Below are 572,858 nucleotides of genomic sequence, written 5' to 3' on the forward strand. Positions count from 1 at the left end.
CAGTCCCAAACATGCCCTGGTGTGGCTTGAGGCCATTTCCTCGCGTCCTATCACTTGTTACTTGGGAGAAGAGACCAACGCCCATCTTGCTCCGACCTCCCGCGTTCAGGGTGTTACGTTGGTCCAGACTGAACAGCCCCAGTTCCCTTCGATGCTCCTCACCAGACCTGTTCTCCAGACCTTTCGCCAGCTTCGTTTATGGTCACACTCCAGCACCACGGTGTATTTCTTGCATTGAGGTGCCCAAAACTGAACAACACATCCAGGTCTTTCTCTGCTGGACAGTTTCCAGCCATGCTGCCCAGAGCTGGGAGCTGTGCATGGGGTTGTGACCCACATGCAGGACCCAGCATTTCACCTTGTTGAATCTCATACAATTGCCCTTGACCCACTGATCCAGCCTGTCCAGGTCTTTCTGCTGAGCCTTCCTACCCTCAAGACTGTTCTCAAGTGCTGTGCTACATTTATTAATTGCTTCTTTGCACTGAATCTGTTTGTGCCAACATTGATTTTTCTGGCTTAAATATTTTCCTTACTGTTTACCTCTTTGATGAATGTATAGGCACTTAGCAGGCTTTCAGTATTTGGCTTTCTTAGCCTATTCTATTCTATTCTAGTCTAGTCTAGTCTATTCTATTCTATTCTATCCTATTCTATCCTATCCTATTCTATCCTATTCTATTCTGTCTTCTAAATTTCCATTTTTGTAGTCATCATTTGAACCTATTGCATGTTAGTTCATATTTCATACATGGTCAGAGTCATAAACTGTCCTTCAGAGGTGATCTTAGAGCATTGTTTGGATTTCTTTGCTGGGCATATTTCTACTGCTGCATCTTAGGTTACATTTGGTATGTTGTGGTAAATTTGTAGGCACCATGTATATATTTAGCTCCTTTCCCTATCAGTTGTTCTGCAGTGGCAGCAATGATGATAGGAATTTTAGCCTCTGAAGAGTAACACAGTTGGAACATCTGTTCAGAATCTTCAGTATCTTTGAGAAGGGCCAAGTAAATATGACCCCAAAAGCAAAAGCCACGTCTCCTTTGTTCACGCTTGTTTCAAATACAAAACTAACATAGAACATACCTGTGACCAAATTCCAGAAGGAACTCTAAAGAGGAGAGGTAGTAGTCTGCAGTAACCTCTGATATTAAGCAGGAGCATTGAGATTCAGACAGTTTTCAAAAGTGGCCAGCAGGAGCAGGGAAGTCATTGTGCCCCTGTACTCTGCATTGGTTAGGCCACACCTTGAGTCCTGTGTCCAGTTCTGGGCCCCTCAGTTTAAGAAGGACATCGAGACACTTGAACGTGTCCAGAGAAGGGCAACAAGGCTGGGGAGAGGCCTTGAACACAAGCCCTATGAGGAGAGGCTGAGGGAGCTGGGATTGTTTAGCCTGGAGAAGAGGAGGCTCAGGGGAGACCTCATTGCTCTCTACAACTACCTGAAAGGTGGTTGTAGCCAGGAAGGGGTTGGTCTCTTCTCTCAAGCAACCAGCACCAGAGCAAGAGGACACAGTCTCAAGCTGCACCAGGCGAAGTTTAGGCTCAAGGTAAGGAGAAAGTTCTTCACTGAGAGAGTCGTTCATCATTGGAATGTGCTGCCCAGGGAGGTGGTGGAGTCACCATCCCTGGAGGTGTTCAAGAGGGGATTGGACATGGCACTTGGTGCCACAGTCTAGTCATGAGGTCTGTGGTGACAGGTTGGACTTGATGATCTTTGGGGTCTCTTCCAACCTTGTTGATACTCTGATACCTCAGGCCTCTTTCTGCTGGCCAGTTAAGATGTGGTGGGTTGAATTTTTTTCAGTTCTAGCTGGCAAAAAGGAGGAGTCTGCCCACACATGTAAATGATGAGATTGATAAATAACAAGGACCTATTTTCCCCACTGCTTTTGAGCAGCTTAGTCTGGATCTTTGGTTGCATGTTTCAACATCTTCAAAAGAGACTAAGATTCTGCCCTTCTAGGCAAAGGTTTGGAAGGGTCCTGAATTTCAAAATGTGGGGAAGCAGTGATACCAAATCTTTCTGCCAGAATCTGACAAGGCCTTTTGCAGAACTGGAGAACTGTACTCACAGGTCCCAGGTACATTGCTCATCCTGGAGAAGGCTCTGGGAAGAACTTAGAGCAGCCTTCCAGTAGTTGAAGGGGGCTACTGAAGAGATGGGGAGAAACTTTTTACACAGGAATGGAGTGACAGTATCACAGTACATTAGAGGTTGGAAGGGACCTCCAGAAATCATCAGGTCCAATCCCCTTGCCAAAGCAGGATCACCCAGGGTAGTCTACAGAGGAATGCATCCAGATGGGTTCTGAATGCATCCAAAGGAGACTCCACAACCTCTCTGGGGAGCCTGTTCCAGGGCTCTGTCACCCTCACTGTAAAGAAGTTTATCCACATGTTGAGGTGAAATCTTCTATGTTCAAGCTTGTACCTGTTGTTTCTTGTCTTATTAATGTGCACCACTGAAAAGAGATTGGCCCCCTCCACTTGACACCCACCCCTTAGATATTTATGCACATTGATGAGATCCACTTTCAATCTTCTCAAGACTAAACAGTCCCAGGTCTCTCAGTCTCTCTTCATAGGGGAGGTGCTCAAGTCCCCTAATCATCCTTATGGCAGAAGGATGAGGGGAAGCAAATAAATCAGAATATTTTATTCTGAAGTACTCAGCCAATAAATTCTGCTCTGACCATGAATTAATATGACCTTTTCCTCTGCACAGTAAAAGATAAAACAGAAAATCATAATACAGGTTTAACTGTGATTTGCATTTTCTCAGCTAAATCTCAAAAGGGTGAAACCACCTCATCCCATCCACAGAACCACATGTATAATTTTAAATGCTATGCAGGGCATCTGGAGAATCCTAGAGAGCAGAATATTGCACCAGCTGTGCGGCCAGTTTGCACAATACATAGATGCAACCAATTCTTGCAGGCCTACCCAGCAAAATTCAGTTTTAAGCATGTTTTGTCTTGGGGAAGGCAAACAAATAAAGGGCTTTGTGAAACCCTCCTCTAATGTGGCTCTGCAGCAGCGTCTTGCTTTATTTCTCAGTCACCTCTCAGCTCTAGCTTATGCTGTGCTTTAGAAAAGAAGACGGTGTCCTAAACCAACAAGCTGGAGAGTGGGAAGGGTGTCAGAAATGGAACACAAACAGTGCAGGGGATTTCCTAAGAGTCAGTCTGTCTGGTTTACATGTTCTGTACTCTGATTTTCCCCATTTTTTTTTAAACTTTTTTTTTTCTTCTTTTTTTAAGGACCAACCTGCTGGCAGGACTGAGAAAAGCAATCTCCTAACTTTAGAAGACTGCTACAGAGGTGGCAAATGCCAATACATTGAAAAAAAGAAAACAGCAGAGGTACTGCACCCCCTAAAACTTTAACTGCGGCTCAGATCAGGGCATAGAAGTGGACTTACAGAAAACCTGTGTGCATCATGTCATTCAAGAGCTCAGCAGGAAAATGTGGAGTCATAAGATACCAGAATTTGATTATGAATGCAGAAATCTGGAATTACTGAATTTTGGAGCCCTGGATCTTGTAAAGTGAGTGAGTGCCCTTCAGATAGAAAAGTGCAGCTGGGGCAGTGAGGTGGTGGGACAAAAGCAAACCTGCTTTAAAAGAGAAAATGCAAGCAAATATGTAAACTGTGAGTAATGTGTAAGCAAGGAACACAATCTTTCTGTTTCTTCAGTCTTGACATTTCAGCTTTGCAGACACCTTAGTTTACAGAAGAAAACTGTTATCCTAATTAGAGGAGACCAACACCATACCCTGCACAAGAAGGATTTGTTCTCACTCTCTTCTGGAGCCCTGGTTTCTCCCCTCTGCTCTGGGGTGTATGGGGTGCTTTCAGGGGTGGCAAAAGGGTTTCTTGAATTCTGGATGTTAACTGTGACTAAAAGAACAAAAGGCACTCTTGTGGTAATTCAGCTGAGGAATTATTTTAGTAGGAGAGCACTCATTCTTGCCTGTAGTCCTCAATTAGTGCTAATTGTAAGTAAAAGCTTATTGGGAATATTTAACTTTTCAAGGCCCCCTGTACAAGCGTATCTGAATTCCCAGAAGGTAGTTAGAGTGCAAAGTGTATTAATTAAAAAGCCACTTTGGGAAATCCTTCTTTGTTCAGTATTCATTATGAACATGAAAGACAGTGAACAGGTTTTGCTTTTCCATGAAGGTTTTAGTCATTGTGACAGGGGTTCAGATGGTGAGGAACAGCATTTGAGATGCTAATGAAATTCTGATCACTTTGCAGGACTCAGCCCTTTTATGACACTTCTGCCCCCAATGAAGGATTTGCAGAGCTTTGCAAAAATCCAGGAATGTGTTGCCAAACTGGGGATCCCCAAGGTGCTTTCTAAAGTGATTAATGATTTGGAGAACTTCAGCCTAGAGATTTAGTCCACAGCTCCTATTGGCCTGTCCAAACTCTTTATAAGACTCATAGCTCATTTTCCCCAGCAGCTGTCCTTACCTTGGGTGACTGTTGGCCACATGGATAGTTCTAAATTCCTGAAATCTGTCCTCATTTCATTTTCCTAAATATATACTTTGATCAATGTATGCCTTTCAGATTATCAAAATTCACAGCTCTCCACCACAGGAGACAAACAGCTCACAACTGGGGGGTGGTGTTTGCAGTGTAACCAGTCTTGCTTTTCCAGTCTGGAACATCACACCCATGGAAAGAGACAACTTTATGTATCAATAATATCACAGAATGGATTGGGTTGGAAGGGCCCTTGAAGATCATCTAGTTCCAACACCCTGCCATGGGCACAGACACCTCCTAATAGACTAGGTTGCTCAAGGCCCCATCCAAACTGGCTTTCAACACATCCAGGCTTGAAGCCTCCATAATGTTTCTGGACAATCTGTTCCAGTGCCTCACCACCTTCACAGGGAGCAGTTTCTTCCTAATGTCTCATCTCAGTGGAGCTTCTTCCAGTTTGAAGCCATTACTCTTCCTCCTGTCACTCCATGCCTTTGTAAAACATCCTGCTTCACCTCTCATGTGGGTCCCCTTCAAATACTGCAAGGCTGCTTAGGAGGTCTCCCCAGAGGCTTCTCTTCTCCAGGCTGAACAAGCCCAGCTCTCTCAGCCTGTCTTTACAGCAGAGGTGTTCCGGCCCTCAGATCATCACTATGGCCTCCTCTGGACCCTCTCCAACAGTTCCATGTCCTTGTGTTCAACACAAAAGTTCAGTTAACTGTGAAAATTGATGGTGAATTGAAAGATTTACATGCATTGGTCTCAAAACTGAAACTGAGTGAAGGTTTCTGATGTTACCCCATAGTATAAGACACACTTTGAACTCAGAACCTGAGTTAAGCTGATCTTAGCTCCAAGATTCTCAGTGGGAAAACCCCAAACAAAACCCCCACCAAACAAAAAAAATCCCCAACAAACAAAATAAACCCCCAAACAAACAAAACTATTTAGATGTAGAAGCTGTTGCTTATGGAAATAATGGCCAGCAGATAAGGAAATCTTTTGATCTTAAACTGCTACTGATGCTGGTGGTATGACACATGGAAGCGGGAAGTGAAATCACCAAAAGCAAGCAGAAGGAAATTACATCTCCTGACCCTTAATCAACAGTCATATTCCTTTTGCATGAAGAAAGCTGGATACATGCAAATTAAATATGTGAGTTTGGCTTTCATGTAGTTTTGGGTACCACAGGAGATATTGGGAAGAGAGTATTCCACATGGATTGCAATATTATGACTGCAGTATGGTGCGGGGTTGGGTTTTGGTTTGGTTTCTTAGTGTGTGTGTTTTCCTTATACCTCTTTCCTTTTATTCTTGAGGAGTTTGCTGATTTTAAACAGGGTTCAATGTTACTTTCTCAACAGATAATACACGAGGTTCAGATGAAATGGGCAGCAGAAAATCCCTCAGATAAATATTTCTTTTGATGTGTGTGCATCCATCTCTCTTATGTGCCTTCTGAATGTGTTTTAAGCACTCTGTTCTGTAGATATTTATGTCCATTTGGGAAGGCCATTTCGATCTTAAATGTACCAGATAGTGCCAAATAGTGTCAACTGAAATGCAAAGGATTTACTCAGAAGCCAACCATAGGCAGCAATTAGAGGAAACAAACAGGCATTTGCTTTAGCAGAGGGCATTGGAGTAGATCTCTAGAGGTTCCTTCCAACCCCTACTATGCTGGGATTCTGTATTGAGCTAGATGGAGGCTGTTGAGCCAGGCTTTGGGAGGCAGGGCCATCTGCTCTTCAGATAAATAAGTGCAGCATATGCAGAGAAATGCAGAGCTTTGCTTGGAGCACTGTGACTGTGTCACTGCACAGCAAGCCCCAGTTGTGTCTTAGAAGTCAGCACTCTGCTGAGTTTAGCCTTTAGCCTGTGTTTAACCACAGACACACCCTCTCCACTGCCCAGTCCTGCATCAAGTTACCTCAAGGCTTGGTGCATTTGCCCTTATGGCAAAGAAGGCAACTGGTCTCCTGGGCTGCACTAAACACAGCATTGCCAGCAGTTCAAGGAGGATGATCCTGCTGGTCTGGTGAGCAATGGTGAGGCCACGCCTGGGGTGCTGGTTCCAGTTCTGGACTCCTCAGTACAAGACAGACATGGACATACTGGTTCTTCCAGTGAAGGCCCATGAAGATGATGAAAGGGCTGGAACACCTCTCCTTTGAAGAAAGGCTAAGAGAGCTGGGACTGCTAAACCAAAAGGAGGGAAGGCTCAGGAGGATCTTACAAATGTCTATAAATAGCTGACAGGAAAGAGCAAAAAGGACAGAGCCAGGCTTTTCTCAGCGGTGCCAGGGACAGAACCAGAGGCAATGGGCACAAACAAACACAGGAGCTTTCCTCTGGACATCAGGAAACATTTCTTTACTGTGAAGATGGCTGTGCAATGGCAGAGGTTGCCCAGAGAGGTTGTGGAGTCTCAGACTTTGGAGATACTGAAAAGCCACCTGGACATGCTGCTGGGCAACCAGCAGGGGAGCAGGGGAGTTGGACTACACGACCCCAGAAGTCCCTTTTGACTTCAACCATTCAGTTTCCATAATTTGGAAAATGAATGGTGGTACTTGATGATCTTAAAGGTCTTTTCTAACACAGACAATTCTATGATTCTAATTAATTCCAAACCTGCAAGTCCAGCACAGTTCTGGCAGAGCCTGAACATCTCCTTGCACTCATATTTGTGTCTTAGAAACACAATGCATCGTGGATGGGTGGGTTTCTTTTAGGTCTTACAGCTTCTCTACATTCAGACCCAAAGCATTTTGGACCTTTGGCCCTGGATTTGAACTAGCAATTTAGCTCTTCCTACTTCTGTGCTTCCCTAGAAGTCCTCCACTGAAATCTCAAACGCCATTTCCTCCAGCTGACGTCTTTAGTCATCCATCATCTTAATCAGTCCTCTTTTGTGTGTTTTATTCTACAGTTGTGTGTGTGCCAGTTCAGTTAATCTGCCTGATACATAACATCCAGTAATTGCTAACAAAATGATTATTGTTTTTTGCCAGAAACAGAAACAAACCAGAAGCAAATGCTGCCACTGACACTCTGTGAGATAATTGATATTTTTCTTGCCAGTAATGTGTGATTACTCTGCAGCTATTTTTGCATGTAACAGATTTCTCAGTTCTAGCAGGAAGACTGAGGTCCCTGGTCCCTCTGGATGGAGAGAGGGCTCAGCACCCAGGTCTCTACTTGATACAGTAATTTACAGGAGCACTCTGAACTTGGATACTGGCACTTGCTATCAAAGTATCCTATCCATGCCCTGACAGGCAAATTCTCCTGGTTTTCTTTAAGGGAATATATTTCTCTCCAAGTCCCAAGGTTTGTGTTTGCAGCTCTGAAACTCCAGCCCTTCCCAATTTCACAAAACACCATTTCAACAGTAAACATCATTTAGTTAGGAAGCACTCACATTGCACCTATGGGTCCAAAGGTCTGGAGGAGACCACAAAGATGATCAGAGGACTGGAGCACCTCTCCTGTTAAGACAGGTTGAGAGAGTTGGGGTTGTTCAGCCTGGAGAAGAGAAGCCTTGGGGAAGACCTATCAGCCTTTTAGTATTTGAAGGGGGATAGAGGAGAGCTGGCTGGAGGGGGACTCTTGACAAAGGCATGGAATGACAGGACAAGGGGGAATGGCTCCAAGCTGGAAGAAGCTCGATTGGCAATCAGACATTAGGAAGAAATTCTTCCCCTTGAGGGTGGTGAGGCACTGGAACAGGTTGCCTAAAGAAGCTGCAGGGGCCCCAAGCCTGGAATTGATGAAAGCAAGGTTGGATGGGGCCTATGAGCAACCTGGTCTGGTGGGAGGTGTCTGTGCCCACAGCAGGAGGTTGGAACTAGATAATCTTTAAAATCAAACCCAACCTATTCTGTGATCATAAAAGCACCACAAAACCAGCATTCAGGCTGAATTTTGTGCTGCTGTAGTAGAGAGGACCGATGTGTTTTGATACATGACAGTAATGATCTTCATCATCACTCATGACTCACAGTCTCCAAGCTGATTTGCAAATAAATATGAAGGAAATAAAAATAATCAAGGCTTTCTTTGAAGGGTTGGGGTTTTAGTGCTGTTCCAGGATTTTTGTTTGCTCTTCTGAACATTCAGAACAATGTGCTGTTCCCAGATGCTCTTTCTAACACTGTAGACAGTAACAATAGCATATTCATGTGATTGGGAAAAGAATTGAGCTCTGAAGTATCTTTATTGGACTCTATTAAGGTTATTTCTTGTAGGATAAAGACATTTTGTATGAAAAGAACTCTGGTCCAACGTTGGAAACCCCCAGGTGGACCTGAGGGAGCAATTATGCAAGCAACCACCCTCAGAATAAATCCCTCTGAAGAAAGATTTAAATCCAGCTGAAAATATGAAGCCTGATTTACAGCACAGACCTGATGCAGAAGTTCTAGGGTCATGATATTATTTCCACTTTCTGGTAAGGATGAGTGATCTAGAAGATCACAACTGAAAGGGCTAACCTTTTTCATGTGTGAAGCTTTAAGGTGAGACACTTCACCTTCCCTACATGTACAGTGTGTTTGTACCTCCTTGTGATGCAGCCTGACAGACTGCTTCATAGAAATCATGGATTTCAAAGCCCAAGCTGTCAAACTACAGCATGGCAGCATTTTAAGATAAAATTGCTTACTTTTCCTGTAATGTATCTGCAAAAATCTTGTGTGCTGTCTTTACTGGAATATCTAATGTGCCATTACATCTCCATAATGTACATGTGATCAAGCATACAGCTTTGAATTGTTCAGCTATTGGATCAAACATGAAATTAATCTCAGCCTGCCTGGGCAAGTTAGGTACTAGAATGCTCATGAGGAGGTGAAAAAAAGAAGTGTTCTGCTCTTCTAGTGCTGAAACTGAAAATATAATGACTGGATTGACATGTGATTGAAGGTGGTGAGTCAAGTGATTTTCCTGCCTAGGGAAATTGTACTGTTCTACTCATAGATGATAGAGATGTTATATATATATAATATATATATATAATCTTAGAAGCTTTTTGGTTGGAAGATCATTGAGTCCAACCATCCTCTAACTCTGCCAAGGCTGGTGCTAAATCATGTCCCTCAGCAGCACACCTCTGCTTCTTTTAAAGACCTCCAGGCACAGGGATCCTGTTCCAGTGTTTGAGAGTCCCTTCAGTGAGAAATTTTCTTCTCCTATCTATCCTAAAACTCCCCTGGTAGAACTTAAGGCCAGTTCTTCTCTTCCTACCACTTGTTTTGAGGGAGAAGGGACCAAGACCCTCCTGACTCCCACCTCTTTTCAGGGAGCTGTAGAGAGTGAAAAGGTCTTTACTCAGCCTCCCGATCTGGGTTTTGATTCATACAAGCATAAGGTTTTGCTATGTTTGCAGGTACCATGGAACAAGAACTTGCTATCACTGTCATAATTCTTAATGTTACAGTATTCTCTGGCCCCTGAATCTGTGAAAAGAGAGATGGCCTACTTTAAAGGCACTGTCATTTCTGTGTGGGACTTCCTCTCATGAAGAAATAAAAATCTCTAAGAAAGATTTGTAGAAGGAACATACACCAAACAGGGGAGGGAGACATATGTTGATATAAACCAGGACCCACTGCAGCACAGTCTTGTTAAGCTTCAGAAAAGAAGCTTTCTGAGATGCCTGCACTTGTACAGCAGCACACTAACAGGTAAAGTATGTCGTCCTGTCTTTCCTGGTGCCATGTCTGGATGACTGACACATTATAGGAGCACACTGTGTCCTTTCATGCCCTCCAACACTAAGCCTCTCTGTGAGGAACTGCAGACAGGCTTGTTTCAAAGAGTACTAAAACAAAGTGACCTTTCCATATGATCTCTTTCCTGCACTGAAATGCTGCTCTCTTGTGTTGCTTGGAAACATCTTGGGCTACTTATAGTTACAGCCGCCAAATCCCCTCATTATTTGTCTCTAACTGTGCTTGGCCCTGATCATGGGATTTTCATGGAAGGAAAGACAGGTCTATCAGGACCTTTGGAATATCCCTTCTTGTTCTGAATTTTCACTGATGACATTTCTGGTTGTTTTAGTGTTTTGGTTTGGGTTGGGTTCCCCCTCCTGCCCCCAGGAATTCCATTAAACACAAACGTCACACAAATACCAGAAGAGAATTCCTGGCTTTCATTGTGAGGACTTACCAAATAGGCTTTACATTAAACTATACTGAGGTTCTTCCTTTCCTGATAACAAAGATCATCAGGAAAGCACACTGGTGTGACTGGTGAATGCAGGCTGGGATTCTGGGGGCTGTCCTCTCAGCAGTCCAGAGTTAGTATGAAGACCAGAGAATAAGGCATTTCTGATTCCAGTTCTGCTGCTGGAATCAGTTGCAAAGCCTACTTTAATGGCCTACTTTTCATTCCAGCAGCTGCAGAGATCCTATTTATGAGGATGCAGATGCTGGAGAGGCTCTGGAAAACAGTGTGGTTTAGGAGATGAAGGGCAAAAGCAAAGCCTGTCATTTGATCACTTACAATCCTTTGCTAGCCTGATTTTCAAATAATTGCCTCAACGCTTTAATCACAGCTGTCTGCACCTTTGTTTCTATAGGTGGATTTAATTCCTCGTCCTTTCCTTTAAAGTTCTATTCAGTGCCACCAGGAGGTGTCCATGTGCTATTTACCGGTTAACTTCTGGAGTGTTTGCCTTTTTTTTTCCCCTTTTGTTTTTTTCTCTGGTGGGGGTGGGAGGGTTCTGTAACACCACAGTTCTTAGATCATTAACTTGCAGCGTTGTTGTGTGCACTTCCAGCCGAATGAGGATGTTGTGTTTGTGTCTAGAGTTAATTCATTCTCTGGCTAAGAAGGGCTGCAGATGAAAAAGACCTGTTAAATCATCCATCTTCTTCCCTTCCAGCATGCCCTGCTCTCTGAAGTATACTCTGTAATGTAGTGAGGATATCAGTCTGTTGCTAGGGCAATGATGACTATAATCAGATGTTACACACCCTACATTTTGCCTGCATTGCAGGATCAAAGATGGTGCTGTGGAAACAAAGATCTTTTGCTGAGTCACTGATCTGTGCCCTCTTGGCACTTGTGTATCCAGGATTAGTAAGGAGATGAGTGTATGCTACAGGAAGCTAAATATCACACAGGATTTTTTAATCTTGTGGGTTCCCCTTTGGTCTGTGATATTTAACTGGGAAACACATAGTACAGTTTCAGTGTATAAAACCTGTACAGATCCACAGGACCTCACAAATGACTACAAGATCCCCTATTACCACTGCAGCCTAAAGCAGTGCCCTATTTATTGCCACATGGGTATTCACAAGCATTCATTAGCATGAACAGTAAATCTGATTTCATTTGAAATATCAGATAGAAATTATTAGTTGGTAAAATCTGATCAGCCTTGTCTGGTGATATGATGCATGTTCAGATGTATTCCATGAGACCTCCTGAAAGTCGTAGGCCAAGCAAATTACCATGCAGCCTGTCACAGCTCTACCTGCAGAGCTGCATGTGAGGGAGGGCAATGTGCAGTAGTGGTGCTTTCCCCAGTGGCTGCTGTGCAGTCAGACTGAGTGCTTCTGCCTTCAAATGCATCTTGCAGTTAATCTGTGTTTTGGTAATGTGCACATAGTTCATACTGAGGGGAAACTACGCAATCAGTTTGGCTGGAAAAGACTCCAAGTATTAACTCCACCAAGGCTGGTACTAAACCATGTCCCTCAGGAGCCTGCCTCTGCCTCTTTTAACCACCTGTAGGGATGGGGATTTAACCACCTCCCTGACTGAGAATCCTTTCAGCAAAGAAGTTTCTTCCAATATCCAACCTAAACCTCCCCTGGTGCAACTGGAAGGCATTTCTTCTTGTCCTGCCACCTGCTACTAGGGAACAGAAACCAACAACCATCTTGCTCCTTTGAGGGCCCCAAAACTGAACCCAGGACTCAAGGTGTGACCTCACCAGTGCAGAGTACAGGGGGACAATCACCTCCCTAGTCCTGCTGGCCACACTATTGCTGATCCAGGCTAGGATGCTGGTGGCCTTCCTGGCCAGCTGGGCACTTGCTGGCTCGTGTTCAGCCAGCTGTTGACCAACACCCCAGGGGCACCTTTCCAGCCACTTTGCCCCAAGCCTGTAGCACTGCAGGGGATTTCTATGACTCAAGACTGAAATATACATCATCAGACAGAAAAAGATCTTGAAATACAGTAGCATGTTGTAAGTGTCATGGCCAAACTTCTTAAAACATTTAAGAGATTTCTAAGTTTGCCAGTTTTAATTTAGCAGATTTCACTGAGGACAGGCTACAGGTCTGTTAACTATAGCACCATTCCACCAAAAACCTAGCATGGCCTCTTCCAGGAGCAGTTATTGGATTCCCACGAGCTGACAGCAGTTTCAGGATTGATCCAAGTGGTTCCTTACCCCAATGACTCATATGTCTCGTTCTGTTGATAAATACTGCAGCAGCAGATAGGTGTCAGTGCTGTAGCTGAGGTTTGAGCTTTGCCAGCACGTGTTCTACCATCAATAGCCAGTGAAATCACTGAACTGAAAAGAACACTGGACAACAGAAATAATTTTACAAGCTCAGGAGTCGACTGAACTAGTAGGAAAGAGTGCAAATGGACTGACAATGAATGACATTGCATGGCTGATTTATTGGCCACGTAACTACAATCTGAGGTCCCAGGGGCTAATTAACTTACCCTGTTAAGACAAACACATGGTTTTCCTGAGGTACACACTGCAATGATGAACTTTTTTGTACAATCACACTGCTGGTGGTCTTTCTTCAGTGAAAAAAAGATACATACAGATGGAAGCCTGCTAGCAAGGTGTGAAGGGCTGGGGCAGGGCTGGCCACTAAATGCACGACAGAGGTTCTCTATGAACGCCTCTCCCTTCTCAAAGGGAAGGGAAAGGGAGTAAGGGAAAGGGACTGATGGGCTGGGAAAGAAGACTAAACCAGTTTTCATGAAAATAATTATAATAAAATTAAACAGACCCAAAACTAATATTGAACCCAACCCCTGACAGCAGTTTGTCAATATTGCCACTGATGCTGTGGCAGGCACTGGGAAAGGCCCAGACTGGACTCACTAGTCAATGGGAACCAGGTTCAGGAGGTGGATTCTAGAACCACATTTGGGAACCCATGGATCAGGACAAAAGGCAGAAGGGACAGAGTTCTCCTTGAACACTGGCTACTGAATGAAAGTCTTGACCTAATGATGCCTCACCTTTACACTACATATGTTGATCAGCTTAGGGTCACCTGAACTGTCTGCTCCTCCCCACAAGTGCAGCCTTTTACTCTGCACCCCAAGGTGGCACAGAAAATGTAGCAGGGCCCTTGGTCAGCAGCCCAGCCCTTGGTGCTAACTCTCCCCATCACGTTCTCACTGCTAGCAGCAGCCACTGTGTGTGCAAACCTGCCCTGAGCTGCACAACGTGCTGGCACTGAGCAGAGACTGAGCTGGGAAGGGACAGCACTGAGCAGAAGCAGTTCTACTCTTGCTCAAACCAGGACATAATGAAATGGATCTGTCAGCACGCAGTGAGGTAAGAAGTCTGTCTAGCATATGATGGAAGAAGCTATTTTCTGCATTGGGCTCCATCTGCCTTAGCATGAAGAAGATACATTCTCCTCATATTGCTGGCCTATCCTCCTGAATTCACACATCCCTCCTGGTTCTATTGCCTGTGTCATGCTGAAAATATTGAAATAGATCCCCCTTTGAACACTGATCAAAAGGAAACAAACTTTCCACTATAATACTTCAGGCAGTTAAGTACACAGGAAATCAATGCAGCACTCCACAGCCAGACACTTCTAGGGTATTAATTACATAAAGGAAGCACAGGACAGAAAATAAACCAGCCAGAAAGAGAGAGCAAAACAAAGAAGTTGAGGCAAAACCAGAATCATAGAATGGTTTGGGTTAGAAGGGACCTTAAAGATCATCTAGTTCCATCACCCCTGTCATGGGCAGAGACACCACCTACTATTAGACCAGGTCGCTCATGGCCCCATTCAATCTGGGTTGCAACACTTACAGGCTTGGGGCCTCCACAACTGCTCTGGGCAAGCTGCCAGTGCATCACCACCCTCACAAGGAAAAATTTCTCCCTGACGTCTAATCTCAATGCAGCTTCTTCCAGTTTGAAGCCACTACCCCTCACCTCATCACTCCATGCCTTTGTCAAAAGTCCCACTTCAGCTCTCCTGTAGCTCCCTTCAAATACTCTAAATGCTCTAAGGTCTCCCTGGAGCCTTCACTTCTCCAGGCAGAACAAGCCCAACTCTGTCTACCTTCACAGGAGAGGTACTCCAGCCCTCAGGTCATCTTTAGGGCCTCCTCTGGACCTGTTCAATGTAGGAATACTGCTGAGATAAAGCCAACTTTGTCAAAATTGAGACGGTATTATTGTGCTCAATCTCAACAACAGCTCTGTCTTTCCTTTGTGCAAAACTCACTGGCATTTCTGAAACACAAAGCTGAAATACTAAGCATACCTGGAATTATTCACTGTTAAGCTGAGGAAGGTTTTCATACTGCAGCAATTCCAGCTGAACCACTTCGGTAGCTGCTCATCTCCTTGTGGACACCAGATAAGATCATGATTCATTTGCAGGAACTATTACTCCTGTCATTCATAGAAGGATACACTTTAAAATTGTGGGGGAAAACATGACAAGGGAAATAGCAGGGATGAGTAGCAGGTATACTGACCTTTTCTTATGGAGGAATTCTGGTATGGAAGGTCATGGGGAAGTTCTGGCTTAAAAGGATCATTTGAGGAAATAAGGGGGGGGGTGTATGTTTGCTGCAGTCTTTTAATCAAAGCTTTTTGAAGCACATGGACAGCACACATGGAAATAAGCAGAAGCAAGTAATGCCAACATCTCTGTCTTATTCTAGCTCTGTATTCTTTGTGCTTCAGGTGCATGGAGAGTCTAAACCCTGCAAGCACAAGGCTTGCAAACAGTCACAGATTTTATTACAGGCAACAAGAACATGAGTACAGGGGTTATCTTTGGAGGCAATGGGATCTCAGGGTGAAGGAAGCACTGAGAACACACAGCTAAAAAGAGGCAGTAAAACAAAACACCACCACCCCACACAATATTCCCACCAAACCAAACCTTTAAGGAGTATTCTATTAAGCTGGCAGTTCAGCACTAGCCTTTCAGGTTTATAGAACTTACAGAGAGGTCTTTGCTGTTAAACGTGTTAATGTTTTTACCTGTCCTGAGAAAGACAAAGCTGGAACAGAAGCCAGAGTGGCAGGCTTCCTGTGGTAGTGTTCCACAGATCTTGAACAGAAAGTGATAGAATGTAGATAAATTGCCATTGGATGTAAAACGGAGAATAATGATAAGGTCTAAACCACCCCATTGGTCTGGAAGCCAACATAAAGCTAGTTGTGCAAGCTCTCTTTTGGACTTCCTTTGCTCTAGCAGATACGAGGTGACCTAATTGTGGCCTTCCAGTATCTGAAGGGTGCCTACAGGAAGCCTGGGGAAGGACTTCTCAGGAGCTCAGGTAGTGATAGGACTAGGGGGAATGGAATGAAGCTGGAGGTGGGGAGATTCAGGCTGGATGTGAGGAGGAGGTTCTTCCCCATGAGAATGGTGAAACCCTGGAATGGGTTGTCCAGGGAGGTGGTCGAGGCCCCATCCCTGGAGGTGTTTAAGAGCAGGCTGGATGAGGCTCTGGCCAGCCTGATCTAGTGTGGGGTGTCCCTGCCTATGGCAGAGGGGTTGGAACTAGATGATCCCTGTGGTCCCTTCCAACCCTGAATGATACTATGATACTATGATACTAAGTGGTGCTTCTGCTGGCTTGCTGACCTTGGCCATGTTCCTTTGCTGTGGCTAAGTACTAACAAGCTCAAAGTAATAACTTTGCTCTTCTTCCTCGCGTCCAAGGTACAGGGAGGGGGAAGCTGTTGGTAACCCCCTGGTTTTCTCCAGGGGTGTTCTTGTGTTGTTTATAAATTGTCAATATATGTACAAAATAGACAATGTTTACATATTCATTGCATTCCATATTTTTAGATTGCAGTTCTGCTTGTAAATACAGCTCCAGTTGCTTTCAGCTGAGCTGGTCTGGCAATTTGATGTTGGGGAGTAATTTCAACCCACCACACTGACTTAAAAACATGGCTAGAAAAGGCAGGGGGGGAAGTAACCCAGGTGTGTTTCCAAACCAGCAAAGGTCTCCATAACTGTTTTAAAACTCAAAAGAAAACAAGAGAAGAAATAGAAGAAACAGGTACCAAATAGAGAGGAAAGGCTGAAATTCATTTTATTTCACAACACAGAAGAGTTAAGAAGGAAAAAGTGTACCGAAATAAGAGCACTGAAGGAAAATAAGTGAAGTCAACTCTTTAATGCACTATCATTTACTACTTATTCCCACTACTGCCTTTGTCTGTGACATTTTATTGATGATGTCTCATGGATCATCAATAAAATGGCACCACATAAAGCCCTGGAATCTTATTTCCTTCTGGTGTTTGTGATAGATTGACAGCAGCTAGTCCATGATAAAGGGGCAACCGGTTCAGCTCGAAGAACTTGATGCAAGAGCAAAATGAGGGAAATGATTTAAAAACAAAATAAAAATCAATAATAATTATATGTTAACTTGGAAAGGAACACCAAGCAAAACAAAGGGGTAAATAATTAGTTTAAAGGTTAAGAGGGTTTTCAAAGCAAATGGACTACTTCTGTTACCAAGAGGACAGGGCATTCGACAGCTAATAAGACAGCAAGGCATTCAGCTTCCAAACCAGAAAAGGTGAGAGTTAATATTACACTAATGAACCACAAGCAAACTGCTGGCTAGTTTGTTTTTTGTAGTGTTTTTGTTGGTGGTTTTTTTTTTATCAACACTAATAAATGAGCTCATAATACTGATTAGAAGTGTTGTGGGTTGTTGCTTTTTGTTGTTTGTTTGTTTTCTCCACACATCTCACAAAAGAATTTCAGGTGACAAGTACTATGATGCCTATGGTAGAAACAAACAGCTGTGGCCACAAAGATGATGTGGTAACTGATGATTAGTATATTCAAGAAGCAATCACACTATCCATATTAGTAAAAGTTTACAAACATTAAAAAGTGCATAACACTGGAAACCAACAACAACACAAAAATAGATATAATATATATATATATACTATATATAAAGTGACATCACCTCCTGTTAATAAAAGAAAACAAATCTTTCTGACTCAAGTGATTGGTGCTGATGTGATTTCCATGGTTTACAAGTCAGTCCCTCTCCTTGCTCACCGTAGTCACACAGAGGGGTGGCTGCCCTGTTCTGTAGCTTTCAGCCTCAGAGAATCACAGAATTGTTGTGGTTGGAGAAGACCTTTAAGATCATTGAGTCCAACCATTATCTAACTACCAAGTCTGGTGCTAAACCATGTCCCTTAGCACCACATCTCTGCACATCTGGCCTTATCTGTTGGGGCAGGATCAGGGAAAGAAAAATCAGCACAGCTACTGCAGAAGAGGTTTTTAATTTGTAGATTTAAGTAATCCCTCGGATGGACAAACTATCCTGGTATTTCAGTGGAGGTCCAGTTTGAACTGTCATGTTGGAATAGCTGAGAAGCAAAAAGTCCAGTCTTTTGAGTGCTAGATACCCAATCTCCCACTTCGCTTTCCGCTTCTGAGTCAAAAGGCTGCTGTAGCAGCTTTGAGCACTCAGATGCATCTGATGCATCAGTAACAGGCTACTAGCTGTGCAAACAGCCTGATCCACTGAGGCAAAGGCAAGGAATAGAAAACATAGTCCCCCTGGCTGATCCACTAGTTGGACTATCCTGCAAACAAAGACTCTTACCAGAACACGTAATTGGCAATAACCTGTGGCGGTTATTTCCCCCATGTGTAAACAAAGCCCATCTCGAACACCGTGAACCAGCAAAACCTCTAGCACCACGGAATTTGTTTGAATTTTCACCCAAACAAGGCTATAAATGTACTCTTGAAACTACCCTTAACAATAAAATACTTGGACTAACATTTAAAAAAAAAAGTACCTCAGAGAAAGCTTAAGAAATTGGGGGTAAAAATTAGAAAACTGGGGAGAGTAAGAACATAAAAGCTTCAATTTGAGTCTCTGATATGCAACTAACTACAGGCAAGGGGCAAAACCGTTATCAAGGACACAACACACGCCGAAGTATTCACATTAACAACTGGGTTTGGAGGCTCAGCTAGTACCAAATGATGAGTGCTGCCAAGTCATTTAGGTTAGGCAGAGTCAAACGTAGCAGTTGACGTCGTAAATCTATCATGTGCACGTCACCACATTAGGCAGAAAAAGAAAACAAACCCCAACCAAACAACCAACCAAAAACCAACCCCCCAGCCCTTTCAAAATGCATGGTAGAAAAATTCACAGTAACAGAAATATCCTTCATAAGCAGTCGAGAAGGGGCAGTGTGGAGCATCTAAGTCGTACGATACAAAACCCATTGTAAAGACCAGGGCTGTAAAACGGACAGAGAGTTCTAAAAAGGGTGCTTTCCTTACAGTCCTTTAAGGGGTGAACACTTTGGCCAGAGAATTTTAAGCCTCTGAGGATCACACAAGCCTTTGCTTAAGATACACAATTAGATCCTCTGACGTGACAAAGGCCATTTGCTACAAGATTTACCTGCTCTACTTCTTAGAAGTGTTCCCATCAAGTAGTCATTACGAAGGGATCCATCGGGTGACACTATCCCAAGAAACCAATAACACCTTCAACCATTGCTAATGACAGAGGTAGAGAAAATTCTGTCTTCTGCCACAGCTTGTACCCCCATTTTTAGTGTTGTGTTGAGTGGGTTCCAGCAGTGAAGACACATGCACTTTCTTTTCCACCAGCTTGCTCATGGAAACAAATTTGTTCCAGCATGCTCTGGTAGTCTGAAAACATCCAGCAGCTGCTCCAGTCGGTCAAAGTTGGATGTCAGCTTTCTTGCTTTGCTGCCTCTCCTTGGGCCTCCCCGGTTTGCTCACTTGGATTTCGTTGGGCATCTCCTTCTCCTTCTACAACACACAAGAAAAGGACACATGAACCACCTTAACACAGAGGTCTTTCTCCCAGAACCCAAACTGTTCACACACCAGTCTCAAAAACAAAGTAAAAAGAAATCAAAACTGACACCGTGCATTAAACAGAACATATTTTACTACTAGGACAATTGTATTTGCATCTCAAGAGGCCCCTTCAAAATGCAATCCCTGGCTGCAATCCCCACTATCATTTTAATTTCAGACTTAAAGCAGCTAGAAAGTTAAGAATTTCATAAAAATAGTAGGGTATTTTCACTATGAAATTTATTCATAGGAACTGATTCACTATGATACTGTGACAATAAGAGAAGAACCCTGTTCAGTACAGCAGTCTGAACAGGGTTTACTATAAAGAGATCAATACAGACTGGAGGATGATGAACTCCAGAGCAGCAGAAAAGGACTTGGAGGTACTGGTGGACAGAAAGCTGGACGTGAGCCAGCAATACAAATGTGCCCCAGGCCCAAATCCAGGCTGGGCAGTAACTGGCTGGAAAGTAGCCCTGAGGAGAGAGACTTGGGGGTGCTGGTGGACAAAAAGCTCAACATGAGCTCTCAGTGTGCACTTGCAGCCCGCAAAGCCAATCAGATCCTGGGCTGCATCAGGAGAAGTGTGGCCAGCAGGTAGAGAGAGGTGATCCTCCCCCTCTACTCAGCCCTGGTGAGACCCCACCTGGAGTACTGTGTCCAGTTCTAGAGCCCCTATTGCAAGAGGGATATGGAGGTGCTGGAACGTGTCCAGAGAAGGGCCACGAGGATGATCAGAGGGCTGGAGCACCTCTCCTATGAGGACAGACTGAAGGAGTTGGGGCTGTTCAGTCTGGAGAAGAGAAGGCTCCGAGGTGACCTAATTGTGGCCTTCCAGTATCTGAAGGGGGCCTACAGGAAGGCTGGGGAGGGACTTCTCAGGATCTCAGGGAGTGATAGGACTAGGGGGAATGGAATGAAGCTGGAGGTGGGGAGATTCAGGCTGCACATGAGGAGGAGGTTCTTCCCCATGAGAGTGGTGAAACCCTGGAATGGGTTGTCCAGGGAGGTGGTTGAGGCCCCATCCCTGGAGGTGTTTAAGACCAGGCTGGATGAGGCTCTGGCCAGCCTGATCTAGTGTGGGGTGTCCCTGCCCATGGCAGGGGGGTTGGAACTAGATGATCCTTGTGGTCCCTTCCAACCCTGACTGATACTATGATATTATGAATACATCCTTGCAGCCCAGAAGGCCAGTGGCATCCTGGGCTGCATCAAAAGAAGGTGTACTAATCATATAAAATGTAAATATATTGTCATTGTATCTAATTCCAAATGCATAACCTCCTGAAGAAGTGTGCAGGCACCTTTGTGTAGCTGCTAAGGTAATTTTATAAACAAGCCTCTACAATTTTCTGCAAAGATTAAGGCATCCAAACTGCAAAAGGAGGCCCCAAGAAGCACCAAACAGACTCCTGTATCATGTATTAAGAATTAGGCTAACAGTTATTGACACCATTCTCATCACCACAGAGCTGACTGCACATACAAAGCACATCCCAACATACATCACAGGCATAAAGCCAAATTCTTCCTATTGCTGGCAAAAGAAGCCAGCTCTGCCTTGCAATCACTCCAACAGCTTAACTTAAAAATAGGGACTGTTTATGTTTTCTAAAGGGACAAGACCAAAATCAACTTTGAAACTTGTACATTTGGGACTGAAGAAAAATTAAGTGAGAAGGAAGGTTGGTATGCATTTCAAATGCCACCTACTTGATATTTTTCCAACATTTTACATGTATCATCACATTAAAATAAATAGACACACCTACACATGTACTAATAAAGGTTTTCTTGTTAAACAGGAAAAAATTTAAAGGCCCTGCCCAGCTATCATCATAGAATGGTGGGGGTCAGAAGGGACCTCTAGAGATTATCTAGTCCAACCCCCCTGCTAAAAACATGGTCACCTAGATCAGGTTGCACAGGAACATGTCCAGACAGGTTTGGAAAGCCTCCAGAGAAGGAGACTCCATAACCTCTCTGGGCAGCCTGCTCCAGGGTGCCAGCACCCTCACAGGAAAGTTTTTCCTTATGCTTAAACAAACCCTCCTGGGTTCCAGTTTGTGCCCACTGCCCCATATCCTGTCACTGGTCACCACTGAAAAGAGTCTGATCCCATCCTCTTGCTCCCTGCCCTTCAGCTATTGCTGAGCATTGGAAGATGCCATCTGAGTCTGCTCTTTTCCAGACTAAACAGCCCCAGATCTTTCTGCCTCTCCTCATCAGAGGCTGGTGAGAGGCCTTGAGCACAAACCCTATGAGGAGAGGCTGAGGGAGCTGGGATTGTTTAGCCTGGAGAAGAGGAGGCTCAGGGGTGACCTCATTGCCCTCTACAACTACCTGAAAGGTGGTTGTAGGAAGGAAGGGGTTGGTCTCTTCTCTCAAGCAACCAGCACCAGAACAAGGGGACACAGTCTCAAGCTGTGCCAGGGGAGGTTTAGACTCGAGGTGAGGAGGAAGTTCTTCACCGAGCGAGTCATTCATCATTGGAATGTGCTGCCCAGGGAGGTGGTGGAGTCACTGTCCCTGGAGGTGTTCAAGAGGAGATTGGACGTGGCACTTGGTGCCATGGTCTAGTCATGGGGTCTGTGTTGATAGGTTGGACTCAATGATCCTCGAGGTCTCTTCCAACCTTAGTTATACTGTGATCAGAGAGAAGCTCCAGTCCCCTCAATGTCCTTGTGGCCCTCCACTGGACTCTCTCAGGTAGTTCCCAGTCTCTCTCTCTCTAGAAGCTACAGGCCTCAAATTGGTAGCTCCAGAATGAATGGCTTAGAATGTACATTAGCCTGAATGCCAGGAAAAAGAATTTCTCTCTCCAAGCAGCACTCCAACCACCCAAATGTCAGGCTGCCCACAGCCGATTGCCCAGTGATTAGGCTGCATTTCAGAGCTCTTGCTGCTGTCTCAGCAAAATACGTGTACAAAGAGGGCAGCTATTTATTGACAGTTTGCTCTCCCCTGCTATTACTAAAACAAGTGTAAGACCTCTTTCTGAAGATTTGCAAAGAGCTTTCAATGATCTGTAAGGTCCATTTATTAACTCCCACCCACATAACAGGAATATAATTAACCAGTCCTATTACCAGTTATATTTAAAGTAATCCCTTCAACATACACTGTCCCTCCTTCCTCTCAAGTGAAGGTGCACAACCAGCTAAAGATTTTGTAAGACCAGAGGTAAAGTAAGATGTGGGATGTGGGATTATGTTAGTGCTAATCACCTTAAAAGACAAAGTATCAGCAGAAAGGGGAGACAATTTAACCAGAAACACAGATCCAAGTAAAACAAACAATGCATTGCTATTGCTCTGTCCTCTAGCAGCTGAAAACAAAATTGAGCTCCACAATGACCTTTCAAGCAGACACATGGCTTCTCCTGCAGGCTTCAAACCAGACAGCTTCCATTAAAGGATCCTATGAAGAGTCAGGTCTTAATAAAGACTTCCTTCTGTTCTTCCTTGTACCTAATTTTCCATCCATTTAACCTGGAATAGACCCAGCTGCCAGGGACTTCATGCAGAATGACTTTTCATTTTTCATTAGTATGTTTTATTTCCAAATAGCCACCCTTCCTAAGCAGGAAATCTGGGCTTCCTATTGCAGACAACCCCTGCTGATCAGAAAAAACAACCCTCTCCTGGTTGCTCAGGGCCAAGGGAACGATGCCTGAACATAAACCACGTTGTGTTTACTACTAGTACTCCTCCTCTCTTCATTGTAGTGTTAAATAAATACAATAAAAGATCAAAATGTTACTCACCTGCTTTGTTTATATCAAGCTCTGATAACTTTAAGGCTAGTTCACTAGAGTTCCCACCTGGAGAGGACACAAGTATGTCATGTAAAGCATTTCTTCTACCCGTTCTTCCTGAGGCAATGAAGTCTGCATATGTAGATTCCACATCAGTCATTGCTAACAAATATCCACATAGCAGTACCTGGATGGGACAAAAAGAAAAGAACAATGCTCAAACCACCAGAAAAAACTTGTGATGTTATGGAATAGGATTGGAACTAGAGGGTTCTCATTGTGGAGTACATTGGGTAATCAACAGGCAGGAAAAACAGACAAGCAAAAAGACATTGAGGAGCTGGAGCCAGACCAGAGAAGGACATCAAAGATGCTGAAGGGTCTAGAGAAGCAGCTGAGAAAACTGGGGTTATTTAGCCTGGAGAGAAGGAGGCCGAGGGGATATCTTTTTGGTCTTGACAATTCCTTAAAAGGAGGCTGTAGTGAAGTGAGGCTTGGTCTCTTCTCCCTAGCAACATGTGATAGGATGAGAGGAAATGGCCTCAAGTTGTACCTTGGGGGGTTTAGGCTGGATATTAGATGAAACTTATTCATTGGAAGGGTTCTCAACCACTAAAACAGCCTCCCCAGGGAGGTGTTTCAAAGCACCAGCCTAGGTAGAGCTAGGTAATAGTGAGACTTGATATCAAAGGTCTTTTCCAACCAAAGTGATTTTATGCTTCAAATCTGGAGAAATTAGAGAAGAAATAGAATTGAAAGCAAAAAAGATGTGTGGATTGTATGCAATCTGTGTCCAAAAGTATTTTAAACTACTTCATTTTGCATACTTCACAAAGTGCTAGCAAGTACTTTATAAAAGCAATGACCTCAGCAACATAATTTCTTTACAGAGCTGTCTCTGCTTTTAATATTAGCTGGGAAGTAGGAGGTAGGTAGGGGGTGGAACAAAGTTCTTTTCTGCACAAAAAGCAGAGTGTAAGGAGTGAGAAAGTACAAATGGATAATGCTTCTGCCTGCAGAACACTGTGCTCAGGCACAGCTATGGTCTCAGAAGTTTCTTTTCTATTAGTGGGGTTAGGTTTTGCATTGTATAGAGAACTCTTCAGACTCAACTAATTTATTTGGGATGGATCTCCAGAGGTCCCTTCTGACCCCTAATATTCTATGGTTGTGCCAGTTTTCTGTAGTAGTTGCAGCAAAGTAATTGCATTCCCATAAAGGCACTGAAATGAGTGGAGACGTGCTAACAGAACAAAGAGAATTACTGAGTGATAATGCAGAGGTTAGCAAGCAGACCTCTGAAACCCAGATACACATCCAGAACTTATTTGCATTAGAAAACGATGATTTCTCATGTTTTTATGGAATAGTTGCATGTGCATTAATGTAAGCTCTGACAAACACATGAAGAAACTTCTGTTTCAACCTCAGTAAGAGGAAGGTTTGTATCTGCTCTATCTGTTCCAGGGACAACCTGTTAAGATTTTCTTCTCTTAATTTATGAAATTACAACCAAATAAGAGCTAGAGAGAGGTACTTTATCTTGCTGATCACACTGCTCTTACTGTAGTTCCATGTGTACTCATCTATGGTTTCCTGCAAAAACCGAGCCTACTACACTTCAAATGTAGCTTCCCTCACATTTTAAGTCTGGAGGTAGTAAGGGAATGGGAAAAGCTTTCTCCTAAAGCAGTACTCCAAGAAAAGAAAAAAAGGGGGGGAAAAAAGCAGCACTAGGGAAGCACCACACAAAACCAGCACCCCCACAGTTGTATGCTTCCTTCATTTCTAAGCAGTATTTCTGCAGCGTTGCACGCTGCAGAGAAAGGACATGGTTGGGTCCTGCACTTGGCACACAACACCACCATGAATGCTCCAGGCTTGGGGCAGAGTGGCTGAAAACCGCCCAGCAGATAAAGACCTAAACCAACAGCTGGCTGAGGATGAGCCAGTGTGTGCCCAGGTGTCCAAGAAGCCCAAACAGCATCCTGGCCTGGATCACCAATAGTGTGATCAGCAGGAATAGGGAAGTGTTTGTCCCCCTGTATTCAGCTCTGGTGAGGCCACACCAAACTGGGGTCAGTTTTGGGGCCCTCACTACAAGAAAGATCTTGAGGTGCTGAAGTAGATCCAGAGAAGGGCAACGAAGCTGGTGGAGGGTGTGGAGAACAGGTCTTGCCAGGAGCAGCTGAGAGAACTGCTGCTTGTTGTTTAGTCTGGAGAAATGGAGGCTGAGGGGAGACTTCACTCCCTGCAACTCCCTAAAAGAAGGCTGTGGCAAGGTAGGGGTGGGTTTCTTCTCTCCAGTCACAAGACAAGACAAACAGCCTCAAGCTGCACCAGAGAAGGTTTAGGTTGGACAACAGGAAAAATTTCTTCACTGAAAGGATTGTCAAGCCCTGGGACAGGCTCCCCATGGAGGTGTCTGAATCCCCATCTCTGGAGGGATGGAAAAGCCACATAAGTATGGTGCTGAGGCTCATAGTTCAGTGGTGACCTGGCAGTACTGGATTAGCAGTTGGACTTTGTGATCTTAAAGGTTGTTTTCAGCCTTAACAATTCAATGATTCTGTGGTTCTATAAGGGAACACTGCACAGCTGCATACAATGAGAAGCTTTGGCTGTTAGGACTGAAATAACTGAAAATCCATATTTGCACAGAGTGTACAACTTTTAACCATTTTCTATTGGAATGGGCTGCCTGGGGACATGGTGGAGTCATCATCATTGGAGGTGTTTAGGAGGAGACTTGATGGGGTGCTTGGTTGCATGGTTTAGTTGATTAGGCGGTGTTGTATGGTAGGTTGGACGCAATGATATTGAAGGTCTCTTCCAACCTGGCCTGGTCTATCCTATCCTATGGCAGTTGCTGGACACTGAAGAAGTCCATCACAAACACTAACAGCAGCAAAGGCTTTAGCTTTCTCTGTTGGAATAAATGGCTTTCACTCTTAATAAATGCTTATTTTAAAAACATCCAGAAAAGACAACAGCAAACCCTTCCCCACCCTCAACTCCAAATAACTTCACAAATCCTGTCCATTCTTCACCTTTGTTCCAGTCCTCCCCAACTTCAGTCAGCTGTTTGAGGCTATACATATGATGTGTCTGAGAAGTTGAGAAAAGAGTTCTACACCCTTTTTTTTTTCACCTAAATATAACTGTATCAAGTGTCATTGCCAAGACTGACTTAAAAAAGAAGTTCATTGCTATCAAGCTTTGGTGTCCCATGCCAAATACTGAATGGCTGACAGGATAAATTTACTCCTATGAACAACTACCATGAAACAGAAAACTGGCCACGGCAATCCCATGCAGAGCTACAGGCTGGGGTCAGAGTGTCTGGAGAGCTCCCAAACAGAGAGGGATCTGGGGGTGCTGATCGACAGCCGCCTGAACATGGGCCAGCAGTGTGCCCAGGTGGCCAAGATGGCCAATGGCATCCTGACCTGCATTAGGAATAGTGTGGCCATCAGGAGCAGGGAAGTCATTGTGCCCTTGTACTCTGAATTGGTTAGGCCGCACCTTGAGTACTGTGTCCAGTTCTGGGCCTCTCAGTTTAAGAAGGACATCGAAATGCTTGAGAACATGTCCAGAGAAGGGCAACAAGGCTGGGGAGAGGCCTTGAGCACAGCCCTATGAGGAGAGGCTGAGGGAGCTGGGATTGTTTAGCCTGGAGAAGAGGAGGCTCAGGGGTGACCTCATTGCCCTCTACAACTACCTGAAAGGTGGTTGTAGCCGGGAAGGGGTTGGTCTCTTCTTCCAGGCAACCAGCACCAGAACAAGGGGACACAGTCTCAAGGTGTGCCAGGGGAGGTTTAGACTCGAGGTGAGGAGGAAGTTCTTCACTGAGAGAGTCATTCGTCATTGGAATGTGCTGCCCAGGGAGGTGGTGGAGTCACCGTCCCTGGAGGTGTTCAAGAGGAGATTGGACGTGGCACTTGGTGCCATGGTCTAGTTATGAGGTCTGTGTTGATAGGTAGGACTTGATGATCCTTGAGGTCTCTTCCAACCTTGGTGATACTGTGATTAAAACCAAAAATTAATCCACCGAACAAAACCGCCAAGGAAAATCCCCCAAAGCCAACCCACAAAACTTAACGACGAATGCTCAGTGAGTGGAAAGCTGGCTGGCATTGACTGAAAGCCTGCCTGACATGAAATAGTGCAGTGCCTCATGAGCATGACAGCATGTGCATTTCTGCCTGTCAAAAGCCCTCTTCTTGAAGCCCTCCAAGAATACTGAAGCAAATAAGAGAGCTACCATTTGTTCTCTGCCCACGGTGCAGCCATCACGCTGCCAAATATATCAACCATGTAGTAAGGAAGCAAAGCTGGAGGGAAATGGTGAGGAACGGTTGTGATAAGGTAGGAAAACAGCACACGTTTTCAGATAGGTGGCCTGCTCACTGAAAAGCATCATCACAGTATCACAGTATAACTAAGGTTGGAAGAGACCTCGAGGATCATCGAGTCCAACCTATCAAGACAGACCCCATGACTAGACCATGGCACCAAGTGCCACGTCCAATCCCCTCTTGAACACCTCCAGGGATGGTGACTCCACCACCTCTCTGGGCAGCACATTCCAATGACAAACGACTCACTCGGTGAAGATCATCCAGCAGGATCAGAAGGTAACAGATTTTAAGTGACACTTACATGAGTTATTTTTGTCCATGCCAGCTATTGAAACTGGCCTGGAGAGAATAAAGTGCAAACTCTAGAAGTAATCAATGAGCAGTGGTGTACTGCCTGAGCAATCCCCTGCACCGTAGAAACAGCAGTCCACAGAATACTCTTCTGTAAGATTGTGTTGTTCTTGAAACATTCCACAAAACACAGATAGGGCCTGTGGAAATCTCAAGCTTATTTAACTTGTGCAACAAGCTGCAAACCCACAGGGAAGTGTGCTTATAGAGTACTTGATTTTAAATGTTCACTTTCTATGGGCTCAATATGGCATTACTGACAACATTCTGATTAAAAAAAAAAAAGGGGGGGGGGAGAATGTTACCAAACATAAATTCATGAACACTTCCAAGTTTTCCTGTCTGCATCTTTTCCTAAATATCAGCCACCATTCTGTTTGGTATTGGCATTATCTTGAGACATTACTGCATAAATATGGAACTCCACTGACATCACCCAAGAGCTCCCCTTCCAGTGAATGGCTCAGTGCCCAGCAGTCTGTGCTTATTCACTGAACCAGTCATTAAGGAATTACCATTCACTCCAAACCCCCTTTCTTTTTTTTCCCTCCATTCAGTCTCTGTGGAAGGAGTGGAATTTGCTGATAATTTTGTGAGATGCAATTAGTTAGGAAATGTAAATTACATTAACATATATTCCTGTGTTAAAGACCGTGGTCATGGTCCCTCTGGTTCTACTAATCTGATTTTTTTATTACTCTGCTAAATGGTATGGAAGCAAAATGAGAAGGCTGTAAACCTCACTGCTTCTGCCAACTGAAGCAGCAAACTAAAGAAAGCAGCTCTGGGAGCACAAGGGCTACTGAACTCTGCTGTCACAGGACTGGACTCCTTGGTAACTGGAAAGATACCATTTCATCTGAAGTCCTTCCCCCAGTGTAAAGTCACTTTTCCTGATAACTCCAACTCATTAACAGTAGAGCCCTGGGGATTTTCACATGGTATTTTTCCTTTCCTCAGCTTCTTAGTTTCATAAAATTTATACAAATCACAGAAATATTCAGGCTGGGAAAGACCCTCAGGATCACCAAGTCCAACCAATCAGCCTACTCTGCAAAGTTCACCCCCTATACCATATCCCCAAGCACCACATCCAAACGTGGTCTTAAAGGTATTTTCCAATAGAAAAGATTCTATGACCTTCTGCCTCTTTCTTCTCCCAGCTCCTCCCTTTGTGCTGAGAACTAGTTGAAAGCACTTAAAGAATTAGGGAGGATAAGGAAGGTAGACAGGCATAGATGCTATCATGGCTTTTAGCCAGCATAAGAAGCCTTCTCTATTATCAGTGAAGATGCTGCATAAAGTATGCTGCTCCACCTGCAAAAAGCCTGTTTCTAGATGCTTGCACACATGAAGAAATTTCATGGGTAAGCATCTTGAGGGGTAGAATTAGTGCCCAGTGAATACAGGAGGGGAAGAGAAGGGTAACAAGCGCAGTATGTAGAAAAGGAGTGAAAAGGAGGCTGAGGGGAGATTTCCTTGCTCTCCCTAAAAGGAGGTTGGAGCAAGGTGGGTGCTGGTCTCTTCCCCCTAATAACAGGTGATAGGACAAGAAGAAATGACATCAAGTTGCACCAGGAGAGCTTTAGATTGGACATGAGAATAAACTTCTTCTCTGAAAGGGTTTTCAACCACTGGAACAGGCTCCCCATGAAGGCAGATGAATCCCCATCCATGTGGGTGTTTAAGAGGCAGAGATGTGGTGCTGAGGGACATGGTTTAGCACCATCATTGGTAGAGTTATAGAACGGTTGGACTCAATGATCTGGAAGACCTTTTGCAACCAAAACAATTGCTGCTATAATTGAACAGGTACAGAAAGAATCAGTAATTTTGCTTTCAGAAAGTTCCTGAAACACTCCTTGATCTCCACAATCCAATTTCTGTGTTAAATTTTGCAACTCCATGCTCTATATACCAAATCTTATCCCACAAGCTTTGGAAGGTAGCTGTCAATTTCCTCCAACTCTTTTCCTTCTTCTACATACTTTGGTTTTACTGAAAGAACACTTCAAAAACCCTCTGAAGTCAGTGATGGTTTCCCAAAGGAAATGGATGTGGTGAATGGTGCCATATCCAGCTGGCGACCAGTCACTAGTGGTGTGCCCCAGGGATCAGTGCTGGGCCCCGTGCTCTTTAACATCTTTATTGATGATCTGGATGAGGGCACTGAGGTCCATCATCAGTAAATTTGCTGATGACACCAAGCTGGGGGCAGGAGTTGATCTGCTGGAGGGTTGAGAGGCTCTGCAGAGGGACCTCAACAGGCTGGACCAACAGGCAGAATCCAAGGGCATGAGATTTAACACATCCAAGTGCCAGGTTCTGCACATCGGCCACAACCACCCCATGCAGTGCTACAGGCTGGGGTCAGAGTGGCTGGAGAGCAGCCAGGCAGAGAGGGACCTGGGGGTGCTGGTCGATGGTAGGCTGAACATGAGCCTGCAGTGTGCCCAGGCAGCCAAGAGGGCCAATGGCATCCTGGCCTGCATCAGGAACAGTGTGGCCAGCAGGAGCAGGGAGGTCATTCTGCCCCTGTACACTGCGCTGGTTAGGCCACATCTTGAGTACTGTGTCCAGCTCTGGGCCCCTCAGTTTAGGAAGGAGGTTGACTTGCTGGAACGAGTCCAGAGAAGGGCAACAAAGTTGGTGAGGGGTCTGGAACACAAGCCCTATGAGGAGAGACTGAGGGAGCTGGGGTTGCTTAGCCTGGAGAAGAGGAGACTCAGGGGTGACCTTATTGCTCTCTACAACTACCTGAAGGGAAGTTGTAGACAGGCAGATATTCGTCTCTTCTCCCAGGCAGCCAGCACCAGAACAAGAGGACACAGTCTCAGGCTGCGCCGGGGAGGTTCAGGTTGGATGTTCGGAAGAAGTTCTACACAGAGAGAGTGATTGCCATTGGAATGGGCTGCCCAGGGAGGTGGTGGAGTCGCTGTCATTGGAGGTGTTCAGGAGGAGACTTGATGGGGTGCTTGGTGCCATGGGTTAGTTGTTCAGGTGGGTTGGAATAGTTGATGGGTTGGACACGATGATCTTGAAGGTCTCTTCCAGCCTGGTCTGGATTATTCTAAATAAAGGTTTATTCTAAATAAATCCCAATCTGCCTGCATTCCATAGTCATTCAGTGAACCCAGGCCTTACACAGTGCTGTTGTGCCGAAGAGTTTGGAAGTGGAAGTACAGAAATTGTGCGACACACCAGCACAAATGAGACATCCAGTGGCCATACAGGTTATGGGCTACAAGTACCTCGTGTGATTGAATTGAGCCTGTTTAAAGGGACTAGTTACCTAAAAGAATCCCAAGCACATTTAAAGCACTGTCACTACTTTGTGTTTATTATGATTTTAAAAGGAAAACTGAGTAAGAATGGTCACTTGCCACATGGTTTGCCTGTGGGATTTGGCATACATTGCTGGCTAGCACCGGAGCTCTGCCATTTCCTCGGCAAACCTGCAGCGGAAGACTGAGAGGCATGATCCTCCAATGTTTACTCCCCCTCTTTCTCCAGCTAATCTTACTGATGGCATTGGAGAAGGGATTTTTAAATCAAATTCTCCCAGGCTTTGGCTGCTAAATGTTCTATCACGATCAGCTGGTTATTTAAATATAATTAGCTATATTCAGCTTTCATAAGGGGACGTGAAAAAAAAGGAGAGCTTGTCATTCAATAGCATGTCTGTTTGAGAGAAGGTGTATAATTATCCTTTTAAAATAAATCCTGGTTCCAAATCTAGCCTCAGCTTAGAGACAGGGCTCTTTCCAGTGAGGAGAGAGCTCTCTTCCACAGCAACCTATACCTAGCTTCCCACCTCTGCAATCATAGAATCATTGAATGGATTGGGTTGGAAGGGACATTAAAGGTCATCTGGTTCCCACCTCCCTGCCGTGGACACCTACTAGGACCAGGGTGTTTCAAGACCCCATCCAACCTAACTTGGAATACTTCCAACCTGCTCCAGTGCCTCACTACCCTCATGGGGAAGAATTTCTTCCTAATGTCTAATGTAAATCTGGCTTCTTCCAATTTGAAGTAATTGCCCTCATCCTAGAAGGTAAGTAGCAATCTTTATTGTACATCCATTAAGGCATTAATCCTAATCTAGATAACCTAAAAGGATTCCCAGTCCAGTGAATTATTTAATTCAGCATATAAAATGTTTATCCACACCTACCACAACCTCCCTTCAGGTAGTTGTAGAGAGCAGTAAGGTCTCCCCTGAGTCTCCTCTTCTCCAGGCTAAGCAACCCCAGCTCCCTCAGCCTCTCCTCATGGGGCTGTGTTCCAAACCCCTCACCAACTTCGTTGCCCTTCTCTGGACTCATTCCAGCAAGTCAACCTCCTTCCTAAACTGAGGGGCCCAGAACTGGACACAGTACTCAAGGTGTGGCCTAACCAGTGCAGTGTACAGGGGCAGAATGACCTCCCTGCTCCTGCTGGCCACACTGTTCCTGATGCAGGCCAGGATGCCATTGGCCCTCTTGGCCGCCTGGGCACACTGCAGGCTCATGTTCAGCCTACCATCGACCAGTACCCCCAGGTCCCTCTCTGCCTGGCCGCTCTCCAGCCAATAGCTCCATGGTGCAAGGCAGCCTTCATTCAGTTATAAGAGCTCAAATATTCAGCTGAGCTATAGATATGAATGGCTGAGCATCCCTAAGGAGTTTCTTCTAGCTGCTGAAATCGCTAATCCCTGGCAGTGTTCCTCAGGGGTTGGTACTGGCACCAGAGCTGCTTAACGTCTTTGTTGTGTACACAGACAGGAGGACTGAGCTCCCTCAGAAAGTTTGCCAAAGACACCGAGCTGTGTGGTGCATCCAGTCACTGGAGGGAAGGGATTCATGCAGAGGGACCTGGACAGGTTGGAGAGGTGCCAGACAGGCCAATGCCAAAGGGCAAGGTCCTTGCACATGGGTTGCGGCAATGACAAGTGCAAATACAAGCTGGGCAGAGAATGGATAAAAAGCAGACCTGAGGAAAGGGACTTGGGGTGCTGGTTGATGAGAAGCTCAATATGAGCCATCAACATGATCTCACACCCCAGAAGGCAGCTGCATCACAAGCAGCACGGCCAACAGTTCAAGGGAGGGAATTCTCCTCCTCTGCTCAGACCTCACATGGTGTCCTGTGTCCAGCTCTGGAGATTCCAGCACAAGGACATGAAACTGTTAGAGCAGATCCAGATGAGAGCCACAAAGATGATCCAATGGCTCAAGCTCCTCTCCTGTGAAGACAGGCTGAAAGAATTGGGGTTCTTTAGTCTTGAGGATAGGATAGGGTAGGATAGGGTAGACCAGGTTGGAAGAGACCTTCAAGATCATCGCATCCAACCTATCAACCAATCCAACACCACCTAATCAACTAAACCATGGCACCAAGCACCTCATCAAGTCTCCTCCTGAACACCTCCAATGATGGTGACTCCATCACCTCCTCGGGCAGCCCATTCCAATGGGCAATCACTCTCTCTGTATAGAACTTCTTCCTAACCTCAGGGGAGACCATAGGGCAGCCTTTTATTATTTGAAGGGGTCTACAGGAGTGCTGGAGAAGGACTTTTGATAAAGGCATGGAGTGACAGGATGAGGGACAACGGCTTCAAACTGATAACCTGCTCAGCAGTATTTTTTTGTACAGCATCTCTGTAATTGCTCATCACTAAAAAGACTTCTTCTAACATTGTGGAGCCTGCTTACTAAAAAAGCAGGTATCTATTTCCTCCTCCTGGAGGATTCCATCTTAAATATTTTAATTTTCCATCCTTGTAGCAGAGTATTTCCACCACGTACTGCTGAACCCAGATCTAATGCAGTTGCAGCGTAGCCTTTGTTTCCAGGCAACGCTTCCATCGTTACAATACCCATTTTCCACTGAAACTGCAATGCAGGAGGTGGTTTCAGAAGACAACCTTTCTTCTAATCTCACTGCAAGACACTTGGCTTAATAGAGTTATCCTTCCCATTAGACTGCTCTCACTCCCAAAGTAACTAAAGTTTGCACTATGCGGTGCTCTGCACTCTGACAACTTGATTGATACGTTTACAGCATCTGCAGCAGCAGGTTACAGGTAACAAAAGCATTCCAAAGGAAAACCTGCAGTTAGAGCAGCAAAAGAAAAAAAAACAAACACAAAACAACCCACATTAAAAAGCCTCTAGACAACAGAATGATGACAGCATTCCAAACTTAGGTTAGACATCTGGGTCGGGGCAGTCCCAAGCACCGATATAGGCTGGGCAGCGATTGGCTTGAGAGAGGCCCTGAAGAAAAGGTCTTGGGGGTGCTGGTGGATGAGAAGCTCAACATGAGCCACCAGTGTGCACCTGCAGCCCAGAAAGCCAATCTGCATCAAGAGAAGCATAGCCAGCACAGCAAGGGAAGTGATTCTCCCCCTCTAATCCACTCTGGTGAGACCCCACCTGGAGTACTGTGTCCAGTTCTGGAGCCCCTATTACAGGAAGGATCTGGAGGTGCTGGAAAGTGTCTAGAAAAGGGCCACAAGGATGATCAGAGGGCTGGAGCACCTCTCCTATGAGGACAGACTGAAAGAGTTGAGGCTGTTCGGTCTGGAGAAGAGAAGGCTCTGAGGAGACCTAATTGTGGCCTTCCAGTACCTTAAGAGGGCCTACAAGAAGGCTGGGGAGGGACTTTTTAGGGTGTCAGGTAATGACAGGACTAGGGGGAATGGAACCAAAAATAGGAATGGGTAGATTCAGATTGGATGTCAGGAAGAAGTTCTTCCCCATGAGGGTGGTGAGACACTGAAACAGGTTGCCCAGGGAGGTGATAGAAGCCTCATCCCTGGAGGTTTTTAAGGCCAGGCTGGATGTGACTGTGAGCAACCTGATCTAGTGTCCCTGCCCATGGCAGAGGGGTTGGAACTAGATGATCCTTGAGGTCCCTTCCAACCCTGACAATACTGTGATTTTCTGATCATCCTGCATGGACTGCAGCATGCACCTGCACCTTTGTGTGGTTTCCTGCAGACCTGTTTGCTATGATTCTTCAATGTTCTGCACAATCTGTAGTCTAGGTGTCAAGTATTCCAGATATCTAAATGCTCCATAGTTTAGCTATCCACACATTCATTCTTAACAATTAACAAAACAACTGTCCCCCTCCAAGACACTTCCTTCCAACCTTTAGGACACAGGAAGCTGCTAGAGAAAGGCAACATTTGTTGTATTACATATCTCTTCAGCAGTTTCTACTGGAATAGCTTGGCTGTCTGCATGTGACTACCTTTTAAAATCATGCAGCCATGACTCATCATGAAAGTATCTGTTGCAGCATACAGAAGAGCCTCAGCTCATTGCTGCTGCTTCTTGGGCAGTTGCAGGAAAGGATTTGCCTTTCTTCATTGCAACATTATCCACAACTGTATGCTACCAAACACTAAATTTTGCATCTACATTTAGATTTTGCAAATATTAACTATTACATTTGCTTTTAATCAAATCAGTTAATCTCTAGCAAAACCAAAGCTGCTGTAGTATGACACACAACCTTGTGAAACTCCTTTTTTTAGCCAGCATTGTGTCCAGGTGGCCTAGAAGGCCAACAGCATCCTGGCCTGGATCAGCAATAGTGTGACCAGCAGGACCAGGGTAGTGATTGTCCTCCTGTACTCAGCACTGGTGAGGCCACACCTTGAGGACTGGGTTCAGTTTTGGGGCCCTCACTACCAGAAAGACCTTGAGGTGCTGGAGTTGAATCCAAAGAAGGGCAACAAAGCTGGTGAAGGGTCTAAAAAACAGGAGTGGCTGAGGGAACTGGGGTTTTTTAGTCTGGAGAAGAGGAGGCTGAGGGGAAACTTTCTTGCTCTCTACAGCTACCTGGAAAGGACGTTGTAGAGAGTTGAATGTTGGTCTCTTCTCCCTAGTGACAAAAGAAACTGGCCTTAAGCTGTGCTAGGAGTGGTTTAAGTTGGACATCAGAAGAAAATTCTTCATGGAAAGGGTTCTCAACCACTGGAACAGGCTCCCCAGGGAGGTGTTGAATCCCCATCCCTGGAGGTGTTGAAAAGAGGCTGAGATATGGTGCTGAGGGATGTGGTTTAGCACGAGGTTTGGTAGAGAGTTAGAGAATGGTTGTACATGATGACCTGCTCCAGCCTAAACAATTCTGTGATCCTATGATGTTAGGAAGAAGTTCTATACAGAGAGAGTGATTGCTCATTGGAATGGGCTGCCTGGGGAGGTGTAGAGTCACCATGATTGGAAGTGTTCAGGAGGAGACTTGATGGGGTGCTTGGCGCCATGGTTGAGTTGTTTAGGTGGGTTGGATGCGGTGATCTTGAAGGTCTCTTCCAACCTGGTTCATTCTGTTCTATTCTATCTCACACCTCCCCATGCAAGCTTGGAGTTTGCCAAGGATACACCCAATGACACCACACTTTTCAGAATCTGCACAGATAAATAGCACTGGGCCAGCCTGGAGACATGTGAACATGAAACAAGAAGGTTTTTTAATCATATAAGGACTTGAACCTCTCTGGGCCCCAACATTAATCAGTATTCTATTGGTAGTATATTTGGTCACCATTTTGGCTCGTCAAGAATAAATTAACTTTTCCATGCCATTTTTTTTTCCCCTCCTGAGGCAGGCATTTCACATCTACTTCACATTTTAATTAGCTTTCCCAGCCACCAGATATTCTGCCTCTTTTTTTTAATTATTATCTAGAAGCTTAAAAAAAAAAGGGGGGGGGAGGGGGGCACAGAATTTGGCTGACAGCATTTGAGTGTTTAGAACTCGAAAACAATTCAGTTTATTCTGCCTCACAATTCATTCCTGTTTTATATTGCACATCATTTCACCTTGGTTTCTCTCTGTCTCAGCCTTCCATTTTTCAAGGTTTCTAGCAGTTTTGCATTCTGTTCCCATGTGTACACTGACTACTTGAGAGGCTAAGGGCTGCCTGGCTCTGTTGCTATGCAACAGTGTAGCCTACTTAGGGCTTCCTGAAATAATTGTCCCAAATGTGCTTTTTTTAGACTCGTTTCCAGCTGGAATATTTTGCTGGTTTTTTTTACAGAATGGACCACTGGCATTATTGCCACAGCATTAGACAGTGGTCACCTGGGAAGTTTTGGTAGCCACCTCAGATGGCAAAAAACCCTACAACATTACTGCTCGCAAAATTCAGGGGCATGCCTTCTGCGTTAGCACAGGGAGGTGAAGATCTCAGTTACTGGCAAGATGGTTGCCAGATGTGCTCCAGGTACATGAAAGCCATATGCTTATAAAGGAAAACAAATTAGATCTTAATTGTTCTTTCTCTTACTTTATTCCATTCAAGGGGAAAAGAAGGTCTCTATTTAATGTAGCATATGACACCAGTCAGGAAAGGACAAGTCTTCTCTATATGGAGTCTAGCTCAGGAGAAGGAACAGGTATGCAAATATTCCATGTTACCATTCATTATAAAATAAGCTGATTTCAGAACTCTTTAGGATAAGGTTCCACATTACAGATGAACTGGGGGGGGACTGCATTTGTGTTTTGAGGGACCTCAGAGCAGCCCTTGAGAAACTGTCCTATGAAACTTTCAATCTTTCCCACCTCACAGAGCGTATTTCTTGTTACAGCCTTCTGGAGCTGCTGCTGCAAGGGTGGACCAATGTGTTGGGTTTTCTTCTTGATGGCTTATTTGGAAATCTCCAAGTTAATTAATTTCTGCAACAATAGGTAGAGCAATGTGAACACAGGGCTCTCATTAAAGCATCATTCAACTCTAGAGGGCCAAATCATAGTATTGTAGTATCATAGTATCAGTCAGGGTTGGAAGGGACTACAAGGATCATCTAGTTCCAACCCCCCTGCCATGGGCAGGGACACCCCACACTAGATCAGCCTGGCCAGAGCCTCATCCAGCCTGCTCTTAAACACTTCCAGGGACGGGGCTTTTATACCAGGCTGCAGGATCAAGGAAGGAGGTCTAAGAGTTACAAAACATATTGGAAATACTTTACTTCATATTCTTTTCCTTGTCCTTCCTCTTCCTTTCCTGCATGCTTAGCAGCAGTTTTTTCTATGAAGAGCTGTATATCAGGCCAAAACTGAGGTAGAGAGAAGAAGGATGTTTCCCAGAACCAGGCAAAAGAGGAACAAGGTTTAAATCAAGGTACTTGCAGAGACAATCTACCTGAAGTCTTTCAAAGGAAAAGGGGGGAAGACAGCAGCAATTTCATATTCTTTGCAAGATCCTAAATCTTAAAGATGACCACTGCTTAAACAGAATATCCTGTGGCAGTGAAAAGAACAGGCTTGTCAAAAACAGAATACATGAGAGGTGGTATAAAGGTGTAATTTTTCCATATCCATCTGTACAGCTACATACAAGCATTGTAGCCAAACTATCCAAGAATATGATTCAGCAAGGTTTAGTCAGTGTGACTCCCTCAGAGTGATGCATTTCAAGTGTCTATACTTTAAAGTCACATAAAAACTACAGCTCAGACTCAAAGTGGTATCAATAGTGTTTTGAAAGCAAAGAGATCATGACCTGAATCACAGAACCATGGGAGCATTTTGGTAGGAAAAGACCTTTCAGATCATCAAGTATGACCATTCCCTAACTCTACCATGTCTGACACCAAATCATGCCCCTCAGCAGCACATCTCCACATCTTTTAAACACTCCCAGGGCTGGGGATTCAAACACCTCCCTGGAGAGCCTGTTCTAGTGGCTGACAACCCTTTTGAGTGAAGACTTTTCTTCTCATATCCAACCTAAACCTCCTCTGGTACAACCTGAGGCCATTTCCTCTCATCCTGCCACTTGTTATTAGGGAGAAGAGACCACCACCCACCTTGCCCCAACCTCCTTTCAGGGAACTGTAGAGAGCAAGGAGGTCTCTCCTGAGCATCCTTTTCTGCAGACTTAACAGCCCCAGTTCCTCAGCCACTCCTCACCAGACCTAGTCTCCAGACCCTTCACCAGTTTTATCGCCTGTATCTGCCAGCGCCTCAATGTCCTTCTTGTAGTGAAGGCCCCAAACCTGATCCAGTCTTCAAGGTGTGGTGTCACTGGTACTGAGTACAAGTGGCCAACTGCTTCCCTGGTCCTGCCTGAAGAGCAGCAGCATGTGGAGATCTTGTTTATAGCACACAAACAGTCCAAAACCTGAAAATGATTCACCATTAGCTAGAGGAAAGGAAAGCATTAATAAGGAAATCCTCTATAATGAGGAAATCCTTTGGCATGTTAGGTCTGCATTTATGCTGGGCAGTAATGATGTGTATTTAAGAGACAGGTCAAATAATTTCTAACATAAAAAGACAAAATGGAAGTCCTCACATTTGCCATGGTAAGTCTGAAAAAGAGAGAATGTTAGTGACCTCTTTTGGATAGCCATGTTTTAAAAGGAATCTAATTAACCAATGATGAAGAAACCTTCTCCCTGAATAATCTCTTGTGATTTAGGATCACTTTGAACACTTGGGACTGAAAAATCCATGCCTTAGAAAGTTGCCTTTAACAATGCTGACAGGTTTCCATGTACTGGTACCAGGCAAACAAAAAATTACTTGCATATACTAATATCTAGCTATCAATTGTGCTGCAATACACAATCTGTCCATAAGATGTGGATTTAAGATGCATTGCTAGATCAAAATGCATGTATCCTGATTTTTCTCCCTAGTAACAAGCAACAGGATGAGAGGAAATGGCTTCAAGTTGCACCAGAGGCAGTTTAAGTTAGATATTTTAAGAAACTTCTTTACTGAAAGGGTTCTCAACCACTGGAACAGGCTCCCAAGGGAGATGGTTGAATCCACATCCCAGGGGTGTTTCAAAGAGGCTGAGAGACAAGGTTTAGCACCAGACTTGGCAGTTAAGATAATGGTTGGACTGAAGGATCTTAAAGGTCTTTTCCAACTTAAAAGATTCTATGCTTCTATCCTAAATCTGATACCAAACAATGACTGGAAGAAGATCCAGGCTCTGCAGGCCACAGCTAGTTAAAACCAGGGCTTTGAATCCAAGGAGCGGAGATTGCTTGTGTCCCAAATGTCAAGCTAAAATAAAGCTCAAATAGCTTATTTTTATCCCTCTAATGTCCTAGTTCCTCATCTGAAAGAAGGGCAAAAAGGGGGAAGGTATCAGGGCGGGATACCTGCAAGAGGGAGCAGTGGAAGCATATAGACAAAGCCGACTTTCCATGACTCTCACAGAGCTCCCTGATTTCAGCCAGCCACAACAAACCACTCAAGGGCTTTAAGAGGACTATTAAAAAAAATAATTAAAAATCATACAGTAGACATTTTATACTCATGCCAAGGAAAGTTCTCCAACCAAACCAACACATTTTCTGCAGCTCAGGCTCTTAATTCTAGCTCGCAGCTCTCCCTTTCACAGCACTTGCTGAGGACTAAGAAATGCTAGAAGAGCCCATGACGAATCTGAAGGCACAGTTCTTCCTACATGCATAAAAACACAGCATCATAGTTAGTCAGGGTTGGAATAGTCAGGGTTGGAAGGGACCTCAAGGATCATCCAGTTCCAACCCACCTGCCATGGGCAGGGACACCTCACACTAGAGCAGGCTGCTCACAGCCACATCCAACCTGGCCTTAAAAACCTCCAGGGATGAGGCTTCTACGCCTCCCTGAGCAACCTGTTCCAGTGTCTCACCACCCTCATGGGGAACAACTTCTTCCTAACATCCAATTTCAATTTAGCTATTCCTATTTTTGTTCTATTCCCCCCAGTCCTGTCATTACCTGACACCCTAAAAAGTCCCTCCCCAACTTTCTTGTAGCCCCCTTTAGGTACTGGAAGGCCACAATAAGGTGGTCTCAGAGCCTGCCCTTCTTCAGATTGAACAGCCTCAACTCTTTCAGTCTGTCCTCATAGGAGAGGTGCTCCAGCCCTCTGATCATAAAAATGAAATAAAGTACATACCATGTTTTCTGGAAATGAGCATAAACACACAGGTATGAGCAAAACCAGAACAACTTATGGAAACCCTTACTACTGCACAAAGTTCCTGAGCACTCATGTTGGCAGACTACATGAGTACTTTCATACTTAACTACCTTACCTGACCCTTCAGAGGCTGTGCAAAGTACAGAATCCCTCTTTTTTACTACCTGGTATTGCACTATGAGTAATGAAAGGAAGTACCATCTGCCTGCTTACAGAATGAATGTACATGTGGGAAGGGAGTCTTGATCTGCTTGAGGGTTGGTCTATAGAGGGACCTGGACAGGCTGGATTGATGGGCCAAGGCCAGTTGTTTGCAATTCAACAAGGCCAAGCTCTTGGGAGGGTGCAGTCAGGTCAGTCCAGAACTGCTTTCTTGCTGCTCTTTCCTCCTCACATTTTCCCCCTGCTCCCACTTTAGTCCATCCTATGAGTTCTTCTCACAGGCTCCAGTGTGGGTTCTCCCCTGGCTGCAGTTCTCTCGGGAAATATCAGGCAGCCTCAGTGTGGCACACGCTGGCAGAAAAATATCTGCTCCATTTTGGTCTCCTGTACAGATTGCAGGAGTCTCTGCTCCTGTACCTGGAGCATCACCTCTTCTCCCTCCTCCTTCAACCTCTGTGCTTCTCACTCTCCCTCTTTATTCCTCCCCAACCTGTGTGATAGACATTTTTTCCCTTTTCACAAATATATTTTCCCCAAGAGGTGACACCTGCTTGGCTCAGCGGGGCAGAGGGGCACAAGATTTAGTGTGGAGAAAAGGAGGCCGAGGAGAGACCTTCTCACTCTCTGCAACTCGGAATCACAATATGGGAGGGGTTGGAAGGGACATCTGGAGATCATCTAGTCCAGCTGGGGTTAGGTAGGCTGAAGCTAGCTGGAATCTGCTGTGTCCCGCATGGGGCTTCCACCTCACTGCCAACACATGGGCACCAACACCCAGTGTACCCACCAACACCATTCATACTTGTCACAAGATACTAAGTGGATATAAAGCCCATGAGAAGCACTTACTGTGCTTTCCAGTGCCTTCCTTAAGCTTTAGTAATTGCTGAGACTGCCCTTCTGTCACCTTCTTTCTCTTAACACTGTGAAATCCCAGGCATATGATGATTTTATCCATTACACATCTCTGGTATCTCACAGCTGATAGGAGGCAGTCTCTTTCCAAGCAAAGGCTGTGGCAAGTATGTCAAAACCCTGAGAGAGAAATAACAAAGCACTGTTCTTACCAGTCTTTACCATCACACACCAAGAAAATCTCAATGCTCTCACACATCACTGTAGCTATGACTTTTATTAACACACCAGAAGTAATGTGGTTTTCCCCAAGACTGAAGGCCTTGTTTTACACGAGAAAAGGACAAGGAATCTTTTCTTTGTTATTTTAAATAACTCAAACATGAGATGTGCCTTGACATTTTTAGGTTTCTGTACCAAGAAAGCTAAAGGAGGAGTGTATACACCAGTTTTTCAAGCCTACAGGCTAGTTCCAAGAAAGCATTCACTACAGAAACAAAATACAAGTTCTTTCAACATCACACCACATTACTCAGTTGAATTAATGCCTCTCAGAAGAGCAAGAAGTGCCAAGGATGAAAGCACACTGCAAGAGGTGTTTGTCTGTGGGTCTACTGTAAGCACTGAATAGCTTGTTTAAAAGGTAACTACTCAATAAGAACAACAGGTAAAAGAAGACACTTGCTCATGTGCTAGTAACTCATGTCGAGCTGGAGTGAAAGAACACAGTGTGTAGAGACTTGTATTTGCAGTTTCAGGTGTTCAACATGAGATACTACACAGGACCTCATGCTTTAGAAATTACAGTATCACAGTATCACTAAGGTTGGAAGAGTCCTCAAAGATTATCGCTGTCACCACAGACCTCATGATTAGACCATGGCACCAAGTGCCACGTCCAATCCTCTCTTGAACACCTCCAGGGACAGTGACTCCACCACCTCCCTGGGCAGCACATTCCAATGGGGAATGACTCTCTCAGTGAAGAACTTTCTCCTCACCTCGAGCCTAAACTTCCCCTGGTGCAGCTTGAGACTGTGTCCTCTTGTTCTGGTGCTGGTTGCCTGAGAGAAGAGACCAACTTCCTCCTAGCTACAACCTCCTTTCAGGTAGTTGTAGACAGCAATGAGGTCTCCCCTGAGCCTCCTCTTCTCCAGGCTAAACCACCCCAGATCCCTCAGCCTCTCCTCGTAGGGCTTGTGCTCCAGGCCTCTCCCCAGCCTCATTGCCCTTCTCTGGACACATTCAAGTGTCTCAATGTCCTTCTTAAACTGAGGGACCCAGAACTGGACACAGTACTCAAGGTGTGGCCTAACCAGTGCAGAGTACAGGGGCACAATGACTTCCCTGCTCAGAGTTGAACCAAAAATGGAAAGACAAGTTTTATCTTAATTTCAAAAAGTTTTGCAGCACAATTTCAGTGAAGTGACATTTCAATGAGATAAATCTTAACTATGCCCTAAGTTGGGAAGAAATGTTTCATAGATTCATAGAATACCATGTTGGAAGGGACCTCAAGTGGAGTCACCATCCCTGGAAGTGTTCAAGAGGGGATTGGATGTGGCACTTGGTGCCATGGTCTAATAGTCATGAGGTCTTGGGTGACAGGTCGGACCTGATGATCTTTGAGGTCTTTTCCAACCTTGTTGATTCTATGATTCAAGGATCATCTAGTCCAAACTTTCAGGGTAAGAATACAGTTTAAATAAGATGGCCCAGCACCCTGTCAAGATGTTGAGGATATGAAGATTCTGCAGAGGGACCTGGACAGGCTGGATTGATGGGCCAAGGCCAACTGTACGAGATTCAACAAGGCCAAGTGCTGGGTTCTGCACTTGGGTCACAACCCCATGCAATGCTTCAGGCTTGAGTCAGAGTGTCTGGAAACTGCCCAGCAGTGAACGACCTGTAGGGTGTTGATCCTCCTAAGCAATTTGCTTGTTAAAGAATTGTGGGGGACTGTGATGTATCTGTGAACCCTCGGAAGAGCTCTGGTGAGAAAACATCACTGTGCTCCCATGAGAATCTGGAAACTCCCTGGACAGACTGAGTGGGAATGAGAAACCCCAAGATAAGATGGGAGGCCACCTGGACTAGCTTAACAAGTAATATAGAGGAGACTGAAGAGGAGGTTGGAAATTTGAGATTCAAGAGGAGATTGGACGTGGCACTTGGTGCCATGGTCTAGTCATGAGGTCTGTGGTGACAGGTTGGACTCGATGATCCTCGAGGTCTCTTCCAACCTGAGTGATACTGTGATAGCAATGTTATTGATGACCCATGAGAATCTTGAGAAAAGTTCATTAACCAACTGCAGGCAGCCACACTAACAATACACACAATACAGGAGTTGTGTGCTGGGATAAACCTGTCGCCTTTGGCCTTCTATGTGCTCTGCTTGTGTTTGATTCTCATCACACAGACCGTCACCTTATCCCCACCCTGACCCCTATACAGTGACAAAGAATATCTTGTTTGCTTGTCAAGGAATAGCTTTTAAGTGTAACTTTCAGACTCAGAATTTTCATGCTGTTGCATTTTGCCACTCTTCTTCCTCAGCCTCCTACAGGGATTAACCAAACATTAATATTCAGATTTAAAAAAGAAGAAGAACAACATTTTCAATGTGCAACTGTATTATTGAATATTAAACTTTTTTAAAAGCTTAAACCTGTGAAGCACTGAAAGGCTGATTGAAATAGAAACTGTTTCCTCAAAGCTGACCTTTGGCTGAAGATTCACACTATGCTGACTTCGCTTCTGGCTAAAGCGCTTGCTGAATGTATGTCTTGACGAGTGCCCCCTCCTCTCTACAGAGCTGTTCTGCATGATGTCACTGCTGGAATGACACATTTGTATCCAGACAGCAGTGACCTACATGTGCCAAGATGGTTTTCAGGGAATCACTACAGATTTTGTAGCCATTTGACTCCTACACCAAATGAGACAAACTTCATCTACAAAGAGGGACCTTGACAGGCTGGAGAGGTGGGCACAAGCCAACCTCATGAGGTTCAACAAGAGCAAGTGCAGGGTCCTGCATCTGGGTCGAGGCAACCCCAGGCACAAATACAGGCTGGGCAGTGACTGGCTGGAAAGCAGCCCTGAGGAGAGAGACTTGGGGGTGCTGGTGGACAAAAAGCTCAACATGAGCTCTCAGTGTGCACTTGCAGCCCGCAAAGCCAATCAGATCCTGGGCTGCATCAGGAGAAGTGTGGCCAGCAGGGCAAGGGAGGTGATTCTCCCCCTCTACTCAACTCTGGTGAGACCCCACCTGGAGTACTGTGTCCAGTTCTGGAGCCCCTATTACAAGAGGGATATGGAGGTGCTGGAACGTGTCCAGAGAAGGGCCACGAGGATGATCAGGGGGCTGGAGCACCTCTCCTATGAGGACAGACTGAAGGAGTTGGGGCTCTTCAGTCTGGAGAAGAGAAGGCTCTGAGGTGACCTAATTGTGGCCTTCCAGTATCTGAAGGAGGCCTACAGGAAGGCTGGGGAGGGACTTTTCAGGATCTCAGGTAGTGATAAGACTAGGGGGAATGGAATGAAGCTGGAGGTGGGGAGAATCAGAATGGTGGTGAGGAGGAAGTTCTTCACCATGAGAGTGGTGAAGTCCTGGAATGGGTTGTCCAGGGAGGTGGTTGAGGCCCCATCCCTTGGGGTGTTTAAGACCAGGCTGGATGAGGCTCTGGCCAGCCTGATCTAGTGTGGGGTGTCCCTGCCCATGGCAGGGGGGTTGGAACTAGATGATCCTTGTGGTCCCTTCCAACCCTGACTGATACTATGATTCTACTATGAAAGTCAAAGGGAATTTGGCTATTTGCCCAAAACTCCATTACATTACATAACAAGATGACTTTTTAGGTCCATTAAAGCTATTTAAAAGTAAATTATTCTCCTGTTCAACATAGCTTGGTATGTCATTTAAGGGACTACCAAAGCAAATAAATTCAACTGAAAGTAAAAAAAAAAAAAAATAAACTTAATAAAATTTTCTTCAGGAAACAAAAAAATACAGAAGGATTTTGGTTTTTTCTTTTCTTAGAAACCATACAAGTGACCTGCAGAGAGTGTGTAAAGGTGTGTAGATTCTCCAAGTCTGGCACTTGAAAGAGGATTTTATTTGAAGGCTGGATTAAAATGAAGAGCTATGCAATCCTCCTGACAAATTCAATTGACTCAGTCAATTTTTGCTCTGTTCAGAATCAGATTAGCTACTTTCTTCTGCATTCTTCCCATTAGCCATGGACGCAACAAAACAACAACGGGGCACAGGAACTCCAGAGGCAGAACTCTGCCTGATACTAGATAAGAAGAATCTTCCTTCTTAGAAACAAAAAGCTGATGAGGTGCATCAGTGGCTGAGGGCACTGGGGTTGTTTAGTCTGGAGAAAAGGAGGCTGAGGGGAGACCTCACTTTCTACAACTCAGAATCACAGAACAGTAGGGGATAGAAAAGATCTTTAGAGATCATCTACTCCAACCCCCTCCACACACACCCCGTCAAAGCAGGCTCACCCACGGCAGGTACACAGGAACATATCCAACTGGGTTTTGAAAGCCTCCAGAGAAGGAGATTCCAAGCTTGGAAGTGTTCAAAGGCAAGTTGGATAGGACCTTGTACAAGCTGGTGGAGTGGAAGGTTTCCCTGCCTATGGCAAGGAGGTCAGAACTAGATGATCTCTGAGGTCCCTTCCAACCCAAACCATTCTGATTCTAGGAAACATACCTTCTTTTCTGTTTCTCTGGGTGGGGGGGGGGAAAGGTGTTTTCTCTATCCAAAAGGCTCTTTCTTTCCTAAACAAGCTGTGAACAGAGGTTTTGGCAGTTGTTTAAAATGAAAACACTTCATGGGAGAAAGCTACAAGGTCTTCCAGAACAGTACTGGCAACATTGGTAACAACCAACAAGAAAAACCCCAGAGCATTTTAACTTCTACACTCTCTGTTTGAATTCTGTTGTTTCCTGTTCCACCCCAGTACAGTTGGAATGATAAAAAGTTATTGAATTAAATTAATTTACTTCCTAGGGTTGCTTTGGATTTCACAGACCTCAGCATGTGATGGAGCTTTTCTTGAGTATCTTCTGTGTGGGTGGATTTGATAGAAGGGTAAGTTTAGTTTGCAATGCCTGCTGTCACATATCTGTGTTTTTCTGCACCAGGGTAAGGTACATTAAACAATGACAAATTCATTAACACCTAAATATAGAATTATTATTTGGTTTGCATCTCATTATCTTGGTGAGAATTTTACTTTGTGTGGCAGAGTCAGGAAAGAGAAGCAATCTCTTCACCAAGAACACTGTGGTCCTACCTTACAGGTTGCCATAGCTATGCTCCTCATGTAGAAGTTTGAGAACCATATTGCCTTGACACTTCAGTATCATCCTGCTACATTTGGACACTTTCTGTGGGGCAGGTCTAACTGACTCTTACATGATCTTTGATCACCTTATTCCAGTCAAACATGCATTAAGTGGCAGAAGAGCTTGTCCTGTACATAACCACCAAGAGCTAGGAGGCCTTACAGAACTGGTCGCATATTTTACAATTAAAACCAACAAAAATAATCAAAGGAGCATCATCTAGAAGTGGAGACTTCCTGTTTTCCAGCATAAAAACAGTATTACAGCAAAGCATCCTCTTGTTTGCAAAAAGACACAGGACCCAAGGGAAAGCATTTGTGTTTATACATGACAAAACAGTTTCAACATACCTTTACACTGGTGGTTTTGTGCTCTGTTTGGACATAGGTTCAGGTTCCTCAAGGCTAAGGATAGTCTAGAGTACAGGTCTCCTCCTTCCTTGACATAAGGCTATTGTATGGAAGATAAGCCATGAGATTCTTCTTTCCTATCTGCATACTGAAGAGATTAACTTAAAAATCACATCCTGAGTCAGGACTGATAGGTCTACAGATACACACCTAGGAAATTAACAAATCTCTTTGCTAGAAGGGACATCTGGAGACCATTGAGTCCAACAACCACTTGCTCAAAGCTAGGCTTACTTCCACCTTCACAGTATCACCAAGGTTGGAAGAGACCTCAAAGATCATCAAGTCCAACCTGTCACCACAGACCTCATGACTAGACCATGGCACCAAGTGCCACATCCAATCCCCTCTTGAACACCTCCAGGGATGGTGACTCCACCACCTCCCTGGGCAGCACATTCCAATGACGAACGACTCTCTCAGTGAAGAACTTTCTCCTCACCTCGAGCCTAAACCTCCCCTGGTGCAGCTTGAGGTTCAGACCTTCAGTCTGTCTACTCAGGGACTCTAGGTGAATTTTGAGTATGTCCAAGCCTGAAGGTTCCCCAGGCACTCTGGATAGCCTGTGCCAGTGTTAAATCATTCTTGCAAAGTTAGAATTTCTCTACTTGCAACTTGTGAGCACTGCCACCTACCCATTTCTTGCACACCTCCAAGGAATGTCTATGTCACCTCCGTAACACCTCCCTGGGCAGTTAAATCTCGTAGCATCTTCCTCATACTAAACAAACCCAGCTCCCTCAGTCCTTGCTCACACATCATGTCCTCCAGCTTAATAATAGTTTTGGTAGCCTCCACTAAACTGGAGCTGGTATGTCTAAATCCCTCCTTCATTCAGCAGTCCAACTGGCTGCAGTGGCACTCTGCAGCCTCCTTCTTAGTGAGTTTAGGGTCCTAGTTACCAGATGGTGAGCACTCAAGTGAGAGACAGATAGTATGGACATAGGAAGAGTCTGGCCAGCAGTTCTAGATGCTGTATTTTAAGTAAAATAAGAAAGAATGCACTCTTGAATTCAGCCTCCTAAAAGGCACATGTAGTTGTCAGAATCCCAGTTCCCAGAAACTTTCTTGGCTCAAGAGCCCAACCTCGTCAAAAGCACTACAGTGCTGAAGGGTACCGGTTGACATTGACTAATCTGCGATTAGAGTTGAAGTTGTCACTGTCACCAGGTCACAGGTGAAATATGGCCCTCAAGGTAAACACACAACTGAGTCTTGGCAAGATGACAGAGTTGATGCTTGGGCTCAATGACCTTAAAGGTCCTCTCCAATCAGAACAATTCTATGATTCTGTGATTCCCTGGCATTAGTTTGGCCTACTCTAAACTTGCTTGTTCCTCTGTCTAATACAAGCAACTAAGTACTGTTTCTTCTAAACCACACATCAACATAGACAGTACAAAAATCAGATCTCTGCTTGCTGGAGGATAACAGACCGGGTTTAGACTGAAGTTTATACCACACTGTACCCTAGTGCAACTCAAAACATTACAGGCCAAAGCCACTCATCTACAAAGGATTAATCCACAATACTGATCCATAAAGGCTCTGGCCAGCCTGATGATCTAGTGTGGGGTGTCCCTGCCCATGGCAGGGGGGTTGGAACTAGATGATCCTTGTGGTCCCTTCCAGCCCTGACTGATACTATGAGAGTTGGAACTCCACGAGGCAATCTGTCCTCTCAGCTTGTGGCCTCAGGCAGGGACTACCTAGATAACTGCTCACAGGTCTAAAACTTAAGCAGACTGCCGGCATGAACCCTGCACTGACAGATCCAACTGTGAGTGCAAGAGGCATGTTTCTAATTAGTCTGCGTAATTAGGCACTAAAGGACACATTCTCTTCTAGAGAAAGACCTGTTAATTACTTTGCTGTCTGCCTTCTGCTGCCATTTCTTGTCCTGAAGGACAAGCTACCCTTTACCTCTTTCTCCTCCCCTGGCTCAAACTTCAGTCTATTTGCCCTTTGGGAAAGGGGAACAATATCTACTCCTCCCCTTCCCAGATACCAGCATTCAATTAGGAACATGCTCATTGCTATTTTTTTAAGCCCAAAGCCACACTGCAGATAGAGTAACCATTAAGACTTGCTTAATTAGGTTGCAGAAACCAGAAGTACAATCTGATACAAAATTAATGTAACATGTTCTCAGGATACCAGCTTTAATTAACTTTACTGGAGACTTTTCACTGGTGAACTCTCATCAGATTCTACCCAGACAGTCATAAACATTTCTTGAGAGAAGATGAAGATCTGCATAGTTAACACCTACAGGTGCAAGAACACACATTCTGTGGCCTTGAGATTGATGACAGCTGAAACATTGCTATGGATTTCCCTATGAACACATTACATGTTCTATCCAGTAAAACCTTCCATGTACATCTTATTTACAAACTGGGCAGCATACTACACAAGGCAGGAGGAGATCCCAGCACAAGGACGTGAAACAGTTCGAGCAGATCCAGATGAGGGCCACAAAGATGGTCCAATGGCTCAAGCTCCTCTCCTGTGAAGACAGGCTGAAAGAATCGGGGTTGTTCAGCCAGGAGAACAGAATCCTCAGGGGAGACCATAGAGCAGCCTTTTAGTACTTGAAAGGGTCTGCAGGAGAGCTGGAGAGGGACTTTTGACAAAGGCATGGAATGACAGGACGAGGGGTAACGGCTCCAAACTGGAAGAAGCTCCATTTGAGATTAGATATTAGGAAGAAACTCTTCCCCTTGAGGGTGGTGAGGCACTTGAAACAGGTTGCCCAGAGCAGTTGTGGTGGCTCCAAGTCTGAAGCATTCAAAGCTAGGTTGGATGGGGCTTTGAGCAGCCTGGACTAGTAGGGGAATTGGAACTAGATTATCGTATTACAGTCCCTTCCAACCCGTTCTATGATTCTGTGAATACACAGGACAAGAAAGCATTGACATCAGATCTTGTTTCAAAATCAGTTTTTGAAGGGGTAAGAAGTAGTAAGAAGTTCCTTCTGTTGGCAGCATCTGGAAAAACCAAAATCATAAGACATTTTTGCAGCGAGGTTTCCTTATTAGTATATTGCAGTTACAAACTGTTAGAACCCTTTGAGTAAGTCTGCTATAAACTATGGCTTTGTGAAAGAAGCTGGGAAGGAAAAGCAATGGATTAAGCAATCACTCAGACATATGGTCGAGAGCACAGAGCTGACCTTCTCCTCTGTGCTTTGAGAGAAAACATCAAGAAAGGGAATGGGTACAAGAACAGAGTGAGCTGGAACTGCTAGAGGCTGAAGACAAAATATTCTACAAAGGCAACTCTCATGTGGAGTTCTGGCCACAGAACTGAAAAACTACTCATTTAGACATTAGGCTGGTGGATTTCTTTTGCTTTATATTTTTTAAAAGCTGGATCTCAGAGCTGCCTCCAAAGTCTCACTCCGTGCAACTGGTGACCTTTATTCCCCCCACATTTCTTCGTGTTGTGTTCCTCATGCCACATTCAATAATTGATTTGAAAGACACAGTCAGCATCCTCTGATGCTAACATATACAAGAGGTTCCCTTCATGTTACTAGGTAATTGCATAGGGCACAGCTGGCAGTCTTCTGTTTTCACAGCAGTCAGGTCTTCATGATATCTACTACAACAGGAGTCGGGAAGATAATGTGACAATAAGCCCATCTCTTGGATTTTTAGACAACAGAATCATGATACTGTTTTGGTTGGAAAAGACCTGTAACACTGAGTCCAAGCATTCTCTAACTCTACCAAGTCTGGTGCTAAACCACGTCCCTCACCACCATATCTCTGTCACTTTTAAACACCTCCACGGATGGGAATTCAACCAGTTCCACGGGGAGCCTGTTCCAGTCTTTAAGAACCTGCCAATGAAGAGGTTTCTTCTAATATTAAACCTAAACCTCCTCTAGAGCAACTTAAGATCATTTTCTCTCATGCTGTCACTTGTTAGTAGGGAGAACAGACTGACCCCCACATCACCTTTTGAAGAGTGTAGAGTGAGAAGTTTCCCCTCAGCCTCATTTTCTTGCAGACTGACAAGCCCAGGGCCTTCAGCTGCTTCTCACCAGACCTGTTGACACCAAGCTGTGTGGTGCAGCAGACACGCTGGAGGGAAGGGAGGCCATCCAGAGGGACCTTGACAGGCTGGAGAGGTGGGCACAAGCCAACCTCATGAAGTTCAACAAGAGCAAGCACAGGGTCCTGCATCTGGGTCGAGGCAACCCCAGGCACAAATCCAGGCTGGGCAGTGACTGACTGGAAAGCAGCCCTGAGGAGAGAGACTTGGGGGTGCTGGTGGACAAAAAGCTCAACATGAGCTCTCAATGTGCACTTGCAGCCCGCAAAGCCAATCAGATCCTGGGCTGCATCAGGAGAAGTGTGGCCAGCAGGTCGAGGGAGGTGATCCTCCCTCTACTCAGCTCTGGTGAGACTCCACCTAGAGTACTGCCTCCAGTTCTGGAGCCCCTATTACAAGAGGGATCTGGAGGTGCTGGAACATGTCCAGAGAAGGGCCACGAGGATGATCAGAGGGCTGGAGCACCTCTCCTATGAGGACAGACTGAAGGAGTTGGGGCTGTCCAGTCTGCAGAAGAGAAGGCTCCGACGTGACCTAATTGTGGCCTTCCAGTATCTGGAGGGGGCCTACAGAAAGGCTGGGGAAGGACTTCTCAGGATCTCAGGTAGTGATAGGACTAGGGGGAATGGAATGAAGCTGGAGGTGGGGAGATTCAGGCTGGATGTGAGGAGGAGGTTCTTCACCATGAGAGTGGGGAAGCCCTGGAATGGGTTGTCCAGGGATGTGGTTGGGGCCCCGTCCCTGGAGGTGTTTAAGCCCAGGCTGGATGAGGCTCTGGCCAGCCTGATCTAGTGTGGGGTGTCCCTGCCCATGGCAGGGGGGTTGGAACTAGCTGATCCTTGTGGTCCCTTCCAACCCTGACTGATACTATGATACTGTTCTCCAGACCCCTCACCAGCTTTATTGCCCTTCTCTGGACATGCTCCAGAACCTCAAAGTCTCCCAACATGCTAATGTCTGGAAGAATCTTGCCCTGCTGTAGACAGAACAAAGAGCTGCAATGGCGAACAGGCTGTACAAAACTTCAAACTGCATGAAGATAAACAGAACAAAGTTCCTATTGTCCACTACAATGGAGAAAGAACAAAGAGACACAAGGAATTAATGAAGCGTAAAACATTTAAATGAGGCAAAGTGATGAGTCATATGGAAACAAAAATGTCCAGTATCAGTGTTTCAAAAGTTTCAGAGTTCTCCAGCAAGAAAGTGATCATTTTGGTGAATTTAATATGCACATCTGCAACAAACACAGGGGCAGCTGCATTACATATAAACAAACAAAAAGTTCTAGTTGCAGCAGTCTTTTAAGATGGCCTGGGAGAGCTCTTCAATCTTTGTGCTTTGATTTCATCTAACAAACATGCTCAGTGAGCTTTATGAAGGGCTCTTTTAGTGTCCTGTTGACAGATTTACTGTATTGAAACAACATTCTGCCTACAAACCCTTTTGAACTCTTTTGCCTTTCTTTGGTTTCAAAACTTATTTTAAGGGAAAGAGTAAATGGTTGTATCATAGTATCAGTCAGGGTTGGAAGGGACCACAAGGATCACCCAGTTCCAACCCCCCTGCCATGGGCAGGGACACCCCACACTACATCAGGCTGGCCAGAGCCTCATCCAGCCTGGTCTTAAACACCTCCAGGGACAGGACCTCAGCCACCTCCCTGGACAACCCATTCCAGGGTTTCACCACTCTCATGGTCAAAAACCTCTTCCTCACATCCAGCCTGAATCTCCCCACCTCCAGCTTCATTCCATTCCCCCTAGTCCTATCACTACCTGAGATCCTGAGAAGTCCTTCCCCAGCCTTTCTGTAGGCCCCCTTCAGATACTGGAAGGCCATGTCAAGGTAAGTCATCAATAGGAAACCAGGCTTTTTCACTGACAAAATCTAGAAGCTGTATGAAACCATGTAGCTCTCCACATACTCATTGCTCTACAAAGCACTTCTGAATTTTCTGTCTACTGCAGGAAGCAACTTCCCCTTGCTTTGCTTTCTTGATGCGAGGGGATCTCAGGCAGAAGAAAGGCAAAGGCACACCCTCAAACCACAGACTCACAGAATGGTTTCAGTGGGAAAGGTCATTAAAGATCATCTAGTCTAGTCTGCAAATACTGCAAACCACTGGAGAGAGTGAGCAAGAAACAGACAACCAGAAAGTCATCATCAGATACTATTTTCATGAAACCATAGAATTGTTTGGGTTGGAAAAGACCTCTAAGATCAAGTCCAGCTTCCAACCTAATACTACCACAGCCATTAAACCATGCCCCAAAGTACCATGCCCATGCTTTTCTTCAACACCTCCAGGGATGATACTAGAGAAGGTGTATCAAATTCTTGGAACTACCACTCTGTGAGATGGGGAGCATGGAAGGTAACCTCTGAAGCAGTCATTGTGATCTGACAGTTTCTGAGCAGATTAGACTCTTGTAACCACTCCATCTTTTAGACATCTTTTCACAGTAAACCCTGTGGCAGTTGCTTACAGTCTGGGCCAGAACTGATCTAAACACCACCCACCATGAACTTGTTGGGAAGACATTTATCAAATCTATGTTACTGGAACAAAGTTCCAGTGGGTCAGACATAGGTATGAACTTAACACATATGTTCTGCTATAACTATCTACTACCACATTGCCTGGCATCTGGAACTAATTGCAAACCTGGCAGGTAACACACAAGAGGTGTCCAATAGCATTACTTAAGCTTTCACCAAGTAAAAGACACTATTAAGCCAACCAGGTACTTTCCTTTAGCCAATCAGGTACCTTCACCAGAAGGCTAAGCCATACTCTCTGATAGATCATGCTGGAGCTGCTCCAGCAACTAAAAGGGCTGCAGGTTTGCTTAGTGCAGATAGCAGCTTCTATCATTCTGAGATTAAACTCTATAAATAAACAAACTAATAAAAAGGAAGCTTGCCAGTTGAAAAGGCAGCAAAACATGCCAGAAACTGAGATCAAAAAAGAGATTCCAGTTACATTACAGCTGGTGTTCTGCAAGTACTTTGCAGACTCATCACAGTTAAACGTTAGGACAGGACCCAGGCATTCCCATTCTCTGCATCACCATTCCAACTTCCATGGAAAGGACATGTACTTGTGTACAGCCCAAGTAGGTGTGCTGTGGATGATCCATGTGCAGATGGTAAAGCACTCAGCTTGGCATTTTTGAGCTTACTCCAGACTTGGTATATTCCTTTTATGTTCAGAGACAAAAGGATCTTCAGAGAATGACAAAGGATCCTTCAGGAGTACCTGGTTATTGTCACATACAGCTGTGTGCAGATTTCCCAGGTGAGACCAAGCAAATAACTACATAAACCAGAATGGGCTTTCATTAAGTTCTACCTGAAGCCCTCCAAGCTGTCTGTAAATACAGATTCTGTCCTGGTGAGATGCCACCTGGGGTATTGTGTCCAGCTCTAGATTCCCCAACTCAAAGAAGATCTGAAACTGTTAGAGTGGGTCCAGAGGAGAGCCACCAACATGACCAGAGGTGCACCTCTCCTGTGAAGACAGGCTGAGAAAGTTGGGGTTGTTCAGCTTGGAGAAGGCTGTGGGGACCTTAAAGCAGCCTTCCAGTATTTGAAGTGGGCTACAGAAGAGCTTAAGAGGGACTTTTTACAAAGGCACTGAGTGACAGGATGAGGGGTAATGGCTTCAAACTGTAGCAAATGACTTGACCACTTGTAGACTGAAAGACCTCTGATTCAATTTTTCAGTAGCTGAAAGGATTTGAAGAATCTTCTCTTCTGATTCACATTTTACATGTTAACTTCCCACAATTAATGCCTCTCTATTTAGCTTGCTTTTAGCTCTCAAAAGCTGCTCCTGCCTGGAACAAACCCTTATGCTCTGCTATTTAATCCTGCTGAATCTTTTCATGCTTCCTTGAATGCTTTTCATTTAGTGATACATCAGCTGGGTTGAATATAAACAGCCTCCACATCAAGTATAAGATTTCAGCTTTAAATGAGCTGCCTGGTTGGAAAGAAAAGTAGGAAGCTAAAAGAAAAACAAACCAAACCTAAAAATCCAACACAGAAGTCTTTGTTCCTCAATCTGTAAGAAGTCTTTATGCCAAAACTATGAGATAGAAATGCCTGACTGACTCCCACCCAAATGCAGAAGAGAAAAAGGAGAGGAAAACTTCAGAGATCACAGCTACCTTTACTTTTGGTTACTCAAACTTTGCTATTACTAATATTTGCAAATAAAGGTAGCTTCCTCCCTCACATTGGTTCACACCCACTAGTCCTACAGAGCAGGGTGGAAGAGGGAAAAACTCACCCACTGGACCAACAACTGACATATCAATATTAGCATGCATATACAAATAAAACATTTTGAACTTAGCCAGAAAGCCCCTCACTAGATCCCCCACTCTCATACTTCTGGTGACAGCTACCTCTTTCTGTTAGCCTTTCCAACCTGTCCACATCTAGGTCCTTACTTACACAAGAATCTCTACGAGTTTTCCCTGGGGAAAAGCAAAGCTTTGCATTTTGGCCACTGTTATCAGAAGTCAGTTAGTTTTAGCAATTAGTATGGCACTTACTACAAGTATTATAGAATATTTTTCGTTGGAAGAGACCTCCAAAATCACTGAGTACAACTATCACCTAAGTCTACCAAGGTTGGTGCTGAACCATGTCCCTCAGCACCACATCTCTGCCTCTTTTCAACACCTCCAGGGATGTGGATTCAACCACCTCCCTGGGAAGCCGGTTTCAGCCTTTGAGAACCCTTTTAGTAAAGAAACATCTTCTAATGTACAACCTAAACCTCTCCTAGCACAACTTAAGGCCACTTTCTCTTTTTACTAGGGAGAAGAGACCAACATCCACCTCTCTACAACTTCCACTCAGGGAACTGCAGAGTGAGGTCTCTCCTCAGCCTCCTCCTCGCCAGGCTAACCAACCCCAGTTCCTTCAGATGCTCCTCACCAGCCCTGTTCTCCAAACCCTTCACCAGCTTTGCTGTCATTCTCCAAAACTGCTCCAGCATCTCAATGTCCTCCTTGTAGTGAGGGCCCAAAGGTGAACCCAGTCCTCAAGGTGTGGCTGCACCAGTGTTGAGTACATGGGGCAATCACAGCCCTGACCCTGCTGGCCATGCTTTTCCTCATACTATGACTTCTCTTGGATTTTCACATCCCACCTTAACACAACACACACAGAGTAAAACTATGAAAAGCCTCTGCAACTGTTACTATGAAAGGCATGATACTCCAAATTATTTCTGTATATCTGCATTCCTTGACAAGGGCTTCAGATGTGCTCAGAGAATAGTGGTAAATTCTAACACTTCACTGGCATTACTGCTCTGAGCAGAGCAGGTATAAGTCAGAAAGGGGGATGGGAAGCTGAAATTGCTTCAACAGAACATATGGCAGATAGGATTATGTAAGTGTTCAGGAAGAGTGTCACACAATGAACATCAGCTGAAAGACAGAGCTTACAGGATTCATAGAAAGCTTCCACTGCTTTCATCAGTTTCAGCAGAGAAAAGCCAGACCCAATTAGCTGAAAATCTGACCTGCCTCAACAGCAAGCACATCAAAGGAAAGTCAGATAAACTAAAAGGCTTCTAATAGGATAGCTGGTTTTCTAAACAACACTCAAATTGCTTACTGGGAAATGGCACCTAAACAACGACTAATTCCAGACCAAATTTTGCTTGGAACAACAATCTGACATAAGTCCAAAAAGTACCAAAATCCTTGGCCACAGTAACAGTCTGTAGTACCACCATATGAAGCACAGACAACAAAAATTACACTCTGGCAGGACACAAAGCAGCGGTGGTATTATTTTTTTGGCACACTGTCACTCTGAGTGAATAACTGAGGCATTATACAATTCTTTACTACCATATAATATTAGAGCTGCCATTCATCAGATCAACACCTGAACTCCCTGCAGGCAAACAAACTCATTAAAAAAAAGACCCAAAGTACTCAGCAATCTGCTAGCTGTTCAGGCTAACCCAGAGCACTCCCTGTTCAGGATAAATATTCTTCATGGGAAAGCTTTTGGCACTCGGTTAAGAACTGCCTGTAAACGTTAGCAGCCTGCATATTAACGAAGAGATGATAAAATGGACTTATCTCACCACCAAAAAGTTGTGGCTTCCTTGGGGTTTTAAGGCGTGCTGTAGTCAATTTTGATAAGCTATGTCTCTTTCTCAAGGCACACAGCTTTATGCACACTCCATTCACATCTCTTATCACGCTTTGATTCCCTGAGACCTTACAAATAACAGTGCCTTAGAATGCAGCAGTCTATTTTTAGTTGGGTTTTTCTTTTTTTAACTAAAGTCTTTCACATTACGCCTGTCTTTTGGAGTCTGATGGTTTTTTTCACATGCTCCAATTCTTACATGAATTAATGAATCCTATTCTCTTTTATTTTCTGCTTGCCGTGTCTGAGCCCACAAACATTAGCCCAACTCACTAAAGCTGCCATCATCCCACTGTTTGAAAACAGGAGAACACAAAACAAAGGGGTTGGGATCGAATCTCTCTTGCTTTATAAGGCTACACACTACAGTTTGTTCTTTCTGACATTTAAAATATACATTCTTTAGTATCATAGTATCATTCAGGGTTGGAAGGGACCACAAGGATCATCTAGTTCCAACCCCCCTGCCATGGGCAGGGACACCCCACACTACATCAGGCTGGCCAGAGCCTCGTCCAGCCTGGGCTTAAACACCTCCAGGGACGGGGCCCCAACCATCTCCCTGGACAACCCATTCCAGGGTTTCACCACTCTCATGGTCAAGAACCTCCTCCTCACATCCAGCCTGAATCTCCCCACTTCCAGCTTCATTCCATTCCCCCTAGTCCTATCACTACCTGATATTCTGAGAAGTCCCTCCCCAGCCTTCCTGTAGGCCCCCTTCAGATACTGGAAGGCCACAATTAGGTCACCTCGGAGCCTTCTCTTCTGCAGACTGAACAGCCCCAACTCCTTCAGTCTGTCCTCATAGGAGAGGTGCTCCAGCCCTCTGATCATCCTTGTGGCCCTTCTCTGGACACGTTCCAGCACCTCCAGATCCCTCTTGTAATAGGGGCTCCAGAACTGGATGCAGTACTCCAGGTGGGGTCTCACCAGAGCTGAGTAGCTTTTATATCCAGCTCTCAATTGTTATGTCTCCTACTAATGGCATCAGTTCTTTCCAGTTATAAGCTTATTATTGTAACGATGCTACAGTGAAAAATAACCTAACAGGGACACACCAAGAGGTCACCCCAAATAAAACATGTAGTTAACTTGAAGAGCAAAAAGCTGGGTAAAGAATGGAAGAGAAATTATCATGCTACTAAACAGAGCTCCTAAGATCTGACCATTGCATATCAGAAAGGAATTTGCAGGAAGCATATAGAAAAATAGCAAAGAATGAATCAGATATGGAACAGAGTCTGTATGTACAGAAAGAGTACTCTTTACAAGAGTAAATTGTGGCTCTACGCAACCTGATCTAGCGTGAGGGTTCCCTGCCCATGGCAGAGGGGTTGGAACTAGATGAAGAACTTGTGGTCCCTTCCAACCCTTACAATTCCATGAATCTATGGCCAAGATGACCATCTTTGAGGCAAGAGAATGTGACACTATGACTGGTGAGAAACTGAAAGGGAAACAATAGTTTAACACTTCTCTTATCATGACAATTAAATCCTTAGGCAAGGCATTTTAAGAGAAAACTATGAGACTTCCTTATGCTCCACATGCACTGAATCATGCAACTGCCAAAGGATACTGAGGAGGCTAAGAATATAAATCAATCAAACACCTCCAGTGAGTGTCCTCTGCAACTAAACTTAACAGTGCAAATATACTCATGGAACTTCTGGTCACTGCTGAGCAACAAACACTGGGAGACTGTATCAAAAGGTGATTTCTCCACTTCATTATACATTAATTCTCTAAACATCCCTTCTTGGAATTTTGTCAGAGGTCATAAATTAATAGCAGATCCATATTCTTACAGACTAAGTCTATAATATGCCACACAGCTTTTCACCAGAAGGGTAGTGAGATCAGGTTGCCTTAGGGAGGTTGTGGAGGCCCCAAGTATGGAAGTGCTCTAAGCCACGCCGGATGGGGCCTTGAGCAGCCTGGTCTAGTATGTGGTGTCCCTGCCCATGGCAGGAAAGTAGGAACTAGATGATATCTACAAGGCTCCTTCCAACCCAAACCATTCTGTGAGTCTATGGATAAGTTTGAACAGCCATCTGACAGCCACTGATCCAGTGTTGTTAACTACTTTTCAGTTTAGTAGTAATACTAAAGCAAACCAATCAGAGCCATCTGTCATGCACCAGAGGAACAAAAAGTGTCCATATGCATTTCATTAGAAGGACAAAACCACACACAAAACAGAGACACTTACTCTTAAGAGTTTCAAAGAGCTTTTGCTAAACTTAAGACACATCTTTCACTCCTTTTTATTCTTTAAAAGTATTTTTTTCAATGTATAATAATGTTTTCTTGTAACATACCAGCAGCATGCAGATGGTACTATGATAGATGTCAAGAACTTTCTGTGCCTCAACCAAGCACTCTGTGAAGTTTGAAAGTGGCAGTCTGTTTAGCATTATTTAATGGTTGGATTAGATGATTTTGGGTTGGGTTGGTTTTTTTTTTAAGTCTTTTCCAACCAAAATGATTCTATGATTTTTGTCCTGATTGCCCTTTTAAACTGACATCTCCATCAAGTGAGAATGATGGTGGACTGCCACTTAACATCAAAATGTTTTCTTGGCCCACTTCTGGAGAGATGATTTCAAAGCAGAAATAAATGTTTCATTCCTGCTTTGACTAGGCTAGAAACATTTAAAAAAAACCCCACAAACCTCAAAGACAAATCTAGAGGGTTACAGATCAGAAATATTAGGCAGAGCTCTAGAAATTCTTTGGAAGTGAAGCTGAGAATTGAAGTCACTCATTAGGCCTGACAAACAAAGACTGGCTCTCCCGTGAAGTCCACCGCTCTCCTACCTATGAACAATCTACAAGCTGAGATGCTGAACAGGAACCAATTTAAGGCTGATGGAAGTAATAATATCCTTTACCAATCTGATCCACAGTATTTTAAGCGAGGTTTAACGTGTACTATAAACAGTATCATGGAAGGACCATTAATATGCCTCTGTGCTATTTTAAAACAACAGGTGGTGAGATTGTTTCACTACAGTTCTGTGCTCGCCATATGTGTAAGTGAAAATTCTGTAGGAGGCAGAAAGCAAATGAGTGAAGAGCTAGCAAATATATATATATTATATAATATACAATTATATAGATAGATTAAGATGTATATGATCTCATTAAAGCTGCAGCACATTTTCCAGGCGAGCTGACAGCTGCCAAGATAACTTTGACCTGCCTCTGTGCCCTTTGGAATAGTTGCTAGAACAAAGGTATGACACAAAAATGTAGTCAAAGTAAGAGAAACTACCACAGTATGTTGGAGTTAAACCTGTGTGCCTACTGCATCTGATGAATCACTGGGACATTAGAGCAAAAAGGGATGCAAAACTGTGCGAAGAACAGCCAGTTGCTTTTAAGTACTTCTGAACACAGGGCAGGCTAAATTGCCCCTGAGTCTGTGAAGCCAAAGAACAGCAGTTTAGACATGTTTTAAATTGACTTTCAATAAAGGTGTGAAAACAAAATAAATTCAGCCAGAGAGAACTACACTCTGGCTGACATGGACATTCTTTCACTGCAGCTCTTCTGCAAAAGTTCTTGCTTCATACTTGCCTTACCCAGCAAGGGGCAGATACCCTGGAACCATTTTACCACCACAGAAATGATGGTTATCTTCAGTATATTAGTGAGGGCAAAACCCACCAGCATATATACCTTATTGATTCTACCATAAGAATTAAAGGAAGAAAAATGAAGTTATTTGATTTGAGATGTGGCTGGGACATTTGCAGCAACTCTCCTGTGACAGAGTCCATTTTGTGTTACTTTCTCCTCTATTAGGTTTGTATTTAAAGACAGGGACACATTGGCAGCACACAGTTCTTGTACAACCAGATTCTTCCTTTTCTAATGTTGTTTCTAATTGAGTCATTTTGTAAGAGCACACACTCTGCAGACTTTCTCTCAACTAGTCTCTCAATGCAACACAAAACTAATACATGCAAATGGATTGATGCTTGTGTTGCTGTCAAATGCAGTTCTCTTCAAGAAGCTGCTTTAAATCAGCTTGGTTTAGCAAAAAGCATGCATAAACTCTGCACTTCTATCTCCATATTTTAAATATTAAACTCAGGGGCTCATTACCCAGGTTGTGAAGTGCTGACTCACTTGATTAGGTCGAATTCAGGATAAAGAGAAGCCTGTCTTGTACCCACATAAACAGATAAAATTTAGTTCTCCTTAACAATTGCTGCCTTTGCAGTTGGATGGCCACTCACAAAAACATCTTCTACTGACAGTAATGAGAGTGTCCCAACACCAAATCCATTTCATGAGAGGAAGCTAAAGTTTATGCATGTCATTTATTTCTCAGATAGAAATTTCTTCTCACCTAGCAATGCATTTGGAAAGCAAGAATGTATTTGTTCTTCACAAAAGAGATGCTGTTACTACTCTTAAAACACTCTTGATTGCTTGCACATGCTGAGGGTACATAGTTTTAAGCTCGCTGTGTCATACCTGTCCACTCCCACCCTGGTCAAGCCATCCTTTAAAGAATTCTTAATTTGGGAAAAACTAATCCAATTCAAAACCTAGTAAGAAAATAACTGAAAAGTGACATGCTTGCTCTGGAATGTGCTTGTTTCATTCCATTCAAAATGTATTTGGAAACATCAGCTTCAAACATTCTCATAATAACATAAAATATATTAACTGAACTGCTTCATTTTAGCCCTTGGGAAGGACTGCATGTGAAATCAAACATCTGCAACTTCAAGTGCATTTAAGGTTACTAGGTTTTCTAGTTTGTTCTGCTAAGGAAATAAGCCTTATGCAGACATACCCAATGGGCCCCCACTCATCAGTTTGGTCAAATGAACCTGCTGGTTCAAAGGCTGACTGCAGCCTAGAATTCTCAAAGATAATTAAGCTCTTACAAATTCAAAGAGCTAACCCAGATGAATAGCTCCAAAATAGCAGATTCTCTGAGGAAAAGGCAGCTAAATCTCAGCTGCTACCTCATCTGTCTGGCAGCAACCAGTTGGCCAACTAGGCTATTCTTTCACTCAGTGGGGCTGCTGCCCCAGATTAACCAAAATGAAGATGCTTTTCTTTGTTTGACAAGAGATATGGAAGTTACTATACCACAAGGAGGAAGAGGAGTTCTGAGAAAGAAGTCTCTAAGAAGTGGATTTACATCCATTACACCATTGAACTAAACTCAGACTGATAATTAAGATATAAGTTTTTTTCCCCATGGACACATGCACCCTTACATCTGCCACCTGTCTTCAGGGTGCACACAAGACAAAATCAAAAGCAAATCAAGTTTTCCATTTCAAACAAAGCAGAAGCACGTTTGCTTCTATGATGTGAATTCACATTATGATAGAGTAGAATAGAATAGAATAGACCAGACCAGGTTGGAAGAGACCTTCAAGATCATGGCGTCCAACCCTTCAACCAATCCAACCCACCCAAACAGCTAACCCATGGCACCAAGCACCCCATCAAGTCTCCTCCTGAAAACCTCCAATGATGGTGACTCCACCACCTCCCCAGGCAGCCCATTCCAATGGGCAATCACTCTCTCTGTATAGAAGTTCTTCCTAACATCCAATCTAAACCTCCCCTGGTGCAGCCTGAGACTGTGTCCTCTTGTTCTGGTACTGGCTGCCTGGGAGAAGAGACCATCATCCACCTGTCTACAACCTCCCTTCAGGTAGTTGTAGAGAGTAACAAGGTCACCCCTGAGTCTCCTTCTCTCCAGGCTAAGCAATCCCAGCTCCCTCAGCTTCTCCTCATAGGGCTTGTGTTCCAAACCCCTCACCAACTTTGTTGCCCTTCTCTGGACTCGTTCCAGCAAGTCAACCTCCTTCCTAAACTGAGGGGCCCAGAACTGGACTCAGTACTCAAGGTATGGCCTAACCAGTGCAGTGTACAGGGGCAGAATGACCTCCCTGCTCCTGCTGGCCACACTGTTCTTGATGCAGGCCAGGATGCCATTGGTGTGGGGCTCCTGGTCAATTTCATCCCTGACAATACCTTGGTTTATAAACCTATTAAATAACAGCCTTTTGAAACATTTAAGTTTGCCAGGAAACACAAACAGCTACACTCACTGTGCTAAGTTTGTGTCAACATTAGTGAGTACTCTACCACCCTGTATTTGCAACAACAGGATGAGAGAGTTACTTGATGTTCTCTTTATCAAAAAAAATTACTTTATATAGAACAGGTGAAAAAATATGAGAAGCATCTGAACTGAGATAAACAGGTAGTTAAGAGTAGAAATCCATAAACAAGTACAACATGGCAACTGCTGAGATAGCCATACTTGCTTGTAGAAAAAGTAAAAATCAGTAGAGTTGTTGAACTCAGAATCCTTTTACAGTTACAAAGTCAATGTTTAGTAGACAAAAGTTGCAGGTTCTACGGAATGACAATTTTTCTCTAGCTTGAAATGCATCCAATTGGATGTGTCATGGAGTGCCTGAAAGGAACAAGCTTATATAGGGTCAGAGTTAACATCTGTTATTCAGGCCAAACATTTGTCTGCTGAGTTCTGACACTGCAAATGACCAGTCATGCTGTTTCAGCCTTGCGAAGCCTCAGTTGTCTTCTCTACACATTTTTCTCTGTTGCCATCAGTCACTTTCTCCACACCCAGCAGCAGTATTGAGGTACTTAAACATCTTCTCCAAAATAATGACAACAGACCAAGCAACCACCCATTACCTCCCCAAGTATTACTTCTATCACTCTAGCACCATGACCAGAGGCTTCAACCACAACTGAAGATATCGTGAGCACAGGAGATAAAAAGGTCCTTTAAGATGAACGTACAAGTAGACAGTGAATAAAATAACTTCCAGCTTCCAATATCCTGCTTCATTTTTCATTAAGAACAGCTTAACATCCCATGGTTTTCTTCCCAGAGACACAATCATTTTCACTTCCAAACCAAATCACCAAGAGCCATTAAGCAGCACTAGACAACGATAGTGCTCATCCTAATGATCTGCCCCTTCATGCCAACTCCAGCCTCTAGTTGACATGCCTGCCTTAAAACAACCTTTTTTTAGAGCAGAGAGGAAAACAAACTCAGGATTTCCCCCTTCTTGTCAGTTTCAAAAGACCATTTACCTAACGTTATGACCGACACACAATGCCAGCGGCCAAGCACTGACACCACAGGTATTCATTTGTCCACTTCCACAGGTGATAGGATCGAAGTGCAGCTCACTAATTCTCCCATTTAGCAAGCAAAGGCTTCTAAATTTTGTTATTTTGCCTGTCCCAAACGTCGTGCTAAATTATAAAATTTTAATAAAGGAAAACCAAACCAAATCACCACCACAGGAAGAAGTCCCCCCCAAAGCCAACAGAATCCATTTTGGTGCAACGGTCGGGTCTTCAACTTCTACACTCTCGTTAGTTTCCAGTGCAGCGCCTTCAAAATCCAGGAGCGTAAACGAGACATCGTTTTTGGCTTCTGTTCCCCCGAAACCCTTCTGCCCTAAGATGTCTTCCCCGTCACTTAAGGAACGCGCATCGGGCCGCAGGGAGCCGGCGCTGAGCCCTGCACCTGTCGCAGGGCTCCACAGCCCTTCGTGCCAAGCCGCAGACAAATGCCCCCCTTCCAAGAGAGCAAATCCTTTCTGACCAGGGTAGAGAAAACCGTCCGGGCTGCCGAGCGGAGAGCGGGCACGGAGCCAGCGCACATCCTGGCAATAGGAAATAAAACGCAACACCGCGGCGCTTGGGAGAGAGCAGCCCTTCTGCTTTCGGAGGGAGCCGCCAGAGGAGGAAGGGAAGGAAGCTGCATCCCTAAAGCACAAGCTCCAGGCGCTGCCTGCCCGCACGCAGACACAGCGGCTCCTTCCCCGGCCGCCAGGCTGGCCTTCCCCACGCCGGCAGCAGGGCGAACCGGGGCGGGCGGCCCGCAGCATCAGCGTCGCAGCCCCCCCAGGCCGGGCAGCACGGCAGCGCTCCCCGCCCGCGCCCGCTCCTGCTCACCTTTCCAGCGACCGGCTCAACGCATCTTTCTCCCTTCCGCAGCGGTTGCTTGCAGCGGCCCCAGGCCCCTGGGTTGGGCGGAGCGGGGTGCCCGGCACTGCCCCTCCCTCAGGCAGCGGCAGCTCCCGCTGTCACTTCACCCCCACATCCCGGCGGCGGCGGCAACGGCAACAGCTGCTTCTAAATTCACGGCGCTCCGGCGGCATGAAGTCATCCTCCCCGCCCCCTCCCCGGGCCGTCGCACTCCGCTCCTGCCGCCAAGAGGGGAGCCGGCCGCAACGCCGGGCCGCCCCCCGAGCCCCGCGGGCCCTCGGTGCTCCATTCTCCCTCGAGGAGCAGGCACTCCCACGGTACGACACTCACCCCACTGCCTGGGCGGCTGTGAGGGGCTGCTGGGTTTCCCGGCGGCGCGGTTGCTGGTCGGGGGTCCCTCCCCGGGAACAGCGGCAGGATGGGCCGCTCCGCCCCGCTCCAAACGCCTACCCCTCTCGGGAGTCTCCTCCGCGGGCTGCGGGGAGCGCGGCGGTAACGGCCACCGGTGTAAGCCTCTCGGCCAGCAAAAGCCTCCTTCCCTGTCGGACAAGGGGGCCTGCCGGCCCTGCCCCGTGGTACCGGGCTAAGCGGCAGGAAACAGGAGAGGGCAGATTCCCGCAGAGCTGCAAGGCCGGCGCCAGGGGAGAGCCTGTCCCGGAGGGGAGTTTTGATTGCCAGTGGCTCCCGCTCTGTGACTGGCAGGGGAAGCAGAACGTTCAAGGTCACCGGGACATCATTCTCCCTTACCAAGGGCGACCTTGATGTTTTAAGATCCCTCAGTAGGCAGCACATCTACTTTTGTTACTTAAGAATACTCTGGGTATTGGGTAACTGACAGGCTCATAAACGAGGCTGGATATATGGAGTCAAGCACAGAATCGTTTTGGTTGGAAAAGACCTTTAAGATCGAGTCCAACCATTCTCTAACTCTACCAAGTCTATACCATGTCCCTCAGCACCGCATCTCTGCCTCTTTTGAACACATCTAGGGATGGGCATTCAACCACCTCCTTGGGAAGCCTGATTGAGAACCTAAATCTCCTCTGCTGCAGCTTAGTGTCATTTTGTCTCATCACTCGTTACTAAAGAGACCTTTCAGTGAGCTGTGGAGAGTGATGAACACATCCTCTGTGCAGGACAACCTATGTTGCAGCATAAATAGCATGAGGCAGTCTGGTTCCGATCCACATGCCACCAAATCATCGTCTCAGAGCAGTTCCTATTTCATGAGCAAGGCATATGCAACTCTTGTTGCTGCTGAGCATCCAGATGAACACACCAGGCAACATATTCTGCAGTTGTTAAACGATGAGGAATAACGAACTAAAATTTGGGAGGGGGTTTCTTTGAAATACCACCATCATTTTTTGTTAAAACATTTTCTACCAAGAGCTGATTCCCTCACAGCTCCTGTGGAGTGGCAGATGTACTCCTGGACTAACATCAATGGTACCAGCAAACCAGAAAAGACCAGGGCCAGACTCAAGCACCAGCATAGGATCACCTGTTGCATTTGTGAGGATGCTTCATGGCATCACCTTTCCCTGTCCCACATAACAGTTCCTCAAGCAAGGTGTAGTTTGAATCAGAGACCAGCCTAGGGGCTGTTCCCAGGAAGCACTGTCAGCAAGGTTATTCTGGTCTCTAGTGGGAAGGAAGAGAATTTGGGCATAGATTGAAAGCCACACCAGGGTGTGACACTTGCACAGTGAACAGCCATGCCCTTGGCTAGTTTTCTAGCACAGACAGCTCTCAGAGGCACAGCACTCCACTGGCTGGATTTTGGCCTGAACAGATATGTCCATTCTTCTGTTACATTCAGGCTCAAGAGCATGTCTAAGCAATGTCTGCACTGTGAAGTATAGTATAGAGAGCCCTGAGCTCATACAGTCCAAATCACTACCTCCATTCACATGGAGACATGAATTCAGATCAGAAAGCAGGCTCTCTGCAAACCACTGGGGTACATAGGGGATATCGGTACACATGAAATGGGTTGGTCTCCCAGGCCCCAGGCATTCCCCCAAATACCTCTGTGGGTCTCCATGTATAATGGCGATCTCTGCCTCAGCGTCAACTAGTGCCCTCGCTGTCTGCCTGTTATGTGCAGAGCAGTATAATGCAGGTGGTGTATGGGCAGCAATCCTGCCGACCCAGGGCAACATGGAATCTGCCGGGTGCTGGGGCTCAGCTTTTGACAACGGAGATCAGAATCAATACGGAAGGCCAATATGCTCAAAGCATTGTTCAGTTTAATTAGGGAACCTCCACAGCTTACACAGACACAGAGCATGGTTAGTGTAATTTCATTGGTCCCCTACAATTGCTCACGCATCCTACTGTTATACATTATTGGTTAAACTACTAATATCACACAAAGTTGTTGATTGATGTATATATCCTGTTATTCCAAGACAATTCTTTGTGTTTACAGCTACCAGTACTTTTAGTTACACACTACTAAGCACAGCACTATTTTGTCAAACTGGTACTTACTTCTACACTTATGCTAAGCATGGCCTACCACTAGATCAAACTCTAAGCTTATATTGACAGATTACTCACACTACTTATTGCTATGATTGCCACAAATCCCCCTTTTTGGTTTTGTGAGCAGTCTGGTCATGGGAGTAATTCCCATCCCATAGAGAATGCATCCTTATCATGTACATTAAAAAAACAGCATTATCAATCATAAGTTGCAAACATTCTAAGCAAACAAGGAGTAAATAATAAAAACAAAAGAATGTTAACAAAGATGACCTGATTAGGCCTGAACACATTGCACACAAGGATCAAGACACAAAAATCTACAAGCACAGCAAACCCAATCCTCAGCACTGTCTTTTACAATCTGCTCTAAAGGTATGTTACATCTTTATTTTCCTAAGATGGTAAAAAAATCATAAATTGCTTAATGTTAGCAAGAATCTTCTTGATCCATAAAGATAAAGCTGGCCAGGCTCCCTCTTCATAGATAAAGAAAATACTTGCAGGTAAACAGCAAGAGTGAAAAGGCTTCATTGCTGGGTCAGAGATGACATCCTGAATATTCATTATTCTGCCCAATATGAAAATTGAACACAACACAATGACACCTTTTTACTCATCCTAATCATACTACTCTCTTAAAGCTCACACAACAATTAAGCAATCATGATATCCAGTCCTAAGTTAGATGTTGGCATCTTGGATTATGATGACAGTCGTTGAGGTCGGTGTTAGGCAGGTCTGCTGATTGTCATCCTCGTGATATTTGCGCTGTGTTCTTGCTGTCTTGTGCTGAGATGATTGCAGCACTGAGTTGCAAAATTGGTGTTTCCAGGTGTTGACATGGGTTAGCTTTTTTTTTTTTGCTGCTATCACTAAAACCTCAATTATAAAATATGCATTCCTCTTTTTCCCCCCCTTTTTTTCTTTGGTTATATAATCCTTATCTTAAAACTATTATGAATACAAAGAAAACACTTAAAGAATTTCATTCTATAATACCCCTATATCAAACTCTAAACTTATGCTAATACTAAAAATCCTTAACAACTTAAAGAACTATGTTAAAGCCAAACTGGTTGAGAAGACAAAAATATCCATTCAACAATATTCAGTTTTCCCTTACAGGGTTGACAAACAATTCCAGCCATGTGTCTTTGTTCATTGCTATGGTTAATTATTAAAAAGGATAGTGCTTTGTCTTCTAAGATGCGACAGGTCGAAGCACGGAGCACCTTAGCAAGTATTTTTTGCAGTGCATTTTGTTGACACTCATTAAGAGGTCTGCTCTCATTTGCATACACTGAGGACCCTATAAAGAGGCACTAAAGGTGCTATGTAATCATTTAGTTATCCCACAGATGGGCCACATCCACCGAAGCTCACCCAACAGTTTTTGAATGTCTGCTAAGGTAGAAATCTTAGTGGTAAGTTCAATTTTTTGTGGCTCAATGGAGGCCTGATTAATTATCCATCCCAATTATATCCAAGAGGCTGACTGCTGTATTTTCTCAGGTGCTCTTTTCAAATACCCTCTATTTTCCAACATGGGTTGAAGCCCAGGTAATATGTGTCCATTTCTGGGCCCCTCAGTTTAGGAAGGATGTTGACTTGCTGGAACGAGTCCAGAGAAGGGCAACGAAGTTGGTGAGGGGTTTGGAACACAAGCCCTATGAGGAGAGGCTGAGGGAGCTGGGATTGCTTAGCCTGGAGGAGACTCAAGGGTGACCTTATCACTCTCTACAACTACCTGAAAGGAGGTTGTAGACAGGCAGATGTTGGTCTCTTCTCCCAGGCAGCCAGTACCAGAACAAGAGGACACAGTCTCAGGCTGCGCCAGGGGAGGTTCAGGTTGGATATTAGGAAGAAGTTCTATACAGAGAGAGTGACTGCCCATTGGAATGGGCTGCCCAAGGAGGTGGTGGAGTTGCCATCATTGGAGGTGTTCAGGAGGAGACTTGATGGGGTGCTTGGTGCCATGGGTTAGTTGATTAGGTGGGTTGGACGCGATGATCTTGAAGTCTTTTCCAACCTGGTTTGGTTTATTCTAAATAAAATTTTTTTAGGATGTAATTCTTTTCCTGCAATTAAAATATCATCCATATAATGGCAGGTGAGCAAGTCAGGATGACTCTCTCTGAATGGGGACAAACCCCAAGCCACATACATTTGACACAAGGTGAGAGAATTCTTCATCCCTTGAGGCAAGGTTACCCATTGATATTGCTGGGCAGGTTCTGCTTTATTAATTGATGGCACAATAAATGCAAAATTTTCTGAATCCTCTGGGTGTAAATAAATCATAAAAAAACAGTCCTTCAAATCCATAATAATCAGTTCCCAACTTTGGGGAATCATAGTAGGAGTTGGGAGGCCAGGTTGTAAGGCACTCATCTCCTCCAGGACCGAGATGATTGCTCTCAGATCACGCAAGAAGCGCCATTTGCCAGATTTTTTCAGAATGGTAAAAATTGGGGTGTTCCAAGGGCTGGTGGATGGAATCACATGCCCTGATTGCAATTGCTCCTGTACTAAGGTTCTAACAATTTGCAGCCTATCCTGTCTCAGCAGCCACTGCTCCACCCATATTGGCTTATCTGTTTTCCATTTTAATTTGAGGGTTGGCCGCTTACCAGCGGCCGCTACAAAAAAGGACCAGTAACAAGTTTTGCTCCTAGCTGACTTAAGGCATCTCTGCCCAATAGAGCAACTGGAAGGGTGAACATGTACGGTCTTACAGTGATTGATTTTCCATCTTGAAAAGTTAATTGCATTGGCTCTCTGCTCTAGCAGGTTGTTTGCACACCTCCTACACCTATGACTCCAGAATTCACCATCAACAATGGCCACTGACTGTACCACCAATGGTGAGGTATAATAGTTAGCATGGGCCCCGGTACCCACAATCATTGAAAGTTGCACAGTTTTCCCACAAGGGTGTCTGACAGTTACAGTTTCTTCTGGTTTTCCCTTTTTAATTTCTAAGGCAAATAAAATATTAGGCATACCAGTGGAACCAAATCCTCCTCCTCCTCAAATCCTGTCAGAAGCCTTAGGCACTCAGGACTCAAATGGTATCAGCTGAGCAATTTTTGTCCCAGCAGGAATGCTAACAGGAGGGGTAATGGTAGAAAGCATAATTTTTATGACCCCCTCATCATCAGAGTCTATCAAACCAGGAATTATAAAGATGCCCTGTCTAGAGGTAGAGGATCTTCCAATTAACAAAGCACAAAGCTCGTAACCCAGAGGGCCGTGCTGATCTGACTCAAGGACAACAACTTCTGTGGACTCAAGAGTGACATCTACTGCTGTTGCCAGGTCCACTTCAACACTGCCAAAGGTGGCTGCGGGGCAGCAGTCGAGGCACCCTGATTTGGTGTCATCGCGCGGGGTGCGTTTGCACTGCGAGATTGGTTTCCCTGATTATGACTTTCTTGAGTAGAATGAGTAGTTTGGCAATGAAAACACCACCTTTGGGTCTGTACAACAGTCCGACAATTTGCTCTAAAGTGCCCAAACTTCCCACAATTGTAACATTTTCGATTTAGATTCTTTCCCCTTTCTGTTCGTTGTACTAGAATTTTCACAACTGCTTTTACAGTGGTAGCTACATAGGATGCCATTTGTTCTTGGTTTATTCTTTCTGCCACTTGCAGCATTTCTGCAGTACGTGCCCCTCTCGGTAAAGTACTCAGTATTTGTTTAGTTTTTACATTGGCATTATCAAATGCCAAAGTATCCAGCATTTTTGTCTTCGTAACGCCATCCATATCTGTATTGGCAGCTAACGCCGTGTGCAGCCTACGTACAAAGGAACCATATGGCTCCGTAGGACCCTGCCGAATAGTGGCAAACGCAGGACCAGCTTGATCATCCTGAATTCCCGACCATGCTCTGATTGCTAAATTCTGAGTTAACTGTAAAACTTCAACAGGAAATCGTGCTTGCCAATCTAAACTAGCAAAAGGTCCCAACCCCATGAGTTGCTGAGCAGTAACACCACATAAAGGGTCCCCTGGTTGCCGAGGCACTGCCTCGGCGGCATTACAGGCTGCTTGCCACATGTCGAAAAATTGCACTTGCTGGTGTGGCGTTAACAGAGTATGTACTATCACACGTATGTCATATGGGGTTAACAATTGCACTGAAAACAAATTATCAGTGAGAGCAGTTGTATATCCTGACTTTAACCCATAGGTAGTGATGGCTTGTTTAATTTCTTTTAACATTTTCCAATTCAGAGACGGACGTCGCACTACCATAGGAAATGCAGGCATCGAAAAATTTGCAAATTCCCCATCTGTTACTGTACCTTTCCACCTACGCACCGGATCCCCTCCCTGCCAATCCCCTGTATTATCTCCCCCCTTCAATTCAAATTTATTCTCCACAGCAACACCACCATCTGCTGACAATACCTGGGATCTAAGGGGTAAAGAGGGTGGTTTAACCGGAGTGGGTGCTGGGGCTGCTGGGGCTTGTGCGGAGGGTCTGGTCACAGAGCTACTGTGGTAGCAAGCCTCCAAGTGCTCCAGTTTTTCCAAGATGAGCTGCAGAGCAGGCTGGTCGCCGCTCAATTTCTTAACGTTGGTGGTCTTGTCTTCTGAATCCGAGCTGTCGCTGTCGTTATTAGAGGAAGATGTTGATGAAGCGGATCGAATACGCTGAACCACAGGTTTCGCTACCTTTTTATTTCCGCTTCTCTGCTTAGGACGAACGGCAGTAGTGGTCTTTTGTGGGGACAACGTGTTCGCCGAAGTGGCAGACACCACTTCTTGTGGTGAGTGTTTAGCCTTCTTGTCCGCCATTTTGTTTGTGCGCGTCTCCTCAGTCAGATCAGAATTTGCTTCTGCCGCTACTGGCGAAGCGGCAGGAGATTTGTCCTTAGAATAGGGCACTAATAAAGGAGACAATTTGTGTAGGAAGAGGAATGTTAGGTAATTGAAATAGAAATTGTGATGATGATACTAACAAAGCCGCAGGCAACACGGGGAGGAGGGGTAGTGGGCACGGATTCTTTCAAATCTCCCTTTTTCGTCTCAGTTGCAACAAATGCTGGAGCAGCTGAATCGAGAGAATACACTGAAATCTATGAAAGCAGAAAAGTATCTGTGATGAGTCACCATACAGTACTGTAGTGAGAATAGAATAGAATAAACCAGGTTGGAAGAGACCTTAGAGATCATCGCGTCCAACCTATCATCCAACACCACTTAACCAACTAAACCATGCTCCTTTTGAGCCTTTAGACACTTCATCCCACAGCTGAGTGCCAATATTATCACAGGTTTCACAAAGAAAAGCTTCACTCACTGTGGGGATAAAACCTTGATCCCAGGCCCAGGCCAAAAGGCCCTTCAATGTCCCCAAATCATAAGAAATACCTCTCATAGAGAGGATATGTTGGAAGAGTCTTAGCACAGCCTCTTCTTCTTTGCTGAGTGCTACCCCCATCTCCTCCCAGGTCACTCACCTGTTCCTGGCGAGATTCCCCCTCTTCTTCGAGTATGCACGCTTTTTCCCAGCGCTGGGGCAGTGCTGATTCAACCAGCTTTCCGTCCCGCTCTGACACTACTCCTTATGCTGGGTTGAGCATCAACGTAGTCCAAGGGTCCCTATTCCTGCGCACCACCTTTTGACAAGGGAGATCAGAATCAATATGGAAGACCAATATGATCAAAGCATTGTTCAGTTTAATTAGAGAACCTCCACAGCTTATACAGACACACAGACTCACAGAGCATGGTTAGTGTAATTTCATTGGTCCCCTACAATTGCTCACGTATCCTACTGTTATACATTACTGGTTAAACTACTAATACCACGTGAAGTTGTTGATTGACATATAGATCCTGTTATTCCAAGATAATTCTTTGTGTTTACAGCTACCAGTACTTTGTTTTAGTTACAGGCTGCTAGCACAGCACTATTTCATCAAACTGCTACTTACTTCTACACTTATGCTAAGCATGGCCTACCACTAGATCAAGCTCTAAGCTTATATTGTCAGATTGCTCACACTACTTATTGCTATGATTGCCACACTCAGCCTCCCCCTGCCATCCTGTCATTAGGTAAGGGTTGGACTCAAGGCCCAGGAGATTACCTCCCTGTCCAGGGAAAGAACAAGCCACTGCCTGAACCAAGTCTGACCAGGAAGGTCAGTCTCCACCTTGCGTTATCTTCCTCACTTGGTGCCTCTTAGCCACACATTTGAGCTCCTCCAGAGGCTGACCATCTATCTCCTCCTTCGGAACACCTCCCTGCAAGAGCAATCTAAACAGCCTGCCACACTCCTTTGCATCCTGTCTGATGTGCTGTTCCTTCCTGGCAGCCTCAGCCTCCCCTCTGGGCTCCTACTCAGGGCACTCCCAGAAGGTCTCATTTGCTGTAGCTGTTCTACCACTGTCTCAATAGGGCTACCCAGCACAGAAATAAACAGTGGGATCAAACAGGGCCTCCAGGCAGCCTCCCAACATTCTCTTCCATATCTGGGGGTCTGGGGGGTAAAGACGCACTGCAGACACTGCTCTGGGGTACCAGTCTCAATAGCCTCTTTCATTCCCTCACCTTTTAGTAACCTTACAGCTTGATTCAAGGTAACCCAGGTAGTAGATCGTCTCACGAGGCCCCCTCCTTCAGGCATCTGTCACTGATGCCCTCACAAATTACCGAGACAAGGGGCCTGCAGTCCCTCAGTCGGCGGAGAGCTGCCTATACATAGAGATCGTTAGTTATACCCAGGAGTTTTGTGGCATCCCCGTAACTGATCATTACAGAGTCAGTACCCTGCTCCACCAATCGCACCATCCACATATGAGATCTTCCCCCAGACAGCAAATTCTGGGTCTCATCTGGGGAAAAATCTGCGAGTTCATCCTGCCTAATCAATGCTCCGCCTAGACCCACTACCCCTTTTCTCTTCCATACCGGGGCAGCCTGAACTTTCACATGACGACACTCCTGTCTACCCCGAGGTTCAACCTGAACCTTCTTATGCTGGCAACATCCTGGTTGAGCCTGGGGTTCTACCTCTTTCTCCTGGGGGTTGTCTACTACACTCTGGAACGTCTCTCTCCTCAGAAGTTTGACTCCGAGCCAGAACTCCTTATGTTACCATCCCATATCTTGGGGTCCCAGTCCGGGGAGGTAACCACCGCTCAGACCCTGGGACCTCGGTCTCCACCTTTCCCTAATTTCTGCTGCCTGCGTTTCAACACTCGCACAGCCAACTTATCAGCTAATTTAATGCATTTATCTTCTGACTGCTAGCTTCGCCTGCTCCATATTTAACAATGCCTGCCTCTGAGTCACTTGAGAGTCGCGAACTGCCTGCAGCTGCTCCCGCAAACGCCGCTCAGCTTGCAGCAGCCCGGTAGTAACTTTAAATGCAATTAGAAGCGCCCCCCTAGGTGCGCCGCGCATGCTGGAGCCGAACCGAGCTCTTGCTCCCTAGCCTTTAGGTGAACTGCTCCCAGTATCTCACCACGTCTGCGGGGCTCTCATGACCCCGCGGCTCTGGGAGCACCTTCGCACACTTTTCCCACTTATTCCACAACGTGTCCCAGGGCTCCTGCCCCCCTGCAACGTACTCCATGGGGGGAGCGACGGTTTTCTTCTCGGGCGTGCTGCCGACAGCGCTCCCCGCTAACAACTTCTCCATCCGTACCACTAATTACACACTCTATCCACCTACAAAGCCTATATACACTTACGCACTAAATCCGTAATGCGTTTTTTGTACAGAACTATCTGAAACTACGTACACAGAGTACGCAGGCACGCGTCCTTACAGCTACCCGCCCACCAGTAAGCCTCGCGCTTCTTTTACTATATACACACGGATCCGGCTATTTAGCCCCACCGCGAACCGTGTGCGCAGCGCTTCCTGCAAACAGCTCCCACACCTCGCCAGCCACGAGCCCCACCAGCGGGTTGTCAAACGCTGCTGAATCCACAGCACCCCCTCACCGGCTATCCGCCCACCGGTAAGACTGTGAACCCGGCAAATACATCGCTTCCTGGCTCATCAAGCGCCCCCCCGCTCCAAGCCCCGAGGACGTCTCCCAGTCCGCGGCGCGTCTTGCAAACGCTCCCTGCCGCTTACAAGCCCCGCAAAGTCGGCAAGTCCGCGGTCCCACCTAGTCTGCCGCTGGCCGGTCCCGCGAACGCCAAAACAAGCACACTGGCACCCAGGAATTCCTCATCCCATCCTCGCCACCGTTTATGGTCCAGTGAGCCTCTTCGATGAGGAATTAGTTAATGACACGTACGACAGGTGCCAATAGGTACGGCTTTATTTAACATAAAAGGCGGACGAGGCTGCGCCGTAGTGCTGCAAGGCACGGACCCTAAAGCAAGGCACAACCCCGTGAGTTGCCCACGAAACCCGAAAGCAGAGCCCGACCCCCAGAAAAGCGCAGCTAACTTACCCTAAGCACCCTATGAGAAACACGGCGGTACCGAAGATTGCCAAGCGGCGGAGCTGACCGTCTGCCATCCAGGAAGGTGTCCCGGCGAGACCAAATCTTGTCTTGTCGGATCGGAGAACCTGCGGCCGCCAGTAGCTACCGTCAGGTGTTTTTAAGGGTCCCGCGTCCTGTGGTGTCGGGCCAGGACGTCACAGGAGGCTGGGTCTTGGAGCAAAAGCCCCACCTGTATTTCGCAATCGTGTTATGTAACTCCTCACCCTATTGCTCATGCGTGCAGCCCGCTCAGGGGGTCGCACGCCCCCTGCCCGGCAGTAGCCTTCCTCATCTTCGTCTCCCTCAGGTCCATTAGCGGTCAAGCGAGAGCTTGAAGGTCTTTTGCGGTCATCTCAACACATTCAATACATTCCTATCCCTGTTCAGTTTCATAAACAAAGGGGCCTACAGATACATGTTATCCGTTACCCTTATCATGCACCTGGGAGCTTCTGATCAAACACTGTGTGTTCCTAGACACCCCCGGGCAGCTGGGCACAAACAGCACTTATTCCCAGGCACGCTTCGGCAGCTGGGTATTTCTAAGCAAACTCCAACTAATTCTTCCCTGCTACAGAGATGTGCCCAAGAGTGCTGAGAGAGCTGGCTGGTGTTATCACTCTGCCACTCCCCATCATTTTTCCCAAATTGTGGCAGACAGGAGAGGTGCCTGAGGACTGGAGGAGAGCCAATGTCACTCCAGTCTTCAAAAAGGGCAAGAAAGAGGTTCCAGGGAACTATCGACCAGTCGGCCGCACCTCCCTTCCCTGTTCAGTTGCCTGCATAATCTTTGGGTTTACAAAGCAAAAAGGCCCTGACAAAAGCCCATGGAGTCACTAAAAAGGATTTGGCCTTTCCATGTTTCCTTTCCCCATCACAGACATTACAGAAAAAAAAACAAACAAACAAAAAAACTGATGACAAACCTCACAGTTTCACTTTTCAAGCTGAAAAACCTTTCATGTCCAAAATGCCAATGACTGGAGGAAGTAGTAAGTTCTTATTTCTTGAGCACATATTGGTCCCAGACTCCAAGGGTCTGTCCTGGTGAGCCCTGAGCATCACGTGTTGACTTGGGACATCACAGCACTAGAGAAGGCAGATACTCAACTCTATTAACCATGCTCCTTGGAGGAAAAATCACAGTGCCTGGCTTTGAAACTCCTCTTCCATACTGTCAAGTTTCACACATCCCGTCTATAAGTGCTCCTCATAAAGAGCTACTCCAGCTCCCTGTGCCAAGAGCAAGAACATCAAAATCCATCCATCCTCCCAGAGGTGAGAGCCCTGTTTGCAGTAAGAGCTGCCCATGGAGTATCTGCATGAGCTGCACCCCATTAAGAATCAGTCAAAACAGAGCCTGGGGCATGCAAACAATTTCCAAAGAAAGATATTGAAGGAGAAATGTGTGAACTGAGCTGAACAAGATGGCTCACCTCAAGAAGATTAGGCTTTCAAAGAATTCTCTTCCTTACAGACTGAAAATTGGGGGAAGTATTTACAAAAGCTACCCTTCCACCTCTGTCATAATTTGGTCCTTAGTTAGGTGTCTCTAAGCAGGAATTTTTACAGATTTAATTAGTTAGTTATTGATGCTTCTCATGGTTGGCATGAAAATCCCCCTGTGGCCACTCAGAAGACAAAGAAGGGTCCATGGCAGAGCCAGGAAATCATGTCAGATCTCTGGTTTTGATGCCTTTCTACACAGAGGTTTTAAACATGAGCACCTGGCCTGACAAGTGTTTATGTCCCTGTGTAGGAAAGGACTGTCCTGCCTCTTAGGTGAAGCCTGGTTTATCCTGAGAGCTTTATTCTCAGGAATAGAGGTTGATTGTTTGCAATCAGTCACAATGTCCCTGGACTCACCTGCCGTGCGGTCTGTTCTGTGACATTTATGGCATTTTGTAGTCATGTGTGAAAAGGATCTTCTGATGCTCCGCTGTTTCCCTCCATGTCCTGCTCTTCCAGATTCTGAGCAATGCAAGTCCTGCACACTGCTGAGATGCTAACTCACAGTATGAAACACAGACTAACTGCATAACACAGAAACTGGCAGGGGCCTGGTGAGTTTTGCGGGAATGACTTTGCAGCTGATGGTATACATGTCCTGGCAGGCATAGTGTGAGCATGGCCTTGAAACCTCGTCCTCCAACACAGCCTCAGGGCTACACCTTGCCAAAGACAGAGCTCCTTGGGATGCTGTGGTTGTCCTGACTCTGTGGGGTAGTTCATCATCAGTGGGTGCTCAGTGGGAACTTGATTCACAGGGAAATCAAGTTATCAACCCCTGTCTTCTGCATGATACGGGCTGCAGCATTTTCTTCTGTATTCTTAAGCAAGATGAGGATTTTCACAGTGACAACAGTGTAAGTTTTTAATCCATGGTTTCTTTAATCTTCCAGGCTTTGTTCCACTCTGCAGCCTTTCTCTTTTCCATTCCTCTTCTCTGCTCATCAAGCAGCAGGATTCTCTTTGCTCGCTCTCTTTAACAAGGATCACTTGCTACTGCAGTGCCTGTGGCTGAGTCTTCATCTTCCTCATCCCTCTCCTCCTGAGACCCCCAGCACTTTCAAACTGCCTCTGAAAAAAGCCCTTTCCATCTCTGCCTCTACCACCCCCTGTCACTGAGACTTACCTCATTTGTAAGTGTGTGAGACATCTTTATAGAGCACAGAGCTCCCACCAAGAGGCACAGGAGGAACTCTCCACATGACACCAAATGAGATACTTTAACCCTTAGTTGTTTTTTTAATAGACCTTTTATTTCAAAATGATTGTGCCATTAGAGGTCACTGGAAAACAGTTCATGGAATTAATTACAAAACTATTCAAAGACTGAACTATACATTTATCTCTGTGGACACAGTGTGCTCTTAAATATTTAACCACAAGTCTGTAATAATAAATACTTGACTGACAAATCAGCTGCTGCATAACAATGAGGAATTTACTTTCATACTCTGTTTTAGGTGCAGAATCAGACTTTCATTGTCACTAAAGCTGCAGCAGTATGTTCATGATGATGTGCATTAAGGTTGGGTCTGGGTGAGCAGCCAAAGAAAATGTTAAACTATTCTAAGAGAGCTCCAGTTTCTGACACAGAATAGCTATGTTTTCTTTTTACAAGGTGGATCAATTCTCTTTGCCTGCCTTTTGCTTTTAACTGAGGTGGTTGTATGTGATTGGTTACAATGAGAGCTCATCCTACAACTATCTTCTCGCTGATTGCCCCTGGCAGTGTGTAGATGAAGAGCACCAGGAAGATAACGAGAACAAGCAGAATGATGCCGATTATGATGTACTTCTTGTAATTTCTCCAGATCAGGTGATACAAACACTTGAAAGGATTTACAAACCAAGAGAAGGATGTATCTGGTCGGCTGAAGAGGAAAGGGGGGGAAAAAAGGAAACACTTTTGTAAAAGCAAATCCATCTGTTTCAAAAGTTACCCCATTGTAAAATATGTATTTGAGTCTAGAGAGGACCTTTAACTGCTGGGAGCCCACTGAAGAGTTCAGAGGGAACTTTCATCTGTTTCACACACTGTTGGGTCACCCAGCTTACATCTGTCCCTGAGATTAAGCTCCACACACCACTCAGAACAAAATTTCAGTTCACACTTCAAAACTGCCACTTTAAGGCAAGACACTGAGTTCAAAATTACAGAGAAGACCATGATAAATCCTAAAGAATAAATGCAGATGTCTCAAACTGGAGTACAAAAGCTTTCTAATCATTGCAAGGAATTTAGCATTGCATAAACCACTACCAAAAAATCTGATTGCTTAGTGGTAGTCTCAGTGTTATAACAGTCAGAGCCAGCTCAAAACTGACATACATCCCCAGATGGCATCTTTTCAGAAGGAAATGTAATACAGGCCTCTTGAAAACAGGAGGTGAGATGAAACCCAAAATCTAGATAGTTTGCCTGGATACATAAAGAAAAGCCACCTTCCTCTGCTGGAGAGTATCTGCACTGCTCCATCCTAAGGTTTTACAAATGCTGCCTCGTGTCATATTCTCCTCTGCAGCCAGGAGTTACTATGCGCTGTAGAGGAAAGCTGGCTGCATACAGAGAGGGAAACGATTCTCTCCTTAGGAAAAATGTTGGACATGCCACCCAGCTTGGGAGACCACTGTGCCTCTGACTTTGACAGCCCTACCCCTGTAATAAGCCGAGGCAACACCTGCTAGCTTCATATGATGGGACAGCCCAATGAGCACATCTGCAAAACTGGGTGCAGGTTGTCCTTCTTATAGAGTGTGAACTTGTGCAGATGGTGCAGCAGTTAGAAGAACAAAATTAAGACTTAGGGTTACAAAAAGCAATGGCTATGTCTCACTCAGAAAGCTGTTTAAAGGACTTGAAGCCATGTCTTAGTCATCTGCAGAATTCAGCATGTGGCAGTGAATGCAAATGAATGTGGCAAAGTCTGTAAATCTAAAAGGCCAGCTGAATATCTTTTAATTAAAGACTGTGGTTTATACTGAGGTGGAAATGACTCAGAAAAAAAAATTACCAACAAATAAACCCTCCAGGTTAAAAGGAATTGTTAAAAAATGGAACCTCTGAAGAGGAAAACTTATTGAATCACAGACTTGAGTAACAAAACCATTAGTCTGAATATTTCAACTACTTCAGGGCTTTTCATAACCTTTAAAGACAGGGAAAAAAAGCCAGGCCTGTTGCTCACTTGATTTGTTTTCTTTGCAACATAGGCAATAGAATTTGGAAACAGTTGCAGCAATTTATTTGTTATAACAGAATGCATCCAGACAAACATCCTGCCTTGATCAGCAGAGGCGAAGAGATAGATAACCTCATGGTGCTTTGCCAGCAGGAAAGTACACTCACTGCACCTTATTTTTCATTTGCATTTTTCTCTTTAGTTCCCAGGCATTTAATCATTGTCTGCCTTTGCTCTGGTACATTAACAAGTCTATCTCCTGATGGTCAAACTAAATAAGAACTGCACAGAGGAAATACTTCATGCAGTCATTTTAAAGCACTTAAGCATTAATGGTTTATAATTATCCTGTTAGTATAATAAATACAAACTGTCTAATCTTTACAGGTGACCAAACTGAGGTGTTGGATAAGTTATGATAGCTTAAGAGGTTATCACACACCAGGTCAGCTGTGGAACAATCCTGCATGTGAACTCTAGCTGAGGACAAACATGCAGCAATGAAGTTTATGAGAGTTTCCAGAAGAAGGCATTTCAGCTAACCTGGAAGGTGCTGCCAGCTAAAAGTTCCAGCAGCCAAGCAATGCACCACTTGGACAAGTGGCTTGTTCAAGGTTACAGCAGAAAGGATGAGAAAAGTCAGGAGAGGAACAAGGAGACCTGCTCTTGCCCATCTTCTCTCAAACACCTCTGCCCCCAGCTTATTTAATCAGCATGCTTCTACTCACTTGGGTTTTTCCAAGGGCTCAGGCTCTTTTCGAGCTTTGCCTACTGGATTCTTCTCTGCTTCTTCTTCTGTGACTAAGTGAAACTCAGCTTCCACCTTGCCCTAAATCAGAGAGATGATATGTAAGCATCTGCTACTGGGTGATTATCAATAAATCATAACAGGATTTGGCTTGGGGAGAAATTATGAAATGATCTGAGGGTGAAGGAAATTGATTATAATAAAGAAGAGAAAATCTTTGCAGTTAAAGAGAAAGCAGGAAGGACACCTCAGGCATCACATGCCTGACTTATGCTCAAGGACCACGAGGAAAGAGAGGTAGGATATTTTCTTCCAGACCCATAAACATATTTTCTGAATCATGAATTGTAGCTTCTTTCATCTGGAAAGACCTGTCTGATATCTGTCACCTGTCCTGGCAGAGCTGACTTGCAGAGCTGGAAGATGCATTACTACCATGGACAAGTTGTAGCCCACCAATGGAGGAAAGTCAGGCAGCCACAAGTGCTGGAGCAATTGAGCTGTGGAGTATCAGCTCACAAGAGAAAGATGGCCAGAAATGAGATCTGTGTGAAGACAACACTATGCAGTCCCAGACTTCTGTTCAGGCTAAAGGAATACTGGTCTGGCAGGTGGATCCAGAATCTATTTTCTTGATGGATGTCCAGAAGACAAAAGAATAACTTTGTTTAGCACCAACTTGCTGACAATTTCTAGAAGTCAAAAAAGTCATAATGTTATGTCAGTGCTGCTTCACTGCTTGTTTTCATTGTGAGAAGCCACTAAAGCTTATTGAGTGGTAAGTAAAATACTACCTGTGGGAAGAGGTAATTTTTTGATAGCTTTGGAAGTGAGAATTAATAGTAAAGAAATAAATAAGCAGGTGAGATTCCTCCCAAGATTTCCTCAGCTGACATAAAGTTGTCTGATTTTCCACTTTACCCATCAAGAGTGCTGGGAAATGAACAGTGGAAGACAGTGAAGAAGTATAAAGTGCTCTGGTTGCCTGGGATTATTGGAATCAAGTCTACAGGTAATCACTAAAGCATTTGGAGGAGTACTATGGATTAGTCAGTAGTGATTGTTCTTTAGATGTCATATCCAAAATCAGCATTTATTTGTCTTAGGATCTCAGCAGTCCCAGAGAAAAGCAGTTGATCTCTAGTGAGATGCCTACTGTGAGCTCTCCAGCCTTGATGAAAGGCCACCAGCCCCTGATGCGCTTCTGCTGAAATATGGAGATCTTGTTTTCTTCACTTGCTGCCACAACTACTCCTAAGTCGCATCTCTTGGCTGTCTTTGCTGCTCGAGGGAATCCATTCAGGTTCAATTCAAGAGTGCCTGGAGGATGATGTGACAACACTCAGAGAACAGACAGACAAAAGAGCATTCAAACAGCAGCTTCCAGATAAGATACATGGAGCAATGCAAGCAGCTTGGAGCAAAACTTCAGAACTAGAAGTCTCCCTGTGCTGTGAGTCATTCATTTGGATCACCCTGGCATCTGAGCTCCTAATCATCCCCTCTCCAACAAAAGTGTAAGTTTACAATGTGGTGCTTTAGAGAAAGAAAAGCAAAAGTTGGGCCTCAGACACTACATGCTTCAACAAAATACAGGTCCAATGAGACCTCATGTGCAGTTCAGGCAGATCCATTGCATACTTACCCAAGAAATCGTCTGAAGACAGTCTTTCAAAGTCCCACACCTGAAGCACCAGCTCAACAGGTATTTTGCGCTCTGTCTTTTCCAAGGAAAAGATATTTTCTCTTTTACTAACCACCATCTGCTTCTCTGCTGGCAGATAGTGAAAGGGGAACACGAAGCGCCAGTTGAAGTTGCCCTCTCCTGTCAAGGAGTTGTAATGTACATCTGTCTCCTGCTTGTCATCTTCCAGGCCCTTGATCCACCTATGGCAAGCACATAGTGGAAAGCACTGCAGTCACCAGGGGACCTTGTATTGGGGTTGTGATTACCTGGTTACAGGCATGATCCTTGACTAATTCCTACCTAACCAGAAGGAGGGAACACACCATTCAGGACTGTGACACACAGCATCAGCCCTGGCTCAGTGATCTCCCCTTTCACTCTCACTCTTTTCATTTTATTTATGTGATGTGCTTCAATTATTATCCCAGTAACATCTGTGAAGGTGTGACAGACATTTAGTCTGCAGAAGGAAGGTGATGGAGAGCTGAAAGTGCCCATGTGATGTTCTTCCCAGCGTGGCTTTGGTCAGTCACCCACACATGCTCCAACCATGAAGCTAGACTATATTTCCAATCGACACAGCCTGGCAAACACCTGCTTTCTTGTTTCTAATGTGGTCATAATTCCCTTTGCTTTGATTATGTTAAACCTCTCTGCATCTGTGTAAACTCTTAGAGTTCAGGTTCTGTGTTTGACCTCTGTTTGCTAAACTGTGGGATTGAGTCTCCTTGTGCCAATAGTGCCTGAGCAGGAAGTAATGACCAGCACTGCTACTTGATTTTAAGAGGAAAAAAAAAGACAAGGCAGCGATTTCCACTATAGATGAGCAATTTGGGCAGGCATTTAGAGTGAAGTGCCAAGACCACAGAAATAGTTAATCAGATATTCTTGCAACATGCTCATCTGTGACAATTTCCAGATTAATACTGTACAAAGCCTCATGTATGGTACAACACTTGGATGCTGTCTTGCAAGTTTGCAGATCCCAATAGAAACCACAACCACCAGAGGAAAGGAAAACTACTCCTGGGTCTACCATCACCACGACCTCTGAGCTGCTCTACCTGTTCCATGCCTGGCTTATCCTTATGGTAGAGAGGCCGAGTCTCAATGTGCTCTGGGACCAGTTTGTATCCAGCTCCAGGGATTTAGACTAAAGTGCCAAGACCACAGAAATAGTTTACCAGATATTCTTGCAACATGCTAATGTGGTCTGATTTTTGAATGAAACATTACATGTTCTTTTGAAGACAGGTCCTGAGTAACTTACCCTTTGACATAGATATCACTTGATTTTTGACCCGTAAAAATATTTTCATCCTCTAGGATTACATCCTGTGTATTCCAGATTATTACCCTCAGTTCATAACTGAAAAAGAAAGTAGATCTGTCTGTAATCGAGGTCTGGTCAGACAATCTAAACCTCTATCAAATCATGCTTTTATAAAGTGAGAAACTATGTATTTGTACAAAACATTTTAAACAGCATCAGCCTCAGGCCTCTTATATTTACAAGAGTCTCATGACAGAGTGGGGATGGTAGCTCCTCTCAGCTCTTGTAGTATGCTGAATGACAGCTGGGGTCACTGGGAAGGGAAATTCCTTGCTTTTTATCACAGTATCACAGTACAACTAAGGTTGGAAGAGGCCCCAAGGATCATCGAGTCCAACCTGTCACCACAGACCTCATGACTAGACCATGGCACCAAGTACCACGTCCAATCTCCTCTTGAACGCTTCCAGGGATGGTGACTCCACCACCTCCCTGGGCAGCACATTCCAATGACGAACGACTCGCTCGGTGAAGAACTTTCTCCTCACCTCGAGTCTAAACCTCCCCTGGCACAGCTTGAGACTGTGTCCTCTTGTTCTGGTGCTGGTTGCCTGGGAGAAGAGACCAACCCCTTCCTGGCTACAACAACCTTTCTGGTAGTTGTAGAGGGCAATGAGGTCACCCCTGAGCCTCCTCTTCTCCAGGCTAAACAATCCCAGCTCCCTCAGCCTCTCCTCATAGGGCTATGCTCAAGGCCTCTCACCAGCCTTGTTGCCTTTCTCTGGACACATTCAAGTGTCTCAATGTCCTTCTTAAACTGAGGGGCCCAGAACTGGACACAGGACTCAAGGTGCAGCCTAACCAGTGCTGAGTACAGGGGCACTATGACCTCCCTGCTCCTGCTGGCCACACTATTCCTAATGCAGGCCAGGATGCCATTGGCCTTCTTGGCCACCTGGGCACACTGCTGGTTCATGCTTAGGTGGCTGTCGATCAGTACCCCCAGGTCCCTCTCTGTTATGTGCCTGTTAAACTTTCTTCACAAGAATGCTGCAGTGAAACAAGGTAAAGCTGATCTCAGCACCATTACTAGGGCTGTCTGCAAAACAGTAAGCATCTTGCTAATAAAAAACAGAGCTCCTGGAAGATGCTTTTCAGAAGAAATATCTAAAATCATTGTGATTTGTGCAATCCAGTGCATCCAAAGGGAAGAGAACCACTGCTTACAGATATTTTCATTTAAGCGAATACAATCAGGTTTAGAAGCAACAGTAAAAGGAATTAAAGGCTTCCCATTCCCTATATACAGACATTTCTAGTGGGCATCCAAAACTCTGGAAGCTTGAACTGAAATACAGATGATGCAGGTGACGTAAAAAATTGATACTCAGAAATACAGATAATGCTTTGAGTTATTGCATGAACTCCAAAATAAAAATCCCAAGCCGATGTGTGAGGACACCAACATATATGTTGTCATGCAAACAGCCTCAATCTCAAGTGTGAAACGGTTTGCCCCAGAATTTACCAGATATCATTGGTCATGGAGCTCTTAAGGAGATGTCAACTATGACAGCCAAGTCTGTGCACTAGCCAAGTAAACGTTTATCTGTAATGCTCCATCAGAACTTTGTTCACCTGAAGGTCATTAACAAAGCATTTCATAGAATCTTAGAATCAATAAGGTTGGAAAAGACCTCAAAGATCATCAAGTCCAACCTGTCACCCAACACCTCATGACTAGTAAACCATGGCACCAAGTGCCATGTCCAATCCCCTCTTGAACACGTCCAGGGATGGTGACTCCACCATCTCCCTGGGCAGCACATTCCAATGGCTAACAACTCTCTCTGTTTCAAGCCACCACCACAACAAAGAAGCTTTATAGAAAGTTCTATTCTGAGGAGAGTAATTGTTACATGGACAATTCTGTCAAATCTTGGCTTTGGTAACAGAAAAGGAAATGAAACTGTGGTTTATGACATTGTTTCTTGTTCAAACATAAACAATACAGGAACAGCACCTGAGGCGTCTTCAGAAAAAATTCTCAGGAAATGCCTTGCAAAAATATTGGAATAAGGTAGATATGGGATGGGCTGAGAGCTCTTGCTTGGTTTTGTTTCACCTACAGTCAATTAGCTTGAAGAACTATGTGTAGTGTTGCATACAAAGCAGAATAGAATAGAATAGAATAGAATAGAATAGAATAGAATAGAATAGAATAGAATAGAATAGAATAGACCAGACTAGATCAGGTTGGAAGAGACCTTCAAGATCATTGCGTCCAACCTATCATCCAACACCATGCAACCAACTAAACCATGCAACCAAGCACCCTATCAAGTCTCCTCCTGAACACTTCTAGGGATGGCATAAGTATCTGTGTAAAATTTGAGAGATTATTTCAAACATATCTCTACTAACTCAGGCTGCATTATGTGTTTCTTGATTTTGATTTCTTACCTTTGAATTACATTCTGGAAATCCAACAGGTGTAATACTATTGCATGGGATTAAAGATCTCAGCTGGGGTCAAGTAAGCTATCTAGCTGAAAGAGGTAGTGAAACCAGAATAACTTCTTTCAGCTCAACAAGTGGATGGTAACATCAGGCTCCTAGACATCTGCAGTCTCTGTATGAAACAGGGATATCTTTCTGAAAGAGGTGTGTGATAGGCCTTGATGAAAAATCACCACTTGTTTACTGCAGAGCAAACTAGACATGGAAGTTTGTTGTGATAGGGTTTTTTTATAGGTCTTTCCAGACACTTGAGGAAGACTGTCTTTGAGGACTGATGCCTCTGTGCTGGAAGGAAAGCCCAGAGCATTACCCTTTGGGTTTTCTTGGTGAAATGTCCACTGGGGGTCCTGGCAGAGGCATCTCGTTTGGGAACATGTCAACCCACATCTGTACGCGACCCTTGAAAAGAAAGAAAGAAAGAAAGATCTCTGCAACCTTAAGAGATTTAAAAGGCTTTAAACTTAATTCTGACATCCAAAACTATGGCTTCCTCTGTAAGCATCAACCAGCTCACTATCCTGGCACTGTGATTTATCTAGAAACCTATTATAATTATTACTTTTTTCATACACATTGGGAATGTGGTGAAATTGGAACTGAGCTGATACATTGGCAGCCTCAAGGTAAAATCCATACATAAATAGTACATGGTGAACAGAAAAATAACCAAAGTCTACATACAAGCAGAGTTTGTGCTGATAAACTAGAGCATTTAAATGAATGAAAATATGCAGTTACACCTGGTGTGAGTCTTGTGTATTTGGATACCTGGCTGTAAATACACATCTGTGACAATTTCCAGATTGATACTGTACAAAGCCTCACGGATGGTACAACACTTGGATGCTGCCTTGCAAGTTTGCAGATACCAATAGAAACCACAACCTCCAGAGGAAAGGAAAACTGCTCCCGGGTCTACCATCGCCATGACCTCCGAGCTGCTCTACCTGTTCCATGCCTGGCTTATCCTTATGGTAGAGAGGCCGAGTCTCAATGTGCTCTGGGACCAGTTTGTACCCAGCTCCAGGGATTTCTTCCCAAGCATGTAAAACCTTTAGGGAGAGATGTTCATATGATTCAGTTGGCTCCTCTATAGGAAAGAGCAAAACAAAAAAGAACAAAGAGAGATGAATTATAATTTTGAAGCCCTGACAACATGTTTCATTAATTATTAAAGATGGTAATTAACTTCTTTCTTGTTTTTTAATTAAAGGGAAGGTGTGATGTATCTCAGTTGCGTAAGAAGGGTCATGTTATACATTTAATTCTTGCAAGTAAGGGTACCCACTGGGGTAACTAGAAGATTAGCACTTAGGCTACAGTTTGCAGTTGCAGAGGGACCTCGACCGACTGGACAGATGGGCAGAGTCCAATGGGATGGCATTTAACAAGTCCAAGTGCCGGGTGCTGCACTTTGGCTACGGCAACCCCATGCAGTGCTACAGGCTGGGGTCGGAGTGGCTGGAGAGCTCCCAAACAGAGACAGACCTGGGGGTGCTGATTGACAGCCACCTAAACATGAGCCAGCAGTGTGCCCAGGTGGCCAAGAAGGCCAATGGCATCCTGGCCTGCATTAAGAATAGTGTGGCCAACAGGAGCAGGGAAGTCATTGTGCCCTGTACTCTGCTCTGGTTAGGCCACACCTTGAGTACTGTGTCCAGTTCTGGGCCCCTCAGTTTAAGAAGGACATCGAGACACTTGAACGTGTCCAGAGAAGGGCAACAAGGCTGGGGAGAGGCCTTGAGCACAAGCCCTATGAGGAGAGGCTGAGGGAGCTGGGATTGTTTAGCCTGGAGAAGAGGAGGCTCAGGGGTGACCTCATTGCCCTCTACAACTACCTGAAGGGTGGTTGTAGCCAGGAAGGGGTTGGTCTCTTCTCCCAGGCAACCAGTACCAGAACAAGAGGACACAGTCTCAAGCTGTGCCAGGGGAGGTTTAGACTCGAGGTGAGGAGAAAGTTCTTCACCGAGCAAGTCATTCGTCATTGGAATGGGCTGCCCATGGAGGTGGTGGAGTCACCATCCCTGGAGGCGTTCAAGAGGAGATTGGATGTGGCACTTGGTGCCATGGTCTAGTCATGAGGTCTGTGTTGATAGGTTGGACTCAATGATCCTCGAGGTCTCTCCCAACCTCAGTTATACTGTGATACTGTGATACTGTTTATCTGTAAAACAATCATTTCACCACTACAAAAGCAGGTTTTTTTGTTCCCTCTTGAGCTAGTCCAAAGTATCCCCCCAACAGCTACCATGGGTATGTCAGATCATAAACAACAACTCTCTCATCCACCAGATTCTCTGCAATTAAGTTACAGCAATATCTAATATACAAACAATCTCCATCACCACAGTTATAAGAATATTTCAAAGCAGGGCCAGGTTCCAGCGAGCTTACTTTAGGGTGCAAAGAACAACAGGGCTCCAGCTACAGCTTGGGGAGGCTCTTGGTACAGTTACAATGCAGCTAAAGAGTGATGAACTACTTCATTACCATTCTCATCTTCTATGAAGACGGTCTGACCCTTGAAGACTTTAGTTCCTACTTGTATCTCCCCTGGCCGCATGAAGGGTCCACTTATCCTGTACTCCTTACACAGCTTAGTGAGGATCTCACTTGGCTTGGTTGCATCTCGCCACGCATTATATCCTTCTCTGCAAGGAGGGAACAGAGAGTGAAGAGGAATGGGTGAGGTTTTCCTTCATGAAAAGTCACTGGCAAATCAGGACTTGCCATGCAGAGATTTGCTTTGCAGTCAGTAGCTCTGACATCTGCTCAGTCAGACTTTTCCTTTGAATTGCACGAATTCTTACTTGAGACACTGCCTTCTCAGGTCCTCTTAAAACAAGAGAAGTTGAGGCAGCCTTCCCCACAGCTCAAAGTAGCCCAGGCATTGGCATGCTGCCCAAGAGGAAAGTGATCAGAGCTCATTCCCTGTTCTACCTAAAGGATTCAAGTCTATGTGTTTTGCCTCCATTTAAGGAAAATTTTACTGGGGCTCTCACATGCAGAGAAGTGGAGATTTTCTGGGATGTAAGGAAATAGCTCACACTGGAGACTGAGCTGGCAAGGTAAGTGTTAGAGTTTGGTCTGTGCTCCTGGATTGCTTTTTCTTCTTCTCTGCCCTTTGATTGTAGATAAAATAGAGAAACAATTACAGGAAAAGAATCTCAAACCCAAGTCTTTCAGGGTAGTGCCCCACTCCAGGGCACTGGAGTTGCTTTAGCTTTACTTTCTCTGCATTAATCAATCCTTGTAGACAGTGTCCTTGAAAGTGCAGCTGTATGATAGGAGCCAGAAGCTCAGCACCACTGCTCTATGGCACAGGCCATCCCAGCAAGCCCTCTCTGCTCCCATACCCCAGTCCCTCTGGCTTGCTGCAACCACTCCAACTGCAGCAGAATACTGGAGAGCAGAGCAGACCTCTGACATAACTCTTCTGACAGATTTCTTTTTCCACTTGCTCTTTATATCTCTTCTAAGGCAATTCATCAAGCATGTATGTTATACCCAGGCTGATTGTCATCTGAAATACTTCCTTACTATTTTAAAATAGCCACTTCCTACTGAGGTTGGCAGCTACCCAAATCCATTGCTAAGCTCTTTGGTGAATTTTAATTAAAATACTTCCTATGACACTTTTGTGCTGATGAAAACATAATGTTTAGCTACATCTGGAGTTTTTGCTTCAAGTCAAGTAGTTTACTGTGTGACCTGCTGCTGTCTGAAGAGGTACTTACATTTCATATTGACTTTGTAACCCACAGGTAGCTCGATGCCTGCTGTAGAAACGATTTTCCAAGTCAATTTTCGTCTCTCCAATGAGATCATCTGTTCCCACAAAGTCATGGTCGTAGATCAGCACTGTGAGCAAGGAATCCTTGGGGAATGTGGCTTGGATTTCAAATGATCTGCAGCAAAAATCAAGATCTATGTGCAGTCAAATCAGTTTTGAAATGCAAAAGACTAAGTTAATGAACAACACCTAGATGATATCTCTTCTAATATGCAGTGGGGTTGGGGTTTTTTTTTTGGCAGTGTTTTATGTTTCAGTGAAATGTCTGCAAATACTGGAAACAGAGTGGCTGGAAAAGTGTTTTCTTTCTCCTGCTTCCCCACTACCTCCTGTACAGTTCTAAGATTGTTCCTCCTGAACACCTCCAGTGATGGCGACTCCACCACCTCCCCAGGCAGCCCATTCCAATGGGCAATCACTCTCTCTGTGTAAAACTTCCTCCTGACCTCCAGCCTGAACCTACCCTGGTGCAGCCTGAGACTGTGTCCTCTTCTTCTGGTGCTGGCTGCCTGGGAGAAGAGACCAACCTCTGCCTGTCTACAACCTCCCTTCAGGTAGTTGTAGACAGCAATAAGGTCACCCCTGAGTCTCCTCTTCTCCAGGCTAAGCAACCCCAGCTCCCTCAGCCTCTCCTCATAAGGCTTGTGTTCCAACCCTTCACCAACTTTGTTGCCCTTCTCTGGACACACTCCAGCAAGTCAACATCTTTCCTAAACTGAGGGGCCCAGAACTGGACACAGTAGTTGAGGTGTGGCCTAACCAGTGCAGTGTACAGGGGCAGAATGACCTCCCTGCTCCTGCTGGCCCCAGCTTGGTGTCGTCAGCAAATTTACTGATGATGGACTCAAAGCCCCAAAATGTTGAGATCAATTTGACACTATATTCAATCTGAAATAGGTAACAAAGACTGTGAAATCACACTTTACTGTGCTGATACTCACTTTAAACTTAACTATTGCATTAATTCACACAGACAAGATGCTTTGTTGACTCATTTCCTCTCATGCATCATCCTGCAAAACCTCTCACATTTTGTGATGTGTTTTGACTGGTATGAAAATGGAATAATTTATAATGGAATAATATATAATCATATAGAGTGACATCAGTTTTCATTATTTTAACCAGTAGAATCACCAAAAAATCCAAACAGGCCCAAATCAGCATAGACCAAACACTTTTTCATAGTAAGAGTAATGACAATAGTGGTAGCAAGTGATAAAGAAGAAATTACCCCTGAATAAGAAAATAAGCCATACCAACCTTCCAAATATTGGGTTTAGCTGCTTGGGGATGTAGTTTTCCCTGTCTTTAATTTCTGTTTTGCCCAGTCTCAGCACAATGTAGGGATCTGACTTGCCATCTGGATCAGCTGGGCTGAGGTTAAATGCCTGTTAGGAAGAAAGATTGTGTCTCAAGAAGCTTGCTTAAGTTCAGCAAGGCCATGACACTTCTTGCCCAGTCCTGGGTGTTCTCGAAGTGCAGGGGCCACATGTGGTATAAAATATGGCATTCAGTTTTGTAGGGTATGGAGAAAAGATGATCTGGGGTAGAGGAGAGTTTGCAAGGGTAAAGCATATCTAAGTGTAGTCCCACCAGTAAGATGGAAAAAGAGATCAAAGAATCAGAATGATTTGTGCTGGAAGCGACCTGTAAGATCATCTAATTCCAATACCCTTGCTATGGGCAGAGGGCACCTTCTGCTAGACCAGGTTGCTCAAGGCCTAATCAGCCTGGCCTTGAACAGCTCCAGGGAGGGGGCATTCACAATCTCCCTGGGCAGCCTGTTTTAGTGTCTCACCCACATTGCAGTAAAGAATTTCTTTTTAATGTCTGGTCTAAATCTACTCTCCTCAAGTTAAGTCTATTCCCACTCATCCTATCACAAACAAACCAAAAAACCCAACAATCCAAGTTATTTCAATATTAAAAGAACATCTGTCTACTTACTGCCACAATATAAACCCTGATGAGGACTTTGACAGAGTGGTTTGGTGGTATCCCTTGCAGGATGTGGGGTTGCCCTCCATCCAGGAAGCTTCCATCCTCAGGACTTGGGTATATGCAGAAGGAGCCCTGGTAATACACTGTCTTTTATCTCCCTCGAAAATGGATCAAGCACAATAAAAACTCAACCCTTTGAATGCAAATGGAACATCATTCATGCAGCCTGTGCTGCAGCACATGCATGTACACAATGCATTCCAAGGGAACACACACTTCAGCACACTACACATCATGTTTTAAAATGTCTTTGCTTTATAACATGTTACTGTCATCACATTTAGCTGGCTGCAGGAAGGACTTGCAGGCTCTTAGCTCTCTGTTTCATGAAAGGACTAACACCTGCATGTGTTCTCAATCTACTTTTCTTAGAACTTTGAGTCTACAAATACTATTTTGCCCTTAACTGTGTATTTGCAGATTGATAATTCCACTGGGTTAGTTTCACAACAGCGTGATTGGACTCCCAACTGTATTTTGGCAGCCACCATACAACTCTCACACATCAATAATGACTCATGCCTGCTGAGTAGCCTGAAAGCGGCTAGCAAGTCGTTTGCACTGCAAACTAATTGGAGGTATCAATGAGTTTAAGCAATTCCTCTGAACTAGAAAGTGCTTGAAATCTTGAGGAGACTTGATAGGGTGCTTGGTTGTATGGTTTAGTGGGTTGGGTGGTGTTGGATGATAGGTTGGACACAATGATCTTGAAGGTCTCTTCCAACCTGGCCTGGCCTGGCCTGGCCTATTCTATTCTATTCTATTCTATTCTATTCTATTCTATTCTATTCTATTCTATTCTTCTATTATTCCTGCTTTGAACTACATTTTCAGATTGCCCAGTGGTGCCCTGGATCAGGCTGTGCAGTTGTTTCCATCTGAAGTAGCTGTAAGGACCTTCATTTAAATGACTGACGATTATATCTAAGGTGCTGTAACTGACAGTGAGATAATAAAGTTGCATTAGCAGAAGCTGGATTATATAATATATCTCTTTTTCCCTTCCTGTGATTTAAGTTTTTTTGGTAATACCTAGTTTCAAAACAAGAGTGAACACCTTGTGCTGGATGCTGCTTGCATCTAGCAAATGATGGGAAAGGAAAAACATGACTCTAGATCAAATAAAAAAAGATAATTCTATTTACAATAGCTGTCAATGTCTTTTTCTTTCATCTTTGGTATACCTGAAATACACATGAAAACACCAAGTCTGTAAGCTGTTGCCCACTTAATCAACATCAAAACTCACCTTAAATTTCCCTATTATTCTGTCTTCAGAGTCAATGTGGACTTCATCGTTAGATTTTCCTCTTAAGAGTTGGAAAGTTTTCACCCAGTCCTCAAAGTTATTAAATTCACTCTCCAAATCTCCTTCATAAATCTGTGAAAACAGGAGAATACTTACTGTTTATGATGCAGTGAATACATTTATAGCAACTTTTTTATCACAGGATGACTAGAAATCCATTCTGACTCAAAATACAGATTTTAATACAACCAAGGTTTTGCAAAAGTCCTCCAGGGACAAAACAAAAGTAATTCCCCACTTAAAACAGGAGCAATTTTGTCCTCAACCAAAGTCCTTCCCAGCTACTGCAACAGCAAGTTAATGCAGTAAGCAGGCATGGCTCTAGAATGGCCAGAACAAACTGGAGTGGGTAAAACCTAGTATAGATCTGCTGGGCTTTGTTTCTGTTTCCTCTCTGTAATGTGCTTTTGATGTTACATTCAGGGGTCAGAACGTGAAAGCAAACCAGACAGTAATAATAACAAAGTGCTGTGGGGACAGAGGTTTAGGATAGGTAAATTAACCACATAATTTTTAAGAGGAGGAGGTTTCCTTCCACACTCTCTCCTTGTAATTTATCACGTTATTCAGCGTGGAACAGGAGGCCCTAGGTTAGTGCTGTGGCTTAGAAAATGGAAACAGCAGTTTCAAATTCCCCTTTATTCAGCTACAACCTAATCCAAGCAGTCCTAATCTTTTCAAACCTCCTCATCTCTGCAGTCATTTTGCATGATCCATACAGCTTTCTTTGAATTCCTCCCATGGCTACCCAAACAAATCTAATGTGAGCTGAACATCACCTCCTTATCGTGAGGGATGCACTGGCAATTGCAGCAATGCTTTCCATGCTGATTTTTAAGCCATTCTTAATAGGCTGTAATATTCCCAATGTGACATTTGGAATTTCCAAATTCAGGGTTTTACAGGAGAACAAAACTGGTTTTTCACTGGAGTCTCTCTAGGTGTGTCTATACTGCTCAATTTAAGAGCTAAGGCAAAGCAAGTCACATCTGCCCTAAAAGACCCTGGTTTCTTCTGGGCCCCTTGTGCTGATGTGCACCATTGTTATAATTTTCTGTGGTTTACTCATTTTAAAGTGTGTGAATTAAGACTATGAAAGGTTTGCTAAACTCAGCTGCTGATGTCAAGCCTTGTGGGGAGTGACTAACAGCCTTACTCCTCAGCTTTACTTCTCTCTTACCTGCAGCGTTGCTAGGTTTGGAGTTTCTTTCTGTTTCCTTTTCAATGTTTTATCCTTCTTCTTTTTGTCTGGCTCCTCTTCTATTAGCAATGCAATGTGGTCAGAAATCTGCTTCCCTGCAGAGATTTCATGACATCATGCAGATTTTTGTGAGGAAAGCATGTAAGATGCTTCAGATGAGGATGCAAAATACATTTTAGAGCCTCCCTATCTCCTCCATTCATTCTTCTACTGCCAAAAACAGAATCCTTTCTCTTTCCACCTCTCATTCCAGGAAGAAAGGTAGCATCTTATCCACTCTGGGGCTAAGAGTCTTTGTGATGAGCTTGGTGTGATTGTGCCCTGTAGCACTGCTTTCCTGCTGGCCATGGCCAGGAACACCCTTTTTCTCCCTTGCTGACTTCTCCCAGATGCAATCTAACAGATCCTAACAACTTTCCTGTACAATCTAAGGCTTATTTAAAACTGGAAGCCATCTATTACTTAGGCTGATTGGTACTTCAGATATCAGATGATCCAAATCCTTGCATGCTCAAAAGTATCACAAAATAGTGTGCATCTCATCTTGTGAAAGCCTAGGAATATGAGAAATGGAATGAGGTATCTGACTAACTTCAAGCCAGACCCCAAAGGCTGGTAGAAGACTTCCCAAGAAAAAGACAATGAACCCTCAAAAATGGTACTGACATAGAATCATAGAATCATTTAGGTTGGAAAAGACCTCAAAGATCATCAAGTCCAACCTGTCACCCAAAACCTCATGACTACTAAACCATGGCATCAAGTGCCACATCCAATCCCCTCTTGAACACCTCCAGGAACTCAACCACCTCCCTGGGCAGCACATTCCAAGGGCTAACAACTGTCTCTGTGAAGAGCTTTCTTCTCTCCCCCTTCTCCAAGCTGGCAACATGATTCAGTTTGGCTGAAATCTGGATTTGGAGTTCACTGACATTGTTTTTGAGTAGTTTATGTGTGTTTGATAGCGCTAAATATCTAGAAGTATATATGTGTGTGTGTATTATATCAGTGCTGCCCTGTATGTATGTTTTACACAGAGAGAGTGATTGCCCATTGGGATGGGCTGCCCAGGGAGGTGGTGGAGTCACCATCGCTGGAGGTGTTCAAGAGGAGACTTGACAGGGTGCTTGGTTGCATGGTTTAGTTGGTTGGGTGGTGTTGGATGATAGGTTGGACACGATGATCTTGAAGGTCTCTTCCGGTCTGGTCTGGTCTATTCTATTCTATTCTATTCTATTCTATTCTATTCTATTCTATTCTATTCTATTCTATTCTATTCTATCTATTCTATTCATCAAAGGTGAAAACACAAACCAAAAAAATATCAGAAAAGAATTTACAGGACCTGAAGTCATCACTCAAAACCAATGTGCCACAACTGGCTGACTACCATGTGGGTGGATGTCACAATGTCAAGTAAATTTCTGATTGTAAATGAACACCACACCTTTCTAGGAGCTTTCAATCTTTCTTCACATGGACAAGTGAGTGTCACTCAGAGACTGATCTCACCTCATCTCTCAGCAGCCCTGATGGTCACTGAAACACTGTTAGCTGCTCTTTACAGAATGATATTGTCTGACATTTAGGTCATGTCTGCTATCCAGAGCAATCTCAACATCTTTAGAATAGAAATCATGTTGATCACTGGTGAAGTGCAGTCAGATTTGGCATGGAAAGATGGTATAGCTTCATTCCAAATACCAGCTCTGTGTTTGGGTTATTTTTTCCCCCAGTCTAATCAAGCAGTCACATTTGTAAAAACAAAACAACCAAACAAAACCCCAACAAAAACAATAACAGAAAACCCCAATAACATAATGCAATTTCTAGAACTCTGATAGTGGGAAGAGTTCTTCACAGAGAGAGTTGTTAGCTGGTGGAATGTGCTGCCCAGAGAGGTGGTGGAGTCACCATCCCTGGAGGTGTTCAAGAGGGAATTGGACGTGGCACTTGGTGCCATGGTTTAGTAGTCATGAGGGCTTGGGTGACAGGTTGGACTTGATGATCTTTGTGGTCTCTTCCAACCTTATTGATTCTATGATTCTGTGACCTGTAAGCCATGGAGTATACATGTACAGAAACATATATACATACACACAGAGCCTATTTATGGCCACTTCTTTTAGGTTCTTGTGCAAAAAAATTTCTCCTGGAAACAAAGCTTTTCAGCTATGGAAGTAATAGTCCTGACTGTGGAGTCTCCCAGGAGAAGCTGTTCCTACGTCATTGATTGGAAATGGATTGAAAATTGAGACAAGATTCTTGTTCTGAACCTGTAACAAATGTAACCTAAGATTAGGATAATCTCCACTTTCTACCATTTAGGACTTTGACCTTGCAAATCTTTGTGCATTGGATTTGACAAGACAGGAAACTCGTGTTAACCCAACACTGACTGGGAAGTTTTCACCTGCTCACCATCTGATGAGTTGTAGAGGAAAGTATACTGGCTGTTACCAGACAGTAACTGCTGACAGTAAAACTGTAGAGAAGTACAATATTATAGTACAAAACTATCTTTAAAAGCAAATCATTTACTTACCATCTTCAGGTTTTCCCTCACTGGAAAAAATGCCTTTTGCCTTTCAAAGGAAACAGATGATGAACAAGTGTATCATTACAAATGTTAATCTGCTTTTACAGCATTTCTCAGCTGTGAGAGTTTTGGCCTCACAGGGTGATTTACCTTTTGCATTTTGAGCACAGAAGCATAGTATTTTGACCACCAGTCAATAACATTCTCAGCTGATTCATCTGCAATTGTTCTTTTTCTCCTCCTTGTTGACCGTCGGATGGATTTTTTCATATCCTACCAAAGCGTGGGGAAAACAATTAGCTCTAGACCTTCTTTAAAGCTAATTACTTGACTCATAACATCAAGCATGAACAAAGAAAAGTTCAGCCTCTTAAGAGCTAAATAAAATGTAGCATGTCTTTGCTTGCTATTCCAAGACAATCCATCACGACCATCACATACTGATGATGCCAAAACTTTGAACATTTGAGACTCTACCACAGGGGCAAACCATGCTATAGGCAAATCTACATAGAGAAATAAGGAATGATGTTTTAAAGGATAAGGACATTCAGATACCAATTGATTTAACCTAATTAAATCTGCAAGTATTTTAAGAACTCCTATTGCTACTTTATTTTACTGCCTGTTGGGAGAAGAAGGAATCCCAACAGTCACTGCAGTTTAGCTGCTCTCTTCTTACAGGAAGCTGAATTCTGATCCCAAAGATCACCCCCGGCAAATCTTACTGATTTAATTTCTGCCTAAAGACTGACTCTTGTTAAATGGAGTGTTTCATTCTACACTGTTACAGAGCTGTCAGGTTGGCAGGGGGAGCTGGAGCAAAGTCAAATAATTGGAAATAGCAGATCAATAAGCAGGAATGATGATTACTTCAACACAAATGGTTAAATTACAAGGTTCCATTTAGGACTCATATTATGTTCTGCTGTCATACATTAAAGTTGTTTGGCACCAGATGAAAGGTCCAGACAGGAGTGCACATCTAGGGAACAAGACATTTCTGCAGATTCTTTGACCTCTTCATTATGAAAGATGTTGGAAACCTCTGATCACTGAAACTTCAAGTGTTAAAGGAGCATGCTTTATCTAGCTGCAGAAGCAGCTTCTGAAATGCAACTCAGTCCTGTGCCCTCTGCTTTTGTTGTTAATAAAAGAATGATTGTGATAAGAGAAACTACAGAGAGAGGAGGAGCATGTGCTTATGAACAGATAATAATGTGTACACTCTAGAGAGTACTGTACTGTAAACACCATGCTCACCAGAACTGCCTTTGTCTACTGCAGTTCCCTATCTTCCATCACAGGCTGACACCACTTTTATACTTTGACAGGAAGATCTTTTGTAAAAAGAGTCTCTGCTTCACATTTGTGCAGCATGGCTTTCACCCCTGCCTAAATGCCATGGATGCAGAAACATTCACAGTGGGAGTTTTTCAATAGAGTAGATCAAGATTTGCAATTAAGTAAAGGCAGGAAAAGTAAAAACCCTGCTACTCCTAGTGCTTGTCCATAGAGAGACACAAAAAAGAGAAAGGAAGTGTCTGGTAATGGAAGTAATGAAACTTTGTGGGACCAAAACTGCATTGTTAACTACTTCTCCCAAGGGCCAGCAAGACAGCATGGGTTTTAACATCCATACCTCTCTAATCCTGAGTTAAGCAAGAGATTAGCACTTTATAAGGAAAGGCTAAAGTCTGCACGACTGTCACAAAGTTGGACGGCAGCTTCAGCTATACCCACCTTCTGTTTTCCTTGTTCAGGAGCAGAATGCTCTGGTTCAGAGGCAGGAAGCGTTGCAAGAGATGGATCTAGCTCTACCACTGTACATTTACCCTGCTCCACCTCAGCATAGACGTGATCAGCTAAAAACGGTTCTTCTTGAGGTAGCTCAGCAGGCTGGGAGGGCTCAGGTGAAGCTGAAATTGAACCTTTGCAAGTTAGGTAAGATTTTGCCAGAAATGCTATCATCACAATATAGTTTAGTCTTGAGAAGAGAAGACTGAGAGGGGATCTCATCAATGTGTATAGATATTTGAGGGGTGGGTGTCAAGTGGATGGAGCCAATCTCTTCTTGATGGTGTGCACTAAATAAGAAATAACAGGTTCAAACCTGAACATAAAAGATTTCACCTCAACATGAGGAGAAACTTCTTTACAGTGAGGGTGATGCAGCACTGGAACAGGCTGCCTAAAGAGGTTGTGGAGTCTCCTTCTCTGGAGACTTTCAAAACCCACCTGGATGGGTTCCTATGTGGGCTACTGTAAGGGATCCTGCTTTGGCAGGGATGTTGTACTTGATGTCTTGAGATCCCTTCCAACCTCTAATGTCTAGTATTGAGCCTCTGAGTCAGTCCTTTGTCCAGTTGGGACATTTGGGATTGGGATTGGACATTTACCTTCTTCAATTTCTACAATGTCTAGTCTCCTAGGTGTTTCTTGAGGACCCCAATGTGTTTTAGATAGGTATTGCTTAAGGCAATTGATGGTATGAGTTCCAACAAGCGTACTCCTCCCAAATGCTCTCCAGTCGACCACACAGATGGTCAGTGGTGGATGCAGGAGTTCATTTTCTGGCAGTTCCTAGTGGAGCAGGACAGAGAGAGTCATAAGTATTGCTAAAGAATATAGAACACATATAGAATATTTGCCATACACAGCAATGAGGCTTTTACTCTTGTCCTCTTCTTCCTCAGCTACTGACATACTCAAAATGCAGAATGCATACAACATAGGCAATACAGCTCTGGCCACAGTTTTCTGCAAAGTCTGGAGGAAGATTTGTCTTTAAGAACACAGAGTGGACAATACAGACTGTGTTACTTGGCTAAGACTCATGCTGTCATGTGCAAACATCTCCTCTTAGAATAAAGTGAGAGAATCAGGAATGCTCAGAAATAATGAACGCTGTGCTGGGAGTTGTGAGTCTTAATGCCACAGCTGCTTTGTTGAAGGCTATTAGCCCCACCAGCCTCAGTTTGTCCAACCATGAGATGTGGACACTGGGTGGATACATGCCTTATAGAATGAATAAGCAAAGAGAAAAGAGCTCTTTAGACATGCGATACACAAAAGAATCTAAACCACAGCAACTTGTATTTCAGTATACAAGTTAGTATTTTGTTATCCTTTTGCTTTAGAGGGAAATTTCTCTCTTGATGGTAGCAACTAGAGCAATTCAAGCAGATTATTGCTTTTGGCTACTGATCTTTGTCCACTTGAAAGGATCAGCTCTTGTAACCCAGCCAATGAGCAATAACTGAATTTCCAGTCCATATCAGCAAGCATTGAAGAAGAAATGAAACAAACCAACCCCAAAGCAAAACAAAACAAAACAAAAAATCAAACACTGAGCAGTACCCTGCAAAATGGGAAAGGAGGAGGAAGTAGTACTAAAAATACCCCTGTTGTCTGCCAACAAGTTCCAAACTGTCAGCAAAAATCTGATTGCAACACATTTCTTTGCCTGCTTGGGAAGTAACATGAGGAACATCATCCTTGTTTGTGATACCGTGGCAGCAAAAGTCTTCAAAGCATTTTGAAATCAGTAACTGTTGCATGAGAACTGCTATCCCTTTAAGATTCAATTGAGACACAGAGGAAATTATTTGACAAGAAAGGAACAAAGCTAGCAATGATCACCTTGCCTAACCAGAGAATGGACAGGTAAGGAGCAGCATGCTCTACGCACCACTTCAAACCAGTCTGCAAGGCTACTGAAATTGGGATTTTTCTTATAGCTCTGGATGACAGAGGATTTCACTCCTTTCCCTGCACACTCAATGAGAACCTGGGGTCGATCCACAGAGAGGAGCTGGACTTTCTTCAACTCCCGAACACCCCAGAACAGGACCTGTGGTGGGCAGAAAGAAATATTGGTGTCCTGTGGAGTCTCCTCAGTCTGGCAGAATCCACTGCTGGGATCCCATTACTTCATATCCTTTTGGGAAAGCAGGACTACCAACAAACAAACAAAGAAATCAATCTGATATCCAATGACCTTCAGGATTAATGGTGGAAACTTCAGTTAATGCCTTCAGAAATTAATAACAACCAGTTGTGAGTTACTGTCAATGGCATGTCATAATAACCATGTTTGCAAAGTTCTCTTTTCAGCAAGACAAGGGGACTATTCATCTGAATGTCAGGGCCTTGGCTTGTTTAAAGTATCAGAGCTCTCCACCTCCTGCAGACACTTTCCTGGGCTGCACAGTGCACAGGTCCCTCCGTCACACTCTGCAACGGGAGCGGTGCCTTCCCAGCAGGTCAGGACTGAGACGTAGCCCTTGCTGGCCTTATGCCTTGCATGCCCAGCCTCAGAAAAGCAATTTGATCAGAGTTTACCACATTCTGGGGGGGAATTTGTATGCTATTTTCACATGATTCCTATTGATTAGGATTTTAAAATCAACATCCTGTGACACTTAAGAGAACAAACCAAGGTGAGATTTGGAAATGAAAATATTCTAAACAACTCACTTCTACTCTGTATTTGCTTAGAACGGGTCGGATGTTAGCTGGGACTGGGAAAATCTGCCCAACATCTGGTGGATCCAGTGGGGGAAGTCTGTCTGGATCTGCCTCAGGGATCTGAAAAATTAAGCAGTCATAAATAGGCTTTTATTTTTTTTCAGAATAGAACCAGTGTCAGAAGCATCTGTGAACAGCACATCGAACACATCAATTCAATGCAGTTTTACAAGACACATTTCAGAGCAGACAGGTCGTGCTGCAAGAGGAATGTGACCTGGATTGCCTGCTGGGATGCTAAAGCATTTGGTAGGAAGATTAGTGAAGAGATTTTGTTTATGACCTTTGGGGAGGGGAGGGAGGGGGGAAGGCTTGTTTGTCTTAGCAGGACATAGTCTGCCCTAAAGTCACACATGTACTGAAGCATGGTAATTCTATTTACTGCAAATGGAAAGCATGGTAATTCTGCTTAGCCAAAATCCTGAGCAAAACTGCTTAGCAGACTTTAACAAGAAAATTTGGTATCTGATTCTAGCTAAAAGAGGCTGCTGAGCAGTCAGCACACAGCAGCTAAGCCAGACAGACATAATGCACTTCAGCCATTACTGAGCAGCAGTCCTGCATTACTGCACGCTGCTACCATCTGAGGACTCGCAAAGCACAGCTCCGTCATTAGGGCTGGGTCTTCTCTGTGCCGCTACTAAAATCTTGCAGCAGGTGGCACTTATGTTCTTTCTGTGTGACTGCACATAAGCCTGCCCAGTGTTCAAGACTTAATTTGGGCTCACACAGCTGTCCTGTGCCAGGTGGGTGGGAGAAGATTGTACTCCAGCGCAGCTCTGAGGTTTGATGATCTCTTTGCCTCTTGCTGTGCTTCAGGCTGTACTGCCTGTTTGGTTCTCCTTACGTGGGAAAGCTCCCTGACTTCATTGCTCGATCCCTCCCTATTTTTCAAGTGTATTTATGACCTTCTCAGTCCTTGTAGGGCAGGTGTGCAGCCTGGCCTGATTTAGCAAATTTCTACGTGAAAGAGTTGAAGCTATCACTCCCGTTAATTCAAGAGGCTGATGGGTTTTGATGCCACCACTGCTTTTGTGAGCCCAGAGTGTAAAAGTGTAAAGGTCAAGAAAAATGTAATTTACCTCCAGAAGTTCAAATGTAGCAAGAAGGTCTCCTCCTGAAAGGTTGCCACAATGCACTGGGTGGTAAGAAAGTTTAGGTGGTTCATAGTTTTGATCAGCAAGTCTCACCACAGGGACAGCCACTGTAGACCCAATATATTCTGCTTTACCCTAAATAAAGAATACCAATGTCAAATGCATTTGAATTTCACAGCTGTTGTAGATACCAAGATGAAGCACAGTTTAGTATTGGGGGGGGGGGGGGAACTCTGCTGAAAGAAAAAGTAAAATGCAAAGCAGCCTTGAACATGGAAGAGCTGAGTAGTACCTCTTCAAAGCATCTAAAGTTTCTGAGCTCTGTATACAATCAATGAGACTGCCAGAGTTTGCATAGTCAGAGATAAATTTGTCTCCCCAGACAATATTTACAGTTGTGTGCAGGGGAGGTTGGGACAACATGATTCTGATTTCTCTAAGCCAGTCCATGGGAGTAAGATTCACCACAGCTTTTCAAGGACATAGACTGTCTCAGAGATGTTTTCAGTTGTTAAACTGCAACGCACTCTAACACTGAGCTCCATTCAGCAAGGTTATCCATTTAATGCCTATTCAGTGACACAGCTCTACTTTTGCACTGACAGTAGCATGTTATTGCTCTCTACAACTACCTGAAGGGAGGTTGTAGCCAGGTGGGGGTTGGTCTCTTCTCCCAGGCAACCAGCAGCAGAATGAGAGGACACAGTCTTAAACTGCGCCAGGGGAAGTTCAGGCTCAAGGGGAGGAGAAAGTTCTTCACAGAGAGAGTTGTTAGCCATTGGAATGTGCTGCCCAGGGAGGTGGTGGAGTCACCATCCCTGGAGGTGTTCAAGAGGGATTGGACATGGCACTTGGTGCCATGGTTTAGTTAGTCATGAGGTGTTGGGTGACAGGTTGGACTTGATAATCTTTGAGGTCTTTTTCAACCCTATTGATTCTACAGTGCTATGATTCTATGTAACAGCCCTGTGTGTTACTAAGAAGGATTTATGGTTTACCACTGCATCGTCATCATACAGCTCAATGACAATCTGTGGTGGGATCTGAGCAATCTCTTCTCTGTCACCATGAAGCACAATGCTGTTGAAGAGCAGCGTCTGGTTCCAGGTGGGGGATAACGTCTGAGAAATGATCTGATGAAAGAGAGGAAATGTTTAATGATCTATGAACTGCTTGGTTGAGAATCCTTCTGCAAAAAGTGCTTATGTACTAGTGACATCCTTTCCCATAGCCTGAACAATTCCTTGTCTGAGACATCACATTCCTGAGCAACTATTTCCAGCCAGAAGATGACGTTTCTTTCACCTTGAGGCTGGTATCTCCAGTTTCTCCCTTTCCCTGTTTGGCTCACAGAACCCCCACAGGACAGGGGAGACAGGCTCTTCTCACTTGCTCCCTGTGACAGGACAAGGAGCAATGGATATAAGCTGCAGCACAGGAGGTTCAATCTCAACACAAGGGGGAACTTCTTTACTGTAAGAGTCACAGAGCACTGGAACAGGCTGCCCAGAGAGGTTGTGGAGTCTCCTTCTCTGGAGAATTTCAAGGCCCATCTGGATGTGTTCCTCTGTGACCTGAGCTAGAGTGTATGTCCTGCTCTGGCAGAGGGGTTGTACTTGATGATATCTTTGGGTCACTTCCAACCCCTGACATCCTGTGATCCCTCACAAGCATTTCAATACCTGACACCAGTTAGGTAAGCAAAGCTCAGTGTTACATTTAGAGGAAAACTGCTGGTTTAGGAAAGCAATCACATCTCCAAGGCGATTAAAACAAAACCAATGCCCTAAACCCAGCTCAGTCTTCACTGCTTTCTCAGAGTGTAGTTTTTCAATCTTGTTTTTGCTTCAGTAGAGTGTAACATAACATTTCATTTAAGGAAACAAAAAACAAGAAGGCTATTTTAATAATTACTCATAATAATAGCTTTTAACTGTAATTTGGCTTATGTAGATGCTCACAGCACTTCATCATAGACACTGTTTTAACTATCTTAGCAGGATATATACTTAATAGAGATAATGTTTAAAGAGGAAAAACATGCCAACTGTTTGACTCACAACCTACTATCATCCTTTTGAATGGGAATAAGGCTCTTGACTGCAGTTTACTGGCACTTGGCTGACAGCCTTCTGGAACCGTGCAGGTGATTGGCTGAAATATTTTACCCAGGCAGTGAATAGACTTAGCACTTCTGTGCCTATAAAAGCTTATTTTCCCAGGGCCTAATTCTGCTTTCCTGGATCTGGCTCAGCTAAGCACAAAACTATTGGCTTCATTCACCAACTTCTATTAGAACTTAAACTCAACATTACAGGAAAATATTCATTGATGTTCTTGAGGGAAAGCATCACAAACTGGCACCTACACTTAGAGCAATGAGAATTTTTTTTTGCTTCTTGCTCCCTTCAGCACATTTCTTCATTAAAAAAAGAAGAAGAAAGGAAAGAAAGCAGCTGTCAAAGGAATTTTAGCATTAATTAAATTAACCCAGTGTTCTGTGGAGTTTTTTCAGGGAGGAATTAGATACTTTTTCTGAAGTAAGAACATACTTGACCCAGCAAATTCTGGTCGTGCCACAGATTTCAGAGCTCCCAGACCCATTTTAATTGCATGGTAGATGTAGAGGGCTCAGGACCTCTCAAAGTCAGCCTTCATGTTCCATGAATAACTATCCTCCTGCTCATTTGCCAGGGCTGTACTCCAACCCTTCCTTATGGAGCTCTGTAGAAGTTCCCCCTTCCCTCTAGAGGCTTCACCAGCAGACTATTTGCCACCTGGAGATGCCTGAGGGAGATGCGAAACCACTTCCTGCGGCCACAGTTTTTCAGCATTTTAGTGGTGCACAAAGTCTCACACCTCTTCATTTTTGGCTCATTTCACTTTTTCCACTGTAAAACCAGCAGTGAACTTTGCCTAATTGTATTGTACAGAGCCACACCACTCACATGTCTACAGAAACCACATAAAGGTCGTCACTCTTTGCACAGGTCTTGCACACACTGACCAGAGACCCAAGGTGGGGGGAGTTCACCCTCATACTGAGCAATGACAACTGCCAACAATGAAAACAGGTAGAAAATGATGTAGAGAAGGAGAATTCACTTGTTACAAAGTCCTAGTACTCACAGAGAATATGACATCTGAGCTAACATAAGCCAGTCCTTCTGCACATCACATTCAGAGTATCAGGTTAGACCTAAACTTTTGCCCTGCTTGCAGTGGACTGCAAAAGTTGCTCTCTAACAGCAAGCATCTTAACTTTTCCTGCTAGGATTCTTTCTCAAAACCAAGGTTTTTCCTTTCCATGGTTTAATTGGAAATTTACTGAAGGAAACTTTGGGCCTTACCTTTGTGGTCTGGCAGCGTGATGTGAAAGAAACTTTTGCGAAAGGATCAGAAAGTCCAGAGCTGTCCGCTGCAATGAGCCCCCTGGCCTGGTACATGTGGGCTCTCAGCTGGAAGAGGTGTGGGGCTGTGTCAATGCAAAGAAAACAGTACTGTCAGCTTCATGGAAATGATACAGCACATAGCAAGGAAGGGAAGGTTCATCTCCTGCTGTCCGACAGGAGGAACTGCGACTAGCGCTAACTAAAGCAGGGCCCGAGGCTCTCAGTAGTTGTGTAAAACTTCTGTATTCACTTAAAATCAATGTCCAATCTAAGCCACCACTGCAAGGTTGTTAACTGCCAGTTTTTGTCTCCCATAACTACTTTACCAACTGGGTGTTCAACACAGAGGCTCCATCAGGAGAACTAAAAGATACTGCTTCATTACAAGTTGGCATACCCATGGGACAGGGAACAGAAATCAAAGTGAACTGGTCCTTTCTTTCCTTGACATCTGCAAGTGGCAGCACTGATGACTGGGCATCAAAACTAGCTTTTTCTGATGAAAAAATACTAAGCTTTGCCCAGGCACTTAAACAGAGATTGTGCTACCCTCTAAATTAGAGCTCCTAGGGCCATGTCTCTCTTTAATTGCTAATATAGAAAAGAACCAGTGCCTTACTTTTATACAGCAGGCAGGCAGATGAGGGCACCACACTGGGCCCTGAGCTGGTGTTAGGTGGTAATTCAGTCTCATATCCTATGGGCAAATTCTCCATAATGCTGTGAGCATAGCTGGCAGGTCCAAGCCATAGGAACACATCCACCTTTGCCTGCACTGTCCAGCCCAGTGGGCGCTTGCCTGGTAACTGAAGGGAAAAAAATCCACCCATCATCAATAAGCACAAGAAAGAGAGATGGCTGGATGCTGAGTTCTACCAAGTCTGACTAAAATGAAGGAGCATTTACTGAGTTGATATACTGATCAATGGCAATTCTCAGCAATGAGTGGCCCTGAGATCCATTTTGCACAAGGAACATCTGTGATTCTTATAGAACAATGAGTAGTTTGCTCAGTTGAGAGTCTATGTAAAATGGCCAAACTGCCTAATACACAGCTGCATGCACAGTGCTAGCTGATACCCTACTATTCCCAGACACCAGCCTGTTTTCCATTCCATGCCATTTCTAGTCTCCAATATTTTGTCTTGTGTATTGCTAAAAGTATTACTCAGACAGCATATTCCAGTATAAAGCATTACTTGTCTTGGCACACATTACTATTAAACAGTTCCTCTCCCTTCCCACTTCCTCTAACTCTGCTATGCTCAGTGTTTAGTGTTATCTGTTCCTAAGGTAATTCTTGATATTGAAGGGACTGGAAAGTTAATTATGGTATTATTTTGTCCATGCAGCAGATAGTCCTGTGCTTAGTAAGTACCTATGGCAACTATCAGGAACTTAGATCTTTTTATCTGCTTTGAGCTGTGCTTTATGGGAGTGAAAACCCAGTGAAATGTCATTATAGGAAGGTATTATTGTCTTTTGTGTTTGGTCATTTTCTGATGGCATAGTAACAATTGCATGGTATAATATTCCACTGCCAGGTACTACTAGTCACACTGTAGGAGTATATCCACTAAGCCTTTCTTTCACAAGGAATATATCCACTAAGCCTTTCTTTCACAAGGAATACTTCCACAGTAATATTTTGGACATGGCACAAACCTAGGCACATAGCAAGCATAAATAATTCTGTATACATAGGTTTCCTTGCTGAGTCAGTGTGTGCTGATCTTTTACCACTGTGTGCTGATCTCTTCCCAGCCTCCTCCCTGACTTATACATCCTGCATTCTGCTGGTTTTGCCACCAAAGAGGCTCTACCTCTGCTGGTTGTCTTTGCAGCTATAGATAAAAAGTGATATATTCTTTCCATAACAAGTAATGAAAGAATTAATTACTTACACCAAAAGCTTGGCAATGATACAGTGCTTAAAGAAGGACAAGCATAAAATGGAAGAAGCAAATATTAATAGTTGGCAGATGCAAACATGTCCACATATTTAGTATGTTACATAGATCAGCCTGTAAAATACAATAGCTGGAAGAAATGTGACTGCTGAACGCTCCCTAGGCATTACCTGATTGCCCCAGACTTACTTTCAGGAAATGGGTTTTAATCTTCGCACAGTCCTTGCCTCTCTGCTCTATTGCTGGGGAATAGAGTATGGTTTTTGCTGGGATTCTTGCATATGCAACTCTCTTGTTGCTGCTGAGCATCCAGATGAACACATCAGGCACCGTATTCTGTGGCTGTTAAATGATGAGGAATAATGAATTAAAATTTGGGAGGGGGTTTCTTTGAAATACCACCATCATTTTTTGTTAAAACACTTTCCACCAAGAGCTGATTCCCTCACAGCTCTTTTGGAGTGGCAGATGTACTCCTGGACTAACATCAACAGTACCAGCAAACCAGAAAAGACCAGGGCCAGACTCAAGCACCAGCATAGGATCACCTGTTGCATTTGTGAGGATGCTTCATGGCATCACCTTTCCCTGTCCCACATAACAGTTCCTCAAGCAAGGTGTAGTTTGAATCAGAGACCAGCCTAGGGGCTGTTCCCAGGAAGCACTGTCAGCAAGGTTATTCTGGTCTCTAGTGGGAAGGAAGAGAATTTGGGCATAGATTGAAAACCATGCCAGGCTGTGCCACTTGCACTCTGAGACAGTGAACAGCCATGCCCTTGGCTAGTTTTCTAGCACAGACAGCTCTCAGAGGCACAGCACTCCACTGGCTGCATTTTGGCCTGAACAAGTATGTCCATTCTTCTGTTACATTCAGGCTCAAGAGCATGTCTAAGCAATGTCTGCACTGTGAAGTATAGTATAGAGAGCCCTGAGCTCGTACAGTCCAAATCACTACCTCCATTCACATGGAGACATGAATTCAGATCAGAAAGCAGGCTCTCTGCAAACCACTGGGGTACATAGGGGATGACTTTATTTACCAAAAGAATAAAAACAATGACAAAACCCCCACAAACAAACAAACCTACCCACAAAATACCTCTCTGTACTGCACCCTCTCCATACCACATGGCCCAGTGTTTCCTACCCACTTCTGTTAGCTCCATTTAACATCAGCCAAGACTGGGTCCAGATATCCATTAACTGAGCTGCTGCTGTTGGGGTTCTTTAGCATAGAGAAGACTGAGGGGAGGATCTCACCAATGCTTCAAGGGTGGGTGTCAGGAGGATGCGACAAGTCTTTATTCAGTGGCACCCAGTCACAGGACAAGAGGTAATGGGCACAAACTTGAACATCACAGTATCACCAAGGTTGGAAGAAACCATCATCGAGTCTAACCTGTCACCATAGACCTCATGACTATGGCACCAAGTGCCACGTCCAATCCCCTCTTGAACGCCTCCAGGGATGGTGACTCCACCACCTCCCTGGGCAGCACATTCCAATGGCTATCAACTCTCTCTGTGAAGAACTTTCTCCTCCCCTCGAGCCTAAACTTCCCCTGGTGCAGCTTGAGACTGTGTCCTTTTGTTCTGGTGCTGGTTGCCTGGGAGAAGAGTCCTCACCTTGAGCCTAAAATCTCTCCTCATGTTTACATGGAACTTCCTATGCCTCAACGTCCAGCCACAATAAGAAGTTCCACTAAACATGAAGAGAAACTACTTTGAGGGTGGCAGAGCACTCTAACAGTCTGTTTGGAGAGGTTGTGGAGTCTCCATGTCTAGAGTCACTCAAAACTCACCTGGACCTGGACCTGCTCACGGCAGGGGGGGTTGGAACTAGATGATCCTTGAGGTCCCTTCCAGCCCTGACAATTCTATGATATCCAAAGGAGAACTCTTTAGGTAACCAGGCTAGGGGCTGTTATTCATATGGGATTATGAAAATCAGACTCAAGGCCTGGATTTGACATTTATCTACGTTTCTGTGTGGATTACCTCATCAACCAGGAATCGAAGTTTATCCACGAAGCTCTGAGTCTCGCGCATCATCTCATCCAACGGCATCTTTTTCTTCTGCTGCTGAATGATTCCCTTGGCATCACTGGACATTGCTTCCTGCAGTCAGGAAAGACAGCATGTGTTTTTTATGCATTATCAAGTAGCTTAAACTGGGCACAGAAGATAAAAGTAGCCTTTTGTTCAAGTTGAACAGAGAAGATTGAAACATCTGGTTCAAGGTGACAGCTACCTACTTTGCCACAACGGAAAACTACCAAGTCTTTGAAGCTGAGTATCACAAAATGTAAATGTTCCCCGTGTTCTCTTTGTTTGTATGTATGCTGCATGTATGGATGTCCCAAGAGACATGTGATTGCCACCTAGAATCATCATGCCTTGGTCCTGATACAGGCCACAACAAAATTCTGTGGCCTGTACACAGTAAATAAAGCTACTAAACCTTAAGATGACCTCTACCCAGTTTGGTTTCTTCTCACAGGTACTCTCAAGGAGATGACTGGGTTTGGGACTATTTGGGAATATCAAATGCTGGACTTTAATGGTCTTGAAGTTCAGCCTCACCACAGTAATTAAATGCCTAACAGCAATGTTATTTTGTTGTGTTTTTCCACTAAACTCAGGATCATTCCATTTTCCATACATGGAAAAGAAAAATCATATCATTGGATGTTCAACCTGGTGCCACGGTTTAGTAGCCATGAGGTCTTGGGTGACAGGTTGGACTTTGAGGTCTTTTCCAACCTTATTGATTCTATGATTATTATAATGTCTTATTCATATTAAACATAAACATATCCTGGATTATTTTAGGGTACCTTATAACCCTTTAATAAGCACAGTGGGGTTTATTAAAAGAGGTGCTCCTGGATACAATATTCATATTAATTACAAAGCATTAGAGTATGGTGAAATCAAATAGAAATTAAAACACAACCAGCATGCTTTCAGTCAACATCATTGTATCAATGCTTAAAGGAAAAACCACACATACCAGCTCTTGTTTGAACAGCATGAGTCTCTTTTTGTCCAAAGCAGTGTAGTTCAACCCTTTGGGCTTCTTTTCAGTCATGGTAATGAATGCCCTAGGGCACAAGAAGAGTAGGTCCTTTAAATGTGTTACTTTTCAAATGTGAGCTGCTAAAACACATTGGAATGAAATGTTCTCTCCTGAGGGAGTATGGGGAGCAGAAGACAGAGAGGCTGAAATTCTCTGAAATAAATATTAACTCTGCACCACATTTCAGAGCAACAGGGTTAATAGCTAGAAATTAAGGTTCATATCTGCTTTAAGCCAAATCATGTCATCTGAGCCCACTGAGTGATTTAGCCCAGCATGTGCAATAGTTTATCTTAACCTTGTCCTTTTTGACAGTATGTCTCTCACACACTTTATTAAATCCTACTTATCCTATCTATCTTCTATTGTCAAAGTCCAGAAAACCAAAATAATATGGCAATTATTGATCCAGGGTCAATACTGAATACAGAAAATCACAATAAAATAGTTTCTCTGTATAAATAGAAACTGCTTTTATAGCAGAATAAATAAAAGATCCCATTTCTAAGTAAATTTCCTGCCTTTATTTCCCTTTTTCCTTCAATTTCCTCGTCAAGATTCACATTTGTGGCCAACATATAAGGTTGATTTTCTGTATGCTTCTGCTCAATGTAGTTACCTGCATTGATTGATAAAATCCTTCAGAGCCATCCTCATTTTCTCCTCAGATGCAGCCTCTGAAACTTTGATCAAGTCCTTCACTTGCTCTAATAATTCTTCCTATGTAAAACATATAAAAATTCCTTAAGAAAATGAGGGCACTTTGTCATTCTGTATGACAACCAAGAATGAGAGAAGCAACCTTTTATCTTGACAGAACAGGAGCTTTGATATATATCACTAGACTTGAAGAATGCTGAGAGAAGACTCCAGCATTATGATTTATTTTGACCTTTCCACAGTCTCTCCCATTGCCAGTCCAAGCCACTACTGCTTGGAGCAGCTTTGTTTTCTTACTTCTTTGGTGAAGATCAGTCAGTGGGAAACATTCTCCACTAGATAGGAGTTCTCTTTGGCTCTGCTTCCAGCCCTGCTGCTTAAATTTAGCAAGTTGCTGGAGTTAGCTTCTTACACTTTAGTGGGCACCTGAACCCATGCACAAGGTTAACCACAACACCTACTGCTACCATGGGAAAATGGAGTCTCATAAACTAAAAAAAAAAAACAACAAAAGGCTGGATTTCCAGCAAGGTCTGTGGGTGTTCAGGTACAAACATTTCTCTACATAGAAATATTCAGAGGTTTAAGTTCCAAATGCCTGAGATTGAAATGTTGGCCCATATGCTGCTGTCTTACGATCTTGCATGGATATGACTTCAGGGTTGTTGCACATGAGGTATATAATAATAAATGAGGAATGAATCAGACTCTTCATGGGAGTGCTCCAAATTAAAATATTTCATGGAATCATGGAATCAATAAGGTTGGAAATTACCTCAAAGATCATCAAGTCCAACCTGTCACTACAGACCTCATGACTAACTAAACCATGGCACAAAGTGCCACGTCCAATCCTCTCTTGAGCCCGTCCAGGGATGGTGACTCCACCACCTCCCTGGGCAGCACATTCCAATGGCTAACAACTCTCTCGGTGAAGAACTTTCTCCTCACCTCCAGCCTAAACTTCCCCTGGTGCAGCTTGAGACTGTGTCCTCTTGTTCTGGTGCTGGTTGCCTGGGAGGAGAGACCAATCTTCTCCTGGCTACAACCTCCGTTCAGGTAGTTGTAGACAGCAACAAGGTCCACCCTGAGCCTCCTCTTCTCCAGGCTAAACAATCCCAGCTCCCTCAGCCTCTCCTCATAGGGCTTGTGTTCAAGGCCTCTCCCCAATCTCATTGCCCTTCTCTGGACACGTTCAAGTGTCTCAATGTCCTTCTTAAACTGAGGGGCACAGAACTGGACTCAGTACTCAAGATGTAGCCTGAGTACAGGGGCACAATGACTTCCCTGCTCCTGCTGGCCACACTATTTCTGATGCAGGACAGGATGCCATTGGCTTTCTTGGCCACCTGGGCACATTGCTGGCTCATGTTCAGACAGCTGTCAACCAGTACCCAGTACTGCTCGCCAGCCACTCTGGCCCCAGCCTGTAGCACTGCATGGGGCTGTTGTGGCCAAAGTGCAGCACCCGGCACTTGGACTTGTTAAATGCCATCCTGTTGGACTCTGCCCATCTGTCCAGCCAGTCAAGGTCCCTCTGCAGAGCCCTTCTACCCTCTGACACTACCCTTCTACCTTTTAACATTAGAAGTCACCTTTTAAAAACACCTGATTACTGCTTTCTTGAGTCTGTTGATAGTCAACTTTAAACAAGTGTATAGAAAAACACTCTGCCTAGGGCAGCACACCGGGTGCCCAGGAAACAATATGCCACTTTGTTTTTATCAATGCTTTTAGGAAAACTGTAAACAAAAATGTGCCATTTAAAGTGTTCAGCATAAACACAGGTTAAACCACGTGGTCTGGACAAGATGGTATCAGAGGAAGAGCCATAGTAAACAGTTCTTCTTCACCTTACATTTTAATTGTTTGACTGTCCTTACAAAGAATAAAATGGTTCTGAGAAGAGAAGAATTGTGGACAGGAAGACTTGATTAGGTCTAAGTGATATAGGGGGGAGAAAAAAGCAGGAGCCCATATTAACTACTGTTTCACAGAATGAATGCAGGTGGAGGAAATGTTGAAGGCCTGTTTTGAGAAACATAATTTCTCCCTGCCAACCTCTGCTGAATACATAAGCCTGGGAGGATGGTTGCCACTTACCAGGTGATCTGCCATTTTCTCAAGGGTGTTGGAAGAGTACAGACGAAAAGTCTGGTCCCCCCAGTAGCTCTTGACACAGATACAGGGCTTCCTCTCGTCATAGGGCAGGTATTGGTAGTTCCTGCAAAATCAAGTATGGAGAAGATCATTAAGGTGAGAGGGGAGCTCATGGGAAGTGTGGGAAAGAAAAATCTTGATCCTCTCTCACAGCACAGAAACTGAAGACATGACAGGATGCCATGCTCACATGTTCTAATCAGTAACATCACTTGTGCTACCTGTGAGACCTAAGCAAAGTGGCATGCAGATAAGCTCTGAAGTATTGTTAAGGGTGGGAAGCAGCAAGGAATGACTGAAATCTGATCACCTCTTTGAGAGCAATGGCTCCACACACTGCAGAGCAGGAGATGTATGGCAGACTCACCACCACATTACCTTAACAAGATGCTTCTCTTCAGAAGGGATAGCTAGTGGAGATTGACATTCCTTGGCAGAGGCTTATCTGCAGAACCCTGCTTAGTAAAAGTCACTCATAACTCTATGATGCATCTGCTGCTCTCTCATTTCTCACTTTTTATCTTAGGTCCAAGTTGCCATGATGACTCTTTTTGTAATGCTGCTTCCTTTGGGTGTTCAGCTGTATTAACATAAACTGCTTTATGTTTCAGGAATGGCTCTAACCCAGTGCCAGCTCTGCAGCTGAGAGGAGCCTACACCAGAGAGCTGTGTATACTTGTGTCATGGTTTAACCACAGCTAGCAACTAAACACAACCAATTGCTCCTGGAGTGATGGGGGAGAGGATTGGAAGAGTAAAACTAGTAGGTTGAAACAAAACCAGTTTAACAGGTAAAGCAAAATTTGTGTGCATAAGCAAAGCAAAACAAAGAATTCATTCACTACATCCCCTCAGCAGGCAGGTGTTCAGCCATCTCCAGGAAAGCAGGGCTCCATCCCCCTTAATATTTACTTAGGAAGACAAAATGCTGTCACTTTGAACATCCCTCCCTTCCTTCCTCCTCCACAGCTTCATATTGGTGAGCATGGCATTCATGTTATTGAACAGAACATCAACCCAAGAGCTGACACATCCATGAGTTATCAACATTAATTTTGGTGGTTTCATAAGAGGGAACAAACAATTCAACTGTCTCCTAATGCCAGAGCATCTTAACCTGAAATTCCTAGAGATTGTGAGTCTTTAATGGGATTTACCTAGAAAACAATATAGCCATGAAATAGCTTGCACAGAAGGCTGAGTTTTCATGTCTCCATGAGAATTTGGGGATGTCACTTTTTCAGTGTTATCTTGTCCTTGCGATGCATGTTTACCACAATGCAGAAAAGCCCTAGTAATTTCATGGTGGCTGTGTTGGAAGTCTTGTTGCTCTGCTTGCTCCTTTAATTAATTAGTGGGTTTAATCTCCAAAATGGAGATTGTTTTCTATTGTTCATTTATGATTCTGAAGTGCAGAGTTTACTTAAAATATTGGATATCCCATAAGTACTGATTAGAATAGAATAGAGTAGAGTAGAATAGAATAGAATAGAATAGAATAGAATAGAATAGAATAGAATAGAATAGAATAGAATAGAAGTAGAATAAACCAGGTTGGAAGAGACCTTCAAGATCATCGTGTCCAACCTATCATCCAACACCACCTAATCAAATAACCCATGGCACCAAGCACCCTATCAAGTCTTCTTCTGAACACCTCCAATGATGGTAACCCCACCACCTCCCCAGGCAGCCCATTCCAGTGGGCAATCACTCTCTCTGTGTAGAATTTCTTCCTAACCTCCAGCCTAAACCTCCCCTGGTGCAGCCTGAGACTGTGCCCTCTTGTTCTGGTGCTGGTTGCCTGGGAGAAGAGACCGACCTCTGCCTGTCTACAACCTCCCTTCAGGTAGTTGTAGAGAACAACAGGGTCTCCCCTGAGCCTCCTCTTCTCCAGGCTAAGCAACCCCAGCTCCCTCAGTCTGTCCTCATAGGGCTTGTGTTCCAAACCCCTCACCAACTTCGTTGCCCTTCTCTGGACTCGTTCCAGCAAGTCAACCTCCTTCCTAAACTGAGGGGCCCAGAACTGGACACAGGACTCAAGGTGTGGCCTAACCAGTGCAGTGTACAGGGGCAGAATGACCTCCCTGCTCCTGCTGGCCACACTGCTCCTGACACAGGAACTTAAAACATCCAGTGATGAGATCACTAATATGCCAATATGAGATGACAGTCACATAGTTATTAGTTGATATCTGTAGTTGGATAAACTGTTTTAGGGATAAAAAGCAGCAGCATTTTACATCAGTTTGAGCAGAAGGGATTTTTAATATTGGACAACTTTGTTAATACTGGAGTGAGCCAGGAAGCAAATAGCAGATTTAAAGGATGATTAAAGAATGATTCATTCTTTTGCAGTGGTTTGTTAAATGTAAATCCTTGTTAAGGGGGAAAAATAAAAATCCCACAGTCTCTTAGGGAGAACAATAACTCAGCTTGTACCCAAATCTGCAGTCCTGTTAATGAGGAGAGGCAACTATCTTTCTGTTAAACATTGGTGGTTTCCCCTTCACTTTATTTGCTGCAGAAACAAAAACCTCTATGATGGTACTTTCCTTCCTGTTTCCTTCCACTAACTCTTATTTAATCTGGCTAAGCCATTGATCCCAAGAAAGGATAAAAGTACTTTTTCAGTTTAGGGAGGTCCAGAAATCAAGTAGATACAGGTTGCTATTTAGAATAGAATAAACCAGATTGGAAGAGACCTTCAAGATCATCGTGTCCAACCCATCAACCAATCCAACCCACCTAAACAACTAACCCATGGCACCAAGCACCCCATCAAGTCTCCTCCTGAACACCTCCAATGACGGCGACTCCACCACCTCCCCAGGCAGCCCATTCCAATGGGCAATCACTCTCTCTGTATAGAACTTCTTCCTGACATCCAGCCTAAACTTCCCCTGGTGCAGCCTGAGACTGTGTCCTCTTGTTCTGGTACTGGGTGCCTGGGAGAAGAGACCAACCTCTGCCTGTCTACAACCTCCCTTCAGGTAGTTGTAGAGAGCAATAAGGTCACCCTTGAGTCTCCTCTTCTCCAGGCTAAGCAACCCCAGCTCCCTCAGCCTCTCCTACCTTATCCTCTCTTTCCTACCTTATCCTTACAGCTGTACATTGCCTAGCAGTGCCTGGCCTTCTAAAGAGTGAGGTTATATCTAGTTTTGTCATCCAAGCATTATCAGGGACTGTGCTACTTACCCAAGCAACAAAGAAACTAGTTCTTTTTATCAGCAGCTTTGATATGAGTTAAACCTCTACACTTCTGTTAATAAACAGGGCCACTTAGAAGAACTGTTCTGCATGTTTTCATCCATTGCTGCAGTCTTTTTTTCAATAACTGTTTCCTCTGTTACTATTTAAGTCTCCATCTATAAATATTAGCTCTTGAAAGTGTTCTGGGAAGCTGACCTTGTCTTGACCTGATTTCAGCGTCTTTTGTTATTCTGCTTCAGGAGCTAATCACTAGGTGGATGTTGCTTGTAATCAGAGATGGGACCTTACACCAGCACTGAAGAGGTTGCACTTTCCAATAGCTTTCCAATGTATAGTTGTTAGAAGACAGCCCTTTTGGAAACACCAGTAGTTCAAGAGTCCATAAGGCCAAGATCAGAAGAAGAGTGTAATTCACTTCAGTGGAGCCTAATCACTAGGTGATCAATTTACTGTTGAGAAAGGTGTAATTGAGAGTTTGAAAGCCTCAGTTCCACACAACCCGTTTATTGCTGCCAGAAAGCCAGAGTCCTGCATGATAAGGTTTTGAAGCACAGATCCTCACCTGTTCCCACCTGTGATCAGTGGCCTCTCAGGAGGTGTGGTGGATATCAGGGGTACTCCAAGGTCATGAGAAATTTCATCCTCCACCTCATGCAGCAGGCTTTCTTCTGCTTCTTCATTACGTTTCTTCTTTTTCCTTCCAGCTCCTGCTGACACTCCATCAGTGATATTCCCAAAGTTCCCTAGAGACACAAGGTTACAAGTGAAGAGATGAATAGGATAGGATAGGATAGGATAGGATAGGATAGGATAGGATAGGATAGGATAGGATAGGATAGGATAGGATAGGATAGGATAGGATAGGATAGGATAGGATAGGATAGGATAGGATAGGATAGGATAGAATTAACCAGGTTGGAGAAGACCTTCAAGACCATCAAGTCCAAGCTATCACCCAATACCATCCAATAGGATAGGATAGGATAGGATAGGATAGGATAGGATAGGATAGGATAGGATAGGATAGGATAGGATAGGATAGGATAGGATAGGATAGAATAGAATAGAATAGAATAGAATAGAATAGAATAGAATAGAATAGAATAGAATCAACCAGGTTGGAGAAGACCTTCAAGACCATCAAGTCCAAGCTATCACCCAATACCATCCAATAGGATAGGATAGGATAGGATAGGATAGGATAGGATAGGATAGGATAGGATAGGATAGGATAGGATAGAATAGAATAGAATAGAATAGAATAGAATAGAATAGAATAGAATAGAATAGAATAGAATAGAATAGAATAGAATAGAATCAACCAGGTTGGAGAAGACCTTCAAGACCATCAAGTCCAAGCTATCACCCAACACCATCCAATCAACTAAACCACGGCACCAAGTGCCTGATCCAGTCTGTTCTTAAACACTTAAACAGATGATTGGCTTGAAGGTTGTAGACAGCAACACTGGGGTACATAAGCACAACAATAGGAAGTGTCAGGGTGCCAGTGTGCACTTAGACTCTTAGTGGGGCTGGCACAGAGATGAGCAAACCTCTTCAAGGGAAATGAAACCTATTCAAGCTTCTCTCTTAAGGGAAATTTCTTCTTGCTTTGAAAATACTCAATGTCTATGAAAATAGTTTCATTCTCTCTTTAGTCTGCTCCTGAGGACAATTCAGCTCCACTATGAGGAGGTTGCTTACGCAGTACAGTCCTGCTTTGCTCAGAGAGGACAGGACTTACCAGGAGAATCTTAGAGAATAAGCTGGTGTATGCATTTTGCTGCTTGGCTGTATATCACCTGGATGCCACTTTCACAGACTTACATGTAGCCCAATGGGGTTGGCCAAGATGGTCCAAGTGGATCTTCCCTGCCAGGAACTAATTCCAGTGGGCACCACAGAATGAACCCTGAAGCAAATTGAGTTTGGTCTCCCAAGAGGTTAGGAGGCTAAATACTGGGTGAGTTGCTGTATATAGTGATTGAGAGGATTTGTACTAATACAGGGCACCTGGGAGTAGAGATAGCTAGGCATCAGTATGCCCAGTTTGACTGCTATGCAGAAAAGTGATGATCAGGGTTTAATTCAAATATAAACCCTGTTCTGAAGCTGACTTCTGACCCCTGAGACACAGCTGTCAATGGCACATATCATCCTTCTGCTCCTGAGACTCCCTCTACTTTGGAGAAGAGCTTAACACACTTACCAACAGAAACCTCAAAGGTTATTGGCTTGTCCCCCACCTTCCTATCAATCATTGTGGCTTCAAAAAATGCCCCAAAGAGGAGGAATTCCTCAAATCTCTCTTCATAGATCTATTGGAGAAGAAAGAGGCAGAAAATTTACATTTAATTAACCTTCTATTCTTTTTTACAGCACAGAGGAGTCTCTAGCAGCTGTGTTACTGTCTTAGATCTACTGGATTGAGGTGGTCATTGTGGCACAACTTGTAGGAACAAATAATACCTCTTCTCTGAGAGACTGAAATAATTGGGGAAAGAGGTAAGTTTAGGTGACTTTGGTCTTAATATTGTCCACCTATATCATAGTATCATAGTATCATAGTGTCAGTCAGGGTTGGAAGGGACCACAAGGATCATCCAGTTCCAACCCCCCTGCCATGGGCAGGGACACCCCACACTACATCAGGCTGGTCAGAGCCTCATCCAGCCTGGGCTTAAACACCTCCAGGGATGGCACCCCAACCACCTCCCTGGACAACCCATTCCAGGGCTTCCCCACTCTCATGGTGAAGAACCTCCTCCTCACATCTAGCCTGAATCTCCCCCCCTCCAGCTTCATTCCATTCCCTCTAGTCCTATCACTACCTGAGATCCTGAGAAGTCCTTCCCCAGCCTTCCTGTAGGCCCCCTTCAGATACTGGAAGGCCACAATGAGGTCACCTCAGAGACTCCTCTTCTCCAGACTGAACAGCCCCAACTCCTTCAGTCTGTCCTCACAGGAAAGGTGCTCCAGCCCTCTGATCATCCTCGTATCACAGCTGATTACATAAGACTCACTACCCTTTACTGGAATTTTGATGAATGACATTCCAAAATGGGGAGATAATTAGTCATGAGAATATTTTTCTTCCTATTTCCTGGGTAACAAAGTACAGAGATGGGCTATGCACCAATGTCCTGTTGCTCTCAGCTGGTGATGCGATGGTGCAGAGAATCAAAGCTCAGGTATTGGTTTGGGACCCGAGCCCTCATCCCCTGCCACAACAGCACAACCTTCCCCAAGCATCAGAGCGCAGATCTTTCTATGATGTAATGCAGGACAACAGGTGGAGTTAGGAAAGTAACATGAATTAACAGCATGTTGAGACTGAGCACATGATTTGCAGCTACTCTCCCCAAGAGATTAGCAATCCAAGACTGCATTGATGATGCAGGGCAGTGAAACAGGCTCGGCTGTGCATCTCAGCACTTGTACAAGTTCTCTATGTCAGTGATTCCCTGCTGACTTTAATCAACAACTGATTTTCTTGAATTCAAGAAATCAGACTTTAAAATTGCCAGCAGCCCCCATTGGCTCTCTGTCATTGAGCAGATATTATGTCATACACATTTCTAGCAGCAGCATATGGATGCAGCTAATGCAGAGACTGTTTTATGGCAACCAAGTCCTACTTTTTATGAGTTATAGGCACACATTAATGCTTCACCTGTGCTACAATACTATGGGAAGCTCCCAAGACTCTGGAAGCAGAGAGAAGCTGTGGGGAGCATATAAGAACAGTGTTCCATGTCTTGAACCAAACTCCACACCTCAGTGCCATGCCTGGGGGTTTAGGAGCACATGTCAATCAATACCTTAGTATCATACCGACCTCTGAAGGCACATCAAACGGCTCGACTTCCACTTCAGTTGAGTTCATCTTATCTGAAGGAGAAGCTGACTTCCGATCCTCTCCTGCTTTCTCGGGCTTGTCTTTTCCTTTGGATGCTTTGAAGTCTTTAGATGGCAATTTGATGTCCTTGATAACACTTGAGAACTTTGACTCACGTGCCCCTCCTGAAAGGATCTCTACAGCAATCTCAATGAAGAGACGTCCCCTGAAGGAGACTCCTTCTCCAAAACCTTCATTAAGCTCCTGGTAGTCATCTATGAGACTGTGATTCCTGGGTGAGCCATAGAGATTAATCCAGGCAGGCCCAAAGGTAGGCAAAAACCCTGGAGATAAAGCACTTTCATGTCATTTCTGTTAGGTGCTAGCACACTCTCCTCAGTGTCTGCTTCAAAAAAATCTTGCCTCTTGGGCACTAAAAGCCAGACCTGGACCAAATTATTAGGATAGAATGGAGTAGAATGGAGTAGAGTAGAGTAGAGTAGAGTGGAGTGGAGTGGAGTAGAGTAGAGTAGAGTAGAGTAGAGTAGAGTAGAGTAGAGTAGAGTAGAGTAGAGTAGAGTAGAGTAGAGTAGAGTAGAATAGAATAGAATAGAATAGAATAGAATAGAATAGAATAGAATAGAATAGAATAGAATAGAATAGAATAGAATAGACCAGGTTGGAAGAGACTTTCAAGATCATCGCGTCCAACCTATCATCCAACACCACCTAATCAACTAACCCATGTAACCAAGCACCCTGTCAAGTCTCCTCCTGAACACCTCCAGTGATGGCGACTCCACCACCTCCCCAGGCAGCCCATTCCAATGGGCAATCACTCTCTCTGTGTAAAACTTCCTCCTGACCTCCAGCCTGAACCTCCCCTGGCACAGCCTGAGACTGTGTCCTCTTGTTCTGGTGCTGGCTGCCTGGAAGAAGAGACCAACCTAAGCATGAGGACTGCCTCATATAGAGCACTGTTTTGCAGGGTGATTCTTAGGCACCAGGGAGTCTCTGCTTATACACAACCAGGGACCTTGTCAGCATGGAGCTTTCTCAGAAAGTGCTCATACTGCATGTGCTGGGGCATGGTGTCTACTGCACCTCTTGAAAAAATTAGCTTGCTTCTATTGACTGAGGGCTGTGACACAGTGGGAGTGGAATAAAGGCTTTCTCAGCTTGTCTAAACTGTTCCCAAGACTGTGCCACCACTCAGTTTATATGATTTATCTTTCAGTTTCTGTTAAAGGACTCAGATGTTTGAATTGCCAGTTATGCACTTACTCTCCCTTTGCTGAGCTATGATAACTGGCCATAATACACACATAAATCACTGAAAAGACTCCAGATAGTGAGCTTGACCTCATATATGTGAGGATAAACATGTCAGTCCATGGTACCTCCTCGAGCTGTGACAGCACCCAGCTGAGCTTTGCCTAAATACTTTGCTCTTACTGGGTAGCTCAAAAACACAAGTTTACTCTGCCCAAGGTTTGCTCCCTGTGCTTTTGTCGCCCAACCAAAAATCACATGAACTATAAACTTACATCAGTCATCCCTAATGGATGTGCCCCAGTCACAGAGAAGGTACCAAATTTGATAGCAGCCCTGTAACGAGAAAGGCAGTGGCAGACCACCATGCACCGAGCATATCATAATATAACTTCAAATTAGGTGAGAGGAGATCTCTGAAAACTAGCAAAAACTAGGGATGTTCACTTGAGCTCTAGGCATTCCTGAAATGGGGCCAGCCAGTGCCCAGATTCTGAGCAAGTAGATTTTACTTTAAGGGCATGTTCTGGAATAGACATTTTACCTTTGTCACCATCTTGTTCATTTGATATTTTCTTCAGGTCAATGAAGTGGGTGGCTAAGGCCACATCGTTCATGCTGCCTTCATCCCAGACCTGGATTTTGACTCTCCGGCAGAGGGGAGGGAACATTTCCTTGAAGACAATCTGCTCGTGCCATATTGGATCTGCACAGTTCTTTTGCACTGTTGTCCGACCCTGCAATGAAAGCCCAGCAAATACATCCATAGAGGGGTGAGACTCTGGAGAATGGCAATTCATACAGTGGAAATTGCATGGAATGGAATGGAATGGAATGGAATGGAATGGAATGGAATGGAATGGAATGGAATGGAATAGAATAGAATAGAATAGAATAGAATAGAATAGAATAGAATAGAATAGAATAGAATAGAATAGAATGGAATAGACCAGGTTGGAAGAGACCTTCAAGATCATCGTGTCCAACCTACTATCCAACACCACCTAATCAACTAACCCATGCAACCAAGCACCCTGTCAAGTCTCCTCCTGAACACCTCCAGTGATGGTGACTCCACCACCTCCCCAGGCAGCCCATTCCAATGGACAATCACTCTCTCTGGGTAAAACTTCCTCCTGACCTCCAGCCTGAACCTCCCCTGGCGCAGCCTGAGACTGTGTCCTCTTGTTCTGGTACTGGCTGCCTGGGAGAGGAGACCAACCTCTGCCTGTCTACAACCCCCCAGCAACATCTCTTCAGCCATTTTTTAAAGCACAAATATCCTGCAAGCAGCTCAGCTTTTCTATTAGCTCCTTACTTTCCCTTCATATCTAATAAATGACCACACTATGGCTAAAGAGTTCGCACCTGCACGCAGCAGAGCCTGCAATAAAATCTAATCCTTCGTGGCCCTTGTGTACAAAACAGATTTGTGAAGCCAGACTTTGGCCTTCCTGCTGCAAATTGAACGCCTCCAAACAGCTTTTGAAATACCTGGGGGGTGGTGATGCACTGCAGTTTCCCTCAGAAAAGATTAAACTCATTGCAGCTACCAGGCTGCAGGTACCAGTGGAATTAGTTTAACTGAGTCCATTTTTCTAGCATGAAATATGATCACTGCAGTTCCTTTTCCAAGCATAAGCCTGCATGCTAGGTATGCAGAGCCCCCACGAAGACCCACCCTGGGCCAGGCTCGCTCCATTCCCAGAGCCAGTGCTTAATCACCAGCCTGTAGCATAACCCGTAGGGAAGAAGGCCTACATTTGTGATCAGAAGGATCTCAATTACCATTTGACCTGCAAACATGACCACCACATATGGATCCACAAGGTCCTTACTGTCCCCTATGAATGCTTTGGTGACATTGGCCATGATACTGGAGTTCATCTTCGGAAGTCCTTCGGCTTTGTAAATTCTCACGTAGAATCTGGCCCACGGTCTTTCAGATGGAAAACCTTTGGGGATCAAGAGGTTCCTGAAAGAAAATGGAAGTCATTTCCTTAAAATGGACAAGTCAGAAAATGGAGTTATGCTTTTCCCAACAAAGTTGTCATCTTGAGTTAGCTTGCATCCTGAGAAGACACAAAAAGGCATAAACCTTTGCTTTAGCATCTAAACCAAAACATTTCCTAATTAACATGAGAACATTATGGACTGTTACAAGGCAAACTTGTCCATGTGATATAGAACCAGGGTCAGTTAGATCAGGTTGCTCAGGATCTTGCCCAGTAAGTTCTGACTCTCTCTAAGGATGGAGATTCCCCACTCTCTCTGGGACCCTCTTACTTTTGACCACCTTTATGGTAAAAAACCAAAATCTTCTATCTGTTCTGAAATTCCTTTGTTCTAACCTGAGTCCAAAGACTCGCACCCTTCTACTGTATTCCTCTGAGAAGACTCTGTCTCTACCCTCTTCATGTAGGATACCTCTTCACCTGCTCTTCTTAAGGCTCAAGAAACCAACCCCCTCTCTCCCATCCCCACACCCCTTTCCCTGTGGACCATGTATTTCATCCCTCCATCGTGTTGATGGCCCTACATGGCCTTGACCCAGTATGTCAGTATTGACCAGAAACACTGCTCTTGTAACATTTAAAGGTATGCTGGCAGCATACTTGGCCACCTTGAATGTCTGTGTTTTACAGGAAGAATGCTAACACACTTGAATTTATCATGGAATCATAGAATGCTTTGGGTTGGAAAGTATCTTCAAAAATCATCTAATCCACCCCACCCCCCCTGCAGTGAGCAGGGACATCTTTAACTAGATCAGAGTGCTCAGAGCCCTCTCCCACCTGACCTCCAATGCTTCCTCTTTATCTAAAGATATAGAAGATATCCATGCACACACATCTCATAGATGAGAGGGAATAGCTTTTCTTCATATTTTTTCTTCTTACTTCTCTGCTTTTCAGAAATGTTTCATTGGTTTCAGATCAATGAATCTTCTGTCAGGGATAATCTGGCACTTAGCCCCAGGGCACGGTCACCTCTAATAGCTGCTGAGAAGTGACTCCAATATGCCCTTTAGTTTGGTTGAGGGCTTTGTAAAAACTCTCTTTGAGCACATAAGAACAACCAACTGTACAATGCTATCCTGCTATTAACCCTGACTGAAAGGAGGGCAGAGGACTCTTGAGGTACTTAGGAGAGAAGAAAGCAGTACTTTTCGATCTGCTCCTCAGTATCAGCTGTTTTCTGCGTAGCTTGTATTGCATCACCTTTCCCAGTCACACTGATGTCACACTTCAGGTATCCCTTGGCTCCAGTCCTAATATCAGCAGGGTCTGTGAGAAGTGCCCACTTGTCACAAAACTGATGACCTGCAAAGTGAACAAACTTAAACACCCAGGAGCAAGAAATACAGGACCTAATTCAGAGACTAAGGCAGTTTGAGTACAGACACAGGCTGCTCCCTTCAGTCAGGTCAGTGCTCTCTACTGACTCTTGCAGGAGCACTGACAAGAGGGCGACACAAATGTCTGTGCAATTTTCCTTAACTGTGTGGGACTTCTATAGAAAGTGGCCTAAAAATGTCCATTCCAAAGACTGGGAATAGGACCAGGTCCTTGAGTAATTATGAAAAAGAGAAAGACACCAGTTTTGTGGGTGGTTCTAAAAACAGGCCAAGAAAGGGCTGGGTGATCTTTCTTTGTCTTCAAGTTTTAGAAAGCACTGGACAGCTCTGAGGATGGCAGGTCAGGTGAGCCCATGGTCTCCTCTTCATCATCTCCTCCTCTCTCCTGTTATGGTTTGCACCTCTCTCATCTTGTACTCTCCTCACCATTCCTTCCATGCTCCACCCTTTTCTGCTTCCCTCCACCCCTTCTACCTGAACACATAAGAGAGAGTTCTGGATGCTCTATAATGAATGAGTGAGTTGGGTTCTGTAGAGCATTCTGCTGCCCACTCTGACTCCCTAAAGAAAAGTCACCCTTTAATAAGTGCTTCCCATCAATGGGCAGGTTGTCAAAGTGGTTTCAGTGTTGAACTTGTTTCCAAACCTGTCTCTGGTGCTCTGCTATTCAAATAAGAGAACAACCCTTCCAGATTTATTTTATCTCCTTCTCCTCTTTTTCCCTGCCTCATATCTCATATAACAGAAAAAAAAAGGGCAGAAAATGCGCTGCTTACCTGGCTGACTATACACTGTTCCCAGATCTACTTTAAAGGAGCCTATCAACACACTCCCGATCAGTTTGTTGTGCATAACCTGTTAGAAAGAGGCCAGTTAAAGAATGTCACTGTGTCTCTTCCCAGCCAGCATAAGGAAGAATCCAAACAGAGGTAATGAGCAGCAACAGCCAGAACCACTCTCTACTGCTTTCCTAGGTACTTACAGAGATGTTGATTATTTTGTCAAAGAGGAACACCTGCGGTCCAACAAAATCAAATAGGAAGTACTGTGGGAAAAGGAGACAGCAGGTCAGAATTGCCCTTGTGCTGCTAGCCAGCGCTGTCACAGCATGGTTTAGCTTTTTGGGTTACCACACAGAGCCCTGGAGTTGCTAGGGAGGCAGTGGTGAACATAGGAAGGTCTTGCTCCCTGGCTCAGACCTGTGTTCTATTCTCCTTCTTGCATAGCTGCACAACACTGCCCTTTGCAAATGCCTGCGGCCCTCCCTCTGCATCAGAGAGTATTGTCAAAGGGACAGGAGGTACAAGGAAACCCAAAGGACCAGTTGGTGTAGGGAGTTGTTTTGGACTCATTTGTCACCAGCTGGGACAAATGTATGCCAAGAAAAGGCTGGAACAATGAAACAGAAGAAAAGGGAGGTTAGACATAGCACCTAAATGAGTCATTTGAAAGAGCTGCAGAGCACAGGTAGTAGGGCAGGATCCAGTGGAGGGGGTGGGGAACAGGATGCACAAATCTTGACAAGAGAAAGTAAACCTAAAGGAGCTATTGCTGGTGCTTGGCTAAGCTTGAAACTCAAACAGCTCATGGGCAGACTTGCCTACTCAAGCATACAAGTGCTACAAGCTTACTTCATCCCCTTTTGAGCTATCAAGTGCTGGAGCCCACCCATATCCACTGAAGAAAGAGTCTCCTTCAAAAGACAGCACCTACCTCATTGTAGAAAGGTGCATTTGTGCCTTCCTTCACTGTTGTTTGCTTCTTCTCATCACCTATTTCAATGATCACCACAGGGTCGATGTTCTCACCCACCAGCTGTCTTGCCTCAATGATAGTGATAGCAATCTGTGGAGTACAAGAATGCCACATGCACTCCTGGGCTCATGGCCAGCCTGCCTGTGGATTTCACAAGTATATAAGGGCTGTCACCCCTCCTCACCTGGTAGTTCTGGGATTTCATCTCCTCTTCATGAATCCTGGTCACCAGCTTTGCCCTATTTGAAAGATGAAGGAGGTCATTAGGCATCTCTAGGCAAGAGCTGGTACTTGAGGACGTGTGGGAAAGACTTCTCACCACTAAGCAAACATTGATTATGGCAGGTAGCTTGGTTGTGAGCTGTTAGGCTTAACTGCATCAGCAGAGCCCATCCCTGTGTTTCTCATATACTTGATAATAGGGAAAGTTTTGCATTCACACACAGATCAATGCAGCTACCAGCTGTGCATGGGAACCAATTCTTCTGTTTATCCTATGAAATCTGGCTCCATTCCTCACCTGTACATAAAAAGCAACTACACAGGCTCTTGGCTATAGTGGTTGCTGTCCTCTTTAAACTCATTTTCATCAGCAGACTTAATCAGCACAGTTGAGGGACTGTCAGCATCCATTTCAATCTCCCCCTGCATTTGGTGACAATCAGTTTTAACCTAATAATATTTTCCTGACAAGTACATCCCACTCTGCCATGTAGGAGAGCAGGAGTGAAGGCATCACTGCTGTCAACAAATGGATTTTCTCTTAGCAGATGTATTGTCCTAGGACAACACCATTCCCAAGGAGGATGGAAAAGGTGTCTTAAGGGATGTTAGGTAAGGTATGCCAAGGAGCACCTTTTCCTCTTTGGGCTTAGGGATCCAAAAGCACTGGCCAGTGTGTCACTGGTCATTTGGTCTTCCTCTCCTTCCTCTTGTATTCTGAGAGTATCATGGTGAAGACTTGCACTTTCATCATGATCACCTGGTGAAAACAACAATCAAGAAAATAAACTCACCTCTGATTTCTACTAGGAAACTTGCAACAGAGCAGTGAACTCATCAGCATGAACTGAATATTTTATTTATCTGGGTATCACAATCAGAGATACAGTACTGGTCTGTATGGAGCAGTATTGATGTGATCAGTTGCCCTCCTGCAGAAAGTCATGCACCTTATAAATCATGGCTGTAGCTGCTGTCTTCAATCCCTGTGCACTCCTAACAGGTACATGCACACTAATCACACCCAACTGCTCCATCTCTCATCTGCTAGAAAGACAGAGAGACAAAGTAGGGTTGAATATGTTACTTTCCAGCAGTGAGTCTGCCATCCAAGGTTTGTCGCAGCGGTCTGACTCACTTCGATCCCTTCTAAGTGACCAAAGTGGAGTTTAATGTAATTTTTCACCATCCCACTTTGTAGAGATGATGAACTAGAAAATCTTGTACAGCTAGGCAGCTAGATAGCTGTACAACTAGTTGAAGATGATTCATGGATCTCTTGCAGAGTGATACTCTGATGAGACAAATAGCTTCCAGAAGTGCTTATTTTCCTTCCTGACCACAAACAGAATCTCAGCAACTAGCTCAGACGTACACATCTACATTTGGCCAGGGAAGCCCTTCCTGCATTGCTCTGATTTCTCCTCCTGCTCTGACAGAAGCCCTGCCAACATCTTAGCCCCTTGTCAAGAATGTCTGTGTTCAATGTCTTCCTTGGGAAGGGAGTTGTGTGTTTTAAGTGAAAGTTTAATAGTTAGATTTGTCAGTCCAATAGTGAAAGTTATGAGAAAGAAAAGTTCAGTGGCCCTGTACCTGAGTTATTTCTGCTGTAAAAGCTGTCATGTGGTACCTTCAACAGCAAAGATGACTAGCTTAGCAATACCCAGGGACTTAGGTGACCTTGTGGATGACCTTGCATAAAATGAAAGGGAACAGATCCAAGTATATTTTCTGCAAGTACTCTGCAGCACTGTGCTCACATTACAAAACTAGACAAAATGTTGTAGTATTCACTTGAGGGGCATTTAGCAACTGGTAGCGAAGGATCATATATCGTACAGTAAAACTCACTTGGGTAGCTCTCATCAGGTCTGAAAATTCCTTTTTTGGCTGGCTCCCACAAGCACCTACTCAGAAGTAAACAGATACAGAGACAACTTTGCCTTCTGTTGCAAGGCAGCCAGCTCCATGAAAGTTCTCTACTCATATAACCTGTGTGCTCCCCAGTTGCCACTCTGGATCTTGTCCAACCTCTGTAGTATATAGGGATGATGAACTTGACTCTGCATCTTTGTAGGCATAGCCTGATTTTCAGCCCTAGAGGCAAAGCAAAGGCATCTCTCCATAGTTTTGCATCTGTAGCCCCAAGTTCCCATGACTACCCACCATATCCTATTTACTCTAGTGCATGCTGTTTGATTGTGGGCTTGTAATAGTCTGTGTTGTTTGCACTGAGACGACAAAAGATACAACTTCCTCCCAGCTGGAGGTCAGGTGTCTTGTCAGCATGACGCCCTGCCTGGACCATTTTCTGTGAGCTCTATGTTGTTTGTATTGAGATGTAAGCCCTTTGCAATGGTTCTTTTCCCCTTTACAGCTCCATTTTCCTGAATTTTTTATACCTGAATCACTGTCCTTTCCCCTCTCAATAACCACGTGTGTGTCATGCATACCAGAGTCTTGTCACACAGAGCTGCAGGAGTTACTCCCTGTGTGGATCCAGTAAATGGTTCCCTGACAACATTTCCCTACTGCCCAAATCTCAAGGCAAGAGAGGACTGGTGTTTGCTGTACCTTTCCTAATTCAGACTCTTCACCAGTCACAACCAGCAAAGATGTCAATGAAATAGATGAATACACAGCATAAGGATCCCAAATGATCCAGTGATTCAAACACAGTAATTAGAATTAAACAGAAATCTGAGCATTCACATGGCAGACTGAAGCAAACCACAGTATAGTGAATCTTGCAGAGCATGGTAGATTTCATGGAGTGGAAAAGAACTCCAACATATTTGTAACTAATAAGAAGCTTATTTGTCTCTGCCCCAAAAGCCCTTGCTGTAAGGACCAGGGAGAAATATGTTTAAAAGTAGTGTCCTTTAGCTAAATAGTTCTTATAGCACTGATGGATTCTTCTTTAAAAGTAGTGTCCTTTAGCTAAATAGTTCTTATAGCACTGATGTATTCTTGTTTCTACCCAACAGAGTCAAGACAAACATGGCTGCTTTATTACAAGGCTGTAATTCAAGGGCTGCACTAAACATGCTGCAAAAATGCCATGAAATCTGAGGCACAAGATTATAAAATACAATTACAGGAGGTGGAGACTCTGTTGTGACTGAAATGCAGAGTTTGGTGAACAGGAGGAGTATGGTGATGCCAGAAAAATGACAGCAGCAGGATGTGCAGGGCGATGTGTCCTTAGCTTGGCAATGATTGCCGTGTTAAGGGGAAGAAATGGGAGACTCTGTATGTCATGTGGTTGCATCCATGTTGGTTAAAAAAACCCCAACCAAACACATTATTAAAAACAAAACATTAACTGAAAAACTGCTGCACATTTAAGAGGAGAATTACCATTAAGCTCCCAGGTTTATTGAGCCAACCAATCCAGCCACCACCAACTTGTTAAGGTGTCTAGAAGCAGCAGTCCTTCTGGAGGAATTACACACATAAAATGAGTTATCTATCACTAGAGCAGGGGGGGGAAAAGAAAGCTTTCCAAAATGTCTCCCCATGGTAAGAATCAAAGTGAGAGTTTTTGGTTTACTCTACCAGATATAGCAGTCTGGACTCAGGGAATCTGAATGTGGGCTGAATTAAACAGTTAAGTCAAAAACAATTAGCTCTCTGCTTACTTCGGAGTGATGAGGAATTTACTGCCCATTTTATCAATACTAAGCCCTAAGACACAAACCAAATGAGTTCACATGAAATGAGGTGTAATTTAATCCCCCACCTGCTCTTAGTTGCAATATTGGTTTACGAGGCCTTACCCAGCGCGTCTTTGTTTGTAATAGTCAACCCTTTCTCGCCTTTCTTTTTCTTCTTCAGCTTCATGCCAGCAAACAGCCCCTTTCTGAAAAAAGTGGGAGGAAAAAAGTGATCAGTGCAGTATCTTCAAGCTCTTTTCTATGCTGGATTCTGATTAACTCAAGGAGCTATTAAGAGGGAGTTCTGCTTTCCAAATGAGATTCTATTCTGATTTTCCTTTTATTGAAAGTGAACAAGAGAAAGCTCTGGGTTTATAGATTCCATAGAATCAATAAGGTTGGAAAAGACCTCGGAGATAATCAAGTCCAATCTATCACCCAACACCTCATGACTAACTAAACCATGGCTCCAAGTGCCACATCCAATCCCCTTCTGAACACCACCAGGGATGGTGACTCCACCACCTCCCTGGGCAGCCCATTCCAATGGCAAATCACTCTTTCTGGGAAGAACTTTCTCCTCACCTCCAGCCTAAACTTCCCCTGGCACAGCTTGAGACTGTGTCCTCTTGTTGTGGGGCTGGTTGCCTGCCTGGGAGAAGAGACCAACCCCCACCTGGCTACAACCTCCCTTCAGGTAGTTGTAGAGAGCAGTAAGGTCTCCCCTGAGCCTCCTTTTCTTCTCTTCTCACCTTCTTGAGGCTAAGCAACCCCAGCTCCCTCAGCCTCTCCTCACAGGGCTGTGCTCCAGACCCCTCCCCAGCCTTGTTGCCCTTCTCATCTAATTTTATTTATTTTAAAAACCTGGCCATGCACAGCCACCACTCAGCAGAATAAAAGTTAGCTTGAGAGACTATTTTTATCAAAGAAAAGCCTGTGGATTTATCATTTTAAATGAACCAGACAAACCTGACATAGTCAGAAATCTGTAACTAATTTGTCTTTATTTGCTGGTGAAAATGTAAATCCCATTGTTGCAGGCTTCACCTGCCTGCTCAAATCAACATTTCTCACATTCATACTGTATAGTAGCAATTTATGTGGTTCTGTTTGCAGGCAGTTTGGCCCTTTCCAATTTGAATTGTCAAGGAAAACATTCCAGCATATCTGAAAAAAATTTCACTTTGAAATGCTGAAATTCCCTGCTTATGTACTTTCTTTACTTCTCACTTTGAGAGCTGAAACAGTCCCTAAATCCCAAGCAGATTTGTGCCATTGGTGAACTTGAACCCACCTAGAACTTCACTTTTATTTAGTGTATTGCTCTATACTCTTCTCCCAATTATTAGTCACATTGGTTCAGGAGTTGTTTTGTGTGGGCATGATTTCATGCTACAGTTTTTCCAAGCAAACAAACATGCTGCATGTTTCAGAGGGAAAAACAACCTGTGCTGCTCAAGAATTTTGTGTTATCATAGTATCATAGTATCATTCAGGGTTGGAAGGGACCACAAGGATCATCTAGTTCCAGCCCCCCTGCCATGGGCAGGGACACCCCACACTAGATCAGGCTGGCCAGAGCCTCATCCAGCCTGGTCTTAAACACTTCCAGGGATGGGGCCTCGACCACCTCCCTGGACAACCCATTCCAGGGCTTCACCACTCTCATGGGGAAGAACTTCCTCCTCACATCGAGCCTGAATCTCCCCACCTCCAGCTTCATTCCATTCCCCCTAGTCCTATCACTACCTGAGATCCTGAGAAGTCCTTCCCCAGCCTTCCTGTAGGCCCCCTTCAGATACTGGAAGGCCACAATTAGGTCACCTCGGAGCCTTCTCTTCTGCAGACTGAACAGCCCCAACTCCTTCAGTCTTATTCAGTGTTATTGTCTCTACTGACAAATGGACTGAATGGGGAGAGTGGAACACAAATTATTTAGTACAATGGCAATATTTTTCAGCCCAACTGTTCCAAGCAAGCAAGCATCTGCTAGTTGAACAAACCTGGTAACCATCAGTGCTCAAATAGCTGAAAACACCTGCAAACTTGGAGTGCATTTATCTATGAAGGAAAAGCTACTGCAAGCTGGAAAGGGAAGCTGATAACATTCAAAAGTTGTATTCACAGAAAGCAAATCAATTTTAATGGCCAGACCCAGGAGGAACATTAATAATGCTGGAGACAAGTGCAGCAAGTGCACAGATGCCATATTCCAAAGAATGCCAGAACCCAACCAGTATGACTGGAAATGTAGTAGCAAGACAAAAAAAAATAGAATAAACCAAACCAGGTTGGAAGAGACCTTCAAGATCAACGTGTCCAACCCATCATCCAATCCAACCCACCTAAACAACTAACCCATGGCACCAAGCACCCTGTCAAGTCTCCTCCTGAACACCTCCGGTGATGGTGACTCCACCACCTCCTTGGGCAGCCCATTCCAATGGGCAATCACTCTCTCTGTATAGAACTTCTTCCTAACATCCAACCTAAACCTCCCCTGGTGCAGCCTGAGACTGTGTCCTCTTGTTCTGGTGCTGGCTGCCTGGGAGAAGAGACCAACATCTGCCTGTCTACAACTTCCCTTCAGGTAGTTGTAGAGAGCAATAAGGTCACCCCTGAGTCTCTTCCTCTCCAGGCTAAGCAACCCCAGCTCCCTCAGTCTCTCCTCATAGGGCTTGTGTTCCAAACCCCTCACCAACTTCATTGCCCTTCTCTGGACTTGTTCCAGCAAGTCAACATCCTTCCTCAATGTCTCAAGCAAAGCAGGAGTCAGAGAACAACTGGACAGAAAGGCCATTAATACAGCCTGATGTGGAAACTGGATGGTCTTCCACAATTTTATGTTTACTCAACACCAAAACACCTTCAAGACCGAACTGCAGAAGTGGAGTGACAGAAAAAGGAGCAGCCAAGCTTGAGATTACTCCACAGGCACCAAGAGCAAAATCCATCTTTGAAGCAAACCAAATTTCAATCTCAGCTTTTTAGTCTGCTGTAGGTTCAAGACATGGAAAGGCATCAGAGTGCTCCTGTGTGCTCTTTTGCATCTCTGCCCCCATTGGTTACCCTGGCCAAGTGCAGCAATAGCCACAAACAGAAGTGTCCCTCAAAAGCATTGATGGTGGTCTCTGGAGTCAGCAGCTCAGCGTGCAGCATCAGTAAAACAAAGCCAATATGGTGTTGGGTATCATCAGGATGGATATTAGGAAGGAGGGAGGAGGCAAGGGGTGGCATTTTGCCTCTGAAGCATTGGTGAACCTGCACAAGATTGTGAGACATGATCCCAGAATAATGCAGGTAGACCTAACAACAATGTGCCCTTGAGGCCATGAAGACCGATAGTATCCTGGGGTGCATTAAGAAGAGTGTGACCAGCAGGGCAAGAGAGGTTCCCCTCCCCCTCTCTGCTCTGGTGAGACCACATCTGGATTATTTGGTCCAGTTTTTGGGATCCCAACTTCAAGAGGATATGCTAGAAAGTGTCCAACAGAGGGTTACAAGGATGATTAAAGGACTGGAACATTTATCTGGTGGGGTGGACCACCAAACATGGCCAAGTTCACGTGCTCTCCCTGAATATCACCTCCTTTTGCCACTGCTGGAGACATAGCATTGTGCCAAATGGATACTAGATCTGACCCCTTAGAGTATTTCTCATGCTCTGGTGATTCCCTGATAACAAATACCAGATCTGTGTATGGCTCAGTCACCTGGCAGTCATGCTAGATTTGAACCAGGAGTGGGTGCATTATCACATTACCTGTCAGAATGATCAAAGCGCAGCACTCAATCTTTTGCCAGAATTATACCCAATCTAGCATAAACTCCAAAAGTGAGAAAGTTAATCTGTTCTTGGAACACTCTTGAACAGGAAGGAGAGTTCATCCCCAGGCAGCACAGCCTCATGTGACCACTGTGTTCTGGAGGGGTACCTGAATTTACTGTGTTGTCTAACTGAAGCTCTGGTGTTTGAAAATGAGCTGTACAGTGAGCAGTGACACAGAGAGATGAACAGAGAAGGAGCACACCACAGAACAAGAGCACTCAATGACTTCAGGCAACAAGTTTATAAGAAACCAGTACAAGTGTTCTTCAGTGTGACATACAAATCACTGCAAAGAAGGCTGTGGAGACCAAAGAATTCAAATTTTCAGGTAAATACATGGAGTTTGTGGCCAAAGAGTCCAATATCCTTCCAGCTCACACTTTCTTAAGTGCACTTAAGAAGTGACACTGCTAAGGGTAGGTAGCATCAGGCTCATACCTGTTTCACAGACCCTTCAAATCATCCACCCTTAGCCCCTAGGATGAAGGAGACCTTACAGTCTGACCCAGTTGCTTCCATGCTTTTAGGACTTTAACAACAACAACAACAACAAATATTATTTTCCTAGATGCTAAATGCAGAATGGCTACAAGATGATCTGGAAGAAGCGATACCAGGTATATTCAAACACACTCTGAACAACACAGAATTTCAACTTTTGCATGGTTCACAGTTGGGCCTCAAAGAGTCTTAAACTCTAAAGGTTTGAGAGACAATAGGACCATAGCATGGGACCACTGCAAACACTGGCAATTTACCCAGGCACATACAGCCTCATGCTTTTCAAGTCCCATCCCTTCTGCAGAAAAGCAATGACACATTTAACATCCTTATACATCATGAGTCATGACAGCAAATAAGCCACATCCTGAACAGATGCAAATTAGTGGTCACATTCAACAACTTTTCTGATGTCCACACACGAGAGCTGGGCGACAGATCTACCAAACACTAACACATGCCTACAAAATAAAGAACGCAGTTATTACACATAAGGGGTGCATTTCGACTCTTCCTGCACCTCTTAGAGTTCTTTTCTCCCTCTTCAGAGAGTTTGAGCCATCACCTGCTGGTCTCAGAAAGATTTCCCTTGGCTTCATGCAGGTGGAAAAGGCTAAAGAAAGCACAAGGCAGTACTGAATAGACAGATACAAGCAGTAATAATCAGGGCTGCCAGGGACATTTAAACAATCATTAAAGGACTTAGTTAATCTTTTGTTCAAGACAGAGTCTCTAAATATAATGAGTTGAATTTAACTCAGACATTGGAAGAATTTCCTGAGGGTATTAGACATACCTGTGGACCTGATGTGCCACTGCTGAGGACTCCATCCTTTCTTCCAGTCACTACCTTTTACGTTGTGAACAGGGCCTCCAAGCTTGTATTTGCATTTGAGATTGCATTTAAGTTTGCTACTTGCTGGTAGCAAATGTGGTGCCTGGTTAGTCAAGCTGGTAAACACTGAACAAGAAAAGCAACTGATCCCTGTGCAAACATTAACTCCTCTTGCCCTGCAGAGACCTGCGGGAACGAGCCAGTGAGCTGTCCTCAAGGAACAGCTCCAGCTAAAAGGACTCTCAGAATTTCACACCCACCAAGACACATCGAAAAGACTTAGATTTTAGACAGGCTAACCACCTTGTGATAAAATACTCCTATCTTAAGTATTCATGTATTTACACCCAGGAATTTAATGCAAGTATCATTCCTTTTTCTCTATTTCCTCACTTTTTTCCACCCACAGCTTGCCTGACTTCTCTGTTGCAGACCAATATGCAGGACTCCGTTGTTCCCCTTTCTTCTCCTCCCATCTCCCCAGGTAAAAGGCTTAATATGTCTTATTTTTAGTTGGTAAACACAACTCTTGCCTCCAGTCTTCTATGGACAACTACTTCCTTGTCATCTTCTCTTGGCCATACATCAGCCCTTGCTGAGAATGGGTTACAGAGGAACAAGATGTCTTTATTTCTACACTTCCCACAAGACCATTTTCACACTGCTCTTAGCATTTTCTGATGGGAACTCACCTATTGAGAGGACAGTCTCTTACCATCAGACTGAACATCTCTCTAAGGACACCTTTGGAATTAAGTATTTGAACCCCAGCATCCTTCCCAAGGTACATAATTAAGTTGTCTGCTGTGATGAAGTCCCCATAGTGTATGAGGTGTCAGTAGTTTTACTGGAATGAGAAATGGAGCAAAGAAGTTACACAATGCTAGGAGGCTTAACCCAAGTGATCAGCCAGGTTCAAAATTCTGCCTCCTTCCAGGGGTTTTGGGTGACTTTTGGGAGATTGCTGTGTCTGCAGGTCAGGCTCAATTAGTATAATAGTATCATAGTATCAGTCAGGGTTGGAAGGGACCACAAGGATCATCTAGTTCCAACCCCCCTGCCATGGGCAGGGACACCCCACACTACATCAGGCTGGCCAGAGCCTCAAATCATTTTGCTCAAATCAATTGCTCTGCCGTGGTTAAACAGCTTCCAGCTTAGCTGTCCAGAAGCTGCCCTGCCCTTCACCAGCATTTGAGTGGCTGGGCAAAATTCTGTCAGGATAAGAAATAGTAATTAAATCAGATCTCTCATACAATCCCATATCTTTCAAGAGGCATGTGCAAAAGGCCCTTTTCTCCACTGGAGCAGAAAATCAAATGTGGGGTTTTTTACTCAACCTTCTGAAATTCACAGTTAGACCCAAGGTCTGATTCTGGCTTTTTCTGAGAGTGCTCTTCTTCAATTTCTTTTCCTGTTTTCTCTTATCTTCCTTCTCTTTCTAACACAAACAAGCCACCATAAAACATTAAGAGCAATAACAGAAAGCACCAGCAGCACATGCCTTATGTTTGGGTGGTGACTTGTCTGTGTCCCAGGTGGTTCCTGGTGCTCTAGATACCTAACTCCCCTAATAGGCTTGAGAACTTCAATATAAAAAAGGCAAGAAAAATAAAGAGAAAGAACCAAATGAAAACATCAAAGTTTGCATTTAATGATTTTCAACCCTCTCTCTGTTGCAGGGCTGAACTGAGAAATGAATCATTACCAATACAGAATGGTTTCACTACCTTGCCCTAAAATTTGCAACTGAATTAAGCTGGATTGGTAGCTCTGCAGGAAAACGTTGTCAAGAATCATGGAATCAATAAGATTGGAAAAGACCTCAAGGATCATCAAGTCCAACCTGTCACCACAGACCTCATGACTACTAAACCATGGCACCAAGTGCCACATCCAGTCCCTCCTTGAACATCTCCAGGGATGGTGACTCAGCCACCTCCCTGGGCAGCCCATTCCAGTCTTGGCCACCTAATTTCTAGGCCCTAGTAAATCCATCCCCTGCAATATTTGTTAAACTCATTTTTCCTGTGCTTTGCATCTCCTGTTGCCATCCAGCAGAAACATCCTTACACCAGGATGTGGCAGCAGCATACTGACCGCAGCACCAGTGCCTTCATACCTACTGTGCAAGGCAGCTCAGAGTAGTAACTGCTCTGCACAAGGAGCTGCTCTGTGCCACAGGAACAGGTGAACAGAAAGTGCTGGGCTGGTTTCTGTGGTATGAACTTGAGTCTCAACAGATAGTCCTTTCTATTTACAAAGGGGGTGTTTCTGTGAGCTGCTTGATAAGTCAAGGTGGGGGTTGTGCCCAGCACGAAGTTATAGAATGTTTGAGAGTATAAAGAACTAGAAAGCTTACATAAGGGGAGGTTTTCAGTAGTCAATATGTTTAAAAAGTGACTCAGTCCCTCTCCTCCCATAAAAAAGTGGACCAGCTCTGGGCCCAGCCACACCTCCAGTAAAAGGACAGGGGTAAGAATTCAAGATATAGAGTGTAGTTCTAGCCTCATTCTTGCCACACTCATAAAGTTATGTAACTTTGGGTGATCTAGTTATGGGATTTAAAACACTTATGTGTCCCATGGGAAGAGCACTGTGAGACTTAAGTGATGCTTGAGAAGTTCTCTTATCAAAACCACAGTGTTTACAGAGATGGGCTGGTGCATGGAAGGCTTGAACTAAATGGTTCCTCATAACTACCATAAACCCTTAGTGATCCACATTTGCAGTTTCTCTAATGGGTGCTGTTGTTGCCAATCACCCTTGAAACCCTAAGGGGCTCAGTACTTCGTGCTCCACTAAGCTGCAGCAACAGGCTGCCCAGAGAGGTGGTAGATGCCCACCTCTCTGGAAGCATTCAAGGTCAGGCTGGATCTGTTTAAAGATGTCCTTGCTCACTGCAGGAGGATTAAACTAGATGATTTTAAAAGGTCCCTTCCAACACAACCCATTCCATCATTCTATAAACCTAAATGGTTCCAAACTGGGCATGTTGCTGCTACACACAAGCAGCCATCCACAGGTATTGATTTGTTCTGAGATATGCCAGAGAACATGAACCAGAAATCATCCTCAGAGTGTCAGAACAACCTTATTTGAGAGAAAGTGATACTTGGTTAGAAAACATGAGAAGATTAAAGAGGGTGTCTCCCTAACAGGTATAAACTGGTGAGCTAGCTAAGTGATTACCTAGATCCCAAGTAATGGGATTTTAGTGTAATTTTTAAGGAAAGAATCCATTTGTTACAAGCTACACAGGAGCCCTATGAGGAGAGGCTGAGGGAGCTGGGATTGTTTAGCCTGGAGAAGAGGAGGCTCAGGGGTGACCTCATTGCCCTCTACAACTACCTGAAGGGTGGTTGTAGCCAGGAAGGGGTTGGCCTCTTCTCCCAGGCAACCAGCACCAGAACAAGAGGACAGAGTCTCAAGCTGCGCCAGGGGAGGTTTAGACTCGAGGTGAGGAGAAAGTTCTTCACTGAGCGAGTCATTTGTCATTGGAATGGGTTGCCCAGGGAGGTGGTTGAGTCATCGACCCTGGAGGCGTTGAAGAGGAGATTGGACGTGGCACTTGGTGCCATGGTCTAGTCATGGGGTCTGTGTTGATAGGTTGGACTCGATGATCCTCGAGGTCCTTTCCAACCTAAGTGATACTGTGATACTGTGATGTAGCTAATGATCCAGCTGAAAATAAGTGCTGCAAGTTGGTCAGCCAGGGGTGCAGAGCCAGAACTTGACAACTGCTGTAAAACCTGGGGCAATGTTGTTGGATTATCCCCAATGAGTGCATTTCTTCCTGAATATTGAACTGAAGCATGAATTGATGTAAAGAGAAAGCTTTTAAATCTGAAAAATTAAATAGAGGCTTCATGGAAGTGTGTTATATTCAGTGCCCTATCCAATGGGGACCTCAGGGTTGTGAAATCATCTCTGTCTTTTTGCACTTGGTTTGCTAGATATATTTTAATTTTAGGAAGAGAAAAACATACCTAAGTACAGGGTGGTTGCTACTCAGGAACCATGAATTGTAATCCCAACTATGCCTCAAAGCAGCTGAGAAGCTTTTGGCAGGTCTCTGTGTCCCTGCTTCCCCTTCCACCTACCTGCTGGTACATCAGGTGCTACAGCATGGTTCAGGCAGCACAAAATGGCTCAGATCCCTGCTAATGCCTTTGGTTCTGCTTTTATAATGTACAAGAAGCTACAGGATCTACAGAAGTAATGAAGCATCGGTGACAGGCTTGGGTCTGCACTGGCCTGCAAAACAAACCCACTCAGCCAGTGAGGCAGGGCTCATCACCAGGTCAGCCTACAGTTGGTGTTGATACCAAACTCAGTGTGCTGTGAATGTAAAAATAAGGCTTAGGTCTCTGTCCTGGGCAGGAGCCTTTCCTGATTCAAGCTTTGTTCCTGTGAAGTCAGGCAGAGATGTATCCTTTACCAAACCTTTCCTTCAACTCTTCACAGTTGGTGCCAGGTCTTGGCATTCAAGCTGGTTTTGCAGCTCATCTGTGCATCCTTCTTCTCTCCATGGGACTTGTTGTAATACAGCACTTAAACTTCAACTTTCCAAAGAGCTTTGGCAGGATTTGACAACAAATTGCTGTTTAGCTAGAGCAGCAGTGGAATAATAAGTCCCAGCTGGATGGACTTAGTACACGATAATATGGAAGGTTTGGACATGGCTGTAGGATCAGTTTCAAATAAGTTAGTATCTTGTTAAGGTATGAATTAAGCCACAGTGGTTTGACTTCTCTTCCTCCTTTCCCTATATACACATTCCCAGTCATCGAAGGCTGCCTGGGACATGGATATGAAGCATCCCAAGGGCTACCCTGTTTTGTGCCAAACCCTGTCAGTGTCAAAGGCAGGGCAATAAGCTGTCTGCTGTGTTTTGATGGGGAAACAAGGCTCTGCTCAGTACAGCTATCATGATTCATGGCCCAAAACTACAGCCCACCAACACAATCCCCAGAGTGCCGGCTGCTTCATCACTCTCCAGTGATGTAAAATATCCTGTGAATACCACTTAAGCAGTGACATTTCCAAAGATGGTTCTGTTATCAGCACATTGTTTGCACTGGAACATCTGGCTGTTCAGCAGGGAAGCATGAATCTCCTGACCAAAAGCGGAGTGTTTGCTGTGGGAAGTGCTCAGCATCTGAGCTCACCACACACACGGTGAGATTCTCTATCAAGGAGACACAAAGTTTCAACACTTATCACCAGACCAGGGAGGTTGATTTCCATAAACAAAAAGGGGTCTGGGCACAGATCAGTTCAAAAGTCACTCCACATGGCACAGAGCCTTCTTTCATTCCAGCGTCCAAAAACTCACCTTACTAAGATGAGTACAAAGGTCCACCAGCAAGAGGCCTGTTGGGCACACACAAGGACTGGTAAATATGGAGTATAAGGGATGGAGGTTGGTATCCCAGAGGTTTACCAAAAACTACTGTCAATTCTTGAGCCCATAACATAGTTCTCTACTTGCAGCTACCTATATATGAGATTAAAGTAATGATTTTCACATTGCCCATGTGCTGACGACACTTTTCACTCTTTATGTGCCTGGGATCCTTCATCACCATTGTTGGATGTCTTTCCTTTTTAAATCTATCCCTCCATCATTAATTTGTTCTTGTTGTGCCTTGTTGCATTCAAAAACAGTTTCAGATGAGAGGGCCTCAATGTTTCCCAGACAAACATCTCCTCTCTTCACTTTTATTATGGTCATCAATATAACATCATGCATCAATATTGCTCCTTGATTTTAAGGGAGTTGGAGGTAAGCTCTTCAAACAAAGGCTGTAAAACTTGTCTGGAGCATTATTGGTGTTTAAAATAAACATCTCTGAGTCTCAATATTTGCTTCTCATCAGTGTCCCAGTGTGCAGCTCAGAGGAGTTTGCCATTCAGGGCTATGATTCACACTTTGTCAACAATAAGCACACTTGGTTGAACAAAGCTCTTTTAGTTACTGCAGTGTTTCCCAAGGTATTTGAAAGCAGCCAAGCGCCAGCAATTGCCACAAACATTGTTAGTACAAGAGATGAAAGTGGCTAGTCAAAAGTAGCTCTTTGCACAGTCTGGTGAGGAGCCTGTCTCCAAATAAAACTTTGCAATGAACCCCTGTGCTTCAAAGGTCTTTCATATTTTACTGCAAATACTTAAAAAGAAACTCAAACAAACAGAAAATAAGATATAAATTAATCTAGGAAGAAAAATCGCTGGAGCTATGCCTAATATGTCCCCTTTAGTATAAACATACAAAGTAACAGCTAATATCCTATTCATAGAATCACAGAACCATAGAGGGGTTGGCGGTTGGAAGAGACCTTGGAAAATCCTCTAGCCCAACCTCTCTGCCATGAGCAGGGACATAGTTTCATAGTTTCATAGTTTCATTCAGGGTTGGAAGGGACCACAAGGATCATCTAGTTCCAACCCCCCTGCCATGGGCAGGGACACCCCACACTAGATCAGGCTGGCCAGAGCCTCATCCAGCCTGCTCTTAAACACCCCCAGGATCAGATTGATCAAAGACCCATCCAACCTGAGCTTGAGCACTGCCAATCATGAGGAATACACAGCTTTACTGGGCAATCAGTTCCAGTGTCTCACCACTCCCTTCATAAAAAATTACTTCCTTTAATTCAGTCTTAACTTGCCATCTTTCAGTTTAAAACTGTTGCTTCTTGTCCTGCAACCAGAGTCCCTGGTTAAAAGTGTCTCTCCATCTCTTTATAAGTGGCCTTCATATATTGAAAGGATGCTTTTTAGAAGGTCTCCCTGGAGCCTTGCAAATCAGAAATGCATCTACATGAATCAGGCACCAGAAGTGTCAATTCCTCCCCATCATCTGGGAAGGGAGTCTAGACATTTGAGACATCTACATATGTTCACATTAATCCCACTCCCATGTGGCAAGCCTAAGCAAGAGGGTGTTGGAACAACCACAACAACAAAAATCTCTGTATCTACATCTCTATCTATACCACCTATATCTATATCTATATCACTTCCTTAATGAGAAAGAAAGAGAATTCAAAGCCTGAGAGATCCTGTGGAGTGTTTTCAGGCATAAAAAGGGATGTTTTTGTAAGATCCTGGGGATTTCACTTGAGGAGTTGAAATGTAAGGTTTTTCCTGCCCTTGCACTGACTCCCACGTGGTGCACAGGTCATTATTTTTAACGAGCATGATCGATTAAGCTCTACCTCAGGGCACTACACAAGTAACTGGATGCCAGCATTTCTCTGGGTCAGTAAAGGGGAGACAGCAGTGTGAGGTTTTTTTCCACTGATGGTTGGAGCCAGCAAATCTCCCCACTCCAAAGTGGAATTATCTGTCACCCTGTCATGCTGGAGAAGTGTCATTGCAGCACCGCTGTCCCACCAGTGCTTTGGTCCTCCAATGCCACCTGGTGGTGCCTCTTTGAAGCCCTCTCGGGTCATTATGGGCATCCTCGGGGAATAAAAAGGGCTGAGTGGTGTCCTGTGAGTAGCAAGATTTCGGCATGAATGGAGATACCTGCAGTCCCTGTCCCCATGGAATATATATGATGGGCTTTGTAAGTCATGCAAAATATACTAGAAAAGGGTGATGCATTACAGCCAATTAAGCAGAACTCCAAAGTATGTGCAGCACGTGTGCATTGCAGGCAGGAAATCAAGGCTGGTGTTACACACAGGACTCAATGTATATTTTCCAAGTCCCATACAAAGATCTTTCCAACAGTCATCTTTTCTATCCATGCAGTTCACTGTAGTCAAGGGACATTATTCAGTGACACTGATAGCAACTTTAGGAGCAAGACCTGAATGTCACAGAATCACAGAATGTTAGGGCTTGGAAAGGACCTTGAAAGATCAGCTAGTCCAAGCTCCCCCATGTGAGACACTAAATCTTGTCTCTTTGGATGTGACACAACAAAGATAAAATCACCTTTGATGCTTGCCCAGACAAAAGCTGATATGTGTTGGGCAGAGCCACTGGAATGACTCTTGGGAGGGTGCATAAATAACGATTGCTCACCAGACTGCAGCTGGCCTGGAAATGGGCAGAGGCCACTGCTATGGATACCATCTGGAATATACATACCTAAAAACTGTTTGTAAAAGATCTGAGCAACTACTGGCTTGGAGGAAGGAAAACACCTGAAACAATGCCGCTGAGAAGGAAAACACGAGGGGAGGGAAGGAAAAGACCTGGGCAATGCAGCTCTGAAGAAAAACAGAGAGAATACCAGGAGAGAAAAAAATGACAGAGACATCACCATGTAGCCTGGAAGAAGCAGACCAAGAGGAACCCTCTCTCTGTGTCCTAAGTTCTGCCTGCTACACTCATGGAGCTGAAGAGGCTGCTCAGAGGACAGCAATGACCGCTCTACAGCCAAAGCTGCAGCACCCTTCCTCCACAGACCCAAACTGTCTTGGGGGGTGAGGGGTGTGGTAATATAACACCTTTCCTCTTCTCTCTCCCTATTCTCTCTCTCACTCTATTCTCTCTCTCTTTCCTTCTGATCCATCCACTTTATTTGTGTAATAAATAGTCCAGCTGTTGATATTTTGGCTTCGTTTGTGCCTCTAATTTCATACCACAGGAATATTCAAAAGAACTGAGTCTCTTTCCCTCTCTGGACCAAGACACCCCACCAGAGTAGGATCACCTATACCAGATCACACAGAAACATATCCAGGTGGATGTCGGCCTCACAGAGTCAGGAAAAACAGGAATGTCTTGGCTGAATGAGCAGCAGTTTCATCATTGGCAGGGAGTGTTTCATTGCCACTGCATGTGCAGCAAGTTGCTGGAAGTCACAGCAGATCACAGATGTTTTCCTATATTCCTGAGGGGGAAGAGGGATGGAGGAGATCCCTTTCTCTCAGGGCAGCTTTCCCCATCTGCAGAGACCCTTGCTGCCTCAGGCTTCACAGGTCACCTGCTAGAGGCACAGACTTCCTCTCCAGTACCTGTACATCACCCTGGCCCATGAAAACGCCAGGAAAAAGGATTCAGGGCACATGACAAGGAAAGAAGAAGGTGGCTGTAATTAATGCACCTTTGAAAGAAACAACAAATGTTCTGGAGGTAATTGCTCTACATTCTTCAGACTGCCATTGATTAATATTTCTTTCTTGGTTGAGAGTACTTTCTAGGCTTTACAAGCCACCACATTTCAGGTGCAAAACCAGCAGCAGGAGGTTTCCCACTGCATTTACAGGCTTAACACCAGGAGCTGCTCCTACACAGACAGGTGATCCTTCCCTCAGGATGGATTTTGCCTTTCCTAGTAAGCAAAACTTGTGTCCATAGCTCACAGCTTGCTATGAATGAAGGGCATCTTGATCAATGACTGAGAGATCTAAATCTGAACTCTCAGGTTTTTCATGTGCCAGGATTTTCACACATGGGAACTGGGGAGTTGCTGGCTTGAGCCAAACTGCAGATACACACATGCGAATCCCATGCTTAGACATAGGCAACCAAGTCAGTAGAGACCAACCTGATCTGAGCAACAAAGCCCCAAGATGCCAAATGCCATCATGATACAGCTAAACACACCAGTGCCCCAGAGCCCTGGCAGATGTTCATTTCATGCTCACATGCAAGAACTAGATTGTGCCACTAGGCACAGAACTGATGTGAGCAAAATACTCCCCAGGGAGCTCACCAGGGGATTCTCCCCTTACCTTTCCTTCAGCAGTGGTACCTAGAATCATAGAATCATAGAATGAATATGGTTGGAAAAGACCTCAAAGATCATCAAGTCCAACCTGTCACCCAATACCTCATGACTACTAAACCATGGCACCAAGTGCCACGTCCTTGAACACCTCCAGGGATGGTGACTCCACCACCTCCCTGGGCAGCACATTCCAATGGCTAACAACTCTCTCTGTGAAGAACATTTTCCTCCCCTCGAGCCTAAACTTCCCCTGGTGCAGCTTGAGACTGTGTCCTCTTCTTCTGGTGCTGGTTGCCTGGGAGAAGAGACCAACCCTTTCCTGGCTACAACCTCCGTTCAGGTAGTTGTAGAGAGCAATATATTAACCCGAGGTACAATGCAGGAGAAAAAGGGATTGCACATTCCCTGAGTACTTACAGACAGTCACAAATACCAAAGCTAATAAACTGGTTAGAGGCAATTTTTAAACACCTGAGCCTGGCAACTCTGTGGTGGACAGTCTGATGTGATGGAGATTTCAGTTGTCTACACGATCAGGCCCATAGAACAGTAAATGACTCGGACTCCAAAACTGAGCAGCTCTCTCAGCAGAGCGAATCCTTTTCAGCATAAGAAACAGACAAATGTATCTAATGTTAGATTAGTTGCCAGGCTGATGGTTTTAAACTGTTTCAGTGAAGGAAGCAAAGTACTGAAACAAAACACACAGAAGCAAACTACAGAAACAAAACACACAGGAGCAAACCATTGAAACAAAACACACAGGAGCAAACTACTGAAACAAAACACACTGAAGCAAACTACTGAAACAAAACACACTGAAGCAAACTACTGAAACAAAACACACAAAACCTTGTGCAGCTGTCCTGGAATTTAAGGCAGACACACATTAAAATCACTAGATTAAATTGATCTAAACACTACCACTTCTTTACTATTTATATATATTAATTTCCAGTAAATTCTCAGGCAAATCCTCCAAGCACGTTGGCAAAGCTTTGGTCTTAGTTCCACATCTCTGAGTCTGCAGAGATGTCACAAAAGTCATAAAAATTTCTGGGTTTGGTCCACCACAGCCAGCAGAAAATTTGTTTGCTAGGGTAACATTCAGCTCTACTGCAAAAGAAGGTGGAAACAAGAAAATACACCACAAGCAGGATAGCCTCTTTAAATAATCTTAGTGTAAATGGAAATACACAAACAAACATGGATATATGCATATACCTGCAGTGGGCAGGAGTATTCACACTGGGCAACAGGGTCCTACCTCCCTAGTCATGAGGTCTGTGGTGACAGGTTGGACTCGATGATCCTCGAGGTCTCTTCCAACCTTGGTGATACTGTGATATACATCTGTATACACTCATACACCCTTACATCCCTTTTGTTCTCCTTCATCAAAACCCCAGGATCCTTTCCTTATGTAAAACAAGCACCTCACAAATTAGACCTAATCCTCAACTCCTGAAGTGGATTGAATTCAGGAAAAGAAGGTTGTTTCCAGCTACCCCACCTAAGCATTGGAAGATATGTGTTTCATTTTGCCCTTAGATGCATCCTGTTGAAGTCAACAGAAGTTCTCACTGAGTCAAGTGGGACATGAATGCATCTACCTATCACAGTATCACTAAGGTTGGAAGAGACCTCAAAGATCATCAAGTCCAACCTGTCACCACAGACCTCATGACCAGACCATGGCACCAAGTGCCACGTCCAATCCCCTCTTGAACACCTCCAGGGACAGCGACTCCACCACCTCCCTGGGCAGCCATGGCATGCTGTTTGCCCATACTTAAGGCAGAATCACAAAACTACAGGGAGACATTCTGGTTATGTCAGACCAACTAACGCAGCCATGGAAACTGCTCTTGTGCATTTGAGCCCCAAAAGCCCTGGACCAGGGTGCCCTGACTGAACTATGCTCTCTTACTTGCACTGCTGGGTTGATGTACACCAAGTATAAAGCAGGGTAATCCTGAAGGCACTAAACTGTTAAAAACCCAGTAGATAGGAAAAAAAGCCCCTAAAGACACAAGACCTTCCTCTCCTCCCATGTGCAGTTCAGTACAATTAATGATATTCCCTTAAAGGCTTTCAACGTATAAAAATAATATTAACACCCTTAAGTCTTCATGTATTTCTTAATCTAATTTTTCTCACTGCAGAATGTCTTACATTTTCACTGCCAGCAAAAAAAAAAATTGGGGGGGGGGGGGAATAGAAGAGATATTACCTTGGCTTTTTAACTTCCATCTCCTACACTTTCCTGATGTCCAACGTCGAGCTGGCCTTCGGCAACTCCTCCAGCACTGGCAAGACACACCACTCTTCCACCCTTGGCTGCCATAAGGATTCTGCCAGTGTTTATGATTAATCTACAAGATATCTGCCACAGTAGGGTGAGGCTGTTTAAACACTTCATTATATCCATGACTCTTAGTCTAGATAAGGTTTCTCAAAACACTGAAGCGTGCAAACATGGTTAGCTGCTTAACGAAGCCTCTCAAAACTCTGTGGTTTTGGCTCATAATGCTTCTTTACAGAGACAGTTTTCCCTCCTGCTGCCGTGAGTGTGTTATCCTGCTGTGCTCAGGTGGCACCAGCTTATGACTCAGGAGGCATTTTGGCTCATAAAACACAGCTCCAGAAACAACAACAGCCTGATGTTGTGCTGCAATGCCAAAATGGGGTGGGCATTTCCTTCCACGGGGCTTCATGAAGTCCAGGTCTTTGCTGAGCTAATACAATTTCTACTCCTTGAGCTGCACTAATACAATTTCTACTCCTTCTGCTGCACTAATACAATTTCTACTCCTTCTGCTGCACTAATACAATTTCTACTCCTCATCCCTGGAGGTTTTTGAGGCCAGGCTGGATGTGGCTCTGAGCAACCTGATCTAGTGTGAGGTGTCCCTGGCCATGGCAGGGGGATTGGAACTAGATGATCCTTGAGGTCCCTTCCAAGCCCAACAATTTCATGATTCTATGAGCCTGGGCACTTTCTTGCTTCCCAGACAGGTGGCTTCTAGAAACCACAGTGACTCATAAGTGTTTACTCACTAATATTTCCTCAGTCCCAGAGAAGGCAAGTTGATTAGAGAGTTTACATGAGAGTAACCAAAAGGTGTGGCTCGCTTTCATTTTATGGTTATCATTATTAGTTTGAACAGCACCACTATGGTTTTGAGGAAGGGTTTGAGTGACATAATGTATCACAGTATCATCAAGGTTGGAAGAGACCTCAAAGATCATCAAGTCCAACCTGTCACCACAGACCTCATGATTAGACCATGGCACCAAGTGCCACATCCATTCTCCTCTTGAACACCTCCAGGGACGGGGACTCCACCACCTCCCTGGGCAGCACATTCCAATGGCAAATAACTCTCTCAGTGAAGAACTTTCTCCTCACCTCCAGCCTAAACTTCCCCTGGTGCAGCTTGAGACTGTGTCCTCTTGTTCTGGTGCAGGTTGCCTGGGAGAAGAGACCTCACCTTGAGCCTAAACTCTCTCCTCATGTTTACATGGAACTTCCTATGCCTCAACTTCCAGCCATAATAATAATCCACAGGGGTCTGAAGCCAGACAATATGCTCACTTCTAATTGGGGCCATATAAATGAGTTTCTGCTCTTCCTTTGCATCTCAGTTTTTGTCTTTGTGATAGAATTCTGTACAAACTATTCAAGCAGTTCTGTTGAAACAACTACAGTTAAAAACACAATAAAGTCAGTTTGTTTTCCTCCTCAGCTCTGCTGCATTAGAAAAGTGAAATAATGTGTTTTCCTTCTTTCGTCAGCCATACTTCTTGGTGTCCCTTACATGCAGGAACATGTGTTTGCACCTCTAGATCCACCAAGGCTTTCTCTGTGTGGAGTAGCTGGCACTGATCGTCAGGGGCTGGTGATCATACAGTGGCTTCACTGCTGTCTCACAGGTTGAGTTGCCAACTGAAAGGAGAGGACCAGTTCTGTTCTGCTGATGATGAACTACATAGCTTTGATAGTATGGGACCTCATAACCATGTGCAAGTACACAGAGAGCAGCTATATAGAGGTGGGAGACTCCCTTTTTATGAAGGGTCACAGAGTAGAAAGCAGAGTAGAAATAGAATTAACCAGGTTGGAAGAGACCCTTGAGATCATGAAGTCCAACCTACTATCCAACACTATCTAATCAACTAAACCATGGCACCAAGCACCCCATCCAGTCTCTTCCTAAACACCTCCAGTGATAGTGACTCCACCACCTCCCTGGGCAGCACATTCCAATGGCAAATCACTCTTTCTATGAGGAACTTCTGTGATGGACCTAATCTGTCAACAGTCCATACTAGCTGACTCCTAAGTAGAACATCCTTAATATTCTCCCAGCTGTGGGTGGTCTGATGAGACTTGGCTTTCTCAAGTAAAGACAAGGGGTAATGGAGACAAGTTGCTACTGGGGAGATTCAGTCTGGATGCCAGAAAAAACTGTTTTCACCATTCAGACTACTAGACATTGGAATAAACTCTCAAGGGAGGTGGTGGATTCTCCTACATTAGACAGCTTCAAGGCCTGGCTTGACAGGATGCTGGGTTGTCTCATTTAAAGTATATTCTTGCCCTGAAAAGTTGGGCTAGATGATTCTTGAGGTCCCTTCCAACCTGGTATTCTATGAAAAACAAAGAAAATCCATTTCTACTCTTCCCACAGCCCTGCTAAGAGCCCAGAGGTACCCCAGGCTCAGACTCCTTCCATTGATTCATCTCACCAGCACCAACTGATCTCAGAAGGGGATTTTTTTCCCCTTCACAGTAACTTTCTCCACATAGCCTTTAATCAAACTAAATTAATCATCTAATCTTTTAAGAAATCCACCAGTGCTCTTCTTTACTATTAAGAGCATTTTTTTCTCTCTTAAAATCTAATGAGATCTACACACTAAGAATCATTTCTTCCTTTCTCCTCTTCCCTCCTCCAAGAAAACATTGCCTGACTGAATGTCCGACTGTTAACCCACCAAAAAGCAAAGCATAACCTAGATCCCAGAGGACACCTGGCTACAATGACATAAAATATCAGGCCATGCCTCCAGATGGGGTTTGCAACAAGCCAGACAACATCCATCCCACTTGCAAGCAGCAGGGAACACAATCTTGTTTTGCTGATGGGGGATGGTCCAAAGGGGATGGACATTGGGATGAAACTCTGCTTTTGGGGATGTCTGCTCGTGCTGTGCTGCTCAAGTGGCCCAGGGGTCCCTATCAGGCACAAAAGGAGCTATGGTCTTTCCCCTATGGATGTGGGCACGCTGAGTGCAAGGAAGCACACACAGATTGGCAGCTGGGCTATTTGAACAATACCTTTTGAGAAAAGGCCATTGACCAGGTGGAGATGTGGCTGCCAGGCACACCACACCGATGCTCCTGAGATTTTTGGTGGACAGCTAGGGACGACTGCTGCAGGCATAGCACTAGCCACTGGCAAAAAGCCACTTCTGTCCTGTAAACACTTGCAAAGGGGAAGTAAAAGCAAGAAGCCAAGCCAGACGCTGCATTCAGGAACTCAACTCCTTCACAAGGTCATCCACTCCCTGCAGATGGAGATGCAGCCAGGAATAAGGGTAGAAGGGGAGGGGGAATGTTTAGAAAAACCAAAGTATGTTTTGCTAAAAGGAAGAGCTTCTGGGTAGCTGCCTCTCACTCCCAGCCTCGCAGAAGCAGCCACGGCAGCGCTTCTCTGCAATGCATTACTCATTTCTGAAAAGCAAGGCTGCTCTCTGCTGGAGAAACTCTGCCTGCTCTTCCCACCTGACTGAAACCCGTTCAGGCAGCAGCAACTGGCACTTCTGCAGACTCAGCAGGACAGTGGTACCACTGGTTGGGAGTTAAAAATCAGTTGCTGAAAAAAAAAGTTGCAATTTGGTTTGCATCCTCAACAAAGATGAAAATGCAGTACTTCCTTCCCCCTTCTGGCATATTATCATGTGTGTAAAGAGGGAGAAACCTCTCAGCTTTGTCACTGGCATCTACACAGCCCCCTTGGGACACACTCTGCAGAGCTGTGAAAAATCAGCTCTCTAGGAAGACGTCAAGAAACGCTGGTCCAATGAAGAGTGAGAGGACATAGTGAGCTGTGTTAGCCACAAAAATGAGTACATCAGAAACTGCTGTACAGGAATTCAGCTAAGAATGTTTTATTAGACTGCCTTGGAAGCAAGTGCCAAGGGGAAGAGCTCTCTTCAGGAATTCACAAGATCAGAAACACAGAGACAGCCTATATATTTCTCAGGATGTCAGGTAGTGATAGGACTAGGGGGAATGGAATGAAGCTGGAGGTGGGGAGATTCAGGCTGGATGTGAGGAGGAAGTTCTTCCCCATGAGAGTGGTGAAGCCCTGGAATGGGTTGTCCAGGGAGGTGGTTGAGGCCCTATCCCTGGAGGTGTTTAAGAGCAGGCTGGATGAGGCTCTGGCCAGCCTGATCTAGTGTGGGGTGTCCCTGCCCATGGCAGGGGGGTTGGAACTAGATGATCCTTGTGGTCCCTTCCAACCCTGACTGATACTATGATAAATATGAGCCAGGATGAGTGCAGGTCAGTGAGTGCAAGGAAGGCTACAAAACTCAGTTTCAGTAGTCTTCCAAATTTACTTGGGAATCAAATGCCAGACTTGCCAGGTGCAAGAGAGAAGATGCTCCACACAAACTAGGTTTCAATCCTTCCTAGGGATTAAGTATGAAAAAGACCATGCTAAAACTGGGGTGTTCCACTAATAAACCTGCATTTCTGCAGGGGAAAAGACAGCTGGATGGCATTTGGTAGCCTTAAGCACTACACCAACAGAATGCCATTTTAGTGCTGTGCCCCAAAAGAAAACTACTACTGCATGTGAAGGATTCTGCACATGGTTTGACCTACACCACAGTTTATTTGTAAACATTTGTTACATGTGCCAATAATTTAATTGAACACAGACTCTGTACAATTCAATGTATAATATTAACAGTGTCACACCAGAAGAGTGCAACTGTATTCAGTTACAGTAGTGCTTTAAAACCTGCAAAATACAGACCGTTGGGAACACTGAACATAAAAATGAAGGAGAATCTGAGAACAATGAGGGAAAAGAACTGTGAGATAAGTCATCATCATCAAAAAAAACCCCATGAAAACAAACATAACATACTTTCTGGCTGGCTCCTGAACATATTCAGGGACATCCATCTGAATACTCCTGGGGTTGTGCCACAGCACAAAGCCAACCTCTCCTCTGCAAGTTAAAAATCCAGCTGGAGACAGCCATTTAAAACAAGCTTTACAATGTGTCAATAAAACTACCTGAAGAATAGGAATTGATTTAATTTGCTTTTATTTGCAATACAGTATAAAATAGATCGGTTTGGTAGGAAGATCTCTCAGGGTTTTTTCCTCTCTCTCTCTCTCTCTCTCTCTCTTTTTGTCTTTTAACACCATATTTAAAATAAAAGTCACATACTTTGAATAGAGCCTCTGGACCATCCCAAGCACTGGAGCTGCAGTCAAGTTTCAGGTATTTTATGGACTTCTTTGGTTGCAACCTATTCAGTAAACTTCAGACACGCAGACCTGAAGGTTTAAGCTCCTAAACTAGTGTTTGAAGCACCCAAATTCGAGTGGCTTGAGTTGTGAAAACCTGCAAAGTACCTGGAATTCTCACCATTACCTGTTAAGATTTATGGGTATCAAACAACTCTGAAGAGCAGGCTACTTTTATTCAGAAACTTCAGACAGCCTAATAACAAAGGGCATCCTTCACTTTAGTAAATGGGTACTGAGAACAAGACATTGTCATCCATTGTCAAGCTTCCATACAACTTGTGCTACCATCACTTCACATTCTAGTATAGACAATGCATGGCAAAAGTCAATACAATACACCAAGCTAGCTCATCTACTACAGCTCTCTGTAGCACTTGAAGTAACATCTATAGTACTGAAAGTGTAAGCCATTACCTACTGCTTAGATCCCCTACAGTGCTAGATATTGATCTATTAATCTCCACGTAACAATTATCACAGTAAGTGTTTCCTCTGCCACTCCTGGCAGATGGACATCAAATTCCTCTTCAGTTGATTTTGAGGGAGGGAAGGCAATTTGAAAGAATAAAACCCAAACACAAACGCTACAGGAAGTATGCACAGCCAGTACAGAAGTCACTGTAGTGTAAAGGATCAACTTCATATAGATAGCCAATGTAACCTATGCAGATCACTGAATTCAGCTGCTGTTGGCAAAACCAAACCAAAAGAGATGTAAAAAAAAAAGCAGCACTGAGCAAACTGAAGTACCAGAGATTCTTAGAGCATAAGTCCTACACTTCCCCCTTAGGAATGTGTATAAAACAAGGAAAAAAAGGGAAGGGAAAAGAGAGATTAGTGGGATTTTCACAGTTGTCACTGAAGCCACTGCATTATCTCACCACTACCACAGTAGGTTTCTCCTTTGCAAACTTCCCTTATGTTTGGGGTTCTTCCCAGTCATACAGAACAGGACACAAAACCAAACGCTGCTGTGTTTCTCCCTGCTGTTGTCCAGCATCATCTATGCTGACAACAGATTCTTGTTCTGTTAGTAGGCTAGTAAGGACAGGATGGTTAACTCTGATTTTTAATTACAACTATTTAAACCAAGGCAGTTCCAGTAAAGAAGAGAGCTGGCAGAGTGTTTTAGACAGCTGGGATAGAAGTCTTCAGCGTTTTACATCTCTTGTTTTCTTCATGAACTAAATGAGACAGTCTTTTAAGCTGGCAAAGAAAGTGGCTAATGCCCAATATAAACAAAGTGGAATCACACTACATCAAATCATCCCTACAAACAGAGCCAGAAAATGCTTTTAGATTAAACAGCTCACTGTTAATGTTTGTCAAAATCAGCAGCTGATGGCTCAAGGAAAACAGAGGCTCTGCCTACATATCCTCTGCTGTTATCTAATGACAGTCCTGTGAAAAATTAAGAGCTCTGTTCTTTCAAACATTAAACAGGACAGATACAGTTATCTACCTCAAACTCAACTTATGACATCAGTAGTTTTCCCACAGCAATCATCGCTGGCTTTAAATACCAACGAGGGACTGACTCCCGGTGTGATCAAATCTCAGACACTCACAGTTTGTTACAAAGAGCAAGATAAACCCATTATTATGAAGAACTCCTTGAACAGAACCAACCACTTTAGCCCTTCCACAATTCCACTCCTCCATCAAATTCTGCCAGAAATGTGAGTGCACCACTCGTCCGCAAACGTGACCTTAAATTATCACCAGGCCTTTGAGTCTGCACCGACTGTAAGCATCAAACCTCACTCCATTGCACAAGGCCCCACTGTTAAGCTGAGCTACAGACCTGGACAATTCTTAATGCCCCAATATCACCATGATACTATTTCTTTTTCAACAGTTGGTATCACTGAGCTTGCAGAGGAAGAGCCAAATCTCTTTACCTTTATGCAGAAAGGTTTCCAGTAATACAGTACAAAACTAAACAGAATTTATGTCTGAATAACGAACATAGAAAACTACTATTGCAATCTTGTGGTGACAGATAGAAATTTAACAATCATCAGAAAGCCTAGAAAGGGCATGTTTAGTTACAAAAGAAAGATTGTCTCAAGGTAAAAAGAGTGCTGACAGCTAAAAAGCTCTCTGTTGCAGCAAGATACGCAGTAATGAGTAACAAGTTCTAGACGGTTTAAGCACTCCCCCAATACTGCAACACAACACAGTTTGTAACACTACTTTTATATGGGTTATGCTGCAGCAGCAGTACACTTCTTAGTGGTTGGCACTAGGAATTAACCATAATAGAAGAAAGGCATTTTAGTGATCAATGCACTGGAATTCCTGTTTGACTGGCTCCTTAGGTGTGGTTGAAATAAACTGAGGAAGGGGAGCGTCCGTTCCATTCAGACAATACACCTTCTTTGAACATGAGATTCTTGGCAGGAAGTGGAACACCCATATCTGCAGAAATGGGCTGCAAAAGTGAACTTGAAGAGCCAGCATCATGGAGCTGATCCAGTGTTGACAGACCTTCCTAAAAGCAAAAGGAAGGGAAAAAAAAATATAATGTCTTAAAGCCCAAGACAAACAATGAGAGATTTAACAAGCAAAACAGGACAAGCCTAGTCTGATAGGCAAATACACTTAGTGTCTCTGAAGTGTGCCACTCTAATCCAATCAATACCAAATCATTATGGCAGGAAACATGGAATAAACAAGGGGGAAGCATGAAGTAAGCATACAGATGCCTCAAATGCATCTGTGCACACATTATTTGGTTTCCAATAAACCTCCAGGGAAGATCAAGGCTTAAAACTGAAGGAAAAGACCCAGCAAAATGAAAGTAAAGCTATGAAACTCTTTAGAACAGCTACTGTACTGCTGTTTATCTCATAGTCTGCTTAGAGGTGTATGAATATTTGCAGACACTGATGACCACATTTTGAGCAGTTTGTATCTCCCATAAGTTTGTGTTTCTCATCTTGAAAAAACAAAAGCACTTCAGCACCTTTTGTGTTTGGTTTTTTTCTTCCCTCTCTGACTATCATCAGGAAAAGTCTATGTCAGCGATAGCATCAAGAGATAAGGACAGATAAGAGATAACATCAAGAGATAAGGTCACTTGATGTTGTTTGACAGATGGTTTCAAATCTACTGGGAATATCAATATTCTCATGAGGGGGCAGTTTCACAATCAGATCATCCATAACACTACCTGGTTAAGCAATCTGCAAGTTCCTTACCTTACTGAAAAGGGCATTTTAGAGAAAAATAATGTAAGGCACAAGCAGCTACAGATTCCACCTTACACATGGACATGCCTTGCTAGCATATTATTCCATGCAAAATTATAGCAGGCTGCAGACCTGGAATTCCTCCATCCTTGCTACCCAAGGCCTCTATTGTCTATCTATGCTCTTAAAGTCCTCCCAGAGCGTGCAGTTTTACGTATTTATACACATTCAGTACCAACTTCTAGAAGAGCTTAGGACAAATGCAGAAAGTTAACTGGTGTGAAATACATGTATTTGATTTTTCCCCCTAAGGGAACACAGTTGATTTGAGGTGCAAATAAAATTTCTAAAGATGAGACCCCACCTGGAGTACTGTGTCCAGTTCTGGAGCCCCTATTACAAGAGGGATGTGGAGGTGCTGGAACGTGTCCAGAGAAGGGCCACAAGGATGATCAGAGGGCTGGAGCACCTCTCCTATGAGGACAGACTGAAGGAGTTGGGGCTGTTCAGTCTGCAGAAGAGAAGGCTCCGAGGTGACCTCATTGTGGCCTTCCAGTATCTGAAGGGGGCCTACAGGAAGGCTGGGGAAGGACTTCTCAGGATCTCAGGTAGTGATAGGACTAGGGGGAATGGAATGAAGCTGGAGGTGGGGAGATTCAGGCTAGATGTGAGGAGGAAGTTCTTCCCCATGAGAGTGGTGAAGCCCTGGAATGGGTTGTCCAGGGAGGTGGTCGAGGCCCCATCCCTGGAGGTGTTTAAGAGCAGGCTGGACAAGGCTCTGGCCAGGATGATCTAATGTGAGGTGTCCCTGCCCATGGCAGGGGGGTTGGAACTAGATGATCCTTGTGGTCCCTTCCAACCCTGACTGATACTATGATATCCGTGGTTGGCTGCAAGTCTCTCTAAGGTACCTAAGAAGCAACAAAGCAATCAGCAAAGTAGACTTTGTACAACCGGAGTGAGGAACAACTTGGTTGTGCAAATCCCACAAAAAGCATCCACACAAGATGCAGCCATGGAAGTTGAGAGACAAACATCAAGTAAGGGATAGGGATATGCTCACTTTTTGCTACCAGTAAAATGTGAGGTTTAGAGTGTATGCTGCACATTGGCCACAACAACCCCATGCAGTGCTACAGGCTGGGGTCAGAGTGGCTGGAGAGTGGCCAGGCAGAGAGGGACCTGGGGGTGCTGGTTGATGGTAGGCTGAACCTGAGCATGCAGTGTGCCCAGGCAGCCAGGAGGGCCAATGCATCCTGGCCTGCATCAAGAACAGTGTGGCCAGCAGGAGCAGGGAGGTCATTCTGCCCCTGTACACTGCACTGGTTAGGCCACACCTCGAGTACTGTGTCCAGTTCTGGGCCCCTCAGTTTAGGAAGGAGGTTGACTTGCTGGGGCGTATCCAGATAAGGGCAGCAAAGCTGGTGAGAGGCTTGGAACACAAGCCCTATGAGGAGAGGCTGAGGGAGCTGGGGCTGCTTAGCCTGGAGAAGAGGAGACTCAGGGGTGACCTTATTGCTCTCTACAACTACCTGAAGGGCAGTTGTAGACAGGCAGAGGTTGGTCTCTTCTCCCAGGCAGCCAGCACCAGAACAAGAGGACACAGTCTCAGGCTGCACCAGGGGAGGTTCAGGCTGGAGGTCAGGAGGAAGTTTTACACAGAGAGAGTGATTGCCCATTGGAATGGGCTGCCTGGGGAGGTGGTGGAGTTGCCATCACTGGAGGTGTTCAGGAGGAGATGTGACAGGGTGCTTGGTTGCATGGGTTAGTTGATTAGGTGGTGCTGGATGATAGGTTGGATGTAATGATCTTGAAGGTCTCTTCCAACCTGGTCTATTCTATTCTATTCTATTCACCATTTGAAGAAAAAGCATATAAACCATGCATGCTTCCATAGACCCAAGAATGACAAGCAGGAGTGTGAAAAGGAATGACCCTACAGAATGACTCACATGTGGATTATTGCTCCTTACCTGGAATGAGTGAACAAAATTAAGGACCTGAAGAGACAGCTTTCTGCTGGAATGTAAGAGTTTTTGAAGGCTGTCAAAAAACAAGGGAGAAGATATGTCAAAGGTGCATCATTTTTTACTAGTAAAACACCACCACCACAGTAATTGGCTCACAATGTGGCAAAAGCCTTCAGACAGAAAGCTTGATCGTATTTGGCATCACTGAAGAGGTGCTCAACTCATCTGCTCCTGACTCTAGTCAGCAAAATGCTACTTCTGGGCAACCTGTGCCAGTGCTTCACCACTCTCATGGGGGACAACTTCTTCCTAACATCCCATCTGAATCTAACCATTTCTAGGTTTCTTTAGAATTCCTCTCCAGTCCTAACACTTCCTGACACCCTGAAAAGCCCTTCCACAGCTTTCTTATAGGCCCCCTAGAGATACTGCTATGAGAAGGCTCAGGGCAGATCTTATTGCTCTCTACAACTACCTGAAAGGAGGTTGTAGCCAGGTGGAGGTTGGTCTCTTCTCCCAGGCAACCAGCACCAGAACAAGAGGACACAGTCTCAAGCTGCACCAGGGGAAGTTTAAGCTGGAGTTCTTCCCAGAAAGAGTAATTTGCCCCTGGAATGTGCTGCCCAGGGAGGTGGTGGAGTCCCTGTCCCTGGAGGTATTCAGAAAAGGGCAACAAGGCTGGTTGTTTGGGCAACAAGGCTGGGGAGAGGCCTTGAACACAAGCCCTATGAGGAGAGGCTGAGGGAGCTGGGATTGTTTAGCCTGGAGAAGAGGAGGCTCAGGGGAGACCTTATTGCCCTCTACAACTACCTGAGGGGTGGTTGTGGCCGGGAAGGGGTTGGTCTCTTCTCCCAGGCAACCAGCATTAGAACAAGAGGACACAGTCTCAAGCTGCACCAGGGGAGGTTTAGACTCGAGGTGAGGAGGAAGTTCTTCACCGAGTGAGTCATTCATCATTGGAATGTGCTGCCCAGGGAGGTGGTGGAGTCACCATCCCTGGAGGTGTTCAAAGAGAGATTGGACGTGGCACTTAGTGCCATGGTCTAGTCATGGGGTCTGTGTTGATAGGTTGGACTCGATGATCCTCGAGGTCCTTTCCAACCTAAGTTATACTGTGATACAGACCACCTGTCAAACCTGTAGCTGACAAATTACAGCTCACCTTTCTTTTCTACATAGTCCATGAGTGGCAATTTTCCGGCAGACCTTCTGATTCAACTCCGAGCTGAAGAGTGGAATACCAAAGCATAATTCCAAGGGAACCCATTCCAGTTCTGTTGTGGGTGCTACAGAAAGAAAGTCAGGAGACAACCAAATTTTAAGAAAAGACAACACAAGAATATTACCTCCAGAATGAGTTACCTCAGGACTGGATCAACTGAATTGCTCATAGCTTTTAAGACAGTTCCTTTACTGAACTTCTTAAAGATTTAAGGAAACATCAATTTGAAGGAGAAAGGACAATTAGCAGTGTACTTGTGACAACTATCAAACAACAGTATGTTCAAGATACTTTGAAATAAGATATCTCACTGGAATGAAAACGTTTAGTACAAGCCCTTTGTCATGCTTTTACCTTCAAGGCTTTGCTTGGCTGCAGAATCCATTGAGGTTTCTTCTATTACTATCTCAAACGATTCTGTGCTCCCATTTACATCAGATCCTGAAGCTAGTTCAGCCTCACCTAAAGGTAAAGTAACTCTTACACAAACATGCAGACAAATATAAAATAAACCAAACCTTTATTTAGAATAAACCAAACCAGGTTGGAAGAGACCTTCAAGATCATCGTGTCCAACCCATCAACCAATCCAACCCACCCAAACAACTAACCCATGGCACCAAGCACCCCATCAAGTCTCCTCCTCAACACCTCCAATGACGGCGACTCCACCATCTCCCCGGGCAGCCCATTCCAATGGGCAATCACTCTTTCTGTATAGAACTTCTTCCTAACATCCAGCCTAAACCTCCCCTGGCGCAGCCTGAGACTGTGTTCTCTTGTTCTGGTGCTGGCTGCCTGGGAGAAGAGACCAACATCCACCTGTCTACAACCTACCTTCAGGTAGTTGTAGAGAGTGATAAGGTCACCCCTGAGTCGCCTCTTCTCCAGGCTAAGCAATCCCAGCTCCCTCAGCCTCTCCTCATAGGGCTTGTGTTCCAAACCCCTCACCAACTTCGTTGCCCTTCTCTGGACTTGTTCCAGCAAGTCAACCTCCTTCCTAAACTGAGGGGCCCAGAACTGGACACAGTACTCGAGGTGTGGCCTAACCAGTGCAGTGTACAGGGGCAGAATGACCTCCCTGCTCCTGCTGGCCACACTGTTCCTGATGCAGGCCAGGATGCCATTGGCCCTCCTGGCTGCCTGGGCACACTGCAGGCTCATGTTCAGCCTACCATCGACCAGTACCCCCAGGTCCCTCTCTGCCTGGCTGCTCTCCAGCCACTCTGACCCCAGCCTGTAGCTCTGCATGGGGTTGTTGTGGCCGATGTGCAGAACCCAGCACTTGGATGCATTAAATCTCATGCCGTTGGACTCTGCCCATCTGTCCAGCCTGTCGAGGTCCTCTGCAGAGCCTCTCTACCCTCCAGCAGATCAACTCCTGCCCCCAGCTTGGTGACATCAGCTTAGATATAAGCTTAGATACTACCTGATGTAAAGAACATGACATAAGCTTTGTCACTGACCACATGACTATAAAACTGGAGGAAGGGGTGTGGAGAAACAAAGGGCCAGGGTTATTTTAAGACTACAAGAGTCACCTCAGGACCCTCAACACACAAAAGATTATGTTCTGGCACATAAAGATGATTCAACCTACTTTCAATATGTTGAAATTGTTTTTTTCTTCTGCTGACTGGTCAAATCCAGTGATTGTTTTGGTATGCATCTGCTATTTCTGAGCTAGTCAAAGAAATGGGAAGTAAGCATAGTACCTGTGGCAGTTTCAGGCTATGCCTTTAAAACACAGCTTCCATTTGCTTCTGACTGAGCGAGCCATGCTTCTTGTTAACGCAGTGGGAAATTTCTAAACCACTACATTACACTCAAAATGGCTTTTTATCAGTGTTGGGCAGCATTTTGTGGAGTTCCCAACGAGAGAATTTAACCCTCTGTTCAGTTTGCTCAAGCGACTGTAGGCGAAACTAAGGGACCGTAGCAAAACCCACAATTATTGGTAACCAACCTCTTCCATCAGAAGAATCACTCAGCTTTCTGCTTGCGTGCCGACTTGAAGGGTTTAACATAGTGACATAGCCACAAAGGTGCTGCAAGTCTACTTTATTTCTCAGTATTTTTAAAGCTGTGTGAATGCCCATGTTCCCACGGGAGAACTCTAGTGGAAAACAACACAGGTATCAGCTTACTTCACTAGAAGCCTCCTCTATAACCACGCAGCTCATTCTCTAGGCCAGGCTGGTTTTTTTATCCAGATTTTTCTCTCTTGTAATGCTCCATCTTAGTGAACACACTGGTAGAAATCTGGGATAGCATGTAAGTGATCACAGTCTTCCCACACTAATTAATTAGTAATTTAGAGTATATTGAAAGAGTCAAGGAAAAACAAAAATACAAACAGAAGGTGAGCAATCTTTCACACACAGACATAGCAGAGATGGCAAAGTTTAGCTAGGAATCAAATGTTCACCTCCTTCAGTGCCAGAGCCTTTTCTGGCAAATTCAAAACAACAAACATATTCCACTTATCTGAAATTCTGATGAATTAGAATACAGTAGGAGAGGTTAACAAGGAGTTGCAACATTCAGTTGTTCATGCTAGAACTCAAGAGATTCTGCCCTCAAGGTTTTTCAGCGTGAAGTGAGGAGAAAAGAGACATCCCAGAAAGCACAAAGCCACTCACTTTGAACATAGCAGAAACTAGGTTAGGAAGTTAAGTTGCACTTATACTTGGACCACATTTTTCTAAGTGGTTGTGACCATTTGAGGCTGTGCTTAAGCTTAAGTAATTTTAGATTTCATATCTACAAATTCCTACTTTTATGACAGCTCTTAATCAGGAAGGCCTCAACTCTGCAAAGCCATCAAGGAGTATTTCAGAACATGTCAATTCCTGTCCTTCAAAATAAGTTGTGCTAGGCAGACTTTGAAGAAGCAGAAGATTCTGCTAGTAAAGCTCTTCCTGGGGAAAAAAAACCTCAATAATAGTTCTCAGTGCTATTAATCAAGACAACTTTGTTCAATTTTGGTCTCGCCTGTCTTACAGTTGAGAGATGTTGCACAGAATACATGGAAGATTTATGCACTTAAAGATGCCAGCTAATAAGCAGGTATGCACAGAGCAAGATTCAGAAGTCTTTGTGGAAGTTACTACTTTGCTTGCATGCTAGAAGAGAACTGAGGCCAGAAAACACTTTCCAATCAGGACAGGGAAGGGAGAAAGGAGAAGATGGTACCTCCATGCTCAGAACATATTTGTCATCCATTTAAATGTTCTGTTTTCTCATCTCACTTGATTTGCAAATCCAAGAAAGTTTACATTAAAAAGATTATAGCAACCTTACTGCAAGGTAACATGCAGTAAAATTAAACATGGTGGGGTAGAGATTAAAGACAGTCAAGTTACCTCCTTGCTTTTCAGCTTCATCAAATGGGAAAGGTATGTGCATTGTTTCTCCCATTCCATGCATGCCATGCCCCTGAACATCAAGACATCAAATTAGGAACAAAAAAATCTAATCATCTGAGCTTAGTCCTGCTTGTGCTCTCTTTTTACACAGCACTAGTCAAGGTGAAGAAACAAATAAGCAGATCAAAATGTCCCCCCCTTTTCCCTAAAATGCATGTGAGCAAACACAATGAAGTTAAACATGAGTGATTTCTCTCTCCAGTTACTGGTTATCAACAGATTTTCTAATGCCTGAGCATTTGTGCAGCAAACCAGGTTCCACTTCTCAGCACAGAACGCTTTTAAGCTGTCTTAACTGGGCTTCTGAGAATGTGTAATCCTGTGGGGCTTTTACAATAGTAAATACCTGTTCAATGGAATGATTAACCCTGAGAGTTAGCTGAACCAAAGAAACAGGAGAGGGAGCTATTTCACTTCTCCCAAATAGACAAACTCTGTTTCTGCACTTGGTGTTGAAGAGCATGTTTTGCTCATACTTTACTGTAAGAGCTAAATACCAAGCAGTACCACAAAAGTGCACTTCTTGAACTACAGTTCATACTGCCAGTTACCTCACACAACTGCTGGCTAAAAAGCTCATGGGCTCTCCGCTTTCATTCTGGCTTTCTACATTCCCACTCTCACAAATCCAAATCTCACTTTTAGCAAACTGAAGTCTGTTATGCCTGCCCACAAAACAGCAATGCATATACAGTATGTTATTTAGTTCAATTCTCATGTCTTAACCTCTAGTGAACCACAGCAGCACTGGCTAGAGATGTTAAACATTTTCCAGCTCTTGGCAAAAGCGCAGCTCTGCTATGCTGTATAAATCATGAAAACTTGCATAGCTTTTGAGTTAAACTGTTAGTGAAAGAAAAGATTAACAGAGGAGCCCATACCTGAATTAAAACAGCAGAATGTGTTAAAGCATCATTCAACATGGTGAGCACGTTTGAAGTAGGAACAACTCCTGGGTCGTGCCCCCAAGATGTTATTAGCAGGCGATCATAACCCTGTAAGAGAGAAATCAAGAGTATTTAGCTGCAATGGACTATCCAACCACATAAAATACTAAGAGCTAGGCATTAACACATTGTTACAATTAGGAAGTTGCCACAGGTAACTACAACTCCAGAGTGTTATACTTTGTAGGGAGGATCACTCCTGTTCACATTCCTGGTAGAGACATAAGTTTGTCGGTATCAGAGTTAAGGCACTACTTTGACCAGGAGGTACCTGTCACCAATTTCTGCAGAGTTATGTAGCCACTGCAGCAGCCTCCTAGCAAACAGGAGGTGAAAATAATCTCACATAAATTGAAAAGCTAAATAGAAATTTAGAATAAACCAGGTTGGAAGAGACCTTCAAGATCACCGCAACCAACCCATCAACCAATCCAACACAACCTAAACAACTAACCCATGGCACCAAGTACCCTGTCAACAAGTATCCTGAACACCTCCAATGACAGCGACTCCACCAACTCCCCAGGCAGCCCATTCCAATGGGCAATCTCTCTCTCTGTATAGAACTTCTTCCTAACATCCAACCTAAACCTCCCCTGGCACAGCCTCAGACTGTGTCCTCTTCTTCTGGTACTGGCTGCCTGGGAGAAGAGACCAACATCCACCTGTCTACAACCTCCCTTCAGGTAGTTGTAGAGAGTGATAAGGTCACCCCTGAGCCCCTCTTCTCCAGGCTAAGCAACCCCAGCTCCCTCAGCCTCTCTTCATAGGGCTTGTGTTCCAAACCCCTCACCAACTTTGTTGCCCTTCTCTGGACTCGTTCCAGCAAGTCAACCTCCTTCCTAAACTGAGAGGCCCAGAACTGGACACAGTACTCGAGGTGTGGCCTAACCAGTGCAGTGTACAGGGGCAGAATGACCTCCCTACTCCTGCTGGCCACACTGTTCCTGATGCAGGCCAGGATGCCATTGGCCCTCCTGGCTGCCTGGGCACACTGCAGGCTCATGTTCAGAATAGAATAGAAGATAGCTAACTGACACTGATCCACGGATACATTACCTGAAAGATGTCTGGAAGTTTTCTAAGACGTGTTCCTTTAGAGAGCAACAGAGAGGGTGGTCCTTGTCCAGTTATGTGGTAAATATACAATTTGAACCAAACTGAACTGACTTCTGGTATTGCAGGCCCAATATGCTGAAGAGATTATTCAAGAAATGAGCAATTACTTAACATTGCAATTGTCATACATGTCCAGATACCATTTAAGAATCTTTTAGAAGTACATATCTAGTGAACAGAAGTTCAAATGTATTACTCTGCTTCTGCTGATATTCCAGGTGCTTACTCCAGGATCACAAGACTCTTTATAGAAAGATGATAGTAAGGCATTTTCTATCAACAAATTCAACAACAAACTATCTGCTATTGACTCTGCTTGAAGATAAATGATTAATAAAATAGACAAACACTTTCATAGTATCATAGTATCAGGCAGGGTTGGAAGGGACCACAAGGATCATCTAGTTCCAACCCCCTGCCATGGGCAGGGACACCCCACACTACATCAGGCTGGACAGAGCCTCATCCAGCCTGGTCTTAAACACCTCCAGGGATGGGGCCTCAACCACCTCCCTGGACAACCCATTCCAGGGCTTCACCACTCTCATGGGGAAGAACTTCCTCCTCACATTCAGCCTGAATCTCCCCACCTCCAGCTTCATTCCATTCCCCCTAGTCCTATCACTACCTGAGATCCTGAGAAGTCCCTCCCCAGCCTTCCTGTAGGCCCCCTTCAGATACTGGAAGGCCACAATTAGGTCACCTTGGAGCCTTCTCTTCTCCAGACTGAACAGTCCCAACTCCTTCAGTCTGTCCTCATAGGAGAGGTGCTCCAGCCCTCTGATCATCCTCGTGGCCCTTCTCTGGACACGTTCCAGCACCTCCATATCTCTTGTAATAGGGGCTCCAGAACTGGACGCAGTACTCCAGATGGGGCCTCACCAGAGCTGAGTAGTTTACATTAAGCATTCACATTTCTCTTCCTAAATATTTCCTTTCTGCAATGCTATTGATTCTACATGCCAATAATTGAATCACTTTACAAAGGACACATAAATGGATGCATCCAAAACAAAGCTTCTAAGAGGGTTTTTTATTACCAGACACAGGGGGGCAAAAACACGAGGTTGTTTTTTTTTCCTCACCTGAGGTGTACAGCTGCTAATAGGTCGAATTTCATTGGTGAGTGGTGCCATGGAAACCAGAAGGGTATAATTTTTGTTGAGAACTCTGCTGCAGGTAGCTGGATCCAAGCCAAGCAAACTCTCACATCGTAAGAGGTCCAAGGGAAACCCTGCGTTGAAAATGTAAGCATCTGAAATTAGCACTTCAGAGGGAACATACACAACCCAAAACATCATTTCAGATTTTCCATCCTCCCCTTCTAAGCCACCAATGCAGTGTTTTCCACAACTACCTTCTTACACTTTTGTGGGTGATTAGTAATAAATTTGTGCAGGGTTTTAGCAATTCCAGTCAGACAGGGCTGCTTGACACCAAACAACAGCTTGCTCCTCACTAATTATACCTCCTTAACTATGGCCTTCAGAAGCACAAATAATTCTCAACTTCTTCAGGTTCAGCTTGTCTTACCATCATTAGCTTTCAATCTGTTGCTTCAGGTGTTAAATCCAAGCTTTGGCAACTAGATCTGTCATTCAAAAGGCAAATTCACCAGTACAGGCTCAAAGGATGATTCAAAGCAATAGGTTTGCTTCAAAATATTTTTAAACAAGTAAGACTGATTGCTTTCTGAAATGGCAGCTTAATCAGAAAGCTGTCTCTGTGGCAGTTCAGTAAAGAATCATAGAATTGATAAGGTTGGAAAAGACATCAGAGATCATCAACTCCAACCTATCACCCAACACCTCATGACTAAACAAACCATGGCTTCAAGTGCCACGTCCAATCCCCTCTTGAACACCTCCAGGGATGATGACTCCACCACCTCCCTGGGCAGCCCATTCCCAAACTCAGAAACATTTCCTCCAGTGTTCACAGTACCATTATTTGGCTGATCTGGCTGCACAGCTTGTGCCCCTAGGTCCTTATTGTGCCTCAAGAACAGTATTGTGTTTCTCAGCGTAAGGGCATGGTCAAAGTACCGCTGTGCTTCCCCTTCGCCTGTGCTTTGAACCTAAACAGCAAACAAAAGAAACACAAACGGCAGGTTGCTTCTGTAAGCATCAATTACACAAGCAAAAACACTAACAAATTGGTATTTTAAAGCTTTGCAACTGAGTAACAACCCTGCAGCTTAGATGCAAAGGTGATCTACAGCAACTGCTAAATGCAATGTGAGCCTCAGGCGTGCTAATCACCAATGGTCAGAAATCCCAGAAAGGCAACATCTGTTGCTTAGAACTACAACTCAGTCTTCAGGTTAAAGATTTAAATAGCCAGTCACTCCAACTGGTACAAAATGATACAGCAATCAACAGCAGTCCTACATAATTCTCTTCTAGAACTATCTTTATAAGATGGACACATTAAACATTCCAGCATATAATGGTCCAACTTTCCTACTAAAATGTGCAGACCTTCAGCAATACTCACACTTGACTCAAAAGAAAGCAATTTCCACTGACAAGCCCTAATGCAAGGGGATGTGTTCATGAACTCACTCTGCTCATTAGATTCAACATATTCATATATATATATATATATGCAAGGTCATTAAAGATGTTAAAGGTATGAGTTAGAAACATTTAATAGAATCAATAAGGTTGGAAAAGACCTCAAAGACCATGAAGTCCAACCTGTCACCCAACACCTCATGACTACTAAACCATGGCACCAAGTGCCACGTCCAATCCCCTCTTGAACGCCTCCAGGGACGGTGACTCCAATACCTCCCTGGGCAGCACATTCCAATGGCTAACAACTCTCTGTGAAGAACTTTCTCCTCACCTTCAGCCTAAACTTCCCCTGGCGCAGCCTGAGACTGTGTTCTCTTGCTCTGGTGCTGGTTGCCTGGGAGAAGAGACCAACCCCCTCCTGACTACAACTACCCTTCAGATAGTTGTAGAGAGCAAAAAGGTCTCCACTGAGCCTCCTATTTTCCAGGCTAAACAATCCCAGCTCCCTCAGCCTCTCCTCATAGGGCTTGTGCTTGAGGCCTCCCCCCAGTCACATTACCCTTCTCTGGACACATTCAAGAGTCTTCAGCTGATCCCCTCCAATTTGGTATGCTAAAGGCCTTTCTCTTATCATTGTAATACTAAATAAGCAGTTCTACACAAGGAAAATACTGAGGCAGGGAGGTTGGATCCTTTAAAACATCAAGCATTGAAAAGGCAATTTGGTCAAACGTGCAAAAGATTACCTTTTCCAGCTCCACCAAGAAGCTGTCAAGACTCTCATCTGACAGTTTCCCAACTTCAAACATAGTGACTGCATGACTTTTCAAGTTCTGGAGAAACACAGCAAAATGTTGTTAATTCCTGGAGAACGGAATGAGCAAGAAAAAACAACCACCATTTTTTTAAAGAGAAACAATAAGAGGTTCTTTCCATTATTACAGCTGCATTATATTTAAGTCAAAGTGTTTTAAAGCTCTGTAGATTTACTCTTAATACCTTGAACAACTCCGACATACCGGTGAAAGATTTCCCATCATCAAAAAGGCAGTGAGAGTAGAATCAAAGAGGAAGGCAATTCGTTTTGTGTGCCCACTGGACAGATTCAGGCTGCTCACACTGGCTGTTTCAGCTAATAGAGAATAAAATAAAGACTCTCTAAGATCAGATTTGTTTGATTTAAAAGTGAAATAATCAACTTCAAGTCAGATCTGTTTAAAAGGAAAAATAAAAGGAACACCCCAGCAATTTTATTGCTATACCAAGCAGAACAGAATTCCCTGAGCACTGACTACACCGCTGACTAAATTCAAAACCTGGTAGCTTTGTGTTAATTGACATCTGTAATACAGACCAGCCTCATCTTCAGACAAAAGCTGTTTGGCTATAGAATTTTAAACCAAGAAGCAGACACCACCTCCCCCACTGCATATTCCACATGGAAAGAAAGAATCTACACAATCTATCTTTTCCTTGTTTTCAGACCCCCTTTACAAGCCTAAGCAGTTGATCCTAATGAATTAAAATTTACTGTTAGTGCTAACCTGGATCATCTTGACTGTTGGTATCTGTATCTGTGGCTGATGACCCAGCTTCCTGTATAGGACTTCTGTTTTCCCCACTGTCCCATGAAAGCAGCATCTTTTGAGGGTCCAAAGTACTCCTATTAATGTGAATTAAAATCCACATCTATCGGTCACCGTGGCACCAGAGAATTATCTCTGCCTTCCCGTGCTAAGCAGTCCACACACAGGCATACCCAGTACATGCCTTCCAATGCTTCTAAGCCCTAAACCAGTCACACTTGACATCTCAGAGTCCTTCAGCAGGAAAGTTTATTTGGAGATTGGAAAATACTGGATTTTGTAAAGAAAACAAAGAAAAACAAAACGAAGGCACCACCACTGAAGAAGAACCCAATGGGGGGAAAAAATCTTACTCACTTTTTCTCTTCACAGTCTGAAATAAGCATTAAAGAAAACTCAGCCATAGCAATCATTTTAAATGGCTTAATAGATACCAAGCTGAAAATGCCTGACAACCCTTTATTAACAGAACTTGCCATTCCAACTCTGAGAACCCTCTGCTGACTGGTATTAAGAGTCTGTCAGGATGTGATATACATGTCAGATGTATATCTCTATAGGTGAGTGACAGAACAGCTCTATAGTTCCTGACAGGAAGCAAGCAAAACTTAGGCACATATTCCCTCACAGCAGTGCCAAGAGACAGTGTCTCTGTATTAGCACAGTTGTTATTTTGGGCCCCAGAAGTTTAAAGCAAATGTACACTTGTCTGCTGCAGAAGGGAGAAACTAGACATTTAAAAGCCAGCACTAAATTAACAAAAGCAGGGCACTGAACTTAAGAGGCTAAATTACCAGCCCTTATCATCAGATTAAAAGAGGGTCAAGTATTCTTATCATCATACACTATTGGCAAGCCAAGTGAAATGGGCTGTTGCAGAAGTCAAAGCAACCAACCAATAGCTTTCCAATCAGATTCTGCTGGTTATAAACTCTCTCTTCAAAGAGAGAAACAAGCCTTGTGAAAGAATGAAGATACTTACTTCAGTCTGTTTATTGAAGGAACATTCTTCCATGATGGATGAAGATTATCCAGGTTTATGACTTGGCCTTTTTTATGAGCAAAGCCTAACCGACAGTACATGGACACAGCATTCTGAAGGGACACACACACAAGGAACAACTGCTGTAGCAAACCAGCTTGCAAGACAGTGAAATTTCTACATCAGGTTCAACAGATGTATTACACATACCTTTACTAAAGACAAGTCAATCTCTAGGACATTTGCAAGCTAAAAACAAAACAAAACAAACAGTATTAGCCATGCAGAGTAATTCACTGCTTGTGGGCTTTGGCATCTATCTGTTGGCTTTCTTTACTTTTAAACTTGAGTCTGTACTGGTATAGGAGCTATTTGGTCTTCACTGAAACTGATGAAAAAAGGGAACAAAGCCTCCTAATTCTTCCATTTGAAAGTAGGCAAGAGAAGCATGAGGTTTTCTTCCACTGTGCAATTTCTAGGGTAATGTAAATCATGTCTAGGGGAAAGGGGAAAACAAATCCTGGATTATATTGGAGGTGTTTAAGAGCAGGCTGGATGAGGCTCTGGCCAGCCTGATCTAGTGTGGGGTGTCCCTGCCCATGGCAGGGGGGTTGGAACTGGATGATCCTTGTGGTCCCTTCCAACCCTGACTGATACTATGATACTATTTCATGGGTCTTTTTTGGGTGCTTATTCAGCAAGTTTTGAGATTAAGACCTTGGAAAAGATGTTTTTCATACTAAAATTATAAATACTTAGGTAAAAGCTACATTCTGACTTTAAGCCAAGCCCCTGCATGTTTTCACTGCCAAAGGAAAAAAAAATACTACTTTTTCTTGCATACTAGCAAACAGACTTTGTCCCACCCATTGCTAGCTCATATAAAATAGTCCACATTAGTGACTAATGTGTAAAGTCATTCCAGCTGATAGAACTGTTCCACTGAACTCCTTCAAGTCTGAAGTACTATAAAAGCAGCAATAAAAGGTTGGATCTTATGCCTGGCAACACCTCTAAATAAACTCACTTGATATCAATCCATATCTCTGCCTTCAGTATTTCCAGCAGTGTGCTTTGAGTCCTCTCAAGTACTCCTAGTCCCCTGACACAGGGTATGGTTTACTTACCTCTGCCACATTAGTGTGTTCATCTATTGAAACAAATATCTTGTACAGGAGCGTTTCAAAGTAATCACCTTGCACTCTGTTCATCACAAAACCTTCCAGTGGTGGCACTGCAGAGAAGAATTACGTGCAAAATTACGAACAGCCTCATTTTCACAGTACCTGCAATTCTGAGGATGTTCCAGTCACAGAGACTAAAAGGCTAAAGACAGTATACATGGGATTTCAAATCCTCCCACTCCTGAAGCATAAGGTTGTTCATTTGCTTTCTTATAAAAGCTAGAGCCATGCTATGTCACGTCATAGCCTTGCTGTCTCCAGCTCACCCACTACAGGTTAACATCCAGTCATCCTGCCCTTGTACACTGCACTGGTTAGGCCACATCTTGAGTACTGTGTCCAGATCTGGGCCCCTCAGTTTAGGAAGGAGGTTGACTTGCTGGAACGAGTCCAGAGAAGGGCAACAAAGTTGGTGAGGGGTTTGGAACACAAGCCCTATGAGGAGAGACTGAGGGAGCTGGGGTTGCTTAGCCTGGAGAAGAGGAGGCTCAGGGGTGAACTTATTGCTCTCTACAACTACCTGAAGGGAGGTTGTAGACAGGTGAATGTTGGTCTCTTCTCCCAGGCACCCAGCACCAGAACAAGAGGACACAGTCTCAGGCTGTGCCAGGGGAGGTTTAAGCTGGATGTTAGGAAGAAGTTCTATACAGAGAGAGTGATTGCCCATTGGAATGGGCTGCCCAAGGAGGTGGTGGAGTTGCCATCACTGGAGGTGTTCAGGAGGAGCCTTGATGGGGTGCTTGGTGCCATGGGTTAGTTGTTTAGGTGGGTTGGATTGGTTGATGGGTTGGATGCGATGATCTTGAAGGTCTCTTTCCAACCTGGTTTATTCTATTCTATCCAGTCCATAATATGATTTTGTAACACAGGTGGAGAACAAATCATGGCTCTGATTGGAGTGGGACACAAAAAAAGCCAGCCCACACACACACCAGCGCAGAGACTCCCAAAGCTATTACCTAAGCAGCAAGTCTCTTGTGTCTACAGGACTTTCATTTAACTGATCTCTACTGCAACAATGACTGGTACTCTGCATGACCAGTTTCCAAATGACTTGTGTCTTTGCAGATTACACTGAATTCAGAAACCCCTGAGCACAGCATAATGAGTTGTTTTAAGGGCAGCCATAAGCTGCCTTAAGCTTCGACATAGTCCCTTGACACAGCATATGACTGAAGCAGTAAGACCATGCCAACAGCTATGGAAAAAGTTGCACCTATCTAGAAAACAGAAGTAAAAAAACCACCATGCTTTGTTACAGACATTTAATAATTACTTATTCATGCCTTGACAATTTGAGAGAATCTCATCTTATTCAAATACACAAAGCAACTGCAAATTCCAAGTTGAAATAAAGCCTGTATACAACTGAAAAGAATGCTTTAACAGGGTTGATAACTTTTAGGTAGGAAAAAAACAACTCATAGCTCAAATGTTTTGTCTAAGCAAACTCATGCACAAAGACAAGCAGCTTCTACAACAGAGAACCTATAGGGTAACTGAAATGAAAGCAAGGAAGCATAATAGCATTAAATATTTACTTACCTGCTATACAGCTGTCATCAGATATTGGTACATCGAGGTAAATAAACCCTTTGTTATATAAACCTTGATAAATAAAAGCACATCATTTTACAAAACAAGAAAAGCCCAAAAGCATTTTCCAAAGCAGCAATGATACAAAATACACTTCCCCATCAGCCAGCTCAGAATTCAAAGTGGTTTTTCCGAGTAGTCTGCGCGGCAGAATATTACTTTGCAGTGCATGGATCAATAAATCACATCTAATATTAACCAAGTGTCACCCTAAACCAGAGCTCTTTACTTGCAGCCTGTTGCAGTAGACTTGGAGCTCTACAAGTATGTTCAGGACAGCACAGCAGAATGACCACAGACCAAAGCAGCTACATTTGACAGGGGCAAGCATGTGCCTGCCTAAACATTAACTTAGTTTTCACCATCACCACCATACTGTCAAGAAGTGGAGCTTTTTCACCCCCAATTAGTTTTGTCAGTGGAGGATGCTGGCTGCATTTTGATTCCTCTCTAACTCAGGCTGGAATTCACATGCTTTGTAGTAAACTGAAACACATCGGTTCTGATGGTTCTGATGTGGTCTTCCCAGCTATGTTCCCAGAAAGCTGTTTTCACAAAACTGCCACAAATAAATTCTGGGGCACTTCAGCACAAGACATCAGCAAAGCTGCAGCAGGTAAGAGATGAGCATTGCATATAACAAGGACAATAATACAGTAGATTTTCAATGACACCTTCCCCACACGAGACTGATTTGGGCACTAAGCATCTAGCTGAGCTCTGAAGAGTACATAAGCCAGGGATAACTTTTTAAGGAAGGGCAAAACATTTCAGTATGGTTCTCTTTAGAGTTTAAGGTTTGTAACAGCTATACTCTAATAGTAAAGCATAAAGCTAAATTACACAGTATAGAATAAGCCAAATTTATTGTCACTGGTTCCTTTGAGGTTACCCCAGCACACTTCATCCACACCACATTTGTTACAGTGGGATGGGAGCGTATCAGCAACCCTCAAGTGAAGAGTTATTAAACACCTGAAGCAGAATTCTAAGGATGTTTCACACAGAGGCCAGCCCATATAGCATGTGTGCATACATCTGTAGTCCATCTCATAAAATTGCTGCCTCCAGGTAGATCCCAAATAAAATGTCTGCATTAAACCTCAATTCATGCTGATACAATTGCTGTTCAGCACAGGCAGTGACACATTCTCAGCTATACAAACTGATGTCTATCAAACCAATTCTTATGGATCAGGATGACCTTACAAGGCATCACCATGCTAAGGGTGTTTTTCACTCACTCTCCTTCAGATTCAGTTCTCATACCTGATGCATCCTTACTTACTGTACCTGAAATGTATTGACTAAGTATGAACTAAACAGTACTCCTTCCCAAAAACACCTCATCCTGCTGGTAGTCCATTATATTAATAATTATCTGTACAGTCTTTTTCTGTCCACCAGCTAGGTTAGAAAGGTATGTTAGAGCCTTCTGAACCTAGTAAAATTGAGCTGTAACCCTCTCCACAAGCAACACCAGGCCCCATACAGAAAAAGATCACAAAGTGCTTTTAGAACTAAAATGTTCTCAAGCCTGGTTCTACTGTTTCAGATACACTCCAGATCTTGAATTTCAACAACTTCACTTATTCTTTTAATTGTTTGGTTCAGCTTCAGTAACACCAGTGGATTTTGCCTACATTTTAGATAAATTACAGGGTCACTTGCTTGTAGCAATCCAAGCATTTACAGACAGGCTTAAGGAGGAGTTTGGCCACAAATTTGTACTCCCTTGACCAGTATGATCACACTTGTCACACTGAAACAGGGAGACACACACCATTTTTCACTAACAGTTCCAGACCTCTGAGTAACAACACAACATCCAATATTTAAACTCCCTTTCAATGGTGTTCAAACAGTACAAAGTCACAAAACACTCTCCTCTCACAAGCAGTGAAGTTTTACTACTTCCTGTCAACTCTTGTCATTAGTAATTTTAGTTTCTCATCCCCATCTACATCCCTCTTCCCCACAATCTTTACTGACAGTTTTTAATGAAAGAATTTGTTGAACTAAACAATAACAGCTGCCAATGGTTCACTGCTAAACCATTTAGAAGATCCAGGCAGCAGTCTGCACAAGCACCTGAGCATTTCCCTTGACCTTCTCTTATGCGTCAGCTGTCTACAACCTCTTTTATTCCTAGTTATCAGACACTAAGAGTTTACAAAGCAAGATCTACAAAATGAAAAGGAACGTTCAGTAAAAACTTACTGTGAACTACATTGAAGTCTAATGAACCAGCAAGCTGAGGACCTGAATCAATTATCTTATCAATAGCAGACTTCTCCGATGTAGTACAAATCTAGGTAAAAGAAATGTTACTCTCTTGTAGAAATGAGTTTATGCATCTCATTTAATACCATTCAAATAATATTCTCAACCATTTCAGCCTCAAATCTTTCATAAACATTGTAAGAATAGAGGAAGTAATGCATGCACTGAAGAATTAACTGCAGTTCCTGTTAAAGTCTCACACTTTTTCCTCTTGTCCCTGCACGAAATTCTGTGTGCTCTAGGAACAGTACTTAATTGAGCAAGTATTAAGACATGTCAGGTCCACAGTATAATAGGTTTGCTCTTCAGAACTCCCAAATTAAGGTTCAGCCACAAAACTGGAACCATTCTACAAAGAGATCCATTACATAGTTTAGTTGGTTGGGGGATAGGTTGGATGATAGGTTGGACGCGATGATCTTGAAGGTCTCTTCCAACCTGGTCTATTTTATTCTATTCTATTCTGTTCTATTCTATTCAAAGTAATGTTCCTCAGTTAACTACTCTGGGGTGACAGGATGTCAGAAAATAAGTAGCCACTGCCAAGGTGTTCCAAGTAGCAACCAAAACCAGAAGACTCCATCATTGATTTCAATGTGTTCAAAACAAAAGACTTCAAGAGAAGGAATTAAATCCAGATCAAATTACTAGCTGACTGTAAAGAGAAACTTGATAATGGAAACAGAATAAGCATGAAAAACTAAGTCTGCTGAAAAGTTTTACAGAAGCAAACAATTAAAAGAAACCACCCCCAAGGAGCAGAAACAATGAAAAAATATAAAGCAAAATGCACTGACATTGTAATTACATTGAAGGTGAAGATTCACTCAAAACTGAGCTGCCAGGGCTTAAGTACAAAATTGAGAAGCCATATTTTGGTGCTTCTTCCCCACAGAGCACATTATCACGCACAGCAGTTACCACAGACTGGTTGACACTAAACCATCTCAGCACTGTACACAGTGCAGAAACTATGAAGGGGGCAGACAGTAGAATACATCACCAAAGAAAACATCACAATTCCCTTGAGTTCCAATCTTTATTTCCATCAGAGCTGTTACAAACCTGCAACATGATCTTTGCATATTCCACACAAAATAAAGCCCCTGCATTCAGGGGCTATCAGCACAACTGAAATTAGAGATGGAATCCACACTCACATACCTTGATGTCATCCTCGGTGATGTAGCCAGACTGCACAACCCACCATGCTTCTATAGCAATATCCACAGGTTTCACAGGTAACAGGTCATGAGCAGTTTTCCTTCTGAAAAATTTCTGCAGTGGTACAGTCCATTTGAGATAGTAATAAAAAGCATTTCACATGTGCAGACAGACATTTACCTTGACACAAACTGATCTTTATAAACTTCAGTTTTTAAGTACTTTGTACTCACAGACTGGACACACACAAACACTATTAGCCTTCCCATTTAGTAGGTTTCCTTTCTCTCTCAAACCATACAAAAGTGGGAAGGAAAAAATCATTTAGACTTTCCATAAACCTACATTTTTATCCATGTTGTATGTGTCACTCATTAAAACTCCCACATTTCAAACTCATTAATATCAAAGCCCACGTGTATGCTATGCCATTTCCCAATGTGGACAGGTAAGGGAGTACAGCAAAGAAAGTATACCAAAGGGGTATTTTAAAGGAGGTCAATGATCTTAAAAACAAACAAAGCACCCAACAACACAAAACTAAAATGAAATTAAACAACAAACAAACCCCACAAACAAACCCACAACATTTTAGGAACATTCTTTAAAGGACAAAGCATCCCACATTCTCAATAAGCATGGAGCTAATGAAGTACAGTGAATGTGAGTCCAGGAAAGAAAAAAACAAAGGACATTATTTATAGACCTGAAGAGTTTCTCTTTCATTGTACAGTCATTGCTTTTTGGTTCATTCTGTCAGCTTCCTCTTTTGGTAAGGACACTTTTGGTCAAAGGAACACTGTGAAGCAACTGCAAGAGTACTTAGGAGTGTCCTAAGAAAGACAAGAACTGTTGCAAAGGAAAGGGCCAATTTCTACCAGCAATTATTACAGTGTTTTCCATGTGCTGTTCATATGCCAGGGTGCCTGTTCAGACTCACTGACATCACCTTACAGAAAAACATACATACTACAAAAATTTACACCTAGATGGAAGAATGTCACAGAATCAATCAACTCTGATCTCAACTGCACCCACAGAGCATGGAATAATTCTACCAGAGCCAGTATTGTCATTCCATGTTTACCCTGGCCCAGAGACATTGGTTATCTGGTGCCACATAGTAAATATAACTCTCAAAAGATAAGATTTAAAAAAAAAGTGTCACTGGATATCCTTTTCTTCAGTGTACTCTGATTTTAAGTTCATAGAATGGCTTAGGTTGAAAGGGACCTTAGTGCCCTCAGACTCGACTCTTCTCTAGGCTGAACAGCCCCAGCTCACTCAGCCTATTCTCACAGCAAAGGTGTTCCAGCCCTTGGATCATCTTTGTGGCCCTCCTCTGGACCTGCTCTTTATCAGCTTCAGGAAACATAACATAATTAACAATACATGACATCACACTCAATCAGCCACACTATTAAACTAACCAGGCCCATAACATTATTCCACTCTTCATTTCCTATTAAATAATATAGGAGGAGGGAAAAATGAAGGAAAGAGAGAAAATTAAAGACAAGCTTACCTTTGAAGACCTACACTGGTTCATTAGATCTATATATTGGTTTCTTCCTATACCAAGAAGTCTTAGACCTGAAAAATAAGTAAGTTTTTAATTCACTTCAGACAAGTTTAAACTGAAGATACATAAAACATTCCTCATAAAAATATTATAGAGGTAGGTCTGATCCTAAGTACTCTTTCTTCCTACATTTGCAAGAGCTAAACTCAGTTGTAACTGAATTTTACAGAGCACCATATGCATCTAAAACCAGAAAAGATTAAAAATAAACAATAATCCCCTATTACTCAAGTCACAGAGTAGCAGGGAATAATCCTTTTCTCTCTAACACTCACATCAACAGATAATAACTATGCTTCCAATTAACAGGATTAAAGTTGTATGAGATCATGGTCAATAGTTTTCCTTCCCCCAACAAAGCCCACACCACACTGGATTAGAATTCTAAACAAGAACTAGAGCACAAAAGGCCATATAAGCCTCTAAGGAAGATGATCAAGGTACAGTTGAGCTAAACTAAAGCATAATTTAATTCACTGATCTCCAGCCTTCAACCATGAAGGAACTATGAACAGACCTGGTACTCATCAGTGCTAACCTACATTCCCTATCAGTTTCGACTTCAACCTTTGACACTAGTTTTTGAGGACATGTTAATTACACCAGTCACTGACCTGCAGCTGCTGATAAAATAACAGAATTGCTTAAGGGGAAAACACCACCAACCAAAGGAAAAATAAACATCAGGAAGTCTCTCCTCTCTTCATACTCTCAACTAATAGTAGATTTACAGTAAGCCATGTGATGCTGAGGAAAAAAGTTTGTCCTTATCTGTTTCCCCAGTGTGATCACTACATAGAGGCACGTTTGTACAGCTAACTGGCAGGCTTTACAAAAAGAAGCAAGCAAACAAAAAACCAGAAAGACAAATTCAACTGCTTTCAAAAGCTGCAGCTTATTCCTCACCTGAATGAAGTCTTTAGCTATAAAAACCTTCCCAGTGGCAGGCTTCATTAACATCCTCTCTGTGCCAACAGTTTACACTTTGTTCTGTAAGAATTACCAGGTGGCTATTGCTCTGACTCTGTTCTCATCCACCAGGTTCAACGTTTTTGTTTCCCTCATCTCCCCACCCCATACCCACAACCATCTAATAGAAAGAGGATAAAACATATGGCACTTCCAGCAGTGACATAAAATACTAGGTTCTCTTTTCTGGCAAGCCATCCCTCAATCCAGACTGATACTAATTCTCAGGAGCGTCAACTGTCTTCCAGCGTCTTGCTAAAGCTTTCTGCCCCACATGTGCTGAACAATGCACAAGAAAAGGACTAGCAATTCAGCTTGCTGATGCAAACCAGTCAGTAAGACCTTTCACCAACAAGCCCAAGCAAACAGGGAAGGACAGAAGCTGCACAAGGGTCTGCACGTAACTATATGTACTTAAACTAGCCCACCTGCAGTGCAGACCATACAGACAACACTCTGTATGGACACTACACACTCCCTAATATCATAGTATCAGTCAGGGTTGGAAGGGACCACAAGGATCATCTAGTTCCAACCCCCCTGCCATGGGCAGGGACACCCCACACTACATCAGGCTGGCCAGAGCCTCATCCAGCCTGCTCTTAAACACCTCCAGGGATGGGGCCTCAACCATCTCCCTGGACAATCCATTCCAGGGTTTCACCACTCTCATGGGGAAGAACCTCCTCCTCACATCCAGCCTGAATCTCCCCACCTCCAGCTTCATTCCATTCCCCCATGTCCTATCACTACCTGAGATCCTGAGAAGTCCCTCCCCAGCCTTCCTGTAGGCCCCTTCAGATACTGGAAGGTCACAATTAGGTCACCTCGGAGCCTTCTCTTCTCCAGACTGCTTCTCTCTCTTCCTTCATGTGCTTATGTTCTAGCAAACAGATGCCTGACAACTCATATTTAGAAGCTCCTCATTTCCAAATTCACTGGAAGTAGTATTGCAAGTAGGTAATACTTACAGTCAGCAGCAGTGAAGTTGGGTAGTGAATCATAGCTTTTTTCACTGTTCATTATATCCTTAAAAACACAAGAAGACTTAGTTACAACAGGAAGGTCATTGTTTCACAGAAGCAGGCCTGAAATTCTGCCTTTTATTTTTTTCCCCAAGGAAAAAAAAAACAAATAAATTAAAACAAACTTACTGAAGTCAGTTACCTTATCAAACTTGCCTGTTATTTGATTAATCATTACACAATAAATTAAATACATTTAAAAAATTAAGACTTCTGTTTAACAGAAGCTTTAAAAATGCTCACTGGAAGAATAACAAAAGCCTGCCTCTGTCTTCACCAAAAAAAAACCCACCCAGCACACAGAACTGCTAACAGTAATAACAGAATAAGCTAACAACTAATCTGTTATGTCTGCCATCACTACACACAAAAGAAAGAAAAAAAGCACTTCTGATATCCAGTGAAAATAGAAAAGAAGGTTGCCAGAGAGCAGGCAGAAAACAGAACCATCTTTGTTTTCACATTGAAGGATCTGCTTCAGGCTTTTGAAAAAGCTTTTAACATGGTTAAGTGTCCTTTTTTGAAAGAGCAAAAAGGAAAAGCTACTCAAATGCATTTGGGTTTTTAAAGCAGTAATTCTCTTTGGTTTCTATTTTTTAACAGAATGAGGTATTTACAGTTTGAAGCGGAAAGACACAAATCCAACATCAAAAGAGAAAGACTGGTTTTGGAGTAAGTCCCACCCCAGATCCACATAACAAAGATCATCTCTTGAAAGGCTAACAGTGGGAGAAGGCATAAAAATGCAGGTACAACTAGTTCTCTGGAAACTTTCTTTACCATTTCCTTAACTTGTTAGCAGACCCTACCCAAAACCAACCAAGCCACATGACACTGCCTCATATGATTTACAGGGGGCATTATCAGCACCTCTAGGACAGCAAAGAAGGTAATCTTGCCATAGCTCTGTACTCACCTCCATTATGCCCGTGTAGTAGGAAAATGGTGTTACCCTCAGACCTTTCACCATGATGTCAGACAAATGGTAAGGGTACAACATGAGATGATCTCGACTGTATTTCAACAGATCCTCGTAATATTTGCGCTCATCTTTCTTGACGTGCTTAACTGCAACGGAAGAAACAGAGAGTTACACAGCTCAACAAAGTTCAATTAAAACAAAGTACTACACCAGCAGGACTAAGAACAATTGATAGACATTTTGTTTTAAATAGTGGTGCAGGGATTTCTACATGTTACAAGTACTCCCAGAGCCTTTCAGGATGACATTAGAACAGATTAGGTTGTTTTTAAAGCTCACAGGAAGTGGCACACCGAGACAGAACTCATGCAAGCTACAAAAAACCTTTTAATTAGTGAAACTATTCTCTGTCTTAGGAAGATGAATGGATGCAGTCAGTGCAAAATAAAATGAAGGTCATAGCCAATAGCTCATGTGAGTCAGGGCCACTGCCTGCATTTTGTCTAGTGACAGGCTTGATTTTATTAAATCCTGTCTTAATATCTCTTAATTTCTTGGAGAAGGGCAGCATAACTGCAGCAGGGATTCAGTCAGCTGCCAACTGGACTCAAAAGCCAAACCTTTTCTGGATGTTTTATCTCTCTAAAGTATTTATTTTTAGGGAAGGAGGGACCTTTGAACAGGATTACTTCTTGCAGTTTCACAGCAAAGACAAGCTTCCACCCAGAAGTTGTTCATCTGCTTCTTTACTCACCTAAGTTATTCCGGTATCGTAACTGATTGCGAATGCTGTAGAGTACGACCTGCCTTTCATATTCCCTCTGAGAGTTTCCAAGACCCTTGAAAACATAAACACCTTTTAGCTGACACACACAACAGCCCTTTTAGTTAAGCCACTGCAAAGTATCTGATGAGGAAACATGCAGGCAGTTGTCATTATATAGGGAGCCCTCCAGTTCAATACCGTGACAGCACCTTTAATCTCTGTATGAGGTCAAAACTATCTTTAGTTAAGTAGGTCTCTCTACATAGGATTTAAGCAATAATAATATTATTGGGTTTTTAACCAGTACCATTCTGATTAAAAAAGTGAGCACCTAACTCTCCAGTCAAGAAGTATGAGCCAAGAAGCATTTTACCAAGCACTCAATCATCTTGCCACCTTCAAGAACTGCCCAAAATTAGTGTAGTACAAACCAAGCACGGTGAGTGACCTGAGAAGCTTCAACTGCTGCACCTAAGAAGCTTATAATGAAAAAGGTAATGAAACAACTCAAGCTGTAGCTTAAGGCAATCAAGTGATCTTAGATCACAAGATTAATGCATAGGCATAGCACTTTGGCTTACTATCATGAAAGAAGATGAATGGAGACCTCTGGTCAATGCTTTAATGCCTTGCTTCAAAAGCTGTCCCCTCCAAGTTCTTCATGTTACTCTTCTACTCTGCCTGCTGAAGGTTTTCCTCTTTCCCTCCCAATTCCCTCATTTGTGCTCATATTAAAAAAAAAGATCCTTAAAAGGCACTTTATTGTGTATGTGGGATAAAGTATTAAGTTGCAGACACATGGTGGAATGAGGTATTAGAAAAGAAACATCTGATATCACAGACAGGGTTCCTAATAGATAACACATCCAAAATGGGATCCAAGTATTTGCTCAGACTACAACAACATTAAGTAGTACTCTAATACTTCAATAAACAAAATTCCAGAAATTAAAGCAAATAACCCATTAAATACTACTGTATTTTCTATTTTGAATTACAAAGCCAACAGTGTGGCACTCAGCTGGAGTGGTGAAAAGAAATCATCGTCCATACCCCTCTTACAGCTCCTAGAATACCAAACTCAGGGTAGTTAGTCAGGGCCTGCAGCCTCCACTCATCCTCTCCATTCTTCCTTTGTGCAACAGCAGGAATTGTTTAACTGCAGCTGCTTTCAAGCAGCTCAAGACTCTGGAGACAAAAACCTCCTCTTGTCTTGATACAGTACCTCCCCTCGGCTATCAGAGGCCCATTAAATCCAGCAAATCAATATTTGATGAGGTTTTCTTTTCCATGAGCTCCCTGGCCACCAAAACCCCAGGCTGCACAAGTCTCTGCTGACACTTGTCCAGCGGTTGCGTGAGGGATACTCGCCTCAGCTGGTCTTACAGCTGCACAAACTGAGAGAACACCCACAGCGTCCTACCTCCCCCTGCCCACAGAAGCCCCAAGCCAGCCCGTGTCCCGCTCTGCTCAGTGAGCTCCCCGAGCACACACCTGCCCGCACCGCTCCTCCACACGCACTCCCTACCGTTCTCCCCAGACACCACACGCACGTCCCCTCTCCCCACTGTGGGGCCCCCACACTCCCTTGTCTTAACAGGCAGACCCCACACGCTCCTCATACTTCCTTCTCCCCACAAAAAGCCACACGCCCGCACCCACAGCTGGCCCTCCCTCCAGCCTCACACCTCCCCGCCACGCAGGCAGCCCACTGCCGCCAGGGCAGGCAGGACCGAGGCTTCACGTCTCCCCGCATTCCATCTGACGTCTTCCCCCCTTCCACTTCCCCGGGTCGGGAGAATAATAGCTCGGAGCCTGCCCGCCCACCGGCACCTGTTTGACGCTAGCCGGCAGCCGGCTCCAGGGGTAGTTGTGGCGGATGTGGAACTCCACGTCGATGTTCATGGCGAGCAGGCCCAGCCGCGCCGAAAAGCCCCGCCGCTGGGAGGCGCTCTAGCCCAGGGGCCGCCCTGCCCTCGGCCTCCCGCCGCAGCCACCTCCCGCCACTTCCGCGTTTCACCCCCGGAAGCAGCTCACACGTCAGTTCCGGCGGGACGAGGGACGCTGGGCAGCCGGGTCTGGCTGCTGGCCGGCGTGGTGGCTGCGCATGCGCGCGGTGGCGGGCAAGAGGCGCCGGGGGTCTGTCTCTCTGCCTGGGCCAGGCAGAGTCACTCGCTTCTTTCCCCAGCTTGACGGGGCGGCGAGGTTTCGGTCCTTTTCGATAGACTGCTGCGCTGCAGGCGGAGCTGGGGGCTTGTCGCAGCAAGCAGCTGCAGCAAGAGGAGGAGTATGGAAGCTCGATGCATCCTGTGGTGCTACACCAGCCGTATCGCGCAGGCACCTGTGCCTTGAGAGGGTTGTCCCTCGCCTTGGCTGCTTCTCTCGTGCAGCAGCGCAGCCGTCCGGGGGCTGACACGGACGGAGAGCAGATCCAACTTTAAAATACTTCTTTAAAACATTTTCGTTGCGTGCTTGGTTCATTTTGCCATTAGAGTCCTAGCGCAGCTCATTACACACCTGGACAAATTGTCAGAGACCCCTGGATCTCTGCAGTCTTTTCCAACCTGCTTGATTCTATGGGTCTGTTACTTCCTTTTTTAGGGCTGTTATCCTGCACAGTCTACTAACCTTGGAGAACTGACAGAGCTGAAAGGGAACCAACAGCAGTATAAAGAAACGGTGCTCTGTTATCTTCTAATAGGTGTCCGGGGAACGACAGATCCACTTCTCCTTCAGCATCACTGATGTCTTTAGAATCCCACTTCAGAGTATCATAGTATCAGTCAGGGTTGGAAGAGACCACAAGGATCATCTGGTTCCAACCCCCCTGCCATGGGCAGGGACACCTCACACTACATCAGCCTGGCCAGAGCCTCATCCAGTCTGGTCTTAAACACCTCCAGGGATGGGGCCTCGACCACCTCCCTGGACAACCCATTCCAGGGCTTCACCACTCTCATGGTGAAGAACCTCCTCCTCACATCCAGCCTGAATCGCCCCTGCAGCCACAAGGCATCATCTGACAGATGTACCCCCTGGTGCCCACATGCAGAGACTCGGAGCTGAGGAGATAGTGGTCAGCTCACATGAGCTCCAGAGTCTCAGATAGGGCCAATGGCATCCTGGCCTGCGTCAAGAACAGTGTGGCCAGCAGGAGCAGGGAGGACATTCTGCCCCTGTACACTGCACTGGTTAGGCCACACCTCGAGTCCTGTGTCCAGTTCTGGGCCCCTCAGTTTAGGAAGGAGGTTGACTTGCTGGAACGAGTCCAGAGAAGGGCAACAAAGTTGGTGAGGGGCTTGGAACACAAGCCCTCTGAGGAGAGGCTGAGGGAGCTGGGGTAGCTTAGCCTGGAGAAGAGGAGACTCAGGGGTGACATTATTGCTGTCTACAACTACCTGAAGGGAGGGTGTAGACAGGCAGATGTTGGTCTCTTCTCCCAGGCAGCCAGTACCAGAACAAGAGGACACAGTCTCAGGCTGCACCAGGGGAGGTTTAGGCTGGAGGTTAGGAAGAAGTTCTATACAGAGAGAGTGATTGCCCATTGGAATGGGCTGCCCAGGGAGGTGGTGGAGTCACCATCACTGGAGGTGTTCAGGAGGAGACTTGATGGGGTGCTTGGTGCCATGGGTTAGCTGTTTAGGTGGGTTGGATTTGTTGGTGGGTTGGACACGATGATCTTGAAGGTCTCTTCCAACCTGGTTTGGTCTATTCCTATTCCTATTCCTATTCCTATTCCTATTCCTATTCCTATTCCTATTCCTATTCCTATTCCTATTCCTATTCCTATTCCTATTCCATTCTATTCTATTCTTTCTGCTCATATCACTGGTGGGATTCCGTCCAGGAACAGTCAGAGCCTGTGAATCTGACCTCTTCCCTCAAATCATTTAACCCAGTTGTTAGGTTTCTTAGGAGCCCTTCTTTGTCACACCCTACAATGGTTTATAAATAAACTATGAAGAGTCATTAGTAAGAAACCTTACTTGCCTTGCCCATTTCCACAGAGACCAGATGGTACAGGTCTTTGACTGGTACCATCTGTTTGCTTTTTATATCAGTAATTAGACACACCTCTCGATAGGGCAGGACATTTTTTTTGTTCTTGAATGGTTCTGAGGTAAATTATCTTGTTAGTGGCACCACCACCTAAATTATCCTTGTAGTAAGACACAGACATGAGAATTCACAAGCTGAGAATTTGAGTGCTCAGGATAACAGTAATGTATGCAGTGTTCCATTATAGTCTTATCAGCCACCTCAGACTTTTCAGTGATAGCACTGGCAAGAGGGAAATAAAACTGAGTCCATTAGAAAGAAACTATCACATAGGGTAGACCTTCAGAGAGACAGAATAATTGAGCAGAACTGTGATTTTAGAAGCCAGTAGTGAAAGCACTTCATTTTTAACAGGATTTTAAGTTAAGAAAGGATATATGACAAAATTGCTTTCTGGATTTCAATCAGTTCCTCCTTGTTTTAAATCAGACGCAGCAGCTTGGCTTTCTCTATTGATTTCCTCCATTTCTTGACACAGAAGTGGATTCCAGTGTGTCCAGCAAGCTAGATGGACTGGTGCGGGTCTGTCATTTTACTTTTCCCTCCAAACAGTAGCTGGGGCTTATCTACAAAGTAAAACACAGTGCTTGGGAAGAGCAAGCTGAGCTAAATCCGTGCAGCTCTCCTCTGAGTGAGCACCTGCACCGGGAAGTTGTAACAGGATTGCTTGTTCACACTCCTTCCAGTCCTGGGTGGCTCGATCAGCTGCACACCACCTTCACCACCACGTGAAGAGTGTCTGCTCTCAGAAATGACCCTTGTCTCTTTCTCAGGAGTGATTTGTGCAGTACTCCTGAGCTGCTTTTCCACCTGGCAATTGTTGACCAGATCTTAGGACTAAATAGTTCCTAGGGAATTCATTCCTCAGAAATCATGGAGGTTTGCATGTCCAGGAGTGGGACAGTGACTTCCTTCAAGGACACTGACTTCCAACTGGAGACAAAGCCTGGGTTTTATCCAAGTTTGTTGATGGCCTGAATTGTCTATTTAGGTCTTCCATTCCAGTTTTCAAGCCCTTAGATTCATCTCCAAATTGGACATTTGAAAGCTTCGGTCCTTCTTGTGGTTTATCCCTGTTAGTGAATGTCTTGGTAAACTTGTTTGAAAATATTTTGGTTCCTGGCTGTGCCCCATCAGTCTCTCAGCAACCCACTGCTCTTTTTGTCTGCTCTGGATAGATCTCCATCTAGATATTGCTCAGGATTCTTCTGGTTGTCTCTGCTTTCTGCAAATTCACAACCTGACACAGGTTCACCAGGTGTCAGCAGAGTTGAACAGGACTGCCCGTCACCACTGTTAAGAGCCGTTTCACTGCCCATACCAATGCTTCAGTTAGGGTTGGTGAAGGCATTAATTCTGTTTGCTCATGTAATTCACAAGCTGAGTTTCTCTGTCACAAAGAAATCCAGGGAAATCTTTGTCTCTCCAGGGAAAGTTCTACCTCTTGCAGGGAGGCAAAGCACCATCCTGCTCTCCAGGCATGTGGGCGTGCTGCTGCCACGAATACCCTCTGCCAAAAGCACAAGGCTCAGCTTTACTTCTTACCTGTTACCACCTTGGTCCTTTATTATTTCACTGACTTTGCTAGAACAAAGGTTTTCATTTCTTGTTCCATTTAGCCTAAATTAAAGCCCATCAGGTATAAGTGATACTGTGGTTGCTGTTAGAGCAAGGACTCACTTGGTGGTCACCAGCAATGATTTCCAGAGCAGCACTGCAGTGTGTAGTGTTTCTTATCTGGCATAATATTTCATCTTCTTTTTGTGTTTTTGAATTCTCCATGCTCCACTTGTCAGAGGGGGATGTTTATAGGCACCCTTTGGTAAGCCCTTAATATCTTTTCATCCTCTCTATCCAGCCTGCTTGATCTCACTGTGGCATAAAACCTGTTCCTCAGTCTTCCATCCTGTGGGCAGAAGGAGGAAGAAATAGTTTGATGTGGACTCCCTTCACAAGATACCAAGAGATGCTTCTATCTCATTGTCTGGGGTATGTCACCCACAGGAGTGCAATCTTCAGGTCTTTTGCAGCGTATCAGTTCTGTTATTTACAGCACTGAAAAGTACCATAGCAGCCTTAATTTTTGATAAGTATGCAAACTTCCAAACTCCCAATCCATAAGTCAATCAAATTGATCACTGAGAGAAGCACATCGTTTCCTACTGCTACCCTGTTTGCATGTTTAGAGAGAACATTTGCCTGCACACCAGATAAAGTATCACTCAATCTGCTGTTTGTTTTAAACCCTTACTGAGGTGCCCCTTCTGGACTGTTACATTTCACTCACAACCAGTACAAGCAGTAGGATTGCCAGTCTGTATTTGATCTTGGGGTTTCCCTCTGGCCTTACAGAGTCCAGAGAAACCCTGCTGATTTTTTCTCTCCAACTTTAGTGTTATATTCAATGTCAGTTGGGATGGCTTTATTCCCAAAAATATTATGAAAGAAGTGAGTAGTTCTCAGCTCACTGAAGGCTCTGAAGATGCCTTTGAGACAATGAGTTGCCACAAAGCACTGAATTGTGGATAAAATTCTTCATGCTTTAACTTGCATGTGTTCAAACACTATAATCAAAGCTTATCATTTATTTTTAAGTGTGTTTGAATGGCAGTGAGGTCTTTGCTATCAAACCATTCTAAGCCTAAAATTACTACAGCACTTTCAGTGATTTGCTTAAGTATCATGTACATACTTTTTTCCTCCCTGAACTTCTATACATTCACATATACTTGTTTTCTTCCCTTACTTTCCTCTGGGTGTCCTACCTGAGGTCTAAAGCACAACTTTAGCTGGCTGCCAGGTGCCTACTAAGCTCTTCTCTCACTCTCCCTCCTTAAAAGGACAGGAGGAGAAAATGAGATGAAAAAGCTTGTGGGTTGAGATAAAGACAGGGAGATAGTTCACCAGTTACTGTGATGGGCAAAACAGGCTTTGTTTAGGGAAATTCATTTACTCTCTGGCCAATTAAAAATAGAGTAGGATTGTGAGGAGCAAAGACAAAACTAAACCCACCACTAGCCCACCTTCTTCTAAGGCTCAAAAATAGAGCAGGATTGTGAGGAACAAAGACAAAACTAAACCCACCACCAGCCCACCTTCTTCCAAGGCTCAAAAATAGAGTAGGATTGTGAGGAACAAAGACAAAACTAAAACTACCACCAGCCAACCTTCTTCCAAGGCTCAACTTCACAACTTCATTTCAAATTTTCTACCTCCTTCCCTAAGTGGTGCAGGGAGGCAGGAAATGGGGATTGCAGTCAGTCCATAATACTTTGTCTCTGCTGCTACTTCTTCCTCTTGTTCGTCCCCTGCTCCAGCGTGAGCTCCCTTCTCCATGGGTCCACAGGTCCTGCCAGAAACCTGGTCATCCATGCTCTGCAGGTGGATATCTGCTCCACTGTTAACCTCCATGGGCTGCAGGGATTCAGTCTGCATCACCATGGTCTTCACCACCTGCTGCAGGAGAATCTCTGCTGAAGTGCCTGGAGCGCCTCATCCCCCTCCTTCCTCGCTGAGGGTGTTTCTCTCACATTTTTCTCATTCCTCTGGCACAGCTGCTGTGCAGTATTTTTTTACCCTTTCTTAAACACACTATCACAGAGCCACCACCAACAGTCTGGTTTGCCTCTGTCTAGCATAGGGACAGCCCCCAAGCTCCCAGTCTTTTCTCACAGAGGCCACCCTGCAGGTCGCCCACTGCCAGAACCTTGCCACGTAAACCAAATAGAAACAGTGAGGTTCTGTTTAAAATATATTGTAGGAGCTGAGGATTGCTAACGACATATTAAATACCACTAAGTCCTATAAGATCTGGGATAAATTCTTCAGAGGAGGGACCACTCCTTCTCAGATGTTTGGAAAACTCCCATTGGACACTACCATAGCTATATGTTTTTAATCACTGTGGTATAACAATTAGATAAATGAGTATGTGTCATCTCGAGGCTTATACTCTGAAATCCTTGTTTTCCTTGGAGAAACCAGCCAACAGGATGTGATGTGAGATAGTGGGGATAATAAAGCTACCATGGAATGGTGAGCATGCCCCACCTTGAAATGACTAGAATTTAAATAATGTCAGAAGTTATTGATTAACCCAGGGTTGGGTAGGATTTAGCTGCTCTAGTAAAAGTTGACTACTCCATCTGAATGCTTATTTTACTGAAGAGCAGAAGAGTTGCATCTTCCACACTTGGGCTAAATGGGGGGTTCACAGGTAAGTAATTAGTTCATTTGGATTGTCAAGGATGTAACAGTTTTCTGGGTTTAGTTTTGCTCCTTTTTTACTTTAAATGCTGTGTGATACAGCTGCAGATATAGGTTTAACCTCAGAATCTACTTTAAGTGTGGGTAGGAAGTTTGTGGTTGGTAACATGGCTTAATTGCAATACAGGAATGATGAAACTTACTGTAACTAACAGAGTCTGCCTGGTTCAACACTCATGGCTCTGAGAAAATGAAATTATATCATGGGAAAACTACTTTTAACTTATCAAATTTGTGTTGGAGCATTCTGAACACCAAAATAATTCTCTAAATATAGAGGGAAAAATTCCCAAAGGCCAACACTTTGGCTAAGTTTCTCTCTGACAAGTAGAGACAGGAGTAAGCCCTAAGGATGATGCTCACAGAAATACCTGACTAAAACCCAGGTGGAAGGATTTGCTGTATCAAATTGCTGTGTGAATTTTGATTGAGACAACTTTGGCTAGCATTTGGGTATTTAATAACTAACTTGGCATGAAGATATTTAACCTCAAAACAACCTGATTTGTCAAACGTTTTCATGGTAGTTGTGAATGATCAGTGCTTCTGAAAACTAAGTGGCTTGTGCTGAAGTAGTTGGTAGGTTTTAGCTCCAGTTTTGAAACCAGTGGCTGAAAGGCAGTATTTATTCAGCAACACATTTTCTCCTTGAGTGCTGAAAACCTGCGGTTTACAGGATGTATTGAGGAAAGACAGCCTGTTTGCTGCTGCAGACTGGTGTTACATTAGTTTCTCTAAGATTTGTATCATTTTATTACCTGACTATTCTTTAATTCAGATTCAGCAAGGCCTTGAGAGTTGCTGAATATGTGCTGCTTTTAGACCAGCTCCCCAGGATCTTTCCTTTGTCAGACAGAGCGAGATGGCTTGTAACCATGTGTGCAAACCTTTGGCTGCTAAGCCAAGGAGCTTAGCAGCTCCTTCCTGTGAAAGGGTTCCATCCCCTCATCATTTTGTTGCCTTGATGTGTGCAGGGGAGGAAATTCTTTTTGTCCTTTGCATAGGAAACAAGGCCAAGAAAGCTTCTGCTGCACAGTCCCATGTGTCCACATAAGTGCACATCACAGGGTTGTCAGCAGGCACCTCCTGAAGGTCCTGACCCTGGAGATCCTTTCACTGGACAGTGTACTGACTGCAGTATAAAGCAAGCATATTCAGTTTAGATTTAAAGTAACTGGTTGAGGTCTATCTGTGGCAAGAGAGATCACAGCACTACATCTCAGGCAGCTCAATACTGGACTATGTAACCTGGATCTAGGTGCAGCATGCCAGAGTTGGGCTGTAGGCTTCAGTGGGAAGAGGTGTGACCCTTCACTGCAAGAGAATCTCGTAATTCAGCCCATGACTCACCTGGGGACTGCACCATTCAGTGTTTGTCCTTAGAAAATTAGAGGTAATCTTGGAGAAATGCCCACATCTGTATCAGAGAGCCAGCCCTGGAACAGCCTGACCAACATTCAGTTTTCAGCTGCATTTTGTTCTTTTTCCTAACCTCGTGTTTTGCAACCCTAGGTTGATGAGTGTCTTCTTTATATATTGTTTTTTAAACCTCCAGAGCAAGTCTTACAATCTCACAGAGGATATACGGACACCAACCGTAGGGAGTACCAGTTTGTCAGCAGATGAGCCAGTAAGCACTTTATTTAACCAAGGATGAAAGGGGCACCACGCTGTTGCAGCACATGTTGCTGTGGTTTCTGGTGGCTGGTGAAAGCCCTGCAGTGCACAAAGGCAACTTCTCTTTCAAGGTCAAGACTGGCACTGGAAAGCTGGGTAAAGCTGGGGGTGTTTCATTCTGTTGAGTACTGCATCTTCCCAAAATTTTGTCTGCTTTGACATTTCAGAAGTGAATTTATTGATTGATTTGTTTGTGTTTCAATGGACCTGTTTCTGTTGGGAGAAAGATCAGATTGATTATCCATGTTGAATGAAGTGTTTCAGTTAGCTAAAGGGATTTCCATATATTTTTTTTATTTAACATTTTAACTTTTAAATGAAGTTTTCACTGAAAGCTAAGCAATGTTAAACCAAAGCAAAACAACAAGAAAAAACCCAAAGGAAAAACCCCACCAACAAAATTCCAGAGCAAGGATGTTAAATTGGAAGGGGTTTTTAGCTTTATCAAAATGTCTCATTGTCAAATGGGAATTTTCCTGACCATGTCCATTTGCACAAATGTTTAACACAATAGTAATTGCTTTCAGCAGAATAGATTTCCAGCCAGCTCTGAAGTGTGCCTGTCTCCTGGACACTGAGCCCTTGATTAAGAGCTGCACCTGATCATAGAATCAATAAGGTTGGAAAAGACCTCAAAGATCATCAAGTCCAACCTGTGATGCAGCATTACAGCTCCAAATCTGCCTGTTTCCACACAGTTTTTGCTCTCTGGACTCGATCCAGCCCCTTTTTCTACCAAGTTTTTGACTGCACATTACATTCTCAGAGATTTAAAGTCTAGTTATTTTCTCTGCAGTCTGACTTCAGCCTTATTTGTATTTCTGCTGTTTTTCAAATCACCACAAGTAGAATCAGTCCACCTGCAAATCTGGGTAGCTGCTTTGCTGTAAGCAAGGTGCTTTTGAGACGTTTTGGGAATAGCAGCACTGGCTTTGATGATGGGATGGTTTGAGAAGTTTGATTGATTTTGACTTTTGTGAAAGCCTGTCATTGTGGGGTTTTTTTAACCTTCTGCCTATCAAGACTCCAAGAATAATCTCCATGCATTGTTTTGTTGTCCTCTGTGATGTTTGTGCATTGAATTGACCTGGAAAGTGGGAGTGTTCTTTGCTTTTAACTTAAATGGCTTTTTGAGAATCTCTGGGACACCTTTGAGTTTCACCTTATCATTGTAAAGCAGCCCAAACCTTTTGTCAAGGAGGAGTCTGTAATGCAAGAAGGGGGGGGTGGGGGAAAGCAGGTTGTCATGGGCCTGATGGATTGAGAATTTTAAGCTTAAGAAGTAAGTATAACCTGGAGAACATTTCTGCCTGAGGAGTCCTCCTGGGGATAAGCTCACAGACATGACATGTGTTGCCTAAGGGCATTTCTATCATTGTAGAAATGTTTCCTTAGTACAAGTATTTCTTATCACAGTGTGATTTTGTTATCACAAAGCTCAACAATTGCTGTTTGTTTCTTTCCCTGGCAGACCAATATTCACTGACAGTCGATTCTTGTTTAGTCCCTGGCCATAAGCCCACAATCAGCAGAAGGCAGAAATGCCTTCTTGTTTAGCTGCCCAGCGCTGGGGAAGAGCTGTGGCAGATCCTTTTGGTTTCCATGGTCCCCTTCTATGCAGGGTATTTGCTGTTTCTTTTAGGTCTTAGGATGTCCTGTGACAGCAGCTGTGGTAGCTGTTAACAAGCATCTACCCTCGAAGGTCTTTTCCAACCTGGTTTATTCTATTCTACCTACTAAAGTTTTATGATGTGTTTGGGGAGGGGAGGAAGGACCTATCTGAAGTATCAAACAGTCATTGCATTTATATTGTACATAATGTAAACAGGTCAAAAAAATTACTATGTTTTACAAATCTGGACTCTAATATTCTTCTTTAGATGCAACACTTTCAGTAAATTCTATCAAATTCTGTTGTTACTATCCAGAGAAATTACTCTGCCTTTATTGCTGACTGTGGCATGGATTTGGACTGAGGACTGCTGCTCTGGGTGACTCGGCTGCCATGGGAGTATCTTGAGGTTTCCTCCACCCTGTGAGGTAGAAAGGAGTTAGACAAGGAAACCTGCAAGTTCAGTAGATGCAGTTGGTTTGTCAAACACTAAACATGGAATATCTCTATAGTAACAGCTATATCTTGCAGAGGAATGTTTTAACAGCAATGAAGTGACCAAAGGGAGAAGCATGTCATCTTGGAGCTTTCCTAATGGGGTGCAACATCCTCCTACTTCTTTTTCCATAATTCAGCTTTAGAACACATGACAGAGTCAAAATGATGTTCCCTAAGACTGTATCCATGTTTTTCAGCCCTGCTTAGGGATACTCAAGTTTTGTTAGCTTGCATGCTGGCATACACAATCATTTACTTTGCTTGCAGCAATGTGAAATTAACAAAAGTCTTTGCAGGCCTTAGCTAAGGTAGAAAATGTAAACTTCTTTATAAGAACACTTAAGCTAGTAATGTATCAGTGTGCAAGTCAGATCTTTGATATCTCAGCTGAAAAAGTGGCAGAATAAACTGATTTCCAATGATTTTACTTATCCCTAGTGGCCCAGCATGCAAAATCTTTTCCAACCAGGAATTTCCAAGCAGGTGAATAACATAAAAGTAAACAAGTGCACCCCCAGCATAACAGAGAATTATTCCAGACATGGAGTTCTATGTGTGTCCTATGTGAATAAAGCTGCTGCTTTGCCATTTTTTTGTTGCAAGAGAAGTATTGAAAGGAAGTGATGTGAGGCATGACTCACCACTAGACGCAGGCATGATGTCTCTGGAGATTTCTAGCATCCTTTCCTGCCTCAGTGTTGGCTACCACACCAGGGAAATCAGGTTCCTGTCAATCCTGTTTCACCTCTGCCAGCTCCATGCAGATGCCAGGTGTTCTGGCACATCTCAAAAGCAGCTGTATTTAAGCAGATGAATTGAGACCCCTGGAAATGAAAGCTGATGGTTTGTAACTTTGGCCTTCCCACCACACGGTGGTAGTTAACTGTGATTTTAAATGTATTCCACATGAAGAAGTTTCACAAGCCACAAGAGGATTTTGACACCTTAAACTGGCCAATGTAAAATTCAGCCATGAGACAACCCCTTCCAAACATTTTTGGGGTGTTTTTCCTCTTCTTTATGGACTTCTTTATCCTGGTGATGAATATAGAATCATAGAATCAGTCAGGGTTGGAAGAGACCACAAGGATCATCTAGTTCCAACCCCCCTGGCGTGGGCAGGGACACCCCACACTAGATCAGGCTGGCCAGAGCCTCATCCAGCCTGCTCTTAAACACCTCCAGGGATGGGGCCTCAACCACCTGAATAAACATGAATAACATGAATAAATTGAGTGATTAAAAAGTTAGCCATAAGCTATTATGGGATGATACAGTAACAGATACTTAGAAACAGGAGGGATGTTGTAGGATAGAGCTGGTTTTAATTTTGCAGTTCAAATAACTGTCTGAGCAATTACCTTCACTGTTGACACTTGTTTATAACAGGAAAAAGTAAATGCAACTCATTCTATTAGGGTCTCGTTGTCACTCTAGCCAGCCTGATGTAGTGTGTGGTGTCCTTTCCCATGGCAGCGGGGTTGGAACTAGACGATCCTTGTGGTCCCTTCCAACCCTGACTGATACTATGATACTACTATGATACTGTAGTTTTAGTCTCAGATGCAGAGAATAGTGTCACTTGCACACCTCAGTTTGGAGTGTCACTGAGTCATTGCAAATACTGTTGAGCAATGAAGCCTAACCTATATGCTTTGTATGTATTGTATTATCCAGTGCAAGCTTCATATAGAAATTGTTTTGTTCTAGACAGCAACAGACTGTCCAGCAACAAGGTAGCCTGACAGTGCACATTGCTGTCAGACAGCTGTTAGACCTAAAATAGCCCTGAGGATTTGGGAGAGTGACAGCCTGTCTGGCAGATGGCAGATGCCATTCAGAGAGGCTGTTACCATTCTCTGAGCAGTCAAGGAAGCAGATGGCAATTTTCCAGTTACATATTGTAGTTGACTGAGAAAATTGCTCAAACAACCAAAAAATGATAGGTATCTTTTACAAAACAGCAGAGGAGCCCTTGGGGTCAACAGGACACAGGTAATCCTTAAGGCACTCGCCAATTGTCATGTGTCAAAAAGCTATTTATGAACTCCACCTTTTTATTACCACAGCACAAACTCTGGTGCTTGTTGATACTGCCCCACTGCCAACATGCTGCAGCTGTTTGCTTCTGTTTGTTATTAAACATTAGCACCCATCTACTTTCACCTGTGTGCTGAAAGTCTTTACATGTCATATAAAATCCTACCTGAATGATTGAGCCAAATTATTTGAGTTTCGCTGAAGAAGAACTTGCAGAACAATATCTTCCTGTGCTGCAGGGATGATAGGAGATGGTGAACCCACCATCCATTAATGACCAGATACTGTCTCCACTGAATAGCATTTCCCAGTTAGATGAGACCCAACCTCGCTTACCAGTCTATGCCCTTTGTTCCTTTTGCTTCTCCACTACATGAAAGAGCTTTAATATTTGGAACTTTTTCTCTTGGCAGTGACTCTACACCAAAATGAAATAGGCATCATCTGCTTTTCTGCCTTTCTGATTGATGGTCTGGAGCTTTCTGAGCAAGTCACCTTTTTATCTCCCAGGAATATTTGCAGTCTCAGGTCAGGCTGGCTCATGCAACCAGGAACAGGGCTGTGCTAGTGACCCAGAGCCTTGCTGCCACAGAAAGCAGCCACACATAACCAGGTTCCATTGCCGGCCTGTCCCTGGTCCCTCATCAATCCAATGGCAAATACAGGGGCTGCTGGTGAAGGGGTGATGATCTTCCTGTCAGTCCTGAGAGAGCTCTCCTACCCACAGCTCTGAGCTGTGCAGTAACATATTTCCAGGTTCTTTGCCATCTGTGAGGGAGGTATGTTGCTTGTCAGGGAGGTCAGAAGCTGAAATGGCTTTTTCTCCTCTCTTTTGATGTGACTATTCCTGTTAGGCTAATACTTTCTGCTACGATCCCAACAGTGATCCAGTTCCAAGGGGCCTAAGGTGGCACTAAGCATTGAAAAAAAAATATTTATGACTGGAAATGCCTGTTCCAGTAAGTGACACTATTGATGAAGTACAAATATGTAGCATCATGGTTTTGGGCTGTATTTGGAAGTAGATCACAACCAAAATACAGCAACCTACTCCCATGTTTGTGCTTGTGTTTCATCCTTACACACAAAGATGCATGGAAATAAGTGAAGAGATTTGGGCTGGTTGTCACTAAGGCTGTCCCTTCGGGTGGGAGTTCAGGCTTTGTTCTGCTAACAGGATAATGTCCTGACAAGGTGGGATGTACCAGAAGAGTAAAATCACAAGATCTAATAGGACATCCTTTTTTTTCCCCCCTCTTCAGTACTGTTAGTCTACTTAACATTGGATTCCCATTGCATTATAGCTCATTAAGGGTCTCTGCCAGGATAAATAATTAATCTTGAGTACATGTACACTGATAAAAAATGAATCATGTAGGTGCTGATTTGCCAAAAGCTGTCTTCCAAGACTGAAGTATATTGGATACAATTTAACTAATGAGATGAACACTCCAGTCTGTTGTTTATTATGCTAACAAGATGACTGGGTGGTTTGGAACATTTCTTGGAAGACAGAGAAAATAAATTTTCCTCCCCACACAGAAGAGGAATAGAGAAAACCATAGAACTGGAAGGCATCTTGAGATATCAGATCACTTATCCATTGCCTGAAGCAAAATCAGCTCTGCTCACACCAGCCCTGACATCTTTAGCAGTGCTGAGCTGGAGGAGAAGTGGTTAATTAGTTGGAGAAGAGGCTCCCTGAAGGTCTTTCAGTTGGTGACTCAGTGACTGTGCAGAGTGAGAAATGAGAACTCTCAACAGGTCCCACAACCTTTGATTTGTGATGGCTTTTCAAATGCTCTGCCTTGTCTGGCTGGCTTTTCTACATTCCTGCATTCGCCTTGGGACACTATGGATTGGGGCTGGGCTTCCTGAAGAAACAAGATGCATGACCCTGCAGTATGTATATATGTTACCCTAGCTAAAAGTATTTGAATCTACTAGAGATTGTTTTAGATTAATTTACCAGCACTATGTTACTCTCAAAATTCTTAGTTGCCTGCTAATTTCCTTGAAATCTGGAGAAGAGAGAGGCTGTATTAGAAATCCCCTGAACAAAAGACTTAGACATGAGCTCAACCCTTATAAGACACCAGAGAATCTACAGTGATGAATCATTATGCCTGTGCCCATCACAGGAATTGCTGCTTCTGCAGCAGGCAGTAGAGGCATCCAAATCAGCCAGACAGGAAGTGCAAATCTGTGGGAAACCAAGCAGAGATGTTTCTGGTGCTTCTGGTGTTTCTGCTTGGTAGGAGGGAAAGCTCAGATTGTTGCACGTGGAACTGGTTTCTGTCATTCTTTTTTAAAGCTTAATTTTCTCTATTGCATTTTTGTGAACATAATTAAATATATGTTAAGAATAAGAAAATGGTGAAATTGTTGTGGGATGATTCTATTGCCCCCCTCCAGTAACCATTGGTGATGCCCTCAGGTGCGAAAGGCGTCCACACCAGGTTGAGAGATTCAGGTCGTACTCACTCATCATGCAGGTCTCTCAGTGCAGGAGAGCACTCATTTCTGACAAGCCAGTGGGCAGCTTACCCTGGAACACCTCTAATGGGACCAGCTATCTATGTTTGTAAAACTGCCCTGGATATCATAGCCCTTAATTAACAGGTATCATAGTATCATAGTACCAACATGGCAAAGTATCATAGTATCATAGTACCAACATGGCAAAGCAGCCCTGCAAAGCAAGTAGCCTGATCCACTTGTCATTTGAATGGAAATGCCAAAACATTTGCAGTGCCCATTTAGACCCCCAGAGTCCATGGCATGCATGTAGTTCTACTTGATTTAGGAGCCTAGGACCTGGTTTCCAGTATTATTTTAGTGTTTAGGCATTTTAAAGATTTGTATCATGATATGACAGGAGCTGAAACTCACATAGCTGACCTCCTGGTCTCAGATGGTTCTCCCATTGTCTAAGAAGAGCAGAACAGAGTGTGTTCCAGCATTTCAGCCCTTGTGATTCACAGCTTGTCAGATGAGTAGGAACAGACACAGTTTTCTGTTTACATTGACATGCCCAGGCTGTAAACCGCTGCTGTGGCTCTGGACTTTGAATTATTATCCTGAATAGCTCAAGGTAACCGTATGTACTATTTTGCCCCCCCCCCCCCAAAAAAAAACACACCCCAAAATTTACAACTACCAGCTTTATGATGTTCTACATCTACAATTATCTTGTATCTATGAATGCATCAATCAATGCAAGAAAGGTTTGCAGTTTTTATTCAGCTGACTGGGATGGTAATCTAGTACTGCAGAGATGAGGGCTGATTCTGCAGGCAGCAGATAAGGCATTTATGTCAGCCTGTTGTCAAAGCAGTGCAAACAAATAATGGTTGATCTGGCATGGAAATGCCTAGTATGAAGTGATCACCTTTAAATTAGTTTTAATAAGCCTGAACTGGCAGAACAAAGTAGTGCAGGATCAGCACCATGTGTCATGTGGTGACAACTGCCTGTCAATCCATTCTAGGAGCCCTAGTGATAGATTACAGTATTTCAGCAAAGCCCAGTGTGAACGTCTCAATTGAGGTCGTGTGAACAAAGATAAAGAGAGAGAGAACCTGGCCCAGAGTGCTATGTTTCAGGAAGACTAATGCCAAATTGTTTCCCATGTATCTGTTGTGCCTCTGTTTTCCTAGTCAACCAATAAACACCATCGTCATGGTTTTGATGCAGACCGGGATGCCAAGAAAATACATAGTGCCTGCAAAGGAGCAGGTAAGCAAGCTCTGGGTTTTCATGAAAAGGGCAATATTATAATTTACATAAACTTAGGACAAACCCAATTTTCTAACCAATTTCCAGTAATCTTTATGCTTTCCATCACTTACTGACTCAAAGAACATGCACAGCCATGAAGCTTTTTGCGTTTCAAGATAAATAGGAAGGGAAGCAAGCTTGTTTCTCAAAGCCTGGTAAGATCTAGTTTATTAATTGCTTGGCCCCAGGGGATTGGGGTAAACATATCTGCTTCCTGAAACAGCAACATCAAACTACCAAGGCTGCCACAGGGTCCAGCTAGTCATGCCTCCAAGGAGCAGTAAAAAACATTACCTCCCCCACATGTTCATCAGAGCCTACTGCAGCTCCATCAGCTGAAAGGAAATACAGTGCTTTCAGTCTGCATCAGTGTTGTTTTACCAACAATACTGTCTCCCACCATCTTCTAAGGTAGTTTGGAGTAAGCTCCCTGACTGCAAGTGTTCATGGGATCCTCGGGTCCATGGAGAGGACAATGTCCAGCAAAGGAAGAACATCCAGGTGGCATGCAAGTCTGATACGTTATTAATTCACTCCATGCATTTGCACAGTAGATGTGTATTTAAGCATTTCTTCCTGCTGTAGCACTGACATTCAGAATCAGATAGTTCAGTGCTGTTCCTGTCCTATCAGCTGAGACCCCTTAAGGCAGTTCCCCAAAGGACTCTCCTACTGAGGGTTTGACCCCAATTTGTCAGATAGGAATGATTTTCTTTCTAAAGTTGGACCATCTGTTCTGCTGTTATTATAAGCAGGAAGATCTGGACAAGATGCCTTAAACTCATCCTGTATGTACCTGCTGGTGATTTGTAGGAATGAAAATGCATCAGCTGCTGCTGCTGCTGCTGAGTGCCAATAGAATTTGTAATTGTATCCTTTGCACTGGTAGCTCTTTGGAAACCCTTGCTAGTCCCTGCTCCTGAGAGCCTGAGATGAGGTATGGCACAAAGCCCAGTAGGTGAACATAACAGATTAGAAGAGCACAAGGAGAGCATGGGGCACTGTCCACCAGCATGACATGCACACTTCAGCAAGCCTGCTGTACAGCTTGATGCCTTTGATCTGCCATCTAAACCCTTTGTACGCTATGGGCATTTTGGCAGTGCACATCACATGCAGGGTCATGGGTCTCTCCTGACACAATTCTCCATTACAGACCTTGTATAGTGAAGAAATAATACCCGAGGCAAGCTGCCAGCCTTTGGATGGAGGTGCACCAGGACATGTGTTAATGCAACTCTACTGCATCTTCTGGGCACCCAAGGAACATCTTTCTGGTGCTGGCCCTTTAGCCACAAACATAACAAATGCCTTCCAGCAGTTTTATTTGTAAACATCTGAGAACAAGAAAAATACAAGAACATTGCCTTTAGTAAGCTGCATCCCTCCACTGCATAACTTACAGCTAAAAGCTGCCTGAGGGCTTTCTCCTGAAGTGGGGTTGCATGTTCAGATCCCCTATGGGCCCCTGTAAGATGCAGCTGCTGTGGTGCCCATCACCAGGATAGCACATGCTCCCACTTCACTCTCACTTACTTTTGCCAAGCAAAACAGCATCATCAGAGACTCAGACCATGAAGGCTGGTGTCTGCTCCTCTCCTTGAGTCAGAATAGAATAGAGTAGAGTAGAGTAGAGTAGAGTAGAGTAGAGTAGAGTAGAGTAGAGTAGAGTAGAGTAGAGTAGAGTAGAGTAGAGTAGAAAGAATAGAATAGAATAGAATAGAATAGAATAGAATAGAATAGAATAGAATAGAATAGAATAGAATAGAATAGAATAGTACTAGACTAGACTAGACTAGACTAGACTAGACTAGACCAGGTTGGAAGAGACCTTGGAGATCATCGTGTCCAACCCATCATCCAAACACCATTTAATCAGCTAAACCACCACGGCACCAAGCACCCCACCAAGTCTCCTCCTAAACACCTCCAGTGATGGCGACTCCACCACTTCCCCGGGCAGACCGTTCCAGTGGGCAATCACTCTCTGATTGTTGTGCAAAGCACAACTCAGTTTGTACAGGCTGTGGGTTAATGAAGCTGATTTAAACACATCTTCACTTCTGCCAGCCTCTCACCCCACTCCATTGATTCAGTTGTGCTGGCTTAAGCATTTGCATGCTTAATCTGGATCTGATGGCTGAACCCTTGGCACTACTCAAACAAGCAATCTTTTTCCCTTATGAGATCTTGTTTTCTTTCTGCTGCATTAGATTACTGATCAAATAATTTCTGTACCCAACGTCTTTTTCAGGAACTGATGAAAAGAAAATCATTGAAGTCTTGTCGACTCGAACTTCAGAGCAGAGACAACAAATAAAACAGAAGTATAAGGCTCTGTATAACAAGGTATTTAGAAATAGATGGCCTCTCATTTTCAAACCACATGCCAGCTACAAATACAGCCCAAAGACCTTCGAAGGCATCAAGGGTGCAGTGGATTTAAAGACACCAGTTAGTTTGTGATACAGCGGTTCATTTTATATCCAAAACTATCAATCATAATTGAAATCTTAGGCCTCAGAGTCTTCTTGAAATCAGTCTTCACCAGATCAGAGCATTTTAATCACAGCTGGGAGAGCTAGAAAATAATTCATCACTTAAGTGTAAAATATTTCAGTTTCTTTCCAGCTTCAGCACATTCAGAGAGAGAAAGCAGTTTAAAAGGGAAATTTTAAGTCAGAACCTTCTCAGACCAGATGCAAAGTCAGAGGAACTATTTGATGTCATATCATTATATTTTGTTTGAGTTTAATAGAAGTAGTATTGATTTCTTCCAGTGATGAAGTAGAACATGTTGTAAAACTAAGAAGTCTCTTTGGGCACTGGATTTCTGGAAGAGGAAAACACAGGCTGCCTTAAAGTTTTTTGCATGTAGGAAAAATCAAACCTCCAGTATATTGTTTAGGTAAACAGCTGAATCCTACACAGCATATTATTATTTTGCCATTTCCTTAATATCTGTTACTCATTAGTCATTAATCAGGCTTTATAAGGCAGCACTTGAAAGCCTTTTATATGTAATACTTATAGCAGGTATGATAAAGATTTTGATTACATAAATACTACTGTGTCCAGTTCTGGGCCCCTCAGTTTAGGAAGGATGTTGAGTTGCTGGAGTGTGTCCAGAGAAGGTCAACAAAGCTGGGGAGGGGTTTGGAGCACAAGCCCTATGAGGAGAGGCTGAGGGAGCTGGGGTTGCTTAGCCTGGAGAAGAGGAGGCTCAGGGGAGACCTTATTGCTGTCTACAACTACCTGAAGGGAGGTTGTAGCCAGGTGGGGGTTGGTCTCTTCTCCCAGGCAACCTGCACCAGAACAAGAGGACACAGTCTCAATCTGTGCCAGGGGAGGTTTAGGCTGGATGTTAGGAAGAAGTTCTTCACAGAAAGAGTGATTGACCATTGGAATGTGCTGCCTGGGGAGGTGGTGGAGTCACCATCACTGGAGGTGTTTAGGAAGAGACTGGATGGAGTGCCTGGTGCCATAGTTTAGTTGATCAGATAGTGTTGGGTGATAGGTTGGACTTGATGATCTCGAAGTTCTTTTCCAACCTGGTCTATTCTATTCTATTCTATTCTATTCTATTCTATTCTATTCTATTCTATTCTATTCTATTCTATTCTATTCTATTCTATTCTATTCTATTCTATTCTATTCCATTCCATTCCATTCCATTCCATTCCATTCCATTCCATTCCATTCCATCCTATCCTATCCTATCCTATCCTATCGACTTAGTTCTATCATGAGAATGAACAAGAATAGGCATTAGCAATGTACAAACGCCATGAAACATCTCAGTTACATCAGCAGCCCTTCTTGCTTGCCAGGGCAGCCTGAATTTCTTAGGAAGGAGCTCTAAGTTTCACTATTTCATTCTGCTGCCCCAGGAAGCAAGGTTCCTGGTGTGCAAGTTGAAACTGCTCCAACAGCGATGTCAGCCTCTGATTGAACAGATTGACTAAACACTTGTGATTGTGTAACAGAGTACTTAAGAACAATGGATTCAGAGCTGGGCTTCTCATTTGTTGTCCTGAACTTGTCAAGTACTTCCCACACTACAGGAAATGTTAACTGCAAGATAGAGCTTCAAATAAATCACCAGTAGGCATCACTCTCAGCACACATACACTAGCTACTTCTTCTCCAAGGTCTTGCTAAGTTTTTAATTAAGTAGGTCATACTACAGAAGATTGGGTTTGCTTGGGTTTGGGTCTCTGTTTTGGTGGAAATAATACTGATTGCATAGCACCAAAGCACTTTGTAGAACGTTGTTGTTTTTTCCAGGAAGTCAGTTTTAACCAAAACTGAAGAGATGTTCAGTAAATTTTGTTCCTTGTGTTGCAGCTCTTTCAGAGGAGGAAGTTTCTGCACTGTGTTTCAAAGTGAAGCCTCCTGTTAAGGTCTTAAAGATGCTAGTTTCCATTTAGTTAAACAAGTCAGAACTGGGCTATTGTCAGCTGGTATTTGAAGATGGGGAAAATAATTTCTTGCAAGCTGAAACAAGCAAACAAAAAGAATAAGCAATTTGTTTTCACCTTTTTAGTACAGGAGCAGCTTTGAAATCATGAAATTCCCTGAAACAAATTAAGAAATCCTCAAATCCTGCCCCAGGTTTTGTGCTAACCCTTCCAACTATCCCCACAGGACATGGAAGAGGTCCTGAAGGGAGACCTGAGTGGGAACTTCGAAAAGGCTGTGCTGGCTCTGTTGGACCTGCCCTGCGAGTATGAAGCCCGAGAGCTTCGAAAGGCAATGAAGGGTGCTGGGACAGATGAGTCACTGCTCATTGAGATTCTCTGCACACGAAACAATAAGGTTGGGACACCATGAGTAACCTTCCTTAGGTAGCAGGACAAAGAGCCTGCCAAGAGCATCCTCCCAGGAGGAGAAGGAGGGTTGGGACCAGTGACCACGGGTGAGATGGCTGTTGTCAGTGGTTGCAGCAGTAAAGTTACCATGCTGGAGCTGAAGTTGCTTGCAGGAGTTAAGAGAAATAAAAGTAAAATTCCTTTCTTACTCCTACTCATCTCTCATGGATGGCATAAAGACGACACTCATGACAGAGAAATCCCTAGGTGCCAGTTAAAGGCATGTTTGGCACTGCTCTGACCATTCAGAGATGGTTCCCACTATGTAAATAAAATAAAGTAGTGTCAGAAGGTTAGATGTGATTAGGTGAAGCAAAGAAGAAACTCTTTAGCACACGTGCATTGAAATATTGCTTATCAGTTAAGAACTACCTGGTCTGCTGGTGCAGGATTTTGTCTGTCACGCTGCTCTTTGGTTCAGAAAGGCTGCAAAAACGATGGCAAAATATCAGAGATGAGGAACAGAATTCACTAAAAGCCTGCATAATTTATACCTTTAGGAAGGAGGCAGAATTGGATACTTTAACAGGTTGGACTCGATGATTCTCGAGGTCTCTTCCAACCTTAGTGACACTGTGTCTGTGTATGGGAATGTGGTCCTCTTCCAAAATCCCTTTAGCTTTTGCCTAAGCACAAGTGAGAGCAGCAGGACACCTGCAGAAGTCAGGCATCCTTTGAAATGCTGTACTAAACTGGGCTGGGTTTGAGCCATGTCTCTAGGAGTTCCAACATGAGTGGAGACTTGGAATTTGGTTTCTCACGCTCCCCTGCCTGCTTTGCCTCAACAGCAGGGGCGTGATACTGACTGTCTAGGATTCTGTTTGCTTGTTTATTTATTTATTTTCCAAACATTTCCCCCCTTATTTACTAAACAGTTGCATTTTTTTTTCCCCCCTAGGAAATTGTGAACATAAAGGAGGCATACAAACGGCGTAAGTAGTCTTGGCTTTCCAACACCTTCATTTAAAGCCTTTATCACTCGGTGAACACTCACAGGTTTGTTTGTTTGTTTTTTTTCTCCACAGTCTTTGACAGAGATCTAGAGTCTGATGTTAAAAGTGACACAAGTGGCTCCCTAAGGAAGATACTAGTCACTGTGCTCGAGGTAAGGCTAGGAGCTTTGCTCTTATGCAGCCGCCTGCCAGAGGTACTTCCTTTTCTCTGTCCTGTCTCCCTTGAGTAACCATATTAGCTGGTATTTATAATAATGTGATTATGGTATGTGATACAATAATGACTTAATTAGAGTAAGAAAAAGGCATCCTTCAGTATAAGAGCCTTCTTTGGCTTCAGCTTTTTAATGTTTAAGAAGGACATTGAGACACTTGAATGTGTCCAGAGAAGGGCAACGAGGCTGGGGAAAGGCCTCGAGCACAAGCCCTACGAGGAGAGGCTGAGGAAGCTGGGATTGTTTAGCCTGGAGAAGAGGAGGCTCAGGGGTGACCTTATTGCTGTCTACAACCACCTGAAGGATGGTTGTAGCCAGGAGGGGGTTGGTCTCTTCTCCTAGGCAGGCAACCAGCATCAGAACAAGAGGACACAGTCTCAAGCTGTGCCAGGGGAAGTTTAGGCTCGAGGTGAGGAGAAAGTTCTTCACTGAGAGAGTTGTTAGCCATTGGAATGTGCTGCCCAGGGAGGTGGTGGAGTCACCATCCCTGGAGGTGTTCAAGAGGGGATTGGACGTGGCACTTGGTGCCATGATCTAGTCATGAGGTCTGTGGTGATCCTCAAGGTCTCTTCCAACCTTAGTGATACTGTGATACTGTGATTAGTGAATGCTCCAAGTATACAGTTTAGTCAGGAAAATATTTTGCAGTTACCGTTGCACATCCAGCACCATACAAACCATTAGCATTTCACTGCAGGTACTGGGAACCTTTTTGCAGTAGCTTATTGACAGCTACAGCAGCTGCTTTCCTAAGAAACATTGTGGTTTGAGCCTGAGGTGCTGTATGTACCAGCAGCTCAGCCCTCCAGGGGTGAAAGTCAAAGGTTGTATTGGAGCCATCTGGCCCCAACTCAGTTCTCTCTGTTCTCACCCCAACATCTGGACATGCACAGTACCACTTCCCACCAGTGGAAAAAGAGCTGAAAAAAATGGCAGAAAGCAGAACCAAAGAAACAAACCAGGTGGGAAGGGACCTCTGGAGCCACTCTAGTCTGGCCTTCCGCAATGCAAGGCCAGCTCCAAACTCAGATCAGGTTCTGACTTTGTTTTCTTCTCTGGACACATGCTGGGTGAGCAGGAACACCAAGGGGATGGCAAACATTCTGGGGCCAAGGGGAGCTGGAGGGGCTCCCTGCCACAGGGGAGTATCCACAGGGTACAATCTAACGCTGTGCAGCTGCCAACCCCTGATAGTCCTTTCCTGCTCCAGAGGAAGCAGGCTGCGATCTCATCAGGGTTCCAGCACGTAGCAAATTAAGCTAGGAGATAAACCCTCCTGTACAGGCTTCACCTCAAACCCAGGGAAGGTAGTAAGAGTGAGCAGACCGCTCAAAGCTGTACCACCGTCTCCCTGGGCCCCATTACCAGGCATTTGTCAGCAGATGGCAGCAAAACTATAACCAAAAACATTTGTGAGGCCCGCCGGGGAATCTTCTTTCCACTGGGAAATGTAACCAGCGTTTGCTCTGCTGTTCTTTTTGCTCGTGTGCTTTTTCTGCAGGCAAGTCGAGATGAGACTCAACAGGTCAATTCAGAGCTCGCTGAGCAAGATGCCACAGATCTGTATCAAGTAAGTGCAATTGTGGAACAATCCCCATTAGCCCTGTGCCATGCAAGCAAGATCTGCCTGGAGGGTGATAAATGCACCGAGAATGGGGGTAGCAGCAGAATGAGATGAGCAAGGGGGCCACAGATGAGTTTGGTAGATCAAGGGCCCTGGCTGACTTTTTGTCTATACTGTGAATAAACAAGTGCTTAAAAAACAAGTAACATGCAATCTTTAAGGCAGGAGAAGGACGCTGGGGAACAGAGGAGCTGGCTTTCAATGTGGTTTTAGCTAAAAGAAGCTATGGTCAGCTGAGAGCTACTTTTCAAGCCTATGAAAAGGTGAGTTACTTTATTCTGACATAGTTTACCAGCTCTACAGTGACATCAAGCAGGCAATCCTTTCTTTGCCATTTCAAAACTTCTTGAGTACTTTAATAATCTTGGGGGAAATTGTATGCAATTCAATCCTGATCTTATGGAAGCAGAGGCTAAAAGCTGTACCTGTTACTGGTGAAAAACCTATTTCCCTTCATGACCTACACAACATCCAGACAAATAAATGTTGCAATGTTGTTTTCTTTCCAGAAGGACCAGCAAAGGGACAGGTTCACTAACTCCTGCCCTGAAGTTTTGCTTTTCTGGTCTTTTCTTCTCTTTCTCCAAAGCAAAGCCCTGTGAGATCTCTCCTCCTGATCTCCCTGCTTCACATGCTTTTATTGTCTGGGCAGAGGCACATCTCCAGCCTCTTCCTCCCTTCCCACGTTGGGCAGACAGCCCGTGCAGGTATTTGGCTGTGCTCTACCCTGCCTCCAAACATAAGCCAAAGTAGGCAGCAGGATCCAGGCTGTCTGGTACTTCTCCCTGTGTCACCACCAAGGACATTTTACTCATGCCCAGGCCTGGAGCTGACCTCCACTGAAACCTATCTCCTGGAAATTACCTGAGAAGGTCAAAGCAATGGGGAATCCAAGATCCTTCTGCCAGTGAAATGGAAACTCAGCCATTATATCTATTCTCAGGAGAAGATCTCCCCTACAGTCTCTTGATCACAGTCTTGCACTTTCCTAGGGTCACTCTGAGTTCATCAAAAGACTATAAGCCTAGGCACTGGAGATGAAAAAACCTCCAGTCCAGGCCATATTTCAGTGTCAGCACAATAAGGAACCCATAGCTGGAAAAATGTTTGCAATTTAATCCAAGTTTTGGGTTGTTGCTGGCAGGAGAACAAACCCAGTCATTAACTGATATTCTCTCCCTCAAAGTAGCCCAAACATCAGGGGTTCAGTTAAATGCTCCAATAGCCAAGCTACCTTGGCTTTTTGATTCCTGAAGCCAAGTAGATGATCCACCACATCCTGCCTGGCTGTACTTGACGTAGAAATGGGCCAAGATTAGAGCCATTCTAACATCAGTCCTCCTCTGCAGCTGGAAAGTAGGGCAAGATGCTAGACCAGGTTGAGAGATTGCAAAACTGAAGTTTAAATCCTCAGAAGATACCCCTTGCTGCCTTGTACACATGATCTCCCAGGTCTGACCTAGAAGTCCACTAGTGTCTTGAACCATGCAGTGCCATCCTGATAAGCAAAACAGAGCAAAGTAAAAGCCTTTGAGGTTCATGAAGTTCACAGAAGTCTGGGTAAACTCTGTTTTGAAGTAGCAGTCTTTTTTTTTCCCCTTTCCTACAGAACAATACCAAAACTCGGAAACAACTGCAGTGCTTGTAAACTTTCCCTGAGAACCCAAAGACAATACGTGAAAAAAACTTCACAGGGCTGGTAAAGCTCCAAAAGTTACCTCATTTGTGTGGGAGCCATCCAGAGCCTTTGATAGAGGAGTTAGAGGAACATCAAACAGTTGCTCCTGAATAGAGGTCACTCAAGAAGAAGCTGCAGCTTCTCTGTCCTAGAAGCCCTCATTCATATACATGTGACCATTTGGTGTAGGTTATCCATGTATTAACCACTGAGCCTCACCTGGCTGCACACACCTTCTTCTCTTGGTTACAGTGGATCTGTGACTGCTTACCCCAGAGGAGAACTTCATATGCCCTCGAATCACTCTCTTGGAAAGGCTCTGAACTGGCCTTTTGCCATTGGAGCCATGGCAAATGATGCTGGTTTTTCAGTAGTGGGATGGAGTGTGCAGACAGCAGATCTTACAGCTCCTTTTTGTTGTCCTGCTAGGTGTATGGGAAGGAGATTGAAGAATCCATCAAAAGTGAGACATCTGGAGATCTGGAGAAGGCTTATCTTACTCTTGGTAAAGGAAAAAAAAACATGTATCAAGAGCTTTCTTTTCTCGTTGTGGCCATCATTTGGCATTGGTTGTTGGGGATCTATGTATAGCCTGATGACAGCCACCCAGATAGCCCTCAACTGAACTGACATATCTGCCAGTGAAAGAAGAGACAGGTTTCAGTACTGGTTTGGACCTCTTGGGTTTAGAAATCAAACTGACTAGACACAGCTCCTCTCCACACAACTGAATTATTTGCCATCTCACACAAGGTGGCCTCCTCTAAGCTGCCCATGAGCCCATATCTGTAAAGCTCCAGCAAGTGCCTGGGCATCCTCAGAAGTGCGCTAGCCAGCCACCACAAAACTGTACAGGGTCTGTGACAGCAATTTAGCACGGGGGATGAGTGACTGGTATTTAACCCTGTGCTCTGGTTAGCTTACTGGTATTGCTGTTATCCATCTGGATCTAGGTTCTCCCAAATCTTGCTCCTGTGAGCTGCAGAGTGAGCAACTACCCCAAGAATAGATGGGCAAGAGGAACTCCAGAGGGGCAAGTGCTCATTTTCATTCATTTGATCTTCACTGTGAAATGGCAGAGTACTCAGTTCTGATCATCTCACTGTGTAACACGCTTTCTTCATGGAGAAATGTACAGCCCTGTTGAGATTCCAAGGTTTCTCCTTGCACACTGTTAAGGGACTAGGCACAGAATGAAAGCCCTTTTGTCTGAGCATAAACCCTAGAAAGTTTCCTTTATTGTTTCTTTATTTCCTTCTCCTTGAAGATGTATCACAAAGTGTAAATACACCAGCTTAATGAAACCTCTTACTGTTTTCTCTAGTCAGCTGTGCCAAAGACTGCCCAGGTTACTTTGCTACACTTCTGCACAAGTCAATGAAAGGAGCTGGGACGGATGAAGAGACCTTGATTCGCATCCTTGTGACCAGGGCTGAGGTAGGGTACCCTGCAACCTGTAATACCTCACATCAGCTGTGGGAGAAATACAACTGTAGAGAGTGTGGAGTGAGTCCTGGCAGATCATGTGCTCAGTCAACCCATTTCAGCCCAATGACCTCAGTGGTCACACTCTGCTTTTGTACCCAGGCAACTCTAATTTTGATATTGCATCTATTTCTGTTTTCAAAAGAACTAAACCAGAAAGCATGAAGGCAATTTCAAGTGGAGTCAACTGTACCTAGTTAAAACTAACCCATGGGGAAGTCTGGCTCAAATAATATGTGTAAAAGTGAATTCCTAGTTAAGTAATGATAAAGCAGCAGTTCCCAAATTGGGAATTGCTTCTAAACATATGTTGCCAATTCTTTCTGATGCCAGCTGTGAAAAACAGATGGGGAGGAGGGAAGGGAAAATAAAGAGCCAAAGGAGATAATTGTCATTTTTAAAAGCACTAAACTGCACTAGACATTTGAGATCTTAAACATAGTCTTTAAGTTTTCATTCCGTGTAAGCTGTGTAGGTTGTAACTCCAGTGCTCAGTCTTGACATTGAGGAGGAGTTGTTCACAGGGACAAGCGGAGCCTAATTTCTCAATGATCAGCAGTGTGAGAAATTAGACTCCAGGGCAGTGTCTCTGTTAAGACATGATCCAATCAAGATAACATTTTAAACCCACAGTGATAAAGATCAGTCCCATGCTGCGGGTGCTCTTTCACAGGAAAGCTCAAGACAAGGCATTTAATTCTCAACACACACACAGAGCCCTGTACTAACCAAAAAAATTGCTTCTGTAGAACAAAACTCTCTCTTTAGCACTCCTGGAAGTGCCTTTTTCCCTGTTTGCCACCAGGGAGTATCCTCAGAGCCTTGTAGCAAATTTGTCTGGTACGAAGGCTGTGCCAGAGCAGCACTGCTGAGCACCAGGCAGAGATGCCCCTGGCCCACCCCAGCATGGCTCTCCACACAGGCTCATACTGACCTCTTCACAGCTAGCATCCTCTCACCACACCATCTGACATGGGCTTACCTCAAATCCAAATGTTAAGCTGAAAGGCCTCCAAGATTTTTAAACCTCCTGCTTTCTCCTCTCCTCCTCCCACTGGGTGTGCTGGACTTTGGATCAGACCCCAGGAGTCTTTGTAGGAGCAGGGCATACTACTCCAAGCACATCTCACTCTTCTAAAGAGGTTCTTGGTTTCTCCTCAGAGTGACCTGCCAGCAATAAAGGAGAGATTCCAGCAAATGTACAAGAAATCGTTAGCGGAAGCTGTCCGATCTGATACCTCTGGGGACTTCAGAAAGTTGCTGCTGGCTCTTTTGCACTAAAAAGCCATGAGGAATGAAGAGGCATGCTGAGCAGCCACCTCTTGATTAGTTTCCAAAACAGCATCCAAAAAATGTGGCATTAGCACTAAGAAATTTATTTTCTTTCCAACTGGGGAACGTGTTGCCAAGTAATGCTGGATGTGAGGTTTATGTTATGGCTATCTCACCAAATGTCCTTAAGCAATAAAGACATGTTAAAACAACCCTAACCCTAAACTGACCTCTTTGTGTTGGCTTATGTGGGGGAATCTTCTGTCATTGTTTCTTCTGGGTATATTTTCTGCCTTTCTCTTGTTCTGGAGATTATCCTTGTTCTTTCCCCAATTCTGCTGGTGCCAGGTCATGCAGTTACCTCTCCTGCCAAGAGAAAATGGGTAGTCATTTCTTTTCAGCCCATTGTCACAGCTCTTTAAACAATCTGAGGACTCTGAATTCATGATTTAAGTCAGGGCCTGATTAAATTCCTGCTATAATCAGGAAAGGTTGGAGTGATTTCCCTGTCTCTCTGAATAGTCATCTCCTATGTCATCCCAGGAAAGAAATAAGTACTTGCAGTACCCATCGGCACCGTCCCCTAGGATCTGGTGCAGGAGCATACCTGGGGAAGAGAGGAGGCTTTGTGAGATGGATCTGTCAGACAGAGGCAGACATGGGGCCTCAGAACAGCTGCATGGTCACCATCCTCAGAGGTTTCCAAAATCTGACTGGATGAAACAACCTGACCTGATGTGATCAGGTGTAAGAGGATGTTATGTTCTGGTGTTTTAGAGGACTGATCCTCCTTTAGCAACAACTCTAGCAACCTAAAAATGTCAGGGACAGATTCTGAACCTGAAATGAGCCATCTGATGCCACATTTGCCTTTATCAAAGGCATTTTAACGTTCAGTCCTGGAAAGTGCAGAGCAGTGCAGGATCTGTGTATCTTCATGTTGCTGTTGCCATGGGGCTCTTGTAACCAGAGACTATAGAAAGGATAGATGAATAATCTACTCAAGTGTCCAGTGTTCCTAGTGATATTTTATCCTCCAGGGATCACACTGTATGTTCAGTCCAAGATGAGCTGGCAGGTACCCATTCTCAAACGATGTAGTTTTATGACAAAGGCAGTGAGTGTCTGAAATGCAGAGGCAGGGGCTGGTTTAGGCAAAGGATCTGTTTTAAAATATTCCAACCAAAGTGCCCAAAGCTATATGAATCATATCTGTGAAACCTCTAGAAGCTCAGCACACTTTAAACCCAGCTATGTCCTTATTTAATGTGAAGCACATAACTTTGGCAGCCACATTTATTTTTGCCTGAAGACTGTTTTAATTAACGCTAGTAGGTCATTCTGACTAAAGAAGGAAGAGTACAATTGCTTTCATCTTAATCTTTCACTCTTTAATTAGAGATTGTCCTGAAACCAAGCCAGGAGCCCACACATCTTCACACCCACACATACTGGGTCAAAGTCATTATTGAATTACATGCAATATCTCTCTATCTGTGCACAATACATACAGTGACAGCAGTGACACTTATGAAGTTGATCTGCACCTCCAATGATGTCAAAATATAACTTGTCCCTAATGCCTCTACAGCAAAAGTTTGTCAGGGGTTCAAAATTCAAGTTCAGGTTTCCTATCGGTGTCGACAAATGTAGTCTGTCGCCTTGCCTACAAAATCAGAGCTAAATGCAAATGCAGTCAGGTCTTAAAGTAAGCTTTGGTTCAGAATTAAGTATCACACTAATGTGAACAACAGCTGTGGTGACAGATAACTCAGGGAAGTCATGTTTCCTGAGCAGTTAAACAGAAAATGAGTAGTGCAATAGTTATAGAGGAAGGAGAGAGAAGGACCATGAGGGTATTTGGACTTCAGGAATATGACCAGATAGTTGGCAGCTAGTAGCAGCAGAAGGAAGTCAGCAGACTTCTTTGTGGGCAAGAGGCAGCACTGACAAATTGCAACAAAGGAAATTCCTATTTGACATACAGAAAAAAAATCTTCTACCAGGAGAGTGGCTTGGGACTGGAGCAGGCTCTCTGGAGAGATTGTGAAATCTCCATCTTTCAAGATTTCAAAAATTCAACTGGACAAGTCCCTGAGCAGCATGGTCTAACTCTGAGGCTAGCCCTGCTGTGAGGAGGAGGTTTCATTAGGTGAGCTCCTGAGATCTTCCCATTCAGCCTTCTCATGACTCTAGGAGAATTAGGGAGTTTTTGAGCAGGAGAATACATTTGTCAGTGCTGTGTGGAATAGTCATTGTATTTCTGTTGCCTGAAGTCACATGAAGGACTTCATCTTATTGGCACGATTATCCAGCAATTCCTCATATTCACACTGGATTCTGTTTGCTTTTCAGTATCTTCTCCACTACTTGCTAGCCTGGGGAGTTTGATCCCCTTCAGTGAACCTGAGATGTCAACCAAGGAGCTAGAGGACATTTTTTCCCAATTCAATGAAGCAAATAATAAGTCCACACTGGGCTCCAGCTGGATAGGAGCACGGACAGGACTTGGGGTGGTGCTTCGGTGGGGAGTATCAGAATAAGTCCAAAACAGGGTGCTGCATGTAGGGAAAGATTTGCTTCACAGGTCTGGCCCAGACATCACATGTGGTGTTAGGTGTCCCAGTAGTATTATCAAGTAGGTGAGATACAGACATACATGCTGAGCTATCTTTTGATAGTGACTTGCTAATACTGAGGTGTGTTTGCTCTCTGAGTGCACTTACTCATTATATACATTTACACACATGTGTGAATATACAAGACATAAATCTAATCATTCTCCAACACATTAGTCTTTCTTTATGCTCCAGTATTTCTCTTCCCTCCACTATCAAAATAGTGTCAGGTGCCCATCTTACCCTGGTCAGGGCCCACCAACCAAGCTCCACACTGCCAGGGCATGCAGCGTCTCAGGCAATGCTGGCTGCTCTCCCATCCTGAGCTGAAGGCTTCCATTCCAGCCAGCCATGGCTGCTTCTTGGGGTATCTTTTTCTCACACTCTCCAGCTCATGGCATCTGTTTAATTATGATCCCTCTAATTGCCTCTTTTTACAATGAGGAATGCTAATTCTAGATTTTGTTCCCACTCCCAGTTTTATAAAGACCATAATAAGGAATATTTTTGCTTGTCCCTCTGTCTATTTTGACTGTAAATTTGGGGAAAGGGTCAGTCTGTCTCCTGATAACTGTGGGGGCTGGTAGTCATCAAGGCAGTGCACATAACACTGAATAAACTCAGTGAAGTCTTTCCCTTAAACAGTCCTTTTTTTCATTATCTCTGTTTGTTCATTTTCACCTGAATTGTAATAGGATCAGTGCCTGAGTTTTAGAAGTTGTCTGACATCACCAATCTTCTCTGTGCACCTGTCTGCTGGACGATTAGATTACAGCTTTTTTCCACTCTGTTGCTTAGTGAATGATAACAGACATTTCATCATTCCATCACATTAAAACATAAGCAGAGCTTCTCAGGGTCAGACCAAAGGTTCAGCTCATCCTAGTTTCAAAATTGAGCAATCCCAAACACTTGAGGAAGGAGAGGAGAAGGGGCAGGATGAATTGCAGAGTGTTGCAGAAAAGTGGTTGTTCTTCAGTACACATTTCCATTTTCTAGAAGCTGGCCATTGATGGAGTTCACACAGCAGCAGCTGTGGAGGGCTGCTCTTTTTAACAGTCCCCAATGGCTCCAGGCTCCCTCAAGGGCTATTTGGGGACCTGTACCCCCACATCCCAAAGTACTGCTGGGTAAATGAGCCCACTTTCAGACAAGCCTCATCATCTATCCAACATCCCACTCCTGTGGTTAATGCAACACTTTGTCCTTCCAGAAAAAGACCACTCAGGCCTGCTTCAGTCAACAGTGTGCCACCCCAGGAAACATGCTTCAAGGACTCATTCAGAAAGAGACTTTCTCAAACAAGTTACACTGCCCCACAGAAGAAACAGCTTCTCCCTCTCACTGGTAGTCATGCTGCAGCAGTAGGGGCTACATAGGACGTACTGTTCTAGGATACTCCACGAAAACATACTTCTGTTTGTTTATAAAGGAAATCCTAACTAAGCAGTGCTGATGTGCCCACTTGGTTGGAGATGTGTCTGGAACCATAACCTCTGGGAAAGAGAAAAGAGAGAGTGTAAAGCAGGAGCTTCGGCTTGGGAGCCTTGGCCCCCAAACTGGCAGGGACCTGTGTGTGGGGACTCAGCAGGGAGCAGCAACCCCCCCGAGAGCAATAAGCTATTTAAACAGCACATGCTGTACTCTGGGATAGCAGGAGTTTGCATAACTGTGCAAAGCCCTCGAGCCTGGGATCTTCTAAATAAATGCCACATTTATCAGTATGTAAAGCAAAAGAACATCCCACCTACCCCTTCCTGACCCCATAAAACAGTGTCATTGGTGAAGTCACATAGCATCATTTGTTTCTCCAAGGGTTAAAAAAATAATTCAGAGCCACTGCCAGGAAGAGGCAGAACTAAACAGGCAGCAAAGAGTTAGAGCCAGAACAGAGATCTGAAACTAAATCATTCATCAAAACAGACTATAATGAGAGCGTATACATACAGAGCAAGCAAGAAAGGGAGAGGGCGTTTTGTTTGGGTAAGTAATGTTCTCTGGATGAGGAGAGAAAAATTCTCCTTTGAGTTTTTAATGCCACTCTAAATATTTATAGTATGATCATGGCCAGCTGGTGAGGCAGCGGTGGCAGGGAGCAGGACAGGGAGGGTGCATTTTCCCCCAGAGCCCCAACATCATCCTCTAGACTTTCTCTTCGCTCCAGGAGGGGCAAAAGGCTGCGCATTGCCATGTTTATCTTTTGAAGTGAGTTACCCACAGCACTCAAGCCCAGGGACTTCTGCCTTTCCCACCCCTCACCTTGCCCGGCCATTCACACACCCACAGTTTGTTCATGAAGGGAATACGGCACAGCCTCCAAAAAGATATTCCAGCCCAACTCAAGCCTCTTTTTTAACATGGGTCTGTGCCTTCATGGTTTTGTCTAGCCTCAGGTATTTCACCCTGTTGTTATGCTGCGTTGAACAGTCTCTGGGAGAGGCCACACACCGCATGACCCAGGATGCGAAGCTGCTGTATTCAGAGGAACAGACCGCCCCCATGCCTGCAGTCTGCTAGGCCATGGACAGGGAGGCAGGAACATATGGAGTGCTGCAAACACCAGTGCAGCACAGGAGTTGACATAAGGGCACTGTGGCTCCCAACGGTTTCTCGCTCATCTGCCTCACTGTGACTAGAAGCAGACATGACTCACCCGTGAGTTTTGGCTTTGAAAATACGTGAAGGAGTTTTGCTTTAACCTTGTGTTTCCCTGTGGTAGTGATGCTCAGAAATGACATTTTGGATTCACTCCCATCTCAGAATAGAAGGAGGAATTTCAGCACAGACGAGAGGCCAAATCCAGTTACCCAGGCAAGGGCAGCCAGTGCCATTTTTCTTGAAACACCCAGGAAACCAGCACAGAGCTGGGACACATTGCACTGGAACTGCTGGAGAGCCCAGCTGGGGACTAGTGGAGCATCCTCCACAAGAATGAAACACTTCTCTGGTCCCAGCTCTGGGACTGAATTTAGGCTTATCATCATGGATACCGACATAGAAGTGTTAAACAGGGACACCTGCATATGAGTGAGGCAGCTGAGCAACTGTGGATACCTAGCAGTGCCTGGAGGACTGTTCACCTACCCCTGATCACCTGAATAACGTGGCAGGCTCAGTTGTACTGACTAGGTTTCATTGCCTGCAAAAGGAGCTTGGACACTCTGCTAATGTACAGGCATCTGCAGTTAGGAACCCCATTGAGGTGTCTGCCCTGGGGACCTAAGAGCTACTCTAGGACCTGTCACTCTAGATTCCAGCTTGCTGCACTCACTTCCACAACCTTTTGCAGTCCTCCCACCTCAAGCCACCCACTCAAGAAATTCTTTGCTAGTAGATTCAGAGAGCTGAGGTCCTTACAGAAGAAGCCACAGTCAGCTATTTTCTGTATGAAACATTAAGCATCATCATAAACTGCTCCAAGAGGGAACTTCCAAGAGGGAACTCTGCTTGGCAAAGGTAGCTGGAGTCTCCCTTCCCTAGGTGCGGGGGCCCAGTACATCAGCATCTCCCACCAGACTGCAATGGATGATGCTCCCCAGCCCTATGACAAGAGGGAGCTGGGGTTGCTTAGTCTAGAGAAGAGGAGGCTCAGGGGAGACCTTATTGCCCTCTCCAACTACCTGAAGGGAGGTTGTAGACAGGTGGGGGTTGGTCTCTTCTCCCAGGCAACCAGCACCAGAACAAGAGGACACAGTCTCAAGCTGTGCCAGGAGAGGTTTAGGCTGGATGTTAGGAAGAAGTTCTTCACAGGAAGAGTGACTGCCCATTGGAATGGGCTGCCCAGGGGGGTGGTGGAGTCACCATCACTGGAGGTGTTTAGGAGGAGATTGGATGGGGTGCTCGGTGCCATGGTTTAGTTGATCAGATGGTGTTGGGTGACGGGTTGGTCTTTTCCAACCTGGGTAATTCTATTCCATTCTATCTTTCCATAAGGTGGAGACACGGTCCACCCCACTGGGGTCCCTGGAAGCCCCTCTCTCTTCCCTCCTTCTCTACGGTGACAGTGTATTACCTAGCACAAGGCATTGCAGACTGTTTACAGGCTTCTAGAGTTCCCAGGCACTTTAGGACGGGGTCCTGCCACTGTTTCCAAGCAGACAGCCAGGACTTTTATAAGTGAACTTTCCTCTCCGTATCTATTTATTGTGTGTAAGCATTTGCCAGAAAAACAGCAGCGGGGCATGCTCAGTCCTGGCCAGGTCATTGCAAAAGGCAGCGACGGCGTCACATGTGATAAGAGCGAGAAGCCCGAGCGCTCCTATTCTTAGCGCTGGAATGTATACAATGCCCCTCCGCCCCACCGCTCCTGCGCACAGCTCCCGAGAGCGGCAAAAGTGACCGCAGAATAAACACGTCCAGAAATCACCCTCTATGAATCACTTACCTACTGAAAGAAACCTCCCGTGGGTTTATAGGTTTTTTTATCCAGGCTCTAGCTATGGAAAATCTCAGCAGAGAATAAACGGCAGAGAGTAAATGCATGCAGTGAAGGACCACAGAAGGTAAACGTTTCTACCCTACCGTTTCACGGCAGGTTGAGCAGTTAGCCATGACAATAGACGCTCATCATACTGTTCTGCCTGGTACTTAATTTAGTCATTGTGTGTCTGATTAACATAAAACCCCCCACAGCTAAGCGGAGTTAATAAATAACCGTTTTAATGCAGATTCCCAGTCTCCAGGGTTTCGTTTGTCCCGCTGCAGAGTTCAGCTTTGCCAGGTTTACATTCTTTGGGAGTGACTAACTCTAGGGGAAAGAGGCGCAAGCTACTAAACTGCTAATACGTTAAAACAGTGAATAAATGTCTAAGTGCATTTATTCAACGTGATGAAAATGAGCAAACCAATTGCTTCAGCTGTCCAGCTTTCATCTCAGATCAGTGAGATAACTTCAGTGCTTTTGCTTCTTGCCAGGGACACAGGCAGTGCTGACCTCAGAGCTGCAACCTATCTGATAACTTGATGAAAATTGTAAAGGGTCTCAACGACCTTTTAGCTTCTTTATTATTTTCCCACTGTGCTTCACTCGTGTTCCATTTTTATGCATAACAGTGAATGGATATCTAGAGCAACATCAAAGTCCCAATGTGCTCCCTTGGATCTGGATAGTCCAATAAAAGCTCCTAAGAATTTATTTATTTTTTCTGCCAAGTACAGCATTTGTCTCTCTCCTGTTTTGCTATGGAGAAGGGATCCACTGAGGAGCTCCTCTTCAAAGACCAAGACTTCTCCTCTGAACTGCTGATGCAGCTGAATGCTCTGCGTCAGAGCGGGATGTTGACTGATGTTACCCTCTGCTCTGGGGGCTTTGAAATCCCCTGCCACCGAAACGTGCTGGCTTCCAGCAGTCCATACTTCAAGGCAATGTTCTGTAATGACTTCAGAGAGAGTCGTCAGGCTAAAGTCATCCTGAAGGGCATTGATGCTGAGATTTTGGATCAGATTATCCTTTACATTTACACAGGGGAGATTCTTATATCCACCAAGAATGTCCTGTGCCTGTTGGAGACAGCCTCCATGCTTCAGTATGATAAACTGTTTGAGGCCTGCTCCGCTTACCTTCAAGACAAGCTGACTCCTGACAACTGTCTGAGCATGATCAGATTGGCAAAGGTCTTGAACTGCCAAAGCCTGAATAAGGAAGCCAAGGCTATGGCTTTGAAATGCTTTCCTCAGGTGGCCTCTTCTGAGGAACTGAAGGACCTTTGTCCCTTGGAGCTCATTGAGTACCTTGGGGATGATGAGCTCTGTGGGGAAGAGGAGCAGGTCTTTGAGGCACTGATGGTCTGGATCCGGCACGACCTTCAGGCAAGACAAGGCTATATCCAAGAGTTGTTCAAGAAGGTCCGGCTTCAGTATGTCCATCCAACTTTCCTCTTCCACTTCATTGCCAATGACTCCCTTATTCAGTCCTCACCCACTTGTAGGAGCATCCTTGAGTCAGCCTGGAGAGAGATGTTTTCCTTTTATAGCACCAATGTGCCTGACATCAAGCCCATGGTGCATGTTCCTCGCAGGTACTCCAACCAAGAGTTCCTCGTCATCATTGGTGGCAGGAAGGACAGCCAGCAGACTACAAGAGATGTCCTGCTCTATGATGACAAGACAAGCCAATGGCTAAGCCTGGCCAAACTTCCCACGCGCCTGTACAAAGCCTCTGCAGTGAGCTTACACAGCAATATTTATGTGCTCGGAGGGATGCCTGTTAGCAATAAGAAAAGCCCGGTCAGTGATAATATTTACCTTTACTCCCTTAAACTCAATCAGTGGAGGTTGGTTGAGCGCATGTTGGTGCCACGTTACTCCCACAGGAGCTTGGCATACAAAAATTATGTCTTATCATTTGGTGGAATAGGCAAAAACCAGGAAATCCTGAATTCTGTGGAAAGATATGACAGCGTTTACAACACCTGTGAGAGCATGGCGAGCATGCCTGTTGCCGTCCTTCACCCTGCTGTTGCTGCCAAAGATCAGAGGGTCTACCTCTTTGGGGGAGAAGATGTTATGCAAAACCCTGTTCGGTTGATCCAGGTAATGATCAGTCCTGCTTGTCACAGACAGTTTCATCTGAAGTGTTCAGCAGTTCACCACCCTCCTGAGGAAATCACCCCCCCTAAAAAAAACACCCTTATTGTGAGTTGCAGAAAGAGGCAGGATGAGTTGGCACATGGCTTCAAAGAAGTCTGCAAAGAGCGTTTTCCCTTTAAGTTGTTTTCAGGCAGAAGCCCCGAGGTGCTTCTTTGGATGTCAGTCAGCTCTCTTGCTGGTGGGCACTGGAGCCAGGGCTGCTGCAGGTGATGCTATGGTAGGCAGCAGCTGACCTCCCTGCCCAGCTCCATGCCTGTAGCCAATCTCACTCAAATCAGTGCCTTCCACTTGGCAGCCGAGCTGGGGTCTCAGCCGTGCACCTGCTCGCTCGCAGCAAAAGCAAAGATTGGTGATCATTAGAGCAATTAGATTTCAACTCATCAAAGGGCCAGGACTTACAGTTATGTCTTATAAACAGCTGTGTTAAAATGTGAGCCCTGCCACATGTTGCTGGCTCTGTGCCTGCTTTCAGCAGTTACACGCTATGAGAAGGAAAAAACTACACAAAATCCGTTCTTAGCTGATCTGATGCTTTAGCACTGTTGTAATGTCGCTTTCCCTGTGAGTGTTTTCCACTGCTTTAGGCTAAGATAGCAGCCAGCACATCAATACTTCCTTACAGTGATAACAGGACTTGGTTATCAGGGGGAAGTAAATGTATTTATCAGGTAGTGTGGAGATGTCCTAGAGATATTTGCTATATTAAGAAGCGGATGACATGACATAAAAGTTTGTGATGCCCACATACGGATGACTGAGTGATCATCATCTGGCAACAGCTCTTTTTCTCACATAAATTGATGACTTAGATACCACTCTAAGTCACATCAACAAGTCCCTTTGCCAATCCGAGTGCATGCCAGCCACCAGCATAAACAGAGCAGCTGGGCAAAGACAGTGGCTGCCAGCAGAGCTAGGTGAAGTTGAGGTTTGATTGCCTAGGGAATTGTTGAGGGTAAGGCAGGAATACACAGAAAACTGGAAAAATAACTTAAATGCCTTGTGCTTTGGGAGAGCACGAGGGAAATTGTTAAGGGTAAGGTAGGAATACACAGAATACCTGGAAAGATAAATACCTTGTGCTTTGGGAGAGCATTTTCCAGGAGTTAACAGTGATTTAATGGCCACGCAAAGATTTACAGCCAAGACGACTGCATATGTCAGATACACTCTGCCTTAGTGCATGTGCTAGCATCTCCTGGGCAGACAAGTCTGGAGAACTAGAATGCTTTCCAAGGGGACACATTAGGGGAGGGGAAGAAAAAAAGGGAATAAATTGTTGAGTTTTCAGCAGTTCAAGCCAGAGGACTGTATTCATTAGGACAAAATAAAACCCCTAAGTTCCTCTGCAATGACAACTGCCAATTCAAGTGCAGCATAAACATCTGCATGTGTATCATTATTTATTTGTCAGGTCTACCATGTCTCCAGGAATATGTGGTTTCGGATGGAGACCAGAGTGGTGAAGAATGTCTGTGCACCAGCTGTTGTGATTGGAGACCAGATTATCATCGTAGGTGGTAAGGACTCTCTTTCACCCTCCCTTTCACCTCCCCAGGCTCAGCTCTTGTGGGATTTCACAGCCTTCTTTCTTGGGGTGCTCCCTTAGATGGGATGTGGAGCTTGAAAAGGAAAGGAGGAGTGTGTCCATGCCTGTGTAAGTGGGGACAAGTTCTCCACAGGGCACCTTCTTAATACAAGTAGCAGGACCTTGCAGGGGGGGCGCAGATGGGGGACGACACTGGGGTAAAGCAAATACAAGTTACTGCTCTGCAGAAGGGATGAAGCCAACAGCATGGGGGTCCTGCTGCCCCCCTGCAAACTCACAGCCTGGCCCTCCCTGATTACTCTTTTAGGAAGGGTGGAGAGCACAGTTACCACAAGTCCATGAACAGCTTGTTGGGATGGGTGGGCTACAGGGCTACAAGGGATCGGTTGGTCCTGTAGGTGCCTTCTGGGGGTAATTGTGAAGTGTCCTGAGAAGGGCATGAAACACTGAAAGGGAAAGCTTAGTGTCTTTCTACACAAGGATCAGCCTCTGCCCATGACACTTTGGTAGGTCACACCATTGGTAGTTGCACACTTTAAAGCCCTTAATGCAGCTCCCCTGACCACAGGCTGGCACAAGGAAGCATGTGTTAGATTATTTAAGGGAAAATGAGGTGGCGGGAAGCTTCAGCAGAGCAGAGGTCTGAACCCAAATTACACAGGACTCAAACATGGTGGCATCTCTCAATGGGAGACCACTGCTACTCTGAACAGAGGAAAGCTGAATCAAAAAGTCCAAGACTATCAGCCTTCTGTGACATCAGCCAGACGGCAGACCACGGTGCCAAAAATACTGTTTTCCACTCTCTTCAAATGCATTAATCTGAAGGGCCTGTACTGACCCAAGCCTGCTGCTGCCAAGCCTAAGTTCTCAATTTATATTTTATTTATCTAACACAAGCCACAGAAAATCATGTTAACTTTAAACATCTTTCATTTTTCTTGGAAGTAGAGAAACTCACCATGGTCAGGTTTTATTTAGCAGCTCCCATGCCAAAACACTGGCCAAACACTCTTAGTTTATCAACAACAGTAAAACCCACAGAAATATTTTCTCTTAAAAACAGCTTTCATCACATTTTGGGTCCTCTTTGCATGGCTGATCACATCATAACAAAGGGGAGTGGGTAGGCTTAAGCAATACAGGCCTTGATTTTTGTTAGGGAAAGTGGCTTGAAGGCTTGCAAAAGATGGTCCAAAGCTGTTTGTTTGCAATGGGCGCTCTTGATCATCTACAAGGGTACCTGGGCAAGGTATTGCTGGATACCAAGCTTCCACACCTACAGTGCTCCAGAGAAATGGCTATTTTACCAGCCTTTACCTCTCAGCACATGTGAGGTTACATCAGCCTTCAGTGGAAGAGCTGTCCATTGGATCACTGGATGGTGGCCAGCATGATTGTAGCACCAAGGGTTTTGGGAGTGGAGTGAGCGACAGTGAACACTGTGCTGTTGAGTACCCAGCTCCATTCAGTAGACAGCTACAACTCCAATCCAGCAAGGCATTGTTGCTGCATTCCCATGTGCCTCTGCTTTCTGTATTTCCAAGTGAAGCTTTAGGAGTCTGTTGGGTGAAAAGAAATACTTTGAGACATTTGAGGGCATGTGCAGAAACTGCAAGTTCCAACTGTGTTTGACAGGTTGCTTGCCTGGTTCGATGGATTTTATGGTGCTCATCAAGACTTGGCTGCCAAGGTGCAAGGAGAAAGGGTGGGGACAAAGAGGAAGGGATTCTTGTGATAGGCTATCACTTCCCATCTTAGATATATTAATTCTGCCAGACTATGTACCAGTGTAAAAGGGTTTATTGAAGACTTCCAGGAAATAAGTTATCAATCCTTCTGCTCGCCATAAGCTCTAATTCCTATCTGTCTCTTCCATGTCTGGCTTTGCACTTAGGGTACACCCGGAGAATAATAGCTTATGATACAAAAGGCAACAAGTTTGTTAAATGTGCCGACATGAAGGACAGACGAATGCATCATGGGGCCACCATCATCAAGAGCAAGCTGTATGTCACAGGAGGACGATGCCTCACCACAGACAATGTCATCGAGGACTTGGATTCTTTAGATTGCTACGACCCAGAGACCGATACTTGGACTCCAAAGGGAAAACTGCCACACAAACTCTTTGACCATGGGTGCCTTACGCTCCAGTGTGTTCCTAGTTCTAACCTTCTCTAAGTAACCTTTGATACATCCATAGACATTTTGTGCTTTCCTTAAAGGACCCACCTAGCTCTGTTGAGAGTACAGGGGGAATCCTCATGGGGTCTCACAAACTCCTGACCTCAAAGTTGCCAACGGCATTAGTCATTCCCCAAATGCTATGCCAAAAGGTCAAGAGCTTGGTGTTCATGCCATATTCACCTGATGAGTATGGAACATGGTGCTGCTAGGTCCAGCCTGGGGGACTCACCTGGACTCTCAGTACAAAACAGGGAAAAGACATCTTCTGGACAAGAACCTGGTGCAGGATTTGGCCTTGTACAGACTTTAAAATGAACAGTGAATAAGAATGATGGTATCTCCAGGGAAAGTAAGAGCTGGGTAACTGCATGTGTTGTCTTGTCAACTCAACTGTGTGCCACTAGCCCTTGCTGCTCAGTGCTGACCAACATTTCCATTTTGAGTAGTGAAGGTGTTTAGAACATAAAGCCCCAAGCTCTATTCTTGTAGCCGGCCCAAGAGCAGCTACCTGTGTGAGCTGTGGTAGTCACCTCATAAGATGTATAACATATGATGATAGCATATTTTTAATGTTCCTAACATCAAACTAGAAATTAGCAAAAAAAGGCTGATGCTTTGATCTGAGCTCTGACACTGCTACAAGATGCAGATTTGACTTCTCTGAGCTATCACTCCGTGACAGTGCAGGAAAGGCTTTTGTTCCATCAGCCTGCTTGCTCTCTGAAGGAGTGGAGAAGGTGGGATGGAAATGAGGATCCTATCTTCTTGTTTTGAGGGATCCTGTTTTGCAGGGAGCTTGCTTCTCTTTCTGCTTCAGGGATGGCAGTTAGGAAGCCCTTTGATGGAATTCCTGAAATCTGGAAGAGCAAAGAGTACACATGGGGGAAAGAGGATGTAAAAGAGAAGAGGTATTTGAGAGGAATACATTATTTTTTTTTGCTGTTCCTCCTCTCTCCAAACCACTGGAAAACAGCAGTGAGAGAAAACCAGCGACAGGAAACCAGCTTTCCAAGAAGAGAAAGTCAAAGTTTGCCACTTGGCAAAGCAGCTCTGGCTCCACCAGTATTTCTGTGGGGTTCTGCCACTAAGTGCATATTTTTAAAGGGAGGGGATTAATCATCACATACTGAATATGCTGGGAACTGCTGCCAGGTCACCAGGCTTGGTAAGGCTGCTGAGATAGCAAGGAGCTTTAAAGATAGCACGTGTGACCACCATCCAGACAAAAAGGTGGTAGAAACAACACCTCTTTTTCCTCATATTTGAAAGAAAGTGGGACTTTTCCAAGGCTACACAGGGGCATGAGGAAAGCATGCTCAACTCTCCTCTTCACAGAAGGCTGCATGGCCATGTGGTCACCGCCACATTGCTGGGTACAAGCTCCAACTGCCAAGATCTCTCCCATAAATGTGTTTCTGGAGGCAGAAAGGTGACAGAAATAGTTAGTGAAGTGGGGACCTGGAAGTAAAAATTGCATATCAACCATTGTTTCAACAATGCAAAATAAAGCAGTTGTTGTTTGTAAGAGCTTTGTGTTCAGGAGTCCCCATTGTTCCACTGCTGGTAAAGGGAATTGGGTTTGTACCAATGTTTTTTGACAGAGTTTCCTTCTAAGGATCTGAGTAAATCTGCAAAAAATGAGTGGGAACCCAAACTCATTTTCCAGCTCAGAAGCCTTTGGCTATGTTTCTCCTCTGTCTTTCAGTCTATATCATCATCTCCTCACCATGCAAATCAGGGCTAAATCATGGCACTTGCCAAATTGGACCAGAGCAGTGATTCATTTTGCTTCCTCACATGCCAGCTCCAGCTCTCTGGAGAAAGAAGCCTTGTCATGACCAATTATGGAAAATCTGCCCCAGGGAGAGATTTATTCATAACCCCTCAGTGCCAGCTTCCCAAACTCTTTCCTGTTTGACTCCACTTGGCTCCAAAACTCCAGGAGACACCAGTTGTTTCTATGCATTTTAGCTGACGTGGATTCCTGCCAGACTCGTGACTGTACCCAGAACTGAAGGGGAATAAAAAGTTGACTTGGGGCCATAACTCCATGTTTGCAAACCATTGCCACAGTCATTGGCTTACACTTGGAAGCAAACAGGGTTTTTTTTGTTCCTGTATCATATAACTAGTGATTTTCTCAGCATTCATGCAGGGACCAAATAGTACCTCGCACAGCTGTAGCCGAGCAGGAAATGGGGAGTGCAGAGCAGAGGCAGGGTGGCAGCAGTGATGAGCACAGCATCCTTCCCCGGGCCCTTGGGGAGCCCTCATGTCGCCTCCAAGTCCTTGAAGATGCCAAGGGCTATAGCCAGCTCTGCTTTGGCTGCAGCCCTGTGCTCCTTCCTTTCACAAACTCCTTACCTTGTGCCCATAATTCAAGGAATTTGAGTTTTCTGGGTAGTAAATAGAACGCCTGGTTTCTGATAGACTTCTGTCTTGTGGTCAGTTTTTACACAAACTCTGACAAAAGCTTTGGAGGCCCTTTGCAAGCAGGGTTGAGAGCAGAGAACAGTGTTACCAAGGCAGACAAGGGCTGGCAGTCGCTTGATGACAGAGAGGCAGCAGCATACACAGCTTCAGGGCAGGGGGTATGCAGCCCCTGGGGCAGACACTATGGGGAGAATGGATGCTGCCTTTCTAATCAGGCTCAGGCCACCACCTGCTCCACCCAAAGCAATCCCAAATACATCTCAATTGCTTTGCAATTGTCCTACGTAGAGGTGCTAAGGGTGAAAGCACTTCTAGCAAAGACTGACCAAGGTATCCCTTCCTCTGGTGTCAGGAGGGGACTTTCCCAAGCAGGAAACTGTAGGACTACATGGCTGAAAGCAGCAACTCCATGGGACAGTGAATTACCCAGTCCCTTGTGGCAGGTACTTGTCCAACATGTTTTAATTCTCCCATGAGAAACACTCTATTGCCTCCCAAAGCAACATCCTTGAGTGCATTATAAACCTCACAGCTTTTAATACTATTTATCCTAAATCTTCTTTTCTGTACCTTCTGCCATCCTCACAGAGACTAAACAAACCCAGCCCATTCAGTCTTTCCTCATAAGTCATGTTTTCTAGACCTCTGATCATTTTTGTTGCTCTCCTCTGGGCAATTTCCAGTTTGTCTGTTTGGGTTTGGAGGTTTTTTTGTTGTTGTTGTTTTGCTGGTGGTTTTTTTTTTAAGTGTAGGGCTTTGGCTCAGCTTCCCAGTGCTGAGAAGGGCAATAACCCCTTTCTGCATGTTACCTACAGCACTCCCTGTTTCACAGCACAGAACAACTTTTGCTTTTCACAGCAGCAGCAGATTCCTGACTTGGGTTCATCTGTGTCTGAGATTAAGGAATGCTTACAAGCTTGAGCAAGGTCATATGCAAAGCCTGAAGGATCTCCTAGGGTTATGCTGTAGCTTCATCTTTCCTTTGGCTCACCAGAATCCCAAGCCAGATCCCACTGAAAACAATAAGTCTCTCCGTGGGCTTTGGACTGGGTCCTAAGTACCATGTTCTCAGCTGGGTGCATCACTAATTCTGTTAATTTTAACTGCAAATATTTGATGTTTGAGTCATTTTGGTACTAGGGGAAGAGTTTTAGGCAAAAAAATAATATATATATAATTGAAGGGATGAGATTACATTTTCTTTTCAACATTCTTCCACCTCCCTTGCTTGAAGCTCAGGGCTGGCTGCTGCTGCAGCCTGTGGCGGCAGGCAGCTTTGCTTTGATCTTAGTGAAGAGCTGGGTAGGTTAAGCCTGCGTTTTTTCACTGTAACCGTTGGTGAAACAATACAACACATTCCAAGGGCAGCCTTTCTCTCCTGCAGTAATATGTTTATAATTGCAATGCATTTCCTGCTTCTTTTGGATTAAACACACCTGACAAAGTAGGAAAGATGTCAAGGCATAAACAAACGGGCACTTCGAGTTCAGCGCTTCATCAGTCCTTTTTTTCCGAGGAGTTCACGGTGAGGTGAATCCTCCAGCTGAGAAGGAAACAATTGGGGAGAGCATATATGAATAGCCTACAGGGTAATTTATCCCTGGCATTGTTCCTCAGCCTGACCTGAAGGCCATTAAGAATTGACAGCAGCAAAAAAAAAAACCCAATCCCTTTTTAAAAATATAAACATCCATACTTATTTAAAGCTGCTTGAAAGCCCCCACAGAGGAGTTGTACAGTCATACTCTCCATGGCACAAATGAGCATGAATTCCTTGGTGCAAGCTTGCACCAGCAAAGGAGTTGAGACCTCCTAATTAGTGAACTGCTAATGATGTTTTCAGTGGCTATTTCTGGTGAGGTATAATTGAAGCACAGTGCGTGTGGAGAAACCGTTGTCTCAGGCTGCCCCTGCCACCAAAATCAACAGTTTTCCTCAGGGTTTGTGCTGGAGTACTAAGAGATTGATCTGGCCTCTCCTGTTTATTGAAGTTTCCAAAATAGTAGCAGAGTAGTGAGGAGCCCAACCGCTCTGTCACTCGGCAAGTCACCCATCAGCTTCAGCTGCTGCTTTTCGCTTCTCTCTCCAGGGCTCTTTGTTTGCCTGCACTTCTTTTCATGTTGCAAGAACCTTTTCTGAGAAAAGCAAGGAGCAGCACATCTTGAGCAGGCCTGGGACACTAGGTGGATGCTGTATGGCTGCTTTAAGCATGAGGCCACCCCATAGCTGTTGGAGATGTTTGGCTTTAGGCCAGGGGTGAGCCATGGGATAAAATACTGCTGGAGGTGGGGAAAAATGCCAAAATCTGGTCCACTTCTTCATCTGGTCAGGTCTATAAACTGTCCTCCTATATCTAATCCTCCCATGTAAATAACAAGAAACAAACTTCAGGCTGTGTCTTCTGCTGCATGAGCCACGGCCCACTACCCCTCCCTAAAGCAGGGATGCTGCAACAATAGCAAAGGCATGTTCTCTTCTTTAGGTGTCCCAGCACCATGGCTAAAATAATATCCTCAGAGTGTTGCCCTGGTCTTGGCATGTTGCTCAGGTTTCTCCCTGTTCTTGGGCACCTTCTCAGGCCAAACAGCTGGGCAGGTGTGCTCTGCAGGTGCCCTGCATTCATGTTTGGAGGTGATAATGACCGCTCAGAGCACAGGCAAGTAACATCAAGGGCTCGCAAGCCCAAGTTCTCAAGTTGATGGCATGCTCCTAGTCTGGCAACTGCAGCCAAAACCAGTCTAAGCCTCAGAGCAGACTCCAGATACCTGCCTGTGAGTGCTGGGGAACTGCACAGGAGCATGTCCAGCCCCAAGAAACAGAGAGCAAACTGCCCAGAGGGCACTGCAACATAAAACTTAGCTACAAAACTTCAGTGCTGGGAAAGTGCAGCAAGCCCTGGAATTAATAGGCTTGATTAAACCATTTTCATGTGCATGGTATGTGGAGATAAGAGCCCAGTTCCCAGGGGCTTCCAGTGAAAATTAGATGCTAATCATAACAGTACATGACATCTCCTGACAGGGATGAGGAAGGCTGCTGGAAGACAAGGGACAAGTACAAACCAAGGGGGCAGAGAGGCATCTCTTGGGAAAGCAAAGTTACCACGAAATTGCTGGATCTATTTTGATGCTGAAATGACGTGTACCCTGGCACCAGGCAGATCGAAAGCAGGGGAACTGTGCCTGCTTTATGTTGTTATGACACACACATTTCCCTGAAAATGACATTAAAGAGTAACAGAGGCTCAAACATTGTTCTGTTTATCTGTTCCCCGGGTAGGGCTCTTATTCTTAGAGGCAGCCTAAGCACTGCAGAATATGACCCCTGTCAAGAAAACTTAGCCCCTGGCATGAGAACAAGTTAGCAAGTGTGACATGGGAAGCCGGGCCAGGCTCAGGGCAGGCACGACTACTGCCCGCTGCCACCTAGCAGGACAGCATCCCTCTGAGATGCACAAAGGGATGAGTCACCAGAGGAGGCTCCTCTGCCGTGTGCTAAGGTTCACAGATAGGAAGCTGATGGCAGAGGACGACTCCCCCCCAAGGTGCTGAACTAAGATTCATCCTATGCAAAATTGTGGAAAGGTTGCTCATCACTCAGGCTGTGTCAATGGTGCCTCCATAGGTTTCAGGACAACGTTTCAGGCCTGGGACCTCCTTGCAGTGGAGCTTGCACATCCATTAGCTATTAATGGAATGCTAAATTTCCCTTATCCCTGGTGTAAACTAATCCATGCTTCTGCAAGCTATGCACACAAAACCATGGCATCCTAAGGAGAAGACTCCCAGCACTTTAACTGGGTGCCACCTCAAACTTGGACCAAAGAATAAAGCAGAGAGGTCCTATGCACATTCTTCAAGATGCTGATGTTTAATGGATAATTCAGATCTTTTTAAATGAAGGAAGTCTTTGGTCTTGGGAGATGCTGGCTGCAGCTCTGAAGGCTTCTAGCTGAGTGATCCTGTTTAGAGCCTGAAAGAGTTGTCTTTCTGCTCATTATAACTTGGAACAAATATCAGTAAATAGAGTCTGTTTCTTCTCCAGGCTCTGGAAACATTCTCAAGAGGAAAAACAACAACACACAGTGAAAGAAGCAGCGCCTCCAGACTGAAATACAAATGGCAGAGAAGCCAAAAGCATGTCTGTCCTTCCAGCCTTGAGCTTATGTTTTTAATGTCATGAAATGTGGCATGCACAGTGGGTCACAGCTTTTAAGCCAAGAGTCTGTTATTTTTGATGGCAGTGCAAAATACACAAGTCCTTACTCCGAGGAGTCTACGAGAGATTCAGAGACCCTCGGAGCATCCGCAGCTGGAGTTTCAAAGCTTCCATTTAATTTGTTAGGCAAGAACACCACCTATGCCATAGCCCAGACAACTCAAGTACCCCTCAAAATAACTAACTCAGCTTTTATCTATGATTCTCTGGTCCACAGCCCCTGCCACAGATCAGCACACAAAGTTGATCAAACAAGTGCCAGGCCCAGCAACATGTGGAGAATGGGTATTAGCTGTCTAACACCTTTGCTGTCCTCAGGTGCCCCATAGCCAGAAGGGTATCATTAGCCTAAAGCATGCCTAAGAGGTGTTTTTCTCCTGGATTACAACATCTAGATTTCCCTCTTCCCCAGGAAAGGTAGCAGAAAGTTTGGGACAAATCTAGGAACTGGCACAGAGCTGGGAAAGAGAATCCCTTCTGCTTTTAAAAAGAAATGCTTTATAAGAGTGAAGAGGGAGAACATTCAGACACCTCAGGGCTCTCTGATTTCCAGGAGCTATAAAAGCCATTTAGACTGACTGACAATATTCTAGCCTTCCCATTTCATTTTTCTAAAGCAGTTTTGAAGATAAGGTGAGAAGTAGTACAAACTAACTTTCCTAGGACTGTCACCAGGAAAGGGAAATGCAGCTGGGAAAATTATTACATGGATCAGTAGGGGTTTGCCTAAATCATATTTAGGAAAATCATATTGGAACACAATGAGGAGAGGCTGAGGGAGCTGGGGCTGCTTAGCCTGGAGAAGAGGAGACTCAGGGGTGACCTTATTGCTCTCTACAGCTACCTGAAGGGAGGTTGTAGACAGGCAGAGGTTGGTCTCTTCTCCCAGGCAACCAGTACCAGAACAAGAAGACACAGTCTCAGGCTGCACCAGGGGAGGTTTAGGCTGGAGGTTAGGAGGAAGTTTTACACAGAGAGAGTGATTGCCCATTGGAATGGGCTGCCCGGGGAGGTGGTGGAGTCACCATCACTGGAGGTGTTCAGGAGGATACTTGACAGGGTGCTTGGTTGCATGGTTTAGTTGGTTGGGTGGTGTTGGATGATAGGTTGGATGTGATGATCTTGAAGGTCTCTTCCAACCTGGTCTGGTCTGGTTCGGTTCTATTCTATTCTATTCTATTCTATTCTATTCTATTCTATTCTATTCTATTCTATTCTATTCTATTCGTTTAACTCTAGAATACATTCTCCTTGTCTGATTTGTGGCTGGACTAACGCAAATACACAGCTCTTCATGTAACTACAACATTATCGTGCTGTGGCTGCAGGATGTTGGTAAGCTCAGCTTGATCAGGAGAAATCCCTGCCCAGGTTGTAGTAGAAATCTGCAGACAAAATGTTAGCAGAATCCTGGTCCTGCCAGGCTCAGTGGGATATGGCACTTGCAAACAGCATGAATCATTTGCCCTGCAGCTGTAGGAGCAGAGAACATCTGAAGATCTAGATCAGACTGGTGAATCAGCAGCATCTGACACAGTGTAAGAGGTTAAGCCTATTTATTGACAAATGAGTGTAATTTTCATATCTGAAGGGATTAGATTTGTTTTTTTTTTAATAAAAGTTCATAATAAACTCTAGGAAGGAGAATACTGAGGTCTGTTCTCAGTTAACTCCTTGGAGACAAGAGGAAGTTTGTCCAGGATAGGGATGGAGTCAAAGGAGACAGAAGCTCAAGAGTTCATTATTCTCAGTGCTTTGCTTTTTTTCCACTAGCAGAATTAAGTTATGCTTTCAGGACAGTACAAATCATCCCTGTGGAGCCAGACCTTGATCTTCCTGCTCAGCACATGGGTGGGACTCCCCTGGCACCTGCACAAGTACATTTGATGGGGAACACTGGGAGGGACAAATGAGGAAACAAGTCCCAGAGGACTTTCTGTTCATCATTTCTTGCCTTGCTCTTCATACGTTGCTCTTGGTTATCACTAGCTGTGGACATGAGAATTAGTTTGTCAGTGTGTCGATACACAGCAGAGCTGTGTTGCACCAGTCAAGTGAGAAAGGATAGGGTTGGACTTGATGATCTTTGAGGTCTCTTCCAACCTTGGTGATTCTGTGATTCTGACTTGCTGAGTGATTGTGGGGAAAACGTTGCTTCTTTTATGTCTGCAGTGCCACATCATTAAAATAAAGATGATGCCAACCCCAAGGCAAAGGCATTTTCAATTAACCCACTAAATCCTGAAGAGAAAAAAAGTACTTTTGTGCAATCCCACTTGCAATTTGGGAAGTAACCACACATGTAGCAACAGTGCTCTTCAGTAAACATAAGGGTGATCTCAAATGAGCTGGTAATCAACTGCATAAGTACAACAATGTTCATTTTGGTCAATGCTTTCAACAGAAGGATGAGTTTAATACAGCTATAGACCCACTAGCAGAAAAGCCCTTGTGAAAAGGACCCTTGCAGGGTTTGCAGGTGGAGGCCAGAGAAGGACAACGAAGTTGGTGAGGGGTTTGGAACACAAGCCCTATGAGGAGAGACTGAGGGAGCTGGGACTGCTTAGCCTGGAGAAGAGGAGACTCAGGGGTGACCTTATTACTCTCTACAACTACCTGAAGGGAGGATGTTGGTCTCTTCTCCCAGGCAGCCAGCACCAGAACAAGAGGACACAGTCTCAGGCTGCGCCAGGGGAGGTTTAGGTTGGATGTTAGGAAGAAGTTCTACACAGAGAGAGTGATTGCCCATTGGAATGGGCTGCCTGGGGAGGTGGTGGAGTCACCATCACTGGAGGTGTTCAGGAGGAGACTTGATGGGGTGCTTGGTACCATGGGTTAGTTGTTTAGGTGGGTTGGATTGGTTGATGGGTTGGACGCGATGATCTTGAAGGTCTCTTCCAACCTGGTCCATTCCATTCCATTCCATTCCATTCCATTCCATTCCATTCCATTCCATTCCATTCCATTCCATTCCATTCCATTCCATTCCATTCCATTCCATTCCACCACAGTATCACCAAGGTTGGAAGAGAACTCAAAGATCATCAAGCCCAACCTGTCACCACAGACCTCATGACTAAACCATGGCACCAAGTGCCATGTCCAATCCCCTCTTGAACACCTCCAGGGATGGTGACTCCACCACCTCCCTGGGTAGCACATTCCAATGGCAAATGACTCTCACAGTGAAGAACTTTCTCCTCACCTCGAGCCTAAACTTCCTCTGGTGCAGCTTGAGACTGTGTCCTCTTGTTCTGGTGCGGGTTGCTTGGAAGAAGAGACCAACCCCCTCCTGGCTACAACCACCCTTCCGGTACATGTACATGTGCCTGTTCCCTCCTCACCTGACAGGCACTAGTAATGCTTTTACTTAAGCAATGGCTCTTCTTCCTGGAGACAACCTCTGAAGTAAACTAAAAGATATACAAAGCAGCCCCTCTGAAGTCATCTGAAACATATGTATTTTTTCAAATTCAGAGTAATGATGTGCAGAGCACTCCATTCACTCCTTTAATTCTCAAGTCTGCAATTTCAGATTGTGCTAAAATGTGGCATTTCCATAACATGTGTTTCTACATCCAAGGTCTGTAGGACCAGGGCCCTGCTTGTGCTCTTGGACAAAGCAAGTTTTTCAGCTCTTCCAACGTTTTTGCACCAGCCTTTCTGAGACACCTTCTTACAACCTCCCTGTAGCATCTGTTTTATTTTAAAGGGATAAAAATGCACCACAGTCTCACACATTCTCGCCACTCTCAAGGTTCTCCAATTACATTACTTACATGAATTCATTCCCTTTTGTTAATTAGGGGTTTGGCCCTTTTTTTTTTGCCTTTATTTTTTAGTTTAAATTTCATTTACCCAGTGGCAAGGACAGAGACCTGAGGGACGAGTTGTTCTCCAAAAGAAAACATGTTATTTTGTCTGTTCTCTGATGAAAACTGCCTACAACTGTAAGATTGCAAGGATGTTTGGGCACCTGCCACCACCCTGTTAACTTTAAGCCAATCCTAGGAACTGGCAGTACTTGACTATCTGATTACCAAGTAGCATTTGTCAACTGCAGGAGTCCTTCAACCTTGTCTCCCAAGCAGAACTCCTTAGGTCCCTGCACTCACCACCTGTCTTGGCAAGCTCAATTCGTCCTGAAATCTTAAAGCTAACATGGAGCATCTCCATTCTTTGGCCTCTTCATGCCTGTCTTGGCACAAAAGGAGACACAGCATGGAGGTGCCCAGGCTGCCAGCCTGGGAGATTCAACAGTGTGCACTTCATCTGTGCTTGTCCAAGCCAAAAATTCTCTAATTCATCTCCTGCATTTGGTCTGACAGTAGATGAGTCAAATGCTTCAAAGCAACCTTGGGGCACTGGTTAACTCTCCCAGGACTAGTGGGGGGCTCCTTGGTGCTCCACCATTTCCCACACCTTCACAAAAGAGGCTTTGCTTAGTGTGCTTCAAGGGAGGCAAGGAAATCAATTAGCTACTTCTGAAAATCCTGGCCTAAAATCCTGTTAGTAACAGCCCTGCCTGGAGTGAGCAAAGAGCTTCCCTTGTGTTCCTCTATTCAAATTCGTGCAAACTTCTGCTGACCTCTTCATTTTGGCTCTTTGATTTCAATGGGAAACGGGCTGCACAGGGATCTTTGACTTCAAGCCTTGTATATTTTCTCTAATATTCTTTTATCTTCACCAAAAAACATTTACTAATATTTTAAGCTGATGTTTCTCTTCAGAGGGTCACACACAGTTCAGCATGCATCTTGCATCCAGAGGTTTCTCCAGGTCTCTAGTGTTAAGTTTTTCCAAACAGGTTGGGCATTTACTTGTTGTTGCTGAAGGGAGCAAACAGAACCCTTCTAAGTGACATCTAAAATAATGAAAGGAAAACCATATGTAAACCATACTTTCTAGAAATAAACTGACCCTTCTACATTTACAGGGTCAGGGGAGTGCTAGTAACCCCACATGTCCCCATGTGACTGCCCAAGTTACTACATAGCAGGAGAGAACAGGTCAGACAGATGTAGTTACAGACGTTGAAATGGGGATGCAGGGGAGATGAAGAAACACTGCCAGATTTAGAGTAACAGGTGGCTCCCCCACAGCACCCACGAGGAATCAGTAGAGTTGAGTGCTGAGAGCAACCTCTGCCGAGGTGCCTGTATGGCATGGGGTGGAAAAGTGCCTACAGGAATGGGGCATCATGGAAATAAACAGAGGAGCTGGCACCCGCAGCATCAGCCCGTTCCTAGGATTGGTCCTGCAAGGAGCTTTGGAGAAATTTGATCCTGTGATCAGGACTCTACCTTAGCACTTTGGAAACACTGGGTGTAGGCACCTGCTGTCCCAGACTACATGTGACTATCGACAAACCACTTGGCCACAATGTGCAGATCCCAGTGAGTGCTTAAATACCTCCACAGACGTGGGCGTTGGTATCTCAGTTCTCCTGTTTCCTTTCCATGCTGGGGAGAAAATAGCTCGTCCCTACCTCGCACGTTAGAGAAGACAAACGTGTTCTGCTCTGCCAAATGCTATTTGAAACCAGGTCCTTATATCAAGGGCCCACTTGATTCAGAAGAAATAACCCATTCTAGTGTTTCCAGCTCAGCACAAGCACCTCATGTGATCCTGCAGGTTTCTGCCCAGCAGAGGACAGGTCACAAAGAGATGGTGACAGAAATCCAAGCAGAACACTGTGATCTGAAGAAGATTATCAAGCCCTGGGCAGCTATGAGAGTGAACTCACAGCAGGGGAATAAGAAAATAGTTAGTAAAAGGTTTGAAACAGTCTCTGGGAAAGCTCAGAAAGACTTTCCATAGAAATTTCAGGGTCTCATATGGGCACTGAGCTTGGTTCTCAACCATCCTACACTCTACCCCTCATGTGGGCACTGGCACATAAAGTGCACGTGAAACACTACCTGGCTTTAAGTCATAGTTTACCTCCAATTCATGCTCTTCAGCCTGTCCAGGAGAAGGATGAGCTGGATTTTTACATACTGATCTTACAGGATTACACTGCTGCTGTGTGGCCAAGCCTTTCAGAAGTTAAACCAGATGCAGCCAGACCCTTCCTAGTCCCACTGACCTTTTCCCATCAGTGACTAATGTCAGGCTTGTGTGTATGAGCAGAGAGCAAACAAGTCCAGAGTGGCAGTTCCTTGGCAGAGACTTAGTTTACCTTTCAGTGCCACATTTAATAACACTGGATGGCACTTATCAGAATAGATTTTCCGCCAAGTGGCATGCCAAAGCCTTGATGAAATCAGGCCTTCTGTCTGATGTCAATCACCCACCCTTTTCCAGTTCAAAAGTGGAAAAGCAAGACCCAAGGAGTACTTCAGTCCAGAAGCACTCAGCTAAATACCTGGCCTGGCAATGCACTGTAGTAAAATTAGGTCATCAGAGCAAGGCTTTCAACCTGTTCTACACTTTGTGTTAAACAACAGACTCATCAAACTAATAGATGGGATTCCACGTGTCTTCCTATCTGTTTTGTTGGGACACTGGAGCTGGAATATGCAAATAGGCATGGGTGTCTACTAGGTGGAAGAAGTAGAGTAGAGTAGAGTAGAGTAGAGTAGAGTAGAGTAGAGTAGAGTAGAGTAGAGTAGAATAGAATAGAATAGAATAGAATAGAATAGAATAGAATAGAATAGAATAGAATAGAATAGACCAGACCAGGCCAGGTTGGAAAAGACCTTTGAGATCATCAAGTCCAACCTATCATCCAACACTATCTAATCAACTAAACCATGGCACCAAGCACCTCGTTCAGTCTCTTCCTGAACACCTCCAGTGATGGTGACTCTGCCACCTCCCTGGGCAGCCCATTCCAATGGCCAATCACTCTTTCTATGAAGAACTTCTTCCAAACATCCAGCCTAAACCTCCCCTGGTGTAGCTTGAGACTGTGTCCCCTTGTTCTGGGGCTGGTTGCCTGGGAGAAGACACCAACCCCCACCTGTCTACAACCTCCTTTCAGGTAGTTGTAGAGGTGCATTCCATCTTATTTTTCAAACATTCCATAGTCTTTATGATAGATTGACCCAAGCAGCTGATAACAAACAAGTGGGTGGGCAAAGCTAAATCTCAGCTCATGGCCTGAGCCTATCCTTGCTAAATATGCAAAAGCAGACATTGTTGTCACCCTGGGTTAGGTTATAGCTTCGGTTCTTGTTGTTCCCTGGTGTCAATAGGAAGTATGTTCTCTGGCATCTGCATTAGGCCCATTTGCACCAGTCCCCGACGGCTACGAAGCTGCAAGTTCTGCTTGTGGGTGGTGACTTTGCCTCCTGGTCTTTTGTTTTCAAAATGCAGCTGCAGAGAAGAGGAACACGGCATCATTACTGCTATGAAAGGTCTTTTCATCCTCTGTGGTTTCCGGGTTAGAGCTGTGTTGGCTGAGGATTCCTCCCCCAGGGTGGAGGAGTAATGGAAACGCAGCCTAAAACAGGATCAGGAGGAAGATGTGAAAATGAGCGTAAATGTGCAACATATGAGTCAGTGCCACAAGGAATCTCTATCCCATAAGTCAAGATCACACCTCCTCTTGGTACAGCAGAGATGTTCCCACACAGAGAAGCGTTCAGCATCTTAAAAAGGACTTGTGTCCTTACTGAAACTTTAATAGTGGAACAATGATTTCAGGTCAGTAACACTGCAGCTTCAGAGACGGGTAGGAGCGGCAAGCATGACATGCTGCGTTCACAATCTGCTGTAAAATAACATAGACTGGCACTGAGGCCAAATCCTCTCTGTGTGCAAATCAGCAAAGCCTTACTGATGCTAAACTGATTAACTCCAGCCAACGAGCTGGTGTTGGGTAACAAAACTAGTTCTTGTACTGTCCGAGGTCTCTCATGGGGTATCATGCTTTGAAATTTCCTTTGACAGCGTCACCTCAGACTGTTTAGGGAAATGAAACTGTAGCTTTAGCACAAAGAGTAGCCATCATGGGCTGGGAAATACCCAAAACAACCACTCTGCTGTCAAGTGTCTTCAGACCCCTAGATCCTCAAGAGGCAGTCCATGGCAGCCTGATGCCAGCTAGATGTCTGAGCACACTTCACGCTTGACACCAGCTCACTGCTTCTGCAAATGGGCCTCACAGACAGATGACAAGCAGTGGCATGCCACACCACCTGCTCATCCCTCATGTGGCAGACAATGCAATGCATGGGCCATGCAGCAAGCACAGTGCTGAGCCTGCACGCAGGCTACCTTGCAGCCCGAGGAGGCATGTCACATGCTTCTGCCATGAGTGTAGCTCATCTGGCCGCACCCAGCTGTCTGCCACATCAACACCGGGTGTTGCAGTGCCAGCCCTTCCACCAGTGGCTCTCCTAGGGAACATGGAAGGAGCTTTTTCAGGAGAAATGGTGCTTACAGAGGTGGTGGAGCATAGTGGGCAGACAGCTTTAGGGACAACCACCTCCAGGAAATTCAAGATGAGGATGCTTCCAGTCTCCCTACTTGCTCAAGTGTCTCAACCGGCCTGGGAGACATTCCAAGGAACAGAGGACAGGGAAGGCCTATGACTTGGCCCAGGAAGACAGTCAGGAGCCTATCTGTGACCTTGTCATCCATTTCCCAACCGGTTGTTCAGCAGCGTCCCTGCAGATGTGCACCTGCACTCCGTTACTCCCTGGATCAGTAGGACATGGCCAAAAGCAAGCCCTGAGCCATTGGGGGTGTATGTCTCCTATTTCTGGTGGGCCTCTGACACGGTACACTACATTATAAAAGCTTTCATGTAATATCTTGCAGCAGCTGGCCTCTGCTGTGTGCAGTTTATAACTGCAATGACTTTTTCCTAAGTGTTGAACTGACGAATGCCACTGGCATCCAAAGTTCAGGATGCTCCCAATTAAAAGTCATCTTTCCAAGGAGACATGCATACCTTCCACTCTTCTGTGGTTTGCATGGCTGGAACCTGGTGAACTGCTGACAAGGCACACAGAGGAGCAGGGCACAGGTCATTCTTTGGTATCCCTCCTAGCTTATTTGAAAGCAGACCTTGTTTCAAATGCAAAGTGCTGAAGAGAAGATGCCATTTGGGAGTAGATTTTTCACTGTAGAAGCCCCACTCTCTTTTACCATAAATTGCCTCATAATGTGCAGGTGATTGATGCCATTCTTCAGCTATAAATTATATTTACATCCACACTATGATCTCTTTACATTGTTAAAGTGTATTAATGTGACTGTGGAGTAAGTGATATTGATAACTTGCCTACAAGGCAAAACTCATCAGAATAACTGTGTGCATGAAGAAGAGTCTTTTTTTCATCTTGGGAACACATTCTTTCTGGTTTCCTTGTGTGGAAAAAAGAAAGCCAAACATGCACATCATACATTTGATCTACAGGCATTGTTTCCCTTGACCTGCGCACCACAGATATGTGCTGAATCTTTGTCTGAAATGGGTTCAGGAATTCTGACTCTCTTCTGTAGCTAATGTTATTTTTATTCACAGTATTCATCCAAAGATCACAAGCATGGAGTAGAAAGCTTCCATCAGAAACAATCTAAACTGTGAAGGAGGATAAATTTGTCCTTTGCTTTTCCAGCATCCAGAGAATATCTCTCTTTCTATTGTAAGCTATTTTTCAAGGGTGATCTTACTTACAGTAAAAAATGAGCATTGTGAAATCAACTGTTAAATTTAGCACTTCAGGCTGTTTTCAGCAGAACAAAAACACAGGGATCTGTAGTCCTACAATTGATTCATACAGAATAAACAAATCCTGAGCTCTATTATCTTGAGGTGATTTCCTGTGATACCAGAGCCACAGGCATGAAATCAAGGTCCCCTTGGACCTCAGGATGAGGGATCTTTTGAGCGTTTCAGGCAATGACCAGATCAGGAGAAGTAATTGGGAAAGAGCCATTTTAGTGGTTTCTCACTGACAGCTTCCTGCTGAAACTTTTGAAAGGAAAACAACATTTCTGGTTTCTCATTTTTCTTTCTATTTTAAGATATTACTTTGGCTATAGTTGGAGCTTTCTGGCTTTGAAAGCCAAATTCTACCATTAGATGTACAGGACATTTTATGTGGGAGGGAAACGAAGAAAGTCGGCTGGAACATGTAATGGAGGACAAGCAGAGGATTCTCTTGTGCTCCAAGTACTGGTCACAGTGGGTTATGTGCTTGGGGTGATACTGTATTTGTCCAAAAGGAGGCAATTCTAGTACTATTTGCACCACTAAAACACACACTGTGATTGCCTAGATCCTCCCATATACTGTCTGATGGCTTTTAAGGCTGGATTTCTTAATATGATAAAGTACAGCAAATCACCTGATTATCATGGCTAGAGTAGTTTTGTCCAGCGTGCCAGGGAGATGAATGTTGTACAAATCACAACGCCTCTGAAGTTCACAACCATTTTCTGAGACATCCATCTGGTTCTCTGGTAAATGCAATGCCTTTTATCACTTTCCAGTAGAGGGAATTGACCAGATACTGGATGAACTTCAGCTCTCTAGTTTAGGCCTGGCATTTAGTTCAGGACCTAAACTCTAGGCCATATCTCTGGTATCTGCCAACCTGAGTTATCTTCATTAGTCCAGCAAACCATCTGACTGATACTGACAGTTTAACTGCAGGAATCATTGCTTTTAATAATCATTGTACCACTGAAAACTTTTGTGTACACTCATTTTCATGTTGTTTTGAACATTCTTTACAGCAGGTTAGTTTTCCTAGCCCTGACCCTCTACATCATCTCTGTGTTGCCTTTTTCTATGGGGGTGGGAAACAACAGTTTGCTACCAGACTGGCTGCTGCTGCTAGCCTAAGTAAACTAAAACCATGTATGTGGTTAGTCAGAAAATTAGATTTACATGAGAAGAGGCATGACTCCAGGGCTGAGTTTTTTGTGTTTGTGTCAAACATTATGGAACCTGCAGCTGATGCACTTTATGCTGCCACTCATATGGGCCATTTCACCAGTGAAGGCCAAAACACAAAGGGAGCACTAAAATCTGTCCTGGAGAAAGAAAATGCTATGAAAGTCCTTGATGATGATCCACCACAGAAGGTCTTCTGCAGCTGAGAAGGACACCCCACAGAAAAGGACAGAACAGCACAAAGGTCATGCCTCCTGGGGCACACTGAGGTAATACCCCCCTGGCAGCTCTTAAATGTTTTTCAACCCAGAACTTCCCTGGAAAGCAGGCATTTCATGAAAAATGTCATAAAGTTGAGTTTAACCTTTTAGCTGCTGGAAACATCCCAGCCAGACATTTTGCCTGCTGATAGAGGATGCCTCTTTTCCTTTTTCCTTTCTTTTGGTGACTCCAGAAATGTTTAGGCACGTGGTATGGACAATCAGGCCTTGACCGGGCTACAACACGGGGAAAGAAACAGGATCAGAATGCGAAAGGCTATGTCCTCTTCTGCCCTTTGTGTTACCCAGGCCTGAGGAACAGGGGGATATTTTTGGAGTATTATTTTAAATAGCAGGGAAGGGCTATCAGGTTTCATTTTTTCTGTTGGTCCTGGTCTGCCACACCACTTGAGCCACAATTGTAAGTCATAAAATGGAGTCATACGTGAGGAGGAGCAAAGGAAGAGACACTGCCCTCCTACACAGCTGGGGCATACCTGTGGTGATCTGTGCTTTCACCCCTAAGCCTATGATACTGCAATTATTGCCTGCCTCAGACTTATTTATTTGAAGCCTATTATGTCATCTTAGTCAGGTCAGCGCAGTAATGCTCTGCTCTCCCTACTTTAGCACCTGGCAAGAGAGAAAATCATTTCCTCTTTCTAGCAGGAACTCTGGGCTTTCTGGCAATGTGTGATGGGGCATGAATTCACAGCACAGCTGCTATTATCTGCATTCTCAAGTCCTTACCCAAGGCCCTCTCTAGAAGATCCATCCAGACCCCATGAACCCCCAGGGAAGGAGGATCAACAGGAAGCACGGCTGATCACACTCATGCTCCCTTCCTCTCTGGGAATAGCATCCATCTGTGCTTTCCATTTTGTCCCTTTACAACCTACAAATCTTTTCACCATTTTGGTTTTGCATCAGCTTCTGAAACAGCTGATGATCATACAGTCTGATCATGTGGGGAAGATGGCCCAGAGATGCACTGAGCATCTCTGTTTATATCCAGATAAGGCTGGGTATTGGGCTGGGGAATGGCTTTGAAGGTCCATCAAGATAAATGAGTTGAGTGGTATCTCCAGCTGACTTTTCTTTAAAAGTCCCAGCACTGGGGAAGGGTGAAAAGGGGATCAACTGTTCTGATGTTATCAGCTATACTTGTAAGCTCTCAGCTACAGTAAAACCACACCAGAAGATAAGGTGGTTCTGACTGCAATGAGAACAGATTCAGGGCTGATCATGGATCTGAGAAGTTGAAGGTGATTTTACCTTCTCCTTTCTTCTTTCAGCCTAAGCACTCTATTCAAAAGCAGCAGGGTGGCTTGTTACAAAAACATTGTGAAATTAGTTATATGGGAAAAGTACTAAATTCACATTCTGCATTGCAGTGTTGTATAGTGGCTACACTGCTACAATGACTTAATTTCGCTGGAGGACTTAAACTCCAGTGGGATGACAAAGGCTGTTTCTGCATGAGCTAAACAATAACAGCTTTGTACCAGGTAGGCTGCCATGCCTGGGAGTGGGAGGATAAGACTGGGTTGAGGCAGTTTAAGGTAAGTAGCTGCCTTATGATGTATGTCTGCATTTCAAATAGCTCAGAAATCTAAAGATTCAGCTGTTCCAACAGCTGTCACCTGCTCAAGGTTTCCTAATTCTCCTATGCTATGCACACTGCCTTAGAGGATATGTATTTTCCACAGGCACATGATGAGACCCTTCAATAGTCCCCATGTGTCATTATGGTCCCAAACCAGAGGTAACATAGTTTCATAGTTTCATTTAGGGTTGGAAGGAACCACAAGGATCATCTAGTTCCAACCCCCCTGCCATGGGCAGGGACACCCCACACTACATCAGGCTGGCCAGAGCCTCATCCAGCCTGCTCTTAAACACCCCCAGGGACGGGGCCTCGACCACCTCCCTGGACAACCCATTCCAGGGTTTCACCACTCTCATGGTGAAGAACCTCCTCCTCACATCTAGCCTGAATCTCCCCACCTCCAGCTTCATTCCATTCCCCCTAGTCCTATCACTACCTGAGATCCTTCCCTCAATGGATATATATAGAGATTATACAGCACATCTTCAGAAAAAAGCTTTCCAAACATTTTCTGCATTATATTTAACCTCAATTGTATTACCTGGAATTAATTTTGCTGCATTACTTGTTGGATCTTCAACAGGAAGATGAATGCTGTAAGTTCTTACCCAAGTTTCACATTCAGTTTGGATCTAGAAGCTTTTTCTCCTCTTGTGCTTCAGCTGATCCACCTACAGTGGTGACACTTCAAAAATCAGCATACTCAGCACAGTGCTCAAAACCCCCCAGCAAAAAGCACAGCATCTGCTGCAAAGTATTTCTTTGTCATCAGCTCTGCTTCCAGACACCAGAGTTAGTGGACTACTGATTCACTGCAGCCATCAGCAAAAAGCCTCATTTGAACCACCACAGATTTTCAAGCTAGAGTATTCCTTAGGGGCACAAACTGCAAATTTGAGAACAAAGCCTGCTCCACTAATATCAGCAGGAAAGTCTCCATCAGCAGCTGCAGATGCCACATTAACTATTCTGGCAGCAGAAGAGGAGGCTATTTTGTACTCTCAAACTGATGCAGCTAGCATGTCCCACCCAGCCTGGGCAAGCCCCTGGTAAATTAGGCTACAACAACTTTGAAATTAAATGCCAATTTGGAAGACTCATCTTTTCCTTGATGCAATATGGGGAGAGAAAAATCACCTGCTACCAGGGACCTAAAGAACAGGCTGGGACAGACTCAAAAGACTTTGGGGCTTTGGACTTAGTTACTGAATGTGAGCCACAGTAACTGTCTCTGACCACACTTCTGACTCCAGTGCAATACAAGGTAACCTGACCTCCTGTGAGGAGTGGGGAGGCACATTGCATCACCCTGCAGCTGGTGCACAATGAGCATGGAGCCACTGCTTTCCTGAACTCTCCTTCTGCATGGGGACTTGTGAAACCCAGGCAATGGTGCATCTCCACTGCCAAATGAAAAACAGAAGAAGGGTCCTGTCCTGGGCCAGGTAACACATGTTGGATCAGAGGGACAAAGTTTTCTGCTGAACTGGCTTATGATTATGTGGCAGCTCACTTGTCTTACCATGAGCCAAGGAAGGATGACAGGTTACATTTTTTCCCCCCTTAGGATTAGTTTGCAGTGGCTGCATAGAGTACCTAACTGCTTCTGCAGAGCTCAGAGGCTCCTAATGCACGGTAATTCTTGCCAATAAAAACCCCACAATTGGTGTCCCAGCCATGCAGGTGGCCTGCTTGGGTTTCTTCTGAATTACAAGCCTGCTGAGTTCGCTGAGCTATTCAGAAAGCTGCAACCCCATATCCCAGTTTCACTATGGCAGGGATTAATTATTTTCCATCAATCCCAAACACCTGAATCTCTGCCATGTAAGGAGGCTTTTTTGTGACTTAAAAAAAATTGCCAGGGTTTGTACCTCAACCTTGGAGAAATGAGTCTTTGACATGCCCAAACAGTTTCTTCTGCCCATCACCCAAGTGTTGAGACGAGCAACTCAGCACAGGGCTGTGCAATTGCAGTATTAGTCTTAAGAGATAGGACTTGTCTTTTGAATGGGACAACCTTTAAAGCAGCAAGTTGATTTATTTCCTGCAATTTTAATTATTTCTTAACATTTGGGGAAAAAACAACAAAATCAAGCCACTAGATATACAATTATAAAGTTAGATGTAGTATACTTAGATCTTCCTTCTATTTTACAAGACTACCTTTTTCTCAGCTAAAATTTGGAAGAGAGGTTAACTGCAGCCAAAGAAATATGGACTTAAACTCTGAATTAATTCCTCTTGTTACAGAGAGAGTTGTGTCCTTTCCTTGCACCTACCACTTTCAGATTGATGAAGAACAGCTTGAAGAGTATTCCTCTTGGGCTATCTCTGGGCTGCCTCTCCTCTTCCAGCATCTTTGAGAAGTTGTGCTCCATTGCCTACAGAAAGGTCCTAAAGATGTAGTAGCCACACATCACCATTGCAGCACAGTGTGTGCTTAAAATCCCTTCCCTGTAATAACAGCAATGGTCCTCTGACTCCTTAGGACTTTCCCTCCAAATCTACTTGCTTCCAGGAAAAAATCAGGCACACTACTCAATTCCTAGCCAGGAAAGTCCAGATGCTTTATTGCTTCATCCTTGTGCTGCATTTAGTTTGTTAATGCTTTCATGTAAGCACAGTGTGACACATGGGAACCCTAAGTCAATACTCTATTTCTTCTGTGAAGTCATTTCTTGATGAGGGAGTAAAAGTTTACAACCAGTGAATGGCTGTTGACTCCAGGGGTTACTCTTATGAAGTAAACCAACACTTTTTCCCCTTTCTGTTTATCTGAAGCTTGAGGAACGCTACACACCATGTAAACAAGACCAGGCAGCAAGTGGAAAGTTGAAAGCAAGGGCTGATCACTGTGATTATGTCTGCAGACAGCACTGGGAAGCCCACACACCCCACACACATACAAACCCAAGCAAAAACAAAACAAAAAGCCACCTGATTAAAAACTGTGGTTGCTGAACTACAAAGTCTGCCCCTGTTGGAACAATACCAAGCCTGAGAGACATGAAGCCAAAGCCTCTAAGATATGACTTCATATTACCTGCTGGAAGGAAGAAGTTCAGATGTGCAATGACCTTCAGCTGGAGGTCTGATTAGGCAATGTTCCTCTTTCCTGCAACTATTCATTAAAGAATAAAAAAAAGCTTATAAAAGTATCTTACTCATGTATTTAGGTTGAGAGTTACCTGTGGATGATGGGCAGGACAGGGAAAAGGAGACAACCTGTTATGATGCCTCCTACCTGTTCCTGTAAAGGATCCTGGCATGAAAGGAATGCCCTCACCACCGCAGCTCTGCCCTTCTCAGCACTTCCTGGGAGTGAAAGGAAGAATCTGTCATCTACTCCAGGATGCCTAAATCCTTGGTTCTCAAAATTATGGGTAACTTCTCCATAACAAAAAGGCCTAGTAAATTGGTGTCTTTCCCTGAAGTGGCCAGTCCAAAGTACTCCAGGACTATGCCTTGTCCCTGAAACACCCAATGTTCCTTTTGGATTGTCTTAACCAAAGCATGGGGTATTTTGCATTTTTTGAACCACAGGAGCATGTTTGAAAGTCACTTTGCAGCTTCTTTCTGCAGCTGTTAGGGCTGCAAATACACATTTTTGGTCTACACTGAAAGCTTGACCTTCTCATACCAAAACTATGCTCCAGATACTGGTTATGTCAAAAGAAAGCAGCTATCTCAAGACTTATGATTAAAATCAGAAAGCCAGTGACTGCCCTTCCAGCAAATCATTCTTTGTGGCTACAAGCACCCATCTGAACTTCAACTATGTGGTTTTAGAGACAGAAATTTGTACCTCCAGCTGCACTACAACAAGCCTTGACTATATGAGCTCAAGAAGGCAGCTCCCCAAGAGTCCCTGCTTACTGGTCCCCCTGTGCTGGCTCAATGCACTGCCTAATAGAGGGCAATAGTACATGCATAGCTTCTGTCAGGTGCTGAAGAAGCAGAAAGCAAAGCTGAAACAGTGGTGGTGTTTATAAAAGTCATAGATGTGAGGAATAAAAATAGATGGAAAAAAATGACAACAGTTCTCTCCTGATCTGACTTCAAGAATACTGACCAAGTGGCCCTGTTGAATTAAAGATGTATTTGGGAGAGGTCCCACAAGAAGCCACAAGGCTATTCCTGGCCACACTCAGGGTAAGCTACCCCAGCAAGGAATGTGTGCTTCAGGAATGCAGCTGGACAGGCTGTGTTTAGGAAAAGTTGTGTATCCTACCAACAGGGAGGAGGATCAGAGCTCTCTAATATGTGAGGCAAGTGAAATGTAGAGCAACTCAGGCTGGAGATAGCCACAGACATGGAGATGAGCATCCTGAGGAACTCCTGTGTATTGTTCATTGAGATCAATTAATTGAAGCTCTGGCTTTTGTGGAATACAGCTGCTGGTGCAGGAGGCCTTTATCACATGCAGAAGAGTGAGCTGCTCTGTAAAACAATATTCTGGATTAGAAACATGTAAGAGACAAGAGGATCAGCTAAGGGGCACCTTCAAATCCAGCCAGGAACATCTTCCCAGGCTGTTTCCCCTGCAGTGATTTCTATGGCATGACCGTTTTCTCAATGGCCAGTAAGAAAAACTTCTGTCAGAACCTGTGAGAAAGGATAGATGTGCTGTGTGGTCCCCAAGGGGTTACCTTCAGTTCCCCCCCTGCCACATAGTGTTTAACAGAGGCCTGAAGTGAACATTATGCCCAATGGGCAAGGCTGTGGCTCCCCAGCAACTTCCTAGACCTCTTCTGGGGCCACCTCTCACCTTTAGAAACTGCCCAGCCCAGGGATGTGTGCAATGGAGACAGCTATTTTCTACAGCCTGCTAAAGGGAGAGGACAGAAGGACAGAAATGTCACACTCCATTCCCCCCATCTGTGTTCTTACCTTCCTTTCCAACAACATCTGTCCTCTGAAGAAGGCTCTGCCCTTGGACTGCATCATCTTTTCAGTTCTGAAGGCTTAAAATCCCTTTAGAAAACACCAAAATTAAGAGGTATGGAGACTGCAGAAGGGAGTACTTGGCATTAATCACCTTACCTGTAACAAGTATCCAAAGAATAAGAGCAATGGGCAAAAAAAGGGAGAATTTGGGTGACCAGACTGGATGCCCTCAGCCTGCAGGCACCCAGACAGCAATGCTTCTTGCATAGGTAGCCACAACAGCCACAAAACACTGCAGCACCAATCACAAACTTCAGAGCCATTATAAGAGCCACAGCTATGATGTGCCACAAGGAGGACAAGAGATGAAAGGCATAGCCTCTACATGACATCCCTGCAGCTCACTGTTTATTCTAGGAGGTCAGCCATGGCCTGCACAACAAAGACAGGCCAGGTGCAATACCCTCAGAGCTCAGGCCCCTTTTTGGTGCCTTCTGTTTTCCCAAGCACTGGCAGTGCAGCACACATTGCCATGGACCTTGGGGGGGCCCTGAAGCTAATCCAGCTCTTGGCTTGGTTCATTGCTGTCCCACAGCGAAATCTGCATCCTGCAGGACTGTCGCTTCAGCCAGTTCAGGCACCGCTGGCCTCTTGCCTACTGTAGCTCTCAGCTCCTGCTCTTCTCCTCTGTGGAGCTGAATGTCAAGTTTTAACAGCTCCTAGCTGCAAAATTGTGGCCAGCAGACAGGAAGTGGAGACACCCTTTGACATGGAAAATACCTATTTCCTATAAAATCAAATCCCCATGCCTGCTGTCAGCCACACTGTGCACAATTTACTACATGCAAGAAACAATTTATGGACACTTCCAATTTGACAAGTCAAGTCCCTCAGGCTGCTCCTTCTTTCAGTCAGCTTGCTGGCATTAATTTGCTGCCAGTCTCTTTCCTCCTTTAGAGCTACCTATGGTGTGGTGAGGAGGGAGGATGGGCTGGCCCATGGCGTGCAGCATACGTGGAAGTTGGCTCACAGACAACACCCTGCTGTTTGTCTTTTGTGCACAGGGAACTGCCAGTACTACTGTGGCTTTCTCCTTTCTGTCATCTGTACTAACCACATCTCCCCGTGTTTAGGGGTACATTTCTGTTAACTGAGGTAAAGCCAGGGCATCATTCTAATTTTCCTAGATACTTGCTATTTTCACACCAAACCTGTTTGCAGATATTTACCCAGGAAATTGTTGTTCCTCTCCCTCTGGTTCCCAAGGAACTGCCACTCTGCCCCTCTCCTGTTTCATTGTGGAGCAAGCTTCTCTCTAAGGAGATCAAGTAACTTGACCAAGGGCAAGTAGCAGCTGATAAGACCAAACCCACCCTTGGGGCTAGTCTCCTAGGCTTGAGACCTTACTAGCAATTCTCATGAATAGCCCTCTCACTGCCACACCAGCAGCCAGAACTCCATCCAGAGGGTTAAAAATCTTAGGCTTAGACTTTCAAAGGCAAAAAGAAAGTTTGTCACCCTAGTCCTGCCCAGAGCTGCTTCTCTTGGCCTTTCAGCATCCTTAACTGAGTGGTCTCCTACTGCTGGACCCCAGGAACAGGTCAGCATTGGATGCACCTCACAACTCTCCAGCCACATCCAACACCAGAACTTGCTTCCAAAGGTGAGTCATGGCCCAGCACCTCCCAACAGACTGCATGATTTGCAGTCAAAGGAGAGGCTGGCTCCTGCACCTCCTTGGATGCCAGCTACCTCCTTGATGACTACATAAGGTCTAATGGTCACGGGATGGGCAGGCAGGAACTGCTGTGATTTCATCGCAGCTGTGACCTGATTCACCCTTCATCACATCATTTACTCTGTCTCTCTTTAGAGCAAGGGTCATGAGGCTTGCCTGCCTGGTATGAGGATTAGTTCCTACCAGCTAATGCTTTGAAGATGAGAAGAACAGCATACATTACTGTGTGCTGCTGTTAGAACTGTGGTCTGTTCACCTGCAACCAGGCATAGGTAATACAGAGGTAAGAGCCTATGGTGAGAGGCATCTATGGGATCAAACTTCTCCCAAGATGATCCTAAAGTGAATCACTGTGGGGTGTCTTGAAGGACCTATGTCCATCAAATAATCACCAGGAGGCTGGGGCAGGAGGGTCCATCAAGTAATCATGCAGCAGACAGGGGCAGGAGGATCTCCTTATAGGCCTGGGACCAAAGTGAAGCGTGATCTAGGGAAGAGTTACTGAATTTTTGGCAATATTAGGCTCCACAGGATACCTGTGAGTATCTAGACAGGAGAAACAGAGCATCCCTGTAACATGCACAAACCAGTGAGCCAAGCTTACTTCTGGCATTCACTCTCACTTAGTGCTTTTAGGGAACAGAGATGTAGGAAAGTAAAGCTTGGGCCACAGCAGGATGCACTGTTCCTGAAGTTAGATGCCCTTTGCTAACACTATGGGGCTTTATCAGATGGCAAACCCTCCTGCAGCAGCATGAATAAAAGCATGCCAACTCAGTTGCCAGCATGCCCAGCCACAGATGGTGCAGGGATAGAAGTTACCAGACCTGTGTCCCTAAGGGAATACCCATGAGCTGGATCATTTTTTGGGTAAGGCAGACACATTTGCTTCCTAAGGTTTAAGAGCACAAGCCTACACAGCCACACACAAGCTAAAGCTAGTCACATCAGATAGTGGGAGCAGGTCTGGAGAAGGAACTCAGCCCCAGGAAGGAGACCCAGCCAGCACCCGTGGATGATATTGGAGTAGCAATGAATATTGTTCCTAACAACCGGGGGGCCACCAGGCCCCCCGGCCTTTGTTGTCACCACCACCCAGTGTGCACCAGGGGCACTCACCAGCAATGAGAGGAGGATCCTCCAGCCCAGATGGGCTCAGCTTGGGGCTTCTGCCTTTCCTGCATGGGATTAAATAGGGGAGTGGGTGGGGAGGGTCAAGTGGCCACACCTGGGGTGGGAGGAGACCCCAATAGAGCCCAGGTGCTCTGGGTTTGAGGGGAAAAAGGGAGGAAATGGGGCAGGTGAGGGACTTTTAGGTTGTCAGGTAATGATAGGACTAGGGGAATGGAAAAAAATAGAAATGGGTAGATTCAGATTGGATGTTAGGAAGAAATTCTTCACCATGAGGGGGCTGAGACACTGGAACAGGTTGCCCAGGGAGGTGGTAGAAGCCCTATCCCTGGGAGTTTTTAAGGCCAGGCTGGATGTGGCTCTGGGCAACCTGATCTAGTGTGAGGTGTCCCTGCCCATGGCAGGGTGGTTGGAACTGGCTGATCCTTGAGGTCCCCTCCAACCCCAATGATTCTATGATTCTAAAATAATTTTGCAGTTTAGGCTGGATGTTAGGAAGAAATTCTTCACAGAAAGAGTGATTGGTCATTGGAATGGGCTGCCCAGGGAGGTGGTGGGGTCACCATCCCTGGAAGTGTTTAAAATAAGACTGGATGAGGCACTTAGTGCCTTGGTTTAGTTGATTAGATGGTGTTGGGTGATAGGTTGGACTTGATGATCTTGAAGGTCTTCTCCAGCCTGGTTAATTCTGTGATATTATGTGAATGGCCTGAGTCTATGGCATGGACAGGGTCCTGTAAAATGTGCCAAATGAAGGTTCATTGCCCAAAGTTTGCTTTGAAAGGGTGTTCTAGGCTTTACCCCATGCAGGAAATACATCCTTTAATGCAGAAATGATGATGCAGTGACCACATCGATACTTTTCCCAGAGTCCACTTACGTGCGGAAAACCAAGTGAGTCACAACCAAGTCAGACGGCCATTGCCTTTCTGTAAACCAGCTCTGCCAGGTTTTGTTATGCTCTGGCCAGTGCAGTGCCCATTTTCACTGCCAGAGCTGATTCCCAGTGTTAGCTTTGCTCTATGTTTTTCATACTGGCTATGAGTCTACACAGGTTGAAGTTGAGACGCTGATGGAATTAAGTACTCACTACTCCCCATACAAAGCAGCTGTACCACTGCCCCAGGTCTGTGTTCATTCCCAGCTGCATCCTGTGGCCCCTTGGCAATGTCACCCTTGTACCCCAATCAGTTTTTCCCTTTGAAATGGCACTGCAGCAAATTCCTCTTGCTCCAACCATCTGTAGGCAATGGCACAGCCACCCTGCCTGGTTCTTGTCTGATGTGAGATAAAACATATTCCTCAACATGAGGAGCCCAGCCTTGGAGAGGTTCAAGGCTGGGGAGTTGGGGTTGTGTGCAGGAGCACCGGGAGGAGGCATAAAAGGCTGCTTTGATGTCTGTGCAACCTGCATGCTCACATGCACAAGAGGCCAGCTGTATGGCATTGGTTCCTATAGAACCAGTAATGCCAGTCATGATGGATATGCTAAACTGAGGCCCTTACCAGAGCCACCTCTCTGGTGCAGGGAAAGGAACATTCTCCTTTGAAAGCTAAACACACCACTTTTAATCTCTTTGCTGCCAATTCCCAGATCTCTAAGCACAGGACCACAATCAGTCACAGATGTACCAGCTTTGGATAAAAACAATGCCTCTGACTGGCTCCTTTGTAAATCTCTGCACCTTCCCAGGCATGTGCATGGATTTGTCCCTGCTTCATTAACCCCTGCATGCCAATAGCCTGCAAAGAACTAAAGGCAGAGTTTGAGCACCTTTGTACTTGCTACATAAAGGCTTAAGTAAACAAAGGAGGCTGCTGTCCCGCAACACTCTGGTGTGGAAACATGCTTGTCAGAGAAGCACCCAAAAAAGCTGCCCCTCTGCACCCAGCTCCATGCACACCATTGCTACTGCCCTCCACCAGTGCAAGCAGAGCAGCTCAGCCATAACTGGGTCTATTTTGGTCTTCAAAGAAAGAGTTCATGCTCCAGAATAGCAGCTCCAATTTCCGCCTGTGCCACCGTTTCCAAAACGTCAGTGCCTGCAGTGGGTCCAGCCCAGCCAGCCCTGGCTCTGCAGCTGCGTGTCCACACAGTGAATGTCACTCTCAGGCTTTTTCAATCAGAAGTTTTTTTTTAGCTTGAGTTCAGGTTGTCCTACAGTGCCAATGGTTACCATCTCCAAAGGTTTTAGCACGCCCCCCGTTCAGCTGAACTAATGACTCTCAGCAGCTCACGGTCTGACACGGTGCTTTCAGTCAGCAGCCAACCACCTGCTGCAGACCACCAGTGGTCCCAGTGTCTGCCTCCTTTAGCACTCATTTCTCTCCATCCCCTTCTGTAGACCTGCATTTCAGAGTTGCTGAGCAGTCCTCATTAAAAGGATGAAAATTTTTTCAGTGACATGGATCTGCCTGGCTTAACCCACTCTGTGAAGCAAGATGTAGGTAACAAGCAGCCACAGCCCTTCTGGACCACACTGAGCTCAGTGACACCGTTAGGAGGTTGCCTCACCTCAAACAGCTCCAGTGCTGCAGGACCTGGTCCTTTCCAAGGTCCCTGGTGTATGGAGAGCATCACCCACAGCAATGTTGTTGAAAGGTGCTTGCCTGTTAGAGGTATGGGGCACTTCACTGCATAAAAAAACTCACTGAAGACATTTTGCAGCTTAAGCAATATCCCCTGCCACTCAAAAATAGCCTGCACTGACTGCAAGGGAAGGTGAGATCATTGCTCCAAAGGAGTGGATTGGATGGGCAGAAGGAGGAGATTTGGACTCTGGTGTATCTGGATTTTATTTTGTTTATGTGTTGCAGCTCACTGCCACTCTCCAGTGCTTTCTGTCCCTGTGCATTGCAGGTACCTCTCAGACATGGAAGCTTTTAGTCAGTGGGTTTTCACTCTTCCTTCCACCAACCCCTAAGTATAAAGCCCACCCAGGCGAGCTGTGGCAGGAAAGAGAAATAGGATGACCAGGAGTGGCCGATGCTCCCAGTGTGCAGCTTTCAGCATCAACATTTAACTGTCTCACAGCCCTGCTGCCTGCAGAGTTCCTGCTGCCTTCAGCCTCAGCGGCGCTGCATGTGCACACGCAGCCTTCCCTGGGCCTCAAGTGCTTGTTTTTATAGGAGTTTATTTGATAGTGAATACATAAAACCATCGCTTGCAAGCACAAGATGTTGCAGAATGCACCACAGTGGCAGGTAACGCAGCCAGGAAATGGCTGGCAACGTGAACTGGATTAGGGCATCTTATCTTCCCAGCCCTGCAGCCACCTGCTCTCCTCGTCTCTTCAGCCCTTGGCCCAGAACAGCATCCCTGTCCAAACGGCCCGAAGGCCACCTGCCGCTTCCCGTGGGGCTGGAGCTGCTCCTGGCCACCTACAGCGGTGTCTTCCCCAGGAGCTCGCAGGAAACACCATCAGCTTCCCCACACAAGGTGTCCCCAAGTAACAGCAAGTTGGCACTATGAAAATCAGTGTACTGAGAAACATGAACCATAGCACAGGGCAGGTATGTCCTAATCTGAATACAATATGTTTACAACATGAGCTACAGTGCATTCCTGGCTGTGAATACACCTCCTCTAGCCTGGTCTTGAGAATGCAAAATAACCAAGTGTTTAATCTTCAGTATACAAAACCTTCTCTGTATAGAACCATATATAACTATAAGGAGAAGAGAAGAGAAGAGAAGAGAAGAGAAGAGAAGAGAAGAGAAGAGAAGAGAAGAGAAGAGAAGAGAAGAGAAGAGAAGAGAAGAGAAGAGAAGAGAAGAGAAGAGAAGAGAAGAGAAGAGAAGAGAAGAGAAGAGAAGAGAAGAGAAGAGAAGAGAAGAGAAGAGAAGAGAAGAGAATAAACCAGGTTGGAATATGTTCTCTATGTTCTTATGATGTTCTATATTTATCTCCATGCTTAGATTCTGGCTTAGATTCTGGGTGCCTCAATAAACAGTAGACATTTTTTGTGATATATCAATAACTAAAACACATTCAGAAGCATTAGCAAACATTCCCGCACGAAGGCTTGAGTGAGTATGTATCAATAAATCAGATATAGGAGTTATATATGGAAGTGAAATATGCAGAAAACGTTTGGTTTATATATATTTGTACTCTAATGCAATAGATAAATATATACAGCGCAAATATATTAAGGCATTTTTATGCCCGGTGCATAGATTCACTGCATATTATGTACAGATGCCGTTTATACGCCTATACAAGAAAATCGCACAGCTCCCTTGACCCAGCCCGTCTGCCCGCCCTCCTCCCCCCACGCTGGCCGGGCTCCGACTCCGCCCCCACTCCTCCCCTTTCCCTCTGTCCGGCCCCTCGACCCATCCCCATCCTCTTGGCCCGGCCCCACCCTCTTGGCCCGGCCCCACCCTCTTGGCCCGGCCCCATCCCCTCGGCCCGGCCCCATCCCCTCGGCCCGGCCCCATCCCCTCGGCCCGGCCCCTCTGCGGGCTGCTGGCGGAGGGCGGGGCGGTGCCGATAAACACCGCCACGTGCGGCGGGCGGGGGCGGGGCTAGCCCCGCGCTTCCGGCAACACACCGCCCCCCGCCGCCTCATAAATACCACGGAGCGGCGCGGTGCCCGCAGCCTCGTCTCTGTGGATCTCATCGCCTTACTCTGCTCCGCTACGGGCTGTGGTCTCACCGTTGCTACTCGTCTCGGTCCCGAGCCGGGTTTTGGTTCCGATCCGTCCTGCCGCCATGCCGTTCTTGGGGCAGGACTGGCGCTCCCCTGGTCAGAGCTGGGTAAAGACGGCTGACGGCTGGACGCGGTTCCTCGATGAGAAGAGCGGCGGCTACGTGGGCGATATCAGCAGGTACTGGCAGTGACTGCTGCTGGGTCCCGGGCGCCCTCTCTGCCGGCCCCCTGCGCCGGCCGTGCCGCTAGGGGGCGCCGCGGTGCGGCCGCGGTATCGGGAGGGAGGGTGAGCGGCGCTAAGATGGATGGCGGTGTCTCTCTCGCCCCTGGGTCGGGGACGACCTGAGCCGTAGTCGCAGGGGCCGTTCTGCTCCGCTGTCGGTGGTGAGGGCCTCGCTGTGCTCGTAGCTCCGAGCTTTGGCGTCGCTGAGGCGGCCGGGCTCGCTGGGGGAAGGACTCGGCGGCTTTCTCTGCGGCCTGTCGTGAACCCGAGACCGACCTCCTTCAGCCGCTGCGGGGTCCTGGGACACCCGGGCACGGAGCTGTTAGTTCCTCCGTAGGCGGCTGGGCCGCCCCTGCGGCTACGAGATGGGGTGGAAAAGCGAGGGCAAGGTGAAAACAGTATCTGCCCCAGCGATTGGGCGATGTGACCCCGGGGAGACTCGCTGACCTGTCTGTGTCCTCCCAAAACACCCTTCCTACAACTTCCTGGCTGTCAGGATGGAGAAGGATGATGTGTCTAAAGCCATAAATCTTCCTTAAAGCATGAGTAATGTTTATTACGTGCTGCTTGGCTAATCGGGCTGCAAACATCCACAAACCCCCAAGATGGTGAAGCATCATGGAGTTGTGTGCATAGGAAGCCTTTGCAGCAGCCTGGGTGTAATGCTCTTTGGCTAGACTGCTCTTCTCAAAACCAGGTTTTTCTTGCAGAGCTGCATCTTTGTGCTGTCAGATTTGGATTTGCTGAGAGCAGAGTGAGGGATGGGTTAGGAGTGCCCATTACCAAGGGATTTGGAGCAAACTGGATTCACTGTGAACCATTGCTGAGATGTCATTGTGGAGGGAGATTTATGTACAAGGTCTCTGTCTCTTGCTTTCTTTTATTCAAGCTGTAAAAAACCGCTGAAGTTTAGCATCCAAAGCATCTGATTTGTAAGTAGAAAAACCATCAAACTAGTGATAGTGTCATTAGGAATACTGAGTTTGGCATGCATTTATCCATCCTTTTCCTGGCCCCAGGCTGAAGTCCTTGCAGTGCCATGCCCTGATGCCCAACTGTTCAACCTGTCAAGATTCCTTAGAGAACTGTACTGGAAACCTTCCTATACATGAACAGGGAAATACTCTGCTTCCCGTATGGGAATTCATCCATTGCTGTTATGAAGGTTTGAACATCTCAAAACTGCTTCATACTCTGACTTCAGGTTTCAGTCTTCTCAGTGGAAAGGAGCACAAATGCAGGAAACGTGTAGTTGAGATGTTCTGGTCACAGGTTTCGGTTCTTCTGGGCCAGCTCCATCTGGTGGAAGTGTCTGGTTCCCCAAGCTGTTGGGGCTGTGAATATTGTCCACCTGCGTTGCTGCTGCTGTTCCCCTTATGCAGTGTTGTGGTGGAGCATGCAGGACTGCTGTCTTCCCTGCAGCTGTGATGGCCTGTGAGAGGGGAAATGTGGGGCAGGAAGGAAGAATTAAGCTCTTGATATTCTGAAGCAGAGTGAGGCTTCCTGCAGCACTGGGAGCACGCACAGGTGCCAAACCAGAACATCCACCTGGGCCCTTCACAGGCTCTGGCTTGGTCACTTCTGAGTGTGTTGGTGGTGTGGTTGTGCTTGACAGACTGCAGTGAGTAGGAATGAGGAGCCTTGTCTTGCAGATTTCATTCCTTTGCAGGAGCCTGTGCTGAGTAGCCCTCAGAGGCGTGAGTTGGTATGGTGCCTGTGGGTTTTTTGAGACTAAACTGCGTAAACACGATGTGTGAAGAGGAAGCTGCCTGGCTGCATGAGGGTCCTTGTGGCTGTTGCAGAGGAAGCTTGCCCAGTGCTACAAGCAGCAACATGTTTCAGTGCTTGCCACTGATCATGGGGTGTCCCAGCCACAGTAGCTGAGATGTGCAGTGATGTGCCTGAAATCCTTTGACTTTAAACCTACAGACAGCCATCTCCCATCCTGTGTGAGATGCAGGAGCAGTGGGGGTGGCTCTCTTTTTTTCTCCCAGATGCTTTGCTAGTGTTCTCCCCAGCACCTTCAAGGCATCCTTGTAGTTCTGGGCAGCATGTTGTACACAGAGGGTACTCTTCCTGAGAGCTCCTGATGAGTGCTGCCTTCTCCTGCCACCACCAGGGATCTGCACAGCAGTGTTGTGGCTGCCCAGGGCCTTCTCAGTTTAACATTGCTGCCTGGATCTGCTGATTTGCAGGTCTGCAGAATGTGGAGATGTTGATGTATAGCATTTTTGTAGATAGTCTTCAATTGCCCTCAAAGAAAATAAAGGGTTATAGCTCCCTTCACTAATAATATAGCTTATGCCAGCAAAAGCAGGAGATGGGCAGTTGTGGACAAGAGATCCTAGTTGTTATAATTTGTGTAGTCACTACTATATGAGGTTTGGAAAGCCACCAGCCAAGTCTGGACCTCAGCTGAGCTCTTCCAGTAAGCCTGAAAAAATGTTTTGTAGGGATTCTTCTGTTAATAGTGAGTGCATATGCATGTGCTCAGAAATGGCTAAATATGTCCTCCCATAGGAGACTGCCTGGCTTAGAGGAATCTACCACCTACAGTAGGAGGGTATGGTGTTACTTAAAGATAAAAACAGGTTAAAAGGAGGAAAATAATTCAGCCCAGCAGTGTCCCAGCACTGTGACCTGGATTGCCTGCTTGTGTCCGTTGTGGGTATCTTAGCAAGCACAGGAATGAGGCACCCAAAGCTCACTTTAAAATATCACTACTTAGCTGCAAACATGGTGTGCAGACTTGTCAAGAGCAACCTGCAAGGAGGCAGCTTTGGAGCTCACAATGAACACCTGTGTCTCTTCTCTCCTTGCAGGAAACATAGTGTTCATCAGACTGCTGAAATAAACAGAATCCTTGCTTTGTGTCATTCACAGCTTTCGTAAAAAGGACGATCATAACAAAGAGAATCTCTTCAACAGCCTGAACTATGATGTTGCTGCCAAGAAGAGAAAAAAAGACCTGCTGAATAACAAAGCCAAGATTCAATGTAAGATGTCTGTTTAGGCTTTTCCTTAACTAAAAGAGCTGCAGGAGAATGGAAAATGCTTCATATCTATGGCTTTTGCACACTGTGTGAAGAGTCTTCCAGAGTGTCTTGAAGGGCTTTGCACCCATGCTTGACCTGAGTAGGGAACTTGGATACAGTTTAATGTGAAGATTTATGCCCCTGTTAGTAATCTTTGCTCTGAGAAGTTGTGCTTGTGGTGTTCAAATTTTTGTCATTTGTGTTTGTCAGAAGGAGGGTAATTTTTTCCTATGGTACATTCAAATGAACCAGTTCCAGGCTTGGGTTTTTTTTCCCCCTGTAGACTTCCTTGTGCACAACAAGCTAAATTTATTCTTCCTTCCATATGCATGTTGAGCACTAATCTACATTACTGGAGGCTACAAGCCTGAATGTGTGCTTTGATCCTATCTCTGTGTGTGGACCTCATGAAAAGAAAAATGAAACAAGGTTTCAGCTCACTCAAAACAATGGAAGGCTTGAAATCTCACTGTACACACAGTGAGCAGCTGAGGTCTCAGATGGTGTATTATGGAAGGACCCTGGGGAGCCTGCAGGGACAGCAAGGTCTGCGTTGGTCTGATTGCAAGATAGGTACTGGAGTTAGAAAGCTACAAATGTAAACATACACAGAGGAAATGAGTTACAATTCCCACACTACTATTAGCTCATCCTGCATCCCCCAGGATTTTGGAAACTGGTGCCAGAAGCTGGCCCCTCAGTACATTTGATTCTCTGAACAAATAAATGTTACCATGACAGTTTTTGGCTGGATTCTGCTGTGACCTACTATTTTAGAAGGTCTTGATACAGGATCTGCATGCCTGTAACTGAGACTGGGTTTGTCCTTGGACTCACAGTACCAGGCAGGAATATATTCCTTCATTCTCTGGTGGAAAATTACTCAGGAGCACAATATGTCCTTTAAGGAAAGGAGTCTAGCAGGTTGGGGACAATCTTTAAGCTAGCTGTTTAATTGGCAGTGTGATGGAAGTAGGGTCAAAAGCCCATGTGAGAATGGGATGGGACAAGGATCAAGCAGCAACTACTTGCAGAAAGGGGTCATGCATGTGGTTACAGGGAAGCTATTTTGTGGAATAGATGGGACAACTCCCAGTTCTGAGGAAAGGGAGGGGGCAAGTAGAAGCAGGAAAACTTTGGTCCCAAGTAGGTTTTTATTTTTCAGTAAGCTAGCTGCAAGCATGCTCCTTGGAGCCTGACCTCACTGGTAAAAGCTCTCCCACGTGCCTGGTGTCTCATGACATTTTTGTTCAACTTCAAATTTGACACTCAGTCCTAAGCCTGCAGCCAAGGTAATGAATAGTTAATAAAATCAATAACAAAACCTGGCTGTCAGCCACACATTGTTTGTGACCAGAGAGGAGGTGCTATGGTATATCTGGCTGGCAGATTAAACATTTACAGCCCTTTTTAATGCTCAGAACCACAGTCTCAAATGAAGCAGTCCAGAAAAAAACAACTCATCCGGTTGCTAGTTTTGATTTCAAGTGCAGTGGGGTAAACACAAAATAACTTTGTTTGCCCTAAAAGGGCAGTGAGTGTTGAGGAGTACTGAGATCCAGCCTGCTGCAAGGTGGAAAATGAGCTAAGCAAAATGTCTTTGTCCAAACAGATTTCCACCAGGAGAAGTGGATCTATGTTCACAAGGGGAGCACAAAAGAGGTGAGTGGCTCTGTAGGTTCTTTGTTCCCTTTTCTACTGGTCTTTTTCCAAGTGGTGGAAGAATCTGTGCTGATATAAATCAGCAGAAGCTCTTAGGAGATAAGTGGGAGATCTGGCTTGTGGCTGGAATTTCAGTAATGATTTTAAGCCCCAATCAGGAAGCCAGAGTTTGCTGTACAAGGCTTTGTACATGTGTTTAAAATATGACTTGTTTGCTTCCCTCAGTTAAAAAACACAGCCATTTGCAGACCAAGCCATAATAGTGTTCTTGGCTTTCACCCAGTACAGTCCTAACATGGAAAATCATTGGAATTCATCACAGTGACTTGAGCTCATGGAGAGAAGTGGCCCTATGGGACCCCTCTGAACTTTCACTATATGTTGAAGCCCATGAATGTGTGGCTTATTCTCACCAGTAAATTCATAGGTCATGAGCAGAGGGTGGATGATTCTTGGGAAACTACCATAATCTACACTAGACCATGCCCACTCTTGATGTCAAGTGCAGCTCTGTGGGAGACAGGCCTCCCTCCTCTGACTGTGAGCTGGTCCCATGGTTTGTACCCATTAGCTTGCTAAATTGAGGTACCCTGGGTCATGCCTTTCTGGTGCTGTCTGAACTCATGTCTGCCAAAACATGACCCAGACTGTTTCTCTTCTCAGCGCCATGGTTACTGCACCTTGGGAGAAGCCTTCAACCGGCTTGACTTCTCCAGTGCTATCCTGGACTCCAGGAGATTCAACTATGTTGTGAGGGTGAGTGACTGGCCAGGGTTTATTTTGCTGTGATGGTGATGGAGGCTTTGAACCTGGCACCGAGTGAGTGAGAGAGAGGGGGCAAGTATGCAAGCAAGGGTGTTGGGCTTTGCTGCATGATGTAATTGATGGAAGTTGTGGATGGGTGCCCAAAACTTCCTCTTTGATCTGTTAAAATGGAGGGGGGAGGTGTCAGTAATGTAGGCAATGGGCTGTGCTTGGCCTAGCATTCCTACTTTCTCATTGTGACATTAATTTCTGAAACCCAGAAGGCTTAGCTTCTAGCTCCTGTGCTCTCAGTTCAGTTTCTAAATATGATTCCTGTAGCCCCAACAGGAGCATGGGCTGTCTGCAGAGGCTACAGAGCAGTGGGGACCTCTTTTCACAGAAGGCTCCAGTTCCACAAGGACTGTGGGTCTTTGTCTCCTTTGAAGTGAGTCTAGGGAACAAATTGTTTTGGGAACAAAAGGATGGGCTGAACCTCTTTGAGGCACTGATCTTAACTTCATTTGTAAGGATTATGGTTGCTCTTAATCTTGTGACTGGCAGCAGTTTCAGTGGGTGAAGCATTTGAGTCCTGATGCCATTAGTTGGCAGGAGGGAATCATCAGCCCCAGGTTCCCCATGTCCTGGCTTTACATAATATATCAGGGTTTCTCTTTTGGTTCTGGGTAGCCAAAAGGGCTGGTAGTGGTTGGGGGAGTTACCATGCTGAGGGCTGCAGATGCTTGATCTCAGATTTCAGAATGCTTATCAAGGTTTGGAATTCAATAAGCTTAAAATCTGTTATTAACTTGAGGCTGTTTATAAACAGCTCCTTTTCACATCTCATCAGCAGTTGATCACTAGTGAGGCACCAGCTGTTCAGGTTTTAATTTCTGGAGCAGGCAGCATTGGTGTTGCTTTCCCTTTGAGTCAAATGTCATGAAAAGTGTCTAAGAAAGAAATAATCTGAGCAAGTGCACCTTGGTTGTGAAAACCTCTGTCACCTGGGGAAGATCACAGGCATTGGCAGTTATTACTAGCCTCCCATGCAGGAAGGGCAATGGCAGTCACTTGGATGTCCCACCTCAGGGCTGGTGGCAGGGATTGTGAATGCTGGGAAGTCAGTGTGTTTTTCTGCTTGTACAGAGAAGCTGATCACCACCACTGAAGTACTTGGTGTCTTCTGATGTAGAATTTGTAGACACAAATGTGTCATCTTTATGGGAATTGTTGTGGAAGGAACAGTTCATGTCAAGGCTGTAAACCCTTTAGTCATCTATAAAGGAGGAAAAGAAAAGAACTTGTATTTGGTGCTCCAGAGATCCCTTTGGCAGACTTTCTGTCCTATGACAAGAAAGAATTTGGATTTCAAACTCTCAGCACAGGTTGTGCTGTACTGTGGCTTCTGCTGTTCAGCCCAGTGTGGTGGTGGCTTTCTCACATGGGACTAATGATTGGGCAGAAGTTCCATTATGATTTTTTTTCTGAAGAGCAAACTCAAATTTCTGTTAAGTTGATGTGGTCTGGTGGGGAGGCTCAGGCTGACCTCCTTCCCCCTTTTCCCATAAGGACTTCACAAAAGCATCCCAAATCTTCTGTGAACACCAAATAGCATTGTTGTGTATGGAAGCCAAGATGTGTGCTTCTTTCTGCAAGTTACCCCTTTTGAACTTTTCAGAGCAGTTTTTCCCCCCAATAGTTTTAAGGATACAGCACTACTGAGAAGTATGAAGCTTTCTTATTGAGGCTGACTTATGGTTTGTCAGGTTGAAGAAAATATTAAAGCTGGTACCATGGATGGAATATAAATCTGACTTCTTAAAGTGAGAGGCTTGTATCAACAAAGTCTCGGATGCATAGTAGCTCATAAAATGCCTGAAGTGACAGATTTACTTGTGAAAAGCTCTGCCTAGATGTGGATCTTGTTTATGGTCCTTTGCAAATTGCAAGCCTCCTAGGGCACGCAGATGAGCAATCTATCACATGGAAAATGCCTGAATGTTGGCAGGCAAAACATTTTTCCCTTCCCTCCCCCTCCTTGTTCTCTTCAGTTCCACCCATTGCTTGGGGTATCTGATTAATGTCACACTACTTAGTTCATCAGGCAAATGCTTTCCAAGGAGAGAAGTTTAGGGTTGAGGCCTAGGTGAGAATTTGGCGATGTCTGTAGGGGAAGAAAGAAACCACTGCAGGCTTGGGGTTCTGCTGGCTGTACCTGAATTTGCCCTATAGAGGAATAAGCTGTATCACTGCTGATAGCAAAAATGGGCTTTCAGGCTGAACATCATGTCTTTCTCAAAGCATTCTTTCCTCCATTTCTCTGAATACAAGTATTACAATATTTTCAGTGCTGATCTTTTGTGCTTGCACAGAAATGTCTGCTGCTTAAGATATACCCAAACTAAGTTCTTCATATTCCTAATGGTGCAGTGATAAAATGGGCACCTCCTCCAAGTGAGGTGGAGACGAGCTACAAGAAGCTTGGCAGGTATTTTTCATGGGCAGATACCATCAGTTGGTTGTTGCCAGTGAGTTCATGTAACTGAGGTGGAAGGAATTTTCCTCCAACATCAATCTTGTTCTGACAGACTGCTGATAGAGTGCTTAGTACGGGTATTGCGCCATGCCATGGTCCCTGCTGAGCTTTTAAACTAAAGCATCTGCCTAAATGTTACATGACAATGTTCTCCTTTTGGAGCTGGTGAGGAAGTGTGATTGACCCAGAGGATCCAAACTGTTGCTAAAATCATAGAATCGTTTGGATTGGAAAAGAACTTTGTCATCATGAATTCAACCCTTGGCCTCGCACTGCCAAGTCTGTCACTTAGCCATGTCACGAAGTGTCACCTCTACACATCTTTAAAATACCTCCAGGGATGATGACTGAATTGCTTTCCTGGGCAGCCTGTTCCAAGGCTTGCTTTCAGGGAAGAAACTTCTTCCTAATAAATTTTGTGTACAAAGAGCAATGGAGCTGGTGAAGAGTCTAAAGCACAAGTTCTGTGAGAAGTGACTGAGGGAACTGGGCTTGTTTAGTCTGGAGGAAAAGAGGCTCTTGGAGCAGCCCTGGTTTCTCTGGTCTTACTGATTTACAAAACTGGGGGTGTTCTGGAAGTGTAAGTATGAGCAGAGCCAAAAGTGCCTGCAGCCCAGAAGTTATTGGTGGTTCTTTGGCCAAATGACAGTGAGGCTTTGCAGCCTGCTTCTTTCAGAAAGATTTGTATGACGGTTGTGTAGTAATGTTTCAAGGGAAGGCATTGTTTCTCCTCATAAAGGTTTTAGGTCAGGTTAAGCTGCATGGCCACAGCTCTTCTGGAATAACATAATGTAGATAGTGTGCAGCCTGCTCAAGTTGTCTCTTAAATTTAAGTTTTTGTAACACTTGGCTCTGGGAGTCCTGGATTTATGCTGTGGTGAAAGAACATCAGTTTGATGCTGTCTCATGGAGATCTGTCAGCACCTGTGCTGTAAATCATCATAACTTTCCTTGCTCTTGCTCTACCACCTTAAAAGCCAATGTGATGTTTCTGCCACAAAGTGAAAGCCTGTGAGAGCAAGGAGGGCATGGAGGGATTTTTCATTGGAATAAGTTTGTCTAAGTAGTCCAGATGTGAGGAGCTGCATCCCAAACAAAGCAGAGCTTATGGATCCCGCCCAGGGTGTAGTTCAGCTCCCTTATAGCTGGTTTGGGGGATGCATGCTTCAGTGGTTTGCAACTTTGTGATTTTAATCACCACAAAGCACTTCCCTTTCTGAGGCAAGGTTACAAGCTCCTGTTAGGTGCAGCAGGCCTGCTGAGAAGTATTTTGCCTCTGTGCTGCAAGCCTCTCACTGTTATTTGGGTACGGGTTGCCTGCATGTGTTGAACTGAGATGGTGTCAGAAGTGCCATCCATCTGTAACAGGTCTAAGCAACACCACACACATGCTGCTCTGCATCCATCACTGCTTTCATGGCCCTGAAACAGAAGCCCTTGTTCCCTGCCACATGGCACTTTTGGGCTTATTTTTTCCCTTGTGCTTATGAGAGGAGGACCTGCTCTGCCCTGGCACCAGCCCCTTCAGACCTAGTGGGGTTTGAGCAGGAGCCCCACCACACTTGTGAGGAAGTGAGCAGGTTATTGCCTTGCTATGGAAGATGATGCCTTCTGACAGCTTTGCAGAGGCTCTGGAGCGACCTGTTGCATCACTTGCCTTTTCTCTGGTTCTGACAGACCTCTGAGAGCAAACAGAATGGGGGTGCAGTGGCAGGAAGGAATTTTCTAGGGAAGCTACCAGGTCACATTTTTCAACTTGTGAGGAGTTGGAGTGAATGGGAAGCTAATGCTCTGTCTTCTGGAAGCGTTGCAGAATTTCCTGCCCTGGTCAAAACTGGCTGTAATGCAACTGCTTTGTTTTTGAAAGGTGGACCTTAAAACTGCTCTTAACCTTTCCCTGTGCACTCTTCCCTGCCATCTGTCCCTCTCACTTGAGCGTGGGCAGGACTTAATGCAATTGCATCATAACACACGCTTGCAGCTCTCCAGCCTTTTCACCCGACTCAGTGTTAATCTGAATCCACCAATCTGCTTTCAGTCTGCATTATGCAAGTGACAACACTGATTTTTATTTTAGTAATGCTGTAGACCCCAGTTTGGCTGTCCATTGACTGAGACCTTACTCTGCTGGGTCTGTGGCAGCACTAAAAGACCGTCAGTGCACTGGAGCACGTGGGACATGGGTGAATGAACTGTACTGCATACCTAGGTTTTGTGTGTTGTATGAGCACAGAAGACTGAAAAATGCCTTTTCAGGGCAGTGTTCAGCCAGTGTTCCCTGGGAAGTGGAGTAGTCCTAGAAGTATTCACAACACAGTTTTCATATGGAATTTCATCCTGTGTTTATTGCTGCAGGGGAAGGGAGGTAACACATGACATCTGAGCTGGTTCACTGAACATAAATTGACCCTTCATAAACACGGATGAGGCAAACTGGGATCTGTTCCTTTGGAAACTAATTTTGTACCAATTTAGTGTTCTCCAAGGAACTGAGATTTTTATCCTTGTGCCCCTTAAAGTATGGCCCTGGCATCTAGCTCTTAAGGTATTGCATTACATGACACTTATCACTGGGTGCATTTTGGTGTTTTCAGTAACAGGCACCACACTGCTAACACCCAGCCTGGAGGAAGCTGTCTCTGTGCCAGTTCCAGAGCACTGCAGTCTGGAGACAGCAGTTGTTTATGCACAGTAAGAGCTGATCTGGGTACATGTGTGGCTAATGTACAGATGGAGCCTGGCAAGTCAATTGGTATAGTCAAAGGTCTGGAGGCTAAATATTTAGTTCAGTGTAAGCAGAGTATTAGACCACTTTGGGAAACTGATTTTTTCATTGTTAATACTGGAGGAATAAATAAATAACCCAAAAAAAAAGCCCTTTTATCAAACTTCTCACACATCTTGCAGATTGCCCTGTTTTTAAGAGTACTTAGTTGTAGTGATCTCAGTTAAGCTGGTACAGCAAGACAATGTGGTGATGCCTGTGCACCAACTCTAACCCAACTCTCCTGCATCTTTTGTTTCCCCCAAATGAGCTGAGGAGGCAGGCAGCCTGCCCTTCACAGGAGTTAGCACAGGTCTCTTTTCATCTTGTTTTCTTCTGGTCATGCGAAGTGCAAGATATTAATAGAATGTAAACTCAAAGCCATCTGATTGATGGCGTTGGCCTGGACCGTTAAACGGAAGAAGGGATTGGTCACTCCAGGTGACTTCACTGCTCCTAGCTGGCAGTCACATGGCAGCACCCCAGAGAAGCTGAGTGGGAGAGTGACTGCAGTAACAGCTCTCCCTGAGCTCCCTGCTTCATGGCATGCTGCTGGTGACTTCGGATACGTTCCTGTCATTCTTGTAGCAGGGCAAACAGTTCAGCCCACAACTTATCAAGTCTTGTCAAAAAGCCATCTGAGTTACTTGACACAAGTAGCTGCACCTTCTCTGGCGCTCTGCAGTGCCAGTGATGGGATACTGTAGCTGCAGATAAAGGATTAATAAGCTAGTCATGCGGTAATGTGTTGATTGATTTGTAGCATAAAAGGTTTTTCCTTTCTAAATTAAAAGAGAAGGCTATGTACATCCAAAACAAATGGACTGCCACGTGGACAGTCTGTATTTATATAATGCTGGGGGAAGGGAGGGAGGTCTGGAAGATCACAGGCCACATGTTCTGCAGAGCATGATCCACAGGAAACTTATACAGTTGTTCTTGTGATGGGAAGAAGAGAGCATCTTCCCTGTGGGAAATGCTTCTATAGCAACTGCAGCCCAATTTCAGCATTCAGCTTGTACATGCTTCAGGAGATTAGCGATGGGAAGCAAATCCTAATCGAAAGCAAAAGCGAGATTTCCATCAGAGGAGGAGAACAAGTAAACAGAACAAACAGGGGAAGGTGGTTTGGTGTTGCAGCTCTCAGAGCTGAGCAGGGGAGGAAACCCTGAGGGGAACAGGATTTGGGGAGAGCTTGTTTTTAATACAGTGCTTAACCTTTCTGTTGTGGCGACAGCACTCTGACAAAACCCATGCAGCCCAAGAGTTTGACGTAAATTGTGGAGTCTGATTCTCATTAACGCTCCATCAATAATGTCCCCATCCAAACAGGCTTGTGCTCGTGTTCCCTTCTGACACTGCTTGTTTATACCCCAGTGAAGGACAGTAATGTTGGCTGTCCATTGTTCCCTTCCTGTGAATAGAGGCTGTCAGTCTGAGCGCTGCTCTGTGGTTTTTCTGCCTCTCTGAACCATGAAATAATTTTGCCCCCCTCCCCTTCCCAAAGCATTAGGATGCCCTTTTCCCCCCGCACCTCTTTCGATATGGGTTTAGTTACTTCTTCTCTGCTCTCTTCCCTGTTTGCATTAGTTTGCTCTGTTCTGTCTGCCTTTATTTTCAAGCAGCAAACAAGTCTCTGGACTGTTTTGCTGTCATGTGACCAGGAGTCAAGATTAGAAAGGTATCTCTGTGCTCTAAGGCTTGCAACTTCTATTTTTATCCACAGCTGTTGGAGCTGATAGCAAAGTCGCAGCTGACGTCACTGAGTGGCATTGCCCAGAAAAACTACATGAATATTTTGGAGAAAGTGGTGCAGAAAGGTAAGAAACGGAAACAGTGAGGAGGAGTCTGATTCAATCTGCTGTACTGTGTAAGCCACATCCTCAAGAACAGTCAGGCAATGCAATACAAGCGAAGAGGGGAGCTGCTGCTTATTTCTATAGCGCAGTTCCACTTTCCCATAGTGAAGGAGGGGGTGGAGTGGGAAGAAATGTCTGGATTCTGGTAGGTATCTCCAACTGTCCTTGCTGCCACCTATTCTGCATCCTACTGAGTCCTATTTCTGACTGCAGAAGTTGGCTGCTTCTGCCCCCAGCCTGGCACATCTGCAGCCTGCTGCTGCCCTGTTGCCAGTTTGTTGTATCAAGTGCTCCTACTGCTCTGGAGGAAAGGAAAGATCAAGGGCTGTCTTCACCTGCTGGAGGGCCTGAATTGTTTGACATGTGGCACTTCCCTCCCTGGTGCTTTAGCTCTGGCTGACACCTGGGAATTAAGAGCACCCTGTTAGTGTGTGTATGCATAATGGAAAAGTCAATCCTGAGCTGTCTCCACACATCAGCTGGGGTAGGTGGGGAAGAGGTACATCTCTTGCACATCACAGGGGAAAACTGGCTGGTTGCCAGTGGCTGGAAATGTGAAGTTACTGCAGAGAGGGTAGATATCTCATCTGCTTATCCTGGGAGGATCTCTTTCCATCTGCTATGTAACCTGCTGTGCCTGGCTAATGTTTAAGTGCTTTCCTCCAAAGAAAAGTACAGGCTGCCTTGCTTGGCTTGTGGGGTTAGAGCAGATAAGTTGATTTGCCTAAACATGTAGATTCAGGAAAGGACTGGGTAGTTTTAGTGTTTAACTTCTTGTGTTCTTCCAAAGTCCTTGAAGACCAGCAGAACATCAGGTTAATACGGGAGCTGCTGCAGACGCTCTATACATCCCTCTGCACCTTAGTTCAACGGGTGGGCAAGTCTGTCCTGGTTGGAAACATCAACATGTGGGTGCACCGCATGGAGAGCATTCTCCACTGGCAGCAGCAACTGAACAACATTCAGATCACCAGGGTAAGCAGAAATCCTGGAAGATAAAAGTGATGTGGCTGCTTTGTGAAACCTTCTGTAGCAGGTCATTTGGGCAACTCCAGCCCTCTGTACTGCCAGTGCAAGCCCGGAGTGCTGGGGAAGGACGTGGAGCTGTCAAAAATAACTGAATTAAGGGGCATAAGCAGGAATGCATCCAAACTCAGTGTACACAATCCAGGATTGTGCTCATTATTACTGGTCACACTGACTGCTCAATGGCCATGAAGTGCTGTGCAAACAGGGCTAGGTAGGAAGCCATCTCTCCCTCTAGAGAGTCTTCTGAGACAAGGCCTCAGTATGAAGAGTCAATGTGATCTTTCTCAAACAGCAAAACTGCCATCAAAACTTGTTTGTCAGATAGTTGAGGGGGTTTTAATTTGTTTAATCTGTAAATTAAATGCAAATTTCCAAATAGCTGCATAACTTCATGGCTCCTGGCTGAAAATACAAATGCTCCTTCCAGTAGTCTGGACCTTCCCATTCCAGCCAGATGAGTCCTGCTTTCACAACATCTGTTTTTCAAGTGTCTGTGGGGATGGGAAAGATGTATTAGTTGATAAATTCCTAATCTGGTTTTGCATGGGAACCAAATCTGAACTTGCTTCACTTCACAGAAGGGTTGAGGTTGGAAAGGGCCTCTTGAGGTCACCTGGTCCAACCCCTCTGCTCAAGCAGGGACATGTACAACCAGTTGCCCAGGACTATTGAGACTTTGCACCTTGAATGGATACTTCCCAGAAATGCTAAAGATATTGTGCCGGTGCAGTTCTGTGTTGGTATGCTCTTTGGACTTTTCTGCAGTGAACTGGACTGTGAAGCTCCTACTTGAGCAGACAGAAAACATGGCCTGAAGGCATATAAAAAGCACCTTTCTCCCTGGTGGCCCAACCAGAGGGACACTTGCAAAGGGCCTTCTTTCCTTATTTTACATGTCTGTGTTCTCTGGGAACAAGAGGAATCAATTTCTAGTCCATCAGAATAACAGGCATCAGGATGCAGGAAATGAACTCCGTGATCCCAGGGACTTTGAGGAGATGCAAAAGCAGCAGTGGTGGTTTCTGCCCTGCCTCTGCTGTCCTTCCTGGTGTCCAGTTCTTGTGATGGGCTGCAGTTCCCTTTGCCTTGCAGAGCAAGCACTGGCCCAACTGTGGGGTGACTCCTGGTACACAGCAGATCTTCAAGCTGGGGAACTGCCTTATGCTTGGGCACTGCCAGGGTCAGCTCCACCCAGGCATCTGCTGCCTTGAGTTCACCACAGGTCAGGGCCTACCCCCTGCTGCTCCACTCACTGGTATAACATGGATATTTTTGTCCCCTCTACTTCAGGGACTCATAAAATACAAGCATTTAAAAACTGTCTATTTATACAAAAGGCTAGCAAAATATTGCTTGTGAGTAGAACTACCTTTTCTACCTACTTGCAGGTAGGTTTTTCTGAAACAAAGGAAACAGATTAAACTTGCCCAAAAAAGAAAAAAAATCACACAACTGAAGATGACTTCAGGTCAAGCTAGAACAAAACCAGCTGAGTTTAGATGAAGGAAGAACAAGCTCAGCTCTTTGCAGCCAGTGACTTCCAGTACCCAGTTTCTGGAGGGGAGGAATGTCTTGCAACAGCCAAGACTTAAACTCTTCTACTAAAACAAAAAGGAACAAGCAAATAATTTGCAAAATCTTCTGTGCTAGAGCTGCTTAAAAAAAAAAACACCCAGACAACTCTGTCCAGAAAATGACAGCATACTGATCTGCTCTGATCTAGTCTGTTCTTTCTCCAAAAAAAGTAATGTTTGAGAAGCCCTGGAAAAGAGTACTGAGGGAAAAGAAGTAGCAGATAAGTCTCTGGCGCTGACTCAGAAAACAGGCAGGGATTTGCTTGAGTCACACTGGCTCCTTTGGAAATAAGACACAAGCATCAGCTTGGGGGGTGGCAGCTTGACCCAAAAGCCTCTGAGCTTAATCTTGCTCTAGCAAAGCTTATATGTGGAGGGAGTGCAGGCGAATGCAAAAGACATGCTACCAAGAAAGATCATCAGGAGGAGATCTGAGGCTGCAGGGCATTGTTCCCACCCCAACCTGTGACCTCTCTGCACTGCTGGGCAGAGATGCTGAGTCTGGACTTGTGGAATGCATCAAGGAAGCACCTATGTATAACCAGGAAGTACACTTACAGCTTAACTCTCAGCATGCAGTCTTAAAGCTGTCAGGGGAAGAAATATCCTCTGGAGATGGCAGAGGCAGTTCACCCCTTCGGAAGGGGTTGTTTCAGGCCTGTCTTGCACACAGATGGCAAAACCCAATGCCTTGGTTGAAAAGCTATTGTCCTTGCAGGTACCATGCGGTACATTGCCCAGATGGACAGGCCACTGGGGCAGTGAAGGGAAGGTGTGAGCTGTTCGTGTACAGATGTACTTGTGCTTGTGGAGTGCCCCATGTAATGGGACAGATGGAGATGAGACCATATGATTAAAAGCAGCCTCATGCACTGTTCTTCTGATGGCAGTCCACGTGCTTCTTGTTTGAAACAGTTAATAGCTCTGCCAATTGTGAGAGGGGTGCTGTGACTGTGCCTTAAAATAGCAGCATCTCTGTGCAGGGTAAAGGAGAAACTTGGCACATCCATCTAACATTGTTTCTTCATTGGGACCCAATCCTAAAAGCTGCTGTTTGCCTTAATAAGGCTGGGGCTGGTTTTGGAGCAGCTGGAGCCTGAACTGTGGTCCTTTCTGCTGCCATGCTCCTGTGTGTGCCTTGGATTTTCCCTGAGTGCAGGACCTTCAGATCTGTCATAGGCAATTTGTCCTGCTGTGTGGACTTACAAAACAGTCCTGAGCTCTGTGCAGACCAGGCAAAAATGCGTGGGGCAGGGGGTGGAGGTGGTGGTTTTTTCTGGTGTGACAACATGGCTGCATCTGATGGGAAAGGGGTAGGTCCTTCACATGTTCACAGGGGAAAAGTTAGCATTGCCAGCAGTGATCTGGGTAAAATAGTGGTGTGGGTACTCATCAGGCAGTGCTGTGGTTACAGCAGGATCCTGTGATGACATAGCTAAAATATGTCACAAGAGCATGAGACTCCCAGCAGTGCGTGTAGCAGGAGGCTGAACTTGAGAAGTAGTGCCAGCATTCCTTGTGGTGGAGAGACTTGGGTGGTTAATAACTGATATTACAATGTAGCTAATGTCCTGATGTGTAGTGAAAACTGGTGGTGGTGCTTTTGGAAACAGTCTCACGACTGATGGTCGTGGAATGGACAAAAAGAGGAGAAAAGAGCTTAGGCTGCTTCTGATTGCTGTAACACAAATGCGTATCTCCTTCCTCGGGGCTATCTGAAACTGGTTTGGGGCAGAAGGTCAAATGCCTGTATGTAAAATGCTTCCTTATTCAGAAGAGGGAGCTGCTGCTTATTCTCTGAACAATGCTTTCAAAGCAGTAACTGTACAGCAAGCAAGAATTGTTTGGGTTTGGCTCCTCCTGAGCTCAATTGTGTTTTCTCTTCCAGCCTGCTTTTAAAGGAACCACTTTCACAGACCTGCCTTTGTGTTTGCAACTGAACATCATGCAGCGACTGAGCGATGGGAGAGACCTGGTTAGCCTTGGGCAGGTAGCTCCTGATCTGCAAGTGCTCAGTGAAGACCGGCTGCTGTGGAAGAAACTCTGCCAGTACCACTTCACAGACAGACAGGTACAAGGAGGGATGCAAACTGCCATCAGCTGCTTGTTGCACCCCACTAGCAGCTGAACACACACATGGGCAGGACACTCTGATTTGACTGTGCCTTAAATCTAAGGCCTGTGCTGCAAGCTGATAATACAGGCTGGCATGGGAATGATTGTGAAGATGATCTGTGTAGATTTTTGCATGCCACAGCAATGATTCCTGAAATAGGAGCCTGAGGAATTAGTTGTATGGTGAACTTCAACCCTAATCCAGGTGATAACAACTGCAAGTCATGCAGTTGCTTCTCACCCCACGTGTGTGGGGAAAGCGTGCAGGCAAGCTCCAGCAATCACCCTGACATCCCAGGGACTGACACCCTTGCAAAGAATCTCTGTGGATGTGGTCCATGAGCAATGAGTTGTACTCTCATGCCCTTTTGAGCAAGAAATCCCCGCTGAGCTGGTTTGTGACTGACAGGACAGTATGTGGACTGTACCTGTGTAAACATCTTCAGCCTTCTGCAAGCTGGTAACCATCTGAGGTCTTCAGATCCTTAAAAAAATACCCCAAAATCCCTGTCTGTTTATGGGTGAATGTCTAGGATGTTTATACCATATCTCTGCACTTCAGGGGCCACATGCCAGATTTCTTTGCTGACTTGGCTTTATTTGCTTGCTCTGGATCTGACTTTGGAAGTGACTCTGGGGAAGTTATTTCTACTAACAAGTTAATTCAAATCCAGCCTCTGCAACTAATGAGCCCTTAAGTGTCTCAAGCTAATGTGATAAATTGCTGACTCTTAGAGTCAATGAAAAAGCAAAATGCTTCTAAAACCTAAATGCAATCAGACTCCCTGTCTTGTCAGCCAGCCACAGTGGCTAACAGTATAAAAAAAGCTCCCATGGCTTGAGTCTTTCATACAGTAATGCTCATGAAATGGGGACAGAGTCTGAGAATAATTTTGGGTGAGGCTTTTGCCACTGGGAAGCAGGTTGTAGCTGGATATTCAGAGCAGGAGCTTTCTTAGTGGTACAAGGGAACTCTTATGGGACTGGCAAGGATGGTGCTTATGAGAGGGAGGAAAGAACAACGTGAGCTGGAAAGAACAAATCTTTGTTGTTTTTTTTGTCCTGCTACAATGATGATTTTGTTTCTTTTAAGATTCGCAAGCGGCTAATCTTATCTGATAAGGGACAGCTGGATTGGAAGAAGATGTATTTCAAGCTCATCAGGTGTTACCCACGGAAGGAGCAGTATGGTGACACACTGCAGCTGTGCAGGCACTGCCACATCCTCTCCTGGAAGGTACGATGTGCTGGTGGGACAAACTTGACTGGATGCAGAGCTACGGGGCACCCAATGGCTCATCTGATTGCAGTGGTTTAGGGTACTGCAGTTCTTTCACCTAGATAGATAACCTAGTGTTTTAGAGATCGCATCTTCATGCTGAATAACAGTAGTGTCCATCAAGGCTAGAAAGGAGGAAGAGGGCATGCTGTAGGCTGCCTACAATAACTCATCTTAGCACTGCCAGCTTCACCTTCTACCCACTACATGGAGATGGAGGCCTTGACTGCAGGATTAGCTGGACTAAGAGCTGATGGCTACAGAATGGCTCAGGACAGAAGTCTGGTGGCCGCTGTGGTAATATCCAAGGTGTTTCCTTGGAGTTCTACCTCCTGTAACTGGTGGTAGGCTCCAGCCTGTCTTCCCTCAGAAGAGGGGAAAAGAATTAATTGTATCTTTGCTGATTTTATTTCCCATGACTTGCCAGTAGGCCCTAAAATACAAAGCCGAGTTCTGTGCTGTCCATGGGAGTAGAAATATTATTCTGGGCTCTGCTTTATTTGCAAGTGGTATGTCTGGCAGAGGGACAGTGCAAAGTTGGCTGATACTCTGGCACCCTGTCTGCAGTCTCTCTAAATGGAGTTGTTTTCTCCTTTCTCAGGGTACTGATCACCCTTGCACAGCCAACAACCCGGAGACTTGCTCCACCTCTCTTTCGCCACAAGACTTTATCAACTTGTTCAGGTTCTGAACTCAGGTCACGGCAGCTCACGTGATTTTGTTACAGGACACTTTATGCCACTGAGCTTGGACACTCCGTCTGTAAATAGTGTAAATATTCACGTCTGTTTGAAGCTCCTGAGTCAAGGAACAAGAGGATCTTGGAGATGAGAGGTGAAATCGCTCGCCCATGCGCAGCGCTCAAGGAATACAGACGTCTGTAGGACTGGTGCATAAACACAGCATGTTGTACAGAATCCCTTTTTTATGATCTGAGTACAAGATACAGGGCAAAAAAAGTTTCTTTTCTTTTTTCTTTTGTTTAATTTGTAAAAGTTAAAAATTCATTTGCCCCACAACCATTTCTAACAGAGAGAAAGCAATACGAGGCTAGGACTGTTGAACTGTTTCCCCACCTGGTTTTCTTTCGCCTACATATTTATGAATATGACATTTTAGAATATTTATGGAAAAAAATAATCCCTGTGACAAGTTTAATGACACTTCTGGTTTGGTTTGGGGGTTTGTTTGTTGGTTTTTTTTTTCAATGGGCACATTCTGAAGTACTTAGGCTAGAACTCCAGCCTGCTTGCGAGAGAGAATCGCAACCTACCACTGTCTACCTCTGATGGATCGAGTACCTTTCGAACAAAAATCCGGTGTACAATGTGAACTTTTTGTATTTTGTACAATGACTTAAAGGGAAATGTTTGTGACAGTAAGCATCTTTTCTTGTATTAATGCTTACCTCTTTATGTTAGTTTTCTGGCTCTACTCAGTGCTTGAATGCCTAGGTGATAGGCACCACATAAATACCTAAGACTTTACTCCATCCTCTTAATTTGTTGGGTTTATGAATGACTAAGCGAAAGGGAAAAGAGAAGCCACAGGGATGAAGATTATCTGAAAGGGAGGAAGTTCTAGTCTAGAGAAATGACTGGATTTAATCTCTCAATGTAAATTTGTCTCAACTCCACTAGGTTAATTGCACTGGTTGAAATCCCAAGTGAGGTTAGCATCTGGTTCTTCAAGTTTCCCAGCATATACACTGCCCTGTATTCCCACTGCTGTCGAGTGAATTCAGTCATTGTGGAGCTGATGAATGACAGGGAGTTGTGGGCTGTTGAATCCAGTGAAATGACACGGTTTGTATTTGCTAGAACCCTGGCATCATGTTTAATTTCAGACTACTGGAGTTTAGGGTGATGAGTGAGACAACATGAAGAAATCTGTCATTGTTTTCCTAAAAACAGCAGTCAGGACTGGGCTTAGCAAGACATTTCTGACATGGCACTTGATGTCTTTGGTTATTTCTCTCTGCCAGTGGCAAAGACCCAGTCTAGTCCCTTCTGCTCCCAGTGCTGAGCTTCTAACACTAGCTTAGAGCTAAGTTTTCAATCATGTAGAGTAAGCAGCCAAAATAACTTCACTGTGGCCATGATCTGGCTCGCCTTCTCCTCTGCATACAGTGCTTCACTTTTCCCCACGGTGGAGCTGGAAGAATCCAGTTTGTATACAACAATTTGAAAACCTGCAGTGGAAAGCTGGGTTTGTTTTTTTTGCCATTTGCTGGTGGATTTTGTGTATAGCACTTTCTCTGCATGTGATTATGCAGGATACATCCGAAGGGTAGATGTTTAGTGGGTTGTATGTGACTATCTACAAAGAATTGAGGAAGAGGAGTACTCAGGACAATTCAGGAAGAACTACTTGAGTTAATTATAGATAAATATTCTGTTCCTTTTTTACATTTTTATAACTGACTTTCAACACTTTCTGCAGCTGTTTATATTTTTAAACAATTGACAGTATTTGCATTTTTGCAAACTAAGTCACTCTGCATACTCATGGAAGAGACACAAAAAGGGAAAAAAAGCTGTCTCTAGATGGAACAGTGGGGAGGGAGTAGGAAAATGCTGACAAGAACTTGCCTTTATGCCTTCCAACAGCAAATGCAAGCTTTTACTCTTCCAGAGAGCTCTGTGAGCCTATGCCACCATTAGCCATGGCCCAGAGCTTGGCACTGTCTAGAGAGAAGGAGAAAACATGTGAGACAGGGAGCTTTATCTTGGTGTGGATGCCTCATCCATCAGTTTGACTGCTGGTAGAAATCATATGCTGCCTGATAATATTCATGCCAACTGAAAGTGATTTAAAAGCTGTTACCTTGGAAAAATGAATTTATGCTTGTCTGGGGAGGGGGGTGTTTGTGAGTGAAGGAGGCCAGTTTGGTTTTGTTCCCACACTGGCAGTGGGTAGATGAGGGGTGAAATCTGGTTTGGTGAATGAAGGCAGTAAGGACACATGCCTGCAAGTGAAGGGAGTAAAGCATTTGCACTGTATTTGGGTATTCTTATAGCTCCTTTTTCTAGTGGTGGGAAGACCTGTACCCCTTGGTATCTTCTGATGCCTGTTTCTAGCTCTGACTTAGGGCTGGTGTGTTTCATAGTCTTGCCTTTGCTTCCCATAGTGAACCAAGCCATTATGATGGGGAGGCATGAGTATTTTGGTATGAAATGCTGGGGAGTTCTGCCTAGTCTGGGTCTGTGTGTACCAGGTGTCACTTAGCCCCACTGTGAGATGACACTGGGTGAATTTGAAGTTCAGGTTTGATTCTGGCCTGGTGCATTCCCTGCACAGCAAGGCAAAAATCTGAGCATTTTGCTGCAACCTCAGTTCCAGCCACTGCCTCGATCAGCTTTTCATTGGTCTTGAGTTTGTGTCTCTTGCCCAGAGAGCATGGGTCATGCTGACAGCAAACTTATTGTGCAGCTGAGGCTCCTCTTTGTAAAACTAACTTCAGTTGGTGTTTTTTATTCCTTAGCACTGTGTAATCTTGAAGGATCAAAGTGCTGAAGATGATTTGTTAATACATATGGGCACTTCTCTTGCTCGTGTGAGGTCCTGGAATGATATTGTCAGTATCCACAGTGGCAGAAAACCAGACAGCTATTGTACTGAAGAACAAAATGGACTGAATGAAAAGAAACTAAGACTCATTGAGTTACTGCCTCAGTCATTACCCTCCTGCTGCAGCAACTGTCAAATGAGACCTCAATCTCTGGGAGACTCGTTGTTTCTCAAGTGGCTGGTACAGGGAGATATTGTGAGTTCAGTAGTCTTGTATTTAAAGCAAAGTGTTGCTGCATCCAAATACATTAGTCTAACCACTTACAAAGTGATCAGTATTTTAGTGGTGCAGAGGCATGAGCTGGGCTGAGGATGGCACAGTAACAAAACTGACAGTGATAACAGGGGCTTCCAGGCAGGATGATTTAAGACTGATCTCATGTAAAAAGGACCTCTGTCTTGAGACAGTTGTAGCAAAGCTGTTGGGAAAACAGACTCTTACTTGTTCTGGAAATAGAACGTTCTTTTCAAACATTTCATCTTCCAGTTAGTTGATGCATTCTCATTAGATGTGTGTCAGTTCTTATACCAGGAAAGGAGGGGTTTTTCCTCTTGGAGAGTTTCTCCTGCCAGCATAACCAGAGAAGCCTCAGTATCTTCAGAGGATGTGTTAACTAGTGCAACAGTGTAGAATGTGGTGCTGTGGAGAGGAAAAATAGATCCATGCACAGGAAGAGGCTTAGGAAGGAAGATACCCCAGAGATGTGTTTCAGCTTTCTAGAAGAGGCAGATATTTGGAATTCATTTTAATGTGATAGGCACTTTGAGAGTTGTCGTTTCAGCTGTACATACCTTAAGCTGTTTATACTTACTATGGTATAGTAAAGTTTGATCATAAAATGTGTGCACCTCCTCTTATGTTGTTTGGGTTTCTCTTTTTTTTTACTTGTGAGAGTTTCTAGATCCTTTTATTTTGTAAAGTGATTAGGAAAACATGTATTACTCTGAAGACATTGCTTTGTGTACATTTAATTGCACCCTGCCACTTTCTGTATATGGGAATATCTCGTTTTATTGTTGTTTTTTCTTTGCCCTCAGGTATTGGAAATGTTTTGTGTTCCCATTTCTGTTTGACTTATTAAATTACTCTTCCTAAAGCTGCTACCTTCTAGATCACTTGCAGGTACCAAAGCAGCTTTCCCAGAAAATTTCTTGGGAGCTAGAGTTTGATGCAGAGCAGGAGCCTTTCAAGTTCTGCTATGTAGCTAATAAATCAGATGTGCTGTTTTGTGCGTCGCCTGCTCGATCACAGCAAACCAGCACTGTCCTCTGCGGTTATTCTTGCAAACCTGTTGCACAGCTTCCCCTAGATCAGCATCTTGCCAAAAAGACATAGCTTTAAATTAAAATGCCACTCTTCCTAGCTGGCCTGTTTGCAGAAACATAGAGCCTGTGGAGCTGATGGCTGATCAAGACACACTGGTGCAAGGTTTGGGGCTCTGGTGTTCTGCTTGTGCTACTTTTCTCAACTCTTTATAATGATGCTTGTTAAAGGCTCTGAAGGTGTGGCCAACCATCGGCACAACTGTCAGCTTGTGGCTGCCGAGTTGTGTTAGTCTCTCCTGGTGCCCAATTTCTATCCCATGTCTTCCTTCAGTGATTTCATTGGTAGCAAATTTGCTTTGCAGGATCTGGCCCTGGGGTGAACAAAGCTCTATACAGAGAGAGTGATTGCCCATTGGAATGGGCTGCCCAGGGAGGTGGTGGAGTCGCCGTCATTGGAGGTGTTCAGGAGGAGACTTGATGGGGTACTTGGTGCCATGGGTTAGCTGTTTGGGTGGGTTGGATTGGTTCATGGGTTGGACACGATCTTGAAGGTCTCTTCCAACCTGGTTTGGTTTATTTTATTCTAATACACCTGCAATACTCTACTGAACACCAGAGATTTCCCCTCCATTGACCAAGCATTGCTGCTTCTCCCGAGAGGGCAGCTGAGGGTGGAACCTGCATTTCTGTAGCCATTGTGGCCTGCACAGAATGCTAACAGACCTGCTACCAAGAGACCATTTTCATCTGAAATAGCAAATACACTCATCTTTAGGAATTAATTTACAGTGATTATCTATTTACATGTAAGAGAGCGTGTGTTCTGTTTTGGTTTTGTTTTCTTCAAGTTGTAACTAGAGATGAAGTGAAAGGCAACCATATATAATAAGACTTCTGTTGAATATTGTGTGGTTAAACTCCTTCCATTATAAATTTTGCACACTCTTTCGTTCTTCCCTTGCATGTTCAACTCTGATTTTTACAGCTGTTCTGTGCAGACAGTCATGTATTTTTTTTTTTGTAAAACATTTTTTTTGACACTGAATTGCAATAAATGTTCAAACAATGTGAACCAAAGAGTTGGTTGTCTCCTTGCTTCCACCTTGGTGACCTTACCAGCTTTGAGCTTCTGGTGATTGTAAGTAAAGAGTCTCCTGCAGGAACATCTGGAACTCAGGTGGTTGTGGCATCAGAAGAATCACAGCATCATCCAGGTTGGAAAACACCTCCAGTGATTAAGTCCAACTTATTACCCAATACCTGACAACTAAACCATGGCTCCAAGTGCCACATCCAATCTTTTTTGAACACCTTCAGGGACAGTGACTCCTCCACCTCCCTGGGCAGCCTGTTCCAATGGCCAACAACTTTCTGTGAACTTTCTCCTCACCTCAAGCGTACACCTCCCCTGGGGCAGCTTGAGACTGTTGTGTCCTCTTGTTCTGGTGCTGGTTGTCTGGGAGAAGAGACTAACCCCCACCTGGCTACAAACTCCTTTTAGATAGTTGTAGAGAAGCAATAAGGTCTCCCCTGAGCCTCCTCTTCTCCAGGCTGAACAACCCCAGCTCCCTCAGCCTCTCCTCATAGGACTTGTACTTGAGACCTCTCACCAGCCTCATTGCCCTTCTTGGGACACATTCAAATGTCTCAATGTGCTTCTTAAATTGAGGAGCCCGGAACTGGACACAGTACTCAAGGTGTGGCCTGACCAGTGCTGAGTACAGGGGCACAATGACTTCCCTGCTCCTGCTGGCCACACTATTTCTGAGGCAGGCCAGGATGCCATGAGCCTTCTTGGCCACCTGGGCATACTGCTGGGTCATGTTCAGCTGGCTGTCAACCAGTACCCCTAACTCCCTTTCTGCCTGGCTGCTCTCCAGCCACTCTGTCCCCAGCCTGTAGCCTGCATGGGGTTGTTGTGGCCAAAGTGCAGAACCTGGCACTTGGACTTGTTAAATGCCATCCTGTTGGACTCTGTCCAGCCTGTCAAGGCCCCTCTGCAGAGCTCTTCTACCCTCTAACAGATAAATGCCTGTCCCAAACTGTCTGCAAATTTACTGATGATGTACTCTATTGATGATCTGGATCAGGAGATAAAGATATTAAAAAGGACTGGACCCAACACTGATCCTTGGGGGACACCATTAGTGACTGGCTGCCAGCTGGATGTGGCACCATTCACCACCACTCTGGGCTCAGCCCTCCAGCCAGTTCCTAGCCCAGCACAGAGTGCTGCTGTCCAAGCCACAGGCTGACAGCTTGGCCAAGAGTTTGCTGTGGGGTACAGTGTCAAAGGCCTTGTTGAAGTCCAGGCAGACTACATCCACAGCCTGCCCTACATCTACCAGGCAGTCACCTGGTCAGAGAAGGAGATCAGGTTGGTCAGGCAGGACCTGCCCTTCCTAAATCCATGTTGGCTGGGCTTGATCCCTTGGCCATCCTTCAGGTGCGCTGTGGTTGCCCCCAGGATGATCTGTTCCATAATCTTGCCTGAACACTGAGGTCAGGCTGATAGGCCTGTAGTTTGCAGGTTCCTCCATCTGGCCTTTCTTGTGGATGGGACCTCTCCAGTGAGCCAGGACTGGTGGTAAATGATGGACAGTGGCTTGGTGAGCTCATCTGCCAGTAAATGTATCAGGCAGAGCTGTTGCTTCATCATTCTTTGAAGGAAAATGAGGTGAAACCCCACCTGGAGTACTGTGTCCAGTTCTGGAGCCCCTATTACAAGAGGGATGTGGAGGTGCTGGAACGTGTCCAGAGGATGATCAGAGGGCTGGAGCACCTCTCCTATGAGGACAGACTGAAGGAGTTGGGGCTGTTCAGTCTGCAGGAGAGAAGGCTCCGAGGTGACCTAATTGTGGCCTTCCAGTATCTGAAGGGGGCCTACAGGAAGGCTGGGGAAGGACTTCTCAGGATCTCAGGTAGTGATAGGACTAGGGGGAATGGAATGAAGCTGGAGGTGGGGAGATTCAGGCTAGATGTGAGGAGGAGGTTCTTCACCATGAGAGTGGTGAAACCCTGGAATGGGTTGTCCAGGGAGGTGGTTGAGGCCCTGTCCCTGGAGGTGTTTAAGAGCAGGCTGGATGAGGCTCTGGGCAGCCTGATCTAGTGTGGGGTGTCCCTGCCCATGGCAGGGGGCTTGGAACTAGATGATCCTTGTGGTCCCTTCCAACCCTGAATGATACTATGATACTATGAATGGATCAAAAAACAGTGCTCCCATGGACCTTGTGAATTTACACCTCTCCCAAAGCAGGTGTGATTGTTGCCCTAGAAGAGATCCCCAGTGCTCACACTGGTCTGATAGGTTCAATTCCAACCTGTGGCTTACTGAAATGGGTTGTTTTTTTTTTTCCTGGACATATTATACAAGCTACTTTGATTTTCATCTTTTTTTTTTTTCACTTAGAATTGAATCTGGTTAGTCAAACTCTTGCTCAGAAGGAATGGGAGTAGGAGCCTGCTGAAGGGGCTTCCAGTAAACTGGGGAAAAGTAGTTGGAAAAGGCAAATAAAATATCTCAGGTTGGAACAGAAATTACTGTGGTTAAAACAGGATTACTGATTTCAGGAAAGGTATGCTAGATATGAAAATAAGCACCAAATGGAGATGCTTTGTTGTAATTTAATATCCACTGACAATTAAGGTATGGTTTTGAGTGGTTTTGTAAGTCTTTTTGTAGTTATGCTGTGCCTCAAATTTGTAGAAGGTTTTACCCCCAGATGATTCTCTGGAAGCATGGGACAGTCTACAAGATCACCAGAGCCATTTAAATGAGGGGATGAGAAAGCCCTTGTTAAGACATTTCTTACTTGAAGCTTTCTTAAAAATACTCAATTTTACTTGTTTTAATAGCCTGAATCATTTAAGGAGATACTTGATCTTTTTAGGAATGTATTGGGTGGGTCAGTGAGGTCTGTATAATTCTTTCCATTTCATGCTACTGCTGCCAACGTCTCCACCCTTTAAAGAAAGCGCAGTGAGGCAGCCTGAAGTGTGTTTGAGATCCTCTCCTGGTGAATGGTAACAAGTCATCCTATGTAATTCCTTGAAGTGCCTGCACTCTGTTAGAGCCTAGTAAAGAAGCAGGGTTTGGGCAAAAAGCATTTTGAAAACTTGCACGACAAATATTATGGTGATTCAGCCTTGCCCCAACTTTCCCTAATCCACATCTGCTCCTCTGCTTTACAAAGGGGTTGGCCTGAACCCCAGTCAGTCATGCAGGGGGTTATTTTTGACAACCTCAGCTGCTCAGGTCATAAAATTTGCAGAAATTGGAGAAAGCTTTCTTCTAAAAGGCTCTATAAATAACTCATTGGGGTTCAAAGGTCTTCCCTCAGCTGGAAAGACACCAGCTCACCCCTTGCCATTCTTGCTGCGTAGTATACAAAGTAGAAAACAAACAAATGTCTTTTTAATGTGTTTTCCCTGGATCATTTTGGTGTGGGTCAGAACAGGCCTTGAACGCAGGACGCAGCGCCCACAAGTTTTGCAGCTGAGGTGATGGGTCCAGCCTGGACCCCCCTTCGCCAGATTGCTGCTGCTGCTGCTTTCATGCTGTGGGTGGTGGGGACAGGAAAGATGTCCACTCCTGGCCTCACAGAATAAACAAACAGCCCTTCCCAGTCTGTGTTTACAGGCAGAAAATGCAGTCGGTGCAGGAAATACAAGTTCCTCCTCTTCATGACACACCATGAATTTTGATCTATTTTAACAGGGCTCTTGAGCATTGAGTTAAACTTACTCTCACAAGCATATATTTTTATCTGTGAAGTGCATTGAAAGTGATGTCTCTGGGTAATCTCTGATGGGAACAGTGTGTGTGACAAACTGTCAGCGATGGCCTAGAAGCTTCCTTACTCCCTGCCTGTGCCCACCAGAGATGGTGTGGGCTCCAGTTTTGTTTTCTCCTTGCTTTTCCTCCACAGGCACAACTCACACGTTCGTGAAGGATTTAACTGATCTTACAGGCCAGAAATCTCTCACCTTCTCCTTTTGCTGCTCTGGTGTGGCAGCCTGGCCTGCAGAATGGGTCTCAGAGGTGGATTGGCACCTACAAGTCAACTGCCAGGCTTAACCTAGGGCCAATGTCCAGCCCAACCATGATCCAGCTTAAGCTGATGAGAGCCCCCTTGGGTCTGATCATGACTGAGCAAGCATTTAAATGCTTTTGTAGGTTTGGAACCAAAGCATTGTGCCCTTGCTTTCCCAAATCAGGGTGCTTCTTGGTGCATGATGATCACTTTTCCCCTCAGGGTTTGGGACACTCTCCTCAGCTGGGCCTGTGGAACATTTTGTCCACGGGTCTCCCACCACAACCTGACCACAGTTTTCCGGATGGGTTATCTCTTAAATGACTTTCTCACAGTCTTTTTATAGCTCTCCTGCTGAAGTGGAATTTATTGTTTCTTTTTTGGATCGAGCTGGAGGTGTAAATCCAGTCAAATATAACTCCTGAAGGTGGATCAACCTGTCGGTGCCACAGCTCAGCAGCACCCGTGCTGCTGGTCGTGTATATAAAGCAACCAGGAGCCTTTTTAAACCTCTGAAACTGAAACAACTTTATTTGTGGTGGTGGTTTGCTTGCTTGCTTGCTTGCTTGCTTTTTGCTTTTGGGTGTTGTGTTTTTTTTTCTTCCTTGCATATAGACAATTAAATGGTTCTCCTTTACAAGAGCTGGCTCCTGGTAGTAGGTAGAAACCTGCAATCTTTCTCTTACCACACACTTTTATATTTAAAGCCTCTATTTTTAACCCAATGATGGGATTCAGGGTTAATGCTCGTTAGAGCTGTGTCTAGACAGTTGTGAAAAACAGGAAATGAATTACATTATAGTACAAAAGGAGAATTTAACCTTCTCTCTCCTCACTAACACATGTGACTGGGGAAACTATGTTACAGCAGAGTATTTTGGAAAGTTTAAGGAAGTAGACAAGCTAGGGAAAAAAAAGCAACCAAAAAAAGAGCTGAGTTTCCACAAGGCCTCACGGGAATTATTTCACAGAAAATAATGAGCCGGATTCTGCCCTCAGCTACACCCAGGCAGTAATTCATTTCCTCTGGTCCCTGTAGACAAGTTGCATTTTAGTATTCCCTGCTCAGGCTGAGCATTCAGAATTTTAAGAGGCCAAGTGAACTGGTCTCACACACACATGCACACACGTGTGGTAGCTGCAAGAGAGAAGCACCACGTGTCAACCATCCTAGCACAGGGAGCCAGGCAGAGCAAGATTATAACACCCCTGGGTATAACAGCACATTACTCCCCTTTTTCTCAGGCTCCCTAAGGCCTCAAGATCTTTGTTTTGGTTTGTTTTTTTTAATAGTTACAAAGTTGTTTATTACTTTCTTGAATTAGAGACTGCAAAAATGCAAAATTCCCTCACCTGATCCTGGAGGAAAAAGCCTGAAGGCTCATGGACCCCAGGCAGCAGCACCTCTCTGTCTGCCCACACATGGGGTAAAACCCGAGTTTTAAAAGACTGTTGCAATGAACCCAGAGTGCAAATTAAAGCTGAGCTAGTGAGGACAACTGACCTGCTCAGAAAGAGCTGGAAAGTGGAGGCCTAGGTGATCTCTACCCACTTCTCCCCCTGTTCCTGCTGTTTGGATGCAAAACACACCACAATCAAAAGTGTTACAGCAAACATTGTCAGTACTGCTTCTGAGCTCCTTCCTCAGACCCCTAATACACCCCAAATGATGTATTTTTAAGCCTTTCTTAACCCCCCACCAAAGGCCCTGGAATGAGCCAGCAGTCAGGTGCCTCAGGAGGCTGTAGAAGAACTGTGAATGTCCTGCTGCACTGCAAAACCACCATCCTCCCATCCATGGCTGCATCCTCTGCCCATGCCTGGTTCTCCCTGAGGGTGCTGTGGGCCCTCATGCCTGACCCCACTCACACCTACTGGAGATGGCCCTTGCCCAGCTGGATGCTGCTGCAAGGACCTGGTTTATTTTGTGCACAACTTGCCTCCCTCGGCTGCCACACTTCGCTGGAGCCAAATGTTTACACTCAGCACACATGCTGTCAGCTGGCCAGAAATGCTAATATCTGTATGGCAGGGCAACAAAGCCTTCCCAAAGATCCTCCACAGCACTCAGGCCAGGCTCTGCCACTCCTGCCCTCCCTCCTGGTACCCTTTCTGGCTTTGGTGACTTAGGGGTTAGAGATCACCTAGATAAGCTGGACACCCAGAAATCCATGGGCCCTGATGGGATGCACCCACAAGTGCTGAAGGAGCTTGCTAAGGTAATTGCTAAGCCACTCTCCATCATTTCTGAAAGGTCATGGAGAACAGGGGAAGTGCCTGAGGACTGGAGGAAAGCCAGTGTCACTCCAATCTTCAAAAAGGGCAAGGAGGACCTAGGAAACTACAGGGCAGTCTGCCTCACATCCATCCCCGGAAAGGTGATGGAACAGCTTGGTATGAAGGTAACCTCTAAGCATGTGGAGGAAAAGATTATCAGGAATAGTCAACATGGATTCACGAAGGAGAAATCATGCTTGACCAATCTGATAGCCTTCTGGGCCAGTGTGACCAGCTGGATAGATGGGGGGAGAGCAGTGGAAGTTGTCTATCTCAGCTTCAGCGAGGCTGCTGGCACCGTCTCCCTTAATGTCATCATAGGTAAGCTTAGGAAGTGTGGGTTAGATGAGTGGACAGTGAGGTGGATTGAGAGCAGAGCAGGAGCCCTCGCAGCGCTCACACACGGTGTAAGCAGCAGCCAAGCTGTGGGTCCTCCTCAGGAAGAGCCAACTGCTAATGAGAACAGTGACAACAGTATTTAACATTGCTCATTGCTAATGCTGAGGTGAGCTAAGTAAGCATGGAAGCTGCTGCCCACTGCAAAACGTGCTGCTGTGAAGGAAGCTGTCTCAGTGTGTACCCTGGGAGGCACAGAGACATGCACGTGCAGACGTGCAGACACACAATGAATAAAAGCTGTCTTTCAGAAGCCTTGCTCTGTAATGTAAGGAAGGTCAACAATTTTCTTGTCAGCAGCAGCTTTGCTGGAAGGAGTGGCTTTAGGACATGGCTCATCCTGTGGTGGGGAAGCAATATTTCTGTATTAATCACAAACCTCCTTTCTTTTTTTTCCACGGATATATTGTGCCTTATGTAAGTACAGCCTGCTTGGCAGTCTAGCACAGCCAGAAATTATGGTTGGTTTACAGAAGTGGAAATCCAAATAGAAAAGGAGACAGATATTCCGAGGGTCCTCCTTTTGGTCCCTCTCCATGAGCACACTTGAGTACAGTTTCTTGCCATTTGAAACTGAGGGAGGAAGCCCAGAGCTCCTCTCCCTGGCTGGGATGGGTTGTTGTAGTACCCTCTCAGGTATCTCAGGAAGCCATTTTTTACCTCCAGCTCATCCTCAGGTTACCAGATGAACCGCATCAACTGAGATCTTGCACCCCACTTAATATTTAATGACCCTTTGCCTTCATTTTCTGAAGTTGATAGTGAAACCCTAGCTAGCCTGTGTGCCACAGCACAGCGGTGTTTTGTTACAGAAAGCTGGAAACAAAAACTTGCTAATCCAGCCGTGCTAATGGCTGCATCACTGGAGCTCTACAGAGCATTCTCCTAACAGCATGAAGCACCAGTGAGAAGCAGTTAGGACATCATTTGGGAGCAGGTTCTGCTACACTATGCAGGCAGGACAGAGCTGAGGACTTTACAATGATGCCATCTCAGATGAAACCGAGTGACAGAGATGGCAACACCTCTTTTGGACCCCACACCTATGCTTTTGTCATGTGTTGAGCCTCAGATGTCCCCAAATGCTGGAAAAGTTCCATGTGCAGGCTTTTGCCATGGATTCCACCTGCTAAGCCAGGACACTTGCTTGTTGAATGTTCACAAATAATCCTAATTTGTGAGGATTTCCATAAACCCAGCAAACATCCTGTAATGCCTTGCCACCTCCACCTGCATTACCCCTGCAGGGAGCTAACAGCAGGGACACCATGGTTCCTGGCAATGGCTGGGGACCTGTGCCTGTGCAGCCAGGTCTGGGCTGAGCCATTCCACAGACTTGGGAGCTCTGCAGTGCTTCAGAGCAGGTGGGCCACAGAGAGCATCAGCAGAAAGGTTTCACTGAGGCTTTGCAGCCATTGAGGAGGGCAACTGCTTTGTCGCTGCTCACACAGCCTTTGACAGGGGCTGGGAGAAGGCTGGGGCTTTGCCTTGAAGCATGAATCTAACCTCTGTGCACTCTGTGAGCAAGTGGGGGCTGCTGGGACCCTGTGTGGGTCTTCTCTGCTAAGAATGAAGCCATTCACTTGGTCTTTCAGGTCTCAAAAACACCCAACATGTTTTGTTTGCTTGGGTTTTTTTTTACTTAATAATTATTAAGTAAATTGAATGAGAATTAAGGAAACAATCTTCCCAGTAAAACATCTCTGACAAATATGGCCAATAGGCCACTCTGAATCCCCTCCAAGTCTCCTCTTCCTAACCTATTGCTGGGAACAGAGCAGAGGCGTGCCTGTCCTTGAGCCAGGAGGGAGCCTGAGCCCCTGCAGCCATTCCCAGTCCTGGCGATTTTGCCTCTCAGAACTGAGCTGGTTTGGCTCCATTTACTTTGTAGCAACTCCAAGGAACAAGGGGTTGAAAACAACTCCTCGCCAGATACATACCTTAGCATATTAAAAGGTATTTTTAGTACTTGTGGCAGGGCAGATCAAACTCTGCTTTCAGCTGTACTAAGACAACTCTAGGGACTTTTCACATACTCATACCAAGGAAGCAACTGGCAGAAGCTACTCGGCCGAAGAGTCCATTTACTTCACTCAGGACAAAACCACAAGCACAGATAAACACTGGTGGGATTCCTGCCTAAGAGAGGGCTGTGTTTGCTTCCCAGGAGCATTATTTTGCCTGATAAGAGCTTGACTTGCTGAAGAAATAACATCATGTAGCAAGTAAAAAAATAGTCTGGATGTCTCCTCAATTTGTGATGCCCTTTTTTCCCAATACTGGAATAAATATAACTGTGATCCATTTCACACAGCAAAGTGCTCTGTGATCAGCACAGTATAAATAGCTGAACTGATTGCACTGGCTATAAACATGGACTGGAAACCCTTGCTTCACTCCAGCAATTAGAAATGATGGCAGAGGAGGCATCTTTACAGCTAAATGGTTAAGAGCAGCAGCAGAACATTTGCTCAGGATGGCTCCAAGCGTGGAGCTGGTGCGCTGCCATTTCGGCAGCCAAGCTGCGACGGTGGGAAGCACAGGGCCACAATTGCATACTAAAAGGAAGGGAAGGCTGAGATAACTACCATCCTCTTACTGTGTAGGCTGTTTGAAAAAAAAATAACACATAATGATTCCTGCCTTATTGCAGTGTTGGGGTTCCAGATATAGCCCTGCCTAGGAAGGTTGGTATGACACCGAAACAGGCCAAAGCAGCATTCCCTGCTTTTAAGTAATATAATGTCAGGAATCCAGCCTGGCCTCTCATCTCCCTCTGCACGAGGGCCAGACACTCAAAATGAGTTTCAGGTGAACAATGCTGCTTCTCTTGAACTTTGTGAGTGGCAGTGCACAGCTTAGGTCCTTTGAACGCTCATTTTTATCACTCTAAAGCAAGGCTTGGTATGCTCCATGCCTAGGAAGTGGCTTAGCTCACTCAGAAACTCAGGGACTTGCCAGAAGCCTTAGATAAGTAAGTAAGATTTGTATTAGCTGCCCTCAGTATCCAAGGTATTTCCTACTGTAAGTATAAGGAAACATTGAGGATACTTAAGCAACCATATTTGTTTATCTTAGGTCAAACTGGAGAGATTTTCCAGAACCACTACTGCAGCTGCACTTAACTTGTTGAAAGACTGCATTTATATGGACTCCATGATCACAAGAGCTGAACTCCACTGGAAAGGGTGCATGCAGCTGCTGAGCAAACCTGAGCAGATGACTCCAGACACTCACTCTCTGGGTATGCTTCATTAACCTTGGCCTCAACTGGGCCAACTTCTGCATAAGGAGGAAGCCAGAAGGGAGAAGAAAACCACCAACACTCCCTCCCTCAAATTTCTGACTAGGTAATTACCTGAAGAGGGACAGATGTCCAGGCAGGTTTCACCCCAAGAGAGATGAGATTCACCAAGCCTGTGAATCTAAAGTGTCATAGGAGAGTGACTCCACCAAACCTGGAGCCATCTGCTCAGCAGGGTGATGTGTGAACTGATACTCTGATACTGGTCCTCCCCTTTGGCAGTGTGGCATGTGCTAGTTGGGGGACAGCCACCACCTAGGTGGTGCCTCAGTAATTGTTCTGCAAGGCTTTCAGTGGGAGGTAACTGATACTACTGCAAGGACATGGTAGGATTGTCACACATCCTTCCTAATCTCTGGTACAGCTTTCTCAGGTCATTCAGTCTATAACCTGTGCACAAAAAGATGACAAAAAGTGTGAACATTTGCACCAAAGTCACCCTAACAAAAGAAAAGTGGACTCCAGAGATGGCCACTTGACAGTCAATGTGTGGAGAGAAACAGTGCTTCAGAATACATGAGGCTCAAGTTGGACAATGAAGGGGTGAGGATAGAAGGCCACACAGGTCAAAATGTTCCAGCCAGATCTCTCACCCAGCAATCTGATTCATACAAAAGCACCACAGTGCCTCCTTGCTTCCTTAACAGCACAGGTCAGATTGCAGCATCCCAGGTACCTACATTTAGCCTCTGAAGACCTTACAATTAACAGCAAAGCAATTAGCCTGATATTCTAAGGTGTCACAAACCCATTTTTGTAGGGATTGGGTATGCTGAGCAGATCCTCAAAAACTGGTTGATACTGACACACAGCCCTTGATGGCCAGGAAGGACCTGTACAGGCTCAGGCAGTCCAGGGCAGTATGTAAGCCATCAGCTGCAACCTTGCAAGATGACAGCTCACCTCTGCACGGCTATCAGTTGTTTTTTTGGAGCTGTAACAGCTACTAGCAGGGTCGAGCACGCAGGTGAGTGCCTCCAGCCAAGCATCCCAGCCGCCTGTCCACTGAATGCTGACTGCTCTCCCTGCTGGCCAACTGAGAAATGGTCTTGAGGCAGACCTGGCCGCGTGAAAGTCTGCAAAAATGCATGGATCAAACAAGTGCATGCCAGAAAAAAACCCCAGCATTCCCCCCGCCTAAAGTCCCAAATAAGACAAGAACATAATTTAGTTATCAAATAAACAATATTCTTAACTAAAAAGCAGCGGTGAAGAAGAAGGGAAAAAAAAAGGCAGGGGAGATGGGGGTGTCCTGAGGGAAGCAAAAGGAATGTCCTGAGGGAAGCAAAAGGAATTACCTGAGAGATAGGATGCCCTGCTACTATGAGGCTATCAGAGTCTTGCCCTAACATGTCTGGAAGTAAAAAGGTTGGAGAATCTCCAGTGACCAACAGAATACTGAAGCTGGGAGACTGTGGGATTGTGAGCAACCGACCTGAGGGCAGGAGGGGCTGTCTGATTTGCTCAGTGCCTGACTCAAGGGTGACCTAGTCCAAAAAGCTACCACTTAGAGGCTCCTAGCACATACAGACTATAACTGGACAACAGAAGGCTTCACTGTGGGAAAAGACAAGGTAAAGAAGGCTGAGAGGGAATGGAAAGCTAAGCTGCACTAAGAAATCTTACTGAAAGTGAATTAACAGCTGGGTTTTGTGCTGGACACAGCAGGACATCATCTGGGCACAGGGAGGATTGAAAGTCTCAAGGGCTATTGACAGCCTGGAGTGTAGGTGAGCACACACCATTTCTGCTTTGGCAGTGCACCCCAGCAAATCAGCCCTGAAGTACTGTCAAAGCTTTCCTATCATTTTGCATCTCACAGTAGCACAAGCCCAGTTTCTCTGCATCAAGGAGCAAGGCTTTCCTCTAAAGCACCCATTCACCTGGGTGGCTGTACCTGCCAGGTCCACCAAGTCATACTCTGCCATATGGTGTGCCCCTTACATGCATATGCCTGTGGTACAGACACTTGCATCTTAGGTATTTGAATACTTCAGTGACCACAGAGCTGATGATCAGTGATGTCTGGCAGTAGAGCTGCCTTCTCACCATCAGCTTGCAGTGGAAGTTCTTTGCTTGTACTTCTGACACAAGCTGTAGACTTCAACAAGCTTTCTCTGGTTTTTGTCTTCAACCTGCCGTGGAGCTCAGTGTGTGCAAGCCACAACTGGTGAGACCACCTCACGTGTCATAGGTGACAGCAAAAAGGTTAAACAGAGCAAGTTCCCCAAAACAGTCAAAACAAGGGTTAATCAGAGACAGGAAGAAGCAAAGAGGGGGGAGAATTCACTTAATCCCTCTGTCAGGGCTAATCAACATTAGGAAAAGGGCTGGTCTCTATTAATTACGGTGAAGCAAGCAGCTTCTCCTTGTATTGGGAGCCGTAAATGTGCACCTGGACTGTTCCTGAGTGCTGTCTTTCTGCTAGCACACCTTCACAGCCAGCCTGCTACACATAAAAGCAGGCATTTGTAGAAGGACTGGCTCTTCACATTGATTGTTGTTTATTTTTCTAAACTTGGAAATTCTGAGTAATGGTTGTGACTCTTTCCTTCTTAACAGCCTTGATCCTCAAACGAGATTAAACCAGGCAAATTCTTGTGGCTGAGCCTCCCTTAAGAGAGTGTGTCACAGATTTCAGGCACTGGAAAACAGCTGAGGATGGCAGCTCAGTATTTAAATCAAGTTACACACTGGAGTAAGAAGGGCTGAGACCCTCATGTTCTGCAGTAACTTACAGGGTCTGCTGAGCAATGCACAGGAACTCTGTGTGTACAAGATGCATTCACCTGAAGGACAAGTGCTTAACCTAACCTGTTCATTTAAAATGTGGATCTTCACATTCTGGGTTCTGCTTTGTCTAACCTGGACAGTGCATACAATGCCCTGGGCACTGGGTTAGCATCTATATAGAGCTGAGCAGGTACATTTTTGCTGTTGTCCACATTCACAACCAGCCTTGACACCACTCAAAACGAGTAAGCAGCAACGTCTTCACTTGTTCAAAGCATGTCTGCTACAGAAAGAGCTGCCAATTCATACGAACACTGATAAATCAGACCTTCTACATGGGTGTACCTGCTTAAATCCAGAACTGACCCCTCTTGTGAGGGCTCTGAGCACCACTTTATCAGCAAGCTGGAGTGCCATCATCTTAAATCTCTTCTGGTGAAGCTGGTTTAGAGACAGAAACTACAGATCAACCCTCCCCCTCCACCAGTGAGCGTCCCAACAACCAGCCTCCTATCCATGGTCCACACTGCTGCCCAAGGAATCCGTGTGGTAGCAGGCTATCTGCACGGCCAACCATTTGTGCTGCCTCTGGCAACAGGAAAGTGTGAGTTTCTGCATTCAGCCAGGCCTTATGACACAGACAAAGAGATGTCTGGAGGAAGTGAATCAATTCCAGAGTTTTCAACAGTCTGTCTCTGCTGTTAACATGCTGAGTAAATTATCTGGAACTGATTGAAGATGCAGTAATAGAGTACACACACACACATATATACACGTATAACAATGCACCTATACAAGAGTAATGTACATTAACTATATTTGAGGGGTTTTTCCTGTACTTAGAAATAGAGTGATCCCTTAAAACTGTTACTCTGCTTTTCCTCAGAGACTGAAATCCACCACAAGTGGATATAGTTTGCAAGGCCTGACTTGATAAAGCTCTGAGAAGCCCAGTCTGACCTGATTTGAACAGGAGACAGGACCAGAAATGGGCTGACCTGAATAATTCTACCAGTCTGTGATTCTATGATATGCTAGTATGTAATGCAGAACAGGTCTCAAACTAGAGAATTAAATAGCCCATCTTAGCCTCCTGTCCCTCCAGGGCACTCTTCTGAAGATGTGGGAGGCTTTGTTCTGAACACCCAGTGAACATGATGACTTACATGGGTCCCTCTGCAAGGTAGCAGCTTGACAGCACCCCCAAGGAAATTCACCAGCAAACAACTTTATATGGGGGAGCTTTCTTATTCCCCTCCCCCCAGCCATATGTCCCTGTCAATATCCTCACACCAGCACGAGCAGGTGCCTGACCTTATGGCAAGCCAGTTCAAGGAGCTAAGAAACAGGAAAATAACCCAACTTTACTTCTTTCTGTCATGGGGCCTGACAAATGCCAAGGGCAAGCACTTAGGGGCAGGTGAGAACATGCAGTGTAAGAAGCAAAAGCAACTGCATCCTCCAGGAACAGTTTAATTGAAATGGCAGGCATTTAATTCCCCCCTTGTACAGCACACAAACCTGGCTGCTCTCCTGGTTTTACAGTGCTTGGGAGCTCAAGATTGTACTGCTACATCTGTGTTCCCATTGTAGGTCTGACCTTGAGGCTTCTGCTAAATGAACCCTAATTGACAAAGCCAGTAACTAAAGGGAGATGCAGACTGTTTATGTCACTGCTCAGTATTTTATGCACACATTTTTCCAAGAGGTTTTCTTACAACATGCAAATGCTCTTGTCAATTTGGGCACAGTAGATGGAAAAGGAATATGCTTATGGTGGGATGTCTGCCTTTGACTTGACATTAAAAACCATTCTCACTTAATCAAAACAAAATAATTTATTCAGTTCATGGTATTCAGGATTGGGCACTCTGTTTTCCCAAATACCTATTCCATGTACAGAAGTGCAAGAGCAGCAAAACAAAACACAGACACTTGGAACAGAAGCAGGGAGAACTTCTTTGTTCAGGTCACTGTCCTTCCAAGGACAAGCTGTCTTTAGTTCGTCCACCAAATCGACGCACAAAGTCAGGCAGGGGTAACACTGAGCCCCACCCCACAGTGGGATTCATACTGATGAAATCATCCAAGTTCATCTTGGAGTCTAATAAAAGGAACAGAAAAAGGAAATTTAAGTTCCTGATGCAGCTTCAGGTATACATCTACTAAGAAAATGCCCCCCAAACCCTCTTTGGTAGTTCAGTTCAAAAGAGTGAAGAGTTCAGAGTACATTTGCTGAGCAGCAGTCCATCACGTCCTGAAATCTTACAGTGCTACAAAAGCATCTGTTGCCACTCTCTAAAATGTTGCTTCTGCCACAATCCCTCCCTACCCATGGCAATAATGCCATTACAAGATAAGTGAGCATCCTTGACTATTAGAAACTGCTATGTGTAGGACAGAGTAGGATTTTTCCCTGCAGCAGCAGCCTAGAAGGGCTGAGTAGTGCAGAGATCTGAAGTGCAAATAACAATCAACACATGGAACTTGTAGTTCTGGTAGGTGCTTGTAGTCTTCCTATAGAATACAGAATAGAATATAGAATACAGAATATAGAATATAGAATAAACAAGGTTGGAAGAGACCTTCAAGATCATGGCGTCCAACCCTTCAACCAATCCAACCCACCTAAACAACTAACCCATGGCACCAAGCACCCCATCAAGTCTCCTCCTGAACACCTCCAATGATGGTGACTCCACCACTTCCCCAGGCAGCCCATTCCAATGGGCAATCACTCTCTCTGCATAGAACTTCTTCCTAACATCCAACCTAAACCTCCCCTGGCACAGCCTGAGACTGTGTCCAATCTTGATTACTCAAAGGCAGGGGAGATACAATTCCCTCATTCAGTTCTGAACCACAGTCAGCTGAGTCAGATTTTGCACTGACTACAGAGAAACCAAATCAGAGCTACACAGAGACTTGGAAGTTGCTTAGCATCTCTCAGAAGTCATTACCCCCTTGGCAAACCTATAATGTATTACTACCCAGACTACAGTTTTGCTCTGTATTTGCACTCTCTCCAGTCCTGAACTTTGTCCTTGCTGTATACCAATCCCCTGCAAGGCCAGAATATGCAAACCTGACATAACCCATCCTGGAGCCTAAACGGATGCTCAGGCAAAGGGACACAAACCTAGACTGAGGCAAACGCTTAGGGTTTTTTGAATCCTGAACCACCTGAATGAAGTCAGAAGGGGGAAATGTTAATCATCAGTTTCAAGAGAAAAGTAATTATGACTGCTCTTTGCCAGGAGCTTGATCTGCTCTGACTCCCTCAAAAGAGGTAGAAACCATCCTGTCCTGTTGTGGATCCCAGAGAGCTCAGTGCGGCGTGCAGCTGGGGGTGTAGGTGCTGCATACACCCCTCTGGTACAAGCTGTGCTGGCTTGGAACCATGCTGATCAGAGGTTTTCACTTCCTCATCTTATTCAGTTCTGACTGCAAACATCCGTGGGCTCTTGTTTTATGATCTCATTGACAATCTGCACAAATAATCTTTTTAAATGGCCATTAAAAGAAAACTGGAAGAGAAGGAGTTTGAAGAACAGAGTGGGAGAGCCACTGGATTTACTGCTATAGCCTTCCTGCTATATTTAAGTATTTATTTTAACATGGATGATTCATGTGCACATTTAAGGATTAAGAACCAAGCAAGAGTAGGCTCTAACAAATGGCTTAGAAAACCCATGGGATGGAATTTGCTTCATCTGCAAAAAGCTTCTGTAATTAGGCTTACCATTAAGGGCAGCGTAAGTGAGGAAGGGAAGACAACATTCAGCAATCCCAGATCCAGGAGTCCCAGACATAATCCAGGCCCTGATGCCCTCTATTTGCACCACATCTATACCGTGGCACAGCTTTGTGATTTACTTAACTCCTGCTCTCACCACTCCCAAGGCCTGTCCCTAACTCTTTTTCATGTTTGCTCTGCATGGTGAAAACCCTTATGCTCAGCCAAGCATCTTCCTACTGCTGACATGAATCTGGCAGAACAGGGCAATTTTTGCTTGACTGAGGGTATTTAAAATAGCACAAACTCAACAACTTGCTATTGTAGCTCCAGAACAGTTAGTAGCAGATAGCAGCTCTTGCTTGCTAGTAGACTGGTAAGACTGTTTCCCAATCCCTAACTCATCTTTTTCTCCCATATGTGTTTGTTTTAAAATAAATGCCATTTTTCATACAGTTTAAGACTTGAGAGAGCAACTAATTCCCTGCTTTATGTGCACTAAGCCTAGCACACTAGGAAGTGCATGAAACTGCTCTGTGCACGGTAAAGAGTTCCAGACATAGCTGCTGTCATGAACAACTTGGGAATGCTGTCACAGTATCTGTAGGACACAAAATACTCTCTTAAATTCAAAAGGGTTGTGACAGAGCATAACACAGTGTATCAGAGAAGCTTAATGAAATCAAAAGTTGTTTCAACAAAAGAAACAGGAACGCTGCTGTAACCAGTGGATAGTCTAAGAACTGGTCAGTAGATGGCACTGAAGGAGTAGGAGACATCTGGAGGCTACAGTTGATAAGTCACAAGGATTTCTCCACAAAAGCAAGGAGGAACATGCTTGATATAACATGCAAGGTCAAGAGCAACAGAAGTAGGGGGGGTTATGGTTGGGGTTTTTTCATATTGACATTACACTTGGGAGTCCTCCTCAGGTGCTGTAGCTATCACACTAGCTTGTGCACGCTCAGAGCTAAGCTCCCTCTTTGACCAAACTCACTTTGTTCTGCACATACACTGCCAATGTGTCCTAGTTGCTGCACTCTGAGATTCTTGCATCATTTTATTTTTTCAATCAAGTCTGACACTTCTGCTCTGAGCAGGGACAAAACAAAAGGCCACGTGCTATCAGATGGCATTGTTATTCACGATACTTGTGGCTTCTGCCAACGGCAGTTACAAAGAGGCCAAAGGGCTGCTGGAGGTGAGCAAGTCTGAAACAAAGCTTCCAAGTTCAGCTCTGCTGCTGCCTAAGCTTGGGGCATTCTAAAATACTTAGAAAGCTGGGCTCTTCAGAGGCTTGCACAGGTGTTTACAGCTCTCTTCAGAACCCCCTGCGCTGCCTGAGCAGGGAGAGAATTGTTTTTGCAGGCAGGATTGTTTTGCAAGGCTGTTACCACATTCAGCTCAGGAGGGTGCTGTATCCACAGCTGAGATTTTACTGACTGTACAAACCAGCCTGGTCCATCTTGGTGTAAAACAAAGCTGGTCATCTTCAGGTACATTTCACAGAAAGCAGCCAGTCACAGCATCTCAGTGAGCCACTCACAGAATTTAAATGCATCTATCCTTACATGCACTTTTATTTGCTCTATCCCAACTCATTTCGTTACTTCCACAAAAGCTCATGAAGTAAGGACCTAAGTTGACAGACTGGAGTTTTATTCTTATATGGGAGGAGCAGAAGGTTCCCATGAAGTGCATCTGAGCTATTATATCCATATTAGTGCTTCTTTTTTGCCTTCATGAGGATCACACCACCACCTCAGAAAAAAGACACAGAAATACACTGCAGACATCTGCCCAGCCTCTGTCTGGTAGCTTGCCTGCTACACAGATGTATCACACACAGCACCTCCTGAAGTTCTCATCTGTCCTACTCATGCTCTTCAAAACAAACCAAGAATAAAACCCAGCATTTATGACTCCCAGAGATTTTAATAAGAAAACCCAAAAAGCCTTTACAAGTCAATCGTGCCAGTGTGCTACCAAACACCTAGTAACAACTGAAATTCAAACCAATGCTTTTCAGTGTTTGAGCTGATGCTAACAGTTGTACATAAGCTGTAAGACCATCTGTTCTGAGTAATTCTGAAATGCACTCTGCAAGCTGTACTTTACACAGGCTTGCAGTAAGGAAGGCTGATCTCATCAGGACTCATAAACTAAGCAGAATCAGACCTCATTAGTCTGTGGAGAGAAGACTTAAAAGAAACTCCCAGGCTGGGGTTACCAGCCCTAGAATCATGAATCTGCATCCAAAATAATGTCTTTTTAATTCTTACTACTTGAACAAAATACCAGGCTCATCCCTCTTAGGGTTTGAGGTTCTGTTTTGTTTTCATTGTTTGGCTGTGTTTTTTTCCCCAACAGATCCCTGGCAACTAGGTGAGACAAGGGAAATCTAATAGGGGCTCCAGAACTGGACACAGACCCCACCTAGAGTAATGCATCCAGTTCTGGAGCCCCTATTACAACAGGGATATGGAGGTGCTGGAACGTGTCCAGAGAAGGACCACGAGGATGATCAGAGGGCTGGAGCACCTCTCCTATGAGGACAGACTGAAGGAGTTGGGGCTGTTCAGTCTGCAGAAGAGAAGGCTCCGAGGTGACCTAATTGTGGCCTTCCAGTATCTGAAGGGGGCCTACAGGAAGGCTGGGGAGGGACTTCTCAGGATCTCAGGTAGTGATAGGACTAGGGGGAATGGAATGAAGCTGGAGGTGGGGAGATTCAGGCTAGATGTGAGGAGGAGGTTCTTCACCATGAGAGTGGTGAAACCCTGGAATGGGTTGTCCAGGGAGGTGGTCGAGGCCCTGTCCCTGGAGGTGTTTAAGACCAGGCTGGATGAGGCTCTGGCCAGGCTGATCTAGTGTGGGGTGTCCCTGCCCATGGCAGGGGGGTTGGAACTAGATGATCCTTGTGGTCCCTTCCAACCCTGAATGATATTGACTGATACTATGAAATCTACTACAACGCATGTATGCTTATTCCAGCAGAGCTGCTTTGAGGGTAGGTCTGGGTGAAAAAGCAGTGTGTGTCCAGTGGTGTTAGCCAACTCCTCTGTGCATGCACAGCAGTGGAGCAGAGACCAGAGCATGCCAAGAAGCAGCACAGAGGCCTAAATCTGAGAGATGGACAGAGCAGCACCAGCTGCAAAAGGCTAATGCTTGGCCTGTGAGTTCTGATGACTGAGGAGGTTTCTTTAGTCAGCTGGGTTGGGATAGATTGTTTTAAGAAAAAAAATGATAATGCTAAAGTTCTTTTTTCAAAAAAACAAGTTTAAAAATCACTTAGTTCCAGCTTCAGTTTTTTTAAGGGTGGGCTAGACTTTTTGACTGTACCTTTATGCTAGCTGAAACTGGGACTTTTATTCTTAGTATCTGGTAAAGGGCTGTCTTTTGGGATGAGAATAATGTTGATAATACACTGATGTTACAGTCATTGCTGAGTAGTGTTTGTATCAAGTTGTGGCAATGCCTTCGACGAGCAGTGTGAGCAATCTGGCAGTGCAGGCCTAGAGCCTGACATGGTGGTAGGCCATGCTCAGCATCAGTGCAGAGCCAGCTAGCAGTGTACCAAAACAGTGCTGTGCCTGCAGCATGTAACTAAAACAGGACACTGGTAGCTATAAACATGGAAAGTTATCTTGGGACAACAGGACATGCACCTGCATCAACAAACCTTGCATGTCTTTAGTAGTTGGACCAATGATCTATAATAGTGCAATGTGTGGTCACTCATAGGGAACCAGTGAAGCCATGCCAACAAGGGACTCCAAGTTTAGATAAGTTGTAGAAGTTCCCTTGCTACGCACTTCTGCCTTTCCTTTCTCCTCTTCTTCTACGCTTTACTTTACTGTGCTATACTCACACCACAGGCCTGCACTACAGGAACAATAAAGGAACAATACTCAATCATATTGATCAGCTGTATTGATTCCAATCTCCGTCGCTCCCGTATCAAGTCAAAGAGTTTTCAGCACCTCATGCTGCCCTGACAGTGGGGGCTGGGGAGGCACAAGAAAGCTGGAAGGGAACACAGCCAGGAGAGCTGACCCCAACAAGCCAAAAGGGTATTCCATACCGTGTGGCATCATGCCCAGTATATGAACTGGGGAAAGCTGGCCTGGGGGGTACACCAGCTCAGGGACTTGCTGGGTGCTGGTCACAAGGCAGTGAACAATTGTGCTGTGCATCACTTGTTTTGTGTATTCTTTTATCATTATTTGCCCCCCCTTTTCTGTCCTTTTAAACTGCCTACCCTGACACACAAGGTGTACTTCCTTTTTCCCAACTCTCTTCCCAATCCCCCTGCAAGGGAGCAGCTGGCTGGGGTTCAACTGAGGCAATGACTTGAGGTAAGCTTATTTTACAAGGTGTATTTTGCAACCCCACGAACAGCACAAATACAGTTTGAGAATTGTTCCTTTTGTGTTAGTAGTAGGAAATAAATTTTTTAATGCCTAATTGGTTACTGACAGAGATTCTTTGATTCAATTCCAAAAGGAATCTGATGGTCATTAAACATTTTCTTGTATGCTTCCATTAAAAAGAAAGTGTCAAAGGTCCTAGTGTATCTTGTCCTAGTTTCATGTTGGGTAATTACATTACCCTACCAGGGGTCCTATCCAACTTAAATCTGACTTAGATGCTATGGAATTTCGTTATGCAAAGTGATATATACAGGCTTGACAGCTGCTCTGCTCAGTATTTTAGTATAGAGCAAATATCCTTGTCTTTACTAAAAGCTTTAAAGCTGAGGAGGATAAGAAAGCAGTGTCTAGAAAGGCAGTGGGCACATTTCTTTTTAACACAGTACTCATACGCTACAAAAAAAGACTGATACATTTTTAATTGTACTTTTTTCAGTCTTCAAGCATTTATTTAACATCAAAGAAGATGTATAGCAAACAGAAGTAACACCAAAACCTTCTCAAAGGTAATCATCCTCTCAAAGGCTTAGGCATTTGGCTACTCTAAATGACAGCAAAATAATGACGACAATAATAACGCTCTAATCTAAGCCTGCCTCACAAATAATTTGATACTAAGCCAGTACGTGGTCGTTTCTGTCAGACATTAAATTGCACTCACTTCTAACATGAAATACCTACACCATTTAATCATTTTCAAACACAAATTAATGCAGAAAGCAGAGCACTCTATCTAAGTGAAACGGCAGGGAGAAAACAGTTATCTGTAATGGAATTTGGCATGGACGCGCACATTAATAGCCCAGGCTCTTTCATGATAACAAAAGGTCTACCACCCAGCTTTCCATCAAGTTTAAAATAAGGTGCCTTTAGGCCTGATAAAACTGTGCTGAGACATTACTTTACCACTCTTCAAAGGAAGAGAATTGCCAGTTCCACTTGTTGACAGCAATGCTTTCTAAACCTGCATGCTGGCCTGCACGACACATGCTCATCCAAGGAGCCACTGAAGGACAGCTTAGATTCAGCTGAAAGTTAAAGCACATCGTGGCTCCACAGCAATTAAAGCCAGACTCCCCACTGAGGTACAGCATTGTGCACATTGAAGCACACATCTTTATAAGGTATATCAAGACAAAAAATAAAAGCTAGAGAAACTGGTACTGAATGAAAGACAACTTGAACTAGACGTTCTATGTCTGACACCGTTTATTCCTGTTCCACCACAGACTGCAAAGCTACCCAGTGAATGACCCTCCACCTTCAGTGAGTGCAGTGTTTCTTTCCTCTGAAACACTGAGCAAACTGATCAGGACACCTGAGCACATCAGCACAGAGCTGGAATTCTCTGTCCAGTTTTGTGTTCTTCAGTACAAAAAAAAAACAAACCCAAACACCACAAAAACTAAGTAAGCCCAAAACACTGACATCTGACATACTGCAGTGAGCCCAGAGGGGGAATTTCAAGTTGTCTGGAGCAGAGAGGCTGAGAGAATTGGGCCTGTTCAGTCTTAAACAGAAGATGAAGGGAAGACCTTAACTGCTGTCTACATCTACCTGATCAGACAATGCAAAGAAGACAGAGCCAGAGCCTTCTTGGAAAAGCCTGGCAACAAAACAAGAAGCAAAAAAAAACAAGTTGGAACATGGGAAATTCTGATTATGTACTAGGAAATTTACTGTATTTTTTCACCATGACAGTGATCAAATATTGGGACAGATTGCCCTGAAAGGTGGTGGAATCTCCAGTTCTGGAGGTGTTCAAGACCAGCTGGGGCAGAGCCCTAAGGAACTCCTGTATAAGCAGGTGTTGGACTGGAAGCTGATGATGTTTCTTTCAGCATGGCAAGGTACAAACTAACAAAGCACAAGAGAAACTCACATCTATGTATCTTTCACTATCTACCAAAGTCATAATGACAATCTGGAGTTTGGGTAAGACTATATGGCTGCTGCCCATCAGGAAGGTAAAGTTCAGCCAAACAAGACAGATAAGGGGAGAGTTACAGGATTTGCTGCTATGGAGTCATTCACTATAGATGGAAGTATAACGTGCACATCTGCAACTGAGTTATTCTGCCACTTATTGACCACAAGGAATGGTGTTTTTTATTCATTTGAACAGAAAATTTTCATCTTCCTGATTTGGTCTGATCTATACTCCTCACACTTTCATTAACTCTCAGGGAAAAAGTTCTCAGCATCTAGGAGGCTCCACCTAAGAATCCATTCAGACATTGTCCACTCCTACACTACCTTTGTATAAATCTTCACTGGAGGTAAGGACCAAATAATAGAATTGAAGGTGCCTCATATCCTGGATTCTCTAGAGAACACCTAAAGCATTACAATTAAGACACCATCTGTGCACTCCTGCCCACATTTGTGTATGAAACAACAAGTTTCTTTAGAAGCCAAAACAAAGACTGAGAATTCACTTCCCAGCAACTTTAACCCTGCTTTCTCTAACAAACACACAGCAGTACTGCATTACTTAAAAAGCTGCAAAACCAAACAGGAAGAGCAGCAATATGGAAACTCTTTCAAAGCAGAACTGCACCACACTTTTTTTTCCCCCCCTGTCAGGGAGAAAAATGAGAGATCAAACACATGGCAAATGTTAGCCAGTTTGCCAAACACATGACTAGAATAAACTGAGGTGCTGTGTGATAAGAATGGTTTAAGCAGCAACACAGAAAAAATGGCAACCTAGTTCTCTCTGTGCTTGGCCAAGGGGCTATAATCTAGACTATCATTTAAAACAAGCTTAAGGCTTGGGGAAAAGTTTTCTGACTTACCAGTTGGCGAGTGTGCTCAGCTCCATTCAACTGGTGAGTTAAATATCCACTTTGTAACCCCCAAGCAAATGGTTTGGTCTCTGTTCTCTACAATGAGAGAACAGCATTCCTTGCCTTTCACTCTCTGCCTCTCTGCTCAGTTTTTGAAGATCAGTAATTAATGTTTGATAGCAGTAAATGCCAGGAGGCATGCCAGACTTCACATGTTCAGAAAAGGAAGTGCCAAATGCTTCAAAGCATTTCCCACACCCCCTTCCTTTTTCTCCTATGAAGTACTAAGCTAGCTGGATGTGCTTCCAGCATATTTATTTCTTGTGTGCATCTTGAATTACACCATTCAACCCTGTTAAGCAGAGAAAAAGGTGATCTGGCAGCTTACCTGCAGTTTCAATGCAAGGGTAGGATGGAGGAGGTTTCTGCCATTTCCCATATGCATCTTTCATGTGAGATCTGTCTGAAGCAAACGTCTTCAAGTACAAATCTGCCCGAATCATTCTGATTTTCCTAAACAACAATGCAAAATTGTATCACAAGATGCATGGACACAATACTGCATTAGTCACTCTGAACAACAGCCCTTCCCTCCCAGCAGGAAGCATTAACTTCATTAAATACATTGATCAGCAATATTGTGTCAAACAATTAACCAGGTAACATGAAAATACAGTAGGAAAGAAAAGGGGTTCTGATGATTAGGAAAACAACACAGTGCATTTATTTTGTTGGAGTAAAGCAGAAAACTCTCCATCACTATACTTCCACACAGAGAACTTCAGCTTTGATGTAATAACATAACATTCATGGTCATTATCTTTTATGTCATCACCTGTGCAATTCTGGATGAAGGCTGTCATCCAGCCTAAAGGCCTCCACACTGTACACATCAAAAGGACATGGAAATGGCAACACTGTGTCAAGATCATAAATAAAGTTTTGCTCACCGGAAGCATGAAGTAGAATAACATGGTAGTCCTGGGAAGAAGAAGAATTGCAATTATTAAACAGCTGCTAGCAAGAAACTGGCAAAGGGAGTAGGAAAAAAAAAAAACCCCAAAGCTTCCTCAAAGCAGAAGCTACAGCTCCCTTCTTTAAATCCTGCTTTCTGCCTGTCCATCAAGCCTTTGAAGAAACCTTGGTATTCTCCCCATTCCTCTGCAGCCCCTTTGGATTTAAGCCTAGACAGCTAAACTACAATGTACACTACTCCTTAAACAAAACAAACAGGAAATCCCTTTATACCCCACACTGAAACGCAACATTTGAGTGGGAGAAGTATTTTTGGCATAAACCCAGTCCTAAGTGAAAGCTCACAATAAATGACAGCTTAACATTATCTAGTCATCTCCTCTAATATGACATGTTGTACCTATTGCAGTAATACAATCTGTGTGTGAATTTGAGGGCCCAGTGTTTAGCTGCCAGAAGCAGCTGAAAAACAGCAAACAGCTCAGATCAAGAGGAGTGTAGGAGTCAGATGAATCCCTGTAGTAGCTCTTGAAGCTGGGAAAAAAAAGCCCTTATTAATACTGTATCACACTTTTTCAAGGCAGCCATTTATCTTGACACTTGGGTTCTGAGGTGCAGTTTTGTTCTTCTAAGAAATAAAAGTGTGATTGAGGTTTGGAGAAATTTGGGTTGAACACACACTGCTGTTTTCCAAAATTAAACTGCAAGTAGTTTTTAACAGGTTTTACTACAGCTTACATTAAATCCACTCACAAAGAGTTTGAGGCACTGTCTTTTTGATGCTTTTAATATGAAATAAAACCACAAAGGGACTGGAATGAAAAATATCTTGGGCAAGCTATTTTGCCAGACCTATATATACACAACTGGTATTTAGAATCATTTGGCCATGAAAGAGATCAGGGGGCTGGAGCACCTCTCCTATGAGCACAGGCTGAGAGAGCTGGGATTGTTCAGCCTGGGGAAGAGAAGACTCCAGGAAGACCTAATAGTGGCCCTCCAGTATCTGGAGTGTGCCTACAGGAAGGCTGGAAAGGGACTGTTTTAAAAGGCCTGTAGTGATAGGATGAGGGGCAATGGTTTGAAATTAGAGAACAGATTTAGGTTGGACATTATGGACATTAGGAGGAAGTTCTTTATCCTGAAGGTAGCAGAACACTGGAACAGGTTGCCCAGAGAGGCAGTTGAGGCCCCATCCTTGGAGTTATTCAAGGTCAGGCATGGAGGATATCCCTGCTCACTGCAGGAAGGTTGGAGGTCCCTTCTAACCCAAACCATTCTATGATTCACTACAGTGTATGAAAAATTAACTGCAAGCTTTATCTATCCTGTGATCCACTGAAGTATCAGAGGGAAAACTGCTTTTTGATCCATTAATTTTTATTAAGAATATCCACAGTCTGTGGTGACCTTTCCTGACTCTCCCCTTTTCTTTTTCAATCATCTTCATAACACTTGGTTATCTTTTTAAACTAAATCTATCAATAGCCTGGGACAGAACAGATTATCAGGGAACCATAGAACTTCAGAAGTTTGCAGATTATTTTGCAGAATTTCAGAAACAGGAACTGCCACAAGAAATAAGAGGTTTTTTCCCATGTCAGATAACTGAAAGAAGTCTAAGATACATATTTGAAAGGAATTCTGTAGCAGCAATTAGTAAATTACAGTCACTGATCAACTGACACTCCAAAGCCACCAGGTATGAGTCTGTTTAATTCCACACACCTGAACACATACATGTCATATTCTTCTCTGCCACCCCCTCATGAATATTTTCATCCATCTACTTCTTACAGGTACAGACATGTGCCTAAAACTCTACAAAGCTGGTAGTCTCAACAATAACCAGGTCATAATGGTCACAAATCTGTTATGCAGTCTTACCAAGGTTAAGGTTTGTCAAAATCTGTAGATTTTGCTGTCTTGCTGTTAATTTACTATAAATGCTAAAAAGAAGCACCAGATGTAGACTCTTTATATATCTGTGGTGAAATAATAATAAATATTAGTGCAAAACTGAAAATGTTTAAGATTGAAAGGGAACTCTGGGGATAATTTGGTCCAATACCCTGTTCAAGCAGAGACATTCAGAGCCAGCTGACTGACCATGTCCAGACAGCTTTTGAACATCTCCACAGATCAAGGCCCTACAGTCTCTCTGGGCAACCTGCTCCTGTGATCTGTCACCTCACAGTAAAAAAGTGTTTCCTTATATTCACATGGAACATACACATAACAGACTGTTGCAGTAAAGATGGCTAAAACTGCCCACATCTGATCCTGCAGCTATTGACTACAGAAGTGCACACTGAAAACCACTAAATGAGAGCAGAACGCCATACCCAGAAAACAGGCTCATCTCCACATGCCGACTTCTGCTTCCAGAGTGGAATCTGAAAGTTGTAAGTGAATAAATCTCAAATGAATAACTTTTCAGATCAATACAGATTAACTTCACATTGAGTAGTTCTTTGGTAACATATCTGCTTCATCAGCTGACATCTGTGCTGCAGTCAGAGATTTCCTCTAGTTTCCATGCTTCAGGAGCGTGAAGGTGAAGATAACTACTCTAGACCATGTACTATAACCATTCTCCTAAACTGACAAACTACAGGAAGAATTAACCACACTCTTCATAAGGACAGTGTGCTTTCCATGGTCCCAAATGCATCAGACAACTGAAACTTCTCACATGGTATGGTTTGCATGCACCTGAACCAAACTGAGCTACAAGAGGGTTTTGGACTGTATATCACAGATTGGGCTGCAGCTGAATGACCTAGGACTATGCTTCACCTGTGCTGGTCTGTGGTTAAAATGCCTGGACCCAAGTGTCACCTATGCCAGACTGTGGTCTAAAGGCCTGGGACCACATTCCACTTACACTGGGCTGCAGTCTGAGGGCCCAAATTTCTCCATAGCTGCATTCAGATCACATCTCGTCCACTCACCATCCTTCTGTCATTAGATATGAAAACAGCATAAAATTCTTCCAAAGGGTACCGATTCTGACTCCTGATGTAGTCACAAAGTTTCCAAACGTTTTCTTCACTGCAAAACACAAGAAAATATATTTTTTTCCCCCCAACTTCACTTCCAGCGAAGCAGAAGCGAGCCGAGAAGCAGTACCTGCTGTGAAGTCCCCCAGCGCGAACACCATTTGCGACCAGAGGCCACACACCTGTTTGGGTAAGCCGCCCAGCCGAGGCGCCGGCTGACGCAGCGCGCCAGGGCCGCTCAGGGTTCTCAGTGCCCCGCGGAAGGGGACGGCCGCCTCTCGGGGAGAGAGAGGAGTCCTTCTTACAGTGCGCGGGGCATCCGCCTCACGGCTCCCACCCTGCCACCGGGGGCTCTTACCAGTAGCAGCTGGTGTAGACACAGGCGGGGCGCGGCAGCACTGCCGCCTCATAGTCGACCGCGGGCCGCGCCATGGCTGGAGTCGGCGGGGCGGGGAAGGCGCTGAGAGCAGCGCAGGAAGTGCTCGGCACGGCGGGAGCCACCGTCTACGCCTTCCCCGAGGAAGCGCAGAGGTGCGGCAGAACCGCCATCCCAGTTTGCCTCAGGCGCTTCCGGGGCACGGCCGAAGCAGCGGCCCGGAACAGCGCGCAGAGATGCGGTCAAGAGCAGCCCCGCTCACCTAGGCTGCCTTGGCCGGGCACAAAGGGAGGCAGATCTACACCGCTGCCGTGAACGGAGCGGCGCCTTTAAGCGGCGGCCTCGGCGAACCCGAAGGCCCCGCCCCCTGCCGGCGGGAAGCGGCGGAGGGGTGGGCACAGTGCTCGCCGTCGAGCCAATCCCGCGCCGGCAAAACAACCTGCTCCAACTTTTACGCGCCAAAATATCGAAAGGCCGCAGTGCTCTGCGTGTTGCTCCGCTGCCGCGGTCGGAACTAGCTGCCCCGAGGAGAGCGGGGCGGAGGAGAGCGAGTCAGGGGTGGAAGCGCGGGGGCTGTCGGGGCGGCAGGAAAGCAGCCGGAGCTGGGTGGTGGAAGGCGGCTGAACGGCCCGCGGCCTGTGGCGGCTGGCGCGGTCGCGGTGTCCCCTCTTCCCTCCGCCATGGTGGTCCTGCGGAGCAGCACGGCCCGCCCGGCTAGCCCGGTGGTCCACGACACCCGCCGGCGCCGCCGGCGACGTCCCCCCTTCGACCTTCTGGACTCTAGTTCTGAATTCATCTCCTTAGAGCCTTCCTCGCTCAGCAGCCGCCACATCTGGACGCGTTCCGGGACCGCCTCGGCCGCCGCTAGCGCCGCGGGATCCAGGAGAACCAGGGCAGCTGACGAGGCCGTGAGTACCGGGTGGTGGGGATGAAGCCTCGAGGGGAGGTGGGCCTCGGCTCGACGGGGCAGGTGCTGGGCTGTGTGCCCGGGGAGGCCGCCAGGGGCGGCGCGGCCGTGGAACCGTTGTCGTGGGGGCTGCCAGTGCCGGCCGGGAGCCTTCGGGAACTATTTGGAAGGGCTGGGGAAACCGACTCCCTGCGCAAAAGCACCGGAGGTCGGTGTCACGAGGAGTCAAAAACAGGGTAAAAATGAATATTTCGGTTAAGTGCCTATAGCTGCTGTCGTTTGCGTTGCCGCCTGCGAAGCAGCAGCTGTCGGGGTCGCATTCGGAGTCTTCCCTCCGCCGCCGCCCGAGTCCAACTGCCTCCCATTTCTGGTCACCCTGCAGCTAATGGGAGGCTCTGCGCAGTGTCTGGGTCTCCTGCAGCCCTGTGAATATAAACTCCCATCGTTTTAAGGTTTGGTGTGTTACCCGTGTTTCTCCTTCCCCGTTTCATTGTGGGAACGCTTAGCGAGGAAGCGCTCGCTGCTTTGATGGCAAGAAACCGTGCTGGGCACGCAACATACATGACCTCTGACTGCATTCTAGCTGGCTTAAAGTGTCTGTGAAATGCTCCTTAGTCAAGTGCTGCATATAGGTGATGTTTTGAAGGCTTTAAAAACAAAACTCTCTTTAGAAATCAGTACTAATTTGTACTTAATTGAAGTACTTAAATGCATAGCCTAATATGATAATTTTTGCTTAATTTGTTTTATACTTTTACTATAGGAGGAAAGAGGCAACATGTGTTATTATAAAGGTTATTGATTAGTCGTAGAATTGTTTAGGTGAGAAAAAAACTTCAAAATCATCAAGCCCAACCATTAACCTAGCACTGCCAAGTACACCACTAAACCGCAGAATCACAGAGTTATTGAGGCTGGAAAAGACCTCTGAGATCATCAAGTCCAGCCTGTGACATAACACCACATCAGCTAAACCATGCCACTAAGTGCCACATGCAACCTTCTCTTAAAGACCTCCAGTGATGGTTACTCCACCACCTCCCCCCTGGGCAGTTCATTCCAGTGCCTAATCTGCCTTTTTGTGAGGAAGTGCTTCCTAATGTCCATGTCCTGAAGCACAATGTCTACACGTCTTTTAAATATCTCTGGGGATGATGACTCCTCCACCTCCCTGGGCAGCCTATTTCAATGCTTGAGAAGCATTTTGGTGAAGAGATTTTTCCTAATAACTACTCTAAACCACTTGTGGCACAATTTGAGGCTATTTTCTCTTACCCAATTGCTTGTTACTGGGGAAAAGAGACCCCCACCCCCACTTCACCACAATCTCTCAGAAAGTTTGTAGAGAGTGAGAAGATCCCCTCTCAGCCTCCTTTTCTCCACTTATTTCATGCAAAACCACAGTGTGGTCCCTGGACCCAGACCTGTGGCCTCACTGATAGCTGACCCTGGCCCAGTACTTGACTTAGACCCCACGGTGTTTCCCATATCTGCCTTGGACTTGTGGCCTTTCCAGTAGCAGGTTCTCAAAACTTAGGCTACTTGCCAGCTATGCTGGCTTGATGTCTGTGGGTGGTGGCACAGGAGGTGTGGCCCCTTCTCTTGTCACTGGCACTCAGGCCTCTGCGCCCTGGGACACAGGGCTGCTAAATAAGTAAGAAGCCAGGACAGACTGTGGTGGTCTGCATCTCCAAATGAGTCCCCTTCTAGGCAGAGACCCTCACTCAGTCTGACCCCCCATGGCATCTCCTGCCCATGTCTGTGGAGCCAGGCCTTGGGCTGACTGATGGCCTTGTGAGGGCAGATTTATTACATGTTAGGAAGAAGTTCTTTACTGTGAGAGTAGAACAGGTTGTCCAGAGAAGTTGTGGATGAACTCTCACTGGAAGTGTTCAAGGCCAGATTGGATAAGGCTTTGAGCGACCAGGTCTGAAGCAAGGTGTTGGTGTCCGTGCCTGTGACAGAGGGGTTGGAACTACATGATCTTTAAGGTCTCTTGCAAACCAAGCCATGCTATGATTTTATAATGACTACAGGCATGCCTGTAGATTTTGAAGGATGCTATATAAGACACAGTTATATCTACTGTAGGAACAGTACTATGAGTGTATTTGCATGTGAGAGACTAATGCAAAAAGTATTGGTTTAATTCTTTACTCCTGTAACTGTGCACAACTTTGCTGCCTTCAAATAAACCTGGAGCTCTGTCAAATTAACAATAAGCTGACAGACTTTCTTCTGCAGCTTCTTAAACCCTTGAGAAGAAAAATGTTACCATTAACTATGACAGGCCAGCCTGACTCTCATTAAGTTCTAGGTCTTGTTACATTCATCTACACTGAATATGAGAAACAAAGTATTTTTAGGGGTTTAGTCTCTGGTGCCCCAATTCAAAAGCTATCTCACGAGGCCTCGTTCCACCAGCTTTAGAAAGCAGGAAGGGAGGCGCTCTTTAAAACAAGCAGCGTGGAAAAGCTGGTTAAAATCCTTGTCAAAAGGCCTGTCTTAACCATGGGAAGTTGTCAGGTGAAGATTTGGGGCAGGTTATTCAAGGTTATCTGAAGAGAAGACCATTGGACAGTTACAGAACTGCCCAGCTCTGTGACTCAGGGCTGAGCCTTCAAGCTGTGGGTGGTCACAGGGCTCACTGGAGAGTCCTGCAAAGGTCTTGCCCATGCATCATTGCCCTCCTGTAGTGACCTTCTTCACACTTCTGTCATCTCCCTCAGCTACTAATAGAAGTACCTCTTGGTAGAGTTAGTGCAAGAAATAAAAGAATCTGGTCTGGGTTTTGCTGTTTTCAGTGTGAGATTTAGTTTGGTGAGCTCTTAATGAAACTTTGGGTTGTAAACTGAGCAAGCCCACTCTCATGGTCATCATAGCTTTCCTCACATAGTAAAAGAAGTTTACTCATCCACCTTGCAGAAATCTCAAAGTGCACAAGATCAACAAGCCATAAAAGAGTATCTGCAATTCCTTTTGGTTTCCCATGGTTAAATGCCATCCTCCTGAAGGTCATCTTTTAATGTTCTTTGAGTGCAGTTCTGAATGGAACAGAGATAACAGAGAAACTCCCTACTAGATTTTCATTCCAGGACATGCAAGGTCAACCTTGACTTCTCTTCTGACCCAATCTTGAAATAAAAGCTTTTGGTTGGTTGTTTTTTTTTCATGAAACACTGTTTATATGAAAGGCTTTGCTGCAATGATTTTTTTCAAAGGATGTTAAAGTCAAGTTGTCCGCAAGAAAAGTGTTGCAGAGGGAAGAAAATTTAGCATGGAAAGCTGTTTGTTTGTGGTTTGTCTGTTGGGTTTTGTGGGTTTTTTTCCTTTTTCTTCCTGAGAGCTACTTCTTGGTGCAGAAATGGTTGAAAGGTTACTTGCTGTTAGTTGCACCACCTTTGAGTCAGGAGAGTTACAGAATAAAGTTGCTTAAATGAGGCTGATGTTTTTTTCTTAGCTCAACATACATGATTCAGATAAATGTATTCTTGTTTCCCTCTTTTCCTAGGAGTTTTCCTCTGAAAAAATTGAATGCTTCAATGGGCACTGTTTAAGGTCAATGAGAAAAAACATGCCACCCTGTTCAGACTCTAGCTTTGAAAAAAGCATGGAAATATTAAGTGAAGATGTCAATCGCAGGCAATTCAGAAGGTATGGTGTTTCTCAGTGTTCAGTCTCTTTTCAGTTTACAGGATGAAAAGGATAGGTGAAAGCATGCACAGTGAATCATGTCATGATAAATCCATAGCTAAAAGCCTGTTGAGGAATACTATATGTTAATGTCAGCACCAGTATCCTAGATCCAGGATCTCTCTTCTTAGTAAAAGTCATTTGCTTGCATTAAAAAGAGCGTGTCTTCCCAATGCTTTGAGGTTCTCTCCTCCATTTTGGTTACTGTGGTATTATTTGCCCTATTGAAGCTTCAAGATTAGCAGGTTAGGACATGTCCATCCTTGTGGAACTGTTTGCATGAGATACACAACAGGCTTGAGATCTCAATCCTCCTTGTGGTCCACAAGGGTTTTTTTGCATAACATGGAGCACTGGATTATAAACTTGGTGAAGTTCCCCAGTCTTGAGAGGGAGTTAAACAATGCAGTATGATAAGATATAGTAGTTCTACGCAATAATTCTAATACAGGAATTCTTTTTTCCTTTCCTCTCTCTTCTTTTTTTAATGTAGGCAGTTGGCAAAGCCAAAATCAGACCAAAAAAAAGAAGAATATAAAGAAGGTAAGCAATGGTAATTCCTAAGGATTTCTTTTTAGCCTGGTTTCTGGGAAGGATTGCATTTGGCCATTCTGTCTTTTAAGTGGGCTGCAAACGCTTCTGAAGTCATCAGCCAAAATCAGTTGAAGTTATGAGAGTAAACATCTAAAAGAAAGTGAATTTCCTGTGAGTTTTATGAAGAGAAGTAGGTGCAAATAGGAGGATATGCTGTTAGTTCCTTTCAGGCTCAGGGAGAATGCAGTGTGAATTCCAGCCTGCTCTTAGGTGCTAGAGAATCTGTTCCTTAGCTTGAGTTTCTCTGTGACATGGGTTTCCTGGAGTCTGAGGGCATGAATTAAAAATTGTCCTGCAAAGAGGAGGGAACATTGCAAAATTACATTACATGTCAGTTAAAAAGTAATTCAGTCATGAGACACACAAACCCACTGAGGTGGCGTGGTGGGTTGAAGTTTCCCCCCAACATTAACTTTGCCAGACCAGCTCAGTTGGAAGCAAATGAAAGCTGTATTTACAGGCAAAACTACAATCTACAATGGAATGCAATGAATAGGTACAAAATATACAGGATTTACAGTATTTACAGGTATTTACAGCTAGCAAACAACACAAAAACCCTCCTGGCCAGAGACCAGGGAAGCTGTCCCTCTGCCCACCCCCTGTCCAAAAGGGAGAAAGGAGCAGAGAAAAAGTAGTTGTTAGAACTCCACCAAAACAATGCAGCCAAGGTCAGACAGAAGCAGCTTAGTAATCCCTTCAGAGCACAAAGTGAGCAGAGTTCAGAAGAGAAGCCTCCAGAATTATCTTTGTTTTCTTTTTCATTCCCAATAGTGGTTTATTTACATTTTTCTACTTTTCTGCTCTAAATCTGTAACAAAGTTTTAAAGGCATAGCCTAAAACTTCCACATGTGGGGAAGATGCCTCTGAAGTTGAGTGATTTACCCTGGAACCAGATTGGTATGCTCACAAGCTGGCTTGGTGCTCCAAGGCTGCTTATTGGCAGCTGGGGAAATGCATTAGCTCCAGGCAGGCTCTTGTCAGCTGTGGGCTGAACGTGGCACGGGGCCTGAAATGCACTTTGTGTGTAGTAACTCAAGTTGCAGTTGTGCAATGTAAATTATTATTTACTGAGCTCAGACTTAGTTTTATAGTTGATGGTTATGAGATCAAAGCATGGGTGTCCTTATACTGACACAGTGATATATCTGCTACTTTCTTACTGACCTCTCTTAAATGTTTCAATGATGGAGCATGTAGTGAGCCTGTGGCAAAGGATGCTGCGTGGTAAATGCTAGGAGTAGCTTATTTTTTTAAAGCAAGGAGGCATTTTTTTAGCTTGAAGAGAATAGAATAGAATAAACCAGGCTGGAAGAGACCTTCAAGATCATCGTGTCCAACCTATCAACCAGTCCAACCCACCTAATCAACTAAACCATGGCACCAAGCACCCCATCAAGTCTCCTCCTGAACAACTCATAATGCAAATAATGAAAGTGATGCATGCTTAAACAGTGTACTAAACCCATACATCTTAAGAAGAGATTTCCCACAGAAACTTTATTTTTTATTTAGAAAAAAAAAATTAGATACAATTTTACATGAACAAAGTGAAGACACCTTAGAGTGAGGTTTGGTGGTTGGTTGTTTTTTGTCACTTTTCCAAAAAGAGGTAACTGGAATAAACTTGCCTTCTGCATAGAACAATCATCACATGTTTGTTTTCATCAAGATTGGCTTTCCAATCTGTTAAAAACTTGGTATACAAGTCATGCTTTTATGTGGGTAATTTAAGGTAGTAATTTCAGTTCAATAATAAGGTCACCCCTGAGTCTCCGCCTCTCCAGGCTAAGCAATCCCAGCTCCCTCAGCCTCTCCTCACAGGGCTGTGTTCCAAGCCCATCACTAACTTCGTTGCCCTTCTCTGGACTCGTTCCAGCAAGTCAACATCCTTCCTAAACTGAGGGGCCCAGAACTGGACACAGTACTCGAGGTGTGGCCTAACCAGTGCAGTGTACAGGGGCAGAATGACCTCCCTGCTCCTGCTGGCCACACTGTTCCTGATGCAGGCCAGGATGCCATTGGCCCTCCTGGCTGCCTGGGCACACTGCATGCTCATGTTCAGCCTACCATCAACCAGCACCCCCAGGTCCCTCTCTACCTGGCTGCTCTCCAGCCACTCTGACCCCAGCCTGTAGCACTGCATGGGGTTGTTGTGGCCAATGTGCAGAACCCGGCACTTGGATGTGTTAAATCTCATGCCGTTGGACTCTGCCCATCTGTCCAGCTTGTAGAGGTCCCTCTGCAGAGCCTCTCTACCCTCCAGCAGATCAACTCCTGCCCCCAGCTTTGTGTCGTCAGCAAATTTACTGATGGTGGACTCAATGCCCTCATCCAGATCATCAATAAAGATGTTAAAGAGCATGGGGCCCAGCACTGATCCCTGGGGTACACCACTAGTGACTGGCCACCAGCTGGCTGTGGCACCATTCACCACCGCTCTCTGGGCTCGGCCCTCCAGCCAGTTCCTAACCCAATGCAGTGTGCTCCTGTCCAAGCCATGGGTCACGACAATAACTTCTAATTCAGTGTTGAAAGAAAACAAATCCACCCACTGCAGATTTAGGTTGTTTTTTTAACATTTTACTAGAGCAACAGTGAAATACAGGGAATAACATATTTTCTGTATTTTATACATTAATGCATTTCAGTCACCAGGACACTGAGGCCCAGAGCTGATGCAAAAGCTGCAGTTCAAGTCCACGATGAAAACGGAGATTTGGAGGTCCGCCGAAGCTGCAGGCTTCGACAGAGTCGTTACACCACTACAAATGAATCTGTTTTGTTTGACAAACTTATAACAAAGTGAGTGGATATTTTTCATCACCTCACAAAGCTACTTAAATGATCCTGGTCAGCAAGCCACAACATACTAGGACTTGGTGCTGTGGCTATCCCAGGGGCTTTTCTTCTTGCCACAGAAAAAAAATGGCTGTTATTCCTGGCAACAAGAGCTAAATGCATTGATTGGTTAGGCTGAGGTTATCCTGCATGCCCCTATATATGCACTATGTCATTGTGTTAACTTCTGGGCTGCAAGTCCCCACCACAGTAGAGTTGTGCTATGGAGGAATTCCCACTTGGCTCTGAACTTCCAGGTTGCTCTTGGCAATCACTGATAATATTTTACTGGCAGTTGATTGGGTGGGCTCTCCTCTTCCTCTGCCTGCATTGGTATGTCCTGTGGTTATTGTTAGTATACTGATTTATGTAAGGTGTGGGCCTTTGTACTTCACAGCCAAGCTCTTTGAAATAGGTATTTGAACCTATTTTTTGAAATGAGTACTTGAAGCTGTTTAAGACTTCCAGGTCTGAGAGTGTGTGTTTGAGGATGTATTTGGAAGGTGCTTCATGTGTAAAGAATTTGGCCACAGCCAATGTTTAAACTGGCCACTGGTGTTTTCATTTGGGGATTGTCAGGTGTGGAGAGGTCGTCACGCTAGAACATCTCTTTAGTGACTGGGTGGGTCTAGGTCTTGCTTTGTGAACCAAAACAATCCCTTTGCATTGTGACTTTTGGTACATTTTACTTGCCCTCTAAATCAGTTTTCTTCCCATCAGAAGCACCTTCACTTTTAAGTAACTTTCATGCTTAAAAGTATTTTTGTAATGTTAAGATACTGAAGAAAATTGGATCCAGCCATAGCAGAGTAGTCTAGTGTTTCTGCCTGTCTGTCCATAGCTTCATTCTTTCTGAAACCCAAACTGACATTGCTTTCTAAAATATTTGTGAAGTGTAGCAGCAATGGGATTTTTTTTCCAGCATATACAGTGATGTAAACTCAACATGAAACTTTAAGGGAAGACTAGGAGGAAGATGATACTAAAGGCTATTTAATGCTATCGAGCAACTTAAGAGCTGTTAAAAGTCACCAAAATTTCCTTCTGTTATCTTACTGTGATCTTCAGAATTACCTTTTCTTACTAAACCAGACTTTTTTTTTCACTATGCTCAGTGAGAGGGGGAAATTAACCATTGCAAATCCTCAAATGTTTGTTCCTGAAATCTCTCTGTAACAAAGAAAGGTAAACAGTTACTTAATGTTTAAGTAGAGTTTAAAAACTTGTCCAAGTGTTTTGTGCATACTATATTAAAATGTCATAGTGGTTATGTGTGCTGTTTTAAATGTTGGGGTGTTTTTGTGCTTGCCTATCTTTGCTCTTACATGTCAACCTTTTTATCTTAGTACTGCAGAAGCAGTCTTGCAAAAAATGGATGACATGGAGAAGATGCGTAGACGGCGGATGATGGAAGACCTCGGAGTGTTCCACGATGCAGAAGTAGATACTAGTTTATTTTTACTACTTTTGTATCATTTCACAGATGGAATTTTTTCAGTTTTAGTTCTAATTTAGCTGAAATAGTTTCTTCCAAAGCATATTGCTTGGTTATGCTCTCTAATTATAATTTAGCATCTTAGGGTCGTGCTGCAGGTACGCTCCTAAGGGTGGAGGAAATACCTTCAGAAGACATGAGTTACCAGTGCTAAGCTGAAACACTTGTTACACTATGCCTTCTGCATTGCCTTAGGATTTTTCAGTGGACACCATTTACAAGCAGCTGTTTCAGGGCTTGAGTTTTCACTTCAAATCTTATTAAAATGTGCTGCCCGGGGAGGTGGTGGAATCGCCATCACTGGAGGTGTTCAGGAGGAGACTTGACAGGGTGCTTGGTTGCATGGGTTACTTGATGTTAGTTGGATGATAGGTTGGATGCAATGATCTTGAAGGTCTCTTCCAACCTGGTCTATTCTATTCTAAAAATTGCATTCCTTGGTGTTTGGTTTATCCGTGTTTGTTCTTGTGCCAACCCTGCTTGTGAGCTTAAGCAGTGCTCTGTCCCTAGAAGAATTTATGTTAAAATTATATACAGAATCACATTTCCTCTTAGCTTTGCTCTGTTAAATTATATTCTTCTGCTGTCCTTTTAAATGACAGGCCTTTTGGATTTTAGACATTTTCATAGCCTGCTCTCATAGTTTGTTTATGAAGATGATTCTTTTTTTAATGAAACCAGGATTGCCCATAGTACTTTGTATATCATCTCTCAAATGCCCATATGAATTTTCTTTTTGTCTGCTGGGAATTGTGTTTCCCTGTGTTCTGCCACATTTTGGGGTTATTGCCTTGTGATTAATTCATATACTCAGTTTTGTATCTGGATAGATATTTAACTATCATCTGCATTAAACCCTATTTTCATAGTATCATAGTATCAGGCAGGGTTGGAAGGGACCACAAGGATCATCTAGTTCCAACCCCCCTGCCATGGGCAGGGACACCCCACACTAGATCAGGCTGGCCAGAGCCTCATCCAGCCTGCTCTTAAACACCTCCAGGGGCAGGGCCTCAACCACCTCCCTGGACAAGCCATTCCAGGGTTTCACCATTCTCATGGTGAAGAACCTCTTCCTCACATCCAGCCTGAATCTCCCCACCTCCAGCTTCATTCCATTCCCCCTAGTCCTATCACTGCCTGAGATCCTGAGAAGTCCCTCCCCAGGCTTCCTGTAGGCCCCCTTCAGATACTGGAAGGCCACAATTAGGTCACCTCGGAGCCTTCTCTTTTAGAGCAGAAATTCTTACTATTAATCCTAGATGCCAGAAAGATGTTCCTGTTCTCTCCCTGTGTACCTTGATTTAACCTTTTGTGAACATGATGTGCCTTGATAATGTTACTGTAGGCACCAAATGTGTGCATGTGAGGTTTTCTGTATCTTTATGACTGATCTTTCTTGATTTTTTTAATTAGGAAGACCTCAATATGTACACCCGAGGAAAGAAAGAAATCCAAAGAGCTGAAGAAGAAATGGCTGATAACCAAGATGGTTGGTTCCATTTTTAGTGTTCTTTACTGTGCCCTGTCCAAAAGCCTTGTCTTAAACAACTGAGATGAACTACTGGCTATTTTTCATCTACTAAAAAAAATATGTGTTGCTTTTGACATTACAAGCCATATTCACAGGCTGTACTGAGTGAGCTCAGAAGAGGTAGTCAGGCAAAATGTTTACCAGCTTATCTTGTATTCAGGAAGCAGTGCAACCTTGTAGGGGGGAAGAAAAGGGTGGTATTATCAAAGGAAATTTGCTTAATTTTAGTGAGCAAATAGATGAAAAGAGCATGCATGTTCCTCACTTGATGTCCAGTTATTAATACGAGAGGGTATTGCTAAGAATCTACTAAATCATTATGCTCTGGATTTTGCATTCTTACTATCTTTAATAAAACCTCTTCAAGATACTTGGCAGGAGCTAGTGGCATAACCTGTAGACATTTGACATGATTTTCTGATTGGGGAAGTTCAAACCTATGACTTGTCCATTATTGCTCATGTAATCTGAGGCAGAGCAAGGACCTGAAGCTACATTACCATGCTTAGTCTTACCACTGTGGAATATTGAAAACATTTCCTTGAAACTCTTTCTCAAAATAAGAAATAACTTTCTGAAGTAATGGTTTTTATAGGACCTGCATTTTGGCTAAGCAAGGTGACAGACCTGTGGCTACTAAGTCTTATGAGAAGTCACCCAGCCATTTCAGTGAGGAGAGAACAATCTCCATAATTATGCTTCCCTGTGTCAGTGCAGTGTACAGGGGCAGAATGACCTCCCTGCTCCTGCTGGCCACACTGTTCCTGATGCAGGCCAGGATGCCATTGGCCCTCTTGGCAGCCTGGGCACACTGCAGGCTCATGTTCAGCCTACCATCAACCAGTACCCCCAGGTCCCTCTCTACCTGACTGCTCTCCAGCCACTCTGACCCCAGCCTGTAGCTCTGCAGGTTTTCAGACCTGTTGTGTCATTAAACATGAAGGCGAGAGTAGAACCTGGAGGCATCTAGGTAGTGCTTTTTGAATTTAATAGAATTTGCATTGGCACTTAAAACAGTTTAATGTCATGTTGATGTCCAGTAGTTTCATCAGAAGAAAGTGAAGAGGAAGAGAAAGATGATGGTGAAGACACTCAAAAGCGTTATGACTTTCGGCAGAGGAAAACTGTTGAACGCTATCAAGCTCCATTGGAAAGTAGGTTATGTGCAGTTACTTTAAGTGAGAGGTTTTGTTGTTGTTTTATTAAAGCATATACATGAGTATTCACATTTACATTTCTTACCTTAAATCTGCCAGTAAATTTTACTAAATTTTATATATCCTGTGCATGTTACATTTCATTGCCATTTGGCATACTTCTTGTTTTTCAGTTGAACCCACCCCATGTGTTCTTGAATGAATGATAATTAAACAGGGCTGATTATTATCTTATTCTTGCAGTTTTCAGTTCATCTTATAAATCAGGAGTGTGTGTTTTTCACTTACAATCATAGAATCAATAAGGTTGGACAAGACCTCAGAGATCATCAAGTCCAACCTGTCACCCAACACCTCATGACTTAACTAAGCCATGGCTTCGAGGGCCATGACCAATCCCCTCTTGAACACCTCCAGGGACAGTGACTTTGCCACCTCCCTGGGCAACCCATCCCAATGGATAACAACTCTTTCTGTGAAGAACTTTCTCCTCACCTCGAACCTAAACTTCCCCTGGCACAGCTTGAGACTCTGTCCTCTTGTTCTGGTGCTGGTTGCCTAGGAGAAGAGACCAACCCTCACCTGGCTACAACCTCCCTTCAGGTAGTTGTAGAGAGCAATAAGGTCTCCCCTGAGCCTCCTCTTCTCCAGGCTAAACAACAGCAGCTCCCTTAGCCTCTCATAGGGCTTGTGCTCTTACCAGCCTCATTGCCCTTCTCTGGACATGTTCAAATGTCTCTATATCATTCTTAAATAGAGGGGCCCAGAACTGGACTCAAAGTGTGGCCTGACCAGTGCTGAGTACAGGGGCAGAATGGCTTCCCTGCTCCTTCTGGCCACACTATTTCTGATGCACTTCTGTCGTGCACTGATTTAAACTTAACACATCCTCCTCCAAATCCCTGAAATTGGAGATGGGCGAGGTGCATCACATTTTCCTGCCTCCTTCACTACCCCACTTTCTCTTAACCTTGTTTGTGACATTGTTCTGAATTCTGCTTTCAACAGAACCAAGACAACGGAAGATATTTTTCTCGGGCCAGTCTTCACCTGTCAGACCAAGATACTCATTTAGAAGTGCTCAGGCAGGAGGCTCTTGCTGCAAAAGACCTAACAGGTTGGTGTATCGCTGGTGATGGTTCTCATTTATCAGTATTGTTGTCAGTGACATTATTGAATAAGGTTTTCAAGGGTGGTTTGCATTGGTGATAATTACAGATGAACAGTATCATTACTGCTGTGGTAGTCTGGGGGTGTAAAGGGGACAAATAGAATAGAATAGACCAGGTTGGAAGAGACCTTCAAGATCATCGTGTCCAACCTATCATCCAACACCACCTAATCAACTAACCCATGCAACCAAGCACCCTGTCAAGTCTCCTCCTGAACACCTCCAGTGATGGTGATTCCACCACCTCCCCTGGCAGCCCATTCCAATGGGCAATCACTCTCTCTGTGTAAAACTTCCTCCTGACCTCCAGCCTGAACCTCTCCTGGTGCAGCCTGAGACTGTGTCCTCTTGTTCTGGTGCTGGCTGTCTGGGAGAAGAGACCAACCTCTGCCTGTCTACAACCTCCCTCCAGGTAGTTGTAGAGAGCAATAAGGTCACCCCTGAGTCTCCTCTTCTCCAGGCTAAGCAGCCCCAGCTCCCTCAGCCTCTCCTCATAGGGCTTGTCTTCCAAGCCCCTCACCAACGGAGGGAGGGAGGCTACACTTTTTATTAGCTATTAGATCTTTTGAAATGCAGTGTTTGTGGTCATTGATAAGGTGGTTATGGAGATTGTGGCTGCAGCTGTGTAACTGAAATTCTTTTGTTCCAGAGCTGAAGCCAGAGTGTCTCCCTGAAAATCTATTTAATCTTGAAATTATACAAATTGTTGTCTTAAAACTGAAAGATACTTGAGTGAGAGGGAGAGTCTGTATGGAAGTGGCAACAGATAGAGTTTTAATTCTTTTAAACACTCAAATACTGACTCTGGTTTCTCTTTGGAGTCAGTCAATATCTCTGTATGAAACCATCTTTAAACCAGAGAAATGCTAAATGAAATGATAAATTATAAAATGCAATAGTAGGGACAAAGGAGTAGTGGATCCTGCAAGCAGTTAAAGCATGGAGAATGCTGTCTTTTGCTAGATGTGAGCACTTGGTTTAGCAGACAGTTATGGAAGCAAGGGATTTTGAAGCCAGATTTTTTTAGGAAGTTTAAAAGTTGTATGTTTCACAGAGTGGCTACATAATGCTAAGTGAAACTGGATTTGTGTGTGTCAGAGAGAGAGATTGGGCAAAATGAGGCATTTGCTTATGGCATTTCTTTGCCAGGCAGTTAAACCTGGCACCTTCTTAAGCAAAATTTAATTGTACCATAACAAAGGAAAACATGTTCTTTAAAGTCAGATTCATAAGCAATGCAGTGAGCTGGAAATGTAATAGCTCTCCAAGTAAATTCTGAGATAGAATTCACTTACATTCTATTTTTCACTTTGTTTGTTTAAATGTTTGCAGACGGAGGCACGCAGTCCACAATGATTCCACGTCTTCTTCCTCATCTGATGATGAAGAACATTTTGAGAGGCATAGGCAGCTCAGCCATAACAGAGATTTAAGAAGGTTAATGAAACTGGAGAATAGGGGAGGGAGAAATCTACTTGGGAGGCGTTAGCATTTGCTTCACTGTGAAACCTTCTTCATGCTGTATGCTTTCTGAACTGTGTCCATATCTGTTGGTACTGGCAGTCATAACTGGGCTCTGTCAAGTGGGATTTTGTTTTAGGAAATGATTTTTTTAGTAAGTGATTTGATTTCTAGGCAAGAATAGAGGTCAGAACACTTCTAGTTTTTAGTGTAAAATTCTCCTGCTCCTGTGCTTTACAGGGGTATGTTCAGGAAGAAAAACCCAGCATAACAGAAAATGTTATAAATAGAGGAAATGAGAGAGGTTTTTGTTACTTAACAAATGCTCTCAAAAAGCTGTCTTAATAACAGTGTAACAAGTAAGTCTTCAGCCCAATATTTCTCAGATGTGTGTCTTCTGGCATGTGCATTCCCTGGTCCTTAAGAGGGGGATCAGCAGCAGTGAGCAGCTTTGCTATGCTAGCCCACACTGAAATAACATCCCCTTGGGCTGTAACTTTTTCCAAAGCAGAAGCAAAAAGTCCTTGAAAGATGTCAGTGTGTCTTGTGGGGGAGGGGTTGACTTCATCACACAAATAAAGGTCAGTTCACAGTCTCCACAGACAGAATAACTTGTTAGAAGCTTGCATTCATGTGTGTTGACTGGCATGGATGTTTGCTAAGAGTTGTTAAAATAATTAACTCAGTTTCATGTCTAGAGTGACCATTTTCATTCGTTTACTCATGGACAATAAACGTAAAACAATTTGAATGCAAAAAATATCCAATTTAACTTCTTAACCTTAGAGCATTTATCTTTATTCTTAATTCAAATCAGGTGTCTTCCACTCAATTTTCATAAAGATGAGTTAAAGGCAGTTCACAAGGACCGTATGAAAATTGGAGCAAGTCAAGCTGATGTCGATCCAATGCAAATAGATTGTTCAGTAAGTATTTTTAGTTCACTGTGTCATTGAGATGTTGCCAGTGTCTATGAAAGCTTTCAATAATGTGCTGTCTACAGCTACCTTGGTTTACAGTTCTCTCTTAAGCAATTTGAAAGTTGCCTAGAACGTTTCCTTTGTGCTGACGTAGAATTTCTGATGGGGAAGCTCATCAAATTGCAGCTTTCTTTAACACAGGAAATGCACTCTGTTTAATTTACCTCTAGGTACGATTTGATGGTGTGGGTGGCCTTGCTGACCACATTTCAGCTTTAAAAGAGATGGTGGTTTTCCCATTGCTTTACCCAGAAGTCTTTGAGAGATTCAAAATTCAACCTCCAAGGTAACAGGCATTGTTTAAAACCATATATTCTAGTTCACCCATTTTCAGGAGAATATTCAGCTGAGGTATCAATCTGTTTCTGTGCTTCAAAATTTTCAGCAGTGTTGATGGAGATTTTTAGCAGTAAAAAGTAATTGCTGAAAAAAAAAGGATAGAATTCAGAATGTATATAAGTTCAAAGATTTACTTTGAAAGTGCCATTCCTTTAAAAGGTGAGGTTGGGGTGCTTTTGGTTGGAGTTGCATAGACAAGCCAACTTGATTAGTTTAAAAGCAGGAAGGAATTATCTAATGGTACTCAACAATTATTTGTTGGAGGTCCAGTGGTCTCTCCCACCATGTCTGTCTTGTCTTTTTTTTCAAGTGCTGAATTATCAGTTTTACACTTGATGGGACTTATAACTAGAACCTTACAGTGTTTATTATGCTTGGGCTAAAATAAGAATCTACCACTTCCTACACAGCTAAATTCTATGTTGCAAAATTAAATTATTAGAGATTTAATTGTTAGCTTTATATAACTCAATATTGAAATGTGACTTTAAATTCATTGCTTTCAGTAACTTTAAAAGTGCTACAAAGAAAGATTTCATTATATATTTTGCTGCTTTACTCATTGAAATTCTTTTTGCCATAGCAGTGTATTTGCCTTTCTAGTTGATGGCTATATTTGTCTGGAAATGCAGAACACCCTCCCAGCTTTAGACTTTTCTCATTTATCATCACCAATGGGAGGCCTGATCCAGTAACTTAAAACCTTTCAAGGGAGAATGAAATGCTTCACTATCAAATCTTGCCTTTTGTGAAAACAAGAACGAATATGCAGTGTATTATTGAAAAACAAAATGGTGATTCATATGTTAGCCCTCTCTCACATTCTGTGCTGAAGTTTATTCTTGTTTGGCTCTACTGTGCTGTAGCCACCCCTGTTAGTTTGTCAGCTGTTTGGGAAACCTCCTTCTGGGACACTGCAATCTTTTCTCGAGCTATTTTGTACATCTGCATTATCTTATCCATTTTGTTACCTGCTTTGTTGAATTGTGTAGGAGCAAAACACTTCCATCTGCTTTGAATTTTTTTCATACTTCAACTGTTAGCAGTGTCTTACAGATTAAGTATCTTGTTTAGGAGAGAGGGAGTTGTGTGCCTTAGGGATGTTGTTGTAATAGATACTTTTTGGTGGTGTAAATGCCTTATTTTTTTTCATTCCAGAGGCTGTCTGTTTTATGGTCCACCAGGCACTGGAAAGACACTGGTTGCTCGTGCACTTGCCAATGAGTGTAGCCAAGGTGACAGGAGAATATCCTTTTTCATGAGAAAAGGTGCTGACTGCCTTAGTAAATGGGTGGGGGAATCTGAACGCCAGCTTCGTTTACTGTTTGACCAGGTAAGGTCGAAATGTGCTATGTGTTCTCTCCAAGCTGTAACTGTAATTTCCTGTGGTCAGTGTTTTTAAGAACTCTCTATCATGTTTTGTCAGTTTCTTCCACTGAAATGAGATTGTCAGTATCCTTTTTTCAGTAGGTTTTTTCAGGGGCTTGAAATCTTGACATGTATCACAGAAGACGAATAAAATAAACAAGAGAACCTCACAAAGAAAACTCCAGCAACAAAAAAGGCTTCAAGAGGCAAAAGATAGTGGTTTTAGATCAGAGAGAAACAGATGCAGGCTGAGAGCATGGTCATTTAAATTAATAATGGGAGATGCTTACTTCCAGAACGTGGAATTGAATTAAGTCCTGGCTCTGTTCTCAGAGGTTGCCAATAGCTGTAAAAATTACCGGTGTGATTTGTTTCCTGACACCTAATCTCAGTGGGTTGATACAGGCTGCTCTCTTCTGTTGCTTGTGCCAGTTATTCCATTAGCCCAATTAGCAGAGATGCTTCATGCTAGTCTTTAGAATCTACTTCCTGTGACTTTCAAGCTGTAACATTCTTCATGCCTTTTCTCTTCCAAGTAGTGGTGTTTCACCGATGTCACTCTACCTCTGCTTTCATTCCAGGCCTACCGCATGCGACCTTCAATTATTTTCTTTGATGAGATAGATGGGCTTGCTCCTGTACGCTCCAGTAAACAGGATCAGATTCATAGGTACTGCACTGTTTGTATCTATGTAGAAGCTCCTTCCTCTCTGTGAAAAGAAGACCACAACTTCCTTAAATTTGTGGTGGGTGTCCCTGCCCGTGGCAGGGGCGTTGGAACTAGATGATCCTCGTGGTCCCTTCCAACCCTGACTGATACTATGATAAATTTGTGATGCTTATTTGTATGTAGAATCATAGAATCATAGAATTGTTAAGGTTGGAAAAGACCTCCAAGATCATCGAGTCCAACCATAACATAGGGGCAGCCCCAGGGGATTTAAGGTCCCATCTGCAAAACGAGGGGGAAATGAGAGGACAGAATGAGCGAGTCGATAAATTACAGGGTTTGAAAGAAAGAAACAAATCCCCATTAGCTATGAACTTGTAGGTTTCCCATGTGGCATAATTTGGGAATGATGCTGAAAACTAACTCACTGCTTTTGAACTTGAGATGCTTTTTTAAGCCATACCTGAAAACCATTCACTAAGCTTGACATCAACACAAGGCCTGTGTTACCCTGTCTTTTAGTGTGTTAAAATGAGTCTTTTGCTAATCAACATCCCATCAATTACAAGCTTGTTCCTTTTGAATGATCAATGCAGAAGGTTATGTTAGACTGTAACAAAATTTGCTGAAAGAGTGAATTAAAATTATATTTTTCTGTTAGCTCTATTGTTTCAACACTTTTGGCACTTATGGATGGCTTAGACAGCAGAGGAGAGGTTGTGGTAATTGGAGCCACCAACAGACTAGATTCCATAGATCCTGCCCTACGAAGACCTGGACGCTTTGATCGAGAGTTCCTCTTCAACTTGCCAAATAAAGAGGTCAGAACTTAAACTCAACCTTAATGCTAATGTGGCAAAGTCCATCTTTATAACAAAACCAGACAGCAATGCAGTATCACAGAGCAGTTAAAGTTGAAATTGGTATTGCACAACTTAGAAGAGGGATATCTGGAAAAACTGTGTTGTGCTGTGGAGGGCAGATCTGGTACTCAATCTATGTCATTAAGACCATTTCAACAAGTAGTTATTTCTGTAGTTGCTTTTGATTTCTCAGTGACTAGCTGAGAAAATGGGATGCTGCTCGTCACTAAAATGTAAAAGACAGAGTGATTGTGCAAATTGACTATAAATTACTGTTGTCTCATCTTGAAAATGAAAGAAATGGTGTACACTCAAGAATTCCTTTTTGCTAATAAAACCTTTTACCAGAGCTCAAGCTGGAGAGAATTAAATTTTCTCATTCCCAATGTGATTCATCTTTGCTTACTTATTTAATCCACTCATGTACTTTGACCCTGAAGTGCCCTTGTTCTCAGTTTAGAAACTGATAGTGGATGTACCTGTGTTGGATTGTTCCCAGGCTGGGTATCCTGGAAGTACTATAAGTATTTTGGGGATCTGATATTTTTACTGGTACTTATCAACAGGGAGTTGGACAAAGATGTGAAGTACACTGCACAAGGTGCAGGGCTTGGAATGAGAAGCTTCCCATGGCAATAACTAAGCAATGGAAAAAAATAGGTGTATAGAACCTGAAAAATATTAGGGGGGAAGATAGGGTGCCAAACTGGAACTCTGGTTTTTGTGGTTTTTCTCTGGCTGTCCCTGATACTTCTTTTATTAGCACTTTTTTAGGAAAGGATAAAATGCCTGTTGGTTTGAAGGCTGGTGGAAGTGCACCAAACAGGATATTTAACACCAACATTTGTCTCCAGTTTTTATTTGCTTTCAGGCACCAGGAGAGGAAATGCCATGAAACAGATCTAACACACTATTCCTTACTGTGGAAGACTTCTAGAAGTCTGCTATAATTCATCTGTGTAGCATGAAATAAAGTCTTGCTAAGATCAGAGATGAAGATAGGCAACACTTGACATTTTTCTAGATTGGTGACAGTAGCTTGAGTCATAATTATTGTTCTTCTTTGTAGTAATTGTAGCAATTTGAAAGGTAGTGCTAGAACTGTTTTCCTTGAGTGAAGTGGCAGAAGAGCAAATCTGATGAACTAATGAGACTGTCACCATGAAATTTTGCTAAATTTGAAAGACTTTTCTTTGATGGAAAACATCTCTGCAGATAAGTATTTTGACTACCTTTTTTTTTCCTCAGGATCATTAGGTCCCATACTTGTGAAACCATTTATGGAAACTAAAAGCCTTTTCTTTCACTGCAGTCCCCCAGAAGGAGTCCAATGGAACAAGCTGAGAATTGTTAAATGTCCTGCTTGGAAAAAGCAGAGGGCATATTCACTGAACTTTGAAATACTTAAAACTTCAGCAGACAAGAAAAGTATTTGTATATTAGTATGAAGATTCTGGGGGCTTGGTGTTGTGGCAGGTGTGTTTTTAAGAGGGAACTTAGGACAAACTAAAATGCAACCATTTTGTTTACAGGCCAGAAAAGAGATTTTCAAGATTCACACACGTGATTGGACTCCTAGGCTATTGGATGTGTTTCTTGATGAGGTAGCTGAAGAATGTGTTGGTAAGTGTGAAAACAAAGTGAGTTACTGCATGTGACCAAGCCTTAAGGAATCTGAGCTTGTACCAACGAGTAGCTAAGCTCTTGTGCCTTGCTGCAGTGTGAGGCAGCTGGCACACCTTGGGAGCGAAAGCAGATCTTTTCTTTTTGTTTTGTCTCTCAGAATGTTGAATGGGGTTTGGGTATCTTCCTCAGGAGCAAAGTTTTCAGTAGGAGGCTATGTCATAAGTGCAAGATAGCAGGCTGCAAGTCATGTAACCAAACCTCTCTGTAGTGCAGTAACTCTTTAAATTCTCTCTTAACCTGTTCATTTTTGGCTGCATACAAAGTCACTTTAGAAGCCTTGCCCTTGACTTCTCTGTTACCTGAGACTGACATAACGTTTGATTCTTGTTTGTTTAGGATACTGTGGTGCTGATATTAAATCCTTATGTGCTGAAGCTGCCCTCTGCGCTGTGCGCCGCCGCTACCCTCAGATATACAAAAGTAATGCGAAACTGCAGTTAGATACTGCTTCGATTAAAATCACAGCAAAGGATTTTGTCATGGCTATGCAGAAGATTGTTCCAGCTTCACAGAGGGCTGTGGCTTCACCTGGGAGAGCCCTACCACCCAATTTAAAACCCCTCCTTGAAAACACACTAGCAAGTATTTTAGAAGCCTTGCAGAAGGTATTTCCCCATGCAGAACTTGCGCTAAAGAAGGACCAGCAGCAAGGTATAATAATGACATCCACCTCTATAAAGTTTTGCTAGAGGGCTTTGATTTGTGCACTCAACATAGGCAAAGCTCTCAGCTACAAGGACAGCAGAATTTTATAATATGCATGTGGACAGTGCTGGATGGGAACTGTGAATGACTCATAATAAAAAGTAGAGAACTATGTGTTCTCTTGTCGTTTGTGGAGACGAATCGAAGGTGTATAAGGCACCTCCTTCAAAACAAATGTTGAAATTGGGGGAGAAGTGTGTTTTTACATGGATGCTTCACATTCCTGTCTGAAAAATGTCAGAACCACAATACAAGTGGTTTAAACTGAACTGTGTTTTAGCTATCATGATCTGTAGCCTTAGTCTCTTAATTGAAATGTTTGAGGCTCATGCTGTAGGCCTGCACCTGAGATCAGAACGTTTTAGTAGTGTATGCTTAGGGGCTTGGCTTGCATAGCATATGTGAGCTCATGCCTCAGCTGCATGAGCCCTATCAGGTTTATTCTGTGACATAAACTCATTCCACTCCTGACTAATGGGGATCTGTAAATAGGTAGGATAGCCTGCTGGTTACAATATCCTACCAGTATTACTCCCAGCGGAGCTGACAGATTGTTTGCATTGGTAAAACAGGCAGAAACCCTCCAACCAAATGAAAGCAGAGAAGCTAGAAGTTTAGTAACTGTTGCATGACCTCTCTGTTTTCTGCCTTTGGTTATGTCCTCCTTCAGAGATTTTTGAGGAGCCTTATTTAGGAGATGTGTTGATCTGCATATCCTGACTCACTATCCTAGACAAATGGCAGTCTGTGGCTATCACATTCTCTTAGTTCCCTTCATCCAGAGAGAGGGGTCTGCTCCAGGAAGAAATGGTCATCTTGGGTTTTTCAGGTGTTTAGGAACTACAGAAGTTGTTCCTAACCATCTTTATTCTAAAGGAAAAACCTCCCAAATTTTCAACAGACAGGTAATACATTAGGCAAATCAGAGGCAGCCTCCTTAGAGTATAATGACATCTTCAGAAAACAGTGTTCAGTGCATGCCCCCAAAATGAAGAAATACAAGACCAGTGACTCCAGTGCTGATTTAGAAGCTGTGTTAATGTGAGAGCAAGATATGGACTAGCCAGAGAAGTTAACAAACCTTTCTTGTCTTTCAGACACTTTAACTCATATTTTAAGCAATAATGCAATTGACAGCGATGAGGAATCACCATCAATCTTTACAGATGAGTCGACTCATAAAGTTCCTGAGAGAGAAAAAGAAAAATTCCTCAATTTTAGCAGGTAAATGTTTGCATTTTTCAGATGGCTGGGTCTGTAAGCAGTTTGGGTTTCAAGGACAGTAGATGGAGGAGGAAAGTGTGTGGGGAGCGTGATCGATACTTGCGAGAAGTAAGCATGAAGATCCAGCTGGGTACTGATGTTCTGCTGGAGTATACTGCCATAACTTAACAAACTGAATGGCCCAGCCCTCTGTTCCAAAGTCATAGAGTGGCCTGCAGACTATTAGAATGTGTTCATTTCATCAACAGTACTCCTTGAAAAATTCAAGGAATCTGTGTGTCCTTTTAGCTAAAGAAGTCCCTGGACCTTTCTGCCTTCCAAGACATTAAACCAAATTGGTAGCAAATTATGTAGCAGAAACAAAATTGAGAAAACTGTGAGAAAAACCTAAACCATGCCTGCATTTTGAACCTTTAACCTATTAGGTTTATGTTAACCTTCCAGCATTTTAATGTGGAAGTTGTATAAGCCAACAGCTGAAAAAATAACTCACTGCTGGGTCAGTTATTTTTTTTCCATGTTTTATTGCTGTGCTGTCCAGAAAGTCTTCTGGCCTGCAGAACTTGGTTAGGGGTTCAGCCAGGAAAGGTACAACAGTATTGTGGTGGTATAAGGTATATATAACAGTATGATGTTCCTCACAATTGAGTTTCATGCCAGTAAAGCAAGATTTCTAGGAATTTAATACACAATTAAAAGATGAAATGGAATCACTGAATAAAATAAATCTTAGGTGTATTTAGTGCACTGTTATAATTTAACCAGTCCACAGCTGTGTACTTCTTTAGATAGAGCTCATGTGTTTCAGCACCCACATTATTTATTTCTTTTCTAGAAATGTTCTACTCCTTCCTTTCCACCATCTCCAGTAATTATGGCCAATTTCAGCTAAACTTGACAGATAGAGAGATCTCAGTTATTAAACTGAAGACCTACTGAAAATTGGTGTGTTCAGCTGGCAAAGAGATGTGCTGTGTGCTGAGAGAGTGAGTTGTTATTCTCTCCCATGTCAGGGTACTGACCAGTTGTGTGTGTTGCTGACCAACTGGACATTCCCCTTGAGGGACTGAGGAGTTGTTGGTTAACTCAGCCATAGGAATAGCAGAAGACGTGTTGGGGATTGGCAAGATTTTGTAGGGGAGGTACAGTAAGCAATGGGCTCCTAGTCTTCCCAATCACAGGCCAGCTTCTTATTTATTGGAATATGGAGGGTACTTAGCAAAGAAAAAGTGTGTAGGGAAAAAAACCCTTCAACATCTGTGTGCCTATTCATCACCTCATTTTTAAACTTGTTCTCTTCTTGTTCTAGAAATGCTTATTACCAGCCAACATCCTATAGGCCACGGTTCTTACTAGTTGGAGAGCCAGGATATGGGCAAGCTTCTCACTTGGCACCTGCAGTAATACATGCCCTGGAAAAGTTTTCAGTTTATACACTAGAGCTATCACTCTTGTTTGCTAGCACCACATCACCAGAAGAAACATGTGCACAGGTATCTTTTTCTTCTCTTTAATCTCAGGAGATTAATGAATGCTGTATAAACTAGTAAAGGAAGCAAAATTCATTGTTAGTGGAGGTGTCCTGGTTTGACTATGCTGTTGTGTTTGCTTCTGTCTGAGAATCCACTCTTCTTCTAGATTGGATTATACCAAACAAATGGATGTTCTACATGACCATATTTTCCTTTCCAAATTAAATAGTGCTAGCAGTTTGGGAAGATGGGATGTGCTGCTAATAAACCCCTTTTTATGGCAAGAAATCCTGCTGGTCTCAGTGGCATCCAGAAAGTTGTTTTCATTGCTTCTTAAGAATCTGTGCTCTGTGTAAATGGCTCTGTGTCAGCCTGACTGCATGTAATGCACTTTTTGTAGTCTTCTTTTTCTATTGTATTTGTAAGGCAATCCAAGCTTGGGGAAAAAGAGATGTTTCTCTATTTTATATACCATATACAGCTTGTAACACTGCAGTATATGCAGTAAAAGCCTTAACATTCATGGAACGTGTAACGTTTTTACACTGGTGTAAAGCATTCTGACACTAGAAAATTTAAATATAAGCAGATTTAGTGCTGCTTTGTGTTTTACTTCTGGGCAAGAAATCCATTTGGTTATTTGACATCCCTGTATTAAGATATTTTGACCTTGAGTGGCAACATTTGAGAGCTGTACAAGTAAGGGCAGACACATTACCTGACTGGATATTTATTTCTGGTTTTTTTTCTTCTTATTTCTGGTTTTTTTCTTCTTCTTATTTCTGGTTTTTTTCTTCTTATTATTTCTGGTTTTTTTCTTCTTATTATTTCTGGTTTTTTTCTTCTTCTTATTTCTGGTTTTTTTCTTCTTCTTATTTCTGGTTTTTTTTTTTCTTCTCCTGGTTTTTTACTTCTTATTTCTGGTGGTTTTTTTTCTTCATATTTCTGGGTTTTTTCTTATTTCTGGTTTTTTCCTCCTGCAATGGTTACATCTGCTGTGATGTAACTACCATGCCTAGTCACTGCCCACACATAGCGTGTGCACTTCCCATCTTGTGACAGGAACTCCCCAAATACTGATAATCTTGAAAGGGTGCATGAAGAAGTTTGTCATCTGCAAAAACTGTTGCCACTTTCTATGGGGGCGATGGAGATTGGAGTCAATACAGCTGACCAATATGATTGAGTACTGTTCCTTTATTGTTCCAGTAGTGCAGGCCTGTGGTGCGAGTATAGCACAGTAAAGTGTAGAAGAAGAAGAGACAGGAAAGGCAGAAGTGCGTAGCAAGGGAACTTCTACAACTTATATAAACTCAGAGTGTGTTGTTGGCATGGCTTCATTGGCTCCCTATGATGACCACACATTGCACTATTATAGATTATTGGTCCAACTACTAATGACATGCAAGGTTTGTTGATGCAGGTGCATGTCCTGTTGTCCCAAGATAACTTTCCATGTTTATAGCTACCAGTGCCCTGTTTTAGTTACATGCTGTAGGCACAGCACTGTTTTGGTACACTGCTAGCTGGCTCTGCATTTATGCTGAGCACGGCCTACCACCATGTCAGGCTCTACGCCTGCACTGCCAGGGTGACCTTACTGCTGTCTACAACTACCTGAAGGGGGGTTGTAAACAGGCAGAGGTTGGTCTCTTCTCCCAGGCAACCAGCACCAGAACAAGAGGACACAGTCTCAGGCTGTGCCAGGGGAGGTTCAGGCTGGAGGTCAGGAGGAAGTTTTACACAGAGAGAGTGATTGCCCATTGGAATGGGCTGCCCGGGGAGGTGGTGGAGTCGCCGTCGCTGGAGGTGTTCAGGAGGAGACTTGACAGGGTGCTTGGTGCCATGGGTTAGTTGATTAGGTGGTGTTGGATGATAGGTTGGATGCGATGATCTTGAAGGTCTCTTCCAACCTGGTCTGGTCTATTCTATTCTATTCCTCACACTGCTCGTCACTGGCATTGCCACAACTTTCCTCATGCAGTAGATTCATGTCCTCCTTTGTGATTGAGGTACCATCCTTAGGCAATGGCTTGTGTTCTTCCAAAGCATGTTATCTTGTCAACTGGATCCTTTGGTATAGTGGGAGGCAGTGAGTAATTGAGGCAGCCTAAAGACTGATCACCTCTTACAAAATGTACTTAAAATTATGAATTGTAACCAGATCTCTTTTAGTGCCAGCCCTCATCTTCTCCTGTCTTCAGACTGACTTGAAAGTGTGCCTGCTCTGTACGGAAAGTGGTGTAGTCACAGTCATGTAGTGATTTACACAGGCTAATACACCTTGCTGAAGGATTAGTTTTGCTTTTTCAGGCACATCACCACATCAGCTGAGTTGTGAGGTGCTTTAGGAGTTATCTTAACACCTGAGTGGTTTGAAGTCAGGTCTGTTTCTGTCTGTATAGAAATCTCTATACTGGATTCAAAGCAGAAATTTTACCTTATTGTTAAGGAGTCACTCTTTTGTTGATTTGTTTTGATGTTTTGGCTTCGTGTACTCCTATTTTGTACCATAGTTTGATGCCTAATTATTTATTAGCCTGTTCTACATGGTTTAGTTTTCTTATCTAAGCTTTCATTTTACCAGCTGATGCGAGAAGCTCAAAGAACAGCACCCAGTATAATTTATATCCCACATATTCATTTGTGGTGGGAGGCTGTTGGAGCTACATTGAAAGCTACGTTTACAACACTGCTGCAGAACATTCCAACGTTTGCTCCAATTTTGCTGCTTGCAACATCGGATGTGCGTCATGCAGATCTCCCAAAAGAGGTATTTCTGTTGGTACTTTCCTTAATGTTTTTATTATGTTTCTTGTTAAGATTTAAGTCCTTTGAGCACTGTGCACTTCAAAGCAAATTCATACTGTGGCCACACAGGCACCCTGACCAGATCTATGGAAATCTGCTCAGACAAAAGAATGCCCAAAGCATTTGTCTGAAATCTTTTCTGAGTAAAGAGATTGACTTTGACCCAACTTGTTCCTCACTTCTGACATGCTTATACTTATTAGTTGTAGCCAGGAAGGGGTTGGTCTCTTCTCCCAGGCAACCAGCACCAGAACAAGGGGACATAGTCTCAAGCTGCACCAGGGGAGGTTTAGACTCGAGGTGAGGAGAAAGTTCTTCACCGAGCAAATTGTTCGTCATTGGAATGTGCTGCCCAGGGAGCTGGTGGAGTCCCCATCCCTGGAGGTGTTCAAGAGGAGATTGGACATGGCACTTGGTGCCATGGTCTAGTCATGAGGTCTGTGGTGATAGGTTGGACTTGATGATCCTCGAAGTCTCTTCCAACCTTAGTTATACTGTGATAAATGTATTTCAGACAAGAGTTCAAGTGACTTCAAGATGGTTAGCGATGTCCTTAGTCAAGAATATATGGTGCTTGAAATGTAAATGGGGAAAAAAGAAGATTTTACTGACAAGTGAAAGATACTTTTACTGAAAAAGGACCCTGCTTACACTGTTAAGGAAATGTTGATTTGAATTTAAATGCTTTAATAAACATGACTTTTTTTTCCATATAGGTGAAACCTTTACAAATTAGAAAGCTCAGCTACAGCTTCTGCTTAAGTAACCTGGAAATCAGTTTTCAGTTGTATTCCTTAGCAAAATTTAGTCAGAGTACGTGCTTAGCTTTTTGCACATCTGAGGGTGTGTGTTAAAGGAAGGCAATTAAAATGTAAATAGGCTGCTCTGATGATTTTTCTCCCAGTTACTGGGGAAGAGAGGACTTACCTACATGTTTTTGTCATCAAATGCTTTGAAGGGACTTTACGTAAGTTTTTATACTGTCAATAAATTCCTTCTATAATAATTCTTGATATTTCTTATGTGCATTTTGGTAGTAGAGATTGAAAAACAGATGAAAACCTCAAAGTATGCAACTTCAGACACCTCACTTAATTAAAAAACAAACACAAAGAATCACAGACACACACACAAAAAAAACCCAAACCAACCAACCATCCAAAACCCAAACAAACAGAAACCTGACCAAAATGCCCACGCTTGTCTACTGGACCCTGCCTGTTCCCTCTTATAGCTGCTGTAAAGATTCAAACTGGAGAGCAAGGCAGGGTGGAAACAGAAGAAGCAGTCTTGGAGGTGGTAAAAGTCACCACTTTAATGGTGTATCATATGGTCCTTTCATTGAACTTTAACTCTAGAGGTGTTCCTTAGAGAAGATTAATTTGCTGTGCTAACTTGTGGAAAATCTAGCCTTTTAAGGCCAAAAAGCTAACTTTTTTGCAGTTTGTCTTATCCAGATGATTATTCACTTAATTTAGAAAGGTACTCATCTTTGGGATTAGAATATGAATTTGTCTGGCCTTATCTGAAATACCTTTTCTCCTCATTCTTTAGATAAAAGAATTGTTTATTAATGATTATGAAGTTTTCAAAGTCGAGGTACCTAATAAGCAAGCAAGAGCAATGTTTTTTGAGGACTTAATTCTAAATCAAGCTGCTGAACCTCCTGTGTCAAAAAACAATGCAGGTGAGGAGATGTTATTTATAAGAATTGGGTAACTGTAAATTAATAAGTCTACAGTGTTTGATTTGATAGTAAGGTTCTGTTAATAATTCTTCTTACGCTTGTAATGAGCATGAGATTTAACACATCCAAGTGCCGGGTTCTGCACATTGGCCACAACAACCCCATGCAGAGCTACAGGCTGGGGTCAGAGTGGCTGGAGAGCAGCCAGGTGGAGAGGGACCTGGGGGTACTGGTCAATGGTAGGCTGAACATGAGCCTGCAGTGTGCCCAGGCGGCCAAGAGGGCCAATGGCATCCTGGCCTGCATTAGGAACAATGTGGCCAGCAGGAGCAGGGAGGTCATTCTGCCCCTGTACCCTGCACTGGTTAGGCCACACCTCGAGTACTGTGTCCAGTTCTGGGCCCCTCAGTTTAGGAAGGAGGTTGGCTTGCTGGAATGAGTCCAGAGAAAAGCAACGAAGTTTGTGAGTGGCTTGGAACACAAGCCCTATGAGGAGAGGCTGAGGGAGCTGGGATTGCTTAGCCTGGAGAAGAGGAGACTCAGGGGTGACCTTATTGCTCTCTACAACTACCTGAAGGGAGGTTGTAGACAGGTGGATGATGCTCTCTTCTCCCAGGCAGCCAGTACCAGAACAATAGGACACAGTCTCAGGCTGCACCAGGGGAGGTTTAGGTTGGATGTTAGGAAGAAGTTCTACAGAGAGAGTGATTGCCCATTGGAATGGGCTGCCCAGGGAGGTGGTGGAGTTGCCATCATTGGAGGTGTTCAGGAGGAGACTTGATGGGGTGCTTGGTGCCATGGGTTAGTTGTTTAGGTGGGTTGGATTGGTTGATGGGTTGGATGCGGTGATCTTGAAGGTCTCTTCCAACCTGGTTTGGTTTATTCTAAATAAGTACTATAAATTGACTAAAATTTTCTGATTAAGCTCGTCGGCCCCTGGAAGTACTTCCCCTAGCACCACCACCAAAGCCTCCACAGCTGACAGAGGAAGAACTAAAGCAGCTGGAGCAGCAGGAGGAGGATACACTGCGTCAACTTAGAATATTCTTGAGGGATGTGACTCACAGGCTGGCTGTCGATAGGCGTTTCAGGGCATTTACAAAGCCTGTTGACCGAGAGGAAGTAAGTTAGTGTTGATCTGCCATACCACTTTATATCTGTGTACTCATCATTTCTTTATGTATTTCTCAGTTTTTCCATGCTCTTTATAGGAAGGCTTATTCTTGGTTTCAGGACCATACATACTATTGCAATTTTTCAAGAAGCAGGGAATTAATTTTGCCTATACTTCTGCTGACTCCTTGAGGCTCTCAGATGTCTATTATTGGCATATTCATCAAAAACCCTGGTTTCTTCTAAAGACATCTTTGTGTAGGCATGTTGCAGCATTCTCTGTTGCATATTGGGCCTCTCAGTATAAAATCAACCATAAGGACTGGAGTTTCTTCTTCCTCCCATACACGTCTTGCATCTCTCTTTCTCATGTAATTTATTGAAGTAAGTGTAAGCCAAGGGAATAAACATCAAGTCAGCTTTAGTTTTAATACAGCTTTGTGCTTCAGCAAAGTCCTGTTTCCCCAAGTATCCATTGGCTTGTCTCTCCCTTTACTAAATTTCTGAGATGTGAATAATGTAAACAAACATAGCTGTCCTCATTTAAACTAGTCATTAGGCTCATTTTATGGTCTGGATAAAAAAATCAGCACCTCTGGGGCTAGTTAACTCATTCTAAAGTAGATGCCTAGGACAGATACTGTAAGGTGCAACTCCTGCAGCCTTTTCCTTGCCACTACCACCAAAGAAAATCTTGGGTGATCTTACCAAGAAAGGTTTGTTTGCTGAAGCAAAGTGAAATGGGTCCTGCTCTGGGTGCTGTTCCCATCTCATCCCCTACACATGCTTCTAACCTTCCTGCTTGTGTTTTTCCCTCTTCTGGTCTGTCTCTTCCAAGCCAGTTGAAATAGCCCTTCTATTTTCAAGAAATTAACTGTTTAGCTTCCACATCTTTGGGTGTGTCATAATCATTTGGGGGTTTTAACAAGTCCTTTATTTAACTTTATACAAATAATTAATTTTGGTGGCTACTGTGTTAATTCTCTGAGCATGTCTCTTTCATTCATAGGTACCAGATTATACCACAGTTATTGAGCACCCCATGGACCTATCAACAGTCCTCTCCAAGATTGACCTACACCAGTACCTAACTGCAGCAGATTTCCTAAAAGACATCGACCTCATCTGTAGCAATGCTCTAGAGTACAACCCAGATAGAGATCCTGGAGGTGAGGATGTGGGTTTCACCCTAATTTGGATAAAATGAAAATGTATATATAGATAAATGTCTTCTGTGGACAGTAGATTTGACGTTAGACCATTGTTAACATCCACATTTCTTGCCAGACTGTTAATGTTGTATTATTAAACTACTTGGGCATGAAATGGTGAGCAGAGTGTTGATAAGTAACCACTGCTTTTTGCTGCTGTTAATTATTAACTTCCACACTGTTATGCAGAAAACACTCAGAAAACTTTCCAGCACCTACCTAGGAGAAGAGCAAAATATTTCTAAGTAATCAAAATGAAGGATTTCACTGGCTGGTAGAAAATACTGGGTTCTGACTCAAATTTCAGATCGTCAGATTAGGCACCGGGCTTGTTCTCTGAGGGATACCGCGTACGCCATAGTGAGGGAAGAAATGGACGAGGACTTCGAACAGTGCTGCGAAGAAATCAAAGAGTCTCGTGAGGAAAGAGGTATGGGGTTTGATGCTGAGGATTTTGAGGCTCCTGTCAGTATTTGTAGCCAACAGTGCAAGACAGTTCTTTGTTGTCTGTTCTTCGTTGCAAGGTTGTAGCTCTTCAAAGTATGCTCCATCTTACTACCATGTAATGCCAAAGAAGAACTCTGTTCCTGGGTGTAAGAAAACTGACCCGAAGTGTAATGAGAACGTGAAGGTGCCAGCAGCACCCCTAGATGCCAGCACACCCTGCTGTCAAGGCAAGTTGCATTTTATTCACATTTTCTTGGAGAACTTCTTGGAGAAGAAGTTTCTGATAACTTCCTCTGTTCTCGTGACACAACAGGTTTCTGTGATCCCTGGCTCTTCATGCCAGAGGCATTATGCTGTTTAATTCACTTCAAAATGTGAGGAAAAACACAGATGTCATGCAACCAATGTGGTTATGAAGTTCAAGTCCAGTGACTGGTTGGCATTGTGAGACCCTAGCCTTGGTGGCCCAATTGACATTTCATGGGTGCTAAATTGCTAGCTCTTGAAATCCAAAACGTGGTTACATGGCAATTTCTAAATACTCCATTAATTTTTTGTTACATGAAACAGTATTTTTCCCTTTCCTGCCCTCAAATATTGAACCCTATGCCACTTTTTACATTGATTTCCAATTGAAAGGGGAAGGAGGGGAAAAAATACAGAGTAATAATAATAGATATGGAAAGGAAAGCTCATTATTTCCTCACTCTCCTGTGAAAAGGGCATGAATGGACAAAGGGTTTTGGGGCTTTTTCAGTTAAAGTGTATGACATGGTGTGAAGATTTGTGGTCTCACTGACATAGCTGGGAATGTTGCCATTGACTTCACACATATGCTTTGTCCAGTACTCTGTGAATAGAAAAACTGGTGGGATTTTCTTGAGAGCAGAAATGCAAAGTTAGTTTTAAACAAAATTAACTGAATCAGAAAGCATGTCACAGTATCACTAAGGTTGGAAGAGACCTCAAAGATCATCAAGTCCAACTTGTCACCACAGACCTCATGACTAGACCATGGCACCAAGTGCCACATCCAATCCCTTCTTGAACATTTCCAGGGATGGTGACTCCACCAGCTCCCTGGGCAGCCCATTCCAATGACCAATGACTCTCTTGGTGAAGAACTTTCTCCTCACCTTGAGCCTACACTTCCCCTGGTGCAGGGGAAGTGTAAATCTTTACAGACAATTTTTTTTTCTCCATCAAATAGTCCCTTTAAAATTGTCTCTAACTCTGCCCAAGATGTGTTTAGCTTTTGAGGTTAACAGCTTTATGAGAGATTGGAAGCACTTGTCTCCAAATGCTTTTTTGTTGTTCATCTACATTAGGTAACACAGTAAGACAATAAGAAACACCTCCTAATAACCTTGCTATCATGGAATTAATAAGGTTGGAAAAGACCTGAGAGATCATCAAGTCCAACCTGTCACCCAACACCTCCTGATTAATTAAACCATGGCTTCAAGTGCCATATCCAATCCCCTCTTGAACACCTCCAGGGATGGTGTCCCAGCAGCAGCATCCCTAAGTATCTGTTTCTTATTGTCCACTATATGAAACTTGAGGGCTTTGGAAGAAGCAAGCAAAACAAAGCATCCACCACAGCAAACAACATGGCTGGAGATCTCTTACAACCATCAGCATCCTCCTAAGGTGTGGAGAGCAGCTTCTCCACCACTCAGTTCTTGGCTTTTGCATCTCACTGCTGATGTGGCAGTGGCTCACACGAGCTCCTACACAGCTCAGCATCAGGACAGTGCTGAGCATGCAGATAAAACACTTGAACGTGTCCAGAGAAGGGCAACAAGGCTGGTGAGAGGCCTTGAACACAAGCCCTATGAGGAGAGGCTGAGGGAGCTGGGATTGTTTAGCCTGGAGAAGAGGAGGCTCAGGGGTGACCTGATTGCCCTCTACAACTACCTGAAAGGTGGCTGTAGCCAGGAAGGGGTTGGCCTCTTCTCCCAGGCAACCAGCACCAGAACAAGGGGACACAGTCTCAAGCTGCGCCAGGGGAGGTTTAGACTCGAGGTGAGGAGGAAGTTCTTCACCAAGTGAGTCGTTCATCATTGGAACAGGTTGCCCAGGGAGGCATTCAAGGGGAGATTGGATGTGGCACTCGGTGCCATGGTCTAGGCATGGGGTCTGTGTTGATAGGTTGGACTCGATGATCCTCGAGGTCCTTTCCAACCTAAGCAATACTGTGATACTGTGATAAAGTAAGAATTTTCTGCAGAGATAAAATCTTGATGATTTTGTGAATGAAATACTGTAGCTGGTTTTGAAAATCTGCTAGCAAATTGACCTCATTGGCTCTGTAGGGAGACAAACAATGGTACTTGAGCTCCTTTGATCATTTTCCTTGTATGTCAAATGAGTTGAGAATGCTGGATCTTGAAGTAAGAACTGTTTTCACAATGTTTTGAATTGCTTTTTCTGGAATCTCTTCATAGAGATGTCAAGAAGGAAGCGTAGAAAGAATAAAGTGTCTTCCAGTATTACAGCAAAAAGGAGGCATTTTCAATTCAACAAAGAAAATAAAGTCCCAGAAGACCAAAATGAAGTAGAAAGTGACGAAGAGTCTCCAGAAAGACATGTTTCTAACATCGATCGCGTTGAAGTTGAGTCCACACAGAATTACGCTGTGGATGAAAATGAGAAAGTACTTCAAGAACGGCAGAAAAACAGGAATGAAAACAAGTCTGCCACAGAAAATGAGAGAGCTCTGGTGGCTAAGCCTACTGAAAAGAAGACTGTCATGGTTCCTGAACATTCAGACCTGAGGCTGGAGAGTGAAACGTTGCATTGCCAAGTAATAGAAAGTTCTGAAGACGGAGATTCAAGTGGTAAGCGAGAGATCAAACAGGCCATGCAGATGCTCTTTCTTTCTGACGAGGATTATACTGTTGTATTATGTTTTAGCCTTCTTTAATTCCATTTTGTTATTGCTGTTTTAACTCCCCAGAGTAAGCATGGAGTGTTTCTTGTTCTGCCAAACTCTTGTTTTTCTGCAGTGTTAAGTTAAAAGAGTTGTACTTCAAGCAGTGTGGACCCAGTCAGGTGTGGAATAGAAGAATAATGTCCTGCTGTTTGCAAGGGAAGATGTGGTTCCTAACCTAAATTACTTTGGAGTTTTACTGTGCAGTGCTGTAATGACAACATGACTATTTTGTTTCCTGTTTTTACCATGCCTTTTTCTCCAGTGATTTTTTTTTTTTGTGTGTGTGTTTGAGGTTTTTCATTTTCATGGAGTGACTTTTCACCAGAAAGAAAATGAAAGTCAAGCATTTCCTAGTAAAACAATGGTAGCAGTTTTATCCCTCCCATTGCAGGGAGAAATTTTATCTTAGGTATGGGATACTTCACTGATGCTGTATTCCTGACAAACAGAAAGCCTGACTGAAGGAATTTGTGTCATTCCAGATTCATGGGTGCACTGTGTGACTCGTGCAAGACGTTCTCAGGGAAAAGAACAACAGGAAACACGTGTTGAGAAAGCCACAGACAATCATACACCACCAGTGGTTGTGGATTACTTGGAGCTCAAAGTGAGTCTTCACCTCCATTTTATGAATACTGAAGTAGCAATTTTTTTTTTGCTGTGTGCACACTTGTAAATTAAGTTGGTTGTTAACCAATGACAATTAAAACTATATATAGCTTGTGAAATAATTGAAATTGTAATGGGCATTGACTGCTATGTTTCCACACCTGGTGATGTGGAATGCTAGGAAGTGAGTTCTCATTCTAATTGTTAATGTTAAGGGGCTTGCTTAATTTTAAACTAGCATCCTGACAACCTGCTAGTACTGCTAGCAATGTCTTAACAATCTTTGTGATGCATATGAAGAGTTTCTTTTATTTTAGGTTTTTGCTTGTTGACATTGGTTAGGAACCTGAAAAGGACTTTTATTTCTAGCAGTGATGACTTCCAACCTTACATTAGCATGATGACATAAAGTTCATCATGGATAAAATACTACTAGCTAGTTTTCTGAAACTCTTTCAAAAGGCAGCCTTAGGAGTTTGCATCCATATAGTTAAAATGGTAAAAGGATTTTCCAGTCCCTCTTAGAAGAGAAGTTGCTATCCTAGGCTATAGCTGGGGAAAAGGTTGAAAATGGGCCTAGCTGCAGGGTCTAAAAGAAGTTCCTTTGCATGAATTGGAAAGAGTAGAACAAGGACCTAATCTTCAGGGGATATTGCAGTGAGAAAAATTGCTAGGTTGGAGTCTTGGAAGTTGGCCAGTGCAGAGGAGGGTTGCTGTTTACCTGCAATGAGGAGAAAGGGAGTATTCTCCATGTGTGGGGAGATTGTGGCCAGATAGGAATTCCATTTAGTGGAGGGGTTAGTCAGTCAACACAATTTCTGTCACACTTTAAAGATGTGACTGACTTTGTAAAGGTAAAACAAACTTTTTCAAGCTAGCTTCCTGAAAAAGCAGATTTCAGGGAGGTTGTTGTTTATGTCTGCTGGTGTATACAGAGAAGCCACACAGGTTTTTTCATAGAGGCAAGGTGCTAATAGCATGTGCTCTGAAATTATTGCCTGCTGGAGTACAGCCTTTATAGATGTTTCAGCCATGAGAAGAGCTACAGTCATGAAATGTAGAAAATGTGTTTTTAGAAAATGTGTTCCAAACCTAGCTGTTCACACCAGAGAGCTTATTTGGAGCTCACCTGCAGTGAATAAGCCAGATGACTCTCCAAAATGTAGCTGCTTGCTTTTGTTTGTTGTTGTTGTTCATTTATTTGCTCGGTAATAGACCTGGAAATGTATGAATATACAGAAGAGTATACAGTCATCTATGTTGATATGCCAGAGGGATGGGATGTCATCCAGAGGGACCTGGAGAAGCTGGAGAGGTGGGCCCAGGTGAACCTCCTGAGGTTCAACAAGAGCAAGTACAGGGTTCTGCACCTGGGCTGGAACAGTCCTCACTATCAATACAGACTAGTGGATGAAGTGATAGAAAGCAGCCCTGTGGAAATGGACTTTGGGGATGCTGATAGACAAGAAGCTGAACATGAGCAGTGTGAGCTTGCAGCCCAGAGAGCCAATCTCATCCTGGGCTGCATCAAAAGATGCATTGCCAGCAGATCGAGAGAGGTGATTCTGCTACTTGCTCTGGTGACACCTCACCTGGAGTACTGTGTCCAGCTCTGGACCCTCAATACAGGAAGGACACCAAGCTGATGGTGGGTCCAGAGGAGGGCCACAAAAATGATCAGGGGGCTGAAACATCTCTCCTGTGAGAAGAGGCTGAAGAAGCTGGGGTTGTTTAGCCTGGAAAGGAGAAGGCTCTGGGGAGACCTAGTAGTGGCCTTTCAGTACCTGAAGGGGGCCTACAAGAAGGGGTGGAGAAAGACTGTCTACAGAGGCCTGTAGTGATAGGATTAGAGTAATGGCTCCAAACTAGAGTAGATTTAGATTGGACGTTAGGAACAGGTTCTTCACCACGAGAGTAGTGGAACACTAGAACAGGTTGCTTAAAGAGGTGGTTGGGGCCCCATCCCTGGACTTAGTCAAAATGAGGCTCAGCAGGGCTCTGGGCAACCTGATCTAGTTGAGGATGACCCTGCTTACTTGCAATGGCAGTTGGACTAGATGACCTTCAGAGGTCCTTTCCAGGAACCCAGACCATTCTATGATTCTATGTGGCAGCAACACTTTCACACAGAATGTTGACCATGCATGTCTGTCACATCCTACCTGTTCTGTTTGCAGCAGCTGAAAGCACTGTGTGGTTTTTGTGCATCTTATCTGTATATTGTAAGGAATGAAGTTGAGGAGAATACTCCAGTTTGCTGCTAGCTGATCTGAGGCAGACAGAGTCTGATGACAGGCAATTGTGAGGCAGTAATGTTTTCATTGATATAGCTGCTCTCTTAAGCTTCATCTTCACAGCCTGGCACAACAGTCCCAGCAGTGTAAGAAAATTGCTTCTACTAGCTTATCACTGTTCCTTTCCCAAAGTTTATCACATTCATATCTTTGGTAACAGAAATGACTGTGAGAGATTGACTTGGCCAGCAGCAGACTACCACTCTGGTAGTTTATCCATTCTTCAGTTTAAAGGCTAGCTGATCTAACTGCTTCTTGATCTGGCCAGATGCTTGAGTAGTGCATTCTGCCAGCCGTTGTAGGCACTCAGCTCCTGAGTAAAGGTGAGCAGCTAAGGATGCTTCTGTTTCCAGCTGGCGCAACTGTATCTGAAAGATCTGTAGCCTGTCTTTCAAAGATCCATGTCATGGTACTCTGTATTGCAGCAAGTTTCCCTTACGAAATACAGTAGTGGATTTGCTGTGGCAGCAACTCTGTGTCAAAGTGGATTGTGTCATTCCCTGACATTCTGGAAGCAGCCGATTGGCAGTTAAGATCATTGAAGTGATAGATTGATTAGCAACAAAATATTGCCTGAAATTTAAGCCTTGCTTTTCTGTGAAGTATGAAATATTAACTCATTTTCTCCAGTTAAATCTTGTCAGGTATTTCACCTGTTCTCAGAAGCGTCACTGGTATGTTATTTAACAGTGTAAGCAAGCAGGACGTCACTCGAGTTGTGTTGGTATTGTTTAGCTCCTGAAACTGCAAAGAACCTGTGTAAAGGATCTTGCACTGTTCTAAACTTTTCATTTTCCATTTCTTTTTTCTTCAGCAACTACTGAATTTAGTCACTCTGATATCTAGAAACTTCAATATATTGCAACTGGAAAAACTATACGCTGTTCTGAGTCAGTGCATTTACAGGCATCGGGAAGACTATGACAAAACCGAATTAGTGAAGGTAATGTTTCAATGTATTTTTTTCTATAGCTCTTTCTGTCACTGTTAGGCATTTGTGTGTTATGTGCACGTATGTTTGCACCTTGACATCATGCTTCTGTAGCATTACTCTTCCCTGCTTAGCTGCCTGCGTTACAAGGCTTTCAGTCTGGGAGACATTTATCCATATTGCAAAATCATTGTTGTATTTGGCATAATATTTGGTGGTTTCAGCAGGAAAAAAAACTTCAGCTCGAAGACAATGGGTCCACCCACACAGCCTGCACAGAGCAGTTAACCTCTAGTCTGTCAGAAATCCTTCCACTGCACCTTTTTATGGGTAGGGGGGCTATGGAAGGAGAGTGCTTTTCTCAGCATGTCACTTCCTCTTTCCTTACAGGCAGTCAGACATGGTGATACTTGGTATAGTAATCATTCTATTCTTGAAAAGAAATAAAGTGTGAAACATAATGAGAGTTTGAGACTTTGCTCTAGTCTCACCATAATCTCTTTTAATTAGCATGGCTCGAGCATTTTTAATTTCACATAAGGGAAGATTTCTGTCTATGCCAGTTCAATGCTAATGAGTCAGATTGTCTGATCTTTTTGGGTAAGAAAGGATTTCTGTGTTGTTGGAACTCAGAAATCTTCCAGAGGCACCTCTGTGGTCCCATACAGGCATTCCCAGTATTGAATCAATTTTGATAGGTTGGATATTCAGTCTTCAGATTTAGAATCCTTGAAATCCACTTGTCTTTGAAATGCCTGTGCTTGAGAATAGATAAAATTCTTCATGCCTCTCAGTCTGCCTTAAAAATGAGGAAGCCTCTTCTCTTTGTCCCCGGTCATCTCCATCTCATCTTCTTCATCTGATAAAGAGCTAGAACAGACACTTAGTTCTGATTGTGCAAGTGAGGAGTATTTGGATTCAGGGAGACTGTTCCTGAAAAGTATGCCTTTCTCTCCCGTCCAGTACAATGATCTGGTTCAGTACGAGAAGGCACTTTTTATGTTATCTGGGGGCTTGTGAGCTTTGAGGAATGTGATTTCTTTGTTTTCTACTTATGTTTTAACAAAAAGCTATCTCTCAGTCAGTGACTGTGCATGTTGATCAGTACCAAGCTGTACTGTCTGAAGAAATAGACTTTAACAAGTAATTACTGAGAGTGCAGAAAGTAGCATTTCCAGCTTTTAGTTGTAGCTTTTCGGGAGCTGTATCTTCTTTCTTTCAAACTGTTGATACAGATCCACAGTCTCTCTAAGCTACTCTCTATTTTGGATGCATAAGGATGCATTTGCAGCTAGTGGGTATAGGCACTGTGTTGGTGGTAGCATGTGTATTTGCTAGATGTTACTGACAATTGTATGCATGTACAGATCCTTTCTTCTTTTAATGAAAAAAAAAACACATAGGATTCCTGAGCTTTTATTCAAGCTGACCACTAGTTTGTCTGTTTGTCTTATTAGGAAATGAAGAAAGAAACAACAGCCTTCAGTTACCTTCAGTGACGCTTCCCTGTAACGTTTGCTGGGGGGTTTTTTGGTCGTTGTTGAATGCTGTCATCTGTGCTTAATTCAATCCTATTGCTTTTACATAGAGTAATCAAATACCTTACAGCTTGTTAAGAAAGCTCACATACCGTCTTGTACCCCTTTTTTTTTTGGTGTTACTTTGTCCTATCTATTTTCACGTGACATACTACTGTGACTGCCTCTGGAGCGCTGCAGATCTGAGCATCTCCCAGACAGCAGCAGTAGCACTCTTTTAAAAGAAAATCATCAAAAGCTCCATAAAATTTCATCATTGTTTTCCATCCTGTGGGAATACTTGTGGGTTTTTTTTCCTGAGGCAGACTGTGGTGCTGTACAGTTCATTGCATATAACATAAAGGTTTTAAGCCAAATCTAGTTTTTGGTATATGAAAAAGAAATTCTTTAGAAACCTTCTAATGCACATCAGAGGTATTTTTTTAAAATATATGACTACCTTTGATAGCAGCTCAAGTGGTTTTGGTGGAATTAACAACCTAAAGAAAGTATGAGAGGAAACACTCTTTCCACAAGCATCAGAACTTTCACTGTGGCGTATTTTCGCCCTGTCAGAAAAACCTAACTTGAATCAAAGCAAGATTGCCTACCGTAACTGTTCTATGGTAAAACTTAAATCTTGCTTCTGAAAATGAGAATTTCCTTCATCCATCATTAAGCTGCAGATCAGATGGCTTGTAGTCAAATTGAATTGTAAATACTCTTTTACTTACCTGGAGAGAATCACATTTATTGCATACAAGTGAATATATTGTTGGTGATAAATATATTTAAGTAAGAGCAAAGCAATGCCCTGTTTTGAAGATGCATACGTCTTCAACAGAGAAAAGTTCTCTGTTCATCTGCCAGAGCTATTAAAAAAAGCAAAAATTGATAATAAGATAGGCAAAATCTAATTTTATGAGAATTAAAAGTTTATATCACAAGGTCTGGTGATAATGCTAACTGTGCAATCCCTATTTTTTCTTTCCAGTTTCTTATGTATGTATTGGTTTGGTTTTGTTTCTTTCCGGTGTGTTTGTCAAAATGGGTACTATCCAGATTTTTTCTTTTTGTCTGTATTGCTTGGATATGTTTGATTTCAATAAAAAAAAAATAATCATAGTATCATAGTATCATTCAGGGTTGGAAGGGACCACAAGGATCATCTAGTTCCAACCCCCCTGCCATGGGCAGGGACACCCCACCCTAGATCCAGCCTGGGCTTAAACACCTCCAGGGACAGGGCCTCGACCACCTCCCTGGACAACCCATTCCAGGGCTTCACCACTCCCATGGTGAAGAACCTCCTCCTCACATCCAGCCTGAATCTCCCCACCTCCAGCTTCATTCCATTCCCCCTAGTCCTATCACTGCCTGAGATCCTGAGAAGTCCCTCCCCAGCCTTCCTGTAGGCCCCCTTCAGATACTGGAAGGCCACAATGAGGTCACCTCGGAGCCTTCTCTTCTGCAGACTGAACAGCCCCAACTCCTTCAGTCTGTCCTCATAGGAGAGGTGCTCCAGCCCTCTGATCATCCTTGTGGCCCTTCTCTGGACACGTTCCAGCACTTCCACCTCCCTCTTGTAATAGGGGCTCCAGAACTGGACACAGTACTCCAGGTGGGGTCTCACCAGGGCTGAGTAGAAGGGGAGGATCACCTCCCTTGACCTGCTGGCCACACTTCTCCTGATGCAGCCCAGGATCTGATTGGCTTTGCGGGCTGCAAGTGCACACTGAGAGCTCATGTTGACCCAAAACAATCACCTTTTGGTGTGTGTGGTATTTTATGGCAGAAAAATTGTGATCATTAATAACTTTACACTTTAAAGTCTTGAGACCTGTGCTGTTTTTAAAACAAGAACTGTATCTGAGCAGCTGACTTCACTCTCAGTGTATTGCTTATTATGCAAAAGCAAGCAGAGGAGAAAGATGCTCAGCATACATTTTTCTAAAGTTTTAATGTAATTTATTACATTTGAAATGCAATAAAGGAATTAACATGGTTTTTCCTTCATGTGGTCTCCGGATGGGCTGCTGTCACCTACGTTCACCAGGGAAGTGTGGGCGGTTTGCTGACCACATTCCCCAGGATGACTGAAAATCTGAACCAGAGTGACAGGGTGAGAAATCAGAAACATTGCTGGTATCAAAACTTTTGATCTTCAGAGCTTTGATCAAACTGCTTCCTGGCACTGGTCTCAACAGGATCCTGTATCTACACAGGGGGTGTTTTTTAATTATAATGTTGTAAACCTTGATCTTGCATGACCGGCGACCAACACTTCACTCCTAACAGTTCCCACAAACACCATCTTTAGCTTTCTTTCTCAGGGAAACAATCATGTTGTGGTGTCTGAACAAAAATGGCCAACAGCGACAAAAGGAATTGTGCGTTCGAAATGCAACATCTTTGGGAAGTATGGAGCACGAGTTAAAACTAACTATTGACTAAAATGTCCAAGTACGTACTAAAGGAAGAGATCTCCTGTCTCCTAGCTCTGTAACGAAACGCACAAGACGGGTGGGTGGGAGGTCTTTTCAGAGCCCTCCTATGCTCCCGCGCCCCTGGTTTGGGGTTCATGACCCCGCGGTACAGTCCTTCCTCAACGACAGCTCGGGGCGCCTGAGGAGACCTCGGGGCTGGGGTCGGAGAGAAAGCTTTCACGGGGGGTAAAGGCGACGCTTCCCTTAGAACCTATCTGAACGCGTCACGGGAGCGTCTAGCGCGGAGCTGAAGTTTGTCGGCGGAGGAGCGGGCTGAGGGCGCCGCTGTCACCCGGGAACTCTTGGCCTGCCGCCCCCCTTCCTTCCTGCCGCAGCCGCTGCGCCCCGACATCTCGCCCGGCGGAAGGACGAGCAGACGGCGGTGGACCCAGCGCTACAGCGCCGGGGAACCCCCCGCTGCTGGCCGCTGCCTCGCTGGTGTCGGGCCGGGCTGGGCCGCCCTCCGGCTTGTGTCCACCGTCTGACGGGCGGGGCGGCGGCGGAGCGGCTCCGCCCCCGCTCCCTACCAGGGAGGCTGAGGCACCGGCCGCCGCTGCCCGGCCTCCCCGCGCACCCGCCCCGGGGCAGCGAGGCGCCGGGAGGATGCGAGTGGGCGCTACGGGCGGCGGCGAGGCAAGGGACCGGGCGGCCGGCGGCGTTGGGAGTTCCCGGCTCACCCGCCGCCCCCCCGCCCCAAAAGAAGTGCAGTAGTTTGTGAAACGCAAGATGGCGGCGCGGCCGTGAGCGAAGGCGGCAGGCGGGCAGGCAGGCGGGCGGCGCGGGCTGAGGGGGCGAGGCGGAGCGGCGCCGTCAGGTAGGGGCTCGCGTCTCCCGCTGCTTCTGGCGCGGGCGGAGAGGGGGGTCTCTCGGCGCCGGGAAGGCGACCCTCCTTACCCTCCCGAGAGGCGTGCCGCCCACAAGCCCCCGCTTCCCCCCGGGGAGCGAGCTAGCTGCTCTCCCGGCGGGGACGGGGCAGCGCCAGCGCGCCCGCTGCCCCGCGCCTGCCCGAGGCCAAGGCGGCTCTTGGTCGGCGGGGGTGGGCGGACTGAGCCGGGCCCGGTGGGGGTGGCCGCCCCGCTGCCGCCCGCGGGGTGGGCGCGGTGGGCCGTCCGTGCCCCGCCCGCCTCCCTATTGTCTGGTGGCGGCGGGCGAACCGCCGGCGCTGTCCCCGCAGCCCGAGTTGCATCGCCTGCCGGGGGCGGTGAGCTCCGGGGTGCCCAAGGGAGCCAGGGCGGTGGGAGAGCCGGGGCGTAACTTCGAAGCAGACTGCTGCTTGTCCCCCTGGCCCAACCCGCAGTGGGATTAAGCCCCGTCGAGTTCGAGGACGATCTCCTCTCTCCTCGTTTTTCCCTCCTTCGCCTTGTGCCAGCTGTGAAGCCGGGAGCCAGTGCGTGGCTTTGCTCGCAGCAGGGTGGAGGAGAATTCGTCTTGACTCGTCAGTAGATGAGGAGAGTTGAGAAGTTCAACCCCAGTGCGCCCAGAGGAGCTGGCGAGTTCCCGCCCAGTGTCACCGGGCTGCGCGCACTCGCGCTGGCGCCGGGGCTGACGGACTGACTGTCAGACTGACGGCAGCCAACGAGCCATGAAGTTCTGGCTGCAGAGTTGTCTCGCATCCCGTGGCATTGCAGAGCGGGGGCGAGCGTGGAGGAACAGTACGGTGTATGTGCAGGGAAAGTTGGGGAAGATGTCTGGTTTACTCTTCTGGGGGTGTCTGGGTTTTGGGGTGTGTTCTGACACTCGGCTCTCCCCTAGATCAAGATGTGCAGCACTGGAGATCAACACGGACTTCAATAAACCATGTAATGGAGGCAGTTCTGAATCTCTGAATGGGCTCAGAGTGTCTGCAATAGCGAACATTCACTGGTAGGTACTTGTGCTTTATTTCTGAGCAGCTTGGACTTTCTGGTAGGTTAAATAGTTAACGGAAGGATGGAGAAGTTTACTTTGCACAAAGTGTCATGTAAAGTAGTGACGGCTGGGATGTCTCGGTCTGCAAGCTGGACTGGATGCCACTTGTTTTTAAAATAGGGATGTGGAGAGAGCATATTGGGCATGTCAAAGTCCATATAAACATATATAAATAAGTCAATTTTGTTATGAAACGTGCTGCGTGAAAACAAATATTCCGTTACATAGAGGAATGAAAGAGGAGTTTTAGAATCTGTGCTGTTGGTTTTGACTACCAGTCTGTTTTTTGCTTAGTTTTGCTTAGAAAGATTTCCCACAAGAAATGAAAGCATGTTGAGTGCTTAAAGAAACCATGTTTAAAACAACCTGTGTGATGCAAACTAGGCGACTGGCCTGTGTTGCAGCCTCTGAGCAAGCACACATCATTTGGAAAACCTTTTTGTTACTGTCTTTAGGTACTGCCAGTAGGGCAGCCTATTTCACTTGTGTTGTTAAATGAATTCCCCTGAGCCGATGAGATGCCATTTTCAAGAGCTGAAATGATTTGCTTTTAACTTCATGCTACTAAGTGGTTCGTGTCTTTGCTAGACTGAAAAGCCTGCTGCTATCACATTTGGGTAATGTGTGTGTATGCTATGACTGTCCCTAAATTTGTCTTTGTAAAACAGAGCTTTTCTTCATGAGACATAGTTTTCTACTCGTACTGTTTCTTACTCCTCTCTTCTGCATTGTTTCCTTTCTTGCAACACCCTTGAAGACCTGTGCGTGCTTTAGCTGGATCCAGTGTCTAGCCTTAATTGCTGCCATTTATCACTGTTAGTTATTATTGGGGTAGACAATATTTATCACTGAGTACTAATACATCATCGGAGACTGCAGAACTTGGGTATTGAACAGTTCTGCTGTTTGTAGATTTCTCAATACTGAAGAATTTCTATCAAATAATGGACTTTGTACTATTGTTAGGATTCCTTTTGTTCCTAATGTACTGAAAAGACTGCTTCTGGTGTCTTTTGCTTCACCGAGCAGTCTCTAGCATTTCACACAAGCCTATTGCTGTCCCTTGCTTTCTCCCCCATTTGTTTCTATGTAGTCTGAGGTAAAGGATTACATTTTTGTTAACTTTCTCATCTAGTAATGATTGATGACCCTTTTGTTAGGATGTGACTTTAGAAGTACCTTCTTTACAAAAACAGTCATACATGTCTGAAGTCAGATTTTTTTTTTCTCCAAGTCTAAGTTCAGGATTTTTTCCAGCTTTGTGAAACTGGAACTTTCAAAGCACCAAGTGCATATCAACTGTTTGCAGTGGATTTATTCTGTTTGCACATAATCAATACAACTGAGGCACAATCACATGTAACTAAGCTAAGGCTAATCTTATTTTGGTGACTAGTTTGTCTTTACCTGTCAAGCTGAGGTCTAGTCAAGAACTCCACAGTGTCAAATTAAGTATTTTTATCTTTTCTAGTTTTTAGAAGCCTTGAGCCAGTTGCAGAATTTGCAGAATGATCTTCTCAGTGTCTGTTTATTAAATTAAAGTCCTGGTTGATAACAGTTCTGGGGGTCATGGCATGGGGGAGGGTTCTGAGCGTTTTCAGCTGAGTGCACGGACGTGATGTTCTTTTCAGTGTATTAATGGTCAATATTCCCTCTCCCTTGCACTTTAGATGCAGGGTCATTGATCCATAAATGCCCAAGATAGTTCACCTCTGAGTTGTCAGTGACTTGTTTACACAAGTGATATAATTTTCAGTACAGTGTTGTTTCCCTTTTTTTTCTTTTGTTTATTTGCTATTTCCTAAATAGGCAGCAATATTGATCTTAGCATCTACTTGTGTGTCTCCCCACTGGGTCAGTAGCCTCACCTTTATTGAATAGACACCCATAGGAGTACAATTTGCTGCTGTTGCTACTCAAGTTTCAAATAATGTTAAATTAGGCATTAAAGCAGCTTCTTCAGGCTGTCAAAGGGATGTGATTACTTATATTTTCAGAATTATTAGTTCCAATGTATTGCCTTTATACCAATTAATCTTTTGTCCTTTTTATCACACTTGAATTTTTTTGGAGGCTAGTTCTGAACCCAAATATTCAAACCATTTTGCTACATAAACAGTTGTGGGGTGGTTTTTTTTTTGTGGAGGTGGAAGCCACCAAAAATGACACATTTCCTTATCCTGTACCAGCCAGATGGCATTTCATTATTCTGTGCCTTGCATCACTTTAATTGATGGTTCATTTCCAGTTCTGTCGTCTTTCTGTCAAGGAACTGGAAGGAACTTCAGAAGGTCCACTCAAGTCTTTTGCATATCCTTTAGAGTTCAGTGACCTCTAACATATTTCATCAAACGGTGTCTCTACTACCAGTGGATCCTTTTCAGTCAGCTTCAGAAATCAGCCCAAACTGAGCAGGAGTCTGTATTGTCTCTTGTGGGAAGATGTGTACCAGTCTCTTAGCCTTAAAAGCTTTGAGATCACGCTAAAGGTTTAAGTTCAGTAGCGTGCATTGGAAAAAAAGGTATGATTTCAAGTGGCAAGCACTGGAATGTAGAGTACAGCATTTATTATATTGTTAAAAATAGAAAAATGGAGAGTATCATGCTAAACCACAGAAGCTAGGGACAGTGCTGATGACTAAAAGAGGAATGGATGTGTCTAGATGGAAGGATATTTAGGAAAAATAGAAAAGACCTTTGAATATGCCACTCTTTGCTGTCTCTGACAGCACTTAAGGAGAGCAAAGAACTTCATGTTGCAGACATCCTTAGTAGCTTGACCTCTGCTTGTGGCTCACAGGTGTAAAGGAGCTCAGTATATTGTACTTCCAAAGAACCATCTTCAAATTGTGCTTGGAGCCATTTGAGAAAGTGAGTTTGGTCTTTTAGGTTCACTTGGCAGGCAACTTGGCCTTTCCTGGTGGCAGCCTGCAGTCTGCTGCTCACCTTCCTTATCCATTTGTCTTACTAGGAGATGAAGGAATTTAACATGCTGCCAGGGGACCCACGATTTGAAGTTGTTGCTCAAGCAAGAATTGAAGGCTGGCAGTTTAAACAGTGGGCAGACAGAAGTGTGTAACGGGCATGCATAATGCTAGCCCTTACTGGCAAAGTCAGCATTGTGCTGTGAGCGCCCAATTCACCCCACCGGACAGAAGGACAAACATGAGCTTTTGAACTTCATGATGGTTATGGTAGAAGCTCCACGTGTTCAGCACACAATCTTCAAAGCATCTTATGAACCACGTATGTGTGCTCAGGTGACAAATAGCTTCCTGGCTTGTATCAGTGTGGCTAGGGAAGGGATTGTCTTCCCGTACTCTGCATTGGTGAGGCTGCACCTCGAAGATTGTGTTCAGGTTTGGGCTCCTGACTGTGAGAAAGATGTTAAGGTGCTGAAGCATGTTCAAAGAAGCTAGTAACAAAGCTAGTAAAGGTTCTAGAGTGCAGGTCTTCTGAGGAACATCTGAGGGAAGTGGGGCTATTTAGTCTGGAAAAGGAGGCTGAAGGTAAACCTTACTGCTGTCTATGAATATCTGAAAGGAGGTTGCAGCAAGGTGGGAGTCAATCTTTCCTCCCAAGCAGCAAGTGACAGCGTTAGAGGAAATGGCCTCAAATTGCACCTGGGAAGTTTAGGTTGGATATCTAGAAAAATTACTTCACAGAAAGAGTTGTTAAGCTTTGGAACAGGCTGCCCAGGGAATTGATGGAGTTACCAACCTTGGAGGTATTTAAAAGGTATGTAGATTTGATGCTTAGTGACATAGTTCAGTGGTGGACTTGCCTGTGTTAGGTAAATGGTTGGACTTCGTGATGTTAAAGGTCTTTTCCAACCTATACAATTGTATGATTCTGTATATTGGGTAGGAAATAGCTGTTAGCTTGCAATGGATACTGTGAATTAGCAGTTATTTTATATTGATGTTAAGGCGTGAAGCTTTGTTTTATAGATTAGGAGTGTAATTATTTTAACATTGTCTTACTTGACAGAAGTGCTAAGAACTTTGTAAATGGAGAGGCATGTTTGCATAGTCCAAGGCTCTCTTGGTAGAGAACTCTTAACTTGGCTTTCCTCAAAACTGGTATTTAATAGTCTAAACAAAACATGATTACCTTCCTCCCTGTGTTATAATGGAAGGACATATTTCCTATGTTAAAGTGCTGTTGATTTTAAAACTCTACTACTGGCTCTGTGCATTGGTGTAAGGCTCTTTTTTGATAATTAGCTCAAAAAGAGGGGGAACAACGGGAAAGAAGGCAGGAAGTTTGACCTGGAGAGTGGGAGGCTCAAGGGAGACATTATTGCTCTCTACAGCTACCTAAGGGGAGGTTGTAGACAGGTGGGGGTTGGTTTTGTCTCCCAGGGAGCCAGTGGCAGGGCAGGAGGACACAGTCGCAAGCTGCGCTGGGGGAAGTTTGAGCTCTGGGTGAGGAGAAAGTTCTTCACAGAAAGAGTAATCAGCCAGTGGAATGTGGTGCCCAGGGAGGTGGTGGAGTCACCATCCCTGGAGGCATTTGAAAAAGGATTGGATGTGGCACTTGGAGCCATGGCTTAGTTGTCAGGAGGTGTTGGGTATTAGGTGATAGGTTGGACTTGATGATCTCCGAGTTTTGTCTTCCAACCTGGTTGATTGTGTGATTCTGTGAAGGAACACTAGGTACTATCTAGGCTGCAGAAGACTGGTAGTTAAACCTTAGTTACAGCTGTGTGCTTCTTCAAAACCTCCAAATTCCTAGTTAATCTTCAGAATATGTTCAAAGTAGAAAAAATACTGCCTCTTTTACATAGGCCATCTGCCTTCAGCAACATCAGTTGGAGCTGAGGGTGCTCTGCAAATCAGAGGCAGCAATTACCAATGAGCTAGATGAAATGTGAAGGCTCAGGGGTTTCTGTTTCTCAGTGAGGTTCTCAGCAAGATGAAACGCATGTAGCTTTGGTGGAATTCGCAGAGCATTCAGCGCTGCACAATGTGCAGCCTTGTTTGCAGCGCCGAATACTTCAGGCTCTCTGTGCTCCAAACTTCTCACTGTTGGAGTTGATGCCTGTACAGGACCCTGCTGGCATTGCAGGTTATTTGTTACAACATGGTGCAAACCCACACAACTTTACTTTTGAATCTTATGAGTGTTTCTCAAATTTGACTCCTTAATACATTATACTTTAATTTGTTGGAGCAGTTTGAGAGTTGATAACTAATTTTCTTTTTTTATTATTTCATTAAAAGAAATAAGTTAAGATGGAAGTATCCCTTGTGGGGTTTTTTTCCCAGTTCTCTAGTTCCTGGGTTCCTCTAGGGGAAAAATAAGGCCTTGTTAATATCAGGGAAAGGTGAGAAAAAAGAGTAATACTGAAGGAAAATCGTTTTGCTCTTTCCACACATAGTAAAGAAGTAGTCACATGTGCACATCCTTAGAAATACATATATTAATCATAGTATATAATGTTCAGAGAAGGAGAAGGTTTATGTTACTGAATACACTGAAACTGAACTTCAGAGTTCTTAAGAAGCTTTGAAAGCTTTCCAGTATATTAATATTTGTGTGGATGATTACAGTACAAACACCATACTCAGTGGTGCTTACTCTCACACATTCTTTCTTTCTGCATGAGCCAGTTTCAAGGGCAGAATTTCTGGACATATGCTGCTTCATATGAGTGAATATCCATCCTGTTTCTGGGTGTAGCCCTCATGAAGTTACTTAACTGTGAATTACTGAACAGGAGCCCTCTTCCTTACTAGGCTGTTTAACTGTGGATGCTTCGGAGAGCTGACTCCCAGGAGAGATAGCCTGAGGGTGTGAGCCTGTTGGAAGGTTGGGACCGAAGATTGCTTTGCACCAGAGCAGCTTCTCTGCACTACCTTGTGTGGAAAGATTCAGTCATTTCCACCCAAAGCAATGAAATAAAAACCTCAGTCAGCCATTTCATCTTGAGATACTCCACCCTCCAAAACAAATATTAAGAAGAAAATGTAGGTTTTGGCCCCTGCATATCCCAGTAATTTCCACTGATTAAGTTGATGCTTGTGATTAGAATCTAGGCAGCCCATGTTTTGCAAAATATAAGTATCTTTTTATTTCATTAGAGGAAGTTACAACATTTATATGGTCCCTTGATACTTTATTTAACCCAATAACTGCTTGGGAAGGAAAGAGTCTGTTTAGTTTCCCTTTGTCCTAGATTTAGTTTTAATATCTAATGTTTAAATGAAGGGGAGGGGGACACACACGACACGTTGATCTCTATTCTTAATGATTCATGCTGCCTCAAAGCACAGTGGTTCCTAGTTGTGTGCTGCCTTTCCCACTGGGGGATGCAAACAAAAGAACAATAATTTCAGACTCCTCCTTCAGTTTCCAAGAGAACCTTAGCTACTCAGGGATAGCTTTGAATTTTAAAAGCATTTTTCTTCCAAATTATGTATTGATTGCACACAAAATAGGAGTGCTGTAATATGCAATTTAAAACAAATGCATGATGGTGCTCATTTGCTTTTAATGCTGCTTTTTCCAGCAGAAAACAAAAAGTGGATTCTGTTCCCATAAACTAGTCTTGCAAAATCCTCACAAACATTTATTAGTCTAGACACAAAATATTCTCACCCAGCCTCAGTTTGGCTATGGAAAAAAAAAATAAATAAAAAAAGGCAAGCTAATATTGTACTTGGCTGTCAGAAAAAGGGGAAGGGGGGGGGGAGGGAGAAGCTTGCCCCAGGCTAGTGAACCAGTAACATTTTGCTGGGGCTGCCTATAACAACAGATGCATCTTATTCCCATGGGGTTTCACGGGTTGCCTATTCTCTCATGCTAAACTTGGACATTCATAAACATTCTCCGAGTACCACACCCCACTCCTGTCTGGGGCTCTTCTAATTTGGTTGATTTTAATAGTGACACTGATCATGCTCACCTTGCCTCTCCTTACCAAACAGTTTTACCCTCCTGTGCATCATTTAACTACCGCATTCATTCAGAAACAACCCCAATATGTAGATATCAAAATGGTTTAAAGTAGATGATTGCCTTGCAGTTTAAATCTGCATATAGGGAACCTTGATTTAAATTATTCATTCTCATCTTGATTTGCATTTGTGCTTCTGATAATTTTCATAAATAGTGAATGCTTCTCATTGTTTGATGTTGTGGTGGTTGGCAACATTTTGTTTTGTAAAGGGATAAATTACATTGGTGTTTGTTTTGTCGGTCCTTCATCTCCACGCACACTCAGAGTATTAAATTTTTAATTTTTGTAATTTTCTTAGAAAATACTGAATTATTAATATCCTGGGTTTCAGATGATGAGTAGTTCCTGTTATTCCCAATTTGTGTCAAACTGCATTTGGTTGAAAATGAAAATTTAATTAAACCCCCCCCCCCTAAACAGCATAACATGTCTGTATTATTATAAGTACTGTAAATATGTAGGATATCAAAGAATGCATTTATTGAAGCATGGCTGTAGTTTTCCTTAAAAGACCTATGGATTTATGAGACAAAACGTGATACCTTTTTGTAGCTACTAGATTATATTGGTTGTTTCTGTGAGGATGTATGCTGTCCATGTCTGTTAAGACTGGTTTTCTCTGTCTTTAACTTAGTGATTCAGCTAATGTTGTAAAGCTATTTCATAGTTTCATTCATTCAGGGTTGGAAGGGACTACAAGGATCATCTAGTTCCAGCCCCCCTGCCATGGGCAGGGACACGCCACACTAGATCAGGCTGGCCAGAGCCTCATCCAGCCTGCTCTTAAACACCTCCAGGGACGGGGCCTCAACCACCTCCCTGGACAACCCATTCCAGGGTTTCACCACTCTCATGGTGAAGAACCTCCTCCTTATGTCCAGCCTGAATCTCCCCACCTCCAGCTTCATTCCATTCCCCCTAGTCCTATCACTACCTGAGATCCTGAGAAGTCCCTCCCCAGCCTTCCTGTAGGCCCCCTTCAGATACTGGAAGGCCACAATTGTGTTGGATGACACTGGCAGCGTTCTGGAGCCACATTACCAAAAAAAAAAGCCCACCCCAACCTCTAGAGTACCAGCTCCAAAGTCACATTTTTTACTTCCTAAGTAGAGAAGCAAGTCACGTGGCAAAGAAAATAAAGGACTTTTTATGCACTCTGCGTCCTTGACCTTCTCACAAAGTGGTAGCAGACCTAAGAGGCTGGAGGAGGCTTTAAGGAGGGCATGGGGTGTGAAGCAGGTGAGTCTGGGGCATGCAGAAGAGGTTCTGAAGAGGCTCATATAAGGAGAAGGCCATAGTGGCATAAGTGGTAGAGGAGGGTCCAGAAGAGTAGTTGCAGCCTTGATAATGTGCCTTCAAGTCTTCATCTTGACACATGCTAGCCTAGGTCCATTCAACAGAACTGTAATATTTTTTCCTTGCTTTTTGTGTGCCAGTCCAAGCCCTTGGCTTTTTCTTTGTTCATAAAACACTGGCTCATACAAATACTGAGTTACAAATCAAGTGGTTTGGGGTCCTTTGTCATGTTACTTAACTTATGGGTCTGTATTGTGGTGTATGCAAGTCTGTGTGTACATGTGGAGCACACAGCGAGCAATGCGTGTTCGTGTCACCTGGTGAGGCCATTGCAAGCCCCTGGGTTTAGTTCCCTATGATCACTGAAATGAGAATTTCTCACACATTGTTTCTGTTTGGAGGAGGCTTTTGTTCTGTGTTTGCTGAGTTTTGGGGACACAGCTGACTCAAGAGCAAAATTAACAGTGAGGAGGGAAGCAAGGAGAAGCAGCAATTGCAAAGTAAAAAGCCGTATTATCTTTCATTTTTCTGAACAGCTCTGTGCCTCAGGGATTTGACATAGGAACTTGAAATTTGGCAAGGATCTAGCCCTGAGGTCTGAGAAATGCATTCCACTGTTAGGGAAAAAAAAAAAAACAGGGGAAGAATTGTGAGTCATAATGTATCACTACCTTTTTGTATCCAAGGCAGAATTTGCAGGATGTTTTGTTACCTGCTCTTGATCGTGCTTTTGTGCCTGTCAAGCACTCTTGCAGGCTGCTTTAAACCACGTGTATTAAATGGATTCTACTCCTTGATCTGCCTAGGGTTTTGTATTGGCATGCATCAACGTACTCCTTAAGCTGCTGCTGCGTTTTGTGCTCCTGCAAATGCCACTGGCCTAGCAGGAGCTATAAAGGCAGTGGGAGCTGGTAAACCTTGAGACCTAGTCTCACTTGTTTAAGGGTAGAGCATTCCCAGTACATCTAATTGCTGTTGAGAGGATATCATTTTGCTATGGTAGAAGGCAAATATTAATGAGAGCAGATAGCAGCCAATCTGAAGTCTGTTTTCCCGATGTGACAAGGGTACGTACGGTTATCTGCAGTGGAGGAGGGGAGAAGAGGAGACAATCTGTGCTGGGCTGTGTCACCTTCAGAAGAGCGGGGGTTCCTGTACAGCACGAGGGATGACGAGAGAATGAGTCGGGCTATCTAGCAAAGGGGACCATCTGTAGAACTGCTGCTCTGGTCCCTGAAGAAGCTGAAAGGGGACATGAACTGCGGAAAGTGGAAGGAAGGTCTTGTGCTTCCAGCACTAGACTGGGGCTTGGGAAAATGAAACCTCTAGGATTTTTTCATCTGGGTAAAAGAAAAAAAAGTAAGTTGAAGTCAAGAGGAACATTTTGTAAAATCATTTCTGTGCCAGATTGTTTCATTTTAAAGAAGGAAATCCCAGGAGAATAAAACCTTTTATTTTGATGGGTTTTTTAAGGAGAAACTTTTTTTGATATATGATTTAAAAATGAGTAATTTTTTACTGTTCTTCTTTTTTTTTAAAGTCAATATGAAACATTCTGGAGCTTGAATTACATGTTTATTTGACCTAAACCATGTTTAAAAATCTTTTCCCATCAGTAATTTATTTCTTCCTCCTTTCCTTATTCTATGTAACAGCACAGCAGGCAAAAGAAAACAGAGCTGTAGCTATGCAAAACAAATATCCCTAACTCCATCGCCATTTTATGGGGCACATCAGTCTGATACTTGCCTTCAAGAATAATCATGCAGACATGTCTGATGTTAAAATTCCTGTGTGCTCACAATTTGAATTGAACACTTCAAAAGTCAGAAAAACACAAAACAAAGCCAACAAATCAAAACCCTACCTGCCTCTGTGAGGGTTAGCTGCCAAAGTGACTGGGTCACATAGACAATACGTGTGTATGTGGCTGAGGAACAGACCCATGATCATTAAGTACTTGTCACATTTGGTCAGGAGCTTCTATGTGATCCAACATAAAAAAACAATTACAGCTTTTTGTGTCAAAAGTGATGACACAAGTTGCTATGCTCACTGCAGAGGTACTTGGAGGATATTTTGTAATAGAGAACAATTATCCAGGCCGTTTAGTAGTCAATTGTGGCCTGAAATTCTGAGGTTTATTTTGATGGAACCTGCTTGTTACTCATTAAAACCAGTGAAGATAGGAAGTAACTGAGAAAGTCTAGTCACATGTCCTGTGGCAGGCTCCCTTCAGCCTCTGCTGGGCATCATTGGCATCCCAGTGCTCCAGCATGGGTCTGGCTTCAGCATACCCTGAAACTCTGTACAGCAGCATTTGGTGCATGCCTCCCTCATTTCAGGTTGTAATGCAGCAGGGACTCAAAGCATGCCCTTATCTTTGTAGCACATGTAAAGTCCTGCTGAAGTCAGTGTGACAAGTTTTGCTCTTGTGTTGAATTAAAACCAGACCTCATTTTAAACCAGAATCAAATGTGAATATTTCAAGGTTCAGATGAGCTATGGCTTTATTTTGGAACCATAAGCGTAATGCCCTCTGAACTTTGCAGATAATGAACAACCAAAGAAAATGACACTATAAAACAAAGGCCTTCACCCTTCTCACTGACAGGCAGCAGAGATGAAAGCAGGTTAGCCTTCACTGAGCTCTGTGCAGAATAGTTTTTGACATGGATACATCTACTCTGAATAAATTCAAATAGAAGGAGGCTAAGTGAAGGATCAACAACTGCATGTTATTGTGGATTAAGGTGATGCTATAAGGAAAAGACAAAGCAATGTCTTCTGTGTTGTGAGAGACATAGTAGGCAATTTGGAATCTGGGTGATTCTGGAAGTTAGAAGCCATTTCCATTGCTTCATCTTCTCCTGAGCAACTCTGTGCATATTCTTAAAAATCACATTATTTGAGTTTGGATGCTTTGTTGGCATGCTTTTCCTGCACACTGGATGGGAGAAATGCCTTTTCATAAAGCATGCAATCTGAACGCACAGTGAATGCACTCTGTAGTTCTGGGCCCCTCAGTTTAGGAAGGTTGTTGACTTGCTGGAGCGTGTCCAGAGAAGGGCAACGAAGTTGGTGAGGGGCTTGGAACACAAGCCCTATGACGAGGGGCTAAGGGAGCTGGGGTTGCTTAGCCTGGAGAAGAGGAGACTCAGGGGTGACCCCATTGCTGTCTACAACTACCTGAAGGGGGGTTGTAGACAGGCAGAGGTTGGTCTCTTCTCCTAGGCAGCCAGTACCAGAACAAGAGGACACAGTCTCAGGCTGCGCCAGGGGAGGATCAGGCTGGAGGTCAGGAGGAAGTTTTACACAGAGAGAGTGATTGCCCATTGGAATGGGCTGCCTGGGGAGGTGGTGGAGTCATCATTATTGGAGGTGTTCAGGAGGAGGGTTGACAGGATGCTTGGTTGCATGGTTTAGTTGGTTGGGTGGTGTTGGATGATAGGTTGGACACGATGATCTTGAAGGTCTCTTCCAACCTGGTCTGGTCTGGTCTATTCTATTCTATTCTGTAATCTCATTTATTTTCTTGCTCCATCACCTACTCCTGTCCTTCCTCCTTGGAGGCAGGGAAGAGGTGGGTAAAAAAACCATATGCTAGAAACAGATTCTTTTGAATATGTCTTCTGCCGTGAACCCTTCATCTTTTCCTTCTGAAGCTATAATCAAAGGGTAGAAGGTTTCTGCCTGCCTTTAGATAATATTTATATAATCATTATCCAAATCTGCTGTAGAAATAACTTTAAATGTTGAATTCCACTCTGGAGAATTAAGTCTCTCATCGTATAGTTGTTAATAAAGTGGGATTAACTGTTTATGTCTGTTTCTAAGCAGCACTGTCCTGAGCAATTGCCTGCTCAAAGATAAAACATGAGATCCTGGACCTTCAAAAAAATGCACCTGTCCTTACTTTTTTGTGTTCCTTTAAAAAAATCTCTGTTTTGTGGATTGGTTTTGCTAGGAACATCAGTTGTATGAAAATCTGATGTAAAATTACAGAAGAGGATTGAATTGATGAGTGCCTGGAGAGATTAAGAGTGTAACAAATTGAATGTGTTTTTTTCTCCAGATTCTGTTACTGAAAAACAATGCTTTTGGCATAAAGCAAACACCTGGAGTATTTAATTACAAACAAAATCGCACAATGTGTAATGTCAGTGTTAACAGTGAGGGATAAAAACACAGTCCAGTTACAACCAGAAAGTCTTAATCAATATTAAGTCACGTATTTGACCTAAAGTATGTAAGGCACAAGCCAAAGCAATCTCTGAACTACATACCGATGATCTTCAGGAATTCATGGAGGACTGGGGGTAGGTGTCAGAGGACTTTACACATAGTATCTTGTCTTGAATGAGGCATGAGCAGAAGAGAAGAACATGAAGACAATCACAGATCAGGTAACAGGATCTTTTTGTCAGGATGAGATAGGGAGAGTTTCCTAAAAATCAGTCTGTAAGAACCTAGAGAATAGTAACAAGGTTCTTAAAAAGGTGAATTTGTCAAAGCCATTCTATGTCAAGACAATATGATTTCATCTGAAGTTCAGATACATGGAAAGGTCTCACATGGCATTCTTGTGAGCAGTACAGCGGAAGTGTTGTCGAGGAGCTGAAGTACAAGGGTGGTGCATAATCGGTTTGATAAACTACTTGAGCGTGAGCTTTCATAATCCCCTGGCAAACTGAGAGAACATGTCAAGTAGGGTTCTGCACATGCAATAATCCCTTTACCACCAAGGAGAAGGGAACAGTGGTGTCTGTAAAGTCTGTGGGGAAAAGAAGGCTGGGAGGGTTTGCAAGCCTCTTGCTTTACTGGTATTTTAGTGAATATTGTTGCTCTTCATTGCACTGAATTAAATAGGATTTTGAAATCACAATGCATTTTTTGTTGTTTGTTTTGTATCTTGTTACAAAGTGTAATGAGAAGAGTGTAGGTGCAACTTTCTTTTTCTGAGGCCTGCTTGCATCAGAGACATGTTGCTCTGTTGGTAAACAGTGGAGGGATGAGATAATTTTCCAGTGCAGTGAGTGAAACCAAACCTCAGCAAACAGAGAGGTGATACAGAAATTTAGCTAAAAGGCTGCAAGTGATACCATTGCACATGGGCCTGGGCTTAGAGGCACTGTGAATGCTCTTAGGTAAATGAGGGGACTGGAGAAAAACACTTACTGATTTGTTGGACGGGTTTCCCATTTTTATTTACTATCTCCAGCCTTATCTGGAGCATGCTTCAACACTGCATGTTAGTCAAATGTTGCTTTCAGTTGTGCCCTGTGCCATCCCAGAACAGGACCCTCAGCAGGAGCTTACACTCACTCACACTGCCCTGCACATAGATACTACGTGCTGCACTAGGCATGAGGTGCTGCAGAGTTATCACAGGCACTTTTCAAACTGCAACTTCAGGCAGCAAACTGGCTGTTAAGTAGCCTTTGAAAACAGGCCTTTCTGGCATCTTTGAAATTTTACTCAAGATCACAGAAAGATTAGGTAATACCACCCAGCTCTTCCCCATGAGCATTGCTCAACGTTGAGTCTTGGCAGTTGTCTTTCTTTTGTCAAGGGCCCTCTTGCCCTACAGAGAAGCAGCGCAGTTAATAATGCTCTACCTCTTGTCCCTCAGCACACCAAGACAAATGGATCCATTTAGCTTTGCTTCATGGTTCTCTCAGTGCAAAGATAAATGAGATGGCTTGCAAGACATACTTTGGATGTATGTATTAAAATAAATACCTTTTGCACTTCTGTGCAGTTTTACAGACTGCTAGCATTAACTTGTGGAAGAAGGGTATCTTTCAACTTAAGTACTATTAAATGATTGTCATCCCAGAATGATGATTACCCACGATTTATTGAGCATTGTCAGTGTCCTTAGTGCTGTGTAACTGTATCCTTGGCATAAAAAGCCTATCGTGTCAGGCCGTGCACATTGGATGTAAGCACAGAAGTAGTGCAGAGGGTGACTGTTAAAAACATTTGGGGAAGATATTTATGAAAAAGTGAGGTCAGGCACACAGTTTCAGAAAGAGAGCTTACAGAGCAGCACTGGGCGGCAGCTGGGGATGAACGTTTCTGTCTTTCGCCTGAAGAAGAAATGTGATGTTAATAATTATTTATCTTTCTTCCTTTCTACAGCCTCTACCCTCCCATAATCAAAAAGAAAGATCTGCCTTATCATACAGTGAGAAATAGTTTCTTACCCCTTTCCCATTTCCTGTAACTGCCTTTCTTCCTTTAACAGTGTTCTTTTTCATGTAAGACTTCATCATGAACAAAGCTGGCCCTCTGTTTTTAACCTGTTAAATGCTGTTGGCTTTCTAAACCTTCTGAAACAGCTCCTGAGTATTCCCCTTGAACTTGAGCATGCCTTCACTTTGGGAAGTAGATGATACTCCATTGTTTAAAAATCATGTACCTATGGGGCTTCTGCTATGAAAAAAATCAATGTCTGATTTTGTTTCAAGAAGAAAACTTGTAGAGTTTATAACTTTCTGCAGAAGTCTGTGCTATTTAAGATTATATTTATTCTGATATTTGTTTGGTGCTACTTAGTGTTTCTTAGGAATGGGTAAAGAATTCTAATAAAAAACCCCATCATTTTGTTTGGCTTCTACTTGCTCTATCAGCCTTTAATGCTTTTTCTCTCCAGCACAGTTCACAGAATCAATCATGTCCTTGTTAATGCACAGAGGCATGAAAACAGATTTTAGTTAATTGCCATGTGCTAGCAATCAACTTTTATCGTTTGGAATTGGTCTTCATTTGGTGAATTACTTTTGGAGAACTAGGAAGGGAAAACAGTCCTCTTTTGTCTGACAAAGTGCCTTAAAAAGGCATTGTTTTGCTTGATTTCAGACTTGGGAGAAAGACTCTGTACCTGCTTATGCTCACATGTATAATGTAATAGAAAACACTCTAAACCTGCCTTTTCCAGGACCCTTCACAATCTGTGCAGTGAAAGAATGACAGTAGTGGAGAGGTCATATGGGGGCTGAGTTTGTGATAGAAAGGACTTGAGCTCACAGGGAAGTTGAGGGAAGTAGTATAGTTTAAGAGCTACCAGGTGAGTGGGTGGAAGGAAACCCAAACCCCCTAGGTGGGTGGGAACCTGGTGCCCCGCTGGATAGGAAATTTGACCCCCCCAGGGGAGGGCTCCCCAAGTCATATTATTCCTTCCCATGTCCTGCCTACCCTCTATATAATGGGGAGGAATTTCAAGTTTGCTCTTTTGCCCTTTGTCTCCCTGCCTGACTGGGAGCTGATGACCATGTGGTCAGGCCTGCCACATGGTCCTGGCCTACCTCCACCTCTTGGGGCCTACATCCAAAGACTCCATTGCCATCTGCAAACTGGTTCTGTATATATCTGTATTTAGCCCTTTCCCCTGTATCTCTGTACATCCCTTTTCCCTACATACATTGTATTTTTTGTAAACATTACTTTCTTAATGTCTGATTTCTGTTAAGCCTTTTGTTTACCCTTTTACTTCCCCTGCATACCTTTTCCCCATGGGAGGGAGAAGAGGGGAGTAAACCTACATTCTGTCCTGTGGGTTTGAGCCGTGGAATCCCAAACAGCAACAAGTTGTCATAACTTAGGCAAAGCAGTCCCAAGGCAAGACTGCAGAAGTTATGTGGGACAACTGACCTCAGCATTGTGCAAAGAAAAAGGCTTCTGAAGAAAGGGAAAAAACTGAAAGTTACCTGGTTTACACCATCTTGTGTTTATGCCTTTCAGTTCATTGACACAAACAAATTTCAGCCTGTAAGGAATGGATTGGGTTTTGCCTTTCTTAACTTAGCTTTGAGTAACTTTTTCTTGGAATGGGTCTGCTGCTTTCAGGGGATGAACAGTGGCAGATTAACCCCCAAAGGCCTTAAGGCAAAATATATAGCAGAAGTTACTCTTAAATTGAACTAATTCCACTGTCTCTTCTTTGCTACAGGTGGTGGATGTGGACTTTAAAACAGTGTGTCTCAACATTTCATCCTCAACTATCTATTTTTAATCTGATTGCACTACAAAAGAAAAGCTGCTAATGGGATAAATGTTGAGACTTTACAAGAGCTAACTTGAAGTACCGAAAGCCATTATTATTAATCAAGAAGAGCTTGAAGCTAAGTCTATATCTGACCAGTCAGTATCATTTTCACATAAAAGGCATGGCAAGTAAACGAAAATCAACAACACCATGCATGGTCTTAGCCAACGAGCAGGATCCGGATCTTGAAATGGTATCAGACTTGGAGGAAGGACCACCTGTGCTCACGCCAGCAGAGAACCCGCCAGCAGAGAGCGTAACGAGCGATGAGGATGTTCATGAGTACGTGGACTCCGACAATCAGAAAAACACAAACAAAGTAGAAGGCGGTTATGAGTGTAAATACTGTACTTTCCAAACTCCAGATCTCAATATGTTTACTTTCCACGTGGACTCAGAACATCCCAACGTAGTGTTGAATTCATCCTACGTTTGCGTGGAATGCAATTTCCTTACTAAAAGATACGATGCTCTCTCAGAACATAATTTGAAGTACCACCCTGGAGAGGAAAATTTTAAATTGACCATGGGGAAACGTAACAATCAGACAATCTTTGAACAAACCGTAAATGATCTCACTTTCGATGGGAGTTTTTTTAAGGAAGAACTTGTTCAACTGGCCAACTCTTCTGAGCCCCCCTCGTCAGGGATCTCAATTAGCAAAACGCCTATTATGAAAATGATGAAAAACAAACCTGAAACTAAACGCATTGCCGTTTTCCACAATGTAGTCGATGACATTCCTGGTGAAGAAAAGGGAACTGAAATTGAGCCAAAGTCTGAAGAAGGAGTAGAAAACCCACCGCCGCCGGTTCCAGAGTCGAAAGCAAGCCATTCGGTTACTTGCAGCGCAGCGGATGTGGCTGGTGCGGTAGTGACTCCGGCACCAGTGCTTCAGCCTGGGGTAGCACAAGTTATAACAGCTGTTGCAGCTCCGCAGAACTCAAACCTGATTCCAAAAGTCCTAATACCTGTAAATAGCATTCCAGCCTATAATACTGCCTTGGATAACAATCCTCTTTTGCTTAACACCTACAACAAATTTCCATACCCGACCATGTCGGAAATCACTGTGCTTTCCACTCAAGCTAAGTATACAGAGGAGCAGATTAAAATCTGGTTTTCTGCACAGCGCCTGAAACATGGTGTGAGCTGGACACCGGAGGAAGTGGAGGAAGCAAGGAGGAAACAATTCAATGGCACGGTGCATACTGTGCCACAGACCATTACTGTTATTCCAGCACACATTTCTGCTGCTAGCAATGGTTTACCTTCAATTTTACAGACATGCCAAATCGTTGGTCAGCCAGGACTTGTTCTTACTCAAGTTGCAGGTGCAAATACGTTACCAGTAACAGCCCCAATAGCTTTGACTGTAGCGGGAGTCCCAAACCAAACACAGTTACAGAAGAGTCAGATTCACACTGCTCAGCCTGTTGCAGAAACCAAGCCAGTAGCTGCTGTTCCAGCCCCTCAGCCTATCAAAAATGAATCCACGCTGATGAATCCCGATTCCTTTGGCATCCGAGCGAAAAAAACTAAAGAACAGCTGGCAGAATTGAAAGTCAGCTACCTTAAAAATCAGTTTCCTCAAGATTCAGAAATTGTTAGACTCATGAAAATAACAGGGCTGACTAAAGGAGAGATCAAGAAATGGTTCAGTGATACACGCTACAATCAGAGAAACTCAAAGAATAATCATGGGATTCATCTCAACAGTGATTCATGTGCCCCCATTGTTATTGATTCAAGCGACGAAATGAATGAGTCCCCAACAGGAGTCACGCCGCAGAGCAAGTCACTGTGGAGCACTTTTCCTGATTTCACCCCACAGAAATTCAAAGAGAAGACTGCTGAACAGCTGCAAGTCCTCCAAGCAAGTTTTCTCAACAACCCTGTCCTTACCGAGGAAGAAATGAATAGGTTAAGAGCCCAAACAAAACTGACCAGGAGAGAGATTGATGCCTGGTTTACTGAAAGAAGGAAATCAAATGTCTTGAAGGAAGAGGGAGCTGACTTGAGTGAGACCAATGCTGGAAGCTCAAAAGAAGAGGCTGGAGAAACATCTGTGGGAGATGGAGCAGCAGGAGCAAAATCAGGGTGTTCCACTTCAAGCAAAGTAGGCAAAAAATCACCAGAGCAGTTGCATATGCTTAAAAGTTCTTTTGTCCGTACTCAGTGGCCATCTCCACAAGAATACAACAAGCTGGCAGAAGAAACTGGGCTCCCAAGATCAGAAATTGTGAGCTGGTTTGGAGATACTCGCTATGCCTGGAAAAATGGTGGATTAAAATGGTATTATTATTACCAGAGCGCTGGTGCAAACAGTTTGAATGGCCAGAGCTTTGCAAGAAGGAGAGGGAGAGGAAGACCAAAAGGGAGGGGGAGAGGGAGGCCTCGGGGGAGGCCTCGGGGAAGCAAGAGGTTTAACTGCTGGGACAGAGGTATGTCTGTCATAAAATTCAAAACTGGAACGGCAATCCTGAAGGACTATTATATGAAGCACAAATTTCTTAATGAGCAAGACCTTGATGAACTGGTAGCCAAATCTCACATGGGATATGAGCAGGTCAGGGAGTGGTTTGCAGAAAGGCAAAGAAGATTAGAACTTGGAATAGAGCTGTTTGATGAGAATGAGGAGGAAGATGAAATCCTGGAAGAACAGGAAGATGAGGAAGAGACGGATGATAGTGATACTTGGGAACCCCCCCGACATGTTAAGCGTAAACTTTCAAAATCAGATTGACATGCAATTTGGGATTTGGGGGCCAAAAACCTATGAATTAGGTTTGATGTTACAGTGAAGAGCCAAATGATTTTTTTCATGGCCTTCAGTTTAGCAAGCACCTGCTTAGCATCTTCTTTCCACCTAAAAGAACGTGGGCAAGATGCTACCTGTGTGGGCAACAACTATTTGCTTCCTTGCTGCGAGTGATGGGCATCCTCAGGCCCAGCCTAGGACATGGGGGTTATAAATCAGATCCAGTTCAGCTCCTCCTCTTCCACATTACCAATGGGAAGGCTCATGTTCATCAGTTCACATGACTGCTTCTCAGTATTTAATTGCCTTATGTTGTTTAATTCCAAAAAAAAAAACACACACCTTTTTTTGTTGATGTGGGAGAACATTGCCTGAACATGAAGGAGGAAGAGAGAAAAACCTAAGATGTCTTTTTGCAAATATCACTTCACCTGAAAGGTTTCCAGGCCTAGGTTTATTTCTTAAGGAAAGAGTTCAAAAGAGAAGGGGGAAAGTGTGACAAAGGAATCAATGAGCCTAGGGGTGAGGATTGCTTGGTTTAAGAAAAGGATGTGATACCGGCACCTTTTGCGTATCTTTAGAGTGTTTGGGGTTTACAGAACTTGTGCTGAAACGTTCCTTGTTGATAATTATGAGCTAACTGAATGAGTCTCATGCTAGAAGATGCTTTTCTTTACATTTAAGCAGTGTTTCCTACACCAGTTTAAATGCCTGACAAACTTGATGCAGTCAATAGTAATACTTGCTTTTAGCCTGTGCGTTCTTTTCCTGGGTTGGAAATGGTAAGAAAAGTTTGTATATTTCTAGCTAAAATGACTGAGGTTTTGAAATCCTACACTGAATTTTAAGGTAAATGTGAGGTAGAAACTGCCTAGAAGCTGTTCAGAGTTGCTTAGGGGTTTGTAAGAATACACAGCTAACAGAGATGAAAAGCGTCTTCGGGTACCACTAAGAAAGATTTCCAAGTAAGTTGTGGCAGTGGCGTGATGTTTAACTCTCAAAACAATGAAGCTATATGGCTTTTAGATGCTTAGGAATTATAAACATGTTAGTGTTTAATGGTTCTTCAGTGACAGCCCAGTAGAATGATTTGTCCAAAAGTTTAACCTTTAATTCATCCTACCTAACTGAGCTCCCCACTATTCTTGGAGCTACTGGGTGAATGCACTTATGTTTATAGGTCATTTGATCTACCTGAACTGAACTCCAGAAGTTGTTTAATCAGATACAGAACATCTACATCATGAATCACTGTCTTCAAAACAGAAAGGAGGGAAAAAAAAAAAAGCCATTTAGTCTCAAAAACATTGGACTCAGCATACTAGGTTTTAATTAACAATTTAACCTCATGGAAGTTAGCTTAGGCAGATGTCTGGCATCCTAGAGAACTGGTACTCTGAGGAAGAGTAGTTTGGATTTTAGCTACTGTCAATCTGCTTTTTTTAGGGATAAGTTACTCTAGGTGTCAAAAGATGATGATGAATTGGTGCTGCTGTCACCAGCATTCTCTGCTTCTACGTTGGAACTAATGGAAAGGATACTAGCAATCTCCCTTTGCACATCTTGTCAGCATCTTCTCTGTAGGCTTCTGCTCTGGTGACCGGTGGGAAACAGAGTAGTGTAGAGAAAGTGTGTCCCAGTGTTTCTATTTTACCAAGGACCTAATTTGGAATTAGTCTTTCTTCCTCACTGTGGTAGCTGTCAAAAGACCCGAAAAAGTCCTTTTAGTCATGATTCTGTGAAGCACAGGAGATGTCTATGTTAGATCTGTTTTTCATACCTGATTGTGCATGAAACCCAGGTCAAAGCAAGAAAGGGAATAACGTCTGGCAAAAAAAGCCCAGTAATTCACCTTCCTCTCTGGACATTTGCAGCTGCCCTTCTGCTCCCAGATTGAACAGGCTGCCTGAGTTGCATAAGGATGTTCTGTGTGAAAGCCATTTAACAGGGTGAGCTCTTAGGACCATTTGAGTCTTCTGGAAAGTAACAAACAGTAGCTTTTGGTGTGTGACACAAATTTGATGATGAAACTATTTCCTGGCTTTCAAGATTTAAATTGATGTGGCACAAAGCAGCCTGGAGTGCCAGAGAAGACTAGCTAGAAATCCCTCAGTTAAATTTAGGGGTGGGAGAGAAGCAAAACGGTGTTGTCAGTGTATTCCATTGGAGTGCTTATGACTCTGGATGTGAGGTGGTGTGAGAGAGATCAGAATCTGACCTTTTCAGCATTGTCTGCTACGCGTTGTTGGGAGGTATTCTTGTTTGGCTGGTAATTGTATGGATGAAGCTGTTGTAAATACCAGCAGGTTTAAAAAAGGCTCATGTTAGCCTCAAGCTCCACTGGGAATAGAGGGTCAAAATCAGTGCTTGCTGAGTGGGATGAAGCTAATAGGGAAAGAGATGCTATTTTTAATTTTCAAAAAATACTAAAGCAAGTTCTTAAAAACCTTGGGAATATGCCTCTAGCAAGCAAGGGCTGGAGTTGCCCTAATCCCTCAGGTTGACCCAATGCTGATAGGAAAAAAGCAAACAAACAAAACAACCTCACAACACACAATACCCCACCCAGGCAACCTGTCCAAATAAACATCTCCATTGGTCGCTAGCAGAGGCTGCATTTAGGTTAGCATTAAGTCCAGCCTCCTTTAAAAGATGGGTAAGGAATAAAGATCCCAGTTAATTACATGATTAAACTGGGAAATTTTCCATTTTGGCAGTGTTCTGTTAAATAACACTCGGCTACAATGGTAGGCCTCAGCACATCTGGTCTGAAAAACACAGGAAGAGGAAATACATTGTTTATTAGACTAAATATAGTTGGATTGGACATCTTCTTTCAGTAAAACAGTCGGAGAAGGCTGATGCATACTGGGCCAGGTTGCTGTAAATTCTACAGTTCCATGTATTCCAGTGGTTGTAACAGTGTTTGCAGAATATAAAATTTAAATTAAAGTATGGGCTGTGGGGCAACCAGTGAGCCAACATGCACACTGGAGGCCTGTCAGTTGTGACAGGGATGAGAATATCTGGGTGGGTTCAGCCTGAAGAGGGCAGTTTTATGTGTTTGATACAGAGAGTCTCTTCCTGTTTGAACGTACAAGGTCCATTTATTACCAGTTTATTGCACATTTACCTGGGACAGAGGGAAACTCCTCCTGTAAGCCTCCCACATCAAGACTGACAGGAGAAGCATTGGAAAGAGTCATCAGCACGCTGATCTGCTTTATCTATGAGTTGTGGTTGTGGCTGGTGGGAACTCAAGGCTTCTGGTAACGGTGGACTAGGCCAGGTTCATCTCAGCCAATCTTTGGCTGCTGTGCTCCTTACCAAGGTGCTTAAGGCACACTACATTGGCACCTGAGAGAAACAGAAATCAACTGGTGGGTGGAGACAATAGGGCACCTCATCATCATACCAGTTACCTACAGGAAACTTCCTGAACTTGAGCACACCTGCAAGTGTCTTAATTTGTGATGGTCTGAGCATTGCTGGGATATCAGCAGTGTGCCTCTGCAGCCTGGCTCCCTCTTGTAGCTTACACACACTGCAGGGTGGTTTAGACTCAGCTACACTGACATTAGGGAGGGAAGGAGCAAGCAAGTCTGTGCTAAGGTTAGTGTGCACATGAGGTTTTGTTCGATTCCCTACTCAGAGAACTATGTAGATAAGCCTGGGTAGTTTTACTGTATTTCTGTGGAGCCTCACCACTTAAGTGTGAGCTTGGATATTAGGAGAAGTTCCTCACCTTGAGGACGATGAGACACTGGAACAGATTGCCCAGGGAGGTGGTGGAAGCCCCATCCCTGGAAGTTTTTAAGGCCAGGCTGGATGGGGCTCTGAGCAACCTGATCTAGTGTGAGATGTCCCTGCCCATGGCAGGGAGTTTGGAACTGGATGATCTTTGAGGTCCCTTTCAACCCTGCTAATTGTGTGATTCAAATTGTTATAAGCCAAGCTTCAGTGATGGTCACTGACAGTGAGAAGAAGAAAGTCTTCGATCTTGCTCAGATATTAACTGTAAATAGCTGATTTGTTCTCAGTCACTGTTGAGGGCGCTGTTTCAGAATTCAGTTGTGAGCACCAGTCCCTTTAGAGCCAAGGCAGAGCTTTCCTCTTTTTCTACTATTTCTGCTGAGAGTACCTAATCTGTGATGCTAGTTACTGCTGTCTCTGAAATTGCACTAAAGAGATAATAAAGATAATCCCATGCCAGACTGGAGACGGAGAAGAGCTAAAAGAAAGCAAATAGCGTCACAGCCGAGTGAGGCATCCAGCATCACCATATTGTGCGGCTTCATGGCATGTTTTGCTCTTGCTTTTGAGTACAAAGAAAGAGCACAGTTCCATCTTGAACAGTGCTGCCTTCCCAGTATCAACCTCTCAGTTACCCCAAGGTTAGTGTGTTGTAAAAATAAAGCCAGACCTATTCTTCCCCAGAGATCCAGATGAACTAACAGAGTGCTGGCTTATAAGAAGTGAGTGGGGGGAAAAAAGGAAAATGCAGAAGCCTGAAGGCTGCTTGCCCTGCAGAATTCACTTACCTAAAAGTTGTTAAGCAAAACAAGCTTTACTCTTGCTGTTCTGACAGAACAAATAAAACACGGCCATCATTTTCAGCACATAGAAATCTCTGCTTTGTTTTGAACGCAGAGGAAAGATACCCTGCGTCTCTTGATTAGAATTTAGTGAGCCGTCTCTGATACCCTGCAGTAAATGAGGCCATTCCCAGTTTTTAGCCTCATCCACTATCACTTTAAAAACTGTTTTTGCAAGACAACATAGGCAGTGTGGTGTCTGACTGTAACGTTGATTATTGGGAAGGAAAATCTTGCAATGTCCGCACATGACAACGAAATAATTTTTCTAATGCGTGATTTGCTGGCTTTGGGCAAAAGCCTTTTTTCTTTCCTGCTCACCAAGGAGCTCTTGAGGCAGGCACAGAAAGCATTTCTGGAGCCCATACAAAGTGATTCATGGCCTTACGCAGTCCCTGTAGGCCAGAAAGCTCAAAGATGCAGACGCTCTCTTCCTCCTCTGTTTTCCTCTGAAATGAGAGCACAGCAGTAACTCTTGACAACTAGTCACTGGCTGCCGAGTAACCAAGCTGTAGTTTAAGGTGGGGAGCACTTTCTCTTTTGCACTTAAAGGAGTACTGTGTATTCAGGCTGGATATCAGTATTTGCTTCTGTAAATATGATAAAATCAATTTGCGTCCTCTGCCCCAGATCCATACCTGTCTATATTCATATCTCCCAAGGAGAGAAGATAATGTTTAAGCTCCTGTAATACTAAACATCCCTCCCCTAACCTGAATACACAAAGAGAGTGCAATGAAATATAGTTATTTTATTTATTTTTTTTCCCTTGGAAAATACTTTTTTTTTCCTACATTCAGTAGTAATGAAAAGATAGTATCAGTAACCAGAGAGCACTAAAACTGTTCAAGAGTTCTTCATAATGCCTGGGATGTTTGTGCAAGTTAGAGAGATGGGAAGGGCTGGGTGAGGGCTCAGTTCCTGCGCTGAACAGCGCTGGGTTACACCTGTGTTCTCCCATCAAGCTTGCAGTACCCTAGGATGAGCAGATTTACCAGGTAGCGTGACATAAACTTACTGGGTCAAGTTACTTGAGGTTAGGTGATGTGTTAAAATGCTGTAGGAAAATATTTTAAAATGAAAGTTGTAACAAAGTGAAAAATGCCCTCAGTAGTTGCTTATACACGATAGCTCAAATGTCTGTATTGGTTTCCCACTTCTGAAAAGGGAGGCTTTGAAGCACAGGTGGGTTACAGCCAGTATTTTGAAGTGAAACAGCTGGAGCTCTTGGGGGTTTTTCTCCTTCTGTGGTGAAGAGCATCTGCACTTTTTTTGGTGGATATTCTACAACTGACTTACACAGTGTTGTAAAATCTGGAGAGGTAACTGAGGATCCCATAGCACTTTTCATTAATTAAGGTGGGATTCGTCTGATTGCATGTTGATGTCTGCATTCGAGGAGGACATTGTGGCTAGTCAGTATACCTATTGAATGCAAGCCTGTTCATCCCACATGTCTGGAGCTGGTCAGATGAACTGCACCCTAAACTCCATGGACTGTTACATGCAGCTTGCAGGCAGGCGCTGACACTACAGACATCTGAAACTGGGCAAGACGGATCTTGGCCTGGGAATGTACTGGCAGGGTTTGCAGCACTGATCCTTGTGTGGTGGTTAGCAATGGTACTTACCTCTGCTTCCAGCGAGGCTTGTTGGGAAGTGTGACTTGGATTTTTGTTTGATTATTTTTTTTGCCTTTATTCTAGAGCAGGTAGCACTACAGTGGTGGATAAAGAAACTGATCCCTGGCTATAGTACTGTGGCATACAAATCATTTGGGGTTTCTCAAGGATTTTAGAGATAAGGTTACTGTGTGAACAGTGGACTGTGTATAACTTAGAATGCATTAAGACACATGATACTTGTGTTGCTGTTGATGGAAGTATTTCCTTACTCAGTACTAGCTACCTATCACCAAACTTTCCGTACAGAATCTGCTAGAACGACAGAAGATTCATCTGTGATACAAAGAGATCAACCGCAAGAGCTCCGTTAACGACTTCAAAATGTTTCCCCCACCTCCAGTTCCAGCTTACGAGTATCCCTAAGTTTTGCATAGTTGGCTATCTGCACCTAAGCTTACAGTCTGTACAGAAATGCACTAAAATGAGTTGCCCTACCTGGGAAGGCTTTATTATTGTATAGAAAATGTGGCACTAGGTACTGCTCTTCATGTGCACAGGAGAGTTAACAGGTGTCAGTCTCGTTTACAGAAATGATGGCGCTTTGCAATTTTCTATAATATATTGCAATATATTTAAATGTCCTGTTTGACATGTGAACTTAAATTAATGCATTATGATGTATTTGAAGTATGAAGAAGACGATTCACTAACGACCAGCAAGGTTTTTAGAAGGTATCCAGTATGTAGCCATCTGTGTGATCTGTCTGGTGTTTGTGATGTTAAAGGAAGCAACAATACTGTTACTGTTTAGAATGAAGAGTTTCTGTTGAATGATGCAATAGCTTACAGTGTCTTTCCTTTGTAGCTGCCCACTGTGGTGAAGGGGAAGCAATTCTTGAAAAAGTTCAAGATAACTGGTTAACTGTGAATGGGCCTAATCTTTTGTGAAACCAAGAACATTTTTGGACACACACAGGACTTGAAGGATTGGAGCTTAGTGTTGTGCCAAAGTTAAACTACTGCAGTTGGCAGAAGTTCTGCACTGTAAATAGAAGACTGATCAAAAAGACAGCTTGTTAAAAAAAAAAAAAAATCAAATTTTAATACAGTACATTTTTATTCTGATACATGATGAAAGCATTCTGTTTTAGACCTTTTTTGAAGAGGCTTCAGTGACCACTAGATTTTTGTCCTCTTATATTTTGTTTGGCCTAATACTATATGTTCTAGTAAGATGGGCTTTATTGCCTGTGTTCTTTGATATGTGATTAAGCTTATAGCTTTGAGTGACCAAACATTTTACAGAGTAAAAGTTCTTAGAAACAGTATAATGTAACTGATATTTCTGTGTCTTATTTATCAGGCTCTGCACAAACTTGGAAAGTTGTGCCTGGACTTGTACAACTCATTTATGGGAAACGCAGCATACTTCTGGATATTACAAACCGAAGCCTTTGTGGCAGTATGGATCTTGTCTTTGGATTTATTTTTGTTATTTTTTTGAGGCAAAGAGACGAATGGATGCTGCTGTAAAATATTTGTAATATTGCCATTCTTGCTTTCTGTAGCAATTACTGCTTTTGCTTCAACAGATAAAGAAAATAAATCAGAGAGAGGAAAAAATCCTAAAAAGACGTTGGTAGAAGAAAAAAAGATCATGTGGGGAACTTCTGAAAATAAAACTTTGTACCAAAAATCTGAAAACAGAAATCGTGGAATAAATGTCTCCTTACTGAGTGGGTGTGGTTTTAAGAGGTGGTGTGGAAACCAGGAACCATGTTTGTATGAAAATGTCACAAACCCGATCTAGCAAATGCCTTCCCCCCCCCCCCCAGTTACACAAAACTGAATTTCACTGATTCCTCAGATGCATTGAATTTGGAGAACGGGCTTGGCTGAACAGCCAGTGTGAGGTCAGCTTCATGTGCAAGTCAGTACAGCTGCTTGTTGATGAACTGTTCTGCTGTGTCAGCAGGCCAGAGACGTTCATGTGATTTTTCTCATTAAGGCAGATGCTCTTTATTACTGCATTTAAAATCCGTGGGGTGGGAAGAGTGGGGGCAAATGGGAATCGCCTTCCCACTGAAGTCTTTGTTGCCTGTGCTTGGTGCTTTGTGGCCGCGTTTAACATGTGCCCTCTCCTCAGAGAAGAATGGTCTGAGATGAGCACTTTCTGTTGTGCCCTGCATCTCTCTGGTGAGCCTGACTTGCACTCACAGAAGCTCCCCCCTGGAGGCAGTGCACTGTTCTGCACCAGTGTGACTTCCCACACGCATCTACTTCAACTGTTGTGCTACAACTGGAAGGGCTTGAGACCCAGTCTTCCCTGTGGGACCTGGTGTCATCTACAAATCTATCTCCATCTCAGAAAATGATGCTTAAGGCAACAGAACTGTTCCTGTGCTGTGGCTTACATCGGTTCTGAAAAATTATATCCCTAGCTCTGACCTATGCATAGGCCTGGAGATGAGCACTAGCAGTCAGTACAGCTTGGTATTTGGCCAAATAGTTCTCAGTGTGGTTAGGAAAAAAAAAAGGGGGGGGGGGGGGGAATGGTTATTCAGAAATCTGTCAGCTAGCAAGGGAGTTATGAAAAGCCCTGGACTGTGCACACCATCACCTTTTTTACAAACAGTTACCTTTTTTGTTTACAGTGTTATCAGCAATTCCAGAATGCTGCAATTCAGTCGATATTTTCACAAGAAACCAGCTGGCCTCGTGGGTTGTTTCCCTTCTCCCAGCCTCCTCTTCCCAGCCCCTTCCATCTTCCATTTGTTTTCATAACAATATCGTCAGCTATTATTTTTAAGAATTTAAAATACCAAGCCACTTATTTTTTTTTTTTCTTTTTACACCAGAAAGTTGCCTCTAGAACGATGTTAAATTGCTCCCTGGGGGGTTGGTGTTGCTTTGAAATACTGCTGGTGGTGGTCTTCAGCCTGTCCAATGGTGTCTTCTAATACTTCTGGTTAAATGGCTTTGTTACACTACAAGCACTGTAAAAACAAACTTTCTAATGTATGTTTCTACTGCCACAATGTTGAACTATTAGCACTGTGACTAATTCCTCTCCCATGTGTGTTTCTTTACAGGCTCAGTGCTGAGCTGATGTTCATTACCTTAAAATATTTATTTGGTAGAAGAAAGGAAAGACAGAGGAAGGGAATGAAAGTGTGTGTGGCACCTAGTTGATTTGTGTCTTTGGGTGAAAATAAAGGTCAGTGTTGGCAGTAATTCTCCTCTTAGTGATTCTCAGTTTGCCTAAATGAAAACCAAACAGGAAAAGACTTTTTTTTTGCAGTGAAGCCTGTCTTAAGGGACTGACATGGAAGAGAGATCACAAAATACCCTCTAGTAATGACATATTCTGAATGAAGAGATATAGTACAAATAATACTGGAATTGGAACTGCTCTAAATTCTGCAGTTTCTTTCTAGTAGCTGCCAAAGTCTCCAGGTGAAATCCAGCTGCAAGGATTTCTGTGTAAGCATTGCACCCAATCCCCACAAAGTGCAGAAACAGACCTATGGAATCCCTGTAATGGAAGTGGCTCATCATTTGTCTTAGTGACACCACCTCAGTTTAGGAAGGATGTTGACTTGCTGAAACGAGTCCAGAGAAGGGCAACGAAGTTAGTGAGGGGCTTGGAACACAAGCCCTATGAGGAGAGACTAAGGGAGCTGGGGCTGCTAAGCCTGGAGAGGAGGAGACTCAGGGGTGACCTTATTGCTCTCTACAACTACCTGAAGGGGGGTTGTAAACAGGCAGAGGTTGGTCTCTTCTCCCAGGCAGCCAGTACCAGAACAAGAGGACACAGTCTCAGGCTGCGCCAGGGGAGGTTCAGGCTGGAGGTCAGGAGGAAGTTTTACACAGAGAGTGATTGCCCATTGGAATGGACTGCCCAGGGAGGTGGTGGAGTCGCTGTCACTGGAGGTGTTCAGGAGGAGACTTGACAGGGTGCTTGGTTGCATGGGTTAGTTGATTAGGTGGTGTTGGATGATAGGTTGGACGTGATGATCTTGAAGGTCTCTTCCAACCTGGTTTATTCTATTCTATTCAAAGTTAAAGAACTGCATTGCTGGTGCATGGTTTATAGTGTTCTTTGCTCAAAATACATTTCCATTGCAATAATTTGGGGAAGAAAACAAAGAAAACAAAGTCATTCTTGAATTCTACATTTTGTTTTCATTTGTTCACTGAGTAATTGCTTTTCCTCAGCTTCACCTTAATGCTTTCTGCAGGCACTGGTCCTTTCCAGCAGTGCAAATGCTGCATCGGAAACAAGGCACTGGAGGAACAAAGAGTTTGGTTGTTTCTCTTGTGGAGGCAACCTCCCCTGCCAAGCTCCCTATGGAAAAGAAGAGCGGGACTGGAAAAGCCAATGAGTTGTGAGGGTCACTCAAGGGCAGTCCCAAAGCCCTTCAACATAGCTTTCTTTTTTTTTTCCCTAATTCTTTAGATTTGTTTCTCTTTGTCCCTGCAAGGTATCAGTATTGTAGGAGGGCAGCCCACTTTAATAGATGTGACTACTAATAGAGGTCTGCAGCAGCTGAGGCTGCTTAAATGGTGTCCTAGAGGAGTTGCCACCAGTGTTACTTAGTCCTGCCCACTCCTGAAAACTGCACTAGGAAAGTTTTAACCTAGAGAAGTAACAAATCTGCTCTGGTCTCCATGGCCTGGTTTCCTCACGGGTAGCAATTAAGCAACAAGCATAACTGTGGCCAGGGGAAGTTAATGAGTTTTCAGGAAAACTGATAAAACTGAAAAAAAGGACATAGGAGACATATGAACTTCATTGCTCCTAAAAGTGAGTCTGTTGGGGTTTTTTACAGTTAGAGCAGTAGATCATAGATACCAGCCTTTACCACGGCTTCTGCATCCTGATTGTGTCCACAGACCATTAAGGTACAACCACAGTGCTAGTGCTACATGTCTGAGGAAAGCAGTTCAGACACGTGATTCAGATTGGCACTGGGAATATGCCAGCTTGCACAGGAAGATCACTGCTTTAGGAGTCTCCCCAGCACTTGGTCACCACATTCTTTCTGTCTTTTCAGAGTGTTTTTTTCCTCTTTTCAGCAGTATTTTGATCAAACCCAAGGGCATGCTCATTCTGTTCCTCATTTGTCTTAACTAGGCAGAAAATAGTTGTGTAATCCACTACTAACTGAACACATCTGTGCATAGTGCACCCTTTTGGCAAGAAGGACTTTATTGGGTTTTGTGAGGCCATAGGGGGAAGGATTATGGCCTAGTTAATATGGCTTGTCAGGGCTTTGAAAGGTTGCACTGTTTTAAGGTAGAGCAGGCAAACGAACTGTCTTCTGGGGCATGCGTCCTCTCCTGCCTGTCCTAGGGACCTCTTAAAAAGCTTTTGACTTCTGTTAACAATTTTCTTGGATTCCCATGATGCACAACCCCTCACCTCCCTAGTCATTTTTGTTGTCTTACTAGAACTGTGGGGTGGTTTGATACTTTACAGAGAATCCAGATTCCATGGTTTTACAGAGAGATGGAAAAGCAAATGAAGATTCTCAGCCCACTGGCTTCTGCAGCTGTTTGGAGCAGTGCCGCTGTCTCCACTTCCCCAGTCACCTCTTCCTGCCTGGTGGCTTGCCTGATGTGCTTCTGCTCAGCTGCTGACCCCTATGTTCTCATGTTAATGCTGCCCTAGCTTCAGTGTTCCCTCCAGCACGTGAGGGTACCAGAGCACTTTTCCACTTTAGATGTAAGGAGTCATTTTACTTGCCACATTTGTCTTTTCTCACTCCTGAATCTTCCTCAGGGAAAGATGGATTTAGCAAACGTAGTTCACTCTTGGTCATGTTTGTCTGAATTGGTTTCTCAGCTACCTTGAGATGAAGTTCATCTTGATTCTGCCAGCACTTCTTTAAAGATGTAGTGACTTTGAGACAAGCACTATTTTCAGAAAATTGCATCAGTAGCTTCTGGCTTGCAGAGGTGGTCAGTCTTTTGTTGTCCTCAGCATGATCACTTGCTCTTCAAGGAAAATTGCTTCTGAGCAAAGCAGTAGGATGTGCTAGAGCTCATCTGAACTTTACATGCAGTTTTGTTTATAGTAATGATAACCTCTGTATGCTCCCAGCTATGAAATGTTATTGGTATTACCCTCCCACATGAGTCATGAACAATATCCTCTTATGTGTGACACTGCAAAAAGGATGAAAGATGAACTCTGCTGCAAAGAACTTGCAGTCTAAATAAAAGGCAAGAGACAAGGACACAGTGAGACAATGTCAGCTGCTGGTCTTGTCATGAACATGTTGAGGGAAGAGCTTATGACTGTCAAAAGAGAAAACTAATCTTCCCTCAAGGTATAACTATTTCACAATGTCTGGAAGAATCCACTTGACAATTCAGGAGCCACCCATCCTCTCAGGAATGCTGCCTGTGGGCCTTACTGCCCTCCTCACTGCAGGCATCTCTCTTGGTTTGAGAAGGGGACTAGTCTCTCTTGATTTCTTCTAAGGGCAGCTCCTTTCCAGCATATTTTAATACAGCTATGAACCATGTGAGAGCTGCATTGTTCCTTGGTTAATGTGTGGGTAGACTACCAAGGCAGGGCCCTAGTTGCCAACAGATTTCTTGTTCCTACTGCATGTGCTCGATGGGTCTCTGAAACCTTTGTGGCATGCATTCTCCTGGCCCAAGACTGGCAAGGCTGTGACAAGGACCCATGGAAGCTTATCACAATACAAATAATAATGAATAACTGAAGAATCACTTGGGGAGAATTCTTCTGAATTAGTTTTGCTTCACAGTAGACTGGGAAGCCGGGAAGAGAAAGGCTGTCAGGTTCTGGATGAGTTCTGTCTGCCACAATGTGTTTTCTTCTCTTGACTAAACTCCTCAGAGAGCAGGGCAGCAGGATAAATTCCACTCTCTTGCTTGAGCTGTCTTGACCACCCAGGCTTTCTCTGGGCTCACCTTGACTGCAAGATGAAGCATGCTGCCTGCCTGCCACCCCCTTCACCAAGGTTGAAGCTGGGTCACAGCACCTCACTGCCGGGGCAATGGGGCCTGCTCATCTGAACAGCTACAATAGCTTTGCTGCTGTGCAGGAACTTGCTTGGCAACCACAACTTGCTGGAGCCCATTTGTTTTATTGGTCTGATGTTCATGTGCCAAGCCTGTGGTTTAGGCTGATGGTGGAGTAAGACCTTGGCTGCCTTTAAGAAGAGATTAATCTGCGGCTTCTTTTTATCCCTGAAGCTGCCTGCACAGAGCAGCCTCAGCAGCCACAGGCTCTCATAGAGCTTGTGTATCTCTGAGCCCCCTCAAAGCTGCCTCTTTCAGAGACATTGTTTTCTCCTGTGTGAAGCCAGGCTGATTGCAGCACGGCAAATCATGCCATGCAAACTCAGGCTAACAGCTTTATTTAAGTACAGTGGGAATTTGTATTCTGGCAGCTACACTGATGACTCGTGCCTTTGGGGAGAAATTGAGCAAATCTCCAGTGCTGACAAGGCACAAGGTTTTCCTAAAGTTGCATTTTCTTATTTCTCTAACTAATACACGAGGAGTCATTTAAATGTGAGGGAAGGGGAGATGCAGGCAAAGGAGGAAGGAAGAAGAGAGGCAGTTTTATGCCTGTGACTTATGACAAACCACGCAATCAGCTGCTAGCCCCCGTGTGGTGCTCAGGAATCGCTGCCTCCTATCGCTGATTTACCAGACAAAGGCATTCTCTGCATTGCAACATAGAGCCTTTGCAGACCATGTTGGTATCCCCAGAGGCAATGATGGCTGAACTGCCAGCCCTGGAGGACTCCAAAATCCAAGCTGGCAACTCTGGGGTTTGCCCCTGGAAGTGCATTGCTCTTTGTGTTTTACTTTGAGCTTTGGCAACATTTCATTTTGGTTACACTTGGGGGTTTTGTTTGTTTGGGGTTTTTTTGTTTGTTTGTTTTAATTTGTTCTTAATCATCTTGCTGGATTTTCATGCTTTGCCTACTAGACTGGTGCGTTGCTGTGTGACCAGAAGCCTGGGAAGAGTGGGAAAGGAATGTGTCCAGAGTATGTGAGGAGAGGTGCAGATGCTGTAACTGTTTGGACACTAATTCTATAACCTCTGCAGGCTGACTCCTCTGTGCTCTGCCTGTCCTGCAGCAGCTCATCACACTGGCCTGTGGGCAGAATGAAGCCAGTTGGGTTTGATGTGTACATCCAAGCAGCTGTAACTGTGCTGGCCTACCTTGGTATTTGTACCAAAAATCACGTCAAGCACGTGCCCGATTTTCTCCGTACGTACTTTCTAAGCAGTTTTCTATGTTCAGGAGGGTTTGTTTGTCAAACAGCAACTCTAAAAGCAAAATAAACCTCAGTCTCCTTTTATTTTTTGGATCCAATCTACCTGCCAAAGTTGAGTTTCTACCCAGGGGTTTACACCAGCTGATGCTGGTATGGAGGGATATTTTGAGCATGTATCCACTTACAAAGGACAAGAAAACTCAAACATTGAACCTGTATTTTACATGTCTACTAGAAAGAAACCTTTAAAGTTATTCCTATGAGTAGTAGTGCTTTGGCCTCAAAAGCTGTGCTGGTGTAGACAGGTTCATCAGTGTGAGGTGTCCCTGCCCCTGGCAGGGGGCTTGGAACTAGATGATCCTTGAGCTCCCTTCCAACCCTATCCAACAATCTATAATTAGTCCATTTTGCAAGTTGAAGAAGACCAAAGATGACTTTTTGGCTCACCTTTTCCAAACCTGTGGGAATAAAATGGACCTTCCTGGATGAACAGATTGGCAAAGGCAAAGAGAAGGGGAGCAGCATTGCAGTGCACAAAGCTGGAGTAACTTCATCTAGGTGCTGCTTAAGGAGCAGCAGCATGCCTGAGGATCTTTGCATCTTGAAGTTCTATCATCAGTCTTCACTTTGTCATGTCCCCATTTCTCATAGCACAGTGTAGAAGACTTTAGGAAATCCTGTCTCAAAAAGCCTGAGATTTCACAAGTTTCCCCATCTGCTTTGGGGCAAAACTGAAATCAAATGGAAAAGTTACCGAAATACACTCCCACCCACCCCCACACAGGCACTGGGCCAAGGTACCAACAGAACGACTCTAAAATTATGCAATTAATTTATCAAAGCTGGGAACGCTTTGGTTCAACTACTCGTTAAAAGAGCTTACAACATTTCCGTTACAGTGATTTGTGACTAAGCTCTTCACTAGAGCCGGGTCGGTGCCTCGGCTCTGATGCCCATCGGGGAGCACAAGTCGCGCCCGATTACCCACCCCTTAAAACCGACGCAAACACCAGAAAGGAGAATTCTCCAGCTGCGCTAAGGCAGCGCCTCCCCCAGCTCACGCTTGGCTGGACGGGCTCGCCTTTGGCGAAGACGACGGCCCCTGGGCTGCCGCGGCCCCCGTTTCCGGCCAGGCGGTGTCCCGGCCGAGGGGAGCTCCCCGTTTGGTGGGGGGCCTGGCCTACCGTAGCTGGCTTTCATTTTCCAGTCCCCGTACTGGCGGAGGATACAAAGCATTTAGGGGCCCCCTGTCTCGGGCAGCCGGCAGGCAGGGCCGGCGGGAGCAGGACGCGGGGCGCGGCGGTCGGGACTACAGCTCCCGACGGGCGGCGCGGCGCAGTCCCGCCCAAGGTGGCAGCTGCCCGCCGCGTCCCCTCTAGCCCGCGCCGCCCTTGGCTCGGTCCCGTTGGTATCTCGCCGCGGCCCGCGACGCACCTCCCGGAGCGGCGGCCAGACAGGGGACGCACCGCTGCCGTGCAGCGGACACCGGCCCGAGCGGAGCGGCAGGATGGAGCCGCTGCTGGGCTGGCAGTTCGAGGACTCCCTCTTCGCCCCGAGCCGAGAGCGGGGCCCCGGCAGGGAGCCCGTGTCGTCCTGCGACGCGAAGCTCTGCGAGCCCCTGGTGAGGAGCCGGGGCGGAGGGAGGTGGCGGGAGCGGCCAGAGGGGCGGCCTGGGTGCGGCGAGGGCAGGCTCAGCGCCTCCTGACTGGTTTGTGCTGTGCCCGCAGTGGTTTGACAGCGAGGCGGACAGCGAGGAGGGCGCCCGCGGGCTGACGGCCAGCAAGTTCCGGGCGGACTGGGCCTACCGGCAGCGGCACTTTGAGGTATTCCCAGGGCTCTCGCACGGCGTGGGGCCTGAGCGCTCTCGGTGGAAGTTACGGGTTACACCCCGGGGTGATTCCACAGCCTCCGGTGTGCAGAGTGTGTGTGTATCGTTATATAAAAGCCTCTCAGTCCAGCCACGGCCCGGAGGTGCAGGGGTCTATGGCATGGTTGCATCCTGCATGATGGTTCCTTGTTTGTGCTGAAGGTATGACAGCCCCACGGGCAGTTAGGTGTCCTGCTGAAGAGCTGTCCTGACGGCTGAGCTGTGGTCAAGCCACGATGGATAACTGTTCTGACAGGCTTCCCCAGCCACACGTCCTTCCAGCAGTCATCACGAAGTGAGTGTAAACTGGCCAAAAATGCTGCTGTGCACCCAGAGCTGATCCAAATCAGGCTTGCACATCCAAGCAGTTTAGTAGTGAGCAGAGCTGGTCCTCGTGGCCATAGAGGTCGTGGTCAGCTGGCCAAAAATAATGCTGTGCACCCAGAGCTGATCCAAATCAGGCTTGCACACCCAAGCAGTTTAGTAGCGAGCAGAGCTGGTCCTCGTGGCCATAGAGGTCGTGGTCAGCCAGAGTTAAGCATGAGGTTTTCACTTGTGTGGATAATGTCACCTACCACAAAGGCTATCAGATTACTGGCAACCACCTGGCTGCTGCTCACCTTTCTCAGAGCTCTTTCTGCTTTCAGAGGAAAAGTGACTCTTAATTGTCATATTCGTAATTAATTGTCTCAGCACTCTGCTGCTCCCCTTGCTTGGGACGGCTGGTTGTGCTTTTGGGGTGCATTTATGTTCCCCTTTTCTGTTCCTGCGTGCTGTAGTCCTAGACCCTGTCCTGCTGCCTACTTCCTGAGCCGTGTTCCTGATCACTGGTGTGCTCCTGCCTTTATAGTCCTGGTTCCTGGATCTGGCTTTGTATTATCTTGTTTCCTGGTTGAAATCAGCCACTTCTGCTTTTGTTTCAGTTGTAGAAGCTTCTTGTTCCAGGGTATGACTTGCATTACAGGCTCCCTAATTTCAAAGCCCTCAGACTGGCTTCTGACTCTACTCCTTTTGCCTTGCCCATTTAGATCTGTGGATCTCTTTGTACCTCAGTTGGCACTGACTTAGGCTTTTTTATGTTATTCCAGTGCTACTTCTGCCTTGTCTATACCCAACAGATGCTTTCCAGTCTCAGCTGAGTTGCCCTGAAGGGGTTCATAAAAGTATGCTGAGAAGAAAGATGCCTCAGGCTGCAGTCAGACATGGCTGCTGACCCTTAGGAAGAGCAGATTGCATCTTGCTGTGTGCTGTGGTGCCCTCTGAGGAGAGAATGACACCCCTTCAGGTTTGCTAGCAGAACAGACTGTTGCTTCCTAACTGTTTTGGGTTTTTTTGTTGCAGTGATCCATTTTTTGAAATGTCTAGTCTTCAGTATTATTGCTAACCTGGATCAGTGACAGAACTAGACTGCATATTAAATTACATATTTGAGACCTTAGAAATGGGGATGGCAATAAGTAAATCTGAGTAGTAATCTCTTTACTTGTGAATGCTTTTTTACATCAGTCTAGGCCACTTGATAGGAAATGCCAGAGACAGCAGTGATCTAAGCCATGCTCATTTTCAGGGTATGGGTAATCTGCTTGATCTTTGCCAAGTTATGTGGCTTAGTCTCGTAACAAGGCAAACAGGTGTGTTCTGCAACCCTCCTCTGAGCCATTGTTGCCAGTTGCTGCGGCGCTCGCTGGGCAGAGAAGAGCTCCCTCTTCTGCTTGAGAAGAAACGTCAGCTTAACGCCAGGGAAGAAAAATATTTCAGCCATTTTGCTGGGAAGTATTTAGAGTATGTTGCCTGGAAGCTCTTTCTGTTAGAACTATTCGAGTTTGCAAGAAATAATTAAATCCTCATTTTGGGAAACGGGAGAATGAGCACTGCTCATTAGTGTCTGGTCTGAGCACTTACACAAAGCAGGGGGAACTAAGATTCCAGTCTTAGCTTTACTGAATACTTGATGTATTTAAATGTTAATTGGAGTCCTAGCGAGTGCTCTGAGCATTAAGCTACATGGGTGTTATTCATTCTTGTCTTTTTCCTTAGCCAAATTAATATTTAATTATTTCATGCAAATTAGAACCACCCTACAGGAACAATGGAGATTCACTTTCCTTGCTGTATCCTCCAGCGTGCTGATTATTCATGTGAGGTGAGGTACTCGCAGATTCAAACCTTCCCATGGAGAATGTAATGGATTCAAAACAAGGTCCCCCAAATTTAGGATGAGTGCTCTGATGGTAATAATTAGCAGCTGATGGAAAGATAGCTTGTGTCACATATTGCTCAGGTTGGTAGATGGTCCTTTCTACATCAGCTTGGTGGAGGAGAGGTGAACAGTCCTGCCAGGACTTAAACATGATTTAAGGCTGAGGTTGCTCATCACCGTCAAGACTTGGCTGTGTAGTACTAGACCACTTGTCTGCTGCTGACATAAGTAGTAGCTGAATCCAAAGATAGGAAAATATGGATTTCAGCTCCTGACTTCCCTTTGTGACTGTAGTTATAAACAAAACATATTGTCAGGCTTGCTTTTAAATTAAAATCTCTCACTGTTTTGTTTGGCTTTTCTCTTTGTTACCACTGCTAGAAAGCTCTGTGTGAATACTCAAGCTGCTTACTACTCCTACCTGCCAGTAACATTGCAATGAGACGAGACGTCCAAGAGGGCCAGGCTCGATGCTTATCTCATCTAGGAAGGCACAAGGAGGCTCTGGATATTGCAGAAAGAATGGTATATAATTCAATCTTTCTTGTAGGCTGTGAACATGAAAATACTGCCAGTAGGTCTTTTATATGGACCATTTTCTGAAAAAATAATGTCTGTAATCCTTCAGGATGTTCAGTGCTCAGAGTGTTTGGTAAACAGAGGGTAACTGTCACTGCAGATATAATCACTCTTTAGAAATCAGAACACCCTGTACCACAATGAGCTCCCTGTGCGGGGAGGCTGCTAGTCCTGGAAGGGACTAAATATCATGCTCTGCCAGGCAGAATTAATGTAATGTAATAGGAATTATAAGAAGGGGGATAAATGAGTGCTTAAATCTTTCCACTGTAAAAGTGACAGTTCAGACTTCCCTGTTATTTCCATACACTTGCTGCCAAAGTGCCACCAAGAAGAGTACCTAACCACAGATTGGTTTTTATTTTTTCCCCATAAAGAAGAAGCTCAAAGGCTCTGAAGTCTGCTAGAATTGTGCTGCTGCTGTTTTGTTGGTTTTTTTATACAAAAGGTGTTTACACTATGGAGGGCAGCTGTATAAAACTCTGAAGGCAAATAAGTAAGTTACAGCCTTTGGGGGCATTTTTGTCGTTCAGGGTGGGAGGAGGCAACTAGAGCCTGATCTCTTATCAAGCTGTGCCATTTAAAATGAAGAGTACAGTTTTGTACAACTTAAAAATTACCTTTAGTGATACTTGCCAGTTATTCAGGGAGACATTTTCTTAGGCTCTGAAAGATGTTTCTGTTCCACTGCTGGTTTTAATGTGCTCTCTTTTGTTTCTAGAGAAACAGCGCTACTAACACAGATCACTTAACGATGGTTCTCAACCTGCAGTTTGCCATTTACCAGGGTCTGGGAAATGTAGGAAAAAAGATGATGTGTTTGCAGCAACTGATCTGCTTGCATCCCTTCAACCCTTGGTACTGGAAGTTACTTGCTGAAGCTTACATGAGCCTTCTGCAGAGTTCATCTCCATTAGTCATTCCAGAAACAAATCTGAATCGGTCTGAAGAGGTTAATGGAAGTGACAGTAGTTTCAAAACATCCACCAGAAGAGAGGTTAGTTTGCAGCCTCACAGAGCAGACGGCCAGAAAGAAGGTCCTTGGTCTGGCCTTGCTACAGAAACAAAGAGGGAGAATGCAGTGGCTTGTAGCAGCAGCCAAGCTGTAAAAGAATTCCTCTGCACTTCGGAAGAACTGGAAAGGAAAGACAAAGGGGAAAGCACAGCCTTCAAGTCCTGGGAACAGAATGTGTTGGAGAAAGTAAGGATAAAGGCATGTGCCTCCTTTATTAGAGCAAGGTAACTAAATGTATTCTTAGAATAACATTCACTTCTGCCAATCAATTAAACAATTAAGGCTTATTTTTCTCAGCCTTAACACTTTCAGTTTGTTTTTAATTTAAATGACTGTTTCAGTGTTGGTAACACTAAGCTTAGAAGCATCTTTACTTTTGAGGGTATCAGAGCACTAGAGCAGGCTGCCCAGAGAGATTTTGAAGTCTCCTCTGGAGATACTCAAAACCTGCCTAGATGTTTTCCTGTGCAACCTGAAATACATGAACCTAGTTTAGCAGATATTGGACTAGATGATCTCCAGAGGTCCCTTCCAACCCCAACCATTCTGTGTTTCTCCTCCTGTTGCTTCATAGCTAAAAAGCAAAATCCACTAGCATGGTTGCTGTGAACATCCTAGTCTGAGTGGAGAGAGTAAACCAGTGTCCTGCCCTGCTGAGAAATAAAGCATTTATCAGTGATGTTATTAGAGAAATCCTTTTAAGTAACTGTGCAATAGAACTTACTCTTCAGCAATGCTCCTGTTAGAACATGGCTGTTCCCTGGTTTGATATTAGAGATGCAGAAGTGCCCCAAAGGGAGGGGCAGCCAGTCTTCCTTCTGCATGTGCCACCTGACTTATTTGCTTGAAGCCTCATGCTTGAGTGAAAGTGTAGTTTATAATAATATCCCAATCTGCATAATGGATGAGGTTGAAAAATGAACTCTGTGACAGCTGATTGACAGGACTGCATTAAAATGCTCTTTTCTTTTTCTCCCCTCCTCTCTTCCTAAAAGTCTTGCACACAACAAAAATCCCCAAAACATAATCTTTCAAAGAGATCATTAGAAACTGGTTTTGTTGAAAGAGTCTTGGATTTTTTTTTTCCCCTCCTTCTTGCCTCTCAGTAATATATTAGTCACCAAACCAATTTAATGCCATTTTAGGAACTTTCACAAGTGTTTAGAGAGACCACTTAAGCTTAAGAAGTGTGAAAAAGGATATGGTAGTTTTTACCTTACTTCAGACTAAGAGTGACTTTAATTGCTACTTGGGAGAAATTAATAATTTAGTACTGATACTGAATACTAAACCTACATTCACACTAACATAATTTGTGGTGCTTGTTTTGGTGTGTGTGGTTCCACATTCAGACAGTTACAACTTGTGGGATTTCCTTTCTTGTCTACACAGTTTCACAAAGTCTCACTGTGGTTTATATTTGCAGATATACTTGTCCAGGGTAAGATTCAGTATTCCTAAGGTTGGAAGGGACCTCAAAGATCATCGAGTCCAACCTGTCACCACAGACCTCATGACTAGAGTAGGGAGGACACTACTGCCCACTGCAGGCTAGAACTCAAAACCTTCCTGTTAAGGGTCTTACGCGCTACCAACTGAGCCAGTAAGCTGCTCCCCTGCCCAGGGCTTATGCATTAAATAGATTTATTCTAATATTTTCAGGTCTGTTGGATTTTTAAGTGAGATTTGGATGTTGCATAAACATATATGCAGGGTGAACTGCACTTGGAAGAGGAACAGTGTGGCCAGCAGGAGCAGGGAGGTCGTTCTGCCCCTGTACACTGCACTGGTTAAGCCACACCTCAAGTACTGTGTCCAGTTCTGGGCCCCTCAGTTTAGGAAGGATGTTGACTTGCTGGGCCGTGTCCAGAGAAGGGCAACGAAGTTGGTGAGGGGCTTGGATGTTAGGAAGAAGTTCTATACAGAAAGAGTGATTGCGCTATGGAATGGGTTGCCCGGGGAGGTGGTGGAGTCGCCGTCATTGAAGGTGTTCAGAAGAAGACTTGATGGGGTGCTTGGTGCCATGGGTTAGCTGGGTGGGTGGGTTGGATTGGTTGATGGGTTGGACACGATGATCTTAAGGTCTCTTCCAACCTGGTTTGGTTTATTCTAATAAGCCCTATGAGGAGAGGCTGAGGGAGCTGGGGCTGCTTAGCCTGGAGAGGAGGACACTCAGGGGTGAGCTTATTGCTCTCTACAACTACCTGAAGAGGGGTTGTAGACAGGCAGAGGTTGGTCTCTTCTCCCAGGCAACCAGCACCAGAACAAGAGGACACAGTCTCAGGCTGTGCCAGGGGAGGTTTAGGCTGGAGGTTAGGAGGAAGTTTTACACAGAGAGAGTCCATTGGAATGGGCTGCCTGGGGAGGTGGTGGAGTCACCATCACTGGAGGTGTTCAGGAGGAGGCTTGACAGGGTGCTTGGTTGCATGGGTTAGTTGGTTGGGTGGTGTTGGATGATAGGTTGGATGCGATGATCTTGAAGGTCTCTTCCAACCTGGTCTGGTCTGGTCTATTCTATTCTATTCTTGCTTTTTGTAGGTAATAATGTTCTGTGTTAAAGCATCATGAATAATTGATTCCTCTAGTTTAGCCAAAGGAAAAATGAAAATTAAGAAATGGTTTTGTTTAATTTTCACTCTGATTTCATTCTTTCTTACATTAGAATGATGAGGACTTAGAAACAAAAATGCTTTGCAAATTAAAAACCCTTTCCCTTTTTCCTTTTAGTTTTGCCATCAAAACATTACAGAACTTACTAGGGGTTTGTTGGCTCAGACTTGTACATTTTGATGTTCATAATGCTTACCTGAAAAAGAAAAAAAGCATCTAAAATCTGAAGTCTTCATAGAAACACACACCTTTATTATAACACCTGCTTCAATTGACTTTGGTAAATGTAGGTTTTAAACATGTTATTGTTCTTTATACATAAAGCTTTAATTAAATACCAGTAACAATATTGCTAAGGCCCAGTAGTCCCTTGGTTGAATGTAGATCCAGAGGGACCTTGACAGGCTGGAGAGGTGGGCACAAGCCAACCTCATGAGGCTCAACAAGAGCAAGTACGGGGTCCTGCATCTGGGTCGAGGCAATCCCAGGCACAAATCCAGGCTGGGCAGTGGCTGGCTGGAAAGCAGCCCTGAGGAGAGAGACTTGGGGGTGCTGGTGGACAAAAAGCTCAACATGAGCTCTCAGTGTGCACTTGCAGCCCGCAAAGCCAATCAGATCCTGGGCTGCATCAGGAGAAATGTGGCCAGCAGGTCAAGGGAGGTGATCCTCCCCCTCTACTCAGCCCTGGTGAGACCCCACCTGGAGTACTGCCTCCAGTTCTGGAGCCCCTATTACAAGAGGGATCTGGAGGTGCCAGAACATCTCTAGAGAAGGGCCACAAGGATGATCAGAGGGCTGGAGCACCTCTCCTATGAGGACAGACTGAAGGAGCTGGGGCTGTTCAGTCAAGAGAAGAGAAGGCTTCGAGGTGACCTCATTGTGGCCTTCCAGTATCTGAAGGGGGCCTACAGGAAGGCTGGGGAGGAACTTCTCAGGATCCCAGGTGGTGATAGGACTAGAGGGGATGGAGTGAAGCTGGAGGTGGGGAGATTCAGGCTGGATGTGGGGAGGAAGTTCTTCCCCATGAGAGTGGTAAAGCCCTGGAATGGGTTGTCCAGGGAGGTGGTTGAGGCCCCGTCCCTGGAGGTGTTTAAGCCCAGGCTGGCTGAGGCTCTGGCCAGCCTGATCTAGTGTGGGGTGTCCCTGCCCATGGCAGGGGGGTTGGAACTAGATGATCCTTGTGGTCCCTTCCAACCCTGACTGATACTATGATACTAGGTGTTTCCTCTGCTGATATGTTTTACAGTCCTTGGCTGAGGAGGACTCTGGAAACTGCCTTTGCTCCCTCTGGTCATGCAGCTGGTGATGGGGTCCCTCTGTGACATGAAGCCACATTGTGAGCACAGCATTTAACCTTCACCAGCTCGTGGTGGTGACTGATGAGGCACTGCCTTGAACCTAAAACTGTGGCAAAAGACTTTAGAAAACATTCCAGAGTTGGCCTGTGGGAAGGCTGTTTGATATTTGTCTAACACTCCCAATTTTGGGCTTTTCACTGCTACAGGCAAAAATGGGCTGCTGTCTTGTGAGGTGTTAGTAAGGGTGTGGGACACCTGGTGTGTGGCAGTTAATGCTGGCAGGTCCGCGCTCCACATTTAAATTGTGTGACAAATGTGGGGGGAAGAATGTTTGCACAGGCAAAGAGAGACACTTGGCATGTCACTTCTCAAAAGTGCATCTTGGTGCTTCTGTCACAGCACAAGTGTACCATACCCGTAGCAGGCTGGTACGGATGTACACATTTCTTTGCAGTCAGAAAACGTCGTGAGGTCTGTGCTGACAGGTTGGACTTGATGATCTTTGAGGTCTCTTCCAACCTTGGTGTTTCTGTGAAAAAGCTGGTTTAAAGTATTTTACTTTAATTTGGTTTAGGTTTGCTGACTTCCTTTTTTGCCAGCTGTGCTCTTTTCATTTCAGACTTCTACTTCAGCTTACCCAGTTGCAACAGTCGTCCTTTGTGCTAGAGCATAACATGAAAGGCCAAAAAGAAGTGGATGACCAAGTGGCACAACTTGGTTTCAATGAAAACTCCTTGCTGCTGATGACCAAGGTAAGGGCTTGCTTCATTGTGTGCAAGCTCCCAGCTACGTGTAGGCTGGCTGCAATACCCTAGCCAGTTCAGGCACAAAGATGTCCTGTCAGCGTGACGCTCCCCTGGGCTAATTGACTGTGGCAGGAAGCAAGGTAAATTAGCTGGGGTGGGTTGCCCCAGTCATGTGTTATCTGGAACTCACAGTGATACCTCTGTGGTGCTGGCCTGTGTCACGCAGGTGTGTCTCTTTTCTGCTGAGAGTCTCCTTTTGGGGATGGTCAGAGCTGTTAAGTTCCTCACTGGACCTGTATTTGCAGATGCATCATTGTTGTGCATTTCTTGGGATGCAGATTTTGTCTCGGGAATTCCAGGTGCCACGAAGTGAATCACAAGTATGAAAAGGAAATGGAGCTTACTTTGGCCACAACTGTATTCAGCTCTTCCAGAAAAAGCCAGAGGCATGCTTTTCACAGGATGTCTTTGTTCTGTTTTAAAGACTTAGAAAGGAGGAGAATAACGTTGCATGACTTTATTCATAGAGATTAAACGGTTTTGGTGCTATGTATAGAGTTTCTCTCTTTTATCTTAAGGAACAGAAGGGTGCTGGCGAGATTCTGACTTCCCTGTCAGTACTGCAGCCTTAAGTTAGTGAAAGCCAAGCCGTTGCCGGGTTGGCAGTCAGTCTTGTGGGATTTCATCCATAAGAGGGCAATAGCGTGCAGACTATCTCAGGGTTTGGAAAGGCTGGGGGGATAAAGACTTCCCTTCTTGCTTCCCTTGGTCTGACAACCCCCAGGAGAAGATCAGGGTGTTGGTGCAGTTGTGAAGTGAGCACAGAACTAACAGGGGGTCGTGCAGTTGTGAAGCTTGGGCTCTGGGTTCTCCCCATTTGTTTCAGAATGCAACAGGCAGACAACTTGATTGTGACTTGGAAGCTTCTCAGATGGCACGTGGTTCATGTCTCAGGGACTTTTCTTGTAAAGCTCTCTTGTTAATGCCATATTTTTGCTTTTCTTTGCCCATTATCTTATTGTTTCCTGTCTTCTTTCTTACTCTGCAGGTTATGGGGCAGGATCTTATACCAGAAAAACTAAAAGAGGAATTTCAGGGTGAGGTAAAATGCATAGGCCCTTCAGCACTGTCATCATTGGTAACTGCATCAGCCACAGACTTTGAAAGCAAATGGTTTGGTAATCTCCAAGATAATGTATGTCACTTTGACAGACAATTCTGTCCACATACCGAGCTCCCACCTTCAGTAACTTAAAAGTCTTGTTGTGTTTCTTCTCATATCTCCAAATGATTATGGAATTCTGTCTACAATAAAGCTCATACTACATTTTGTAAGAGTTGTTGTTATGTATCTTTTAAGAATATACAAAACCCACTGCATTTAAACTTTTAGCATTTTGTCATTGTCTATGTTCACTGATTTGTTTGCATTGTAGATAACAAGGAAGCTGGTATAGAAAGAAAGAAAGCTGTCCAGAGAAGGGCCACGAGGATGAGCAGAGGGCTGGAGCACCTCTCCTATGAGGACAGACTGAAGGAGTTGGGGCTGTTCAGTCTGCAGAAGAGAAGGCTCCGAGGTGACCTCATTGTGGCCTTCCAGTATCTGAAGGGGGCCTACAGGAAGGCTGGGGAGGGACTTCTCAGGATGTCAGGTAGTGATAGGACTAGGGGGAATGGAATGAAGCTGGAGGAGGGGAGATTCAGGCTAGATGTGAGGAGGAGGTTCTTCCCCATGAGAGTGGTGAAGCCCTGGAATGGGTTGTCCAGGGAGGTGGTTGAGGCCCCGTCCCTGGAGGTGTTTAAGCCCAGGCTGGATGAGGCTCTGGCCAGCCTGATCTAGTGTGGGGTGTCCCTGCCCATGGCAGGGGAGTTGGAACTAGATGATCCTTGTGGTCCCTTCCAACCCTGACTGATACTATGATAACATCAGGGCTTCAGTTGAGCTTTCAGAGGTAGCTTTGCATTGTAAACCTCACTGTGTTGTGCTTGAAGAGCCTGTGATTCTTTTTTTGATGCCTGCTATGCCAGTGGATTGTGAGGCTTCCTTTATCATGTCCAGCTTGAAAGGTTCTTGGTGTCAAAGTCTATGTTGTTGCATTTTTAAAGCCATGGAATTAGCCATTTTCTGGGGTTTTTTTTTATGTTTCTTGACATTATTCCCATTCAGCAATGAATAGCTGGAAATCTTCAATATATTTACACTGAGAAATTGTCAATGAGAATAATTGCATGTGTTTTGGGGGGTGGGGAAGACTAAGTGATAAATATTTAACTTGGAACTAGAAGGAGATTTTCTTTTTCCAAAGCTTGGGTGGGGGGTGTTGCAGGCACAGAATTAGCTATGGTCTCGTCTTCGGTGGGCTTAGATGAGGGAGGAGAAAAACTGTCAAGGTTGTTTATATGTACTGAGGAGTGGTTAGTCAGGTCGTATCCTTTGTAAAATTGAGCAAGGCAGAAGATCTTTGCTGTGAAAACTGGCGATGTTTCTGCATCATACAGCTCCTTATGTTACCCTTTCAGATGCTAATGACACCACTTTGCTTTCCTTTCTGAAGTGTGGGTGCTCCATGCTTTGGGCTTCTACAGAAAAAGCAGAGATTATCTTGCTTTAAATAATTTACATTTGAGACAAACAAGTTTTGCTCTTCCCTCATCCTCTCTTAAACTGTGAGCCATAATTTCTTTGCAGCTTTTTAACTGTGCTCTGCAATAGATGCAGTTTAAATCTCGGTATCCTTTAGACATAATTTGCAGTGACTTTTTAATGTCTTCCTGTATTTCTCTTTATGAAGTACTAAAGAGTGCTGAAACTTTAAGTCAAAACTGATTGGTAGTTCACCATATATAAACACACTTTGCATCTGCTACCTTCAGGGGAATTTTAAAGCTTTAAGATTCTGGTTAGGAGCATGTCATTCTGCCCCTGTACACTGCACTGGTTAGGCCACACCTCGAGTACTGTGTCCAGTTCTGGGCCCCTCAGTTTAGGAATGATGCTGACTTGCTGGAACGAGTCCAGAGAAGGGCAACAAAGTTGGTGAGGGGCTTGGAACACAAGCCCTATGAGAAGAGGCTGAGGGAGCTGGGGCTGCTAAGCCTGGAGAGGAGGAGACTCAGGGGTGACCTTATTGCTCTCTACAACTACCTGAAGGGAGGTTGTAGACAGGCAGATGTTGGTCTCTTCTCCCAGGCAGCCAGCACCAGAACAAGAGGACACAGTCTCAGGCTGCGCCAGGGGAGGTTCAGGCTGGAGGTCAGGAGGAAGTTTTACACAGAGAGAGTCCATTGGAATGGGCTGCCTGGGGAGGTGGTGGAGTCACCATCACTGGAGGTGTTCAGGAGGAGGCTTGACAGGGTGCTTGGTTGCATGGGTTAGTTGATTAGGTGGTGTTGGATGATAGGTTGGACGTGATGATCTTGAAGGTCTCTTCCAACCTGGTTTATTCTATTCTATGTCACTGAGTCTTGGTATGGTAAAGTCCTCTGCTGAGGTGGCTCTGAAATCTCTCTGGAAAAAATGGATTATCACCTTCAGCCATGTCAAATGATCTTTGCTAGTTTGGTGACTCGATGCAATTAAACTACATCCTGGTCAGCTTGTTATGAAAAAATGATGATTTGGCAAGTATACTTGGGCAAGCATTAATGCACTCACAATGTATTACAGAATATTTGGTTCAGTCATCTGTGTGTTTTGCTAGGTAGAAAGCTTTGTGTGCACGTGTGGAGCTCTGTGTTCAGATGGCAGCAAAGCCTGCCTGAAGGGCTGGGCACGCTTTTAAGTCTAAATGGTGTCATAAGATTTCACTAGAGACTGTCTATAGCATGCTGTAAATTAATTGCAATGTTGGCATCAACAGAAAAAACCTAGCAAACATGGAAAGCTTAATGCCAGGGAAGTCAGTAGGAAAAACAGAGACACCTTGCAGTTTCTTCTTAAATTTAAGGTCAAGCATAGCCACATAAAAAGGCTGTAATTTGTTTTGTCACAGCTCTTGAGTAGCTTCAGCAGTTGGGACAGCACGACACAGCTTTTGTGGAACCAAGGCTATATAGATACTTCATGGGAACTTGCCAAATGATTGAGCTTCACAGTTTAGAAGGTGGAAGTAGCATTTGAGCTGTTCTAGCAGCAAACTAAATACCAAACATTGTCCAAAGTGCACAGCAGCTAGCCAAGGTGATTTGGAAACTTTGACGTGGGTGCAAATTGTTTGACTTGAGGTTGTCTCTTAGACTGGGAACACAGTGGTCACCTCCCCACTGCCTCCAAGAGTGGAAGGCAAGTGGCTGTTCTTAAGGACAGGAAGTATTTTCTCCAATTTAATGAGAAAGCAGAAATGCTGGGGTTTAACTATTGCAAAGAAAACAACATGAATGTTGTTCTGGATGTGTCACGTAGCTCCTGTCCCAAATAACCGGTGTTCATTGCACTGGGGCTATGAAATACTCTTTTGTCCCACTTGAGCCATCTCAGCTGCTTTAATTCCTCCTTTTTTGGCCTGCTCCTCACTTCTTTGATGTGGCACTTCTACCTCCAGTTTCCTGCTTCTGATCATATCTCGCTAGGGCTTTGTGTTTCCATCTCGCAAGGCATCCTTTAGCACTAAGAGGGCTGCTATGGGGAAGCTAAGTCCATCCCAGCCAGATCCAAAGAGCTTTGCGTGGTCTGTCCTGTCCTCCTTGCAACTACAGAAGAAGAATCTGAAATGTAAAGATGCCTTCCAAGACATGTGCAGTAGGACTGCAGTGATAGTTGCCTCACCTGCTGCTAGAGGAAAGCAGTCTGAACAGTCTAAAAGTGACAAAGTAACAGTTGCCTCCCTTCACCCACTGGCATGCTTCTCTTGATGCAGCCCATGAGAATGGTTGGCTTTCTCAGCTGCAAATGCAGGCTGCCATCTCCAGTATCATATCTACCAGTACCTCCAGGTGTCTCTCTGCAGGCTACTCTCAATCCCTCAGTCTGTACTGATACTGGAGGTTGCCCCAGCTCAGGTGCAGAACCTTGCACTTGGCCATGTTGAACTTCATGGGATTCTATGGGCCTCCAGCTTCTGCCAGTCCCTCTTGACAGCATCCCTTCCCTCATGTTAATCACCTGCACCACTCAGCTTGTTGTCATCTTCAAACTTGCTGAGGGTAGGTTGTATGGTAGCAGTGTTAACCTGAGCCTTTCCCTTGCTGCAGACAGATGAGGTTTGTCAGCATCTTGACACATTCTCCTCACTGAGGGCACCTGTGGGGGCCTGTGAGGGTTTTTGGCATAACTCAGTCCTGAAATTGTAAACTCTGATTGGAATTTCAGTTCTGATGGAAAACATTAATTTGATACTCAAGTTCAGCAGTTACCTGAACTAGCAGAAGCTGTATCCCTGATCTAGTGCTGAAGTCAGCTCTTGTGAACTCACAGTGCTCCTTCTGGGTTACTTGCTTGTCCCTTACCTACTTTTCATTAGCTGCACTCTCCAAAACTTCCATAAGCAAGCTGTCTTGCCCCACAGAGATGAAGAGAGCTCACACATAGATTTTTATGGATCACAAGCAGAGGAAGGCTGCATAGGTAGTGGACTAAAAACTTCTCCACATATGCCCCTGTGTGCCACTGCCAGTTGGACCACAGTGAACTGAGACCAATTTAGAAGTGAAAATCATAATGAGGCTGGAGGGATGTGTGTGTTCAATTCTGTTCCTCTTAATTCCAGAAGCAGCAAACTGTGTTTCCTCTTCTCCTGCACTGTGAGCATATGTAAGTCACTTAGCTTTTGGCAGAGAGTGAGGTGCACAAGTCAAGAGAATGAAGAAACACAATTGTTCTCACAGGGACTTTAATGAAAGTCTTTTATTTGAATGGTTTCCCTATTTATATAATTAAGTAGAACTGTCCTAAGAATGAAAACCCATTTTCCCTTCTTCCCAAGAAATCTGCAAAATGTTGCTATGTACAGAATTTACAGTTATATGCAGCAGGTTATTGTTCTTCCTTTGGTAACCCAGGTCAAAACGTCCACCACACTGAAGCTAGAGCGGGATGTGTCCATCCTGTACCTTTCGGGCTGTTCTGTAAACTTCATCAGTATGCTTTCACAATGATTGCTCTTCCAAGGATGAAAAGCTTTTTCTCACCTGAGTCTGCTGTTCCATACACTCTTCCATCATCCACAGCTTAAACAATTAAACTGTATTCCTTTCTGGGTAGGTGAGAAGTCAGGCAAAACGGGCCAGACATGCAAACGCGTTCAGGTTTCTGTTTTCTGTTGGAGTCAGATGGAAGATGATACAAAGCTGGTATTAAAAAAATAAATAAATCTACTTATAAATCAATAGCTCTTAGGCATCTAGCAACTCCTGGATTTGGATGAAAAACCTTCTGTTTCCTTAATTTTGTGTTTTGCCTTCATTTCGAGAAGCCTTCTTGGTTTTCATGGATTATTTGGCAGAAAGTTTGTCTGGTTTGGTTCAAGCTTGTGGACCTCTGTAGCTCCCTCTGTGACTGTGTTCAGTGGGCACTACTAGCACCCAGTTTGTCTTTAAAAATTAGAAACTTTAAAGACTCTGAAATAAAAGAATCATTAACATTCAATCAAATGACCACTCAGAGGAGTTGAAAGTCAGTTCTGGTGCGTTACTAGTAGGATTTTGTTTCTATACTCAGCTTCCTTTTCCAGTTTGAATCTACACAGCTGCCCTGCAGTAAGGCAAATTGCTGGTGGGATTGGAGGTTTGTAACAAAGGGTGCTGGAGCACACCAATGTTGCTGGTGAGTGGAAGTGAGCACACAGTGGCTGCAAGACCTTTCCGTCTTGGTCCGTGTCATGGTTGGTGGGCCCCTTCCTCGAAACCCTGCAAAGGTTTGCTGTGCACCTCCAGCAGACAGGTGGTAGAAACTGTGCTTCCTCATTAGCCCTGGAGGAGTCTTCCTAAATCAAGACTAAGGTGTGATGACAGTCACAGTCAGCTACTGCCAGCATCACCTCAGTTGGGTATGCAATTAGCAGCCTTTAGTCTCCTTATGCTAATGCATAAAATGCATAGTAATAAACTCTTGAGTTTCCCCATATCAAAAACCAGCCACCTAAATCTACTGCTACACAAATATGCTAACAAGAGCAGGTGACAGGCAGCAGCAGTGTTGCACTGTGGCCAGTGTTATGTAGATGTGTTCTTCCTGGGATCGTGAGGCACCCGAAGTTTATGTGTTAGCAGGCTTGGCTTTTTAACTGGGGAAACAAAGCAGCAAAACAGAACCAGAGGCTTGAAACCAGCCTGGGTTTGTGTTACGCGGAATGTCTGTATTCATCACTGCTAAACAGGTCCTCACTACATTTACTTGCAATTCAAAACAAGGTGGTTATTATGCAAACAGATTAGGTTTGTGGAGGCATCTCCAGGGTGAGTTTAACCCTGTCCTGTTTGGTTCCTCTTGTCTAAGCCTTATAGGCCTGTAAACGTTCATGTTGTTGTACAGAACGGCAGAGTTATCGGCCGCGTGCTGTGGCTGGTAGTAGTTAGCCTGGATGGCCGGCTGTGGTGGGGGGGGTGTGAATGAGACATAGCTGTGGAAGGAATTAACTCTGTGAAGAGGTGACTGGGGTCTGAAGTTGCTGCTGAATATGGGAGTTCTCGGGGTCTGCTTCGTCTGGTGGGTGCTGCCAGTTGAGAGGCTGCTGAGGGGATCAGAAAGAGTGTTAGCGCTTTCCTCGTTGCTGTCGGGGAGGCTGCGCTGGGGGGCCCAGCTCCTGCTGAACAGGAAGGGCATGATGCGTGGGGGAGACTTGGGTCCCCTCACTGGCTTGGACAGCGCATAAAGGTGTCGGAACTCTTCATCAAACAGCTCCACGACTTGACCCGTGAACTTGGAGAGGAGGTTGCGGTGAACCTGCCCACATAACCAGGTGAAGCTAGGAGGAAGACAAGGGAAGGATTAGTCTTAACATCAGCCATTAGGAACTGGAGATTCCCACAGGGATGGTGCCAAAGGCAAATGGGTTTTACCGCTGAAGCTTCCTGTCTAAACACAGGATGAAGCTGGTGTTGCAGCTGAATTTCAGGTCAGTTCACATCAGTGCTCTTTGACTTGTATCAAGCTTTGTTATTGCAGCTGCTTCTGAAACCTTGTAAAGTTATACAACCTCCTACAGGGAGTGGGGTACTAGATCCACTGAGGGGTGAAGTGTCAGAGACAGTACCTCAGGTTTGTGTGTCTATTCCATGGAAAGGAGTTTAGACTTCTCTTTTGGGTACCTGTTTTTCAAGCACAGTGCTTAAATTCAGGTATTACCATGGCTTGTCTGCACACATGTAAATTGTACCTTCCCTGTTGAATGCCATGCCAGTTGGTAACTTGCTGACTCAAAACTGACGTTAGAGAGACCAGTGAAAAATAGCCATCCTTTGGTTTTCATTTTCATAGTATCATAGTATCAGTCAGGGTTGGAAGGGACCACAAGGATCATCTAGTTCCAACTCCCCTGCCATGGGCAGGGACACCCCACACTAGATCAGCCTGGCCAGAGCCTCATCCAGCCTGGCCTTAAACACCTCCAGGGATGGGGCCTCAAGCACCTCCCTGGACAACCCATTCCAGGGCTTTACCATTCTCACGGTGAAGAACTTCCTCCTCACATCCAGCCTGAATCTCCACACCTCCAGCTTCATTCCATTCCATTCCATTCCCCCTAGTCCTATCACTACCTACTTTACCATACTACTATTTTACCATGCTTCAGCATTAGTCAAGAGAAGCACATAAGCCCCCAGCCACCTTGTCACATCACACTCCACAAAACAAAACACCACACCTGACAAATACTTTTCCACCCTACAGAGGAAACACAATTGTAAATATTTCCTATAGCCTTTGCCAAACACAAAGAAAACCCAACCCACAAACCATTTTGCTGTAAAGGAAGGAACACTACCCTATTTTTCAATCTGGTAGTGCAGAGATGCCTCAGTATACCTCATAGCTTTGAAATGATTTCTCTGTGCTTCCCTAATCCACTTGGCAGACATAAATTTGTGCTCTTTCACAAAACCATGAGCCAGGCTGACTGTGCTGTGCAGGCTGCCTTTTCTGAGCAGCAGCAGGAGCAATAAAATAAGCATAGTTAAGAGAATGAAATGTAATTACTCCCTGAGCTGACTGAGGCTTGAGCTGTGCAGCAGAGGGTAGAGAGCAGTGCTGGATTTGAACCCGAGGTTGTTCTGTCCTGGCAAAACTCTGCCCGGGTTATTCCTGTGTGACTTTATTAGCTGTGCTGGATTTGCAGGAGGACTGCTGAGAGCCAGTTTGGCTGTAGGTGTGTGCATGCTCAGTCTTGGCATGTTTTGACAAAACTCCCCTGAAACTCTGGGACTGACAGCCTGAGCTGATGCTCAGGGAATAAAGACAGATGATTTACATCTGCCTTTTCAGAGTATTCTTAAAGAGGGTTGGGTTTGGGGCATACAGTGGTTTTACATCATTGCTTCAGGAGCAAGGGGAGGCATGAAGAAACCACTAGTTCAATGCCACCAGGCGACCCAGCAATACATACTGTACATTGTATGATTGGACATGAAAATACAGAGGCTGCTAGAATCCTTCTCATCCACTCTGTTCAAATCATTCTAAACATGAACAGAACCTTGGGAACAGCACAGCAAGCTCCTTCCCTGCTGTGTGGGTTACACCTGCTCTGCTAGCCTAACTAGAACCTCTCTCCAAACCTTTGCCTGTCCTTTGTCTAGCTGTTACAGAGATGATAAGCAGGAACAAATGCAGAAGCAGATGCAGCTAGGGATATCTATGCTGAAGGTTACCATCTCATTAAAGGGTGGAGGTGTGGAGTGGCATGTTTATGCTTTATGTGTTAGAGGTAGTGGTAGCTTGTGTTAGAGGTAGTGGTAGCTTGTGTTAGAGGTAGTGGTAGCTTGTAAAGGACAAAAATAGAAATAAGAATCGATTACACTTCTAAAAGGGCAAAACAAACAAACCAACCAACCACAAAACAAAACTGAGAGAAGCAGAAAGTCACAGGACAACCAAGAAGAAGAAAACAACATTGAGTGTTCACTTGTTGATCTCTGATGGTTCATTTGGAAACTGAATGAAAACCAGATGCCTGCTTCTGTGGGCATCTGAGCTCCTGCATCCTGCACTGACCCCAGGTATTCATCTTTAACCTTTGTAACTATAGTTATGTAACCTTCCTGGTGGCACAGTTTTATCAAACCAGAGGCACTTAAGCTTCCCAATCACAAACTAGGATTAAGAAAACCAATCTTGCTATTTTCATTAAATAACCCTCTCTTGTATCTGGATTTCTAGGATGCATTTGGTCATTTGTGAACTTTATCTGTGTGGCCATGAGGCTTAGGAACCTCATTTATTTGATGCAAGGTCAGAGGGTCTTGGAATTCCCTGACTAGAGGATCTTGGATCTTAATTAAAAACCCAGTTGTTGAGATGCTGCATTCTCTACCTGAAAGAATTAAAGGTGCACAGAAGTGGAGTGCTACAGACACAGCTTCACAGAGGAGGAAAAAAAAGGACCAAAAAAGGAAAGGTACAGCAGTTGCATACACACATACTGCCTGGCTGTTAATGAAACACAAGAGAAAACAGTAAGTCTCTGAAGTATTTCTGTTTTATCTTTAATCACTAAACTTGTCATATGGAGAACAAATCCTCAGATAAGCTGAGTGACATATGCTACATTAAGGGATCCCAAGGGAGATGGAAATGTATCATGTCTCATGATCACAGCATCTGAGGATCCAAACAGCGAGGAAAGCATAATAGTAAAGCTATAGGTATTTCTACTTCTGTTCCAGGGCTGCCCTGCCAAAGCTGTTTATGCTAGTTTCTGAAAAATTAAATAAGGTGTTCTACAACAAACTAACATCAGCTGTAAAGTCAGCTAAGTGGATGGTTGGAAAATGGCACATTGGAAAACGCGAGAGGCTCTTGTTAACAGAAAAAGCTCCCATGCGCACACACGATTTTCAGGGCATTCTGTGGTGAAGTCATATAGCAAAATCACAAAGGATCACCTAGATGTGAAGTGCACTGGCTCATCTCACCTGTAAGATCCAGAGAGCACATATCTCCAGTCAGAGATAAGAAATTTTTCTTGTATTTGTCCTGAAAATTTCCTGCCGGATTTGGCACAGTAAACCTCCCCCGTGACGCTGCGGACTGAAATATTCTGGAAGGAAAGTAAAAGCCATCACCACCTTTTCATTTGTTTTCTCTTTTTTAAATTTAAAAATCAGAAAGAAAGGGCCCTTCACCCCCCCCACCTCCCCCTGCCTTTAGCTCTTCACTTCCCCTGTCTCCGTTATGGTTTCTTCATGGGCTGTCCAATGTTATACTTGCAGGTTTGGGGCTAGAGGGAAGCTGGTTAAGTGCCAGCTGCCACAGGCTTACTTCTATCAGTGGAGGCATAAACCTGCCTGGAAAGTCACACAGCTGAAGCTGAGCTGTGTAATTACAACTGATGCTACCCCAGCCAAAATGGGAATGAGACATGTCCCCAGCTGAGAGCAGACTGTTAGCCACCCTGACACCCCAGCAACAATTTGCTCTAGCTGTAAGCTTTTGGCTATGGCACAATACAGCAGGGCAAAAGCTCTGCTCCTCCAGTCTATCTGGGCCTGCAAAGGCACAGGTGCTGCTCTCCGGTGCAGCCCAGACAAGTGCTGTCCTGCAGGATCAGCTGCAAGTACACCTGAGTGCAGTAGCTGGTCAGTGTGGCCCATGCAATGCTCTGCACTGTCCTTGTACCTCAGCAAGTGCATTCATGGCAGGCCAGGCACCCAGACCTGGTTGCTCTCCATATGCACACTTTGTAGAGTCAAGGTTTTAGTAAGTGGCATTGTCAAAGCCTGTGCATCATAGCAGCATACCTACAATAAACACAGGCTTGGTCATCCTAAGGGGTGGGGGTTTACAGGCATGCAAACACTATTAGAAGTATTAATTTCAGTTTCTTTATATGTTTAGGGTGGAATTGAAACACACATGTATGGGGCATGTAAGATGCCCTCAGGTCTCCTGTCTGCCCTCCAGCTGCCATTCCAGAAGGCTGTTGCCTCTGCAGTATCAGCCATGCCCACAAAGATGCCATGAGTGCCCTACAGCATCTCAAGCAACAGCTGACATGGTCCCTAGGAGATGATTTTTCAGGTCAGTTCTCTCTGGCAGAGATGAAGGCAGACTAAGCTAACAGCCAGCTAAATTTGCAGCATTATCTTCAACAGAGCTTTAATATAGAAACCATCTAGTGCAAACAAAAGAGTTTTGTGCACCTGCCACCCGTGGCTGCCAGACCACAGCTGCTACAGAGCTATTAAAAAGAAGTTGTAATGCTTGTGCTAGACAACTCTACTAGAGGACTTAAGCTTTCTTGTAAGACTTCAGGGCCCAGATTGGTTTCATCTAAGGACCTAATGGAAATGCCTTAACTTCCTATAACACCCATGGGAAAATGCAGGCATCTTCAAAGACAGCAATTAGATGTGCTAATGCTACCTCTGGAAATCTCCTGCCCCCTTTTAATTACAAGGTGGATTTGACCCTAGCATAGCCATGCTTCTAGCCCAGAGTGCCTCAAGTCAGGCAGATGAATCTGAGCCTAAGAGCTTCAGAGCCTCAGTACCTTGAAGAGATCCTCAGCAATCTGCAACTTGTCGCACATCTCTGAGAAGAGATTTATACTGCCGTGATCAAGCAACAAGTAGACAAACACCATACGCTTGTTAGCTGCCTCCAGGAGGTCGCACAGAATCTCAGTGTCTGTGAACACATCCATCACAATAGCTAGCACCTAGGGGGTGGGGAAAAAAGCAGAGGCATTAGCAGAGTCGATTTACACCACTAAAGGTTGCCTCTTGAGGCCACTGGAATGCAGCTTATTTGTTTTTTTTAAAGATACTCCAACAAACACAAATCTTTGGAGAGGTGTGTGCATGTTTCCCCTGGTTTTCCCCCTAAGTGGCTGGATCAGTACCGGATGGGACAGCTGCTTCATTGTTCTGTCGTTCATATAAAAGCAGTGTAACACAGGGCATGCACTTTGGCTAAACTCTGCTAATCATAAAACTCAAGATGATCCATGAACTTGCAGGTGAGTTTTCAGCACTGGGAAATATATTGAAATGCTAATCAGAGGATGCTAATAAGGATGTAGCCAAGAGACCACTGCCAGTGCCAAAGAGCTGCCTGGCTGTCGTAGGTCACATACATTTAGCAAGAACCACCAGATGATGCTTTCCCTGTTATGACTTGCACCTGCAATGGTCCTAGCTTTAAATCTTTCCGGTGGTGGTGGTGTTGAGGTGGTAGACTGCAGCAGCTCTATCTCCTTGGTGTTTCTCTTAATACTGATTTAGAAGCTGACTGTTTCAATTTCATTTGCATTTCCTAATTCACAACTGGCAGGACAGGGTGTAAAAGTCTCAGGACTGGGTGTAAAAGCCCTGACAGCCACTTAAATGCAATTGTGATTTGCAATTGGGAATTGCAAATGTGATACAGAACCACTTCCATACTCCAACACCTACACTCAGCATTGAGCATGGCCTCATGGAGTTGTTGCTGCTGACCATGGAAAGGGTCATCTGCCTAAGGCCATTCAGCCCAGCGAATATCTCACTTATCTTTAGAAGGTGCCTATTTCTCCACTGCCCCTTGGAACCCTTGGTGGTTGCATTCCCAGGATATCATCCCCACTCAAACTTTATAGAAATCTCTGCAGATCTCTCTTACTAATTGCTTCCAACTTGCACCAAATCTTACTCCAAAGCCTATGTCCGCACCTGCCAGCAAACTGATTCCTTTGCCATCACGAGGAACTCCTACAAGACCAATCACACCCTGCATGGCCAGCATTCTGTTCAGGCAAGTCAAATTATTTGCAGAACAGTGAGGATCCCACACCTTCTTTCCGCTGCCAGAGCATGGTGCTTCAGAAAGGGCCTTGCCAGTGCCAAGTAAGTGGCACAGCCGCATCCAGTATCTCACTTCCGTACTTATTGTTAACCCACGTTGCCTTTTCAAACGGCATCATATGCGTCCAGCCTCACCATAGCTGCAGACCACTCTCCCTGCTTTTTCACCATCCATTCCCAGTCTGTCCTTCTGCACCTGACTTTTCCCTCCCTTGCAGCACTTCTTTCTCACTTCTTTTGTCCAAATTTCATGTTATGATTCACACCTGTTCTACAAGTGTATTAAGATTATAGAACCTTTGCAGTTTAGTATCATCCCCCCAGTCTTTACTGTTGTTTCAGTTGCTAATGGATATATCACACACTAGGCTGTGCAAGATGGATTCTTAGCAGGTACTAATTAATAAATGCTGCCACTGGAAAACTGTACTCAAAAAGCAGTTGCCAAATTTATACTGTGAGTAAGTGCTGCTCCAGCGTGCTCTTGTAATGTAAATTAGATGGTTAAGAAGGTCATGTGAACCATGGATTTATACTACATTTCCCACCTGATCCCCTACAATTTTTCTTCTCCTGGGACAATAATTTGGCCTGTGTTGATAGTTTACTGCTGCGTGGTTTACTGTTCCAGCGATATTTCGTCTCTTGCTGTACGTTTCTGGTGCTGCCAACTTAAAATGACTGATCTCTTCATTCCCCTGATGTGCTGAGCACTTGCAGTCTTTGCCAGGGCAATTGTCTACAGTGATTCTTCTCTCTTGCCATGACACTCAAGTTTTGTCAGACCCAGCACTTGTCCTTGCAGGAGAATGACAGAGAAAGTCTGTAACTCCAGTGGGCTCTGCAGCCTGTGCCGGACAGCAGGCTCTGCAGCCTGGTTTTGTTCCTGACCATTGCCCTGTGAAACTGCTTGTGGCATCTTGAGTTTGTGCAAGGGGGGAAATCCCAGACAATGGTTAACACAGCCTTCAACTGTCAAACATTACTTTTCCAGGAGAGCAGGAAAGCTGCCCTAACACGACAGAGGTATTTTGCTCCCTTCCAGCTGCTCAGCTTCTGGTTTCCCAGTGTGCAGGCAGCCTGACCTGTGGCTGGCACCTCGCTGCAGCCCCCCCTGTCACTTTGTCTGTTGTCAGGGGCATCATCTGCACCTTCCCCACGTGCCAGGTTACAAAGTCTCCATATGGAGCCCACATGGCATTTGTAGTGATGCTAACAATGTGTTAGGGATGAAAGGTCTCTTTTTTTTTCCTGAATAATTTCCTTCCTCTGGGAATGGCTTCTGGCACACCAGACACGTGGTCTTCTCTGGGCTGCCCTTCACCCCCATCTCCCACCAGTGCCCTAAAACAAGCACTAGGGTCTCAGAACTGACTTTACAGCTGAATTCTTGTTACTGGTGCAGTGGTGTGAACAGAGCACACCATCCTGCTGGCGATGCATGAGAAGGGAGCCCAGCTGCCCTTTTTACCACACATTTGCTCCTCTGGGTTAAGGGGAGTTTAACAGAAGAGGGAATGCTTTCCTTTTTAAGTCACCAGCATGAAAAGGTGGTGGTGTGAGTACAAAACAAAACAACACACCAAACTAAACCAAAACCAGCACTCCTTGTGTTCAATAATAGGCTCTTCAGAGCCCTTTTCTATAGCCAAGCCACACTGAAATGCAGAGGGCTGGCTTGGATCACACACCACATTTACCTGACCTCATTAAGAGTAGGAAGGCAACCAAGTGCAGCAATTCTGTCCCCATACCTGAGTGGTCTTGTTGATGTACCGGCGTATGATGTCTCTAATGTTGCTGTTCTTCTCTGTTTGAAAATACACGGTGGCAGTGGATTTCTCCTTTAAATAGGGCTTCTCCGCTGTAATCCAGGTGTGCAGTAGAGCTGGCTCACTGCTATCAGTCATGGTGGGGAAGTAGGTCCCTGAAGGGAGTGACATGGCATCGTTCTGCTTTGGTGCAGCCGCCCCATCGGCGGCCAGGGACTCCTGTGCATAGTAGGACTCCCTGGCGTTGTCCTTGATGTACTGAGCTTCCACCGAGGAGAGGAAATCCACTTCACCCTCTTTCCTTAAAGTTTCGAGGTAGGAGTCTGTCCCACCATCCAGGAAGGCATCGGTAGCCAACCTTATGCTTTCGTTGTGGCTGAAGTCTGCTTTTGTGAACTTGGAGGAGTGGTTCTTGATATCCTCCAGCCTTTTCCTTATCTTTCCCATGTGTCTGGAGTGGCTCATGGCTCTTTGTGGCAGGAGTCGATCTGCCGGGTAGGCACTATGCATATGCAAGGCACTGGCAGTGCACTCATCCTTCATGTTGGAAGACTGCATTCTGGCGTGAAATTGCCCCGGCTGAATGAATTAGCTATGAATAAAAATAAAGAGTTCTTATTACCCCGGGCAAGTTCACACTCCCTGATTTCAATGGTAGACTTACCTTAAAAAAAACATTGCTTCTCAGGTGGTGGTGCTCTTCGGCAAGGAGCTGTTTCCAGATGGGACACAAGTGCGAAGCTGATTAGATTGCTTATCTGAGAGGCACCCACCTCACCCCCAGGGCATACGAAGGATTCAAGTCCAATTACCAGGCCCCTCCGATTTGGTCGTATTTCCCTCGCTGTCGCATCCTGTCAAATGTGAGCGAGGAACACACTCAGGCAGAAGCAGGTAGGCTCCCGAGCATCGTTGCACAATCTTCAAAACAGCTCGAGGCTTCTCCGTCTTCCCATAGTATTCGTTAGGGAGCAAAAACAACTCTGACATCGAACTGGGACGGAGGCATCAGCCATGTCCATCGCTTCAGAGCAGCAGAAAGGGTCATGGACACTTCTCTGCACCTACATGCTGCCAGGCAGGCTTAAAAATAGACTTGAACTTCGTCACTGTGCCCTGCTCCTAGTATGTTGCTATTACCAGGGACGATTCACTCGTTTATTTCTTTAAAGCTTTGTGACTGTGCCACCCTATTAAAAGAAAAACACCCCTTCCCAAACATCCTGAATATTATGTGGAAGGAGGGCTGTGAGCTGGCCTCAAAGCATCAGAAATACAAACACTCATCACTTGATTGTGCACATTCAGGGCTGGTTGGTTGGTTTCTTTCTATTTTTTTTTTCTTTCCTTTCCAGGCTGCAGCTTCTGGAGTCACGTTGCAGCTCAGCTGCTGTGTCATTAGCAGGACGGAGCTGCAGGTTCGCAGTGGGGTGAGAGGCGCAGCGCCTCCGGGGAGCCAGGCTGACTGGTATGACTGTGCGGGGGTGAGGAGAGGCAGGGTGGGAAGGCAGCCTGCCTGAGGTACACCATAAATACCTGCGTGCATGCTTTTACACAGAAGCACGTGTGACATAGTTTTCTTACACAGGCTGGGGTTTGCACTTGCCCTCTGTAGCTCTGTGGCAAGGCACCGGTGTGCCGTGGCTCTGTAGGAGAGAGCAGGATTGAGGGACGTGCCACGCTGGGCTCTCGCGGAGGAGTATAGGCTGCTGAGGGCATGTCTGAACCAGGAAAGGCTCCTGCCGCTCTGACCAGCGTGCTCGGGAGCCAGAGATCTTCAAGACAGGCCCAGCTAGCTTCCTAGGTTCCGGGTCTGTGTATATGTCAGATGTCAGATGTCAGGGGTAAAAAAAACTAATGATATGTGAGGATGACATGTATGATATATATGAAAAGAGAAGAGGGTATGAAATGGTTCTGATTTTAATCCCAGAGTGACAGAGGGCAGGAAACACAGAGAGGTGGTGGTGGGGCTGGTCCCTGAGCTTGTGGTGTGATGTGAAAAACTATCCTGTCCCTCCCCTGACATCCGCCCGCAGCTGCCAGACGCGGCCAAAAGTCACTAATTATCTACTGACCTGTTCTGGGCAATTATGCAGAAAATGATGCTGCCTAATTAACCTGACATGCAAGATCGTGCCCTGTCAAAGCCAATCAGGGCCTCCCCGTGCCCAGAGGGCCATCACCCCTGTCCTGGTGGGCACCTGCGCTGTCACTTCAGGTCGCACATGCTTACCTAATGTCCTACATGGTTACCCCAGTGCCCCATACAGTCACTCTGGTACCCCACGTGGCCGCAGCAGTGCCCCACGCTGGTCACCTAAGGTTGTCATCATGAGGCTTCACAATGTCACACCAGGGAACTGCCACTGTCACCCTGGGGTCCCATATGCCCAGTCCCATCTCTCACACGGCCACTACAGAATTCCACACTGTCACTAGCTGGACCCGTATGGTCACCTCGGAGCTCCACAGTCACTACAAAGCCCAACACCGTTTCCACAGGGCCTCTCACGTTCATTCCGAGGTCCCGCTAGAGCAGTCGGAGCAAGGGCCGTGCCAGGCCATGCCGTCTCTCCTACTGACTCTCCCGTCGGGCCATCAGCCCCTCCGGTATAGCTGAAAGCCGCCGGGTCGCGCCCGAGCGGTAGCACTGAGAGCCAGCGAGGGAAAGCTGCGTTCAGCCGCCTCGTTAGCGCAGTAGGTAGCGCGTCAGTCTCATAATCTGAAGGTCGTGAGTTCGATCCTCACACGGGGCAAAGGCGGGCAGCTCTTTTCTTCCTCCGCCGAAACGAGCCGCTGTGGCCCCCTGTGGGCCCCGGGTGTCGCCGACAGCCCCGGATGCGGCCCGCAGCGCTTTTACCTGCGACAAACCGCTCCAAAACTGCCGTCAGAAGCCATGGCTTTGTCGTTCCTATAGTGGCTTAGAAAGCTGTAGGTGCAGGACCAGGGCCTGCGGCTCCTGCACGTGGGATTACCCTAAGTATTTCAGCAAAGTGATTTGCTAAAAAATGCCCTTTGAGAGAGGGCCTCTGCATGCCCACTTCGGCACTGGGGAAGGGGAAAGGGGTCCTGCTCCTAAGGGTGAGCTGCGGGGTACACCCAGGGCACAGGCAGGACAAGGAGTCCCGCAGCCCCTGGCAGTGGGAAGAGACAAGGAGTGTCTGTGGGGGCATGGCAGGGCACATATGGCCCGAGGTGCTAGCCTTCTGGGTTTAATTTTTTCCCTTCAAATATAGATATAATCACCTGCAAACTCCAAGACAATCATCAGAAAAAAGGCAATTTTCTCATTAGTCCTTCTGCCTCCCAGAGATGATGTTTGCCTGCTGTGTTTTTCTCCCTTTGAAAAGGAGCAATGCCACTTCCCTGCACTCTGCTGAGGGCTACAGTGAGATTTCCATGGATCCCTGCTCACTACTAATGTGTCTGTTTCTGGTTTCAGATGCAGAGGATGCTAATGCGAGGCAAACAAAGTACTGCTGCACATTGAGGTCGTTCTGTAATTTAATGAGAAAGAGGGAGGCTGCTCTCAGCCCCAGGTGACAAGCAGTTGTTTTGAGGTATTGTCTGGGTCTACCCCCTGCAAGGTGCTTTAGCACCTCCGATACTGCTGCCTCAAAAAGCAATCTGATCCAATCTGAATCTACCCAGTTATGATTTTTTTTTCCATTCCCCCTAGTCCTATCATTACCTGACACCCTTAAAGATACTCACCCACCCAATGTTCCCTTTTCCCCCTCAAATCCCAGAGCACCTGGGCTCTGTTGGAGTCTCCTTCTACCCCAGGTGTGGCCACTTGACCCTCCCCACCCACTCCCCTATTTAATCCCGTGCAGGAAAGGCAGAAGCCCTAAGCTGAGCCCATCTGGGCTGGAGGATCCTCCTCTCATTGCTGGTGAGTGCCCCTGGTGCACACTGGGTGATGGTGGTGGTGACAACAAAGGCCGGGGGGCCTCCTGGCCCCCCGGCTGTTAGGACCAGCATTGCTGACTACTCCAATATCATCCGTGGGTGCTGGCTGGGCCTCCTTTACTGGGGCTGAGTTTCTCTGTGGGGTATCTTGGCTGGTGAGGGTCTTGCCCTTTGCTCTGGAATGGGTGCAAAAATGGTGGTGGTGGAGCAGGAGCTGTTTAGTCCTAGGATATTATACTAATTACAGTATCTTTATCTGGAGGCCCCTTGAGTCTGCTCTCCTCATTCAATAAATCTCTGCTTTTGTGCCTCATTTACTGACCATTTCTTCCCCCTCACTGCTTCTTTCAGAAGGAAGAAAGAAAAGGCAATAAAGCATATCTAGAAAATGCATTCACTTATCAATCAACTTTGAACAGGAAGCCTTCAGGAAGAGGGCAGGTTGGAAAGTGAGAATCGCTTCTTATGAATCACAGGACCTTGTCCTTCACAGTAGTGGCCAGCCTGAGCTCTGAATGGGCTTTTGCCTAATTTTTTTCCTGCACGACCTAGCAACATCTTTAAACATTTCATGGGTTACTTCTCCTTCTCTCCAAAGATGATACACCCTCTTTTTTCCCCTTAATTCATTCAGAAGCTCACTGCCCATCCAGGCTGGCTGTCTGCCCCAGCAGCTCATCTGCTGGCAGATTGGCACAGCCTGTTCCTGCGCCTTCAGGAACTCTTTCTTGAAGTAGGTTCAGCCCTCCTGGGTCCCTTTGGTTTTGGGGGCTGTTTCCCAAGGTACCTTCTGAGCTAGTTCCTTGAGTAACCTGAAGACCGTCCTCTGGAAGTCCAGAGTGGAGGTTTTCTTGCTGCCCCTCTTAGATTAACTGTGTAATGAAAATTCAGTTACTTCATGGTTGCTGGACCCCAGACAGCCTCCAACACCACTTCTCCCTCCAGCTCTTCTCTATTTATAAAATGAAGGTCAAGCAAGGCCTTACCCCTGGTAGGCTTGCACAGCAGCTGTGATAAGAAGCTATCCTCCATACACTCTTAAGAACCTTCTAGACTGCCTCCTCTTTGCTGTGTTAAGTTCCCAGCAGATATCAGACAGGTTAAAATCACCCAGAAGAACAAGGTCTGGTAATCTGGAGACACTCTCTACCTGCCAATGGATTAATTCATTAACCTCTTCATCCTGGTTGGGTGGTCTGTAACAGACTCCAACCAGAATGTCAGTCTTGTTAGCCTTCCCTCTAACTCTCACCCACAGGCACTCAACTTGATCATCCTTATTCTACTTGAGTCAAAAACATTAAGCAGTAAAAAAACAGCCTAGGAGCATGAAAAACAATCTGCTAACACATATAACAACTACATGTATCTCCAGCAACAGAGGTTCCACAGCCACTCTGGGCCCTATTTTCCTTCAGAGCTGAATCCTGAAAGGGTTTTTTTTCCCCCCTTCCAATTGCAGATTTCCCTGCTACAACTTGTAGAGTCCACTTACACATCACTGACAAACATCTTCACAGCAGTTTTGTTTCTTCAAGTAATGGCATCCACCAAAACAAAGTGCACCAATACTTCAAGTGTAATCACTTAATGGTAAAAAGTGAGTTTATTTTAGAAGTAAAAACAGCATTATAGTTACTAACAAAATAATGAGAAGGTTGCAGAGCACACATTTTGCCAGCTAGCTCTTTATGATTGTAACGGATATTTCCAAAGGTCTCTGTAATGAACAATCTGTGATCAGTCCTGTATCACACTGTACATGTTTAGCGTTTCCATCATTAGCAATGTGAAAGTCCAGCTGAGGTCCAGAGTAAACCACCTCAAGGTGTCCACTTTGTAGCTGGGAGTGGTGGTGTAGGATGTTTAGCTCGAGCCCGTGCGGTAAGCTTTTGCCTGAGCTGTCTGACTTCTGCCATCAGGTCCCGTTCCTGGCGTGCCAGATCTCGTCTTCTGTCTAAAGATGCTTGAGAACAAGAAACTGGGACTTTACGGTTTGCTATGAACAAGCCCTAGGAATACCTTCTGCAAAACAGCTCTCTGGCATAGAAATGAGATGTTTGGGTTTTTTTAGTACTAGTCTACATAAGCCACCCCTAAAACCCACAAAGGCAAGTTCTTTGAAAGTGGTGCCCATGCTTTGTTATGAAAAGGCCAGCTGCTGAAGAGCTGCTATGGCAGGGCCATAGACAGCTGTTCCCCCTTGTGTGAAGGGGTTTGTACTTACAATGCATTAAGCAATGATGACTTTTTAAAATGTGCTTTCACTGGTTGTAATGCCTAGGACAACCCAAGGAATTAACTGCAGACTAGCTCCTGACTCTAACTCTCAGTAAGACTTTGGTGAAAGACAGTTTTACATCTTCTCAGCCCCCTCCAATCATCCATAACTATGAAAACAGAAGTATAGGGGGGGAAAAAAGATCAGGTCAGAATTGGATTAAACTAGGGTAAGGTTTAATATGACCATTCTCAAGATGTGACTCTCTAGGCACTTCCTACCTAGTAGTCTTCACCTGGTAGTGAAGACATTTTTGCAGGTGTGAAATGCAATGCAATAATAAACTGGTTTACTATCCACTGAACACCTACACAACTAGTAATGACTCAATTGCACACTGAGGTGTTCCAGTAGTGCTTCTGAAATGAAATGTGAAAGAAAGCACAGCCCTAACTTAGACATTTACCACGCAACGATGACTCTGATGCAGACAAATCATTCAGGCAGACGTTTCCAGACCGTGGCACCTGCTGCAGCTCCACCCCTCTCTGTGTACGTCTGGCCCTTAAATCAGGCAGTGTCTCTGTTGGCAATGGAGAGAAGGATTCTTTGTAAATGGAAGGTGTTTGGATTTTTAGTGACTTTTTCTAGCTTGAGGTGAAATGCTTTTTCCCCCAGGAAGCAAAACTGGAACAATCATTCACTCCATCTAATGGCAAGTACAGTTTGCTCAGAATCACAGGTCAGTGTTCCTACTCTATGGGTCAAAGCTATGCATCGCTGCATTTAATTTTAAGAAGTTGCAGCTCCCCATGTGCTGTTTCTTCCTGTGTAATTCATCTGCTGACAAACAGGCCACTAAGATCATGTGGACTATCACCACTCATACTTGCAGTTTTAGAAGGAGACACCCATTTTAATCATTTGCAGCTGCAAATTATTCCCTAGTAAAAAAACATGAAGTAAATCAGGGCACAGACTGAAAATGTTTGCCCAAAGCCATACTGATCTCCTAATCTCAATAACTAATCACCAATCTTGTGTGAGCTGTGCAGAGATGGGGAGAGAGGAGAAATATCTGTGAAAACACACATGCAGCATAAGAGAAAGATGTACTGGAAGGGCATGAATGTTGTTTTTCCTCCTGTGAACAAACACTTGGCAAAACCACTTTTTAGTAGCTGTTTGCTAATATGTTATTTAAGAGAGGATTTTTAAGGGATGTGATTTTTACAATTGCCTAAAGCTGACCTAAGCCTGTAGCTCCCACAAAAAAATGCCATTTGTATTGCTGCATCCGACAGACATCAAACCAAGACTCCTTTCCAAGTCCAGCCTGAGACACAGGTTTCATGAAACAGTATTGCCAAAAAATACTCCTGTGAAGGAGCTGATCGTAAGTTTATCTCCAATGATGGACACTCTGCATTGGGTTGCTGAATGCTTCATGCCAACCTGCTCATGAGAGAACTGCGTTATCTACATGCTCACCAAAGCAGGCTTCCTTTCTTTGCAGCTTTTCAGCCAACTCTAATGCCTCCCTCGTTCTGTCTTCTACAAACTGCTTCTGGTGCTCGTCCGCAGCAGCAGCAGCCTTCTGCTCTTCCTCCAGCTGAGCTTTTTTCTCTGTAACTCCTTTCCACTGTGCAGAGATATTAAATGTGTCTTCAACAAATGTATCATAGTATCATTCAGGGTTGGAAGGGACCACAAGGATCATCTAGTTCCAACCCCCCTGCCATGGGCAGGGACACCCCACACTAGATCAGCCTGGCCAGAGCCTCATCCAGCCTGCTCTTAAACACCTCCAGGGACAGGGCCCCAACCACCTCTCTGGACAACCCATTCCAGGGTTTCACTACTCTCATGGGGAAGAACCTCCTCCTCACATCCAGCCTGAATCTCCCCACCTCCAGCTTCATTCCATTCCCCCTAGTCCTATCACTACCTGACATCCTGAGAAGTCCCTCCCCAGCCTTCCTGTAGGCCCCCTTCAGATACTGGAAGGCCACAATAAGGTCACCTTGGAGCCTTCTCTTCTCCAGACTGAACAGCCCCAACTCCTTCAGTCTGTCCTCATAGGAGAGGTGCTCCAGCCCTCTGATCATCCTCCTGGCCCTACTCTGGACATGTTCCAGCACCTCCACATCCCTCTTGTAATAGGGGCTCCAGAACTGGACACAGTACTCCAGGTGGGGTCTCACCAGGGCTGAGTAGAGGGGGAGGATCACCTCCCTTGACCTGCTGGCCACACTTCTCCTGATGCAGCCCAGGATCTGATTGGCTTTGCGGGCTGCAAGTGCACACTGAGAGCTCCTGTTGAGCTTCTTGTCCACCTGCACCCCCAAATCTCTCTCCTCAGGGCTGCTTTCCAGCCAGTCCCTGCCCAGCCTGTATTTGTGCCTGGGATTGCCTTGACCCAGATGCAGGACCCTGCATTTGCTCTTATTGAGCCTCATGAGGTTGGCTTGTGCCCACCTCTCCAGCCTGTCAAGGTCCCTCTGGATGGCATCCCTTCCCTCCAGCGTGTCTGCTGCACCACACAGCTTGGTGTCATGTGTTGCAAGTTAAAAAGCAACCAGTAAACCCATCTGGATTGTTACAGCTTGCACTTCACCCTTAAATCAACATATATGTTATTTAGCTGAGGGAATGTTTCTTTGAGGAAAAACTTCTTATTAAAACACCTGGAGAAAGGTAAAACTCTTGGGTCAGAGGGAAAAAAAAATGCAAGTAACACAAAGAACTAGGAATATGCTTTCCTAGGCCTAAAGTATCCTCACCCATTTGCTCTTGTGCTTCTGGAAACTTCCAGACAAAACAGGAATGGTGATTTCTAACAACATATTTCTTCAATGCTTTTGGGTTTCAGGCTCTGTCACGTTATGGGCAACAGACATGTTTGTGTCAGTCTCCCTTAGAAGAAGTAATGCAAATACCTTCTTTTCTTCTGCTTCTCTCATGGCATTCAGCAGCTCAGCCTCTCTCACCCTGTTGTCATGCAGGACCTTGGCTATCTCTTCATAACGCTTCTCACGATCCCGATCATCGCTTCGTAGTTTCTGCAGCGCTCGCAGCCTCCAGTCAGCGTCACTGCGTTTCTGCTCTGCTTTGGCTAAGTTTTCTTCAGCCACCTAAGAAAACACAGTTCTTACCAGGAATCCATTTTGCTCTATTTCAAGTACACAGCCTTACATACAGGTAAGGTAAGATGAACCTATGTGTTCTGCAGCATCACTATTGCACGTCCCTGCTGGGGGGCTGTGCCTGCACTGCCCCTTCTCCGCTCATTACAGCAGGCTTTCTTCTGCTGCTTCTTCATCCTTCTTACTCCTTTTTCGGTTGTATTTTTTGGTTTGGGTTTGTTTTTTTTTGCCTTTTAAAAAACTCTTTTGGAATGAAGCATCAACCTCAACCCTCTCCATGATTTTAAGGATTTAATACAACGTACAGGTGCAATTAACAGAAGATTGATACCTGCATGCCAGAACTTCCACCCACATCCATCTGCTTCCAAAAACCAAAGGCTGTTTACAAAAATTCAGACCCATATGTTTATTTCTAGACAAAATATAAATGCAGATGCCAAGCATATGGACAGTGGGTTAGTTGTAACTATTTTTCCAACTGTGCAGTTATAAGTTCTGATCTTGAAGGCCTGAACAATTCCTAATGTGAAGCTATACACATTCATGACTGTGATCCAGAAGACAGCCTCTCCAGCTGAATTGCCTGCCAAGTCCTACCAACTGAAAGTTCCCTTGAGGCTTACTTCCATTTTATTATGGTTACAAATAAAACATATTCCTTAACAGAAGGATGACTTATTTTGAAAAGCACTTTTGAGCCTCATATGCCTTCTGAGTTCTGAGAAGTATAACTGATACCCAGGGCAGGCCCAGAGAATTTCAGTATTGGATAGCTGTTTGGACACTTCAGTCAGATTTTTGAAACCCTCAAAGCTTTAACCATACCACTGTAATCTATTAGTATAGGTACATGTAAATGGGACTTTGGAAAACATTGTTATGTTAACTTGATTTAGTCAATTGCTGGTGAGAGGCCATGAGCACAAGCCCTGTGAGGAAAGGCTGAGGGAGATGGGATTGTTTAGCCTGGAGAAGAGGAGGCTCAGGGGAGACCTCATTGCTGTCTACAACTACCTGAAGGGGGGTTGTAGCCAGGAGGGGGTTGGTCTCTTCTCTTAAGCAACGAGCACCAGAACAAGAGGACACAGTCTCAAGCTGTGCCAGGGGAAGTTTAGGCTGGAGGTGAGGAGAAAGTTCTTCACAGAGGGAGTTGTTCACCATTGGAATGTGCTGCCCAGGGAGGTGGTGGAGTCACCATCCCTGGAGGGGCTCAAGAGGGGACTGGATGTGGCACTTGGTGCCACATGAGGTCTGTGGTGACAGGTTGGACTTGATCTTTGAGGTCTTTCCCAACCTGTGTGATACTGTGATAAAACCCTAGTAACTAGTACTACTTGTACTAGTTAGATTCCTAGCTCCCCATACACGTGCTGAGATCCAATCATCTTACTGTCTGAGCTTTCTGTCTTTCTTCTTTCTCTATTTCCATCAATCGCTGAAGAAGACGATCTTCCAGGTCCACCTTTCTTTGATGGGCATCCACCTCTTCTTTGATTTCCCTTGTGACTGCCTCTTGATCTTTGATTAGATGCTGCCAAACATACAAACAAATTCTTGTTGCTAAGCTACTGACCCATACTTGTAATTTTCTCATTAGCATTTATCAGAATTTAATTAGCATGTGAATATCTCCACCTATCTCCCACTTGAGTCATCACAGTGGTCTTGCAGGTTGACACTGGTGTGATTCCATTCCCTGGATTACAGTGGAGCTTGAAAGCAGAATTCCAGCTCACATGAATTTGATTAATCATGAGGATATTCTGCAGTTTTAATGGCATATTCTAGCCAAACTCTCAGAACATTTCACAAACATAAATCATGTTACGTGGTGCAGGGGCTTATAATGAGCACATCTGCAGCCTGAATGCAGAGGTGATTTCCCAAAGTAGTAGGAATCAGCAGTAGGTCTAGAAATGGAGTTTTAACTCTTGTCATCTTTGTCTCACATTCACCAGGGCACACTGACACACTTTTGTGGAGGAGACATAACCCTCTGCCAGGCCTGTGGGAATCTGTTGAGCTGTGTCAGCAGGGTACTGAAGCAAAGTTAACAAGCACAGCTTGAATATAGCCCCTCACTGAGGACAGTGCAACAATCAGTTCAGGGCACAGCAGGCTCTGGTGGGCAGCCATATCCTCAGTTAGGTAAAGGAAGAATTGCTACCTTTCTATCTTAATGAGGATGGTCACTGCAGAATTACTTCCCTTCAACAACTGACCTCACCCATACTGTAGTGAGCTTAGCCTGATTTCTGTTATGTAGCCACAATATAGTTGGCTGTGTGGTTAATCAGTAAATGCTAAAAGAAAGCCTACAGCCAAAAATGTTAACAAACCAAACACAAGCAGACACGTGCTTCAAAGTAAGGGTTAGCTATCTGGATGCCCACTTCTGCTTGCATTCCATCAGGTTTGCACTTAGGCAAAATGAGAACACATACCCCTGACTTCTAAATGCTTACTTGACTATTTCTAGCCAAACTGGACATTACAGAAGCCTTCTATTGGCAGCCTTGCTTTTCAGTAATTATTTCATAATGATTAAGTAATATTTGACTTTGAATAGTATTTTTTATTTAAACTCTTAGGAGTGCTGATCCAGTTCTGACAAGAGGGATATGGACATGCTGGAACATGTCTAGAGAAGGGCCATAGGGATGATCAGAGGGCTGGAGCACCTCTCCTATGAGGACAGACTGAAAGAGTTCAGTCTGGAGAAGAGAAGGCTCTGAGGTGACCTTATTATGGCCTTCCAGTATCTGAAGGGAGCCTAAAAGAAGGCTGGGGAGGGACTTCTCAGGATATCAGGTAGTGATAGGACTAGGGGGAATGGAATGAAGCTGGAGGTGGGGAGATTCAGGATGGATGTGAGGAGGAAGTTCTTCACCCTGAGAGTGGTGAAGCCCTGGAATGGGTTGTCCAGGGATGTGGTCGAGGCCCTGTCCCTGGAGGTGTTTAAGCCCAGGCTGGACGAGGCTCTGGCCAGGCTGATCTAGTGTGGGGTGTCCCTGCCCATGGCAGGGGCGTTGGAACTAGATGATCCTTGTGGTCCCTTCTGACCCTGACTGACACTATGATACTATTACTGAAGAGTGATCTTTCTGAATTATAAGTTGGCCATTTGAGAAAAGAACTGGGCATTCCCCATGAACCATCCATTCCTTTTTGCTTTGTGATGTTGTTGGCAATTAGACTTTTTTTCATTGACTGCAGCAATCTGTTATCCTGTTGTCACCAGAAAACATAGATCTATCTAGGTATCACAGACAAAAAAGGTGGGAGTTTCTAGGATATTGTTAAAGACTTATTTCTTATTTACACATTCTTTGCTTCTCTCAGCCAGTGGAGCACACAGTTAAACCCTGCAGCAACCTAACCCATGCCTTTGCAAAGGAGAGGAATAAAATGGGTTGGATATGAGCATTTTCTTCCAGACAGCAGTGAGTTCTTCTAACCCTGTGAGCAACAGAGGGTTTATTCTAAACAACCAAAACCAAGGTTTTCCTCACAAAGTCTGGTTGAATGAACACAACCAAACCTGAGCACTGCAGAGGAAGAACCATTAAAGTTCTGTACCATCCCCTAATAACTACCTGTTCAAAAAGCTGCCTTTGTGATTCAAGTTCCATCCATTGTGCTTCTACATCCTGAAGAGCAGCAGCTGTTTCCTGCTCTCTTATGGATGCCTTGAGGAGAAGAGAAACACATGAATATAAAGGAGAAATTATTTTCCCTTAAAACATATAAAAAAATTAAGGGGGGAAAAAAGAAGAATGTTCAAAACTCCAATCCACACTCTGCTTCTGAATTCTAGTTAACTTCTCATACCACAAACAACAGAAAGTACAGGGCAAGGTGGAGAAAAGGCACAGGAATAGTTTTGCATCCAGACAAGCGTATTAGGGAAAGCTCAGGCTTGATCTGCCAGATGCCAGATGAATTGAATAAGGAGTCTCTGAACCCAGAATGCTGTGGACAATGGTATGCAGACAGTGAAGTGGCTACTTTGCACCTGGCAGAACCTGTGCTGAGCTGGAGGAATCATGCAGTGCCCTGACTGCAGAAACACATGTACAGTTGTACTGCACTCCACAAAGTGTGGTGCTGAGACAGGAGAAGAAATGGCCCAGCAAAGACTAACTTTGTGCCCATGAGCTTCAAAAGCTTCCACTCTCAGCATCTGCATGGCATGGTGCCTAAGGTGGTAACAAGGGAGCAGAGCCAGGCCTGCCCAGAGGATGTTGCAGAGCTTTTCAGTCAACACTGTCAGATTAACCTGGCTTTTCTCAGGAATTCTACCAGTTAAAGCAAGTCAGTGGAAGATAAGATGTGTCAAATAAAAGTGTTGAGCTGTGCATTCACCACTTAAAGCTGTCCATCTCATGAGAAACACACCTCTGTGCTTGAAGCTGCATCAGCTGAAATTTTACTTAAGCATTTTTTCCTTGTTTATTTTCACTAATAAAAGCTTCAAGAAAAAAATTGCTTGAGCAATACTCAGCCTTTCTTGCAATTTCGTCCTCAAGGCGCTTCAGCTCCGTTTGGCGCTGATCTTGCTGGTACTTCAGGAAGCGCCTTCTTGAAGCATCAAGGAATTGTAGTTCCTTAACCTTCAGTTCTCTTCTTGCAGCAGCTAATCTTCAAAGTCATGACAAACAGAAACAAAGGAACTTGTATAAACATGAGATTGACACCAAAGAGCACAAACTCACACTGCAGTTATCTATTAACTATTATGCTCTAATCTCTAACTTAAAAACCTTAGGACAGTTGTTTTCCTTCTTGTATGGTTTTCCTTTACACAACAAAATTAAGTTCATAGAATAGAACTAACCAGGTTGGAAAAGACCTTTGAGATTGAGTCCAGCCTATCATCCAGCACTATCTAATCAACTAAACCATGGCACCAAGCACCCCATCCAGTCTATTCCTAAACACCTCCAATGATGGTGACTCCACCATCTCCCTGGGCAGCACATTCCAGCAGCCAATCACTCTTTCACACAAACATCATCTAATGGCAATGAACCCAATGAATCACAGTATCATAGTAGTATCACAGTATCATTCAGGGTTGGAAGGGACCACAAGGATCATCTAGTTCCACCCCCCCTGCCATGGGCAGGGACACCCCACACTAGATCAGCCTGGCCACAGCCTCATCCAGCCTGCTCTTAAACACCTCTAGGGATGGGGCCTCGACCACCTCCCTGGACAACCCATTCCAGGGTTTCACCACTCTCATGGGGAAGAACTTCCTCCTCACATCCAGCCTGAATCTCCCCACCTCCAGCTTCATTCCATTCCCCCTAGTCCTATCACTACCTGAGATCCTGAGAAGTCCCTCCCCAGCCTTCCTGTAGGCCCCCTTCAGATACTGGAAGGCCACAATGAGGTCACCTGGGAGCCTTCTCTTCTGCAGACTGAACAGCCCCAACTCCTTCAGTCTGTCCTCATAGGAGAGGTGCTCTGTTTCTGTTCTACTTCAATACTTTACTATTTTAGTTTACTACTTTACTTTTTCACTCATTCAGAACTGAAAACTCTTCCTCAGAATGACTGTCAGTGTCCTGGTGCCTCTTGCTGCACAAAAATTAGTCCCAAGTTTATTTGGAAAATGTCAAACTCTTTCCAGTGAACAAAATCACAAACTCAAGAATTAGTTTGCAAAGAAAGGCTTACTGCTCTCTTTTGAAAAAACCACCCAGCTTGCTTTGGGGGTTACAGAGATGTTAGAGAAAAGCCTGGTGACATGACAAGTGGTTAAGTGGTGAACTTGGTAGCATTAACAGCTGACTTGATGATCCTAAGGGTCTTTTCCAACTTAAACATTCTGTGGTTACTCATAGCTGACGTAGAAAACTAAGGAGAAGTTGAAAGTCTTTTCAACCTTCACAGCTACAAGTAACAGTTCATCTTCAGGACTATCCCAACTCGTTGCTCAGCAACTGATAGACAAAGCAGGTTTGTTTTTCTTCTAAATCCACTAGAAAAACAAGAATGCTCAGTCACGGATACTGAAAGTGAAGCTCATCTTTGCAGTGTGGGTCTGCCTGCGGTACAAGTCTGGAGTCTTAGCATGCAAACACACAGCCATTGACTGCTTAAGACCATTCACAATCTGAAGAGATCAGACAAAAGGCTGGGAGCTGAGACAAAAATAGGAAGTGACTCGGCCTTTAATCTGCTGTATTCCCTCAGACAATGAGTAATACAACCCAGAACACTTCATTCCCACACCAAAATCTGACCCACCAGACCCAACTGTTTTCCCCCGTTACAATTTATACCAATTCCTGGTTATTGCTCTTTCACTCAGGGTTAAAAATGCAACAGTAGGATACAGCAGTCAGGCTCCTAATGCTTCTTATGTTGTCATACCTCTGCCTCTGTTCTGCCAGCTTCTCCTCTTCTTCCAGCAGCATTTTTCGCCTCTGCTCTTCAGCTTTTTGAAGTAATTCCTGCTTTTGATACCAGGCTTCATCTTCTGCTTTCCATTCCTGTGCTTTAGCTTCCCGTTCATGTGCTATTTGTCTGAGTGGAAGGAAATTCCAGCCAAGCATCAAGACATGACTTGATTACTTAGAAACCAATGACTATACTAGCAAAGACCTGCCAAAATGCAGTCAGGAAAGATTATGGCATCCCCTGATAAAGTGCATGAAAAAGAGGAAGACTAGTGGCCCAATACTTCCTGCAAATCAGCAAGCATTTTTTGTTTGAGATAAACCTACACATTTAACTTAAAAGTGTGTCAAACCTAGTAACTCCTAAACTTGAGCAGCCATTTAAAGTCATCTTCCTGAGTTTTCTTGTGTCTCTTCCCCAGCATACACCTTTGAACAGGAAATAACAATTGTGTGAACCTCTCCCTCCCAGTTTGGTGCTGTCTTCACCTTTCCCATTAATACCTCTCTCGTAAGTATTCAATTTCATCCTGTCTGATCCTCTCCCGTTCCTGAGTTTGATAATCCACAATGAACTTGGGGTATTTGTTAAACGCAGGGTACTGTCCTTTTGTAAGTGGTATGAAGTCATCAAGCATATGTTGTGGGTGGATATCTAGTGGTGTGGCCTCCATAAGATGATAAGCTTTCTTAATCACCACGTCAATGTCCAGGTTGTTATGGTGATGGAAGAAATACTGTAAGAGACATGCTTCCATTTACATTCTACAACAGACTAAGCAAGTTCTTAACATATTTATTTGGGGATAGCTGGGTAAATTAGCAAGATCTCTATTCCAAAAGGGGATTTTAAAAAGGGATTACAAAATTAGCCCTACAGATTAGGAAAAATATTACCAGCTCAAACAACTTGACCCAAACCTTTTTGAGTTATGGAAGTATATTCTGGTTCTGTTTCTTCTCTCCAAGCGGCAGTTGCGTAAGGGAGCTGGAAAGCTAGGTGTGAATTTAATGTCCAGCTTCCTGCACAGACTGGATAAACTTCCCTCCACTTCTGGTGTTCAAACATGGAGCTTGGAGTTTCCTCTTCTTGAAAAACTATGCTGTCAAATATCTTATTCTCCAAGAAACTCTTTAGATTGGTTATCATTAAACGTAGCAATAACGGTGCCTGCTTGCTGTCTGTCGAACTGACTGCTTCTAAACACATTTTAAAGGTGGAACTCTTTATTTGCCTACAGAGGTGTTTTTCGTGGTAGGAAAACCTCCTCCTCCCATGGAAGGCTAAACATAAGGAAGTATTTTAATTTAGCTTCAGAGAACATCAGATGATACTGCCAGACTCGAAAGCAAACCAATGAAACAACGTGGCAGAATGACTGTGTCCTGTCTCCACAGGCAGAAGTACATATTAGATATCCCCCCCCCAAAAAAAGGGGAGAATTATTTTATGGTTGATGAACTATTGATGTTTACAAAACAATTTTTAGAGGCATTAGAAAGCTTATGAAAGCTTCTTGTATGAAACGGGAGGAAACTGCTCCTTGTTTTACTCATCCACTGTGTATTTGTCAGGTACCAGACAACGTTCACAAATACGCAGCTAACTTTTAAAGGCATAGCCTAAACCTGCCACATATATGAATGTGGAAACATCTCCTTCTACCCTCCCTAACAACAGATCCAATGTTTTATTCATGTCTGTAGGCACACTGTCATATGACTGTCTTCAATATGAAGGTGGTTACCTCAAAATCCACTGTTTTATTACAGCGAAGCAGGGGAGCTCTGGAACATATAATATAGGCAACAACAATCATCAGAAAGTACGAAGGATGGTTGGAGAAGATATTGTCAAAGACTTTCAGCCATTCTTCTCTTGTTAGAACCTCAGAGAACAGTGTTTCTAGAAGAGGCCATGCATAAACCTACATTAATTAGGAAAATTGACAAAAGAATCCATTAGTACCATTCTACCATTCCTTTTAAAGAAACAACACAGAATTTTCTTGCTTTATAGCAGAAAAATCTATTGGTTTCTAAAGGAATAAGGAACTAACCAGAATAAGATAAGTTTTATCTATCACTATAAACATTCAAAATTAATATGGGGTGATTATAAATAAAGCTTTTATTTCACTGGATGTCTAAATCTTCTGGCTAGACTTGTGAAACTGAAATCATCCCTAAGGATAGATGGGGATTACAAAATTAAGTCATCACACCTACGTTCAACTTTAAAAAGCCCAAACAGTACATTTATAATTTGATGAGTAGATTTTCAAGCAGCTCTCAGAACTACAGCAGCAGGTATGTGAGATTTATGATTATGGAGAAGGAAAAGCTGCAGAGAAGCAATGATACATTCTTTACACTCCCGTATCATTCACTGCTATTTAATGAAAACTCCCTCAAAGAAGAATGATGTCAAAATAAAAGACTAGTGCACTATCATTCACTGCAGTGACATTTTATGTACAAAAGTTGGCTAGAACATTACCTGTGAAGTCACACTGCATTTTATTAAATGCTCAAGTAGCTCTTTGTCATGATGTGCCAAAACATTTTCCATCGTACTAAGAACATTAACTGGAGGATTTGGAAAATACTCAAACCAGTGCTGACAAAAGTTAACTGAAAGAGGGAGAAAAAAAAGACAAACCACAACAAAATCCTCTGCAATCCACTGACAGACTCTTGACAACCTTAAGGTTTGGTTATAAAGGCTATGAGTTTAATAGGTGGTTTTAGGCAGCAGAATCTATTTAAGATATTCCCATCTCTCCTCCTTCTTAGTGTTTATGCTTAAACCATCCCCACAGCACACTGCTCCTCCAGCTGCACTGGCATAAGTGTTTGTGCCAGTACACTGTGAACCAGACGAGGAAACTGATCTAGCTCAAAAATGAAGTCAGTCTATGTGCTGTAGGACTAAGCTGTTGGAGGCAGATGGGAATACTTAACCTGGTATTTCTGTCTCCTGAAACTACAGCCTGTATCAAGTGATTTTTAACATAGTAAGTTCTGCAAACTTGGATACTTATTTACTAACAGCATGTGTTTGTGAAGCGGGCAAGTAGGCTTGGCAGCACATATCTTCCACAGACTTAGAAGCAGCTGTAACAATTAATGTAAGTGTAAAGCTCTTTAATTCAGAACATTTCTTCAGAAGACAGCCATGGCCAGCTTTCAGCCAAATGCCTAATTTTGAGTTACCAAATGCTTAGGACAACTAAACACAGTAAAACCTTAAAAGAGACCATTCTTTTTTGTCTGGGAGTGGCTGAGGATGCATGTGCGTGAGACTACTTTTCCCATGTCTCAGCGATTTCTGCAGTTATAATTAGGCTAGATACATTTGGTTTTGCTGATTAGACTTTACAAATAGTGTTAAACTGCTAACTCTCTGCTGAAAACACTGCAAAAGGAAGTCTAATATCTTATTTTATTCACAACTAAGATTTTGTTTTAAGCACACAGTTGCTATATATTAATTCCCAGCAACACCTGTAAAAGGGAGCCTGGTGACTGCTTAGGAAACACCTCATTAATTTCAGCAGGAAAAGCTCTTTTGCGTGGGAAAGCTTCAACAAGTTGCAGCATATCTGAGCTCTCAAAATCATTGCTTACCTACTACTGTAGCAACAACTTCAAAGCAGATCAGCTGGTTGTTCTGGAATAATTTTACAAAGGGGAATGCCAGCAAAGGAATATAAGGTGTCTCAGCAAAGATAGCAGACCAGTGAGCTAGAGCTGATAAGGTCCTGTATGCAAAGGCAAACGAAGGAGTAGAAAACGTTGATCCAATACCAAATTAAAACATAACGTGCCTTTTAGAACCACAACATTAAGAGTTTGTAAAGTTCAGAACAGTTGCAGGATTATGGGTTACAAAACAAAAACACCTGCATGAAATGCACTACTATTTCATTACAAATCTTTTCCTTACAGCTGATTCCAGCTATGGGATACCTTTCAGATTACTATATGAAAGGAAATAAATGAAATGTAAAAGAAATATAAACATATCTATTTTACCTCTGTAAAACTCTCAGCAGTTTCCTGCTTTTGATAGGATACTCTTTGTGAATGTTCACAAAGGCGCTGTGCGTGCCCTTATCTATTAGGCTCCTGAACGCTAAGTGGTTTTCAGGAAGTTGTAATAAGGAACGCCAAACAAACATCCTGCAATTAAAATGCAGACTTAGTCAGGCAACTTCTCTTTCATAGGCCAGTAAACACAAACAAATTTACTCTGTGCAAGCAGGAACATGCACACGAACACACCTGTACTTTGCTGGATATTCTCCAAACCCTTTCAACAAGGCCCGCAGACGTTCCTTCTTTAATCCGCCTGGCAATTCGTTCTGTAGAGCAGGGGATCAACAACAAATGTAAGCATCTATCGCTCATAATCTCTCTGCATTCTAATTGATGACAGCAGCTAAATACTGAAGATCCTAACGTAATAAAACAATAAAATAATGTGTACTGCTGTTACCTAATCCTTGGTCTTTCAACAACGAACCCAGATAATTCCGAAGCTCGTTCATCTTCTGCCGAACTCAAAGAACAGCTGCCGCTGATTTCAGTCAGAAGCAGAGCAGACCGTATCTGACTACAACTATCTATTATTAAATGATGGATATGGTCAAAACATAAAGAATGCTGACAGATCATGTTGTGATCAGTGTTACAGGATGATAAATACAGGCACAGATATAGATGTGTGCATATTTATGTCTGTACACACAGATACGTATAAGATACACGATAAAGACAAGAGAGAGAAGAGGGCATAGTGATGACAGAAAAGAAAATATCAGAGTTATGCATCTCATAAATGATTCAAATAGAAGAATGAAATGGCTTTTAGGCAGACATTCCAAGTGCCAGCTTGGTAGCAGGGAAGCAGATCCGATCAAGCAATATCCAAACGTGTCACAAGTTGCTCAGAGCTATCCCAAGCTGGAGGCAGCTCTGGCTGTGTCACATAACACAGGAGAATGGACTAAGCAGAGAGAGGAAATGGCACTAAACCCCCTAAGTCCCTTCCCTGCTCAAACATCCAAGTGAATCAGTGCCCAAACTTAAAGCAAGTGCCCAAATACGATTATTTCTTTTGCAATGGAACTTGAGTGCTGAAGACTGGGGAACAAAATATTTGCAATTTCTCCCTACCTCCTTATTTTCAAGCGATGAGTTTGCTTGCACTTTCAGCAATCTGGTTTGAATTTTGGGTCCTTTGGATTTCCAAGGCTGATCTGACCTTCCTGAAGTCACTCTCATTGCCAGTTTATTTGCCCCTGGTGTGCATTTGGACCAGTCTTCTACTACTTTCAATGTGGGTGGCAGAGGCTAATATTATGTGAAAATAATGCAGTTAACATCTTGTAAGAGATTCAATGACACCATAATTTGATGTTTATTTTATATGCCATATTTCTGAGCTTGGTGCCCATAGCAAGATTAGAAACACTTATGCTATAAATAAATATATATGGACTGCATACTCTTAAATAATTATGCCAGTGAATAAAGCTGCTGTAATAAACTAGAAAGGCTGTAAGAAGGTTTATGTAGCTTCCAAACGAACTCAAACATGTTTAGCAAACACTACTTGACTTGCTGGAACGAGTCCAGAGAAGAGCAATGAAGTTGGTAAGGGGTTTGGAACACAAGCCCTATGAGGAGAGGCTGAGGGAGCTGGGGTTGCTTAGCCTGGAGAAGAGGAGACTCAGGGGTGACCTTATTACTCTCTACAACTACCTGAAGGGAGGTTGTAAACAGGCAAATGTTGGTCTCTTCTCCCAGGCAGCCAGCACCAGAACAAGAGGACACAGTCTCAGGCTGTGCCAGGGGAGGTTTAGGTTGGATGTTAGGAAGAAGTTCTATACAGAGAGAGTGATTGCCCATTGGAATGGGCTGCCTGGGGAGGTGGTGGAGTCACCATCCCTAGAGGTGTTCAGGAGGAGACTTGATGGGGTGCTTGGTGCCACGGGTTAGTTGTTTAGGTGGGTTGGATTGGTTGATGGGTTGGATGCGATGATCTTGAAGGTCTCTTCCAACCTGGTCTGGTCTGGTCTGGTCTATTCTATTCTATTCTTATTCTATTCTATTCTATTCTATTCTATTCTATTCTATTCTATTCTATTCTATTCTATTCTATTCTATTCTATTCTATTCTATTCTATTCTATTTTCTATTCTATTCCACTCCACTCAATTCCACTCCATTCTATTCTATTCTATTTCTATTCTATACTTAGCACAGTGTATCTGTGTGCAACGTACCGTTCAGGTTATTTACTTCAGCATGTCTCACAATGTCACCAAAACATTTTGCATTTCTATAGCACCAGTTTAAAAGAATACAAAAAGACCTTTGCAAACTTTAATTAGTCTTCAGTGTCAGGGAGGTATGAAGTCAGTGGAGATTGGGAAAGCAAGTAACACAGTGGATAACTCAGTTCAAGTCAAACCGGCAGCAAAAGTGCAGATGGAATGTATGTGTGACACCTTTACACATCCTCCCTCAGCTCCAACTCCCTCATTATCTGAAGCTGGTTGCTGCTTACTTCAAAGACATGGTGATTAAAGATGCATGGAATTCTGGATTTAGAAACTGAGTCCCATTAATAAATTAATAAAATAAGAACCAGTATTTAGAATGTTTGTTGTTTAGGAAGGATTAGGAGTGTGATTGTGCCATAATGATGGATGCTGGCACCCAGTAACACAGCAAGATGAATAAAATCACAATTACAAAACCATCATTCATCCCTGCAGTTTAAGAGACCATCAGTTGCAAAACATTTCCTGTAGGAAACAGGACAGAAGCAGCAAAATGATGCTCTTTCCATCTCCCCCAAAACTTCCTTAAAAATATAAGTTGGCCTACAGATATTGATATAAAAGAAATATTTATTATCTCCCCCTCCTCCCAGCACCAGAAACAGAGTGATAAATATACTTAATCCCCACCATACTATCTGACAGGCTGGAGTAACTATGAAGGGAACTTTATAAAGCACTTCTTCTTTACTAATAACGTTAAACACGGCACACCAACACAGGTCTGCAAACCACTGCTGACACAAAAGTTATGTAGACAAGTATCAACTTGAATGGGATTTGCTGCAGGTTTAGGAAGTGTAAAATACTCTACCTTATTTCCTTCTTGAGTCAAAGCTTGGACACTGTATAAATTCAGGCTACCATTTTCCATTACGGATGCAATATAGCGTCCGTTGGGGCTAACTGCTGCTGTACTAATTCCCTCTTCATGGCCACCAATGTCAAAAAGGAATTTGCACGTTTCTATGTTGATAAATCTCATGATGTTATCTTGACTTAACACTCCAAGGACCTGTGAGTTAAAAAGGATGCATCAGTCACTAGTGTCAGTGTCAAGCAAAGAGGAATACCCGATTCAGCAATGACATGCTAAAAGAGCAATTAGGCAAACATTTAGCATGACAACATTCCTTTGGAGTGGAATGGGCCCATATCCCCAGTGTCCCACAAGAGCCTTCAAGCATATGTGTTGAATCAACCAAGCAAACACTCCAGTCTTAAGCTTTGTAAAAAAAAAACCTGACCTGATTGGAGCCTCCATCAAAGCTGTCAGGGAGGAATTCCAGATGGCGGACAGCTCGTACTTTTGCAGGCATCTGGATTATTCTTATCAGCTGCTTTGATTCTAAACACCATAAGTGAAGATGATTTGATTTTCCACCAGCTACAAAAATCCTGCCATCTCTGGATCACAGAGGAGGTAAAGTTTCCATCAGAATACTATAATTTCACAGTATCACTAAGGTTGGAAGAAACCTGAAGTTATTATTAGCTAAAAAGAGATGATACATTTCCTTCTATGCCCTCTAATAACTTTTGATTCTGCCATCATTCCTGTTGCACTCTCCTGAAAGAACAAAATAGCTTCTAGATAACAACATTTGCTTCTGTAAAGGATATTTCTAAACTTATTTTAGTGGTCATTAAAAAACCAACTTACTTTATTTCAACTGCTATGGAACTGTAATAAGTCCTGCAATTGATCCTTGCTGAAAGTATCAGTCACAACAGAGTTCAAAGGCTTATCATAGTATACAGCTCAGTACTTCCGTAATACATTGCAAGTAAGGAAAGAAAACCTGCTTTAAAGCTAGAGATTTTGTGGTCTGCCTTCAGAATGTTTAAAAAAATCAATTTACCTGGTAACTGCAAAGACTTTATAAAGTAATACAGAACCTTCTACAGGAGTTGGCAACTGGTATTTACAGTGAAGTGTATCAAATTCCCATGCAAAAACAGAATTATCTTTGAAACAGCTGATGATGGTGTTACTCAATGGAAGAAAAAAAACCTGAAAGAACATGGAGAAGAAAAATAATGGACTGTGTTGTCAAGGAAGTAGCCTTTAAATTGGGCCAAAGTGCATGGCAAAATAAAACACAGCGAGAAACCATGACAGCATAGCTATTACTGTAACTATGTAATGCAGCTGCACTGCAAGGCTTAGATCCCACAAGCAGCAGGACTCCTTCCTGTTACAGCCCAGGCAAGCTATCTCCCCCTTGTGCTGGTTCAGAACTTGTACTCTTTGCTAAGCTGCTCTGCCTTACTGAATTGACACAATTCTTTATCTGTGTTATTTTTATGACTGTTAAACCATCTTGTGAAGGTTTCTGGTGTGTGTCAGAGAGGACATGACATACCCTGTGAGGACATGAACCCAGGAGGAGGAGGGGATGGAAGACACGGGTAGAACTGCTCATTCAGCAACTCCTTGTTGCATCTTCTAAAGACTAACTCCAGCATTCAAACAGTACCAAGAGCCTCCAAAGGCAGGCTAGAGAGCATTCCTCTTCAGGCTTAAACTCTGTATTTTTATGTAGAACTATTACAGGTAAATATAAAGTCTAGCAATGTATTCTCCAGCTATGAAATGCAGATTTTATTGTGAGGATAAATGAAGATAAAACCCAAAAGCTTGTAAATGTGTTTTTTTTTGTTCAATTTTTCTGAGCATGTTTATTATCATAGTATCATAGTATCATAGTATCATTCAGGGTTGGAAGGGACCACAAGGATCATCTAGTTCCAACCCCTCTGCCATGGGCAGGGACACCCCACACTAGATCAGCCTGGCCAGAGCCTCATCCAGCCTGGGCTTAAACACCTCCAGGGACAGGGCCTCGACCACCTCCCTGGACAACACATTCCAGGGCTTCACCACTCTCATGGGGAAGAACCTCCTCCTCACATCTAGCCTGAATCTCCCCACCTCCAGCTTCATTCCATTCCCCCTAGTCCTATCACTACCTGAGATCCTGAGAAGTCCCTCCCCAGCCTTCTTGTAGGCCCCCTTCAGATAGTGGAAGGCCACAATTAGGTCACCTGGGAGCCTTCTCTTCTGCAGACTGAACAGCCCCAACTCCTTCAGTCTGTCCTCATAGGAGAGGTGCTCCAGCCCTCTGATCATCCTCGTGGCCCTTCTCTGGACACCTTCCAGCACCTCCACATCCCTCTTGTAATAGGGGCTCCAGAACTGGACACAGTTTATTTGTAATCTTTCTCAATATGAATAAAACCTTGGATTGTTTACATTTTTGGATGTCTTTAGATGCATCCTTGCTTGATGATAAATTACTGGTTTAGATCACATGCAGGTTCAGCAAATTGCCTGCACCTATCACTTTGAAGGTTAAACTTAAAATGTCTACTAGTATCTGAACACTGGAGGGACTACCTGAAATACTCCCTGGCTGAGATTAATAGTCAGTGTTACAGAGTTCAGAGTTTTGTTCTGAAAGGTCTCTTGGGGCCTTGAAAAATCTGTAAATCTGGATACATGGGATGGGATTCATCTTGCTGAATGCTAGTGACTGAAAGTTGGACGTTCAAGCTAATTCAATCACTTGATAGTGAGCAAAAGTTACCTGTAGGGAAAGTGTCACCTCATCTACCAAAGTCATTTATATTCAGACTGACTGTGCTGCTCTTCCTCATTCAGGAACCCTGAGGAAATCTAGACAATGAATAGCAGATGCCTATCATGCAGATGGATGAAGTATAAATTCTAGTAAATTGGGGTAATGAACAGTTCCTCATTTTCTGCTTTGCCCTAGAAAAATACCACAATTATCACAAGCAGCAGCTGAATAAGCAGGGCTGCTTTGAAAACAGTCATTATAGGTGTCTTCTCTTAGCTCTTCTCTTTTTGTTTTTCATCTGCTATTCTTACAGTGTGCAGCTCAGTCTGTCTTTTTAAACTAGCTTTGCTCCATACCATGTATGTATGGATGTTGGAGTGCAACTGGGCTTAAGTAAAGAGGCACAAAAAGTACACCACAGAGACTGGTGTAACACTACTACAATGGCTCAGACAGCAAGCAAGAATCCAACTTTAGACAGTGAATGTCAGGGCTGTGGTTTAATAAAGCACTTATCTCACTTTTCTGTACATCTTAAATTGTGGCATGAAAGTAAGGATCATTTTCTCTGTTCTAAAGACAGGAAAATAAAGTCCAGATGAATTTGATTATTTGTACAAGGTCCTACCAGAAATGGCAGAGCCAAACCAAAAGTGCAGGTGCTTGGTTTCCAAACAGTGATTTATTCATTCAATCATAGTCACTACTCTTTGATTTAGAGGTTGCTTCCATAGTGTAATATCCTGATCCTACCAAATTCCATTTATTAAGAAGCCCTTAACACATAGTCTACACAAAGGAAGCCACTGAGAAGATGAAAAATCTTGTTCACTAAAGAAATGCAGCCATCTCTGGAAGGAGAACATGATCATTATTTTAGTGACATGCACTACACAACAGTTTTAATATAACAAGCAAACATTTATGCATCATCTTCCACAGTAATTGGTAGGTGACTATTTCAAGCTGACAAAAATTCTTCCTGACCTAGAACGTGGTGAAGACACCCAGATGAGTAGCCTTGTCCTCTGCAAAGTCAGCATGGCTTTTTAGTGACCAGCCTGGTGAAAACTTCAGATGGAAGTGGTGTTTGTGAGCCTATTCACTGCAGGGCAGCACGTGTGCAAGCTATGCCCAGGCACTGCATCAGTATAATTCTGTAGTACTTATGCCAAAATGTGACATTTGGTGGCGCAGGCAGACCTGTTTCAAACCATGCAGCACCTGGTTAAACCACTCCCTGACACAAACATCATCCTTCTCATCCCCTGTGCTGCTCCACTATCAGTGTCTATGCAGCAAACCAGAGCAAAGAAACCACTAGGCTGAAAAGCAGCAGTTTTGTTTTGCTGAGTTACTTCTCAGCATATAGAAGGAGCACTGGAATAGGCAGCTGAACAGGCTAGGTGGTGACTGTCTGAAGCTACCATTATGACAACAAAACTGTTTTTCTAACAACACCCTAAACCTCAGCATCATTCACATTGGAATTGATCTCCAGGGGTCCTCTGACCCCACCTTCAGGTCAAATGAGGGTCAGTCTAGAAGCCAGCTCTAACTTCTGGGAAAGATTTGGTTAGTCAAGGTCATATCCAACCAAGATTTGAGCATCGAGTCCTGTGTTCAGTTCTGGGCCCCTCAGTTTAGGAAGGATGCTGACTTGCTGGAATGAGTCCAGAGAAGGGCAATGAAGTTGGTGAGGGGTTTGGAACACAAGCCCTATGAGGAAAGACTGAGGGAGCTGGGGTTGCTCAGCCTGGAGAAGAGGAGACTCAGGGGTGACCTTATCACTCTCTACAACTACCTGAAGGGAGGTTGTAGACAGGTGGATGTTGGTCTCTTCTCCCAGGCAGCCAGCACCAGAACAAGAGGACACAGTCTCAGGCTGTGCCAGGGGAGGTTTAAGTTGGATGTTAGGAAGAAGTTCTATACAGAGAGAGTGATTGCTCACTGGAATGGGCTGCCTGGGGAGGTGGTGGAGTCACCATCATTGGAGGTGTTCAGGAGGAGACTTGATGGGGTGCTTGGTGCCATGGGTTAGCTGTTTAGATGGTGTTGGATTGGTTGATAGGTTGGACGCGGTGATCTTAAAGGTCTCTTCCAACCTGGTCTGGTCTGGTCTGGTCTGGTCTGGTCTGGTCTGGTCTGGTCTATTCTATTCTATTCTATTCTATTCTATTCTATTCTATTCTATTCTATTCTATTCTATTCTATTCTATTCTATTCTATTCTATTCTATCCCTAAAGATGAAAACTCCTAAAAAGGTTTCCAGCAGCCCTGTGCGACTACTGAGCCATGATTCCAGTGGCCTGGGTGATGTGAAAGGACGACAGTTAAGGAGGTATGTGCAAAGAACAAAAAGATTCAGCTGTAATTTAAAACACACTTTCAAATACTGTGATTTGAAGATGCAGTGCTACTCCTGCTGAGGTATGCTTGCTCACCCTTCACTAACTGCTCTTTACTCACCTTCTGTATGCCCACGGACTGACGAACATTCAGCTTCCTTTTTCTTTGAAAGGTGTCCAAGTCCCACAGCTGTGCTGTATCAGCAGATGTAGTGATGGCATACCTGCCTGAGCCATGGACAGAGATGGATGACACTGAAGAATCATGTCCCCTCATCCAACTAACTAGCTCCTTGGTTTCTGCAGAAGATGATGCAAAGATTGAAAAGGATACGAAAGCCATTCAGTGAAACAACCACCACTTTACTCGTTTTTGCTAACAGTATGCTGTGAAAGAGACTTCTAAGCCTACCTAGTATAGCATTTATCATCACAACCCAACAAACATGAAACAAAGGTAGCAGCCTTCACATAGTGATCATACCATAACCATCTCCTCATCTCCAAGTTAACAAATTTCTTAGGGTTTTCTTGGCTCTACACAGAAAGTCAACCTGCAGAGACTTGCTTAATTTAGCCTAAGAATTAATCTTCAAAAGTCAGGAACATTGTGATAAATTAAGTTCAGCACACCTCACAGGCTAATTAACCAATGTGAACATCTGCAGCAATCTCTACAAGTTGAGACTAAATGTTCCAGTTAGAACTCTCCACTTGTTTTTACTTGCAGACAGTATCTATGAATGGCTATGCAGCTATTTACAGGTGCAAGGAAGAAAGGTTGAGTGACAGCAGGCTATGACTGTAGAAAGGCACAGTCAGAAAGCACACCTTATTAATTTTTTTAGAGTCCAAAACATTTTTATGCTGTGCACTGCATACCAAAGAAATTGTTCCTCTGACTACACTGTCTCCCTTATGACTGCATGACCACTAAGCCCTCAGTAACCAAACTGTATTTGTGGCAATTATGCTATTTACCTTGGGTAGTTTGCCTGGCAAGCCCATGGGGTGGCTCCAGCTGACCTACTGCTGTGGCATCAAATATGGGAGATGGCTATAAAGCACCTTGTAAAGCCTGACAGTCAGAATTTCTGCTGGGCTTACGGACAACTGAGTGCAAAAGCTGTTGTCACTTGGGAGGATGACATGGAATTACAGAGTAGGGCTTCTAAAGAAGGGGATGGAACATTACCTAATAAACCTCTAAGGCTAGTTCATCCAATACTGACTTATGTGAATGACATTTATATTTTACAACATTCTTCACTATGGTTTGGCACCTGGAAAGAGCACCATATAAACATGAAAGACTCAACAGGGTAATGAAGATTTTGCCAAGTGCATCCAAAATCTGTTTGGTCTTACTTTGGTTGCAAGGAGAAGGAAAAGCATAGAGGATTTTAGACTCCTCCTCCATTTTGGAAAAGAGTGTGTTCCATTAAAAGCATCACTAATAAGTAATACCAAACCCTAAAACTGCAGGTGAGTGACTCCTATGGCTAAAAAAAAAAGATATTTAAATCCAGATGACATGAAACATCACAGCTGCACTTTTTGATAGGTTAAGGTTAATTCATGAAGAATGAGCTGCCAATGCCTCTCACCATTTAACTTCTAATCAAGGCAGAGACACACAGGTGGCCTGTGAAGTCAATTTTCAATATCACTTTGGAACAAGGATAAAAAGTTACTTGCATGATCAGAAGTATTGACAATTCTTTTAGTGTATAGTGGCACTTTGCTCAAATAATAGAATCAGTAAGGTTGGAAAAGATCTCAAAGATCATCAGGTCCAACCTGTCACCCAACACCTCCTGACTACTAGACCATGGCTTCAAGTGTCACGTCCAATCCCTTTTTGAACACCTCCAGGGACGGTGACTCCACCACCTCCCTGGGCAGCCCATTCAATATTTCACTATAAACAGTTAATAACTGGTTCAGCTGCAAGCCAACACTCTGTGAACTAATTTTAGTTTGATTTTACATAGAGCACCTCACTCTAAGCAAACATACAAAGAATTGCTTCCAAAAAAGGTAACACACATAATTGTGATCCTGTGCCAGACTTCAGTTAAACAGAAGCCTGCATGACTTAGTGGGGGCAAGAAACTTTGACAAAGCCAAGTTTCATTTACTCACAGGACTATAACCCACATAGGCACAAACTCTTATGGACAGATGGCATGAAATTGGAATGGAATGGAATGGAATGGAATGGAATGGAATGGAATGGAATAGAATAGAATAGAATAGAATAGAATAGAATAGAATAGAATAGAATAGAATAGAACAGAACTAGAACTAGAACTAGACTGGGTTGGAAAAGACCTTCGAGATCATCAAGTCCAACCCATCACCTAACACCAACTAATCGACTAAACCAGGGCACCAAGCACCTCATCCAGTCTCTTTTTAAACACTCCCAGTGAAGGTGACTCCACCACCTCCCTGGGCAGACCATTCCAATGGCAAATCACTCTTTCTATGAAGAACTTCTTCCTAACATCCAGCCTAAACCTCCCCTGGTGCAGCTTGAGACTGTGTCCTCTTGTTCTGGTGCTGGTTGCCTGGGAGAAGAGACCAACCCCCACCTGTCTACAACCTCCCTTCAGGTAGTTGTAGACAGCAATAAGGTTTCCCCTGAGCATTCTCTTCTCCAGGCTAAGCAACCCCAGCTCTCTCAGCCTCTCCTCAAAGGGCTTGTGCTCCAGATCCCTTCCCAGCTTTGTTGCCCTTCTCTGGACACATTCCAGCATCTCAACACCCTTCCTAAACTGAGGGGCCCAGAACTGGAAGATTTCCATTAAAAAAACCCAAACAAACCAAACCCAGAAAGTTAAAAGTAAAGTTATATAGGTTTTCATAGCAATCCAGAAAGTAAGCCTCTCAATTTCTCCTTACCTGTATCAAAGCACTTAATGGAACAATCTGCCAAAGCCACAAGGAATTCTGTCCTTCTGCGAAGATTAAATGCCAAAGCCGTGCAAGGCTGCGTGGTGCGCTGAACAAGGTAAAACCTATTTGAAAGCACACATTCTCCTTGGTTCACCATGTCAAGTAACAACTTAAACCACTTTCAACATATTTCACTGAGAGAAGAAAAATAACTCAGTAGAAGGGAGCAAATAAATGACAGCTGATTATAACATATCTGAGTGCTAATGTTTTAAGACTCGGTAGAGTAAAAAGATGAATGCATCTCTGCAAGGGACAATAGCAGCTCTAGCTTATTGTAATACATAGCTCATATTAATTGATTGGTACTGTCCAAGGAATAACCAACCAATATATCAGGGGGCAGTGACTGGCTGGAAAGCAGCCCTGAGGAGAGAGACTTGGGGGTGCTGGTGGACAAAAAGCTCACCATGAGCTCTCAGTGTGCACTTGCAGCCCGCAAAGCCAATCAGATCCTGGGCTGCATCAGGAGAAGTGTGGCCAGCACGTCAAGGGAGGTGATTCTCCCCCTCTAATCAGCTCTGGTGAGACCCCACCTGGAGTACTGCATCCAGTTCTGGAGCCCCTATTACAAGAGGGATGTGGAGGTGCTGGAACATGTCCAGAGAAGGGCCACGAGGATGATCAGAGGGCTGGAGCACCTCTCCTATGAGGACAGACTGAAGGAGTTGGGGCTGTTCAGTCTGGAGAAGAGAAGACTCCGAGGTGACCTCATTGTGGCCTTCCAGTATCTGAAGGGGGCTTACAGGAAGGCTGGGGAGGGACTTCTCAGGATGTCAGGTATGGAATGGAATGAAGCTGGAGGTGGGGAGATTCAGGCTGGACATGAGGAGGAAGTTCTTCACCATGAGAGTGGTGAAACCCTGGAATGGGTTGTCCAGGGAGGTGGTCGAGGCCCCATCCCTGGAGGTATTTAAGACCAGGCTGGATGAGGCTCTGGCCAGGCTGATCTAGTGTGGGGTGTCCCTGCCCATGGCAGGGGGGTTGGAACTAGATGATCCTTGTGGTGCCTTCCAACCCTGACTGATACTATGGTTTCTGTTAAATTGCTGTCTGTTCAGTTTACAGCTACAAACTTCTGATCTTTGGGAACAGCTAACCTAATAAACTAGTATTTAAGGAGCCTGTATGAGATACTGGCTTGTAGTTTCAGCTCTGAGTGAGCCACTCTCTCTTTCCACACTCATGGAAAACTGAGGGTTAAAAGCAGCCCTGAGGCATGCTGTCCAGGCAAGTTCCATACCTCTGAATATTACAGATGTCAAGACAATTGAAAAGTCTTGATAAAAATATTCTTACCTGTTTCCACTCAAGTCAAAAACATATATATTCCCTTGGTGGTCTCCAGCAAGCAGAGAATCTCCAGAACTGTCAAAAGCCACATTCAGAAAACGTATGGTCTTTGAGTGGTATCCTTTGACACTATGAATAATGTTTACTATAACCCTGTAAAGAAACCAAGCAAGACAAGCATGCTTAGAGTAATTTTGTTATCATGTATTTCCCCAAGTCCTAGGATTAAAATGCTCTTAGCTTATGGTTTTTAACATTCTAATCATTCATGTTGTACTATAAAAATCTTCTTCCCCAAACATCACATATTTCCAATACACTAAAACACAGTCCTTCACTATGCTTGAAGGTAGGCAGGGGAATGTGAAGCAGACAGGGGAAATCCACCATTCACAATCCTCTTATGTGGATTTTCATTTGTTATCAGTGCATAACACTAACATGTAGGCCGGTGCATCATCTACCAATGAGTCTAAAAGCCCAATTCAGCACTCAGAATGCAACCTTGGCTCCTCATTATCACTGTTAAGAAACACACTAGAAAATGGTGAAGCTATGAATTGCTGTAAGGAACCATTTGTATTAGAGGTGCAGGGAAATAATTTTTAATACTGCTTCTTTTCAGTCTTCAGAAGCATAAAGGAAGCTCTTTGTACCATTATTCACCTGAGACAGCATGGAACAGTATTTACTGCGTCTTCACATTCTGTTTTTGTACTGTGCTGTGAGCATAAACTAGAGGCAAATGCAGAACTCAAGCCCATGTGCAGGCTATGTTGTAAGAGGAAGGTTTTTCCAGGAGGGAGGACATCAAGCTTGGAGGAATCTGCTACTCCTGGACATTTTGGCTGACACTGAATCATAGAACCATAGAATGCTAGGGGTTGGAAGGGACCTCCAGAGATCATTAACCCCTGCAAAACAGGACTACATAGGGCAGGTAATACAGGAATGTGTTACGCACTGGAGCACACAGAGCAAATCAATTATGTTTTACCACCATTCAGATGTAAATTCAGAGTCACATCTAAAACTGGACAGGATATTGCTAGGCTGATTAAAGACTTCAGGGCACTTGCAGAGTATTGTGATCACGGCTATATAACATGCTGATAGCTACTCAAGACACCAGTTTCTGAGACAGCAGAATATGCAACCCCACACTTGCATGCAGTTGTCAGTGTATGTTACAAAAGTATGAGTCCATCAGGTCTAGGGAGGTTCTCCTCTGTCTACTCTGCCCTGGTGAGACCACACCTGGAGTACTGTGTCCAGTTTTGGGCTCCCCAATTAAAGACAGACAGGATCTGTTGGAGAGAGTCCAACAGAGAGCTACAAGGAAGACTTGAACATCCATCTCTCCTATGAAGACTGAGAGACCTGGGGCTGTTTAGTCTGGAGAAGGCTGAGAGGGGATCTTATCAACAAGTATCTAGGGGGTGGGTGGCAAGATGAAGGTGCCAAGCTCTTTTCAGTGGTGCCCAGTGATGGGACAAGAAACCACAGGTACAAACCAGAACACAGGAGGTTCCACCTCAATACTAGGAGACACTGCTGTATGGTGAGGGTGTCAGAGCACTGGAACAGGCTGCCTAGAGAGGTTGTGGAGTGCCCTTCTCTGGAGACTTTCAAAACCCTCCTGGATGCACTCCTGAACCGTCTGCCCTAGGTGATCCTGCTTTGGCATGGGGGTTCGACTTGGTGACCTCTGGAAGCCCCTTCCAACCTCTAACATTCTGTGACTGGAAGACAAGGAAGGGCCATGCAGCTCTGGCACAGGCTAGAGATAAAAGCATTTGTACGTGATCCCGTTAAGCTCATTCTTACCTGTAATAAAAGGGCCACAAAAATACATTTTAAAGATGCTATTTTAAATTATAATTAAAATTTAGAGATGCTAGGGTCTTTAATGCCGTTATGAGAATCCACAATTCTAATTCTGAGCACACCCTGAAATATAAGTGTTTCTCAGCACAGTTACAGTGTCTTCCAGGATTTCCTCCGCACCGCTTCCTGCCTTTCAGAAGTTTCTTTGCCACTAAACCAACCCAGGAGAGTAAGAGTGGGATTTGATGGAACTGCATCCAGATTCCCCAGGTGGAACACCATGCAGACACTGCAAAGCAGCATTCATACCGCTGTTCTTCGGCTTGGGACAGAGAGCATTTACGCAGTATTTCACATTTTAATTAAACTCTGAGAGTTCACTTATGTAATTTTGTTCAGTGTGTTTAAACCCTCAAAACTACATTGGGATAACTGTCCAGCCACGTTGTGAGCACCTCTGAGCACGGAGGTTTCACAGCCTCCTTGGGGACTTGCCGCACCTTCAGTGGCAACGTTTCTTCCCATTACCTAACCAGGCAACCCCGGGCTGCTCCTCCAGCCCGCAGAAGCTGGCAGGTGAGCTCTGGCTGGCCCTGCCCACGCCGCCCCGTCCCCTCGGGATGCCCACTGCCTCGGCCTCTTCTCCGCGGCGCAGCGCTTGGGACGGCCACGGCTGCCACCGGCTCAGCACAGAGCCCCGGCCGTCCCCCGCCGCCCCCTGCCCCGGCCGTTACCCCCGCGGTGCCGCCGGGCCGGGCTTGCGGTGCCAGATGGGGCCGTGCTGGCGGCCGCCCACGTCGCAGCTCTCCATCCTCGGCCTGACGCTCCCGCGCTCGCCGCCTCCCTTCAGGACTCCTCCAACGGCCGCCGCGGCAGGGGACGCCGCGCACATGGTACAACCCGCTCCCCCTTCACCCATGGAGAGCAAGAGAAAGGAGACAGACACAACCACCCCAGCTTGCCGAGAGGTTGAACCGCCCGGCAGCCCCTGCGCCGGCCGGGAGTTGTAGTTTTCCTGTCGGGCGTCACGCCGGGCCCGGGGCGGGAATCGGGGAGCAGAGCGCGGTCAGTGACGAGTTAGTAAAGTGACCGGCCGCACCCGGAGGATGGTGGTAAATGGCTCCTTCTCAAACTGGCAACGCGTCTGTCACAAAGGGCGCTCCCCAGGGATTCAGGTTGGGTGCAATGCTCTTGAACATCATTGTAAGTGATCTGGGTTAGGGGTTCAAGTGTACCCTGGTGAAGTGTGCCGATGATACTGAACTGAGTGAGGAAGTGGACACTTCGGGAGGGACAGCCACCCTGCAAGAACACCTGGATTGGCTGGAGCAGTGGGCTAAAAGAACCTTATGAAGTTCAACAAGGACAAGTGTATGGTCTTGTGCTTGGGAAAACATAATCCAGGAGTGCAGCACAGACTGGGATCCGCCCAGCTGGGAGGTGGTTCTGTGGAAGGGGTCTGGGGGTCCTGGTGAACAAGAAACTCAGTAGGAGTGAGCAGTGGCAAAGAAAGCGATCAGAATGCTGGGTTGCATCAGTCAGGCATCACCAGCAGAGATGAAAAAGTCATCATCCCACTCAGCACTTGTGGGACATTGTGTTCAGCTTTGGTCCCTGCTGTGCCAAAAGGATGTGGACAGGTGGGAGAGGGTCCAGAGAAGGGCCACAAAGGTGATCAAAGGACTGGGAAGATGCCATATGAGGAAAGGCTGAGAGAACTGGGTTTGTTCAGCCTGGAGGTAAAAAGACTCAGGGGTGACCTTCTTACTACATTCCAGTATTTAGAGGGTAGCTACAAAGGAGAGAATGTCTTTTCACAAGGAGTCACATGAGAAAGATGAGGAGTAATGGATATGAGTTACTCCTGAGGAGATTGCTACTGGACACAGTAAGAGAATTTTTCACAGTGAGAGCAATCAGTCCTTGGAATAAACTTCCCAGGGCAGTGGGGGATTTCCCAGCACTGGACACTGCTCAGATTCAGCTGGGCAGGATGCTGGACCTGTCGTCTAGATGGTGCTTTGGTCCAGACAGCTTGGACCACGTGATCCTTGAGTTCCCTTCCAGCTTGGGATGCTGTGAAATATTTCTGCAACTTAATGCAAGAGAGCACCAGGACATTCAGTGCTCTTGTTGGGGCTTTCGCCGCTGAGAGAGTTACTGCCGCTTCACTCTTCTTTTCAACGCCCTCGCATTAGCACAGAGTACAGGCCCAGCCCGCGGGACGGCAGCGGTGACGGGAGCAGCATCACCGTCACCCAGCAACAGCGGGTCGCTGAGCCCCGCCCGCCGAGGCGGGACTTCTGCCGCTGGTCTTGCTCCGGTAGCGAGGGGCGGGGCCGGAAGTAGCGGCGGCGGCTCGGCCGAATTCGGCGGCGCCACGTCTGGTTCGGGGCTTCCCTCCCTCCCCGGGGCGGTGGCGGGAGCGGCGCGGACAGATATTCCCTAGTCTCTCAGCGGCCGGTTCGTAGCGAGGCCTCGGCGGTGACCGGGCGCGGCAACAGCGACATGTCGGACCTTGGGGACTGGTTCCGGAGCATCCCGCTGATCACCCGCTACTGGTTCGCCGGCTCCATCGCGGTGCCGCTCATCGGCAAGCTGGGCCTCGTGAGCCCCGTCTACCTCTTCCTCTGGCCCGACGCCTTCATCAACCGCTTCCAGGTACGGGCCGCACCACCGATCCCGGCGTGCCCTGCAGTGGCCGGCCATAGGAGAACCCAGCCTGGGGTGCGCTCGGCATGCTGGGAATTGCAGTGAGCGGCCGTCCTGCGGGGCGAGGGGCTGCCGTGGGGGCTGGCCCCCTCCGCTGGCCTCCGTGGTTGCATTAGGAGGGCGTCGTGCACCCAGGTAGCCCGTAGGAATGACCCGGATCACCTTCAGCAGGAACCCGGGCCTACCTTTCTGCTTAGCCTTTATAAGGCCTGCGAGCTCGGTCCCGCATTTAGCTAGTGACCTGCTTCCACAGGCCCCGAGCTTCCCACTAAAGCTGCACAAGCTGCAGTGCCTGGTCCTGCTAGGGACCCTGGGTGAGGCAGGGAGGGCTGTGGCCCATCATAAGCATTGTAGTTTGGTTTGTGTCTCATTCTGATGCCTTTTTTGGCCTAAGTATTTCTTCAAGAATTATTCTGGCTGGCACCTGTTGTTGTGTCAAGGCACTCTGTAATCATAAAACCTGTGGCTGTGACTTCAGGTGACTTGCCCGGCCTCCGTTGTGCATTTGTGTGGGCGTGACTTTGGGAGCAGGCCTTACAGGCAGGTGTGCAACCACCTTAAGCTACTCTGGAGACAGTAAGGCAGAGCTAACAAAGTGCATTTCTTCCGCCTTCTTGCTTGGAATTTGACAAAGCTTGTGTTTGGGATTGTCAATTTATGTGCCTAGGTGTGGTTGAGATAAACTCCTAAGTGAATTCCTGAGGTTTCAGATGTGCAGTGTTCAGGGCACATTAGCAAAATCAAAACTAGTCACAAACTGGACACGGTGCTTTCCTTCCATTGGGAGGTTACAGTGTTTTGATATGCATGTGTATATGGGCAGATCACCCACTGGATGAACTAAAAATGGAAGTAATGGAAAAGATCCCAACCTTTGAAAGAGAGTTTTTTTTCTATAGTTTGTCCCCCAAATTTAGTAGCTTAAATGACTGTTTTTCTCTGGTTGTTATTCATTATGAAATTGTAATATTCAAGATCCCAGGACCCTTATTTGGAATGCTTCTGCTTAAAGAGCTCGTTCAGATGTAGCCAGACATGTCCTTGCTGTATTCTGTCATGGAGTTGGCCATATTGATAGCTGGGAGGCTCTAAAGCAGGTGCTCAGAGCCGTGTGTGCTGTCTGGAACTGTACACTGAATGCTGTTGTCCAAATTCCTTGGCCTCTGTGCAGCAGTTAAGAATAGGTTCTGTATGGAAGCTTTTAAAACAGAGTAGTGTCGTTGCAAGCATATCCCTTTTGCACTGCAACAGAGATGGAAGTGATCTGGGAAGTTGTATGTGCTTCTGCTTTTCCTATCAGATTGAAACATCAGAGTAAAAGCTGCTGAAGCAGCAATATTTGATACTTGGGCTATTTTTAATCTCCTCTTTGATCTTTCAAGTAATTGATAATGAATGGAAACAAGACATGTGCATATGAGTTCCTTCTGCGCTCTCTAAGTGTATCTTTCTCTTTTGATGTGGACAGATATGGCGGCCGATAACTGCAACTTTCTTCTTCCCAGTGGGACCTGGAACAGGATTTCTCTACTTGGTGAATTTGTATTTCTTGTATCAGTATTCATCACGATTAGAAACAGGTATGTTATCCATTACATTGTGTGCACATACTGAGCTCTGCCTGGAGCTGACAGAGCTTTGTTTGTGGTGTTGGGGTTGTGGCCGATTCAGACAAAGTTGTGAGAAAGGCAGCTCACCTCTGCTCACTTATGCTGATCAATAGGAAATTGCTCTGAAAACTGATTTTCAGTGACTGGCTTCTTCCCTTTGGCAGGGAGCTTGTTCATTTAGAGTCTGAACTTGATACTTCTTTCAGCAGGGGGTTCTGGTGCTTTTAGTTGTTGGGTTTCAGGAAATGAGGGATGGAAATTGAAAGATCATCTTAGCTTTTGTTTTCTTGTGTCCAATGTGCTTTAATGTGGCAGCATGATGGAAAGGTGAGGACAGGCTGAGGGAGCTGAAGTTACTTAACTTACAGAAGGCTCCAGGCAGACCTAATAGCAGCCTTCCAGTACCTGAAGGAGATGTACAAGAAGGCTGGAGAGGGACTGTTTTCAAAGGCCTGTAGTGATAGGATGAGGGGCAATGGTTTTAAATTAGAGAAGAACAGATTCAGATTGGATGTTGAGAACAAGTCTTGTGGCAGAGAAGAGTTTCCTGGTGAACCTGTCAGCCAGAGAAAATGTGGAAACCTTTTTGAGTTGTAAGAAGAGTAGCAGGGAAAGAGGAGTGGTGCCAGGTTGTCTGATTGGTTTCTTAGTGAAAGTAAATAGTAGTTTTAATAGCTAGGAGTGGTTCCTCCTTCTCTTTGAGCCATTCTGCAGTAGCTTATGAGCATGAGAGTACTGGCAGTTATGACACTCTCCTGTGCAAAGCTATGTGTAGTAAGATGAATATATGCAAATCATAAGACATCTCTGCCTGTACATACACTTACAAAATGCTCTAACTGTCTGTGCTGTGGCCAGAGTCACATGGAAAGAAGTAAATTCTTTCATCAGTACGTTTCCATTTCTGCTGTACAATGTATCTGGATATTTTACCTGGGAAGTCTGCTGTGGTGATGTTTGTCTTGGTGCATTTTTTCCATATTAGAGTCATTTTAATGGGTAAAAAATATTTTTTTGGTTAGGCTGATCCTTCCTCTCTACAAAGAAGTTTTGAATCCTTCTGAAGGTGGGAGGTGTAAATGTTGCTGAAGTCAGTGTATGACTATGCCTCCTTTTGTCTGTGAAACTGGAAGAAGGGAAGCTTCTACTTTTAGAGTTGTGAGTTTTGAGCTTATGCTGGTGTATGCACACTGGTGTGGCGTGCTAGGTTCAGATTGAGCTGTCAAAGGAGAGTGTGGCTTTGTTTTGTTTCTGTTGGAAAAGAACATAACAGATACCGACAGAGAGACCAGGTTGTGCAGAGTTCACTCCCCAGCAGTACAAATGATGGGTTCATGAGTCTGCAGCTCTTCCCCAATGACTGAGTTATACCTAGCACCCTACTAAAGGACTCAGTGGATTAGAGCTCATCTTGGTCCTGTGCTGAGCTCTTTGGCAGTCTATAGCTCAGTTTTCTTAGATACTCATTTGAAAGTCAGCTTAAATAGTTTGTCTAATATTCCTGTTAGTAATCTCCTAGATAATGAGAAATGAAAATCTTCAAGGGAAGAATACTTGCTTTGATTTATTCCTTTTCTGAAGGAGTTAATTATGCTGGAGTTTCTACAAGATTAGTCAACTTCATCTTCTTATTTGCTTCCATCAGTAAGGAAATAAGTCTGGTTTATGTAGCTCTCCAATTTCAAAACTTTCCCAAAGATTTACCACTCCTCATGTGTAAATTGCATGGCTGAACTGGGTTATTTTACATCTATTAAAATACCAGTTTTGTTTTACGTGGTCTGAGTTAACTCCAGTTAACTAAAATGCTAATGCTTAAAAGTAGATTTTCTTTCTTTACTTTTTTGGAGACTTACAAAGTAGTTGTAGGAAGCCAAATAGTGCTAACATGAAGCAGTGGCCTTCTTTGTAGGGAATCTGGTGATTAATTTATAGTGCATCATTCACCTTGTTCTTGGTGCACACTTTGTCCCTGAGTGGTTTGTGTCTGTTTCAGCAGCATTGTGAGGTTCTTAGACTAGACTAGAATTAACCAGGTTGGAAAAGACCTTTGAGATCATCGAGTCCAACCTTTTCCTTGCCTGTGTGGGACAGCGTGGTAGTTCAAAGGAGTCTTGTTCAGGTTCTGAGGCCCTTGGCAGCCTTTTATTGCAGTTTGCAAGAGTGAGAGCTTAACAACTTTCATGTTTGCAAGGAGTTGTTAGGGTTTTTGATTTTTAACCCTTCCTCTCTGCCAAGTCACAAATTCAACTGGGTATTTAAGATGATTTCACTCAGTATGACCTGCAGGGAATGTTACTTTTTGGTTTTGTGGGGCTTTTGTTTGTTTGCTTGTTTCATTTCCCCTGTCCTGAAAGAAATGGTGCTTGAAATGGGAATTTAGGCAAGCACTTCAGCTTAGGAGAAGCAACAGAATGTGCTGTACATCTGTACCCTCCTTGTCATGTATGTTAATTTTTCTGGAGTGTATCTCTTGAGTAGGTGATGTAAAAAGGATGCAATTTGCCTAAGCAAGGTCTGGTTTTCACATGACTTAATCATTAAACATGGTGTTCCTGCTTTTGCTGTGCAAGTGTATTTCCCTGTGTGCTTCTTATGAAGGCTGGGGTCCAATTCCAATTTGAAGTCTTTTGATGTTAAACCCACTTGGTGTGTCCTTTTGTAAATAGAGCTGCTGTGTGTGCACTTAATGCAGTAGGCTGAATCTCTTTTTTGGGGGTGCCTCTTGTAAGGCCATTTAAAAATAAGCTGCAGACTGCATGTGGGGTAATTGTTAATAATTAAGCTTTTCTTAGGCTCTTACCAAAAAAGTCTCATTTTTTTACCAAGATTTCAGTACTGTTCCTAACAATTCTTTTTATTTATAGGGGCTTTTGATGGAAGGCCAGCAGATTACATGTTTATGCTCCTGTTTAACTGGATCTGCATTGTTGTATCCTTTTGTTCCTCACCAGTCTTTCACAATATTTTGGTTCTCCTGGTTCTGGTCTCTGAACACATTTCAGGAAGATTTTAGCAACTCACAGTTTTAAAATGTAGCAAATGTGCACAGGTGAGCTGTTAGTTTTCCTGGAAATGTAGTGAGTAGCTTACAGGGAGGATACTAATGAAATGTGCTACCACAAGGGACTAGAGTTCTGCTTATGTGAAGTTCAGCTCATGCTACATGAGCTTCCATGGTGTTTCCTAAATTGCTTCACTTAACCACTCCTGTGGATTGCTGCATGTGCTCAGAGTGAATTTAGTGTGGTTAAGCTGCCATGTGCAGACAGGTCTGACCTCTGCCTTTCTTGGACCTAGAAATTCTGGGGTATCTCACAGAGAGATCTTCTGCCTGCTGAGCATGTGAAAGCAGTGTTGTGATATGGTCCTTTTGGAAACCAAGTTTCCCATAATCCAGCAGTGTACCTATGCAGCAAAGGTAGCCACTGGGCTGCATAAGGCAGAAGATTGCCAGCAGACTGAGGGAGGTGATTACTTCTCTGCTCAGGCCTTGTGAGAAATATGGGTTGGGCTGCATCCAGTTCCAGATTCCCTGGTACAAGAGACATGGACATACAGGAGTAAGTCCAGTGAAGGGTCATGAAGATGACTAAAGGGCTAGAGCATCTGTCACTTGAGGAGAGGCTGATAGAGCTGGTATTGTGCAGCATGAAGAACAGGAGGTGTTTTACCAATGTGGATTAGTACCTTAGTTGGGAGGGAGTAAAGGAAATTGAGACTTCTCTCAGTTATGCTCAGTGGTGTCATCGGAGAGAACAGGCATGCAGTGAAGCACAGAAAGACCTTTGTTATGGTTGAACACTGACACGGGCTGCTAGGAGAGGTTGCTGTGCTCCATCCTTGGAGATGCATTCTGTCTGTGCTGCTGCTACCTCCTTGTAGCAATGTGCAGTGGCACAGCATGTGGGAAACAGAGTGGTGACATCAGCATGAACCAGATACAGCCAGGAAAGCTAGTGTAAATGCTATCACCTTTATCAATAGGTTAATTTCTCTCTAGTCACATTCCATTGTATGGATGGATTTGCTATTCCTCCTAGTCTGTTGAGCCACAGCAGTAACTAGGAAAACTCTGGATTTCATAGTATCAGTCAGGGCTGGAAGGGACCACAAGGATCATCTAGTTCCAACTCCCCTGCCATGGGCAGGGACACCTCACACTAGATCAGGCTGGACAGAGCCTCATCCAGCCTGGGCTTAAACACTTCCAGGGACGGGGCCTCAACCACCTCCCTGGACAACCCATTCCAGGGCTTCACCACTCTCATGGTGAAGAACTTCCCCCTCATGTCCATCCTGAATCTCCCCACCTCCAGCTTCATTCCATTCCCCCTAGTCCTATCACTTCCTGAGAAGTCCCTCCCCAGCCTTCCTGTAGGCCCCCTTCAGATACTGGAAGGCCACAATAAGGTCAGCTCGGAGCTTTCTCTTCTCCAGACTGAACAGCCCCAACTCCTTCAGTCTGTCCTCATAGGAGAGGTGCTCCAGCCCTCTGATCATTTACTTATGTTGTTGAGAAAACCATCAGCTTCATTGTAATTGCAGGTCGTTGACTGAGCTATTAGATGGATCTGAGTGGGACCTGACTTTCAAACTGGTGATTTAAAAAATTCCAGTTGCTTGTTCCCTCTGTGATGTAAGCAGCAACCTGGATGCATGCTCTGGAAAAACGCTTGGTGGCCATCATGAACTGTTAAAAGCATTCTGATTACAGCAGAATTCTTCAGCAATTGTTTCTACTCAACAGTTACTATAGCAAGTAGATCCTTCAGGTTCCAAAGTAGGAGAGCAGTATTAAAAGCCTGCATTGATGCCCTTCAAGAAGTTATTCTCTGTGACTCACTGACAGTCTAGTGATACATTTTTTATTGTGATCTGCTGTTTCTTTAATTAGGAACCCAACATTTTAATCTTAAAGAAAAACCCCAAAACTAATGGAAGAATCCAGCTGTTAAACTTGTACCATGCTTTTATGCAAGGCCTGCTTGTTTTGTTGTGGAGGGAAGACCAGTGTATTATCTTGGGGTAATGACTTGAGGTGGTGGCTTGAAAGGCTACTGAAAAGCAGTTATTGAAACCAAGTGTTTAAGTCTCTAGATCATTGGAAGTTTTGCATTTTTCAGTGGTTAACTTAATTCTACCTAGGAACATTGCTTTAATTTGAAACATTAAAGGCCTTTGCAGGTGTATTTGGGGTGTGTGCAGCTTTTTATCACTCCAGTCTATCAGGTTTTGCTGCATTTTCCTTAACGGTGCAATGACAGATAACTGGCTTGGCAATGGATATGCAGGTAAGTGCAGTGCAGTTTCTTAGTCAATTTATGGAACTTTCTGGGCTATTTAATGATTTTAGAGAAGGTGTTATCAGCATAACTGTACAACATTGTTAACCTATGCTTGTTTACTTTGTCCCAAAATGGACTGCTGTGTGTTAGTTTTTCAGTTTGGGTTAGCAAACAATCCTGGATCTGACTTTGTCACTTGTAACCTAGTTAGGGTGGCAGGGAGTGAAAACTGTCTCTGTGCAGTCAGGAAGTGTCCAACCTATTACTGAAATGGACACAAGATGTCACCTGTGTACAGTTTCTTCTGATTAATGTGGTGCTGCAGTCTTATCTAAAAACAATTCTTGGGTTCACTGGTCTTCTCAAATTACTCACCAGCAGATCTTGCTGTGAAAAAGGCAGCTTCACATTCAGATCAGAACTGTAAAGTGGAAAAGTTCTCAGAAGGGTGATGAAAATAGCAGTCTAAAGAACCAGTTTCAATGAGAGAGTTCTTATCTCACTGTGACCGTTTGAGGCTGTGCCTTTAAGAAAGGGACAGTGCTGGGACACTCTGGCTGAATGTCTCAACCCACCACACTCCCCCCAGTATTACAGGGGGAAATAGGGGAATGTTTTTTTGGACATAAGAGAGTACAAAATAACTGCATGGCTTCAGCCTGCCCTCTGCTGTTCTCTCCTTGTCTCATTCTGTCCTTATCCACCACATGTACCAATATCTCAAAGATTATCTACAGTATTATCTTAGCATTTATTATCTCGCTTACCAGGCTCCCCTGGTAGACAAAAACAGTCATCATGCATCTGCAGTCAGGGCTGAGTTCTGTTAAGGGCTGTCCATAAATTTGCACTTAGAGGTTTTGGTTTTTTTTTGTCTGAAGAAGATGACACGGAAGTCTTCAAAAGCATGCTGAAGAAGTCACTTACCTGTTGTGTGAATTTTAGACTGATTGTGTTGATTTGCTTAGGTTGGAGTGAGTGTGTTTGGGTTAGTGCCCTGGGTTGTGAATGGAAATTATTGTGGCAGAAGTATGTTCCGAAGACTGCTGTAGGTATGCTTACCAAGCAACTGGGAGCAGAGCTTGTGGCAGCTGCTCTTCCACTTGGGGCAGTTTGGAGCCTTTTACTTTGGAGGGACCTGCAGAAGAGAACGATCAAGTAGATGATCCTCCTGACCTTTCTCAGTAGCTCACACGATGGCAAAGATTCAGAGACATTCTTTAAGGATTTTGGTGCTGTATTATGCTTACAAAACATTTTTGAAGCCTATAGCTCCTGCTGTCTCTTTCTCCATGAAAGTGCTGGTAACGTTTTGCCTTTTGTTTTTAACATTGCAGTTGCTGATGATTCCACTGATCATGTCAGTACTGTATGTGTGGGCCCAGCTGAACAGAGACATGATTGTATCGTTTTGGTTTGGAACAAGATTTAAGGTATGTCACACAGGATATTGGAAAGGTTTCATGTGAAAGGTTCAGGGGTGAAATAAAAGTGTTTTGCCATATTTGATGTCCCATGCTTTCACATTGCTCTATGCTCCTTGAGATGCAGCAAAGACAGAATTGTTTGTCATCTTCTGTACAGTGCCACCCAGTGTGGCTTTACTGAAGAGATGCCCTTGGCAACTGAAGTTCTTGGTCTGAAAAGAGGAAAAAACTCCTGATAGATTAAGCAGTTAAAAAGCTGAATGTAGTGACACCATAGGGAGAAAATGTTGGTATTTTAAATCACTCTTTCTTGTATCGCAGTATAACTAAGGTTGGAAGAGACCTCGAGAATCATCGAGTCCAACCCATCACCACAGACCTTATGACTAGACCATGGCACCAAGTGCCATGTCCAATCCCCTCTTGAACGCCTCCAGGGATGGTGACTCCACCACCTCCCTGGGCAGCACATTCCAAAGGCCAACAACTCTCTCAGTGAAGAACTTTCTCCTCACCTCGAGTCTAAACCTCCCCTGGCGCAGCTTGAGACTGTGTCCCCTTGTTCTGGTGCTGGTTGCCTGGGGGAAGAGACCAACCCCTTCCCGGCTACACCCACCCTTCAGGTAGTTGTAGAGGGCAATGAGGTCTCTCCCCTGAGCCTCCTCTTCTCCAGGCTAAACAATCCCAGCTCCCTCAGCCTCTCATAGGGCTGTGCTCAAGGCCTCTCCCCAGCCTTGTTGCCCTTCTCTGGACACGTTCAAGTGTCTCAATGTCCTTCTTAAACTGAGGGGCCCAGAACTGGACACAGTACTCAAGGTGTGGCCTAACCAATGCGGAGTACAGGGGTACAATGACTTCCCTGCTCCTGCTGGCCACACCATTCCTAATGCAGGCCAGGATGCCATTGGCCTTCTTGGCCACTTGGGCAAGATGCCCTTGGCAACTGAAGTTCTTGGTCTGAAAAGAGGAACAAACTCCTGATGGATTAACCAGTTAAAAAGCTGAATGTAGTGACACCATAGAGAGAAAAATGTTGGTATTTTAAATCACTCTTTCTCGTGCAGCCTCAGCTATTTCAGCCTGATCTTGTGGTGAAAACTCTCGATCATTGTTTCCAGTCCTTTTCAAAATCAGAAATACTAGGACTTTATTTCAGGTGTAAGCTTGCTGTAGAACAGAGTGCCAAAGATAGATTTATTTATAATGCTTAAATGAGTGTGATTTGTCTAAAAATCTTAGTGGTTGCTCAGTTTGGGGTATTCTACCTTGTTGGGTAGTGTCTGCTTAAGTTAGTTTGTGTAATGCCTAAAAACATTGAGATTATAATCATGCTTATTAATGCAGTGGCAAGTGGAGCAGATTTATGTTCTCACCTTGTACTTCTGTCTCCATTGCATTCTTTTTCAGGCTTGTTACCTTCCATGGGTTATTCTGGGATTCAACTACATCATTGGTGGATCGTATGTATTTACTTACATGGCAAATTTGAAGCTCTAAATGCTTTTACAGCCATCAGACTTACCACTGAGTTTAGAAGCTGTAGTAAAACAAGAGGCTTAAAGCTGTATAATCTGACTGATAATTTTCAGTGTCCCAGGATGGTCACTTATAAAAGCAGAGAGATGTGCGTGTGGGAACTAGAGAATGGAGGTGAGGGGAAAGTAGTAAGAGTTTGGTTTCTTTTCTAGTGATTAGGTACTGCACAGTAAAGTGTAAGTGTACTGCGCAGTAAAGAAAGGTGTCATCCCAGTTACAACTGCTTTTAGAAACAAATTTAGCTGCATTCTGATAGTGCTGGTACTTCTTGCCCTCACAGCCTTGCCCAACATGATGTTTTTCCAACTTGTGAAACGAGGAGAACTATCAACAGCAAGTCCACATTAGCACTTGCTGAATTTGTTGGTCTGTGTTGGGTTTTTCTGACTAAACCCCACGATGCAGCAATCCCCACTCTGCAGGGTCTTTCTCATTGGTGCCTTGCATTGGTTGGAGCCACTTGGTGTCGCTGTAACACAGTTAGTGACCATAATAATGATGTGGTTGATTTATGAAAGGAGGAGCTAGTACAGCAAACCCAAATTCCCTCTTCTGGCTGTGCCTCCTCCTGACTCATCTGTCACTTGAGAGCTGCGTGCTGTTGGATACCTGCTGTTTCTATGCATGACAGAAGACACTCAAGGGGCTCCATTCAGCAGTGGTTTTTGCAAAACTGGGAACAAAACAGCTCAGTACAGCAGGAGACAGGTTGTCCAGTGAAAACAGCAGTAACTTCTCAAGCTCCACCAACTATTATTTTAGACACTAATAGCTGTACGGTCTAATTCCCTGATGTAAACAAGTATTTAATTGCATTTTCAGTCCAGACTGTAGGGAAGGCTTGGAAGGGAGTGTGGAACAGCCTGTTGGTGTGTTGGCACTGAAGGCTGGCCCTTCTAAAGAAGTGGCTGCAAAATGCTGAGGGAAGGGAAATATTTGTGGTTCACAGTCCCATCAATGCTCATGGCAGGTGAACAGTAGTAGCTGGTGGAAGATGATCATTTGTTTGTTTCCAGAGAAGGCAGCATGTGAAACAATTCTTTTTCTTTTGCCTTGCAGAGTCATCAATGAGCTAATAGGAAATCTGGTTGGACACCTGTATTTCTTCTTAATGTTTAAATATCCAATGGATTTGGGAGGAAGGAATTTTCTGTCCACACCTCAGTTCCTGTAAGCTGGCTTTTATCGTTTAGCTCACCGTTTCTTTCGTCCAATTTTCTGTATTGTTCCTCACACAAACATTTGCTGGGCTTGTGAAATGTCAAGCACTTTGCTAAATCAATCTGCTTCAGACTCTCATATTTACCATGCTGCTGAGTCATCAGAGATGTTGAGTTTCTTGTAAGTGGCCCCACATGAGAGTTCTCTGCCACCCCTATGGGTGACTCGTGTCCTTTGCCCGCTCTTAGGAGAGAGTAACAGCAGCAGCTGTGTTAGTCAGTCAAACTGTAGTAAAGAGAACTCCCTAACAATTATCACATCATAAAAAATAGTCTTCTCCTGTAAATTATCTTTTTATCTGTGTTTCCATGTATTATTACAGTAGCTACCAGTTCAGCAACCTGTAGCAATAATAGGAGTCAGTTGTAGACTTGTTCAGAACTTAAGTGCGTATTCAGCCCCCTGGACTGAGACTACAGGTCATGGTTTCTGAGAAGCTTTTTCTTGTGATCTCTTAATTATTTTGACACTGAAATACTGTGCTCAGCAGCCAAAGTTTGTAGCTTCAGTTTCCCTTGTTCTCATTGTTTTAGCAACTCAGTTAACCCTTTTGGTAGCATAAATTGTTAATTAGAAGATGCAGAGTTGAGTTACAGCTACACTACCTGTACAAGTTTCAATCAGTAAGGAAGCTTTATATTCTACTTTTGTGTTTGCAAGCTCTTATGGTAATTTTCTGTAGAGATTAGAAGAGAATGTCTTCTAAAAATGTCTTTCAGTGTCATAACAGCTGTGATACTGCCCTCAGTCTTGTTGATTATGTGCAATTCTCTTGATGCTGTGTGTTTAATTTATACTTGAGAGTGAAGAACAGAAGTACAGCAAACATCTTCACAAAGAGAGAAATTCTGCCTTTGCACTATAGTGTTTTGTTCAAAAAAATATGCTGTGATGACTACAGATCCCTTGAATACAGTGAGAACTTTTGTTCTACACAGAATTGGTTTTCCTGCAGAAAGGAAAACGGGTTTTATCCTGAGCCTCAGATTTTAGTGGTCAAATTCAGCAAGGGTTTGCGGGAGCTCAGTGTAGCTATTGTGGAGCTGAAGTGACTCTGCATTGATGGCACCTCCTGCAAAACGCTAAAGCTGTACTTTGGGTCACTATGTTTAGGTGGTAGTTTAAGTTGGATGGCCCCTGTTTGCTCTGTCCAGGTCACCTGAGCTTGATTTCAGACAAGCAAGATGCTTGAGCCTGTTTCCCTTAGTCTCTTTGGTCCTCAGTAATGTTTACTTGGAGAGCAGTAGGATGGTTAGATGCTGTGATAAACAGGAGTTCTGCAGCTACTGAAGAGAGAGAGATGCTCAGGAGTTAATTGGATTTTATTTTTATTCCCCCTGAATATAAGGGAGCTAGGTTAGGGGAATTAAGTCTGTACCACAGCATTTATTCTCAACAGTGAGCCTCTTTTTATAGCGTGTTTTTCCCCTCTGTTTGGATTCTCGTATCTAACCACATCCCAGAGAGGGAAGTTGCCCAGAATTCCTATTTCTGAGTGTGCTTAGATTTGGACAGAATTCTGAAGTACTCTTCTGGAAGGCCACTTTTTTTGCAGAGTTTAACAACTAAAGGCATAGTGCATGGAAGATTTATCTGGTGTTTACTCCCAAGGTACAGCTGTTTCTCAAACTCTCCCTCTCTTCTGGCTTCTCCTAGGTACCGCTGGCTGCCAAACAGGAGAGGAGGAGTGTCAGGATTTGGTATCCCACCTGCTAGCATGAGAAGAGCTGCAGAAGATCAGCAGGGTGGTGGAAGACACAACTGGGGTCAAGGTTTCCGGCTAGGTGACCAGTGAAGAGCTCCTGCCCTTGGAAAACAGCGACTTTGATTTTAATTGGACATAGGACCGACCCTTCCTGGTGCAGAGCATGCTTAAGAACTGAACTCTGTTGGATTTAACTGATTGGAAAGAATGTTTCTGGTTCAAGAGAAAATTAAGAACTCCAGAAGGGAAAAATGTAGATCTTGCTCCAGGTTAGCCAGTAGTGTCCAATTTGATTCTGCCACTGAAAAAAGCCTTCTTTATACAGTATTGTCTGTCTGTCACAACAGGCATCCATTATGCCCTCTTGTTCCCTGATGTGATGGAACAAGCTAATGGTGTTCTGTCTCGCCTGGTATGTTAAAAGCTTCATTAACCGTGGTAAGGTAAGAATCCAGTGTGAGGCAGATGGATCAAACTAATCCCAGAGTCTAGGAAGACAACTTTTTCCATAGCTGTGCTTAAGTCCCAGGGTCTTTGGGAGCATTAAGTGATCTCTCTCTGCTGCGTTGATCAAAGTGCAAATGTTTAATTTCCGTTGTTGCGCTGTGTTCTGAGGAGAGTTTTTTCTTGCCATGCAGCATTTGTCCTACCTGCTACAGCGTGAGTTGGGCAAGACTTAAGGGTAAGAGGGCTTTGGTTTGAAATGGCAATAACAGATATTCACAGGATTGCAATCTCTGTAAATGGCATGTTACAAGGCTTGCTCTGTTTAAACTGAAATAATACGGCTTTTCTTTTTTCCCCTGAGGTGTGTGAATTCTCTTGGCTTCAAGGTTTCTCTTTTGATTGCAAAACTGAATAGCACAAATACTGCTTAAACTAGAGAAGGTAACATATCATCGTGGTCAATGTAAAGGGTACTGACTGCAGCCTTGTTTGTTAACTGAATCTTCAGCTTTCTCTTAAAAGCTTTAAGACATCAAAGAATCAAAGCTGGGAGGAAACCTTTCCAGGGTCAGGATACAGTAGAACAGATTGCTTTGCTACAGAACTTAATTGTCAAATGAGGCATCTTGTTCACTGTTTATTAAGATCTGTACTTTTTTGGTAAAACTCTTTTTTTTTTTACATGGAAAAGGGAATGATTCTGTACAGTAGTTTTCTTCATGGGTTCCTGTGAGCAGAGCACAGGGCAAAGATCCAGGAAGCTGTTAGTAGCTTGTTGCTGGCTCACCACATGGACTTGAGCAAACTTCTTCATTGATCTCAGTTTTTCCAGCTGTAAGGAGGACTCATGCATGTCTCTTCGTCCTGAAAAGGTAGCTGTCCTCAACTCCCCTAGGTGGGTGCCACTAAGTGAGCAAGGTAGGATTAGGTTTCACATTAATGACAACACTTAAGCTAGGAATGCATTACTCTGAGCTCAACTAAGACTTTTACATTGGAATATCACAGAATCATAGAATGTTTTGCTTTGGAAGGGACCTCTCAAGGTCATCTGCTCCAACACCCCTACAATAGGCACAGATATCTTCAAACAGATCAGGTTGCTCAGAGCTCTGTGCAGCTGGACCTCAAACATTTCCAGGGATGGGGCTTCTAGCACCTGTCTGGGCAGCCTGTGCCAGTGTTTCACCACCTTCATCATAAAAATGTCCTTCCTTATATCTAGTCTAAATCTAAAATCTAGTTGCTCACTTTTTGTTTTATAGTTGCAAGAAGAAGAACATTGTCACTAAGATGAGATTCAAGTCTCTTGACCAAATTTTGCTGTACCATTTGTCTTTTGACAGGGTAGGTAGTGCACAGAAAGCCGTTCTGCCCCAGCTTGGGTATCTCAGGTATCTATAAGTAGGCAAAGTGAATCTAGGCCAAAAACATTTTTATTCCTACTTTTTCTTCACTAAACCCAGATTCTGAAGGTTTAAAAACATGTAAATACTACATGATGTGAAAGTGAGTGGAAAATAAGCAGTCGGACTGGAAGTTCTCAGTTGGCTTGCTTGAAAAAAAACCATGCATGCTCCATTCCTTCCCTGCAGCTCCAGTTTGTTGATTTGGCTTGTGGAAAAATATAGAACACTGGTAATGATCATATTGTGTGCTTAGGTTTTACAGGAGCCTGGAATTCAGAAATCACCTGCCATTTCTATCTATTCAGTGATGAGTTTTAAAGATGCTTTTGTCTCCTTGTATAGAACGGTAGGTAGAAAAGAGGACTGCAGTGTTGCAAACACTAGTCTGTCATTGACCAACAGCTGCTGTTGTTGACTTGAAAAGTCTGAAACCCATCATTTTTTATAGGAGTCATGATGCAGCTGGTCTTCTAATAATGGTAATCTCCCTGTCTCTCCAAAGCATTTGTCTTCATTTTGAGTCAGAGCTTCTAAGTGAAGATGTCACTCAGCTAATACCCTGCACACTCAAATTGCAGAAAATCTTCATGCAGAAGGCCAGAAGGAAGCATGGCAGAAGATACTGTCCTGGCCTAGTGGGTCTTGCCTTCTCATACATCCTCCTTCTCTAAATGAAGAGGAAAAGGTTTGCAAGGAAAATAGACTTCTGATAAGTCTTGATTAATTTTTGAGCTGCTTCATGTCTATTTCCCGTGGTTTGAAAATTCACTTCAGAATTCCATGTTAGGAGCTCAGTTGTTCGTTTCTCACTTGCCTCTTGACCTGCAGCAGTGTTTGTCCTCCAGCATAGACTGACAATGGCAGTCTCTCGTTAAATGAGTACCTCCTTTCTTACTTTGTACAGATAACTTCCCTTTTTGTAATCAGTTTTTGTTGGCAAAGTTTTAAATTAAAGTTTTAATCTCTGTTATTGTCTCTGTTTTGCTAAATCATATTTCAGCTTAAGACGAGCTTTGTCATCTGCGTGTCTCTGGGGGATGACAGCTGCACTGTTATACCACCTCCTGCTGCTGATAAAAGTACTCCAAAAAAATGACCTACTTTTGGGTGGGAGTCTTGTCTCCTCTGACAGGTTGCAAAAGTGTAAAGGCATTTTCTTTGTTTATCACCATGAGTTTTGATAGTCTGTATCCTCCCTGGGCCATTACTGTTTGACAGCTTTTTTTTGGTTACATACTTGATTATTTATCCCTTATTGTCCTCTGAGAAGAAGTATCTTTCTACTCACCCTAAAACTTTGTGGGATTGATAGAGATTACTTACTTCTCCTGGAGTAAGCTTGGTATTCTGCAGTACCCTCTTTCTGTCCAGCCAGATGTGCACAGCTGCTGGAATTAGTTTTTAAGGCTTTTATCTCGACTGATTTGGAGAGATGAAGCATCCTTTTAATGTCTCCTCTGGTCCTCATTGTTCATCTGACAGTGCTTTTCCTATTTGTTGCCCCAGAGGCACCAAGGGAGACCATGGACATGATTTATAAGGCACTGTGTGAATTTGTTGTGCTCCTTGAACTGAAAGTCTTGGTCCATACTGAATGCACCAGACAGAGCGGCGAGGCAAGGGTGTTCCTTTCAGTCTTACTCTGGCTGCATCAGGAGTCAGTGGAAGAGCCAGGAACATGAAATCAACACTTCTGAAATGCTTCACCTTTCATTCCTATTGCTTTGTCTTGGCAGCAGCTCCTCTCTCAACACAGCAATGTGTTGCCAGTGACTTCGTGAGAAGCTGGACCTGTTGCTGCTTCTGTCATCTAATTGTTACATTAGGAAAACTGAGAGGCTTCATTTTCAGAGTAGCACATTGTTTGCAGTGAAACATCAGATCCTTCTGTGCTTGTGTGTCCCTGTGTAGCTTAGCAGGCACGGAAGACATGATGGTTAAGGTAATGAGCTGGAGATAGTAACTTACAGTTTGAAGCTTCTGATGGAACAAGTCACCTAATGGCCTTGTATTCCTGTTCTGCATCCATGAAATGAAGATTCATGTTCTTCCTTTTCTGTGCAAAGTTCAGGATGATGGGTCAGTTTGTACTTGATGTAGTGTGGCAGAGCACTTCCTTTAGTGAAGGTGTTTTTAGCATTGCCATTGCCTGCCATAGTAAATGTCTTTTCTTCGTTTGTGCCTCCCTAGAGCCTTATTTTGCTGTGGATGATAGTAAGAGTGTGACTTGAAATTCAGAATTGCCTCTGTGATTTTATTAAGTTAAATATGTAATATATGTATATTAAGCAGAAGTGTCTGAAAGGTGATGATGTGCTCTTTTCTAGGACTGAGAAAGTGAAACCACTTCAGCTGCTGGTATTTTTCAGGCACACTTTTTTGGTGATGAAAGGAGTTCTGTTCACAGCAGTGGCTCCTCCTTTTACCATCTAGAACATGATAGTGATTGCAACACTTGTGAGCAAAAGTTGCATAAAAGGTAAGTTGAGTACTGGCAAGGCCTCTGCAGAATCTTGTTGCTCTGATTCCTGGATGTGGTTTGTGTGCCCCACTCCCCCCTCTCAAGGGACAAAGCCCTTGCGAAATGTCACTAGAACCCCGATCAACTAGTAAGGCCAAGTTTCTCTGGACTACTAACCAGCCTTAAGCCTCCTGTGAGGAAAATCCTAACAGCTGGAGGCAGTGTTGAAAATCAAAACCACCCCAAGCAGTCTTCTTTGCATCTGAGTTTTCACATTTGTGTCCTGAACGGGATTTGTAAATCTATTGCATGGGCTGGCCATGGGTTAAAGGACACTGGGTGAATAAGGATTATTGGTTTCATTATGTAACATTGTGAAACATTAATGCTTTCATTGGCTTGTCATTGTGACTGGAGGTGTGAGGAGGTTGCCTACACCAACCCTTGGGCTTGCTGAGCTGCTTGGTAAATTTCTCCACAGCCCAGAGTTCAGGTCACCTTATGGTAGCCAGGTAAGTGTAGAAAGTTTCCCTTTGCTTTCAAGTTAGTGTCAGTTAGCTGTAGCTAACCTTAACAGGCCCCTCAGCCTACTTTAAAATGAAAACATCCTCACCTACCCCAAACTGGAAAGGCTTTTTGTAGTATTTGTCTTCATTAGGACTTCCTGTCTTAATGAAGCACTGTCAGTGCTTTAGAAACTCCAACAGGCAGTTGAAAGTTGAGAAGCCTGAGGGGTCTTCCTACCACCTGTCCCTCCTTGCTCCTGCTGTATTGCTACTGCCCTCTTCTGCATTCCATAGAGTTCCCATCCTGCACAGTGCTGTTCCTATACATAGGAGAGTGTCCAGGATCAGTGCAATTGAAAACATTTAGGTTGCCTGATGCTTGGGTAGCAGTATGCTCATATCCCTAAGCTGTGGGAAGCAAAAACTCGTGACAGGAGTGCAGCCTGTTGTAGATTGTTGTTGGGTAGGATTCTTTTTCTGGGATAAAACGTATTTAAAATCAGGAAGGGATCTAAAGATGCTGAGAAGTTGTTTTTTACCCAGACTTGAGAATGAGAAGAAGGAAATTTATCAAGGACTGTATTAATTGTCTGATGAAAGAATGCAAAGTGCTTTTTTTCCCCCCCAGTATGGGTGCAGAAAATTGCAGTCTCCCTTCAGGCTGCAAAGGAAAGCAGCTCCTTTCTCTGCCCTCATGGCCTGAATCCTAAACTGCACAGCAGGTGGAGGGGCAAGATGAAGCACTGGTTAGTCTTTGTACCCACAGCTGCACTTGGTGGATAAGCCTTGGGCATGTGCACTGTCTTTTTAAGCATTGTTTTGTTGCTGATTCTGAGCTGCCTGCTACAAATGGAAGCAATTGCAAAAAGAAGACAGCAATGTGTGGTCCTTGGGCATTGACCTTGTTTGTTTTAGGGGCTGAAGGAGTTAATGGTAAGTAATGTTAATGCTGCAGTATTTTCACTTAGGAGCTTTCCTCTCCAGATTGATTTTGTTAAAAGCCAATTCAAAAACCTGGGTGCTGCAGGGTTTGGTTTTGTACATATATAAAAGATTAGGAATGTTGGTCTCGTCCTCTTCTCTGTTCTGTTTCTGCCTTGCCCTTCTTCCCCAAGGTATGGCTGTTTAAGATAAAAACACAACTCATGTTGGGAGAAGTACAGCAAAGAAGTTTGAACATCCTAAAGCTTTATGCAACTGATGGCATCGAGAGCTGTGGCACATTAGCACAAGAGAAGAAGAAAGATATTCTCAGCTCTACAGCATCGTGCTTGTACCCACTGACAGTGTTCTGCAGGGGCAGGGAAGACACAGCAGGAATCATCAGATGCACCTCCAAAACGTAAATCCTCATCAATTTAGAAAGCCTGAGCAGGCTGTGACAGGGACTCTTCATCCATTGCCTGGTGTGACAGCCATCATATACAAAGAGCTCTAAACCACTTTCAGAAGTTGAGTCTTTATACTTAATCCAATGTGCCCAGAATTTGGTTTATAGCCATTTATAATCTTTCCTTGCTGCCTCTGCTGGTTGTCATGCAGGCACTAAATTGTCAGGCTCTCCCTTTTTAAACCTTCCTTACCCATAGGTACTAGCCAGTATATAATACCTCTTCCCTTGCTTATATCTATCTATGTTTTCCAGGTTTGAATTTAACTAGTTAAAGTAATTGCCCTCAAATGCCACAGGGACTTTTGGAGCCTGGTGCTGCTACTTCTGAAGAAGAGCTTTTGTGCTTTCAGTCTTCTTCATTTTTTTTTTTTCTTAGCTGTATTAACTGAGTATCTAATGATTTCTGCAAACATCCTCCTTGTTTCTGATCCTCAGAGCCAGGCCATGAAGACATGCATGGGCTGTTTTAGGAGCAGATGGGAGTGTGAAGGGCTGTGGCAATGGCATGTAATTGCAGAGAGACCACTCCTGGCAAGCAGAAGGAAAGCTATCATTAACCAGATGGTGAGCTCTGCTTGCTTCTTACCTGGGCTGTCTGGCAGTGGGAGGTCCCACCAAGCTGTTGAGTCCTTGGACAGTCCATTGCCTTCAAGAGATGGATTTTTGGGAGTTCACAGAGTGACCTGCTCAGGAACAGCTTTTCTCATGCCTGAGGGAATTTCTGCCTTTCTCTTGCACCCATCACTCCCTCCTTTTCAAACAATGAATTCTTCTGCATAATGTATTCTTTAAGAAAAGAGGAAAAAGCAAGAGCAACTGATTCAAGTTGATGCTATTTAACCTTCCTGGACAAGGTGATAGGAGCACTGAAGGATAAAAATCCTCCTTTGGAGATGTTCATGGTGTGGTGATAGTGCCCTTGAAGGTCTGGTAAATCTCCAAGAACTGTATCAGCCTAATGCCTTGAAAGCAGATAACAATAGGCCCTACGGCTGCATTACTCGGTTGAGTAGCTAAGTGGATAGGGGGATGTTTTAGCTGGATGCAGTCCCTGTGCTGAAGGATCTCAGATAGCTCTGTTAGCTGCTATTAGAGCACAGCTGACCAGGACCAAATAATTGCTATATAATTTAATGCCAGTACACACAGCACACACTAATGCATTTGCTCCCCTAAAGAAACGTTTTGTCCTCTAAATCTGTTCCTGCCGGTTCCTCAAAGTCATCCTGCAGCTTTCCATGTCCCCTCATGCATCTTAAATGAGATCAGTAACTTCCTAGACTGGCTCTAATGGAGTGGCTTGCTCCAGAGAGCTGCTCTCTGAAGCTGAAAGCAATGCAGTCCTAAGGAAATCCTGCTGAGTAAGGGTAGTTTCTGTTAATGTGTAATCAAGTCATGATAAGACCAGCTAATAAAGATAAGGTTCTCTACAAGTGGCATGGGACAATGAGCAGGGAAATAGAGTATGGAAAACTCTGTGATTAATCATGACCCCTGGCTGCATTGTTCAAACGGGGAAAAAAAGAAAAGAAAAAACATTCAGAAGAGGATGTATGAGCACATTACTGAAGGGGAGGCAGGGGAGGAGTCTAGGGAAGTAGCAGGCAGAGGCTCTGTGGCCATGAAGACAGCACCCTGACTCTGGGGAAGGCTATCTAAGGATAGTTCCATCTTGATGCCTCCATAGCTGAAAGGCCAGAGGGAATTCAGTCCCACTTGTATGCTTGATTTGTTCTTTTTATGTGTAGAGATGAGCTTGCTCTTGAGTACTCAGTGAGGGCTTTGGTGGAACAGGGGCTAGGTGTTGGAGGAGCTCAGGAGGAGCCCCAGATGAGCCTGTTGGCAGGAGTGGAGCAGCAGGGCAGGGCTGTGCATCCCTCTCCAGCCAAAGCAAGGGGCAGGACAATACAGACATCTCCTTGGTGTGATCTTTCACTTGGTGCTGTTATCACTGCAAGGATTGCTTACACTGGATATGTACCTCACTCCTTTGACCCAGGGTGTCAGTTAATCTGTAGGCTAAATCACTGGCCTATCAAGTTTGATCTTTTCCCTTTCAGAGGAACATCTTCAAATTGCAGGTCGTGTTAAAGTAAAAGGAAAGCTTACTGAACTTTAGAGGTTCCTTACCGGGCAGGGAACAATCCTAAAGTGTGTGTCGCCCAAATGAGGGCAATTCTGTGGGCTTGTATTTATTTCTGAGCAGGCCACTGTGTGTCAGGCTTCAGCTTGTTATGTGTTTGCCAGGAAGCAGCCACTAACTGGTACTGCAGCCCCAGTATAGAGCTGGTGACCATGGGTGGGAAGGGAAGTGAAAGAAAGAAGCATATTGGTGCCCTGGGTCTGCAAGCCCTCTTTCTGAACAGCAGCTGCCACAGATAGGATGTAGGCATAATTTATTAGGTTTTGTAGCCCCCCCTCCTTGTACATTTGTCTTGTAACTGGAACAGTGATGGTTTTAAGAAGCTGGTAGTCTGGGTCATATTTGAGGCATTGATCTAGTGCTGAACAAGCATAAGTGTCAATTAAGAAGTTGCTATCTGAACATGATAATTCAGGAAGTACATCATTCCAAAGAAGTGCTGATCCTTCCTGTCTGTGAGTTTGTTTCTTGGCTTAGCTGCTGGTGGCAATGGTTCAGGAATAGCAAATTAAAATCAGTTATGCAAGGCATGGGAAGTAGGGCTGTTCCAGCTCGCATCAAGGAGTGGATGATAAAAGCCTGATAAGCTCTGAGTAGCTCTTATATTTAGTCTTATGCTTATTGCATCAAAAATAAGCCAAAAAAGAGGAAAATATTACTGATGCTGTGAAGAATAATAAAGTTCACTATGCAGGATCCTGAGGAGACCTTGGTTTTGGCTCCACCATCAGAAATTTGGGATGAGGCTTGCTGAGTCTGTTAGCAACAGATCACCAGAAGTTGTTCCTGTGAAAATTGCTCCATGCCTGTGTCCCTTCAGTTCTTTTGCAACTCTTTAGGTAAATCAGCAGCTTCTGCCAGAGAGTCAGGATTAGGAGGAGAGCTAGGAGTTACAACTCTGGCAGGCTGAGGCTGCAGATGGCCACAAACAGTGGTTCTGGGAGAGGTGGGAATTGCTCTTTTTCAGAAGGGGTGTCAGCACTGTGGTGAAAATTTAAACACGGTGTGGTTTTGCTTGGTGAAGGTCAGTGCAGCAGCATCTGCAGCCACCCTGAAGTGGTGGGTGGTGCTTTTAGGGAGTGAAACCATTTCTCTGCTGACAGGGGCCACCTGGAAGTTATTTGTGAGCAGAAGAGGAAAGCTTCAGCAACTAGTATGACTTCAGTTCTCAAGTCACTTGTAGGAAAAAACCAAAAATCAAAGAAAAATCTCCTCCAAAAAGAATAAAGGGGAGTGTGAGAGACTCAAGGAATAACTCAACCCCCTGAAAGGCCAAATACATCCTCAGCAAACCTCTTCTGCAGCGTGACTCACTGCTGCCCAGCTGAGGACAATGCACTGAAGGCATCCTTCAGTGCCACCACCCCCCTGCCTGCTCGCTCAGGGAGAGGTGTACTTCATCTTTGTTTAGATGCTGAAATGCCCTTGAAAGCAAAATCCCCTGAGAGGAGGTGGTTTGGAGATAAGTTTGTGTTTGGCAAAGCTCTGCTTGTGCTGCAGGGCTGTAAAGTGCCACAGCCATGGTAGCCAGCTCTCTAGGATGGTGCCTAATGCAATTACACTGCAGCACTTTGTGGCCAGCACTGATGCTTGGGCCAGGGTCCTTCCCTTGGCATAAAACTGCTGTCTGTGAGTGCAAAAGCAGAGCGGTGCTGCCCAGCTTCAGGCACAGGCCAAGTACGAAGAACACAAATCCCTCAGTGGCCTCCTGCGATTTAGACAGGCAGAACTCCCATGCTGGAGGACAAAACTGCTCTCTTTGGATAAGAGCTTATCGTTCTCGAGGCTGGCCCAGCCGAGCAGAGCAGCCCATGCTTCAAAAAGCAAAGTAATTAATTCTCCGTGCTCCCAGCCGCAGCGCAGCAGTCTGCGTTGTGCAGTGCCGCACCGCAGCCGGCCACCGGGAAACTTCCTTCCCAATCAAGAGAAGCATTACGGCAGGCTTGGGTCTGCCTTTTCATGGCACTGAAGACAATGTCGGCCTTGCCTTTCCATGACCTTCAGTGTGTAGCTTCATGTTAGAATTTCCATCTTCCCACATTCAAATGCTGGCACTGGAAAAAAAAGAAAAGATTAAAATTCCTTTTGTTTAAATCCCCAGTAGTGAGCCTGAGAGCATGCAGCCCTGCAGAGGTGGTGATAGGGCTTGGCTTGTGCTCCTGCCTCTAGGCTGTTCACCTGGGCTCTGTCAGCATCCTGGAGAGTGGGTAGAATACATATAGAATAGACCAGGTTGGAAGAGACCTTCAAGATCATCGTGTCCAACCCATCAACCAATCCAACCCACCTAAACAACTAACCCATGGCACCAAGCACCCCATCAAGTCTCCTCCTGAACACCTCCAATGATGGCGACTCCACCACCTCCCCAGGCATTCCAATGGGCAATCACTCTCTCTGTATAGGACTTCTTCCTAACATCCAACTTAAACCTCCCCTGCTGCAGCCTGAGACTGTGTCCTCCTGTTCTGGTGCTGGCCACTACTGTTTTATTCTCATGGAGGGGGCATTTCTCTTTCTCACACAGCACTCCAGGACATGCCATGACCTCTTGCTTTAAGAGAAAGAGAAATGCCCCCTCCATGAGAATAAAACAGTAGTGGCCACAATTGCTAACCAGACTGGGAGGAATAGCTGGTACTTTCTGTGGGGCTCCCCAGAACAAGTTTCCCTAAAAATGGGAGGCAGGGAAGTTATTTAAGGAGAGACTTGAAGGTAGAGGCAATTAAGGCAGGAACATGAAAGCTGCCCAGATAGCTGCACTGAGGCAGAGGGCTGTCTCAGTGGGATCATGTGAGATGCAGGTCCCTGAGGAGCCCTGGTTCTAGCTTTCTAGCTCACTCATTTCTGCCCTTGTGTCTTTGCCTCTTGGAAAGAAAAAGGCTTTGGGTGAAAGAATAAGAAAAACAGGTGAAATGGCAATGATTTGATGCAAATATAAAATGAAGCTTCCTTGCTGGAAGTCAAGACAAGGCCAAGCTGAATTCCAGCTCTTGCCTTTAGCACATTTATTTTGCAGTCTCGTGAATAACTACATAACAACTCTTAGCTTCTCTGTCCATAAACTTGGGTTAATGCTATCATTCCTTTAACTATTTCATACATGTGTTGCAGACCTAATGATTTTGTTTTAGATTAAGGTTGCTGCACATTATATCTTACATGATACAATGCAGTGGTGTGATCAAGGCTTCTAAAAATTACTAAGAGTAAGGAGAGGATGAGTTTGTGCGTTAAGCTTCACAGATGTCCCATTCTACTGTGGCCGAGTCAACTTGCTGGCTGTGTGGCTCTCAAAGTGTGCTTAAGAATTGTAGTATAATCACAGCAACCATTTTGGAGCATCAGGTCTGGTGGAAAGGAGGAAACAATGGAAAAACCCTGCTTTTGCTTGCTGCACTCTAGATGTGTGATCAGGTCTGACAATTACCAGGTCACTCAGCTCTTGCCTCCATCCTTGCCAGAGCTTGCAGAGTAATCTGATTGGGACATGGTTCAGCTGCGGGACACTTGAGAAGCCCTGCCTTGGGTTTTATGCTGCTTTTCCATTCCTTCACTGCACCTCTCACATTCTCTTGCTCTTCATGCAGTCACTTTTCCTGCTGTAGTTTCAGAGTTATGCTCGAGTCATAACTGCTTTCTCATAGTTACTGACCAGATGAGTACAGCAATCCCTACAATGTTGCCTTTTGTGCCTTTGTAATTAATTAGTTTTCCTCCTGTGAGCCAGTGTGATTCCAGGATGTGTCTTTTTGCTACCTAGCAGTTATCTGAGGGCCACAAGAAGATGGCAGGGCAAGTTTCAGTGATGAGGAGTTCTGCTAATGGCAAAGAGAGTGCACATTTATAGAATAGAATAGAATAGACCAGGTTGGAAGAGACCTTCAAGATCATCGCGTCCAACCCATCATCCAACACCACCTAATCAACTAACTCATGCAACCAAGCACCCTGTCAAGTCTCCTCCTGAACACCTCCAGTGAGGGCGACTCCACCACCTCCCTGGGCAGCCCATTCCAATGGGCAATCACTCTCTCTGTGTAAAACTTCCTCCTGACCTCCAGCCTGAACCTCTCCTGGCGCAGCCTGAGACTGTGTCTTCTTGTTCTGGGTTGCCTGGGAGGAGAGACCAACCTCTGCCTGTCTACAACCCCCCTTCAGGTAGTGGTAGAGAGTAATAAGCTCACCCCTGAGTCTCCTCTTTAGGCTAAGCAGCCCCAGCTCCCTCAGCCTCTCCTCATAGGGCTTGTGTTCCAAGCCCCTCACCAACTTTGTTGCCCTTCTCTGGACACGCTCCAGCAAGTCAACCTCCTTCCTAAACTGAGGACAGAACTGGACACAGGACTCGAGGTGTGGCCTAACCGGTGCAGTGTACAGGGGCACTTATTTCTTAGCTGATTGCTAATTATAGCTTGGTTGTGCATTTCTCTAGATTTTACATTCTCAACACATAATTATCATTATGTTGTAATCAAAAAGATTTCTTGCATAACCCAGAGTTCCCCCTCCAGTCTGTCAGGGTCCACATGGTGCTGGGACACTCTTCTTCTCAGGCTGATCCCTGTAACTGCTGGCCTTCACTGTACAGATGCAGACTCCTTGCCCCACTCACTGGCTGACTTTCAAAGCAATGCATAACATGAATTTCCCAAAGGTTAATTTGGGGATGGTGCCACTGCTGTGACATGCTTGAAAAGGAAGGGGCTTTAAAAAAAGTGAAAAATGAAGCATTTAGCCTGTTTGGGACTTCTGCCCCAAAACTTCCTAGGGTCAGATTGAATGGTGTTTTGAGCAACCTGATCCAGCCACCTCTGTCCACTTCCCACTGAATGAAATGATCTTTGAAAGCTCCTTCCCCCACAAACCATTTTGTGATGCTGATATTCTCTGCTGTCCAAGCAGTGTCTCACTACCGTCTGTTTGACCTGTCCTAAATTGTGCTTGGAGTCCCCAGATCTCTGACAGCAGTAAGGAGTTAGTGGCAGCTGATTTACTGAGCAGCACCCTTTGCAGCACATTATGGACCTGGCAGAAGTAATGTGTGTGTGTGTGGAGAATAAAAATCCATCCTCTTGTCAGCATACAAGCAGACTAAATTAAGAAAGTAGAGGCCACCCCCTTTAAGTTGTTTCTGCCTCCCAAGTGATAGCTTTTTCTGCAAACCACATTTAAAAAGCAAGTGTTGCACAAGTGCAGGAATCTGATTATTCTTTTTTTCATGTGTGTCAATTAGATTTCTTCTGATGAGACCATTGCAAGAGACTTAGATTCAAACACATTGTGAAAGATGTCAATCAAAATCTGAGCAACAGGCACTGCTGGTCTTGGGGCTCTGCTCCTGAGCCATTCCCTTGCTGGGGGGTTTCACAAGGGGCAGGGCCCTGCTCTCAACCCCCCCGCCCCACCGTGGTGCAAGGACCAGGCTCCTGCACCAGGGAGGCGAGGCTGTGCAGGAGGAAACTCGGCGTCAGCAGCCTATTTTCATCCGTGTGCAATGAAACCCCATGGCCAAGGCTGTCCCTAATGGCTTCAGTGCACAAACAATGTCCTGATTGTGCCTCTCTGCTTGGACTCTCCTAGAAACGCAGTCACTGCATCTGTATTAATTAAAAACAAAGCCTGCTTGCAGTGCCCGGTTTGTGAACTCATTCCGGCAGTCACACTGAAGCAATCTTTGCAGGGACCTGGGTTGCTTTAAGGGAAAAAAATCTCCCCCAAACCGGTCACCAGAACAGCTTTCCCTGATGAAATCTGGCATCTGAAGGTTTGGTATCACACCACAACCTGCCTGTGCAAACCTACCTGGTGCTGCTGTTCTGCCAAAGCTGGCAACGGCCATACCAGTGTTTTGCAAGCCCATTTGTTTGCTGTGGGAGAGCCTCAGCTTTATTGTCTGTGTGATGACAGACTCCAGGGCCACTGCTATTGTTTTATTTGAATTGCAGAGATCTTAAAGACACCCAGTCCTGGCCCCTAAACGCACCGTGACCGGGGATGTACAAATGCAGGAAACCCAGGTGGGCATTGTTCTTCCTAAACCTCCTGCTGAGCTCTCTGGGAGCGCTGCTGGTTAAGCAAAGTAGGTCAGTGCTCCAGACGGGCAGACCTATGCATACATCAGGCAGGAGACACAAGCTGGAATATTAAGCCGCCAAGTAGCTGTTAAAAACTCTGCACAAGGGCAATTAAAACATTAGCATCCTTTTATGTAAGCAAAGCAGACAGAACTGGCAATTAGTTTCAATTACAGCTCTGAAGTCCTGGAGGAGTGTCCTCAAGAGGCATTTTCTGCTTTGGCCACCTGACACTTGGATCCTTTGATTTGACAACCCACACGGACCGGGCAGTAGGGATGTGACCGTGCAGGCATCTGCCTCCACACACGCACAAGAGTAGAATGTACAGGGCTGTGTGTGATGGGACATGTGCATGCCCCCTGTCAGGTCAGGCTGCCTTTGCCCCTGGAAGAGAGGAGATTGCTTCCCCACCTCTTGCTGTTGGCTTGTGACTGCCTCATCCAGTCGTTCCTCTTTGACACGGGACTGGACAACCTGATTCTTAGGGACGTTGCTGGGCACTTGCCGTTGCCCCCCTCCCTCAACACTGACCCATTGTGATGAGCATTCATAAAAATACCTTTGAGTGAGTTGTAGGGGTGGTTTCTTTCAGTCATTCACGTTGTGACTGAAACCAAAATAAAGGTGCCCCCAACCCCTCATTCCTAGGTGCTCTCTGACCCTGTTGCTTATGGAAGAGCCACTTAACATTGGGGAAATGGGCAGCTACTGGTGCTTAAGTTCACTTTAATCTGGTTAGCATTTACCAGTCTGACTATTTCAAAACCGGTTAAAAGCTCAATGATGTCTCTAAAGACACCGAGCTCTTGTACACCAAGGAGAGCTGGTGGGGGCTGAGTTGGGATTTAAAATAATACTGAAAAAAGACTAATAACAAAAAGAGAGAGAGTGGAAGAGGTTACCAAAAACGTTTAGCCTTTGTTTTATTGAGTTACAACAAATGAGCAACAAGTTAGAAAAGTTGGATTTCTTTGAAATGCCCTAGCATCCTATTTGTGCAGCGTACTGAAAGGTGGGCAAGCTTTCTGAACCCAGCTCATCAGAGGAACGCACTGCATGGCTCTTGCACCCACTCACCTACACACCCCCCTCTCCCTCCTCCTCCTCCTCCTCACATGTGCATGGACAGACATCCCCCCCTCGCCAATCCAGGTCCAAATTAGCAGTACTTTACAAAGAAAAGTGCACTCGGTAACCTAGGCTTGAGCTACAAATTCAGTGGCAAGGGTTAATCGGAAAGTTGTTGTGCGCTACCACTTCTAAAGCTGGAGGGCAGACCGTTGGTTATGGTGTCTGTTGTTGTATCAGCTGAAGAAACACAAGTTCAGATAATGAAGCGTCTTAATTTCCGTGCTCCAACCCCCCTGGGGGTTGTACTTGCATGTTTAAACAAAAAGTGCTAAAAAAAAAACCCGACAGGAAACCAAAAAAAAAGGCAAAAGCATTCTAGCCCAATCTTCAGCAACCCCCAGCTGGGGCTGGCTTGTGAAAAACTGAAGGACAGGAGCTGGAGAAGACTCGCCTTGCAGGAGCACAAAACAAAGCAGAAATTTAAATACTTCAGCCAGTAGCAGGTGGCCATAAACCAAAACAAACGTCAAAACAAGAATGAAACCAAACCCCCATCACTCCAGAACAACCCTCCCCAACCCTGCAACGCGTTTCAGTGGGCTGAAATGTAAACCGGGGTGGGGATCTGGGCTCAGATGTTGATCTGCACCAAAACTCCAAAGGCTGCAAATCTCTCTTAAAATGCTTCAGAAAAAAAAAACAAACCCAAAACAAACAAACAAACAAAAATCTTCTCTCCTTCTCCCACAAAGGAAACTCCCCTCCCCCAGACTACCCCCCCAGATTCTGCAATGGCATTCTATGCAAGAGTAACTTGCATGTATTAAAAAGTTAACAAAATTTCCACGTTGTACAAATCTCTTCCAGGAGAGAAAGAGGCTGGGCAGGAAAGTGGGTGGGAGAGAAGCTAAGGAGAAACCTATATACAAGGACCATTTCCTCTTTCTTTCTTTCCTTCTCTTGTTTTTTTTGATGCAGTAGTAGGACTTTGGCACTATGAACAATCCCATGATGATGCTCCGCGAGAGTACTTCTCGCCGTGCCTCTGAAGCGTGGTTTGAGACTTGGGAGTCGCAACACACTAAGTCATCCCCAGACGGGAGAGCAACTTTTCTTCTATTTTCAGACAGCATTTCCTCTTCAACATCAGGCCAGTGCAGCTGAGGAGCATCCCTGCAAAATTATAAAAGCAATGTATTATTTTTGAAGGCATGATGAAGGCAAGAAGTGCAAACACCCACTCAGGCTGGAGCTGCACGCAGCAGCACACGGCAGCTTTCCTGCACCATCCTCCTCGCCCCTCCAGTGGCAGTGCTTACCATAAACCTGGGCTAACCCATTATTTCACACCCTTTAGGAACGTTGCTGCCAGGTATATTACTTCCTACAGAAGGAGTGAGCTTTCCTGGCATCTGCAATGCAGAAAGCAAGGTGGTTGAGTCTGATAAAAAGGCACACCAACACCAAAGGCAGAAGTCCTCCCCTTGTGGCCTCCTCCATCCTTGTGACCTGCTCCTCCTAATTCACTGGAAAAAACCTAATTGCCACGTTAGGTTTTGCTTCCATCTCTGCAGCCCTGCATTGTGTTTCACCTTGGGTCTCTGATGCACCTCACTGGTTCCAGGTGAAATGGCAAATCATGCATGCTCCAGCCTTACTCCTTGAAGCTGCTTTAGGGTGACCACTGTTCTGCAGAAAACACTGATCGATTCCACACCGACTTCATGATGGTGCCTTGGAGCTCACCACCACTAACAGGAAGGAGATTTACAGCAGAGAAGGTGGTGGTGGTGGTAAAAAAAGTATGCATTCTTCTGAGAACAAAACCCAAATGACCTAGGCTAGGGAGACGATGCTGTGAAGAAAGCCAGTGATAGCAACTAACAACTCTGCCATGCTCTGGTCCTGCTCTCGTGTCAGAGCTGCAAAGTGCTGTATTTAATTTTGGAGGCGTTTGTTGTCCCCATTTGCACAAGCCTGACAAACACAGACTTAATTTTGACCTGTGCTGTTGGAAGGCAGGAATATCTCTGTTGATGGAAAGGGAGCCAGAACACTCTCTTGATAAAGCAGTTAGGCCTCCTAACAAGAGATAGATGAGACTTCATTACGCAGCCTGGGGCATTTTAGTGATGGCTTTAGTAAACCCTGCAGTAGCCACTCCACGTCTTGAAGGCCCTGGCCCCCTACTGTGCCAAGTCTCCTAGCCTCACTATTCAGGAAACCTGACATGCTCTGTGGAATAAATCCAAATTTGTCAAAAGCTTCAGAAGCATGAAGACTGATCAATGACAAATGATCACTCTAAACTACATACATCAAGCTGAGCAACAGCAGCACCATGTGCTTCTGCTCAGTGTAGGGTTCAGTGAAAGTTTCATGTAATGACTGTGTCTGTATGAGAGCCAAGAGGAGGAGAAATGCCCTATCAGCTCTCCAGTCCACCTCTTATGTCCAGCCAGGCTAGTGCCCCAACTCTTCCAAGGTACCAAGGAGTATGTTAGGACAAAACCAGACTTTCATATGACAAGAGGCAGAAACAAGGTCTTCATCAGGTCTTACGCAGTCTGTGCTTTTGAGTCATACCTGAATGTTACTAAGCTAGTAAGTACCTTGTTAATAGAAGCACTGATAGAAGCACTGGGTTTAGATAAAAACCATGTAAGATGGGCTCCATGAAGATAAGAGTGCTTGTCCAGAAGGAAAAAGGAGCCATCAGATAGGATTTTTCCATGGGTTTCATCAGTGCAGGGTATAATGCTTCCCGCTTTTGTGTCACAATGCCTGTGACACTGCAGGCACTGAAGAGCAGGCACTTGTGTTTCTGGGCTGAGACTTCCAGGGAGAATAAAGGAAAATGGAAAAGAGTTTGGGTTTTTGTCAAGTCACCAGGCCAGCATGCTGAGAAACAAAGAGCAAAGGACAAAACAAGCCTCTGATCTTACTGCATGGTCTTTGCAGTGGAAGTCCCTGCTCCAGTGCATCTCTTCTCAATGAGTGTACTTTACAACCAGCCACCAAAAAGCTCCTTGTCAAACGCATAACTCAAGTGAAAGTTTAACTGAGATCAAAGTTCTTACTAAATTTCCTCTCCGACAACACTCAAGTGTCTCCACAGCCCTGGAACCTTATGGTCAGCATCTATGCCAGGACACAAAGGCAGGAAATTCACCTGAACATACCCCATGCTGGTTGCAACCTATGCTGCTGGAAGAAGGTTGTTGAAAAGCTTGGTCTCACGATGCAGAAGGCTTGTAAGAAATAGTGGTGCCAGGCAACTCCCTCTCCTGCTGTCCTCCCCCTTCCCTCTCCTAGTCTGTGGTTTGCTTCCTCTCCTCAGCTGGAAGGGACAGATGATCTAGAGTAACATCCCCTGGAGAAAAAAAAGGCACTCCCACGATGCATCTATCCATCATACATTTGACTGTAGAAGGCACATCAGACTGGCTCTCCTTTCTTATGTGGCAGCACAACAGTGGCACCCCAGCATGCCTCCCGCTGATGTTCCCATGTCCTTCCCTCCTTTAATCTCTGCCTTTGCTACACAACCTGCTCTTCACATCCCTCATTACCCACTTCTGCAAAAGCATAACACGGGACAGTGTGCTGCATTACAGGCTGGAGCTTTAAGTTGCTTTGTGATACAGATCCTGGAATAACATTCCTCAAAATTAGCTGACACAATTCATAGCTCAAAATAAAACCACTGCAGGGTTTCTTTTTTCATCTCAAGAGAAAATGTCCAGGAGACTTTTGGACAAGGACTAAGTGAAGAGTCCCAAGCTATCCAGCTGGGCTGGCTGAGAAAAAACTACCCCTCTGCAAAGGCGAGCAGTTCAGTTCAAGTACTGTCAGCTGCAATAGAAGTGCAACTGTGGAGGGCTTCTAGGCAGTTCTGGGGGTTGAATTTTGTGGGTTTTTTGTTTTAAGAAAAACTGAAGTACATTATTCTTATTAAACACTAGAAAAAGTGCTGGCTTTCTCAGATAGGTGCTCTCTCTCTCTGTGGCTGTGAACACAGGGTGCTGAGCTTTCTGTGGGATACATTCCAGCTCAAGGAGTCTCCAGTGTGGGAGAAACTGACTCAGTTATACAGAGCGCAAAACGTTACAGGCTCCAGTGAACTCAATTCAGTGTGCGAGCCAAGAAATGCCGACGGTGCTTGCTCCAGATTTATACCTGTGCAACTCTGATTGGAAGCAGGCTTCAGGTCTCCAAGTAACACATCCATTCACATTGTGAAAGATTCTATGAAACCCCCTTAGGAAAGGCGCGGCAGCTTGCTTTTAAATTCAAGATCCTGTGAAAAAGAGCTGCTAAAACACCCACATAGCTTAGTCTGGGGCATTTCCTAAGCCTCTAGAGTGAGCAAGCAGAACAAAACAAAGTTGGAGACAGTTCTCACCTGCAAGAGGAAGAGATTACATTTGCATTAGCCACTTCAGTCCTCACAACGGTTTTTTTTGTTTTGTTTTGGTTTGGTTTGGTTTTTCTTTCCTGCTTGCTGTTGCATAAAGAAGCATCTCTGTCCTGGGCCCTTCCCCCAGTGACCTTTTGTTCTGAGCAGGGCAGGATACTGCAAAGGAAAGACTCGAGGTGCAAAACCAGGCACAGCCTCTATTCACAAGGCTCTATTCACACTCCAACCTGTTGTTAGGACAGACAGTATTAGCTACTAGTGTCACCTACTACTTCTTTGCGTGGCTCAGCTGGTATGTTTTACATCAAGCGCTGCAGAAGTTACATAGGGCGTTCAAAGACAGAAAGTTTAAGGTTTAATCACTTATTGCCAAAAAATCCCCAACCAAAACCAAAGAAAAGAATCTGCCTTATCCAGGACTTGACCCACAAGGAGACAAGAGACACTAACCCCTCTCTCCCCTACCATGCAGTTGCTTTAATTTACAAGCAGGATGGGTCTCCCTTTTGTTCAGGCATCCAGCAGGCACAGCAATCCAGCAGGAACGGGCTCAGGGGATTTATGCTCAAGAGGACCTACAGGATGCTGGAAGCACAGCCAGCCAGAGGCAGGCTCAGAGAAACAGGGCACCATCAGCATTACCTGTCTATACGTGGGAATTTTCTCCAGGTATACTTTCAGAGTCAAAGTCTGCCAGCTCTGCCTGGCCTTCGGGTGCTGTGTGGCTCCAGCTGTCCGTACAGTCCAATGCAGCATCCTCCTCGCCCACCGTCACCTCCACCCAGTTGACCTCCGCTGGCTCCTCGTTCTCCTCACTGCCATGGCCATCGTGGCTGTTGCACTCCAACCTGTCTGTACCCTCTGCTTGATTGGCCAACAAAGAGTCTTTCAGTGGCTCACAGTCTCTTTTTACTCTGACCGCTAATTTCTCCCCATTCTCTTCGTTCATTTTTTTATGCTCCTGGTACCGCTGCCGAGACCCCTCATTGCCATTCTTTGGACTCTCAGTGTGTTTTGATCCCTTTTTCTGGCTTTGCTCGTTATGACCATCAACACCACACTGCTGCTGGTACTGGTCAATCCATTTAAGTGACCCTGTTCTTAGTGAGGACCGGTTTTCCTTGAACCAGCGAACTATTTCAGTTCTTGTGAGCCCGGTCTGAGATGCTAACTGGTCATACTCCTGGGGTGATGGCCACTGGGTCCTTGCAAATGTGCTTTTTAAGAGGTGAATTTGCTCTTGGGATTTCTTCAGTGTGGTAGAGGACCCAGATAAAGCACCAGGGAGCTGAGAGCTGCTTAGTAGTTCCGCCTGGTTTATTGCACCGTTGGGAGTTTCTTGTTCTTTAATTTTTCTGTACGATCCCATTGAGTCCAAGACAGCTTGCTCCATGCTGTCCCTTATCTTTCTTCGCTCAGAGAACCATGAATCTATCTCCCTCCTGCTCAGCTTAGTCTCCACTCGAAGCCTGTCTAATTCTCCTTGGGTAGGAAAAGAGCATCTTAGGAAGCTCTCCTCAAGGGCCCTAAGCTGCTCTTGGGTTTTCTCTTTGAATCTCTGGGGACTAAATTCTGTGCACGGGTGAAACAATCGTCCGTGTCGGCCGGCTGAAGGTGCTACTTGATCTTTCCCTAAAGCATCACCAGGGATGTGCACAATGCCCCTTTGACTTCTATACCTGTGGTCACTGAACCACTTCTTGATCTCACTCCTGGAGAGACCTGTTGCCTCTATCAGCCGGTAGACTTCTGCATCATTGGGAAACTGGCTTGCCATGAAACTGGCCTTCAGCTCTGCTATCTGCTCCTTTGTCTTTTTTCGCTCACTGGCTGGTGTTAGTGGTACTGCACTCAGCTTAGCAGGAATCTCAGGCACCTGAACTACGTGAGGACGCTTGGCCTCTGGGGCACTTGATAAGGTCTGTATTGTCCTCTTTTGCCCCTGGTTTGGGGCAACAGCAAGCGTAATTGGTGAACAGGAAACAGTCGAACCGTTTGACACAGGAGTCAACACCAGACCTGTCTGGCCCAGTATCTGACAAGGCAAAGCTGTCTGGATGATAGGCTGAGGCATTTTTGCAGTTGTCAAAGGAGCTGGTAGGACAGTGATGGTTTGGGGAACGGCCTGGATAGTACCATTGAACATTTTCTTTCTTGCCTCCTCCACTTCTTCAGGAGACCAACTTATACCATGCTTCAAACGCTGTGTAGCAAACCAGATTCGGATTTGTTCTTCGGGGTGTTTTGATGCTGCTGTCAACCATGACAGCTCTGCCTGCGTTGGGTAAGGAAATTTGTTAAAAGAGTTGATCATGGTTGCATTAGTGTCCAGTGCAGAGTTGTATTTGGTACTGTTCAGAGGTACCGGGACCTTGGGGACAAGGTTAATATTTGGTGGCAGCTGTACAGAGGGCATAACATGGGCCAACACGTCGTGAAGGAGGTCTCCATTTATACAAGCAATAGCCTCAGTGGCTTCAGTTATGATGCGAGGGAGAGCGCCATCCATGTGATTTTCCGTAACTCCCTCTTCTGGCTTTTTGGGACCCTTCTTGCTTTCCCCTTTTGGCTTTCCCAGTTTCACCCCTGGTGTTTTACTTGCACTAGTTCCCCCGTGAAGCGAATCATCACACTCTGTGTTTTCAAGCCCACCACTCGTGACAGTGGCATCGTTAGCAGCGACCTCGATGGACTGCTCTAAAACAGTCTGATTATTGCGCTTAATCAGTTTCAGTTTGAAGTTTGTCTCTCCTGGGTGGTATTTCGTGTTGTGGTCAGATAAGGAATCGTATTTTTTGGTTGTGAAGTTGCACTCAGCACAGACGTACAGAGGGTTGAGAATGACGTTTGGATGCTGAGTGTCAACGTGCTCTGTAAATTCATTTAAGTTTTGTGTTGAGTAAGGGCAGTATTTGCACTCATAACCGCCCTGGAGTTTCTTAGACTGATTTTCAGCTGGGGGCTTTGCCTCGACCACTTCACAGTCTTTGACTGAGCTTTCTGAAGGCCAGTTTTTTTTAGCATCCTGCTGCAGTGTGCCACTCCCCTTCTCTTTAGGGGCCTCCACGCCCTCGGTGCCTTCCTGCTCTGGCACTTCGGAAGTTCGCACCATACAGGGAGTTGTTGACTTTCTTTTGCTAGCCATGGCAGCCACTGGCAGCAGGCTGTCCCAAGTGATGAATCTTTTTGAGAAATCAGCTCAATAGATCTTCCAAAGAGCTCCAACCTTTCTTGATTATTTTACTCTGGTTTGTTTAATGAAGACTTTCCGGCCCAGTTGCAACCATCAGCTCCACCGGCAGATCTATCAGCTGCATGACACCTGTGAAACAAAGCACACATCCTTAGGCACTGAACTATTAAGCACAGATTCAGCAGAAAGCCACAGCTCAAGATCTGTGCATTTACAAGGCTATTTTGGACAACACTCTTTCTCCCCCCATCATCAACTTAAGAATCACAAATCTCCTTGTGAAGAATAAAAGCACTAAGTGATTTGCAAGGGAGTGCACCATAGGAAGACAAAGGCTTTGAAACAAAGAAGATGAACAGACAGAGGACTTTAATCTCTACTAGACTCAATGTGTTTAGCTGGGAAAGAAAGAAGATCCTGCTATAAATACTGCAACTTTTTATAGAAGCTGTAGTTTCTATTAATTATTATTTTGAAGCCTGCATATTTGAAACCGAGTGCGATTTATATTAAACTTAATTACTTCCCACTGTCACTTACCTTGTAAATATGGCTCTTAAATGTGGTTAGTAATGATGGGTGACTTCTAAATAAAGCTGTAGGGCCTGCCTTGGTTGTAAAAGGAAAGGCTGAAAGAAGAGTTTATGCAAAGCAACACTTTCAAAGGGCTATGTCTTTAGGAGGGGTGAGTTCAGAGAAACTGTAGTAGATCTGTGGAAGCCTTTCAAGTCTTTTCTGGAACAGAATTTTCCTTAAAACGCCAGTTTTCAGTCAGTATTGACAGAAGTGGCTGGCAAAGGTCACAGAAGCCCTTAGATACATTTTAGCATGGTCCCTTCCCACAATGCTGCCACTATTCTCATCAAGCCCTGATTTGTGCACTTTGTCACAGACTACAGTAGGTTGGAAGGGACCTTTAGAAGTCATCTAGTTCAACCCTCCTGCAGTAAGCGAGGACATCCCCAACTAGATCAGGTTGGTCAGAGCCCCATCAAGCCTGACCTTTAATGTCTTCAGGAATAGAATAGAAGAGAATAGAGTAGAAGAGAATAGAAGAGAGTAGAATAGAATAGACCAGACCAGGTTGGAAGAGACCTTCACGACCATCGTGTCCAACCCATCAACCAATCCAACCCACCTAATGAACTAAACCATGGCACCAAGCACCCCATCAAGTCTCCTCCTCAACACCTCCAATGATGGTGACTCCACCACCTCCCCAGGCAGCCCATTCCAATGGGCAATCACTCTCTCTGTATAGAACTTCTTCCTAACATCCAGCCTAAATAGGACCTCCACTACCTCCCTGGGCAACCCGATCCAGTGTTCCATCACCTTCACAGTGAAGAACTTCGCTTTATTCCCCACAGAATTAAAAACCAGCCACCAACCAATCACCCACCCATGAGTCATGGTTAAAACTGGGTAAGTGAAATGGAAGTTCCCAAATGCAATGATTCTGTGAAGCATTTTTAAAAGGATGTGAGCTCAACATCAGTCAGAACAACCACAAAGGGAAACTACACCAGCTCTTTTAGGATCCAGTTGCACTCATCAGGGGTGGGTGGGCAGAGGGAGGGGAATTTAATTGTAAAAACAGCTTCATTATTAAAAAAAAGTAGTAAAGTCACTCTCCTATTTGGCAAGATGCTATTTCTAACCAATCCTTGACTCCCATTTGCTACTCTTCCTGACCAGATGAGCTCTGGATTCATAATACTTCCAGTCCTGATGGAAAACTCATCTTTTACAATCAAAGGTTTCTTGGGATAGGGTGGCATCTGCACTAGGGATTACAAACTGGAGGAGAAGAGGAAGTGGAGATTTGCAGAGTGGGTAAGGCCTGCACTGACTTTAGTAGATGATCTTTAAAGGTCCCTTCCAAACCATTCCATGAGTCTATGATCTCATGTCTCACCAAATGCAGATTTTCTGACTGTGGAGCCTCTGAGCAATGAGCTGCACCCAGTCCCCAGCAGACACAAGGATGAAACAAGATGAAATCCCACTGCAGTTACATCCATACACATCCTATAAGCACCTCAGTTCTGTCCCCAGATCTGCTCCTCCTGTTTGTGCATTGGTAGAGGAGCCAGAAGTAGTCACTGTAAAATCATCCCCTAACTTCTCAGTTCTGTTTGCAGCTGATGAATACTCTGAGGGTCCCTAGAGCACACTTCTGCTACCCTCCCAGTCACAGATCATCCCACTCCTGTACACATGGAAACATGATACACTGCCAGAGGAAGCTGGTGATAAGAGCAGAGATGGCAGCATCCAGCTCCATCTACTCAAAAGCCAGAGTAAAGCATTTCTCCATGCACAAAGCACTGCATACACAAACTCTTCATGCAGCACCTTCACAGGCATGGCTCTTGCAAAATGCAAGCTGTGAAATCTAAGCACACACCACAGAAGATCCTGTGCAGAGACCCTACTTGTTCCATTGCAGATGAGCCAGCACACCTGCACAGTCCACTGCAGTCATAGCCACCACTGCTTCCACAGCTCCCAACCCCAACAGAGACTGGGGATACCCTGCACACACACTTCAATTCAGTGAAGCACTGGAGCATCTCTTTGACTGTCAAGCATTCAAGCTCTGGGTACTTCTCAGGGTAATGGAGCACTTTAGCTCAGCTCTGTGAAACAGGGATGGGGCTGCCCATGGGCTTATGGCTAAGCCTTGGTCAGGATGACACAATGCCTTTTCCTTCTAACCTGGGATCACCAACATTGTCATCATCATTACCCAAAGCATTAGCATCTCTGAGTCAGCCTCTCCTCTTCTATTTCCTTTATTCCTTCTCCTCTTTTTTTATAATAAGCATTGAGATGAACAGTGGAAGAAATGATGCCTAATTTTCTACAGATCTGTGGTGACTGACCTTTAAACTGGATTACATCCAATATTCTCTATTATTTCCACATACTCCTTCAAAATTCCTTTCTTTTTCCCCTCACAACTGTCCTCCTACAGAGTATTTTGGATATGATCTGTGGCTTGCTGTGTCCCACTGTGGACAGGATCAGAAGCTAAAGACAAACATGAAATGATCCAAACACCCATCTTGCTTGCAACCCATTTCTAATCATGCCTGCAGAGAATTAATTACCTTTGAAGCTTCTTCCCTTGTAACAAATTTGGTTGAAACTGGCCAAAAGAGAAGGGCACAGAATGGGCTCTGTAAGCCTGGCTGCTGCTGGAAACAGGGTGCAAGTTATTAAGTCACCTCACTTTGCCCTGCAGATCCCACCATGCTTGTGCCACGGAAGGCTTTGTGACATTGATTTTCAAAGGCAAGGGAAGAGAAGTGCAAGGCAGAGCCCCGGGACAGGGTGGTGGAGATGAGGATGGAGCCACGGCTCCTGGGATGCTCCTCTACAGCTTGCTCTTCCTCCCATGCCACACAGCTGCACTCGACAGTCTGCTCCTTTTCTCATGTATGACCTTCTGCAAAATTCATGTGTCAACATCAGTGAAAGGAAGAAAACTAATAAGACAAAGAGAGCATGGCTTATTTATATTTCACTGAATAACCTCACACACACAAGAAGAGAGAGCTAAGAACAAAAAGATAAAGGAATGGGATAGAAGAGAGAGAGTGGAGAACAAGAAACATCTAGGTTGCAACTTTTAAGAAACCTTTGATTGATCCAAAGTCAGAATAAATGTTCTGAATTCCCCAGTCTCTGGAAACTCAGAGAACTCTCTGCTACTCTGAGCTCCTGTGTCTTAGGAGGACAGGAGGGTCAGCCCCAAGGAAGGATGCTCTGATATGGAGGAAGGGCCAAGGTCTCTCCAAAACATACATAAATCTATAGGCAGATGAAAAATTCTGTCTGGAACAGTTTTATCTGAAAACTTGCACAGATTTTCCACTTTTTTGTTCCCATCTTCTCTTCCACAGAGTGGTTTTCTGCATGGCTGATTGCTGGGTTTCTAACTCTACACTTCAAATAGTTTTCCACCACAGGAGAATTACTATCCACTGCAGAAATCAAGCCAAAGCCAAAGCGTCTTTTTGGAGGTCAGAAACAAAACAAATGAGTTTGTCCAAGATGTGCAGTTTTGGGGACTCATGACCAGAGGCCATTTCTATCCCTTCAACCTGTAGTCTGAGAGAGGGAGACAAAACCTGGGTGAGCAAGGAGCACTTATTGGAATGCAGGGAAACTGCAGAGAACTGCACAGGGAAAATAAACCATGCTTTGGGGCCTGGCTGGCACTGGAAGGGGTTTGCCTGTGTAGCAAGGCCACCTTCCAGCAGCAAAAGATAACTCTGCAGTTCAAATACAGGCATGGAGAAATAAAAAAGAATCAAACCCAACTTTCTCTTGCTTAACATGGAAATATTTCTGCTCTCTCACATTTTTCCTTTGTGCACATAGCTAGCTTTATTTTTCCTTCCTCCTCTCAGAAAGTGTAGAGGGTAGAGATTGAACTCCTCTGCACTGCTGTTCCCACACAGGATCCTGCAATGTGGTGGCAGAGCAGAAATTTTCCATGGCAGCTGAGGCATGGCCTGGTCACACAAAGCCTTAGCCAAAACCCTACAAGTTGCAGCTGAGCAAGTAGTATGGCAGTGCATATATAAGGTGAGATGCTGTCTGTCCTCTCTCATACCCCAAGACATGAGTCTGAAAAAGGATGTGCAAAGACAACCAAGTTTGATGGGATGTAAAATTACAAAGCAGGGAAAAACTTAACTTTGGCAGGAAGTTTTTGGGAAACCAAAGCAGAAAGATCACTGCTTTGTGCTGCATCTTGCCTCCAGCTGAGCACTGGAAGAAAGCAATACAACAGACTGAAACAGGCTGAGCACCACACCCCTCCTGCCTCAGTGCAAATAGCTCTCTACTTTTCACAGAGATTAAAACAAAGAAACCAACCCCAACAAAATAAAACCAAAAAAACCCCAAACAAAAAATCAAACCAAACCCAACCCCAAACAAAACCAACCCAGGACTAACCCAACACCTTTACTGACACTCGTGTGATTTGTGAACAACATCTTTCTCATTTTTCTTCTCACTGCATTGTTTTCTCTGCGCTGGGCTAGCAGAGCTCCCAGCACCTGGCCTCATCTGAAAATGGAGAACCAGAAAGACTACCTGCAAAGAAGTGCAGAAATACAGGAGGTTTCATTTGCAAGTGCCCCCTGATGTTTAAAAAGGGTGGAAACATTCTCGCTTTAGTGTTTAGGAGCTCAGGCTCCACAGATAGCATCCTCTCTGCCACGCAGGAGGGGCAACAGAAAATTGCGCCCTTGTAATTTAACACACGCCCCCTTGCCAAACCCTCTTCCATGTCTGAACGTGGTGTTTAATATCACAAAGGTACAAACTCCTCCTTACAACTTTCCCAATCACCTTCCCCAGCCTGCAGAAGCAGCAGGAGCTGCTATTTCACAGACCCACACAGTAAGTGGTTCTTAGCAAAACTCAACGCAGATGCCCTGCTTCACCCTCATACACCAGCGAGGCCTTGCTGCCCACCGCCTTGCAAACACCGCAGGGTGCTTTAAAGGCAGAGACACCACCTGAATCACGTTATTCTTGTGCTGAAGAATTTGCCACCCCTTCCAGGACGTGTGACCAACCCTACTCTGGCAGACCTCAGTGGGTCTCCATTTCCAGCTAGCTTCAGTGATGGTCCTCTCCCTCTCACCGTCTTCCAAGCTTGCAGGTCCCTGGGTCCCTCAGTACTCAAAAGCATCTGTCCCTGTGAGCATGTCTGCTTTTAACACTCGATTTCAACCTGTGCAGATGGCCAGAAGTCAGGCCCATAATGTTTACAGCAGAAATTAATTTGTATTACTTGACAGCATCATAAGCTCCCCACCACTACCCACTCATTGCCTATGAAGGCTGTAGCAACACAAACAAATGTAGCATAGAGCAGAGCTACCATCCTGCTCCGTATCAGAGACACTGAACTCATGTTAATTGATGTTGTGGTAAGATTACTCTCCTAGAAATCCAAGGATGAGAGGTGAGATACACATTTCATGGTGTTAAAAGAGGAACATGCCTAGGGTGATGTTTTTCCTTCCTTACAACTGTTTTTAGCATGCAGCTGCTACAATAATATCAAAAAGCACATCAGCCAGCACAGCAAAAGAATGTTTTTTTGCTCTCCACTGTGATAAACCACTTAAAAACATTGCTTAATTATATGCAGGAGAATAAGCAGAAGCAAACCAGGACAAACAACTCTTGCATGATGGATTGGGATGGTAATGGCTCACAAAAGAAAACCAGAGAAAGGAAGGCAGGTTTTGTGAACTAGAGCAGAGCTTTTAGAACAGCCTTTAAGTCAAAGCAGCCTAGAGCTCTGACACTTCTGCAGTCCTTTGTAAGTTGAATGAAACACAATTAATGGGGAGGTATGCAGATTGATACAACAACAATTTTTGCAGACATGACAAAATAAACTGGAAAGGGCTATGTATTTTCAGTTCATGTATCTCAGTGTAGACTTTTCTAATTAGAAACACCCCTGTGTAGATGCTTGTAGCAGGGTGCAGTGGCCATGAATTTTTGCCTACAGAGAATCAGCAGCTGATGATTTTTCTTTCTTTTAAGGACCAGAGGCTCACACTTTTCAAGGCAATCAGCAAACCAAACTGCCCCTAGGACTGCTGACTCCCTCAGCAACACATCCTGTGAAACTGGGTGTTAACACACCTGTGAACGAGGGCAGAAGCAAATCCAGTACACATCCCACCTTTGCCTTGCCCCCCTGCGGCACAGTCACTGGGAGACACTAAAAATACATAGATAAAACAAAAATGAGGGGGTTTTGGCGGGGATAGGCTAAGGGCAGGGTGAAACAGCATTTCAAAAGGCACCAATAGTAGTACAAAACCCTGGAGAACTGCGTACCTAAGCCAATCCACATGAAAGCTGTCTCGACGTTACCAGCTCAGCTGGGATGTGACCACTGTGCAGAGATAAAGAAGCTTACTCTGGAAAGCACCAATATTCTGGGAAAAGAGAAAAAGCCCCTCTGTAGCCTTACCAGAGTAGGTTGTGTCAGCCAGTACCATGCAGTAGGCCTATTTCAGAGCACACCGCTCACAGGCTATCCTTTTGAACTACAATGTTGTCCTCCATGCTGCTGCAGAGCCAAAAGCATGGGAGCCACGGTGGGGTTTCTGTGCTGGGTGTTGTACAAACCCAAATGGCCAAGCCCTTCCCAGAAAAGAGGAGGCTGAACATTGTGTGCTGTGGATTTTCTATTGTGAGTACTCATCTGCAGACACTGCCTTGGTGGGTTTTGTTTGTGTGTGTGTGTGTGTGTGTGTTTCAGGGTTTTTGTTGTTGTTTTTCCTTTTTGGAAATGCAGGCTCAAGTTGTTAAAAACTGGATTAGGCCTGATTTTAGTTTGTTGTTTTGGGTTTTTTTTTACCCCTCTGGAAAAATGACAGAATCTACTCAGGACAAAAACATTACAGTTTACAAACTGGTTCATGCCCTGAAACAATATTAATATTGTAGCAAGGGCCACTTGTTCCACTGAACACAGTGGCCTTAATCTCAGCCTAGGCAGAAGATGGTCCCTTACCAAGGGGGCACACCACTGGAACAGATGGGGCAAGTAACAAGCAGGAGAAATAGCACCAGAGTGCTGAGGTTGGGACAAAAATCCAGGTTTCTTCAATTCCCAGACACTGTTTTCCCCTCCAGAGAAAAGGCTGAGAGCCCCCAGTTTGCACACAACACAGGGGGCATGGGCAGCTGTGGCTGCAGCTCCCACTCTTTTCTGAAGCTGGCAGAGTCTGGGAAAGGCTTTTTTCCTTGTGGCATGGGCTTCTGCCAGAGGCATCTGCTTTGGTGTCCTGCTGAACACATGCCTAGCTGGTGTCCTCCAACAGAGTCACAGATGCTCAGGGACAGAAAGAAACCCAGTGTCCCAGTGGCACCTATGGCTGTGCACACTCAAACTCTAAAGATGCTAGTGGGTGCACTCCTGGGCCTTGCCCGCTCCTTTGGGAAGGAAAAATACGAACTGGCCTCTTCCAAGGAAGAAGATTTATAAGCCACCCAAATAAGATATAGCCAGATACATCAACAGATGTTCTCAACACCCTCAGGGGGGCTGAATCTCTGTCCAATGCCCCACATTGGTGGCTTTCAGGGGAAAAGCAAGCTCCAAAGATTAGTCACGTACCCTGTCAAAATTATCTCCTTTCATCAGTGGTGTGTTTACTCCTAGGGTGTGTACTTGCATGCTCATAAGAGAGAAATAAAGACCAACAGATTTCTTAAGAGAGAAATAGAAACACTATAAAAACATTCATTCTAATTAGTTTAATTACTTCTCTGTGCAGCTCACTGACTCCTCATCACTGGGCTAGATTAAAGTCACTGGATTTAAATAATTCCTCATATTGAGTTTTTCTCCAGCACCATGTGGTGGGAGGACAAGAGACTCACAGAGACAAAGCAAAAAATTATCTGTAGACACCATCTCCAGCTACGTGGGGAAAACCTGGATACAGCCATCTCTGATTTTATGCAGGGAAAAAAAAACCAATATTATTCTGAATGTTCAGCTTCATTTCTTCTCAGGTATGCTTTGAAAGAGTACAGGGTTTTTTTTTCCTGGAAAAGGGGAAGTGTGTTAAAAATCAGTGTTCTTCCTTTATACCACTTTCAGTAATCACTTCCCTTCTTTTAAGGTCAAATACCTTCACAGCAACGTCTGGTCTCCTTTCTCCTTCATGTCATCCATCACTGCATCATGCTGCCACCTCGATGGGGTACAGCTGGACACACTTCCCTTGCTAGTATATATGTTTTATATTATTACATATTCTCACCCTTAGGATTTATTGTTGTAGGGACACTATCAGTCAAATTAGATGGAGTTGGATGATGGGTTGGATGTGATGATCTCAAAGGTCTCTTCCAACCTGGTCTATTCTATTCTATTCTATTCTATTCTATTCTATTCTATTCTATTCTATTCTATTCTATTCTATTCTATTCTATTCTATTCTATTCTATTCTATTCTATTCTATTCTATTCTATTCCTATTCTAAATGCCTCCAAAGCAGAAAGACAATGGGCTAGTACAGAATCAAGACATTTAATTTCCTTACTCCCTATGCTTACAAAACTTTAGCACAGTACAGGAAAACAGAGTTCTTCCTGCTTTAAAGAATAGAATAGAATAGAATAGACCAGACCAGGTTGGAAGAGACCTTCAAGATCATCGCGTCCAACCTATCATCCAACACCACCTAATCAACTAACCCATGCAACCAAGCACCCTGTCAAGTCTCCTCCTGAACACCTCCAGCGATGGTGACTCCACCACCTCCCCAGGCAGTCCATTCCAATGGGCAATCACTCTCTCTGTGTAAAACTTCCTCCTGACCTCCAGCCTGAACCTCCCCTGGCACAGCCTGAGACTGTGTCCTCTTGTTCTGGTGCTGGCTGCCTGGGAGAAGAGGCCAACCTCTGCCTGTCTACAACCTCCCTTCAGGTAGTTGTAGAGAGTGATAAGCTCACCCCTGAGTCTCCTCTTCTCCAGGCTAAGTAGCCCCAGCTCCCTCAGTCTTTCCTCATAGGGCTTGTGTTCCAAACCCCTCACCAACTTCATTACCCTTCTCTGGACACGCTCCAGCAAGTCAACCTCCTTCCTAAACTGAGGGGCCCAGAACTGGACACAGTACTCGAGGTGTGGCCTAACCAGTGCAGTGTACAGGGGCAGAATGACCTCCCTGCTCCTGCTGGCCACACTGTTCCTGATGCAGGCCAGGATGCCATTGGCCCTCCTGGCTGCCTAGGCACACTGCAGGCTCATGTTCAGCCTACCATCAACCAGCACCCCCAGGTCCCTCTCTGCCTGGCCGCTCTCCGGCCACTCTGACCCCAGCCTGTAGCACTGCATGGGGTTGCTGTGGTCTATGTGCAGAACCCGGCACTTGGATGTGTTAAATCTCATGCCGTTGGACTCTGCCCATACTGCTTCTCATACTGCTTGGGAACCACAGCAGCTTGCCTTTTGTCAGCTCATTTTTTTTTATCAAGTAAAATTATCAAGGCACACACAAACACTTTGCAGGTGAACCACAAGAGAGACAACAAAATAAAATCACATGCATGTTCTGGGTGTTCCTCTTGAATGGCTGCAGGGTAGAAGTAAGTTCTAAATTTCTCAGTGAAAACCCCTTTCAGTTCTCAAGAAGAAGCCTCTAAAGCCCTGTATCTGTGGCTCAGGCAGAACATGACACACATCACAGAAGGAGGCAGAGAGAAAAGTGCCCAGAGGATCTGATCACAGTATCACCAAGGTTGGAAGAGACCTCAAAGATCGAGTCCAACCTGTCACCACAGACCTCATGACTAGACCATGGCACCAAGTGCCAGTCCAATCCCCTCTTGAACACTTCCAGGGACGGAGACTCCACCACCTCCCTGGGCAGCACATTCCAGTGACGAACTACTCTCTCAGTGAAGAACTTTCTCCTCACCTCGATAGAGGGGAAGGCATGAGGTCTGTGGCCAGGAGATGATTTAGTGACCACTTCTTAGAAGGGTTTAGATTCGATGAAAAGAGAAAGGAGAAGACATCTATTTCACCAGGATGTCACATCTATGCAAGACAGGCAAGACTTAGGGCATGCCTGGCCAGCTATAATTGCCCAATATCAGGAGCAGCCTTTGCACCAGCCTCATTCAACACAACAGCAGCACTCAAAGAGAACTCCCAAAAGAGAGGAAGGAGCTCAACAATTAACACACAACATTAGCAAGCTGCATGTCTATAGCTGCACACCTCCCCCTTTGATTCACTCATGAGGTATTAGAAAAATGCAGATGGTTTGTGATTTATAAAGCTGATGAGTCACTGTACCTCTTTCCTTTCCTCCACCCTACCTCTGAGGGCTTCTCTGAGTATCTTCACATTCCTCAATGAGGAGTGCAGATGTGAGGATAAAACACCACAAGCACACTAGTGTAATGTCTCCCTCCCACAGGGCGGTTTTAACTGTGCCCCTCAAACACTGCTGCTCTCTCCCACCCCCAATTCCCTCTGCATTTGACCACGCTTTGATAAACTCAATGGCTATCACTTCAAGTTATCCAGATTGGCACTGCTTACTCAGTCTGAACCTCTGCACCACTGGAAAAAGCTTCAGTACACAATGATTTCCCCTTTTAAAAACATTAGGTCTGGCTTACAATTTTAACAACTAAACATATTCCCTTTCTGAATGGAAAGTTGAGCTATGGTGCCAGATGCTAGTGAAGGAAGCTCAAAAGCTGAGTTTGGGTTATGAAGCAGCATCTTGAAGCCCACCATACTGAATACTTCCACAGCATTGCAACAGAAACATTCACCCTGACATTTCCAGAAGCAGCAATTTCAACGTGCCTTCAAAGCCAAATCCTTCTGGACATTGCTAGATAGATTGCTAGATAGATTCAGGGGTGACCTCATTGCCCTCTACAACTACCTGAAGGGTGGTTGTAGCCAGGAAGGGGTTGGCCTCTTCTCCCAGGCAACCAGCACCAGAACAAGAGGACACAGTCTCAAGCTGCGCCAGGGGAGGTTCAGACTCGAGGTGAGGAGGAAGTTCTTCACCGAGCGAGTCATTCATCATTGGAACGGGCTGCCCAGGGAGGTGGTTGAGTCATCGACCCTGGAGGCGTTCAAGGGGAGATTGGATGTGGCACTTGGTGCCATGGTCTAGTCATGGGGTCTGTGTTGGTAGGTTGGACTCGATGATCCTCGAGGTCCTTTCCAACCTAAGTGATACTGTGATACTGTGATTTTCACAGGACCTGAACACCCAATGTCCTCCAAACTCAGCTAGAGGATCTCAAACAAATCTGATGTCCAAAGCACCTCAGGACAACTCCAAATTTAAGCACATGAGCAGTCAGCTGTTGGCCTAACTCACATGGTTCAATACTCTGATGAACCAAGGAGGCAAACCTCAGGCGTCCCATGTTACAGTGCAAACAGATCCCCATGCACATACTGCTGCTGGCTTGAAGGAACATACTGCAGACACCCACACTGCCCATGCCTGTAGCCAGGCTGGGTCTCCCACTCATTAGCTAGATTCAGATGAATGACTTTAAGCTGCAGACAGATGACACACGTGTTTCCCAATCTGGATTGCCATTTAGGAGACCCCTTTTGTAAGGATGAACCCCTACATTGATGGGAAAATACATTTTCTTCCTCAAACCTGACAATTTCTTCCTGACCAGAGCTGGTGCCCTTTCTCTCAAGCAAGTCAGAGCCGAAAGGCAGGTGTTGAAGGTCAAAAGACCTCTTCTGTCCCAGCACACAGGAAAGGTAGCTGCTGCTGGTTAAGAGCAACGAGGTGCTCAGAAGAATACCTGCCTATGCAGTACTCTGCATCAGTCTGACCTTCTTGGCTCCTTCTGGCCCTGGTAACGGGCAGACATGGTTCTGCTGAGGGGCTTCATCTAAATAACATTCCCTGCCACCTTGTCACATTTTAGACTGAATTAGGTCATGCTCTACTTGCTTAAAGACTGTTTCAAAAAGTAGACTTGTATCAGGCCATGAAAAACATAGTTCCACATCTGGAGACTTCTCTAAAAGCAGTGGCATGACTTCTACCGACTCTCTAAAATGGGTAACTTCCCTGGGTCCTTTCCTCTCATGCAGGAGTCTGCCTTAGATAGTTAATGACCTGTGGTGATCAGAGGATCCCACTGGCTCAATATTCAGAACCTTTACAACTGTTAAAACCAAGTAGGCCTGTGAATTAAGGCACTGCTACTATCGCCACTGCTCAGATGGGCAATTAAGGCACAAAGAGCGTGTGGCTGAGGCTTCCTTAAATGGCCAAGTCAATTTACAGCTTGCTGCCACCAAAAGGGTAGTGACAGTGCAGAAATCATGCCTCAGCCAAGGTCTTCAGCAGGGCTGGAAACTGCATCTAGGTTTTCAGTGCTGCAGGCTATACTCCATCCTCCAGTAAATTCAGACTATCCTCCCAACTTGCAAGCTGAACATTTTTAACAGCCCCTGCAAGAGGAGATTGAACTTTTAGATTAGGTCCCAGCAAATAAGCACCAAAGTCATAAACCCACTACAACTCCCACCAGCAGACTCATGCAAAGAAGCAAAAATCTGAAGATCAAAGGTCTGAACTATCAACCTTCCCTCAAATATTACTCATCAGGTCAGGTGCATGTAAATGGCACAGATGCCTGCCTTCTGATGATTCCAAACCTCCCTCTGTTCTTACACAAGCTAAAAGTTACCTTCCTCTGCAGCTGCACCAAAACACATTGCTAGCAAGCCGGTTCCTCCTGGTATTCCTTTGCTTGAACACTACTGTTCGAGAACTCTTCCCCTTCTTGTGTGATGAGGATCTTTTCGTGACAATCTCACCTAAACTCTGTGGGCACTATCAATATAGCTGTTGTCATGTCTCTTTCTGGAGGCCCTGGAAGAATTGACCCACACCTCTTTTAGCAAAGAACATATCACACTATCAGTCAGGGTTGGAAGGGACCACAAGGATCATCCAGTTCCAAACCCCTTGCCATGGGCAGGGACACCCCACACTAGATCAGGCTGGCCAGAGCCTGATTTGCTCCTGCTGTTGGTAACACAAAATGAGCATTGCTAGCATGCATCACATTATCCCTGCATCAGTTTCCTGATGAGTTCTGAGGCCAAATACTGAAAAAGTGACCCTCTAAAAGATGCCTAGCTACTCCTTTTTTCCACCATCCTAATCACATGCTGTGCCTGTTGAAGCTGTTTTATTGCATCTGCTGTACTTTGTCGCCTGCAATTCCCACTTAGATCACCTCCACACATAATTTTCCCCTTATAGGCTTCAAATTTTATCTCAGCACTTTCCTTTCAAAATGTATTTACTCATCTCTCCTCCTCTTACTAAGCACCCAGGTCTCACATCCACACAAACCACTTTGCTTTAGTAAAATCCTGTGTATAAAGTATAAAGTTCTAGAACAAAAACCGGGTGACAAAGGACCTACCACACATTCAGCAGGAGAGGCAAAGGCACAGCATACAGCAAGTCCAGCAAGATCCTTTGAAACATCTGCATGCTTTCCCCTCACTGCAGGTCACAAAACACATCCTCCAGCTTACTGTGCATTTGAAGTACAAAGACCAAAAGCCACCAACTATTGTCCCTCATCAGAAAACAGGAGCCAGCTTAAGCATCACTGATGTTCCAGATGTCTACACCATCTGAAGCTTGAAATTAATAGATGTTTGCAGCTGAAGTTTTCATGAAGTACCACTGCTCTAATTTCCTCTGTCATCCAACAGGCTCCCAATCAAATATTTATCTTCCTTTGGAAAAAAAAAAAAAATCACAGATGATGTGGTCAATTTTTAAATGAAAAAGAAAGAAAGAGAGTTAGAAAGCCTTTCAAAACTGAGCTTGCTTATGGGGAAAGGCTTCTCTGGCTATGCAGTACGCTGAGGTTTCAGGTGGGTGTGTACAGTTTATGAAGTGTCCCTAGAGGTGCCTGCTAAGCAGGCAAATGAATGCGTTTTGCCCCTGAGGATCATGGGACTGAACGAGCTTCCTCTTCCTCCCTGCAGCACTCGTTGTTGCTCTGATTTGTCACAGGGCAGAGCCACTGCCCTCTGCGCACAGTAACAGTTTTGCTGTTGGGAGAATTTGGCATGGCCACAAAGGACCTTTGTTCACGCCAGAAGTTGGGCACACAATGCAATCCTTCCCCCTTGTCACACAGAGTTGGGTTTCCATAGCTGGGTTAGAAACACTCCTCGACAACTGCAACCCACAAGCCCAGACATCATCCCCCTGCTCAACACCAGAGGCTTTTTCCCTAAGGCAAGTACCACAGGACAAGGGAGACAGAAGGGAGCGGTCGCTGCACTTCAGAGAACCAATTCCTGCGAACTCTAACCAGACTTGCAGCAAAGATAGATCTGAGGGACTGCTGGAGCTCTGCCCTGGGTCTCTTTTGCAGGACTTTTGTTATCTGGATACTACAAGACCACTTCAAAATAAGGCTCTCCAATTTCCAGGTATATTCTCGTCCTCAAAAGGCTGGAAACTTGGCAGATAGATCTGATCTAATAACGTGCAATTCCTTTGTGTCACATTTCCCCAGTTGTGTTTAATCTGCCAGCCTCTGTGTGTGTGTCTGTCTGTCTGGGTATGCATGGGTACATACACGTGTGTGGGTACATACACTGAGATTTCTTTAACCCAGTGCAGCAGCTCTGGTGCAGTGCTCTGAAGCCAGCCTGTCCTAACTTTCCCTCAACTGGCCCTTACAATAAGTGTCCCCAGGCGAGAATAGAAGCTTCTAGCACCCAGGAATTCTGGGAAGGGATGCCAATACAAGGGGCTGGGGACAGAGGGTAAGTACACCCTTATGTGATACTGCTGGAAAAGAATGGGATTTAGCAGGATGTGAGTGTCCCTGTGTTTTCATTTCACCCAGGAAATACAAAGAGGAGGTGATTACTGAATCACTCACATAACATTTAACATTTCAGCTCAAAAGAAGCAGTGCTTCTTTTGGAAATATGCAGTGGAAGAGAATGAAAAGGAGCCTTGGAAAGAGATGAAGTTTCATAAGACCTGATGATGTATTAACAAATACAACTGACACACTTGTAAATACTATCAGCCTAGCACAATCTGTGCTTTTGCAGACTGGCCACCGAGTGCACCATATTGAAGGGCACATTGTCTTTCTTCCACTTCTCATTTTGAACATCAAGGGATGCACCACAAACCAGCTCATACTTTCAAAACTGAGTTTGCCCTGGACTATCCAAAGCTTGGATGCTCTGGCATCCTCCTTTACATTCCCAAACCACAAATCAGGTTTCACTCAGACAGATTGCTAGTAAACTGAAGAATAAACTCCTAAGGAAAACAAAAAGGAACTGGCAAAACCTCCCACTCATTTATTTCTTACCAGTGGAAGTGTTTGCCATCAGAACACCTTAAAAGCATGACAAAGTACACTTGGCAGTTGCCGCCTCCTGTCTCCTCCCACATGTTTTAATCCAGGCATACTCAATACTCCCAGTGCAGGGCTGGAGTCATCACAGGCCTCGTCCTCTTTGCCTCCCTGGTGTCTGGAATTCCCCACCACCACCCGGGGCCACTTCATAGCACGTCCAGATGAACAAATTGTAACAATGATGCTTGAGCAATACTTGACAAATGCAGAAAAGGAAGAGAACTGCTCCTTAGAAGTGTCTCACTGAAGAGTATTTGTTTCATTTTTGCCCTTTCTTAATGTGTTTCTTCTCCTCCTGTTTCTGGGAGGAGAGCAGCAGGTTGGCACCAGCGTACCTAGAGTCACTCCCACCTGCTCCAGCAAACCCTCCTCCTTCCTACTCTCCTCTGCACTGCAAAACAGCCATCAAAATCCAGTGCAACATTAATATCCAATACTTGTTTGCCAAAACACGAGTGTGCTCCTCCTGAGGAAAGAAGGAGGCAAACAAAATATAAGAATTGGGAATGATTTCATTTCAAGAGCCAGCTATTTTGTGACCAGCTTGCATTAATTTAGTTTTGTCTCTTGGTTTTACAGCGTTTGTGAAAATTTCTCTCTCAAACTGAACCAACCACCTCACACCCTACTACGAACTCAGGGAGATGTGGCAGCTCTTTCCATAGCAACCCACCAGCACCCAGCCTGCTTTTCTGCACGGACTTCGCCGCACAGCAAAGGAGTGCAGGAAAGTGCCTGCTGAAAAGCTCTGGCTGTCAACTCCAGCCTGGCAATCCTGCCACCCTGGGAAACAGAATACACTGGGGGAAAGGCAGCACTTCTACGACCTTCCTGCTGAAATGTGTCTTAGCTCCAACTGCTAACCGGCTGCTCGGTCATCTGCAGGTTGGTTGCTCCGCTTGCATTGTGAAGCGGTCAACACGCTTCGTCTCCTAAACAGACTGTGAAATTATCTGTGTAGCCCCCAAACTATTCTCTAGAATGGGAGTGGAATTAAAGTAACTGGGCCTTGCTCTCAGATGATCTCCATGTGCAACAGCAGGGTGCTGACTGCAGGGGTCTTCTCCTTTCAGAGAACAGGCACAAGCTTGTGTTGCTTCTAGCACTGGTAGCTTGGCCACTGTGGAGGGCAGGCATGCAAAGGGCTGGCAAACTCTTTTGTTGCCTCTGATAGCCATTGCTGGATGTTGCACCTGAGGGTCTGCTAGACCACTCTGCCATTACTTCAGAACCAATGCAGGCAGGCTCTCAAGCCTGTCTCTGCAACCACAAGGTTTTCTCCAAAACATCTCCCCATGCTCTTTGATCTATTCAGCATCCTCAGACATGTGAGAACTAAGACATCCAGGCACATCTTGTCTTTGACTATTCTTCAACATAGCCATTTAGCCAAGCCCTTTGTGTAACTACTCAGGATCCAAAGCTGACACACAAGGCAGCTCCCTGGGATCCCCCACAATGTCCCTTTGCAGCAACATTCTCTTCTGGTCTTATCACCTGCAAGAGCCTGCCTGAAGCACTATGATTACCTAGACTGGAGCAGTCTAGGGTTATTTCTCCTGAGGCATTATGTGAAAGTTTAGTTGCACAACAGTTCCTGAAGTTTAGGAAAAGCCATGTTCCACAGCATGAGCTGAGCTATTTTTTAAAGTCCCCTGACTCCAAAGTCCAAATAAGGGGGGGAAGGGGAGAGACAATAGTCCCATTGGTAAGGCTGAAAACGGCAGAGCCCTGAAAACACATCACGGAGAATCATTCATCAGCCAACACCCCTTTCAAATCCACCCTGGGCTTCAGGCTGCTTTCCTGACAAAAACACCAGCAAAATACACATCTATACTCCAGCAGATTAGCTGCCTTCTGATGAGGAAACACTTGACCAGGAACATTGCCTGAAGTAACTCCTGTCCAGACTTTTGTGATATTCAGGGAACTAGATCAAGACCTACTGCATGTACTGCACACTTCTCGCCTGAAAGAGGAACTCAAGGTAAAACTTTTGTCTTTTCTCCCCCAAAGGTCCTCTTTTCCTCATTTCTTTGTCTCATGGGGGTGATGTGTTTCTCCTCCAATGGCTTTTGCCTTCTCCAATCCTACCAAAATGTTCAGGAGATGAAGGAAGCTCAGGCAGAAGAAACCAGACATAGCTCCTGATTTCTGTGTCCTCTTCTGAAAGGCAGTCCCCACAGAATAGGGTAGATTCTGGCTTGGGGAGGAACCAGGCCTGGTATGATTCAATGTACTCAGTTCCCTTAAAATCCTGCTCATGCAGGCCATGGGACTTGACTCTGCTTTTAAAAAAATAACTTCTAAAGCAAAGAAAGAGAAGGAAAGACAGCCAGGGAGCATGAAAGGTCTGCAGAGCCTGTAATGGAAAATCCTCACTCAGTCACTGAGCAGTCCTCTCGCAACACTTATTAAAATAGAGCAAGTATGAAGAAACAGCCCAATGGCACACAACGCTGCTGAGAAGTTGGATCTGACCATTGAAATCAGCTCCCAAACCCCTCCTCTCCAAATGCTGGCAGTTCACATCAGTTAATTGCATCCAAACCACCTCTGAGATAGAAGGGATGGGGGGGAAGACAAGACGGGAAGGGATCACCCCAAATTTGATTAATCTTGAGAGCAGGGATGGCATCTAAATCTTCACTGGTCTCTTTTGTCACTTGCCCAGGTTCAAATGCAGGGCCCCTCAGTTTAGGAAAGATGTTGACTTGCTGGAACAAGTCCAGAGAAGGGCAACAAAGTTGGTGAGGGGTTTGGAACACAAGCCCTATGAGGAGAGACTGAGGGAGCTGGGGTTGCTTAGCCTGGAGAGGAGGAGACTCAGGGCAGACCTTACTGCTCTCTACAACTACCTGAAGGGAAGTTGTAGACAGGCAGAGGTTGGTCTCTTCTCCCAGGCAGCCAGCACCAGAACAAGAAGACAGTCTCAGGCTGCACCAGGGGAGGTTTAGGTTGGATATTAGGAAGAAGTTCTATACAGAGAAAGTGATTGCCCATTGGAATGGGCTGCCTGGGGAGGTGGTGGAGTCACCATCATTGGAGGTGCTGAGGAGGAGACTTGATGGGGTGCTTGGTGCCATGGGTTAGTTGTTTAGGTGGGGTTGGATTGGTTGATAGGTTGGACGTGATGGTCCTGAAGGTCTCTTCCAACCTGGTTGATTATTATTATTATTATTATTATTATTAACTATTATTATTATTACTATTATTATTACCTGCATCACTAAATAAAGAGCTCAAGCATGATGCCTGTGGGACTTGGTCTTAGCTGTTGCATGAGCAAGAGGGCTCATGAGTGAGAAAAGAATCCTTAATATTAGAGGTCTAGGAAATCAAGTAAGAAATTACTTCTTTGTTTCCTCATAAATTGCTTTTAATTCTAGATCTTGGTGTATTAAAACTGAATTTAAACAAGAACAGACAGATTTTATGCCTTTTGTGGAATAAATCAACCTAACACCTGAGGTCAGTGTTTTCAGACCGACACATAGAAACAGAAGACCCAGCTGAGGAAATTCAGCGCTGGCTGATTGATCCTTCAAAAGGGATGAATAGCCATCCTGGCACATCAACTTTGTTTTGTTTGAAGGTGAAACAATTTAGTGTTGGTATCAGACTGCAGGAAATGAAAAACACACCCTTTCCAGAATGCCCCAGGATGTCTTTTCAGGGTTTCAAATGCTGAACAATGGGGAATAACCCTGCGGTCCCTCAAGCTTGCAGTAAACTGAAGCACTGCAAAAGGCATCCTTCCCTGATCACTGCTTGGCGTGGTGGATCAGCCCTGCTTCTCACCCTGTGTCTCCAGTCTGAGACATGCAGAAAGTCAATGGCAGCAAAGTGAGAGGAGAAAAACAAACTATTTAACCCACTAAAAGGGGCTCCAGATGGGATCCATGCCTCACCTTTCAGAGGAACTAGAGCACTGCTTGACGCTTGCAAAAACAAAAGTGCCATCACCACTCCCAAAACTGCACAGCAAAAAGCCACCGAAAGCATACTATGGGAGAAGGAATGTGAAAAAAGAGTGTAACTGTAGATCATTCAGTTCTGATTTCTTATATCAAGAGGAACCTGAAGGTGCTGGTTGACAGCCAGCTAAACATGAGCCAGCAGTGTGCCCAGGTGGCCAAGAAGGCCAATGGCATCCTGGCCTGCATTAGGAATAGTGTGGCCAGCAGGAGCAGGGAAGTCATTGTGCCCCTGTACTCTGCATTGGTTAGGCTGCACCTTGAGTACTGTGTCCAGTTCTGGGCCCCTCAGTTTGGAAAAGATGTTGAGACACTTGACCATGTCCAGAGAAGGGCAACAAAGCTGGGGAGAGGCCTTAGTACAAGCCCTATGAGGAGAGGCTGAGGGAGCTGGGATTGTTTAGCCTGGAGAAGAGGAGGCTCAGGGGTGACCTCATTGCCCTCTACAACTACCTGAAAGGTGGTTGTAGCCAGGAAGGGGTTGGTCTCTTCCCCCAGGCAACCAGCACCAGAACAAGAGGACACAGTCTCAAGCTGCACCAGGGGAAGTTTAGGCTTGAGGTGAGGAGAAAGTTCTTCACTGAGTCATTCATCATTGGAATGGGCTGCCCAGGGAGGTGGTGGAGTCACCATCCCTGGAGGTGTTCAAGAGGGGATTGAACATGGCACTTGGTGCCATGGTCTAGTCATGAGGTCTGTGGTGGCAGGTTGGACTCAATGATCTTTGAGGTCTCTTCCAACCTTAGTTATACTGTGTGATACTGTGAATCAATGGAAAAATTAAACAAAAAGAAGTCTTTCCTCCTTGGACAACTCCATGCCACGAGGCAGGCACACACACACAATGTATATCAAGCTATACAAAAGCAGCACATGCCATCACTGTTTCCTTAGAGTGTAAATAGCACCTGGAAAGAAACAGCTTTCAACCTGGCCCTCTGTTTGCTTCCAGTCCTGGGTGACTCAAAAGAAGGGCTGTCTGAAGATGCTCAGTAGCACGTCAATCTTTCCCAGCAGGTAGAAGAGCTACAAATCAATTGCTCTAAACCAAAAAAAAACCCCACCTCAAACTCAAAACAAAAGACCCTGAGGCTTGCTGGGAAGAAGCAAAACTGGGGGGGGGGGGGGGGAAGGGAAAGATGAAAAGCATCTGTAATCTCTTTAATGCTGCACTGAAGTGCTTCTGAAGAGAAAGCACAGAAATGATAAGAAAAGGAAAGAAAGGAAAAGAAGAAAGCAGCCCATTGACACCAGCTACAGATGTATTTTTTTAATGGGCATTAGGTCAGCAGGGCATTTTCCACCTGCCCTGCTTAAACCAGAGCTTTGATGATGTTACACAAGTGATTTTAATACAACATTTATCCTGGTGGGACCATAAGTTTATCTTGTGTGTGTATGTGTGTGAGAGAGTGAGTATGCACAGGCATGGAGGACAGCTCAGGGTTTTCCTGAGGGGAAGAAGGGTGATTTGTAGGCATATGATGAAAATAGCAGGTGTTGGGCTGCACCTCAACTGTGTTTTGGGTTGTTGACAAGGGTAAGGGGGAGAGAAAGGAACAAGCAGCAAGGGCTACAAGGGCTCGGAGAGAAGGGAAGAGAAGGATATGAAACAGCTTTGCCCTCAGCCTCCTACAATCCTCCTGAATTCAGCTCAAATGGTCAAAAGGCCATCCTTGCTACTGCTGAAAACCATCTGGCAGGGGAGCCTTCTCTCTACCTACAGAACCCTGGTCAGGGCTACAGGCTTTCTTCTCCCATATGAAATGCACAGGAGCTCTACATCCTCTCACTTTTGCCCAACTTTCAGTACAGCTTACAGGCATGCCCATTGCAACTCAGCACACTGGCCAAGACAGCAATGATAAAGCACATTTTGTCCCTGTATTTTTTTCCTTGTGATTTCTATCTACACATAGATGAAGACACCCCAGGCTTTCTCCTTCAAAAAAGACTACAAAAAAAGGAAAGATAATGAATCCACATTCCTGGTTTTCTTTCAAATTCCATGGTGCTTTTCCAATCTAATTCAATAAGGACTGTGTAAACAGACTGGAGCCTGAAAGAGTTCCCTGTGAATCAGCCACTTGACTAACACAGTGGAAGTTAAAGACGACTAGCTAGAAGCCGAAGTCAATGTGTAAAACACAGACTAGGGACAGACTGAGAAGCTTTGAAAGTGAGCTTTCAGAAAAGCCTATCCTATCCTAGAACCTTAGTGATCTCTTAATTTAGTTGCTGCAGTTGTAGGATAGCTTGCCACAACTGGACTATAGCTTCTCTTAAGGTGTAAAAGGTCTCTGGAGAACACCACCATTTGTGCCAGCACCAATTCGCTATGCACTTCACTGCATGAAATAAGCTTAATTACACACAATGCCTTTCAGCTGACTACATCCTATAAACCCAAAACAAGCCCAGAGAACCTTTTTCTGCCCAGTACATTACATACAGGAGTGATATTACCAAAATGCTCACTGTTTCAGGACATCTGAAGACTTGAAGAACAGCTGTCAGACATAAAGCAGCAGAAGACATCCACATCTCCATGGGGAACCTCCCCCACGGGCAGCATAGATGTAGCAATGCTACAGATGAATGGCTCACAGATTCACTTTGCCCTTGGGCAGGTGAAGCTGGGGTAGAAAAAGGCACTCAAGACCCAACAAGAAGCTTAGTACTCACAAGCTGCTCTAAGAACAAACAAGGGCTTAACAATTTCCGTGGGGAAGTTAGAAATGGGGATACATTTTAAGAGTGAATTTTACATTCCCTGGGGATTATAGTCCCCCAAATGACTCTCTTATGGGAGTATTGTTATTGAGTGACATTTTGGTCCCATTATCTTTTTGGCATGTATAGAATCATAGAATCAGTAAGGTTGGAAAAGACCTCAAAGATCATCAAGTCCAACCTGTCACCCAACACTTCATGACTACTAAACCATGGTTTCACGTGCCACATCCAATCACTTTTTGAGCACCTCCAGGGACAGTGACTTCACCACCTCCCCGGGCAGCACATTCCAATGGCTAACAATTCTGTGAAGAGCTTTCTTCTCACTTTGAGCCTAAACTTCCCCTGGCACAGTTTGAGACTGTGTCCTCTTGTTCTGGTGCTGGTTGCCTGGGAGAAGAGTCCAACCTCCACCTGTCTACAACTTCCCTTCAGGTTCCCCAGGCTAAACAATCCCAGCTCCCTCAGCCTCTCCTTGTAGGTCTTGTATTTGAGACCTCTCCCCAGCCTCGTTGCCCTTCTCTGGACATGTTCAAGAGTCTCAATGTCCTTCTTAAATTGAGGGGCCCCAAACTGGACACAGTATTCAAGGTGTTGCCTAACCAGCACTGAGGACAGGGCAGAATGACTTCCCTGCTGCTGCTGGCCACACTCTTTCTGATGCAGGCCAGGATGCCATTGGCCTTCTTGGCCACAAGATATGTCAGATACGATTCACCATATGTCTAATGACATACAACACATTAGTTCAGCTACATCCTACTAATGCAACAAGCCAAGAGGACTTTTCTTATGCTTCAAGTTCCAACTTCAATTAGAAATGCCTCAGCCACACAGCCCTCAGCCAATTTTAAGATCTCCCATGTAGATTTATTGAACTTTGAAGAACAAAAGAAAACCTCCTGAGACAGATAAAGCCTTTTTGCTTCAATTTGAGAAAGGCAGGATACATTTATACTGTTAGCACCAGAAACATCCCAGTCCTAATACTTTCTCCATCATTTTTGAGCTATTCATGTAAAATGGTTTCTCTGTAAGATTACTAGGCAGGATTTTCTGTAATAAAAAGGTTTTCCCAGATAAACACCTTTCCCCCAATTGTGATTACTGTACTACAAACCCAAACAAGCCCCAATCCCTGTCCCAAAGAGTTTATACACTACTGCCCTGCTCAAAGGGGAGTCAGGAGGATTATTAGCTGTAAATTACTTTGAAAGTTAAAAAAAAAGTGCTAAATTCTACTGCCTCTGTGAAGTCAACCCACACTCATCACAGCTCTCTACTAACCACTTGTACTGTGATAAAAATAGTGATTTTGAGCAATAAGCTATTGCTCTACAACTGGTCACTCAAGAACACAATAGCCCCTTGCAAGCAAACCTGTTTTAAGGTCAACCAATCAGATTTCAACTCCTGCAGTCCAACGCTGCTCAATCTCTTCAGGCAAAGACCTGAGCATGCTTCTATCCTATGGAGAGCAAAGATCAAATGGTGCCCACCAGAATGGTGTCAACTTTTGTGAAGAGGGGACCACCCTCTTGGACTTGCTATGAAACACAGCTCACCTCTGGTTAACTGCTGCTGTGCTGAAGGTGCACAGAGCAGTTTAGCATCCAGCCTGTGCTGAAGAGGCAAAGTGAGACATGCACCATCAGTGCCTTATGCCTGTCCATGCCATCAGCATGGGTACACACCACATGCTAGGGGATGCAAACCCCAACCCCCAGTCTGCCTTGCCTGCTTCCTATACTAAAAAAAACCCCAAATGCTCTCCAGATGCTTGAAGGTGATGTACATTATTGTAGGCTCTGAAAGCTTTACACCACTTTTAACACACAGGGTGTGCTTCCAACCTCACTGCTACCTCTGGCAGGCAGAGCTAGTGCAAGGCAGGAGTACAGACAGGAGTTCATCCTGAAGACACAGTTACTCAGCCAGGTTTGGCTGGAAAGAGATGCTGAGAGGTCTTCATGACATACAAAATGCACCTTGCAGGTTTTCACAGACAGCAAAGTGAGGTGCTTCTGCATCTTCTCTTATAAAAAGTGGAACCATTTCTATAGTAACTGAGAAAAGTTAAGGCAGCACTAAGGCAGCACTATGGCTGGATGTGAGGAGGAAGTTCTTCCCCATGAGAGTGGTGAAGCCCTGGAATGGGTTGTCCAAGGAGGTGGTCGAGGCCCTGTCCCTGGAGGTGTTTAAGACCAGGCTGGACGAGGCTCTGGCCAGCCTGATCTAGTGTGGGGTGTGCCTGCCCATGGCAGAGGAGTTGGAACTAGATGATCCTTGTGGTCCCTTCCAACCCTGACTGATACTATGATACATATCTTGTTTCTGCCGCAGAAGTTTCTTCCCTTTCGCTAACATGCACCAAGAGGAACATGCTCATTATGAGGTAACACCTGTAAAGGGTGTGCTCCCATCCTTCCTGCAGGTACAGAAAGGCTGCTTCTCATCTACTCACAAGTGCTTTCTCCAAGTGCCTCAGGAGTATTTTTAGAGGGGCTGATCATGGCTCATTGAAGTCCTCTGAAATTTTTCTATGGACTCTGGCAGAAGCAAGATCAAAGAAGAATTATGCTCCTTCTCTGCACTTCTCCAGTATCAGAGGGATGGCCTATCCATTGCCACTCAGTGGGCTCTTTTACTGGAAAGAAAACTGTCAGAGAGCAAGGTCACATCAGCATGGGGATCCACTGAGTGCTTTGCAACAAAGCTAAAAAACTACTAATAAAAAATGGCAGCTCCCCTTTGTATTTATCGAGAGTATAATAGTTTATGTAGAACAGTTAGATATGATTATACAAATACATCTTTATCATAAAGAATAATGTGTGATAAAAAGAAAATCAAGACCTCTCTTGTAGTAGATCCTGAGTGTCACACTGGCTCCCTGGCCTTCCTACACACACTCTCCCAGCAGCATCTGAAACCCTTTCACCCCAGTGCTGTAGGGTTTGATCCATCCATAGCAAGCCTGGCTGGACCTCAGCGTGGCAAACGCAGTGAAAGTCTGAGGTGTGCAAGCAGAAGACTGTGCTTGGAGAACTGCAGACAGAAAACATGCCAGATTGTTTATACCTGAGTCATGACTAATGCTGACAGTGAAAACTGGGACAACTCAGAGACCTTTACTGTGCTCAGTGCCTGTGTGATGCTCTACCCTAATTCCAAGAACAGGAAAATTGGGACTAAGCACACATTACCTCTGCAAACACCAAGGTTGCATTGCATGAAACTATTCATAATGCAAAGTACGTGGTACTCATCCTCAACTGCATTTGCTGGGCCAGGAGACAGAAGTATGTTCTCTGCTACAAGAGCAGACTCAGAGGCTCAAATGCTCCCTCTTTCAGGATATGAACCTTCTGATTTCTCAAAGACACCCTAGTGAACAAGCAGCAACTGAGAAGACAACAGTACCAAAGGCTACCAACACCAGCAGAAGATAAAGGAAAGGTCTGGGAGTGGAGACAGGAATATCCAGGGAAGTTCACTGCAATTGTTACTTCCAGTCTCTCTCAATTCACCCAACTATTCCATACCTTGATGGTCTCGCTTGCCAGGTAGATATGAAAGTAGCAGCATGTTTCAAATCAACTGGAACATGTAAAGAGGAAAGCTAACGCAACTGGGTTAGCTTTAAGTGTAGTGAGTGTGGGTTTGGGCAAAAGGAAGAGGCCCTACAATTGATTACATGGGGATTTGGGACAGATCACTGACTTATGATATAAGGTATGTGCATGGATACCAAACCACCATTAAAAAAAAAAGGCATGTCCTTGGGCTTCATTTTAAGCCCAAGTTATCTGCGATATCTTTGAGCACTCATTCAGGAGAGACATGCCCTTCACTCCCACGCAGGGCGCTTTGCCAGCTTGGATCCACCCTTATCCTCAGGGATGGGAAAAATCAGACCTGCCAGAGCACATGTCCTGCCTCTCCAGATGATGTGCCAGTCCCAAATTACTGTAAATGTAAAATGTATGTAGCACATTACAGCCATACAAAAGGCTGAGTGCTTGAGGCTGCACTGGGGATCTGGCAGGTCAGCTCCCCTTCCAGCTTTTCTAGCATGACTCCTGTGTGTGTCTACTAAAAAATACCCACTCTTGTCTCCTACTGTTTTTCCCCTCTAGAGTAACTTGATTTCCCTCCTTGGCAATTGTTTCCCAGGGCAGATCCAACCATCCATACCTGCCACCCATCACAGCACTCAGGAACACCACACTTCAGGGATTCCACAAATCGCTCACTGTTAGGTATGCTCCACCCCATGGGCTCCTAGCATGGCCAACAGCTCGCTTCTGTGCCACCTCTGCTCAGGGACAGCAGTGCTCCTGACCATCCCTGTTCTCCCATCTGCTCTACTGTCCTTATTTTGACTATCAGCCACACCTCTCACACTTGTAATCCAGGGACATCACTCTCACACCCCAGCACATAGGCCAGAAGTGGTTAGACAGCTGCCATAGAATAACTGCTTGACTGAAACAGCTGGGGTAAAGCAGGTCCTAGGCTGTCTCTCCAGGTCTGCCTTCCCCCATTTATAAGATGGGGTAACAGCACAATCCCAGCCTGTGGGAGAGTGAGTGGCCAAGTGCATCATACCCAGAAACCTGGCAGACCCCACAACGATACCTGATGGAGTTATATCAGACTCCTCTATGTAAATGAAAACATAACAGCCTTCCCCTCTCCTCAGGAAATAAAAGGGTTACCTTCCAAATCAGGTTTCAGTACGGTGTTAAGCAGTGTGATGTGAATAGATACAAAGTGTGTGATACTGGAGTTAATCACAGAAAATAGGGGCTGGGAGGGAATCCCATGAGAGCGACACATTGATTTCATTATTATATCACAGATGACATTAAGTATCCAAGTCCCCCAAGGCAGAATTTTTGCATGAAAAGCATCCCCATTTACCAGGCACGATAGAACCTGCAACTGCTCTATAAATAAAGGGTATTTACAAAGAGAGCTGTTAAATATTTATTTTTCTCTGGAGACTGAGTTCTCTGTTCATTTGTCCCTGTTGCAGAATTGTTTGGTATGAGGAAGCAGAGGAGCTCACCTAAAAAAAGACTAGGAACGAGTCCAGAGCCTGAGCTGGACACAGCACGAGCCTCATCTACAAGCTGGTAAGGGAAAAGGATCCAACCTGACACAGAGGAAACATGAAGCAAACAAAATGGGAATGATCTCATCCGTCAGGCAAAGGTAGAAGAGGGAACACCAGCAACAAAGCAGCGATTAATAAACGCTATCATACTGCTCTGTCCTTAGGGTGCTGGCTTGGCACCATACATTTAAGGAAGTGACAACCTTCAATTGTGAAGAGCAACTGCAGATTTGCATTACATTTGCTTTGTCTCTTGGGAACATGCACACATTTCCCACAACTAATGAATTAAGTGGTGAGGTTTTGGTTGGTTGTCCCTTTCTTTGTTTTGTTTGTTGTTGTTGTTTAGTTGTGGTGGTTTGGTTTGGGTTTTTTTTTTTTAAGCTGACAGTTTTGGCAGGGGAGGGAGGACAAAACCCAACCAAAAAACCATGGCTCTGAAATGCACTTCACTGCTAACCCTTTGTAGTAGCAATTGTACTAGTTCTTACTCCGGCTTGCCAAAAGCCGAGTTTTAATTAAATATTAAAAAGCTATTTGTTAAAATAACGTTGCCATAGCAACTAGAGAAAGCTAAAATACCCTGGCGTTTCTGACTCACAGCATATTAATCAACCAGCAGCTATTATATAATGAGCAACCCCCCTGCAAGTGCCTGTGGGAGCCACGGCACCAAACGTCTGAACCCGCGGCCCCTGAGCTGGGCAGCGCTCGCTGCCGGACTCTGCCCTCTGCGTACCCGCTGCCCGTCCCCGCCTCAGGCAGGGCTCGGTAGTTATCCAGGCTCAGCCCAGGAATCACGTGCCCAAATATTTTGGGGCAGCTGTGCTGGAGTGCTCAGGGTCAGTACATTCTCGTGGGGGCATGAAGGGGGATGGCAGTGGGCAAGGGGAAGTTGTGGCAAGGGGCGTGAGGATGGCATCTCCCCATGTGCCCACACCAGTGGGTGGCTTAGGCAGCTCCCTCCCGGCAAGCCCCAACCACCTGCCTCTAACACTCCTCTTGCAAATGCAGTGATTGCACCAGATCTGTTCTTGTAAAAACATTTCTTTAGCATTACTGGAATTATTTCTTGCAGCAGGTGCCTTCCCACCGTCAGGCCAACTGTGCAAAACTCCAAAAGAGCAGAGATTAAACCTTTCAAGGGCAAACCAGCTCTGTCACTCAACCAGAATAGCTTACCTTACAATTGAAAAAACCCAAACAAACAAAACCTAACCAACAACTCTCCCCCGCCAAACCCTCCAACAACCCCTCACCCCCACCATCACATCTCATCCCCAATCAAACTAAAAAAGCCCCCAAACCTTCTACACTTTCAGTCTTAGAATCATTAAGGTTGGAAAAGACCTTTAAGGTCATTGAGTCCAACTGCAACCCAACTACTATGACCACCCAACCACGTCCTGAAGCACCACATCTACATGCCTCTTGAATAACTCCAGGGATGGTGACTCCACTACCTCCCCGGGCAGCCTGTTCCAATGCCTCACTCCTCTCAGTAAAGAATTTCTTCCTAATGTCCAGTCTAAACTTCCCCTGGCACAACTTAAACCTGTTCCCTCTTGTCCTGTTGCTCCTTACTTTGGAGAAGAGATCAACACCCGCCTCACTATAACCTCCTTTCAGGTAGTTGTAGAGAGCAGTAAGACCTCCCCTTAGCCTTCTCTTCTCCAGACTAAACTCCAGCTCCCAATGCCATGCCCTCCAAACCCCTCACCAGCTTCACTGCTTTTCTCTGAACATTCTCCAGCACCCCAAAGTCTTTCCTATACTGTGGCACCCAGAACTGAACAAAGTACTCAAGCTGTGGCCTCACCAGGGCTGAGTACAGGGGCACAATCATTTCCCTACTCATACTGGACACTGTTCTTGATGCAGACCAGGATGCTGCTGGCCTTCTTGACCACCTGGGCACCCTGTTCAGTTGGCTGTCAGCCAGCACCCTTTTCCACCAGGCTGCTTTCCAGCCACTCTTCCCCAAACCTGTAGTGTTGCTTGGGGTTGCTGTGACCAAAGTACAGGACCTGGCACTTGATCTTACTAATCTGTCCATGCACAGCAAGGAAGGCAGCCTCAGCCATCCAGCAGTGAAAGCTGGCTGAGCCACAGCTGCTGCCAGCACTCGCTGCCAGCCCTTGGGAGGCTCTTCTCTGTGACACAGCTTATGTTAGAAGTGGCAGGACTTCTCTCATCGCCTTCATTCATGCCATGGCATCACCATGAAGTCAGTAATGATGAGAATGGCTGCAGGAGGGAGCCAAGCAGTTGAGGTCCAGAGCAACATTGGCTTGGGGAAAGAGGACTGTGAGGAAGTGCAGCTGCATTGCTCAGACTTCAGAACAACCTTCCTTCAATAATTGGATTCTGTGCTTTTAACCTCCTTTCCTCTTTTTCTTCCAATGGAAAATAAATACCTATGTAGTTATTAACCGAATGTGATGAATATTACAGCATTTGTATGCCAGCTTCAGTTTCCTGCTGCTTTGTTTGGGTGTCACAGACTGTGACTATGACAACCACAAGCAGTTATTGCACTGATGTCATTTGTGACATCATGCTTAATGGAAAAGGAAGAAGAGACACTACCAAAAATAAGAATGGAACAACACCTTTTTTCCCTCCCTCTTCAAACACTATCAACTCCTGTCTACAGAATAAAATCCACACTGTGGCTGCTAGAGAGCCAGGCAGCAGCAACCCTGCCCTTACCACTTGGGAAAACCTGCCCTCTTCCCTGCCCTCAGCTGTGGGCTGAATTGTGAGCCTGCAGTCATATGGAAGATATCTCACCCTTTCCCAGCTGGGAACCACTGGCTTAAGTCTGGCTTCCAAGACTGAGATGAAGGGAGCAAAGGAGGCTTTTGGCTAAGCTTCATCTCTCCTGACTAAGTTTCTCCTGCTCTCCAACCAGCTTATTTATCCCACCTCTCCAGTTATAGCAGCATGTCCACTCCTTTCTAAGCAAAGCTGTCCAACATTTCTGGACAGTTCCCTGCCTGAGCATGGGGGAAATGTGCATTGATTTTGTGAGAAGTGTGCTGTTTAGAGAAGTGGCTTTTGCAGTGACAAGTGACGCTTTCAGCCTTTGAGGGCCACCCTAGCTGGAGCCCGATCTCTTGCCCTGCATAGAAATGAGAGGACAGCAGCACTGCTGCCTTTCACGAAGCCATTACCGTGCCTAGTGCTGGCACACATAGGACACATTGCTGTCAGAGTCCTTATTGGCTTTGACAGAAAGTGTTTGCAAATTTGCTACTCAAGCTTCTATGTAACAAGAAAACTCTGAAGCCCCCATACCAGTCTAAATCTGGTAGAAAACAGTCCACAGCAACTAGTATCCCCTTTACTGTTACACACCCATAAGCCTTGATATAAACCAAGTTTTTTTCCAAGTTACTTTTCCACAGGTTTTTCCAATACACAAAAAGTTCTTCTCTGCCCTCCTTTCTCTTCCACCAGAACTGCTGTTCCTCCACAGTCCAATGCTGCAGCCTACCCTGGGCATCACTGAGGCCCCACCTGGTCTGCAGCCAACCCACCAACCTGTCCTCACACACAGCATGGGAGAGCAGCCATATCACTCTGCTACAGCTGATGATGCTTCTTTTTGAGCACATGTAACTTCTGAAGGAAACTCTCTCCCTGCATTCTCCCAGGGCTCAGTCCCCCATTAAGTCACAGCTTTGCCCCCAGAGAAGAAAGCCCAGGGGAGTCTTGCCCATGAAAAAAATGTGGGTATTGCTTTTAAATAGCAGAACAGAGATGCTGCTTTACAAAGCAGAGGTGGATAAGGCCAAACAGGTGAAGTAACCACCTCTTGCAGCTTGCTGCACTGTCTCCTTCTGCTCATCAGTGTCCCTGTTCCCACTTTGACAGGTGCTCCCCAAACCAGCACCATCCTGACTGTTCATAACACAGCACATCAGCACTTAGTCTGGGTTCCCTCTGCGGAGGCATCAGCCAGAACCACCTCAAACCTTCTGTATCCCACACTACTACTTCTCTCAGGGGACAGCACCTCTGGGAACAGCCACAGACAAGTTTCCTTTCTGGGTGCTGGAGGGGAAAATGGAAAAAGGGAAATGACAAAGAAGCCTCCTTTCCTCTCTCTCCACCAAATCTCTCCTGAAACGTGTACTGGAAGAGGATGCAGAAGGGGATATACAGGAATTGAGCTCTTTCAGCTCTGGTTTCTCCTTGACCTTCTGAGCAGGATGGAGTTTCTCCGTCAGCATCGCCCCACTGCAGCCACCTTGCTTTCTTCAGTTTCTCGATTGAATTTATGTCACGCAGCCGGAGCGGTAGGAGACAGGTAAATGGGAATTTACAGTCTACTTTCACTGCTGAGCAATGACTACATCTTGCTGCAGTAATTTCAGAGCCATCTGAGACCATGCACGAGTTACCTGGGCAGCTTCCAAGAGCCCGCTCTTGTTTTCTCTCTCACCCTTTTAACGCAGCTATGATATATCAGAGGCACCCGTGGGCTGCCTGCCACCCTCAGCATCGCTGCTTTGCTTCAACATACCTCCACAGGCAACATCTACTTGGGACTAGTGGTCTAACTTTGAAGAGCAGAAGCAGGTTCTCTTGTTTATTCCTTTTATGGAAGCAACCACTACAGGGGTGCATTAGGACACAGATTCTTTAGGACCTCAGAAACACTTCCCAAGTTTCAAGACTGCCTAATTAACAGAAAACCAAACAAACTTTGCTTTTCAGACGAGCAAGAGCACTTCTAATGTATGGGTATACTTTGAGAGACACAAGATGTACACATGACCTACACGCCCACATCAGTATCTACTCTTCCTATCACTTTTACAGCAAACACAGCTGTAAAGAAAGAGGCCAGAACCCATCCTGTGCAATGCTTTGTAAGTGACTGACGCACAAAAATAAACCTCACAGCTTGATTACCAGGTATTATGTGAGAGTTTAAACACCAAGGAGTTATGAGAAAATGTTTGTGATTCAAAGGGAGATGATGAACTCTGGACCTTACTGAGGGAGGACCAACACAAAACACTATTCACAATCCCACATCCCTTTACTCCTTGTAGCTGCACTCATCGACAGCATCCTTCACAAAAGGCTGCAACTAGGAGTCTCTATTCTGGTCTTTTTTGCTCACCTGCTTCTGAATGCTTGCTAAGTATTTATTAAGGATTTTTTTTACCTCATCTTTACCAAACCATGATGGACTCAGTTTCTCTCCTGATAACAAAACACAGCCCAAATAGATTTGTGCTGCCGTAAAAGAAAACAGGCTGCAAGCCACTCACATAAAAATGGAAGCAAAACTCTGCTAACTTCCAAGTAACCACAGATTTCCATCACCACAAAACAGGACAAAAACAGGAGCTAGGCTGACTGAAAAAAACTCAAAAAAGCCCTTATTCAACCCCTCTGGTATGAAAATTTACTTACAGAAAGCAGCAAAGCCCTGAGCAACAGCATCCAAATCCACAATCCAAACTTTAGCCCTGTTATCCAGCCTTGCACAAGCCCAAGAGCTTTCCCAGGAGCCCACACTGCACCAGGCACCTGGCCAGGGGCTCCAGCCTTCGCTGTACTAGACTGACCTTTGCAAGCCCTGGCTGGTGCACCTGGAGAGCTGCAAACCAGCCACAGCTGCTGGGAAATTACAGCTCAGACCCTTTAAAAATTCATAGAAAAAGGCTATAGTGCAACTGCTCCTTAAATACATACTTCTAGATAGTTTTTAAGTATATATATATATATCATAGTATCATAGTATCAGTCAGGGTTGGAAGGGACCACAAGGATCATCTAGTTCCAACCCCCCTGCCATGGGCAGGGACACCCCACACTAGATCAGGCTGGCCAGAGCCTCATCTAGCCTGCTCTTAAACACCTAAAAAAGCTTCTGGCTGTGTTGCTTTGGAATAAGGGAGGGAACCAAGAACACAAGTGTCTCCTATGGTGTATGTGTTCCTCCCAAGTTATTTTATCCTTTCAGGGAAGATCTGAATATTGGAGCTTTCTGTTTTGATGACAGAGCTGGGGTGCCATGCACATAACCTACCAGGCAGCCAATCTGTGCTCTTCTTCCCTTTCAAAAGACACAAGCTTTCTCCCTGAGGAGTGCCTTGCCTCAACTCTCAAGCAAGATTTTGTCTTTCAATGTCTGGTAAAGCTTGGAAACAGCAAACAAGCTTCAGATGGTGCTAATGGTCCATTCTGCTGACCATATTCTCAGTTAAATGCATTCATGTGGTTCATATCTGCAGTGAGATAATTATTCAGCCTATGTGGCAATACAACGCTGACTTTATTTTGTGGGTTGCAAAGAGGTGCCAAAGGCACACAACTGGTTCCAAAAGACTGGATTGGCTTGTTGTAAACATGTCTTGAAGTGTCTTTTTGAAACTAAAAAAAAGAAGAGGAAAAAGAAAAATCTTCCTTCTGTTGGAGCAAGCGTGGGTTTCTCATTGAAAGCAAAAGCAAACCAAAAAAGCTACTCACAGCACTGTGTTTCTCACATCCTGGGGATCTCAGGACTTATGCCTCTCTGAAGGTTACCAGAACTGATACCTGCAAAAGAGGGAAAAGCTATGTAAGTCAGGGGAAAAGAAAAAAAACCAAAGAGGGGAAAATAGCAGCCATCCCTTCCGCTCTCTGGCAGCTAAGGTTTTTTGCTAGCACACAGGAATGCCAACTGACAGGAATTGCAGCAATTCCATTTCCCCCTGACCACTGACAGAAGCAGAATTTAAAAGATTTGGTCCTCCAGCCCTGTTACAGTAACACAATGGACCCTGGGGGCCTCTTGGGGAAAAAAAATATCCACATTTCTTAGGCCAAGTCAACAGCGCAGAGCACTCAAATGCTGATGTCCTAAGATACTGCTGCGGTGGTTCAGTCTGAAACTACCCACAAAACATCTGCTGCAGCAGACAAGTACCAGAACAAGCTCTGTTTGGTTACTGGGAATGTCAACAAAATGCCATCAAAATTGCCTTTCTCTTCCTTAAAGGGGCTCACCTGCTGCATCCTAAAGCTAAAGTGGGCTTTCTGAATTCTTGCCTTTGGGTTTTCTTCCCCAAAGAAATGGGAGAGGAAGGTTTAGCCTTAGCAGCTGCAACAACAGAACTGATATACAAAATTTCCCCTTTGGCAGTGGCTGTATAAACACCTGAGAAATATCACACCTGCAGGCAGGCAAAGAGTAGGTAAAGAGAAAACAAATGGTCGTGGGACCACTCAGAGTGAAAGAAATACACACAGCAAAACACCCCGCTAATACCTCAAGAAAAGAGGCAGACGCTTATCGATTGCTTCAGCAGCACCAAGAGGCACAACCTGCATTTTAAGCTCAAGCTGAAGTAGCTGAGTTTGAAACTTCAGGCTCTTGTTAAACTGACCAGAGGAAGTTCAGCTGGCAAACCTGAAAGAAATCACCAAGTCTTTTGCGCCTTCCCAGCAGATTAGGAAGATAATTTTTTGGCTCCCTTCAAAGGAAGATATGACTTGGATTTCCTGAAAGAGTATCATGGCTACTAGAGGAGCCAGGAGGCCAGGGGCTGTTACACAACTACACTAACTTTTTAAGAGCTTAGAATAGAATCAGAGAATCATTAAGGCTGGGAAAGACCTCTAAGATCATAAAGTCCAACCATTAAATCAACACCACTATCTATGTGCACTAAACCATGCCTTGAAGAACCATGTCTACATGTTGTTTTGAACACTTCCAGGGATGGTGACTCTACCAACTCCCTGGGCAGCCTCTTTGCATAAAGAATTTTTCCCTAATATCCAATCTAAACCTCTCCTGGTGCATCTTGAGGCCATTTCCTCTCACCCTGGTGCATCTTGAGGCCATTTCCTCTCATCCTAGTGAAAGCTGCATGCTTATTCGTAGATAAAAAGTAACCTAGTAACCTGGTTTTGTGTTTGGCTAGCTTGACTGAACTGTAAAAAAGAAATAAACACTTTTGCACTCAGCAGGCCATGTTCTGCTGCTTTTCCTCCCTCTATGGGATCAAATCCTCCATCCTCTCAGTGTAGGCTGCAAGCCTGAGGCCAAGTGTTTCTGTGATTGATCAGATTAGTCCAGTTATCTTATACAGAGCTGCTGTCTGAAAACTTGACTTTTCAGTGCCTTTGTCCAACACTCAAGTCTGACCCTCCATCTTGCCAACAGGACCAAAGCCACCCCTATGAATAAACCACTTTAAAAGAACAACCGAATTGCCTATAGTGCAACACAGCCCCATCTTTCCCCTGGTCTCTAACCTCTGCTTGGGAAGTTAATTAAAATAAATGCATATGTATGGTGCTGTCACTTCTTAGGACTGTATAATGAGCCTAACAATTTTTGGTGCTTTTCCTAAAGACCCAGCTGGTGAAGTTTCTGTGACGATTCCCACTTTCAGAAGCACAGAGCAGCAGGAAATCTCCAGGGTTATTAAATCCAGTCCCTTGCTGTTGCACTTGGTACTACACAATTCTGCTCAGAAAGCATGCAAAAAAGTTTCTAACCCTTGTGGCTACGAGAAGATGATTTGAGTTTAACATAACAACTCAGGAACAAGTTGGTAATATATGTGTGTACATATATACATACATATTTAAGATCTTTCATGGTTCTGGAAGATCAGCTACTGCTTTTGAAAGCCTGGAGGTAGGTAACAGCGAACTACAAGTGTCTCAATAATATTTCATACAGAAACTTCTTATTTACTTTTTTTTTTTTCCCCCTTTCCCCAACAGGTAGGTAGTTACTAATAAGAAGAAAATTCTTGCCCGTGTTTGTTTGTCCTGAGCATCCCTGCGTGGGCAGCTCTTGAGCAGCCTCCTGTGGGGGCATGCTTACTCCAAGCCAGCACAAGGCAGGGGAAGCATCTCTCCTTGGCACGCAAGCTTCACTTCCCCGATTTGCATCACAACTCCAGGATGAAGTGAATTCAGACCAGACCTCCCCACTCAGCAGGAGGGCATTCATGCAGGCTTCCTGTCCTCACCTACATAAGCCGTGCCACATAAACACCCACACTGAGAAGGGCTGGGGAGATCTGTATCTGCTGGCTCCAGTGCAGTGGTGTCCTGGTGAGTATACCTAAGGAACAGCCGATGGTGGTTTATGAATTACCACACACTGCCTAGTTCATAGGAATTGCCTCTGTCTGTGTGTGTGTATGTGTGTGTGTAAGCAGCCTGCAAGGGGTAGCTCCAGCCACCGCAGCCATCCACTCTTCACACACCAAGCAGGAGACTCAGCCACCAGCTGCTTCATTATTCAACAGGCTTTAAAAAAAAAAAGTTACATGGCAAAAATAAAACAAGATAAACCACAGTATTTTAAAAATAGTTTAAAGAAAACCTCTGTAACTTGCTCAAACACCAGCCCTCTGCATGGGCTCTGCAACCCAAGCACTACAGCACTACTAACCACCTGAAAATGGGATTAGTTTGCTTTGTTCACCATGAAATTTCTCACAAAACCCGGATTGTCTGAGTGTCTTTAGTGAGCTAAAATGTAAATCTGAAGCTGCTGTTAGGGCAGGGAAAAGAAATAATGGTACTTTTTAGATGCTTGACAGGAAAGTTCCTTTGAGACTCTCTCAACCTACAGAAATGATCAATTTTACAAAAGAACACTTTATGGAGTGAAATGGAGCTGGGAGCCCTGAAAGCACTTGCTTTCCCCAGCTGCACTTGAGACAAAGTAAAATAAACCCCAAACTCCTCCCAACCTGTTTTGCTCTGAAAGATGTCAGCTTGGTGGCTTACACCCTGGGGTCAGCTGAAAGCATGACTGTAGAGCAGGTCATGCCAACCCTCGGCAGCTCCAAGAGGCTTTGGTGCTTCCCTCTCAGGCCCATGGCCCACCTGCCCAAACATTCAAAATCTGGTGGCATAGGCAATAGGTCAAGACAAACCACTCCACCAAGCTAATGAGCTGTGGGATGCTGCTTTCCCCTGCTGCTGGCTCAGTGAGGCCAGTACACGATGAGGCTGGAGCGCAGGCTGGGGCCCCCATGCCCTGTCCTGCTCATCACCCCACAGCATTTGTATTGTACTAGGCATCTATTAACTTTTCAGTCTAGCTTACACCTAGATTTCCCTAACAGCTACCATGATCAAAATTACCATCTTCATGATCTGAATTACTTCTAACACTAGACTAGAAATGCATTCTATTGAATTAAAATATGCACAGCTGTGTTAGAAGTGGGGGTGGGGGGATTGCAGCCCATGGATTGCAAACTGTTATTACAGTGTGATTAGCAGATACATGCATTCCTGAAAGTCGTCTGTCTCCACACACTGAAAATCTCAGCTATCCTGACAGATTCTGAGAGCCCCAGCAGCTCCCAGCTGCTGCAATGATTCTCCTTAAACATTCACCAGACCTGGCAGACTTCAGCACAGGGAGTAACATGCTCATGAGCATCCTTCACTTCAGCACCTTTTATAGAGCTAGTAAAGTTAACCCATCCCTGCCCTCATCCCCAAGACAAATGCATAAAAGACAACCCAGTTTCCATCAAATACCTAAATACAGTGAAAGAGCCACTAAAAAAAGTCCATAGTGCTATGAGGTCTGTATAAGCACCGCCCCCCGTGCCAACAGTGATACTCAGAGAGGCCTAGGGACATCCCTCGTGCCGCTCCAAACTCTATGGTCTTACCCCTGTCCCACTCAGCATTCAGCTGCCTTTCCCCAGCTTTCTGAACAAAGCTGAAGTGGAGATGGATAATTCCACTCCACAGCAGCTGCTGCCTGCAGTACCTGGGAAAGCCACCAGCGCCAACCTGGAAAACAGAGTAGGAGGCTCCTGCCAAGGGTCATCTCCTCCACCTCAGCAGTATGACAAACACTCACACAAGGTCTAAATCCACACTGTGCCATTTGCAGATAGGTACCTGTGAGCAGAAGCTGTTCCAGGGTGTCACTCTAGTCCTGCAGCACCCTGTGTCTCCAGCACTTGCTGCTCCCAGGAAAACTTCTACACTACAGGAAGGGACCCGACCTCTCTTTGCAATGCCTTCTGAATGTTACCAGCTGCTCTTGGGAGTACTCAGAAGCATAATAATAAGCAAAGCATAAAACCCAGCAAAATAAGAGTAAAACAGAGCAAAAACCAAATAAACTGTCTTGAGAAAAATAATCCAAAACAAAGGAAAAGTTTTGTAGATTTTGGCAGACTTTCATGTTACTGCAGCACTGTCACAGAAACTCCTCCCCCTCTATTGGAGCTTTATAAGAGTTCAGAAAACATGCTCCCTGTCAGGATGAAACTGCTCTTACAGCCTCCCAGGGAGAAGCATGAGAGTGACGGCAGCGGAGCCAGGCAGCCCAGGCAGCCACCAAGTCACCCTTGCCTGACTAGGGGAAGGCTGCCTGGGGTCAGGGAATGCCCATCCATAGATTTACTTGAAGCCAGCGTGAAGGTGTGATTTGTCTGACAGCAGCAGTCACAGCTGGCCTCAGCTGCAATGTGAGGCAGGGGCTGGTGAGAGTCCTGGCCTGGCTTCCTTGGCACTGGACAGAAGAACAAACAGCAACTCTCTGCCATTCCTCATCTCAGGGCTTTCTTCAAAAATATGCAAACAAACAACATTAACCTCCTCAGCTCAGCACTGAGGGGTGATCCTCTCTCTCTCTGCTGAGGTTGTACAGCCTCTGTGCACCTCACCTTCCATTGTCAATTCTTGTTCATGGGGAGCAGAGTGCTGAACTAAAATGAAAGAGAATGGGAAAGCACTGCTCAAAGTGGATTATATTTACATTTCAACCCCCAGCTGCGGGTGTCAGCGCAGAGGAAGGTATATTACTTTCTTTCCTATCTCCTTAACTGTTCCTAGCTTACTTCAACAAATCAAAGTGGTTTTGTGAAAGGTGACAAATCTCAATGTCATATACTACTTTAAATTGCCAGCAAGGGCTTTAAGGCAAGGAGAAGAATGTTTGATCATTCAATTCAACCAGAGAGAGAGCAAGGGCCCATAGAGTTCTGGCCAGCAGAAAGTTCATCAATTTCTTTGACGTTTAGTAGAGTTATACTATATCACATTATTCCTTTTAAACCTTACATTTCAGGTTTAGAAAGGTTAGTTGCCTGCCTCCCCATAGTAATAAACATGTTGGAAAAAAGTTGTCAGGCCCTACTCTGCCAGAACCATGGTTGCTAACTTTCCCAACACACCGCTGTTATAGGACACTTTTGCTGCCCAACATGTGTACAGCAACAACCTCTATTTTCTTTTCAAACAGCCAAGCTGTGGACTGCTCACCTCAACACCTAGTCATAGAATCATAATATGACTTAGGTTGGAAAGTACTTTGAGTTCAGCCATTAACATCATTCTATGAAGTCTACCTCTAAACTGTGTCCTAAGTGTCACATCTACACATCTTTTAAATAGCTCCAGGGACGGTGACTCCATCACTTCCTGAGGCAGCCATTTCCAATGCTTGACAACCTTTTCAGGGAAGAAATTTTTCATAACATCCAGTATGAACCTCCTCTGGCAAAATATGAACTCATTTCCTCTTCTTCTATCACTTGTTACTTGCGAGAAGAGACTGACTCCAAACTCACTACAACCACTTTTCAGGTAGTTGTAGAGATCAATAATGTCTCCCTTGAGCCTCCTTTCCTCCAGGCTAAGCAACTCCAGCTCCCTCAGTCACTCTTCATTAAACTTGTTCTCTAAAGCCTTCAGTAGCTTCATTGCCCTCCCCTGGACCCACTCCAGCACCTTAAGGTCTTTCTTGTCGTGAGGAGGCCAGAACTGAACACTGTATTCAAGGTGCAGCCTCACCATGCCAAGTACAGGGGGACAATCACTTCTCTAGTCCTGCTGGCCACACTATTTCTGATACAAGTCAGGATGCTATTAACCTTCTTGGCCACCTGGGCACTCTGCTGGCTCATATTCAGCTGTGTCAACCAGTATCTCCAGGTCCTTCTCTGCCCAGTAGCTTCCAACCACTTTCCCCCAGGCCTGTAGCATTGCAGTCCCCATGTTCAGATTCATCTAGGTGCCACCAGGCAAGTTAGCTGAAGAGACACGGCATATGCTGTACACAGGGGACAGCCCCAAGAACCACACACTCCTTCTTCTCCCCCCTAAATACCTAAGCTCATAACAACAGCAGTGTATACATGAAAAGACCACCAGAGCAGAGAATGAACTGAAGCAAACACAACACAAACTCATGCTAACTCACATCAGTTCCCATGGTCTCGATGCATGTGTCGATTTGGAGAGTATGGGGGCAGGTAGGGCAAGTGGTGTGAGCAGCAGTCCATCAGCACAATTTCACATGTGCACAACGCTCTTTAACCCAGACTGCAGCCAGAAACATCACAAGCTATTTTCACTGCTTAGATCCGCTGTCAGAGTGACACAATTTAAAGCCTCCCTGTACTGCTGTTAGGTTTGGCCTGGTCTCTCCAGTTTCAGCCTGATTTCCTCACCACATGACACAGCCCAACGGCAGACATTCTTTTCTCCTGATCTTAATTCATTCCCTCTTTTGTTTCCCTCAATCCTCAAGCTGAAAAGAAAAAAAGCAAAAAAAGAAAAGAAAAACAACCCCACACAATTTAAAAGGAAAAAAAGAAAAGAAAGAACCAAACCCAAAAAAACTGATCAAGGCCAGCCAGCAACTACATTTTGCTGTTATAAAAATAAATCCAAGAGGAAGGGGTTTCCCTTTTCCAGCTGTTTAGACCATTCCTACTTTTGGCTGGAAGCACTGATGTGTTTGCAGATTCCTGCCAAACACAGCAGCCATCGGTGCAAAAGTGGTACAAGAGGAGAAATTAGTACAAAGTGCAAATATGAAGCAAGAAATCACTTGGCTCTTTTCAGTACTTGTGCTTTGTTTTTCAATAATTTGTGCTTCATTTGCTGGTGAAAACCAGCACAGCTAGGTGTTACTCAGGCTTGTATTTTCAGTTAGAGTGTCCATCTGACTGTCACCTGAAAATGTAAGTAAGATGCACCCGGATCGGTAGCCTTTACGTTCATGCCAGACGACCTATTTTCAGCTACTAGCAATCAGGTAGCCACAAAGAGACAGCAGGAATGGCTGCCCAGAGTCCCTACATGTTGCTATGTGGTCCTGCTCAGCGGTGTGAGCTTAGCTGATCTCCTCACTGCAAACTCCTGGAGCAGCTCGTCTGAGGCAAGCATCTGCCGGGACATGTGCCTGTCTGCTGAACCTTCTCCCCTGCCTCTCAGCTCCCATTTGGGTCCCCGCTGTGCTCCAGCACTGCTGGCTCACACAAATGAAGCTGAAAAGGGCAAGTCTGCATACACTGAGCACTGAAAAACAGTGTCCAACCCCAGGGCTTGGGGAAATCCCCAGGAAGCTGTTGTTTTGTGGTCTTTTTTCCCTATCCTGGGCATAACCAGCATAGCCTGGGCACTGTGTCTGCTTATTCTGTTAAGAACCAGTGACTTTGGGCCCATCCTTCTCCTCTGGCTAGATTTTAACTATTATTACTCTTTCTTTTTTATTTTTTTTTTTAAGGCAGAGAATATAAGGGGATGGAATGAAACTTTCTCTTTGCAGCTTGCCAGCCTCGTGGTCCCACAGATTTATCCAATCACTTTATCACCTTTACTGCAGCACTTGCCTCTGCGTCCACAGTCCCAAATAGCCTGGGATGCTTGAGGAAGCAAAAACAATACAGGTTTGGACACAGAATAGAATTAAGATTTGGAGTCTACTTACACAGGAATGCATCTGTGGTAGTAGATACTTTTTAATACAGCTTTCTACCTGATTCAGGATCCAAAGCATAATTACATTTCCGAGAGTGAATCCTGCTAGTTACCACTTAGATACACCTTTGCCACTTTGCAGGTTTGAACCAAGGGAGATAAATGCAGTTCACATGCCACTGTGATGAGCTGTTCAGGAGAAATGCACTTTCATCCTTTAAAAATCAGACAAAATCAGATTTCATACAAAATGTCTCCTACCCTTCCACATAGCCAGCAATACAACATTAATTTCTTCTGTCTCATGATAAATTTAATGAAGGAGAGGGGAGGGGGGGGAAAGGTACAGGTGCACACCCCTTTCTCCAGTGCTCCTTGTTATTCTACCAGAACAATTCTTCAAAGCTGCAGAGATCACTCTATGTTACCTCCTTTTTGAAGGATCAGATACATTGCATCAAAAAGCATGCAGGAAAAAGTTCTAGGGCATGAAACCAATTTTTGTGCACTTTTATCTGGGTCAGCTTTTCTATTGATTCTGCAAATATATCTTTTTTTTTTTTTTAAAGCTAAGATTTTTTTTTTAAGTTTTTTTTTTTACCCTTTTTAGTTTAAAAAGAAGAAAAAGAGCACATCAGAACTTAAGTCAAACATCTGAGCCAAGGATTAGTTTTGTTGGACGACTCCAAACCAAAAAGGTAAGATTCTTTTAAAATAATGAAGTCTAACAGTGAAAGAGCATCTAGGCTGATTTATAAATTCAATAAATGCCCTCTTTCCATACTGCTTCTGTTTTCATTGAGTATTATCTAATGTCTTTGCTGTTAGGTGTACAGAATTTAAGACAGCAGCCCAGAAAGCCAATCAGATCCTGGGCTGCATCAGGAGAAGTGTGGCCAGCAGGGCAAGGGAGGTGATCCTCCCCCTCTGCTCAGCTCTGGTGAGACCTCACCTGGAGTACTGCCTCCAGTTCTGGAGTCCCTATTACAAGAGGGATATGGGGGTGCTGGAACGTGTCCAGAGAAGGGCCATGAGGATGATTAGAGGGCTGGAGCACCTCTCCTATGAGGACAGACTGAGGGAATTGGGGCTGTTCAGTCTGGAGAAGGGAAGGCTCTGAGGTGACCTAATTGTGGCCTTCCAGTATCTGAAGGGGGCCTACAGGAAGGCTGAGGAGGGACTTCTCAGGATCTCAGGTAGTGATAGGACTAGGGGGAATGGAATGAAGCTGGAGGTGGCTGGATGTGAGGAGGAAGTTCTTCCCCATGAGAGTGGTGAAACCCTGGAATGGGTTGTCCAGGGAGGTGGTTGAGGCCCCGTCCCTGGAGGTGTTTAAGCCCAGGCTGGCTGAGGCTCTGGCCAGGCTGATCTAGTGTGGGGTGTCCCTGCCCATGGCAGGGGGGTTGGAACTAAATGATCCTTGTGGTCCCTTCCAACCCTGACTGACACTATGATACTATGATACCATCCAGGAAAGCTAACGCAAGACATACACATTAAAAACTCACACACGTTTTACCATTAAATCATCTTCTTTCTCTGCCCCTCTGTCAAGTCTTCCTCTCTGGTTCTGAACTATTTGGCACATCCCCCAGCTTTGATTTAGGTTGTTTTAGCAACCTCAATCTGTGTACTGAAGTGCTCTGAAATAGAAATGATAAGAACTGGCCTCAGGTGACAACAGACTGGATCCTGTTGGAGGAGGAGGCGGCTTACTGCAGACATCCTCAAGGTCTCATATTGACTTCATTTGTGTACAGAGGTAGGAAATGGAGAAAGGACACTCCTAGGAGAATGCCTACCAACAGGTGACAGTTTGTAGTAGGAATGACTCAGAAAATTTGCTTGCAACTCCAGATGACAGCAGGAAAAATTAAGTAGTTAGGCATTCTAATTAACTTTTGGTGAAAACAAAGAGCTAATGAATTGGCTCTCAAGTGCTTTTCCAGGATGAAGTTCTTTGCCTTTGGAGAGATGGGTTTGGTTTTTTTTTTTTGGCATATTTTGGTGTTGTTGTGATGCTGGGAATAACAACACATTGCCCAAGAGGCTGAGTAGCAAGTGTATGCCCACTCTAGCAAGACTTCATTTCACAGGGACCTGGGCATTCGGTGAGTGGGGCCATTAGCATGTGTGCTTCCAAGACAGAGCTCAAGGGGTTTGAGTAAGCTGAGGACTTGTTTCCTAGCTCTGGGACATTTAAGATCCAGAAGATTGTCAGGATGAATCCTTCAGCCTTTTTATATTCCATTTTCCCAGTCTGGAGAGCTGAGATGAGAAGATGAGTAATTGTTTACACCACACCAGTTGTATAACACAAACAAAATCCCCAGCCTAACAGCTTCATGATTTCTGATAAGGAAATGATTAACCACAGCATTTTTTTTTCACTGTGATTTCACCCTGTCTTCTTTAGGGACACCACGCCAGACCTGTATGAGGCTGCTGGATGATGCCTCCAGTGTTGCACAACTATAGTCAAAGAGCTATAGACAAGTGAGCTGCCCTCACCACAGCAAGGCTGGAGGTCCCCTTGCCCAAGCATGACCCTCCTTCCAGCACTCCACCACACCATACTCCACCCATGGCTGAAATGCAGTTCTTAATATACTCCTGACTGCAAGAATGAGCCATATATTACACCCTGACCTCTCTCTTCCCCCATTCATTAACTGTTGCTCAGAGCTTTGCAGCCTTTCAAAGAAAATGCCTTGGAAAATACGAGCGGGGAGGCTCACGTTAAATAGGGAAAGGAAAACACATTGCTAGCTACCCTGGAAAACTAGGCCAGGCTTCTCTCCACCAAATCTCCAGGTATCTCTAAGGCAGTAACAATTGGCACAATTCTTAAAATATGCACAGGCTGACTGCAGGCTGCCACACAGCACTCACTCCACGCTTACAGCATTAGGAGTGGATGTTAAAATCAGACAGACACAATGATTTTTGAAAGAAGCCTTCTCCAAATGCAGGGCTGCTCACTGAACCCCCCCCTGACTTGCCCTTCCACAACCAAACACACTGAAGAGTCACCTTGGGAAAGCCAGTGGTATCAAACCTGGTACCAACAGAGCTACCAATACCTTGGATGTTGGTCCCAATTCAAAGCAGTAGCTATTTCAGCACTGAACCAGAGTTGCAACCCCCCACCTTTCCAGAGCTCCTGTGCATCAGCCAGCACCTTGCTCATTCCCCAGGGACCAGGCTGCCCTGCAGGCCACTCTCAGAGGTGTGGAGGGCAGAGGTAAAGTGGAGAGTTGAGCAGGGACAACCAGATGATGGGCTGGAGGACACAGCCGCAGACAAGCACATATTCTACCCTAACAGGACACTCTGCCTGGGGGAATGCTTTTTCGTCCTGTGTGCCACATCCCAGGCCCTCTCCTTCCTCTGCTCTCCGCAGCTGCTAGGTGGATGGTGCCTGTGGCAGCCTCTCACCTCTGCAATTGCCAGTGGCTGCCATTTTGGTACCAGGCTGCAGCACTGCAATGCCCATGGGAGCAATGCCCATGGGGCTTCAGTTGTCATCGTCACCAGGTCACCCTCTACTGCCACTCACCCCACACTCTTGGATGTGCATTTCAGTGTGTTTACTAACACCTCCTTATTTAAATATTTAGGCCACTGTGCAACAAACATATATGCTCTTGTGCCTGTGTTCTTGAACATGGACTTCAATAAACAGGTTTTGGCCATTCATTCCATGGTGGGCTCCAATATGTGGGGCAGTTTATCCTCCTCAACACTGTTATCAGGCAAACAGGTTAATGTATGAATGTGCTGAACCTGAACAGATCTCTCAAACTAGATTTGCCAATGACTACTGGCAAATATAGCCAGAGATCACTAGAGACAGTTAATGCTCAGGTTTATACAGAATCACAGAATAGCTTGGGTTGGAAAGAACCTTTAAAGACCATCTAGTCCAAACCCCAACATATATACAACCTCTTAGCAAGGGAAATAACAACTTTGAAGTATCTCATCTAGAGCAAGTTAAGTAAACACCTTTAAACAGAGCCCAGCAACCCTTCAAATCCAGGCAGTGTAGTTATGGCTCTCTTCAGCCTAGCTTATCCTTTGTGTATCTTAAAAGTTACCTCTGAAATCACTTGTAACTTTGCCACTTGATTTCTTCCTTTTGCAATACTTTATGACAACTTCTAAATCTGCAGCATCAACCATAACATCTCCCACTGTCCAAAGACAAACTTGAATTTAACTTGTCTTTGTATGCTTGTGTTTTCCATGTTAAATGTGCAACCTAAGAGAACACTTCAACCAGAGTCTCCACTGCCATAATTCAAACTTGGCCATAAGCTCTCATGTGGCCCACTGAAACACTAAGGACCCCACTTGGACCCTGAAATCCCTTTTATCTGGAGCACTTTGCCCTTTAAGGAGCTCTGTAGTGCCATGTTCATAGATGAACAGTGCTCAGAAAGGTTATTCTTGATGGAAGCTGTATTTAAAACATTTTTCTACTATCTTCAGAGGCTTTTCACATTTTGCATGTGGCATCATCTGCAAGAAGCCACAAATCCTGACTGTACAAAAGTAGCCTAAATCTAGAGCATCCATGGAACAAATTTGACCCCTGGAATCAAGATGATCAAATCTCCTCTGCTGTGAAAATACAGGCAGAATTTGGTCCTGGAAGCTTAAGGACATTTCTCAGTTTGCAGCAGAGCCTAACTAGAAATCTGTCAAGTCTTCAGTCTGTACCTCAAATAGAATTGTCAAGTTGTACAATTGGCAAGAAGCAGCCAACACAGGGTTTTATTGTCACAGAATGTAAACAACTAGCAGGGAATGCTGCTCATGTTTCTCAGGTTGGTGCATATAATTTTAATTAAAGCATTTATGTAAATACAGATGCAAATTAGGTTCAGTATAGCATCTGGCAAATTACTATCAGAGCCCTCAGGCTACTGGCAAATTATCACCATAGGCTTTCATGATGTGAAGGTACAGAATCCAGTCTTGGTCCAGACACTATATATTTGGCTTAAATTGGCACCAAAGTACCATATTGCTACATATGTAAGTTAAACAGTCTTCCATTTGAAAAAGAGCTCTTAAAGAGGTAAACCAACATCATTAAAGTCTGTTCTTCAGACAGCCCTAATCTAGAAAAAAAAAAGAAAAGGAAAAAAAAACCACAACCCTTTTGCATTTCTGCAACACCTATCAAAGGCACTCAAAGTGCCTCTGAAATGTTAATTAATCCATATTCTCCCCAAGGGAGATCTATTTTAAAGATGGTTATATGGAGTCTGCATTCATCTCTTATTTGCCAAAGGCTCACAGGAGGCAAAGCCACAGAGACTGAATCTGGACCTAGGAGCCTTGATTCCCTGCTCCTCCCCACTCTCAACACAAGACTTCCCTCCCCAAAAATCACAAGAAGTTGCTCACACCAGCAAGGTGCAAACCTCTTTGGCCTAGATATCACTGACTCAAAGTAGCGTTAACTTCAAAACCTTGTTAAAACTGCAGAGGTGTCTACACAACAAGAAAAATAAGGGAAAACAAATCACTAAGGGAGGGAAAAAATCCTGACTTTTGAAAATGGAAGGAATGTTTAGATCAAGCTGAAAGGATCTTTGCACAATGAAAAGGTATGGCCTAGGTAATATCCGTGAAGCCCTGGAATGGGTTGTCCAGGGAGGTGGTTGGGACGCCGTCCCTGGAGGTGTTTAAGACCAGGCTGGATGAGGCTCTGGCCAGCCTGATCTAGTGTGGGGTGTCCCTGCTCATGGCAGGGGGGTTGGAACTAGATGATCCTTGTGGTCCCTTCCAACCCTGACTGATACTATGACACTATGATACTATCAGCATCAACTTCTGTTCATTGCTCCTTCCCATAACTTGTGACAGGACAAGAGGGCATGGTATGAAGCTCTGCCAGGGGAGGTTTAGGTTGGATGTTAGGAAGCCCTTCCTCACAGAAAGGCAGATTAGGCACTGGAGTGGACTCCCAGGGAGGTGGTGAAGTCACCATCACTGGAGGTCTTTAAGAAAAGATTGGATGTGGCACTTGGTGGCATGATTTAGCTGATGTGGTGGTTTTGGGTCACAGGCTGGACTTGATGACCTCAGAGGTCTATTCCAGCCTCATTAATTCTGTGATTCTGTGATAAGGTGCACTTCTATCTTTGGGGCCTCCATTAGGACCAATGCTAGGAAAGAGGCGATAGTTCCTAAAGCTTAAAAGCACACTTAACTTGATCAACATCAATGATACTTAAACACCTACTTAATATTTTCTCTGCCATACCCTTGCAAATTTCCCAGAGTATCAATTTCCCATCAGTGCTGAATGAAGGGAAATTACACTTCCTATTTATTCAGAATGGACACAGAAATTGACTGGATGTAACAGTTATTGCAGGTGATGAAGAATAGCAGAAGGAAATTCAGTAAGGTTTGAAGTCACAGTGACAAAATGTGACACATACATGACAGGTAATTACTATGACATCATTGTTTGGAAGATGTGTAACCAGCATTTTGTAAGCTTATGGTCATAAACTGTCTCCTTCCTGTGCTCAAACTTAAAACCAAAAGACGGGGCAAGAGCTAAAGGCATCAAGCCACAGACTGGCCTGTTCGCATTCCTTTGCCCTGGTAACAGTCATAATGGCTGCGTGCTCATTTAAATGCTTTGCTTATTGACTTGTTTGTTTTACTTCTCTTTAGCATTTTCTTTCCAAAACCCCCCACCCTCCAATAAACAGGTAAAAATAGCAAGTGTTGGTTTTGAACGTTGGGGTGCTGATGTGAATTCCTATAGTAACGCTGAGTTTCTGATTGCAGGGAGAGTGTGGAATGCGAGGGGAACAGGGAATGGAGATGTAATTAAAGACATTACACTGAGGTGTTCTGTGGTCTGTTGAAACAGGCTAAACACGAGGCACTTATGCCCTAGGAAGCTGAGCATCCCTCTTTCCATGCCTATGAAGAGCATGGTCATATAGACAGGAACCTTGCTGCAACTTCTTGTGCTCAGCTCTTCCACAGTGTGTTTGCATTTTGCTGGACCCTGCTCTAGCAAAATAATTTTCTGAGCCAACTTTGCTGGAAGGAAAAATGCCAAGTTTCACTGGGGATTGGGGAAAAGGCTGTTGCAAAAGACAAGAAACTTCACATTCTTATTTTGGGAGAAAACTAAGCTGAAATCACAGCCGTATTGCATACTCAAGTTTCAATCCACATTCCTCAAGGATGCCAACGCTGGTGATCTTGATGCTTTTTTGGTCATAATCACATCTCAATAGACTTTCATCTGATGTGAGAGCTAACTGAGCTATGCCAATGGACAGAACCATTGCACTATTTTTTCCCCCAAAAGCATTAAGTAGCTTTAAAAATACAAGGAAACAGATAAATAAGACTTGCATGTCTGACATGGCCTTTGCTATCTGTGGCACTCAGCTGCCACATTCTTAGGAACCCATTCATATATCCATGTGTCCTATACTGCACTGGGAAGCCAAGCCATCCAGGTAGCAGCTCATAACCTAAGGATACAGGTGCACCAGAGGAAAAAGTGAAGCAAGAGGGTATTGTTCCACAAGACTATGGGACACAAGGTTTTAATTCTCTGGAAAATATGAGAGCAGATACCAGGTGCTTGTATTTTAAGAGAGATAGGATTAAATAAGCATGATAAACTGCTCTCTTCTCTGCTTCTCCAACAAGGCTGGGGATGACCTTGAGGTGTTTTTCTCAAGCAAAGCAATGTGCAACTCTAAAAGGCTGGGGAGGAAGACAGAAGTAGTATTTCACCAAGAGATCTGTAATAGCAGGGTAACAGCATAAGCTCTTGAAAGGATCCAAGGATTAAAACTCAGTGTGGAAAGACAGAGTGGGTGGTAAAACCCCAACAGTTATCTGTCTTTCGAGAGTCAGGGGGATGAGCTGTGCTAGAAAGAGGGAAGGGGGTTGCTCTGCCCAAGGGGTGAAGTTGTGCTTTATTTCCTCTGTCTGCATATTTTTCATACTTTTTGAATTTCTGCATACTTTTTATTTTTGGTGCTAGCAACGTTATCCAATATTAGATGGCACATAGCTAGAATAACAACCATCATGCTCTGCTCCAGAGTGCAGTGGGAACGCCAGAACCGACCCACGACGCAGGACAGTGAGAGAACCTGCAACGGCAAAATGAACCTTTCACCTCTGTTTCACTGAAGGGGATCTGAAAGCACCCCTTGAAAAATGTATGGGAACTAAGACCTCAGAAGCACTCCAGCAGCAGATGAGCACCCACACAACCTTTTCAAAATGCTACATGGTAAACAGGGCTATCCAGCAAGGCCCTGGTCTACAAGAGTCCTGCAGAGGCCAGAGAAAGGGTGGCTTTCCCAGAGATTGCATGCTGTGCCTCGGGGCTCTGCCAGCATGGCCATGTCACTCAGGAATCACACCTCTCCATGCTTTTTGGCCAGTACAGCTTTGCTGGCAGAAGTATGTGGTGCAGGCCTGGCTTAACCTCAAGCTATTTTCAGAAGGCGAAATCTGAGCCAACTTCCCACCATACATTACAACACACATTGTAATACAAAATTCAACCTTTGTGCCTTTCCACACAGAGCTGCTCGGTCCCCTGGAGGTGGGGACCATTGGATACCAAGTAAGAGTCAAGATGCCAATGCCATGAAATAAATGGTTTTCTAAAAAGCCCAACAGGACAGTTGTCACTGATATGCAAACTCTAGATGAGTGCTATTTTGGGCCCCAGCACATCACGTTAGTGCAGGAGGACTCAACTACATGAGCACAGCAGTGACAAAGTAAATTTGCACTCCTAAAGCCAAGGCAAGCACAATGCATAAACAGCATCAGTGGCAAAAAAAGAGAAATTAACACATCTCAGTGGACAATTGAACTCTTATGAAAAGGCTAAGTTTAGCAAGTCTTGCAGGAGAGCTTCATCCCAGACTCAACCAACAGCCATTTTTGTTGGCTGGCTCATCTATTCCCTATTTCTACCCAAGAGCTAGTTTTGCCCTTTCTTCCTTTTAATTTTACTCTTAAATAACCTTTACCATGAAATAAAACAACAGCATTTAAAATTTTAGTTAACCCTTCCAAACCTAGGTACCTTTCTCTGAGGTCACGAAGCAAGTGTGGGTATAGCTAATGAACAAACTGGTTGTTATCAAAAATGAACTACTGCTGCTCCATGGATCTCTTACATGCCAAGATGTCACTTTAAATGTTAGACTTCAGAAAACACTATGCATAAATGTGAACAATCATTTTTATCTTGAGAAGACATGAGTACACTGGCAGAAAAGGAAAATGAACAATGAGCTGCAGCCATCCTCCGAAGCACGGTCCAGTCCTCAGTACAAAAGTGCTGAGGAATCTGCCCAGGAGTGTGGGCAAACTTTTCCCTTGGAACTGTAACTTGCAGCTGAGCAGCATGCAGAAGACACATCTGGAATTTTTTCCACTGCCAACAGCTCTTTCAGTTCACATTAAGACACCAAGAACCAAAAGATGATACTTCTACAGAGAAATCCCTCCCTGTTTCAGTTATTTCTTAGGATACGGTAAGTTCAAATAAAGTAAGCTTCTACTTACTGAAACTGTTAGTTAGCACCACATTTTCTCACATCTTTGATGGATGATCACTGATGCCTTTGGCAGAGACAAGATACAGCCCCCACCATTTGGAATTACACTGGTCTTCTTGCTGCTCAGGAACAGAGATTTTACAATATCCCTTACCTGTGATTCAACCCTAAACTCAGAGAGGAGGAACGGGGTCTGCATTGGGCAAACTCCTTCTAACTACCATGGAAGAAGCGAGGAAAGAGCTTCCAAAACTTAGGTAGAGCTTTGTGGTCTTGCTGAGATGAGAGGGCAGATCTTCCAAGAGGAGGAGAGCAGCAGCTCTACAGATGTAGAGGTAATGGCACTAATGGTAACTAAAAAAATAATGACAATCTGCTCCACATCCTCCTCTGTGACTGTCTCTAGAAAAGATGCCCCAGCCAAGGGACAGAGACTTGATTTTTAGCTTTTGGAGGAATTGCTTTAATAAGCAGTGACAAGAGTCACTCAAGATCTGGATGCTATTCTTGTAGCAGCAGAGTCCCAGAAGTCTTCCCCGGAGACACTTAGGCTTGTTTTGAGGGCAAAACCAGATGGCGTGCAGCACATTGCTGGGATATTCCTTGATATCAGTGTGACAATGGAGTCCCACCGGGCCCTGCTGCAGTCATAAATGTTCTACCACTAAGCTGAGGATACCTGAGCAGGCTCTTCACCTTGTCCTAGCAGTATGAAATAAAGCTCTTAAGAGAAAACATGAAACACTGCTTCAGTGAAGCACAAAACTGAAATTCTATCCTGGATGCACCACAACTTTGCTTCATCAGGTAAAAGGAATGACTGCAGGAGAGACACCAAACAACCCTTGTAATTTGATATAATGTGGGATAAAATAATCATGCTCTGTAAGAAATAATAATGAGAAAGTTGTACCAGAGACTGTTTCTCATACAGATCCTTAATGCTACTCTGGCATTATCCACAAGGCAAACCCAAGATGCTCAGACAGTAATGAAGACAGATCTTTCCTGACATGACTTATGTCTTCCAAACATAAGAGCCTTTTCAATTCAAAGGCCAGACGCATATAGGAAAGACTTTTAACTCTGTCCAGACTAGTCCTCACTCCTGGAGTCATACCTGTTCCCTTTAAAGCCTACTTCCCTGCTTTACTCAAAAAAAGCCTCCCACATGTATTTACACTAGTGTTTGCTCTGGAGATAACTGTGGGAAAGATATATGGATTTTAATCTGCCTGGTGCAGCTGGGATTTAGTAGACACACTCTTCATTGCTGGTAGATGTATGTGATGAGAAGAATACAGTTTTATCTCCAAAATCTGGGTAGAGGGGTAAAATAACTTTCCCACTGTTTCTTGCTATTAGGAGATAAATCAACTGGCACCTTCCCAGAGACAGCACTACTTGGTGCTCCTCTCTGTGATCATGTGGGAGCTCTGTTTGGGATGAGACAGGAAGGACTTGTAGCAATGGCTTCACATGAGCCTTGGTGAGGGTCCCACTTTTTCACAATAACCACACTTCAATCAGAATTAGCATTATAGTTCTGGGTGAAACCATTTCCATCCATTCTCTGCTGGCTTCCAGGCAAATGACTCAACATTTTTTTGCCTCAGTTTCCCTATCTGTTAAACACGAGTAATAAAATCTCCCCTGCCTTGGCAGATATTATTTACACCTCGGTGCTTGTAGAGCACAATGCAAAGGAAAGCACTACTGGAACTACAGACCATCAGTAAAGCAGCCAAGGCTCAGCTAAGAAGGCAGAAGATCAAACACTAGACTAGGTAAGTTTGGTTATGAATCTGATGTGTTACAGGCAGTTGCCTGGAGTAACTGCTCAAGAAGGGACTAACTGAGCTACCAATTCTTCAGCAAACCACCAGTCTGCTCAACTCCTACAGCCAGAAGTGCAGTGCAAGCTCAGAAATCCAAAAAGAGAAGCTGTCAGCTTCTTCATATTCATGAGCTCTTTAATAATGCTCAACGAAACTTGGAGGCATGTTCTCTGCTGTTGCTTTTGCCCTTTTGCACAGCAAGCAAGTTATAAATATTTCAGGGGAAGAGTCCAGAAAATTTGCAAGATTGGTCCTAGCCTTTTACAGCATTAATGAGCAGGCCATTAATAGTTAATGATGCAGCTGCTGGTGATCTCAGAGGTAAAGGCAAGAGAATAGCAGTGTTTGCCCATTCAGTGCAATGTGGTAATGCGAAGGAACAGCTTGATCCTTTTATCAAATCCTCCCCATCATGGCAAGACCTGGGAAATTATCACAGGACCTCCAGCAGAACCATATCAGACCACTCCTCCCCACCCCCCCCTACTGCTGTTGCCCAGCAGAAACAAAGACTGCTGCAAAAGGCCTAAAGCAACTGACCTGCTCTATATACATCCACCATAGCAAAAAAGGCCTCAGTTCTGCCTCTTCCCTAAAAACAAGTGAAATGTCTGTTCTCCTGGCAGGACCATGCAATGTATGTGTGCAGGAGATTGTATGCACTCCAAAGTCATACACACAGAATCACAGAACTGTTGAGATTGGAAGAGACCTTTGAGATCATCACATCCAATGGCTTGTTCACAATCCCACAACTACCGCTAAACCACTACCACTAAACCATGTCCCCCAAGCACCACATCCACACATCTCCAGGGATGGTGACTCCACCACCTCCCTGGGCAGCCTGTTCCAATGCTTGATAAACCTTCTGGTGAATTCTTTTTTTCCCTAATATCCAACCTAATGTCCATCCATACCTAATGTCCATCTAATATCCAACCTAATATCCAACCTAATGTCCATCAGCACAACTTGAGGCTATTTCTTCCCATTCTGTCACTTGCTGCATGTGAGAAGAGAAGAACTGGGTAGAAGTTTGGACACTGACAAACTCCATGGCCCTTTAATCTGTGCTGGTATCGCTGATTTTAAGCATACTCCACATTCATATGTATGTGGGTCTAGCAATCACAGCACTGCATTTTTTTGGGGGATTTTTAATTTGTTGGCTAATGTCTGTCACAGTTCACAGATGACAGTTAACTTCCTACCAATCTCATGAAAACAGGGTGCAGAGGAGAAATCTCTGCCACTGGTGCCATGGAGAGGGGTTAGTCTGACCTCTTTGCCAGTGCATGCAGAGTCAAATGCACTGGAAAGCAGTTTGCACCAGTCCAGGTAGCCCCAGGAATAATCAGTCTCGGATTTCAGCTCACATCACATCCAGCTTGTCATAGATGAGGCTTGTTCTGCTCAACAACTGATAGGGGTTTGCACAGAAAGCAAACAGGATTGTTAGCAGAGAGACTCCCTGAAGACCCGCTGGCGGATAGGGACAGCACAGACCCACCTTCTTATCATAGTATCATAGTATCATTCAGGGTTGGAAGGGACCACAAGGATCATCTAGTTCCAACCCCTCTGCCATGGGCAGGGACACCCCACACTAGATCAGGCTGGCCAGAGCCTCATCCAGCCTGGGCTTAAACACCTCCAGGGATGGGGCCTCGACCACCTCCCTGGACAACCCATTCCAGGGTTTCACCACTCTCATGGTGAAGAACCTCCTCCTCACATCTAGCCTGAATCTCCCCACCTCCAGCTTCATTCCATTCCCCCTAGCCCTATCACTACCTGAGATCCTGAGAAGTCCTTCCCCAGCCTTCCTGTAGGCCCCCTTCAGATACTGGAAGGCCAAAGCAAGCTCATGAACTGAGTGGGGTTTGGATGCAATCTGAATCTCTCCCTTTTATGCAAGTGTCCTTAGAACGAAGTGCAAAAGTTTGCACTTCATCTGCTGGGCTGTAAATGCTCAGAGCTGGCATGTAAAGGCTCTGCATTCACTGCCAAAGAGAAAAAGAAAAGCTTAATTTCAAAGTTATAGTCTTAATTCCGCCCTCAAAACCAGAGATGTTAAGTAGTGCAGGAGTCAAAGGCAAATGTAGCATTAGACTCTTTGTTAAATAATTAACTACAATTTGCCTAATCTATCTGCAGGTACTCACTGAAGAGACAAAAAACTTCTATATCGACACCCTGCTCTCCCCTAAACAATGAGCTTCTGACAAGCACCTCCTGGTATTTGGCTTAGCTTGCCTTCAAACAAGACCGTCTACTTTCAAAGCAGTTCAAGGATGACCTTAATAGATCCTCGCTGTATTAAGACCTATAAAATAACTTTATAATGATGCATTTAAAGTAATTACTTCATTCTGTAATTTGATTAAAAACTATCATTTCCCAAACACGCTTTGGAGAAAAAAAAAACATTTAGTACTTGGCCTTCATAAGAGAGCATGTAATTAGCAATGAATGCATAGCACTTCCCTTTAAAACCCACAGCATGTAACATTCCTTCATGGTTTAAATGTGGAGCATCCTAAAGTCATTTTAAACCTTGATTTAAAGACATTAATACCCTGAAGTATTTAAATCACATTAAGATGAAACCTCACGCATGAAGAACCCTGCTAAACCCAGATGTGTATTGGGCTGTTCCTTCACCCTCATACAGATGTTGTACATAAATTAAGAATGGATATTTTATAACCACAGACAAGTAAAAATAAGAAGTTTAATGAACAACAACAGCAAAAACCTACTTGATTTCAAATGTTTCTTAATCAGTTTCCTATCAGTTGCCTGTTTCATTCAAAACAGAAGAAAAAACCCAGTGAGATTCTTGGTATTGTTCCTCCTCTCTCTATATTGTAAAAGCATCACTACTAAGTGTGTTAAACTTGTTCCAACTCTGTGAGTACTTTTAAACCTGATTTTAAAACACCACAAAGGGAAAAGGGCCATTCACAAAATTACTCAAGCTGCAACCTCAACCAAGCCAAGTGGCTATAGCGAAAGGTAGAGAGTGTCCCAAGATGAGTAGGTTGAAAAAGATCAATAATAAATGGCAGCAAATCAGAGCCTTTCTCCACTGCTGTGCAGACTAGCAATCATTAATCAGAGCAGAAGAAGGGTAGCTCAGCTGATCTGTGCCACAAGCTTGGCAGGGGAACTCATCTGGAGGATGCTACAGCAGTGCCCAGGTGCTCTCTACAACTAACTGAAAGGAGGTTGTAGCCAGGAGGGGGTTGGTCTCTTCTCCCAGGCAACCAGCACCAGAACAAGAGGAAACAGACTCAAGCTGTGCCAGGGAATGTTTAGGCTCGAGGTGAGGAGAAAGTTCTTCCTAGAAATAGTAATTGGCCATTGGAATGTGCTGCCCAGGGAGGTGGTAGAGTCACCATCCCTGGAGGCGTTCACAAGAGGATTGGACATGGCAGTTGAAGCCATGGTTTAGTTAGTCATTAGGTATTGGCTGATAGGTTAGACTTGATGATCTCTGTAGTCTTTGCCAACCTTATTGATTCTATGAGTCTGTGATTCTATGAAAACCCAAACCCAATGCAACAGTGACCTTGGGATACACCATAGCAGCTTCCACTCCAAGTTTCAGCAACAAGGTCAGGAACAGAGTAAGAAGGAACAAATGAAAACTCCACCTACACAAGCATGAACAAAAGATAGGTAAATGTGAAAATAAAACAACAAAAGCACAAAAGATGAGCAGTCCTGTGAGGGCTGCACCTGCTGCAGAGTACTGCTTGTGCCACTGAGAAACAAATAGGAAAGGACATATCAAGTCAATGGAGCTAACTGAAAAATGTGATCAAATTCCAACCTTGGCTGCAGAAATGGACACAGAGAGGAGGCTCAGGTAAGAAATCAGCTTTCCTGTGCAAACACACCATACCCAAAATGTAGCAAACTACACTCTGCACTGTTGCACACAGAACATGCAAGAGAAAAGTTACAAGCCTGGCAGGGACTGTGTGGCAAACCCTGCCCCATTTTGCTGTCCACTGCCTTCTACAAATAAATCCACCTTTGAACAGCCTCAAGTCCTCTGCTATACAGTATTGCATACTCTTTTTACATCACCACCAATCTGGGGATGCAGCAATGATAAAATTAAATACCCAATATCCTCCTTGCAAAGTACCTCACACACTTAACAGCACATTTCAAAGCGGGTCCCTCACTCCATCAAGCACCACAAGAGCTTCTTCCCTGTGGATGGAAAGAGGAGCCTGCCCTGCCCTGCCAGCACCCTGCTGTAGTAGGCTCCCTACCGGGATGCAGATAGAGCCCTCTGAAGTGATGGCAGGGTGAGAACGGGACTAGGGGGAATGGAATGAAGCTGGAGGTGGGGAGATTCAGCCTGGATGTGAGGAGGAGGTTCTTCACCATGGGAGTGGTGAAACCCTGGAGGTTTCCTGGAGGTCCAGGGAGGTGGTCGAAGCCCTGTCCCTGGAGGTGTTTAAGCCCAGGCTGGATGAGGCTCTGGGCAACCTGATCTAGTGTGGGGTGTCCCTGCCCATGGCAGGGGGGTTGGAACTAGATGATCCTTGTGGTCCCTTCCAACCCTGACTGATACTGATCTAGTGTGGGGTGTCCCTGCCCATGGCAGGGGGGTTGGAACTAGGTGATCCTTGTGGTCCCTTCCAACCCTGACTGATACTATGATACTATACTATGAGGGACGAGGGGTAGGAAGAGGGCAGCACAAAGAAATTCAAAATGTAAAACATGATTTCAATAACGTATTTCCTCCTAAACTGGGCACTGGTGCAGACAGGGGTTTGTGGCTTTTTTATTTAAAAAAAAAACCAAACACATATTTAAGTCCCCTAGAAATACTATGGGAGTGGGACAGAGGGCTCAGCAGGAGTTTGGGGCCAGCTGGCAAGGGGTGTGCGAGTGCCTGTCAGCCCCCTGCACCCCAGAGTTGCAGACTCCTAGGCTGAAAGCACTCATTCTTGAATACTTTGTGGGAAGAACAAGACTGTCTGCCACTTGCCAAGCAGCAAAAGCAGAACAAACTTAAAGTAAGTCCAGATTCAAGAGATTTAATTTGAATCCACTGACTTGATGCTCTGATCTGCTGCTGGAGAAGAGATGAGGCTGGAGCTAAAATCATCCCTATGCACAAGCTCTTTTCAGCATAAATAATATGTTGTGACACTCCTGTCCTGGCTCAGATATATGGACTGAACATTCACATGCTCTCCTGGACCATCACACAGAGAGTAAACATGTAAAAATAAGGCAAATAATCAAAATAGGGTGCTTATAGATAAAACTAAGATCTAGGATAACAGGACAAAGAAAGAATTTAAGGCACATCAAGTATATTTAGGCTTGAAAGCAAAAAAAATTGAGCGAGCCAACATTTCTTTTCCCCCCTGTATCTGATTAACTGTGGGGTTTGAAACCTGCATTCACCTTGAGCAGTATTTCCCAAACCATCTCATCTTCCCAATGTAACTGTGAGGCACACAGATGAGATGCAGGCAGTTATGCAGAAGGGCATCCTGCAAAAACTGTTTCACCAAAATTGTGAGGATGCTCCAACTCTAGAGAAGATGCTAAGTCAAAAGCAGTTAACAAAACAGTTCCCTCCAAACACACTCCCTCATCACTCCCAAGTACTTTAAAACACACGTGGAGCCAGAGCCTTCCTTATGCCAGAGGATTCCAGACAGACATAGGGAAGTAAGGCTCCCTCAGGCAGCTGTTTCCTCTGAAGCTGCCTGCAAGATGATAATTTGCTTATCACCACATTTGTACCTGGAAACTTTCCACATTCAGTTGTTGAGTAAAATCCTGCAGGCCCTCAGTGGCCACCAGCTCCCACAGCCAGCAGCCTGGCACAGCTGAAACGAAGACTGTTGTGCAGCATCCCTAGGTACTTTCCCAGATTGAAAAACCAGACATGAGACTTTTTGAACATCTTATCACTGTTGGCTTCTAAAAAAAGAAGCACCTCTTGGCAAGGTGCTTGTACCCGAGTGCAGGTTTGGGAGAGCTGTGCCTTAGGCTGAAGCCTAGGTAAACGGGCTTCTGGCTCTCAGAACCTGAAAAAGACCTGGCTGCCCAGTCCTGAGACACAAGCACCAGATTCCAAAAATCTGCAACTGCAAGGTCACAACTCCTTCTGGTACCAAGCATAACATGATGGTAATGAAAAGTAGCATCACAAATGTGTCAGGCTGCAAGAGGTGCCATGGGGCTGCTGGAGAGTGACAAGGAAATAAACGAGTGATAAAGGACTCTACAACCTCCTTTGGCTGAGCAAAAGGAAGGTGTTGATGCAGTGTTCCCATGGGTGGGAGCAGCGACAGTGGCACCATCGCTCAGCCAAATAACCAATAACCAAGTACTTTCCCTAAGAGGGAGACAGAGGTTCCTTGCCCTTCAATCACATGGAAATAAACAGGTCCAGCTCAATGCAGCTGTTCTCAGAAGACCAGGAAGAGGAACCTCTGGAAAAACTGCAGAAAACACTCAGCTTCAGTGAGGAATGTCATCCTCTGGTACAACCCCATCTTCCACAATTTTCAAGGAAACTGTGCTGGAGCCCAGAAGACAACAAGCACCAAAGCCTGTGACAGCAGTGTGCTCCCAGCATATCATTTAAATAAATCAGTTTCTGGAGAGACAAAAGACAAGGAAAACTCCCTGCGGTGCCTGACAGTTTGTGCTGAAGAGGATGCTGAAAAAAACCCAACACCACAACAAAACATACTTGCTATAGAGGTGGGAGAAAGGAAGAAGGGTGGGGAAGGCATCTCCTCAAAAACACTTCAATCCAGAAACATCAGGACTTTATTTTGCATGAGAGTGAATCAGCAGCACTCTGCCAGCCCAGCAGCAAAGCCGATGAGAGATGCCGGTGCTGTCTGCTTCATATTGGCTTCCCCCAGCATAAGAGGTCACAAAACCTCCACACATCACTTCCTAGGCCCTCTCTCCTAGCACTCTCTGTAATCCAACTAGACTTACTACTTCCAACTGTTTACTCAAGGATTTTCTTCTTGCAAATAAGGTTTTGTTTTAAAGCAAGTATTTTCCCACTTCTGCTATCTCAGTGAAGTGTTAACATGAAGTAACTGAAACTAATAAGCATGAAATTAGTTGTGGGCTGGGTTTTTTTTTAATTTCCAAATCTTGCAGCATGATAAAAAGGAACACATGCATCAGAGGCAAGGAAAGGGGCACTGAGCTCTTGAAAAATACTGAGGGTGCCTTTAACAGCAGCTCAGAACCTGCTTTTTTTGGGGGGTGCTGTGTAAAAACTCCTCTGACAAACAAGACTTTAAAGAGAAAGAAATCACATTTTTCCCTGTACAACTTTGCTCACAGGGCTTCTTTCTCCACTCTCAGCCCAGACAAGAGGTTAAATCACCCTGAATTTGAGAGAAAATATCTTTCCATTTGTTTTCATTTAAGCTCCACCAAGTTTTAACACTGATTAGAAAACAGTGGAAACAATGGACAATTCGTGACAAAAGTGAACCCAAACTGGACAGGTTGCAAGATTGAAAAACATTCAGTATGTAAGAAGGAAATAAAGTCAGAATAGGAAAAATGGGGGAAAAAAGAGGGAATTAAAACTAAGATCTTCAGTCTGTGATGGGGCATGGAAACAATGTGAGAAGTTCCTATCCCAGCCTTTTCCACTGTTTGCATGAAGTTAATGATCCCCTCCACTAGTGCCACCTGAGACCCCATTGTAACTCACATCACTGAAATGCTGCAAATTCAAACCCAAGATTTGTATCTATCTCTCTATCTGTATCACTTGAGAAAGGAGGGAGTGAAGCAGATGTTTGCTTCTCACCAAAACTGCTTCTGTGCAAAATCACAGCTAAGGAGGGAGCAAGTGGAGTAACACAAGGGGAATAACTTCATTTTTCAGCTTTGCCATATTTTTCCAGGATAGAAAACCAATTTTAGGCTGTGGTGGAATCTCTCAAATGAACCACACTATGCTGTGGTCAGGTAACACTGGTCTGGAGGAACTCTGTGACATGCATGTGGCCACTTGTGTTTGGGCCAGGACACACCTGCTCCAGTGCCCCAGAGCCTCCAATGCCTGCTCCTGAAGGAAGGACTGGGCTTAACTCAGGCAGTAAAAAGGGTTCCCTTGAGAGGAAAGAGACACTGATAGCTGAACAAGCAGCTGACAGCAGACATCTCTGCATGGGAACATCTTGTGTCATATCTGTATCACTATCACCATGAGGTTGTGTCAGCCTAGGACAAGACAAGACTGATGTAGCTGTGCTGGAAAAAGCTGTGAGCAGAAAGGCAGTTACACTAAGAAAGGGACATTTTTTTGCTGATGCTGCTGATCAAATTCACTGTGCAGGATTGGAAGGATAAGCCCACAACCTGCAGATTCACCCAAGGAGCAAGCTGACCCCATGAACGTTCTTGTGAACTCCTAGGCTCTGGATACAGAGCTGTGTGAAATACAACATTCTTGGTTTTCACTGAGGCTTGTAGTGACAAGACAAGGTGCAATGGTTTTAAAATGAAGGAAGGCAGCTTTAGATTAGCATGAGAGAGAAGAGACCTACATTACTTCAGAGCTTGTGACCAGTGTAGATGGCAGCTAAGCCCAAGGGTGAGCCTGGACCACAACTCTGCTTGACCTGGAGTCTGTGGGGATGGAAGAGATGCAAATTCCTCCTGAAATGTCTGCAGAAGTTACTGAGCAAGTGCTCAGCAGGCTTGGCTTTGCTAGATCAAGTCCCCACTGGAAAGTGTACCTGGGGGCCACAACCTGGAGAGGAGGTATCAACTGTAGCTGTAGATGCAGTTGGGGAGGCTCGTTGCTGGAGTGACACTGAATTCACAGTATCACAGTATCACAGTATCACTAAGGTTGGAAGAGACCTCAAAGATCATCAAGTCCAACCTGTCTCCACAGACCTCATGACTAGACCATGGCACCACTGTGCTTTCACCACCTGGTATGTACCCCACACACCAGGCCAATGTGCAAAAGGTTGTCAAAGCTTGCAGAAACACCCTGCAACATGTGATTTCTTCACAGGTAGTACAGATCACCTTCTTCCCCACTTTGCTTCCTGACCCCTCCTCTCTTCTCCATCAGCCTTCCAGATGGCAAATTCTCCCATCTGCCAAGCACTGACACAAGTCTTCCCACCACCAGCCCCTTTCAGGGCATCGCAGCTCAAGCACTGCACGTGCTCTCGTCCTGCAGCATAACTCATGTCCTCAGCTACCAGAATAAACCCCCCCAGGAGGACTTTTTAAAGTCCCCTAATGGTTACCAATGACAGAACATCCTGTGCTCACCTGTGTCATTCTCCCACTGCTAACAAAAAACAGCCATGTGAGGCTTTTTCAGTGCTAAATACACAAACTCATTTCACACATCTCCCTCATCCTGAGCAGACCCCCCAGCTTCACCAGCAGATTCACAATATTGGCCATTGTCATAGAATCATAGAATCAATATGGTTGGAAAAGACCTCAAAGATCATCAAGTCCAACCTGTCACCCAACACTTCATGACTAGCTAAACCATGGCACCAAGTGCCATGTCCAATCCCCTCTTGAACACCTCCAGGGACAGAGACTCCACCACCTCCCTGGGCAGCACATTCCAACAGCTAACAATGCTCTCTGTGAAGAACTTTCTCTTCACCTTGAGCCTAAACTTCCCCTGGTGCAGTTTGAGACTGTGTCCATCTACAACCTCCCTTCAGGTAGTTGTAGAGAGCAATGACGTCTCCCCTGAGCCTCCTCTTCTCCAGTCTAAACAATCCCAGCTCCCTCAGCCTCTCCTCATAGGGCTGTGCTCGAGACCTCTCCCCAGCCTCGTTGCCCTTCTCTGGACACGTTCAAGAGTCTCAATGTCCTTCTTAAATTGAAGGGCCCAGACCTGGACACAGTACTCAAGGTGTGGCCTAACCAGTGCTGAGTGCAGGGGCACAATGACTTTCCTGCTCCAGGTTTGATTTCAGAAACGTTTTTTGGGTCTCACTGTTCTGAGAAAAGCTTGTCAAGTGCATCATCTTATATCCAAACCCACGGTGCCTCTTGAAACAGTCCCAAGCACAACTTTTGTTAAACAAGCCAAGCAATCAGCTCTTCCAACTTGCGAGGGCACAGCAGTTTCCGGGTGGGAGGGCTAGGTTGGTGATTTTTGAACTGTCTCTGGGTGGCAAGGTGGGAATTGAGCTCTCTTTCCTTCATCTTCCAGTGGGTTACTTCACTTCATTCACATTTTGCTACATGTTTGCAAATCAAACTCTCAAATACTACTCTGTAGGAAAAGCAATTGTAGCATTCTGGAAATCAACAGATCTTTCAGCTTCCTCAGAGAAACAGACTTACTGCTACCCTGGGGGTGAACCATACCATGACATCCAGTAAATCTTCAGCCCCACCTGTTTTTGAAGGGCTGATAAAATAAACCAACATCACAATATTAGTTCCAGCAGAGGTGACACATGCAAACACCTTGACAGAAGACTAGAAATGATTTAAATGGCTTTAAGTTAAAGCCTTTATAGGGTTATTTTAAGGCCGAACAGATACCATCATGCAGATTGCAGTAACATTTAGGGAAACAATACACTTGCTGAATTATCTTCACACTTTGAAGAAAATCATGACGGCAATTACACTCTCTCCACAAAATCCCAAAGCAAATGATTAAAAAGACCCAAACAAAAAACCCCAGCAAATGCAGCTTTACTGCAGCTGGGCACTCATACTAAAACCTCAGGGAATTCGGTTGTGACACTGTCCTTTTCCAAATAAATTCTAATCAAAATACAGTTTTGATTTATTTTCAGCGGATGCTTTCGCTCCCGAAGTGGTCACACAGGAAAACAACTTACACAAGGGTCAAAACATCCCAACCAGCAAACAAATAAGGCTGCTGAGGATCAGCCAAGTCAGAGCAAAGCCACGAGAATAAAACCTGAAGGTGTCACACATGCAAATACAGTGATGTCATCCTGACATTAAAATCTTCATCCTCTACAAGGATCAGCAAAACCTGCTGTGCTCTCATTCCAGCCTGCAGTGGTTTGAAACTGGTTTGAAAATGTAAAAAGCAAGTGTCTTTGCTACATTTTATGCTGGCTTTCTTTTCTGGGCTTTTAATAAAAAACACAATACAACTCCCCACAATAAAAAAGAACCAAAACATGATGTTGCCAACTTGGGCTGTCTCACACAATGGCTTATTGATTTTAACAGACACTGTCAAGAAATTGTTGCTTGTAACTAGGGTAAAAAAAGAGAAAACGAGAAGGGGGTACTTTGAGACAAAGTAGCTAGAAGGAGTACACTCCTTTCAAACACCAACAGCAGAGAGGTCCTGTGGGGTTAAACTCTGACAGGAGAACTTCTGAGGTGGGCAGGTAGGAAAAAATACCACTTTATGAAGGTGAGTAACCTCATGGGCTTTGGGCTGGTAAGCGAGCTATGCACATCTCTAAGTGCTTTTCAGACCGGAGTTCATCACAGGTACAAGAAGAGAGGATGAACACCTGAGAACTCCTGGCCATTCATTTCTATAGAAGCCTGTAAGGTGACAAAGGAGCACACTGCTGCTGAAGTAAAACAGGGATTGACCAACACCTTTTAAAATGCATGGGCTTTTTAGCATTTATCTTGTCCCAGACTGCTGGCCAGTGCCTTGCTTTCCCTGACCCAGAGATCATTTTGTAATTCTGTGTTTCAAAGAACTGCTGACTTCATTCAACAGGTTGAAGCCACATCTGCATCAGAAAGGTTTCTTTGGGACGGGAATATATTACCCTGGGAGAGCACTTTGGTCACAGATACCTCTTAAAGAAGAAAATTACTCCTCTACTGGTCTAATAAAACCACAGAGGCACACAGCAGGTCCCATTTCTCAGAAAGGCTGTATGTGAGAAGTTTCTGCTAGAGACATCACACCCTGCTCGTCACACCTGTGCCTGCACAACTAACCCAGGGGGGCCAAACATTGCACAAAGTTTAATCTGTAGCTTTTTAAAAAAACACAAAAGACAACTCATTGACTAACTACACGTGAATTATTTGTAGGTCAGCTGGATGATGAAGCAGAGAGCAGCAATGATTTACCATCATTTGCTGTGAAAGAATTACATCGAGCCATTTGACATTTGAATTCTCAGCCACAGTTTGTAAAAGGTTGGTGCTTTTTTTCTTGGGATGACTTTAGCTCTTCCAGGACTGGGATCTTGACACCTGTGGGACAAAAATCAAATGGAGATCCCCAGTGCAGCCAGAGGTGCAATTTCACCACGTGCTGAACACTCTGCCACCCTCACCTGCTGCTCCCTGCGCCTCTGCCTCAGCACTTGGCGGGAAGGAGGTGCTGATGCCCAGAAATCCTGACCACCAAGTCACCTTCCCACCCAGCAAGAGCCCTCTTCCTATTCCTACTTCTTTGGGTACTTTCCCCACTTCTGTTTCCCATCTCCCAACCCAAAACTTTTGCTGAGCTCCCCTGCATGGCAGGGCTCTTGCAAGCTCCCAGGGTTTAAAAGGAGCACCTGTCCTGAGAGCATGGGGAGCCTCTATCGGAGAGATGCCTGGGAATCCTAAGGGAAACACTAGGGACATGTCAGCTTGACAGGCTCTCAGCCAAAGGAAGGATTCCCAGGTGTGAAGAGAACTAAAGGGCTCAGGAAAGCGCTGGTCAGAGATCCCTCAAAGTCAGACAAACACATCCCAACTCCACTTCCAAGTTTTACTCCTAGCAAAGAGGGGAGAAAAATGTGTCTCTTGCTGTCTTGCTTTTCCCGGAGAAAGAGAGAGAAGGGGAAAGTAAAAGGAGACGGTTGTGTGACAGCTTTGGAAACCAGCTAAAACAAAAAGGAAAGTCACTCCTAAAAAGAAAAAAAAAAGGGGGGAAAAGTGGGTGCAATGTGCCAAAGGTCGAGTTTCCCCAAACCTCCCCATCCCGGGGAAAACAAAATGCCACAGGGAGGCAGAGGCCGAAGGAGGGATGGAGAGGGGCGCTCGGCTCTGCCCCGCCGCGGTCCCGACTCGGTGTCGCCGCACTCACGGGCAGCGGCGGGGCAGGAGGCAAAGAGACCCGCCGCCACGGCCACGGCGTCACGGGGAAGCTGACAAGGAGCTGGGGGGAGGCGGGCAGAGAAAAATAAAAATTAATCAGAAATTAAAACAGAAGAGACTGCTGCCAAGAGTGGCTGCGGAGCCACGAGTGGCGGCGGCCGGGCCCCTCCTGCGCCAGCAGCACCCCCGGCGCTGCTCGTCCCACCCCCCATCCCCGGCAGCCAGCGGCTCCTTTTTAAAGACCGCACTGACAAAATCGCCCAGCTCGCCTCTACGTAACGCCCTGTCGAAAGCGGACGCCATATTTTGTGTTGCTGATGTCGACATAGACAAACGTAGACATGTTTTTTTCCAACCCCCCCCCCCCCCCCGCTCCTTTCCCTTCCTCGTCTTGCCTTCCCCCCTTCACCCAAACTTGCGATCGAAAGGCGGCGGGGAACGGGAAGGAGGACGGGGGGTAAAGGGAGGTTGGGAGAGGAAGCTGCATGACTAAAAATTAAAAATATAGCTGAAAAAATTAAAAGCCCACCCAGAAAACCCTCCCGGCTCCCACCCCTCGGCTTTCTCCCTCGCTGCCCATCCCCTCTCCTGGCCCCCGCGGGAGTCCCGGGAACCGGACAGTTTTTGCGGGAGAAAAAGTTGGGTGCGAGAAGCCGGGGCGTGAGCGGCAGCGAGTGCCTGATGTGTGCCGGGGGGAGGGGTGGTACGGCGGCCGAGGACGGCAGCGCAGCGCCGCGCCACCGGGGTTAGGGGGGTAGGGGGGGGGGGGCCCGCCTGGGAAGTTTCCTACCTGCGCCCAGGGCGGCGGCACCGACTGTCCCGGGCGGAGCGGCACCGGGGCTCCGCGCGCCGCTCCGCGCCGCTCCGCGCGCCGCCACGGCAGCCCGCGGCTGCGGGACCCCGCGCCCCCCGCCCGCCCCCGCCGCGCCGGCCCGCGGGGGAACACGCGCGCTCCGCCACGCGCGCACGCACGCACACGCCGCCCCGGCCCCGCCGCGGACGAAAAAGAGGGGAGAGGAGGGGAAAAAAAAAGGGAAAAAAAAAAAAAAAGGGAAAAAAAAAGGAAAAAAAAAAAAAGAGCCCTCGATCGGTGGGGATCTACGCCAAAACCCACATGATCTCTGACGTCAGCCTGCGTATTTGCATACGATACCACCGCCGGCGCGGCTGCCGGGGTCCCTCGGCGCGGCGGAAAGTTGCGAGCGGGGCCGTACCCCCCCTTTCCCCCGCCCGGCTCCGGCTCCTCATCATCAGGATCAGCCCCACGCGAGCCCCCCATCTCTCGCCCCCAGCGGTGAACGCGTGGGCTCCGCCGCGCTCTCCACAGCCCACGCGGTGACACTGGTGGCATCGCCGGGCGCTACGCCGCTCCCCGCCGCGCCTCCCGTGTCTCTCCGCGGGCGGAACCACACGGACCCGCTCCGGTCCTCCGGGCGGAGTCGAGGCTCACTGGGGGCGGCCCCCATTCGGCCTCGGGCGGTGTCGGCGGTGTCGGATCTGGGAGGGGGAAGTACCCTCGGTATAGGGTCTGGGGGTGAGGACCCTCGGTCCGCGACCGTCTGGGCTCGACTTCCCCGGGTTGGCATGGCAGAGGCCGGACCCACATTACGGGACATAGGGTCGGGACCCCCGTCTTAACATTGCAGAAGTTGATCCCCTGCTGTAGGGGGACGTCGGAAGGCTGGACCCCCGTTACAGGGTTGGTGGGGGCTGGATCCCCCCTCCAGAGATTACAGTGGGATGCTGAGGGCAGGATGCGGCTGTGTCGCTGACGGGAGGCTGCCTCTCTGAAGCGGGGTAGGGTACCTGGGCAGGTGGGAGGCGTTTCTTCGTCCTGGACTTGTGAGAGAGGTTTTCCAAGCTCCCGAGTTTGGGTGGGCTTCAGGCGATGGTTGTTTATTGCTTTGCAGAGGGTGGTATGTATTGCCAAGGGATGCTGCTGCAATCTCTGTTCCTCTGCTGCATCGCAGGAATACTTTCCCCCATTTAAAACTGTCTTTGAACTCTTGTGCCTCTTTGCCTTTCTTCTAAAGTGGTGTAGACAAATTGGATCCAGGCTATTTTCTGTTTGCTTCAATTAATTAATTAAAATAAATACTGATTTTATCAGACTAGTAGATAGAAGGTATTCCAACAAGTCCAGGCTAATAGGATTTATGAGTAGCATAATCTCATGGTAACTTCAGGGGTGTGCTATCTACGCTGCACATGAGACTAGTATTTTAGTTGTCTGCTTAAAACTTCCAAGGCTTTGAGTCTTTGCTCGCTTTGATTCTTGCCCCATCCCATAGCAACAGTGTGTGCACGCTGGGTCAGAGCAAGGCTGCCCTTCTTGATCCATCTGAGTAACTTTGCTGGGCAACGTTTTGTTTCCCTTCCCCGTGTAGGACTGGGGACTGGCTTGTGTTAGAGTCTGACACTGAGCTCGAAGTTACTTCAACTGAATAATCACGGAAGAATGTAAATATGTCAAAGCAGTGTCAAGAGATTTCTTTGCAGGGATACCCTTATCTGAGTAGGCGTGTTTTTGACTGCCTGATTGAGTACAGTCTCTGCAAGTATTTGATAACAGAATGGATTCCTTCCTTGCTGCCACCAGCGCTGAGATTTCTGCTTGCTAGCTTTTCCTCTTCAAAGCTGCTGGGAAGGAACAAACGTGGACATCCCCTTTGCACTTGGTGGGGGCACGGAACGTGTACATTAGAGCTTGGTGATGCTCACTGATCTCTGGTTTTCCTCCCTAGGGGGTTGTTTAAAAAAAAAAGCAAGTTCCTTTTTCTTATAAATACTACTGAATACATATTGTTTGGCTCTTCAGCAGCTGTTCAGCCCTGGAAGTGTTTATGAGTTTCGAATGCCTCTGCGTGTGTGTGTGAAAAGAGCTATTTAGGGGGCAAAAATATATCCCCCCAGGATATTTTTCTTTCCCTACAGTCTCAAATTAATTTTCTGTGATATGGAGAAAAAGACAAGCCAAAGTGTTTTAATAAGTATTTGATGCTTATGAATATGAAATATTCTTGAAAGGGCAGATCAATAGAAAAGCAGGTGAAAAATCATCTGCTTGCTCTTGTCCTAATTGACACTTTACGGCCTCTTTAACTTTTTCTTTTTCATTGCCAAACGCAAAAGGCTCTTTGATTGATGGAGTGATACTGTTGCTGCTGCTGCCTTTCAAGTGCAAAATAGGGCTGTCAATGGGAGCAGGGTCCAGAGTATCAGGATGTAAGCCTTGGTTGTAAAAAAGAGTTGTAACCTGAGGTCAAAGTTATCTCTGCAACAGGTAAGGCCCTCAGGTGAGATTCATCTGCTTTCCTCAAAACCCTGGATGATGTCACACAAACTATGGACCTGAAAGGTCACTAAAAATGGGACACAATTCACTGCATTTAGGATGAAGAGGATGTCGGTTTAGAATTGCAGCAGTTGCCATTGTTATTCTAAATGAACAAAGAGAGGACAACGTTTTGAGAACCGTGTATTCAATGTAACTGCTAGACAAGATGCTCCGACAGTTTGTTGTGGCTAAGACTAAGTATACCTACTTGTGTGTAACTCTTTATTTTCCCACATCGAAGTGCAAAATATTGTGCACTGAGACCTGTTTTCAATGTTTTTCAATATTTTTCAACGTGGTTATCAAATTCCTCCTCTGAATTTTGAGTAGTGGGACCAACAGGCTGTGTGGCATCGCTGTCCAGATGCTGTCTTTTAGGAAACTTGTGGTTAGTCAGTTAGCTCTGATTCTGTCAAATTTAATTGAACTTTAGTGAAAGGATCAGAATTTTTCTGAGGGATGGGAGAACTGTGTTTATGATTAGAGTTTGTAATTGCAACAGCCTTGATTCCTTGGGAAATCATTACAAAAAGAAGTATCTGTGATGAATGCAATGTGAATACTCTTGCTAAGTCTCGGCATGTAACTCATTTATAGAAACCTACCATTAAAATCATGCAGGGTAACATAACAAAATGGAAATTGCTTTTACAGGAGATGCAAGAAGGAAATTTGCAATTTTAGATTTCTTTTTTTTCACAAGGTGTCTCTTTTTAATTAATAGTACAATAGAAGCCACGCTGATTACAAAGCACAGAGAACAGGTATGCACAATTTCCCAGGAAAGTGAGGGCAGACCATGCACTTGCTTTAAATCTAGTGCCCTCTCCATTTCCTCTGTGCACTTTCTCTGGATTTAAAGTGACATCTGAGTGATGAAGTGGCAAGCTTGCCTGTGAAATAATACCTTGGCCAGAGATAATGAACTGTGTACTAAGTGTGTATATATTTTTTATGATGAGGAGATGAGTGCCTGGCATATGTAGTCACATACATTTCAGTCTCTTTCAGCTCAATGATTTCTCTCTGACTGTTTAATCCTGTGAAATTGCAGGCTGAGTCAGCATTACAGATCTAATTCCCTTCCCTGGAGGTGTAGCTCCCAATTTTTTCTCTGAAGAGACTATGTAAGCGTCGTTGAAGGGAGTGTGCATCCTTGATGAGCCAAAACAGAGGCATGTAAATAAAAGAACTGGAGGTTTGTGTTTTGTTGAGTGCATGGCTACATGTTGATCATTCTTATTCTAGTCTAATGCTCTGAGATCAAGTGGAGTTTTGCATAGCGGGTGCAGAGGCAAATATGTGGGCTATGAGCTTCTCTCAGGTGAGAAGAACCAGACCTAGGCTGGTGGGCCAAACTGCTGCCTTAGAGCTGGTTTTGGGAAGAACCAAGATTAGCTTCAATTGATTATTTTAGACCTTGCTTCTTGGTCCTCTTCCACCCCATTCTTCTTACCTGCACAGGCACAGCAATTCCCTTGCTCCCACTTAGAGTGTTTAATGATGTGGAGTTAGGCTTTTTATACAATTGTCAGTAGAAGTTAAGGTGAAAACAAATGAACAAGAAGTCAGCAGATAAACACTGCTACTTTTTCTTTTTCTTCACCCCCCCCCCTCCCCCCCTTCTTGTGGAGGAGATCTTGATCTCTTGTGCTAAGGGCCGGAAGAGGTACTTGGCGGGTGGTCAGTATGTGTTGGGCAGGCTGAGAAACAAAGCTCTTCAGCCTCATGTGTTTGCTTCTCACTCCCCATCCTGGGTGGCTTGGGCTTTTTCACCCCAGCAAAATCTCTCCCCAGATCAAGCTTTCTCCAGTGCTAAAACACTTTGTCGATCCTATCAGTGTTCTCAGTTGCTGAGGTGTGCAAACGTGAGCTGAGGTAGTGAGCACTGATCAGATGACCTATCTGCAAAATGAGATGTTAATATAAATGCACAGATGAGCAAAGCAATATCAAGGTCTGATCCAATTATAAAGGCTGACCTTATGATTGGTAGTGCCCTTAAGCTGGGAGATGCTGTCAGAAGGCAAGATGCCTCCCCTTCAGGACATAGCGCTGATGGGGAAGATTAGTTGTTAAGCCTGGATGGAGAGAATCCCCTGAACACAACCTCCCCAAGCATTTGCACTCATTGCCTGAGCTTAAGATGGGTCCTGGCAAGAGGCACGCAGGCATCTGTCTTTTTCTGTTTCAAAAACTCCAGGAGAGCTGATCACTTATCACGGGAACCATCTGGCTTATTCTTAGAGAGATCAACAGTTAGTCACTGAACGAACGAGGAACATGCTGCATTGAAGTCTGCTCTCCTCATTAAATATGAGGACTCAGCCCAAGGTCCCTGAAACACTGCATGCATTGCCTACTGCAAGCAGAGAAGGGAGAGATTTAATTCTGCCTTGAGGTTGCTGAGCTGCTGTGATGTGGAAGACAGCTGCTGTGGCAAGCTGGGGAATGCTAGCGTTTCTGCAAGGAGCACTAGTGGCCACAGAGATGGGGACCTGAGGCTCTGCTTCCTCAAGGTCACCTCTGCTGGGGTTGAAAAAGCCCTAGAGAGAAGATGGGCTGCACCATGGCTATCTGGAAAGCTTGACGTTTTTTTGCTCTGCCTCCATTGTTTGCTGTTCACCTCAGTTCCAAAGTGTAGGAGCAGTAGGTGGGACTGGGCTGTCACTCTGAGAGAGATGCTGAGTATGTAGAGCAAGGCCAGCACAGGCTGCTGCATGGGTCAGTGTTGATGGACTGTGGAGCCAAGGACCAAGGAGTTTCACCTTTGAGGGGTAACACTTCATCCTTTTCCTGCAAATGTATGCACATCTGTGTGACTGGGGCTTCTCATGTGCTGTATTAAAGAGGACCATAGAAGTACCCATGCCAGCTTCTTGCTAAAGACTTCTGAAGCCAGGGCATTACATCTCCCCTTCAGCCAGTTCATGTTTTTGAGAAACTCTGGACTTTTTTGGCCCCATCAGCAGCCCTAAGAGTTGGGTGAGTTTGGAGCAGCAGCTCCACTATCTTCCCCTGTGGACAGCCTGCAGATCCCACGTGAATCCCATGACCTCTGCCGAGAGTGGCGCTTTGGGGATTTTTCTTTTCTTTTTGATGTCTTTTTCTATTGCTTTTGCTAATTACTAAAGCAATTTTTAAAATTTAAATGAGGGCTTCCTCCCTCACAGCCCATCTGCTGTGAAATCACAGCGCACATCCTTTGTGACAGTTCAAGCATCTCCATGGCAACGTGCTGTGATGTGATCAGCCCTGAGTTATGACCTCACTGCGGGACCGAGCAGGCCAGGCTGCTTTGGCAGGAGGAATAAAAACCAGCTTCTGTATTAACAAAAGTGGGATCTCTGGTACAAGCCGATGGGATTTGTCCTGGAGCAGACAGGATAAAGCCTGCCACAGAGATTTCTGCAGGACTTCAATGCTGGGGCTGGAAGGGCATCCACTTGAGAAATCATGTATTTCTCTCCTTAGAGAAAATTGCTTTCTGTGAGAAATCTTTTCCACTTATGGTATTACTTCAGGAGAAATCCTTGGAATTTTTAATACTATTTCCTTACTCCCCCTCCCCTGTGCATCCATAGACTGAAAGTGCTGCAGACCAAACTCTCTTTTTCCTGTTTGGAGACAGGTAATGCATGGCCAGTGGCAATGCATGCTTCATCTATGCTCCCCTGTGGCTTTACCCCGACCCCATCCAGAAGATAACGGGGCTGAGGGTGAGTGGTTTGGCTCTTTGAGGCATTCATCTCTCACCTCCCTGCTGAGCCTGGCATGGAGGGTGACAACTGTCGCAAGCCTTTGTGGACAACTGGAGTGGATTAGTGACCAAAGACTGCCCAGCAGGTGTCATATCCAGTGTTATCCATTTCCAATTAACCAAAGACCTGTTTTAGAAGAGCCCCTGGTTCAAAGTAGGGGATTAAAAAAAAAATAATCTTTTTTGGTGTGTGTGTGTGATTCCTGTGGATTTTGGATCAGATTTTAACCATCACACTGAGCCTACTCTTCCAGGAAGCTTTTTTCACATGTAACTAATTCTCTTGAGACAGCTTGTATCTGTACTTTAGTATGTATTTCAGAATGTGTCTTTATCTGTTAGAATATAGCATTTTTAGACTTGTGGTGCAAACAGAATTGATGAAGACATTTAGCAGTTCTAGAGGTGATACAATTTGCTACCTCTCTGGGGAGCTGGAAAATTAGCAAGTAGCCTAGTTTGTTCATTTGACTTGTTGCTGATTAGACCATGGTGCTGTTTATGAGGACTTAAATGATACATGCCTATTAAAAGACATGTGTTAATGAAGCTGAGAGGTGTTCTGGGAAGGTTTAGGGGACCACAGTGGGTTTGCTCTTCTGAGGTCTATGTTGACAGAATTCTCTGTTCCTTACAGTGGAGCTGGTGCATTAGTCTGATGGTCATTGCCTATCTGTTTCTCCTCTGCCCCTCTGTGAATGTATATAATCCACACAGCCCCAGTGTATTACTTACTAGTCCATTGAATTTCATCCTGGTGACTCCCTGCTTTACCTGTCAAGTGAGAGAGCTGGCAAATAGCTGCAGCAGTTTTGTCTTTAAGGGGGACTGACCTCAAAGACCTCTGTAATTTTAGGCTCATAACAAAAGAAGAAGAAGAAGAAGAAGAAGAAGAAAAAAGAATTGAATGTGATTTTCTCCCTCCAAAACTGGCCTTAAAAATACTTCCTGGATCAGCTTTTTATGCCATCTTACAGCCTCCAGCGAGTTTTTACAGCTGAAATATGCTCCAACCCCAGAAAATGCAGTGCGGCCACTGACATATTGACAAGGAAATGACCGTAATCTAGGAAGATTCAAGAGAAGCAGATCAAATGTTATACTAAATACCTACAGCAATGTATTTTAACAGCAGGAAGATAGAAACATGTTTATCCTCGGCAGGTGTAATGTGAGAGGATTAAAATCTTGTCTCTTCTGAAGGTGAATTAATTTACTGGTCCTGGGCTATGTGCAGTCAAAAATAACAATGCCTCTATAGCTCCGTTCATACCAGGGGCTCAAGGTGCTTGCAAGATTACCTTAATAAGCTTTTCAGCACACCCACATTGTCAGTCAGAGAATCAGAGGACTGTAGAATAGTTTTGGTTGGAAGAGACCTTGGAGATCATCAAGTCCAACCATTAACCCAGCACTGCCAGGTCACCACTAAACCATATCCCTCAGCACCACATCTACACGACTGTGAAACCCTTTCAGGGATGAGACTCCATCACTGCCCTGGGCAGCCTCTTCCAGGGCTTGACAACCTTTTTTTGGGGAAGAAATTGTTTCTCAATGTCTAACCTAAACCTCCCCTGGTGCAACTTGAGGCCATTTCTTTTTGCCCTATGACTTGTAACTAGGGAGACCAACCCTCGCTTTGCTCCAACCTTCTTTCAGGGAGTTGTAGAGAGCCAGAAGGTCTCCCCTCAACCTTCTTTTCTCCAGGCTAAATAACCCCAGTTCCCTCAGCTGCTCCTCATAAGACTTGTTCTACAGACCCCTCACCAGCTTCATTGCCCTTTTCTAGAAACACTCCAGCATTTCCATGTCCTTTTGGAAGTGAGGGTCCCCAAACTGAAAGCAGTATTCAAGTTGCAGCCTCAGCAGTGCTGAGTACATCGGGGCAATCACTACAATCACACCGGGCCATGCTACAGTCCCTATGGATAGCCCCATTTTCTGGTGGGAAACTGGGGCTTGGGAAAACTGGGGCTCAGTTTCTCCAGTGGTTTAGGCTACAGGCAAGCATTCATAAAAATCAATACCACTGGGGTTCTAGTGACTTTGTCAGTTCATGCAAGGAACCTGTGGCACAGCCAGATCCCCTGAGTCTGGCTTTGCTATGCTTCCCCTTGTTGACCCCATCACTGCCACCAGCAGGAATGCTCAGTTTGACTCCATGCACAGTGGTAAGTATTTATAAGGCTGCCCTGGATCTCAGCAGTGGCAGTAGGGATTTTTCTGCTTTCACACAAAAGTGTGCCCTTACCACTATCAGAAACATAAAAGTGGTATTACAATGCTCACAAAAACAAATTGGAGTCTTTATCCTTCCAGGGCTCAGCCAAGAGTTCATATCATCTTCTTAGTGAGAGATCTCCCCTTAGGTCCTCAGCATGTAGATTTTTTTTCCCTGCATGCTGGGGTAGCTCCAGGATTTTGTTTTGCTGCAGGGCTATGGTGGTAATAGCTCCTGTAAGGTTGGAAAGCTGGATTTGCAAAGCTAGCTGCTGGAGAGCATACTAAATTACAGGTTAGGCTGTGTGTATTTACTACAAACAAAGGGAAATACTTTTTTTGCAGTCTTGAAAAACTCAGAAAGGGGTCTCTCTCAGTGCAAAATATTTTGTTGCAGTACCCACTTTAAGTATCAGCCTGGTTCAGTGACAAATGTATGGTGACATTTTCCCACCTAGATGGTTAAACTCAGCTCAAGTGCTACTTATAAAATACTAATTTTTCTGCACTCTGAGAGTGTCTGGGAAAAGAAGAGAAAAAAAAGGAGGGGGGGGGGGGGAACACAACACACTGTATGTAAAATTTGATTTATAAAAAGAATATGCCTGTTGCTTCAACATCTGGGTGCATTTACATTGTCAGACACAAACTAAATTTAACATCATGCCGCCAACAATTGTGCTTTATCGAGGACTGGGCAGGCAGGATGGGAGGTAGAAGTTGCAGTGCATGGGTGGGAAGGACATCAAAACACTTGAACGTGTCCAGAGAAGGGCAACAAGGCTGGTGAGAGGCCTTGAGCACAAGCCCTGTGAGGAGAGGCTGAGGGAGCTGAGATTATTTAGCCTGGAGAAGAGGAGGCTCAGGGGTGACCTCATTGCCCTCTACAACTACCTGAAAGGTGGTTGTAGCCAGGAAGGAGTTAGTCTCTTCTCCCAGGCAACCAGCACCAGAACAAGGGGACACAGTCTCAAGCTGCGCCAGGGGAGGTTCAGACTCGAGGTGAGGAGAAAGTTCTTCACCGAGTGAGTCATTCATCATTGGAATGGGCTGCCCAGGGAGGTGGTTGAGTCACCATCCCTGGAGGCGTTCAAGAGGGCATTGGACGTGGCACTTGGTGCCATGGTCTAGTCATGAGGTCTGTGTTGATAGGTTGGACTCGATAATCCTCGAGGTCTCTTCCAATCTTAGCTATACTGTGATACTGTGATACTGGAATACAGGGGGAAGTTGGAGAAGGCAGAAAGGGCACATACCAAGAGGTGAACTGGTGCAGGTGCATACCTTTATAGAGGCATAGGCACCCATATGAACGGTAAATTACCATCTGCTTTCTCAACTACTCTTTTCAAATATAAATATAAAGTCCCTCCTTCCCCTAACATCTTGAATTTATTTGCAGCAGGTTTTGGAAGTAAGTAATAGAATGAAAAAAAATAAATGTAGATTCTATTAATGATCACCTTAATGCCATGGTGTCTGTGCAGATCATTCAGAGAAGCATTGGGATCTCCAGTCTGGGGAGGAGGATGTGGGAGGAGGGTCGCTCCATGTCCAGGTTCTAGTCACTGTTTTTACTTGTCTCTTAACACTTTAATGAAATACATTTTAAAATAAATGCTGTGCTAAGGATGGTGTGATGGATGCCAAATTTGATGGATAGTGATACAAATGCAGATTAATATTAATCATGTCTGTATAATTTAATGAAGGATAAAATGCCACCTGCTGTGTGGCAAAAACAAATTACTGCTTATTTGGTTGTTTTTGACTAATTCTGGAAAGAAAATGAGTTTGGACTGTCTTATACATGTAGTTAAAGACTCATGTGTTGCAACTAAACACAAATACTGTGTCAAACCACATGTAACAGTGGCTATTGGTGTCAGTCTACCACTTGCCAGAGAATACATCACCCCATCATCTTTTAGTTGAGTTCAGCAGTAGTTTCCTTTCCTTCACTGAGGTCCTGTATGACACTGTCATACACTTCCCTACTTTGCTAGAGGTACAGAAGAAATCCCTGTGGAGGCAATGATGACATTTTATCCACAGAGTAGTGCCAGATGGAGACATGTATTCATGTGCTTAGAATGGGCAGGGTGCTTGACTGGCCTGGATTCAGGGCTACTGCCTGTTAGTTCCTCTGCTTGGGGATGCTGCAGCAGTGGTTCTGAGGGAAGGAACACTGCATGAACCCATAGAAGGAAGAGATGATGCTTTGGGTCAGGTATCTCTGCTGGGTACAGACCACAAGGGCAATATAAAACATTAAACCCCAGGCAATGGCTCAGACCTGTTGTCACTCTGGACCTTTGTGAAGACTTGGTGGAATTTATTGAGAGTCTAGCCAGAGTGTTGTTGCTGGATCATGCTGTGTCTCCTTGCTATGTCTAAAGGCTGAATGGCCTAGCTGCTGCATAGCATATAATATACAGTAGACTGGCAAATGGCTGTAACAAAACAACTTTGTCCCCCAACAAAGTTAATTGAATGAGATTTAATGTTGCTAAGAGATTTGGACTGCCTCCCTCAAACTTCAGGAGATTAGGCTGCAGAGCAGGAGACGCTGCAGAGGGGTTGGCACTGCGCCAGTAAACAAAGCTTTATCAGGATGATATGTTAATATTTGTGTGTACTGTAAAATTGAAAAAAATAGCAGGCTGGTGGACTGCCTCAGCTACTTCTCTGGTGTAGAGATTCCCATTGAAGCTAATGGTAAAGCACTCATACTTCAGCAGTAAAGACAAATGATTTCACAACAGCAAACAGGTGCCTAATGCAATCGGTCTGCCTTCATGGTTTAGTTGATTAGATAGTGTGGGAGGATAGGTTGGACTCGATGATCTCAAAGATCTTTTCCAACCTGGTTAATTCTATTCTATTCTATTCTATTCTATTCTATTCTATTCTATTCTATTCTATTCTATTCTATTCTATTCTAACTCTTGAATATGTCCAGAGAAGGGCAACAAGGCTGGGGAGAGATCTCAAGCACAAGCCCTGTGAGGAGAGGCTGAGGGAGCTGGGATTGTTTAGCCTGGAGAAGAGGAGGCTCAGGGGTGACCTTATTGCTGTCTACAACTACCTGAAGGGAAGTTGTAGACAGGTGGAGGTTGGACTCTTCTCCCAGGCAACCAGCACCAGAACAAGAGGACACAGTCTCAAGCTGTGCCAGGGGAAGTTTAGGTTCGAGGTGAGAAGAAAGCTCTTCACAGAATTGTTAGCCATTGGAATGTGCTGCCCAGGGAGGTGGTGGAGTCACTGTCCCTAGAGGTGTTCAAAAAGTGATTGGATGTGGCACATGAAGCCATGGTTTAGTAGTCATGAAGTGTTGGGTGACAGGTTGGACTTGATGATCTTTGAGGTCTTTTCCAACCTTACTGATTCTATTCTATTCTATTCTATTCTATTCTATTCTATTCTATTCTATTCTATTCTATTCTATTCTATTCCATTCCATTCCATTCCATTCCATTCCATTCCATTCCATTCCATTCCATTCCATTCCATTCCATTCTAATTTGTGGTCTCAACAGGTCATACATGGAGAAATATTTGTCTTATGAGAAGACCCAGAAGTTGCAGCTGAAAAATGACCTGAGTTCAGTGAGGGGCTTCTTCAGGATGCAGCAGTGCTGATTCAATAGAATAGAATAGAATAGAATAGAATAGAATAGAATAGAATAGAATAGAATAGAATAGGCCAGGTTGGAAGAGACCTTCAAGATCATCGCGTCCAACCCATCAACCAATCCAACCCCATCAAGCACCCCATCAAGTCTCCTCCTGAACGCCTCCAATGATGGTGACTCCACCATCTCCCCAGGCAGCCCATTCCAATGGGCAATCACTCTCTCTGTATAGAACTTCTTCCTAACATCTAACACAACCTAATATAAGTTGTAGATGCATGCAAGCTTTCTCTGCCTGGGCACCAAGCTAGCTGTCCATGGATTCACTATTCTCTGAACACTGTGTTACACATTAGTGTAAGACTGCACTTGAGTTAACAAGCCATGATGGCAATAATCAGGCTGCAGAAAAAAGCCCCAGTGAACTAGCTGATAAGAAATGCAGTCTTGAGACTCTTGGTGTCCTTCATCTGGCAAAACATGGACAGGGAAAATGCTGAGAATGTAGCAGTGGATCTTGCAGGCTGAGAAGGTGCTTCTGAATTTCATCTAAGCTTTGGACAATTATAACACTGAGCTGATATCAAAGTGGGTGTTTATGAATTAAGAGCTAGAGAGAAGTTAACTGGAGAAGATTAGAATAAACCTCTTTATTAGAATAAACCAAACCAGGTTGGAAGAGACCTTCAAGATCATCGCGTCCAACCCATCAACCAATCCAACCCACCCAAACAGCTAACCCATGGCACCAAGTACCCCATCAAGTCTCCTCCTGAACACCTCCAGTGATGGCGACTCCACCACCTCCCCGGGCAACCCATTCCAATGGGCAATCACTCTTTCTGTATAGAACTTCTTCCTAATATCCAACCTGAACCTCCCCGGCGCAGCCTGAGACTGTGTCCTCTTGTTCTGGTACTGGCTGCCTGGGAGAAGAGACCATCATCCGCCTGTCTACAACCTCCCTTCAGGTAGTTGTAGAGAGTGATAAGGTCACCCCTGAGTCTCCTCTTCTCCAGACTGAGCAACCCCAGCTCCCTCAGTCTTTCCTCATAGGGCTTGTGTTCCAAGCCCCTCACCAACTTTGTTGCCCTTCTCTGGACTCGCTCCAGCAAGTCAACCTCCTTCCTAAACTGAGGGGCCCAGAACTGGACACAGGACTCGAGGTGTGGCCTAACCAGTGCAGTATACAGGGGCAGAATGACCTCCCTGCTCCTGCTGGCCACACTGTTCCTGATGCAGGCCAGGATGCCATTGGCCCTCCTGGCTGCCTGGGCACACTGCAGGCTCATGTTCAGCCTGCCATCGACCAGTACCCCCAGGTCCCTCTCTACCTGGCTGCTCTCCAGCCACTCTGACCCCAGCCTGTAGCTCTGCATGGGGTTGTTGTGGCCAATGTGCAGAACCCGGCACTTGGATGTGTTCAATCTCATGCCGTTGGATTCTGCCCATCTGTCCAGCCTGTCCAGGTCTCTCTGCAGAGCCTCTTTACCCTCCAGCAGATCAACTCTTGCGCCCAGCTGGATGTTGTCAGCAAATTTACTGATGATGGACTCAATGCCCTCATCCAGATCATCAATAAAGATGTTAAAGAGCACAGGGCCCAGCACTGATCCTTGGGGCACACCACTAGTGACTGGCTGCCAGCTGGATGTGGCACCATTCACCACCACTCTCTGGGCTCGGCCATCCAGCCAGTTCCTAACCCATCACAGTGTGCTCCCGTCCAAGCCATGGGCTGACAGCTTGGCCAGCAGTTTGCTATGGGGATGATGATGGAGCAGATGCTGAAGATAAGAAGCAATAGGATGGTAAAGACTGAATTTCCTATTGGTTTAACATGTGATGTGTACCAGGGTTAGATATGGGTGTATCAGCAGTGTAGCATGTCATTTTCTCACCATGTGGAATCCACAGGAATTCTTGAGGTTTCATGAGATGGAGGACAGCACAGTTTCCATCCCAAGAGTTTAGTAGTTTCAGCTATGGTTGTAAGGCAAGAGCTATAGTTATCCTTTATTGACAGTAAACAGATAGGGCCTGGTCTGGCCAGATGATACATTTTTCCTTTCTTCCAACCTACCACCTACTTCTACAAGCACTTTCCCTGAAATCCTGGTCCCAGTGGAGCAAAATGGCAAATATCTCATTGGCTTCGTTATAAGAGGTACTAATTGCCAGGTAGAATGACATACTAGACCTGTGCACCTTCAATACTCTGAACTTACACATCCAGAAGTCACATTTTCTGAATAAAGGACAATAGTAAAATGTGTGGACTGATGCAATTTATCCTTAGATCACTAAAGGGATGGAGGAATGGATAAGGCTGGGGAGCCTTCTGTAGCTTGACCCAGACAGAGGTTCAAGTTCATCCTGGTTAAATGTTGTGTGTTGTCTCCACAATGTGTAGATGTGAACAGCATTCCCTAGATTCCCCCCAGATTCTAGGAGAGAGGGGCAAAGGATACATCAAGAGTTTATTGCCTTTGCAGATACTGTTTGTGTAATGGTATGCTCCGTTATCTGGCTCTGGCAATAAAGTGATGATTCAGTTCGAGTGCTTTATCACAGCTACACATCAGAGGAGAACTATGTAGAAAGCTTATCTCAGGACTGTCTTGGCTTTTGCAGATCTGCATAATTATGGGGATGTGATTAGTTCTAAAATTTGTATTCCTTTAATGAGACTTTTCCCTCTGAATAATCAGTTCTTCATGTAGAAAAACCCCTCCCACATGACATTATTTTTTATTGCCCTGGGCTGCACGTGTCAAATTCATGTTTGTGTCCCAGAAATGGTCTCTCTGGTTATATTTTAGGGGATTCAGCTTGAGTCAGGACCTGCCTTCTTGAGTGCTGAGGAAACATGCAGAGAGTGCTCTGTGCTGTGACACAACAAGCAACAAGGCAACATGGCAACAAGGCTGGTGAGAGGCCTTGAACACAAGCCCTATGAGGAGAGGCTGAGGGAGCTGGGATTGTTTAGCCTGGAGAAGAGGAGGCTCAGGGGTGACCTCATTGCCCTTTACAACTACCTGAAAGGTAGTTGTAGCCAGGAAGGGGTTGGTCTCTTCTCCCAGGCAACCAGCACCAGAACAAGGGGACACAGTCTCAAGCTGCGCCAGGGGAGGTTTAGACTCGAGGTGAGGAGGAAGTTCTTCACCGAGCGAGTCGTTCGTTCATCATTGGAACGGGCTGCCCAGGGAGGTGGTTGAGTCATCGTCCCTGGAGGCGTTCAAGAGGAGACTGGACGTGGCACTTGGTGCCATGGTCTAGTTATGGGGTCTGTGTTGATAGGTTGGACTCGATGATCCTCGAGGTCCTTTCCAACCTAAGTTATACTGTGATACTGTGATACTGTAACAGAAAGTAGGAAAACTAAAGCTAAATTCAAATTAAAAGTGGACACCTTAGTACAGTGAATGGATCATATCACTGGATAAAAAGCTGGATTTACCTCCAAACACCACGTCTCAGCTCCATGGGAGTTCAAATGACCTAATCCTAAGAAATTTAAGTGATGTAAGGCAACCTTCACTCCAAAAGCCTTCTCTCCTGTTGATCTTCTCCATTTGAGTGGTTTTCCATGCTCAACGGGTAGCACCAGGAGAGAGGAAGGAAAATTGTAACAACAGTCACTGCCAGGGCAAAAAAACCAAGAGAAAGTGTGCAATCTTTTTGTATTGTCCAGAGGTCAAAAGACTATGAGCAGAGAAATTTGTATGCTGAGTTTAATCTTAATGTTCCTTCAAACAAGCCCATTGTTGAATTTAAAAAGGAATTTCTAAATTGGTGAAAACAGGTCTTAGGTTAGAAGTATTGTCTGTGGTTTAAAAAACACTGTTGGGAAATGCTTTTCATATTTCCCTCTCTCTCTGGGCTGCAGGATTGATTTGTCTATCTCAGCAGGTAGGTAGCTGAGGCTATCACAAAGGCTAGCCCCTCAAAACCAAAGCTCTTCATTCCTCCACCCTGTAATCAGCTGCCAAGAGGCTCACTGGCCCCATAGGGAGCCTGCTCCATCACTAACAGCCTCCTGCTGAGGCTTCAGGAGCTGGGAGAACTTGGGGGAATGGAGAAGCCAAACTTCCTTCTCCTCTCTCTGGTTTCAATGTCACTTACGAAGGAGCTGTCGGAAGTTTCATATTTTGATCTCATTTCCCCTTCGGCAGCTCGGTACAGATGTGGATTTTCCAAGCCATCTGATCTGTTTGGATAATAAAAGCCTGCTAGGTCTTTTGGGGAAAAGCTGTTACACAGTTGCCAACATTTTTGTAGATGTTTTCCAAGCACAATTTTCCAACTGAACCCCAGAGGGTGGGCAGGCTGGGAGCTGCTGGAGGTCTGTGTGCTCATTTTCATCCATTTATAATGTGCTTTTAGAAAGAAGGAAAGAAAACAATGTAATTTCCTAGTGCCCAATTTCTCTAAAATGGTGCAGTTTGGGGGGGTTTTGTACTGAAGAATTTATTTTCTAATAAAGCCTTTATTTATATCTTTTAATCTAAGTTTCCATTTCCCTGCCAAAATATTAAGAGCAGTAATCTCTTTGCCATCCATGTAATGGTGAGAGGTCCTCACATGCTCTGAATCAGGGAAAGTGTATTAAAATCCTATGCTGGGTTCTTCAGAAAGCAGTTAGAACTGTCAGTTCCCTTTGAACTCTGGTGCTAAAGGTGTAGCACTTCTAGAAATATGGTCATGGGTGCTAATCCATAAGGTCCCAACATCACTTTTCTCTCCTGTTTTTTATAGTCTTCTCTCAATGAACTAAGCTAGTAGCACTGCATTCACCACCTTGATGAACAGTCCTGGAGCATGTTATGTTCTTCTTGTGAGACCTGAAGTGGTGAGAGCCTCTGACCTCTTTTCTAGCATGTTGGAATATCTAGCATGTTGCCCTCTACAACTACCTGAGGGGTGGTTGTGGCTGGGAAGGGATTGGTCTCTTCTCCCAGGCAACCAGCACCAGAACAAGGGGACACAGTCTCAAGCTGTGCCAGGGGAGGTTTAGACTCGAGGTGAGGAGGAAGTTCTTCACCGAGCGAGTCATTCGTTCATTGGAACAGGTTGCCCAGGGAGGTGGTTGAGTCACCATCCCTGGAGGCGTTCAAGAGGAGATTGGACGTGGCACTTGGTGCCATGGTCTGGTCATGGGGTCTGTGTTGATAGG

At 44.7% G+C, this 572,858-nt stretch overlaps 15 protein-coding genes, 3 long non-coding RNA genes and 1 other non-coding gene across 33 annotated transcripts; 10 read left to right on the forward strand and 9 right to left on the reverse strand.

Annotated features, from left to right (window-relative positions):
• Window positions 1–16,791: 16,791 nt before the first annotated feature.
• PKIA (cAMP-dependent protein kinase inhibitor alpha) lies at window positions 16,792–66,265 on the reverse strand. Its single transcript, XM_068158604.1, has 3 exons — window positions 66,061–66,265; window positions 23,384–23,561; window positions 16,792–19,563 (listed from the first exon to the last, which is right to left on the reverse strand). Exons 2-3 carry the CDS (start codon window positions 23,532–23,534, stop codon window positions 19,484–19,486), a joined length of 231 nt encoding a protein of 76 aa, XP_068014705.1. The 5' UTR covers window positions 23,535–23,561; window positions 66,061–66,265; the 3' UTR covers window positions 16,792–19,483.
• On the forward strand, window positions 31,100–283,321 carry LOC137451244 (uncharacterized). 2 transcript variants are annotated; one of them, XR_010989749.1, is made up of 2 exons: window positions 31,100–31,129; window positions 282,796–283,321. It is a non-coding gene; the product is annotated as an uncharacterized lncRNA (long non-coding RNA). The 2 variants fall into 2 exon arrangements; XR_010989750.1 differs by lacking the exon at window positions 31,100–31,129 and adding an exon at window positions 187,422–187,516.
• Window positions 70,437–77,215, reverse strand: LOC137451195 (endogenous retrovirus group K member 24 Gag polyprotein-like). 2 transcript variants are annotated; one of them, XM_068158500.1, is made up of 3 exons: window positions 77,019–77,215; window positions 74,060–74,218; window positions 70,437–73,483 (listed from the first exon to the last, which is right to left on the reverse strand). In XM_068158500.1, exon 3 carries the CDS (start codon window positions 73,392–73,394, stop codon window positions 71,889–71,891), a length of 1,506 nt encoding a protein of 501 aa, XP_068014601.1. In that variant the 5' UTR covers window positions 73,395–73,483; window positions 74,060–74,218; window positions 77,019–77,215; the 3' UTR covers window positions 70,437–71,888. The 2 variants fall into 2 exon arrangements, with proteins under 2 accessions (XP_068014601.1, XP_068014600.1); XM_068158499.1 differs by having other exon boundaries at window positions 70,437–73,675.
• On the reverse strand, window positions 79,814–150,164 carry LOC137451233 (fer-1-like protein 6). Of its 3 annotated transcripts, none has more exons than XM_068158583.1 (41): window positions 150,048–150,164; window positions 133,082–133,164; window positions 129,936–130,062; window positions 129,265–129,319; window positions 129,039–129,170; window positions 128,308–128,370; window positions 128,102–128,180; window positions 127,134–127,290; window positions 125,756–125,942; window positions 124,512–124,704; window positions 122,696–123,039; window positions 121,067–121,175; window positions 119,417–119,597; window positions 115,585–115,705; window positions 113,441–113,541; window positions 112,756–112,846; window positions 111,741–111,860; window positions 109,932–110,084; window positions 108,452–108,638; window positions 107,791–107,915; window positions 105,439–105,573; window positions 104,426–104,575; window positions 103,293–103,403; window positions 102,505–102,666; window positions 101,213–101,396; window positions 100,557–100,732; window positions 98,964–99,086; window positions 98,820–98,859; window positions 96,254–96,369; window positions 95,014–95,145; window positions 93,711–93,836; window positions 93,024–93,151; window positions 91,705–91,875; window positions 90,458–90,618; window positions 88,915–89,057; window positions 88,278–88,366; window positions 85,445–85,543; window positions 84,133–84,374; window positions 83,644–83,807; window positions 82,468–82,568; window positions 79,814–80,431 (listed from the first exon to the last, which is right to left on the reverse strand). In XM_068158583.1, exons 1-41 carry the CDS (start codon window positions 150,065–150,067, stop codon window positions 80,251–80,253), a joined length of 5,562 nt encoding a protein of 1,853 aa, XP_068014684.1. In that variant the 5' UTR covers window positions 150,068–150,164; the 3' UTR covers window positions 79,814–80,250. The 3 variants fall into 3 exon arrangements, with proteins under 3 accessions (XP_068014684.1, XP_068014683.1, XP_068014685.1); XM_068158582.1 differs by lacking the exon at window positions 150,048–150,164 and adding an exon at window positions 138,085–138,250; XM_068158584.1 differs by lacking the exons at window positions 79,814–80,431; window positions 82,468–82,568; window positions 83,644–83,807; ... (1 more) ...; window positions 85,445–85,543; window positions 150,048–150,164 and adding an exon at window positions 138,085–138,250 and having other exon boundaries at window positions 88,283–88,366; window positions 88,915–89,019.
• Window positions 155,202–185,842, reverse strand: FAM91A1 (family with sequence similarity 91 member A1). Of its 2 annotated transcripts, none has more exons than XM_068158585.1 (24): window positions 185,664–185,842; window positions 183,819–183,903; window positions 183,059–183,210; window positions 182,089–182,146; window positions 180,092–180,159; window positions 178,567–178,680; window positions 177,340–177,430; window positions 175,069–175,131; window positions 173,467–173,573; window positions 172,550–172,588; window positions 172,340–172,452; window positions 171,316–171,434; window positions 170,791–170,903; window positions 170,518–170,604; window positions 169,197–169,329; window positions 168,338–168,486; window positions 167,193–167,327; window positions 166,068–166,181; window positions 165,124–165,196; window positions 163,725–163,874; window positions 162,113–162,220; window positions 161,699–161,822; window positions 160,540–160,609; window positions 155,202–157,866 (listed from the first exon to the last, which is right to left on the reverse strand). In XM_068158585.1, exons 1-24 carry the CDS (start codon window positions 185,733–185,735, stop codon window positions 157,690–157,692), a joined length of 2,514 nt encoding a protein of 837 aa, XP_068014686.1. In that variant the 5' UTR covers window positions 185,736–185,842; the 3' UTR covers window positions 155,202–157,689. The 2 variants fall into 2 exon arrangements, with proteins under 2 accessions (XP_068014686.1, XP_068014687.1); XM_068158586.1 differs by lacking the exon at window positions 185,664–185,842 and adding an exon at window positions 184,884–185,634.
• Window positions 192,000–214,085, forward strand: ANXA13 (annexin A13). 2 transcript variants are annotated; one of them, XM_068158590.1, is made up of 12 exons: window positions 192,010–192,105; window positions 193,711–193,785; window positions 201,642–201,720; window positions 204,017–204,111; window positions 206,410–206,580; window positions 207,532–207,565; window positions 207,659–207,738; window positions 209,303–209,371; window positions 209,587–209,688; window positions 211,533–211,608; window positions 212,428–212,540; window positions 213,750–214,085. In XM_068158590.1, exons 1-12 carry the CDS (start codon window positions 192,091–192,093, stop codon window positions 213,867–213,869), a joined length of 1,029 nt encoding a protein of 342 aa, XP_068014691.1. In that variant the 5' UTR covers window positions 192,010–192,090; the 3' UTR covers window positions 213,870–214,085. The 2 variants fall into 2 exon arrangements, with proteins under 2 accessions (XP_068014692.1, XP_068014691.1); XM_068158591.1 differs by lacking the exon at window positions 193,711–193,785 and having other exon boundaries at window positions 192,000–192,105.
• On the forward strand, window positions 220,813–228,324 carry KLHL38 (kelch like family member 38). The gene is made up of 4 exons (XM_068158588.1): window positions 220,813–220,980; window positions 221,636–223,009; window positions 224,481–224,586; window positions 226,513–228,324. The coding sequence occupies exons 2-4, from the start codon at window positions 221,660–221,662 to the stop codon at window positions 226,797–226,799; spliced, it is 1,743 nt and encodes a 580-aa protein (XP_068014689.1). The 5' UTR covers window positions 220,813–220,980; window positions 221,636–221,659; the 3' UTR covers window positions 226,800–228,324.
• On the reverse strand, window positions 250,096–260,182 carry LOC137451245 (uncharacterized). Its single transcript, XR_010989751.1, has 3 exons — window positions 258,598–260,182; window positions 251,071–251,154; window positions 250,096–250,620 (listed from the first exon to the last, which is right to left on the reverse strand). It is a non-coding gene; the product is annotated as an uncharacterized lncRNA (long non-coding RNA).
• Window positions 258,471–283,321, forward strand: FBXO32 (F-box protein 32). Its single transcript, XM_068158589.1, has 9 exons — window positions 258,471–258,769; window positions 261,698–261,810; window positions 263,462–263,511; window positions 264,175–264,267; window positions 271,279–271,372; window positions 272,202–272,386; window positions 275,903–276,085; window positions 277,223–277,366; window positions 278,010–283,321. The coding sequence occupies exons 1-9, from the start codon at window positions 258,654–258,656 to the stop codon at window positions 278,097–278,099; spliced, it is 1,068 nt and encodes a 355-aa protein (XP_068014690.1). The 5' UTR covers window positions 258,471–258,653; the 3' UTR covers window positions 278,100–283,321.
• A 14,485-nt stretch (window positions 283,322–297,806) lies between these two features.
• NTAQ1 (N-terminal glutamine amidase 1) lies at window positions 297,807–311,595 on the reverse strand. The gene is made up of 6 exons (XM_068158606.1): window positions 311,278–311,595; window positions 310,872–310,971; window positions 310,263–310,313; window positions 307,778–307,923; window positions 307,331–307,455; window positions 297,807–298,091 (listed from the first exon to the last, which is right to left on the reverse strand). The coding sequence occupies exons 1-6, from the start codon at window positions 311,349–311,351 to the stop codon at window positions 297,958–297,960; spliced, it is 630 nt and encodes a 209-aa protein (XP_068014707.1). The 5' UTR covers window positions 311,352–311,595; the 3' UTR covers window positions 297,807–297,957.
• Window positions 311,596–311,714: 119 nt separating this feature from the next.
• On the forward strand, window positions 311,715–352,134 carry ATAD2 (ATPase family AAA domain containing 2). 2 transcript variants are annotated; one of them, XM_068158607.1, is made up of 28 exons: window positions 311,715–312,203; window positions 315,714–315,856; window positions 316,389–316,438; window positions 319,142–319,295; window positions 320,678–320,771; window positions 322,243–322,318; window positions 323,401–323,514; window positions 324,526–324,634; window positions 326,021–326,125; window positions 326,967–327,075; window positions 327,300–327,415; window positions 328,627–328,801; window positions 329,418–329,506; window positions 330,168–330,327; window positions 331,902–331,992; window positions 332,392–332,706; window positions 333,858–333,984; window positions 335,294–335,477; window positions 338,044–338,229; window positions 339,822–339,954; window positions 340,880–341,076; window positions 342,077–342,236; window positions 342,586–342,708; window positions 342,803–342,952; window positions 345,176–345,568; window positions 346,146–346,270; window positions 349,381–349,509; window positions 350,955–352,134. In XM_068158607.1, exons 1-28 carry the CDS (start codon window positions 311,976–311,978, stop codon window positions 350,994–350,996), a joined length of 4,077 nt encoding a protein of 1,358 aa, XP_068014708.1. In that variant the 5' UTR covers window positions 311,715–311,975; the 3' UTR covers window positions 350,997–352,134. The 2 variants fall into 2 exon arrangements, with proteins under 2 accessions (XP_068014708.1, XP_068014709.1); XM_068158608.1 differs by having other exon boundaries at window positions 323,404–323,514.
• Window positions 352,135–353,948: 1,814 nt separating this feature from the next.
• ZHX1 (zinc fingers and homeoboxes 1) lies at window positions 353,949–384,296 on the forward strand. 2 transcript variants are annotated; one of them, XM_068158609.1, is made up of 3 exons: window positions 353,949–354,314; window positions 355,253–355,363; window positions 371,622–384,296. In XM_068158609.1, exon 3 carries the CDS (start codon window positions 371,839–371,841, stop codon window positions 374,461–374,463), a length of 2,625 nt encoding a protein of 874 aa, XP_068014710.1. In that variant the 5' UTR covers window positions 353,949–354,314; window positions 355,253–355,363; window positions 371,622–371,838; the 3' UTR covers window positions 374,464–384,296. The 2 variants fall into 2 exon arrangements, with proteins under 2 accessions (XP_068014710.1, XP_068014711.1); XM_068158610.1 differs by lacking the exon at window positions 353,949–354,314 and adding an exon at window positions 355,074–355,159.
• Window positions 384,297–390,347: 6,051 nt separating this feature from the next.
• Window positions 390,348–400,619, forward strand: CUNH8orf76 (chromosome unknown C8orf76 homolog). Of its 3 annotated transcripts, XM_068158612.1 has the most exons (6): window positions 390,348–390,590; window positions 390,697–390,792; window positions 393,418–393,561; window positions 394,337–394,854; window positions 399,158–399,290; window positions 400,333–400,619. In XM_068158612.1, exons 1-6 carry the CDS (start codon window positions 390,477–390,479, stop codon window positions 400,537–400,539), a joined length of 1,212 nt encoding a protein of 403 aa, XP_068014713.1. In that variant the 5' UTR covers window positions 390,348–390,476; the 3' UTR covers window positions 400,540–400,619. The 3 variants fall into 3 exon arrangements, with proteins under 3 accessions (XP_068014713.1, XP_068014715.1, XP_068014714.1); XM_068158614.1 differs by lacking the exons at window positions 390,348–390,590; window positions 390,697–390,792 and adding an exon at window positions 391,180–392,121; XM_068158613.1 differs by lacking the exons at window positions 390,348–390,590; window positions 390,697–390,792 and adding an exon at window positions 392,135–392,979.
• Window positions 400,620–405,103: 4,484 nt separating this feature from the next.
• FAM83A (family with sequence similarity 83 member A) lies at window positions 405,104–416,206 on the reverse strand. Of its 3 annotated transcripts, none has more exons than XM_068158617.1 (5): window positions 415,804–416,206; window positions 414,974–415,583; window positions 411,929–412,096; window positions 410,352–410,476; window positions 405,104–407,185 (listed from the first exon to the last, which is right to left on the reverse strand). In XM_068158617.1, the coding sequence occupies exons 2-5, from the start codon at window positions 415,547–415,549 to the stop codon at window positions 406,639–406,641; spliced, it is 1,416 nt and encodes a 471-aa protein (XP_068014718.1). In that variant the 5' UTR covers window positions 415,550–415,583; window positions 415,804–416,206; the 3' UTR covers window positions 405,104–406,638. The 3 variants fall into 3 exon arrangements, with proteins under 3 accessions (XP_068014718.1, XP_068014717.1, XP_068014716.1); XM_068158616.1 differs by having other exon boundaries at window positions 415,765–416,206; XM_068158615.1 differs by having other exon boundaries at window positions 415,656–416,206.
• A 1,471-nt stretch (window positions 416,207–417,677) lies between these two features.
• Window positions 417,678–417,750, forward strand: TRNAM-CAU (transfer RNA methionine (anticodon CAU)). The gene has a single exon. It is a non-coding gene; the product is annotated as a tRNA-Met (tRNA).
• A 2,743-nt stretch (window positions 417,751–420,493) lies between these two features.
• Window positions 420,494–449,870, reverse strand: TBC1D31 (TBC1 domain family member 31). Of its 2 annotated transcripts, XM_068158618.1 has the most exons (22): window positions 449,788–449,870; window positions 447,233–447,379; window positions 445,880–445,995; window positions 443,094–443,272; window positions 438,902–439,053; window positions 438,287–438,446; window positions 437,854–438,054; window positions 435,868–436,044; window positions 434,974–435,053; window positions 434,725–434,871; window positions 434,317–434,450; window positions 433,187–433,320; window positions 432,435–432,614; window positions 431,191–431,423; window positions 430,661–430,813; window positions 428,782–428,917; window positions 427,873–427,965; window positions 425,667–425,807; window positions 424,067–424,261; window positions 422,619–422,769; window positions 421,594–421,710; window positions 420,494–420,872 (listed from the first exon to the last, which is right to left on the reverse strand). In XM_068158618.1, the coding sequence occupies exons 1-22, from the start codon at window positions 449,862–449,864 to the stop codon at window positions 420,730–420,732; spliced, it is 3,246 nt and encodes a 1,081-aa protein (XP_068014719.1). In that variant the 5' UTR covers window positions 449,865–449,870; the 3' UTR covers window positions 420,494–420,729. The 2 variants fall into 2 exon arrangements, with proteins under 2 accessions (XP_068014719.1, XP_068014720.1); XM_068158619.1 differs by lacking the exons at window positions 437,854–438,054; window positions 438,287–438,446; window positions 438,902–439,053.
• A 1,523-nt stretch (window positions 449,871–451,393) lies between these two features.
• On the forward strand, window positions 451,394–467,378 carry DERL1 (derlin 1). Its single transcript, XM_068158620.1, has 8 exons — window positions 451,394–451,714; window positions 453,234–453,345; window positions 456,243–456,307; window positions 458,643–458,669; window positions 460,001–460,096; window positions 461,498–461,550; window positions 462,686–462,796; window positions 464,504–467,378. The coding sequence occupies exons 1-8, from the start codon at window positions 451,562–451,564 to the stop codon at window positions 464,640–464,642; spliced, it is 756 nt and encodes a 251-aa protein (XP_068014721.1). The 5' UTR covers window positions 451,394–451,561; the 3' UTR covers window positions 464,643–467,378.
• Window positions 467,379–479,882: 12,504 nt separating this feature from the next.
• ZHX2 (zinc fingers and homeoboxes 2) lies at window positions 479,883–555,943 on the reverse strand. 2 transcript variants are annotated; one of them, XM_068158623.1, is made up of 4 exons: window positions 555,842–555,943; window positions 522,000–522,068; window positions 485,122–487,801; window positions 479,883–481,232 (listed from the first exon to the last, which is right to left on the reverse strand). In XM_068158623.1, exon 3 carries the CDS (start codon window positions 487,622–487,624, stop codon window positions 485,126–485,128), a length of 2,499 nt encoding a protein of 832 aa, XP_068014724.1. In that variant the 5' UTR covers window positions 487,625–487,801; window positions 522,000–522,068; window positions 555,842–555,943; the 3' UTR covers window positions 479,883–481,232; window positions 485,122–485,125. The 2 variants fall into 2 exon arrangements, with proteins under 2 accessions (XP_068014724.1, XP_068014723.1); XM_068158622.1 differs by lacking the exon at window positions 555,842–555,943 and adding an exon at window positions 555,518–555,628.
• On the forward strand, window positions 502,428–515,982 carry LOC137451253 (uncharacterized). The gene is made up of 3 exons (XR_010989752.1): window positions 502,428–502,716; window positions 504,249–505,659; window positions 515,427–515,982. It is a non-coding gene; the product is annotated as an uncharacterized lncRNA (long non-coding RNA).
• Window positions 555,944–572,858: the final 16,915 nt, after the last annotated feature.

This window comes from Melanerpes formicivorus, unplaced genomic scaffold (assembly GCF_026170545.1).
Source record: "Melanerpes formicivorus ecotype bairdi unplaced genomic scaffold, bMelFor1.0.p_v2 SCAF_40, whole genome shotgun sequence".
NCBI classification, from domain to species: domain Eukaryota; kingdom Metazoa; phylum Chordata; class Aves; order Piciformes; family Picidae; genus Melanerpes; species Melanerpes formicivorus.

Excerpts from the sequence above, each read along its gene's own strand:
- PKIA (XM_068158604.1), bottom strand. The coding sequence starts at position 23,534 with ATGACTGATGTGGAATCTACATATGCAGACTTCATTGCCTCAGGAAGA. Across the intron at positions 19,564-23,383 it reads GCTTGATATAAACAAAGCAG|AAGGAGAAGGAGATGCCCAA; the intron begins GTGAGTAACATT and ends TGTGTGTTGTAG.
- LOC137451195 (XM_068158500.1), bottom strand. The coding sequence starts at position 73,394 with ATGGCGGACAAGAAGGCTAAACACTCACCACAAGAAGTGGTGTCTGCC.
- LOC137451233 (XM_068158582.1), bottom strand. The coding sequence starts at position 138,119 with ATGGAGTCCTCAGCAGTGGCACATCAGGTCCACAG. Across the intron at positions 129,171-129,264 it reads TGAAATCCCAGAACTACCAG|ATTGCTATCACTATCATTGA; the intron begins GTGAGGAGGGGT and ends TGTACTCCACAG. Across the intron at positions 99,087-100,556 it reads CTGAACAAGGAAAACAGAAG|GATATGAAAAAATCCATCCG; the intron begins GTGGGTATAGCT and ends ACGCTTTGGTAG.
- FAM91A1 (XM_068158585.1), bottom strand. The coding sequence starts at position 185,735 with ATGAACATCGACGTGGAGTTCCACATCCGCCACAACTACCCCTGGAGC. Across the intron at positions 175,132-177,339 it reads AGACTTCAATGTAGTTCACA|GTTTATATAACAAAGGGTTT; the intron begins GTAAGTTTTTAC and ends TTATTTATCAAG. Across the intron at positions 163,875-165,123 it reads TGAAGCTGAAAAGCAAGGAG|AGTTCTCCCGTGGGAACATG; the intron begins GTAACTTGACTG and ends GTTTTCCACTAG.
- ANXA13 (XM_068158590.1), top strand. Across the intron at positions 193,786-201,641 it reads GTTTGTCAGCAGATGAGCCA|TCAACCAATAAACACCATCG; the intron begins GTAAGCACTTTA and ends CTGTTTTCCTAG. Across the intron at positions 212,541-213,749 it reads TCCTTGTGACCAGGGCTGAG|AGTGACCTGCCAGCAATAAA; the intron begins GTAGGGTACCCT and ends GTTTCTCCTCAG.
- KLHL38 (XM_068158588.1), top strand. The coding sequence starts at position 221,660 with ATGGAGAAGGGATCCACTGAGGAGCTCCTCTTCAAAGACCAAGACTTC. Across the intron at positions 223,010-224,480 it reads ACCCTGTTCGGTTGATCCAG|GTCTACCATGTCTCCAGGAA; the intron begins GTAATGATCAGT and ends TTTATTTGTCAG. Across the intron at positions 224,587-226,512 it reads CCAGATTATCATCGTAGGTG|GGTACACCCGGAGAATAATA; the intron begins GTAAGGACTCTC and ends CTTTGCACTTAG.
- FBXO32 (XM_068158589.1), top strand. The coding sequence starts at position 258,654 with ATGCCGTTCTTGGGGCAGGACTGGCGCTCCCCTGGTCAGAGCTGGGTA. Across the intron at positions 276,086-277,222 it reads ACCACTTCACAGACAGACAG|ATTCGCAAGCGGCTAATCTT; the intron begins GTACAAGGAGGG and ends GTTTCTTTTAAG. Across the intron at positions 277,367-278,009 it reads GCCACATCCTCTCCTGGAAG|GGTACTGATCACCCTTGCAC; the intron begins GTACGATGTGCT and ends CTCCTTTCTCAG.
- NTAQ1 (XM_068158606.1), bottom strand. The coding sequence starts at position 311,351 with ATGGCGCGGCCCGCGGTCGACTATGAGGCGGCAGTGCTGCCGCGCCCC. Across the intron at positions 310,314-310,871 it reads TATCTAATGACAGAAGGATG|ATTCCACTCTGGAAGCAGAA; the intron begins GTGAGTGGACGA and ends TACAACTTTCAG. Across the intron at positions 298,092-307,330 it reads CCCTTGCATTGAAACTGCAG|ACTCCAAGATGAACTTGGAT; the intron begins GTAAGCTGCCAG and ends TCCTTTTATTAG.
- ATAD2 (XM_068158607.1), top strand. The coding sequence starts at position 311,976 with ATGGTGGTCCTGCGGAGCAGCACGGCCCGCCCGGCTAGCCCGGTGGTC. Across the intron at positions 338,230-339,821 it reads ATGCAGATCTCCCAAAAGAG|ATAAAAGAATTGTTTATTAA; the intron begins GTATTTCTGTTG and ends CTCATTCTTTAG. Across the intron at positions 342,953-345,175 it reads CAGCACACCCTGCTGTCAAG|AGATGTCAAGAAGGAAGCGT; the intron begins GCAAGTTGCATT and ends ATCTCTTCATAG.
- ZHX1 (XM_068158609.1), top strand. The coding sequence starts at position 371,839 with ATGGCAAGTAAACGAAAATCAACAACACCATGCATGGTCTTAGCCAAC.
- CUNH8orf76 (XM_068158612.1), top strand. The coding sequence starts at position 390,477 with ATGGAGCCGCTGCTGGGCTGGCAGTTCGAGGACTCCCTCTTCGCCCCG. Across the intron at positions 390,591-390,696 it reads CGAAGCTCTGCGAGCCCCTG|TGGTTTGACAGCGAGGCGGA; the intron begins GTGAGGAGCCGG and ends CTGTGCCCGCAG. Across the intron at positions 393,562-394,336 it reads TGGATATTGCAGAAAGAATG|AGAAACAGCGCTACTAACAC; the intron begins GTATATAATTCA and ends TTTTGTTTCTAG.
- FAM83A (XM_068158617.1), bottom strand. The coding sequence starts at position 415,549 with ATGCAGTCTTCCAACATGAAGGATGAGTGCACTGCCAGTGCCTTGCAT. Across the intron at positions 410,477-411,928 it reads TTGCTGAGGATCTCTTCAAG|AATATTTCAGTCCGCAGCGT; the intron begins GTACTGAGGCTC and ends CTTTCCTTCCAG. Across the intron at positions 407,186-410,351 it reads GTGCTCTCTGGATCTTACAG|CTTCACCTGGTTATGTGGGC; the intron begins GTGAGATGAGCC and ends TCTTCCTCCTAG.
- TBC1D31 (XM_068158618.1), bottom strand. The coding sequence starts at position 449,864 with ATGGAGAGCTGCGACGTGGGCGGCCGCCAGCACGGCCCCATCTGGCAC. Across the intron at positions 425,808-427,872 it reads AAAGGCAGCTTTTTGAACAG|CATCTAATCAAAGATCAAGA; the intron begins GTAGTTATTAGG and ends TATGTTTGGCAG. Across the intron at positions 424,262-425,666 it reads AAAGACAGAAAGCTCAGACA|GTGGCTGAAGAAAACTTAGC; the intron begins GTAAGATGATTG and ends GTGTTTTCTTAG.
- DERL1 (XM_068158620.1), top strand. The coding sequence starts at position 451,562 with ATGTCGGACCTTGGGGACTGGTTCCGGAGCATCCCGCTGATCACCCGC. Across the intron at positions 456,308-458,642 it reads TTAACTGGATCTGCATTGTT|ATAACTGGCTTGGCAATGGA; the intron begins GTATCCTTTTGT and ends GTGCAATGACAG. Across the intron at positions 460,097-461,497 it reads GGTTTGGAACAAGATTTAAG|GCTTGTTACCTTCCATGGGT; the intron begins GTATGTCACACA and ends ATTCTTTTTCAG.
- ZHX2 (XM_068158623.1), bottom strand. The coding sequence starts at position 487,624 with ATGGCTAGCAAAAGAAAGTCAACAACTCCCTGTATGGTGCGAACTTCC.